General features: G+C 40.6%; 6 protein-coding genes, 2 non-coding genes and 2 pseudogenes across 17 annotated transcripts in view; 3 read left to right on the forward strand and 7 right to left on the reverse strand.

The window, feature by feature from the left end:
• Window positions 1-25,508: 25,508 nt before the first annotated feature.
• On the reverse strand, window positions 25,509-71,628 carry LOC119058464 (lambda-crystallin homolog). The gene is made up of 3 exons (XM_053663503.1): window positions 71,186-71,628; window positions 60,606-60,713; window positions 25,509-25,667 (listed from the first exon to the last, which is right to left on the reverse strand). The coding sequence occupies exons 1-3, from the start codon at window positions 71,332-71,334 to the stop codon at window positions 25,532-25,534; spliced, it is 393 nt and encodes a 130-aa protein (XP_053519478.1). The 5' UTR covers window positions 71,335-71,628; the 3' UTR covers window positions 25,509-25,531.
• Window positions 71,629-92,436: 20,808 nt separating this feature from the next.
• On the forward strand, window positions 92,437-279,812 carry IFT88 (intraflagellar transport 88). Of its 3 annotated transcripts, XM_037157650.2 has the most exons (26): window positions 92,437-92,552; window positions 94,823-94,918; window positions 108,495-108,557; window positions 129,117-129,173; window positions 130,346-130,402; window positions 130,985-131,048; window positions 131,766-131,835; window positions 133,742-133,832; window positions 138,456-138,560; window positions 139,802-139,904; window positions 141,167-141,281; window positions 143,119-143,350; window positions 154,285-154,355; window positions 161,052-161,138; window positions 177,762-177,861; window positions 181,439-181,525; window positions 186,307-186,493; window positions 188,214-188,322; window positions 190,640-190,790; window positions 191,266-191,381; window positions 223,826-223,878; window positions 225,684-225,749; window positions 228,192-228,298; window positions 247,512-247,578; window positions 279,073-279,183; window positions 279,424-279,812. In XM_037157650.2, the coding sequence occupies exons 2-26, from the start codon at window positions 94,829-94,831 to the stop codon at window positions 279,543-279,545; spliced, it is 2,481 nt and encodes an 826-aa protein (XP_037013545.1). In that variant the 5' UTR covers window positions 92,437-92,552; window positions 94,823-94,828; the 3' UTR covers window positions 279,546-279,812. The 3 variants fall into 3 exon arrangements, with proteins under 3 accessions (XP_037013545.1, XP_053519468.1, XP_053519467.1); XM_053663493.1 differs by lacking the exon at window positions 279,073-279,183 and having other exon boundaries at window positions 92,472-92,552; XM_053663492.1 differs by lacking the exon at window positions 129,117-129,173 and having other exon boundaries at window positions 92,472-92,552.
• Window positions 149,045-153,763, forward strand: LOC128627118 (60S ribosomal protein L9-like; annotated as a pseudogene).
• LOC119058456 (tubulin alpha-1A chain-like) lies at window positions 165,953-173,530 on the reverse strand (annotated as a pseudogene).
• Window positions 279,813-281,906: 2,094 nt separating the features above from the next.
• IL17D (interleukin 17D) lies at window positions 281,907-304,946 on the forward strand. The gene is made up of 4 exons (XM_053663504.1): window positions 281,907-281,934; window positions 282,032-282,213; window positions 282,257-282,930; window positions 299,695-304,946. The coding sequence occupies exons 1-4, from the start codon at window positions 281,907-281,909 to the stop codon at window positions 300,044-300,046; spliced, it is 1,236 nt and encodes a 411-aa protein (XP_053519479.1). The 3' UTR covers window positions 300,047-304,946.
• A 3,583-nt stretch (window positions 304,947-308,529) lies between these two features.
• On the reverse strand, window positions 308,530-336,343 carry EEF1AKMT1 (EEF1A lysine methyltransferase 1). Of its 5 annotated transcripts, none has more exons than XM_053663509.1 (5): window positions 335,964-336,069; window positions 327,716-327,878; window positions 319,183-319,262; window positions 311,249-311,529; window positions 308,530-309,588 (listed from the first exon to the last, which is right to left on the reverse strand). In XM_053663509.1, the coding sequence occupies exons 2-5, from the start codon at window positions 327,857-327,859 to the stop codon at window positions 309,452-309,454; spliced, it is 642 nt and encodes a 213-aa protein (XP_053519484.1). In that variant the 5' UTR covers window positions 327,860-327,878; window positions 335,964-336,069; the 3' UTR covers window positions 308,530-309,451. The 5 variants fall into 5 exon arrangements, with proteins under 5 accessions (XP_053519484.1, XP_053519482.1, XP_053519481.1 ...); XM_053663507.1 differs by lacking the exon at window positions 335,964-336,069 and adding an exon at window positions 336,301-336,343 and having other exon boundaries at window positions 308,532-309,588; window positions 319,183-319,265; XM_053663506.1 differs by lacking the exon at window positions 335,964-336,069 and adding an exon at window positions 336,182-336,293 and having other exon boundaries at window positions 308,532-309,588; window positions 319,183-319,265.
• Window positions 336,344-346,802: 10,459 nt separating this feature from the next.
• XPO4 (exportin 4) lies at window positions 346,803-456,810 on the reverse strand. Of its 3 annotated transcripts, none has more exons than XM_053663498.1 (23): window positions 456,646-456,810; window positions 440,321-440,426; window positions 435,191-435,332; window positions 430,846-430,984; window positions 412,673-412,789; window positions 411,787-411,940; window positions 397,230-397,342; window positions 392,645-392,802; window positions 392,222-392,396; window positions 371,438-371,614; window positions 370,677-370,819; window positions 370,046-370,191; window positions 369,098-369,275; window positions 362,771-362,930; window positions 361,952-362,121; window positions 360,733-360,907; window positions 357,650-357,943; window positions 355,748-355,928; window positions 352,101-352,219; window positions 350,356-350,487; window positions 349,668-349,784; window positions 349,455-349,547; window positions 346,803-347,027 (listed from the first exon to the last, which is right to left on the reverse strand). In XM_053663498.1, exons 1-23 carry the CDS (start codon window positions 456,712-456,714, stop codon window positions 346,830-346,832), a joined length of 3,456 nt encoding a protein of 1,151 aa, XP_053519473.1. In that variant the 5' UTR covers window positions 456,715-456,810; the 3' UTR covers window positions 346,803-346,829. The 3 variants fall into 3 exon arrangements, with proteins under 3 accessions (XP_053519473.1, XP_053519474.1, XP_053519475.1); XM_053663499.1 differs by lacking the exon at window positions 456,646-456,810 and adding an exon at window positions 435,443-435,598 and having other exon boundaries at window positions 440,321-440,407; XM_053663500.1 differs by lacking the exon at window positions 456,646-456,810 and adding an exon at window positions 435,443-435,614 and having other exon boundaries at window positions 440,321-440,406.
• LOC128627119 (U6 spliceosomal RNA) lies at window positions 393,581-393,684 on the reverse strand. The gene has a single exon (XR_008391236.1). It is a non-coding gene; the product is annotated as a U6 spliceosomal RNA (small nuclear RNA).
• Window positions 456,811-484,470: 27,660 nt separating the features above from the next.
• Window positions 484,471-576,716, reverse strand: part of LATS2 (large tumor suppressor kinase 2) — a 96,593-nt gene continuing 4,347 nt past the window's right edge. For both annotated transcript variants that reach the window (XM_037157702.2, XM_053663501.1), the window contains exons 2-8: window positions 566,832-567,364; window positions 497,579-497,711; window positions 495,197-496,497; window positions 493,723-494,305; window positions 492,276-492,458; window positions 489,580-489,686; window positions 484,471-486,782 (exon numbers count right to left, since the gene is read on the reverse strand). In XM_037157702.2, coding sequence (XP_037013597.2) covers window positions 486,288-486,782; window positions 489,580-489,686; window positions 492,276-492,458; window positions 493,723-494,305; window positions 495,197-496,497; window positions 497,579-497,711; window positions 566,832-567,167 — 3,138 coding nt within the window. In that variant the 5' untranslated portion in view covers window positions 567,168-567,364 and the 3' untranslated portion in view covers window positions 484,471-486,287. The remainder of the gene's footprint in view (window positions 486,783-489,579; window positions 489,687-492,275; window positions 492,459-493,722; window positions 494,306-495,196; window positions 496,498-497,578; window positions 497,712-566,831; window positions 567,365-576,716) is intronic.
• Window positions 566,030-566,139, reverse strand: LOC119058559 (U6 spliceosomal RNA). Its single transcript, XR_005084271.2, has one exon. It is a non-coding gene; the product is annotated as a U6 spliceosomal RNA (small nuclear RNA).

Below are 576,716 nucleotides of genomic sequence, written 5' to 3' on the forward strand. Positions count from 1 at the left end.
AAATAAGTTTTACATTTCTTGCTGTTGTTCTTTCCTCCTGGCACCCCTATAATTTGGATATTGAAACACCTCAGGTTGTCCCAGAGAATCTTTAGCCTCTCTTCATTTATTTGGATTCTTGTTTCTTTGTTTTGATCCAGTTGGATATTTATTTCTTCCTTTTGTTCCCAATTGTTGCTTTGAATCCTGGTTTCCTTCTTGTCGTTGTTGGTTCCCTGAATATTTTGCTTTACTTCATTTTGGGTATCTTTCATTTGTTTTTTCATTTTTTAACCAAGCTCAATCAGTTCTGTGAGCATTTTGATTACGAGGGCTTTAAATTCTCCATCAAATAGGTTGCCTATCTCTTCATCATTTAGTTCTCTTTCTGAGGTTTTGCTCTGTTCTTTCATTTGGACCATATTTCTTTGTCTTGATGCAGCTGATAGGTTGTAAGGGGCCGGGACCTTAGGTGTTCACCCTGGCAGCATAACCCGCTTTGCTGAACTGTCTGTGGCAGGAGGGGCCATAGAGGCAACAATGCAGCTTGCCTGCTCCTTTCTAGCACACTTTCCAACAGACTCTGTGCCAGACTGGAAGTATCTCCCACCTCCGGAACCCCAGCCTTAGCCCAGAACTCACAGCCAGCTCTGAGTCTCAGTTTTCCCCATCAGTCCCTCCTGCACAGCTCTGCCCAGCTCAACAGTCAGCCCTGCCCCCCAGCCACCTCACTGCGATTATTGTCAATGGGCCCATGAAGTCCGCATTACCAGTCTGGTTGTTCTGGTTCATTTTTTACTTTCATTCCTTGATTGTCGGAGTTTCATGCAATTTGATTTTCTGGCTATTTTAGTTGTTTATTGATTTTAGATTGGTTGTTATCCTCCTTTTGGTTGTGTGAGGAAGTGAAGGGTTTCTACCTATGACTCCATCTTGGCCGGAACTGTTAGGTTGTTCTTAATTTCAATATCTCTGGTTATATTTTGTGTGCATTTTTCTTTTGTTGATTATGTTCCAGTTAAAGGTGAGATCATATGGTATTTGTCCCTCACCGCCTGGCTTATTTCACTTAGCATAATGCTCTCTAGTTCCACCCATGCTGTGCAAAAGGGTAGGAGCTCCTTTTTTCTCTCTGGTGCACAGGATTCCATTGTGTAAATGTACCATAGCTTTTTGATCCACTCATTTGCTGATGGGCACTTAGGTTGCTTCCAGCACTTGGCTATTATAAATTGTGTTGCTATCAACATTGGGGTGCATAGGTTCTTTTTGATGGGTGTTTCGGGGCTCTTAGAGTATAATCCCAGCAGAAGGATTGCTGGGTCAAAAGGCAGTTCCATTTTTAGTTTTCTGAGGAAATGCCATGCTGTTTTCCACAGTGGCTGTACCAGTCTGCATTCCCACTAACAGTGTATTAGGGTTCCCTTTTCTCTGCATCCTCTCCTATACTTGTTTGCTGATTCTCTCTCAAATATTTTTAGAACATTCAGCATTCCCACTAGGCAGCCCATGTGTCCAATGTCACAGAGGCAGCAAATAAGAAACAACTTCAGGAGAAACATTAGAACCCCTTTTGGCCCTTGGAAACGCCATCCACGTTTACCATAGCCAGGCTTTGCCCTAGCAGCAAGTTGAGCTGCACCACTCTGTTCCAAGTGAGCAACAGTGTTCCCCCCGGCACATGAGCACCACTGTGAGTGGCGACTGAGCCAAGGCTGGGGACAGCCAGGATCACACAACCTGGGCTGGGATGCACTGGCCTCCTGGGTGCTCAGCACAAGAACAGTGACACCACCAGGTCTCTGGGGATTTTCTCTTTCTCCAGTTGGTTTCTGACACCAGAAACCAACTCATTGTTCTTATAACAGTAGACAAGAAAAGAACAGCTACATTCAACCCCAAACTTCATTTCTTCTAGAGTCTCAAGACAACAAACATGAAACCATTACCCTCTGGAAAGTCAACAAAATCTAAAGCCATTTTTCAGAAAATAATGAGTACATAGGTTCTAGCCCAACAGTCTCACTTTAAAGAAAATATCCTAAACAAAATTGCCCTCAATACAGGAGCTGTCTCTGGTGTCAAAAGGCATCCTTGTGTTGAAACGTCAAACCATGTACCACAATGCTGGAATGGTGATGTATTTGCTTAAATACACATGGAAAACATATGAAATAATTGTTCACTTTAGTGACAGCTGTGCACTAAAGCAAACAAAATATATGCAAGAGAAGACAAAGGAAACCCTAAAGTAGTGCTTCTTTAGGAAGTGAAGTTTACAGTCAGTCCTTCCCAACCCCCATAACAATCACAGATAACATTTTAAGCACTTTACCTGCATTAGCCATTTCTTCCTCACTAGAGCTCACTGGTTGTTTCTATCATTATCTCCATTTTATATATGTGAAAACTCCTATTTTCTAAACCTCCTATAAAATTGTTGGTCATTAGTGGGGACAAGGGGTGGCTAGTCAGCACCAAAGCTCCTCCTACCACTGTGTTCTCCTCTAAAAAGGGTGCTCTGACTGGCTGGGGACAGGGCAGGGTCCTCCGAGGCAGGGTCCTGGGTCCAGTGGGTAGCCCTCATGAGGACAGGAAGCTGAGCTCTGCCTTCAGGGCTGGGCTCTATGCAGTTCCCAGAGTTAGTACTGGCCGTGGACCTTGGGTTGCCTGGGAGAAAGGACACATCTGAAGACATCTGGGACTTTGACTGGGTTGGGCAGAGGGTGGAGGGGAGGGCAGAGGGAAGTGGGCAAGGAGTGGAAGCCACCTGTGCTGTCAGCACCTGGGAGGTGGACCTCTCTTTGAACTCACTTCTGTGCTTCTTCTTGCCAGCAGATTTCAGGATTTGGGGAGTCAAGGTCTAGGCCTGGAGATAATAAAGCCCTTAAGTAAGGTGGGAGTAGGGAAGCACAATATAAAATTTTACAAAAATTCTATAAGGATCAGAAGATAATAGGAAAGACAAAGATAGGTAATTTGTGAGGGTGGCAGAACTCAAGAGAACTCATTTTTCATTTCTCTTTTTTATCACTGTTTATATAATAAAACAAAGACTCTCACTTATTCCAACATCTCAGAAAAGTACAAAAAGCATACCAAGTTAATTGGATATAAGGAACATAATAATTCCTTATATCCAATTCCTGTTGGCAGCACCGAAAATGGCACCAGATGTTAACACTGATGGAGTCAGACTGGACCTTGGTTCAGCAACCTCAATACTTGAGTTCTGGCTAAGAAAGAATTCACAGCCAAGACTCAAACTGTAACAGAAAGTTTATTTAGAAAGTCTCAGAGGTAGTAGAAGTGGGCTTTAACCCTGCAGAGGTTGCAGTCAAAAATATTACAGCATAGATCATGTGTATCTGAGAGATACATTCATTACTAGTATGTGCTGAAGTGTGTGGGGAAAAAGTAAAAACACTGCAAATTTGCATTTATTATATTCATATAATAAAATATATTTTATTTTCAGTTACAATCTAGAAATTACTAAACGAAGAAATAAAAAACATAAAGAATAAAAATGTTTCAAATAAAGGAAATAAGGATATTGCTAAAAATACAACCAAAACATGTCTTTAACATTAATTAATCAGAATCCTCAAAAGCTGTTTTTGCAAAATATTTATAACAGCCATCACAAACAATATTGCTAAGCTCAAAGTGTACTTTCACAACACTTGCAAAAATATTTTGATAAGCAACTTGTCATTAATGCATAGCACCTAACACATCCTTTTCTTTTTCTGCTTGTTGAGGGAACCACATATTTTTCCAGCCATTTTCAATGGTAAATGGGGAAAAAAGACAACACAACAATAACTTCAGAGTTCAAGGTACCTCTCAGATACAATTTACTGTCAAATATCACACACCCTTACAAAACATGTGTTATAACCAAGCTGACAGCTTAAACGTTATGGCTTAATGTTAGTCATGTACAAGCACACAGCTAGTCATGACCTTGAATGCACCTGAGAGATCTAGCAATATTTAAGAAAATAGTTTGTTTCTTTCAGATCAGCTGCAATGAGTTAAGAAACGAGTTAAAGGCAAAAGAAAGGCCCTTGGAGCTTAGGAGAAAGAGGTAAGGAAAACCCACCTTGGGGGATGGGAGTAGGGGAAGGGGAGAGTGCAAATGTGCTGTGAGGAACAGCTCATGCTGGGTCCTGTCCTAAGGGCTCTTAAGGATGGAAATTTTAGGGGAGGTCTCAGGGAGAGGATCTGAATAAAATATTCATCTTTACAGGTGTGTCCTTTCAGAAGGTCGTTAGTCAAGGCAGCTGGTCTGGAGGTTAGCTGTGGGGTTGTGGAGTTGTGAGGTTGTGGGGTTGTGGGGTTGGGATCGCTTGTCTGGTTTTGCTGCTTTTCTGGGTCTGGAGCTGAAACACAGCTGAGGTCTAGATGTCATCTCCAGGGAGGAAAGGTCAGGGGAGGGTGCGAACCACATGATCAGTAATATGAAAGGTCAGTATTGGGCCCAAACCACAGGACTAGCAACTAGGGAGGAAAGAGTACCTTGGGGGCAAGTTCCCTTTTCCCCCAGTTTTGCCCCTTGCTAGGCACCCAAGGTTTTTCACCCTGGTGACCTTCTGTTCCTGACCTAGCCTTTGCTCTTTGCTCTCCTCCTGTATGTCTAACTGCCCACCACATCCCCATGATGCTATTAGTAAAAGATATCAGTTTCCACTTATTAATCTCTAAAGAAGGGGATTCCCTACCTAGAGTTAGGGAGACAGCATGGTCCTAAATTCTACAAAGAATAGCAATTAGACCTCGACTACAGCTACTGAAAACTGCTTCGCCAAAGGGCACAAAATAGTGGGAGTTCTAAGGTGGTATCAATGTATTTTCCACATTTTCTTACACTCTCAGCCATAGTAGCAGCTTTTAAGTCCTCACTGGCCACCTCAGAGCACACCTCAAGTCCCACACTGGTCTTGACACCAAGTGGCCTCACAGGGCAACCTGCACTGACTGCCCCTCCCAGGTTGCTCAAGATACAGGAAGTAATCTTTCCTCTAATCTCTCAATTAGGAAGAGAGGACAATGTTCCCCAAGTGACAAACTAATAAAGCTAAATACATGAAAAGTTTTGTGTTGCAATCAAATCAGTTACCAAAAGCTAGCCCTGTCCACACTTGACAATATACAAAATCCCTACATGGAATTCCAATCCATGTAAATGACTGTCATTAGTACTATTTCGTACCCCCCCCCAAAAAAAACTTACTTTTGAGGCTCAGCTAGAAAGGTGTAAGAAAGGATAAGGGGGAAACTTGGGAAGAAATAAGTGCTCCTGGCCCCCTTGCTGCTCAGTGGTACCCACAGAAACACAAAAACTCCCCTCCCCTCTGTTAAGTCCCTCACAGCCAACACCTAGCACCAGCAGATTTTCTGGCGAAATCCTTTCCCCCTCATCCAGCAGGTTCCTGCCTAGGCTTGCCCTGACCTCCTTTACTCTCAGTAAAGGGAAGGGGTAGCTTGGCAACCTTGATCCTGGGGTTTTCTTACTCAGCTCCTGAAGTATCAGAGCCACCTTGCCTCAGGGCCAAATCAGCTCAGAACTCCTATTCTGTCTTTTCCAGCTTCTCACAGCCTGGATCCTGTGCAATGAGCCAGGTATTAAGCCTCCTCCTTCAGCCCAAAGCTCACCATGCCTTCTTTCAGGCCCACAATAAAGGAGGCAGGAAGCAGACAAGTCCTCTCATTGCACCTACTTCCAAGATAGCAAAGTGGAAAGTTCTGTCTTGCTGACAGGACAGCCTGTGCTGGGCTAAGGGAATGGGGAATGGCAGAGACCCAGACGAGCAGAAGGCAGAGGCCTAGATGAATGGCCCAAAGGTGCCAGGACAAGGATCTCCCCATATGCCAGGCACCCTGTACTCCCTCATGTCCCTCCCTCCCCGGAAGGGTTGTAAAGCATGAAGGTTACAAAGGACCTGAATCAAGTGCTACCTGTACTACTTACTACCTACGAAATCTTGACTAAGGTTATTAACCTCTCACCCATAAACACATCATCCCCTCAGTCATCAGCAAATGTTAATAGCAAATTCACACCATGTACCGGGCACTGTTTATGTACTGGGGACACAGCAGTGAATAAAACCACCAAAATTACCAGTAAGGTAGGAAGGTTACAACAATGGGGGGTGAGGGAGCGGGAAGGGTGAGGAGGACAAGGTAAGAATAAATAATAGATACTGGTAGACATCTCTCAGGGTCATTTTGGATATGCATAGGACCATTACAGATAAAGCACATGGCACAGGATCTAGTAAATGGTAAGTGATCAACACACAGCACTTGCCATTAGCAGTGGGTCAACAGCCAAGAGAAATAAGCCATGCTGGCCTCGGGGATCACTCTGTTCTAGGGCTTGCTCATGCAATGCATAGAGTCCAGGGAAAAACCCAGGACCCTTTAAGAGGAAAATTCTCACCCACCACCTGCAGACTTATGTGGTACAACAGGTAGGTAGTTTTTCATTTAGACTTGTAAACAAAGCAAGAAAATCTAAAAAGCCCCAGGACAAGTCCATGTAAGGTATGAATAAACAGCAGGAAGAGACCCTGTTAAGGGAAGGCTTGTGTAAACTTTCTGAATAAGTGTTAAAGGTATAAGGCAAACAATCAGTGTCCAGGAAGGCCACACCACCGCACTCCTGGTGGAGTCCCCTGTCCCATGCACAAAGGCTCTGTAAACGCTAAAGCAGGCAAGCAGAGGGTGTGCACGTCATCCCTCCCACCCTCACTCACAACAGGCATCATTAGTCAGAGGAAATAGGCACTAGCTATTTCCTCAGCCAAAACAACAAGAACAGCCACTCAAGGGTCCAAGATTCATTCCTACACACAATGGGCAATGCAATGCTGGCTAATGACCAGGGCTTCTGAGTGACAGGAAGCTCTCCCCAGGCAACAGAGACTGACGCAGCACAACCTAACTCCTGAAAGGTAGAAGTCACCAGCTTTAAAGAAACTTTTTTATTTCCACACCCCCCCCCAGTTGTTCAAACAGATATACTGGGCAACAACTCTCTGAATATTGACTTTCAAATTAAAATAAACAACCACAGAGGTTCCAAGTCAGCAGATATGGATCCCAGGGTGCCTGTGCCACCGGGCAAGCAGTGAAAGGGCCAAGAGCTTCAGGACAAACAATCGTGGGATGCTTTCCACAGCACTCGCTCCTGAATATTGGGGTTCCTGGGCTTTTACCCACATGGAGTTTTGCCCCAGGAGTTCCTTATTTTTATTAATATTAAATTTCCCAACTGAGTCCCTCATATGCCTTACAAAAGCAGGCCTCTATGATGTCTTCTTCATTGTATGTGATATTAATGTTCTTGATAAATAATGACCACCCACCACCAAAGCAAAAACTGAAAACAGTTTGGGGAAAGTAACTGAAGGCTAGTATTTCATTGCCTATTTTCCAAGCATTAGATATGCATGTCATGCCTACTTTCAAATGGGCTTATCAAGTTTTTAACTGAACAATAACATTAAAAAATTATTTACTTACTTGGTATTTAATATCCCATTTAATGGATTTTATACAGTAAAAATGTTTATATCAGACACCTGCTTATTTTGACTTTTGGGCATTAATTTAAAAGTCTATCACTTGTAAAGCAAAGGAATAATTAAGTTTATATCTATGAAGAGATAGGCTTAGATATAGACAGATAGGTTTCTATTTCTATGTATATTAACATATAAACAGTATTATGTCAATTCTTCAGTTTTTATTATAATATCATCCCATCTTTCTTTTTTAAAAATGTATTTCATTGATTATGCTATTACCATTGCCCCATTTTTTCTCCCCTCTATTCCCCTCCCTCCAACAAACCAGCATTCCTCCCTTCCCTTAGTTCATGCCAATGGGTCCTATGTATAAGTTTTTTGGCTTCTAGATTTCCCATACTATTTCCTATTTTTAACCGCCTCCTGTATATTTTTTTACCTACCCTTATGCTTCTTATTCCCTGTACCTTTCCCCCCATTCTTTCCCCACTCCTACCTGCTGATAACCCTCAATGTGATCTCCATTTCTGTGAATCTGTTCCTATTCTAGTTGTTTGCTTGGTTTTTTTTTTTTAGGTTCAACTGTTGATAGTTGTGCATTTGTTGTCATTTTACTGTTCATATTTTTAATCATCTTCTTTTTCTTAGATAAGGCTCTTTAACATTTCATATAATAAGGGCTTGGTGATGATGAAGTTCTTTCTTTAACTTGACCTTATCTGGGAAGCACTTTATCTGCCCTTCCATTCCAAATGAAAGCTTTGCTGGATAGAGTAATCTTGGATGTAGATCCTTGCCTTTCATGACTTCAAATACTTCTTTCCTGCCCCTTTTTGCCTATAAGGTTTCTTTTGAGAAATCAGTTCATGTCCATATGTCATAAGTTCTTTAGCTTCTACATTTCCCACACTACTTTTGCCTTCCCCTTATTTTCTCCCAACAGTCTACGTTACTTATTCTCTGTACCTTCTCCCCCTTTTCCTTCTCCCACTCCCTTGTTGCTAACCTTCCATGTGATCTCCATTTCTGTGGCTCTGTTCCTGTTCTAGTTGTTTGCTTAGTTTGCTTTTGTTTTAGGTGTGGTCAATATCTGTGAGTTTCCTTTTTACTGTTCATATTTTTATCTTCTTTTTCTTACATAAGTCCCTTTAACATTTCATATAGTAAGGGCTTGGTGATGATGAACTCCTTGAACTTGACCTTATCTGAGAAGCACTTTATCTGTCCTTCCATTCTAAATAAAAGCTTTGCTAGATAGAGCAATCTTGGATGTAGTTCCTTGCCTTTCATGACTTGGAATACTTCTTTCCAGCCCCTACTTGCCTGTAAGGTCTCTTTTGAGAAATCAGCTGACAGTCTGATGGGAACTCCTTTGTAGGTGACTGTCCCCTTATCTCTTGATGCTTCTAGAATTCTCTCCTTCATTTTAATCTTGGGTAATGAATTATGATGTGCCTTGGTGTGTTCCACTTTGGGTCTACCTTCTTTGGAACTCTCTGAGCTCCCTGGACTTCCTGGAAGTCTACTGCCTTTGCCAAATTGCGTAAGTTCTCCTTTATTATTTGGTCAAATAACTTTTCCACTTGTTGCTCCTTCTCTTTCCCTTCTGGTACCCCTATAATTTGCATATTGGAACATTTAAAGTTGTCCTGGAGGTTCCTAAGCCTGTCCTCATTTATTTTTGAATTCTTGTTTCTTCATTCTTTTCTGTTTGGTTGTTTCTCTCTTCCTTCTGGTCCACTCCATTAATTTGAGTCCCAGTTTTCTTCCCATCACTATTGGTTCCCTTGGCATTTTCCTTCATTTCACTTAGTGCAGCCTTCGTTTTTTCATCTAATTTGTGACCAAAATCAACCAGTTCTGTGAGCATTCTGATCACCAGTGTTTTGAACTGTGCATCTGATAGGTTGGCTATCTCTTGGTCGCTTAAAAGTATTGGCTCTGGGGCTTTGATTTGTTCTTCTGATTAAGCCATTTTTGGTCAGGTCTTACCTGTTACGTATTAGTGGCAGAGCCTTAGGTGTTCACCAGGGCAGGGCAACCCAGTTGCTGGGTTGTAACGCTATATGTGGGGGCAGGATCAGAGAGGGAATAATGGTGCTTGTTCCGCTCTCTCTCGGATTTCAGTCCCCTCTGCCACTTCCCACAGGCAATTTGGGCCCTTCTGGTGCTGATTCCTGGGTGGGTGGGCTTGTGTACATTCTAGGACCCTGTGGGTCTCTCCAACAAACTCTCCTGTGAGGCTGGGAGTCTCTCCCAGCACCTTTTCAATCAGTGCTTTTAGGCTTTATTTCCCATTGCTGAGGTCCTGGGTTGCACAGTCTGTCTTGCAGCCTGTTTTTGCCTAGTTTATCTGTGCTAGTAGGCAAAAGTAGTCATAAGATAACTGTTTTCTAAATTATATTGGATTTTCATTGATTCTGCTCTACTGGCTCAGGAACCTCTGCAGAGAAAACAGCATGGAACATGGACATGGACAAATGGATTCATTTAGAAATTCAGAGTATGGTGCCTTCTGATACCTACATCTGTTTCTTTTGTTATAAAACTTGTAGAGTGACATCATCAAGATGACGGAACAGGAAGCCCCAAACCTCATTTCCCCCAGAGACAAAAATGTAACAATAATATATGGTTCAAAAAGCCTTACGACAACTGTGGAAACCAGTGAGGAAGCCTCAGGAACCCCAGGTAAGCACAAAGCCACGAACAAGTGCCCTGAAATGGGTAAGAAAACCTATTGCATTTCACCTGCACTAGCCCTTCCCCTAGGCCAATACACATCAATCAATCAAGAGAAAACACTGAACTCATGGCTTCTTCCTTGGGAGGGAAAGAGACAAGTCGAATGTACATCCAACATTCAGCTTTTTGGAGGACTGCCTGAGAAAACTGGTTACTATGTCACCTGACTCAGCATTGAAGGGAAAATGGCATACTTTGGATGCCTGCAGGCCACAGAGAACAAAAGGGAGCTCAGCAGCTTACTGTGGTGCCAGAGAAGCTGTAGTACCACAAACCCAGATGAACAAGAGATGAAAAGCTCCCGAAAAAGAAACTGACAAACCAAACTGAAATTACATGCACAAACTCAGAGAAGACACATCCCCAGAAAGGATTAAAAGGCCCGCCACAGAATTGCTAGCCAGGATAATTACAGAAAGTCTTTCCCTGTCTGAAGCCGGTCCATAAGGGCTGGGAGGGGAGGCTAGCATTTTCTAACACAGAAATCACAGTAAAAAAAAAATAAGAAGGCACATAAAGAAATAGGGAAACACAATCCAATTAAAGAAACAAAATTAATTTCCAGAAACTGGCCCTTAAAGAAATGAAGATCTGCGAACTACCTCACAAAGAATTCAAAATAATCATCTTAATAAGCTCAATGTGCTGTAAAGAACACAGAGAGACAACTGAACAAAATCAAGGAAAACAATGCATGAACAAAATGAGAATATCAACAAAGAGACAGAAACAAATTCAGGAGCTAATGAATATAATAGCTGAACTGAAAATTTCACTACAGAAGATCAACAAACTTGGCCAAGCAGAAGAAAAAATCAACAAACTCAAAGACATGCCATTTGAAATTAGTAGGTCAGAGGAATAAAAAGCAAAAACAACAAAGAAAAGTAAAGAAAGCTAAGGGAATTATCAGGCACCATTACATAAACCAACATATGTAATGAGGCAGAAAGCTTATGTGAAGAAGTAATGGCCAGAAACTTCATAAATCTAAGGAAGAAAATGTATATCCAAATTCAAGAAGCTTAAAAGACTGCAACTAAAACAAACCCAAAGAGGCCTCTACACAGTATAATTGAACTATCCAAAATCAAATACACACAAAGAATCTTGAAAGCAGCAAGAGGAAAGTACTGGTCGTGTTAAAAGGAGCTTCCATATGAACATGGGCAGATTTTTCAGCATACAGGCTAAAAAAGGTAGAGGGATGATATACTCAAAGTGCTAAAAGAAAAAGCTGCCAACCCATGATACTGTATCTGGCAAAACTATCCTACAAAAAAGAAGAAATACAGAACTTTCCAGATAAACAAAAGCTGAGGGACGTCATCATTACTAGACCTGCCTTACAAAAACTGCTAAATGGAGTCCTTCAAGTTGAAATGCTAGACAGCAATATGAATGCATAAAAAATATATACCTCTGTCCTGGCTGGGTTGCTCAAGTGGATAGAGCATCATCCTGTGCATCAAAAGGTTACAGGTTTGTTCCCCTGTCAGGATGTGTATGGGAGACAACCAATCAATGTTTTTCTCTCACATCAGTGTTTCTCTTTCACCCCTCCTCTCTCTCTCAAATCAATAAACATATCCTCAAGTGAGTAAAAAATATATATACATATGTACACACACACATATATGTATATGTATATGTATATGTGTATATATATATATATATATATATATATATATATATACACACACACACATATATGAGGACTGTCAGGAAATAGCCCAGCCATTGTTAACATAATGAGGACAGTTTGCATGACATCAGTGTAACCTAGCAGCCAAGGAGAGTAGACTGAAAGTCACATGCATGAACAATGATGACTGCACTGTACTAGTCAGTGGGGATGGTAAATGTTGGTGAGTGAGCATGTGTGCTGTGTGGCAATTGCATTTAAAATGACTGAGCGAGTAATGCATCTAACTTTGCATTAAGAAACTATCCAAAAGGCCGCCGCATTGGGCAACTGGTGATTGGCAGCTTCATCATGACAACATGCCTTCTCAGGTGTGCAGCACATCTTGTGCAGAGTTTTTTGGCAAAATGTGAAATCAACCAGAGGAGTAAGCCCCCCCTGCAGCCCAGATTTGGTGCCCTGTTACTTGTGGCTTTTCTCAAAACTAAAATCACTTTTAAAAGGGAAGAGATTTCAGACTATCTATGTGATTCTGGAAAATACAACAGGACAGCTGATGGTGACTGGGAGAACTCTGTGACATCCCAAAGTGCCTACTTTGAAGAGGACTGAGGTATCATTGTCCTATGTACAATGTTTCTTGTATCTTGTTCTTCAATAAAGGTCTTTATTTTTCACAGTACATGGCTGGATACCTCCTGGAGAGATTATATATATACACATACCCCATATATATATTGTAAAGGTAAATATACAAATTCAGAAACCTGTAATACTGTAATTAGAAGTGTCTACATCATTTTTTATTCTGTACATTTTTTTATTCGGTGTACAATTTAAGAGATAAAAGCATAAAAAATAATTATAACAGCAAAACTATGCTCATTGTAAGCACAATACAAAAATATGTAACTTGGGACACTGATGAGATAAAGGGTGGATAGGTATACAGGAGTAGAGTTGTTTTATGCAAATGAAGTAAGTTTTTACAGTTCAAAACAGATTGCTATATATTATGTAGTCACAGGGAAAACAGAAAGAAAATACATATAAAGAATATGCATATTTAAAAAAAAGAGGCCCTGGCTGGTGTAGCTCAGTGGATTGAGCGCAGGTCTGCGAACCAGACAATCGCGGTTCGATTACCAGTCAGGGCACATGCCTGGGTTGCAAACTAGTTCGCTGCAGGCCAGTTCCCAGCAGGGGATGCATGAAAGGCAACCATACATTGATGTTTCTCTCCCTCTCTCCTTCCCTTCCCCTCTAAAGATAAATAAAATATTTAAAAAAAGAAAAAAGCATGTCGCTACCAAAAAAAATCAACAAAACACAAATGAGGTTAGCAAGAGAGAAGAGAAGCAAGTAACTATAAGATATAGTGAAAACAACAAATTGGTATACAGCTAGGGAAACAAAAATGTATTGCATTTAATGCTTATATTAGAAAATATAGGTCTCAAACCAATGAGTCTTAAGGTTATATCTTAAGAAACTAAAAAGAGAAGTATAAATTAAATCCAGTGTAAGTAGAAAGAAAGAAAGAAGGCTAACAGCAGATATCAGTAAAATATAAAATAAAAATAACTAGGGAAAAATCCATAAAACCAAAAGCTGATTCTTTGAAAATATTGGTAAAATTCATAAACCACTAGCCAAACTAATTAAAGAAAAAAGAAAAAATATAAATTATTAATACTAGGAGTAAAGAAGACTTATTAATAAAAATTCCAGATAATAAAAGGACAGTTAAAGAATGTTATAAGTAACTTTATTTCCATAAATTCAAAAGTTACTATGACATGAGCCTGCCTCATGACAACATGGACAAATTCCTTGGGATACACAAACTTCCAAGGTTCACTCAAGTACAAATACATAACCCTAACAGTCCCATACCACCAAGGATACTGAATTCACTGTTTAAAAACTTTCAACTAGGGAAAGTGAGGCCTAGAAAGTTTCACTGATGAATTCTATGAAACACTGATAAAAAACCATAAAATCACTCATATACAAACTCTTCCAGAATATCTCAGCAATAGGAACATTTCCTGCCACATTTTATGAAGCCATTATTACCCTAATATGAAAACCAGATAAAGAAATGACAAGAAAATAAAATTTCAAATAGCCTTTATAAACATAAATATGAGAACCCTCAACAAATATTAGCAAATTAAATCCAGAAAAAATATAAAAATTATAATATATCATGACCAAGTGAGGTTTATTATAGGCATGCAAGGTTGGTTCAACATTCTAAAATAAGCTAATAAAATTCATAACAGATTAAAGAAAAAAATATTATGACCATCTAAACAGATACAGAAAAACCATTTGACAAAATTCAAAATTCAATATCCATTCAGGATACCAACACTCAACAAACTAAGAAATAAAGGAAACTTCCCCAACCCAATAAAAGATATTAAGCTCTTCCAGTCAAGATGGAGGTGTAGATAGACATGCTTCACCTCCTCACACAACCACAAAAAGAATTACAACTAAATCTCAAAACAAATAACACCCAGAACTATCAGAAAATCAAACTGTATGGAAGTCCAACAACCAAGGATTTAAAGAAGACACATTCATCCAGACAGGTGCCTTTAACAAGGAGTCAAAACAGCTCTACCTAACACACAGAAACAAACACAGGGAGGCTGCCAAATTGAGGGCACAAAGAAATATGGCCCAAATGAAAGAATAGTACAAAATCCCAGAAAAAGAACCAAATGAAATGGAGATAACAAACCTATCAGATGCAGAGTTCAAAACATTGGTGGTCAGGATGCTCAAAGGACTCATTGAGTATGGCAAAAACATAAAATAAGAAACAAAAGTTACACCAAGTGAAATACAAGTAAAATCTATCGGAAACCAACAGTAAAGGGAAGAAAGCAATGATTTGGAATGTAAGGAAGAAACAAACATTCACCAGAACAGAAAGAAGAAATAAGAATTCAAAAAAACAAGGATAGTATAAGAAGACTCTGGGACATCTCCAAATGTGCCAACATTGAATTACAGGGGTGACAGAAGGAGAGGAGGAAGAGCAAAACATTGAAAACTTATTTACAAAAATAATGAAAAACAAACCTTCCCCAATCTGGCAAAGAAAATAGACTTCCAGGAAGTCCAGCAAGCTAAGAGAGGTCCAAAAAACCTGGACCCACAGAAGCACACACAGAAGCACACATCATAATTATATTACCCAAGATTAAAGATTAGGAGAGAATCTTAAAAGCAGCAAAAGAAAAAGGAGAGAGTTAGCTACCAAGGCATATGCATAAGACTATCAGCTGATTCTGAAAAGAAACTTAGCAGGTAAGAAGGGAATGGCAAGAAATATTCAAAGTGATGAAAAGCAAAGACCTACAACCTAGATTACTCTAACCAGCAAAACTACCATTTAGAATGGAAGGACAGATAAAGTGCTTCCCAGATAAGGTAAAGCTAAAGGAGTCCACCACCACCACCAAGCCATTATTACATGAAATGTTAAAAGAACTTATTTAAGCAAAAGAAGGTCAAAACTATGAACAATGAAAAGGCAACAAATTCACAACTATCAACAACTGAATCAAAAAACAAACAAACAAAGCAAAGAACCAGAACAGGGAGAGAATCATAGGTACAGAGATCATTTAGAGGGTTATCACCTGGGAAGGGAAAGGGGTAGAATGGGGGGAAAGGTGCAAGGATTAAAAAGTATAATTGATAGCTACAAAATAAACAGGGGGGTGTTAAGAATAGTGTAAGAAATTAAGAAGCCAAAGAACTTTTATGCACAACCCCTGAATGAAAGAAGGGTACAAGGAAGAGTGGGGCAAAGAGAAAAAAATTGGGACAACTGTAACAACATAATCCATAAAATATAATTTAAAAGATATTAGATGTGAGAGACTTCTGGCCAAGATGGAGGCGTAGGTGGAAACACTGCCTCCTCGCACAAACAAGTTTAAAGACACCAAAGTTTTAGTAACAAAAATACAACCAAAACACAGAAAATTGAACTGTACAGAAGTCTGAAAACAACAAACCATTCAGCCAGACCGGTAAAAGGGGCGAAGTCAGCAGCTGGCGGAGCGGGGTCAAGCAGAAAAAATCGGCAGAACTGACCTAGGGGCGCAGGCGGTGGTTGGCGGATCCTAGGTGTGGGGTGGCAATGGGCAGACCCAGCAAGGGAGCAAGGTGACTGGCTGACGGCGGTCACACATTTGCGGTGCAGATAAACCAAGCAAAGGAGCGAGCAGTGAGACAGACCTTGCAGGCTAGGGCCCCAGCGATGGGAATTAAAGCCTAAAAGCACTGATTGGAAAGACTTTCAGGGTCGTAGTGCTGGGAGAAGCTCGCAGGCTCACAGACAGTTTGTTGGAGAGACCCACGGGGTCCTGGAGAATGCACAGGCCCACACACCCGGGAGCCAGCACCAGGGAGGGCCTGGTTTGCTTGCAGGAAGCAGCAGAGGGAACCAAAATCCAAGAGAGAGCAGAACAAATGCCATTGCCCCTCTCCGGCCCCACTCCCACATACAGCATCACAACCCAGTGACTGGGTTGCCCCACCCTGGTGAACACCTAAGGTTCCACCCCTCATATGTAACAGGCCAGGCGTGAACAGAACAAAACATTATGACTCAAGAACAGCTCAAAGCCCCAGAGTCAATACTTCTGAGCAACATAGAGATAGCCAACCTATCAGATGCACAGTTCAAAACACTGGTGATCAGGATGGTCACAGAACTTGTTGATTTTGGTTGCAAATTAGATGAAAAAACGAAGGCTAAACTAATTGAAATGAAGGGAAATGCACAGGAAACCAATAGTGATGGGAAGAAAACTGGGACTCAAATCAACAGTGTGGACCAGAAGAAAGAAAGAAACATCCAGCCAGAAAAGAATGAAGAAACAAGAATTCAAAAAAATAAGAAGGAACCTCTAAGATGTCTTTAAATGTTCCAACATCTGAATTATAGGGGTACCAGAAGGGGAAGAGGAAGAGCAACAAGTGGATAACTTATTTGAACAAATAATAAAGGCGAACTTCCCCAATCTGGCAAAGGAAATAGACTTCCAGGAAGTCCAGGAAGCTCAGAGAGTCCCAAAGAAGTTGGACCCAAGGAGGAACACACCAAGGCACATCATCATTACATTAGCCAAGATTAAAATGAAGGAGAGAATCCTAGAAGCAGCAAGAGCTAAGGGGACAGTCACCTACAAAGGAGTTCCCATCAGACTGTCAGCAGACTTCTCAAAAGAGACCTTACAGGCAAGAAGGGGCTGGAAAGAGGTATTCCAAGTCATGAAAGGCAAGGAACTACAACCAAGATTGCTCTATCCAGCAAAGCTTTCATTTAGAATGGAAGGACAGATAAAGTGCTTCTCAGATAAGGTCAAGTTCAAGGAGTTCATCATCACCAAGCCCTTATTATATGAAATGTTAAAGAGATTTATCTAAGAAAAAGGAGATAAAAATATGACAGTGAAAGGACAGCAAACTCAGTAACAACCTCACCTAAAACAAAAGCAATCTAAGAGGACAGCTAGATCAGGAGTAGAACCATAGAAATGGAGATGACATGGAAGGTAGTAACAGGGGAGTGGGAGGAGGAGAAGGGGGAAGAAGGTACAGAGAATAAGTCGCATAGACAGTAGGTAGAAAATAGACAGGGGTCAGGGCAAGAATAGTATGGGAAATATAGAATTTAAAGAACTTGTGACACATGGACATAAACTAAAGGGGGGAAGAGTGGGGGAGGGGTGTGCAGGGTGGAGGGGAATGAAGGGGGGAATAGGACAACTGTAATGGCATAATCAATAAAATATATTTTAAAAAAAGGAAAAAGGATATTAAAAAACCTAACATCATAATTAGTGATGAAAGACTGAATGTCTTTCCCCCATAATCAGAAATAAGACAAAGATGTCCATTCTTACCACTTCTATTCAACATCCTACTAGAGGGCCTAGCCAGTACAGTAGGTCAAGAAAAAGAATTAAAACTCATTAGAAAGGAAAAAAACAAAACTACATTAATAAATACAACTGTCTCCACAGAAAATTCTGAAGAATCTACAAAAGAACTAATAGAACTAATGGATGAGTTTAGCAAGATCACAGGATGCAAGATCAATATACAAAAATTATATTGCTACATACTAGCAAATGAATAATCGGAAGTTGAAAAATTTTGCAAGTACCATGTACAAAACCACCAAAATCATGAAATATTCATGTGTACATCTAACAAAATATAGGAAAGACCTATATGCTGAAAACTACAAATACATGAGTTTTTTTTTAAAGACTAAGTGGAGAGATACATTGTGTTTATGAACTAGAAAATTCAATTTTGTCAAGATGTCCATTCTCCTCCAAGTTGATCTATAATTGACAAGCTAAATCTATAATTTACAAAAATGTAAAGCAAAGTGACTAAGACTAGCGAAAATAATTTGAAAAAGAACAAATTTGGAGAATTCACACTGACAAGTATCACACACCCATAAATGACTGGAATGGAAGAGAGATTCCACAAATATTCCCTTACATATATAATCAATTGTTTTTCTACCAAAGTTCAAAGGCAATTCAATGGAAAAATAATGGTCTTTTCCAAAAAATGACATAAAAACAATTGAATGAACTTTTCCCTGTATTAAAAGCAACACAAAATAGGTCACAGACATACATGTAAAACATAAAATAATAAAGCCCCTAGAAGAAAACACAGAAGAAATATCTTTGTGACCTTGATTTAGACAAAGATCCCAAAGATAGAACAAGGAAAGCAAAATCCATTAAAAAATTTAGAATTGGAATCCATCAAAATTAAAAGTTGCTGCTTTTTAAAGTTACTATCAGGAAAACAAAAATATTGGGAGAAAATGATTGCAAGATACATATCTGATAAAAAGTTTTTGTCCAGAATATATACATAAGGAAATTTCAAAAATTCAATAATAAGAAACAAAATCACCCAATTTTGTAAAAATAAGCAAAAAGTTTGAACAGAAAATACACCAAAGAAGATTATATGAATGTCAAATAAACATAGGAAAATATACTCAATGGCATTAGTCATTAGTGAAATGCAAATGAAAACCACACTAAGATGCTACTAAATATGTATGAGACTGAGGAAAGAATCCACTCTAATAATACCAGGATGCACAGCAACTGGCATTCTCATTCATTGCAAGTGAGAATGCAAATGGCAGAGCCACTTTGGAAAACTTTGCTCTATTTTCTTGCAAAGACAAACATATACTTACCATATGCCTAGCAATTCCACTCATAGATATTTACCCCCCCAAAATAAAAACAAATGTTCATTTAAAAAATGTGTATACTTGGGAGGGGCTGACTTAATGGGCTTGTAAAAGAAGCAAGAGACTCAGAGCTGACTGTGGGCTACAGCAGGGGTGCTACAGTGGGAGACACTCCCAGTCTCCCAGCTCACTGAATAGTGCGATAAAGATGAGCAGGCAACCCGCACTACAGGCAGCGCTGCAGCACTGCAAGGAGGGTTGCCCTGTCCGGGTGAATACCTAAGGCCTTGCTCGCCCCCTTACAACCTATCAGCTGCACCAAAACAAAGAAATATGACCCAAATGAAAGAATACAGCAAAACCTCTGAAAGAGAGCTAAATGATGAGGAGATAGGCAACCTATCTGAGGGAGAATTTAAAGCCCTCGTAATCAAAATGCTCACAGACTCATTGAGCTTGGTTAAAAAATGAAAGAACAAATGAAAGATACCCAAAACGAAATACAGCAAAATATTCAGGGAACCAATAGTGACAGGAAGGAAACCAGGACTCAAAGCAACAATTGGAAACAAAAGAAATTAACATCCATCCAGAAGAAAAGGAAGAAACAAGAACTCAAAAAAATGAAGAAAGACTTAGGAACCTCTGGGACGACTTGAAACATTCCAATATTTGAATTGTAGGAGTGCCAGAAGGAGAACAAGGACTGCAAGAAATGGAAAACTTATTGGAACAAATAATGAAGGTTAACTTCCCCAATCTGGCGAAGGAAATAGACTTCCATGAAGTTCAGGAATTGCAGAGAGTCCCAAAGAAGTTGGACCCAAAGAGGAACACACCAACGCACATCATCATTAAGTTACCCAAGATTAAAAACAAAAGAGAAAATTGTAAAAGAAGCAAGGGAAAAGGACAGAGTTACCTAGGAAGGAGTGCCCATTAGGCTATCAGCTGATTTCTCAAAAGAAACCTTGCAGGCAAGAAGGGACTGGAAAGAAGTATTTGAAGTCATGATAGGCAAGGACCTACATCCAAGATTACTCTATCCAGCAAAGCTATCATTTTGAATGGAAGGGCAGATAAAATGCTTCCCAGATAAGGTCAAGTTCAAGGAGTTCACCAAGCCCTTATTATATGAAATGGTAAAGGGACTTATCTAAGAAAAATAAGATTAAAAATATGAACAGTAAAATGACAATAAATTCACAACTATCAGCAAATGAACCTAAAAGTAAAGAAAAACAACAAAAACAAAAATTAAGCAAACCACCAGAACAGGAAAAGAATCAGAGAAATGGACATCACACAGAGGGAGTTCAGTGGGGAGGGGAAAGGGAGGAATAGGGGAGAAAAGGTACAGGGAAGAAGCGGCATAATTAGTAGGCATAAAATAAATGGGGGGAGAGAAAAAATGGTATAGGAAACAGAGGACTCAAAGAACTTATATGTACAACCCATGAACATGAACTAAAGGGGGTGAATGCCAGGGGGTTGGCGGGGAAGGGTGGAGGGGGGTATAGGGGGAGAAATTGGGAAAACTGTAATAGCATAATAATAATAAATACTTTTTAAAAACGTGTACACAAATGCTCATACTAGCTTTATTCAAAATGCTAAAAATTGGGAACAACCCAAATGTTCTTCAACTAGTGAATGGATAGACAAACTGTGGAATACTACTCATCAATAAAAAGAAAAATTGCCCAGGGGACCGGCCTAGCAAAAAAAAACGCCTGGTATCCCTAATAGGCGGTTTCTTTCTTCCTTCCTCAAAAAAAAAAAAAAAAAAAAAAAAAAGAAACAAATTACTGATAACCACAACAATGTACATGAACCTAAAATTCATTTTACTCTGTGAAAGAAGCCAAATTCAAAGACTGCACATAATATGATTCCTTTTGCATACTATATTTTGCCACGTATAATGTGCACTTTTTTGCCCAAATTTTTGAGGGAAAAAAATAAGGATGCACATTATACATGGGTATAATGATTACATACCATGGGTATAATGTGCACAAAAACATGGGTGCACATTATACACAGCAAAATACAGCAACATTATGAAACAGGAAAATCTCTGGAGACAAAAAATAGACTGGGGATAGCCAGGGCCTCGGAAAGTGAGCAAGGACATTAACTGCAAAGGGGACTGAGGACACAAGGGGAGGCCAGGGGAGGCAGAGTGGGTGTGTTAGAAAGCATGAAGGTGACAGTGGCTCCGGGGTTGTATGCATTTGTAAAAACATACAAGCAAACACTAAAATGGGTGATTTTTATTATATGTAAACTACACCTCAGCTACACCTCTAAACTACACCTCTAAACTTTCTAATCAGATTAGAAACCTGATTTCTAATTTGTTTAAAAAACACATGGAACAGCAAAAATGAAACTCAAGCTTTAATGAGCACTTCTACATATTCTCAGGCATCCCACATGCCCGTTGCCACTTAAACATCCCTCACCTCCACCTGCACCACCATTCTACCAAAAAAGGATTACTCTGAGCCTCAAGTGAACCAAGATGAAAGTCTACTAAACTCTCATCCTTTAAACAAATGTGCGATTTTTTAAGTGGTGCTAGTATTTATGAACATTGCTTCTTGTAATTACCGACAAAGTCTGAAAGTCCTTATCAAAATGACTAGCATTTTCTAAGTTTTAAAGGTAAAGTATAGATGTAAATTCCAATCATATCATTGGATAATATAATTTGTACTTCTAGATTTCAGCTCTTGTCCTGATTTTGTGTAACAAAAATACCACTTAAACTCCATAATTCTATAAAACATTCCATGGCTCCTACCAGCTACTGCAGTCTCAAGTCTTAAATTCCAAAGATCAGATAAAGCCTCTGTACCAAAGCTAATGATGGTTAATGCTCTTTAAGCGTCAATGCTTTAGACAGGCTTTTTAGAATAAACTTATTTTTCCAGGGTAGTAGTAGCTTTTCTTGCCTGGCAAGATTTGATCTCAACATTTCACTAAGTTCTAGCAATTCAGGTTTCATTCTTGCACACTTTCACATTTCAGCAGAGCACTAGGAAACTCTAACCCATGCTCCTGCCCACTGGGGTTTGGGTAGAAGACAAATGCATTGTGGAGGCTGACACTCACATTTCTGGGACCTTCACCCTCGGGGATGCAGTAACACCTACAATCAGACTACTTGTCACTGAAAAGCAGTGGCAGCAACGTGGTTTTGTTTGCTTGTTAACTCACAAGATTTGCCTCCTGTTTTGAACAATTCCCTAAAGTAATGATAATTTATTTTTGTAAGAAAAATGTCTCCAAATAGCCAAGATTCATTTTCCTACAATGAGAATTTTTCCTTTTATAAATCATAAAAAGGAGTTCTAAGAGTTGATAAGGGGTTACAACTAGGGAGGAGTCTCTGGGCATTACAGTGAGGACCCCTTATAAGGCTTGGTGAGGAGTAGATGCCTGACAGGTGACCGTGGTCTTCTGGCCTTTGAATTTTAATGTCATTCTTAGGTTAAACATCACATGATAAACATAACAATCATTTTCAGTCCAAAAATTATACTTCTTCTATCTGACAGAATCCTAGACAAATCATGCTATAAGAAATATTCTAAGTTTTAAATAAAAATCTTGATATAAAATTCTACTCAAACAGTATAATGTTGAGTATGTCAAGTATGTCAAAGAAAGAGAGAAAATAAACAGGAGAAATGGGAAGAAGTACAAATACAAAAATATTCAAACATTTTTGGAATAATGGACCTAAGCAGTATATTCCTAAACTCTACTTTTCTTTTACATATGTATACATACATGTATGTAAACATACATACATGTGTGTGTGGCTTAGGCATATTTTACTGGTTTTCTTTCTTTAAAATATATTTTTAACATTCTTGAATTATTAGATACCTAATATAACTTAACAAACACATGGTGTAACATTAGGCAGGCTTTTGTTTTGGAGGGGTTTATATGCTTGTCTGGTAAACAAGGTGCAAGTAATATGCATTACTAGCAAAATTTGGGAAATCGAATTTGCTGCATGTCATATACAAGGAAACGTGTAAATATGCTCAAGAAAATCAGTCAAGGCAACAGAAATGAAATTTCGATTCTTTTTCTTACCCATTTTTCTTTTCTTCCTTCTGGAGGATTCTGATCAGGGTACAGAATAAAACCCGAATTCCTCATTTCTTTAACAAAACACTTAAACAATGCTGCTGTGTGCCAGGCACTTCATATGTATTAACTCATCTCCTCTCCAGAGCCCTCCAAGTTGGCACTTTCCGACTTGGAAATGCTTAACTCACTTAACCAGCAGCTTTGCCCACCTCTCCAACGGCCACTCTACTTGAGTTCCGTGGACCACACTCACAGGCACCTCTTCTGAGACACCATCGCCATCTCTACCCTCCCCCCAATCCCCAAAATCCGCTTGTCAAAGGCCCAGATCAGCTCCAACCAACCGTCATTAACCCTTTCCATCTTCCTGGTCCCAACTGTCCCTCCCCATTATGCTTCATGGGAGTAGAAGTACAAACCATTTCTTTGTTTATTTTACAAAGATAAAAATATCATTTCAATTTTTAAAAACCATTTATGAAGAACATAATCTCTTATGGGAATCAGACATCATATTTCTCTACCCACACTGCCTGACTCAGTGCACAAGAGAAGCTGCTCAACAGGTAACTGTCATATATGAGTAAACACACCCATTCAATCTATAAAGGAAAGACTGGCCTTACTTCTGTGTGTGGTAGATATCAGAGTCTTCAGATATCTACCACACACAGAACAGCATATGTTATCCCGTATCATTTGTTTAATGCCAAAATTGTCCACAAATGACTGCATGACAATTTATTTTATAAATTTATTAAGCATTTTCTATGTGCCAAGTACTGTGTTACATGCATCATAAGTTAGAATATTCTCCCAAAATTATTCCATAAAAGAAGGACTAGCTTTACATTCAAGATATTTTAAAGTTACATTGTAGAGGGGTCTCCATTTATTGAAAAATAATAGACGGTTTGGGGAACAAGCATTAGCCACAACTTATTCAATTATGCTAGTGTAGAGACCATCTGACAGAATCTGTTTTTTAAAATGAGTCCAGGGAAAAAGAAATTTAACTTCAGCATATTAATGATTCCTGGGGCATGACTTGACAATTGCTAGGGCTGCCAAATTTGTAAGTAAGTTTTACAAAGACACTTTTTAAAAAAGTAACAAGTTATTACATTGTGGAACCACAAACCACATGCCTACCGCTGTAGACAGAAAAAAACACCTACAGGTCTGAGAATTCATAGCTGAAGCCGAAGACAAAACTTCTGGTGCTATCATCATATATGGATTTCTTAAAACTCTGAGCAGCAAACATCTCAGAGGAAAGCAAAAATGTTCTCTGGAAAACTCTGCTTAGAAAATACTCAGAAAGTCAACTCTAATGACTACAAAAACTGGAATCAGAGTGTTTGTCCTGTTCAGAGTTTGAACAAAAGTATGTGTCTGCAGGAAATGTGAAATTAGAAGTACTACAATAATAGGTCATACATAGGTTCATATATCAGATCCCATTCTATAGGTTAATTACAATATTTCATTTCCATCGGGTAAATATTACATATTAAAAGGGCCCCAAAAAGCATTGTTTTAATCTTCCCATTAAGAAAATGAAGCCTTGCCTTATATCAGGGTCCCCTTGGACATGAGCACAGACGGTTCCTTCACAGCCACCCAGTGCATAAGGTAGGATGCCATTTTCACAGGTGAGGAAGTAGACCCAGACACAAAGAAACTTGCTGCTACAAAGTTGCAAAATGGCTCAACACAAAGTCACCTGACTTAAAGTCTGTGCTTTCAACCACCTCCATCCACCACACAAAAGAAATTTAAGAGTCACAGAGTCGACCGCCTAGATTTCCTGTATTTGACCTGAATCTCAGGTCAGCAGCTGACAATAAAACATGTGTGCTCAATCCTTTGGGTTTGTTCCCAAATTCTTAGTTATGCTACACACTTAAAACCAGTACACCTAAAATAATATTGAATATAAACTGCAACTGTAATTTTTTAACCTTTAAAAAGAATATAAACTCTCAGAAGATAAAAGTGTTAGCTGTCCAGAAAATCTATTTTTGCTCAAAATCCTAATACTTCTGGAAGGTAACATCATCCCAATAGTTTAAAGAGAACCTACAAACGATAATGATTTCTGTCACATAAATTATAATTCTGACATTCGAAGTACAAGAAGTCCACACTTTTAACTGCTTTTTATCTTGCCCTGTTCTTCCAATAAGGTAGGAAGACTGTCTCTCCCAGCTCTCACCAACCAAGCGCAGGTCCTTAACTCACCTGAATGTGCATGGCGCCCTCTGCTGCTTCTTGAATATTCGAGCAACCACTGATGAGTGACAACTGCTGTTCTGCGCTCAGAGAGCCTTTCAGAGACCCTGACTGCTCCAGCAACTTCATGTCTTTTCTATAAAGAAGGAAAGGGTGATCACTGTGAGTTTTCAAAAACAAATTTTAAAACAGAAAAGGTCAACTTCCCTCATCAGTAGATAAATAGCAATAAAAACCACAAGGATGACTACTATGAAAAGAACAGAAAATAAACCAGGTGTTAGTGAGGATGTGGAGAAACTGGAACCCTGTACACTGTTCGTAGAAATTTAAAACTTGTGGCAAACAGTTCAATGGTTACTCCAAAAGGAAAGAAGTTCGCACTGGCCAGGTAGCTCAGTTGATTAGAGACTCATCCCATACACCAAGGTTGCAGGTTTGATTCCCATTCAGGGCACAGAGAAGAATCAACCAGTAAGTGCATAAATAAGTGGAACAACAAATCTCTCTCCCCCTCCAAAAAAATCAATAAACATTTAAAACATTTATTTAAAAAGGGAGGAAATCCTGCCACATGCTATAATAAGGATACACCTTAAGGACATTATATATGCTAAGTGAAATAAAGTCACAAAAGGACAAGTAGTATATGATTCCATTTATATGCGGTCCCCAGAGTAGTCATATTCATAGACACAAAGTAGAAAGGTTTCCAGAGCTATTTAATGGGTTGAGTTTCAGTTTGGCAAGATAGCAAGAGTTATGGAGATGGGTAGTTGTACAACAATGTGAATGTATTTAATATCACTGAACTGTACACTTAAAAGTTTAAAAGTTATTATGAAAGTAAGTTTTGTGTATTTTACAATTAAAAATATTTAAAATTTCCTTTCAAAAAGGATGAAACAAGGGAGGTGAAATTGGGAAGCAGGAATTTTTCATCCTAATCTTCAGTCCCTGGGGATAAGGGTTGAAGAAAGGAACCAGCTTCCTGGTGTGTGACCCATGCAGTCACACGGGGCTCGTGGTCAGAGGGCCCCATGCTGGGTGCAATGCTCTACTGTCACAATCCTAAAGTTCTTATAAGCGTTGAGCCAAAGGCCCCTCATTTGCATTTGCACTCACCTCACAAATTATTAGTCAGACCTGCTAAAAACTCATGACAGATTAAATAAACAAGGCAGAGTGCATACACACATAAACACACTCACACAGTTGCCTAAGAAGCAACATTCACACTTTACAAAAACTTCTGTGGATTTTTTTGCCAGTGAGTCAAATAACTTTTTAAGACTTTATTTTTATTTATTTTTGGTCATTTTTTAATTTTAATAGTTGTTCAAGTACAGTTTTCTGCCTTTTACTCCCATCCCAGGCCACCCCCCAGCCCTTTCCACCTCCCTCCCATTTCTACCCCCCCTTGTTTTTGTCCATGTGTCCTTTATTTATTTATTTTTAGAGAGAGGGGAAGGGAAGGAGAGAGGGAGAAAAACATCAATGTGTGGTTGCCTCTTTTATGCCCCCTACTGGGAATCTGGCCTGCAACTCAGGCATGTGCTCTGACTGGGAATCTAACTGGTGACCCTTTCATTTGCAGGCTTATGAATGAAATTCACTGGTGTAGCTCAGGGAATTTCACTCAATTCACTGAGCTACACCAGCTAGGGCATGAGCCAAATAATTTTTACATGATTTTATGTCATAGTTTTTATCTTGAAGCTGTCAAAGTCCTTCAGCCCAAGAACACATCATTTCATCTCCTGAATTATTAATACTTGGTCTCTCATGAGTGTTGCTTTTTTTGGTTGTGGCTTCTGAGCCACATTAGTTGGCTTCTGAGCCACTTAGTTGGCTTCTAAGCTTATATTATATAAGCTTAGAGTTGTATAGAGTACAACTCTATTTTAATAGTTGTTCAAGTATAGTTTTCTGCCTTTTACTCCCATCCCAGGCCACCCCCCAGCCCTTTCCACCTCCCTCCCATTTCTACCCCCCCCTTGTTTTTGTCCATGTGTCCTTTATTTATTTATTTTTAGAGAGAGGGGAAGGGAAGGAGAGAGGGAGAAAAACATCAATGTGTGGTTGCCTCTTTTATGCCCCCTACTGGGAATCTGGCATAAAAGATGCCATATAGAGTTGTATAGAGTATTATATGGTTTGTGACAGATTCAAAATTTAAGATTTATAAGTTTGAGGGGGTCAAAGGGGTCTAATATATGGTGATGGAAGATGGTTTGACTTTGGGCGATAAGCATACAATGCAATATACAGTTCTTGTATCATAGAAATATACACCTGAAACCTATATGATCCTATTAACTGATGTTATCCCAATAAATTTAATTTTTAAAAGATTTATAAGTTTAATAGCTAAAAGAAAGAAAGAACTGATTTGAGCGCCAGCAAATAAATATCTTATACACCACCAAGGGAAATGCAGCAAAAATGATCACAAGAAAAGGTTAGCCCACTAAAATAAAAAGGAAAAAGGGAAAAGGTTTCTGAGTCTGAGGGTTTCTGGGACCACACATCAGTGACGTCCAGCAAATCTAGAACACAGACACATTCCTGATTCGAATTAGCACAGTGAGGAGAGCGCCATGTAATTGAAAGATCATTTTTCAATTTCACAACTTTAATCTATTTTTCAAAAATTGTTGCAATTATACAACCCTATAAATATACTAAAAACCATTTAATTGCACACTTTAAACAACTTGATTGCATGGAATATAAATGATAACTCAATAAAGCTGTTGCATTTGTTTCCCATTGCTCCTATAACGAATTACCACAAACTTACTGGCTTACACAACATACACTTACCATCTTACAGTCTGGAGGACAGAAATCTCAGGTAGGCCAACATCGAAGTGTTGGCAGGACTTTGTTCCTCTGGGAGGCTCTGGAGGCAGATCTGTTCCTTGCCTTTTCTAGATCCTAGAAGCCACCAGCTTTGTGTGGCTTCGTGGCCCTCTTTCACCTTCACTCCGACCTCTGACTCTTATCAGATCTTCTTCTTTAAGTCCCTCCCCCATAAGACTGGGGGAAAGAATCACATTCTTTTGTGATCATATTGGGCCACCCAGGTCATCTTCCCATTTTCATGTTCTTAATTTTATCATATCTGCAAAACCTCCAGGATTAGGACCTAGACATCTTTGGGGAGCTATTACTCTGCCCACCACACCTGTTTTTTAAAAATGTAGGACAAATAGAATAGGGAACATATATAAACTTCCTGTGCAATTACTGTCCAAAATTATGCTTAGGGGATGTGCCTATTCTAATTGGCTCTGTGCTGGGCAGGTTTTACTCCACCATGTTCTGAATTCCAATGGCTACTGAGAAGTCTGTTGTCAATCTGTCATTCCTTTATAGGTAGTCCGTCTTTTTCTCTCTCTGGATGCTTTTCAGACTTTTCAAGTGTTTCCTGGTGTTTCATAGTTTCACTGTGACTCATCAAGGGACAGATACCCTTTGTATTTATACTGCTTGGGACACTTGGTTCTTCCCAAGTGAGGATCCATGTTTGTAGCTGACATCAATTCTCAATCTCAATTTTCATAAACTGTCTCTTTCCCTAGTCTAAATCTTCCAGACCTTTAATGAACTACTTCTTCACATTTTCCATTGCTTGAACTTCCAAATTCCATGCTAAATACCACCCACGTTTTTGTGCACATTCTTCATGGGATTATTGGGCTTATGGTATGTGATCATTATACCCATATATAATGCACATCCTTATTTTTTCCTCAAAAAATTGGGCAAAAAAGTGTACATTATACACAGTAAAACAGGGTCTAACTTTAAGTCAGTTCACTGCTCATAATACCTGGTCTCTCATGTGTTTTGTGATTTTCAGTTATGAGCTGGGCTCTATCTGTGGAAATTCTTTGAGTCATGAGCTTAAGGTACATTATTCTAGAGACAATATGTATTTTGCTTCTAGCAGGCAATTGGAGACACTAATTACCAAGGGACCAATCTGAATTTCTTGGCTTGGAGTTTTTAAGACCACACAGGTAGTGGTTTATGGTTATAAACTATCAGAAAAACTCTTTCTACCCTCTATCCAGAGTCAGGTCAGGATAGATGAGCCTCTACCTATGAGTGAGTTATTTTCTTCTTTTCTCCATTTCACCAACGATGTAGCCCTTTGAATACGAACTTCATTTGGGACTCCAATTTGATCCTCCATCACCTATGGACTAAGGTTTGCTGTTAGAACCAAAGGTCTAGATTAGCAAGGTAGGCAAATGCTCTTACAGTAGTTGTAGTTTTCATACATCCCTTGTGATTCGTGCTCTCAGACTGGTCTCTGAGAAATTATGTTACTTTCTTACCTGTTCAGCTAGTACTATAAAGAAACTATAAACTATGTACACCTACTCCTTAGTTTTAAGTATTTCAAGTTATAAGGATTTTTAGCATACTTGCTTTGCCATTTTGCAGGAAACAACTCTAGACTATTTCTTTAAAGTCTGATGTTCCTAGATACTTGTTATATCTTATAATTTATGAAATGAGGCAAATTATTTACTGTCTTCATTTTTGTAATGATGATGCTATTCAATATGAATATGAGCTCTACTATTCAAATACATTTATAATACAATTATTAAGTGATTCCATTAGGCTTCTTGTTCTCACATACAGGGAAAACAATTACTGATGTTACGGTTATTTCTGCAAAGGCCTATCCTTTTGTTTCCCAGTTTCACCCATTTGGAAAAAAAGATATATAAATAATACCCAAATGTAATAAACTTAGCCTTTAAAACAAGTACACATAATTCAATGAATGCATCAAACCACAAAGACTGTTTCTCTTTTTTTCTTCAGTCTAGCTTGTTCATTTTGGTGACACAGAAAGCAAGGCCTACAGCCAAGATGGAGGTTTAGATACATAAATGCTGCCTCTTCACACAATCAAAAGGACACGAACAAATTTAAAAACAAAAAATAATCAGAACTGCCAGAAAACTAAACTGTATGGAAGACTGACAACCAAGGAGTTAAAGAAGAAACATTCATCCAGACCAGTATGAGGGGCAGAGATGGGCAGCCAAGGTGGAAGGACTCAGACTTGTGGCAAGGCAGCAGCTGGAGGACTGGGTAGTCCCACATTTGCATGTGAGTAAACTGGGAGGAACAACTGGGGAGCAAGACAGACCACACAACCAAGGGTTGCAGTGTGGAGAAATAAAACCTCAAAACCTCTAACTGAAAACACCTGTGGGGGTTGTGACAGCAGAATAAATTCCCAGTCTCACAGTAAAGTTCATTGCAGCGACTCACAGGGTTCTAGAATGTTCCACCTTGGAATCAGCACCACAGGGGACCAATTTGTTTGTGGGTAGTTGGGAAAGTGATGGAAAGCTGGCAGAGAGCTGAGCAAGTGGCATAGTTCTCTCTTGGACCCCTTCGCCACAGACAGTTTTATAACATAGCTGCATGGGGTGGCCCTGCTCTGGAGAATACCTACGGCTCTGCCCCTTAAAACATAACTGGCGCACAAAGACAGAAATTATATAGCCCAAGTAAAAGACCAGATTAAAGCTCTAAAAATAGAACTAAGCAATGAAGAGATGCGGAGTTCAAAACACTGGTAATCAGTATGTTCACTGAAACAGTCAAGTATGGTCACAAAATAGAGGAAAAAGTGAAGGCTATGCAAAATGAAATAAAGGAAAATGTACAGGGAACCAAAAGTGGATGGAAGGAAACTAGGACTAAAATCTATGCTATGGACTAGAAAGAAGAAATAAACATTCAACCAGAAAAGAATGAAGAAACAAGAATTCCAAAAAATGAGAAGAGGCTTACAAACCTCCAGGACAACTTTAAACATTCCAACATCCACATCATAGGGGTGCCAGAAGGAGAAGAGGAAGAGCAAGAAACTGAAAGCTTATTTGAAAAAATAATGAAAGAAAAATTCCCCCAATCTGGTGAAAGAAATAGACTCCCAGGAAGTCCAGGAAGCCCAGAGAGTCCCAAAGAAGTTGGACCCAAGAAAAACACACCAAGGCACATCATAATTACATTACCCAAGATTAAAGATAGGAAGAGAATCTTAAAATCAGCAAGAGAAAAGAAGACAGTTATCTACAAAGGAGTTCCCATCAGACTGTCAGCTGATTTCTCAAAAGAGACCTTACAGGCAAAAGGGGGCTGGAAAGAAGTATTCCAAGTCATAAAAGGCAAGGACCTTCATCCAAGATTACTCTATCCAGCTAAGCTATCATTTAGAATGGAAGGGCAGATAAAGTGCTTTTCAGATAAGGTCAAGTTAAAGGAGTTCATCATCACCAAACCCTTATTACCCATATTTTTTGGACCATAAGACGAACTTAGGTTTTAGAGGAAAATAGGAAAAAAATTTTGAAGCAAAAAATGTGGTAAAATATTTAATAACATTAATAACATAATATTTTACAAATGTAAATGTAAACAGAACTAAACAGCAGCATTAAATTTGGAAGGAAATATTATTCCTCCCAAGTAAATAGGGGGCGGGGCGGTGCGTCTTATAGTTTGAAAATATAGTATATGAAATGTCAAAGGGGCTTATCTAAGAAAAAGAAGATAAACAGAAACATGAACAGAAAAATGACAACAAAGTCACAACTATCAACAAGTGAACCTAAATAAAAACAAAAACAAACTAGGCAAACAACTAGAACAGGAACAGAATCACAGAAATGGAAATCACGTGGAGGGTTATCATCAGGGAGAGGGCAGGGGGAGGATGGAGGAAAAGGTAGAAGGAATAAGAAGCACAAATAGTAGGTGCAAAATAGAGAGGGGGAGGATAAGAATAGTATGGGAAATGGAGAAGCCAAAGAACTTATATATACAACCTATGGACATGCTGGTGGTGGGGGTGCATTATGGAGGGGAATAAAGGGGAGGAAAAAATGGGGCAACTGTAATAGGATAATTAATAAAATATATTTATTTTTTTAATAATTTCATTTAGTTATTTTTCAAGTACAGTTTTTTGTCTATTTCTCCCATCCCAGCCCCCTGCCCTGTGCTCCCCACCTCCCTCCCATTTCCAACCCCCTTAGTTCTCGTCCCTATGTCCTTCATATTTGTTCCTCCAAATCCCTCCCCTTTCCCTCCCTTAAATTCCCTTCCCTCTCCCCTCTGGTCACTGTCCTCTTGTTCTCTATTTCAGTGTCTTTGTTTTTATTCTGCTTGCTTGTTTGTTTTGTTGTTTAGCTTCCTGTTAAAGGTGAGATCATATGGTATTTGTCTTTCAGCACCTGGCCTATTTCACTCAGCATAATGCTTTCCAGTTCCATCCATGTTGTTGCAAAGGGTAGTAGCTTCTTCTTTCTCTCTGCTGCATAGAATTCCATTGTGTATATGTACCACAATTTTTTGATCCATTCATTTACTGATGGGCACCTAGGTTGCTTCCAACTCTTGGCTATTGTAAATTGTGCTGCTATGAACATTGTGGTGCATAGGTTCTTTGAAATTGATGTTTTAGGATTCTTACGATATAACCCTAGAAGTGGGATTGCTGGGTCAAAAGGCAGGTCGATTTTTATTTTTCTGAGAAAATTCCATACTGTTTTCCATAATGGTTGTACCAGTCTGCAATCCCACCAACACTGAACTAAGGACCCCTTTTCCCCACAACCGCTCCAACATTTGTTTGTTGCTTTGTTTATGATAGCCATCCTGACTGGTGTAAAGTGGTATCTCATTGTGGTTTTAATTTGCATCTCTCTGACAGCTAACGATATTGAGCATCTCTTCATGTGTCTCTGGATATTCTGTATGTCCTCCTTGGAGAAGTGTCTGTTCAAGTCCTTTTCCCATTTTTAATTGGGTTGGGTGTCTTCTTAGAGTGGAGTCGTGTAAGTCCTTTGTATATTTTGGAGATTAAACCTTCGTCTGAGGTATCATTGGCAAATATGTTTTCCCATACAGTTGGTTGTCTTTTTAATTTAATACTGTTTTCTTTAGCCATGCAGAAACTTTTTATTTTGATGAGATCCCACTTGTTTATTCTTTCCTTTATATTCCTTGCTCTAGGGGACAAATCCATAAATACGCTGCTGCGTGAAATATCTGAGATTTTCCTGCCAATGTTCTCCTCTAGGACTTTAATGGTGTCATGGCTTATATTTAAGTCTTTTATCCACCTTGAATCTATTTTGGTGTATGGTGTAAGTTGGTGCTCAAGTTTCATTTTTTTTTTGCACGTAGCTGTCCAGTTCTCCCAACACCATTTGTTGAAGAGGCTATCTTTACTCCATTTTATGTTATTGCCCCCTTTGTCGAATATTAATTGACTATAGAGGGTTGGGTTGATTTCTGGGGTCTCTGTTCTGTTCCATTGGTCTATGTGCCTGTTTTTATGCCAGTACCAGGCTGTTTTGATTACAGTGGCCTTGTAATACAGTTTGATATCAGGTATTGTGATCCCTCCTACTCTGTTCTTCTTTCTCAAAAGTGCAGCTGCTATTCGGGGTTGTTTAGGGTTCCATATAAATTTTTGAAGTGTTTGTTCTATGTCTGTGAAATATGCCATTGGTACTGTAATAGGTATTGCATTGAATCTGTATATTGCTTTGGGTAGTATGGACATTTAGATGATGTTAATTTTTCCAATCCATGACCAAGGTATATGTTTCCATTTGTTTGTGTCTTCCTTGATTTCTTTCTTCAGTGCTGTGTAGTTTTCTGCATACAGGTCTTTTACCTCCTTAGTTACATTTATTCCCAGATATTTTATTTTTCTTTTTGCTATATCAAATGGGATTTTTTCCCTGATTTCTGCTTCTGCTGATTCATTGTTAGTATACAAAAATGCCTTTGATTTCTGGATATTGACTTTGTATCCTGCTGTTTTGCCAAATTCATTAATTAGTTTGAGCAGTTTTTTGGTAGAGTCTATAGGATTTTCCATGTACACTGTCATGTCATCTGCAAATAGTGACAGTTTTGTGTCTTCCTTTCCTATTTGGATGCCTTTTATTTCTTTTTCCCGCCTGATCACTGTGGCCAAAACTTCCAAAACTATACTGAATAGAAGTGGTGAAAGTGGACATCCTTGTCTTGTTCCTGATCTTAGTAGAAAAGCTTTTAGTTTTTTCCCATTGAGTATGATATTGGCTGTAGGTCTCTCATATATGGCCTTTATTATATTGAGGAATGCTTCCTCTGTTCCCACTTTGCTCAGTGTTTTTATCATAAATGGGTGTTGTACCTTATCGAAAGCTTTTTCCACATCTATTGATATGATCATGTGGTTTTTGTCTTTGCTTTTGTTTATGTGATGTATTACATTTACTGATTTGCGAATGTTGAACCATTCTTGCATCCCTGGGATGAATCCCACTTGGTCATGGTGTATGATCTTTTTGATATATTGTTGGATGCAATTTGCCAATATTTTGTTGAGGATTTTATCGTCTATTTTCAGCAGTAATATTGGCCTGAAGTTCTCTTTCTTTGTTGCATCTCTATCTGGCTTTGGAATTAGGATGATGCTGGCTTCATAAAAAGAATTTGGGAGTTTTCCATCCTTCTGGATTTTTTGGAATAGTCTGTGAAAAATAGGGGTTAGCTCTTCCTTAAATGCTTTGTAGAATTCTCCTGTGAAACCATCTGGTCCAGGACTTTTGTGTGATGGGAGTTTTTTTATTACTGCTCCAATTTCTTTTGCTGTTATTGGTGTGTTCAGATTTTCTGTTTCTTTTTCATTAAATTTTGGAAGATTATATTTTTCTAGAAATGTGTCCATTTCCCCTAGGTTTTCAAATTCCTTGGCATACAGGTCTTCAGAGTAATTTCTTACAATCCCTTCTATTTCTGTGGTATCAGTTGTAATCTCTCCTCTTTCATTTCTGATTGTGTTTATTTGAGTCCTCTCTCTTCTTTTCTTGATGAGCCTACTTAAAGGCTTGTCTATTTTGTTTATCTTTCGAAAGAACCAACTCCTGGATTCATTGATCCTTAGGATTATGCTTTTAGTCTCTATGTTATTTAGTTATGCTCTAATCTTGGTTATTTCCTTCCTTCTGCTTGCTCTGGGCTGTTTTTGTTGTTGTTCCTCGAGTTCTTGCAGGCATAGGGTTAGGTTGTTTGTTTGAAATGTTTCTATCTTCTTTAGGTAGGCCTGTATTGCTATAAACTTCCCTCTCAGGGCTGCCTTGGCTGTGTCCCATATGTTTTGGGTTGTTGTGAGATCATTTTCATTTGTTTCCAGAAACGTTTTGATTTCTTCCCTAATTTCATTCTTGACCCATTTGTTGCTTAATAGCATACCATTCAGTCTCCATGATTTTGGGTGCTTTGGGTTTTGTCCTTTGGGGTTGGTTTCCAATTTCAGTCCCTTGTGGTCAGAGAAAATGCTTGGTGTGGTTTCAATTTTCTTGAATTTTTTGAGACTCGTTCTGTGTCCTATCATGTGGTCTATTTTTGAAAATGTTCCATGTACATTTGAAAAGAATGTGTATTTAGCTTCTTTGGGATGAAGGGCTCTATATTTATCAGTTAAGTTCATTTCATCTAGGGTGTTGTTTAATGCCACAATATCTTTGTTGATATTTGTTTGGAATATCTGTCCATTTTTTTACAGTAGGGTGTAAAAATCCCCTACTATAATTGTGTTGCTGTCAATATCTTTCTTGAAGTCCTCTAAGATTTTTCTTTATATCTTTGGGTACCCCTATGTTTGGTGCATATATATTTAAGATGTTAATGTTTTCTTGGTGGATTCTTCCCTTGAGTATAATGAAGTGACCTTCTGGGTCTCTCTTTATGGCCCTCTTTATGAAGTCTATTTTGTCTGATATGAGAATTGCTACCCCAGCTTTTTTTTCTTGTCCATTTGCTTGGTGAGTTTGTTTCCAGTCTTTCACTTTTAGTCTGTGTTGATCTTTTGTCCTGAGGTAGGTCTCTTGTAGGCAGCATATGAGGGTCATGCTTTCTTATCCATTGAGCTATTCTGTGTCTTTTGATTGGAGCATTTAATCCGTTTAAGGTTACTATTGATAGGTACTTATTCATTGCCATTTTTGTACCTGTGTTCCTGTCTCTCATTTTTCCTTCCTTTCCTTAAAGCAGTCCTTTTAGTATTTCTTGTAGGACTGGTTTGGTGGAGGCACATTCTTTTAGACTTCTTTTGTCTTGGAAGCTCTTTATTTGGCCTTCTATCTTCATTGAGAGTCTTGCTGGGTAAAGTAGCCTTGGTTGTAGGCCTCTGGTTCTCATTACTTGGAATATTTCTTGCTATTCTCTTCTTGCTTGGAGTGTTTCCATTGAGAAGTCAGTAGCTAACCTTATTGGGGCTCCCTTGTATGTTACTTCTTTTTTGTCCCTTGCTGCCTTTAAGATTCTCTCTTTGTCTTGGAATTTAGCCATTTTGATGATTATGTGTCTTGAAGTGGGCCTGTTTGGGTTCCTCTTGATTGGGACTCTCTGTGATTCCTGGATTTGTGTGACTTTTTCTCTCATCAAATTAGGGAAATTTTCTCTCATTACTCTTTCAAATATGTTTTCTATCCCTTCTTCTTCTGGTATCCCTATTATTCGGATATTATTACGTTTTATATTGTCTTGCATTTCTCTTAATTCCTCATCATTCTTTCTGAGTTTCTTTTTATTTTCCTGCTCTTTCTGTGAGATGCTTTCTACTTTGTCCTCCAGCTCACTAATCCGATTCTCCGCCTCATCTATTCTACTTTTGAGACTTTCTACTGTGTTCTTCAATTCAGAAATTGTATTCTTCATTTCCTCTTGTCCCTTGCTGATAGTTTCTATTTCCTTTTACACATTGATATAGTTTGTGGTGAGATCATTGTAGCTCCCCTGTAGTTTCTGGTAGCTCATTGTGAGCTCTTTGAACTTCATGATGACCAGTGCTTTGAATTCACTATCTGATAGTTGATTAGCCTCTATTTCATCTAACATTCTTTCTGAAATTTCCGCTTTTTCTTTCATTTGGGGATTGTTTCTCTGTCTTCCCATTGTTTGTGAGACTCTTCTTGTTAGCCTCAGCTTCTAAAATTGATCTATTCTGTCTCCCTGGGTTTATGTTGTGAACCCCTGTGGTATAATACCTGTGAATTTCAGTGGTGCAGACTCCTTCAGGTATCTTGATGTTCTCCATTTCCACCTACTCCTTTTATCATGTATGTGTAATCAGTTGTAGGAGGAGGCAAAATGGTATATGACAGCAGAAGAGTAATTTATGATATTTACAGTCACAGCCGGTAGAGAGGAGATAGGCGATCTTTAGGCTATATATAGTGTTACCCGTATTCTTCAGCCCAACTTGCCACTTTTATGAGAGGATGGACATAAGATAAGCCTCTTGTTGGGGAGGGAAGGCTTGTTAGTTGGAACTAGAAAGCAGTGAAGTTTCAGACAGTCAGATTTTGAGGTAAGGTGAGTGTAAGGAACAGTGTTCTCTGTTTCCACCTATTTGGTGTAGTGTGTGAGCAAATAGAGTTAATCACTACAGTGACAGAATTCAGGGACCTGTACAATGGGCTAAGATCCGTGAGATGAGTTGTGAAGTATTTACTGTTGTATAGATCAGCTATTATTTACACTAATATTAGAGCAGCACTCATATAACAAACTCTATGTGATCTGTCTGAGTAGGGGGTATAGGGCTTTAGGAAGTGTGCTAACGAAAAACAAGTGGTGTAGAGTTTAGAGGATTAGCAAAGCACTGTGGAGGAAAGAACAGGGGGAGCCTGTCTAATAATACAATATAACTATTCAAGACTGAGAAGCATATACAGAAAGAGGAGGAATACAGAGATATTATTAAAATATAAAAGAAGTGAGAATAATGAAATAAATATGCAACACCTCGTGACTTCTCTGCTATAGGAAGGTGAAATTTGTCTCTCTGTCTCTACTGTTGAGATGCCCCCTCTTTGGGTCCCATTCTGGTCCTTTCACAGTTCCTCGTTGTTTGTGTCTCTTGTGGGTAAAAGGAAACGAAGCAACAAACAAACAATCAAACAAAAAGGCAGAAGAAGGGAGGCGAAAGTGATGAGTTTAAGAGGAAAGGAAGAAGGACTAAAACAGGGAAAAAGAAAGGAGAGGAACAAAGTATAGAAAGATAAAGCAGTGATAAAATTTAAAAAATATATAAGATTACTAAATAAATGCACAAAAAAGTTACTAAAAAAAGGGAAAAAAACCCAAAACAAACAAACAACAACAAAAAACAATAACAACAACAGAGAAACCCTTCCCTTGTTGGTCTCAAACTGTCCAGACTGGTTTTTCTGGTTGCAGCAGGATCTCTCTGTGGGCTGGATGCGGGCTCAAGTGCACACACCAGCCAGGCTACCAGATTGGGGTGTGGGCGCCTGCACACTCGCCAAGCTGCTTGGGACCCACGGGTTCTGGTAGTGTCCTTCCCAGTCCTGTGGCAGGACTCAACCACTTCTGCGCCTTCGTGCACACCGGCCAGTTGAAACCGGCAAGGCACTTCCCAGTCCTGTGTCGGGGACTCAGAGGTTCCTGCGCCTGTGTGCACCCGCCAAGCTGTCTGGGACCCGCGAAACCAGCAGGGTGCTTCCCGGTCCTGTGGCGGGGACCCAGAAGCCTCCGCACCAGCATGTGCCTGCCTGGCCGCCTGGGACCGCGAAACTGGCAGGGCGCTTCCAGGTCCTGTTTCTGGGACTCAAATGCCTCCGCTTTCCCCCTGGCTCGCTGCAAGGCCGGGTGGGAAGCAAGCCAAGCTGTCCTGGCAGGAGAACACCTCAGTCCACTTTCAAAAAAAACCCAAAACTTTTCAGACAGCCTGCCTCTCCATCCAGCCCAGTTCCCAGCGAGACCGGTGAGGCCAATGTGTCTCTCAGCTCTCCCAGGCTTGCGGCCACAGAGTCTGCAGTTGATCCGGGCCCTGTGTCTTTGTAACCCTCCCTGATAATGCAAGCAGGCATGCAGACAGGTCTCTGCCCGGTGTTGTCCAGTTTTGCTTATATGGGGAGCGGAGGAGCTGCTGGCCTGCTCTGGTGGCCACTGGGGCTACTGGGTGCCCAGGCTTCTGTGGCAGACACCTCTGGTGTTGGTCGCAGACCAATGGCTCTGGTCCCTGGCGGTAAAGGCAGCACCAGGGCCACCTGGCTGGGGTGCACAGCCCTCGCCACCACTTTGTCTTTACTCTGGTCCCCAAGACCTCACTGACCTGCCGCTTTCTGGTGTTTCAGCATCGGTCACAATCTCTGTTCTTTTAATTTCACAAATGCTGGATAACCGATGGATTAGTGCGCTGCTTCTCTATAGATCTGCCAGGATTTTCACCCACGAGTAGGGGAGCTAGAATCTGCTCCGTCCTACTCAGTTGCCATCTTCCCAGCACCAATAACATATATTTAAAAGAAAAAAGAAAGCAAGGCCCAAACTGGTTCCAGACTTGCCTATGGATATCAGACTGTGGGAAGCAAGACGGGATGGAAGCCATCTTCGGACTCTTTTGCTTAAACACACTAATTAGAATCACTTCATCTTCCTGACTGTTCCTCAGACTGTTCCTGTGAAACCATGATGGCTCCCTCATTTAAAAAGGAAAATCCTGTCCAGTGGAATTTATTTATGAGACTACTTGGCATAATTTATTACCTTAAAAATATGAAGATTCAAGGCACTCAATACATTAAAGAGAACAGAAAAAGAGGAACTGTGTGTACCATCCCCCTCATGAATGCTGCTCACACCTGAGTCCCAGCCTGCTGAGCTTGAACTCAGACTGCAAGGCTCATGTGGTCCCTTCAGGGAGCCCCAGTGGAGCTAGCAAACCTGCCATCTCCTTTCATGCTTTCATTACCAACTGGCTGGATCCCCTGTTAGCTAATACTGTGACCTCCCCAAATGGACTGAGATAGGCAGCTGAGCCAAAGACTGCTGTACACAGACAGACAGGCAGACCTGCAGCCTGGCTCCAGGGGGCAGCACAGTGCAGCCTGTGCCAATGGCACATGGCCAACCTATCAGCTCATTCCTCTTGGACAGTTGGAAATAAGGACTGAGAAAGTGGGCTGGGGAGGGGCAGGCCAAACAACAGATGGACAGCCAGTGGCAAGTCACCACAATGCTGCACCTCAGAAAGGCAGGTCCTGCTATGAAAAAAGTCCCCCACCCCCTAGAATTGCTGCAAGTTACCAGAGCTGCTGTCTGACCATCAGAGGCTCAGATATCCCCCAAACAATGTCCCATTTCTGTGACAGTGATGGCTTCCTGTATTCCTTACTCCCTCACAATCTCACAATTGATCCTCATCAACAGATGTAATCTGAGTACTTCAGCCATGACAACCTGAATGGGCCTAGCATCTACTTTGCTTGGAGATTCAGTGGGCCTATGGGCTGAAGGAAATGACGGCATATCTAAACTGCTCAGTTTTGAACTACATGATTTATATAAATTAGGCATGCAGCAATGACTACGCCTAGGAATCAATGGCAATGGTAAAGTTAACTATGTTGCCCATAAATGTAACCAGAATACAAGTGTTCATATCTCTGTCAAACTGCTTCACAGCCATCAAACACAAAAAAATCACTTCAACTCAATTGAGAAACAACCAAATTTAACAGAGTACCTTATTCCTTTTCTAGGGCTATTTTCTTTTCAAGATTTATGTTGAGAAATAAAAAAAAGAGAGAAAATAATAAACATCTCCATATGTCTACCAACAAGAATTAACAACAAATCCTGACATATTCGCTTCTGGTCATTTGCTAAATTAAAAAAAAAAAAAGGAAAGTTCCTTTAGTCTCCAACCTCACAAAACCGTTTTCTGCTGAACCCAGGTAGAGTTTTTAATGCCAAAGCCCAATAACATTATGACTAATCATTTTGCCTTGAGAAGCTCATGTGCTCAAAGGCACCTTTTTTAAACTTCAGCAGGCCAAAGCAAACTTTCTTCCAAATGTCCTGAGTTGGATGAGACCAAATCAATGGGAGTACAAGGGAGCCTCTTGTTCCTTCGATGACCTACTGTTTTTAGACCTTCCCTGAGACATCCCTATGCAGCAGGGAAGGAGGCTATCTTGGGACAGAAAGCCAGCACCGAAACAGCCACAACCAGCTGCCTTGTGCAAATTAGACTCAAATAAAGAATCCACCTAGGAGATTTGGCCTCAAGGCCCTTTTCCACCTGGGCAGGACACAGGCAGAGGGGAAAGTTTCCGTACACATTAACCCAAGGGGCAGCTACACACCAGAACCTGTAAGCAGCATCCTGAGGGGAATACAGATTAAAGGCTGGGAGGAACTTTCAGACACACTTAAACCCCTCATGTCTCCTTCAAGTTCCACAAAGCCACCTGCCAAACAAACCCAGACATCTGGCAATGTTTTATCCCAGTTAGACTAGTTACAATATTTTTCATGGAGTATTCTGGAAGAACTTCTGACTCAAGCTTTGTAGAAGACATACGTAAAACCTAGGAAAAGGATAAGACTCCCAACTGGCTTCTCAGCAGACTCACGTATACCACAATGTTCAGCCCTATATTATTTTTTAATATACTTTATTGATTTTGCTGCTGCAGTTGCCCCATTTTCCCCCCTTCCCTCCCCTCCCACCTGCACATTCCCTGCCTTTAGTTCATGTCCATGTGTTACACATATAAATTCTCTAGCTTCTACATTTTGGCTTCTGTTCTTACCCTTGCCCTGTCTATTTTCTACCTACCATCTATGCTACTTATTCTCTGTACGTTTTCCCCTCTCTCTCCCTCCCCGTCCCCTGTTGGTGGCCCTGCATGTGATTTCCACTTTTGTGGTAATGTTCCTGTTCTAATTGTTTGCTTAGTTTGCTTTTCTTTTTGCTTTAAGTGTGGTTGTTAATGATTGTGAGCTTGTTGTCATTTTACTGTTCATATTTTCTATCTTCTTTTTCTTAGGTAAGTCCCTTTAACATTTCATATAACAAGGGCTTGGTGATGATGAACTCCTTGAACTTGACCTTATCTGAGAAGTACTTTATCTGTCCTTCCATTCTAAATGAAAGCTTTGCTGGATAGATCAATCTTGGATGTAGGTCCTTGCCTTTCATGACTTGGAATATTTCTTTCCAACCCTTTCTTGCCTGTAAAGTCTCTTTTGAGAAATCAGCTCACAGTCTTATGGGAACTCCTTTGTAGGTGACTGTCCCCTTATCTCTTGCTGCTTCTAGTATTCTCTCCTTCATTTTAATCTTGGGTAATGTTATTATGATGTGCTTTGGTGTGTTCCTCCTTGAGCCCAACTTCTTTGAGACTCTCTGAGCTTCCTGGATTTCCTAGAAGTCTATTTCCTTTGCCAGATTGGGGAAGTTCTCCTTTCTTATTTGTCCAGCTAAGTTTTCCACTTGTTGCTCTTCCTCTTCCCCTTCTGATACCCCTATAATTCAGATGTTGGAATGTTTAAAGTTGTCCTGGAGATTCCTATGCCTCTTCTCATTTTTTTGAATTCTTGTTTCTTCATTCTTTTCTGGCTGGATGTTTCTTTCTTCCTTCTGGTCCACACCATTGATTTGAATCCCAGTTTCCTTCCCATCACTGTTGGTTCCCCTGTACATTTTCCTTTATTTCACTTAGTGTAGTCTTTTTTTTCATCTAATTTGTGACCAAATTCAACCAATTCTGTGACCATCCTGGTCACCAGTGTTTTGAACTGTGCATCTGATACGTTGGCTATTTCTTCATTGCTTAGTTGTTTTTCTGGAGCTTTGATCTGTTCTTTCATTTGGGCCATTTTTTTTTTTGTCTTAATGCTCCTGTTATGTAATGAGGGTCAGAGCCTTAGGTGTTCACCCCGGCAGGGTAACCCATGTCACTGATTTGTGACATTGTCTGTGGGGGAAGGGTCCAAGTGGGAACAATGGCACTTGCTCTGCTCTCTACTGGATTTCAGTTACTTCCCCTGCTACCCACAAGCAAATTGGGCCCTTCTGGTGCTGATTCCCATGTGGGTGGGTTTGTGTCATTCTAAGACCCTGTGTGTTTTTCCAATGAACTCTCCTGTGAGGCTGGGAGTTTCTCCCACTGCTGCCTCGCCCCCACAGGTGTTTTCAGTCAGAGGTTTGAGGCTTTATTTCCCCGAGCTGGGGCCCTGGGTTGCACAGTTTGTGCGGCTCTCCAGTTTTTTCTCCTGGTTTATTTGTGCCTGAATGTGAGACTGCCCAGTCTGCAATCCACCGCCTTGCCTGTTCGCCCACTGTTGCCTTGCGTTCCCAGCTCTACAATCTACCGCCTCACTGGGTGAGCCAGCCACAGCCTTGCCTGCCACGAGTCCTCTTCCCCATGGCTGCCTGTCTCTGCCCCTCCTACCGGTCTGGATGAATGTGTCTTCTTTAACTCCTTGGTTGTCAGACTTCCATACAGTTTGGTTTTCTGTCAGTTCTGGTTGTTTCTTGCTTTTAAGTTGTTGTTGTCCTTCTTTTGGTTGTGCGTGGAGGCACAGTGTGTCTAACTTCGCCTCCATTTTGTCTGGAAGTCCCAACCCTACACTATTAATAGTAGAAAACCTACTGGTTTAAAATGCATTGGTAAGCGGCTGTCATACACCAGTGCTACCTCTAGAGGTCAGCCTAGGACAAGAACTCAAAAATAGTGCTTCCATCCTTCAGCAAAGTTCAATTTTCATTTAAAATGACAGAAAACAAAATCTTAATGATCAGTGTTGAATAAAATATGGGTGATTTTTTACAATTCTATTTTTAAAGTTTTATTTTAAAAGAGCATTATTCATTAAGTTAAAAAAATAAAAGCAATAGAGAAAATGGAACCCTTGTACACTATTGGTAGAATTATAAAATGGTACAGCTTCTGTGGAAAATGGTATGGTACTTCCTAAAAAAACTAGAAATGTAATCACTGCATCATCCAGAAATCCCACTTTGGGTATCTATATCCTTAACAAAATGAAAGCAGGGCCTTGAAGAGATATTTGTGCACCCATGTTCATAGGGCCATTGCTCACAGTAAGTAGCCAAGCAACCCGAACACCCATTAATGGATGCATGGACAAACAAAACGTAGTACAAACACACGATGGAACACTATCCAGCCTTGAAAGGAAGTCCTGACACATGCTACAACATGAACGAGCTTTAACGACATTATGCTGAGTGAAATAAGCCAGTCCCGTGAAAAGACAAATACTGTATGATGCCACTTCTATGAGGTCCCTAGAGGAGTCAAAGTCATAGAGAGAGAGGGTAGAATGGAGGCTGGAAAGGGGAAGTGAGGAGTTGCTGTGTAGTGGGTGTGGAGTTTTAGTTAGGGGAGATGATGGTGGTGAGGGGTGCACAACACTGTGAATGTACTTAATGCCACTGAAATGTGCACTTAAAAATGATAAGGAAGGTAAATTTTATGTTATTTGTTTTTTTACCGCCATTAAAATTTTTAAGATGAATATAATATTTTTCTTTACTAAAGGAGTGTTTGTTTTAACTGGCATTAACTGTTGTTTAAACTTGAATGTTCTAGAAGGTAAAGGACAGCAGAAGTCAAGCAAGGACAAAACTCCAGATGAACTACAATTCAGAAATAAACTGATTTACATACCAGCTTGTAGATTTTGTTAAAAAATCTTTTTAGCTAGAGTTGTTCCAACTGATTCATGCAACAGTCTAGGCCTTGGAATTTTAATTACACATGGTGGATAACAAACAATATTTATCTCTGCTCCCTCCAGAAACCTCAATACAACCAATAATAAAGGAATCATCCTAACTAGACTTACTTTGGTGATCAGTTCACAATATATGCAAATATGAAATTACATTGTACATCTGAAAATAATATGCTTTATGTCTATTATATCTCCATAAAAAATTTTAAAGGAGAAATATAGGACCATGGGTGACAGATCTCAACATACACAATGAACAAAAGATCGATTTTTTGGAAGATGGGAAATAATACAAGAGAGGTAAGGTGAATGACTGGTGGAGTGGACAAAGCTGGTATTTATGTAAGGGAAAAAGAAAACACCAGTGAAAAGGAAGTCAAAATGTCTCCCAAAGGATATGGCAAAGGTCAGCATCTGCAGACACCAGGGGTGACACGGCACAAGTAAGGAGCCTGGAGCCCATGAGTCCCTCCCCTCCCCACTCCTGCAGAAACTCAACTAGAACACACCAGGCACGAGGGTGCAGATCTGTCTGACATGCCTGCACAAACAGGGAATTGAGATCAGGTATATACACTGAATGGAGGAAACCCCCCACAAATACACACCCTCTCCAGACACTTTCCTCAGATAGGCAGTAAGAATGCTGAGTGGAAAGTAGCAGGTCCTCTTTGGGAGACACTGTGACAAGGAGAAGAGACACACGGGTACTGCTACCTGGAGATCTCATTGAGAAAGTTGGACCCCTGCCAATTACTCTGAAAAGATGCCCAGGGGCTGTTAGTCAAATCCAGACACAAATCTCAGACTTGGTGAGTACCTCTGCCTTAAGTACAACATACCACTACCCATCACTAGACAGCTTCTAACATTAAAGGTACAGGCCAAAACAAAACAATATTCAGTATAAACTATGAGGAAACCATAGTAATCAAGGAATGAAAGAGTTAAAAAAAAACAACTATAATATCCTCAGAAAGACTGGAGAAGATATTACATCTAGTACTCAGTAATAACATAGAGTAAGGAAAAACACAGAGAAACTGCAAATGAAATACTTGGTAGCTCAAATGCAAACTTTAATGAAAGGGGTGGAGGGTCAATCTATGGAAATCTCTGAGGAAGAACAAAAGGACAGAGATGACCAAGAGAAAAGACAGAAAGTCAAAGGACTTTTCTATGTGGTCCAACATCTGCCTATAGTGGGAGTTCTTAAAAGAGTTATGCTTGGGAAGAGAATTAAGTAACTGAAATGAAGCTATTATTTGAACTCTCCTGTTGACAGCCAGGTGACCGTACTATCTGTGAACAAACAGATAAGCCAGGTTGAATGACCCAGCTGCACCCTGGGCCCAGGAGAGAACGGAACAAAAAGGGTGTGGGCAGTTAGAGAGGAACTTGATCAAAGATATAACACAAAAATGTGCATATATTCCAAACAGAAGTATATGTTTCAGATCAAGTATGAATTCTACATGTAGGGAGATATGGGACAGGAGACTGTAGGTCTGGCTTATCCACTTGGTAGTAATAGTTGTCTTTATTATGTATTTCTTTCACAAGAATGTTTTTAGATATAACAATCTAGGTCTTTGGCTATTTTAGAGACATTAATGTGCCATCTGTGATTCTGTGACCTCCTTTCTTCCAGTCTCTGGTAAACCACACCTCTAGTTACTTCCCCCTTCAGCAGAAACCAATTAGGAAAAACTGGTCTCATCCAGGTGGGGTGACTGTGTGTTACCTGCCTGGACAGTGATGCTGCTGCTGTTCCCAGCTCCCTGACCTGGCTCTGTTGATGAAACAGAGGTCTAACCAAACTCATCTCAGTGCTCCAGGGTGCCGACCACACAGGATTCAGTTCGTGCTCCGCAAAGTCCCAATGAAGTGATCGGACGGAGTGTGAAGGTTCAGGAACAATGCCCAGCAGTGCAGCCCACCTCCTGCCGTGAAATGTCATGTGAACACTTCTCTCATTATTCATTTCATTTTTAATGTTTTTGAAGTGAGGGGAAAGGAAAGAAGAACACCAAAATTTTATGAAAAAGAGAGCCCCAAACTTTGTGTGACAGCAGTATTTTCAAAATTGTGACTGTCTGCAGTTTCCCAAGGGTTATGCACGCAGTTATGAGCCCAGCCCCGCTGACATCTCAATCTGAAAACTTCAGTGAAGCAGAGGTTGGGCAAAAGTGGGTTTATAGTTGTTCATATGGAAAAACAGTAATTAACAATAATACAAGGACAAAGTGTGTTTCACTTACAACTGTAAACCTACTTTTTCCCCATTCCGTATATATATTTAAATATACCATAAGAAAGACTATCCCTGCCATTTGTCCCCCAGGATAGATGAGGCTCTGACTGCCCGGACCCACAGGCCCCACTGCCCAGACAAGTCTCCATCCCTGCTTTCTCCCCTCTTCTCTCTGGAGCTCTCAGAACTTCTCTTCCCTTCAGGCTGGAGGGTACCATTGGGATTTGGGGGATGGGGACATACTCAGAGAGCAGAGGGCCTGCTTAGGCCCCCCATCTGTCACCTTCAGCAACATCTTCACTGGAGAATCAGGCAATAGTCCAGTTAGTAAAATATACTTTGATTTCCTATCATTGTCAAGAAACCTCACAGGAAGATAATCCACACCCTTCACACCAGGTAAGCTTCACAGACTACCTTCACTATTAACATGTATTTGTCTACACACAAGCACACCAGATCACGATATTAGCGCGTACCCTCAAAATGTTCAACATTCACTCTTCATTCCACCATATGAAGATAGTCAAAGCATCCTAATGTCCCCCTAATTTTTTTAAAGTACAATTAGCATATATAACTTTCACAAATCAGATAAAGCAAAGCTACTTCCACTGGAGAAGAAAAATAAGTAAGTGAATTGAAGCCATCCTTTGAACTGGCCTCGTGGCAGCAGGACCTGTGTGCACACAGATAAATCTGGCTGAATGACCCAGCTGCACCCTCACCCGTGGGGGTGAATGTTTAACAAGAGGACTTCTGATCACTTCTGAACGTTGCAGTCCAGTTAGGTTTAGTCAACCTGCTTCCCTGCACCCTACTTCTAGAAGCACTTCAAATAACCCATTAAAAGCTATTTCCTGCCCCAGAACAGGGGAGTTATCATCCAGGTGAGTTTTGTTTATTGTCCTTCAATAAAACTGAAAAAGCCATCTCCACGAATATCTTATACATTTTTCTTATATTTATACCTAGGCTGAACATATTTTTTAGGTAATCGTGGCAAATTTTTCATTGTTTTCTAAACATATATGGTCATTTTTTCCCCATCTGACATGTATTTTTCCCAGCCTTGGAACTTTACCAACAAAGTCTATGTTCAAATTTCACCTTTTTAAAACTGCATCTAATAGTAAAATATTCACTACCAACTTGGCTAGAACTGCTCAACTTCTCCTGAAATCTCCTATTACTCAATACATCACTGATCTATGTACAAGGGGGGGAGATACTAAATATTTTAGGTGTTGCAGTTTACATGGTTTCTGTTGCAACTACTCATAGAGTGAAAGCAGCCACAGGTAATATATAAACAGTGGGTGTGGCTGTGTTTCAGTAACACTCCAGTTGTGTTATGACAAGGATTGGGATGGACAGTTCTGCCTCACTTCCTCCAGAAGTTGAATTTCAACAGTAGTAGGACAGCTGTAGCAAGACAGAACCAGGACACCCCAGAACCTAGAGTCAGTAGATGTAGCAACCTAACCATAGGAACCTGACCAAAGCCAGTGTGTCCGTTCTCTACCATTTGTTGTCACAATCTTGGGCATTAAGAATATTGGCTGGGCTCGGCTGGGCTCACTTGCATAGCTGCAGTCAGATGACAGGCTGGCTGGGAACTACCGTTCTAAAGTGTCTGCACTCATCTGCTGGTGTCAGCTAGTGCTGCCTAACAGCTGGGCCACCTGCCTCTAGCTGGCTAGGCTGAGCTGACTGATAGGATGGAGGATGGGGGACAGGTTCTGACAGCAGTGTACCACCGACCAGTGCAAGTCCCTGGCCAAGGCCAGAGTCAGAGAGTGGGAACCGCAAAGTCACATGGCGAAGGGGGTTGTGGACAGGGACAACAGCAATGGTTAGCCATTTCATGATCTATTATCCTGTTATTCCAGCCAAAGGTATGTAGGAAAACTAAAAGCCAATTTCAAACCAGAATAGATCAGTCCAAGGGAATCCAGTTCAAAGTTGAGGTTGAGATGTTTCAGCAAGTGTGCAGAGATCAGGGCAGCAAGTTAAAAACAAGCCCCAAGGCCCAGTTACTAGGAACACCAAGTTCAGGAACAAGCAGTTCATTTGCTTAGGAGACAGAGTCCAGGACGGCCACCTCATTTCAGAGGTCACATCTGGTGACTTATTAAATCCTTACCTATTTCAAAAGCAGACTCATTTTTAGGTGCATTGAGCACCACAATGACCATCTTCCCTGGTAGAGAGGTGGCAGTAAAGACACTGAGGAGAGTACATTTACCGAAAGAGGGCAATTTCTGGTGGGACACAGGCAAACAAGGTAGCTTGTTCTCTGTCCCACAGTGGGTTGGCCACTGAGATATTAGCATGGCCCCCACCAGGAAGTCCTGGTCGTTTGAGGGCAATACTGGCTCCAACTCTGCATGGCGATGAGACTGGATCCAAATCATACAAATTTAAACACTCTTATCTATGGGTCCATGTGGCAAATTTGCTTATTTGATTTTTTTCTTTTTAAAATACATTCATCCTCTGAAATTCTTACTTGAGACCTAGTATGTGCCTGGCACTGGGCATATGATGCAGAACAAAAACCAAGCAGTGAAGCATCTGCCAATGCAATTTTCCAAGGTCAAGCTGCTTTTCTATTCTGAGATTTAAATGTGTTTCTTAAAATATTTTATTTATTTATTTTTAGAGAGAGGGGAAAAGGGAGAGAAAGGGAGGGAGAGAAACATCAATGTGTGGTTGCCTCCCATGCGCCCCCTACTGGGAATCTGACCTGCAACCCAGGCACGTGTCCTGGCTGGGAATCTAACCAAGGACCCTTTGGTTTGCAGGCCAGCACTCAATCCACTGAGCCACACCAGCAAGGGCTAAATGTGTTAAGTTTAAAGCAGGAAAAGATTAGTCTTCATGACAGCTTTTTAATTTTTTTTAATTTACTAAGATCTCTGGTCATGATATGTCTGAGTTGTGATAATAATTTTTTTAATTTTCTAATGTTTTAATATTTTTTTAAAAAATCAACTTCATCCAGTTTAAGTTCATTTTTACAAGGTCAGAATCAAGATGTACCATTTCTACTCATTTAAGATCAATGTTTAATAGTTCTCACACACACAGAATTTTCATGCAGAGGTAATGCATGTCAACATTTTATTTCCTACTACAGAATGTTCCGGAGAATCTGAATATGGCAAGTGAACCAAACAGCAAGAGTGAGATGAACCACAGGAAAAAGACTGAAACACATGACCAGAAGAACTGCCTCTTGAGACTCTAGAATAAAGTTTCTGCTGACTCAGTTAAAACAATTACTGAGCTGCTGCCCATGATGTTCCAGACTCTAAGGACAAGAAATGCGCACATCACTATGTGTTCACACAGCTCTCACAGAGATCATATACCATCTAACTAACAAGAGTACTGAAGTCCTCAGATGAAGACCACCAAACAGAGCATCATAAAAAGACATCCATTGGGCACAAACTATTCTGACCCATCAGTTAATTCAACCCAATGAGGAAGCTACATTATTTATATTTCTTAACAGAAGGTTTTACTTACACTTTAAGGGCTGAATATATATGGTCAGGAACATTTTAATCTTGTGTTCCTGACCAGCCAGCACCCAGTGCTGTTGCTGACCTGAGTGGGCATCACTGTTAACCTGCAGGCTGACACCATTTACTGGCTGAAAGCAGTAGCAATAACTCTTTCCTGGCTAAAAATATTTTGAAACTCAGACCTCACCTTACTGACTAAAATAATTACAAAAATAAAGTTTGTAACCTGTTCTTTCTCTTAACCTGTTCTTTCTCTGTACAGGAAAGGTACAGAGGTTTGAAAACCTTTGATTTAGGAAGGGAAAGCAGTAGCTTTCCTCAGGTCACCAGACCAAAAATTTAGTACTCCCTAGGAAGGCAACATGACACCCTTCAACCTGATTTTCCGGCAGCTCTCTGCACACAATAGCTCAAGAAGAAAAAAGTACTGGTCACAAGATACCCTGAGATTTCCTATTTCCAGCCAAAGAGGTACAACCAGTTCCACCTATTTACATTAACTCAGCTTAAATGTGAGTTGTAAAAGGTGAAAGATTTATACTATCTGAAGAGAAACCAGAGTATAAAATGTGAGTTGTAAAGATTCAGTCACTGCTACTGAGGAAAGAGCTATGTGTACTCTTTTTAAGTCTTAGATACATAAGAATACAATATACCTAAGGCACCTAAAAGTATTAAATTATTTTTGGAATTTTTAGTTCAAAAGTCTTAGAAACTGATATCTAATCTAATTGGGCACCAATAACATTAAGAAATATTAGCTTTCCATCAAGCAAAGTAGTACAGTAACAGGAAAACCTTTCTCTGGCCTTAAAAAGAAGAAAAATGAAAAAAAAAAAAACAAAAACTAAGTACAATTTCCCCAGGCCTGAAAGATCTTTAAAGGTGGCCAAAACCTTGAATGATACATCTAAAAAAGAAAGCCTAAAATACAAATATTCCATGATATAGAACAAAGAACTTTTCGATTAGGTAACACAGAGTTTTCTCTTGGTTACAACTGAGTTGGAATTGGCTTTATGAAATAAAAGATGAAATGGTAATACAGTTGAAAAGTGTGGAGCAAAGGTCAGTAAACTATATATAGTCCCCTGGCCAAAACTGCACCACTGCCTATTATATGGCCTGTGACATAAAGAGAACTTTTATATGTTGAAATGTTTTTTTTTAAATCAAAAGAATAATAACACTTTGTGATATTTGAAAATGATATGAATTCCGAAGTCCAGTGTTAATCCATTAAGTTCTATTCGAACATAATAACCATGCCCATCTGTCTACATATTGTCCACATCAGCTTTTACTCTACAAGGAGTTACTACACAAACCATCTAATTTGAAAGGCCTAAAATATTTACTGTCTAGCCTTTATAGGAACAGAGTATCAACCTCTGGTTTGGAGCCCAGTCTGGGCTGACTTAAAGCATGGCTTAATCAGAGGTTCGGGGGTGTACTCTTTCCTAGGCTGTTCTCTCCTCCAACACCAGGCCAGTTGTGGGGCTAATACCTCTCAGTTCCAAACCCACCTACCATAGACACTAGCACCAGAAAACCAATTTAAAGCCCAGGTCTTCTGAAAAGTCAGTATCACCACCTAGGTACGAAGGTCTGTCCAGAAAGGATCCAGCCACACAAAATTCAGACATTTACTGAAGAGGATACAAGAAACATTGTACATAGGACAATGACAGCTCAGTCCCCTTCAATGTAGGCACCTTGGGACCTCACACAGTTCTCCCAATAGCCATCAGCTACCCTGTTGTATTTTCCTGAATCTCATCAACCTTCAACAGGTTTGAAATCTCTTCCCTTTCAAAGGTGATTTGAGTTTTGGGAAAAGCTAGAAATCACAGGTCACCAAATCTGGGCTGTAGTAGGGCTGAGTCATCTGACTGATTTGATGTTTTGCCAAAAAACTCTGCACAAGATGTGATGTATGAGCATTGTCGTGATGAAGCTGCCAATCACCAGTTGCCCATAGCTGCAGCCTTCTGAATTATCCAAATAGTTTCCATGGAGGAATGGTCAAGCTTAATGCAAAACTGGATGCAGATTCATCGCTCTACTCGCTCAGTCATTTTAAATACAACATCCACACAGTACACATGCTTACTCAATGGCATCTCCCACCCCCACTGACTAGTACAGTGAATTCATCATTGTTCACATATGTGCATTCCAGTCCACTCTCCTTGGCTGCCACATTATACAAATGTTGCACAAACTGTTCTCGTTATATTAACAATAGCTGGACTTTTTCCAGACAGATCTTATATGAGGCCAGTGTTACCATCAACTACCATTTCCAAAATGGGGTTTGCCGTGGTCCTTCCTACACGAACCACTTAATGTGGATATGAAAGAAAACTTTTAACTAAGCAGGTGGAATTTTACTTATTTAGTAATGCTATAAATTCCTTAAAGTTCTGTAGAACTATATTCCCCTTAATGTTTTTTAAAAATATATTTTATTGATTATGCTATTACAGTTGTCCCCTTTTCCCTCCTTCACTCCCCTCCACCCTGCAAACCCCCTCCCACTCACATTCCCCCACTTTAGTTCATGTGCATGGGTCATACATACAAGTTATTTGGCTTCTACATTTCCCATTCTATTCTTACCCTCCCCCTGTCTATTTTCTACCTACCATTTATGCTACTTATTCTCTGTATCTTTTCCCCCTCTATCCCCTTCCCACTCCCCTGTTGATAACCATCCACATGACCTCCACTTTTGTGGTTCTGTTCCTGTTCTAGTTGTTTGCTTAGTTTCGTTTGTTTGTGTGTTTATTTTAGGTGTGGTTATTAATAATTGTAAGTTTGCTGTCATTTTACTGTACAGGTTTTACTGTGCATATTCTTTTTCTGAGATAAATCCCTTTAACATTTCATATAATAAGGGCTTGGTGATGATGAACTCCTTGAACTTGACCTTATCTGAAAAGCACTTTATCTGCCCTTCCATTCTAATGAAAGCTTTGCTGGCTAGAGTAATCTTGGATGTAGGTTCTTGCCTTTCATGACTTGGAATACTTCTTTCCAGCCCCTTCTTGCCTATAAAGTCTCTTTTGAAAAATCTGCTGACAGTCTGATGGGAACTCCTTTGTAGGTGACTGCCTCCTTTTCTCTTGCTGATTCTATGATTCTCTCCTTCATTTTAATCTTGGCTAATGTAATTATGATGTGAATTGGTGTGTTTCTCCTTGGGCCCAACTTCTTTGGGACTCTCTGAGCTTCCTGGACTTCCTGGAAGTCTATTTCCTTTGCCAGATTGGGGAAGCTCTCCTTATTTGTTCAAATAAGTTTTCCACTTGTTGCTCTTCCTCTTCTCTTTCTGGTACCCCTGTAATTCCAATGTTGGAATGTTTAAAGATGTCCTGGAGGTTCCTAAGCCTCTCCTCATTTTTTTGAATTCTGGTTTCTTCATTCTGTTCTGGTTGAATGTTTATTTCTTCCTTCTGGTCCATACCATCAATTTGAGTCCCAGTTTCCTTCCCCTCACTGTTAGTTTCCTGTACATTTTCCTTTATTTCACTTAGTGTAGCCTTCATTTTGTCATCTAATTTGTGACCAAATTGAACCAATTTTGTGAGCATCCTGATTACCAGTGTTTTGAACTGTGCATCTGATAGGCTGGCTCTCTCTTCATAGCTTAGTTGTATTTTTTAGAGCTTTCATTTGGGCCATTTGGGCCATTTTGTTGTTGTTGTTTTGACACACCTGTTATGTAGTGAGAGGCCAGAGCCTTAGATGTTCACCAGAGTGAGACAACTCACGTCACTGGGTTGTGACACTATGTGGGGAAGGGGTCCAAGTGGGATCAGTGGCGCTTGCTCTGCTCTCAGCTGGATTTCAGTCATTTCCCCCACTTCCCACAAACAAACTGGGCCTTTCTGGTGCTGATTCTCATGTGGGTGTGTCTGTGTACATTCTAGGATCCTGTGTCTCTCCAGTGAACTCTCCTGTGAGGCTGGGAGTTTCTCCCAGCACCTCAACCCCCACAGGTGTTTTCAATCAGTGGTTTGAGGCTTTATTTCCCTACACTGAGACACTGGGTTGTGCAGCCCATCCCACTCCCCAGTTTTGCCTGGTTTATTTGCATGAAAATGTGGGACCACCCGGTCCACCAGCCACCTTGTGCACTGCACCCTGTTCCCCAATCTGCCACCTCTCAGGGTCCACCAGCCCTTGCTTAGCTACAAGCCCTCTACTCCCCAGCTGCCTGACTCCACCCCTCCTACCAGTCTGGATGAATGTGTCTTCTTTAACTCCTTGGTTGTTGGACTTCCATATCATTCGATTTTCTGTCAGTTCTGATTGTTTTTGTTTTTAAATTTTTGTTGTTCTTCTTTTGGTTGTGTGAGGAGGCACAGTGTGTTACCTACGCCTCCATCTTGGCTGGAAGTCCTTAATGGTTTTTTACTATCAATAAACTACTTCCTATTGTTTCCTAGATCACCTGCATAAAATCAAATATCAATTCTTTGTGCTACCTTGTTCCATATCTTGGTGCCTTTTAAAAACACTCTGACTCAGTCTGAGGAAAGCCTTTTACCTCTTGGTTCCTTTTTTATGACCAATCAATGTTGTCTCAAGAAGTGTGTACCACTGACCCTTAAACAATACTGGGACTGGGGGTGTGACACACACACCCCCAGTTGAAAATCCACATACAACTTTTGACTCCCCCAAAACTTAGACTATCTCTCAATATGCATGGGGAGTGGCTTCAGGACCCCTGCAGATAACAAAATCTATGGATGCTCAAGTCCCCTTTACAGTATGGCATAGATCAATGCATACAGTCGGTCCTCAGCACCCTCAGACTCCCAATCACGGATTGAAAGTAGCACAGGTATTTACCCAAAAAACCCCTACATATAAGTAGATCCATACAATTCAAACCCATGTGTGTCAACTGTACTTTCTTCTTCATTAAAATAGAACACATGGCTTTTGAGCCCCTTTTATTGAGGTTTAAAAATTATCTGAAGCCTTTTAAAGATTTCAACTTCCAACATTATGGTGGACCAGAATCTCTGAAGAGCATCTGTTTACCAAATCCCAAGATCCTGCACAAGAATAACTTCTATGCACTGAGGACTCACAAGAACACAAAGATAATGTTCAAACCTCCTCTTTAACCAACAAAAAAAGAAAAATAGAAAAAGAACTCAAAAAAAGGTATGTAAATGGAAAATGAGCATGTGAAATGGTGCTCACATCATATGTCATCAGGGAAATTCAAATTAAAATGAGATACCACTACATGCCTGTCAGAATGCCCAAAATCCAAAACACTGACAACACCAAATGCTGCAGAGAAAGTAGAATAACAGGAACTCATTCACTGGAGTGAGCTGGAAATGTAAAATGGTGCAACTACTTTGAAAGACAGTTTGGTGGTTTCTTATAAAATTAAACATACTCTTACCATATAATCCAGTGTTCATGCTCCTCAATATTTATCCAAAAGAAGTACGACTTTTGTCCACACCAAAACCTGCACACAGATGCCATATTCATAACTGTCAAACTTGGAAGCAACCAAGATGTCTTTCAATAGGTGAGTGGATAAGATAGCTCTGGTGCATCCAGAAAATGGAATACTATTTAGCCAAAAGAAATGAGCCATCAGCCCTGATACGGGAGTGGAGAGAAGCTGAAGACTGAGTTCAATCACCAATGGCCAATGATTTAACCGATCATGCCTATGATATAAAGCCTATATAAAATCCCAAAAGGAGAGGGTTCAGAGATCTTCTGGGTTGGTGAACACAGGGAGATTTGGGAAGTAACACTCCCAGAGAGCTTAGAAGCGCAACACCCCTTTTCACAAACCTTGCTCTATGCACCTCTCAGTCTTGCTTTTCCTGAGTCATATCCTTTTATAATAGACAGGTGATATAGTAAGTACACTGGTTTCTCATGTTCTGTGAGCTTCTCTAGAAAATTAATCGAACTTAAGCAGTGGTGGTGGGAACCTCTGATTTACAGGTTCCCAGCCAGTCAGAAGCCCAGGTGACAGCCTGGCATCTGAAGTGGAGGGTGATGGTGTTGTGGAACCAAGCCTTAACCTATGGAACCTGATGCTGTCTCCATACAGGTTGATTACAGGACACCCAGCTGGTGTCAGAGAATTGCATGGTGGCATGAGGGAAAACCCCACACGTCGAAATCTCAAGTATTCAACACAGGGCTCAAGAAACTTTTTGTGTAAAAGGCCACATAGTGATATATTAGGCTTTGCAGCCACATAAAGTCTCTGTTACATATTCTTTTTTATTTTATAAACCTTGAAAATATAAAATGAATCTTAGCTCGTGGGATACATAAAACAGGCTGCAGGCCAGATATGAGTGGTATCTTCAAACCCTGACATGACACACCATATTTCAGGAATTCATTTTGGATGACCTACTTCTCTTTCTTCCCTCTCCCTGAAGAATATTAGTCCTTGAGATTAGAAATCTTAGTCTACTGTGTTTACTAATAAACCCCTACGGCTAAGATGAACACATAGGAAGTGCTCAATCAACAATTTTTAACGAATGAAAGAAATAAGTCAGTCAGGAAAAAACCATTTTATTTAAAGCCTCTAATGATTTCTATAGCTGAGGCCTTTGGTATTCCACCCAGACCTCTGAACCCCTGTAACCAGTAGTGGGTGCCATACCCCTGCTTTTGAATTCTTTGTTGCTAAAGGCTCCCACTTGCCCTCTCCTTCTGAGTAGACCTACATGGGACCCAGACAAGAGACCTGGAAGTGCCTGAGTTAACACCAACCAAGGAAGGCCCACAGGCAGTGACTGCTATGGGAATATAAAAGCTAAGCCCTCTTGCCTTCAGGGGTGACAGACTATGCAGGGTACTTCATGCTCCAGAACTCCCCTGGAGTTCTGGCACTTCTGAAATTATGCCCGCCCTTAGCTGGCTTCTTTGTCTTCCTTATCCTGTCTCTGCAGTCCCATATTGGCTTCTCCTGGGAGCACCTCCTTAACCAACCACTGGAACCTTCATCTTCCTTAACCAGGAACCTTCATCTCAGAACCTGACCCTGAAGATTCTGATCTAAGACAACCTCAGGTATTGGAACATAATACAAAACAATGTATATTAAATGCTCAAAAATTTGAAAAGTGGAATGACAAAGAATGAGCAAACAATGAGAAACTATTAAAAATAAACAGGTATATTTGGAAAAGAAGTAAAAAGAACTTCTAAAATGAAAATTTAATTGTTGAAATAAACTCATTGGATGGTTTAAATAGCAGATTAGACACACCTAAAATTAGAGCTACTGAACTGGGAGAAAGATCTGTATCCAGAATATATTCCAAAGAGAGAGGGAGAAAGAAAATACAAAATACAAAAAAAAGGTTAAAAGATATGAATAAGTTGGTTTAATAAACATATAATCATAATCTCAGAAGGAAAAATGGCCCAGCAACCTCACTCCTCAGTATTCACCCTGTAGATATTCTTGCACTTATGCACTGAGGGACATATGCCCCAAACTGGAAACAGCTCTAATGTTCATCAAAAGGATAAAAGAGAAGTATATTATAGCAAAGTCAGATGGTAAAATATTATATAGTAATGAAAACAGATGTACTATAGCTACAAGCAACAACGTAGATGAATCTCTGAAAAATTTTATAAAGCATAAATATGAGAAAAACTAAACCATATATCTGGGAATACATATATATATTACGAAACTATTTTTTAAGCAAGGTAACGGTAAATACAAAATAAAGGATATTTGTTGCTTCTGGTGGGAAGGCAGGGGGACCAAACCCAGAAGGTGCACATAAGGTATTGATAATGTTCCAGATCTCAAGTTGGGTAGTAGGTTTATAAATGTTCATTTTATTAGATTCTTCATAAACTAGCCTAAGTGATCTAACTGATTGCATATATCAAGAAATTATATTTAAAATAGTATTTCGAGGATCTCTATAAAGCAAATAGAGGTTGTGCTATTTACTAAGATTAAGAAATGTGCTATTTACTAAAAGCCTCACACCAGAGATTGTTACAGTCCTCACAGCCTCTGCCATAGCTTTTGGGCCCAGGTGATTGAAAGGGCTTGAAAAATCTGTTTTACAACTGATGGGAACAGTTGGTTCCTTTTTCATTTTGATGACAGTTTCTTACACATGCAGAAGCTTTTTAGTTTGGTGTAGTCCCATTTGTTTATTTTTTCCTTTATTTCCCTTGCCCTCGGTCCAACGGTCCTGGACGACAGTGTGGGAACTGACTGCGAGAGCCGGGTATGGGATGGGTGGAGGAGGGCAAAGGGGTGAAAATTGGGACAACTGTAATAGAGTGATAATAAAAAAATGATTTAAAAAGAAACCATGAAGATAGACCAGAGCTAAAATCTTATATCTTATTGGGTCTGTGAGCAGGTTACTGACTATTCATAGATCTAACTTTTCTCATAAAATAACGGCAATAATATTTGCCTCATAGGGTTTACTATGAGAATTAGCATGGTAAAATTACTAGACCATAAGCTCCACAGTGGATAGGACTGTATCTGTCCTATTCCTCTGTGCTTCCTTAGTAAATAGCACATGCCTGGAATTTAGTAGGTGTTTATGTCAGTTCGTCTTCCTTCCATAACAGTACAGAATAAAGCATTGGTGCAGGGAGAGGTAGCTTTATAGTGATTGTTTCTTTTTTTTTACTTTTTCTTTTGGCTTTGGTTTGTTTTGTTTGCTTTTTAAATAGATATTTTATCTTGATATTGGCTACATGTCACTGTATGTATGAAGCAACCTGACTTCTCTGGGTTTCAGGTTCTTAATCTGTTTTACAACAGAATTGGAATCAGGTATATAATTTCTTGATGCCTATAGCCTGACATCACACCCTATATATTAGTGTTTTCATAAAGTAAATGATAAAGAATATTTCTATTACACAAAAATGAAAATTCAAGTTACACATTCATGGATAGCCTCCAAAGAAGGATAATAACCACTTGAACAAAACATCTGAGATGGTCAAATTGTGTTCAGTGACTGCCACCTTAGGTGTGTGGGAGTATAGGCATCGTGCTTTTCAGCACATTGCATCAGCTTGGCTCTTCGGTCTTTGACCTCCCATTCTCATCCTTTCCCCTTTGGCTCCCATTCTTCTTCAGTACCACGTAGTTACATCTGAAACTCACCCCACAGCATCTGGTAAGCTCAGCTACTCTTACACCTCTATCTACTACAGATACCACAGTTAATCTGGGTACTGCCATGATTAGACCAATTCATCAAATAAATCTCAGGAGCTCTGTTCCCAAGAGGTATTGCTCATGCAGTCGTGATGCTCACATGCTGGAAGCCAGCTCACCTCCCTAGAGAGAAGGCAGGACACCTAGACCTGCAGCCCAGTGGAACATAGCGAGAAAGATTTAAATTCAGTTCCCCCACTCCCACCATACATCTTTCCAACCCTAAGGATCCTTTCCTCACAACGTGAGCCCCTCCTTAGTTCACGTCTCAACTGCTATAGGTCTAGCCTTTACCAGCTCAATGGCAGTGTAATAGTTGTAAAGTGAAAGAGTGAAGTCACAGATGCTGATGGCCTTGAGTATGACAAATAAGACCCACTGAGAGCAACAGAGTCAATGCTTCTCCCAGAGGTGCCAGCCGCTTACCTGATGTTTTCCAGGGCATTTGTTACCTGCTGTCGTTCAATATCATACAGCTTCACCCTGAAGCCTCCACTGGCAAACAACATAGCCCAGCTTCGCCCAATGAGGCCACTAAAGGGAGAGAAAAATCAAAGGAGGCTTCCAGTTAACTTAGTAATTGGGCAGTTTTTCACTCTTAACCCAGAATAAAAAATTTTAAATTATACGGTATCCTATTCTTAAAGTACTTAATGTCTTAAAATTATACGTTTTAACAGCTGTATTGATTTTAAATGTTATGTTTCACTAAGAGCTCTTGAACCCTTGACTCAAGTCCAGCATTAATACTGCACATGGAGCACCACCAGACAGGTAGTTAACACGCACTCACACTGAAACAAAAAGTTACAGTAGGGAGGTGGCAGGATGTCATGCATGTGACAGGCCCCTATGGGAACCTCCATCTGACCACTGTCTTAGGCAAGTCACTTACCCTGAAGACCAGGTAATAGTTCCTCTGTCTCTTCAAAGAAATAATTAGCTGCTATCACCACTAGCACTGGAGTATGTTATTAGGTACCAGGCAACATTAAACATAATATGTGTCTCACCTCTGTTAATTTTTACAACAATCCTACAAGGTCAGCGCTATTATTACTCCATTTATACAAAGGAAAACTGAGGCACACCTGGGTTAAGATGATACAGGCTTTAAGTTCTGGAGCTGAGATGAACGCCAGCAGTGTGACTCTTGAGTCCTTACCACTACATTCTGCCCACTGTTTCAGATATATTGGAAATAAAGGGACAGATGAATGTGTTAAATGGCATTACATGGTTATATTCAGCAAAGTCCAGAATGTGGGAAATTTATAACAAATGACCCATGTTCTTCAAGAAATAAACTGCCAGGCCCCAAACCATTTCTCAGAGTTATGTTTGCAAAGCAATGTTGAGGGAAGAAAATACATCCCTCAAGGACAAATGGCAAGCTTGCTTACCTCTTACTATAAAAACAGTAGCTTCCTTGAATTCAAGGTCCCTCCCCCTGAAACATATTCACTGAATCCACAGGTGTATACCTGGCTCCTCACTTTGCCCCCATGGGACTTGGGGAGAAGGGGGACCAATGTAAGTATAACGTTCATGCTGCCTGCTGTGCTGTGATTAATACAGTCCTTTGTCTCTGACCCTGGAGTCTCACATCCTCTGCCAGTATTCAGGAAACAGTAACCAACTAAGTTACAGCTTGCAGGTGGCCTGAATGTATAGTAAATGCAAACTTGTCTCAGTTGTGGTGTTACTTCACTGTAGTAATTATATGAGACACTTTGGGGAAGGGAGGCTAGTGATAGAATAGCAGTGACAGGGTGGGCTCCAAAAAGCATTCTCCCACTCCATCTCCCCCCACTTCCTCCTCCTTCTTATTTAGCTAAGGTTCTGAGCATAGGAAAAGCCTCACACCAGAGACTGTTACAGTTCCCACAGCCTCTCTCATAGCTTTTGGGCCCAGGTGATTGAAAGAGCTTGAAAAATCCTGCTAATGCCACAGAAGTGCTATCTGAGCTTCAAAGCACTCACGTGATGCTTACTTAAGCTAAGCCTTTAATATGTATAAGGGGTCATTAAGAGGGGCTACCATCTTCTTATAAGGTTTCTTACGTGAACCCATTTAGTGAGAAAGCAGAATGAAAACAACTGAAATAACTTCTACTGATCTTCTAGAGAAGGGAGCAGGATTACACAGTAGATTTTACTCCATATTCTTCTACAATATTGAAATCTCTTGAAATTAAATTTTACATATCATATGCCTACATTTTTTTATGAAATCCTCTGTGCTCTGAGCCTGTACTGTCTAATATGGCAAACTCCAGCCACATGCAGCCATTTAATTAATTAAAGTTAAATAAATTTTAAAACTCAGTTTAAACAGCCACATGTGATAGTGGCTGCCATCTTGAACAGCAACAGTATAGAAAGCATTTCCATCTTTACAGAAAAGTTCTACTGGACTGAGTTGTCTAGAACACATGAAGAAAAAATAAACCCAGAGTTTTGAAAGAGATAGTTCAACATGAAAACATCTTTCTCTTCTTCAAACACACACACACACTCCAGAGCTGCAAGGTGGTTAGTTAGAAGGCCAATTAATATTCATACCAGTTGTACCAACTGGCCAGCCATTGACTTTAAACATTTTTCCTACTGCTCTTATTGGAATTTTTGAAACATATGGTGACTTCCTTAACTATAAAAGAAGCCCATAATGCAGTCTAAGTCTGGCATGAAGAATACTTTCACAGTGGGGTTTATAGCAGTGTGTTCACTGTGTAATAATCATCAAGCTTTATACGTAGGATTTCTGCACTTTGCTGTATGTAGGACATGAGCCACAAATATACTTCCCCCCAAAAGAATTCTTTTTATTGCCACACTTCTACAAAAGGACTCATCCATACATGTAAAAGCCTTTGCCCACATGCTGGCCAGGCTCCTCTCATCCTGGACCCCCAGAGGAACAGCAGCTCCACTTGGTCTCTCAAGCACCCTTAGCATCAGACCCTCAGTCTGTCTACTGGGACCCCTGGCAGTCTGTGTCCACCACACACTGAAACTGAGAGAACTGGTGCAAAGGAAAAGGGAACTACAAATGCCGGGATAGGGAACAGGAAGGGCTGGCAGGCTGAACAAAGGCAGAGGGGTAAGGTGCTTCAATTAGTCTCTTTATAAGAGCCCCAAGTGCTATAGCAGCTTTTAAGAAAAGACTTTCCATAAAGGAAAACATAACAGATTAATCTCATTCGATAAACTTCCTCCTACAACTTGACTGGCTTTTTCAAATTAAGTCTAAACATCTCTCAAATGGGTCTGCACTTCAGTGGGAGCCACAAAAGAGGGAGAGAAGGCAGCTTTCTGAAGATCTGCTTCTCGGTCAAAAAAAGGTTACATCATTCCTTAAATCCGCATGTCCAGGACAGGAGCCACCAGCCAAATGAGGCTGTGAAGCACTTGAAAAGTGGCTAATGAAAAAATTCATAAACAAAAACCTCATTTAAAATGAAGGTGGGAAGCCAAGGGGCACTCTCATGCCTGAGATGATGGTGGAGCCCAACAGGAAGAACTCTTCTTCACAGATCTCCAAACTTCCTCTTCTCCTCTATAAAAGAGTGTTCCTCTCCTTTTTTTCTCAGGACTTGCCTGTTCTTTGCCAGAAGAGTACAGGTCCTGAATCGCTAGTCTTTGTTGTTCTGAATAAACCTATTTTGCTGGAGAAACATCTGGCAATTTGTTAAAGGTCAGCACCAGTCTGCAGTGAGGTACACTGCAGGTGTAAAATACACATTGGATTTTGAAGACAATACCAAAAAAAGAGTAAACTATTTCATTATTAATATTTTATATAAATTACATGTTGAAATAATACTTTGGAAATAAATATTATGCTAATTAAACATATTATTAAATTAATTTGAATACCAGGATTTCTGGCCAAGATGGGGATGTAGGTAGATACACTGTGCCTCCTCACACAACCAAAAGAAGGACCACAACAACAATTTAAAAATGAAAAACAACCACAACTGACAGAAAATCGAACTGTATGGAAGTCTGACAACCAAGAAGTTAAAGAAGAAACATTCATTCGAACTGGTAGGAGGGGCAGAGATGAGCAGCTGGGTGGAGAGAGAACATGTGGCAAGGCGGCAGCTGGCGGAGCAGGCAGTCCCACATCTGCATGCAGATAAACGGGGAGGATCAACTAGGGAGTGAGACTGCACAACCCAAGGTTCCAGTACAGGGAAATAAAGCCTCAGAACCTCTGACTGAAAAAAACTGTGGGGGTTGCAGGGGCAGGAGAAACTCCCAGCCTAACAGAGGAGTTCATTGGAGAGACCCACAGGGTCCTAGAATGTACTCAAAACCACTCTCCAGGGAATCAGCCACCAGAAGAGCCCAACTTGCTTGTGGGTAGCTATGGAAGTGACTGAAAGCCAGCAAAGAGCTGAACAAGGGGCACTGTTACCCTTCAAACCCCTCCCCCACAGACACTGCCACATTTCACTGAAGTGGGTTGCTCTGCTTTGGGGAATACCTAATGTTCCTCCCCTTACTACCTAACAGGTGCGCTAAGACAAAAAAAAAAATGGCCCAAATGAAAAAACAGATCAAAGCTCCAAAAACACTACAACTACATGATGAAGAGATAGCTAACCTATCAAATGCACAGTTCAAAACACTGGTAATTAGGGTGCTCACAAAATTGGTTGAGTATTGTCACAAAATAGAGGAAAATGTGAAGGCTATAAAAAGTGAAATAAAGAAAAATATACAGGGAACCAAAAGTGAAGTGAAAGAAACCAGAACTCAAATCAACGGTTTGGACTAGAAAGAAGAAATAAACATTCAACCAGAAAAGAATGAAGAAATAAGAATTCAAAAAAAAAAAAATGAGGAGAGGCTTAGGAACCTCCAGGACAACTTTAAACATTCCAACATCTGAATCATAGGGGTGCCAGAAGGAGAAGAGGAAGAGCAAGAAATTGAAAAATTACTTGAAAAAAATAATGAAGGAGAACTTCCCTAATCTGGCAAAGGAAACAGACTTCCAGGAAGTCCAGGAAGCTGAGACCCCTAAGGAAGCTGGACCCAAGGAGGAACACAACAAGGTACATCATAATTACATTAACCAAGATTAAAGATAGAAAGAGAATATTAAAAGCAGCAAGGGAAAAGAAGAGAGTTACCTACAAAGGAGTTCCCATTAGACTATCAGCTGATTTCTCAAAAGAAACCTTGCAGGCAAAAAGGGCCTAGAGAGTAGTATTCCAAGTCATGAAAAGGAAGGACCTACATCCAAGATTACTCTATCCAGCAAAGCTATCATTTAGAATGGAAGAGCACATAAAGTGCTCCTCAGATAAGGTCAAGTTCAAGGAGTTCATCATCACCAAGCCCTTATTATATGAAATGTTAAAGGGACTTATCTAAGAAAGATAAGATAAAAATATGAACAGTAAAATGACACCAATCTCCAACTATCAACAACCAAACCTAAAAACAAAAAACTAAGCAAACAACTAGAACAAGAACAGAAATGGAGATCACATGGAGAGTTATCAGTGGAGAAGGGGAGGGGAGGAATGGGGGGAAAAGGTACAGGGAATAAGTAGCATAAATGGTAGGTAAAAAATAGACAATGGGAGGTTAAGAATAGTACAGGAAATGTAGAAGCCAAGGAATTTATATGTGCAACTGATGGACATGAACTAAGTGTGGGAAGGGAATGTGGGTGGGAGAAAATGGGACAACTGTAACAGCATAATCAATAAAAAATATTTTTAAAAAATAAATTAATTTCATCTTTTCTTTTTAATTTTTAAGTTAACTAAGATAAAATTTTGTTATATATGTGACTTGCATTTGTAGATCACATTATTTTTCTAAAGGGCAGCAGTCACATGATGATTATCTACTGTTATAATTCATCCATTTCTTTCAGTAGTTAGTTTGTCAGGAAACCTAGTCCCACTCCCAGCTATTTTATATGTTAGAATCATCCAGAAGTTAATCACATCTCCAAGAGGGCTATCATCTACAAATGCAGTGGGGGAGGAGGGTATTCACTTTATAACACTAGTTTCCAATCTTTCCATCAAAGACATTTGTGCAATATTCCAAGCCACAATGGTCTTCATGTTTGAACAGTGTTTGCCAAATAAACTAACTGATCTTAACTTTGCTTATGGCAAAAAAGTCAACATAAGACAAAGGTCCAAGAGAAATAATTTTTATAGCATATAAATGTACAAAAATTCCTCTAAATTTGGAAGTAAATGATGAATGCAACAAACATGAGAGGAGAAAAGCCTTTTAAAAAGTAAATGAACAGGTAATAACTAAGTTGAAAACAGATTTTACTGTTAGTCTAATAATAGCAAATAAGACATATATTGGAATGGCAGAGTTTAAAAAAACTGACAATGCTTCGTGTTGTTGACATTGTGGAGAAATGCACACACACCAACTACTGGGGGATGTAAACTGATATAAAGTGTCTGGAGGAAATCTAACACCCTGTAGTAAAACTGTAAGTGTTTACAATTTTTGACCCAGACATTTTGCTTCTGGAATTTATTTTTGCTTCACATGGGCAATGCACAAAGATATTTATTCATAGTAGAATTTATATAAGCAAAAAAGTAAAGCTAACCATTTAATATGCAGAACTGATTAAGTAAGTTGTACACAGAGAAAGCAAATATAACAAATTTTTCAATTTGTTGAATATAAGTAGTGTATGGATATTCTTTTTCCTGTACTTTCAAGTCTTCTGTGTGTTTGAGAATTTTTATTTAAAAATGTTGGGGAGAAATTAGTTATAGCCCATATAACAAGCATTAAGGACAAAGTAGTATTTATTTTCACTGTATTGCCCACATCCCCCTATAGGACCAACCAAGAGCAGAATGCCAACTCCTGAGATCCCTTCGCCCCACCACACACATAGTCACTAATAACTGAATGTGAAGTGAACAAATAACCTGAAGCAGGCCAACTAGCTTACCAGCACCCAATGATATCTGTAGCCTAGCTCACATAGAGAAACTGAGCCAGTCAGATTTCCTCTCCTGACATTTGGGCCCAAAATATGGAAACTGTAAATCAGCAACAGGAACTAGATTTGAAAGATTATGATGTTGGGGTTGCAGGAATATGCAAGATAAAGAAGTCAGGGGGCGGGGGAGTGTAAGCACTGTAGGTAAGGGGGAATGGACAGAGCTGACTAATGTAGAGAAAGGTACAGAAATTGCACAAACTACACAGGCCCAGAAGGAAAGTTTATGGCCTTGGTTTCTCTTGGGCTTTCTTGTCCTCAGTATTAATTTACATCAGACCCAAATGCCATTAGCTTCCTGTCATTAGAGCATGTGACATCTTACTAACTTTTTCTAAAACCCTTGATACCTGGGGACCACATAATGGGCCCTTACCATTCTGGCAATTCTAATATGCTTTAAAGCTTCTAAATTTATAAAAATTTATTGTTACACAGCAGCAAAGCAGCAGGAGAGAAAAGTTAAGCAATAAAATTTGTTCAATTCTATTTTTACCATTAATGGCATTTAGCTTTGGATAAATTCACCCTACATAATTTTTAAAGTATCTTTCCATTCTATAGCCACATATTCACTTGGCGAAAGTTGAAATAAAACTGTTTCTGTACTCCTGCTCTAAGCAGGCTATGGGATATTTGCTAATAAGAGCTATTAAAAGTTTCCTAGGAAGAACGCATTTAGTGTTTGAGCTGATTCAAGTAACTGGAACACCCTACAATTTGTTCTGTGTGTGTGTGTATGGATATATTTTGTGTGTACATACATACACACACACAAAAATTTCTATAAACCCAGAAATAAAAGATGAATGCAACAAATATGAGATGGGAAAAAGCCTTAAAAAAGTATATGAATGGAAAAGTATATCCATTTTAATGCAAAAATTAGCAAGAATTTGAAAAAATTCATGCCTCAGAAAGCTTCTGACAAAAAAATGTATATAATCACCTCGAAGTAAACTTTTGTAATAGGAAAAAAATGGAGACTAGTTCAAGATGCATTACTTGATACAAAACAATATCCTAGCAAGCCCTTTACATTGCACTTCAGTTTTTTTAAAAGGCAATCTGTTATAAACATTGAAACATCTGTCTACTAGGACCAGGTATGATTGATACCCAACCAGTGATGATACAGTTTGTCCTCTAAGGGGAAGGTCCCAGAAGTAGAACATTTCCTGGAGGAGATGGCCCCTCAGCTCAGTCCTGAAGGAGTGTGCCCAGTGAAAAGGAGGACCAGAAATATGTCAAGGTTGTTCTTCTCCCCAGTAGAGATTCCAATTTTAAACCAAGCTCAAGGCCTAAAATTCAGGAAACACAATGCCATACCAGTTGTTGACTTTTAAAAAACAGCCATATATTTCTCCAGCAAAATGGGTTTATGAACAAACAGTTGCAATTCTGGACATGCAGTCTAATGGCAAAGCACATGCAAGTCCAGAAGACAAAGGAGAGAAACTTTCACATGTAGAGGAAAGGGAGAGTTCAAAGGCACTGTTGTAAGCAGAGTCCATTGGTGCAAACTGAGAGTGAAGTGTAGTGACTTTTCATTGGCTGAGTGGTTGCTCACTACAAGATCCTCCTTGCTTCTGTTGGAGTAACAGAGTAGAAACACTTCCTGTTGGAGATGGAAAGTATGCCTTTTCCTGTTTGGGGTAATTGACATTGAGTGATAGGGCATGAGAGCTCCCTCTACAGGCCCTCCTGACTCCAATTTACATGATGTTTCTGTTTAATAAACTTCACAGTTACCAAGAAACACGGTGTTATATACAGGAATAAGTTCCCCTGTAAATGTGTAAAGCCAACAGAAATAAAAGCCGAGGACACCACCCAAATGCAAATCTGTCCCCAGGATAGCCATTTCTACTCCCTTTTTAAAAAGCTATCATTACCAGATTTTCCCTCTCTTCATGTTCTCACAGTTCTAGACCCATCTGAATTCTTTAAGTCAGACTCTTATTCTCTCAAGCCCACCATTCTGAAAGGACTTGCTTTGGGGTTCACTGAAAAGCTAAGTGGCCCTTAGGAAGAGTGGCGTTTATGAGATCAATGAATAATTAAATAGAGACTATATTTCTAGCAAGGACTTTTAGGAAGGAGACTGGTGTTGATGGAAATACAATGTCCCAACAGTTTTCCGATACTAAAATACTATGTATTTTTCAGTCTGTTGAAATCCAAGAATGAAACTCAACCAGGTTTTATAGAATTTAAATGGGTGTTTTTTGAATTACCTAAGGGACCAGGGGAGAAAACGAAAGGAGGAGGAAGAGAAGAAAGGAAGCAGAGAGAAAGGATGAAGGGCAGGAAAGCAGTACTACCCCGGAAGCAGAGATGGGTGTCTGCTGAGATGCAGAGAGTATGGGTATAGACGGGACTTTATATACGGTGCTAAGTCCTGTGGTCATTATAGTTTGCCATCTGCTGTCTAATTCCTTGTCACTCTCCCTCAAGGAATCAGAAGTAACTGACTTGCCAATCCCAGCTGGGAGAAGAAACTGTGCTCCTTTCCCCTTGATTAGGTGCCGAGAGAACACGGCTCCAAGGCATGGTGGGAGATGTACAACTTCCACCCAGACATCAAAACTTAAAGGCAAACAGAGTCACAACACCTAGTATACTGGGAGTGTGTGCCAGGGGAAGGGGTGGGATATATATATATATATATAGTGGATATACATATTCATATTCCTTCACATAACATTATGTTGAGCGAAAAAAGCCAAACACAAAAAGGCATATCTATCATTCAATTTGTATGCAACTCCAGAATTCTAAAGTGGTTCTCTGGGTGTGGGGGTGCAGGAGACTGCCTCAGGAGGGGCACAGGAGAAATCTGAGGTAATAGGAGTATTCTGTATCTTGACCATGGTGGTGGTTACACAGGTGCGTAGATTATCAAAAGTCATTGAAATATACACTTCAGTAAATATATACCCACCAGGTGTCTGGAAAGGACAAGGGCACAGTTAACGCCACTTGCTCTGTGATTAAAAAAAAACAAAAAAAAAAACCAAAAAAAACAGACAGTCCTGGCTGATGTAGCTCGGTGGATTGAGCATTGAGTGCAGGCCTGCGAACCAAAACTTCACCAGATCAATTTCCAGTCTGGCACATGTCTGGGATGCAGGCCATGTCCCCAGTAGGGGGTGCCCGAGAGGCACCCACACACCGATGTTTCACTCCCCCTCTTCTCCCCTTCTAAATAAAATCTTTTTAAAAAAAGAAATAAAGAAAGCAGACAGAAGGCATCCTGACTCCCATCCTGACTTCTTCCTTCAAAGGGACTGTAAAACTGATGAGGAAAGGGGGGTCGTCAAATAGGCCAACACCTTAGAGGCATAAAGGGACACACGCCCACCCCCCAAAAGGTGCTTTTTAACTTATCAATAGCAGGCATCAACACGTGGATAGAGTGCTACGAGAGCTCACCAATGGTAAGGTACACATAAATGCCTTTTTCATTTTTTTAAAAAAAGCAGGAAATATAAAATAAAGAGTGGGGGCACCAACCAGAGCAATCTGGCTGGAATTTAGGCTGTTAAACTGACTCACTTTAGCAAACTGGGCTCCAGCGTTCCCCTCTGGAAAGGGCGCGTTCTCCCCAAGAATTAGGCACACTGGGAGTTTCTGACAAACCCCTGTTCCCGACCCCGCGACTCCGTGGGGATCAGAACGCGCTTCCATCAGACCCCCCCCCCAGCTGAGTTCGTCCTATGTCGGTCCCTTAATGCCTGTGAAATTGGAATTTTAAACTGCTTAATCTTGGTTTTCTCTTGCACCAATGGGAATGGTTAACAACACAGTTCTGCAGACAGACTTTTTGTTGCCCACACCGAACGACTGGCACGTCTATCTGGGCTCGCTGACAGGCAGCATCTGCCTGCGCAGTCACAGTTCGGAACCGCCCCTGCTCAGCGCGGAGAGAACCTAGACTGTTCTCCCCCGCGCTCCGCCCGCGGGCCTCGCGGACGCTGTTTACCTGCCAACGATGAGCACCTGGCCGGCCGCCGAGGTAGCCATGCTGGCGCCGGGCTGACCGGGAAGGACCGCGGGGACGTGCTGCAGGCTCGGAACCCGGGCACCGCTCTGCGCAGGGTTCCTTCGCGGCGGGCCGTGACCCTCGCCCATTGGCCGGGTTCGGACTGGGGCTGCACAGATCCACTCCGGATTGGCTGGGGCCGCAGGCTGGGCGGCCGGGGTGCCCCCGGGAGGGCGTGGTTGCGGACCGAGCCCCACCTCTTTCCTGGTGCTCCCCCAGTGCGCTGGGGTGCGGGCGGATCCGACCCCGCAAGACCCGCTGGAGGAAATGCCAGTAGGAATCGGGAGGGCCAGACACTCGGAGTCCAGTAATTTATTGTTTTTCACATTTTCACCGTGCAGCCTAAAATCAGTGTGTATGAGGGGCACTTCCAGGCTGCCGCACGGCTTTACCCCCAAAGGACCCCAAGAAAACTATTACCAGGATTTCCCGTTTAAAGGTATAGGTAGCTCCTCACTACACCCCAGTTTAGGCTTTAAACTAAGGGCGGTTACTGCTGAGTTTACACTGACTATACCTTTACACAGGTACTTGTCGTCTTCCCCGCAGATGGAACTTTAGAAGAGCAGAAAGTCAAGCTCCAGGCTCATAAACCTGTCAAACAGGAGCCTACTTTAATTGTACATCCGTGAGTTAAGGGGTTGTGAATGGTGGGCGCTATCTGAACTGTACTTCCTACTTCAAAGAAATGTTACCCTGCATGATGCCTGAACATTTTGGGAGCCAGCAACCAAGAAGAAAGGGAATCGCACATCACATGACAGACAGCAGTTTGTGTCCACACAGCACACGGTGCAGGGGAAGTGCCACCGTCATCCCTCCCGTTAAAGATGATTACTACTCAAGTGGAAAACACATCCACACCAGCACTCATGACAAATGGAGCTTTTCCTTTGTTTGTTTACCCCAGTCAGAAACATGGAAAGAGAAATGTCAGAGGGAAGACTAAGCTTTGAAAAACAGTTTCAGAAATTATCAATGCACTTTGAAAAGGTGCTCAATTCAAGAGAAATGACAAGTACACAACTAATATGCCATTCTTCACCCATCCGATTGGCCAAGATCACAAAGATTGATGACATTCTCATATTGGCAACCAAGCCTCTTTCTTGCAACACCATAATGGGCGTTGCAAGAGCTGTCACCATGAACCCTGAGCATTCCTGCTGAGTGTACGAGATGCCAAGGGTTATCAATCTACTAATATTGAGCAGTTTCTGTAGCTATTCAACCAGGCAGCCAAAGAGGTCAAGGTACCCGAAGAGTGATTACCCTATAACTGCTCACTCCTGTGGTGAAAGGGGACTGGCTTGTTTGCTGCTCACTATAATGTTGGCTCTTTGCTTTAAAAAGTGCTGGCCCTTGGTCCATCGAAAATGCCAGGTCCATCTGGCCCTCCATGTAACTCTGAGGGTATCGGGGGCTCCAAAAATTGGTGTAGAAACATAAGCTGACACTCTGGCTATTGCTACTGCTGAGTAACAAGTTCATTTATCTCTAACCCAGGAGTCACATGTCTTTGGTCAACTTCCACAAAACCGTGACACATTAACTTGTTAGTTTGCAGTAAGGTGAAAAATCTCAGAGCCCATCTCCCTCCCCTGACAGTGCTTGAAACATCAAAATTTTAAATGTAGTATGTACCCTCTTGGCTTTGTGATTCCAGTCCTACAGAATTATTCACAAGTGGACACCAAGACAGACTAATTCATTTCAGCAGTTTTTAATAGAAAAATGTTGAAACATGATGAATATTTATCAACAGAAAACAGTTTTCAGGGTTATAGTACTGACGACTTCTACATGTGGCCAAGATGCTTTTCAAAAAACACTGTTAAGAAAAATAAAAATACCAACTGCTCACTAGGAGAAACTATTGGTAAAACACATATGTGGTTAAAAGCTTGTGTTCAGGACATACAGAGAAATCTTGTAACTCAAAGAGAGAAACAACCAATTAAAAAGTGAGCAAAAGCCCTGGCTGGTGTAGCTCAGTGGATTGAGCATGGGCCTGCGAACCAGAAGATTACGGTTCAATTCCCAGTCAGGGCACATGCCTGGGTTGCAGGCCAGCTCCCAGCGGGGGACACACGAGAGGCAACCATACATTGATATTTCTCTCCCTCTCTCTTTCCCACCCCTCTAAAGATAAATAGATTTTTAAAAAAATTTTAAAGAGAGCAAAAGATTTGAAGACAGAGTTCACCAAAGAAGATATATTAATAGTCAATAAGCAATGAAAAGATGATAAACATAATTAGTCAACAGAAAATGTGAACTAAAGCCACAATGAGATGCCACTACGTGCCCAGTAGGATTAAAATGAAAAACACCTTGTGTTGGTAAGGATGCGGAAAAATGGGATTCCTGTATATTGCTGGTAGGAATGCAAAATAGAAGAATCACTTAGAAAAATAATTTGGCAGTTTCTTCTGAAGTGAAACATATACTTAATGTATGAGTCAGCAACTCCACTCCTAGGTATTACACAAGGGAAATAAAAACTGTCCATACAAATATGTGTATAGGACGATTCTTAGCAGTTTTATTCATAATAGCCCAAAACCAGAAACAACTCAAATAGGAAACAGAGTAACAAATTTTGATATATTCATACAATGCACTACTACTCAGCAATAAGAAAAAACAAACTGGTGACACCTGGGACAACATGAGTGAGTCCCAATAACATTATGTTGAGCGAAAAAAGCCAAACACAAAAGGGCATATCTATCATTCAATTTGTCTGCAACTCCAGAATTCTAAAGTGGTTCTCTGGGTGTGGGGGTGCAGGAGACTGCCTCAGGAGGGGCACAGGAGAAATCTGAGGTAATAGGAGTATTCTGTGTCTTGACCATGGTGGTGGTTACACAGGTGCATAGATTATCAAAAGTCATTGAAATATACACTTCAATAAATATATGTAAGTTCTACCTCAATAAGTCAATTTTTAAAGGTAGGATTTTGGATGATTTCTATACCCTTCAAAAATAAAAGTTTGGTTCACCCCCCCTCCACCCTCCAGCTAGAGGGGGAAAACACAAAAAAACTCGATTAGCTGAAATGCTGGATGAGGGTGAGCTTGCAACCAGTATTTGGAAAAGGAAATAATCAATAGTAAGTTCTTCTGACCACCAACAGAAATGAAGACTAGCAGCCAAGTGGTTTTTTCCCTTATTTTCATGTGTATGTGTGTGTTTCTATGTTATCTCGTTGCTTTTCCTCTCTCCTCCTTTTCCCTTGTTATTTTCTATAAGGATGGTTGGTAGTGCTTAAGTTTATAATTTAATCTGTAGGTTCATGAATATTTAGGTGAGACATAGCCTGAACAGACACAGATGCCCCAGGAAGGACACAACAACTGTTAGCCTTTGTTCCATCTCCCCTTTGGGGGACAGTGAGGGTGTGTGTACAAGGGTGTGTGTAGAAGGGCCCTTGATGGTTATTACTGGATGAGTGCCTCTGCTCCAACTCATCCTTCTATACTCTGGCGTGTGATGTCAAAGCAGCCTTCCTGTTAAATCCCACCAATACAAGGCGCTGGAGAAAAACAGGAAGGCAGAGGGGGAGAGAATGTTAGCTTGCTAGTCCTGTCAGTGCCACCCCAGCCATCATACTAGTGACCTCCTTTGACTCCGTGTTCAGCTCTGTTGGCCCTGCCAGATACCACCTCTCACGTAACAGCCAGCGCCTCCAGCTTCCCCCGGGGCTCCTTCTCTGAGCCTCTAGGCCTAACAACACCAAATCTCCCTGTCTTCCCCAAGTCCTGGGGGTAGTAGCACCTCCTAATGTTACCATGTCATGTCAGTGTCCTCTCTTCGCTTTTCAGTCCTTCCACTGAACAAATTTTTCATGTTAAATTCCCTGTTGCACTACTGATTTCTGTTATCTGGATTGGACTTGCAAGAAAAGCTACAGGCAGAAGTTGACAGAGCTGTGCTCTTAAGGAATTCACCTACTGCTGAGCTTTGGTGCCTACATGGCAAACCTGAGAAAGGGAGGACTTGAGAAGGATGAACCTTTGAGTTGGTGTGGAAGACGCAAAACTCCATGAAGATTAGATAATCAAGCATTGCTTTAGGTCCCGGTTGGCACCTAGAAAGTCATAAACACTTTAATGTTGGTTGAATCCAGACCACAGAATTGAAGTTTTTTTAAGTTGTAGACTTTTTTCTTTTTCATTGTGAATCTCAGTACTTCTGGAGACAGATCCGTGGCCCTGTTATCAACATTGTCAAGCTAGTTGCTGACAGGAGTGGCCAGTAAAGGGCTCTGCTACCCTCCAGCGTGAGCCATCAGGAGGGCCATCAGGATACAACTTGTGCATTATGTACACAATGGCAAGAGCCCGTGAAATGTGAATCTTTCCTATTTGCATAAATCACATTTGCACCCAGGGTTCCAGGAGCCTGGGCAACCTTGAATTACCCCAATAATCACTTACATTCTTCTACTATAAAGTTATTTCATTTCATCATCTCATTTAATTCTTTTTTAATTATTGTTTTCCATCCTATGGGTGAGAAAGCAGGAGGCTCAAAGAGGTAAGTTCAGCAACCTACATTGATATAACCTCATTCATTAAATATTTGCTGAGCACTTACTCTGTGCCAGCCACTATTCTGAATCAGTACTGTCTAGCAGAACTTTCTGTGATGGTACAAGTTCTATATCTGCACCATCCAGTACATTAGCCACTAATTACATGTAGCTATTGACACTTGAAATACAGCTAAAGTGGCTGATGGAACCAACTTTCATTGTATTCATTTTAGTTAACTCTATCTTATATCACATAGCTACATGTACTAGTGGTTATTGTATGAGACCGCTCAGTTCTAGACATTGGGGATCAAAGTGGTGAACAAGTCAGATAAAGACCCTAGTCTCATGGAATTTACATTCTAGTGAAAGACACAGAAAGTAAACAAATAAACAAAAAATGGCACAATACATAAGAAAATGAAAATCAAGTCATGATGAATGCTATGCTGGAAAGAGAGCAGGTTAAGGAGATTGAGGATAATGGTGGGAGGATATGTTTTTAGAAACCAATGGTCAGAAAAGGCTTCTCATAGAAGAACAGGTTTTTAATGTTCAAAAAAATTATACAGAGCTATAGAAACCCTCCAAATCCTATGCTTTCTTCACTACAAATTATTAAAAATTTCCTCTTCTTTTAAATAGCCAGGCCCTCCCTGAAGCTATGACTAGTTCACCCTATGATTGGTGACCACTCTTTTCTCTAAGCTACTGAACTTACTGTGAGGACTATCTTTATCTATAGAACTTAGAGCATTTGATAACTCTTTTTTTTTTTACTTTGTATAAACCAGACACTTTCTGTCTACAGAAAATTGTCATATTTTACTGATTTTTTAGAGCATGCTATTTTACTATCTTCTGAAAAAAATGTTTTTATTATTGTTATAAGTACTGCATCTCTAATATCTATTCTGTGAATAATACTTTCTTAGATGTGTTCCTTTTGTGCACTGCACAATCCATACAACTATATGTTACAGAGGCTGTGATGAGTATAATATTGTCTAGGGAAATTCATGTGCTTGAATATAATTCTGTTCAGATAGATGGTATCTCCTTGTCTGAAACTTAGGATTTCATAATCATTGTAATTACTATGACTTCTTCCTGAGTAATTTCTAAATTCACTTAAAGAACATATTACTTATGGACTTTCTCTTTGTCTAGGCTTAGGATTCTTGGGGTGATAGAAGGATAAGCAATAAAATGAGTGATGGATGGAGATTCTCAATTTAAAAAAAAACAAGATAGGATAAACATAGATGTTAAAATCCTCAACAAAATATTAGCAAACCAGATCCTGCAATACATTAAAAAGATCATACACCATGATCAAGTGGTATTTATTTTGGGGATGCAAGGATGGTACTATTTTCACAAATCAACAAACATGATACATTGCATATACAAAAGGAAAAATTAAAAACCACATTATCATACCAACAAATGCAGAAAAAGTATTTGATAAAATCCAGCACATATTTATGATAAAAACTCTCCCCAAAGTAGGAATAAATGGAAAATATCTCAACATAATAAAGGCCATATATAAGAAACCTACAGCCAACAACATACTCAATGAGCAAAAACTAAAAGTGTTTCCCTGCCAGGACTCAAGATGGCGGAGGAGCAAGTGGAAGCTACTTCTTCTCCCAGAACCAAACTGGATTTACAACTAACTTACAGAAAAATCATCCTGAATAACCAACAGAACACTAGCTACAGAGAAGCCTTATAACCACAACAGGCAGAAGAAACCACATCACCACAAAATGACTGGTAGGGAGAGCTGAGGAGGCGCAAAATGGCTAGTTGAGCTCTCAATGGCAGCAGCTGAAGTTCTGGAGGGATATTTCAGTCTGTGGGGGATTCCCCCTGAGAAGTGCGGGGGGTGGTGGGGTCTAAATGCAACCTGGGTTACCCAGCCTACAGTACCACAACCAGGAACAGAATTCAGATAAATCCAGCTGTGAAAAGCAGCAGGGGTTTCTGTCTACCAGGGAGAGATGGCTGGAGATGCAGAGAGCCTCTAAAGATTCAATGTATGCACAAAATTTTGTACTGTGGGCTCTGGCAGAGGGAGAGCAGAACTGACTAGAGACATGTGAGGAGAGTCTGGAGCTGGTGGCTCTGGGGAGAGAACTAAAGGAACAGCTGCCAGGATCCTTGTGCTGAGCCATTCCCTATACTGTAGAGGACACGTTTCTCAGGCAGAGCACTCCCTTCCAGGTAGCATGAGCCTGAAAGAAAGCAATAGCCCCACCTACAGGAATCACCCTTGCCTCACTCTGTGGTGCTTAAGACCTGATGCAGAGTAGAGCTGGAAGACTTTCACTCTTTAAGCCTAACATAAAGTCTACAGGCAAGGTGGATCTCTGGGACCTCTGAGACTCTAGCTGACCACAGGCTTGGTGCTGGTAAAAGACTGCCTTTGTGTGCAGCCTGGTTGTTTCTGCACACACACACAAGACAATAGAGGGAGGCACAAGCTCTGGGTTGCTGATAGCTCCAAATTGGTTGCCCAGGACCAGTCACAGGGAGCATCTGACATAGGTCTGCACCAGAGTCTTTGCAGATCTACCTAATACATAGAAACAAATACAAAGAAGCAGCCAAAATGGGAAAACAAAGAAACAGACCCCAAATGAAAGAAAATAATTCTCCAAAAGAAGAACTAGAGGAAATGGAGGCAAGAAACTTATCAAATAGTTTACAGTAATGATTATAAGGATAATCAACAGCATGGAAGAAGACATTGAAACCATAAAAAAGAACCAGACAAAAATAAAGAATGCAATATCTGAAATAAATAATACCAGAAGGAATAAATAGTAGGTTAGATGAAGCAGAGGAAAGAATCAGTGATTTGGAAAACAAGCTAGAAAAAAATCATTGAAGCAGAGCAGGAAAAAGAAAAAAGAATTTTAATAAATGAGGAAAACTTAAGAAACTTATGGGACAACATGAAGTATAACAACATCTGTATCATAGGAATACCAGAAAGATGAGCAAGCAAGGGATTGAGAACCTTTTTGAAGAAATAATGACTGAAAACTTCCCTAATCTGATGAAGAAAAAAGACACACAAGTCCAGGAAGTTCAGAGAGTCCAAAACATGTTGGATCCATAGAGGACTACACCAAGATGCATCATAATTAAAATGAGAAGCCTTAAAAAATGGAAGAATGTTAAAAGATGCAAGAGAAAAGCAGGTAGTTACATACAAGGAAGCACCCATTAGACTGTCATCATATTTCTCAACAGAAACATTTCAGGCCAGAAGAGAGTGGTGTGAAATATTCAAGATAGTGAAAAGCAAGAAACTATGACCAAGGCTACTTTACCCAGTAAGGCTACCATGTAAAGTTGAAAGAGAAATAAAGAGCTTCCCAGACAAGAAAAAGCCAAAGGAGTTTGTTAACACCAAAGCAGTACTGCAACAAATGTTAAAAGGCTTGCTTTAAGAAAAGAAGAAAAAGAGAAAGGAAAAAAAAACAGAGGAAAATAGTATAACAATAAAATGGCATTAAATACATATCTCTCAACAATCACCTTAAATGTAAATGGCTTAAATTCTCCAACTAGAAGACATAGGGTAGTTGAATGGGTAAGAAAGTAAGACCATTACATATGCTGCCTCCAACAGACCCACCTTGGATCAAAAGATAAACACAGACTAAAAGTGAAGGGATGAAAAGAAGATATTTTATGAAAATGGAAAGGAAAAAAGCTCAAGCAGTCATACTTATTATATCTGACAAAATAGACTTCAAAACCAAGACTATAGTAAGAGAAAAAAACATAATGATAAAGGGGACAATCCAACAAAAGGATATAACCCTATAACCCTAGTAAACATTTATGCACCAAACATAGGAGCACCTAGTATGTAAAGCAAATCTTGATGAACATAAAGGGAAAGACTGACAGAAATACAGTCATGGTGGGGATTTTAACACCCCACTGACTTCAATGGATAGATCTTCCACACAGAAAATCAACAGGGAGACAGGGACCTTAAACAACGCACTAGATCAAATGGGTTTAATTGGTATCTTCAGAGCATTTCACACCAACGCAGCAGAATATACATACTTTTCAAGTACACATGGAACATTTTCTAGGATAGACCAGATACTCGGACACAAAATAAATCTCAATAAAATCAGGAAGATTTAAATCATTTCAAGCATCTTCTCTGACCACAATGCTATAAAACTAGAAATCAATCACAAGAACAACACTGAAAACCACACAAAACATGGAAGCTAAATAACATGTTATTAAACAATGAATTGGGTCAAAATGAAATCAAGGAAGAAATCAAAAGATACCTTGAAACAAATGAAAATGAGAACACAACAATCAAAATCTGTGGGACACAGGGTAAGTAACCCTAAAAGGGAAATTCATAGCACTACAGGCCCATCTCAACAACAAAAAAAAGGAAAAACCTCAAATAAAAAATCTAATTTTATACTTTAAAACACTTGAAAAAGAACAACAAACAAGCTCAAGGTGAGTAGAAGGAAGGAAATAATAAAGATCAGAGAAGAAATAAATGAAGTAAAGTCTAAAAAATAACACAAGAACTACAAGAGATCAGAGTCTAAGAGATGATTCTTTAAAAACATAAAATTGGCAAACCTTAAACCAGGCTCATCAAGAAAATAAGAGAAAGGGCCCAAATAAATAAAATCAGAAACAAAAGAGGAGAAATAATAAGTGACACCAAAGAAATGCAAAGGATAGTAAGATAATATTATGAACAATTATATGCTAACAAACTGGACAACCTGGGTGAAATAGATAAATTCATAGAAACATATAATCTTCCAAAACTAAATCAGAAAGAAACAGAGAATCTGAATAGACAGATTATACCTAATGAAATTGAAGCAATAATAAAAAAAAACTCCCAACAAACAAAAGCCTTGGACCAGATGGCTTCACAGGTGAATGTTGGCAAACATTTTAAGAAGAACTAACACCTCTCCTTCTCAAACTATTTCATAAAATTCATGAGAAGGGAAGGCTCCCTAGCTCATTTTAAGATGCCAGCATTATCCTAATTCCAAAACCAAATAAAGACACTACAAAGAAAAAATTTAAAGACAAATATCGCTGATGAACATAGATGCTAAAGTCCTCAACAAAATATTAGCAAATCGATTACAGCAATGCTTCAAAAAGATCACACACCATGATCAAGTGTGATTTATTCTGGGAATGCAAGGATGTTACAATATTTGCAAGTCAATAAATGTGATTCATGACATAAACAAATTGAAGAATAAAAACCACACAATTTTATCAATGGATGCAGAAAAAGCTATTCATAAAATCGAGCACCATTAATGATAAAAACTCTCAGCAAAGTGGAAGTTAGAGGGAATATACCTAAACATAATAAAGGCCATATATGATAAACCCACTGCCAGCATCATAGTCATTGGGCAAAATTTACAAACATTCCTCTTAGATTAGGAACAAGACAGGGAAGTCTGCTTTCACTTCTCTTATTCAGCATAGTACCGGAGATCCTAGCCACAGCAATCAGACAAGAAGAAGAAATAAAAGGCAACCAAATTACAAAGGAAGAAGTAAAACTGTCTTTATTTGCAGGTGACATGATACTATACATAGGGAACCCCATAAATTCCACCAAGAAACTACTAGAACTGATAAATGAATTCAGCAAAGTAGCAGTATACAAAATTAATATTCAGAAATCAGTTGCATTTTTATATGCCAATAGTGAACTAACAGAAGGGGAAATTAAGAAAACAATCCCATTCACAATTGTTTTAAAAAGAATAAAATACCTAGGGATAAATCTAACCAAAGATATAAAAGACCTGTACTCAGAAAATTATAAAACACTGAAGAAATAAATTTAAAAGAAACAAATAAGTGGAAGCACACACTGTGCTCATGGATAGGAAGAACTAACATCATTAAAATGTTCATACTACCCAAAACAATCTATGGATTCAAGGCAATTCTTATCAAGATTCAAATGGTGTATTTCTCAGAAGTAAAACTAATATTTCAAAATTATTCATGCTATTACCAAAGGCTCCAATAGCAACAGTGACCCTGATAAAGAAGAACCAAGTTGGAAAAATGATACTACCTAACATCAAACTATATTATAAGGCCATAGTAATCAAAACAACATGGTACTGGCATAAAAACAGACACATAGATCAATGAAACAGAATTGAGAGCCCTGATACAAACCCATACCCTTATAGTCAGTTAATATTCAACAGAGGAAGCAAATACATACAATGGGCTAAAGACAGTTTATTCAATTAATTCTGTTTATTCAATAAATTGGACAGATAAATGCAGAAAATGAAACTAGATCACTTTCTTACACTACACACAAGAATAAATTCAAAATGGATTAAAGACTTAAATGTTAGACCTGAAACCATAAAGATCATACAAGAAAACATAGGCAGCAAAATCTCAGATGCTACTCATAGAAATTTTTTTCAGATATATCTCCCCAGGCAAGAGAAACAAAGGAAAAAAATAAACAAGTGGGACTACCTTAAACTAAAAAATATTTGCACAGTCATGGAAAGTATCAACAAAATAAAAAGACAACCCACATATTGGGAGAACATATTCATTAATACATCTGATAAGGAGTTAACATCTAAAGTTTATAAAGAACTCATACAACTCAACATCAAAAAAATAATCAACCCAATTTTAAAATGAGCAAGGAACCCTAATAGACACTGTTCCAAAGAGTCATACATATGGTCAATAGACATATGAAAAGATGTTCAATGTCACTAAACATCAGAGAAATGCAAAGTAAAACCACAATGAGATATCTCACACCTGTCAAAATGGCTATAATCAGTAAATCAATAAACAACAAGTGCTGGAGAGGATGTGGAGAAAGGGGAACCCTTTTGCACTGCTTGTGGGAATGCAGATTGGTACAGCCACTGTGGAAAGTAGTATGGACATACCTCAAAAAATTAAAAATGGATCTACCTTTTGACTCAGTGATCCCACCATTGGGAATATATCCAATGTAACCCAAAACACAAATTTGAAAGAACATAAGGAACCCTACATTCATTACAGCATCATTACAATTGCCAATATATGGAAACAGCCCAAGTGTCCATCAGTAGACAAGTGGATAAAACAGCTATGGGACATTTACACAATGGAATACTACTCACTCATAAAAAAGAAGGAAAAAAGAAGAAAAAATTTACCCTTTTTGACAGTATGGATGGACCTAGAGAACATTATGCTAAATGAAATAAGACAGTCAGGGAATGACAAATAGCATATGATTTTATTTATATGTGAAATCTAATGAACAAACTGAACTAACAAGCAAAATAGAGACAGAGTCAAAGATAGAGAGCAGGATGACAGGTGGTGGGAGGGAAGTTAGTGGGTAGAGGATTGAGCAAAAAGAAAAAACCAAGAGAGAAGGTAAGAGACTAAATAAGCATATAGTCTTACTTCAGCAAACAGGACAATGAAGTGACCCTTGATTTTCTTTACTGAGGTTTTTGAAAAAGTACTCAGATGGCACTTTCAAAGTCATTACTGGGTAGAGACACATGTGTGATAAAAAAAAGGAAGAATCTTTTTGTCTTTTGGCACAATTAAACATTTCTATATACAAACCACCACAAAAAGACAAAGGCTTTTATCTTCCCGAACCACTCCCACTTTTCCCAATCAGAAACCATATGAAAGGGAAGATTACCAATATTTCAGTGGTGACTTCAGGTTCTTCATAAGCAAAATTTTGAAGCACATTAATATAACATTAATTCAACCCCAAACATTGTGTACTGTATTATCAGAGATATTCAGAAAAGTTTACCTCACACACACTTTTTAAAAATACTATGAGGTCACTAATGGTTCTTTGACCATGCTTTGGGGCTTACAAACAAATGTAGTTTATTCAAAGTTGTTTTTAAACAGTGTTGTCAGATTATTTTAATATTCTCTCCCCCCTCCCAACCCTGCCCAGTAGAACTTTCTGTGGTGATGGAAATGTCCCATATGTGTCCTCTCCACCACAGTAGACATGGGTCATGTCTGGCTACCGAGCACTTGGAAGGTATCTAATGAAACTGAGGAACTGGATTGTTTATTTGAATTAACTTAAATTTCATTTCAAATAATTACCTGTAGCTAACAGTTACCACTTTAGACAGTGCAGCTTATGCATGTTCTTCCTTCTGCCAGGAAAGCCATATTTCTGGCTTATCCATTTTTGACACTCTATGAATGAATGAATGAATGAATGAATGAATGAATATGTTACAGTTAGACACCGTGTAGCTGACACAGATGAATAAAAATATTTAATGCTGACAGTATAATGATGCACTTAATTTCTCTGTGTTATCATATAGCTTTGTACAATACTCTCAGAGTTTTGGGTATTTGAGTGTTCTGAGTTTTTTGTGACTGCGGATGACGCACGAGCAGGTGTTTACTTTTGATTAAAGAAAAGTTACTGGGTTTTTTTCCAAACCACATTCCAGTCTTCACTGATCCTACCTACAAGTTCAAATGCTAAATTCACAACTGTTATTATGAAGCTTATTTAATTTCATTTTAGGCAAGTAGAAAAAACTGAAATGTTCTCGCGAATGAGGCTTTTTACAAGCAAGCTCTTCTGAAAGCAGGAAAGGAAAAGCCAAAGCGATGGACGTTTACTTTGCACATACATCGCACAAATGACCATTTCAGAGTCAGCTTTGGAGCAGCATGAAAAGTGTGGCTGGAACAGCAGTGCTGTGTGTGAGCCTCATGAAAGGGCCCGAGTGTGCTGATTCTCCCAGAAACCCTTTTACATGGTCCCTGGTTTGCTCCAAGCACCAGGGCAGCATTTACAATGTACCACAAGCGCCTTTTTTTTTTTTTTTTACCAGTTTCCAGCTGTAAAAGGTATTGAAACATTTATTAGTGTTTTTCCACTTTTCTTTGTTCCCTCTTCCCCACTCCCCAGTTTTAATCAACCATCCCCTTCCACACTGAATACAAGTTTATTGCCTTAAATCTGGGGCACTCTGCTGGTTTTTAAAGTGAGAGATGTGTAGAAGGGGAAGTCTTACTTTGGAACCTCAACTAAGATGTATATTCTGGAAATTCCCTGCGAGCTCCAGAACTTTGAGATTCTGTTTTTCTGACACAGACCCAGTGCCCAGCATCTCATCCCAGGCCTGGATCAGGATCCTTGCTTGAGTACCTAATATTTGCTCAGTACCTAATATTTGTTCCAGGGTCTTATTTCTCCTTAACAGAAGATAATATGGTTAGAATGACAGGTGAGGACCACATGTAGACAGCTTTGGATGCAGATTGTCTAAATGCCTGCAAATTCATGGCAAAACTAATGAGAATAGAAACTGAAATTTTGCTTATACCTAGGAAGTGGTAAACTTAACACAATTCTCAGGAATCCCTCTGAAATCCTCAGCTTACTAAGGCATGTTTTTTACTGAACAACTATCATTTGGGATGGAAAATTCAAAAGAAAATTGAAGAGTTATGATAAACATGTGGATAATTCTAGACACACAAATCAACTGAATTATCAGGCTGCTATTGGTTGTATATGTTAAGAATCTTTGGTACCAATAAAGTTAGGAGATGGTTGTGGCATTTAAATTTTTTTTTAAAATCTTTACCTGAGGATATGTTTATTGATTTTTAGAGCAAGTGAGAGGGAAAAGAGAGAGAGAAAGAGAAGCACCTGTGTGTGTGTGTGTGTGTGTGTGACAGAGAAAAAGAGAGAGAGAGAGAGAAACATCTATCAGTCACCTCCAGGACACACCACAAGTGGAGAATGAACCTGCCAGCTTTTGCTGCATGGGACAGTGCTCCAACCAACTGAGCCACCAGGCAAGGGCTGATTATGGCATTTTAGAACTAGATTTAAAGTGTCAAGAATGAACCAGGACAAAAAAAACCCAAAAGATTCAAAAGAGAAAGCAAAGGGAAAAGCAACTGAATGTTTTGTACTGACTGTGTGACTACCACACTTGGGTGATTTGTAGCTGGTATTGTAACATACCCCAATACAAGCAACAAATGTCGGAAGCCTTCAGGAGTTTATGATGGAACTTTATTGGCCAAAGTTTCAAAGTTTTACCTGCGCAGGGGCGAACTCTCGAGGTGCCTCCGGAGACACGGGTGCCAAAATGGCTGCAGATGAGAGTCGCGCCTGGCGCTTACAGCCTGGGGTTTTTATTGGGGTGAGCAAACAAGCAAATACAGAAGCAGACATAGCTGTTAGCAATTGGCTATTCCGAGAGAACACACATGGCTATGTTCTCTGCTTGCAACAATGGATACATTTCTGCAAGGACAAGGTCATGCGCAAGGCGGTTTATCTTGTTCAGCACTCTTTGTACTTTCTGTACTTTCTATCTTCCTTGCTGAGACAGTCTGGAGCCTGCCTCGGGTTCCTTTTGGCTACTTTTATCTAATTCCAGCCCTAACAGTATCATTAATTTTACTTTCAAGCATACCATCCAATCGAGTTATGTTAAGGCCAAGAGCTTGCTTTTTTCATTCTTGATAAGTCATGATAATGCTTAGTCATTATGTATCTTGACCTCTTTGGCAAACAATAAGCTATAAAATTAATGGCTTTAATTGGACTTTAGTCAGTATTTCCTAGTTAGAAATTAGAATTCCTTACACTGTGCTTTATTTCTGTCGTATGCTACCACATGAAATAAACAAAGGGGCAGGCAATAATGTGGGCACAACCTGAAATAACTCATGCTTCCTGCCATATTACATATTCATTTCAGCTTATTAATGACTGTGTTTTTGTGGTGTGGATAGAGATAGGACACTTTCATTAGGGTAATTTACAGTCCAGTGTCCATTTATTTTAGCACAGATTGTAATTATTGGCAGTCTCAAGTTAATTTGTAACTTGCAAATAAGGAATCTAACTGGTCTGACCACAAAGTGTGAGAATTGAGCTAAACCGTGAGTACACTGTCTATTCACAATTTACAGTCCAAGGATTCTCCCCACAGGCCATAAAGATGTTTTCTCTGGACTTGATTTGAGCCCGTTTGGAAAAAGAGTGTTTTTCACATTCAGGAATCTGAATGTCATTCAATCAGCTCTGAAGGGAAAGAGTCCACTATATTTAATGTTGAATGTGCAAAATTGAATCTAATCATTCTTTTTATTGCACATTTCAAAACAAAGAGAGTCCTTGATTAAATACTCAGGCAGGAGCATGGGTTGCTGCCATGTCACACTAACAGTAACAGAAAAAGAGGGTCTGAAACTTCAGTGATCCCCTTTTCATGACACTGAGTGACGATTATCCTCCTGATAAGTGTAAAAAGGATTGTAAATTTCACTGGGCATGTCAGTAGCCCCAGGAAAGAGATGGTCTTGGTTATTTCAAAGACAAAAAAACATTTTTCTCTCTGCATTTTCGGTCTCATTTGTTTCTAACTTTTAGGGTAAAAAAGGTCTTGATAATTCTAAATATTGATAATTTAAAATATTTAATGGGCAATCATGGCACTTCATGGTATTTTCTGGGCAGAATAGGTGACAGGTTTTCATAGCACCTAATAAATTGTTTATTATATAAACCAAGTTTTGCTATGTTGGGGTGGGAATCCATGTAGACTACTTGGGTAAACTTGTATGAATACATACTAACTATTACAACTTCATTACATGCTCTGATAGTTGCATTACATGCTATAGGAATTCTCAGGACCTAATACAAACCAGGCGTTATGAACTGAATCATACCCCCCAAAATTCATGTGTTGAAGCCCTAACCCCCAGGACCTCAGAATGTGACTATTTGGAGATGGGGCCTTGAAAAGTTAAAGTGAGACCCTTAGGGTGGGCCTTAATCCAATCTAATGTGTGACCCTATAAAAAGAGAAGATTAGGACACAGAGAGACACCAGGGTGTCCATGTACAGAGGGACTAACATGTGAAGAGGCAACAAGCAAGGGGCCATCTACAAATCAAGAAGAGAGGCCTCGGAGTAAACCAGCCCTGCCAACACCTTGATCTCAGACTTCCAACCTCTAGAACTGTGAGAAAATAAATTTTTGTTGTTGAAGCCACTTAGTCTGTAGTATTTTGTTATGGTAGTCCTAGTAACTAATGCACCAGGAATTAGGGAACTAGGGAAAGCCTTATTCAAAAAGGAGTGGCCAGACTAACAGAACAGAAGGAAAGACCATTTCAGGAAGAGAGACCAGCATGAGTGAAGGTCAAAGGTGAGCAAGGTCAAGGTGCCTTTCAGAAACTTGAAAGAAACATGGCTGGGGCATAATGGGCAGCTGAGCAGGGCAAAGGAAGGGAGGGGTCACAGACACTTGTCATTTTTGTCTGCCCAACAGTGGAACAGCCTTTGCACTTTAGGAGGATCTCTCAAAAGGTAGGAGCAAGTTTAGTGGAGCAGATACCTTCTCTTTGAGCTCCCTGAAAGCCAGAACATGGTATTTGACTGGCTCGTGCTCACCTCTGGGACTCTGACTCAGGAGGGAGAGGCAGGAAAGTCAGGATGCCTATGATGGAGCCCAGAGCTTACAGGTAAAATAGAAAGTGCCAGAGGCAACAGAGTGCAGCTGTGTGACAAGTGTCCAATGGTGACATGGCAGGTGTCAAGAGGTTGGCAGGTATCGAGGTATCAAGATGGCAGATGCCTATAGCACCAGACTAAGTAAGGTGACCAACTTGTCCTGGTTAGCTCAGGATTTCCTGACTGTGCAAGTGAAAATACCACAGGATGGTAACTCCTTGAGTCCTGAGCAGACAGGGAAGGTGAGTCTTCATTAAGTCAGGCAGATTGTCCCCGTAGCGCAATTTTGGCTGTGCCTTACCTCCCTGACCTTCTGTTGTTTTTACCAATCCTCGTTCCCTTCCTTTAGTCTTTCTCACAATTCTCGGTTACCTGATAGCTTTTAAAAATATCCTTTTTGGCTTAAGTTGGCACGAATTAATTTCTTTTGCAGCAACAAAGAATGCTGAGTACTGAGACTATAAAGGGCCTTATAAGCCATATTATGGAGTTTCCGAATTTAATTTGTCCAGAGGTCAGGGCAGAGTAGGGGGAGAGAGCACCACAATGTTCTAAGCAGAGAATAATGTGATCAGATTTTCACTTAAGGATAATCAATTTGGCTACAGCATGGAGAATAGATGGAATGAGAGCAAGATGGAAGACGGAGGAATAGAGAGAGAGGAAGTGGTAGGGAAAGTTAGGATGTTATGGTAACCAGATAGGCAAGAAAAGATGGGGGGACTGAGGGAAGTGGCAGTCTTGGTTGAATTACTGGTGAACAAGAGATAATCAAGACCTTCAAGAACACTGACCCTGGCCCACTATGTATAAAAGCAGACTGAACATGCCCACCCTCCACAGGGCGGGTGCTCACTTGCTCCTGGTTACCAGCCCCTGCAGATGCTCTGCAGCTGCCCTCAACAGCCAGCCATGAATAGAGGGAATATTGCATCTCTTGCCAGAGCCACTGAGCCCTTCTTTCAGGCTATAACAGAATCCTGTTAGAACTATGAGCCCAAATTCTCCCACAGGCTGTCACATCTACGTCCATGCCATCTCACCTCCCTGTTCTCCTCAGTCACCACCCAGAACACAAGTCACCTGGGCAATAGCCATGCCCTGGCCCCACCCTTCCCAAAGTCCCCTGGCTTCCAAAGGCTCAACTCAGGGCTCCTTTTTTCCTGCATGTTTCTATATCCTGCTCCCCTTTAGCAAGCTCACTAACCCCCAAACTTCTAGATAATCAATTTTAGGAGCCAATAAATTCCAAATGTCTGTCTGCAGATGGTGTCACTTCTCAGCTTTACATCTTTCTATGCAACTGCCTACTCAGCACCTTTATTTGGCTACTTTTATGGGTGTCTGAAACCCAAAATGTTTAAAAGTAAATATTTCCTTTCCCAAACCTGCTTCTCCTCTGTATTCTCCATGTTAATAAATTGTACCAGCTTTTGCCAAACTGACGGTTCATGCTTCTTCCTCACTTCCCACTCACTACCACCTCTATATGTGATCAATTACAGGCCCTGACCATTTGTTCAATAAATAATTTCTGAGAGTCACCTCGTTTCAGGCACTTTTCTAGGCAATGGGGGCAGAGTCTAGAATGAAAACGACAAAACTCACTGCTGCCTGTAGAGCTTACACATTAGTAATACCAGCAATGTGGTCCTAACATTTTTTTTCTGGTGATATAGGGCGTGGTCAATAAACAGCAGCTACCTTACAATATTTCAAATGAACATGATTGATCCCTTCCTGGAAGGAACATACCTTGGGGTATGAGCATCCTCCCCATACCCCAAGGTTGTGGGTTTGATCCCCAGTCAGGACACATACAATAATCAACCAATGAATGTATAGATGGGTGGAACAACAGACTGATGTTTCTCTCTCTCCAAAATCAATCAATACATTTTTTAAAAAACAGCAACCAAGTTGAAAGGAACTTGAATTTGTTTTCAATAAAAATTTTTTTTGAGGGAGGGAGCTAGAAATGTATAGCCTGGAGACCTAAAGAGATAATGAGAATTGTCTCTGTGTATTGAAGTGCAGCGATGTGAAGGACACTGCAGTGTTTACTAATTAACTCAACAAATATGAAGTGCAAATCTGCATTGAGCTAGGCACTGTAGAAAGATACTATAAAGAACTTTGTATGATTTTACTTGATTTCCCAGCTAACAGTTTCATGAACAATGGTAGAAATTACTGGGTCAGAGACAAAGGACTTGCTCATTTACAGCACAGCACAGCCAGCAGCAGGAACATAATATTCCCTTCAGTTACCCTTGCTTCCCAAGTCCCATTAGCCTGCTGCACATGCAAGGGATTTGTTTCACAGCTGTGGAACCATAAGCTTAGAAAATCTCAACCTTTTATAATGTATAGCAAGACAAAGTGCCCAGCCTTGGCCCCAGAGGGAGACAATCTCTAACATACTGGACAGCCACAAACCTGCCTTCTTCTTTGGAAGGAGACAACTACCTCAGTCTTCCAAAGCTTGTCCCTATACAAACATCCTTGAAAAATACCTGTATTAACCAGTGTTCTCCATACACAACCAAAAGGATATATGTATATATATAGTTACTATGTGTGTGTGTATATATATACATATATACATATGCGTGTGTGTGTGTATATATATCCAGAGAGAGAAAGAGTGAGTTTTGAGAGCTACCAAGTCCAAAATCGAAAAATCAACAGGGCAGAATGGAGAGCTAGGGAAAAGTTAATAGTGCCATTCAAGTCTGGAGGCAGCATTCCCTTCTCCTTGGGGAACATCAACCTTTTCTTTGAAGTCCTTCAACTGATTGGATGAGGCCCACCCACAGAATGGAGGATAATCTGCTTTACTCACAGTCTACTGTTATAACTACTAACTACATAAAAAAATATTTTTACAGCATCATCCAGACTGGTGTTTGACAGAAAGCTAGGTACCATGAATTAGTTCAGTCGACATTAAATTAACCATCACAATAGACCAGAACAAAAGCAAAAGAGATTCATAGAGCTGTCTCCCAACATGTACTTAATGTTAAACTCATTAATTACTGGTGTCTTTAGACTCCCCTTGCCTTCCCTCCATTTATCTTTAAAATTTAAAACAAACTTTACTAAACAATTATGAATTTAATTTATCATTAATTTTGCATTTCTTAAGCTTTACTCTGAAGCCAATTCTACTTGCTTTGGACACAAAGTGTCAGTCCTGCCTTCTAAGGCACTCACCAGGCAGGAGTAGTGAAGAGTTCCCATGAAGCTGTGCACAGGTTGCTGTTGGAAGAGATAATGCAGACAGGAGTGGGGGAAAGAGGAGCTGAAGCCTCCCAGACAAATGTCTCTGGGGAGTAACTTTAAAGGGTGACCAAAGGGTGTCGATGATGACTTGGAAAACAGGATTCAAAGGCTCACACATTCAGAGTACTGGATGACATTTTTCAGTCATCTGTTTTCTGTCTGATTTACAAAAGGGTATGTAAGACTTTGGCTTCCTTTGCTTCCCACGCAGAGGTATTCAACCTGCGGCCAGAGGCCACTTGCAGCCCAGTATGGCTATGAATGCAGCCCAACACAAAGTCATAAATTTACTTAAAACCCCTTTCTTTTCGCTCATCAGTTTTCATTAGCATTTATATATATAATGTATGGCCCAAGACAACTTTTCTTTTTCCAATGTGGCCCAGAGACGTCAAAAGGTTGGACAGCCCTAGAGACCCCCTCCTGGGAGCCGTGCCACCAGGCCACCTCTCTCCTCCCAGCCGCAGCCCCTTGGCCCCGCCCCTTCTTTCCGCTTTGGTCCCGCCCCCTACTCGTTGGGGCGCGTCCTTGGCGCAGAGGACTGTGGGAGTAGCTTCCTTGGATCCCGGCGTAGCTACTTCCTGGAGTTGGGCTCAGCCCCCGCAGGGCCCCAAACGCCGGTTGCCTAGGCGCCACTGCTGTCGCCCCGACGCCTTCACCGGTAGGTAGGAGAAGGGCTTCGGGCAGGGGTGCCTTGCGTGCCTGCGCGGGTTCCCCGCCCCACTCCAGACCCAGGGACGGGGCCGGGGGGGAGGGGGTTTGCTTGTTGGGGCCTCGAGCCACCTGTGGCTGCCGAGAAGCGCCTCCCTCCCTGGCCTCCGCTGACTGTGTCCTCCAGGGCCCTCCTGTTCGCCCCAAAACGCGGGTGCCAGTGCCATCGAGTAAGTGTGCCCGCCTGTCCCAAGTCACAATCACACCTGAACCAAGGTCAGCAACAGATTAGAGCTTCTCGCAGCAGAGGAGGTGAGGTGAACACTCCCTTTAATGTGTGTCGGGTAGAGTTTGTGAGAAGTGGTGCCAGGAAAGGTGGAGTTCGTGAGGTGTGCCAAGACACAACAGCCTCCCAAGTCTCCCAAAGGTGAAAACAGCAAAGACTGGAAGCGTTGTTTTCCCAAGATGCCTTCTAGGCCTAAAACCCCACTTTCTCGTCTATCTGATGGATTTCCTGGCAGTGGGCATCTTGGAGGGAGACTGTCCAGCATAGTCAGCAGAGCATCAAAAACAAGTACCTTTCACATTTCGAATAAAGGTTGTGCTGGCATTTGATTTCCATTGAGGGAGCATCATCACCAGTAACTTCAACTCGAGAGGTTTGTGATGTGCATAAACTGCAATAGCTTGGAGAACCCTGCATACCTGAGTTGTTATCTTTGTTCTGCTGCAGTACCCGTTATCCATGGTACTGCCCTGACCGTTCCCGCCCTGACTTTCCACATAGCTCACATTTGTATCTTCACTATATATAAACTGTTTTCAATCTGACTGCAACCCAGCAGAAAGGATGGAGCTCTGGTTCTAAAAGTTGCTGTTTTAACGACATACATGTAAGCCAAACTGACTTAAACGGGCCTCATAATCAGGCAGCTCTTGTTCAGCACAGTAGTCTTCAAAGTGTAGTCCTCAGACAAGCAGTGTCTGCAGCATTGGGAACTGCTTAGAAATGCACATTCTCAGGGACTGAGGGGAGGGTGATGGCTTCCACCCAGGACTTACTGAATCAGAAACTCTGGCAGGGGGCGGTCAGCAATTTGTATTTGAACAAATCATTACATTTCTGAGGCACCCGGAAGCTGAAGATTGCCCATATTGCTGTATGTGTAATCCCGATGTATTATATTTTTTACTGCTAAATAGTTTTTTACTGCATAAATATACCACATTTTGTTTGCTCATTGTATTGATGGACACTTGGTCTGTTTATAATTTGGGGCTTATTATCAATAAAAATCCTGTGAACATTATACATATATCTTTGTAGACACATTTTCATTTTTCTTGGATAAATACTTTGGGATGAAATTGCTGGGTTGTAAGAGATACCCAACCCAAGATCTGTCTAGAAAGTATCCAGCGATGTAATATGAAAAACAGACATTTATTGAACAAGATGCAAGATACAAGAAACATCGTACGTAGGACAGTGATGCCTCAGTCCCCTTTGAAGTAGGTACCTTGGGACCTCACACAGTTCTCCCAATTACCACGGTTTGAAATCTCTTCCCTTTCAAGTGTGATTTTAGTTTTGGTAAAAGCCAGAAGTCTCAGGACACCAAATCTGCACCGCAGGGGGACCGAGTCACTTGGGTGATTTGATGTTTTGCCAAAAAACTCTGCATGTGATGTGATGCATAAGTGGATGCATTGTTGTGATGAAGCTGTCAATCACCATTTGCCCATAGCTGTGGCCTTCTGAATCATCTGAATAGTTTTAATGGAGGGATGTTTGAGCTTAATGCAAAATTGAATGCAGATTTGTTGTTCTACTTGCTCAATCATTTTGAATGGAATAGCCACACAGTACACATGCTCACTCAATGGTGTCTACCACCCCCAGTGATTAGTACAGTAAGGTTGTCATTGTTCGTGCATGCTCATTCCAGTCCCCTCTTGTTGGCTGCCAGGTTACACTGATGTTGTGCAAACCCTTCCTCTTGTATTAACAATGGCTGGACTTTTTCCAGACAGACCTGTATATGTTAATTTTATGAAGCCACCAGACTTTTTAAAAAAATTGTACTGTTTTACACTCCCACCCACAATGAATATTCCAATTACTCTATATCCTTGTTGAACTTTTGTGTTGTTGGTCTTTTTAATTTAGCTGTTTTGGTAGGTGTGCCATGGTGTCTGCCTGGTGCTGTCATTGACTATTGCATACCTTTTTCTGCGCGTGATCTGGACGGTGAATTATGTACCTCTCTAATGCTTGCCACTGTCCTTTGTAAGAGTAGGTTTGGAATGAATGTGAAATGAGGGCAACAAATGAATGTTTTGACACCTAGTTTTGAGAATTTGATGCAAAAAAAGTTTTAAGCCATAAAAATGTGTAAAAGTAAATTTGACCAGAAAAGTTATTAAATAGCTACATATTATTCAATTAAGAAATATTTCTTATCCAAAGAGCATATTTACACTGATGATTTTTTTCTAGGTACAAATGATGCAGAATGTACACCTGGCCCCAGAAACAGATGAAGATGACCTTTATTCTGGTTATAATGACTACAATCCAACCTATGATACAGAGGTAAAAAAAAAAGTACTTGTTTTTTATGTTGGTCTTTGTTAAGCCTCTGGTTCATGAAAAGTTTGGATTTGAGGGTTCTTCCTTATTATGCTTTAAATTAAGTAAGCTGATTAAAAGCTTACAGAAAATTGATATTACTGAAGACTCTACTAACTTCCATCAGTAATAATAATAGCAGCAGAAGGGAAAATCATGAGAAAGGTTATGGAAACAAATTAGTATCAATTATATACTGTGTTCTTCAGCATTAGCTATCTGAATGTGTGAGTTTAAAAGACTTAAATCACTTGAAGTACTTAAAATCAGTTTTTTTAAAGCCCTAAATTTGAAATGTCTTGCAGAGTTAGTTTAATTCTACTAATTAAATTATATATTTTATAGAAAAATTAGAAAATAGAAATAGGTATAAAAAATTAAAATCATAGAAACTCTCACCACCCAGAGATAACCATTAATTTACTGTGCTTCTCTTTCCACACATCTTCCTGTACAAATATGTGTATATCTCTTTGTAGTTGGGTTAAAGCAGTATCATACTCAGTACTGTTTTGTAACCTTTTATTAATGTCCACTTATGTCAGCAAATCTATACATCTATTTTTTTTTGTTTTTTATTAATTATGCTTTTATAGTTGTACCAGTTTTTTTCTCCCCTTTCTCCCCTCTCCATGCTGCATTCCCTCTACCTTCTAGCATTCCCACCCCCTTTTAGTTCATGTCCATGGGTTGTACATGTAAGTTCTTTGGCTTTTCTATTTCCTATTCTTAATCCCCACCCCTGTCTTTTTTGTGCCTACCAATTATGCTTCTTATTCCCTGTATTTCCCCCCCATCCTCCCCCTCCCCCTCCCCACGGATAACCCTCCATGTGTTGTCCATTTCGGTGATTCTGTTCCTGTTCTAGTCATTTGCTTACTTTTTGTTTTTGTTTTTAGATTCAGTTATTGATAATTGTGAGTTTGTTGTTTTCTTACTGTTCATAGTTTTTTTATTTTATTCTATTTTTTAACTAAGTCCCTTTAACATTTTATATACTGCAGGCTTGGTAATGATGAACTCCTTCAACTTGACCTTATCTGGGAAGCACTTTATCCGCCCTCCCATTCTAAATGAAAGCTTTGCTGGGTAGAGTAATCTTGGATGTAGGTCCTTGGCTTCCATGACTTCAAATACTTCTTTCCAGCCTCTTCTTGCCTATAAGTTTTCTTTTGAGAAATCAGCTGATAGCCTTATGGGAATTCCTTAGTAGGTAACTCTCTCCTTTTCTCTGGCTGCTTTTAAGATTCTCTCCTTCTGCCTGGCTGGTGTAGCTCAGTGGATTGAGCACGGGCCTATGAAGCAAAGGGTTACCGGTTCAATTCCCAGTCAGGGCACATGCCTGGGTTGTGGGCCAGGTCCCCAGTAGGGGGGTGCTAGAGGCAACCACACGTTGATGTCTCATTCCCTCTCTTTCTCCTTCTTTTCCCTTCTTTCTAAAAATAAATAAGTAAAATCTTTTTTAAAAAGATTCTCTCCTCTTTAACTTGGGTAATGTGATTATGATGTGCCTTGGTATATGCTTTCTTGGGTCTAATTTCTTTGGGACTCTCTGAGCTTCCTGAACTTTCTTGAAGTCTATTTTCTTTGCCAGATTGGGGAAGTTCTCCTTCATTCTTTGTTCAAATAAGTTTTCAATTTCTTACTCTTCCTCTTCTCCTTCTGGCATCCCTATGATTCAGATGATGAAATGTTTAAAATTGTTTCCGAGGTTCCTAAGCCTCTCCTCATTTTTTTTGAATTCTGCTTTCTTCATTCTGTCCCAGTTGAATATTTATTTCTTCCTTTTGTTTCAGATTGTTGATATGAGTCCCAATTTTCTTCCCTTCCTTTTTGGTTCCCTATATATTTTCCTTTATTTACTTCGGGTAACCTTCATTTGTTCCTTAATTCTGCAAGCATCTTGATTACATGTGTTTTGAATTCTGCATCAGACATGTTGTCTATCTCCTCATTGCTTAGTTCTTTTTCTGGAGTTTTGATTTGTTCTTTCATTTGGGCCATATCCCTTTGTCTTGGCACCTGTTATGTTGTAGGGGGCAGAGTCTTAGGTATTTATTCGCTAGGGCGGGGCAATCTTCTTTGCTGCTTTGTGGCACTGTGGGGGGGGGGGGCTAGAGAGGAAACAATGCTCTGCACTAGCCCTACTTCCTGTCATTTCCCTCACTTCCCATGAGTGGATTGTGCCTTTTCAGGTGCTGGTTCCCAGGTGGGTGGATTTGTGTGCGTTCTAGGATCCTGTGAGTTTGGGAGTTTCTCCCAACCTCACAACCCCCACAAGATTTTACCACTAGAGATTTTGTGGCTTTAGTTCCTGGTCAGCTAGCCCCCCGCCTGGTCTCATGGGTCCACTGCCTTGCCAGGGGTCCTCTCCCCTGGCCACCTGTCTCCACCCCTCCTACCAGTCTGGATGAATGTTTCTTTAACTCCTTGGTTGTCAGAGTTCCGTGCAGTTTGATTTTTCTGGCAGTTCTGGTTGTTTAGTGTTTTTAAATTGGTTGTTATCTTTCTTTTGGCTGTGGGAGGAAGCAAAGCGTTTCTATCTACACATCCTTCCTGACTGAAACTCACATCTATTTAAAATTTAGTGGTTACTTATTTAAAAGATGAAATTGTTACTAAAACAAATATTTTAGATTTGTTTATATCATTGTGAGGGTTATAGTTTTGAAATTGTAAATAAACAAAAACAAAAAACCTCTTTATAAACTCATCTAGAATTAGTGTGTGAAAATGGTAAGGATGAAGAATGTGGGAGCTACTTTACATGCTAGTATATAAGAATTAAATAGTACCATTTAGAGGACTCTAAACTAATTCAGAAAATTTCATTCTGTTCAACTGGAGATTTTCATATAGCTCATAGTCATTTTCAAATTATGTTTTCCTCAGAGAAAAATGACGGTCTTTGAATTTGACACCTAGAGAGAAAACAAAGGTAGAAAATAGAAACCTTTCACTTACTCTATATGAAACAAAAATGTAGGAGAGACTGATCATTGTAGAAAATTTGAGAAATACAGAAGATTGGAGAAAAAATAAAATGACATAAAAATCCTGTCACCCAAAGATCACCTGTATTACACATATCACCTAATGCTTTCTTGTGTTCTCTTGTCTTTTACTGTGCACGTGTTACTCTCCCAGCATCCAAACACACACACACAGGATTATGTAGACTCCTTTTTTAAAAATTGCATGAAAACATAGGCATTTTCCTACATTAGTATAAATTATGAAAACCACTGATATATCCCCCTTTTCCTCATTTATAAAAGTTATATTTATAAAAAATATACATGCTTGCCCTGGCTGGGTGGCTCAGTTGGTTGGAGCACTGTCCCATACAACAAAAGGCTGTGGGTCTCATCTAGGGGCAGGGTACATACCTAGACTGAAGGTTCGATCCCCAGCTGCAGTGCACACTGGAGGCAATGATTGGTTTTTTTCCTCACATCAGGATTTCTCTCCCTCTCTCTTTCTTTTTCTCTTCCCTCCACCCCCTTCCCACTCTTTCTAAATCAGTGAATATATCCTCTGGTGAGGATTTTTTTAAAATACATGCTCATTGTTGAAAAACAAAATTACCCATAATTCTATTATTCGGTACTAGTTAACATTTCCCTTGTCTTTCCTTCATGCATACAATTTTAGCATGTTTGACTTGAACTAGTATCTACTTTTCTGTTTGCTTTTTCACATTCAATTATATCATAAGCAGTCTCAGAATACTAAAAATGGAAATAAATGTAATTTTAATGGCTGCATAATACTGAATATGTTCAGTTGATTTAACTATTTCCTGATTTTGGAATATTTACTTCTAGTTTTCTGCTTCTTTAACAACACAATAAACAATTTTATGCATAAATAATTATCTGTATTTCGATAAAATATTCTTTAGAATAGAGTCCAAGAAATGGAATTTAGATAGATCATGAATATAATCTTTTTTAAAGCACCAGAGAAACTTCTTAACTCCTCAGGTCATCACAGTACGGCTTCATTATTTCATTTAAAATGAATATTTAGAATATCAGAAACAAAAATATATTAAAAATATATTAAAGTAAAATAAAAATATTTGCTTTACCTATGGTTTTATTTTATCTTAACTTAATTGGAGTAATAACTGAATTACTTGAAACAGTTAAGATGTTTCATAGATTATGCAAGTTGTTAATCAAATCATGAAAATGTATGTTAGTTGGTATTTGTAATTGGAAAATTTGTTGACAGTTTTTAGTTTGTCAGAATTCATTGAGCAGATTAATCAGATTTTGCTAATGGTTTAGGAATACTAGTAGACTTTCTTTTCCAAAAGATCTGAAGTGCTACAATTAATTATGTTAAAGGTTGCCTTTGGTTTTATACTTCATGTGAAAGTTGCCTAATTTCTATAGCTCACTGAGAATTATGTAGCTGATATGGAAGGTTATAAAGATTATTTGCAGTAAAAAATTAAAGAAGGATGGTTGTACATAAAATGTTTAAAGTGTACAGTATTGACTTCTGGTTATGTAACCTTTTACTTAATTGTCTGCAGAGTTTGAAGAAGTTAGTTGATATAGATATTTTTTACATATTATTTGTACTTACTTTTTAATAACCAAGTATATTTTTGTGGGAAGTACAGTAGTCCCCACCTTATGGACAGAAGGTGTTTCAAGTCTCCCAGTGGATGTCTGAAACTGGTGATAGTACCGAATCCTATAAATATTATGTTTTTTTCCATATGTACTTATTTGTAGTAAAGTTTAATTATGCATTAGGCACAGTAAGAGATTAAAAAATAATAACTAATAATAAAATAGACTGATTATAACAATATACTGTGTTAAAAGTTAAGTGAATGTCATGCTAGAGGTCAAACGTCATGGGGAGGCCAAAGGAGGCCTCAGCGTGATAGAGGGGTCCAGGTCCTTGTCACCACACACGAAGGAATTTGAGGACAAGACAGAAGGATTCAGCAAAGCACAGTAAATTTATTAAAGCAAAAGCATGCACTTGAGAAAGGAGCGCTGGTGAACCTGGAGAATTAGTTGCCCTAAAGGTTTTTAAAATATAGGCAAGAAGGGGATAGGATGGTCCTCAGCTTTTGGCAGCTGGTGGGGTAACTGCTGATGGGGCTTGTCCTCATCCTGGAATTGTCATTGTGATTCAGGGGGCAGAATGACTCCAAAACCAGAATGTAAATTTATTATAATGACATTATAATGACCCCTTTGGTTACTTCTATGCCAATATAACTGCTGAATCTGGTTAAGAATTGCTTTTTGCCCTGGCTGGTATAGCTCAGTGGATTGAGCACAGGCTACAAATTAAAAGGTTGCTGGTTTGATTCCCAGTCAGGGCACGTGCCTCAGTTGCATGCCAGGTCCCCAGTAGGGGGCACAGAAGAGGCAACCACACATTGATGTTTCTCCCCCTCTCTCTCTCCTTCCCTTTCACTCTGTCTAAAAATAAATAAAATTAAAAATCTTTTAAAAAGGGGAATGGTTTTTATCTTAACTACAGGAAATTTGGAGGGAAAAGCTGGGAACAGGTTGTCAGCAAAAGTAGAGTCAACAGTGTTCTAGCCAGGCTGGAAAAGGAAAGGGATAGACATGGGGCCCTTCTCCCCTATCTAAATTTCCTGACTCATAAATTCCCCCTGGGAGATTTCAGTCCCATAATCATACAGGAAGATGAATGGCTGGTGGTCAGTCTTCTTTCATCGCTACAGGCTGATTTTGGGCATAGACCCTCCCTAGCCTGGGATTGAAAATCTCTTCCTGCCTTATCTAAGGCCTTGAGCTCTGTATCTCCTGGATGTTGAGGTTTGGGCCAGAATCCTTGGAGTATCATCTTTACATGAAACTGTTGTACTCTAGAAGATATAAATATAACGAGATTAAAAAGCTTGGACCAATTAATAAAAATGGGAGAATAGTTATTAATGAACCAAGGAGTGGATGCACCCAGGTGAAAGAAGGGAGAACCTTTTTAATCGTGTTCCAGGAAACACTGAGATCTGTTTCTTGGTTATACCGGGAGCCAGGATGCCTATTTGTAGGTTTTTTGGATATTACATTTAATCTGACCTGACTTGATTACAGATGTGCAGCAGATTTTGTTAGTGAATACACAGATGCCTCCCCGCTTGGCTGCGAGGTAGTCTAGGGCAAGTCTATTGTCTAGAACTTCATTAACTAGAGATTTTGGGGACTCTCGAATTCCCTGTGGTGCCTCCCCTGTGTTGTAAGGCATGAGGTAGATTGTGTAAGGTTGTCTTATGTGAACTCTATCCAAGGGGTAGCTATGCCAATTGCTGCTCCTAACACCTCCTAAGATTAGGCTAATGGCTCTTTTGGCTTTTGTCAGGGAGGTTATGTCGTGGACAGTTATTCCTACTCCTGTTGACCCTAATAGACTAAGAATGCATTGTCCCTTAAATTGGGCATTGTATATGCAGAGGTTAGCCAAGGCCCAGAGCAAAGAGGTTAAAGTTCCTTGTGGCCATCTATCACAGGGGAGTTGGTATTTAAAGTGTCCACAAAGAGGGACATATCCTGGAGGTGCACAAGCTCTCCTAGATTATGTGTGATTTAGTCAGGTAGTGAGGTTGGGACCCCATGCAGGGGATGGCAAAAGTGGCCTTCCTGTTAATTTGACATCTCTGGGGCCCCTAGGAGCCTTCCAAGCTTGAAGAGTTTGATAAATTAGTTTCTAATCGGGGGTTTCAAATCCCCCCCAATAAGTGAATCTTCTAAAAAGAGGTTGTTTTCCTTTCTATCAAAAACTTTGTGGGAGGCAGGGCGGCCTATGAGTTCAGCTATGAGTTCAGCATTTTGGGCTGAAGTTCTTGAGAGGAGAAACTTGGCATCTGTGGTCTCCTGGAGACTCACGATTGCATAGCCTGCCCTCCTCCTTCCCTGGCCAACAGAAGTGCTTCTGTCGGTGAACCATTCTACATCTGGGTTGTCAAGGACTATGTCAGGTCTTTGACTAGGTCTTTAAGTCGGGTCTGCTGGAGAATGCCTGTTCAATAGTTTCAACACAGTAATGCAAGATGTCCTGGTTCTCAGGGCCCACTTCAGGAGTTAAAGTAGCTGGGTTTAGGTTTTGGCATATTTTTAGAGTGAGCTCAAGGGAATCTAGGAGAAGGGCCTGGTATTTAGTAAGTCTTCTTTCCGTTAGCCAATGATTTCCCTTTGCCTGAAGGACAGTTTGAACCTGATGTGGAATTTGGACTTCTAAAGGTTCTCCTAGGCTCAGCTTAGTAGCTTCTTCAGTTAACAAGTCAGTTACTGCTACTGTATGTAGTCAGCCTTGCCATCCAGTTGCCCAGAGTCTGACTGTTTTGAGAAGTAAGCCACTGGCCTGGGGATGTTGCCTAGCTTTGGGGTTAGGACTTCTAAGGCAATCCTTTGGTTTTCTTCTACATACAGAGTAAACAGCTTTTCTAGGCCAGGGAGGCCCAAGGGTGGGGCCTCAGTTAGGGCTGATTTGAGGACCTTGAAGCCTCAGTTTAAGCCCTGGTTTTATTCTAAAGGCTCAGAATCAAGTCCTTTGATTGTCTTATAAGCACACTTAGCTATCAGCCCAAATGCAGGGATCCAGATTTGGCAGAAACCCACCATTCCTAAAAAGGTTCTTAATTGTTTGTCTGGGGATTATAAGATTTAGAATAGCTTTTTTTCATTCTGGAGTGAGACAGCAAGATTCCCTGAGTTAAGTAGTAGCCTAAATACTTGACCATTGAGGGGGAAAGTTGGGCCTTATTGGGAGATACTCGGTATCCCTTTCACCCAGGAAATTAAGGATTAAGACAGTGTTGTAGTCGGAGTCCTATCTGGTGGGGATACAGATCAGAACATCATCAACATTGAATTCTGGCCCCAAGTAGTAGCTCCAGTTACCAGAGACTTTCCAAGTACTTGTCCAAAAATATAAGGACTATCCTGGAACCCTTGAGGAGCGATGATCCTATTATATTGGGCTACTACATGGATATCAGGATCTGTGCATCCGAAAGCAAAGGTACTGACTATGTGGATGAAGTGGGATGCATCCTTGAGATTTGGCCTGATAGGGAACTTGGGATAAGAGAGTATATGGTTTGGGTACAGTGGGGTAAATGGGAATCACAGTCTCATTAATACCTTGTAAGTCCTGAACCATATACTTACTCATCAGTTGGTTTTGTTTTGTTTTTACAGGCAGTATAGGGGTGTTGTAAGGGGATTGACAAGGCACTATGAGTCCATGCTGAAGGAACTTGTCAATGAGGGGTTTTAGTACCCTATGGGCCTCTGTTCTCAGAGGGTACTGCTGTTTACGGGAGTACTAGGGCATTTTTTTTTTAGTTTAATTTGTACAGGGGCACCTGATATTGGCTTAACAGCAGACTGCATATGGGCTGGGATGGAGTCTGACTGAGGGTGGACTGAGTCTCAGTTAGAGACCGAGAAAATGTGGAGTTGCCATCCCTCTGGGTTAAACTGAGAAATTGAGTGTTAGTACCTAGAGCCATCATTAAATCCCTCCTCATTAAGGGAAAAGGACATTCTGGCATTACCAGGAATTGTTGAGAAACTAAACAATATTGAAGGCAGCAGCTGAGAGGCAGAGTAAAATACTTTTCTTTTCGGCTACCTACTTAGCCTCATAATGGTACAAGACTTGGATGTTAAGGGTCCCGATATTCCATTAAGACTGAGTAGGTAGCTCCCATGTCAATTAAAAAATTAATTTTTTTTACCTGCTATATCAAAAGTCACCCAGGATTCTTCTGTAGTCATGAGATGGCTTTCATGAGGAGCCACCAAGAACCCTGGGCCCCTTCAGTCTTCCTCAGATAAGACCATTATGTGTTCAGGAGTCCCCTTTCCCTTCAGAGCTGGGGACCATCCCTTTTCCAATGGCCTGGCCAGTCACAAAGAGAGCAAAGCCCATGGGTTCTTTCCTGGGGAGGGACACCAAGGTTATGGCTTTTAGGGACATTATCTGTTATTATGACCTGGCTCACTGCACTTATAGCAAGCCCCCTTGGGAACTCAGGGGGTGACCTATTTGGGCACCTCAGTGTTCCCCTTAGGTGACCTTGAGGCTGCAAGGACCAGCAACAGCAAGTGCTACCAATTGAGCCTGCTGCTTGGCCTGTCTGGTCTCACACTGGGCCCTTTCCTCTCTGTCTGGTCATGGGTATTGTAAACCATGAAGGCAGTTTCCAGTAACTGAGCCATTGGAGACTGAGGGCCAAATTGAAGTTTTTGTAACTTTCACTGATATCTGTGGCAGACTGACTAAAATCATTGACTGAGTAAGGCTCGTCCCTCAGAGGTGGAGGAGTTTATGTTGGTATACTTTCTAAAGGCCTCAGTCAGTCTGCCCTGAAATAGAGCAGGATTTCCTCCCTTTTCTTGAGTTACCTCTTTTACCTTTTCATAATTTACAGTCTTGCCAACACATTTTTTCATGCCACTTAAAAGGCAGTGTATCGTACAGTCTCTTACAGCAAGGTCTGCTTGTCCTACCTGGTAGTTCCAGGCTGGATTTTGGGCTGGGACTGGAGTTGTCCCCACTGAGTGTCTAATCCAGTTGGGCTGCTGCCATTCCATCGGCACGTCCCTGGGGTGCTGACCAGGTCCTGTTTCTCCTCACGAGTACGGCAGGTAGACTGGACAGTATGGATGTCTTTCCAGGAGAATATGAGTGTCCCTCCACACCAAGTCAAAAGACATTGTCGAAACTTGAAATTCATCTACAGACCAACTCTGGTCTTCAGAGAACTGGCCCGGGTTTGTTTTATATTGGGTGAGGTCGGTCATGCTAACTGGAAGTCCTGATGATTCCCACATCCCTGTTTGCAACTTCTCTGAGAGGATATAGCTTTATATTGGGTGAGGTCGGTCATGCTAACTGGAAGTCCTGATGATTCCCACATCCCTGTTTGCAACTTCTCTGAGAGGATGTAACTCTGTGGGGCCTGGATGATAAGAGTTTCATTCTTGGTATGTCCTGTAGGGCTGGACTCCCGTTAGTTGTGGTACATAAAGAGGAGGCATAGTACGGGAATTACAGGCAGGTGGAAGGTGACATAGAGGGTGTCCCAGGGGAACCTTGGGATGAGGAGGGGCCAGTGTCTGACCTTCATGTTCCTTTGCATTATCTTATGGGCAGGATGGGAATGCTGACAGGACAGAGTCACCTAGGATGTCTGTATTCCCCTGGGGAGGACTAGAAAAGGGGGAATGGGCATACACATCTTACATGAGCCTCTTTTCCCTGGGTCTTGGTATGGGGCCATGAAGGCTTGTATGTAAGGGGTTTTCCTGGCATTTGCAAAGAGATCTAATTGAAGAACAATATTGTAATTTAAGGTCCCATTTTCAGGCCGTGTTTCCCATTTCCCTAATTTATGTCTGGACCATGCTGTATTGCAGAAGAAAATGAGTTGGTTTTTGTTTGTTTCACACCATCTAATTTGAAGTCCATCCAGTTGCCTAGAATGCAGCCTAGTGGTGAGTCCTTGCAAGTGGACAAGGAATTTCCCATAATTCCTAGAGAAAGAAAAGGGGTGTGCTAGTGAAGGTTAGGCATCCCAACCTGTTCTCCCACTATGGGGTGGACTGAGAATCCACCTACTCATTTAGGGGAGCTAAGAGAGTCTGAACCTAAGGGTGCAGGGTATCCTCTGCACTTGTAAGTTGGGCCAGCCTGTCTGGGGTATCCAAGGGGTGGACCAGTGTCGTCCCTACTATCATTGGCCCATGCCCTCCACCTGGTAGGGATTTGTTTACTTGTCCAAGTACAGAGAAACTTCTAGAGGAAAAGGAGGCCCTCGGTAGCTGGTCTGTGACATCCCAGCTAACCCCCCTTCCTTTTGGCCCAATAAAAGGCCAGGGCCAATTAAGGCCTGGGATGCCATGGTGTCAGCCTCATGAGGAAGCATTATTCCAGTTAAAAGACCGATGCTGGTGATTAGAGCAGTGGTCAGCAAGGAAGGAAAAAACACCCAGGAAGCCAGGGCATTTAGAGGTTAGTCCAGGGGAGGCCACAGTGGTCATGTGACCATAGAATAGTCTGCAAGAGGTCCAGTTTGCATTTGGATCAAGTAAAACTGAGGCACATAAGGAAAGAGGATGCAAACATCTGTAGAGTAGCAGGAAATGAGATGACTGAAAACTAGGACAAATGTCTAGATAGCAGTAAAGGAGTGGTGTAAGCACTGTCAAGCCCATGTCTGGTTTATAAGATCACAAATGTGGTGTTTTGTGGCTGTATTCAGTCAGGAAGCTAAATGATGGATCATGTTATGGATGTCTGGTTCCCAGAAAAACAAAAATCTGAGAAAAAGGGTATTTATGAAAGGCAGAGGTGAAATGAGGCAAGTCTTATGAATAACTGAGGGCAGAAAACTTACTCCTTTGGGGTGTGGGTCTGAGGCTATCAGTTGTGTAGGAGGGGGGACTTAAGAATGAGAAAGAAAGAAAGAGAGACTTAGGAGAGAAGGAAAGAAACAAGAGGAGCGAGGCTTCCTAGAGACAGGGTCGGGAGGTGAGCCGAGAACAAGCTGCAGCAGCTCACTGTTCTCCTGGTTGCAAGTCTCACAGGGACAACACTGTGAAAGGTAGAGACATCCCGGCTGACTCACCAAGCTCGTGCTGGAGGACACCACAGAGGCCAAGGGAGACCTCAGCCCAACAGCAGGATTCAGGTCCTTGTCACTGCACAAGAGAGAATTTGAGGGTCAGACAGAAAGATTCAGCAAAGCACAGTAAATTTACCGAGGCAAAAGTATGTATGCATTTGAGAAGGGAGTGCTGGTGAACTCTGAGAGTGAGACACTCCATTGAAGTATGGGTAGAAGGTTTTTATTAAACATAGGAAAAGGGGGAATAGGGTAGTGTTCAGCTTCTTTTTTTTTTTAATTGATTTTTAGAGAGATAGAGAAAAAAACATTGATTTGTTCTACTCAGTTATGCCTTTATTGGTTGATTCCTGTATGTGCCCTGACTGGAGGCTGAACCCCTCAATGCTGGTGTATTGGGACAATGCTCTAACCGACTGAGCTAACCTGCCAGGGCCAGTCATCGGCTTCTGATACTGGTGCAGTGACTGCTGATGTGACTCGTCCTCGTCCCTCCTCTCTGAATAGTGATTTCTTTTTTGTTTCTCCCAGAATTGTCATGGTGACGTGAGGTCAGAGTAGTTTGAAAACCACATGTACATTTATTATATTAATGACCCTGTTGGTCACTTGTTTGTCAATACAGTTACTGACTGGGTGAGACCATTTTTTGTTTGTCTTCACCACAGGAAATTGGGAGGGCAAAGGAGGGGTAGACAGGTTGTCTACAAGAGTTGCAGTGTTCCAGCCAGGATGGAAAATGGGAGGCGGGGTAGAGAGGGCTTGAGGTTTTTCTTCCCTATTCTAACTTTCCTGCCTCAAATGTAGTCTTTCTCAGAATACATTGTTACACTGTACTCACCCTTCTTGTGATGATGTGAGATGATAAAATGCCTTCATGAGGATGTGAAGAGAGATGAATGAGACATTATTTAATAAGTAAAATAAGTGTTACTTGAACACAAGCACTTACATGCCACAACAGTCTGATAACAAATCTGATAACAGCCCCTAAGCGACTCAGGCAGGAGTATATGCAGGGTGGACAAAGGAATGATTTATGTGTTTGGATCACAATTGACCTCAGGTAACTGAAACAGTAAAATGCAAAACCCCAGAAAAGGGGGGACTATTGTCAATTGAAATAAATCAAAGGCTCATATGAAAATTGCTTGTAGCTATGTATGAAGTGTTAGAGCCAGAATGTGTGTTGGTGAAGGAGTAGGAAGTAAAGGCTGTTTAGAAGATTGTTAGTTGGCAAGGCTTAGTCCTTTTGAGAATGTAAAAATGGCATTTTGTCCAGGAAACCCAGGAACATTTGTATTTTTCCCATGACAGATGTTCCTTTTCTCAAATTTGCTGAAGGATATAAGTACAGGTCAGGAATCAGCAAGCCGTTCACTTTGGCATATGAAAAGGGAAAAAGAGGAAGTGTTTGCCCCATTGCTTATAGAAAATATTTCCTTTTCTGTCCCAAGTCTTTCTCAGGTAGGGCTGACCTAAGTCATGGTCCCATATGTGGAAGAAGAGGAGAGTGAGAGAGGAAGAGAAAGAGATGTGGTTCTCTGTACCTACTACTCAAGCTACTTGAAGGGAAAAAAAAAGAAAAGAAAAGAAAGGCCATATCCTTGCGTACTTGATCTTTAACCAGGCATGATGATGCCAACCATTTAAACAGTGGCCAATAAAGTGCTTTACAATTGAACATTATCAGTACTCCTCTTCCTAGTGGAGGAAGGAGCCTTAATATTTTGGATAGTGCAGAGGAAGGAGATTTGAAGACAGGAGTCTGTGAGCCCCCTAACTGGATATCAACAGTTGGGGGAGGATGAATTAGAGAGGATCATGAATACCAAGCAACAAAGTTTCAACATTTAAAAAAAATTCTCACTTCATGTTGAATATTAAGTTTTCTTTTTGTTTTAGGAATTGGAAAATGACACAGCTTTTCAGCAAGCTGTGAGAACCAGTCATGGTAGAAGACCTCCAGTAAGTAAATTAATTTTTATTGGGGTAAAAACCACATAACATAAAATTTACCATCTTAACCATTTTTATTTGTTTTTATTTTTTTACTGTTGTTCTACTACTATTGTCTCAATTTCCCCCATTGCTCTCTCCTGCCCCACCCATCTCCCCTCCCGCAAGCAGTCCCCACCCTGTTGTCCAAGTCCATGAGTGCTTTATTCCTGTTCCCTGACTAGGTCCTCCCTCCTCTTTCCCCCATCCCCTCTTCCCCCCAGCCCCTCTTTCTGGTTGCTGTCAGTCTGTTCCTTGTTTCTGTGCCTCTAGTTCTATTTTGCTCGTTTGTTTGTTTTGTTTATTAGGTTCCTGTTATAGGTGAGATCAAATGGTATTTGTCTTTTACCACCTAGCTTATTTCACTGAACATAATTCTCTCCAGTTCCATCCATGCTGTTGCAAAAGGTAGGAGTTCTTTCTTTCTGCCATGTAGTATTCCATTGTGTAAATGTACCACAAGTTTTTATCCATTCTTCTAGTGATGGGCATCTGCACTGTTTCCAGATCTTGGCTAGTGTAGATAATGCCGCAATGAACATATGGGTGCATATATTCTTTCAAATTATTGTTTTGAGATTCTTAGGATATATTCCCAGAAGTGGGATTGCTCTGTCAAAAGGCAGTTCTATTTTTAATTTCTCGAGGAGACTCCAAATTGTTTTTCATAGAGGCTGCACCAGTCTGCATTCCTACCAAAAGTGCACTAGGGTTCTCTTTTCTCCACATCCTTGCCAGCATTTGTTGTTTGTTGAATGATTAATGTTGGCCAATCTGGCAGGTGTGAGGTGATATCTAATTGTGGTTTGAATTTGCATTCTCTGATAACTAGTGATGTTGAGCATTTTTTCATATGTCTGTTGGCCATTTGTTTCCTTTGAAGAAGTGCCTGTTCAGGTCCTTTGCCCATTTTTTAATTAGATTGTTTGTCGTCCTGATGTTGAGTTGTAGAAGTTTTTTATATATTTTGGAGATTAACTCCTTATCAGATGTATCATTGGCAAATATGTCCTCCCATAGAGTGGGTTCCCTTTTAATTTTGTTGATGGTTTCTTTTGCTGTGCAAAAGTTTTTTACTTTGATGTAGTCCCATTTGTTTATATTTTCTTTTGTTTCCCTTGCCTTAGGAGATATACCAGGAAAAATAGTATTCTTAGGAGAAATGTCTGAGATGTTACCTCCTATTTTCTTCTAGGATTTTTAAGGTTTTGTAACTTGTGTTTAAATCTTTTACCTGTTTTGAGTTTATTCTTGTGTGTGGTATAAGTTGGTGGTCTAGTTTAATTTTTTTGCATGTGTCTATTCAGTTTTCCCAAAATCATTTATTGAAGAGGCTTCTTTTACTCCATTGTATGCTCTTGCCTCCTTTGACCATAAAGGCATGCATATATTTCTGGGCTCTCCATTTGGTTCCATTGATATATGTGCCTGCTCTTATCCTAGTGCTAGACCATGTTGATTACAGTGGCCTTGTAGTACAGTTTGATATCAGACATATGATCCTTTCTACTTTGTTCTTTTTTCTCAAGATAGCTATGGCTATTTGGGGTATTTTTGGTTCCATATACATTCTTGGAGTAGCTGTTCTAGATCTGTGAAATATGCCATTGGTGTTTTAACAGGAATTGCATTGAATCTACACATCGTTTTGGGTAGTATGGACATTTGAATGATGTTAATTCTTCCAATCCATGAACATGGTAATTGCTTCCATTTATTTGTATCTTCTTTAATTTCTTTTCTCAATGTCCTATAATTTTCAAAGTACAGGTGTTTTATCTCCTTGTTTAAATTTATCCTAGGTACCTTATTTATTGTTGTTGTGATAGTAAATAGGATTTTTATCTTCTCTTTCTAATAATTTTTTATTAGTTTATAAAAACACAACTGATTTCTGAATATTAATATTGTATTCTGCTATTTTTCCAAATTCACTTATTAGATCTACTAATTTTGGGTGGAGTCTTTTTATTTTTCTAGTACAATATCATATCATATGCCAGTAATGAGAGTTTTATATCCTTCTTTCCAATTTGGATGCCTTTTATTTTTCTTCTTGTCTAATTTCTGTGGCTAGGACTTCCAGTACTATGTTGAATAAGAGTGGTGAAAGCAGACATTCCTGTCTTGTTCCTGATCTTAAGGGAAAAGCTTGTATTTTTTGCCCATTGAGTATCATGTTGACTGTAGGTTTATCATACATGGCCTTTATTATTTTGAAGTATGCTCCCTTTATTCCCACATTGTGGAGAGTTTTTATGATAAATGGGTGCTGGATTTTATCAAGTGCTTTTTCTGCATCTATTTATGTGACCATGTGATTTTTTAATCCTTCACTTTGTTTATATAATGCACTACATTCATTGATTTGCAAATAGTGTACCAATCTTGCATCCTCAGAGTAAATCCCACTTGGTCATGGTATATGATCTTTTTTACTGTATTGCTGGATCTGGTTTGCTGATATTTTCCTTAGAATTCTAGCATCTATGTTTATCAGAGATATTAGCCTATAATTTTTCTTTGTAGTGTCTTCATCTGGTCTTGGAATTAGGATAGTGCTGGTCTTGTTAAAAAAGTTTGGAGGTTTTCCCTCCTCTAGAATTATTTGAAATCATTAGAGAAGGAGAGGTGTTAGTTTTTCTTTAAACAATTGGTAAAATACACCTGTGAAGCCATCTGGTCCAGGAGTTTTTGTTGGGAAGTTTTTAATTACTACTTCAATTTTACTAGTTGTAATCTATTAGAATCTCTGATTCTGTTCTTCTTGATTCAGTTTTGGAATATTATATATTTTTAGTAATTTATCCACTTTGCCTAGGTTGTGCAGTTTGTTGGCATATACTTGTTCATAGTATTTTCTTATAATCATTTGTATTTCTGTGATATCAATTGTTATTTCTCTTTTATATCTGGTTTTATTTATTTGGGTCTTCTTTTATTTAAAAAATTTTGTTGTTGTTGTTCTAGTACATTTGTCTACATTTTCACCCCCCACACCCTCACCATCCCACCCGTCCCCACCTGGCACCCTGGAACCCATGCACTTTGTCTTTGTTCATGTGTTCATCATACATGTTCCTTGATGCCCCCCCCATCCCATTATACCCTATTATCACTCTCCCTCCTTCTCTCTGAATACTATCAGATTGTTTTTTATTTCAATGTCTCTGGTTGTATTTTGCTTGCTTGTTTGTTTTGTTGATTAGATTCCATGTATAGGTGAGATCATATGGTATTTGTCTTTCACTGCCTGACTTGTTTCACTTAGCATAATGCTCTCTAGATCTGTCCATGCTGTCATGAAGGGTAGGAGCTCCTTCTTTCTTTCTGCTGTGTAGTATTCCATTGTGTAAATGTACCATAGGTTTTTGATCCACCCATTTACCAATGAGCACTTAGTCTGCTTCCAGCACTTGGCTATTGTAAATTGTGCTCCTATGAACATTGGGATGCATAGGCTCTTTTGGATTGGTGTTTCAGGGTTCTTAGGGTATAATCCCAGCAGCAGAATTGCTGGATCAAAAGTCAGTTCCATTTTTTGTTTTCTGAGGAATTTCCATACTGTTTTCCACAGGGGCTTGCACCAGTCTGTATTCGTACCAACAGTGCACTAGGGTTCCCTTTCTCCACATCCTCTCCAACACTTGTTTGTTGAATTGTTTCTGATGGCCATTCTGATTGGTGTGAAGTGGTATCTCATTGTGGTTTTAATTTGCATCTCTCTGATGGTTAGTGATGCTGAGCATCTTTTCATGTCTCTGGTCCCTCTGTATATTGTTCTTCAAGAAGTGTCTGTTTAAGTCTTTTGCCCATTTTTTAATTGTTTTTTTTGTCTTCCCAGAGTGGAGTCATGTGAGTTCTATATATATGTGGAGACTAAACCCTTGTCCAATGTATCATTGGCAAATATGTTTTTCCATATAGTTGGTTCTCTTTTTATTTTAATGCTGTTTTTTTTTAGATATCCAGAAGCTTTTTATTTTGATGAAATCCCATTTGTTTATTCTTTTCTTTGTGTCTCTTGCTCTGGGGGACATATCAGTGAAAATACTGCTGCCTGGAATATCTGAGATTTTGCTGTCTATGTTTTTCTCCAGGACTTTTATGGTGTCAATTTATATTTAAGTCTTTTATCCACCTTGAATTTATTTTTTGCATATGGTGTAAGTTGGTGATCGAATTTTATTTTTTTGCATGTCTAGATCTTTGAACACTGTTTGTTGAAGAGACTATTTTTACTCCATTTTATTCTTCTTGCCCCTTTGTCAAATATTAATTGACCATAAAGACTTGGGTTTATTTTTGTACTCTCTACTCTGTTCCATTGCTCTGTGTGTCTGTTCTTATGCCAGTACCAAACTGTTTTGATTATAGTGGCCTTGTAATACAGTTTGATATCAGGTACTGTGATCCTTCCTACTTTGTTTTTCTTTCTCAAAATTGCAGCAGCTATTCGGGAACCAGCTATTTCTGGTTCCATATAAATTTTTGAAATGTTTGTTCTATATGTGTGTCATTGACACCAAATATATATCATTGGTAATTTAATAGGGATTGCTTTGAACCTATAAATTGCTTTGGGTAGGATGGACATTTTGATGATGTTGATTCTTTCAATCCATGAACACGGTATATGCTTCCACTTATTTGTGTCTTCTTTAATTTCTTTCTTCAATGTTGTGTAGTTTTCTGAGTACAGGTCTTTCACCTCCTTGGTAAGGTTTATTCCCAGATATTTTATTTTTCTTTTTGCTATATCGAATGGAAAATTTCTTGATTTCTGCTTCTGCTGTTTCATTGTTAGTACACAAAAATGCCTTTGACTTCTGGATATTGACTTTGTATCCCATTGTTTCGACAAATTCATTTATTAGATTGAGCAGTTTTTAGGTAGAGTGTGTACGATTCTCCATGTACACTGTCATGTCATCTGCAAACAATGACAGTTTTGTTTCCTCCTTTCCAATTTGGATACATTTTATTTCCTTTTCTTGTCTGATCACTGTGGCTAAAACTTCCAATACTATATTGAATAGAAGTGGTGAAAGTGGGCAACCTTGTGTTGTTCCTGATCTTAGTGGGAAAACTTTTAGTTTTTGCCTGTCGAGTATGATGCTGGCTGGAAGTTTCTTGTATATGGTCTTTATCATGTTGAGGATGCTCCCTCTACTCCCACTTTGCTGAGTGCTTTTATCATATATGAGTGCTATACCTTATCAATTTCTTTTTCTGCATCTATTGATATGATCATGTGATTTTAGTGTTTCCTTTTGTTTATGTGATGTATTACATTTATCGATTTGTGAATGTTGTATCATCCTTGAATCTCTGGGATGAATGCCATTTGATTATGATGTATGATCTTTTTAATGTATTTCTGGATGTGGTTTGCCAATAGTTTTTTGAGGATTTTGGCCTTTATGTTCATCAGCGATATTAGCCAATAGTTTTCTTTCTTCGTTGTGTCTCTATCTGGTTTTGGAATTGGGGTGATGCTGGCTTCATAAAAAGACTTGGGGAGCATGCCCTCTTCTTGGATGTTTTGGAATAGTCTGGGAAGGGTGGAGGTTGGCTCTTCCGTACATATTTTATAAAATTCTCCAGTGAAACCATTTGGTCCAGGGCTTTTGTGTGGTGGGAGTTCTTTGATTACTGCTTCATTTTCATCAGATGTTATAGGTCTGTTCAGGTTTTTTGCTGCTTCTTCATTAAGTTTTGGAAAATTATATTTTTCTATAATTTTGTCCATTTCACCCTGGTTTTGAAATTTCTTGGCATATAGTTCTTTGTAATAATTTCTTACATTCCTTTTTATCTCTGTGGTGTCAGTTGTAATCTCATCTCTCTCATTTCTGACTTTGTTTTTTTGGGTCCTCTCTCTTTTTTCCCTTGATGAGTCTGCTCAAAGGCTTGTTGATTTTGTTTTTTCTTTTCAAAGAACCAGCTCCTGGATTTATTGAGCCTTTGGATTGTTGTTTTAGTCTCTATGTCATTTAATTCTTCTCTGATCTTGGTTATTTCTTTCCTTCCATTTGCTCTGGGCTTTGTTTGTTGTCATTTCTCCAGTTCTTTTAGTTGTGGGTTTAGGTTGTTTATTTGAAATGTTTCTGCCTTTTTTAGGTAGGCTGTATTGCTATGAACTTTTCTCTCCAGACTACCTTTGCTGTGTCCCATAAGTTTTGGATTGTTTGTGAGTTCATTTTCATTTGTTTTTAGAAACTTTGGTTTCTTTCTTGATCTCATTCTTGACCCATTCATTGTTTAATAGCATACTATTCAGTCTCCATGAGTTTGAGTGTTTTGGAGTTTTCTCTTGAGGTTGGTTTCTAGTTTTAGTCCCTTGTGGCCAGAGAAAATGCTTGATACAATTTTAATTTTCTTGAATTTGGTGAGGCCAGTTTTATGTCCTATCATGTGGTCTGTCTTTGAAAATGTTCCATATGCACTTGAAAAGAACGTGTATTTTGCTTCTTTGGGATGAAAGGCTCTATATATATCAGTTAAGTCCATTGCATCTAGGACATTGTTCAATGACACAGTAACCATTGTTGATATTTTATTTGGAAGATCTATCCATTTTTGGCAGTGGGGTGTTAAAATCCCCTACTATAAATATGTTGCTGTCTGTGTTTTTTTTGAGGTCCTCCAAGATTTTCCTTTTATATTTGGGTGTTCCTATGTTGGGTGCATATATGTTTACAGTTTTTATGTTTTCTTGATAGATTCTTTTCTTGGGTATTATAAAATGTCCTTCTGGGTCTCTTTTTATGGCCTTTGTTTTGAAGTCTATTTTGTCCAATATAATTATTGCTACTCCCCCTTTTTTTCCTTGCCCATTTGCTTGGAATGTTTTTTTCCAACCCTTCATTTTCAGTCTGTGTAGGTCTCTTTTTTTTCTAGGTGGGTCTTGTGTAGGCAGCATATGTACGGGTCATGTTTTCTTATCCATTCAGCTACCCTATGTCTTTTGATTGGAGCATTTAATCCATTTCATTAAGGTTATTGCTGACAGGTATTTATTCATTTTCCCCCTTTTTATCTGTGTTCCTCTCTCTCTCACACTCTTTTTCTTCCTCTTTTTATAGCAGTCCCTTTAGCGTATCTTGTAGTGTTGGTTTGGTGGAGGTGTATTTTTTCAGCCTTCTGTTGTCTGGGACACTCCTTATTTTGCCTTTCATTTTAATTGAGAGCCTCACTGGATAGAATAGTCTTGGTTGCAGCCCTTTGCTTTTTATTCCTTGAAATATGTTCTGCCATTCCCTTCTGGCTCTAATGTTTCTGTTGAGAAATCAGCTGGTAGCCTAGGGGCTAACGGGGCCCCTTTGTGTGTTACTTCCTGTTTCTCCTTTGCTGCTTTTAAGAATCTCTCCTTGTTTGTAAAACTTGGCATTTTGATTATGATGTGTCTTGGAATAGGCCTCATTGGGTTCATGTTGCTTGGGACCCTCTGTGCTTACTGAGCTTGCATGTTTTTTTCCCCTCTCCAGGTTTGGAAAGCTTTCTGTCATTATTTTTTCAGTCAGGGTTTCTATCTCTTGTTCCTTTTCTTCTCCTTCTTATATAGCTATGGTTTGAATGTTGTTGCATTTCATGCTGTCTTGTAGTTCCTTTAAGTTCTCTTCATATTTTTTGAGTCTTTTTTCATGCAGATGCTCTACCTTGTCTTCCAGCTCACTAATTTGGTCCTCTGCTTCATCCAGCCTGATTATAATTCCTTCTAGTGTGTTTTTTTATTTCAGAAATTGTATTCTTCACTTCTTCCTGGTGTGTCTTTATATTTTATATATATTTTTTCATATCGTTGTAGTTCACAGTTTCTTGTACTTGTCTGTGAGTTCCTTGAGCATCCTTATAACCATTATTTTAAATTCTATATCTGATAGTTTGCTTACCTCCATTTCATTTAACTCTTTTAGTGGGAGTCTTCCATTCCTTTTGATTGAAGGTTCTTTTTCTATTTCTCCATTTTAGGTGACTCTTTTTGTTTTTTTCTGAGCTTCTTGATGTTCCACTTTGCTAGCTGTCTGTGTAGGGTGAACTTCTATGGTAGGGGTTCTGTGGGATTCAGTGGTGTGGTCTCTTTGCTCTCTTTGTCTGGGTGCTCTAGGGTTGCCCTTTCTTCTGTTTGTGTGGGCTTTCTTGTTGTACTTGGGTTTTTCCTTGTTTGTGGTTCCATTGTTGGTGGGTTCTCTCCTCCAGCAGGTATATTGGTGTTTCACAGCTCCCAAATACTCTTTTATGTGATCAGTGGCAGGAGGAAGGCAAATGGATTAATACTGTGGGATAGTATTCTATGGAATTTAAATTTCCAACAAGTAGAGAAGAGATAGGAGATCCTTTGGATAAGTATAGTGTTAACTGTGATATTTTACCCAGATAGTCACTTTTTATAAAAGGTAAAAGAGAGATAAGACTTATTAGAGAGGAGAAGGATTGTGAGCTGAATCAAAAAAACAGAGCACTTGTGCAAGGTTAGATGATGAGATATAGTGAGAGTAAAGGATAGAAAGTAGGTGTAGTGTGAGAGAGACTAGAGTTAACCACAACAGTAATAAAGGAAGGTAAAGCTCAGGAAGATAGTGAAATGGGCTAAGACTAGGGAGGGGTGCTGTATGTATTATTTACAATTATATGGAACAACAATTATTTACAATAATACTGGAAGAACAATAATAGAACAAGAAATATATGATCTGAACAACAGGAATAGAAAGTACATGACAAAGAGTAGTGTGTTATTGGAACATGAGTGAAGTGAAATAAGGAAAATTAAAATACAACATGAAAGAGAGAACAAGGAAAACCAGTCAAACTGTTCAGTTAAACAAACAAACAAAATGAAGAAAACTAAAAGAAATTAGAGAAATAAAACAATGCTAATGAAATAATGAAAAATAATAATATAAATAAACAGTAAAATGCAAGTTCTATAGGATAGCAAAGTGAAATTTGTCTTGAGTTTCTCTGTTGTTGGGGTGAGCCTTGTGCTCCCTCGCTGGATCATTCTCTGGACCTTTCACAATTCCAAGTCTTATTGTGTCACTTGGGGAAAAAAAGGGGGGGTAGAAAAAACCTCCTGCTGACTTTAAACCTTCCAAGTAAGTTCTACTGGTCTTTCGGGACTTCGCTTTTCTCCCTTCCTGTGGTTTTGCGAGGATGGAGGCCAGGTCTGGGCTTCAATATTCACTTGGGCCCCCAGCTGCCTACCCTCCAGCCCCAGTTTTTCATATGCTGCCGGGCCCCCACTATCCATCTGCACCAGGCTCACACCTTTAATCCACCAGTTGTGCCGCTTCTGAGGTGCACTAATTAGGGGCAACTCATATACCACCCTCTCTCTCTTTGCTGATGTGGGTGCTGGACACTCTCAAAGTCTCTTCAGGGCAGTTCAGCTCCCACACTAAATTAAGTCTCTGTGGGCACTGCTAACTCCCTGAGCCCTGCTGCCCTCTCCTGAACAGTCCATGTGGCGCACCTCCTTCTTCCTCTTCACTAGCCAGCCACTGTGTGAGAGTTCCTTAAACAGTGGCTGAGAGCCTTTTTTTGAGGAAAATCCTCTTGTTTAAGCCTGCCATTCTTAACTAGCAATTGGCTTTTCATACAACCCAACTTTCTAACCAGACCGGAGACTATCCTACCAGGAGGTCAGGGTCCCACATGGCCCAACTCTTCTCCCTTCTCCAGGTGTTGTCCAGCTCCCCAGTTTCTCTGGTAATGATCTAGCCAGTGTCAGCAGTCCCACCATGTGAACACCACCTCTGTGCGTCTCCCGTTTCTTCTTTATTCCCCCCAGCAACTTCAAACATCCAGGTCTCTCCTGGTGCTGCTGCCTCTTCCCTACTTTGGTAGGGGAGGAAGCTGCTGATTTGGCTTTCTCTCAAGGATCCTGCAGCATCTCCTCATGGCCACAAGAGCAAGATTCAGCCCCAGGGCGCAGCAGCCTTGGTCCCCACACAGGTCCCAGGGACCTTACTGTCCCAACGTATTCTCCTTCCTGTTTTTCAATGTCCTCTACAATTTTGGCCTCCAAACTTCATATAACCTGGGATTCTGTTGGCTGTTCTCTCTGTTGCTCAGAAAATTGGTTAGGTGTTCTAGCTGGGTGCAATGGGCTCTGCTCCCACCATGTGTAGGTGTCTTTTTTTTTTTTTCATCTTGAGCATTGTTAAGGGTTCGTTAATCTTGTTTATCTTTTCAAAAAATCAGGTTTAGTTTCATTGGTCTTTTATATTGTCGTTTTATTCTCCTGTCATTTATTTTTACTCTGATTTTTACTATTTCCTTCCTTCTACTTAACTCCAGACTTTGTTTTTGATTCATTTTCTAGTTCTTTGAGGTGTCTGGTTAGATTGTTTATGTGAGATTTTTCTTGCTTTTTGAGGTAGGCCTATAATAATACTATGAATTTCCCTCTCAGGACTGCTTTTGCTACATGTCATAGATTTTCGGTTGTCATTTGTTCGCTTTCATTTGTTTCCAGGTAATTTTTTATTTCTTCCTTGATCTCATTATTATCCTTTCATTGTTTAATAATATGCTATTTAGCCTCCGTGTGTTTGAATGTTTTCTATTTTTTTTCTGATTGCTGTTGACCTCTAGTTTCATATGGTTGTGTTCAGAGAAGATGCTTGATATGATTTCAATCTTCTTGAATTTGATAAGTCTTATTTTGTGTCCTAACATGTGATCTGTCTTCAAGAATGTTCCATGTGTACTTAAGGAGAATGTATATTATACTGCTTTGGATAAAATGTTCTATAAATATCAATAAAATCCTTCAGATCCAGTGCATCATTTAAAGTCGTTGTTACCTTGTTGATCTTTTGCCTGGAAGATCTACTCATTGGTGACAATGGGGTGTTAAAATCCCCTACTATGACTGTATTGTTGTTGATCTATTCCTTAATTTCCACCAATTTTCTTTATATATTTAGGTGCTTCTATGTTAGATGCATATATTTATAAGGGTTATATTCTCTTGTTGGATTTCCCCCCTAAATATATGGTGACCTTCTTTTTCTCTCTGCCTTTGTTTTGAAGTCTGTTTTGTCAGATATAAGTATTTCTACCCCAGTCTTTTATTTATTTCTATTTGCATGGAATATTTTTCCATCCCTTGAATTCAGTGTACATTTTTTTTCTGAGGTGGCTTTATTATAGATAGCATATAAATGGGTGATGTTTTCTTATCCACTCATCTACCCTATGTATTTTGATGGAGTATTAAATCCATTTACATTTATGGTTATTATTGATAAGTAGTTATTCATTGCCATTTTATTCTTTATATGTATGTTCCACTCTCTCTATTTTTTTTTCTTCTTAAATCAGGCCCTTTAACATTTCTTGGCAGTACTGTTTGGTTGTAATGGTTGCAGGTCCTTGCTTTATATCACTTTGAATATTTCATGCTGATCCCTCCCCACCTGAAGTGTTTCTGTTAAGAAATCTGCTGATAGCCTTATGAAACAGCTCTACCGTAGGAAGCTAATTGTCTCTCTCTTGCTGCTTTGAAGATATCTCATTGTGTTTAACCTTTGCTGTTTTAAATATGATGTGTCTTAGTGTGGTCTCTTTGGTTTTATCTTCATTTAGATTCTCTGTGCTTCCTGAACTTGGGTGACTTTTTCCTTCACTAGGTTAGGGAAGTTTTCAGCCATTATTTCTTCAAATGAAGAAGGTTTCTCAATCCCCTGCTCTCTCTCTATTCCTGGTACCCCTTATCATGCAGATGTGGTTATGCTTGATGTTGTCCCAGAGGTCCTTGAGACTTTTCTCATTTTTAAAAATTTTCTTTCTTTTTGATGTTTTGCTTGATGCTTACTGTTGTCCTCTAAATCACTGATTGGGTCCCCTACTTCATCTAACCTGCTGTTGATTCCCTCTAGTATATTCTTCATTTCTGACTCATTGTTTTTTAGTTTATGTGTCCTTTTTAATGCTTACTATCTCTTTAAGTTCTCACTGAAATCATCCATTCTTTTCCTGTGGCCCTTGAGTATTCTTATAACCATTGTTTTAAACTCTGCATCTGGCATTTTTGTTGCTTCCATTTCATTTCATTTTCTTTCTGAGGGGTTTTCTTGCTCTTTCATTTGGGGCATATTTCTTTGTCTCCCCATTTTGTCTCTATGTATTAGGTAGATCTGCTGTGACTCATCAACTTGTTATGATGACTTTATGATAAAGGCATCTTGTTGGAGTCTCTGGCATAGTCTTCTAGATCACCTAGAGCTCCATGCTCCAGGAATGTTTCTTGTGGGTTATGTGTACCCTGCTGTTGTAGATGAGTCTTGAATGCTGTTGGCCTTTTTGTGGGTGGAGTTAACCCTTCAAGGCTGGCTGACCATAAAGGTAAACCTCGATCACCATGTAAGAGATGCTGTGCAGGGGCTTCCCCCCTAGGTTGAGTTGTTCCCAGCAGGGTCTGTTTCCTGTCAGAATTCCCCTTTGGGTGTGCTGCTCATGTGGCTAGCTGAGTTGAGCTCTGGTGTGGTCTGAAGCCCATCACTGGTTGTGTTGTTCTGGGTCCATGTTGGCATGTGGTTCAAGTACAGGTCTATGTCAGATGTGTGTAATCAGCGTTGAAGCTACTACACTGTTTACTGCTTGTGGCTGTGTCTACTGGACCTGGGTGTGTATGGGAGGGGCCAATCTGTATATAAGGGTCAGCTTCCTGCAGCTTAGAGCTGGGGGCAGATCTGTAAAAAGACTGAGGTTCCCTGAGTTCTGTCTCTACCTGTCAGCTACTCTGTCTCCCCTTGGGGTTAGCTGGTTTTGCTCTAGGGTCTTTCAAAGAAGACTAAAGTGGACCCAGACTGGGTATGAACCACAGCCCCTTCCACAGGTTGGGAGCTTGTTAGGGCATGGCAACTGGGAATGAGAGAATAGGGCTAGTGTGTCCCCTGGACCTGGGGATAATGCAGTCAGGCACTCAGTGAGGGGGAAGTGGCCCCTACTCCAGAGCCAAAGCACTCAGTCTCTGCCAGAGTTTCCAAATGTAGTTTCCCCAAATGGTCTCATGGCAGGTTCAGAATGGGTATAGCCAGTCATCTCCTCTGCATAAGCAAGCTCAGCCACCCAGGGCTCAGGGGAACAGATCAGAAGAGTCTCGGCCATTGCAATAATGCTGGGGCAGCCTACAGGACTGGGCTAAGCACTTTGTCCCAGTCCCAGATAATAGCCTTGGAGGGGATCACTTTTTTAATGTCCCCCACATTGAGCTGCTCTTCCTTCTCCCCACAGAACTGAGCCTAATGGGGTGGGATATTCAGAATTTGGGAGGGCTGATTCAATCTCCCTTTGGGGGTGGTACCCACAAGCCTATAGGAAAGGGGCAGGCACTTCTTTCTGTCTCCAGGGTAGTGCAGGCTTCAGCTCACTGAGGAGATATGAATGACCCTCCTCATTGTAATGTAGCCACCAGTCCCTGCCCATCTGATTCCTGGACAAAATCTTCCCTGCAAGACATGGTCTGAAAGTACCAGCTCTGCATGGCACTCTGGTCCCCTGCTCAGCTGAACTCAGCAGGATGGGCCAGCCAAGTGATTCAACAGGTCGGGGAAGGAGCACCGTCTGTGCAATTGAAGTAGGCAACATGATCCCTCTTTCCAAAGCCAAACAGTTTAGTCACTGTCTGGGTCTCTGCTAAGAGCCTCCCCAGAATAAGAGGGCCCCAAAAGTCACTGCTGGTACAGCTAGCAGACCTCACTGCAGGACCTGAGTATGGTAGAGTGGGCTCACCATCAGTCAGAGACCAGAAAATGTACTCCCCAGGCTGGTGGTATACCAATAGGAGTGTTTGACCCTGAAAAGGTGGCATCTGGGTCTCCCAGGTGGACTGAATGCTATGTGGACTCCTCTTCCTGTCTCTTGTTGCTCTGAGTTGAGAATCCTTGCATGGGATTGAGACCTCACCCTCCTAAAGAGGTAGTAGGAGTTTCGTAGTCCCAATATCCCTTGGGTCACTGCTAAACCTGGTACAGGGGCTAGCCTTTTTCACGTTTCTGCTCTTCTTACTAGTCTCTATGGGGCTTCTTTTGTAAATCTTTGGTTTTAACATTTCAGTTCATCTGTCCTTCATTTTATTATTCAGGTTAATTGCTCCAGAATTTAGCTATAAATCTGGTCTAGGACCAGGAGCAGGTTAGTGTAGCTTCTACCTACTCTGCAGCCATCTTGGAATCCTCTCCATTGTCTATATATTGCTATAATGCTGCTGTGAACATGGCTGTGTGCATATCATTTCTAGACCCTGTTTTCAATCATTTGGATAAATACTCAGAAGTAGAATTGCTGGATCATATGGTAATTCTGTTTTTCAGTTTTTTAGTAATTTCCTTACTGTTTTCCATAGTGAATGCATCATTTTACAACCCTAGTAACAGTGCACAATTGTTCCAGTTTCTCCACATCCTTGCCAACACATGTTCTTTTCTATTTCTTTTGAGAGTGGCAATTTTAATAGATATGAGCTGATTCTCACTGTAGGTTCAATTTGCATTTCTCTGTTGATTAGTGATGTTCAGTATCTTTTGATATGCTTGGTGGCCAGTTGTATATTATCTTTGAAGAAATGTCTATTTAGTTTCTTTGCCCATTTTTATAGGTTATTTGATTTTGTGTGTTCTAGGAGTTATTTATATATTCTAGATATTAATCCTTTATCAGATGTATGATTTGCAAATACATTATCTCATTCTGAAGGTTGCCTTTTCAGTGTGTTGACTAAGTCCTTTGATGCAGAAAATTTTAAAAGTTTGATGTAGTTCCATTTGTCTATTTTTGCTTTTGTTGCCTGTACTTTTGGTGTCATATCCAAGAAAGTCCGATATCATTAAATTTTTCCCCTGTTTTCTTCTAAGAGTTTTATAGTTTTAGGTCTTATGTTTAGTCCTTTTATCCATTTTGATTAACTTCTGTGTATGGTGCAAGATAAATGTCTAAATTCATTCTTTTGCATGTGGATATCCAATTTTACCACCATTATTTGTTGAAAAAACCAACTTAACCCCATTGTGTGGTCTTAGCACCCTTGTTGAGGATCATTTGACCATATACATAAGGGTTTTTTCTGGGCTCTTTACTCTGATTCATTGATCTATTTTTCTGTCTTATACCAGTACTACACTGTTTTTATTACTGTAGCTTTGTAATCTGTTTTGAAATCAGGAACTATGAGTTCCCCAATTTTGTTCACTTTTTAAAAACTAGTTTTGGCTATTCAGGGTCCCTTCAGATTCCAAACGAATTTTAGAATGAATTTTTCTATTTCTTCTAAAGATGGCATTGGGATTTTGTTAGGGATTGGATTGAATCTATACATTGTTTTTGGTAGTACAGACATCTTAACAATATTATTAAGTGTTCCCATCCATGAACATGGATGTCTTTTTTAAAAATATATTTTATTAATTACGCCATTACAGATGTTCTATTTCCCCCTTCATTCCCCTCCATGCTGCACACCCCTTCCCCCACCATTCCCCCCTTTAGTTTATGACCACGTGTCTCAAGTTCTTTAGATTCTATATTTCCTATACTATTCGTGCCCTCCCCCCTATTTTCTACCTACCATCTATGCTACTTATTTTCTGTACCTTCTCCCCCCTTCTCCTTCTCCCACTCCCCTGTTGCTAACCCTCCATGTGATCTTCATTTCTGTGGTTCTGCTCCTGATCTAGCTGTCCTCTTACTTTGCTTTTGTTTTAGGTGTGGTTGTTAATAACTGTCAGTTTGCTGTCCTTTCACTGTTCATCTTTTTTATCTTCTTTTTCTTAGGTCAGTCCCTTTAACATTTCATATCATAAGGGCTTGGTGATGATGAACTCCTTAAATTTGATCTTATCTGAGGAGCACTTTATCTGTCCTTCCATTCTAAATGAAAGTTTTTCTGGATAGAGTAATCTTGGTTGTAGGTCTTTGGATTTCATGACTTGGAATACCTCTTTCCAGCCCCTTCTTGCCTGTAGAGTCTCTTTTGAGAAATCTGCTGACAGTCTGATGGGAACTCCTTTGTAGGTGACTGTCCCCTTCTCTCTTGCTGCTTCTAGGATTCTCTCCTTCATTTTAATCTTGGCTAATGTAATTACGATGTGTCTTGGTGTGTTCCTTCTTGGGTCCACCTTCTTTGGGACTCTCTGAGCTTCCTGGATTTCCTGGAAGTCTATTTCCTTTGCCAAATTGGGGAAATTCTCCTTTATTATTTGTTCCAATAAGTTTTCCACTGTTGGCTGTTCCTTTCCCCCTTCTGGTACCCCTATAATTCGGATGTTGGAGCGTTTAAAGATGTCCTGTAGGTTCCTAAGTCTCTTCTCATTTTTTTGAATTCTTGTTTCTTCATATTTTCCTGTTTGGCCATTATTTTCTTCCTTCTGGTTCACTCCCTTGATTTGAGTCCCAGTTTCCTCTTCATCACTGTTGGTTTCCTGTGCAATTCCCTTCATTTCAATTAGTTTAGCTTTCATATGTTCCTCTAATTTGTGACTAAAACCAACCAGTTCTGCGTGCATCCTGATCACCAGTGTTTTGAACTGTGCATCTGAAAGTTTTGCGATTTCTTCGTTACTTAGAGTTATGGGCTCTGGGGGTTTGAGATCTTGAGTCATTTTTGGTCTGTTCATGCCCATTAAGTATGAGGAGCAGAGCCTTAGGTGTTTACCAGGGTGGGGCCGCCCAGGTTGCTGGTTTGTGACGCTGTATGTGGGGGTGGGGTCAGAGCGGGGAAATGGCGGCCCCCTCTGCTGCCTCTTGCCGCTGGGGCCTGCTCGGTCCCGTCATCTCACCGCCCACTCTCCTCTCACTGGTCTATCTGTGCATGAATGTGGAACCACAGTCAACCCGCCTCCCTGCACCCTCGCTGGGTACGCTGGTTGCTCACTGGGTCGCTCACTGAGTCGCTCACTGGGTCCGCCCTTTGCAACCCCACGCCTGGATTCCGCGCGCCTGAGTCCCTCTGACCGAGTTTTCCTGTGCAACCCTGCTGCGCCAGCTGCTGGCTTCACCCCTCTTACCGGTCAGGCTGAAGAATTTGTTGTTATCAGACTTCCAAAAAGTTTAATTTTCTGTGTTCTGGCTGTTTTCTGTTGCTAATATTTTGTTGTCTCTCAACTTGGTTGTGTGAGAAAGCACGGCGTCTCCACCTATGCCTTCATCTTGGCGGAAGTCCCTGGATGTCTTTTCATATATTTGAGTGTTCTTTAATTTCTTTCAGCAATGTTTTATAGTTTTATTTTATATCAAAGAATTGTTTAGGCTTTTGAGAATATAAATATTATTTATGTAATATGTTTACCCAAGTCACTCATTGTTTAAAAGATATTTTTCTTTCTAATTTTTAAGGTTACATAAACATTGATTCTTCAAAACATTGGTGTTTAATTTACAAATTACTACTCCTTCTTAGGATTAATGGTACTTGATTAATTAATATATATTCTACCAGTACATTAATTGCTAGTATAAATTTTTCAGTATTACTAAATTTTTGTCATTCAAAGCATAGACATCTGATTTGCACCATGCATGGAATCTGCCAAGCTTCTTTTGTAGTTTTAAAATGGACAAGGTTGGTACTAAGTGAAATAGTGAAGTATAGAAAGTTCTGTGAGAAAGAGCATAAATTGTTATGGAACCATAAATAAAGATTATCTGACACTGAGACAATCAGAATAGGCTGCTTAGGATAAGTTTGCATTTGAATGTTAAAGGGTATGTACAGTGAAGACTGACCTTAGATGTGGGAGGAGAGGTATGACAGGTGAGGGTGTGAAGTAAATAAAGGAAGAGACTGGGTAGGATCCACTCTGTCTGAAGAGGTCTGACTAATGCTAAAAGTATGATTTAGTTATTTGTAAGTAATTAAAAAGAATAATTATGTATATACTATTATTCTTTTTATATAGAGAGAATATATATAAAGAATATAAACCTTTCCTTCAGTTTGTTCTCAGAAAAAGTCTTGAGACCCTATCCTTTCCAGCTTATTCTAAGACCTGCTACCTGTCAATTAGGTCAAGTTTTTAAATGTTCTTTTAAAATTGATTTGAGAGAGAGGGGGAGAAGAAGTGGAGGGGGAGAGAGAGGGAGGGAGGGAAAGAGACATTGATTCATTGTTCTACTTATTTATGCATTCATTGGTTGCTTGTTGTATGTGCCCTGACCAGGGATCAAACTGGCAATCTTGGAATATCAGGAGAATGCTCTAACCAACTAAGCTACCTGGCCAGGGCTTTAATGTTTATTCTTGCTGTTTCTAGAGAGGGAGGAAGGGCAGGGAGAGGGGGAGGGAGAATGAGAGGCAGAGAGAGAGAGACAGGAAAGGGGCTGCATTCTCCTATGCTCCCTGACAAGGTCATGTACCCCAACCAGGGATCGAACCCACAACCCGGGCATGAGCCCTGACTGGGAATCAAACCAGGGCAAACAGACCCTGTATAGCCTTACATTATCTCTAAAGGTTTTTTTACAATGTCTGGCATTCAGTCAAAACCAACCAGACATATAGGAGGCAAGACTGCCTAATCAAAAGCCAAGAAAAACAAAAGAATGAAAAGAAATCCAGTAAATGATACATATGAGGTCTGTCTGAAAAAAGTCCAGCCACTGTTAATATAAGGAGAACGGGTTGCTTGACATCACTGTAACCTGGCAGCCAAGGAAAATGGACTGGAATGAGCATGTGTGAACAATGACAACTTCAGTGTACTAATCAGTGGGGGTGGTAGATGCTCTTGAGTGAGCATGTGCACTGTGTGGCCATCACATTCAAAATGACCGAGTGAGTAGAGCAATAGATCTGCATCAGATTTTGTATTAAGCTTGAATATCCCACCATGGAAACTATTTGAATGATTCAGAGTGCCACACCCATGGGCAACTCGTGATCAGGAGCTTCATCATGACAATGTACTCACTCATGTATCACGTCTCGTGCAGAGTTTTTTGGTAAAACATCAAATCACCCAGGTGATTCAGCCCTCTTACAGCCCAGATTTGGTACCCTGTGACTTCTGGCTTTTCCCAAAACTAAAATTGAAAGGGAAGAGATTTCAGACTGTCAGTGAGATTCAAGAAAATACAATGGGGCAGCTGATGGTGATTGGGAGAACTATGGGAGGTCCCAAGGTGCCTACTTTGAAGGGAACTGAGGCATCATTGTTTTATGTACAATTTTTTGTATCTTTTATTTTCTTCAATAAATGTCTCTATTTTTTATAGTATATGGCTGGATATTTTCTGGACAGATCTCAGTACATCTGTGCTGTCCAATATGGTAACCACTAGTCACATTTGACTATTTACATTTAAATTATTTAAAATTCAATAAAATTTAAAAATGCAGATTGTTGTTACAACCAGCCACATTTCAGATGCTCAGCAGCCACATGTGGCTAGTGGTTGTCTCATCAGACAAGGCAGATACAGACTTCCCATCAGTGCAGGAGAGTTCTACTGGATAACAGTCTTAGGTGATCTCATCTTTCTAGAGAGAATTCACTCTTACTTACTTCCGCAGGGGCACTAGGAATCCTGGTTCACCTTAATTCAATTGAGTTTAAGATGATCCTAAATTGGACATCAGTCTTTATAAGGGCTGGTATACTTCTAATTTAACTTTTCAGTCTTAGCCTTTTGAGATCACAGTCTAAAACTGGGATTATTACAATGGCAGCCATCTTGGTAGGCCCCCAGCTCTCCTCAGGCCTGTGAGCCTACAAAAAGCTATGGACAGCTTCTTAGCCTTGCCTTTGGAATAAGCAGATGCCTGCAGGAGAAAAGCAGACCCTAATGCAGGCTCACCTCGCAAGCCTTCCCCTTTTGTTATATGGAGAACTTGTAATTCTTTACTTCCTCAATGGTTCTCTAAATGTATTCAAACTTATATTTTACAAAATTGTTTTTGTCTCCAGGTTGTTCATTCTTAGTGGAAATGTTACTTAAAACAGTAGTTCATCATAACCAGAAGCAGAGCTTCCGTATTGACATTTTCATCAAACGTTTCTAACAAATATGCCTAACAGCTGACATCTTTAAGTCAGTTTTACCTACATGGTCCTGTTTGATTCCAACTACAATTTTGTGATCAGCATACCTTGTATCCTTACTTCAAAGGTGAAAAACTTTAGGTTCAAAGAGACTAAATAAACTCAGCTAGTAGAGAAAGAGCTGACATTTGACCCCATATTCTCTGACTCCAAGTCCTGCCTATTGTTAGACCTAGTGGCTGGCAGTAATAAGTATGTGTGGTAAATGATGGAAGCAGCCATGAAAACTGATCTTTCCTATAGGCACCTCTGGTCATCCTAAAGTCCCTTTTCTCCTGTGAAGTGAATCAGAATAAGTCTCCTTCCCAACACCTAAAATTCCTGGGCTCCTTAATATGTAGGATAATTTAAAAGAATATTATTCTAAATATTATATAAACACTTCTCTGTTGATGAGTCTATATTTCCCACCTCTTTTCCAGTTTTCTATTATATAATCTAATCTGAATTCTATTAACTATTGTTTTTTTTCCTCCCCAAGATAACTGCTAAAATACCAAGCACAGCAGTTACTAGACCTGTAGCTACTGGATATGGGGTAGGTTTTCTTAAGCTGAAAATATTAAGATGCTTTTTCTTATACATAAGTTTATTTTAGGCAGTTCTTAATAATTTTGTCTATCTTTCAGTCCATGCCCCAGATATATTTTATGTTTTGAATAGTTATGAACATTATAAAAGTCTTATTTGATTAATAGCTTCAAATATTCTAGTCATTTTGATTATAAATATATCAGAAAATATATTACCTTTTTCTATTTATAAATCATGTGTTTATTGATTTCCTTTCATTTTTTATATAATATAACCAAGTCTCATGTGTATCCCACTCATACATTTTATGTGAAGTTGTATGTTATATAAACGTAAATAGGTTAGTAATTTTTTAAAAACTTACTAATCAAATCATTAAAAAGTAAAAAGGGGGCTAAATAGTAATAAAAATACAATAAAATTATTAGATTAAATAAATAAATAAAATAAAAAGTAAAATTTAAGAAAAATTTTGAAGGCATATATTTGGGTGTTACTCTTATTTGGAGGAAAGATGCTATATAAAAATCTATAAAGAAAAATCTTTTAAATGTTGCCCAAATTTGGATATTTTAGCTTATGTGAAATAATAAAGGAACTGGAGAAGCATGAGAGAATGAGGTGGGATTGTCTTTATGGTAAAACTTCTTAGAGGTCAGAAAAATGGTTTCAGAATCTAAAGGTCCAGGGCACTAACCTTCATGCTGTCCCTTTTTATGAATAAAGAAAATAGCCTTTGTACATAATATAGGATGACTGTGTGTCATGTGAAACATGCCTTTATTAATCAGCCCACATATGTATTACTTATAAATTTTGTTTTTGGTGCTGTTTTAGAATAAGAGAAAGCAAACATTTTCTGTGAAGGGCTTAGGCTTTCCAGGCTAGACAGTCTTCGGCTGCTACTCGGCATTTGTGGTGCTAGAGCAGCCACAGATGGGCGTGGCTGTGCTCCAGGGAAACTATTTACAAGGCTGAGGGTTGTAGTTTGCTGGTGCCTGCCTTAGAGTTGTACTGTTTGATTCTGTGTCCTCGGGTGATACATGGAAAAAAATGTGTTTAGGTTCATTTGCCAATAGAATGAGGAAAAACTTATTTAAAAAGTTGTAAAACTTTTTGAATAAAATTAAGTATCAATTTTTTGAAATTATTTTAACTTATTTTTCTGTTTACTAGTCCAAAACATCCCTGGCATCATCAATGGGAGGAAGACCTGTGACAGGGCTTATCCAGGTATTTCTGATATGTGGTTGTTCATTTGGCCTTCTCTCATGACTTAAAATATTATTACCAAAGTTTTCTTTTCTTTATTATACTATTTTAAAATGCTAAAGAAGATGTTACTGATATAATGACCCTGATTATTTAAAGTGTGGGCTACAGGTTTGAAATCTTTAGAGGCCCAGTCTCCAAACGTCCTGATATTCAGATGAGACCCCACTGGAAAGTGGAGGTGGACTGATGGTTTGCTTGTGTAGTACACTCTGGGACCCATTTTTCTGTGCTGTCATTTACAACCATTTCTAATTGTTTTCATGGTCATAGAAGATACCAACCAAAAGTAGGGGAGCAGGCAGCTAATTGGCTATATAAAATGCTATGTAAATATCCATGAGTATTTTTCGAATGGAGTAAGCCCAATTAGAGCAAGGAATTACACATTCAAAGGGGGAAGCGAAGAGACAGGATTGATATAGAGAAGCAGATGCACAGAATAAGCAGATAGTGATTAAAATCAGTATAAAATTGGGGTTATGTTAAGGTGTGTCATTTGCAGAATTGTAAGTACTTTTAAATGATTCCTATTCTTTTAAGGATGGAGTTACTAGACCTATGACAGCAGTGAGAGCAGCAGGTTTTACCAAAGCAGCTTTAAGAGGTTTGTAATATTGTCTCTAGTAATTTTTTTCATATCTTTTAATATTTTCTTAACCATTTTTGTATGTGTAAGTATTATTACCACTTAAATTCTAATGCAGCATTGATTACAAGGTGTGCCATTATTTTAGTTACCATAAGAAAGAAAAGGGCTGATAAAAACACTCCATGTTGATCGGAATGGTGGTAACACTGGCGTATAACTTCTCAGATTGTACCAAATTGTACATGAAAAATTTGTGTTTTATTTTACATAAGTTAGAGTTTGATTTTTAAGATGTAAAGGTAAAAATAGTATTTATATATAAAATGTAAATAATAATTTAAAAATAAAATTATTATGACAAAAATTAATGTATATTTACCAATAAGATCAGTTAAAAAGCCAATGCCAGTTTATTGCTCACATGATTGATAATTTAGAGTTCCTAATAGGAATAGATTACTGTGGAGGAGGAGTAAATACTGAGACAGCATCTCATTTTTGTTTTTATATGTTAACACACAAGTTTTATTTAATAGTTTTCTGTATGTTAAAAATCTCACCAATTTCTTGATATTCAAAATGTTTATGTAGGCATGCTAAATGTCCTGAATATTCAATAAATTGGTAATCTGAGCCATTTAATAAATAATTAAATAACTACTACAAGGTTTCTAATTTTCTTCAATTATGCTGGGTCACAGATTAAATATGAATTCTTGAATTATGTCTCAGGCTCTGCATTTGACCCCCTTGGTCAGTCAAGAGGCCCTGCTCCTCCTTTGGAAGCCAAAAATGAAGATAGGTATATAATTCATTATGCCATTGTTTTATTGTTGTTACATGTTTTTTTATTTTCCAAATATGTAATCCATAAGTATTTTAAAAGTTTGTGTCAGCAGAGTAGTGATTATACCATCATCCCTAATTCTTGGAATCAGCAAAAGAAACAAGCCTAAGAAAAATAGCCATGTGTGTCCTATGTAGTTTTATTATATTATTTAAGTTGAAGATATATCTAGTTTTAATGGAGCCTAATATTAATTTTCTTAAAGGCCAAATAGGGCTGTAAATGTAATAAGATATGTTTATTTTAAAAGGATATTTCAAAGAAAAAAGTTACAAGAACATATAAGAAGTTAGCTTCTCATATCAATATTGAAAAACTTAATTTTTATTGAATTAACTTAGTTTTGTGTTAGTGGTCAGAGAGTAGCCAAAAAGCTATGGTATAAATTCAGCTGTATGTATTTAAAGGTACCTAAGTACCATCAATGTGTACATTTTACAAATAGTTTTAGAAGCAAACACTTGTTGAGTACTCACTTGTGCCAGGCACTGTGCCACTACTATACGTAAATATAAAGCGCAAAAATGACTTGGTAGCACTAATTAAATGGCAGGAGTAAGATTTGAACCCAAAATAGTAGAAGAGCTTAAGAATAATATAGGAAATGAAGAAGCCAAAGAACTTATATGTATGATCCATGGACATGAACTAAGGGGATGGGAATGCTGGTGAGAGGTGGGTGGAGGGGAATAAAGGAGAGGAAAAAAATGGGACAACTGTAATAGCATAATCAATAAAATATACTTAAAAATAAACAAGAGTCCAAGGCAAAATCAACAACAACAAAATTTATATTGATATTTTAGGCTTTATAATAATAGCAACATTTCTTAGAGTGTTTCAGACAACCAGAAAATAGAATTCTGTACTTTGTTGTAACCTTTATGAAACCACCATCCATTGTGCTCATTGTTCAATTAGAATTTTGCAGATAGATCTCTGTATCCCACTCGATGAAATTTGTATCCCACCTGATGAAATTCGTAGGCAGGTTCCTTGAAGAATATGATCCTATAGGCAAGGCTATGCTGTTAAATTTATTCCTGTATTCTTTTTAAAGATCTCATTTCTGGAGGGTTAAGAGAAATACAGTGTATTTTGATATACTTGTAAAATATTATCTAGGTACTTCTTTTGTGCATTTGGAGAGTTGCGTTATTTGCTGGAAGCAAGTAGCAGCAAAAAGAAATTGATGTTTTTGAAAGGTGACTGATTTGAGGTGCTATGTTTGCTACTAATGGAGTCAGGGGTTTTGAATTTCTCACCTTGTTAGAAACCTTCTCTTTAGTATCTATCTGGTAGTAAATAATAATAATTGTGTTACCTCTTTTATGGAGGGCTTCAGTTTTCCTAACCACCAGATAAAGTCCCCATTTGCCACTCATCTGAAAAAAGGATCTGCTTTCCCCTGGGGAATGATAATACAACAGCATGGCTCCCAGACTTACCTTACTGCATTTAAATCCTTGCTCTAACTTTCTGTCTGTGTGATCTAAGGCACAGCACTTAACTTTCTAAACCTGTTTCCCTATTAGTAAGAAAAATAATGATAGTATTTGTAGCAAATGTGATTATGAGAATTAAATATCATAATTGGGGTAAAGCATGTTGCTCAGTATGAAATTACACTTATGCTAAGTAAATGTTAACTGTTTTTACTGTTATTATGAGTAATTATATAATGCAGTAATTAAAAACAATGGTACATTTGCTATTTAATGCCATTTATACATTTGTCTCATCTATGACTTGTTCTTCACTTTTAAAAGCACTTACAATGAAAATGTTAAAAGTGAATTAAATCTTAGTATCAATATATATTATTGGTGGTTGAATGATTACCTGCTTTCTTCTTTAATAGTCCAGAAGAAAAGATTAGACAATTAGAGAAGAAAGTAAATGAGTTGGTAGAAGAAAGCTGTATTGCCAACAGTTGTGGAGACTTAAAACTGGTAAGTTCATACACTAACAGGAGTTGGGATGATAAAGTATGTATATGTGTTTACCTGGTTTTATTTATGCAGATGTGGAAGCATATATATAAATATTTTTATTTTGCTATTGACTAGCCTTCCAGTTTTCACTGAAAATTATTTTGAGAACCTGCAATTGGCACTCTACTTCATCAGCTCTGATGTCAAAAAAGTGAGCTGATTATATAATTTTTATGTTGGTCATTTCAGTAGGGGAAAAAGTTCTAATGTATTTGTTGATTAAATTTTGCAACCTGGTAGACTATTGGATTAAACCCAACCTGTATCCACAAACAGTACAAATGGCTCTTTTCTTATTTAAGCCTCACTACCCTAAAGTATTTTTTCTTAAGTAGACTGAAAAATCATCATTTTCTTGTTGGGAATCCTACTCTGCTTTTTAAAAATTACTAAACATGTTCTTTTAATCTGCTTTTGTTCACATTACTATGTTGTACTATATACTTTCTGTGACTTTCATTATCTGATTAATGAACACCATTAGGAAGAATCATTTGGTGTGAAAAGCTACTTTTGGGAATCTGCACATGTACTGATACACCAAGGATTTGTAGAAAACAGCCCAGGAGTTCCAGCCATGATGGAGACGTAGGTAGAAATACTTCACTTCCTCGCACGACCAAAGGAAGGACAACAACAAACTTAAAAACAAAAAACAACCAGAACTGCCAGATATTCAAACTTCATGGAAGTCTGACAACCAAGGAGTTAAAAAAGAAATCAGACTGGTAGGAGGGGCAGAGATGGGCAGCAGAGGTGTAGAGGACACAGCCAAGCAAGAGGCTGGTAGACCAGTTGGTCCCACATCTGTGGGCCAATAAGCTCGGAAGAACCATTGGGAAGTGAGACAGACTGCAGAACCCCAGGTTTCAGCGTGGGAAACTAAAGACTCAGAACCTCTGGATGTAAAATCTGCAGGAGTTGCGGCAATGGGAGAAAGTCCTGGGATCATAGGAGAGTCCATGGGAGAGGACCACAGGGTCCTAGAACATACACAAACCCACCCATCTGCAAATCAGCATCCAAAAGGCCACAATCCACTCGTGGGAAGTGAGGGAAGTGATGGAAAGTAAGGCTAGAGCAGAGCCAGCAAGTGACATTATTCCCTCTCTGTCCTTTCCCCCACAGACAGCACCACAAAGCAGCAAAGAGGGTTGCCTCGCCCTGGTGAATACCTAAGGCTCTGCCCCCTACAACATAACAGGTGCACCAAGACAAAGAGATATGGCCCAAATGAAAGAACAAATCAGAACTCCAGAAAAAGGACTAAGTGATGAGGAGACAGTCAACTGTCTGATGCAGAATTGAAAAACACCGGTAATCAGGATGCTCACAGAAATGATTGAGTTTGGTTGCAAAATGAAGGAAAAAATGAAGGCTATACAAAGTGAAATAAAGGAAACTATATAGGAAACCAAAGGGGAAGGGAAGGAAATTGTGGATCAAACCAAGTATTTGAAACAAAATGAAATAAACATCCAGCTGGAACAGAATGAAGAAACAAGAATTCAAAAACATGGGGAGAGGCTGAGAAAGCTCTGGGAAAACTTTAAACGCTCCAACATCTGAGTCATAGGGATACCAGAGGGAGAAGAGGAAGAGCAAGAAATTGAAAACCTATTTGAACAAATAATGAAGGGAAGTTTCCTTAATCTGGCAAATGAAACAGACTTCCGGGAAGTCCAAAAAGCACAGAGAGTTCCAAAGAAATTGGGCCCAAGTAAGAACACACCAAAACACATCATAATTAAGTTACCCAGGATTAAAGATAAGAAGAGAATCTTAAAAACAGAAAGAGACGCCGTCCCTGACAGGCACACAAAAGAAATCTCCCTCTCTCCTTCCCCCTTCCCCTCTAAAGATAAATAAATAATAAAATATTTAAAAAAAAAACAGAAAGAGAAGAGAGTTACCCACAAGGAGTTCTTATAAGGCTATCAGCTGATTTCTCAAAAGAAACCTTACAGGCAAGAAGGGACTGGAAAGAAGTATTCCAAGTCATGAAAGGCAAGGGCCTACATCCAAGATTACTCTATCCAGCTAAGCTATCATTTAGAATGAAAAGGTAGATAAAGTGCTTCCCAGATAAGGTCAAGTTAAAGGAGTTCGTTGTCGAGCCCTTATTTATTATATGAAATGTTAAAGGGACTTATCTAAGAAATAGAAAAAGATAAAAACTATGAACAGTAAAATGACAACAAACTCACAACTATCAACAACTAAACCAGAAAACAAAAACTAAGCAAACAACTAGAACAGGAATAGAATCACAAAAATGGAGATCCGGTGGAGGATTATCAGTGAGGAGGGGGAGGAAGGGGGAAAGGTACAGGAATAAGAAGCATAATAGGTAGGCACAAAATACAGAAGGGGAGGTTAAGAATAGTATAGGACTTCCAGCCAAGATAGAGGCATAGATGGAAACTCTGCCTCCAAGAACCCAATTTGATTGTGGATAGCAGGGAAAGTGACTGAAAGCTGGTTGAGAGCTGAGCAAATGGCATTGTTCACTCTCCTACTCCTCCCCCACATATATCAACACAACACAGGCACATGGGTTTCCCTGCCATGGTGAATAGCTAAGGCTCTAGCCTTTAGAACAGAACAGGTGCACCAAGACAAAGAAATATAGCCCAAATGAAAGAACAGATCAAAGCTCCAAAAACAGAACTAAGCAGTGAAGAGAGAGCCAACCTATCAGCTGCAGAGTTCAAAACACTGGCAATCAGGATGTTCACAGAAATGGTTCAGTATGGTCACAAAATGGAGAAAAAGTGAAGGCTATACCAAGTGAAATAAAGGAAAATGTACAGGGAACCAACAGTGACTCAAATCAACACTTTGGAGCAGAGGGAAGACATAAACAGTCAACCAGAACAGAATGAATTAACAAGAATTAAAAAAAAATGAGAAGAGGCTTAGGAACCTCCAGGACAACTTTAGACATTCCAACATCTGAATCATAAGGGTGCCAGAAGGAGAAGAGGAAGAGCAAGAAACTGAAAACTTATTTGAACAAATAATGAAGGAAAACTTCCCCAATCTGGCAAAGGAAATGGACTTCCAGGAAGTCCAGGAAACTCAGAGAGTCCCAAAGAAATTGAATCTATGAAGCACACACCAAGGCACATCATAATTACATTAACCAAGATTAAAATGAAGGAGAGAATCCTAGAAGCAGCAAGAGATAAGGGGACAGTCACCTACAAAGGAGTTCCCATCAGACTGTCAGCTGATTCCTCAAAAGAGACCTTACAGGCAAGAAGGGGCTGGAAAGAAGTATTCCAAGTCATGAAATCGAAATACCTACATCCAAGATTGCTCTATTCAGCAAAGCTTTCATTTAGAATGGAAGGGCAGATAAAGTCCTTCTCAGATAAGGTCAAATTCAAAGAATTCATCATCACCAAGCCCTTATTATATGAAATGTTAGAGGAACTTATCTAAGAAAAAGAAGATAAAAATATGAACAGTGAAAGGACAACAAACTGACAGTTATTAAGAACCACACCTAAAACAAAAGCAAACTAAGAGACAGCTAGATCAGAAGCAGAACCATAGAAATGGAGATCACATGGAGGGTTAGCAACAGGGGAGTTGGAGGAGGAGAAGGGGGGAGAAGGTACAGTGACTAAGTAGCATAGACGGTAGGTAGAAAATAGACAGGGGGAGGGCAAGAATACTATGGGAAATATAGAATCTAAAGAACTTGTGACACATGGACATAAACGAAAGGGGGGAGAAGTGGTGGGGGAGGGGTGTGCACGGTGGAGGGGAATGAAGGGGGGGAATAGGAGAACTGTAATGGCAAAATCAATAAAATATATTTAAAAAAAGAATAGCATAGGAAATGGAGAAGCCAAAGAACTTATATGTACCACCCATGGAGATGAACTAAGGGAGGGGGGAATGCTGGAGGGTGATAGGGTGCAGGGAGGAGGGGGATAACGGGGATAACAAAATTGGGACAACTATAGTAGCATAATCAATAAAAAAAGGAAAGGGAAAAAAAGCTACTTTTGTTGTTCATAAACAAGACTGGCGCTTTTTAAAATCTACTTCTAAAAAAAAAAATCTCCTGTTCAATTAATCTGTTTGTACTTAGTCCCTCAGTAGAAATCATTCTGAGTAGAATGTGAGAGCCAAACTAAGCATCTGCTATAACACTGAGTAGCAGTTATTTCATGACTTGTCTGGATTTTGGGTATCCCAGAAACAAAACCAATCCATCTAAATTCTTATCTCACAAGATGGAATTAAAATATCCAAAGATTCAAGAGTTGGGAGAAAAAAAATCAGACGGTCATACCTAAAAGTAGTGTAAGGAGTGGTAATAAAGAGACAGGATTTGGGGGAAAACTTCTGTACATTTTGCCCCTCCAAGCATAAGCACATATTTTTATGATGGGGAGCTCCACTTTAAACAAGTGTCTGGTTCGTTGTCAAGGGAAGCGTGTGGTTAGGGTACTGCCGGCCCCAGGCATCCTGGGTTGGATACTGCATTCAGCCGGGCTATATGCAGGTGTTTCCCAAATGCACAGATGCTCATAACGAATGCTCAGAGTGTAAACTTTATTTTAGGCTTTAGAAAAGGCAAAAGATGCAGGAAGAAAAGAGAGAGTGTTGGTGAGACAACGTGAGCAGGTGACATCTCCAGAAAACATTAATCTGGACTTAACATACTCAGTAAGTATAAATTACCTGTTGCGTAAAATTACTTTGGCTAGGATATGCAGATTCCAGAAGTATTTTACCTTTTTAATTTCATGTTTCATTTTATTTTTAAAATTTTAATGAACCTCCAGTGCCTAGAATTAGATTAATAATAACCTTTCTTTGAACAAGAGTTCATGAGACATTTTTATCTTAAGTCTGTGCAAAGGTCTTTTATTTAGTTTGTTTTTAATAATTTAGTAAGTACTCACAAACCCAACAGCCAATGAGTGACTCTCTTTCTTGAAGACTGATAATATTTATGCTCTCTTCAATATGATTACTTTAATGAGATTCTTATGTGGACTTTTGGCTTGTGATTTTCAAGAACTTCAAATGAGGGAAATAAAAATGTTCTATGAAGGTAGCAAAATAAATAAATAAATAGCTAATTTCCATCAAAATTTCTTTAATTCTGAAAAGATAGTTCCTTGATGTTGATAGTGTTGGGTAAAAGGGTGTATTTTCAGTGGAAGAGTCTCCATATGCCAAACACATGGAAAAAAGGACATTTGAAACTTAATAAAGAATTTTTAGATGTTTACTATTTGAGCTAATATTTTTAATTCCATTATCAATTTTTAATGATTATATTATTACCTCTAGAGATAATTTTCTATAACTTAATAACTTAAATTATTTTTTGACATAGTTTTTATTGTATTTTTTATTGCCATTTATCTCCCCATACCCTCTTCCACCTGCACCCAGCCCCTTCCCCTCTTCCATCACCATCCTCTTGTTCGTGTTTTTTTTTCTTTTTTGCTCAATCCTTCCATTTAAACTATAATTTTGCATATAGAGAATTACTATTCAAATAAAGAATCAAAGAATATGAAAAGATATATCTACTTGAAATTTGATTTATACTTAGGAAAAGAATTTGGTTCACTATTTTTATTCCTTCTATCACCAGAAACATTAACAAGACACGATTATTCTTTGTAGGTCTTCGTGAGGTTAATGGAAGACAAATACTACCTAAATTAGAAAGAATACATAAAAAATTAAGGTAACATTCAGAGGTCAGCCTTACCTATCTGAATGTTTTGGTTCATTTGGAATGCAAGATTTTCTGTCTACTTCATTTCCTAATTGGTTGGGTGTCTTGATATAAGTAGTTTTGTTATAGGACTTTAATCTCTAGAAAGATCAAAGGCAAAAAAGGCCTAAAATGGTCATTGTGTGTCTTTTGCAATATTTTTTCCCCTTAGGTTCTTTTCAATTTGGCCAGTCAGTACTCAGCTAATGAAATGTATGCGGAAGCACTAAACACATATCAAGTTATTGTAAAAAATAAGATGTTTACCAATGCAGGTAGGTGTTTATAGTCAGTTCATCTATTAAGTATAGTTATTTTGTTGTGTTCTTTTATGTTTCCTCATTTTATGGTTCCTTATACTGAAATGATCTGTGCCCTAAAATAAATTTATATAGAGGTGTCATGTTTAAAGATACTATTTATATGGAAATCCACACAAATGCAAATGAGGAAATACAGTTGGTAAGAGGTATTGGGTTGGCCAAAAAGTCCATTATATTTTTTTCTATAAAGTAAAAGACACATTTTTCATTTTTACCAATAACTTTATTGATCTGAATATTTTGAATATGTCAGCTATCTCCCATTATTGGTTTCTAGTGGGTAGAAGGGTATTGTTAAACATCTTCCAATGCATAAGACAGCCCCAAAGCAAAGGATTATTTGTCCAAAATGTCAGCAGTGTCAGGAAACTTTGCAAACCACTTTTGAAATGTTCAATCAGTAACAGCACCTTTTCCATACACTCCAAAAAAAAATTTTTTTTGCATTTCAGTTGCATTTTTACCTTTCTTAAAATAATAAAGCATAATATGCCTTATGTTGCACATGTTCTTCCATCTTCAATATTAAAATGTCTGTGCAAAAATTTACCAATTTTTATAAGTTTTGTTTAAATGCATTTCATTTAAATGCATGCTGACAGCTGCCACAATACAATTTAACAAAATTGTTTTGAATGAAGTTAAAGACAACTAAGCACTACTAGAGCCATCATATGGAAAAAAACATAGCAGACTTTTGGGCCAACCCAGTACATTACCTAATAGTAAATAAAAAATATGTTCTGTCATCACATGTAGAATGAGCCATGTGGCAACTCCATCGAGCATGTTTCCTCTTGTATAATTCATCTCCAAGAGGCTATAGTTTACATCTAGCATGCATATTATTATGTAATTTTTGGTAGCAGTAGTAAAGTTTATTAATATCATGTTAAAATATGTATAGCATTTTTTATCCTAGTTTTAAAGTCCCATATTTTCTTAGAATAACACAACTCCAATTTTCTAATGTAAATCAGGTTTTTTTTAAGCTAGATTTTTAGGAATCCATCTGTCTTCAGTTCCATTTCCAAATAGGATTTGTGTGTGGATACCTGAAAATAGTATGACTGTGTTAAAGGGAGAATCTAATGGTACTGTCTAAACCTTTATAACTTGAGAAAATCATCAAAGAATATGAATTAAGGTCATATAAAATATAGACAAAATGACAAACATAGACTATTTTACATTCATTCATTTTTTTAAATTAGGAAGATTGAAAGTGAATATGGGAAATATTTATTTAAAGCAAAGAAATTATTCCAAAGCCATTAAATTCTACCGGATGGCATTAGATCAAATTCCAAGTGTCCACAAAGAAATGAGGTGAGTTTACCTAACGATAACTTTCTAAAATTTGTGTTGTATCTCAGAAATAAGATGACTCTTCTGATCTATTATCAGCGAGTTGAACGTTTTGAGGTTTTTGTATGAGAGGTGTTAGATTTGTGTCATGTCTGTACTAGTACACATTTGTATAATGACAAGTTAAAGGTATAATATATGATCAGTTGAAATAAAACTAAGCTACTTGGCCTACATAAAGAATAACTACCAAATACAGCTAACTGCCAGCACAAAAATCAAAATTTTGTCCTTTTCAACACCCCAGACTCTAGAATTCAAGGCTAGAAATTCAGGCCCTTAGACATTTGTGCTATAGATTGAGAGTAAAATCGTGGGGGAGGAAGGGGTTGCTTCTGAATCTTAGAAGAGGAGGTTGGAGGGGGAAACTGGGACATTTTCTATTCCTACAGTATTTCAAGAGCAGACACAGTAAATTACCATATGGACTGGTAATAACCTTATGAACATAGGTTTCTAGGATATTGTCATAATTTCCTCCAGGCCCAGTACACTCCCTCTGTGGAAGTTAATTTATTTGTAAATGCTGCCTTCTGTGATTATTATTTTTTAATTATGCATGATATCTTATTATTATCAGTAAATATCTGGCTTATAAAACAGTGCCCTTGAAGTACTTTTAACCAGGATGAAGCCGAGAATTTGAGCATTTTAGAAAAAGGTAATAATATTAGACAGCCCATGTTAAATGCTTAAATATCAGGAATCAAGAGGTGCTATAGTAGTTAAGTTGAGGGAATAATCATTGAGAATAAGAATGGTCAGGAAAGGCATTATGAAGGAGGTGTACTGGAGAATGGTCACTTCAGTGGAGAGAAGGGGAAACATTTCAAAGGAAACAGAATGAGAAGAGTCAGAGAGGTCATTGGTTATGATCTGGTCAGAGAACTATGAATGAATGAATGTAGTTGAAACAGGGATTATGTTGATGGGTAGTTAGGTGAGATGGGATCACAACCTAGAATGTCTGTAATTAAAAGATGGACAATAACAAGTGTTGAAGAGATGCAGAGAAATAGAAAACTGGAAACTTCATGCATTGGTGATGTGAAATGGTACATCTACTTTGAAAAATAATTAGGCAATATCTTAAAAAATTAAATGCAGATTTATTGTATGACCAGTGGTACTATATATACCACTCTCAGATACATAACTCAGAAAGTGCAAACATATTGTCACAGGGATCAGATGCAAATGTTCTTAGCAGCATCATTCATAATCACCAAAAGTGGAAACAATCAATGTCCATGAAGTAGGCTGTGGATGAATCAAGTGTGGTGTGTTCATACAATAGAATACAACTTGGCAATATAAAAGGAACGAAATGCTGACCCACACTACAATATCAGGAACATTCAAAAGATTAGTCTGCTGACTGAGGGACACCAACACAAAATATCACATTTGTATGAGTCCATTTATATATAACATCTAGAAAAGGCAAATCCAGAAACATAGAAAGGAGGTTAGTGTTGCCAGGGCTGGAGGCAAGAATGGGAGTGACCGCTGGTGGACACAGAGTTTTGTTGTTGTTGTGGTGGTTTTAGGATGATGGAAATTACTAATGAGACCATGGTTATAGTTCCACAACTGTGTGACCATAGCAGTAATCATTGAATTAGATACTGAAAACTAGGAAATTTTATGATATGTGAATTTAGCCTCAGTAGAGCTTTAACAAAACAAAACAAAAAAGTCAAGTGGAAAAGAAAAGATGAAAACTATCTGTAGAATGTCTTGACTTCTATACTGAGGAGTTCAGACTTAAAGCTAATCCCTCTTTATTTCTCTTTAGGATTAAAATTATGCAGAACATTGGGGTTACATTTATTAAAACAGGCCAGTACTCTGATGCCATTAATTCATTTGAGCACATAATGAGCATGGCACCAAACCTGAAGGCCGGCTTCAACCTCATTCTCAGTTATTTTGCTGTTGGAGATCGAGAGAAAATGAAGAAGGCTTTTCAAAAACTGATTGCTGTCCCATTAGAAATTGATGAAGATGATAAATACATTTCACCGAGTGTGAGTATGAGGAAGACTGTGGTAGCTAGCTCTTAGTTACCCTTGCTTTTCTGTTTCCAGAAATGAAAATGTTGGAGTGTGTGACTTCTTAGGTTTCCCCTAACTCTGAAGTGTTTCAATTAAATAAGATTAATTAATGTATTTTATCATTTTCATTTATTATTTAAATTAGCTTGAGAATGGGAATCCACTGAAGTAGAACTAGAATATGATTAAAACAGATTGACTGTACAGTTTTAGTCAGAAAAACAAAGAATATTAGGAAAAACAAGATTGCATGCCATTTTTAATATGAAGATATATTAAAGAATAATATAAAGTGAGAGATCCAGGATGGGAGAGGAGTGAGTGGAAGTTACACTAACCTCCTCCCAGGACTAATCTGGAGTTACAACTAAATTGTGGAGAAATCATCTGGGACAAACAACTGAACAATAGTGAGAGTGAAGCCTTATAACCATAAACAGACAGAAGAAATAGCTTCAGCACAATGTGACTGGTAGGGAGTGTAATGGAGATGTGAGAGGCCCAGCTCGGCACCGACAGGTAGCAGCTAAAGTGACAGAGGGATATTTAAGTGGCTGGTTGGATCCCCCTGAGAAGTTTGAGGTCTAAACCCTAAGCTGGGATCCTTAGCCTACAGCACCAGAGTCCAAAAAGTACACAGTTAACATCCAGCTTCAAAAAGTGGCTGGGTTGCTCCCTGCCAGAGATGGATGGCTGGAGACACCAAGAGCTGTTTAACAGGCCAATGCATAAGTCTTCATTTGCAGCCACTAACCCTGGGCTCCAGCAAAGGATGGGGTCAGAGCGGACTAGAGATGCTTGAGGAGAGACTGCAGACAGAGGTTTTGGGGAGAGAACTGAGAGAGTAGCCTCTGGTATCCTGGTGTTGAGTCATTCCCCGTGCTGCAGCAGCCATCGTGCTCAGGCAGTCCACTCCCTTCCGAGTGGCAGCAGCATGTGGGGAAGCAATAACCCCATCTCAGGATGGACTCTATCCCGCCTTGTGGTGCTGAAGCCTTACTGCTGTGTGCAGAGTGATTAGATTAACAACTGAAGGACTCAGCCACAAACAGTAGATTCCTGGTAGTCTTGAACAGGCTGCCTGAGGCAAGATGGAGTCACCATCTCACATCACCAGAGGCAGAGCCAGAAAGAAAAAACAGTGGTAGATACTAGATGCTACCGGGATGAAATCCACCATTGTCTTTTCCATGATTTGCGGTATTTTCTTTCCTGCATAGCTTTTTGACATTCATTTCTTGTCCTTCAAGTTTGTGCATATTATTAGGTCACTAGATTTTATATTATAGCTTATTTCAGTTCACCTATTTTACTCCTCCCTTCTCTTACCCCATTTTACCTTCTTCTTTCCTCTATTATTTTCATTTTAAATTTTGCTTTCTCTTTTGCTACACCTTGTTTCCATTCCACACTCTATTTCTACCTTGTGCAGCCTCTCCAAACCAATTTCCTTGTCAATCATAATCTCACATTCTTTTTTCTGCTCTTAATATACCCATGTTCTCTCTCCACCTTTAGCAGTCATTGCTTTTTGGTTGTGAATAGGGTAGTTGTTGTTGTATTTTTTTAATTTTATTTCTAGCTCTTCACTATTTTGTATTTCAAACCTCAAATTTTACTGTTCCCCTTTCCTACATTTTTTGTCTCAAATTTTAATATTCGCTGCCTTAGCCTCTTTTTCTTCATTTTTTCTCTTTTATCCTGCCTTTTTTCCCCTTTTTTTCCTCTCAATTTTAAATTTTTCCCTATTGTAGCCTGGTTTTCACTCCTCACTCTTAGTATTCCTGTTCCCTCTATCATCTCAAAGTCACTTCTCTTTACTCTAGATATCTCTTAAGCTTTTCTTTCTTTTTTTCCCTCTTATTTCTATCCCATCTATATTAATTTTAGCTTATTTGTTGTTCGTAGTGCTGTGGCAGATCTTTTTTTTCAATTTGGTTCCTATTTTTTATCATTTATTTACTTTTTTCCTTTTTGTTTCTCTTCATTTATTTTATTCTATTTTTTAAAGTATATGTTATTGTTTATGCTATTACAGTTCTTTCATTTTTTTCTCCCATTTATTTCCCTCCACCCTATACCCTCTCTCCCTCCAGCATTCACCCCCACCCACCCTTAGTTCATGTCCATGGGCTGTACATATAAGTTCTTTGGCTTTTTCATTTCCTATACCATTCTTACTCTTGCATGTCTATTTTGTACCTATAATCTATGCTTTTTAGTCCCTGTACCTTTTCCCCATTCTCCCCCCTCTTTCTCTCCCTCCCCACTGATAACCCTCCATTTGATCTCCATTTCTGTGATTCTGTTTCTATTCTATTTGTTTGCTTCATTTGTTTTTGTTTACTTTTGTTTTTAAGTTCAGTTGTTGATAGTTGTGAGTTTCTTCGCATTTTCATGTTTATAGTTGTGATCTTTTTCTTAGGTAAGTCCGTTTAACATTCCCTATAATAAGGGCATGGTGAATCTCACCAAGATCAAGTCAACTCTTTTAACTTGACCTTATTGGAGAAGCACTTTATCTGTCCTTCTATTCTAAATGAAAGCTTTGCTAGATAGAGTAATGTCGGATGTAGGTCCTTGCCTTTCATGATTTGGAATACTACTTGCCAGCCCTTTCTTGCCAGTAAGGTTTCTTTTCAGAAATCAGCTGATAGTTTAATGGGAACTCCTTTGTAGGTAACTGTCTCCCTTTCTCTTGCTGTTTTTAGGATTCATTCCTTATCTTTAACCATGAGCAATGTAATTATGATGTGCTTTGATGTGGGCTTCCTTGGGTCCATCTTCTTCTGTTTAAACCTAATACTGTATGCTTCCCTTCTCTTACTCCATTCTGCCTTCTTCATTCTTTTTTTTATTTATGATGTATATTGTTCATCCCCTCTTCACATTGCTCAGATTCCCTACTCTTATTAGTGGTCCTCCCTCTACCCTCTCAAGATCATTTTCCTTTGATTAGGTCATCTCATATATGCTCTCCTTTCTTATAATAGTCTTAATCTCTTCACATGCTTATTAATACTGTTTCATTTGCTGTTAATAGCAGGATTGCAGATAGGAGTTATTTTTGTGGGTATGGGTTTGTTTCCTGGGCTTTGTGGTTTTGTTCTGACAGCACCTGCACAACAGTATACAAGACATGGTGGGTGGAGTGACCCTCAGTCAACCAGCTGGGTGGAAGGACCCACCAAAGAATAACCCAATAGCAATCATAATCCAGCTACATCCAGAAAACCAGCATAAATGGGATAAAGGGCATCTCAAGAGCATCAAGTTCAGAAGATGAAGGAGATTGAACCACTGAATCTCACAGGTCTCATACAACAGAAGTTCACACCACAGAGACAAGGAGTCAAAGCAGATCCACATAAGAAGCAGAAGCAAATAAGAAGATCCTGTCTTAAAATGGGGAGACAAAGAAACAACCCCCGATCAAAAGAAAGGGAGGACTCCCTCAAAAGAGTGTTAAGTGAAATAAAGGCAAGTATAAACTATCAGATACTGAATTCAAAACAATGGTTATAAGGAAGCTCAGTGAGAATTACAAAAAGCTGCAAGGAAGTTACATGGAACTTAGTGGGAACAGCATGAAAAAGGATGTAGAAACAATCAACAAGAGCCAACAGAAAATGAAGACTACATTTTCAGAATTGGAGAACACAGTAAATGTAATCAAAAGCAGGCTACATGAAGCAGAGGATCAAATTAGCGAGCTAGAGGACAAAGTAGGAAAAACTCCCAAAAAGAGCAAGAAAAGGAAAAAATACCCAGAAAGAATGAAGAAGGGTTAAGGGAACTTCAGGAAAATACGAAACATAATAATATCTATATAATAGGGATACCAGAAGGGGAAGAGGAGGAGCAAGAATAGAAAACCTGATTGAAAAAGTAATGATGGAAAACTTCCCTAATTTGGTGAGAGAAAAAGTGACACAAGTCCAGGAATCACAGAGGATCCCTATGAAGAAGAACCCAAAGAGGTTCACTTCAAGACACATCATAATTAAAATGGCAAAATCCAAAGACAAAGAGAGGGAGATAGGCAACAAGGGAGCAAGGGAGGCAGCAAGTGAAAAATTGGAAGTAACATACAAGGGAGCCCTGATAAGGTTAGCAGCTGACTTCTCAACAGAAATGCTACAATCCAGAAGGGAATGGCAAGAAATAATCCAATTAATGAAAAACAAAGGCCTGCAACCAAGACTACTCTACCCAGCAAACCTGTCCTTTAATATGGAATGTGAAATAAGGAGTTTCCCAGACAAAAGAAGGCTAGAAGAATACACCTCCACCAAACCAACATGGCAAGATATGCTAAGAGACTGCTTTAAGAAGATAAAGAAAAAGAGTGAGAAAGAGGAGCACAGGTACAAAGAGTGAAAATGAAAATGAATAAGTACATATTAATAATAACCTTAAATGTAAAGGGATTAAATGTTCCAATCAAAAGACATAGGGTAGCTGAATGGATGAGAAAACATGAGTTACACATGTGCTGTCTACAAGAGACCCACCTCACAACAAAAGACCTACACAGAGTGAAAGTTAAGATCTGGAGAAAAAATATTACAAGTAAATGGGCAGGTAAAAAAGCCATGGTACCAATACTTATGTCAGACAAAATAGACTTCAAAACAAAGGCCATAAAAGAGACCCAGAAGGATACTTCATAATACTCAAGGGAAGACATAAACATTATAAACATGCACCCAACATAAGAGCACCAAAATATGTAAGGAAAATCTTGCAGGACTTCATGAAAGATATAGATAGCAACACACTTGTAGTAGGGGATTTTAACACCCCACTGTCAACAGTAGATAGATCTTCCAAAGAAAATATCAACAAGGATATTGTGACACTCTACAACACACTACATCAAACGTATTTAACTGTTATATACAGAACCTTTCATCCCAAAGAAGCAAAATACACATTCTTTAAGAGGGGAGTGGGGAGGGAAATAAATGGGGAAAGAAAGGGAAGGGTCAATTTAAGGAACTATGTGTAAAGGACCCATGGACAAAGGTAATGGGAGAAGGACTGACTGTGGGATATGGGGGCATAGGTAGGGGAGTGGAGAATAACGGGGAGAAAATAGGGACAACTATAATTGGACAACAATAAGAAAAGAATAATATAAAGCCTTTTTAAAAATTGTTCCTGTAGTCATTATTGAGCAGAGGGAAGTAAAATCATGTGTACTAAATACATCAAAAATGAAAAGAAGCCATTCTTCATCCTTCTTCACAGGATGCAGCATAATACAAAAGTCATATTTTCAGAGACCTGAGGAAATGTTATGTAATGTTAAGTGAAAAATACTGATATACATTCGTACATGAACATAATCTGGAAGGAAGTATTCCAAAATGGTAGTACTTTCTGGTATGAGAAACTACTCATTAATTTTCTTAATGCTTTTGAAATATTTTTCATATTTATATGCATAACTCATTGGTTTACCACTATTATTTTACATTAAGTCAAACCATGTAAAACTGCCTGTATTTAAAAATCAAAATAGTATCATAATGTCAGTTCCATAAATTGAACTTAATAGATTCTATTAACAGATTTAAGGGCATTGCAGCTTTGTTCTTGGCTCCAACACTCAGTTCTTACTCTCTTGTACCTCAGTTCCATTGCATATAAAATAAGGCTAATTGTAATAACCCACCTTACATGGTTGTGAGTATTAAATTAGGTAATGCACATGAAATGCTTAAAGCACTATGTGGAATATATGAGTGCTGGGGAAACCTTAACTATTATATATTAATTACTTTCATTTTGAGAAAAAGTATTGTATGTTGTGAAAAACTCATCAGCGCTTTTAAAGGGAGTGAAGATATGGCCGAAGCTAAGTAACTGATGATCATTAAATCATTTGTATTTGAGTTTAGATTTGATAATCTTATAACTGAACAAAATGGAGGTTTGACTGCCTAGCACAACAGAAGCCAAACTCATGAGGCAGGTGCTGTGCAAAAGTAAAAAGGTATTATTTAGGTGTCAGACAACCTGGGAGAATGATGGACTACTGCCTCAAAGACCATTTCTTTTCTAGTTCACACCCACCATTTTTATAGGGATAGGAAGGGAAGCGCTTTTTCCCTATTCAATAATCTTGCTAGTTTTTGGTGTGCTCATGGGACCTATTCATTCAACTTTCAAGCTTTCAGGGCACTTGGGCCCTGTCCATTTATAATTTTAGCTTTTGGCACAGTGAGGCTTTATCCATTCATATTTCTAGCTTTTGGTGGGGCTCAGTCTAACAGCCTCCTCCTGCTCCCATCTTGGCCAATGGGGGAGACTCTCCAGTGCTCCAGCTGACTGTCTATACTCTACAGTAACAGCATCACACAGTTTCTATGTACTTGGCCATTTTCTGTCCAGCCTGATCTTTTTATCAGCTGCTCAGCATGTGTTGGTTCAGCAGCAAAATACACATTTTTCTCAAGTGTACATGGAACATTCTATTCTCAAAGATAGACCACATATTAGGACAAAACAAGTCTTAAAAAATTCAAGAAAATTAAAATCATATCAAGCATCTTCTCTGACCACAATAGTATCAAACTAGAAATCAACAAAGATTAAAAAACTGAAAAACTTTCAAATACATGCAGGCTAAATAACATGTTACTAAACAGTCAGTGGTTAACAGAGATCAAGGAGGAATCAAAAGTTACCTGGAAACAAATTACAATGAACACAAAATAACCCAAAATCTATGGGACACAGCGAAGGTAGTCCTGAGAGGGAAGTTCATAAATTACAGGCCTACCTCAAAAAGCAAGAAAAATCTCACTGTATAAACAGTCTAAACAAACACCTAAAAGAAATACAAAAAGAGCAAAATACAAAGCCCAGAGTTAAGTAGAAGGAAGGAAAGAATAAAAATTAGAGCACAAATAAATAACATAGAGACAAAAAATTATAAAAGGTCAATGAAACCAAGAGCTGGTTCTTTGAAAAGAAAAACAAGATAAAGGAATGTTTAAGCTGACTCATCAAGAAAAAAAGAGAGGACCCAAATAAACAATACCAGAAATGAAAGAGGAAAAGTTAAATGCTGAAACCACAAAACTACAAAGGATTGTAAGAAAATACTGTTAACAACTATATGCCAAAAAATTGGACAACCTGAGTGAAATGGATAAATTACTAGAAACATAGAATCTTCCAAAACTGAATTAGGAAGAATCAGAAAACCTACCTAGACCAATTGTAACTAGTGAAATAGAAGTAGTAATAAAAGAAACTCCCAGCAAACAAAAGTCTTGGACCCAATGGCTTCACAGGGGAATTTTACCAAACATTCAAAGAAAAACTAACACCTATCCACAAACTATTGTAAAAAATTTTAGAGGAGGGAAGACTTCCAGGCTATTTTACAAGGCCAGCATTTCTATAAATCTAAAACCAAATAAGGACACTACAAAGAAAATTATAGGTCGATATCCCTGATGAACATAGATGCTAAAATCCTCAGCAAAATATTATTATACTGGATCTAGAAATACACCATGATCAAGTAGAATTCTGGTGATGTAAGGTTGGTACAATACTCACAAATCAATAAGTACAATATATCACATAAACAAAATGAAGTATAAAAATCACATGATTATATCAATAGATGCTGGTGAAGTATTTGATAAAATACATCACCCAATTATGATAAAAGCTTTCAGCAAAGTGGGAATAAAGGGAACATAGCTCAACATAATAAAGGCCATGTATAACAAACCTACAATTAACATTATACTCAATGGACAAAAAATACAAGTGTTTCCCCTAAGATCAGGAACAAGACAGGGATGTGAGCTTTTACCATTCTTATTCAACACAGTACTGGAAGTCCTAGCCACAACAATTAGATAAGAAGAAAAATAAAATTCATCCAAATAAGAAAGGTGAAAGTAAAACTCATTATTGCAAATGACATGATAGTGTACACAGAAAAACCTAAAGATTCTACCAAAAAATTACTAGCTCTAATAAATGAATTTGACATAGTAGCAGGATTCAGAATTAATATTCAGAAGTCATTGGCATTTTTATTTACCAATAATGCACTATTAGAGAAATTGAGAAAATGATCCTATTTACTATCACAACAACAACAAAAATACAATACCTAGGAATAAATTTAGCCAAGGAGGTAAAAGACCTGTACTTGGAAGATTATGGGATACTGAAGAAAGATATTGAGGAGGATACAAACAAGTGAAAGCAATTACCATGTTAATGGGTTGGAAGAACTAACATTAAAATGTCCACACTACCCAAAGCAATCTTTGGATTCAGTGCAATTCCTATTGAAATACCAATGGCATATTCCACAGATGTAGAATACTCCAAAAATGTATATGGAACAACAACAACAAAAAGAAATCCCAAATAGCTTCAGTGATCTTGAAAGAAGAACAAAGTCAGAGGGTTCACAATACCTTTTATAAGACTATAATACAGGCTATTGTAATAAAAACAACCTGATACTGGCATCAGAACAGGCATATAGCTCTCTCTGCCATTTCTACTGCAAGAATGAAGACCATTCTCAGCAATCAGACTGTCCACATCCCTGAAAATGTTGACATCATTCTGAAGGGGTGCACAGTTACTCAGAAGGGCCCCAGAGGCACCCTGCAGAAGGACTTCAACCACATTGATGTAGAACTCAGTCTTCTTGGAAAGAAAAAGAAGAGGCTCTAGGTGAGGAAATAGAAAGGAACTGGCCACCATTTGCACTGTCTGCAGTCATGTAGAGAACATGATCAAGGGTGTTACCCTGGGTTTTCGCTACAAGATGAGGTTTATGTACATTCACTTCCCCATCAATGTTGTTATTGAGGAGAATGGTTCTCTTCTTGAAATCAGAAATTTCTTGGTTGAAAAATATATTCTCAGAGTTCAGATGAGGTCATGCATTGCTTGTTTAGTATCTCAGGCCAAGAAAGATGATTGATTCTGGAAGGAAATGACATTGAATTTGTATCAAATTTAGCGGGTTTAATTCAGCAAGCCACAACAATTTAAAAAGGGATATCAGAGAATTTTCTAATGGTATCTGTGTTTCTGAAAAAAAGAACAGTTCAGCAGGCTGATGAGTAAAATCTAAATTGTCCAGCTATAGAAACAGCAAGGTGCTGAATGATTCTTCACACTTACTTGCAATATTCCTTACATTTATTTATGTAATTTTAAAGATGCAATAAAAACTGTGTATTGAAAAAAAGAACAGTCATATAGATCAATGGAACAGAACAGAGAGCTCAGAAATAAATGCCTTTATTGTCAATTATTATTAAACAAAGGAGGCAAGAGCATACAATGGAGTAAGGACAGTCTTTTCAATAAACAATGTTGGGCAAATTAGACAGATATGCCAAAAAATGAAACTAGACCACCAACTTACACCATACACAAGAATAAACTCAAAGCAGGTAAAAGACTTAAATATAAGTTAGGAAACCATGAAAATCATAGAAGAAAACATAGGCAATATATAGGCTGATACATTTCCTCAGGCAAGAATACCATAAACAAATGGGAGTATATTAAATTAAAAAGCTTTTGCACAGTAAAAGAAACCATCCACAAAGTGAAAAGGCAACCCACTGACTGGAAGAACATATTTGCTAATGATACATCTGATAAGGGGTTAGTTTCTGAAATATATAAAGAACTTAATACAGCTTAACACAAGGTAGGCAATCCAATTAAAAAATGGACAAAGGACTTAAATACACACTTCTCCAGAAAGTAATACAGATGGCCAACAGAGCTATGAAAAAAATGCTCAACATCACAGTGGTCAGAGAGGTACAAATTAAAATCACAATTAGATATCACCTCACACTTGTCAGAATGGCTACCATCAATAAATCAACAAGTACTGGGCAGGATGTGAAGAAAAGAAAACCTCATACACTGTTGGTGGGAATGCAGATTGGTGCAGCTACGGTGGAAAACAGTGTGGAGTTTTCTCAAAAAGTTAAAAATGCGTTCGTCTTATAACCTAGAAATCCCACAGGGGAATATATTCTAAGAAACCCATAAATAGTAATTCAAAAGAATATATGCACTCCTATGTACATTGCAGGATTATTTACAATGGTCAAGATCTGGAAACAGCCCAAGTGCCCATGAGTAAGTGAGTGGATAAAGAAGTTCTGGTACAGTTACACAATGGAATACTAGTGGGCCATAAAAAACGGAAATCTTTTCTTTTGTGACAGCATGGATCAACCTGAAAATTGTTATGCTAAGTGAAATAAGCCAGTCAGAGAAAGACAAATAACATATGGTCTCACTTATACATGAAATCTAATGAACAAAATAAATTGACAAACAAAATATAAACAGAGGCATGGATACAGCAAACATACTGACAGCTGTCAGAGGGGAAGAGGGTGGGGAACTGGATAGAAGGTGAAGGGATTAAGCAATAAAACAGGTATGTATATATACGTAACAAAGACATGGACAGTAGAGTGGTGATCCAGAAGTAAAGGGAGTTGGGGGTAGGTGGAGGTGGGCAAAGGAGTGGGGGAAATGGGATGGAAAGAGGCTTTGCCTGTATCAGTGGGTGTATGATGCAGAGTGCCAGTGATGTTTTATTGATTTGTACACTTGAAACCTATATAGTTTTGTGAACCAGCATCACCCCCAATAAATTCAATAAAACAGTTTTTTAAAAATCTGTGTTACTTCACTGGAGAATGTGACAGGTAATCAGAAATAAGAAAAAATGTTCTACTTAAGGGAAAATGGTGTAGGAAGGTTAATTTATGGTTCATTTTCTACAACTAGTTCATGGTGAGGGTGATTAGAAATCTAAGTTCTTAGTGTTTACTTCTGAGTTACTGATTTTTTTTCCAATTTCATGTTTCCAGGATGATCCACATACTAATTTAGTGATCGAAGCTATAAAAAATGATCACCTAAGGCAAATGGAACGAGAAAGGTAATATTTCAGGCACTTAATAATTAAAAACAGACAGAATAGCTTAAATTTGTAAAAAGAGTTGAATGGGCATCTGATTATTTTATTCAAAACATGTTATATGCACTATATTTCTTGAATAGTCCTGTTTCATCATTGCTGTACTTTACTGGGTTCTCTTTTCTTTTTCACAATAATTTCAGTGCTCATGTTGATTCCAGTTATTCTTACTCATTTACTATTTCTTTGTAAGTTACTTTCTCTCTGCATTTGGTGCAGTATTGGAATTTTGTTTGTATTATCTTTATTTTTTTAATTATATCTTTATGCATTTTTGTTCAGCTTCCCAATTAAACTTCAACTCTCGAAGACAAAATTCTTTCTGTTTATTTTATTTCTTCCTTTCTCCAGTCAGATACCTAGTCACTGCCAAGTATGTTTTGGAACTTTTAATATTTATTGAATATGCAACAGGTATATTAGCAGTATATCACATGATATACAGGGCCTTAGTTTCTTTTAAGTTGTGGGAAAATACACATAACTTGAAATTTACCATCTTAACCATGGTGCTTAATTCTTCATAGTTCGGTAGTGTTAAGTGCATTCACAATGATTTGTAACAAGAACTTCATCATCTTCCCAAACTGAAACTCTGTACCCATTTAAAACAACTCTCAAGCATCCCCTCCCTAGTCCCTGACACACCAGCTTTCTATTTTGTGTCTCTGAATTTGTCTGCTCTAGTAACCTCATATAGGTGGAATCCCATTATTTGTTCTTGTGTGACTATCATTATCATTTAGCATAATGTCCTCCAGGTTCATCCATGTTTTATCATGTATCAGCATTTCTTTCCTTTTTAACTTTGAATGATACTTCATTATATGTAGGGAGGGCCCTTAATCTTTAGGAAGTAGTTTAACATTAAAAATAAAACAGAGGCCCTGGCCAGGTAGCTTAGTTGATTAGAGCATCATCCCAGTACATCTCGGTTGTAGGTTCAATCTCCAGTCGGGCACATACAAGAAGCAACTGATGAATGCATAAATAAGGAGAACAACAAATTGATCTCAGTTCCTCTCTTGCTGTCTCTCCCTTCCTCTGTAAAAATCAATCAATCAAACAATAAAATGGAGACTTCTTCTAGGATCATAGAGAAGATGCACTTTCCCCTGTTCTTTCCACTAAGTCCAAATAAAAACCCTGGAAATTATATGTAAAAATATATAAGTAGAAAGGTGGAGACAAAAGGGGTCCAGACCTGCTGAACATAATGGCAGTGAGTTTTCCTCATGTTTCCCAGACTTGAGCTGAAGAAGCTGGAAAGCAGAACATGTTCATGGGTACATTTAACAAATAAAAAGCCTGCTTTCTTTAGCTAACAGATAAGGAAAGGGGTAGGCCAGCAAGACAGAAAACTTTAAGACAAATACCACAGAAAGAAATACTGGCCCCACCCTTATGCATGCCAGCAAACACCAAGTGAGAGAAAGCCAGACCTCCATCCTCATAAGGCTATAAGGAGACACCCAGTACCCCAAAAGGCCAAATAGGGAGCCATGACTTTAATCCCCAAAGGCCCTTCATGAGTCTTATCACTCTGTGGTTTCAGCAGGCAGCACATGGGGAGCCTGGAATTCTCCCCACCCCCACCCCAAGTAATAAGGAGGCACCCCTCCCCCTCTCAGTTGGGGTAGTGTCAGAGGAAATAGTGGAGAGTTAGGAATTTCATTATCAGCAGTGACAAGGCTGTAGTGTCAGTAGGGACCATGGTGGAAGCAGGAACTCACCCCACCCAGCAGAAACAATGACCATCTCCTACCTTGGGTGTCAAAGAGTACATGTGGGAAAACTGGACTTCTTTTAAATGGCAATAATGAAGTGGTGTCTCTTCCCCTGGCAGAGCAATGTCAAAAAAAAGTCAGCCAAAACAAAACACAAATAAAATTCATTCTCATAATGCAAAATGTTCAAATTTCGATTTAAAAAAATCGCTCGTCATAGAAAGATCTTAAATTGAACGAAAAAAGGCAATCAATAAATGCCTACACTGAGATGACAGAGGTGTTAGAATTATCTTTAAAGCAAATGTGTTTTTTAAAAAGCTTCAAGCCTGACTGGTGTGGCTCAGTGGATTGAATGCCAGCCTGCAAACCAAAGGGTTCGATTCCCAGCCAGGGCACATGCCTGGGGTTGCCGGCCAGGTCCCCAGTGTGGGGCATATGAGAGGCAACCACACAATGATGTTTCTCTTCCTTGCTTCTCCCTCCATTCTCTGTTTAAAAATAAATAAATAAAATCTTTTTTAAAAAAATTTAAAGCTTCAAGCTCTGGCTGGTGTAGCTCAGTGGAGAGCGGGCCTGTGAACCAGAAGATCGAGGTTTGATTCCCAGTCAGGGCATATGCCTGGACTGCAGACAAGTTCCCAGCAGGAGGTGCACAAGAGGCAACCATACATTGGTATTTCTCTCCCTTTCTCCTTCCCTTCCCCTCTAAAGATAAATAAATAAAATCTTTTGAAAAATAAATAAAATAAAAATAAATAAAACTTCAAGAAGCAATTATGAACATGCTTAAAATACATTAAAAATAGAAACCCTTAGAAAAGCAATAGTTTCAACAAAGAAGTAGAAGTGATAAAGAAGAGCCAAATGGAAATTTTACAACTAAAAATGACAAAAACCAAAATGGAAAGCTCAGTGGATGGTCTCAACAGGAGAATGAAGGGGAGAAAGGAAATATTCAGTGAACTAGGAGATAGAAGTTGGAAATTACCCAATCTGAACAACAGAGGGAAAATGGACCAAAAAAAAAAATTAAGTCTCAGGGACTTCTGGGACTTTAACATAAGATCCAACATTTGTGTAATCTGTGTCTGGGAAGGATAGGAAAAAGAGATTGGGCTAAAGAAAAAATGGCTGGTAACTCCCCAAACTTGGCAAGAAAAAGTATTTACAACATAAGAAACTAAGTGAATTACAAAGAGAACACACCCAAGGAAATAATGTCAAGCTATATCATGATTAAACTTCTGAAAATTTAAGCCCATGTCTTGAAATGAGGCTTAGAATAACAACATGTAAGGGAAGTGTGATTACAATGACAGTGGAAAAGTCTTAAATCAGTAACCTAATCTCCCAGCTGAAGAACCTAGAAAAAGAAGAAAAAAATCCACAGAAAGGAAGCGAAGGAAAGAAGTAATAAAGAACAGGAATCGTTGACATTGGAGATAGAAACAATAGATAACATCAATGAAATACTTCTAACACAACTGACAAAAAAAGGGAAGACACAAATTACCAATATCAAGAACAAAATGGGCTGTCACTGCTGACCCTGTAGACATCAAAAGGATAAGAAGGGGATACTAAAAACATCCCTATATACATAAATTTGATAACTTAGACTAAATAGACCACTTTGTTGAAAAAGAAAGCTACCACAACTCACCTTATATGAAATAGAGCATTTAAGGCTCTTCAGATGATCTACATGTTAGGGAAATTGAATTTATAATTTAAATCTCCCAAGAAAGAAAGCTCCAGGCACAAAATGTTTTACTAGAAAATGTTTAAAGAAGAATTCACATCATTTCTGTACAATCTCTTCCAGAAAAAAAAATTGTTTATTTTATAAAGCCAATGTTACCCTGATATCAAAATAAAACTGTACCCAAAAGGAGGGCAGAGAAAAACTATAGACCAATATCTTATGAGTAGAGATGCAAAAATCTTTAAGAAATACTAGTGAACCAAAATACCATCAAATATAAAGGAGATTATGTACCATAACCAAGGAGAATTTATTCTAGGAATACAAGATTGGTTTACCACCTAAAAATTAGTGAATACAATACAGGATATTAATAGAATGAAGGACATAAACAGCATGATCATGTCAGTATAAACAAAAAAATCTTGGACAAAATTCAAAATGTTTTCATGTTAAACAAATAAAGTTCTTAAAAGCTGAGTATAAAGAAAGTTCCCCAGTCTGTGACAGACAGTTTGACCTCACACTTAATGGTGAAAGACTAAATACTTTCTGCCTCAGATTAGGATCAAGAGAAGGGTACCTACTCTCACCCAGTCTGTTCAACATGTGCTGGATATTCTAGCTATGGAAATTAGGCAAGAAAACAGAGTAAGATGCATCCATATTGGAAAGGAAGAAATGAAACTACCTCTGTTTACAGATCACATGATCTTGAATACAGAATATCCAACATAAAATTTTAGAATCTACTAAAAAATGATTAGCACTAATAAATGAGTTCAGCAAGGTTGCAGAGTAAAATATCAATACACAGAAGTCAATATTATACTATAGAAATATACTACACCAATGAACTATATGAAAATGAAAGTAACGATTATATTTATAATAGTATAAAGTAATTGGGAATAAATATAACTAATGAAATGCAAAACTTATGCTCTAAAGACTATAAGACATTTTTTAAAGAAGTTTTACATAAATGGAATGACATCACATGTTAATGGATAGGCACATAATGTTACTAAATGGCAGTGCTCCCTAAATTACTTGATAGACTCGATGTAATCACTATCATAATCCCATCAGTATTTTTTAAAAGATTTTATTTATTTACTTTTATAGAGAAGGGAAGGAAGAGAAAAAAGGAGAGAAACATCAAGAGAAACATTAATGTGTGGTTGCCTCTCACTCGCCCCCCTACTGGGGACTTGGCCTGCAATCCAGACATGTACCCTGACTGGGAATTGAGCTGTGGCCCTTTGGTTTGAAGGCCAGCACTCAGTCCACTGAGCCATACCAGCCAGGCCATTAGTATTTTTAAAGAAAGTGGTAAGTCGATTCTAGAATTTACATGGAAATATAAGGGGATTCAGAATAGCCAAAAGAATATTGTAAAGGAAGACAAAGTTGGAGGGCTCAAACTATAAAAAACTAAATCTACAGCAAGCAAGACAGTGTGGTAGTACTTAATCTAATAGCATAAAGATAGACATACAAATCATTGGAACGGAATTGAGAATTCAGAAATAAAGTCTTACATTTATAGTCTAAAGGTACCAATACAATTCCATGGGGGAAAAGATTGCTTTTTCAACAAATCATGTTGGGACAATAGATATCTTCATGCAAAAGAATGAAGCTGGATCTCTCTCACACCAAATACAAAAATTACTTCAGAATGGATTGTGGACTTAAATGTTAGGGCTAGATCTATACAATTCTTGGGGGCAAAACATAGAAGTAAATATTATTGACCTTGTGTTAGGCAATGGCTTCTTAGATTTGATACCAAAAGCATAAGAAAAGGAAAAAATACATGTAATGGACTTCATCAAAGTTAAAAAACTTTTGTTCTTTAAAGGATATCATAAAAAAAGTAAAAAAAAACAGTACAGAATGGGAGACAATGTTTGCAAGCCATGTATCCAAGAAGGGACTTATTTCTATAACATACGAACAACTCTTCCAATTCAATACTTAAAAGCCCAAACCCAGTAAAAATATACAAAGGATCTGAATAGACATTTCTTCAGAATAGATATGCAAATGCCTAATAAGCACAATACAAGATACTTAACTTCTGTGCTCACTAGGGAAATGCAACTCAACCCCATGAGATACCACTTCACACCCACTAGTGTGACTGTAATAAAAAAGACAGATGTAATAACAAGTACTGATGAGGATGTAGAGAAGATGAAATCTTATGTATTGATTTAGGAGTGTAAAATGGTACAGCCACTTTGGAAAACAGTATGGAAATTCCTCAAAATATTAAACCAGCAATTTCTCTCCTAGGTGTATACCTAAAGGAAATTAGAGCATATGTCCACACAATAATTATACAAAAATGTTTGTGGCATCATTATTCATGACAAGTAAAAAGTGGAAACAGCCCAAGTGTTCACAACTGATGGATACCTGATATATGGTCTATCTGTACAATAGAATACTAGTTAGCCATAAGAAAGAATGAAATACTGATGTGTGCTACAATATACATAAACCATAAAACATTACGATAAATATCAATCAAAGAAGCCAGTCACAAAAGACCAATATTCTGTGATTCTACGTATATGAATAAAAGGCATAGATGAGACAAATCTATACACTTTAATGGCCATTTCCTATCATGTCACAGACAGTGCAGGTTATGTAATGTCAGCTGCAGAGCCTTTTTTCTCTCTAGTGCCTCTTTCTTCCTTTAATTTGTTGACATGAATCAAACTAGAACTGAACTGTTGACTCAGAAGGCAATCATGGCTTCCATTTCCTAGTCATGATATTCAACCTGACTTAGAGATTTCTAGTACAGCTGTCCACCATTCAGTAGGCTTCACTGTATGTTAACTTTGATAGATAATATTCACACTTAAATTTTTTAAAAATCCTCACCCAAGATATTTCCTCGTTGCTTTTAGAGAGGGAGTGAGAAGCAAGGGGGTGGGAAGAAGGGAGAGAAAGAGAGAAAGAGAGATTGATTTTGAAATACCGATGTGAAGAACATGTATTGGTTACTTTACTATATATTCCCAGACCAGGGAATGAGCCCACAACCTGGTTATGTGCTCTGACCAGTAATTGAACCCACAGCCTCTCAGTGTATAGAACAGTGCTCCAACCAACTGAACCACACTAAGCAGGGCAACACTTAATTTTTTTTTAATTTATAGCATGTTTCTTTATAATTTTTTGTTTGTTTGTTTGACATAGAAAAGCCATGGCAGAAAAATACATCATGACAGCTGCAAAGCTCATTGCTCCTGTAATTGAAACATCTTTTGCTGTAGGATATGATTGGTAAGAGAAGTTCACTGTAACTGGATGGGTATGATATTTTCTTTTCATAATGTGTACTTCTATTGGCTTAAAATTTTATCTAATATGATTTGCAAATTTTTCTCTTATCTTGTTGGTTATCTTGTCACTTTGTTGATATTCTCCTTTGCTGTGCAGAAGCTTTTTACCTTGATATAGTCCCACTTGTTTACTTTTTGTTTGGTCCCTTTTGTAGGTATCATATCCAAAAAGTCATTGCCAAAACCAATGCCAAGGAGCTTTTTCCCTTTTTTCCCCTGGAAGGTTGATGGTTTTCATTTCTGATTTTATTTATTTGAGTCCAATCTTTTTGTTTTACCCAGGTAATTTACCTAAAAATGTATCTATCTTTATTAAAAAAAAACTAGCTTATTTTAATTGATCTTTTCTATTGTTTTTCTAGTTTGTTTCATTTATCTTCTCTGGTTTTTGTGGTATTTTTCTTTGTTATTTCTTTCTGCTAACTTTGGGCTTAGTATATTGTTTTGTTTTGTTTTCTGTTTTAGTTCCTTGAGGTGTAATGTTATATAGGTTTCTTTAATGATTGAATGTAGGTATTTATTGCTATCAGCTTCCCCTTTGGAACTGCCTTTGCTGCATCCTGTAAGTTTTGGTATGTTTTATTTTCATTTTATGTGTTTTAGGATTAAAAAAAATTTTAATGTCCTCTTTGACCCATTCATTATTCAGGGATATGATTTGGGCGGGGGGGTGTCAATTCCATCTTTACTGTGTCTCAGGCATTAGATGGTCATCACCAGTCAGCATCACAAGCCACTCACCTGCCATTCTTCTCTGTGTGAGCTATCTCTAGACTGAGTTTAGCCCTGGGATGTGATTTTTAATTTCCATATATTTGTCAACTTTTTAGTTTCCCTTTTGCTATTAATTCATAGTTCCATACCATTTGCTAAAGTCTACCCATTTATACCCTGCCATTTGCTAAGTTTGTTTTGTGGCAACACATGATTTATCCTGGAGAATGTTGCATGTTCACTTGAGAAGAATGTGTATTCTACTGCTGTTGGATAAAATATTCTGTATATGTCTGTTAGGTCACTGTGATCTAAGAGCAACTCTGTTCAACTCCAGTGTTTCCTTGTTGATTTTCTGTTTGGATAATTGATCCATTATTGAAAACAGTATATATTATGAATTCCCTATAATATATTATTGTATGGTTGTCTATTTCTCCCTGTAGATCTGTATTTGCTTAATATATTCTGGTGCTGTGATAGTAAAAACATATTTATGACTGTTATATCTTCTTTTTTTTAATATTAAATTTTATTTAGTTACTTTTCAAGTACATTTTTTTTATCTATTTCTCCCATCCCCCCCCCCGCCCAGTCTCCCCCCTCCCTCCCATTCCCCCCCCCCGTCCTCATCTCTGTGTCTTTCATACTTGTTCCTCAAAATCCCTCCCCCTTTTTCCCCTTAAGTTCCCTTCCCTCTCCCCTCTGGTCGCTGCCCACTTGTTCTCTATTTCAGTGTCTTTGTTTTTATTCTGTTTGCTTGTTTGTTTTATTCTCTAGTGATGAGTAGATCTTTTTGTTGTTAAATAATGACCTTCTTTATATTTTGCTGAAGTTTTTGACTTAAAGTCTATTTTGTCTGATATAAGTATAGTTACTTTGTGATTTTCTCTTATACATGGAATATCTTTTTCCTTCCCTTCACTTTGAAGCTATGCGTGTTCTTAAATCTGAAGTGAGTCTCTTTTAGGTATGATATAGTTAGGACTTTTTAAGAATTCATTCAGACACTCTATATTTTTTGATTGGATAATTTAATCCATTTACATTTAAAGTAATTTTTGATAGTAATATTCATAGGTTGCCCTGGCAGGTGTAGCTCAGTGGATTGAGTGCCCTGTGAACCAAAGGCTTGCAGATTTGATTTCCAGTCAGGGCACATGCCTGGATTGTGGACCAGGTCCCCAGCAGGGGGCACTGGAGAGGCAACCACACATTGGTATTTCTCTCCCTCTGTTTCTCCTTCCCTTCCCTTCTCTCTAAAAATAGATAAAATATTTAAAATATATTGATAGGTTAATTAGTAATTATTTATAGGTACTAATGTTATCTTATTGTATTCTGTCTCTTTTGTAGTTGCCTTATTCCTTCTTCTGCCTTTCTCTTTTGCTGTCTTTGTGAACTGATGATTTTATGTGGTGGCATGGTTTCATTCCCTTCCCTCTTTTGAGTATCTACTGTAGGTTTCTGCTTACATAAAACATCTTACAGAAACAGTCTGTGTTTAGCTAATAGCAACTTAACTTCAATTGCATATAAAAAGTCTACCCATTTATACTCCCCCCCATGATTTTGGTTTTTTATGTTACATTTACCTCTTTTTATATTATGTAATCACTGACAATTATAATTATACTTATTTTTAATACTTTTGTCTTATAACTTTTATACTAGACAAGTGATTAACACACCACTGTATCACATTAAAGTATTCTGAATTTTGTTATATAGTTCTTCTCCAGTATGCTTTATATATTTTTTAATATATCATATTAATTATGCCATTACAGTTGTCCTGTTTCCCCCCTTTCATTCCTCTCCACCCTGCACACCCCTCCCCCACCATTCTCCCCCCTTTAGTTCATGAACACATGTCTCAAGTTCTTTAGATTCTATATTTCCCATACTATTCTTGCCCTCCCCCTGTCTATTTTCTACCTACTGTCTATGCTACTTATTCTCTGTACCTTCTCCCCGCTTCTCCTCCCACTCCCCTGTTGCTAACCCTCCATGTGATCTCCATTTCTGTGGTTCCACTTCTGATCTAGCTGTCTTAGTTTGCTTTTGTTTTAGGTGTTGTTGTTAATAACTGTGAGTTTGCTGTCCTTTCACTGTTCATATTTTTTAAACTTCTTTTTCTTAGATAAATTCCTTTAACATTTCATATCATAAGAGCTTGGTGATGATGAACTCCTTGAATTTGATCTTATCTGAAAAGCACTTTATCTGCTCTTCCATTCTAAATGAAAGTTTTGCTGGATAGAGTGATCTTGGATGTAGGTCTTTGGATTTCATGACTTGGAATACTTCTTTCCAGCTTTTTGCCTGTAAAGTCTCTTTTGAGAAATCAGCTGACAGTCTGATGGGAACTCCTTTGTAGGTGACTGTCCCTTTATCTCTTGCTGCTTCTAGGATTCTCTCCTTCATTTTAATCTTGGCTAATGTAATGATGATGTGCCTTGGTGTGTTCCTTCTTGGGTCCAACTTCTTTGGGACTCTCTGAACTTCCTTGATTTCCTGGAAGTCTATTTATTGCCTTTGCCAGATTAGGGAAGTTCTCGTTTATTATTTGTTCAAATAAGTTTTCCACTTGTGGCTGTTCCTCTTCCCCTTCTGGTACCCCTATAATTTGGATGTTGGAATGTTTAAAGGTGTCCTGGAGGTTCCTAAGCCTCTCCTCATTTTTTTTGAATTCTTGTTTCTTCATTCTTTTTTGTTTGGTTATTTTTTTCTTCCTTCTGGTCCACTCCATTGATTTGAGTCCCAGTTTCCTTTCCATCACTATTGGTTTTCTGTGCATTTCCCTTCATTTCAATTAGTTTAGCCTTCATTTGTTCCTCTAATTTGTGACTAAAATCAATGAGTTCTGTGAGGGTCCTGATCACCAGTGTTTTGAACTGTGCATCTGATAGGTTGGCTATCTCTTGGTCACTTAGAATTATTGGCTCTGGGGCTTTGAACTGTTCTTGAGCCATAATTTTTTTGTCTTGTCTTGCCTGTTATATATGAGGGGCAGAGCCTTAAGGGTTCACCAAGGCAGGGCAACCCAGGTGGCTGGGTTATGATGCTGTATGTGGGGGGTGGGGTTAGAGAGGGGCAGTGGTGTTTGTTCTGCTCCCTCTCAGATTTCTGTCCCCTCTGCTGCTTCCCACAAGCAAACCTGGCCCCCCTGGTGCCGGCTCTTGCGTGTGTGGGCCTGTGTACCCTCCAGGACCCTGTGGGTCTCTCCAACAAACTCTGTAAGCCTGGGAGCTTCTCCTGGCACCTCAACCCCAAAAGTCTTTCCAGTTGGTGCTTTCAGGCTCTAATTCCCATCGCTGGGGCCCTAGCCTGAGTGATCTGTCTCACTGCTCACTCCTTTGCTTCGTTTATCTGCGCGCGAATGTGTGACTACAGTCAGCCAGCTGCCTTGCACCCTCATAGGGTCAGCCCATTGCCACTCCACATCTGGGATCTGCCAACTGCCGCCTGCACTCCTGGGTCAGTCCAGCCGATCTTTCCTGCCCCACCCTGACCCTGCTCCAGACAGCCACTGACTCTGCCCCTCTTACCAGTCTGGCTGAACAGTTCGTTGTTGTCGGACTTCCATATAGTTCAATTTTCTGTGTTTTGGCTGCTAAAACTTTGTTGTCTTTAAACTTGGTTGTGCGAGGAGGCACAGCGTTTTCACCTACGCCTCCATTTTGGCCAGGAGTCTGTTTTATATGTCTTATGTTTGCATGTTACTATTAGCATCTCTTGATTTATTTTGAAGAACTTCTTTCGGCATTCCTTGTATCGATAGGTCTAGTGATGATGAGTTCCTTCTGCTTTTGTTTATTTGGCTATAAGTCTTTCTCATTTAAGACAGGGAATACTTTATTCAAACCCATCAGAGAAATGAACTGGTTGGGTCTGTAACGACACATTATGTTTTAAACTATAGACCAGTAATTGTATATGAGTATACACTGCTACATACAAATTAACTGATCATACCACAACTTTTCAATGTTTAAAACAGAATAAGCTTCCCTATTAAAGCAGCACTGTTGGGACATTTTAACTTTAGTATTCCTCTCCTTCTTTCTCACCCTCTCCTTCAACAGAATCCACACCGACCTCCTCATAATCCTTCTCTAGGGCAGCCATGTCCTCACGGGCCTCAGAAAACTCTCCTTCCTCCATGCCCTCATCCACATACCAGTGGACAAAGGCACGCATGGCGTACATCAGGTCAAACTTGTGGTCCAGGCAAGCCCAGGCCTCAGCAATAGCTGTGGTGCTGCTCAGCACGCACAAAGCTCGCTGTACTTTGGCCAGGTCTCCACCAGGCACCACAGTGGGAGGCTGGTAATTAATGTCAACTTTGAAGACAGTGGGGCATCAGTCCACAAACTGGATGGTATGCTTGGTCTTGATGTCAGTGATGACAATTGAGATCTTTGGGAACCACGTCACCACGGTACAATAGGCAGCAAGCCATGTATTTACCGTGGCAAGGGTCACATTTCACCATCTGGTTTGCTGGCTCAAAGCATGCATTGGTGATCTCTGCTACAGAAAGCTGTTCATGATAGGCTTCCTCAGCAGAGATGACAGGGGCGTATGTGGCCAGAGGGAAGTGGACGTGTGGATAGGGCACCAGGCTGGTCTGGAATTTGGTCAGATCGACATTCAGGGCTCCCTCAAACCTGAGGGAAGCTGTGATGGAGGACACAATCTGACCTATCAACCTATTCAGGTTAGTGTAGGTTGGGCATTTGATATTGAGGTTTCTACGATATATCATAGATGGCCTCATTGTCAACCATGAAGGCACAATCAGAGTGCTCCAGGGTGGTGTGGGAGGTGAGGATGGAGTTGTAGGACTCCACCACAGCTGTGGAAACCTGGGGGGCTGGGTGAATGGAGAACTCCAGCTTGGACTTCTTGCCATAATCGACAGAGAGATGCTCCATCAGCAGGGAGGTAAACCCGGAACCAGTTTCCCCACCAAATCTGTGGAAAACCAAGAAGCCCTAAAGACCTGTGCACTGGTCACCCAGTTTCCAAATTCAGTCCAGGATGGGGTCAGTGATCTCCTTGCCAATGGTGTAGTGCCCACAGGCCTAGTTATTGGCAGCATCTTCCTTCCCTGTGATAAGCTGCTCAGGGTGGAAGAACTGGCAGCAGGTACCAGTGCAAACTTCAACAATGACTATGGGTTCCAGATCTACAAATACTGCCCTGGGCACATGCTTGCCAGCGCCTGTCTCACTGAAGAAGGTGTTGAAGCAGTCGTCTCCCCCAACAATGGTCTTGTCACTGGCATCTGGCCATCAGGCTGAATGCCATGTTCTAGGCAGTAGAACTCCCAGCAGGCATTGCTGATCTGGACACCAGCCTGCCCAACATGAATGGAGATGCACTTACACGTGGTTACTGCTTTGCGGCTGCCCCATTATTTCTTTAAATAAGCTTTCTGCCCCTTCTTCTTCTCTTTTTTGTTCTGGGATTCAAATACTACATAGATTATTTTCTGATATCCCATAATTTATATAAGCTTTTTTACTCTTATTCAATCTCTTATTTTGTTCCTCTGACTGAAGATTTCAAATGACTTGTATTCCAGTTCATTAACTCTTTCTCTTCTTGCTTGAGTCTCTTGTTGAAGCTTTTTATGAGTTCTTCAGTCATTATATTCTTCAACACTAGGATTTCTGTTTCTTTTTGTCCTCATCTGAGGATATGTTTTATTGATTTTAGAGAGAGAGGAAGGGGAGAGAGAAAAAAGAAAAACATCAATGTAAGAGAGAAACATCCATCAGTTGCCTCCCGTATATGCCCCAACTGGGGATTGAACCCACAATCTAGGTATGTGTTCTGACTGGGGATCAAACCCACAACATTTTTGGTATATTAGATGATGCTTCAACCAGCTAAGCCACCCAGCCAGGCCTGTGTTTTTTAATGGTTTCTAGGTCTTTGTTAAACTTCTCTATTTATTTATTCATTCACTGTGTTCTTAATTTCATTTAGTTTTCTGTGTTCTTGTAATCCATCAGATTTCTGTAAAAGAATTATTTTGAATTCTTTGTCAGGAAATTCATAGGTTCCCATTTTTGATGGTTACTCATTGGACTGTCATTAGTTTCTTTTGGTGGCGATATATTTCACTGATTATTTATGATACTGTGTCCCTGTGTTGGTTCTGTACATTTGGGAAACTGGGTACCTATTCCAGTCTTTGAAGATTGTCTCTGTTGGGCAAAGTCTCTTAACAATCAGCCTATCCAGAGATTCTGGGTGTACCATTGGTAGTGTTTTGGGGGAGGCTTGCTGCTGGAGTACTTGGCTGGGCAGGTCTGTTCCCTGAGTTATCAGGTTGGCAGGCCTAGTGCTTGGGTACATAGTGACCAGCCTGGTGCCTGGGTGTGGGAGTGGACCTCAAGCCTGGGTTCATTGGATAGACTTTTGCTTGAATCTGTGGTGATGGGGCTGGGACCTCAGTCTGTGTGGGCAGACCTGGATTTAGATCTTCAAGGGCAAATCAGGCACTAGGGACCCCTGGGATGGGTTCAGCATCTAGGTACACAGAGGCTGGTCTGGTACTAGGATAGGTCAGGAGACTACCTGGAGGCTAGGGCCATACAGGCCAGCCTGGTCCCAGAGCAAGCCTGGAGTCTGGGGCCTCAGGGGATGGCCTGGAAGTTAGGTCTGCAGAGGTTGTTATGGCACTTGGTACACCAGGTGCCTATGTTCATGGGGCTGGTCTGGGGTGACACAGACAGATGTTTAGGAGGCACATGAAACTTTTTGAAAGTAAAAGGTTAGTAAGGATAAAAGGGGTGATGGGAAGGACATTCTAAGTAGAGAGAAGAGTATTCTCAAAGATGCAAATTCTGGCAGCTCTTCTCCCATGGAGTCCTCGTGATAGTTAAGCCCTAAGGTTCTGAGGTATCCTCTTCATCCAGAACAATGAGAACTATGTACAATCTTTAAGAAAACTGAGGGAAAATGACCAATTTTCTGTAGGGCTGCAGAAACCCATTTGAGAAGGATAGGCACGAGAGCATGATGCATTTATCTTTGAGGCCCTTGGTTTATTAGCAGCACCACAGTGGATGAATCCATGTCTTAAATAGTTCCTGCTTTTCTGTCCTTCACACATTTGCTATCTCCCTGTCCTGGAATGCCCTTTCCATCATTTTTGTCAAGTCAGTCCTTACTTGTTCTTCTAAGTGAGTTCAGATATCTCTGGGATTCCTTTCTCCAGTGTGGTTTCAAGTCTCCACCCCTGTATTCTTTTATTCTTTACAAGAATTCTCACATAGAATATAACTCATTGGCCTGCTTCCCTCATAAGGACATGATCCGTATCTTATATATCCTTATATCCCTGTACCAAAAATTATTAACATAATGTCTGATGTACAGTAGACAGTAAATGTTTACAGAGTACATACCTGAATCAGTGGTTTCCAAATTATTTTCTTGAAGCTCTTGAAGGTTCATTAGCCATGTCTTCAGGTTAATTTCGGACAGAGGGTCATCGACAGGGGCACTGAGCAGGCAAGGTTTCAAGTCATCTCTCCCCACTTAAAGTATAGTGTCTCTTTTATAAATCAAAGTTAAAGATAAAAGATTTTGCTCGAAAGAAACTATCTTCTGCTTTAATAGTTTTAAACAACTGGTCTAGGACAGTGGTTCTGAAACATATTTTTAACTGGACACTCAGTAAAAAATATTTTTCCATTGTTTACTAAAATTTACAGTTTCATGAAATAAATAATCCTCATCCTTATTGTGTATAATGCCCATTGATAGTTTTTCTATTCTTTTTTTTTAAATAAGGCCCATGAGTCCTGACTGGTATGGCTCAATGGGTTTGTCATCCTGAAAACAAAAGGTTGCCAGTTCAGTTCCTGGTCAGGGCTCATGCCTGGGTTGCAGACTAGGTCCCCAGTTGGGAGTGTGCAGGAGGCAACTAATCAGTATTTCTCTCAAACATCAATGGTTCTCTCCCTTTCTTTCTCCCTCCCTTCCCCTCTCTCAAAAAATAATTTTTTTAACCTTAGAAAATAAAATGAGGGACTCCCAGTCAAGATGGCAGTGTAGGCAGATGGGGCTCACGTCTTCATACAACCACATCAAAATTACAACTAAAATATAGAAAAACCATCACTCAGGAACAACCAAAATCAAACTGAATGGGAGTCTGACAACCACAAAATTAAAGAATCCACATCCACCCAGGCTGGTAGGAGGGGCACAGATGCAGAATGGGCTGATCTGACACCCACGAGGATAACAATCCAGGAGGGATATTTTGGGAGCGAGGAGTCCCAAAAGCACACCAAGGCCCCCAGCCCAGGATTCCAGTGCCAGGAAGAAAGTCCCCACATCTTCTGACTGCAAAACGCAGCAGGCACTGAGCTGGGTCTTCACCCAGCTGGATCCCTAGGCAGTTCCTCTTAAAGAACCCATACATGGACTCTGCAACTGAGACTCTCTCTCAGCTCCAGCACCAGGGTAGCAGCTTGAAAGACACCATTGGTATACAATGAGAAACTGAAGTGTCCGGCATCCAGGCAAGCAGAGACAAAGGGACAATGGGCTCACTGTCCCTCTGATAAACCCTCCCCCTACAGAGCCTATAATCTGGTACCATATCTGAGACTCCAACAACCTGGCTAATACTGTTTGACCCACCTTGAAGATCCCCAAATGCTCTACCCCACCCAACTTACGGGTCCACCCAAGATACTTTTCCATAAGAATGGCTGGTATTGGCTCCTAAATCCTATCAAACAAGCAGCAGCTGGCTTCAGTGAGCCCTAGCCACAGCCAGATTAGTTTCACAGTTTGGCTTTACTTGGGAATCTCCAATCCCATCACAAGTAGCAGCCATCTCAGATTGCTATACAACTGAGGCAATGTGCCCCAGGCAAAACACAGGTGGGGGCTGACCTTGGCCTACACCACCCAGGAAATCCCAGGGCTAGCACACCCAGTGGACAGCTACAGACCACATCAGAGCACCACCACCCTCCCCCTGCACAGCTGACCCTCCATGGAGGGTGGAGTTTGGTGGTCAGTGGTCACAGCCAGTCCTTGCAGGTGACTGGCCTGGAAAAATCCTTCCCATTGTTCTGTCAACAATAATCAAGTCTTGACTACAAGAGGAGGGTGTACTTGGCCTACACAAAAGGCACACCTCAACATAGCTTGGGTGATAGGGGATGCTGTGCCACTGGACCTGCAGGACACCTACTACATTAGGCCACACTACCAAGACACGAAGTCAAAACAGCTCTACCTAATGCATAGACACAAACACAGGGAGGCTGCAAAAATAAGGAGACAAACATGGCCCAATTGCAAGAACTGATCAACACTCCAGAAAGAGCTCAATGACATGGAGATAAACAATCTCTCAGATGCAGAGTTCAAACCACTGGTTATAAGGATGCTGACAGAATTAACTGAGGACCTCAGCAGCATTAAAAAGACCCAGTCTGAAATGAAGGGTACGCTAATTGAAATAAAGAACAATTTACAGGGAAACAACAATAGAGTAGATGAAGCCAATAATCAAATCAATGATTTAGAACATAAGGAAACAAAAAAACAACCATGCAGAATAACAAGAAAAAAAGAATCCAAAAAAGTGAGGACAGTATAAACAGCCAGGGAAAACTTCAAGGGGTCCAACATTCACATCATAGGGGTGCCAAAAGGAGAATAGAAAGAGCAAGAAATTGGAAATCTATTTGAAAAAATAGTGAAAGAAAACTTCTCGAATTTGGTGAAGGAAATGGACATGCAAGTCTTGGAAGTACAGAGAGTCTCAATTATGATAGATGCAAAGAGGCCCACTCCAAGACACATCATAATTATAAGGCCAAAGTTTAAAGGAAGAGACTCTTAAAAGCAGCAAAAGAAAAGAAGTTAGTCATCAGATGGTTGCCAAGTGGGAGGGGGGAGGGAGAGCATGGTGATGAGGTAAGGGTATGAAGAAGTACAGATGGGACTTTTGACCAAGATGGAGGCATAGGTAGACACACTGTGCCTCCTCACACAACCAAAATAAGGACAACAAAAATTTAAAAACAAAATACAACCAGTACTGACAGAAAATTGAACTGTATGGAAGTCCAACAACCAAGGAGTTAAAGCAGGCACATTCATCCAGATTGGTAGGAGGGGTAGAGTTGGGCGGGAGGGCAGAAAGGGGTTTTGGCAAAAAAAAAGCAGTGGCTGGTGGATCCTGGGCGCACAAAGCAGTAGCTGGTGTACCCAGTGAGGCAGCAGATTGTGGAGGGGCGTGGCACTCAAGGCAGCCAGCAGAACCGGGCATTCCACATTCGTGTGCAGATAAACCAGGTGAAACTGGGGAGGGAAACAGGGTCCCAGCACAGGGAAATAAAGCCTTAAAACACCAATTGAAAACACCTATGGGGGGGGTTAGACGCTGAGAGAGACTCTCAGCCTCACAGGAGCGTTCATTGGAGAGACCCACAGGGTCCTATAACATACACAAGCCCACCCACACGGAAATCAGCACCTGAAGGGCCCAATTTGCTTGGGGGAAGCAGGAGAAGTGACTGAAATCTGTCAGAGAGTGGAGCAGGCGCCATTGTTCACTGTCAGACTTCTGCCCCACATACAGCGTCACAACCCAGTGACTGGGTTGCCCCGCCCAGGTGAACACCTAAGGCTCCACCCTCACTATGTAACAGGTGCGTCAAAACAACAATAACAAAAGGCCCAAACGAAAGAACAGATGAAAGCTCCAGAAAAAATATAACTATGCGATGAAGAGATAGACAGCCTATCAGATGCACTATTCAAACCACTGGTGATTAGAATGCTCACAGAATTGGTTGAATTTGGTTGCAAATTAGATGACCAAGTGAAGGCTACCCTAAGTGAAATAAAGAAAAATATACAGGGAACCAATAGTGATGGGAAGGAAACTGGGACTTAGATCAATGGAGTGGACCAGAAAGAAGAAACAACCAAACAGAAAAGAAGGAAGAAACAAGAATTCAAAAAAATTAGGAGAGGCTCAAGTGTTACAGAACACAGGACCAAGGTGGGTACAATATACTGTTACCAAAAGTACCCCCCACTAGGTTCACATGTCCACCGCCAGAGGAAAGACATCTCTCAATGCCAGAGATTTGTGAGAAGGAAAGGAAATGTTTATTTAAAGATATACAGACTTAAAGTAGTGACCTAATGTCTTCATTAAAACATCAAAAGTCCTTTAGGGTACCCACAGATGTGCATAGTCCTTCCTTCTCCCTCTGCCCTAATTTGGGATACTGTATCTCAGGAAAAGAAGTAGATTCAGGTTCCCGACACCATCAGCTGTGTCATTGGCCAGAATCAAGCAGTATGGTTCTCCTCTGCAAAGCTGTGGGGATCTGCATTCTGCCAAAGCCAAGTGGCGGTTCTCTGCTAAAGCCACATGGTGATTTTCCCTCACCTGGCTGCGAAGGTTCCCACTCTGGCAAAACTGTGTGGTTCTCCTTGGTAAAGCTGCAAAAGGGTCCCCACTCTGCCAAGACCATGTGTTTCTCCCCTCCACCAAAGCTGCAGGGATCTGCACTCTGGCAAAACTGCGTGGTTCTCTCCCTTAATGGCCGCCATACCTCCGTTTAAACCCCTGCACCAGTCCTCCTCTGAAGCCCCATTTCTGACTCTTCCCACAATTGGCTTCACTTGCCAGCACTCCCATATCCTTCCAGCCTTACTGGGATGCCATAGTGGGTCTGGGCAGGCTTGGAACCTAGTCATCTCCAAGCTGTCACACAGGCACTGTAACCAGGGAGTTGCCTCCCAGTTACATCTCAGGTGGAAGTCACTTTCATCCCCCTGGCTCAAGGCATGGTCACAGTTATTTAACATATCTATGCAACCAGTTAAAGGTTATAGATATGTTAAATGACCATGTCAGAGGTTAGCTGCAAAGCTACTGCTATGCAAAACAGCTCTCCTTGTTCCTGCTCCATGTGTTTCTTCCCCGCAACTGATACCTGTTGGGGGAAGGGGTGAGCACATCTTATATATCTTTCTAATATTTCCTGGACACCTTGAGTTCTGGACCCATTGCAAATCCCTGTTTGGGGCCCCCCTCTTGGCTGTACCCTGTTACATTAGGAACTTCCAGGATATCTTTAAACATTCCAGCATCCAAATTATAGGGGTACCAGAGGGTGAAGGGGAAGAGCAGCAAGTGGAAAACTTATCTGAATAAATAATAAAGAAGAACTTCCCCATCCTGGCAAAGGAAATAGACTTCCAGGAAGTCCAGGAAGCTCAGAGAGTCCCAAAGAAGTTGGACCCAAGAAGGAACACACCAAGGCACATCATCATTACATTAGCCAAGATTAAAATAAAGGAGAGAATCCTAGAAGCAGCAAGAGATAAGGGGACAGTCACCCACAAAGGAGTTCCCATCAGACTGTCAGCAGATTTCTCAAAAGGGACCTTACAGGTAAGAAGGAGCTGGAAAGAAGTATTCCAAGTCATGAAATCCAAAGACCACAACCAAAATTGTTCTATCCAGCAAAGCTTTCATTTAGAATGGAAGGGCAGATAAAGTGCTTCTCAGATAAGGTCAAATTCAAGGAGTTCATCATCACCAAGCCCTTATTATATGAAATGTTAAAGGGACTTATCTAAGAAAAAGAAGTTAAAAAAACATGTACAGTAAATTGACAGCAAACTCACAATTATTAACAACCACACCTAAAACAAATAAAAAACTAAGCAAACAACTAGAACAGGGACAGAATCATAGAAATGGAGATCATATGGAGCATTAGCAACAGGAGAGTGGAAGGAGGAGAGAGAGGGAAAGGTACAGAGAATAAGCATAGATGGTAGGTAGAAAATAGACAGGGGGTAGGAATAGTATGGGAAATGTGGAAGCTAAAGAACTTACAAGTATGACACATGGACATGAACTAAAGGGGGGGATATGGGTGGGAGAGGGGGTGGAGGGGATGAAGGGGGGAAAATGGGACAACTAATAGCATAATCAATAATATATATATTTTAAAAGATACAAGATATAAATTTTTTTAAAGAAGTACAAATGGTAGTTATAAAATAACCATGGGGATGGAAAGTACAATATAAGAAGTAGAGTAGCCAAAGAATTTATAGGCATGACCTATGGACATGAACAATGGTGGGAGGATTTCCTGAGGGAGTAGGGAGTGCTAGGTGGAAGAGGGCAAAAGAGAAAAAATCAGGACAACTGTAATAGCATAATTAATAAAATGTTATATATAAATAAATAAAAGATAAGGCTCATGATTCTTATTTTAAATTAATTATGTTAATTCATTAATCCTAAATTGGTTTCAGCTGACCTCAATTTTAAAACGCATAGGTCTTAGTGCAATGGGTTTTGGTATCAGTAAAAATTAGGTTCAGATTTCCAGCCAAGATGGAGGCACAAGTAGATAAACTTTGCCTCCTCTCACAGCCAAAAGAAGGACAACAACAATAAATTTAAAAACAAAAAACAACCAGAACTGCCAAAAAACTGTGTGGAAGTTCAACAACCAAGGAGTATGAACATTCATTCATACTGTTTGGAAAGGTGGAGAAAAAGCATGGCAAGGTCCTGGCTGGAGGACACTGTGGGCAAGGCAGTGGCTGGTGGTCCTACATTTGCATGTGGATAAACCGGGAGGAACAACTAGGGAGCAAGAAAGACTGTGCAACCCAGGGTTCTAGCTCAGGAAAATAACATTTCAAAACTTCTAGCTGTAAAAACCTGTGGAGCTTGCAGTGGTGGGAAAAACTTCCAGCCTCACAGGAGAGTTTGTTGGAGAGAACCACAATGTCATAGAACATACACAAATCCACTCACCCAGGAATCAGCATTAGAAGAATCCAATTTGATTGTGGATAGCAGGGAAAGTGACTGAAAGCTGGTTGAGAGCTGAGCAAATGGCATTGTTCACTCTCCTACTCCTCCTTCACATATATCAACACAATACAGGCACAAGGGTTTCCCTGCCATGGTGAATAGCTAAGGCTCTAGCCTTTAGAACAGAACAGGTGCACCAAGACAAAGAAATATAGCCCAAATGAAAGATCAGATCAAAGCTCCAAAAACAGAACTAAGCAATGAAGAGAGAGCCAACCTATCAGCTGCAGAGTTCAAAACACTGGCGATCAGGATGTTCACAGAAATGGTTCAGTATGGTCACAAAATGGAGAAAAAGTAAAGGCTATACCAAGTGAAATAAAGGAAAATGTACAGGGAACCAACAGTGACTCAAATCAACACTTTGGAGCAGAGGGAAGACATAAACAGTCAACCAGAACAGAATGAATTAACAAGAATTAAAAAAAAATGAGAAGAGGCTTAGGAACCTCCAGGACAACTTTAGACATTCCAACATCTGAATCATAAGGGTGCCAGAAGGAGAAGAGGAAGAGCAAGAAACTGAAAACTTATTTGAACAAATAATGAAGGAAAACTTCCCCAATCTGGCAAAGGAAACAGACTTCCAGGAAGTCCAGGAAACTCAGAGAGTCCCAAAGAAATTGAATCTATGAAGCACACACCAAGGCACATCATAATTACATTAGCCAAGATTAAAATGAAGGAGAGAATCCTAGAAGCAGCAAGAGATAAGGGGACAGTCAACTACAAAGGAGTTCCCATCAGACCGTCAGCTGATATCTGAAAAGAAGCCTTGCAGGCAAAAAGATGCTGGTAAGAAATATTTGAAGTCATGAAAGGCAAGGCCCTACATCCAAGATTACTCTATCCAGCAAAGCTATCATTTAGAATGGAAGAGCAAATAAAGTGCTCCCAGATAAGGTCAAGTTAAAAGCCCTTATTATATGAAATATTAAACACACTTATCTAAGAAAAAGAAAATGAAAAATATGAACTGTTAAATGACAACAAACTCACAACTATCAACAAATGAACCTAAAAAAAAAACCTAAGAAAATAACTAGAACAGGAACAGATTCACAGAAATAGAGATCACATGGAGGATTATCAGCGGGGAAGGGGAGGAGGGAGAAGTGGGGAAAAGGTACAGGGAATAAGCATAAGTGGTAGGTACAAAATAGACAGGAAGAGGTTAAGAACAGCATGGGAAATGGGGCAGCCAAGGAACTTATATGTGTGACCCATGGACATGAAGTAAGGTCGAGGTATGATGGTGGGAGGGGGGAGGGTACAGGGTGGAGGGGAATAAAGGGGAGAAAAAATGCAACAAGTGTAATAGCATAATCAATAAAATATATATTAAAAAGTCAGATTCAAATTTTTACTTGACAGTTTTCTACCTTAGGCCTTAGGCCCATTTCCTAGAGACAGTGCCTGTCTTTCAGGGTTTTTGTGAGCATTAAATGTGATAATGACTTTAAAGGAATTAGCACAGTGCCTGATACAGATAAAAATAGATGTTCTATGTGCTTTGGGAAATGGATATACTATATTCTGTTCAAGTTTGCACAAAAAATTAAATATATTCTGCAATTTTTATTGACTGTCCATCAGAGTATTTAAGATCAAATAATACAGAAACAATTTTGTCTGTTAGTAATTGAAATTGTTTTAGTAAATCCATAAATCAGAATCTAGGTATTAATCAAATTTTATTTAAAATGCACTACCATAAATAATTAGAAGTGACAGCAGGCTAATGAAAAATTGGGGAAATTAGTTTAGAACTGAAGACTTCAGTAACTTAATGCCTTTATTGGAAGAAATCAATTACTTAGCCTTACAGAACATTAGGGGCACTATAAAATTTTTTCAATAGTCACATGTAAAAAAACCCACCAACAAAACAAATATACTAAAACAAAATAATCCTTTTTCCACTTTACATTGTAGGTGTGTGGAAGTTGTGAAAGCTTCTCAATACATAGAGCTAGCAAATGACCTGGAAATAAACAAAGCAATTACATTCTTGAGACAGAAGGACTTTAACCAAGTAAGTTTTAAAATTAGATGAAATTTCATATGTTAATTGATCAAAACAATAGTATTTGGAAACTTCTATCTGAAGTAATGTTACCTCTGAATGTTCTGAAGTTGAGTGGTTTCTGTATGGACATTAATTTCGTTAGTATGGTATTACTTTGAATTTTGACCTGTTTGTCCTGTTTCTTAAAATGTAAATGCTATACATGTAAAATGTGCTTGGTTGCTAACTTACTAAATCAAATTCTAGTCCAGAGATCAACTTTCTCGTGGAAGTTTTCAAGCTGTAGCCTGAAGCTGTAAGGCTTTTTCAGAATTAAGTATTATATGTAGGAGAAGGAAGGCCAGGAGTTGGAAGAGCAGCCTGAGCCTTCCATCCACTATTTGCACGTTGGCAGCTTTCCTCTTCTCTGTCTTACGTTGTTGGTTTACTCACTGACATTGCATCAGCCTAAAAGAGCCCTTTGACAACAGTTTCAGAACCCTCCAGGACCTCTCACTGCTACCACAGCTTTCTTACTATCTTAGGTAGAGGTGGAACAGGTGAGAGACATAGTTGTGACAAAACCAGAATAGCCCTGGCTCAAGGTGGCTCAGTCAGTTTGAGCATCATCCCATACACCAAAAGGTTGTGAGTTCTATCCCCAATCAAGACACATACCTATGTCATGGTTTCGATCCTAGGTCAGGACACGTACAGGTTTTGTTTTTATAAGAAGTACTGTTATAGGTCACAAAATAGAAAAAAAAAATATTTGCCAATTTTCTCAATATTTTTAAATGTCTTTTTAGAAAGATTTAATAATGTATTGTCATAATTCATGATTTTAATAGCAATTAGTTTTGCCTGCTTTTTTAAATTTTTCATTTATTTATTTTTAGAGAGAAGGGAAGAGAGGGAGAAAGAGGGAGAGAAATATCATTGTGTGGTTGCCTCTCCAGTGCCCCCTACTGGGGACCTGGCCTGAAACCCAGGCTTGTGCCCTGATTGCGAATTGAACCAGTGACCCTTTAGTTCGCAGGCCAGCACTCAGTCCACTGAGTCACACCAGCCAGGGCAGTTTACCTGTGTTTTAAGAATGTAATTTCTGTTTTGTTTTCAACATGGGTGTCACATACCAGGGAGCAGCTTTCTTTCTCTCTCACATGACTTCAGAATTTAATGGCTATGTGTTAATTCCTTTTCATGTGCCTTATATTTTTAATTAGCCCATACGTTTGCAATGCAATCCAAAAGTAAAGATGAAAACATCTTAATTCTTATTCAAAGTGAAATGCAGCTTATAAACTTACATAAATAGTGCCTTTTCCATGAATAGTATGGAGTCTGAGTGAGGGTCAATGAGACTACTTCCATGGGTGAGTAATACAATAGCAGTCACCTCAGGTATAAATTTTAGGAGTTTCTTGGCAGTTTTGTAAAGTAAATCAGAAAGAGAATCTCAAAAGAAAGGGCACGTTTGGATTTTTTTCCTTCCAGAATTTTACATTGTGAAATTATAAACTGCTGGCCTAGAAACTCCCAACAGTTTTTAAAGTAGTCAAAAAACATGTAAAAGATGAATTATTTATTCATATTATAACCAAGATTTATGGAATCTAGTATGATACTTTAAGGTCTGATGCTTGAATAGCATTCATGTCAGACTTTGTCAGGTATTTTCAGTACCAATAGCTGATGGCCATTTTAAAAGCTCAGATAGGATCTTTGCATGGACACAGTGCTCTCCAAGAGCAGGAGGAACCACAAGGCGAAGCATTTTCTACTCAGTAAATGCATTTGAAGGCCAGGAACAGAGGGAGGGAGCATCCATCATCTTTCTCTACTTTTTCCCCCCTGATATTTTTCAGTAATTTCTAAGTTGATAACTCATTCATTTTTTATGCAAGGTGTCTGACCATTCCAACTGTCCTGTTTGGTTATGATGATCTCAGACCTCGAGGTGGTTAAAAGTGTACTTTGATATCTCATGGCTTGAAAATGTATTGGGTTGGCCAAAAAGTTTGTTTGTTTGTTTGTTTTTCATAAGATGGCTCTAGTAGTGCTTAGTTGTCTTTAACTTTATTCAGAACAATTTAGTTTTATTGTATTGTGGCAGCCAACATACAGCGTGCATTTTTTAAAAAAACATCAAAATCAATGAATTTTTGTGTAGCCATTTTAATATTGAAGATGGAAGAAAATACATAACATCTTCAGCATATTATGCTTTATTATTTCAAGACAGGTAAAAATGCAACTGAAATGCAAAAAAAGATTTCTGCAGTATATGGAGAAGGTGCTGTGACTGATTAAATGTGTCAAAAATGGTTTGCAAAGTTTCATGCTGGAGGTGTCTCAAGGGACGATGCTCCAAGTTGGGTAGATCAGTTGAAGTTGATAGCAGTCAAATCAAAACATTAATTGAGAATAATCATCATTATACCATATGAGAGATAGCCAACATATTCAAAATATCCATTTCAAACAATCAAAGTTATACCACATGGGAGATTGCTAATATACTGAAAATGTCCATATCGGTAAAGCTATCAGTGAAAATGAAAAAAAATGTCTTTATTACAGAAAAAAAAAACATACAGACTTTTTGGCCAACACGATAGTTATATTTAGGTCCACTTCAGATGATTTTTTGTAATACTCCTAGAATTATTTTCTGTCATCAGTTTTGGAAAATTCTCAGCCACTGGTCTTTCTTCCCTTTCAGGAATTCCAGTATGTTTATATGAGATTTCCCGGTGTTTATCTATGTCTCTTATGGTCTTTTCTAAGAGTGTTTTTGAGCCTTTTAGTTTGCTGTGCTTATTTTATTCAGTTGGAACATTTCCTAGGATCTTGTTTAGCCATCGAATCCTGGTTGCCTCAGTAGCTCTCCAATGTTTTCGAAAAATATTTTTAGGCCCTGACAGTGTGTTGGGCATTGTCCTACAAACCAAGAAGTTCACCATTCGATTCTCAATCAGGACATATGCCTTTGTTGCAGGCCAGAATCCTAGTTGGGGGCATGCAAGAGGCAACGAATCAGTGTTTCTCTTGTGCATCGATGTTTCTCCCTCTCTTTCTCCCTCCCTTCCCCTCTCTCTAAAAATAATGAAATCTTTAAAATATATATATATTTAGTATTTTATCTAACTTTCCTAATTGTTCTCTGTGGGAGAATGGTCTTCTGTGGGCTGTTTTCTAATAGCCAGAAGCAGAAATTTTAGAATTATTTTGCAAAGAGCAAATTGGGTCATGTTTTTTAGGTAAAGCCTTACTACCCACTTCATTATGCAGGACAGACTAAAACTGTGTCACAAGACTCACAGGCTCAATGTTTACTGCTCTCTTCAGCTATATATAATCTGCCATTAATCCCATCTATTTTTTTCTTAATTTTAGTTATGGTATTTTTAGTGATATTTTATTTTTTATGAATTTTAATTCTCAAATGAAATTCTCATCTTGTCATCTGGTTTTTTCAGTATATTAATATACAGTCTTTTGTTCATCCCTGGTCATACACTTCATACTAATTTTTTCCCAGGTGTAAGCCTGAACACTGTCATGTTACAATGGTGGTAACTTCCAGGTATTTCATTTCTAGGCTGTAGAGACCTTAAAAATGTTTGAAAAAAAGGACAGTAGAGTGAAGAGTGCAGCTGCGACCAACCTTTCATTCCTGTATTATTTGGTAAGTTTTATGTTTTTACCCCTAAGAGTTGATAATGTGGTATTTTCATGTTACTGAATTTCTGCCTATGGAGCTGACCTAAGGAGAGGTTCTGGAGAGGACATGCAGAATGTCAGTGAAACAAGGTATTTGGAGATTCAGGTCATGACAGTTCTGGTCCAGGGGTTGAGTGTATGGGTGTGAGTGAGAACACCATCTTAGGAGAAGGGAGGGTAAAAAGTGGTGGTGGGAAGCATCACATCCAGGAATTGTAGAGCATAGACCTGGGGGATGAACTGGAGGTACTTTTTACTTACATGCTAATAATAACAAAAGTGACATCTTATGTTATACAACTTATATAAAGTCAAAGCAATGTATAGATTCAACACAACTCCTGTTAAAATATCAGTGGCATGTTTCACAGATCTAGAATAAATATTTCAAAAGTTTGAACCAAAAAGAACCAAAAAGACCCTGAAAAGCCTCAGCAATCTTGAGAAAGAAGAACAAAATAGGAGGGATCACAATACCCAATATCAAACTGTACTACAAGTCCACTGTAATCAAAACAGCCTGGTATGGGCATAAGAACAGACACATAGACCAGTAGAACAGAACAGAAAGCCCAGAAATAAACCCATGTGTCTATGGTCAATTAATATTTGACAGAGTGGATAGAAGCATAAAATGAAGTAAAAACAGCCTCTTCAACAAATGGTATTATTGGGAGATCTGGACAGCTACATGCAAAAAAATAAATAAATAAAACTCAACCACCAACGTACACCATACACAAAAACAAACTCGAGATGGGTAAAAGGCTTAAATATAAGTCATGATACCATAAAAGTCCAAGAGGAAAACATAGGCAGGAAAATTTCAGATATCCTATGTAGCAATATTTTTGCTGATCTATCTTAGGGCAAGGGAAATAAATGAAAAAATAAACAAATGGGACTACATCAAACTAAAAAACCTCTGCATGACCAAAGAAACCATCATCAAAATGAAAAGGGAACTAACCATATGGGAGAACATGTTTGCCAGTGATACATTGGACAAGGGTTTGATCTCCAAAATATATAAAGAACTAATACAACTCAACACCAGAAAGACAAACAATTTAACTTAAAAATGGGCAAAGAACCTGAACACACACTTCTCCATGGAGGACATACAAAGGGCACAGAGACATGAAAAGATGCTCAACATCAGTAGCTGTCAGAGAGATGCAAATTAAAAGCACAATGAGATATCACCCCAGGCCTGTCAGAATGGCCATTATTAATAAATCAGTGAACAAGTGATGGTGAGGATATGTAGAGAAGGGAACACCAGTGCACTGTTGGTAGGAATGAAGACTGGTGCAGCCACTGGAGAAAACAGTAGGGAATTTTCTCAAAAATCTAAAGATGGAACTGCCATCTGACCCAGCGAGTCCCCTGCTGGGATTATATCTCAAGAATCCTGAATCACCCCTCTGTTCATACCAGTGCTATTTACAATACCCAAGTGGTGGAAACAGTCTAAGTGCCCATCAGCAAATGAATGGATCAGAAAACTGTTACATTTATGTCATGAAATACTATGTAGCAGAAAAAAGGAATTCCTACCTTTTATGACAGCATGGATGGAACTAAAGAGCATTATGCTAAGTGAAATAAGCCAGTCAATGGAAGAAAAATACCATATGATCTCACCTACAAGAGGAATCTAATGAACAAAATAAACTAGAACCACAGGCATGGAAACATGGAACAGAATGACAATGACCAGAGGAGGAGGAGTGGGGGATAATAGTGGAAAGAAGAGGAAGAGACTAGACAAAGAACATGTATGAATGACCCACAGACATGGAAAACAGTGTGGGAATTGACTGTGGGATGGGCAGAGGAGATCAAAGGGGAAAAAATTTAGACAACTGTATTAGAATAACAATCAAAAGAAAAAAGAATATAGCTTAAAGAGAAGGGGTCAATTGTTCGGAAACTAAGGGAATAAACAATCACAGTGAACAACAGTTAAAATAAAAGAAAAAAAGGTTGAACAACAATTAGAAGAAAAAAAAGGAAAAAAACAATTACAAAAGTAAGACAGCTGGGAGGGAGAAAGTACGTATAGGATCATTGTATTTGGTTCTACTACACTTTCAGTCCCTTTTAGAGCTTCTCCTTTGCACATTGAGAATTACTGCTGTGTGCAACCACTGTTACAGCAGGAAGGTGTTACATCTCTCATGTGTTAAGATAAAAAAAGATAAAACCCCTGGTGTGAAAGACCCCAGTGTTTTATTCTGCTGGCAGGAGAGTGGTACCAGGGATTTGTCCAGAGGAGTATGTGAATTAGGGAGAAAGATGCCGAGATATATTTAAAAAAATTTTTTGTAGTGATGGTGATATAATTCAGATGTCTGAGAGGCACATGGAACTGATCTTAGACAGAGATAGTAATTGATGATTGTCTTTGTGAATAATAAGGTTTCATAATAGATGCCATGGATGGAATTGTGTCTCCCCAGAATCATGTGCTGAAGCCCTAAGCCATCTCAGTCCTGCTTCACAATGCTTCTCTAGCAGGAGAGCCTAGACTTCCTACGTGGAACAGGGTCCGTGTAAGGAGGCCCCTGGGCACAGGTGTTTATCAATCTCCTGTGTGCATTGAACTTGTTATCTTACTGGGCAAAATAAACATGGGAGAGGAACATACAAGGCCATGAAGACTGGGTGGTGTGATCATTGGGGCTATTGTTTTGACAGTGAGTGTATACTGGGTGTATTCAAGTCCCAGTTACTTAAGTACTTCCCAATGCAGAATGCACATACCTCTTCCAAGACTATCATAGTCTCATCATCAGGGTCAAAAGCCAACCTCCGTGGAAGGTTTAGATAGAGATGGGACTTTCTCAGGCACAGGTCCTCTTGATCTAATGGTGTGGGAACAAAAACTATGTCATGTGCCCCGTACTCTTAATATCCCATGGTGAGATAAGGATAGGAAAATTGTGATAGACACTCCCATTCAAAGGGGGTGGGATAGCAGTTCTGAAACCCAGCTAAGCACTCATGGTCAGTGACCCCAAGTGTGGGAGTGTTCCTTGATGAGGAACCAGCTCTGGCCCCTGGTGGGTGACCCCCAATCCTTTTGTCTCTCTGGCTCTTGGCTCTACCCTCTGACACCACCTTCCTTTTACAGAAAAAAAAAATCCCCAAAAACTATGTTGGCAGATGACTAACTTTCTAAACCTGCTTTTTGCTCAGAAAAATTGGGGGCCCAGAGGCCTTTTATCATTTTGGACTGTGGCTATCTCTTTAATCCAAGCTGTCAACACTTTTGTTAGTACAGCCCCCTTTAAAACTTGGCAAATTATCTATAAATCTTATTGGGGTATTTTTATGCCCCTCCCAACCATATCCATAATTCTTTTGAAGGCAGACCCTTCTTCGTGTAGATGTATGAGGCTACAGTGGAACACAGCCCTAAAGATATAACTGCGAGAGAAGGTTGGTTCTGCAAGGCAGTATCCTAAAATCTGAGATGTTTCCAAAGGTAATACAGCCACACCCTTGATTTGATCTCTATCCTGAAGCTACTTCTTAGTTTGAGGATCTTTTGTCACCAAGAGGAACTGAAGGCATGAAATATATTAAATGCCACTGAACTGTACATTTTTAAAGCAGTCACTAGGAGTGTTATTGGGGAAGAGATACAGGAATTAGAACATCCACAGTGGTGGAAGAGCTGTTGGGGTGGAAGTGAAGAAGGGGTGTTCGGGGATCTGAACAGTGGTCACCAGTCAGTGAGTGGCCACGCACATCCAGAAGCAACCCGAAGAGGGACTTTATGAAGCAGCTGCCTCCTCTGGGTTCACTGCCAAGCCCCAGCATGGATCTGGGTCGCTGTGGTCAGCAGGAACAGTGCAGTCAGGAAGAAGAATCAGGTGTGGAGTGGAAGTGAGTGAAGACAAGCTGGAGCCCCGGCATTTCTGCGTCAGGCCTGCATCTGATGAGAAAAAGACCTGCAGAAAGGAAGCCTGTTGCTTCATATCCTAGAAGTTCTCTTTGGCCAACTTCAGACAAGTGCCACACAGGGAAAGGGGTTCTGGGAACTGTGACCCCTGGCTTAGCCAAGCGAACATGGCACCAGTGGCCACACCACCTAAGAACTGAGAGGTCCATGTGGCTCACATGCATGATGGCAGAGTCCTGATGGGGCACTTGGCAATGAGACTGAGTAAAGATGATTGATTGCTAGAAACACAAGACCTGGTAGGTGATGCACCCAGTTTGGTCTGGGCAGACAGACAGGGATGCTTTTATAGCCACTTCAAGGAAGCAGGGTTTGCAGTAAATAATAACATGAAATTTGGGCATGTGAAATGGAACCCACCTACTTATAAATAGTGATGTTATTCAAACCATGAGACTGGGAAAATCAATCATAAGGCCCTGAGAATCATTAAGGTTCTCAAGACCAAGATATGGCCCTGGCTGGTGTGGCTCAGTGGATTGAGTGCCAGCCAGCCTGTGAACTAATGGGTCACCAGTTCAACTCCCATTCAGGGCACATGCCTGGGTTGTAGGCCGGGTCCCCAGTGGGGGTTGCGCAGGAGAGGCAACCATAGATTGATGCTTCTCTCCCTCTCTCCCTTCCCCTCTGTCTACAAATAAATAAATAAAGTCTTTTTTTAAAAAAAGACCAAGATATATAAATATTTGTCTCCATTTATGTCTGTAATCTCAGAACAGTTGGAAAAAATATTTGATGAACTTCAAATAATTTGTGTATGTTTTGTACTTTAGGAAAATGAATTTGTACAAGCCAGCAGCTATGCAGATTTAGCTGTGAGCTCTGATAGATATAATCCATCTGCTCTTACTAACAAAGGGAATACTGTGTTTGCAAATGGCGATTATGAGAAGGCAGCTGAATTTTATAAAGAGGCTCTGAGAAATGATTCTTCTTGTACCGAAGCACTTTATAATATTGGTAAGTAAAACAGGCAAAATTATTTTTTGTTTGTATTTTGGTTGTGGTTGTGTGTTTTGGTTTTTTTGTTTTTTGTTTTTTGCTTTGTAATTATTTCTCCTTCTCTCGCTTAATGAGCTCTAACTCATTAGAACAAGGAACTGACTTCCTTATAACAAAGAGTTGAAAAGAAGACTCCTGGATTATAGGTTATTTTCAATCGAATTAATGATTGAGAAGCTGTGCACTTGTAAAATTTTCATCGATGTTGCCATATTGCCCCCTAAAATACTTCCAATTTCTATTTCCACTGTGGTATATGAGACTGACTGATTTCCCCCAAGTTCTGCTAATATTGTATATTATAATTCAACTTTTGCCAAACTGGTAGGTAGCAAGAAAACCTCATTTTGTTTTTAATTATGAACAATTTCAAACATGTAAAAATATACAGAAAAAATAAATCCTCAGGTACCTACTACTGATATTTATGTATCCATAATACATTTTAAAATTTTGCCATTTTTACTTCAGATTGTTTTTAATAAACAAAATATCATAGGACTTGAAGGCTCACCCCCTCATTCCCTTCCCTGCCTATCTGAGGTCACCTGAAATGAGTACATTCACCTGTTCATGAGGTTGCAGTGTTCTTCATACAACCCTCAATCCAATACTGTGTCTCACCTTGGGTTACCTATAAAGTTTGTTTTCCAGTTTTCTTCTCCCTGCTGGCTTGTGTGTTTTTCCTCTCACATCATGACCTTTCCTCTGATGTTTGAGTATCCTGGCTTTGTCCTTATATTCAAAAGTGTGCAGCTGAAGCCAAGTGGGGGCTCTAATTCATGAAGGAGGCCAACTGCCTGCTACCTGCCACAGGGCCATCTGTCTGAGCTGTCCAGGTGGGGACTGCCCCTTGGGAAGGTGGACTTTCCTTCCCAGGAGAGCTAGGTGGAAAGGAGAGGAGGCAGAGGAATTTGCAGTTTTACATGGAGTTAGGGAGAGCCTCCCTGAGGTGACAGTTATAGTCATATTGGGGGGAAAGCCATCTGGGGAAAGTGCATTACTGACAGGGAAGCGGAGAGCAAAGGTCTCCATGCAGGAGGCAGCATGCCTAGGTAAGTATTTATCCTCTTTATACATTTTAAATACTTCTCCTACTCCTTTGCTTGACTTTAAAATTTCTTTTGTCAAATAGAATTTTTCTTTCATACAAACTTTGCTTATTGAAAATTTGTGGCTTCACTTGTTCATTGCTTTACAAAGCCCTTCTGTTTTCCCAAGATTTCCCTATATTTTTTCATGTTTTTATAGCTTTGTTTCTTCTGTTTAATTTTAAAATACTTTTCAATTTATTCAAAATAGGAATAAATTCAAAACGGGAATAGTCAGTTGTCCTGTACCATTTATGACTAGTCCCTTAGTCTTCATTAATTTTAAATGCTCATTAACTCAGTTCTGTAACCGAGTCAATTTCTGCAGTTTATTCTGTTCTGTTCAACTTTTAGTCTGTTTCTCTTCCCTACCACACTCTGCAATCACTAAAGCTTTATGTTTATAGCATATTTTGGTGTCTGCCAGATATTAGTGGAACATACCTGCCCCAACTTGTTCTTTAAAAAAAATTATGTTTGTCTTTATTTTCTCTTCTGGAAGAATATTTACATGTATTTAAATGTCCATTCTGTTACTTTGAGAAAATTCCTCACACCATTTCTTTTTTTCTTCCCTTCTTTTTAAGGCCTTACCTATAAGAAGCTAAACCGACTTGAGGAGGCTTTGGACTGTTTCCTGAAGCTTCATGCAATCCTGAGAAACAGTGCCGAAGTTCTGTACCAGATAGCCCATGTGTATCTTATGTGAAAAACTTAGGAATCATTCATTATTAATTCATTTAGTTGGTGTTGAGGACCAGTTATTAAGTAAGCTTAATCAATGAAGTAATTGATGAGGGTAATATTTTAAAACCCAATAGATTAATATGTGATGAAAATACTATTTGAGTGGTCTGTTTTAAAAGATCATTTGCATTGTAAGAGGAATCTTTTAAAATATATTTTATTGATTACGCTATTACTGATGTCCCATTTTTCTACCTTTTTCCCCCTCTGCCCTGAACACACCCTCCCACCCACATTCCCCCTTAGTTCATGTCCATGGCTCATACATGTAAGTTCTCCGGCTTCTACATTTCCTATACTATTCTTAACCTCCCCCTGTCTATTTTCTACCTACCATTTATGGTTCTTATTTCCTGTACCTTTCCCCCCCATTCCCCCCTCTCCTTCCTGGCTGATAACCCTCCATGTGATCTCCATTTCTGTGATTCACTTCCTGTTCTAGTTGTTTGCTTAGCTTGTTTTTGGTTTTGTTTTATTTAGGTTCAGTTGTTGATAGTTGTCATTTTGTTGTCATTTAACTGTTCATAGTTTTTATTTTCTTTTTCTTAGTTAAGTCCCTTTAACATTTCATATAATAAGGGCTTGGTGATGATGAACTCTTTGAACTTGACCTTACCTGAGAAACACTTTATCTGCCATTCGATTATAAATGATATCTTTGCTGGATAGAGTAATCTTGGATGTAGGTCCTTGCCTTTCATGACTTCAAATACTTCTTTCCAGCCCCTTCTTGCCTGTAAGATTTCTGTTGAGAAATCAGCTGATAGTTTTATGGGAACTCCTTGGTAGGTAACCCTCTCCTTTGTCTTGCTGCTTTTAAGATTCTCTCCTCTTTAATCTTGGGTAACTTAATTAGGATGTGCCTTGGTGTGTGTTTCCTTGGGTCTAACTACTTTGGGACTCTCTGAGCTTCCTGGACTTCCTGGAAGTCTATTTCCTTTGCTAGATTGGGGAAGTTCTCCTTTATTATTTGTTCAAATAACTTTTCAGTTTCTTGCTCTTCCTCTTCTCCTTCTAGCACCCCTATGATTCAGATGTTGGAATGTCGAAAGTTGTCCTGGAGGTTCCTAACCCTCTCCTCATTTTTTTAATTCTTGTTAATTCATTCTGTTCTCGTTGACTGTTTCTTCCTTCTGCTCCAAATGGTTGATTTGAGTCCTGGTTTCCTTCCTGACACTGTTGGTTCCCTGTACATTTTCCTTTATTTCACTTTTCATAGCCTTCACTTTTTCTCCATTTTGTGACCATACTCAACCATTTCTTTAAATATCCTGATTGCCAGTGTTTTGAACTCTGCAACTGATAGGTTGCCTATCTCTTCATTGCTTACTTTTATTTTTGGATCTTTGATCAATTCTTTCATTTGGGCTGTTGTTTTTTTTTTTTGTCTCAGTGTCCCTATTATGTAGTAAGCAGTGGAGCCTTAGGTATTCACCAGGCCAAGCAACCCACATTGCTGCATTGTGGTGCTGTATGTGGGGACAGGGTCTTAGAGGGAATAATGCCATTTGCTCAGCTCTTTGCTGGTTTTTATCACATCCCCGTCTACCCACATACAAATTGGGCCATTCTGGTGCTGATTCTCAGGTAGGTAGGTTTGTCTAGGGTGCTGTGGGTATCTCTGATAGACTCTCCTGTGAGGCTGGGAGTTTCTCCCACCCTGCAACCCCCACAGGTTTTTACTGCCAGACAGTTTGAGGCTTGCTTTTATTGTTGGAGCCCTGGGTTACACGGTCTGTGTCACTCCCCAATTGTTCCTCCCAGTTTATCCACAGACAAATGTGGGACCACTTGGTCTGCCAGCTGCCGCCTTGCTGCAACTCCTCTCCACTCCAGCTGCCCCTCTCCACCCTGCCCTGGCTGCCTGTCTCCATCCCTCCTACCAGTATGGATGAATGTTTCTTAACTCCTTGGTTGTTGAACTTTCGTACAGTTCAGTTTTCTGGAAGTTCTGCTAATTTTTTGTTTTAAAATTTGTTAATCTTGGCCAGAAGTTCACATTGGACAAACTTTGGACAATGGTTTGGGAGTTGATCTTAGTGAGTGGTAATTAGGCAAGGAAAAGCCAATGTATCTATGGAATAAGAGTTCCTTACACACTTCTTCATTTTTCTTTCTCATTCCTAAGTAAATCCAGAGTAAATAGTATTAAAAAGCATATCACCATTGACTAAGGAATATTTTATTATATAATGTTATGTTTAGGTTTATTCATTGATCAATGAATTCAGAAAAACTATGTTATCCTTAACTGAAATTGTCCAAGATATGAGTTAATGGAAGATCCCAATCAAGCTATTGAATGGTTAATGCAGCTGATCAGTGTTGTTCCAACTGATTCTAGAGCTCTGTCTAAACTAGGAGAATTATATGATAGTGAAGGAGATAAGTCCCAAGCATTTCAATACTACTATGAGGTAGGCAGATACTCTTAACTTTCCTTTTACTTTTTAGCTTTTATGAATTGTTATTAAAAATGCAGCTGGCTTTTTAATTTATAAAATTTAGAAATACATATTAGCTTTTAAATGAATAATGATTTAAAATAAGAGCATTTGTGGCATATGAAATTAGCTTTTGATTAATTTTAATAAAAAGTGAAATAAGAAATTTTCATTTTTCTCTTAAAGCATGATTTTCATCTCTTTTTAACTCTTATTAACACATTTAATTTGACTCAGATTATGAATCAGTACATCAAGAAAATGTCAAACAACTCTTGTTTTTTAAATCTTATGTAGTTTCAAAATTTTTTAAAGTGCATATGAAGCTCATACTTCCTTATTAAAAAATTTCACACAGGATAAATTAACCCTCAATAGGTAAGATGCTCAGAAAGTAAATTATCTGTTGCCATTGAAATTGTATTGTCATGTTCTGTATTTTCTCTAGTCATACAGGTATTTTCCCTCTAATATTGAAGTCATTGAGTGGCTTGGAGCCTATTACATTGATACTCAGTTTTGCGAAAAAGCCATTCAGTACTTTGAAAGAGCTGCTCTTATACAGTAAGTAACCATTATAATTTTATGCTTAATTAAATGTCTTTTAGTGTGATTTGATTTTATATAGAGAATTAGAATATGATAGACACATTAAGTACATGAACAAATAAATATTAGTGAACATTCACTCATGATTTTCGTTTTTTTGTATTATGTTTCATTTTACTCAGTCTTTGATGCGCTAAATGTGTTCATTTTTTAAATATATTTTATTGATTATGTTATTACAGTTATCCCATTTTCCCCCCTTTACTCCCCTCCACTCTGCACACCCCTTCCCACCCACATTCCCCCACTTTAGTTCATGTCTGTGAGTCATACTTATCAGTTCTCTGGCTTCTACATTTCCCATACTATCCTTACCCTCCCCCTTTCTATTTTCTACCTACCATCTACGCTACTTATTCTCTGTACCTTTTCCCCTCTCTCCTCCTCCCACTCTCCTGTTGCTAACCCTCTATGTGATCTCCATTTCTGTGGCTCTGTTCCTGTTCTAGTTGTTTGTTTAGTTTTTTTTTTGTTTTAGGTATGGTTGTTAAAAATTGTGAGTTTGCTATCATTTTACTGTACATGTTTTTATCTTCTTTTTCTTAGATAAATTCCTTTAACATTTCCTATAATAAGGGCTTGGTGATGTTGAACTTGACCTTATCTGAGAAGTGCTTTATCTGCCCTTCCATTCTAAATGAAAGCTTTGCTGGATAGAATAATCTTGGATGTAGGTTCTTGCCTTTCATGACTTGGAATACTTCTTTCCAGCCCCTTCTTGCCTGTAAAGTCTCTTTTGAGAAATCAGCTGACAGTCTGATGGGAACTCCTTTGTAGGTAACTGTCTCCTTATCTCTTGCTGCTTCTAGAATTCTCTCCTTCATTTTTATCTTGGGTAATGTAATTATGATGTGCCTTGGGTAATGTAATTATGTAATTATGATGTGCCTTGGTGTGTTCCTCCTTGGGTCCAACTTCTTTGGGACTCTCTGAGCTTCCTGGGCTTTCTGGAAGTATATTTCCTTTGCCAGATTGGGGAAGTTCTCCTTTATTGTTAATTCAAATAACTTTTCCACTTGTTGCTCTTCCTCTTCTCCTTCTGGTACCCTTATTAGTTGGATGTTGGAACGTTTAAAGATGTCCTGGAGGTTCCTAAACATCTCCTCATTTTTTTGATTTCTTGTTTCTTCATTCTATTCTGGTAGACTGTTTCTTACTTCTGGTCTACTCCATTGATTAGAGTTCAGGTTTCCTTCCCATCACTGTTGGTTCCCTGTATTTTTCCTTTATTTCATTTAGTGTAGCCTTCATTTATTCATCTAATTTGCGACAATATTCAACCAATTTTGTGAGCATCCTGATCACCAGTGTTTTGAACTGTGCATCTGTTAGGTTGGCTGCCTCGTCATCACTTAGTTGTATTTTTTCTGGAGCTTTGATCTGTTTTTTCATTTGGGCCATTTTTTTGTCTTGATGCGCCTGTTAGGTAGTGAGGGGCAGAGCCTTAGGTGTTCACCCAATCAGGGCGACCCAGTCACTGTTGTGGAGCTGTATGTGGAGAAGGGGTCTGAGAGGGAATGTCTGAGAGTGAACAGTGGCGCTTGCTCCACTCTCTGCTGAATTTCAGTCACTTCCCCACTTCCCTCAAGCAAACTGGGCCCTTCTGGTGCTGATTCCTGGGTGGGTGGTTTTGTGTACATTCTAGAACCCTGTGGGTCTCTCCAGCAAACTCTCCTGTGAGGCTGCGAGTGTCTCGCGGGTGTTTTCAATTGGTGTTTTGAGGCTTTATTTCCCTGAGCTGGGACCCTGGGTTGCATGGTCTGTCTCACTCTCCAGTTTTGCCTGGTTTATCAGCACGTGAATGTGGGACCACCCGGTCTGCCAGGCACCTTGTGTGCCATGCCCCTCCATAATCTGCTGCCTCGCTGGGTCCTCCAGCCACCACCTTGCCATGAGTCCCCCCCAGGCTGCCTGTCTCCTCCCCTCCTACCAGTCTGGATGAATGTGTCTACTTTAACTCCTTGGTTGTCTGACTTCCATACAGTTTAATTTTCTGTCAGTACTGGTTGTTTTTTGTTTTCAAATTGTTGTTGTCCTTCTTTTGGTTGTGTGAGGAAGTACAGTGTGTCTACCTATGCCTCCATCTTGGCCGGAAGTCTAAATCTGTTTATTTTTATGAGAAAGTTTTTTAAATACCTACTTTAATGTACTTTTCTTTATGCATTTTCTTATTTACACCTCAACAAATAAGCATTATTTCTTTATTAATCATAAAAATGACTATCTCAGAATACTCACAGGGATGTAAAGTACAGCATAGGGAATATTGTCAATAATATTGTGATAGCTATGTATGGTGCCAGGTGGGTACTGGAAATATCAGGGGAACACCTTCTAAAGTATCTGGTTGTCTAATCACTATGCTCCACACTTGAAACTAATACAAAATGATGGTGAATGTAAACTGTAATTGAAAATAAAATTTAAACAAAATGAGAAAAGTAAAATTTTAAATTATATTTTCAAAAAGAAAAAAGAAAATGACTCAGTTTTAAGACAAAGTTTCATTTTTGAAAACTGTTTTAATTTATAATTGATGTACATTGTGTATTAAAATTAAACTTTTAAAAATTTCTACTTTGTATTTGGCCAAATTTAATTTTAACTTTAAATATAATCTTGAGTCATTTGAATGATAAAGGAATGCTTAATAACTTGAGGGATTTCTGTGTAGAATTTGTATTAGGCAATTAATTTTTATGACATTTGCTTCACATAAACATTTTGAGAATTATAAAACTAACAAGCACAGGGAGATAGTTTTTAGTTTAATTATATGCCCAAGATTAGGCTACAGATGTAATGCATGCCTTTTTATTACATTTAATCCTAATTGTAACCCTAGCTGTTAACTCCTGTAAGAACCCTCCTCCTTTGAACTCCATCTACCATTGTTCCCAACCGACTTCTACTTGTGAATGTCACGTGTTGACCTCGTCTAGTCACGTCCTTTCTTTCTATCCTCTCAGTAGTTTAGCCTCACAAGTGTTGATCTCCCTCACTTCATTAATCTTGACCTTCTTTTAAGGTTAGCCATCTAGATCTTACCTGAATATCACCCAACATATTTTTACCAATAAAATCTTCCATTGTAACATCCAGCTGCCTGAACATGAGCTCCCCTCTTACCCACGTCTACTCTCCAGTGTGCCTCTTCTGGGCGAGACTGAGATTGTGAGTCTCTTGACCCTCCTTCCTCTTGCCTTCTCTCCTGGCTTTAGTTCCAAGCCTGCCCTTCCTAGCCTGCTTCACTGATCCCATCCGTGCTGTTTCTTGCCAATATTCCTTGGTTACTTTGCTGCTGCATTTGTCCCCCAAAATGTCATCCGTTGATCCAAACCTCCCATTCTTGCCCGCAGCCTGGGAAGTTCTATTGGACATAGATCTGTGTCCAGGTGAACTGATACCACACATTTGTGCTATGTGTGCCCTGCATGCTGCCTCAACTTTTCTGTTTTGTACTTCAGTTTCCCTGAAAGTAGAAGTCTATCCCAGCAACACCCCTAACAGTCCCTCTCTCTGCTTACCTATAAATTTCCTTCCACTTGCACATGGATTTGCCTTCTTCTAAGTAACAGAGACATCCCATAGGCATTGATTCCCTCTCCTGTTCCTGAGCATTTATTTTCTGTGCCATACATAAGAATTTCCCTTTTATGGACAGGTGCTGGTGTCTGTTTGCCTTCGGGAGAAAGTTTGGAAATAGGTGATGACGACAGCTGCACAACAGCAGACTGTAATCGATGCCGCTATATTATATACTTAAACATGGTTAAAATGACAATTGTTGTTATATCAATTTTAACATAATTTTTAAAATTATTAAGCTTTTGAACTACACAATTTAAATGGGTGGATTATATAAGGCATGAGTATGTTATCCCATTCATATGAAGTTCAGAAACAGACTGAGTCAACAGCGTTCAAGTCAGGATTGTAGTTTCCTTCACAGGTGAGTGAGGGCAGGGTGGAAAGGAGCATGAAGGAGGTGTTTGGGGACTTGGCAGTGGCCTATTTCTTAACCTGCAGGGCAGTTACATGTATATTCACTTTACGGCAAATTACAGAGTGTACAGCTATGTTTTGTGTACTTTTCCATGTGTTATACTTCACAATAAAAATTTTAAAGTTTAAAAAAAACATCAAAAGTCAAGAAAGGCAGTATTGCCCCACCCCAGTGCAGTCATTTGGAAACGTGGGAGAAGGGGCGTTTTATGGTCATGATGATGGGAATGCACAGTAGGAATTAGATGGGCCCGGGCATTGTGCCCAGGATAACGAGCACTCAGCAATGTATATGGATGTAGGGCTTGCATAGTGAACAGGTCATCCCAGATGCCAACAGCATCTTTCACCAAACACTGCAGTAGCAAGAACATGTTAATTGTGTAGCTTTGTCATACAAAGTTTTTTTCCTTCAGTGCATTCAGGGCATTCAGGATAGTGTCAACCTGACTGCTGCCTTCCTGGCAGCCAGAAAGGGTCAGGGCTGTGGGCCTCACTGTTCCAGCAGTAACTCTTCACTTTATCCTCCAGTTTTTATTTCTCACCTCAAATCAGCCTGAGCCCCTGCCACAGCATCCTCGAGCATCTCCCAGGGAATAGGGGCCAGTGGCTTTCAATTCACATTGCTAGTCTTTCTTCCTATTGTAGTTCCACGCCTTGCCTTCCCTCCTCAGCCCTGCTGATTCCAGTTCTCCAGCATTTCTGGAGATTTTTAGGGAAAATCTGCTGCTGCTCTTCATATGCCCCTTGCATACCTGTAACAGAAACACAGATTCAGCTGTCTCCTGCAACTAAAACCAAATTCACGAATCAGGGGCTAGTGCAAAATGGAAGAGGTTTATTCAGGTGCCATGCCATGGGAAAATGGTGGACTCCCATCTCAAAGAGCCTATCCTCTTCCTGCTCAAGCCCAATAGGGAGGGGAGGGATATTTCTACACAATTATCTTGCTGGCTTTTACCACAATCAGGCTGTGTCCATTCATCTTTCCAGCTTTGGCATACTCAGTGTTAGAACCTTCCCCTGCCACCATCTTGGCCAGTAAGGACTTTTTGGTGCTCCCTGACTATCTGCAGTATTTAAGTCAGTGGGAGGGGTGCTGAGGTCCCCATCAGGAAGCCTGGAGGTGCTACAGCCCTCAGCTCACCTCCCAATGCTGGACCTTGTGCCCACACATCTGGGAGAGCTGGTTGGAGTCCTTGGAATCCCTGGATGTCGGTGCACTTGCAAGCTCTGTGCAGCCCCCATGCAGCCTGCCCCTGCAAAGTGGCTAGCCAAGCCCATGCTCACCTGGTCACCAGCTGCTCACACTCTGGCTGACTGTCTATAGTAACAATTCTCCCCTTCAAAACTCTGGGCCCTTATAATCTTATAAGGGTAAATGGATTGAAGTCTCATCTTCTGTAGATTTTTCCTGCTATCAAGGACTGCAATAGTCTTACCTATCCCTGGGTCCAGAGATTTTTGCCATCTTTTAAAGGAAGAAGGGAGTCAAGAATGGAGGGAATCCTTCACTCAAGGGAGAAGGATTGCTCTCTTGGGAAGGCAGCATACATGGTATCTAGAAGATGAAACTGCTGAACAAGTGAATCTGGTAAACTGCTTCATATTTCAGGAGGCAGTGTTGCAGATGGGCTTTCAAAAAAAGTGAGACCTATTGTGTAGACAAGCAATCAAGTATTTAGTGAGGGGTATGCCCAGTAGCGCAGGGGGGACTGTAGTGAAATCAGAAACTGGAGAGACTAAAGGATTCCCATGATCTAATCCTGAGTGGGGCAGGGCTTTAAGTGGCATACCCAACAGTGGGATAAGTTTGCTGAGGAAGCCTCTGTCTGAGAAATGCGGCTGAAGGTGTCATCAGTCCATGCATGGGCATAAAGTATAGCGATTGCAAGAAAATAATAGTAAAATAAAAAGTAACATTGACATTTAACTTTGGGAGCCACTGTCCCTTTCTGAATGAGGAATTTTAAATCTCCTTCAGGAGTGTGGTGCAGCTTTCTTTCCCTTGCAGTATTTATAGCAGCAGCAAGATCTGAATCCTCCTCAGGTGGTGCCCATTTTATCCTTGTGTGCTGGATCCAAGGTTTGATTCCTGTGAGCTTCAGGGAAGAGTGTGTTGTCAGCAGTATGTCTTTGGGACTGGTCCACTGCTTGGCTAACTGCTATTCAAGACCTCGAGTCTTCCGGATCTTTAGGAAGACTTGGTTTCCTACCTTGAATGGGTGTAAGATCTTGTCAGACAGGTATAGAGCTGCAATGAGCCGGCTTGAGCAAAGTTGTTACTGTTTGCCCTAAATGTTGTACATATTTTTAAAATATATTTTACTGATTATGCCATTACAGTTGTCCTATTTCCCCCCTTCATTCCCCTCCACCCTGCACACCCCTCCACCACCATTCCTCCCCCCTTTCGTTTATGTCCATGTGTCACAAGTTCTTTAGGTTCTATTCTTGCCCTCCCCCAGTTTATTTCCTACCTACTGTCTATGCTACTTATTTTCTGTACCTTCTCCCCGCTTCTACTCCCACTCCCCTGTTGTGAACCCTCCATGCGATCTCCATTTCTGTGGTTCCACTCCTGATCTAGCTGTCCTCTTAGTTTGCTTTTGTTTTAGGTGTGGTTGTTAATAATTGTGAGTTTGCTGTCCTTTCACTGTTCATATTTTTATCTTATTTTTCTTAGATAAGTCCCTTTAACATTTCATATGATAAGAGCTTGGTGAGGATGAACTCCTTGAATTTGATCTTATCTGAGAAGCATTTTATCTGTCCTTCCATTCTAAATGAAGCTTAGCTGGATAGAGCAATCTTAGTTGAAGGTCTTTGGATTTCATGACTTGGAATACTTCTTTCCAGCCCCTTCTTGCCTGTAAGGTCTCTTTTGAGAAATCCGCTGACAGTCTGATGGGAACTCCTTTGTAGGTGACTGTCCCCTTATCTCTTGCTGCTTCTAGAACTCTCGCCTTCATTTTTATCTTGGGTAATGTAATTATGATGTGCCTTGGTGTGTTCCTCCTTGGGTCCAACTTCTTTGGGACTCTCTGAGCTTCCTGGACTTCCTGAAAGTCTATTGCCTTTGCCAGATCAGAGAATTTCTCCTTGATTATTTGTTCAAATAAGTTTTCCACTTGTGGCTGTTCCTCTTCCCCTTCTGGTACCCCTATAATTCAGATGTTGGAATGTTTAAAGATGTCCTGGATGTTCCTAAGCCTCTCCTCATTTTTTTGAATTCTTGTTTCTTCATTCTTTTCTGTTTGGTCATTTTTTTCTTCCTTGTGGTCCACTCCATTGATTTGAGTCCCAGTTTCCTTTCCATCACTATTGGTTTCCTGTGCATTTCTCTTCATTTTAATTAGTTTAGCCTTCATATGTTCCTCTAATTTGTGACTAAAATCAACGAGTTCTGTGAGCATCCTGATCACCAGTGTTTTGAACTATGTATCTGATAGGTTGGCTATCTGTTGGTCACTTAGAATTATTGGTTCTGGGGCTTTGAGCTGTTCTTGAGCCATAATTTTTTTGTCTTGTCTTGCCTGTTACATATGAGGGGCAGAGCCTTAGGTGTTCACCAGGGTGGGGCAACCCAGTGGCTGATTGTGATGCTGTATGTGGGGGCGGGATCAGAGAGGGGCAATAGTGTTTGTTCCGCTCTCTCAGATTTCAGTACCCTCTGCTGCTTCCCGCAAGCAAACCTGGCCCCCCTGGGTGCTGGCTCCTAGGTGTGTGGGCCTGTGCATTGTCCAGGACCCTGTGGGTCTCTCCAACAAACTCTGTGTGAGAGCCTGGGAGCCTCTCCCGACACCTCAACCCCAAAAGTCTTCCCAATTGGTGCTTTCAGGCTCTAATTCCCATCGCTGGGGCCCTAGCCTGAGCAGTCTCTCTCACTGCTCGCTCCTTTGCTTGGTTTATCTGTGCATGAATGTGTGACCACAGTCAGCCAGCTACCTCGCGCCCTCGCTGGGTCCACCCGTTGCCAACCCACGCCTGGGATCTGACAACCGCCGCCTGGGCTGATGGGTCAGTCCAGCCAATCTTTCCTGCCGGACCCTGACCCCACTCCAGACAGCCGCTGACTCTGCCCCTCTTACCAGTCTGGCTGAACAGTTCGTTGTTGTCGGACTTCCATACAGTTCAATTTTCTGTGTTTTGGCTGCATTTTTGTTACTAAAACTTTGTTGTCTTTAAACTTGGTTGTGCAAGGAGGCACAATGTTTCCACCTACGCCTCCATCTTAGCTGGAAGTCCTATTTTTTTAATTTTTCATCCCAGTTCTAAGTCTAAAGGGGGTATTCCTAAAACAGAAACTTGGAAAGGTCTCTCATAAACTATTTCAAAAAGGCTTAATTCAAGCCTGCTTTGGGTCACTACCCTAATCCAGAGCAAGGCAATAGAAAGTGCCCAGTCCCATTTCAGATGTTTTCCTGGCGTATTTTAGCCAGGGTCTTTATTGTGTTATTCATTTCCTCAGTTCCCCCTCCCCACATAGATTGGGGCCTCCAAGATGCAGGTAGTTTGCATTGAATCTGTCATGCCTACCCTATCTTCTGGGAGATTTCTGAAGTAAATGATAGTCTGTTGTCACTTTGAATGCTGTAAGAAAGTCCAAACCTAAGGATTATTTCTCTGAGAGAAGTTGTGCTACCTCAGTTGTCTTCTCAGTTAGTGGGGTATGCCTATACCCATTTAGAAAAGGTGTCTACAAAATTTAATAAAAATATAAAGTTTCATGTTTTAGGCATCTATATAAAGTCATCTTCCCAGTCCTCAAATGGGCATATCTTTGAGAGATGGGCTAAGGGTTGAAGGGGGTATATCCCAGGGTCTGGATTAGTACCCCCAGTCCTATTCCTTTCCTTTCATGAATGTGTAAATTGAAAGGTTTCTGTAAATTGGACAATCCTACTATAGGGGCTGAAACTAGTTTTTCTTTCAAGGTGTCAAATGCTGCCTGACAGTCTCTCATCCATTCAAGGAGTTCAGAGTCTAGTCCTTTCAAAGAATTATACAATGGTTTTGCTATCAGGGCAAAGTATGGATTCCAAATTCAGCAAAACTCTGTACTCCCTAAGAATCCATGAAGCTGCCTTTGGTTCTCTGGGATTTTTGTTGTAGTGATGGCTTACTTTCAACCAGCCATCAAGATCCTAGTGCCCTTTTTCAGTTGGAATTCCAGGTAGGCTCCCTCCTATTTGCAAATGTAGGCATTGGGAGGATATACTTTATATCTTCTTTTGGCCATCTTTGTGAGCACTGGTAGCTATTAGTAAATCATCTGCATATTGTAGAACTCCTAATTTCAATCCCTTAAATATTTTGCTAACATTTCCCCAGATGTGGTTGGGGAATTCTGAAACCTTGCAGCAATGTAGTCCAACAGTATTGGGTGTGGCTTTAGTTTTGGAGTCCTGTCATTCAAAGGCAAGTTATAGCTGAGCCTGTCCACCCATTGAGATGCAGGAAAAAAGTATCCTTCAAGTCTAGGACTGAAAACCATTTGCTATCCCCAGCACTGTGGTCAACAAAGTATAAGGGCTGGGCACTAGAGTGAATGTCCTGGAAAATGTCATTTATGCCCTAAGGTCCTGTACAAATCAATATTCATCAGAATGAACCTTTTTGACTGGCAAAATGGAGGTGTTATAGGGAGACTGGCATGTCCGGATTAATCCTGATTTTAAGAATTTCTGCAATACTGGTCGAATTTCCTCTAAAGCTTCCTTCTTGAAGGAGTATTATTGCTTCTGTGGGATCTGTACCCCTTCTTTTATGTTAATTTTTATTAATTGGATGTTAACCTTCCTACCTCGGGTTCCATTGGCCCAAAAGGCTCCATCGACCTGCTCATAGATCTCAGGTGGGAAAAGTTCATGAACTCTGAGAGGTTCATCTCCAAACACGTTCCAGCATGACTCCAAACATAACTGCTGTTTCTCAGAGGAAAAAGTTATTCGTGCATGCAATTTACAAAGTAAATCTCAGCCCAACAATGGAATAGAGCAGTCTGGCATGTAGAGAAAACTTTGTGTAAGTTTTCAACCCTCAGTCTGTCACTCTAGAGGTTGAAGGAATGCTTGTTTTGCAGTTGTCCAGTCATTCCATTAACCAACAATGCAGCTGAGCTTTTCTTTTTTTAATTTTTGTTGTATTTCATTGTTTATGCTATTACAGTTGTCCCAGTTTTTTCCCTTTAGCCCCCCTTTACGCAGTTCTCCCTTCCACTCCCTCAGGCAATCTCCACACCATTGTCCATGTCCGTGGGTCATGCACATATGTTCTTCAGCTACTCCATTCCCTATACTGTACTTTACACCCCTGTGACCATTCTGTAACTACCAATTTGTACTCGTTAATCCCTTCACCTTTTTTTGCCCATCCTCCCAACCCCCTTCCATCTGACAACCATCAAAATGTTCTCAGTATGGGGATCCAGAGACCCATAAAAAGATGCTCAATATCGCTAGCTATCAGAGACATGCAAATTAAAACCACAATGAGATACCACTTTACACCGGTCAGGATGGCCATCATAAACAAAGCAACAAACAACAAATGTTGGAGAGGTTGTGCGGAAAAGGGGACCCTAGTTCACTGTTGGTGGGATTGCAGACTGGTACAACCATTATGGAAAACAGTATGGAATTTTCTCAGAAAACTAAAAATGAATATGCCTTTTGACCCAGCAATTCCACTGTTAGGAGTATATCCTAAGAACCCTGAAATACCAATCCAAAAGAACCTATGCACCCCAATGTTCATAGCAGCACAATTTACAATAGCCAAGAGTTAGAAGCAACCTAGGTGCCCATCAGTAAATTAATGGATCCAAACGCTATGGTACATTTACACAGTGGAATTCTATTCAGCAGAAAGAAAGAAAGAGCTCCTACCCTTTGCAACAGCATGGATGGAACTGGAAAGCATTATACTGAGTGAAATAAGCCAGGTGGTGAAAGACAAATACCATATGATCTCACCATTAACAGGAAATTAAACAACAAAACAAGCAAGCAAAATATAACCAAGGACACTGAAATAGAGAACAGGCTGACAGAGACCAGAAGGGAGACGGGAGAGAATTTCAGGGGGACAGGTGAAGGATTCACAGAAACAAGTATAAAAGACACATGGACAAAAACTAAGGGGGGTGGAAATGGGAGGGAGGGAGGGAGCACTGGGGGGGGTGGTCTGGGATGGGAGTAAAAGACAGAAAAATGTACTTGAACAATACTTAACTTTAAAAAAAATAAAGAAGCCCTGGCTGGTATAGCTCATTGGATTGAGCGCGGGCCTGAGAACTGGAGTATTGTGGTTCGATTCCCAGTGGTTCAGTGTACATGCCTGGGTTGCAGGCCAGTTCCCAGCAGGGGACACACGAGAGGCAACCATACATCGATATTTCTCTCCCTATCTCCTTCCCTTCCCCTCTAAAGATAAATAAATAAAATTTTTTTTAAAAGATGAAAAAAAAAGAATTAGAAAAATAAAATAAAATAAAGAAAGTGTGCTTAGAAAAAAAGTGTTCTTAGTATTTATAATTCTGTTTCTGTGCTACTTTTTTGTTTATTTTGTTTTTTAGAATCAATTGTTTATATGTATTTATTGCCATTTCGTTGTTCATAGTTTTTATCTTCTTAAAGAAGAGTCTTTAACATTTCATATAATACTGTTTTTGTGGTGATGAACTTTAGCTTTTTCTTGTCTACGAAGCTGTTTATCCTTTGATTGTAAATGACAGCTTTGCTTGGTTGTAGGTCCTTGCTTTTCATCACTTTGAACATTTCTTGCCAATCCCTTTGAGAAATCATGAACTTTTCTTGGTTAGTTTTGTATTTAGCACTGAAAATGTAGTTCCTGTATCTACGAGGAAGTCATTTAGCTTTTCCCCCCACTGTCAATTTACCTGGGGCTCCTGTGGGGAAATAGTAATAGGTCAGTAGAAGCCACTGTGTTCTGTGGCTGTGTGGGGGAAGGGCTCAGAAGATGAGCAGTGTCCTCAGCTTTCTTCCTGATGCTAGACACTTCAGTTCCTAACTACATGCCACTGGGGCCTTTCAAGCTGCTGCCCCAGTGCTGCATCTCAGCAGGAGTAAGTCTTAATAAGTCTGTTTGTGTGCCCTGTAAGAGAAACTGCCTGGGAATTCAGCAGTTTCTTCAATCTCCACTTCTTTTTACAGCCAGAAGGCAAGGGGACTTATCTTTCTGCCATGGGAACCATGGGCTGAGGAACCTGGTGTTGGGCTAGGACCCCTCACTCCAGAGGTATCCCTCCTGAATTGTATCTGTCACATGTGGGGATGAGACCAGCCCATTCCATGTCTGTGCATCTCTGCTCCTCCTATCAGTCTGGAAGGATGTGGTTTCTTCTTTAAATATGTGGTTGCAGGACCTCCATTCAACTTGATTTCTGCCAGTTCTCAGTGATGGCTGTTCTATAGTTTAGTTGTAATGTTTTAATGTATGTTTTATTGATTATGCTATTACAGTTGTCCTAATTTTCCCCCTTTGCCCCCCTCTGCCTGGTAAACCCCTTCCTTCCAACAACCTGTCCCCCTTAGTTCATGTCCATGGGTCGTGCATGTAAGTTCTTTGGCTTCTCCATTTCCTATACTGTTCTTAACATCCCGCTGTCTATTTTGTACCTACCAATTATACTTCTTAATCTCTACACCTTTCCCCCTATTTTCCTCCATCCCCCTCCCCGCTGGTAACCCTCCAAATGGTATCCTTGTCTATGATTCTGTACCTGTTCTAGTTGTTTTCTTAGTTTTGTTTTTTTAGATTCAGTTGTTGATAGTTTTGAGTTTGTTGTCATTTTAATGTTCAGAGTTTTGATCTTTTCCTTTTTCTTAAATAAGTCCCTTTAATGTTTAATTTAATAATGGCTTGGTGATAATGAATATCTTTAGCTTTACCTTGTCCAGGAAGCACTTTATCCACCCTTCTATTCAAAATGATAGCTTTTCTGGATAGAGTAATCTTGGTTGTAGGTCCTTGCTTTTCATCACTTTGAGTACTCTTTGTCAGTCTCTTCTTGCCTGTAAAGTTTCTTTTGAGAAATCAGCTGATAGTCTTATGGGAACTCCTTTGTAGGTAAGTCTCTGCTTTTCTCTTTCTGCTTGTAAGATTATCTCTTTAACTGTTGGCATTTTGATTATGATGTGTCTTGGTGTGGTCCTTTTTGGGTCCAATTTGTTTGGGACTCTCTGTGCTTCTTGGACATGTATGTCTATTTCCTTTGCCAAATTAGGAAGGTTTTCTTTCATTATTTTTTCATATAAGTTTTCAATATCTTGCTCTTCCTCTTTTCCTTCTGGCATCCCTATGATTTGAATGTTGGCCCTTTTGGAAATGTCCCAGAGTCTTCTTATACTCTCCTCATTTTTTAAAATTCTTCTTTCTTCATTTTGTTCTGGTTGACTGTTTATTTCTTCCTTATTTTCCATATCTTTGTATTGAATCCCAGCTACTTTCACTTCACTCTTGGTTCCCTGAGGAGTTTTATTTATTTCACTTAGTATAGCCTTCATCTCTTCCCCTGTGTTTTTGCCATACTCAGTCATTTTTCTGAGCATCCTTATTACCAGTGTTTTGAACTGTGTATCTGATAAGTTGACTATCTCTGTTGACTGTCTCTGTTTTGCTTAGTTCTTTTTCTGTGGTTTTGTTCTTTTCTTTCATTTGGGCCATATTTCTTTTGTCTGACCAAGTTGGGAGCCCTCCTGTGTTATGTCTGTGTATTAGGTAGAGCTGCTTTGACTCCCTGTCTTAGCACGCCAATTAAGTTGTAAGGAGCAGAGCCTTAGGTGTTCATCAGGGTGGGGAACCACTTCACCACTTTGTGGCGCTGTGTGAGGGGACACATGCAAGCCTTCAGAAGACAGTCATTTCTAGTCATTTCACCCACTTCCTATATGCAACTAGTGCCCTTCTAGCTGCCATGGTGATAATTCCCAGAGTATGTGGGTTTGTGTACATTCTAGGACCATGTGGGCCCTTTAAATGGACCCTCTGAGAAACTGTCAGTTTCTTCTGCCACCCCAAATCCCCCCGCCCTGGTTTTTTCAGCCATAAGTTGTAAGACTTTGTCTTCCCAGCCCTGGAACCCCAGGCTGTGCAGTGTGGCCTGGAACTGATATTGCTTGTTCCCAAAGTATCCCTCCCAATTTTTATCCACCACACATGAATGTGGGACTGCCTGTTCCACTGCCACTGCTGCCTCTCTGCATCATACTATGTCCACTCCACCATGACTCCCTGTCACCTCCCCTGCTACCCATCTGGATGAATGGGGCTTCTTTAAATTCTTGGTTGTCAGACTTCTGGCCACGATTGAGGTTACACTTTCCCTCTTTGCACAACCAAAAGAAGGACAACATTCATTCAGACGAGTAGGAGGGGCAGAGATGGGCAGTCGGGGCTACTATTTCATTCTTAAAGAAACGAACAGACCAGGCAAGCATTAAGAACTATATCTAAGGTCACTTCTCCAACAGTATTTACCAGTATAGCATCCCAATTAACCCTTTGTTTCACATTTCCACAAAACAATGAGATGCAGTTTGAAAATTGCCATCGGGAACAACCATCTCTGTATTTAGAATAAATAAGCACTTAAAAGAGATTCATGACTTGGTTTTAAAATGATGGAGTAAGGACCTTTTAGGTCACAATGTCTCTTATGGAAATTAATCCTGAAAAACAGGAGAAAGGCAGACTTAAAAGCTCCCTCTCAAATGAAACTCAAATGGTATAAAACCACATACAAATGATGGGCAATGCATGAAGGAGATGGAAACTGCCTTCAGCAGGACAGAGAAAGCTAAAACTGAAGGGTGTGTTATCATCAATAGTCAGCCTGAATGTGGGAAGCTGGCAGCAGGGTGAGCGCAGGCCAGCTGGCTACTTAGGAGAGAGGCAGGCTGGGCGGGGGCTGCTCAGCGGATGGAAGCGTGTTGGAATCCAGGGGTGCCAATCCAACCTGCTGCCCTGCATGTGCCGGTGCTGTGTCCAGTGTCAGGAAGCAGCACGGGGGCTAAGGCATCTCCAGGCTTCCTGATGGAAGTTTCTGTAGCTCACCCCCACCCCACTGACCCTGATGGTGAAGACACTCAGGGAGGGCAGGGAGTCTCCGCCATTAGCCAAAATGGCACAGGGGGAGGTTCTCACAAGATGAATGATAAGGTCTGAGCACACCAAAAGCTAGAAAGGTGAACAGACAGATCTGAAGTGCACCAAAAGCTAGCAAGATAAATGGATAGAAAAAAAGCCCGCCTCTCTATTCCTATAAGAACCTTGGGTTTGAGCAGGAATGGGAGATGGCCTATGAGACAGGAGTCCTCTATTCTCCCTCTATCTCCCCTGAATAAACCTCTTTTCTTTTGCACCAGCACCTATGTCATGAGTTTGGCTTTTGTTGTGGCAGGCAGTAGAACCTGAATTTTGGTTACAGTTTTGGGTGGCTCTACTGGGACAGTGTGGAACTGGGTAAGTCTTAGAGGGCACATCTGCAGTCCCAGCTGCCTATGGCAGGCTGACCCTGAGAGTGAGACTCTGGGGACTTCCCAGCAGCTGCTGAGAGTTATCCTTGGGGAATTTCCCCTGCACTCCTGCTCAAGGCATTAGCAACTTAAATGCTTGGCTGGTGAAAGGAAACGAGTCTTTGGGAGGTAGACAGACTCTTAGACTGGGTAAGTGTACGCTGGGCATCCTATATCCCTTCCACTGGGGCTTTGTGCTGCTTGGGCTTTGTACTACTTGGGTCTGGTTAGGACCATTTGCAGTACCAGTTGGTAGGTTATCCTAAGCTATCCCTGCCATTTGGGCTTCATACACTAGGGTTTGGCTAGGACTGCTTGTGGTATCAGCTGGCAGAAGATAAGATGCTAGGACTTGCTTGTGAACACTTGTTTAGAATAATGAAATTATGGGTCCAAGTTTGGTTTATATGTTCCCACTTTGTCTGGAGTCTTTCTGTGGTTATGGGTTTGAGTTTGTACTTTCATGCCAGTAGGGGTTGTTCTGTTTTGACTCTTGAAGGGAGCCCACTTGGGGCAGGGCCTAATTATAGCACTCTGTTCCACATACAGCTGTCATCCAATAACTAAGAAGAAATTGGTTTTCTGTTGTAACATTGCTTGGCCTATGTATAAAGTATGGGTGAAAATGGCCCCTAAATGGTTCCTAAATTTACTACACCATCATACAGTTGGAACTGTTTTGCCAACAGTCAGGGAAATTGGACAAAATCCTTTATGTCCAGGCATTAATGTCTTTAGGCAAAAGTAAGGATTTGGCAAAGAAAGGGAACAACCCAGTGATGCAGAGAAGGAAATCGGTTCCAAAACTCCTTCCTGATAGTTAGACACAGGAAGAAAAGAAAAAGGAGGAGATGACTCTGTTTAATACCCTGAATCTGGGGACCCAGGATTAGCAGCCAGAATATTTCCCCTGCCACCAACCCTGCTGCCAAACATGCCTTAAATAGGGCCCAGAGAGAGGACAGCCCTACCCCTGGTATGATGAAGAAATAGTATTCCACTTGAAGAACTGGCAGGGCACCCAGTTTGGCCAGGGGAGCATCACTCTCTGGAGCAGGACAATTGCCTTTGAGGTAATACACTATAGGTGGAATAAACCAGAAGGCCAGCCCATTGGCCACTACTTGGGACCACACTCCATTTTCCACTTGAGATTTACTGAATTGGAAGAATTGCAACCCCTTGTGTAGGGAGGATCCTCAGAAAATGGCAGGTCCTATCACTTCCATTTTTGCCACTCACCATCCAAACTGGACAGACATATAGGCCCTTTTTCACATCCAGCTAACAGCAGATAAAAGGCAGCTAATTATAAACAAGGCTAATTGAAGAGGCTCATCATCTCTATCAAGGTAATCCCAACAGGACCTCCCAGCCCAACTGGGCCAATTCCCTTGACAGAAGCAAACTGAGACCCAAATGGCAGGGACCTAGCCTTCCTAGAACATTACAAAATGTGCATATTGAAAGACTTAAAAGGGTTGCCTAAACAAAAGAGTCTGGATATGATACAGGCCATTCAGCAGAAACCAAATTAAGACCCTTCTGAATTTTTAGAAAGGATCTATCAGGTCTGTTGAAAACACAGTGATGCTGACCTACAGGCATCAGAAAATGCCCAGATGCCTGAGTCATACCTGAAACCTCAACCTGGCTCAACTATTGCTCCATCCTGGTGATTCCCTGAGACTTTGCCCTTCCCAACTTGCAGGTCCAACCAAGTTGTTTAGAGTGGCTTTTTTATATGAATGTCTTGTCTTGGCTCATGCTTCCGACTTCCTAAATCCTCTCAAACAAGCTGCAGCTTACCTTGGCAAGCCTCCATACTTTGCTAAATGGCCCCAGGCCCTACACCAACAGAAGCTGGCCTTGGTTCACAATGAGGCCTTCCTACAGCATCTCCAAGATCAACACAAGAAGCAGCCAACTGCAGATAACATTATAGCTTATGCCAAGTAGTTCCAGACAGAACACAAGGCACCAGGGCTCTGCTGAAGTAATCCCTGCCCTGTGGAGTTGTCCCCTGCACAACTGACCCTCTGCGGAGGGCAGAGATTGATGGTCAATGGTCACAGCCAGTCTTTGAAGCTGACAGGCCTGGACAAATCCCTCCCATTGACTTGACAACAGTAATCAAGCCTCAACTACAAGAGGAGTGTGTACTCAGCAAACACAGAGAATGTACCTCAAGTACTCAGCCTGGATGATAGGGGAGACTTTGCCACTGGACCCCACAGGACACCTACTACATTAGGCCATGCACCCAAGACAGAGTCATAGCAGCTCTACCTAATACATAGTAATAAACACATTGAGGCTGCCAAAAGTGAGGAGACAAAGAAACATAGCCCAAATGAAAGAACAGAACTCCAGAAAAAGAACTAAACAAAAGGGAGACAAGCAACCTACCAGATGTAGAGTTCAAAACACTGGTTATAAGGAAGTTCAAGGTATTTAGTGAAGACCTCAACAGCATAAAAAAGATCCAGTCAGAAATTAAAAATACACTAAGCATAATAAAAAAAATTTACAGGAATTAACAGTAGAGTGGAGGAAGCTGAGGATAAAATCAATGATTTGGAACATAAGGAACCAAAAACCAACCAACCAGAGCATCAAGAAGAAAAAACAATTAAAAAAAAAAACCAAGGATAGTATAATGAGCCTCTGGGACAACTTAAAATGTGCTAATATTGAAATCATAGGGTGCCAGAAGGAGGAAAAAAAAGAACAAGAAATTGGAAATCTATTTGAAAAGTAATGAAAGAGAACTTCCCTAACTTTGTGAAGGAAATAGACATACAAGTACAGAAAGCACAGAGAGTCCCAGACAAGATGGACACAGAGAGGTCCATGCCAAGACACTTCATAATCAAAACACCAAGTTTAAAGATAAAGAGAGAATTTTTTAAATTTTTTAATTTTTATTTATTGTTCATTAACAACAGTTGACTCCATTACCCCCATCAGTCCTCCCCCAAGCCAACCATCCCCACCTCCAACCTTCAATCTTAACCCCCTTTGGCTTTGTCCATGTGTCCTTTATAGATTTTCCTGACAGCCCTTCCTCCTTTCCCCCCATTATCCCCTCCCACCTCCCCTCTGATTACTATCAGTTTGTTCTTAATCTCAATGTCTCTGGTCATATTTTGCTTGCATGTTTGTTTTGTTGATGAGGTTCCACTTATAGGCGAGGTCATATGGTATTTGTCCTTCACTGCCTGTCTTATTTCACTTAGCATAATGTCCTCCAGTTCCATCCATGCTGTTGCAAAGGGTAGGAGCTCTTTATTTCTTTCTGCTGTGTAGTGTTCCATGTGTAAATGTACCACAGTTTATTGATCCACTCATTTACTTATGGGCACTTAGGTTGCTTCCAGCACTTCACTGTTGTAAATTGTGGTGCTATGAACATTGGAGTGCATAGGTTCTTTTGGATTGGTGTTTCAAGGTTCTTAGGGTATAATCCCAGCAGTGGAATTGCTGGCTCAAAAAGCAATCTTATCTTTAGGTTTTTTAGGAAATTCCATAGTGTTTTCCAGTGGCTGCACCAGTCTGCATTCCCACCAACAGTGTACTAGGGTTACCTTTCTCCACAACCTCTCCAGCACTTGTTTGTTGCTTTGTTTCTGATGGCCCTTCTGACTGGTATGAAATGGTATCTCACTGTGGTTTTAATTTGCATCTCTCTGACAGCTAGTAATGTCGAGCATCCTTTCCTATGTCTCTGGACCCTTTGTATGTCCTCCTTGGAGAAGTGTGTGTTCAAGTTCTTTGCCCATTTTTATTGAGTTCGTCTTCCTGGAGTGATGTCGTGTCAGTTATTTATATATTTTGGAGATCAAACCCTTTTTGGAGGTATCATTTGCAAATATATTTTCCCACATGGCTAGTTCCATTTTTGTTTTGCTGATGTTTTCTTTAGCCATGGAGAAGCTTTTTATTTTGATGAAGTGTCTTTATTCTTTCTTTTATATTCCTTGCTCTAGGGGACATATCAGTGAAAATATTGCTGTGTTGAATATCTGAGATTTACCTCTCTATATTATCCTCAAGGCCTTTTATGGTATTGTGACTTTATTTAAGTCTTTTATCCATCTTGAGTTTATTTTTGTATATAAGTTGGTGATTGAGTTTCATTTTTTTTGCATGTAGCTGTTCAGATCTCCCAACACCATTTGTTGAAGAGGCTATCTTTACTCCATTTTATACTTCTGCCTCTTATGTCAAATATTGACCATAGACGCATGGGTTTATTTCTGGGCTCTATATTCTGTTCCATTGGTCTATGTATCTGTTCTTATGCCAGTACCAGGCTGTTTTGATTACGGTGGCCTTGTAATACAGTCTGATATCAGATATTGTGATCCCTCCCCACTTTGTTCTTTCTCCAAATTGCTGTAGCTCTTTGGGGTCATTTATGTTTCCATATAAATTTCTGAAATGTTTCTTCTATATCTGTGAAATATGTCATTGGTACTTTATAGGGATTGCATAGAACCACATTAGTATTTTATAGGGATAAATTGCTTTGGGTAGTATGGACATTTTGATGATGTTAATTCTTCCAATCCATGAGTATGGTACATGCTTCCATTCGTTTGTGTCTTCCTTTAACGCATGCACCAGCCCACGGTACCCGCAGCATCATGGATGAGACTTGAGACAAATTCACACAGACTACTGAGTCCTGTGGAGGAAAAGAGACATCATGGCTACTCCCTCAAGGAGGGAGCTCCTCAGAACGGTCTGGCCATCCTCTCATGGAGAGCGTGCTGACCCTTGCCTAGACAGGCTTTTATTGGGTTTAATTTGTGCAGGACTACAGGTACAGCTCATTAATCATTGTCAGGCAGTGAGGATCAAACAGTAGATAGCATACAAAGAACTGTTAGGGCTTCTTCTGAGTTAGGGTCTATCAGCTAAAAGGCTACAGAACTTTGGGAAACAAACTCATTTCCTGCTTGGGCTTTTATCATTTAACTAAGAGCATTCTTAGCAAAGTAGTCTTCACAGGATTTTACATATCCTTTCTCAGGCCTGATCACCTAAGGAGCCCGTCCTTTCCACCACAGGGCTGCACCGCCCTCTGTTATTGTTTCAGGCTTAAGTCAGGCAGAGGAAGCAGATAGCCAAGGAATTTGTGGACACTACTCATGGGCTCAGGGGAGTCAGGCTTTGTCAAAGCTGAGGGGCGAGGGTCCATCACCCCCTTCCTCCATAGCCCCCCAAGTCCTTCCCTGGGGCCTCCATGTAATTATGCCTGTCTTAGGTTGTTCCTTCCTCAGGGAATCTTACCCGTCATTAGCTAACTGATCGAGCATTGGAGGCCAGTCATGAAAAAATGAGCAGAGGTGATGCTCCTGCCAGGGAGACAAGCTTTGTCTCCTTAGTGGCTTACGGTCCAAAGGTCACTCACTCAGCCTTAGCCATTGGGGGATTACAGCTCCTGAAACCAGCCAGGGTGGTTCCCAACATTCCTTAATTCCTTTCTTCAGTGTTGTGTAGTTTTCTGAGTATAGGTGTTTTACCTCTTTGGTTAGGGTTATTCCTAGGTACTTTATTTTTCTTGTTGCTATATCAAATGGAATTTTTTTCCTAATTTCTGTTTCTGATATTTCATATTTCTGATATTTTGTTGGTGTACAAAAATGCCGTGGAATTCTGAATATTGACTTTTTATCTTGATGCTTTGACTAATTCACTTATTAGGTCAAGTAGTTTTTTGGTGGAGTCTATAGGATTTTCTATGTACACTATCATGTCATCTGCAAACCATGACAGTTTTGCTTCCTCTGTTCCAATCTGAATTCCTTTTATTTCTTTTTCTTGTCTGATTGCTGTGGCTAGGACTTCCAATACTACGTTGAATAGAAGTGGGGAAAGTGGACATCCTTGTCTTCTTCCTGATCTTAGTGGGAAATCTTTTAGATTTGCCCATTTGATACGATATTGGCTGTAGATTTCTCATATATGGCCTTTATTATGTTGAGGTATGCTCCCTGTGTTCCCACTTCTCTGAGTGTTTTTATCATAAATGGGTGCTGTACCTTATCAAATGCTTTTCCTTCATCCATTGATATGGTCATGTGATTTTTGTCTTTCCTTTTGTTTATGTGATGTATTACATTTATTGATTTATAAATATTGTACCACTCTTGCATCCCTGAGATGATCCCACTTGGTCATGGTGTATGATCTTTTTAATGTATTACTGGATACAGTTTGCCAACATTTTGTTCAGAATTTTGGTGTCTATGTTCATCAGTGATATTAGCCTGTAATTTTCTTTGTTGTGTCTTTATCTGGTTTTGGGTTAGGATGATGCTGGCTTCATAAAAAGGGTTTGGGTTCCTTGTGTCTTCTTGGATGTTTTGGAGTAGTCTGAAGGTTAGGGGTTAGCTATTCCTTAAATGTTTTGTAAAACTCTCCTGTGAAACCATCCATTCCTGGCCTTTTGTGTGCCACGAGTTTTTTTTATTACTGCTTTGATTTCATCAGCTGTTATTGGTCTGTTCAGGCTCTCTGCTTCTTCTTTATTCAGTTTTGGAAGATTATATTTTTCTAGAAATGTGTCGATTTCACCTAGGTTTTTAAATTTCTTTGCATATACTTCTTCATAGTAATTTCTCACAATCCTTTGTATTTCTGTATTATCAATTGTAATCTCTCCTCTTTCATTTCTAATTGTGTTTATTTCGGTCCCCTCTTTTTTTTTTCTTTGTGAATTTGCTTAAAGGCTTGTTGATTTTGTTTGTCTTTTCAAAGAACCAACTGCTGGGTATATTGATGCTTAGAATTGTGCTTTTATTCTCTATATCATTCAATTTTGCTCCAGTCTTTGTTATTTCCTTCCTTCTACTTGCTCTGGGCTTTGTTGTTGTTCCTACAATTCTTGGAGGTGTAAGGTTAGGTTGTTTATTTGAAATTTTTCTGTCTTTCTTAGGCAGAAATTTTTCTGCCTTTATTGCTCTGTACTTCCTCCTCAGGACTGCCTCCACTATGTGCCATAAGTTTGGACTGTTGTGAATCCATTTTCATTTGTTTCTAGAAACTTTTTGATTTCTTCTTTGATCTCATTCTTGACCCACTCATTGTTTAATAGCATGCTATTCAATCTCCATGAGTTTGAGTATTTCTGAGTTTTTTCCTTGAGGTTGGTTTCTAGTTTCAACGCCTTGTGGTCAGAGAAAATGCTTGATATGATTTCAATTTTCTTGAATTTTTTTAAATTTATTTTTTATTGATTATGCTGTTACAGTTGTTCTATTCCCCCCTTCATTCCCCTCCACCCTACCCCCCATCCCAACCATTACCCCCCCTTTAGTTTATGACCATGTGTCTCAAGTTTTTTTAGATTCTATATTTCCCATACTATTCTTGCCCCCCATCTATTTTCTGTCTACTCTCTGTGCTACTTATTTTCTGTACCTTCTCTCCCCTTCTCCTCCTCCCACTCCCCTGTTGCTAACCCTCCTTGAGATCTTCATTTCTATGTTTCCACTCCTGATCTAGCTGTCCTTTTAGTTTGCTTTTGTTTTAGGTGTGGTTCTTAATAACTGTGAGTTTGCTGTCCTTTCACTGTTCATATTTTTTAAACTTCTTTTTCTTAGATAAGTCCCTTTAGCATTTCATATAATAAGGGCTTGGTGATGATGAGCTCCTTGAATTTGACCTTATCTGAGAAGCACTTTACCTGTCCTTCCATTCTAAATGAAAGTTTTGCTGGATAGAGCAATCTTGGTTGTAGGTCTTTGGATTTCATGACTTGGAATACCTCTTTCTAGCCCCTTCTTGCCTGTAAGGTGTCTTTTGAGAAATCTGCTGACAGTCTGATAGGGACTTCTTTGTAGGTGACTGTCCCCTTAGCTCTTGCTGCTTCTAGGATTCTCTCCTTCATTTTAATTTTGGCTAATGTAATGATGATGTGCCTTGGTGTGTTCCTTCTTGGGTCCAACTTCTTTGGTACTCTCTGAGCTTCCTGGATTTCCTGGAAGTCTATTTCCTTTGCCAGATTGGGGAAATTCTCCTTTATTATTTGTTCAAATAAGTTTTCCACTGGTGGCTGTTCCTTTCCCCCTTCTGGTACCCCTATAATTCGGATGTTGGAGCGTTTAAAGATGTCCTGGAGGTTCCTAAGACTCTCCTCATTTTTTTGAATTCTTGCTTCTTGACTCTTTTCTGTTTGGCCATTATTTGCTTTCTTCTGGTCCACTCCATTGATTTGAGTCCCAGTTTCCTTTTCATCGCTATTGGTTTCCTGTGTAATTCCATTCATTTCAATTAGTTTCGCCTTCATATGTTTGTCTAATTTGTGGCTATAATCAACCAGTTCTGTGAGGATCCTGATCACCAGTGTTTTAAACTGTGCGTCTGAGAGTTTTGCTATTTCATCATCACAGATTTATAGGCTCTGGGGCTTTGAGATCTTCTTGAGCCATTTTTGGTCTGTTTGCGCCCGTTAAGTCTGAGGAGCAGTGCCTTGGACTCCCAGGTTGCTGGGTTGTGATTCTGTATGTGGAGGCGGGGTCAGAGTGGGGAAATGGTGGCCCCCTCTGCTGTTTCTCACAGCTGGGTGAAGAGCAGAGCCTTAGGTTGTTCACCAGGGCAGGGCCACTTAGGTCGCTGGATTATGACACTGTATGTGTAGGCGGGGTTAGAGCGGGAAATGGCGGCTCCCTCCGCTGCCGATTGCCACTGTGGCTGCTGGCTCCCGTCCAATCGCCCACTCCCTCGCTTGTCTATCCACACACGAATGCTCGACCACAGTCAACCCACAGCCCTGCTCCCTCGCTGTTTCCCCGCGATTGCTTGCTGAGTTGCCCACCAGGTCCAACCCTGCGCCTGGATTCCACGCGCCTGAGTCTGTCTGACCGAGTTTTCCTGTGCTACTCTGCTCTGCCAGCTGCTGGTTTTGCCCCTCTTACCGGTCAGGCTGAAGAATTTGTTGCTATCAGACTTTTGAAAAGTTCAATTTTCTGTGTTCTGGCTGTGTTTTCTGTTGCTAATATTAAGTTGTCTCTAAACTTGTTTGTGTGAGGAAGCATAGCGTCTCCACCTATGCCTCCATCTTGGCGGAAGTCCAATTTTCTTGAATTTGTTGAGGATTGTTTTGTGTCCTATCATGTGGTCTATCTTTGAAAATGTTCCATGTGCATTTGAAAAAAATACGTTCTTTTCAAGGAATATTTTGCTTCTTTGGGATGAAAGGCTCTGTATATCAGTTAAGTCCATTTGATCCAGGATGTTGTTCAGTGCTGCTATATCTTTCTTGATATTTTGATTAAAAGATCTATTCATTTTTGACAGTGGAGTGTTAAAATCCTCTCCTATAACTGTGTTGCTGTCAACATTTTTCTTGATATTCTCCAAGCTTTTCCATATGTATTTGGGTGCTCCTATGTTGGGTGCATATGTATTTACAATGTTTATGTCTTCTTGATGGATTCTTCCCTTGAGTATTATGAAGTGACCTCTTCTGGGTCTCTTTTTATGGTCCTTGTTTTGAAGTCTATTTTTTCTGATATGAATATTGCTACCCCAGCTTTTTTTTCCTGTCCATTTGCTTGGAATATTTTTTCTAGCCCTTTACTTTCAGTCTGTGTAGGCCTTTTGTTTTGAGGTGTTTCTCTTGTAGGCAGCATATGTGTGGGTCATGTTTTCTTATCTATTCCCCTATTCTGCGTCTTTTGATGGAGCATTTAATCCATTTAGTCTTATGGTGATTATTGATAGTTACTTATTTATTGCCATTTTACTTCCTTTGTACCTGTGTTCCTCCCTCTCTCACTCTTTTTCTTCCTTTTCTTTAAGCAGTCCCTTTAGCATATCTTGTAGTGCTGTTTTGATAGAGGTGTATTCTTTCAGCCTTCTGTTGTCTGGGATACTCCTTATTTCACCTTCCATTTTAATTGAGAGTCTTACTGGGTAGAATAGTTTTGCTTGCTGGCCTTTGTTTTTCATTACTTGGAATATTTCTTGCCATTACCCTCTGGCTTGGAGTGTTTCCACTGAGAAGTCAGCTGCTAGTCTTACCCAGGCTTCCTTGTATGTTATGTCCTGTTTCTCCATTGCTGCCCTTAAGATTCTTACTTTGTCTTGGAATTTTGCCATTTTAATTATGATGTTTCTTGCAGTGTGCATCTTTGGGTTCCTCTTGATTGGGACCCTCCGTGTTTCCTGGATTTGTGTGCCCTTTTCTCTCATCAAATAAGGAAAGTTTTCCATCATTACTTTTTCAAACAGGTTTTCTATCCCTTTCTCCTCTTCTTCTTTTCCTGGTGTCCCTATTATAGGGATAATATTATGTTTCATGTTGTCCTACAGTCCCCTTAATCTGTCTTCATTTTTTTTCCATTAAAAATCATTTTTATTTTTCAATTACAGTTAATGTAGATTATTATATTAGTTCCAGGTATACAGCCCAGTGATTAGACATTACATAACTTATTAAGTGATCATTCTAATAAATTTCATACCCATCAACACCATAGATAGTTATTAGAGTATTATTGACTCTATTCCTTATTTTTTTTATTTTTTTATTGATTATGCCATTACATTTGCTCTATTCCCCCCCTCCATTCCCCTCCACCCTGCATACCCCTCCCCCACCATTTCCCCCTTTAGTTCATGAACACGTGTCTCAAATTCTTTAGATTCTGTATTTCCCCTACTATTCTTACCCTCCCCCCTATCTATTTTCTATCTACTGTCTATGCTACTTATTTTCTGTACCTTCTCCCCCCTTCTCCTCCTCCCACTCCCCTGTTGCTAACCCTCCTTGAGATCTTCATTTCTATGGTTCTGCTCCTGATCTAGCTGTCCTCTTAGTTTGCTTTTGTTTTAGGTGTGGTTGTTAATAACTGTGAGTTTGCTGTCCTTTCACTGTTCATCTTTTTTATCTCCTTTTTTCTTAGGTAAGTCCCTTTAACATTTCATATAATAAGGGCTTGGTGATGATGAACTCCTTGAATTTGGTCTTATCTGAGAAGCACTTTATCTGTCCTTCCATTCTAAATGAAAACTTTGCTGGGTAGAGCAATCTTGGTTGTAGGTCTTTGGTTTTCATGAGTTGGAATACCTCTTTCCAGCCCCTTCTTGCCTGTAAGGTCTCTTTTGAGAAATCAGCTGACAGTCTGATGGGAACTCCTTTGTAGGTGACTGTCCCCTTAGCTCTTGCTGCTCTAGGATTCTCTCCTTCATTTTAATCTTGGCTAATGTAATGATGATGTGCCTTGGTGTGTTCTTCTTGGGTCCAACTTCTTTGGGACTCTCTGAGCTTCCTGGATTTCCTGGAAGTCTATTTCCTTTGCCAGATTGGGGAAATTTTCCTTTATTATTTGTTCAAATAAGTTTTCCACTGGTGGCTGTTCCTTTCCCCCTTCTGGTACCCCTATAATTCGGATGTTGGAGCGTTTAAAGATGTCCTGGAGGTTCCTAAGCTTCTCCTCATTTTTCTGAATTCTTATTTCTTCATTCTTTTCTGTTTGATCATTTTTTTCTTCCTTCTGGTCCACTCCCTTGATTTGAGTCCCAATATCCTTTCCATTACTATTGGTTTCCTTTGTATTACCATTCATTTCAATTAGTTTAGCTTCCATATGTTCCTCTAATTTGTGACTAAAATCAACCAGTCCTGTAAGGATCCTGATCACCATTGTTTTGAACTGTGCATCTGAAAGACTGGCTATTTCTTCATCGCTTAGATCTATCGGTTCTGGGGCTCTGAGTTGTCCTAGAGCCATTTTTGGTCTATTCGTGCTGTTAAGTAAGCGGAGCCAAGCCTTAGTTGTTTACCAGGACGGGGCGACCCAGGTCGCTGGTTTGTGATGCTGTGTGTGGGGGCGTGGTCAGAGAGGGAGCAATGGAGGTCCTCTCCGCTAGCCCAGCCCGTCCAGTCACACCACTCGCCCCAGACTTCTTTATCCTATCGGAATTGTGCGAGCCTGCTGCCCCACTCAGGCTTCCCTTCTCACTGGTTTCTCCGCACGCAGATGCGCGACCGACGGCAGACAGCCCGCTGCGCCTCTTCCCTGTGCGCTCCCGTAGCTAGCCCGCGATCTGCGCCTTCGGCTGCTTGTGCACCGCGCACCACCTGGGAATTTTTTCTTGCGAACCTGCTCCGCTGCTGGTTTCACTTCTCTTACCGGTTTAGCTGAGCATTTAGTTGTCTTTGGACTCCGTATTGTCAATTTTCCGTGTGGCTTGGTTGTGATTGTTGTTAAAAATAGTTGTTCTTAAATTTGGTTGTGCACAGAGGCAAGGTGGTTCCTCCACCTACATCTATATCTTGGCGGAAGTCCTCCTGTCTTCATTTTTTAAAGTCTTTTTTCCTTTTCTTGCTCTTGCTGAGAGTTTTTTTTATCCTGTCCTTCAGCTTGCTGATTCAATCCTCCATTTCACCTAGCCTGCTTTTGATTCCTTCTACTGTGTTCTTCAATCAGAAATTGCATTCTTAATGTCCTCTTGGCTCTTGTCGATAGTTTCTATTTCTTTTTTCATCCTGATATTGTTTGCAGTAAGTTTACTTGTAGTTTCCCTGTAGTTTTTGGTAATTCTCAGTGAGCTCATTGAGCTCACTGGTTATAAGGAATATAACCATTCCTTATGACTATTGCTTTGAACTCAGTATCAAATAGTTGACTTGCTTCTATGTCATTTATCATTTTTTTCTGAGGATTCCTCCTTTCCTTTCACTTGGAGTTTGTTTCTTTGTCTTCTCATTGTTTGTGAGACTCTTCTTGTTAGTCTCTGCTTCTTAAATTGATCTCTTCTGACTCCTTGAGTTTGCGGTATGAACTTCTATGGTAGGAAACCTGTGAGATTCAGTGGTGCCATCTTCTCCATCTCCTGAAGTTGATGCTTTTGGGATGCTGTTTTTGTTGACTCTCGGGATGTAACAAGGTTTTGATTGTTGTTGGGTCTTTCTTTGGTGGGTCCTTCCTTCCAGCTAGTTGACTGAGTGTCACCCTGCCCACCACGACTAATATGCTGTTTTTTAGGTGCTGCCAGAACAAAACCACAAAGCCCAGGGAAAAAGCCCACAGTCACATAAATATCTCCCCCCCCCCCACTATCAACAGCAAATGAAGCAGTATTAATAAGGGTGTAAATAGACTAAAAGTATTATAAGAAAGGAGGGAAATAAACTGTAGTATAAATTCTAGTGACTTAATATGGAGAAACTTGCTGGACAAGAAATAAATGTTAAAAAGCTATACAGGAAAGAAGATATTGCTGATCATGGAGAAGACTGCAATGGTCTCAGTAGCCTCTAGTATTTACACTGTTTGCTTCTTTCTGGATCAACCTCTGGTAATGTCTGACCTTAGGCAGCCTGCTCTGAGATTGCCAGAGATCTGCTGTCTACTGTTGTCTAGTTGTTAATCTAGTCACTCTGCAATCAGCAGTCAGGCTTAAACCCCATACAGCGGGGCTGAGTCTCTCCTCAGATTGGGATTATTGTTTCCCCTCATGCTGCTGCCACTCAGAGGGGAGTGGTATGTGTGAGCACAATGGCTACTGCTGTATGGGGGATGATTCAGCACTCGGAATCTGGTGGCTACTCTCTCAGCTCTCTCCCCAAATCTTCCATCCCCAGTCTCTCCTCAGGAGTCTCTAGACCACTCTGCCCCTGCCTTTGCTGGAGCCCAGAGTAAGTGGCAGCAAATGAAAATTTGTACCTTGGTCCTTTAAATGGTACATCTCCAGCCTTCCTTCTCTGTCAGGGAGCAACCCTGCCACTTTCATTGCCAGATGTTATCTGTGTATTTTTTTTGGCTCTGCTGCTCTAGGCTGGGGATCCCAGCTTAGGGTTTAGATCCCATTCTTCTCAGGGGAATCCAACTAGCTGTTTAATTATCCCTGTGGTGCTGCCACCTATGGGAACCCAGCCAGCCCTCTTGAGGTCCACCACACTCCTTACTAGTCAGTTAGTACTGAAGCTGATTCTTATGTCTGTTGGAGGTTACAAAACTTTTCTCACTAATGTTCAGTTTTTTGTTCTGGGTGATTTATTCACAATTTTGTTGTAGTTCCAGGTTGGTCCTGGAAGGAGGTTAGTTGGCTTCCATTTACTCCTCTGCTGTCTTACCAACCAAGATAAAGAAAGAATCCTAGGAGCAGCAAGAGAAAAGCAGTTAGTTACTTACAAGAGAGTTCCCATAAGGCTGTCAGCTGCTTTCTCAAAAGAAACTTAGCAGGAAAGAAGGGACTGGCATGAAATATTCAAAGGGATGAAGAACAGGGACCTACAACCAAGGTCACTCTATCCAGAGAAGCTATCATTTAGAAGGGAAGGGCAGATAAAGACCTTCCCAACAAGAAAAATCTAATGAGTTCACTATTACCAAACCTTACATGAAACATTAAAGGGACTTACTTAAGAAAAAGATCCAAACTGTGAACAATAAAATGGCAAAAAAATACTTATCTATCAACAATTGAATCTATAAAAACAAACTAAGCAACTAGCAGAAGAGAAACAGAATCATAGATACTTAGAACATTTTGATGACTGCCAGATGGCAGGTGATATAGAGGGAATAGGTGAAAACGTGAAGAGATTAAAAAGCACAAATTGATAGTTACAGAGTAGTATTGGGGATGTTAAGTATAGTATAAGAAATGGAAAAGCCAAAGAATTTATATGAATGACCCATGGATATGAACAAAGGTTTAGGGATTACCTGGGGGAGAAAGGGTGCAGGGTGAGGGTCAGCAAAGGGGGTAGAATTGCAACAAATGTGGTAGTATAATCAATAAAATATAATTTAACCCTGGCTGATGTGGCTCAGTGGATTGAGTGCCAGCCTGAGAACCGAAGGGTTGCAGATTCAAATCCCAATCAGGGCACATGCCTGGGCTGTAGGCCAGGTCTCCAGTTGGGTGCACACAAGAGGCAACCACACATTGATGCTTCTCTCCCTTTCTTTCTCCCTCCCATCCCCTCTCTGCAAAAATAAATAAGAAACCTTTTTAAAAGCATGTCTTTATTTTAAAAAAATAAATTATTTTTAAAATGTGATACATCACATAAACAAAATGAAAAGTAAAAATTACATGATCATATCAATAGATGCAGAGAAATTATTTAATAAAATTCAGCACATATTTACAATAAAAAAAGAAACTCTTCACAAAGTGAGAATAGAGGGATCATATCTCAATAGAGGTCATATATGGAAAATCTATAGCCAACATCATATTCAATAGGCAAACTAAAAGTGATTCCTTTAAGATCAGGAACAAGATTGGGATGTCTGCCTTCACCACAGTTATTATGTGGAAGTCCTAGCCACAGCAATCAGACAACAAAAAGATATAAAAGGCATCTAATCAGTGAGGAGGAAGTAAATTTTTACAGGTTACATGATAGAGAAAACCCTAAAGACTCCACCAAAAACTACTAGATCTAATAAATGAATTTCACTATGTAGCAGGATACAAAATTAATATCCAGAAATCGGTGGTGCCCTGACTGGTGTGGCTCAGTAGGTTGGGTGTCTTCCCATAAACCAGAAGTTTTCTGGTTTGATTCCTGATCAGGGCACATGCCTTAGTAGCAGGCCAGGTCCCTCAGGTGGTGGCATGTGAGAGACAACCAACCAGTCAATGTTTTTCTCATACATCAGTATTTCTCTCCTGCTCTTTCTCCTTCTTTTTCTGTTGACCTAAAAATAAATAAATAAAATCCTTTAAAAAATTGAGATAAAGAGAAATCATGAACTATCAGAAAGAGAAACTTAAGAACACAATCCCATTTACTATCGTAACAAATAGAAATACGGTACCTAGGAATAAACTTAACCAAGGAGGTTAAAGACCTGTACTCTTATATATTTCTAAAAGCAGTCTTTAGAAATCCTGGTTATGGTCATTTATTTTACAAAATCACTTTTAAGTGGAAAAAGGGATGAATAGAATTTTTTTTATTCTCTTTGTAGTTGAAGTCTAATTATTCAAACACAAGCTCAAAAATTGCCTCTTAGGTGCTACATTTGGAGCCTAAACCTAAATTCATAAGCCTAAGTATGAGATTATGGCAAAAATAATAATGTTTAAAATACAGTGCAGTGGTGCCCTGGCCGGGTGGCTCTGTTGATTGGAGTGTTGTCCCATACACCAAAGGGTTGCAGTTTGATTCCTGGTTTGGGGACATACCCTAGGTTGCTGGTTCCCTTCTCAGTTGGGGCTCATATGGGAAGAAACCAATCGATGTTTCTCTCTCACATTGATGTTTTCTCTCTTTCCCCCTTCCTGCCTTTTCTTTCTCACTCTCCCTCTTTCTCTCCCGTCCCCCTTCTTCTCTAAAATCAAGAAACATATCCTCACTGAGAATTTTAAAAAATAGAATACAGTGATCTTCAACCAAACAGGTTAATGGTTCCATAAAAATTTCTAAATAATGGTGTGAACTAGATTGAAGGACTGCTTTTTTAAAAATTTTACTAGAAGATATGTTTATTGATTTTGAAAGAGAGTGAAAGGGAGAAAGAGAGAGAAAGACATCCATCAGTTGCCTCCCGTATACGCCCTGACCAAGGGTTGAACCTGCAACCAAGGTATGTGCACTGACTGGGAATCAAATCTGTGACCTTTTATACAGGATGACACTCCAGCTAACTGAGCCACCCAGGCAGGGCAGGTTGAAGAACTCATATTTAAATGTAAATACAACAGATAATAATGAGGGAAATTGTATATATGCTATTTTCAATAATAAAAATGATCTAATGAAAGGTCAAAAAGTATTTGAAAGATAGTATAGATCTGTAGCCATGTAAATCTTTTTGACTCCCTCAGATTATTTTTGTTTCCACTCTAATTTTATGTCATTTATTTCTTTTATAGGCCCACACAGGTGAAATGGCAGCTGATGGTAGCTAGTTGTTTCAGAAGAAGTGGTAAAAATGCTTTCATTTTATTCATTTTTAATATGTTTTATTTCTTCTGTCCTTTAGGTAACTTTGCACAAAATGTGTTCGAATTGCTTATTTTATTAGAACATTAACTTTTGATAATTACACATATGTGAAGCATTATATGAAAAACATAATCACTTTAGATAGAAAAATGTTATACCTAGTCATATATTCCAACACCACTGTTAAAAACAGATTTATTATCTCTGAAAGTGAATACGTAATCATTTTCAAAAGTTGGCTGCAGAAAAACAGGCATTCTGTACACATCAATTTATACTCCATTTTCTGTCACCTAATTCTAAATGTCCTGTGTGTGGGGGCAGGCTCCCTTCACCTCGAAGCCTGAGGCAAGCCCAGGAATGGAGCACTGGGGCTCTATTTTTATATCAAGTATCATTAGGTACCCCATCTGTGCTTCCAGCAACCACTTTGTTATGCCCTGTAATGCTGACCTCTTTCCTGAAAGATAGTGATGTTAATAGTTTTCAATGAACTGAATGATGTAAAAATAACAGAGACTAAGCAGGATCCCACTTATAGAGTATACAAATGATCCCCCCAAAAAAGAAACTCCTCAATTCCAGGGAAACATTTGTTGTCAGTGTTAACAGGGTGCTCTTGCCCAATGCCATAGCTTCTTTCTGGATGGACCTCTGAGAGCGCCTTCATAATAGCATCAAAATATATGCTCAGTGTTGTCTTCAAGGCATTGAGAGGGTTGATCTTTAATGTGGCTGTGTGACCTATTGGACAACCTACAGCATAATTACAGTGTATACACTTCACTGATCTCTGCTCAGTTCTGATTGCCTTTCTTTGTTTCCATGTCAGTCACATGTAGAATGTTCGTATATGGAGTATTCTGGATAATTTAAAGACATAAACCTTTTTGAGTTATTGAAGGTCAGGTTAGAAGATAAACTAACATTTATTGAGAACTCACTATGAGTTAGATGCTTCCTCTCTGTTTGATTTAATTCTCACAGAAACTCTTTAAGGTTTTTATAACAATCCCTCTAGAAGACCCAGAGAGATTAATAGCTATTACTGAGATTTTAGCCAAGACCTTTGACCCAAAATTTATCTTTTCTTTTCTTCTGCATGAAGTTCAGTTATTTTATTCTAAAACAAATTGCTTTCTATAAAGATTTTAATGTTTCAAAATGACAACTACAGTTATTTTTTATTTTTTCTAAGTGAATGACATTGAAATTATTATTAGTTTACCATGTAAATTATTTTAAATTTGTCAATTGTTCATTAATTTTTAGGAAATCAAATGGATCTTAATTTTTTACCACTAACATTGGAACTAAGAAATGGAACTAAATTTTAACTATCATCCATTTCCTTATGCTCAGCCCATTTTCAATTTTATTTTACCTGTACATTTCCTTCCAGAAGTTTTGTTAAAAACTGCAACACATGGCCTGGGCTGGTGTGGCTCAGTGGATTGAGCTAGGGCTGTGAACCAAAGGGTCACTGGTTCCATTCCCAGTCAAGGCACATGCCTGGCTTGCAGGCCAGGTCCCCAGTAGGGGGTGTACAAGAGGCAACCACACATTGATGTTTCTCTCCCTCTCTTCCTCCTTTCCTTCTCCTCTCTCTCTCTCTCTAAATAAATAAAATATATTTAAAAAACTGTTGCACATGCTTGTGGCAAACATGAAAGTCTTCCTGCTAAACCAATTAAGTGGTGCCAGTATATTGGATTAAAATTAACATTTTGCTGAATCCTTTTAATTTCTATAAATCTGCTAATGTGTTTCTTTTTTTATTCATAGGTAACTACCAAAAAGCATTAGATACTTACAAAGATATTCACAGAAAATTTCCAGAAAATGTTGAATGTAAGTGAGATTACATTTTGTAACTTTGAAAGTACAGGTTCATACACTTTATGTCCTATTTTACATTTGCTACACTAATTTCATGCATAGTTACCAGCCTATACTCATGGCACATATGTTTAAATAGGAATTTATAGGATCAGAAAATTTGACTATATAAGTACACATGTTTACAGAATTTAATTGTTGATGTATTTACATATACCACTGAATTCTCTTCAGTAGTAAATAAATTTATCTTCCCCATTTGGTACACAGTGGCTTTGATGAAACTTAAAGTAGCAATGAGAAATATTACAGCAATAACAAGTCAGGATCAAGAGAAAACACAGAATAACTATATTCACCTGCTATATATCCCCACTGAACCGTATATTTAGCCCTGAATAGCCTTGCAGCTAAGGGAAAGATATAAAAGACAATCTGTTGTATAATCATTACTGTTTATGAGGAAATAAAAAGCAAATCCTTGGAAAGAGGAAAATTTTTTTCAACTTTTAATTCATTCATGTTGAGACACTGAAAGAGACAGTAGATAAAGTCTTTGAAAGATACAGCAACTACTCACTTTAAAACATTCCTACAGCAAATCAAATAACATACTTAGAAATACTGTTTTTAATTCTGTCTTACAATGATAATGACCATGAAACAGCACATTACAATTCAGTAAAAACAATCTTTTCTGAGCTAAGTTGCCCCATGGCCCAGCCCAATCCTGGGATTAGAAGTACTGCCCAGTCCTTAACTGATGGTTCCTCATTTTGGCTTTTATAAAAGCTCAGCAGCAGATGGCTGTCCTATTTCTATGTGCTTGCTGGTAGCTTAGGAGCAAGGGGTTTCCAGTGCTCATTAGAGCAGATTCATTAACCTGCAGCAGTGGTTTCCAGAAGCCAGTTAGAATACAGGCTACTTGGGGGGATTCCCTCTCACGCCTTCAAAAAGTACACATTTATAGCCCTATCTACATAGATTCTCAGGTTCTCAGAAGACCCAGATACATAATTTTTCCTATTTCTTAATTTAAAACATTTGATTTGATGCTTAATCCCAGCCATATTAGGAAATTAATGTGTTAGAGATTAAATGACAGACAGCAGTGATATTTTTTATAGAACTGATGAACTCAAAAGTCAGCTGGGCAAAAGTCAGTACCACTGACATTGGAACTGGACCATTCTGGGTCCTGTGGGTTACAGAATGTTTTAGCAGCACGCCTGGCCTCTGTCCACTGGATGACAGTAGCTTTCCTCCCAACCCCCACATCACTGTTATGAAAAACAGAAATGTCCCCAGACATTGCCAGGTATCCCCTGGGGTCAGGATTGCTGCCTGTTCGGAGCCACTGCAGTAACCAGAGTGCTCTGGAACTGGACCAGTGAAGGGACTGTCTACAGCAATGCCAAATTTCTTTCTTTATTGAGAGTAAGATTCACTCTAAAAATTAAATGAATGTTTACCTGTTGCCATGGGAAATGTCCAAGATGATTTTGACATGGATAATTCAAAACAAAACAAATATCATCAAAACAAATATCATCAACAGTCTACCTTAACTATAGTCTTAGGAAACCATTTGCACCCATGGAATGCCTTGTTTTGAGGAAAGTAGTTTTCTGGTGAACCCAAAAGGATAATTCAGTCTTAAAATATATTCTTCATTTATCAAAAATTGACCTGCTCTGTGGCATTACAGATGACATACTAAATTTCAGAGGACATCTACCAAAAGCAATAATTTTTATTTTATATTAAATGGTCCTAACTTACTCTTTCTGAGGATGGATAGATAAGAATAGTTGTATATTATTTATAGAAAATATAAATTATCTTATTATGAATTAGTAATGTATGCACAGGCAATTTATATGCTAATGGGTGGCATTTTGAATTACTTTAGTACTGTTATTTTACAAAACATTAATGGTCATGAGTGGGTCATTTATTTACAAATTCTTATGGAGTGACTGCTGTGTTGGTATAGCACTGAGCACACACACACAAAAAGTAGATGAACATCCTTGCTCTCATGGAGCTTGCTAGGGGGCAGACAAAGACAGCACACTCATAGAATATTTCAGTAGTCAGAAGTGCAACAAAGGAGAAGCAGAGAGGGAGGTAGAGCATATTATGGGAAGGGCTTTGATACAAGTAGTGTGAACAGGGTGGTGAAGAGAGTCCCTTTAAACCCCTCTCAGGGAAGTCCGTCCTTCCAGGTCAGGAGAATACAGTATATGTACTTTTTTAAAAAAATTATTAAATTTATTGGAGTGACATTGTTTAGTGACATTATAGGTTTCAAGCATACTGTTCTATAACACATTTTCAACAGAGAAACATGGTGAGCATCATCCCTATGTCCCAAAAGACTGAGGTTAATGATTTGTTGTACTTTCAACGCTGTGAATAAAAGCTTTTCTAAATATATTTTTCACAATTTAGGTCTGCGTTTCTTGGTTCGTCTCTGCACAGATATTGGATTAAAAGAAGTTCAAGAATATGCAACAAAACTTAAGAGACTGGAAAAAAAGAAAGAAATAAGGGAACAGGTATTTCATATGAGCTAAGAACTACTGTTCTTTAGTTTTTGAAATGTCAGCCTTCTCTAGCTCAGCTGAGTGATGTTGGGGCTTCTGTCAGTAAAATGAAGTTGAAATTTTTCTCCTGCTCTGGCATAAAACTAAAATGTTAGTTTTAGGATAAAGTTCTGTCAAAAGTGAATTCCCAACAGGAAAAAGTACAATAGACTCTATACAGTCTTTAGTGGGTCATAATAAGTTCTGCTCCATGGGGTGGGTCCCTGCACAGCTGGTCCTCAGTGGTGGTTATGGCCAGTCCTCCTAGCCATTTGGCCTGGGGGTAAATCCCTTGAGTTGATGTGCCAACAGCGACTGAGGCTCAGCTACAACAAGGGGGTGCACATAGCCCACATCGAGGTGTACCTGAGCACGTAGCTCTAGTGACTTGGAAGGCTGTACCACTGGGCCCTACAGGACACATACTACATAAGACCACCCTATCAAGACCTGGAAGCATAGCAGCTCTACCTAATCCATAGAAACAAACACAGGTAGGCAACCAAAATGAGGAGACAAAGAAACATGGCCCAAATGAAAGAACAGAACAAAACTCCGGAAAAAGAACTAAACAAAATGGAGACAAGCAACCTATCAGATGCAGAGTTCAAAACACTGGTTGTGCCCTGGCTGGCGTAGCTCAGTGGATTGAGTGCTGGCCTGTGAACCAGAGTATTGCAGTTCGATTCCCAGTCAGGGCACATGCCTGGGTTGCAGGCCAGTTCCCAGCAGGGGACGCATAGGAGGCAACCATACATTGATATTTTTCTCCCACTCTTTCTCCTTCCCTTCCCCTCTCTCAAAAAATAAATAAATAAAATAATTTTTAAAAAAACACTGGTTGTAAGGACACTGAATGAACTTAGGGAAAGATTAGATGAACTTAGTGAGACATTCAACCAAGAGATAGGAAACATAAAAAAAGAACCAGTGAGAAATGAAGACAATTGTTGAACTGAAGAATTATATTACAAGGAATCAATAGAGTAGATGAAGCAGAGGATCAAATCAGCAATTTGGAAGGTAATCAGAAAACCCCAGTCAGAACAGCAAAAAGAAAAAAGAACCCAAAAATATGAGGATAACTTAAGGAGCCACTGGGACAACTTCAGGCATACCAACACTCACATCATGGGAGTGCCCACAAGAGAAGAAAGATAACAAGAAATTGAGAACTTATTTGAAAAAAATAATAACAGAAAACTTCCCTAACCTGGTGAGAAAAATACATACAAGTTTAGGAAGCACAGAGAGTCCCAAATGAGATGAACCCAAAGAGGCCCACACCAAGATACATCATAATTAAAATGCCAACGGTTAAAGACAAAGAATCTTAAAAACAGCAAGAGAAAAGAAGTTAGTTACCTGAAAGGGAGTTTCCTTAACACTATCAGCTGATTTCTGAACGCAAACTTGGCAGGCCAGAAGGGATTGACATGAAACAAGGTTACTTTACACAGCAAAGCTATCATTTAGAATCGAAGGACAAATAAAGAATTTCTCAGACAAATGTTAAAGAAGTTCAGCACCACAAAAAGAGTATTACAAGAAATGTTAAATGGTCTTCTTTAAGAAGAAGAAAGAAAAAATGAAAAAATACAAAAAATAAAATTATTCAATAAATATATATTAATTACTTTAAATGCAAATAGATTAAATGCTTCAATTAAAAGACATACATTGACTGAATAGATAAGAAAACAAGACTCCTATATGCTGTCTACAAGAGACTACAGATCAAAAGACAGACTGAAAGTAAAGGGATAGAAAAAGATATTTCATGAAAATGGAAATAAAAGCTGGGGTAGGAATACTTATACTAGACAAAATAGATTTTAAAACAATGACTATATAACCCACAAGAGACAAAACACTAAAATCAAAATGAAATATACATCCATATGTTCATTGCAGCATTATTTACAATAGCCAAGATATGGAAGCAACCTAAATGTCCATCAATAGGTGAATGGGTAAAGAAGTGGTGCATATATACAGTGGAATATGGCTCAGCCATTAAAAGATGAAATTTATGAAATCTTGCCATCCGCAGCAGCATGGATGAACTTGGAATAGTGCTGAGTGAAATAAGTCAGACAAAGGAAGACAAATGCCATATGATTTCATTCATATGTGGAATCTAAAAACAAAATAAATGAACAAGCAGAAAAGAAATAGATATACTCATAGATACAGAAAACATTTGGACAGTTACCAGATGGGATGGGGCTGAGGGGGATGGGTGAAAAAGGTGAAGGGATTAAGTACAAATTGGTAGTTACAAGATAATCACGGGGATGTAAAGTACAGATAGGGAATATAGTCAATAAAATTATAATAATAACATGGTATCAGATGGGTACTAGATTTATCGGGGTGATCACTTAGTAAGTTATATAAATGTCTAATCACTGGGTTGTATACCTGAAACTAGTATTTTACATCATCTGTAATTGAAAAGTAAAAAATTATTTTAAATGAAAAAAAAGGCCCTGGCCAGTGTGGCTCAGTTCGTTGGAGCATCATTCCATCCACCAAAAGGCTGCGAATTCTGTTCCTGGTCAGGGCACCTACCTATGTTGTGGATTTGATCACCAGTCGGGGCATATACAGAAGGCAACCAGTTGATGTTTCTCTTTCCCTTTGTCTCTCTCTAAGATCGATGAAAAAGACATCCTTGGGTGAGGATAAAAAAATGTGAAAAAAATAATTAAAAAGACTATAAGTTTAAGAACAGTAGTTTAATTATCCTCAACAGTGAACATAAAGCTACTACAAATTATGGATTGTACATAGGACACTTATTGCACCTTATAACCCTAAACAGAAAGTTTGGTATGTGTGTTATCATCTCTGCTTTAAAAAATGAGTAGCCTTCTGACTCTCTGGAAAGTTCCTTGAAGCTGGTTCATGAGGGATCTGAACTCAAGCTTTCCAAGGAATTTCTATGAAATGAACTTGAGGGGTAAAGGCCAACAAGATTTGTCCAGAAAAGTATCCAGCCATGTACTATGAAAAATAGAGGCACTTATTGAAGAAGATACAAGAAACAGTGTACATATGACGACGCCTCAGTCCCCTTCAAAGTAGGCACCTTGGGGCCTCACACAGTTCTCGTAATAGCCATCAGCCGCCCTGTCATATTTTCCTGAATCTCATCAATGATCTGAAATCTCTTCCCTTTCAAAGGTGATAAAGTGATTTTAGTTTTGAAAAAAGCCAGAAGTCACAGGGTACCAAATCTGGACTGTAAGAGGGCTGAGTCACCTGGGTGATTTGATATTTTGCCAAAAAACTCTGCATTAGACACAATGCGTGAGCAGGCACATTGTTGTGATGAAGCTGCTAATCACCAGTTGCCCAGAGCTTCAGCCTTCTGAATCATCCAAATAATTTTCGTGAAGGAATGTTCAAGCTTAACGCAAAATCTAATGCAGATTTGTTGCTCTACTCACTCAGTCATTTTGAATATCACAGCCACACAGTACACATGCTCACTCAACAGTATCTACTTCCCCCACTGACTAGTACAATGAAGTCATCATTGTTCACACATGTGCATTCTAGTCTGCTCTCCTTGGTTGCCAGGTTACATCAATGTAAACGGTTCTCATCATGTTAACAATGGCTGGACTTGTTCTGGACAGACCTCATATTTATCCTTTACAGAGATTCAGAATTGCTTTAACATAATGTCTTATAGTTTACAGTTAATTTTTTTATTTACTGAGTTGTGTCTTAGTTGAGCCATTGTAGATATCATCCTCTCTCTTTGGTCATTACTGGACCTTGATTTTATTTTTGCTTCCTCTCCCCTGTTGACTTTTCCTCTCCCCTTTTCTTCTTTCCTTTATTGCTTTCTTGCTCTGTGATACCTTGGTTTTGCTCTGTGATACCTTGGTTTTTCATCTGACTGACTACTTTAGACTAATATTCAAATGGACTAATGAATTTAACTATTATAAGTAAATATATGAATGTGCTTGGAACTGCTTTTCATTTCTAATCATTACTCAGCCAACTCGGTTCTCCTTACATCAAAATATTGATGTTTCACTGAACATCATCAACTTTTACCTATTTCTCTCATAGACCTGACCTCTAATTCTTACATCGTGCTCACTAAAAGTAATTCCTTAAGGTTAACTAATATACTGTAGTAAACTTGTGTATGAGTTACCATCAATGCACTAGATTATCCAACTTTTCTATTACCTCTTTACCCAAATTATTAATGACTCCCTGTACTTGGGTGAAACCTCTTTGGTAATTTTTTTATCACTGCTCTCATTGTAATCTGTATTAAACCCAGTGTCATTTAGATATCTTCTTTTTTAAAAATTTTTTATTGATTATGCTGTTACAGTTGTTCTATTCCCCCCTTCATTCCCCTCCACCCTACCCCCCATCCCCACCATTACCCCCCCTTTAGTTTATGACCATGTGTCTCAAGTCCTTTAGATTCTATATTTCCCATGCTATTCTTGCCCCCTCTTCTATTTTCTTTCTACTGTCTATGCTACTTAATTTCTGTACCTTCTCCCCCCATCTCCTCCTCCCACTCCCCTGTTGCTAACCCTCCTTGAGATCTTCAATTCTATGTTTCCACTCCTGATCTAGCTGTCCTTTTAGTTTGCTTTTGTTTTAGGTGTGGTTGTTAATAACTGTGAGTTTGTTGTCCTTTCACTGTTCATGTTTCTTTAACTTCTTTTTCTTCGATAAGTCCCTTTAACATTTTATATAAGGGCTTGGTGATGATGAACTCCTTGAATTTGATCTTATCTGAGAAGCACCTTATCTGTCCTTCCATTCTAAATGAAAGTTTTGCTGGATAGAGCAATCTTGGTTGTAGGTCTTTGGATTTCATGACTTGGAATACCTCTTTCCAGCCCCTTCTTGCCTGTAAGTTCTCTTTTGAGAAATCTGCTGACAGTCTGATGGGGACTTCTTTGTAGGTGACTGTCCCCTTAGCTTTTGCTGCTTCTAGGATTCTCTCCTTCATTTTAATCTTGGGTAATGTAATTATGATGTGCCTTGGTGTGTTCTTCTTGGGTCCAACTTCTTTGGTACTCTCTGAGCTTCCTGGATTTCCTGGACGTCTATTTCCTTTGCCAGGTTGGGGAAATTCTCCTTTATGATTTGTTCAAATAAGTTTTCCACTGGTGGCTGTGCCTTTCCCCCTTCTGGTACCCCTATAATTCGGATGTTGGAGCGTTTAAAGATGTCCTGGAGGTTCCTAAGACTCTCCTCATTTCCTTGAATTCTTGCTTCCTGACTCTTTTCTGTTTGGCCATTATTTGCTTTCTTCTGGTCCACTCCATTGATTTGAGTCCCAGTTTCCTTTTCATTGCTATTGGTGTCCTGTGCAATTCCATTCATTTCAATTAGTTTCGCCTTCATACGTTTGTCTAATTTGTGGCTATAATCAACCAGTTCTGTGAGGATCCTGATGACCAGTGTTTTAAACTGTGCGTCTGAGAGTTTTGCTATTTCTTCATCGCTTAGATCTATGGGCTCTGGGGCTTTGAGATCTTGCGACATTTTTGGTCTGTTCTGGCTCTTTAAGTGTGAGGAGCGGAGCCTTGGACTCCCCGGTCGCTGGTTTGTGACGCTGTATGTGGGGGCGTGGTCAAAGCCGGGAAATGGCGGCACCCTCCACAGCCGCCTGCCGCGGGGACCCGCCGGCCCCGGTCCAACCGCCCACTCCCTCGCCTGTCCGCTTGTGCACAAATGGGTGACCACAGTCAACACGCAGCACCGCTTCCCCGCTGTCTCCTCCGCGGTCGCTCGCCTGGTGGCTCGCTCCGTCGCTCACTAGGTCCAACCCTGCGCCTGGATTCCGCAAGCCTGAGTCCGTCGGACCGAGTTTTCCTGTGCAACCCCGCTCTGCCAGCCGCTGGTTTCGCCCCTTACCGGTCAGGCTGAAGAATTTGTTGTTAACGGACTTCCGAAAAGTTCAATTTTCTGTGTTCTGGCTGTGTTTTCTGTTGCTAATATTCAGTTGTCTCTAAATTTGGTTGTGTGAGAAGGCATGGCACATCCACCTATACCTCCATCTTGGCGGAAGTCCCCCTGAATTTTCAAAGAATTCAAATTTCTGAATTTTCTGAAGTATTCCCCCCAAAGAAAACAGCAAACATTTTCAAGAAGTGCTTTCTTTTGTCCAAATTTACAAAATACCATGTGATATTCAAAACTAATTAAAATATAGTTAGTATTTATTCTCAAGTCTCCAGTTATTGCCAAAAAACAATAAAAATATGTATACAATCTATTTGAGCAGAAACCCCTTTGGTTACATGGCTATATTTCCTAAAAGAAAATGAGATTCAGTAATAAGATCTCATAAAAGCATTGCTTTAATATTGACTTACAAAAGAAATACAAAATGTTAAAAGGTCCATGTAATGGAAACTACAAGAATGTCTTGCACATTTTATGCATTATTGCATTTACAAAGTCAAACAAAAATGTGGAAGGAAATATGTATCATTGATAATCAAATACATGGCAATTTGAGCATTAATCACATTTTCCCAGATTCATAATCACTTACTTTGTAAAAAGCCATTGATGTTGGTGTCTTCATGCATTGCCTTGTGTTAAGTCTTCCTTCCTCTCCTCAGAAAACAATTGCAATGTGCTATGCTCTGTGGAATGAAGAAACAATTGTGCATAGTAAGAGTTGGCCCCATGCTCAAGGTGCTTGTTACATGGGAGCATAAGATGAACACCAGTTCCTCTGCCGGGGTCATGTGGCATGTGAGGGCAACAAGAGCTGCAGAAACAGAGGTGGAGGGCTTCAGCTTGGGAGGAAGACACAGAGATCGTTCCTGGAAGAGCTTGTGTTTGGAGCAGATATGGAGATCTCTAGGAAAAACTGTGCTTAGAGATCTGAGTGTGGGAAGTTACAGCCATGGCCATGCATTCTTTGGTGTTGAAGTCACAAAGAAATGTCTCAGTTCTGTTTTCTCCTGAATTTGAGGTCAGAGCCAATCTTCTTAAGAATCCTTAACCAGCAAGCACTAACTGCTTCTCATTCTGTTGGACAAAAATCCAAGATTTATGGAGTAAAAGCAAGTGTGGTGGACAGGACCCTGGACTTCTCTCCTGGGTTTACCATTGACCAGCTCTGTGACTCAGAAGGGACATTTATCCTTCCCCACCTCATTTTCATCAGCTGTAGAATTGGTAGAGTGTTCTTGGTGCTTCTCAAACTGTCTGCGGTATGGTTAACTTTCTGTCCAGTCTTGCTAACGTCACTAGCAAGATGATCACTCACTTGGATATCAGAATGTCAAATCAATATGCAAGTTTGTCAACTCTCATCCTCGAGTTCTGTGCTCACCTCATGGAGAAAACCCGCCAGCTTGTGGGCTGGCAGGTTTTCTGCCTCCACTCTGAGTAGTACTGTCCCAGATGACAGATAAGGAGACATCAATGTTTAGGGATCTTGTTTTATTCCAATTCCAGCAGAGTTGCAGAGGACATATATATAGTCATATGCTCATATTGAACACTAGGTGAAAAGGGAAACAGTTGTTTCTTCTTCGTTGGCAATGCCTGTTTTTGAATTTGTCCCATTGACTTACTTGTATCCATACTTTGCTCCTCTTTGCACTTCTCTCATTTTTCTTTCAAAATGGGAATGGAATCATATTTTTTCAGAATAGGAATGCCATCTTTTTTTATATTATTAAAAAATAAGTGTTTTTTAAAAATTCAGGTAGATTACTTTTTTAAGTCATATGAGCACTGGCCTGTGAACCACATGATCGGAAGTTTGATTCCCAGTCAGGGCACATGCCTGGGTTGCAGGCCAGTTCCCGGCAGGGGACTCACGAGAGGCAACCACGCATTGATGTTTCTCTCCTTCTCTCTGTGTATATATATATATATATATACACAAATGAAGAAATGAAAATCACCCCTCCTAGCACTTTGAGATCACTGCCAGCATTTTGGTATGTGTCTTCCTGGGCATTTTACAAATATACACAAACATAGATCAATATATGTATTTTTAAAATAGGACTTTTTAAAAATATATTTCATTGATTATGCTATTACAGTTGTACCATTTACCCCCCTTCATTCCCCTCCACCCTGCACACCCCCTCCCACCCACACTCCCCACTTTAGTACATGCCCATGTGTCATAAGTTCTTTCTTTAGCTTCTACATTTCCCATACTATTCTTGCCCTCCCCCTATTTCTTACCTACCATCTATGCCACTTATTCTCTGTACCTTCTCCCCCCTTCTCCTCCTCCCACTCCCCTGTTGCTAACCCTCCATGTGATCTCCATTTTTGTGGTTCTGTTCCTGTTCTAGTTGTTTGCTTTTGTTTTAGGTGTGGCTGTTGATAACTGTGAGTTTGCTGTCTTTACTGTTCATATTTTTTAAATATTTTTTTTATTTTTAAAGAGGAGAAGGAAGGAAGGGAGAGAGAGAGAGAGAAAAACATTAATGTATAGTTGCTTCTCGTGTGGCCCCTACTGGGCACCTGGCCTGCAACCCAGGCATGTGCTCTGACTGGGAATCGAACCTGCAACCCTTTGGTTCTCAGCCCGTACTCAATCCACTGAGCTATGCCAGCCAGGGCTACCATTCATATTTTTTATCTTCTTTTTCTTAGATAAGTCCCTTTAACATTTCATATAATAAGGGCGTGGCGATGATGAACTCCTTCAACTTGACCTTATCTGAGAAGCATTTTATCTGCTCTTCCATTCTAAATGAAAGCTTTGCTGGATAAAGCAATCTTGGATGTAAATCTTTGGATTTCATGACTTGGAATACTTCTTTCCAGCCCCTTCTTGCCTGTAAGGTCTTTTTTGAGAAATCAGCTGACAGTCTGTGATGGGAAGTCCTTTGTAGGTGACTGTCCCCTTATTTCTTGCTGCTTCTAGAATTCTCTCCTTCATTTTAATCTTGGGTAATGTAATTATGATGTGCCTTGGTGTGTTCCTCCTTGGGTCTGATTTCTTTGGGACTCTCTGAGCTTCCTGGATTTCCTGGAAGTCTATTTCCTTTGCCAAATTGGGGAAGTTCTCCTTTATTATTTGTTCAAATAAGCTTTCCACTTGTTGCTCTTCTTCTTCCACTTCTGGTACCCCTGTAATTCGGATGTTGGAACATTTAAAAATGTCCTGGAGGTCCCTAAGCCTCTCCTCATTTTTTTTAATTCTTTTTTCTTCATTCTTTTCTGTTTGGTTGTTTCTTTCTTCCTTCTGGTTCATTCCCTTGATTTGAGTCCCAGTTTTCTTTCCATCACTATTGGTTCCCTGTGCATTTCCCTTCATTTCACTTAGTGTAGCCTTCATTTTTTCATCTAATTTGCTACTAAAATCAACCAGTTCTGTGAGCACCCTGATCACCAGTGTTTTGAACTGTGCATTTGATAGGTTGGCTATCTCTTGGTTGCTTAAAAGTATTGGCTCTGGGGCTTAGAGCTGTTGTTCTTCTTGAGCCATAATGTTTCGGTCTGGTTTCACCTGTTACATAGTGAGGGGTGGAGCCTAGGTGTTCACCAGGGTGGGGCAACCCAGTGGCTGGGTCGTGATGCTGTATGTGGGGGCAGGGTCAGAGAGGGAACAATGACACTTGCTCAGCTAAAATAGGACTTTTTTAAACAAAAATACTGGCTTTATTTCCTCCTCAAAATAACATACACAGCTTTCTGTGTCATTAAGCACTTTTTTCCTCTGTCATTTCCTTATCTGTGTTCCATTATGTGGCTGCTTCCCTCACATTTTACTTTTACTATGATGAGAATCATTTTGTCAGTTATTATTGCAATGATTCCTCTTTTATCTGTTAGCAGGCCATGCCTCATACTGTCCAAAGTGAGTAAGATTTCCCAAGGACCCTACTAACTGTTAAACTCTGAGGAAATGGAATGAGTAATTCTTCTATTTGAAATCTTCACATAACATGTAATGAGAGCATCTATATGACTATTTTTAACAAACATTTACTCTGCCTGGTTTGTGCTACAGTAAATATACCTGATACCTGAGGTGGGTCATGTATCAGGTGTATCACTGTGAGACAGGGTCCTTCAGGAGTCTCTGGTCTAGTGGCCAGAGAGTCACAGAAAGCAGTCTGCTCTGTGTGCCCTGGGCACAGCACTAGCCACCAAAACAGTGACTGTGGAGGGTGGAGCTTCAGCTTCAGGTGCCCATGTGCCTTGGTCCCTATAAATACATTTTTATTATTAGAGCTGTTTTATTTTCATAGTTTTTGTTCTTTTTCCTGATTATAAACTTCAGGCCCTGCAAAATCTGGATCTGCTCCACTGCCGTTTTTCTCTTCTCCCAGCGGAAGAGCTCTGGTGTTATCTACTTGATCTTTTTCTCTGATCTTTCTTCACATCAGTCTAACTTTGCTTCTTTCCATTCATGCAGCTAAAAATTACCTTCACTGAAATTAATCACCCCCATGTTGATAAACATATGGACACTTTGAAATTTTCCCCCCGTCTGACTTAGCAGCTGCTCTGTGACTCCCCCCACTCCTGGTTTCCTTAGTCCCTCAGGGCTCCCAGGCCTGCTGTGGAATACTCGAGTGCCTCACAGGCTGGGTCCAGACACTAGCACCTTGTGGTCTTGTAGGGGTGCAACTGAAGAGGCTGTGTCCCCCAAGGGCTTGCCTGGCATCTGCTGAGGAAGGAGTTAGATGAGGACAGAAACTCTTGTGATCAAGACTCAATAGTGTGGATGGTGTGAGAGAAGAAATATGAATTGAGTCTTGATAGTTTATACTTCTTTGAACTTTGAATCTTATCAAACCAATGTTTCGATAAATGTTTGGTTATACTTTTGAAATTGCCATCTCTGTAACTTCTCCATGAGATAATGGCTACAGCTGAAGTAGCTATTGGTACACAAGGTCCATTGTAGTGGAATTCATTGATTTTCAATGGCAGTAGATATTCATTCAGTTGAAAGAGGATAGAAACCCACATTCTGTGCGCACTAGAGAGGGTAAAGAAAAATTGAAGCAAGACCTGAGCATGAGTGGGGGGTGCATGGGTGCTGGTGAGCACCTTGGGTGAGTCCCACTCGGGACACCAGGGCAGTCTGCTAGGGAGATGAGAGTGGAGCTAAGCCTCAGAGGGATGAGGGCAGTCAGAAGGAGGGCCATTGTTGAAAGTGAGGCAGGCTTGTGGGGGCCATTTGAGGATCCTGAGCCAGAAGCAGGAGGTGCCTTGGAGGCGACACTGTGCTTAGGGACTTTTTTCCAGCATCCTGGGAGAGGGATAGAAAGTCATTGAAGCAACCAGGTTTTAGGTTCTTCTTGGTGAGTGAAGTGAAAAGACAAGAAGCTAGGCCAGGGACTAGGGAGTCCTGACATAGATGTATTCACAGGGATGGGGTGATTCCAAGCTGGAAGAAAAAGTGAGGATGTGAAGAAATTGATTAAGAAAAGATAGGGACTTCCACCAAGATGGAGGCATAGGTGAAAACACTGTGCATCCTCACATAACCAAACCTAAAAACAACAAAGTTTTAACAATAGACGCAACCAAACCACACAGAAAATCAACAATACGGAGTCCGAAAACAATGAAATGCTCAGGTAAACCGGTGAGAGGGGCGAACCCAGCATCGGAGCGGGTCGGGCAGGGAAGATCCTCCGACCCGGGAGGTGCACAGGAAGCCGAGGGCTCAGATCCCAGGTACGGGCTAGCTACAGGCAGACAAAGGGAAGAGGCACGGCTGGCTGTCTGTGGTCGAGCATTTGCGCGCAGATAAACCAGTGAAAACGCGAGCATTGAGACCGCGCAGTGCAAGGAGGGCTCACACATTTGCGCTCAGATAAACAGGCAGGGGGCGAGTGGTGAGGTGGATTGGGTGAGCGGAGAGGACTGCCAGTGCTCCCTCTCTAACCCCCCCCCCACATACAGCGTCACAAACCAGCGACCTGATGGCCCCGCCCTGATGAACATCTAAGGCTCCTCTCCTCATACGTAACAGGCACAAACAGATAAAAACATGGCTCAAGAAGAACTCAAAGCCCCAGAGCCAATAAATCTAAGCAAGAACAAATAGCCAAACTATCAGATGCACGGTTCAAAACACTGGTGATCAGGATGCTCACAGAACTGGTTGATTTTAGTCACAAATTAGAGGAACATATGAAGGCTAAACTAATTGAAATTAATGGAAATGCTCAGGAAACCAATAGTAATGGAAAGGAAACTGGGACTCAAATCGAGGGAGTAGACCAGAAGGAAGGAAAAAATGACCAAACAGGAAAATATGAAGAAACAAGAATTCAAAAAAATTAGGAGAGACTTAGGAACTTCCAGGACATCTTTAAATGCTCCAATATGCGAATTATAGGGGTACCAGAAGGGGAAGAGGAACAGTCACGAGTGGAAAGCTTATTTGAATGAATAATAAAAGAACTTCCCCATTCTGGCAAAGGAAATAGAATTCCAGGAAATCCAGGAAGCTCAGAGAGTCCCGAAGAAGTTGGACCCAAGAAGGAACACACCAAGGCACATCATAATTACATTACCCAAGATTAAAATGAAGGAGAGAATCCTAGAAGCAGCAAGAGAAAAGGGGACAGTCACCTACAAAGGAGTTCCCATCAGACTGTCAGCAGATTTCTCAAAAGAGAACTTACAGGCAAGAAGGGGCTGGGAAGAAGTATTCCAAGCCATGAAAACCAAAGACCTACAACCAAGATTACTCTATCCAGCAAAGCTTTCATTCAGAATGGAAGGACAGGTAAAGTGCTTCTCAGATAAGATCAAATTCAAGGAGTTCATCATCACCAAGCCCTTATTATATGAAATGTTAAAGGGACTTACCTAAGAAAAAGAAGATTAAAAAGATGAACAATGAAAGGACAGCAAACTCACAGTTATCAACAACCACACCTAAAACAAAAGCAGACTAAGAGGACAGCTAGATCAGGAGTGAACCATAGAAATGAAGGTACGTGGAGGGTTAGCAACAGGGGAGTGGGAGGAGGAGAAGGGGGGAGAAGGTACAGAAAATAAGTAGCATAGACAGTAGATAGAAAATAGGGAGGAGGGGAAGAATAGGGGAAGTATAGAATCTACAGACCTTGAGACACATGTTCATGAACTAAAGGGCGGGAATGGTGGGGGAAGGGGTGTGCAGGGTGGAGGAGAACGGAGGGGGGGAATAGAACAAACGTAATGGCATAATCAATAAAATAAAAATATATATTTAAAGTGAAAAAAAAAGATAAGTTAGAGCCAACATGTTGGACAGTTCTAGATGAGAATGTCAATAATTGAAACCTATAAGAAATTTTAGGAGTTTATTTGAGACAAATTGATAACAATTCCAGGAAGCAAAATCTCAACAGATTGAGAAAATGCTCCAGAAAATGGCAATTTTACCACTTATTTTATACATCAGTATCAAAGGACAAGATGTAAGAGGGTTACATGAAAGCCATCAGTGATAGAATAGGGAGGTAGAAGAAGCAAAGCAAGCACTCTCTGGGATTAGATAAAAAGTAAAACTAATTAAACACATACTTTTTTTACATAGGATATGGGACAATTAACAGTTAACATAATGACAGTGAGGGGATTTGTGGTCTCTGCTCCTGTGTAGTGGTTGTAGTCTGAGGGGGTCAGGAGAAAGAAATTACCTTGATATTCCAAAGGTATGTTATTGTAGATGCAAAAAGACAACAGACAGGCTTAGTTAAGGTACAGACTGGCTTTTGTCAGGGAAAAACCATCCTGGGACATGACTATCCACCTGAACTGTCTTTAGTTAGAAAGTTTTAATTTCCATCCTATGTGGTTACTTTAGGTCTCTGAGTTTGTAAGGCTGCCATGAAGGCCTTCCCTGGGCTTGTCAGGTTTAGTGTGTGCCTGCCAACCCACTTTTTTTTTTTTGGTCCACCACAGCAAGGAACAGAGCAAGGTACTCAGGTAAAGAAAGCAGTGGACATAGAAGGTGCTCACCTTTCTACATGTTAAGTAGGACACAAAATCTGTGCTCACACTTGATTAGAAAAATGTCAAGCTGTGTATACATTTGTTTTTATGAGCTTAATTATTTTGCATTATCTTTTAGATACTTTGGAGATGATTAATTGGACAAATGAAAGCCAAATTGTGAAATAAAATCTGATTGTAGGTATTTAAGTTTTGTTTTGGTCATAATTTTTAGATTTTCTTTTTTTAGAAAAGCAAGGGGACAAGCGGGGTTTCAAGACAGGTTTCTTTCTTTTTCTTTAATGGAACATAACTTCAGTATTTTTTTATATCTTAAAATCCTAAGTTTTAGGAGAATGTTTCATTTTATAGAAATAAGTCTTGAATTATTATTTTTTATTTTATTGATTATGCCATTACAGTTGTTCTATTTCCCTCCTTCATTCCCCTCCACCCTGCACCCCCTGCCCCCACCATTCCCCCCCTTTAGTTTATGACCATGTGTCTCAAGTTCTTTAGATTCTATATTTCCCATACTATTCTTACCCTCCCATCTATTTTTTACCTATCGTCTATGCTACTTATTCTCTGTACCTTCTCCCCCCTTCTCCTCCTCCCACCCCCCTGTTCCTAACCCTCCATGAGATCTTCATTTCTATGTTTCCGCTCCTGATCTAGCTGTCCTTTTAGTTTGCTTTTGTTTTAGGTGTGGTTGTTAATAACTGTGAGTTTGCTGTCCTTTCACTGTTCATATTTTTAATCTTCTTTTTCTTAGATATGTCCCTTTAACATTTCAGATAATGAAGTCTTGGTGATGATGAACTCCTTGAATTTGATCTTATCTGAGAAGCACTTTATCTGTCCTTCCATTCTAAATAAAAGTTTTTCTGGAGAGAGTAATCTTGGTTGTAGGTCTTTGGATTTTATGACTTGGAATACCTCTTCCCAGCCCCTTCTTGCCTGTAAGTTCTCTTTTGAGAAATCTGCTGACAGTCTGATGGGGATTCCTTTGTAGGTGACTGTCCCCTTAGCTCTTGCTGCTTCTAGGATTCTCTCCTTCATTTTAATCTTGGCTAATGTAATTATGATGTGCCTTGGTGTGTTCCTTCTTGGGTCCAACTTCTTTGGGACTCTCTGAGCTTCCTGGATTTACTGGAAGTCTATTTCCTTTGCCAGATTGGGGAAATTCTCCTTTATTATTTGTTCAAATAAGTTTTCCACTGTTGGCAGTTCCTTTCCCCCTTCTGGTACCCCTATAATTTGGATGTTGGAGCATTTAAAGATGTCCTGGAGGTTCCTAAGTCTCTCCTAATTTTTTTGAATTCTTGTTTCTTCATATTTTCCTGTTTGGTCATTTTTTTCTTCCTTCTGGTTCACTCCCTTGATTTGAGTCCCAGTTTCTTTTTCATCACTATTGGTTTCCTGTGCAATTCCCTTCATTTCAATTAGCTTAGCCTTCATGTGTTCCTCTAATTTGTGACTAAAATCAACCAGTTCTGTGAGCATCCTGATCACCAGTGTTTTGAACTGTTCATCTGAAAGTTTTGCGATTTCTTCGTCGCTTAGAGTTATGGGCTCTGGGGGTTTGAGATCTGCTTGAGCCATTTTTGGTCTGTTCATGCCTGTTATGTATGAGGAGTGGAGCCTTAGGTGTTCACCAGGGCGGGGCCGCCCAGGTCACTGGGTTGTGAAGCTGTATGTGGGGGCGGGGTCAGTGCAGGGAAATAGCGGCCCCCTCTGCTGCCTCTTGCTGCTGGGGCCTGCTCGGTCCCATCTCACCACCCACTCTTTCGCTGGTCTATCTTCTCACAAATGCACAGTCCACAGTCAACCGCCACCCTGCGCCCTCTCTGGGTCTGCTGGTTGCTCACTGGGTAGCTCACTGGGTCTGCCCTTTGCAACCCCACACCTGGGATCTGCGCGCCTGAGTCCATCTGACCGAGTTTTCCTATGCAACTTCACTCCGCCAGCTGGTGGTTTCGCCCCTCTTACCAGTCAGGCTGAAGAATTTGTTGTTATCAGACTTCCGAAAAGTTCAATTTTCTGTGTTCTGGCTGTGTTTTCTGTTGCTAATATTTAGTTGTCTCTAAACTTGGTTGTGTGAGGAAGCATGGCATATCCACCTATCCCTTCATCTTGGCGGAATTCTTTGAATTATTATTGAAGAGAATATTTTTCTTCCCAGCAAACCATAATATCAATAGCCTCATCTATGAACTGGTAATTTATTAATATCTGGGGAGTTGTCAGTGCTGAGAGAATAAATAATTGTCCTTTGAAATAAATACAAAAGTATGTTTCTATAATTAAAGATCTAAATAAGACACCAGCCTGTGTTAAAATTTTTTGACTCAGGGAGTTCCGGCCAAAATGAAGGCGTAGGCAGAAACACTTTGCTTCCTCACACAACCAAAAGAAGGATAACAACCAATTAAAAAAAAAAAAGAACACCCAGAACTGCCAGAAAATCATTTGCATGGAAGTCCAACAATCAAGGAGTTAAAGAAGCATTCATCCAGACCATAGGAGGGGCAGAGACTGGCAGCTGAGGCAGAGAGGATGTGTGGCAAAGCAACGCAGCAGACCATGCAGGCAATCCCACAGTCTCTCACAGACAAGCTGAAAGGAACAGTGGGGGAAGGAAGCATGACAGACTGTGAAACCTAGGGTTTCAGTGCAGGGAAACTAAAGATTCAAAACCCCACGCTGTAAAAAATATGTGAGGGTTATGGCAGAGGGAGAAACTCCTATCCTCACAAGAGAGTTAGTTGGAGAGACCCCCAAGGTTTTAGAACGTACACAAATCCACCCACCTGTGATTCAGCACCTGAAAGGGCATAATCCAATTGGGGGAAGCGAGGGAAGTTACAGGAAATGGGATGCGAGCAGAGCAAACAGTTGTTCCCTCTCTGACCCCTCCCTCACACACAGCACCACAACACAGCAAAGGGGGTTACCCCGCCCTGGAAGATACCTAAGGCTCCGCGCCTTACCACATAACAGGTACCTGGAGTCAAAGAAATATGGCCCAAATGAAAGAACAGATCAAAACTCCAGAAACAAAACTAGTGACTGGGAGAAAGACAACCTGTCTGATGAAGAGTTAAAAACACTAGTAACCAGGATGCTTGCAGAGTTGATTGAGCTTGGGTGCAAACTGAAGGAAGAAGTGAAGGCTACACATGAGATAAAGGAAAATATACAGGGAACCAACAGTGAAGAGAAGGAAACTGGGATTCAGATCAATGGTTTGGAGCAGAAGGAAAAAATAAACATTCAATGAGAACAGAGTGAAGAAATAAGAATGCAAAAAATGAGAAGAGGCTTAGGAACCTCTGGGACAACTTTAAGCATTATAACATCCGAATCACAGGATTGCTGGAAGGAGAAGAGGAAGAGCAAGATGTTGAAAACTTGTTTGAAAAAATAATGAAGGGAAATTTCCCCAATCTGGTGAAGGAAATAGACTTCCAGGAAATCCAGGAAACCCAGAGAGTCCCCAAGAAGTTGGACCCAAGGAGGAGCACACCAAAAGACCCATCATAATTAAGTCAGCCAAGATTAAAGATAAGGAGAGAATTTTAAAAACAGCAAGAGAAATGGAGAGAGCTACCTACAAAGGAGTTCCCATTAGACTATCACCTTATTTCTCAAAAGAAACCTTGCAGGCAAGAAGCTGAAAAGAAGTATTCGAAGTCATGAAAGGTAAGGACCTGCATCCAAGATAACTCTATCCAACAAAGCTTTCATTTAAAATGGAAGGGCAGATAAAGTGCTTCCCAGATAAGGTCAAGTTCAAGGAGTCATCATCACCAAGCCCTTATTATATGAAATGTCAGAGGGTCTTATCTAAGAAAAAGAAGATGATGAAAAGTATGAACAGTGAAATGGCAATAATCTCACAGCTATCAACTGAACCTAAAAAAAAAACAAAATCAAACTAAGCAAACCACTAGAACAGGAACAGATTCACAGAAATGGAGATCACATGGAGGATTATCAGCGGGAGGAGGAGAAAGGGGGGAAAGATACAAAAACTGAGCGTAAATGGTAGGTACAAAATAGACGGGGAGGGCAAGAATAGTATGGGAAATGGCGAAGCCAAAGAACTTACAGGTATGACCCATGGACATGAACTAAAGTGGGGGGAGTGCTAGAGGGTGGAAGGGGCAGTGCAGGAGGAGGGGGATAAAGGGGAGAAAAAATTGGGACAACCGTAATTGCATAATCAATGAAATATACTTTAAAAAATTTGTATTCAATTGTACAGAAAATATCAGAACTTGTGTGTTTCTGTTCGCTGTATCTAAACAATCTTGCAGTGTGACTGACACAGTTTTAGTGTTGAGACGAAAATTTTAACATCGAAGACAAACACAAATAACAATACAATGTAAAAGGAAACCTAAGGTTTAAGACAGTTCAAGGCAGTATTTCTTGTGTTTTAAGGAATTTTTGTCTAAGAAAGTATTCTGTTGAACAGATTAGGCATTTGTGAGATTTTAATAGTGCATTTATGGTAGAAATGAAATTTCAAAAGCCTGTTTTCCTTTTTCCCCTGTAATAGTTTAGGTCCAATCATTGTACAGTAGGACCAATGCAGGAAATAGCCTTTTTGTAGATTCTCTACCCTTCCACCCCACCCCCTTCTTAACGGTTCTGTTCAAACCTGAACTTCACATTAAGAGATTATTTCGTTTTTAGGATGTTTGTATAACTGGTGGTCACACTGCAGTTTGAAGTGTAAGTGCCATTTGAATGTGTGACAAGGACTGATCACTCAGAATGTTGGAAGGCAGGCTTTGAACCTCTGACTTACAAAACAATGTAGTTTTTATTTCTACATAACCAACTCGGGTAACAATCAATTTCATCCCAGCTTTCAGGAAATTGGAGAAGTCAGTCTCAGAGTCACATAATAACACTAATTTAAAAATCAGCATTTAGCCCTGGCTGGTGTAGCTCAGTGGATTGAGCGCGGGCCTGCAAACCAAAAGATTGCAGTTCGATTCCCAGTCAGGGCACATGCCTAGGTTACAGGCCAGTTCCCAGCAAGGGACACATGAGAGGCAACCATACATTAATATTTCTCTCCTTCTCTCCTTCCCTTCACCTCTAAAGATAAATAAGTAAAATCTTTTAAAAAATAAAAAGTAAAAATTAAAAAAATAAAAATCAGCATTTAGTTGTATTCAACTTTGAAGGAATATCAGTTATTTTTTTTAAACACACCTTCTTCTTGTTCCAGCGCATAAAGTCTGGCAGAGATGGCATCGGAGGTTCCCGTAGCAAGAGAGAAAGTAGTGCTGGCAGTGGTGAGTACTTTCTGTCATCTTGAAGTTCTAGATTAGTACATGGGCTTCTGGAAACATTTTAAAACAATCCAAAAGTGTCCTCTATCTGTTTGTTTGTGTGCTTGTTTGCTGTATGCACAGTAAAACCTCACTTATTCTAACTAATTTTGCAGGCAGACAGTCTGATATGTAAATTGAGTATAAATATTAGTGATTTTAGTTCTTAACTATACCCGTTTCTGCTAATTACATAACAAATGAGTTCAAGTTGGATAAATTATTATAGATTTAATGAGGTTTTACTGTGTAAAATTTGTAATGTTACATTTTAAGGAAGTATCATGAGAAGTAAGATGGTCTTAGAGTACAGACAGTCCTGGGTCTTTAGCCTCACTTTCAGTGTAGAAAACGGTACCAATCTAGGACCTGAGGGGCACGGTTCTCGTTCTTGTCTTGATTGTGACAACCATGTGCCTTTGGAGCAATCCTAAATCCTGGAGGATGCTGGTGATTTCTAAAGTAGTTTGCATCTCCAAAGTCCTTGACTTTGTAACCACCCATGACATCATCACTTAATAAGAAGGTTGGCTTGGCAAGTCTTCCTTCCCTTTTTCCCATCAACAAAATCTACCTTCTTTCTCTACTTCAGGGGATAGTTGAAGTTAAATTTAATAGATATTTGGTGGTTTTAGGGAAACTGTGAGACAACTAAATGCCAAATGGGACAGATTAAACACAGCTCCATTCTCTCACATTCGTACTTAGCCGGGTCATGCATATGGGACCCAGACTAGCTACGTTCTGTCAGACCTATTTGTACGGGCAAGCAAGGAGTGAGTGACCCTTAGTTAGGCAGGCCTTTCATTACTCCACAAGCTTTACAGTATGCGTCCTTGGTGCCCAACACTGTGTTTAGTGCCAAGAACACAGAGAGGAGTAAAACAGTGACTCCTGTGCTCTAGAAAAGTCAAATGTAGCTGGAAAGACACACAAGGTTCTGGTGCTGAGGGGGCTGCCACAACTGAGACAGGGATCCGTGTCCCTAAGATTCGGGACTGGCGGCTACACCGGGGACAATGGCTGCTGATAGAAGTCAGAGATCTGCTTCACCGAGTACATTAGGTGGTTAGTCGTTGGTGCCTCTAGTTCTAGCAAGACAGCCTGACCCTCCAAGACTCAGTCCAGCATCTCCCCCTGAATCTCCTAGTCCTGACTGAGTAACCCTCAGGTCACAGGAAGTGTTGCTCAAGGACCAGCCACCTCCTGTCTCATCAGACTCCTGGTCATAATGACACCAGTGTCCCCATACTGGCCCCTGGCCCTCAGCTGTACCTCAGTTTTGCCACACACCCGCCACCCCGCTCATGTTTTACCATATGCCTTTGATTGTCTGGGGTTGGATGTAACCGCACTCCAGGTCTGAGGAACGGGCCCCTGCAGTTGTCTGTAAGCCTGAGACAGCAGTCGCGGCCCACAGCCCCTCTCCAAGCCTCAGGGGCAGGTATACTGTGGAACTTAGCATTTTTTTGGAGTTTAGAAAGGTAATATGGTGCATTAGCCATAGAGTGTGGAATTCTCATGAAAGTACCTCATCGCTGAATAAAATAATAATTTAGTGAAACATGAATATTTACATTTATAGTAAATAATGGCTAAAAATCACTTGAGGGCAAGTTAGGTTTTATGCCCAAGAAGTTTCCATACTGCCACCTGGACACATGGCTTTCAGATCTCTCTATCTGGAATTGTGGATGACGGATCATGGACCTATATGTGCCCAAAATGCACTGACCATCCGAGAAGTCAGTGGACCAGCTAAAGAAGCCCTGGGAAGGTGCTGCTGCTGGTGCACCCTCGCTCTTCGGAAGCGGTTGTCCCCGCTGTGAGCTCTTTTGAAATGGAGTGTCCCACTAGAGAATAATTGTTTTGAATAACCCCTAAGGAAGTATTCATTATTTACTAAAATTCTGGGACCAGATTCATCCTCTAAGGATTCTACATTTCCTCTAAAAGTCTTAAGTTCAGAGTCACCAACCAGTCCCTCCCTAAATAGCAACAGCCTTCCCTGGTACCTCATGAAATGTGTCCAGTGTTAACCCCGATGTATTCACTTTGAAAATTTGCTTCAGGAACATCACGACCTCCTAACAGGATGCCAGGGCAAGCCCAGAACAGTTGAGTATGTTGAGGTTTAACCAAAGTCCCAAGAAATTATCCTCAGGCCAGCTCCAATGCCCTGCCTCTCGGAAACATCAGAGAGGTTGAGGTGCACCTCAGGGGCCACCAAGGTAACAGGTCCTCTAACATGAAGTGTGGCTCAGCCTTCCTAGGACACCCTTTTCCTAATACTTCTGGGACTGTGCTGTACCTCAGAGCAAAGTCTGGTTGGTGAGACCAAGGCTGACGTGTCAGGAGAAGGAGCTGCCTGATCTGACTCCACGTGCAGAGAGGCCTCTGTTAGGAAGTCATCTCCTCGTTCTGGGTCCCCCGCTGCTGCTTGCTTTTAGTAAGTTTTCCTCCCTTCATCTAGTCCACTTCCATCCAGCACAAATAAGTCCTTTCTAACCGCAGGGCATTAGGGAGTAGAAACTGTGGTGTGGACACGTTTTTATAATCCGGGTTTCATGTTCCCATGTTCTTGGCCCAAGTTGAAGGCTCTAAACAGTTTCTTCTTCCCGGGAGACTTGCCTGATTTCCCTGCCATTTGCCTCTCTGTTCCTTATTTGGAAGAGGCTTCATCCTGAAGCCCAAGGTGGAGGCCTTTTTGATGACAGGAATCATATTTTCTGCCTCCTTTCTCTAGTTCTCAGCACAGGCCCAGGATAAGGCTGTCTCTGGCTTCAAAGTCTGAGTGTATCATGCTGTGGCCCCCTCTCTTCCTATCTCCTCTCTTTCCCCTTGTGCCCCCCAGCACGCCGCAGCACACTGAATGTACCCACACTCCACAACAGCACCAATCACTCTACAAGGCTGTCCCTTATCCACTTATCATTCAGGAATGCCCAGGAATGCCACATAAAGGGAGCCCCAATCTCACCCATCTCTGACCTCTAATGTATAAAACCTAGACATGCACATTTCTAGCTTAACATGGAAATATTTGGCCTTTCAGCCTGGATTAGATGCACAGTTCAATTGTGTGAATTGAAATGAGGCCAGCCTTAAGCTAGTTTAAGTATAATAATTTAATTGCAGTGCCTGGAACTTGACTTCTAGAGCATTGCCCAGGACAGAGGACCACGGGAAACTAAAATGCATCATCATTATTTGTTTATATATTATAAAATAGCTATTTCTGATATGCTCAAGGGCCCTTGGAAATTGTTCTATTTTTGTAGATTAGACTAGTCTCCTGGCAGCCTGATTTTTGCTGTTAATTTTCTCAGTAAACCTTAGCTTCTTCCCCCTTCAGTGGGAGCTTCTGAGTCAGTCAGTCAGTCTGTGATGGGCCAGGAATCTGCATTTCTGACAAGGTCCCAGCTGGCCCTGGGACCATGCTTTAAGAACCACTGCTGTATCTTCAGTGAGATGATACAGGATTCAGTGTGATAGAGTATCTATAAATCACGAAGTTTAAAACCACAGTGTTTGGCGGTCTATCGATCTAACCTTAGCCTTGTCCTGAATCTATCACAGCCAAGCTGGAATGAGCATTACACGCACAACCCACAGAGGGCTGCACTGCACTGGGTGTGCACTGGTACTGAATAAGTGCAGCTGCTGTGATTATTACTTGATACAAATTGCACTGAAATGTAGTACTGCCTGGTGTAGAATTTCGAATATCCATTCCAGGATTGTTAGCACGTCAGTTTGCTTTCAAAATAGAATGTACTTAAATGAAATGAATTTGTTTTAACTACTTGAAGTAATGATGTATTTCCATTTTAAATGCACAATTTTGGGCTAAGGTTTTAGCATCTCAGTGCCAAACGTCACTCAGTTCAGAAGAAAAGTTGAGTCAGCTCCTATAAGGAGAGCTGTGTCCTTGAAGTTTATAGTCTCAGTAGTGACACACACACGGACACAGTGGAACTCAGCTCCCGCGTGGCATTCTAGCTACATTCAGAGGCCAGGAAACCACAGACCACCTCTGCTTCTCACATGTTCCTGTCCTCAAGACACAGAGCCTTCCATGTGGCATCAGTCTGTTAGCATGTTGCTGGTGTACGTGCCTCGCGTTCAGTGCTGTGCTGCTAAATTTACATTTCAAAATTGTCTTTTGTTTACTCCACGTGAAACTTAATGTTTTGCTGTATTTTCTATTTAATTTTTATTATGTCTTGGCTGTGAACTTTTTCTATAAAAATGTATCTCAGTTTTATACCAAAATAATTTTATAATGAAAATTATAGGATATTATGACTCAGTGAACAGAAATTCACTTCAAGTTCAACTTTTTGAAGAACATCTTTTATAAAGTACATTGTAAACACATTTTTTATCTTAAAAAACAAAGTTTTATTTTACAACTGTAGTCAACGGTGGGCAAGTTCTTTGCCTAGAATACCTTTACGTAGTTTTGCTGGGCCCCAATGGTGCCACAGTGTCCACAACATATGAAGGGACAAAAGATCACTATCTAAGGAGGGAAGATAGAAAATCTATGTAAATAGAGCCAAATTCCGAGAATCAAATCAACAGAATGTAGGTGATCTCCTGGGAGGAGAGAGTGAGTCTGCGCAGGATGAAAAAAAGCCTTCAACCACTGCTGGGGCTGGGGACTCCTGCTTCTCAAGACTGTCACGCCCATCAGCTCCATCCCATGTAGGAACCCGCTGCACTGCAGAAATCTCAGGAGAAACTGTTCTGGACACCCGGCTACTCCACACTTCCAGGCCTGACAGCACCACACCGAACTTTGTTAGTAAGGACTATTAGCAGACAGTTAGCAGTGTCACTGTTGGGCCAGCATATTCAGTGTCAGAGCCTGAAGCGATGTGTCAGTTAGTCGACACTGCTACTCTGACCTAACGTGTCACCTGTCCTCTGGCACAGTGGCTCGCTAAGCCAAGCATCAGCACGCTTCTCAGAGAGGCCCAGGTGGTAGGTGGATGAGGCTCAAGGGCTGTGTCCTCTCATCCACTGGGATTCAGGACAGCAGGGACAATGTAAGTGGACAGGCACGGCTGTGTCCTCACCTTCATATTCAGACACTGAATTCTGAATGTTGTGTAAATGTCATGTGCCACAAAATACTGTTCATCTTTACCTTTTTCTCAGCCACTATAAATCATCATTAACTCACTAGACATTCAGAAACCGGGATGGGCTAGGTTGGGCCCACAGACAGTACTTAATTGATTCCTGCTGTACACCCAACTAACTCTCCATTAACGTTTTTGGTCATGCCAGGTGGGGATCAGAAAAGTCCTTTTGACCAGAGTACCACAACTATCTAATCCAAGTATACAGCTGTGCAGTGAGGCTCTCTATCATTGAACTCTTCTTCTTAACATGACCTCAGCTGTTTACAGCGGAGCCACCTCCAAATTGTCAGACAGAGAATAACAGAATGATGAGGCATTGTGTCAACAGAAAGCACCCCTTCCCTCCAACACTTAGCTTGCTGCCCTTATTTTCAGATCACTGCAGTTAGTCCCTCAGTCCTGGTATCATTCAGCATCCATGTACTCCTTTTTTCAAATTACCACATCTTATGTGACTTTGGGCAAGTTACTTAATCTCTTTGTCACTGCTCCCTCCTCAAATGGGAATGAACATAGGACCTACGTGGTAAGGTCGTTGAGAGGAGAAGCTGAGTTTACACATGGAAGTATTGGCAAGGGTGATTCCTTTGACAAAGAAGAACGTGATCAGTACACAAACTCTAGTGCCTACCTCTGGGTATCTCGAGGGTCCATGTGCACATCTGCTTGATTGATGCATGCTTGAGTTTGTTCTTGGTTTTTTCTAACACTGTAGCTCATGTGTGTCTGTGCATGAAGGCCAGTATCAGCACATGGACCATTGTCTTACTGTTTACAAAAGAGGGTTTTTAGCAAAAATACTAGAAATTATATCTACAAACGAGTGGTGATTTTTGAAGTTACCAATTTGGAAATTAGAGCATTTATTCCAGTGATGATGCAGTTAATCAAAAATTCATCAAACACCTCTTTCGGAATTTCCATCATATGCAAATCACAAAAAGCACAGGAAATGCAGTCTAAAAATTTCACAGATATGCATACTATATATATTTAAATGTGATAAAATGTGTAAATTATATATATTACATACATCTATAAATATATGCATGTGTATGCATAGTTTATACATACAGTTGTTTCCCCTGTGCCTTCCTGTCTTCCTGCCTTCCTATCAACAAATAAGCATTTATCAAGCTTCTGACCATCATCGTTGCTCAAGAAATACCTATCCCCTTCCAGCTTCTCCTCCCATATCCTTTTTATATGCCAAGTGCTGAGTTAAGCATTTAGGATGTGAAGTCTAGTAAAAATAAAATAAAATATCTACTTTGCTTCCATCCTCACTGATCCCTCCACAGGCCCCCTCTGCCCCTGAGTGTTGCCTGTGACAACAGTCAGAGCTGACTTCTCCAGTTGTGATGGGTAGTAATACTATCAGAAACAAATGGAGGGAGTGAGCGGTGCAGTAAAACTGAGCCTTGCTGCTAGAATGACATAAGCATGAGGTGACATTCTCAGAGTACAGCTGGGCCCTAGCCAAGGGCCCTGTGCGGTTATGTGCAGTTGTGTCACATGTCCTAACAGGCCATGACTTCCTCAGGTGCAGGGCTGGGAAGCAACTTTGGATCCATGTCCACTTAGCTCTCAAAAGGGGTGGGGCAAAGGAAGATCAGCTTCCTCATGACAAAGGGTAGGTCACTGGCAAGTTGTGCTATAAAGTTAATTTGACAGTAGGTCTCATGCACACTCAAATGTGCTGTCTGAAGTTTGTTTGTGTTTCTAACAAACAAAAATTCCTTCATGCTTATGGAGTGAGAGTAATTTCCTTAATGACTGCATCTTAGTTGGTGCTGAACTGAATATCATCCTGGGGATGAAAGACACACAGACCAAAAAAAAAAATTTAATGTCTAATGGAGAGTAGAATCAGAGTTTATAGTTCACCAAAAGAGAATCACTTAAGAAGAGATTTGAAGGAGGAATGGCACTATGTTTTTTTAATTATATTTTATAATTATACTATTGTAGTTGTCCCAATTTTCCCTTGTCCACCTCCACCCAGTAATGCCCACTTCCTCAGGCAATCCCCATATTGTTGTCCATGTCCATGGGTCATGTGTGTAAGTTCTTTATTTCTATATTTCCTATACTGTATTTTGCATCCCCATGGCTATTTTCTAACTACCTATTTGTACTCCCTAATCCCCTCACTTCTTTGCCCATTCCCCCACATCCCCTCCCACCTGGCAACCATCAAAATTTTCTCTAGATCTGTGATTCTGTCTCTCTTCTTGTTTGCTAGGTTGTTTTTTAGACTCAGTTGTTGATAGATGTGTATTTATTATCATTTTATCGAACATAGTTTTGATCTTCTTTTTCTTCAATAAGTCCCTTTAACATTTCATATAATAATGATTTGGTGATGAGGAATTCCTTTAGTTTTTTCTTCTCTGGGAAGCTCTTTATCTGCCCTTCGATTCTAAATGATAGCTTTGCTGGGTAAGAGTAATCTTGGCTGTAAATCCCCACTCTTCATGACTTTAAATATTTCTTGCCAATCCCTTCTAGCCTGCAAAGTTTCTTTTGAGAAATTAGCTGACTGTCTTATGGTAATTCCCCTCTAGGTAACTAACTGCTTTTTTCTTACTGCTTTTAAGATTCTCCCTTTATCTTTAACCTTCGGCATTTTAGTTATGATATGTCTTGGAGTGAGCCTCTTTTCATCCATCTCATTTTGGGACTCTCTGTGCTCCCTGGATGTACACATCTACTTCCTTTGCCAAATTAGGGAAACTTTCTTTCGTTATTTTTTCAAAAAGATTTCCAATTTCTTACTCTTTCTCTTCTCTTTCTGGCAACCCTATGAAGTGAATGTTAGAATGCTTGAAGTTGTCCCAGAGGCTGCTTACACTATCCTTATGGTGGGTTTTTTAAATTTCTTTTTCTTCTTGTTGTTCTGATGGGTTGTTTGCTTCCTTGAGTTCCAAACCATTGATTTGATTCTCAGCATCATCCTTTCTACTGTTGTTTCCCTGTAAATTGTCTTTTATTACAATTAGTGTATCCTTCATTTCTGACTGGATCTTTCTTATGCTGTCGAGGTCCTCACTAAGTTCCTTGACCATCCTATAACCAGTGTTTTGAACTCTACATCTGATAGATTGCTTATCCCCAGTTTATTAAGTTCCTTTTCTGGAATTTTTATCTGTTCTTTCATTTGGGCCATGTTTCTTTGTCTCCTCATTTTGGCAGCCTCTCTGTTGTTAGTTTCTGTGTATTAGGTAGAGTTGCTATGACTGTCTTGGTAGTGTGGCCTAATGTACTAGGTGTCCCATAAGGTTCAGTGGCACAGCCTCCCCTATCACACCTGATCTGAGTGCTCAACGTGTACCCTCCCTACGGGCTGAGTAGACCTCCTCTTGTAGATGAAACTTGATTGCTGTTGGCAGGTCAATGGGAGGGATTTTCCCAGGCCAGTCAGCTGCAAGGACTGGCTTTGACCACTAACCTTTGCCTGTTATGAAGGATCAGCTGTGCAGGGGCAGAATGGTAGTGTTTCGAGATGATTTGTGGCTGTCCACTGGGTATGCAGGCTCTGGGGCTTCCCAGGTGGTGCAGGCCAACATAAGCCACCATTTGCATTCTGTCTGGGGCTACCCAGCATGAGCTACAATGCAGTCTGAGATGGCTGCTGCTTGTGCTGGATTTGGAGATTTCCCTAAAGAACCCAAGCTATGAATCTAAGCTGGCTACTCCTAGTGCCAGGCCTGGGGCCACTTAGCAACGTGTACAGTGGCTGGGGGCTCACTGATGACAGCTGTTTCTTGTTTGATGGGTTTTAGGAAATTTGAAGCATAAGCCAAGACTAGCCCATTAATATGGAAAAGTCATGATTAACAGTTTGGTTGGGCCCATAAGTTAGGTGGAATGGATTTCCAAGGTGGGGCAAACAGTGTTAGCCAGGTTGATGGAGTCTCAGATATGGCACCCTCCTGCCAGCTTTGTGGTTCTGTTCAGGGAGGGCTCAGACAAGGGGCAGTGGCCTCTGCCCGCCTTTCTGTCTGGGAGAAAGCTATCCCCAGCTCTTGCCTTGGTGCCAGACACTTCAGTTCCTCCTCAATATGCCACTGGTGTCTTTCAAACTGCTACCCCAGTGCTGGAGCTCAGAGGGAGTGAGTCTCAGTCCATGTGTTGGTTCTTTAAGAGGAACTGCTTGGGACTGGAGAAGTTCCTCCCACTGACTCAATTCTCACTGGTTTTTGCAGCTAAAAGTTATAGGGACTTATCTCCCTGGCACTGGAACCCTAGGCTGGGGGTCCTGGTGTACAGCTGGGACTCCTCACTCCCATGATGTCCCTTCTGAATTTTTATTTACCACTCATGGATGTGGTACCAATCCTTTCTATGTTTCCACCCCTCCTAGCAGTCTGGATGGATGTGGTTTTTAAAACTCAGTAGTTTTCAGCGCGGGCCTGTGAACCAGACAATCGTGGTTCGATTCCCAGTCAGGGCACATACCGGGGTTGCAGGCTGGTTCCCTGCAGGACAGTTCCCAGCAGGGGATGCATGAGAGGCAACCATACATTGATGTTTCTCTCCCTCTCTCCTTCCTTTCTCCTCTAAAGATAAATAAATAAAATATTTTTAAAAAAACTCAGTAGTTTTCAGACTTCCATTCAACTCAATTTCTGATGATTCTAAGTGATGTTTGTTCTATAATTTAGTTGTAATTTTGATGTGGTTGTGCAAGCAGGCAAGCCATATTTACTTATGCTGCCATCTTGACCAGAAGCCCCAATAAATAGTAAAGGAACCCTGTTTGTAACACTCTGAAGAATGGGAGAATTTTTTAGGTTTTGTTTTGGGTAGCACTTTCAAAAAATAAGAAAGTGATGAAGACATTTGATGACAAGCTTCCTAACTTAAGGAAAGTGGTAAGGGAGTTGAAGAATTATTAGATATGTATTGATTAATTGAGGTTGAGGAAGAAAAAAAGGGCCATTCTATTTCCCAACTATGACAGCTGTCTCAGGGCACCACTGGAGGCAAGTCAGGTTCCTGCGGTTAAGGAGAGATGAGTGTAGGATGCAGGAAGGTGATCAGGAGGGTCAGCCATTCTCTGGTGTGTGCTGATAGGTATGCAGCCTCACCAATAATTAAGGAAATGTAATTAACCTGTATGATTAGGAAGGCCAGTTCTCCAGGATCCAGTGGGGAGAGGAAGTGGGCCTTCTTTATAAGCTAAATGCTACAGGTGGGAGCTGTGAGTGGGACCCTTAGGGTGTGTTTGGTAATATTCCTCAAGACCTGTAGAAGGTCCACACCACAGACTCACATGTTGACCACATTATTTATGACAGAAAATATCGAGAATAAACTAAATGCTGAGGGGGAAATAATCCTGGGTGTAACTGTGTTCTGCATAGTTGCCTCACCATGGCAGGACATTAGGCTCTTTTCTCCTTCCACAGCCTGCTTCTTGGCTGATCTGTGAGGGGCTATGTTCCCACTGTAAGCCCCAAAGCTAGAGATGATGCAGCTCCCAAGAAACAATCTTATTTGCAATGAGAGAGAAGTAAATAATAGCAATTTTACAATTGCTATTATTGTTTCCTTCTCATTTTTTGTAAACAAAATAATATTCACTTAAAAGTATACTGAAGTTGATAAAATAAGGAACAAGCAGAAAAGTCAGATATCTCATTGAATTTAAAAAGTGTGTTAGAGGTGTGGCATCATGGAAATTATAGTAAATGTTTCAGGTAAAAATAACCACAGACAGTGGCCCTGATGGTGGTGACCGTGTCTCCCATTCCTGTGCCACAGAGCACAGTTGTCATCAGAATTTTTAAATATCACTGATGATATTAAAGATTAAAACCTGTGGGGTCTGTCCAGAATGTATCCACTCATGTGCTATAAAATATAGAGACATTTATTGAAGAAGATACAAGATACAAGAAACATTGATTGTACTTAGGACAATGATGCCTCAGTCCCCTTCAAAGTAGGCACCTTGGGACTTCACACAGTTCTCCAATCTTTGTTGATTGCTGCCTGTACACATTCATCATTCTCAGATGTTCTGCTTACTGCAGCCCTTCCAGAACATGGGTCACTTTCAACACATTCTCAACCATGTTTGGAGCATTTGTGCCACACTTTTGTGTGCACTGCATTCACTGCATCATCCCCAAAAGACTTCTGAATCATCCGAACAGTTTCCGTGGAAGAATGTTCAAGCTTAATGCAAAATCTGATGCAGATTTGTTGCTCTACTCCCTTAGTCATTTTTTAATGCAACATCCACACAACACACTCTCTCATTCAACACCTACCACCCCCACTGACTAGTACAGTGAAGTCATCATTGTTCACACATACACATTCCAGTCCACTCTTCTTGGCTGCCAGGTTACACTGACGTTGCACGAACTGTTCTCGTTATATTAACAATAGTTGGACTCTTTCCTGATAGACATATAAGTACTGTCCTGCCCTCAAGGAGCAACCTACCTGAGGCTCTCTTAATGCAAATTTCGATGAAGATCTGTTGCTCTACTCACTCAGTCACTTTGAATGCGATGGCCACACAGTACACACGGTCACTCAATGGCATCAACAGCTCCAAATGACTAGTACAGTGAAGTTGTCATTGTTCACGCATGCTCATTTGAGTCCACTCTCCTTCACTACAAGGTTATATATCATGCAAAGTATTCTCATTATATTAACAGTGGCTGGACAACTTTTTCTGGACAGACTTTGTATGTTTTTTTAAAATATATTATATTGATTATGCCATTACTGTTGTCCTATTCCCCCCCTTCATTCCCCTCCACCCTGTACACCACCTCCCCCCACATTCCCCCCTTTAGTTCATGTCCATGTGTCACAAATTCTTTAGTTTCTACATTTCCCATACTATTCTTGCTCTCCCCCTGTCTATTTTCTACCTACCATCTATGCTACTTATTCTCTGTACCTTCTCCCCAGCCTCTCCTCCTCTCACTCCCCTGTTGCTAACCCTCCATGTGATCTGTATTTCTGTTTCCACTCCTGATCTAGCTGTCCTTTTAGTTTGCTTTTGTTTTAGGTGTGGTTGTTAATAACTGTGAGTTTGCTGTCCTTTCACTGTTCATATTTTTAATCTTCTTTTTCTTAGATAAGTCCCTTTAACATTTCATATAATAAGGGCTAGGTGATGATGAACTCCTTGAACTTGACCTTATGTGAGAAGCACTTTATCTGTCCTTCCATTCTAAATGAAAGCTTTGCTGGATAGAGCACTCTTGGATGTAGGTCTTTGGATTTCATGACTTGGAATACTTCTTTCCAGCTCCTTCTTGCCTATAAAGTCTCTTTTGAGAAATCAGCTGACAGTCTGATGGGAACTTCTTTGTAGGTGACTGTCCCCTTATCTCTTGCTGCTTCTAGGATTCTCTCCTTGATTTTAATCTTGGCTAATGTAATTATGATGTGCCTTGGTGTGTTCCTCCTTGAGCCCAACTTCTTTGGGACTCTGAGCTTCCTGGACTTCCTGGAAGTCTGTTTCTTTTCAAGACTGGGGAAATTCTCCTTTATTACTTGTTCAAATAAGTTTTCCACTTGTTGCTCTTCCTCTTCCCCTTCTGGTACCCCTATATTTTGGATGTTGGAATGTTTAAAGATGTCCTGGAGGTCCCTAAGCCTCTCCTCATTTTTTTGAATTCTTTTTTCTTCATTCTTTTCTGTTTGGTTGTTTTTTTCTTCCTTCTGGTCCACTCCATTGATTTTAGTCTCAGTTTTATTTCCATTACTATTGGTTTCCTGTGCATTTTCCTTCATTTCACTTAGTTTAGCCTTCATTTTTTCATCTAAATTGCTACTAAAATCACCCAGTTCTGTGAGTATCCTGATCACCAGTGTTTTGAACTGTGCATCTGATAGGTTGGCTAACTCTTTGTTACTTAGAAGTATTGGCTCTTGGGCTTTGAGCTGTTCTTCTGCTTGAGCCATAAAGTTTTGGTCTGGTTGCGCCTGTTACATAGTGAAGGGCAGAGCCTAGGTGTTCACCAGGGTGGGGCAACCCAGTGGCTGGGTTGTGAGGCTGTATTTGGGGGCGGGGTCAGAGAGGGAGTGATGGCGCTTGTTCTTCTCTCTTGGATTCCAGTCTCCTCTGCCGCTTTCTACAAGCAAATTGGGCCCTTCTGGTGCTGGTTCCTGTGTGTGTGGGTTCGTGTACATTTGAGGACCCTGTGGTTCTCCCCATTGAACTCCCCTGTGAGGCTGGGGGCCTCTTCCGGCACCTCAACCCCCAAAAGATTTTTTGCATTGATGCTTTTAGTCTTTATTTTTTATTTCTGGGGCCCTGTGTTGTGCAGTCTGTCTCACTGCCCTTTTTTTTTTTTCTTTTTTGCCTGGTTTATCTGCACACGAAGGTGTGTTCTCGGTCAGCCATCTGCCTTGCAAGCCTTACTGGGTTTGTGTCCTGAGCCAGCCCAGGTCCACTAACCCCCACCTTTTCCTGCCGTGACCCCTCTCTGCAGGCTGCCGACTCCGCCCCTCTTACCAGTCTGGATGAATGGTTCATTGTTGTCAGACTTCAGTGCAGTTCAATTTTCTGTCTGTTTTGGTTGTATTTTTGTTTCTAAATCTTTGTTGTCCTTAAATTTGGTTGTGTGAGGAGATTGGGTATTTCCACCTATGCCTGCATCTTGGCCGAGAGTCCCATATGTTTTTTTAAAGTATATTTTATTGATTATGCTATTACAGTTGTCCAGTTTTTTTCTCCTTTTTATCCCTACCCACCCTGCACCCCTTTTTCCCTCCAGCACTCTCCCCTTAGTCATGTCCATGGGTTGTACATATAAGTTCTTTGCTTCTCCATATCCTATACCATTCTTACCCTCCCCTTGTCTATTTTGTGCCTATTATTTATGCTTCTTATTCCCTGTACATTCTTCCCCCATTATTCCTTCCCTCTCCCTGCTAACTCTCCACGTGATTTCCATGTCTGTGATTCTCTTCCTGTTCTAGAGTTTGCCTAGTTTGTTTTTATTTTTGTTTGTTTGTTTATTTGTTTATCTTTAGAGGGGAAGGAAGGAGAGAGGGAGAGAAATATCAATGTTTGGTTGCCTCTTATGCGTCTCCTGCTGGGAACTGGCCTGAAACCCAAGCATGTGCCTTGTCTGGAAATCGAACCACGATCCTTTGGTTCACAGGCCTGTGCTCAATCCACTGAGCTACACCAGCCAGGACTGTTTTTGTTTTTTAGGTTCAGTTTTTGACAGTAGTTAGTTTGTTTTCATTGTATTGTTTATAGTTTTTTTTAAGTGTATTTCATTGATTATGGTATTACAATTGTTCTTTTTTTTCCTCCCCTTTATTCCTCTCTGCCCTGCACCCACCTCTTCTACCACCAACCCCCCTCCCCAGCTTAGTTCATGTCCATGGGTTGTACATATAAGTTCTTGGGTTTCTCCATTTCCTATATTATCCTTAACCTGCTGTGTTGTGACTGTTTAAGGCCAGACAGAGTCATGGTATTTGTGCATACAGAAAAATATTCACAGAGCCACTGGGGTGCCTGACATACTCATGGCTGGGCAAGCCACACATGCTTCATACTGCATGTCTATCTGCATGTCTCTGCATGGCACATGTCATGGCCCTTGCTCCCCAGTGAGGCTCCTGTCCCCTGGCATGTCTCTTCATCATTGCCCCAGTGAGAAGCCCCTACTTATTTAAGTATTAGAGGGGAACAAAGCTCGAAAAATGTCAGGACATTATATAACATAACATAACAAACATAACATAACATGACATAACATAACATAACATAATTCTGTGCATGTGAGCTCACTTCATGCTATGGGAACAGTTTATCAAATGAACCTCAAGGCTATGAGAACACTATTTATCAGACCCTTCCAAGGCTATGGGAACCCTGCTTCTCTTCATTACCCAGACACCTGGGTGAGGAAGCCAGAATGCCTCCACTTACTCTACACTTCCACTGTCTATTTTGTACTTACCATTTATGCTTCTTATTCCCTGTACCTTTTCCCCCATCATCCCCCCTCCCCACTGATAACCATCCATGTGAACTGTTTCTGTTCTAGTAGTTTGTTAAGTTTGTTTTTATTTTTAGGCTCAGGTGTTATTAGTTCCAAGTTTTTGTCATTTTACTGTTTATATTTTTGATCATCGTCTTTTTCCTAGATAAGTCCCTTTAACATTTCACATAATAAGGGCTTGGTGATGATGAACTCCTTTAACTTGACCTTATCTGAGAAGCACTTTATCTGCCCTTCCATTCTAAATGAAAGCTTTGCTGGATAGATCAATCTTGGATGTAGGTCCTTGCCTTTCATGACTTGGAATACTTCTTTCCAGCCCTTTCTTGCCTGTAAAGTCTCTTTTGAGAAATCAGTTGACAGTCTGATGGGAACTCCTTTGTAGGTAACTCTCCTTTTCTCTGCTGCTTTTAAGATTCTCTCCTTCTCTAATCTTGACTAATGTAATTATGATGTGCCTTGCTGTGTGCTTCCTTGGGTCCAACTTCTTTGGGACTCTCTGGGATTCCTGGACTTACTGGGAGTCTATTTCCTTTGCCAGATTGGAGATGTTTTCTTTTATTTGTTCAAATAAGGTTTTCATTTCTTGCTCTTCCTCTTCTCCTCCTGGCACCCCTATGATTCAGCGGTTGAAATGTTTAAGTTGTCTCAGAGGGTACTGATCCTCTCCTCATTTTTTTTTAATTCATTCTGTTCTGGTTGAATGTTTATTTTTTTTTCTTCTCTTTCAAATCGTTAATTTGAGTCCCAGTTTTCTTCCCTTCATTGTTGGTTCCCTGTACATTTTTCTTTATTTCACTTTGTATAGCCTTCACTGTTTCCTCTATTTTGTGGTCCTGCTCAATCATTTCTGTGAGCATCCTGATAACCAGTGTTTTGAACTCTGCATCTGATAGATTAGCTATCTCCTTGTTGATTAGTTCTTTGTCTGGAGTTTTGATCTGTTCTTTCATTTGGGCCATATGTCTTTATCTCGGTGCACCTGTTATGTTGTGAGGAGCAGAGCCTTAGATATTCACCAGGGTAGGGCAATCCACTTAGCTGTGTTGTGTTGCTGTATGTGGGGGAAGGGTCAGAGAGGGAACCGTGCTGCTTGCTCAGTTCTTGCTCTTCTTTCAGTTTACTTCCCTTGCTTCCCACAAGTAGATTGTGCCCTTTCAGGAGCTGTTTTCTGAGTGGGTGAGCTTGTGTACATTCTAGGATCCCATGGACCCTTCCAGTGGACTCTCCTGTAAGACTGGGAGATTCTCCTGCTGCTATAACCCCCACAGGGTTGGGTTTTTTTTTTTTTAAGATTTTACTTATTTTTAGACAGAAGGGAAGGCAGGGAGAAAGAGAGGGAGAGAAAAATCACCGTGTGGTTGCCTCTCACATGTTCCCTGCTGGGGACCTGGCCCGCATCCCAGACATGTGCCCTGACTGGGAATCCAGCTGACAACCCTTTTGTTCACAGGGGGATGCTCAATCCACTGAGTCATACCAACCAGGGTCCTCACAGGTTTTTACATCTAGAGGCTTTCAGGCTTTATTTCTCTGAGCGAGAACGCTGGATTGGGTGGTCTGTCTCACTCCCCAGTTGTTTTTCCCGGCTTGTTCACACAGAAATGTGGGGTCACCCTATCCTCCAGCCATCACATTGCCACCTGTCCTCTCCACCCAGGCTTCCCATCTTGCCCCTCCTACCAGTCTGGATTAATGTTTCTTCTTTAACTCCTTGGTTGTTAGACTTCCATACAGTTTGGTTTTCTGGCAGTTCTGGTCATTTTTTTTGTTGTTTTTAAATTTGTTGTTGTCCTTCTTTTATTGTGCAAGGAGGTACAGTGTGTCTACCTACACCTCCATCTTGGCTAGAACTTCATAACTTTTTCTTATTTTCATTACTAGTATATTATGTACTCAGTTTGTTAAAATCATAGAATTTAAGTCATAAAATCTTTGCCATATCTAATTCTGTTTAAGAAATTAACAAAAATGAAGTACATTGCTTTTCACCTTTAGTTCTTTTTCTGCTTTCAGTTTATCTACAACTGTAAATAATTTTCATTGTCTTCTTTCTTTCTGCTGTGTAGTATTCCATTGTGTGAATGTACCACAGTTATTTGATCCACTCATTTACCGACAGTCCCTTAAGCTCTTTGTAGTCCTGGGCTATTATTAGTAACGCTGTTATGAACACTGGGGTGCATAGGTTCTTTTGCATTGGTATTTCAGGATTTTTAGGGTATAATCCCAGCAGTGGAATTGCTGGGTCAAAAGGAAGTTCCATTTTTAGTTTTCTGAGGAAATTCCATACTGTTTTCCACAGTGGTTGCACCAGTCTGCAATCCCACCAACAGTGCACCAGGGTTCCCTTTTCTCCCCGACCTCTCCACCACTTGTTGTTTGTTGATTTGTTTATGATGACCGTTCTGACCAGTGTGAGGTCACATTGTGGATGGAACTGGAGAGTATTATTTTAAGTGAAATAAGCCAGACATCGAAAGACAGATACCGTGTGATCACCTATTAACAGGGATCTAATGAACAAAACAGATAAACAAACAAAATAGAACCAGAGGCATGGAAACAATGAACAGACTGACAGTGACCAGAGGGGTCGGGGGGGGGTGGGGGGAGAAGGGGGAAAGAAGGGGAAACGTCTAGTGAAGGACCATATGTGGATGACCCATGGACGTGGACAAGAGAGTGGGCACTGGCTGAGGGAGTGGGGAGTGAGCAGGGCAGGGGAGAGAACGGGGAAAACTGGGACAAGTGTAATAGAACAATAGTAAAATAAAAAATCATAATTTTCATGCTCTTAACAATATTTTTTTCTAAATAAGTAAAGACTATTCCCTTGAAAACTGACTTAATTTTTATTTGAAGAGAACATATGGGGGAAGTTTTTGTAGTCAGCCTCTTAATTTGTTCCATGAATAGAACCTATGTCATAAAACTATCTTGCAAAAAAAGAAATCATGTTTAAAAATTGTAACATTATAAAATGTTTTAAGTAGGTCACCGTCTTAGTATGAGTTGCCTTGTAAAGATTTTGGTCAAAGCAGAATGTCATCTGCCCTGTGGCAAAGGAACTATGAGAATTTTTCCAAGTCTCAAGATTACAAACTTGCTTTATAAGTTCAAGGCAAGAAGAGCGAGTGTCTCTGCTGCTCTGGGGATGGGACAAGGGTCTAAACAGGACTGTGAAAACAGATTGTGAGTTTAATTTGTCTGGATGTTTGTCATTCAGACAGCTACACATCATGATGAGCTAAACTGCCAAGTTTGGAATAGCATATGGCAGGAATATATGAATAAGACCACAGTTCTTTATATATACTTTCCACGTCTCTATGAAGAGTGCCACATTTTACATAGATCCTTTGCCAAAATAGACATTGCTGTGTATGGGCAAGGTCCATGCTGGCAGTCAGGAAACCTGGATTTTGGTGTTGCCTTGCCACTGACTGTGGACTCTTAAACAAGTGACTTCACCTCCCTCAGCCTGGTTTCTCATCTGTAAAACAAAGAGGTTAGACACCTTTTTAGTGACATTTTTGTTTATTTCTCCTGGCTGTGAAATTATTACAGACCTCTATCTGACAGTAAGATGGACTGAATGTTCAGGGAAACTCCTCTACCTAGAGCACTCCTGAAAATAGTGGACTGAGTACTTTTTAAAAAGAGGAAGGACAACCACGATGGAAAACAGTATGGAATCTTCTAAGAAAATTAAAAATGAATCTGCCTTTTGACCCAGCAATTCCACTACTAGGATTATATCCTAACCACCCTGAAACACCAATCCAAAAGAACCTATGCACCCCAATGTTCATAGCAGCACAATTTACAATAGCCAAGAGCTGGAAGCAAACCTAGGTGCCCATCAGTAAATTAATGGATCCAAACGCTGTGGTACATTTACACAGCGGAATTCTATGCAGCAGAAAGAAAGAAGGAGCTCCTACCCTTTGCAACAGCATGGATGGAACTAGAAAGCATTATGCTGAGTGAAATAAGCCAGGTGGTGAAAGACAAATACCATATGATCTCACCTTTAACAGTAACCTAAATAACAAAACAAACGAGCAAGCAAAATATAACCAGACACTGAAATAGAGAACAGGCTGACAGTGACCAGAGGGGAGAGGAGAGGGAATTTCAGTGGAAAAGGGGAAGGATTTACAGGAACCAGTATAAAGGACACATGGACAAAAACTAAGGGTGTGGGAGGAAATAGGAGGGAGGTGGGAAGCACTGGGGGGGGTGGCCTGGGATGGGAATAAAAGACAGAAAACTGTACTTGAACAATAATTAAATTTAAAAATTGTTAAAATCCTAAATAAATAAATAAATAAAGGAAGGAAGGAAAAAGAAATAAGAAAATGGGCCCTGGCTGGTGTAGCTCAGTGGATTGAGTGCAGGCCTACGAACCAAACAATCGCAGTTCGATTCCCAGTCAGGGCACACGTCTGGGTTGCAGGCTGGTTCCCTGCAGGCCAGTTCCCAGCAGGGGATGCACGAAAGGCAACCATACATTGATGTTTCTCTCCCTCTCTCCTTCCCTTCCCCTCTAAAGATAAATAAGTAAAATCTTTTAAAAAAAAAGTTAAACATAAAACTTTTTAAAAAATAACAAAATGGGAAAAAAAACTTTAAATTCATTGCCGAGTTTGCAAGAAAGAAGGGAATTATTTGGAAGCCAAAAATAAGTAGAAAACTTAAATTCAAACAAGTACAGAAGCTGGTGTTTGCCCTGGCAAATTCCTAGTGGCCTAGAGCCTGGAATTTGGCAGTCATAGAGAAAAAGAAATAAAGCCTGGGGCTCCAAAAGAACAGATAAAAAAACTACTCTTCATAAAGCCAAGACCCCTAGACAACCATACCCTTCAACAAGGATCAAATAGAAAAGGATTTACCACCTTGGCACTGTTGGAATGTGATAAACATGGAAAGCTTCTCTGAAATTCCTAACCATAAGCCCTCATATGGTTTTGGAGCTAGAATACATTACCTGCATGACCTGAAAAATCAAAGCTAAAAGTTGGATATAAAGTAGAATTGAGTTGGTGTTCCCAGGGGCCTAGAAGAAACAAATTTAATCCTCCCTGGAGGAATATATTTTAAATAAGCTTTAAATGATAGCTTCAGATAAAGTTCCAACAATCAAGAACCTTCAACTTTAAGAAAACGCAGGAGGAAATAAGCCTCTATGAATGAGCAACAGAAACTATAGAATCTAGTCTTCAAAGATGACGTTATAATGATCCAATAAAGAATAGATTTTAAAAGTGAGAACACACATATCTCTTGTTATATGAACCTTAAGAACTGAGTAGATTCAGATACTGTTTGGAGGGAATGTTGTTATCCTGTTCTATCTGAATTCTAACACTTGCTATCCAAAATTTAGGAATCAGCCCTGGCTGGTGTGACTCATTGGACTGAGTGCTGGCCCCCGAACCAAAGAGTTGCCAGTTCGAGTCCCAGTCACAGCATGTGCCTGAGTTTTGAGCCAGGTCCCCAGTGAGGGGCACGTAAGAGGCAACCACACGTTGATGTTTCTCTCCCTCTCTTTCTCTCTCCCTCCCCCTCCCTCTAAAAATAAATCAATAAAATCTTTTAAAAAATAAAGTAAGCCTTGGACATTGTGGCTCAGTGGCTGAGTGCCAGCCTACAAATCAAAGGGTCACTGGTTCAATTCCTGGTCTAAAGCACATGCCTGGGTTGCAGGGCCCCGTCCCCAGCAGGGGGGTGAATGAGAGGCAACCACACCTTGATGTTTCTTTCCCTCTCTTTTTCTCCCTTCCCCTCCATAAAATAAATAAATAAATAAAATCTTTTTTAAAAATAAGGTTTAAGAATCTGGTAATACAGAATGCCCCACTATCCAAATTCTAACTATACAAACTCAGGAATTGGTATCAGACAGTGAGGAATACTTATATATTTTACGTATAACAATAGGATAAAAGAATATAAAAATTAGTAGGCAGACCTGAAAAAAAAATTGAACCTCCAAACACAAACAATGCAATGTAATGGAAATAAAAAATGCAATAGATGGTTTAAAGAATGGGTCAGAAACCTACAGCCTGCAGACCAACTCTAGCTTGATCTCCCACCTGTTTTTGTCAACAAAGTTGTACTAGAGTACAGCCATACTCAATCATTTATAGTCAGACCATATGGTATGAAAAGTCCAAAATCTTTACTATCTGGTCTTTACAGAAAAACCTTCATGGCCAGTGAAAATTAGATTAGATCAGATGAAAAGATAGTTCATGACCTGTGAAACAGAGCTAAAGAAATTACCCAGAATGCAGGATAAAGCAACAGGAAATAGAAGGGTTTAAGAAATGTGAAGGATATAGTAGAAGGTCTAACATACCTATAATGAAAGATTCTGTCAATTAGGGAAAGGAAAGAATGAGTGAATTGCTGAGAATTTTTTAGAATTAATGAGATCCTCAAACTTACAAAGCTAAATCAAAAGTGTGATAAATAAAAAGAGAATAATTATAGTACATCAGTCAAATTACAATATACAAAGATTGAAAAACTCTTGCTGACTTCTCAAAGTTGAAAATTGAAACCAGAAATAGTGAAATTAAATCATCACATTGCTGTCTCCAGTGGAGTCCTTTAACTTCATAAAGGTAATAAAATTTCCTAAAATACTACAAAAAATAAATACTGTTATAGAAAATGAAGATTTCCAGATAAAAAATAAAGAAAAAAAACTAGTTACTCAAAATAGCATATCCAAAGATGAATGTATGTAGTTTATCTTATTTTTTATTTTATTATTTTTATATTATGGTATATTTTATTGTTTTTGCTAATACAGTTGTCCCATATTTTCCCCCTTTGCTGCCCTCTGCCCAGCTCCACCACGCACGCACCTTCAGGCCATCCCCAAACCATTGTCAATGTTCATGGGTCATGCACATATGTTCTTTAGCTACTCTATTCCCTGTGCTGTACTTTACATCCCCATGACCATTCTGTAATTACCAACTTGTACTACTTAATCTCTTCACCATTTTTGCCCATATATCCCACACCCTCCCATTTGGCAATGATCAAAATGTTCTCTGTATCTATAATTCTGTTTCTGTTCTACTTGTTTATTTTGTTTTTTAGAATCAATTATTGATAGATATGTGTTTATTGCCATTGTATTCTTTATATTTGTTATCATCTTCTTCTTAGAGAAGACCCTTTAACATTTCATATACTACTGGTTTGGTGGTGATGGACTCCTTTACCTTATTTTTGTCTGGGAAGCCCTTTATGAATCCTTTGATTCTAAATGACAGCTTGGCTGGGTAAAGTAATCTTGGTTGTATGTGCTTGTTTTTCATCGCTTTGAATATTTCTTGCCAATCCCTTTTAGCCTGAAAAGTTTCTTTTGAGAAATTAGCTGACAGTCTTATGGGATCTCCTTTGTAGGTAACTGTTTTTCTCCTGCTCCTTTTAAGATTCTCTCTTTGTCCTTAAACTTTGGCATTTTAATTAAGATATGTCTCGGTGTGTTCCTCTTTGGGTCCAACTTGTTTGGGACTCTGTGCTTCCTGGACTTTTATATGTCCATTTTCTTCACCAAATTAGGGACATTTTCTGACATTTTTTCAAACAGATTTCTAATTCCTTGCTCTCTCTCTTCTCCTGGCACCCCCATGATGCAAATATTGGTATACTTGAAGTTGTCCCAGAGACTACTTATACTACCCTCATTTTTTTGGATTCTCTTTTCATTTTTTTAAAATATATTTTATTGATTATGCTATTACAGTTGTCCCATTATTTTCTTCCCTTTATTGCCATCTGCCCCGCATCCCACCACCCACCATCATTCCCTCTCCTCCTTAGTTCATGTCCATGGGTCATACATATAAGTTCTTTGGCTTCTCCATTTCCCATACTATTCTTAAGCTCCCCATGACTATTTTGTACCTATCATTTATTCTTCTTATTCCCTGTACCTTTCCCCCGTTCTCCCCCCTACCCCTCCCCACTGATTATCATCCACGTGATCTCCATTTTTGTGAATCTGTTCCTGTTCCAGTTGTTTGCTTAGCTCACTTTTGTTTTTGTTTTTGTTCTTGTTCTTTTAGGTTCAGTTGTTGATAGATGTGAGTTGGCATTTTACTGTTCGTATTTTTTATCATCTTCTTTTTCTTAGATAAGTCCCTTTAACATTTTATATAATAAGGGCTTGGTGATGATGAACTCCTTTAACTCCTTTAACTTGACCTTATCTGGGAAGCCCCTTTATCTGTCCTTCCATTCTAAATAAAAACCTTGCTGGATAGAGCAATCTTGGATGGAAGTCCTTGCCTTTCATGACTTGGAATACTTCTTTCCAGCCCCTTCTTGCCTGTAAAGTCTCTTTTGAGAGATCAGCTGACAGCCTTATGGGAACTCCTTTGTAGGTGACTGTCCCCTTATGTCTTGCTGCTTCTAGAATTCTCTCCTTCATTTTAATCTTGGGTAATGTAATTATGGTGTGCCTTGGTGTGTTCCTCCTTGGGTCTAATTTCTTTGGGACTCCCTGAGCTTCCTTGATTTCCTGGAAGTCTATTTCCTTTGCCAGATTGGGGAAGTTCTCCTTTATTATTTGTTCAAATAAGTTTTCCACTTGTTGCTCTTCTTCTTCACCTTCTGGTACCCCTGTAATTCGGATGTTGGAATGTTTAAAGATGTCCTGGAGGTTCCTAAGCCTCTCCTCATTTTTTTGAATTCTTGTTTCTTCATTCTGTCTGGTTGAATGTTTCTGTCTTCCTTCTTCTGGTCTACTCCATTGATTTGAGTCCCAGTTTCTTTCCCATCACTGTTGGTTCCCTGTGCATTTCCTTTCATTTCACTTAGTTTAGCCTTCATTTGTTCATCTAATTTGTGGCTAAAATCAACCAGTTCTGTGAGCACCCTGATCACCAGTGTTTTGAACTGTGCATCTGATAGGTTGGCTAACTCTTTGTTACTTAGAAGTATTGGCTCTGAGGCTTTGAGCTGTTTTTCTGCTTGAGACATAATGTTTTGGTCTGTTTGTACCTATTATGTATGAGGGGCGGAGCCTTAGGTGTTCACCAGGGCAGGGCAACCCAAGTTGCTGGGTTGTGATGCTGTATATGGGGGTGGGATCAGAGGGAAAAAAATGGCACTTTGCTCCATGCTCTGTTGCACCTCAGTCCCTTCTGCCACTTCCCCCCAGCAAACTGGGCCTTTCTGGTGCTGATTCCCATGTGCGTGGGCTTATGTGTGTTCTGGAACCCTGTGGGTTTCTCCAATGAACTTTCCTGTGAGGGTGGGAGTCTCTCCATGCACTTCAACCTCCACAAGTGTTTTCAATCCGTGTTTGAGGCTTTGTCTCCCAGCGCTAGGAACCTGGGTCGCGTGATCTATGTCACTCCCAAGTTATCAGCACGAGAATGTGGGACCTCAGCCCAGTCAGACAGCCACCTTGCACACAGTGCTCTGCTTCTCAATCACCGCCTCGCTGGGTCTGCCTGTTGCCACCCCACACCCGGGGTCTGCCAGCCACCACCTGGGTGCCCAGGGTCTGCCCGGTTCTCCCTAGCGTGCCCGAGGTGCCTTGTGCACCTGGTGTCACTGCTTCCTGTGCTGCCAACTCTGCTCAGCCACCGAACTCACCCGGCCTACCGGTCTGGATGAATGTGTCTATTTTAACTCCTTGGTTATCGGATGTCCATACAGTTCAATTTTCTTTCAGTTTTGGTTGTTACTTTGTTTCTGAATTGTTGTTGTCCTTATTTTGGTCGTTCAAGGAGGTACAGTGTATCTACCTATGCCTCCATCTTGGCCAGAAGTTACCTGCTAATTTAAAACCCAATTGTGTTCACTGTGGTTTTTTTCATATATACCCTTTATTATGTTGATGTCATTTCCTTCTATTCAAAGTCTGTTTAGTGTTTTATCTTGAAAGGATATCATGCCTTTTCTGCATAAAAAATTATCATGTGGTTTTTGTCTTTCATTCTGTTAGTGTGGTATATTTATTATGCTGATTGATTGTTTTATATATTGGACCATCCTTGCATTCCAGGAATAAATCCCACGAGGTCATATTGTGTTGTGGAATTTGTTCTGCTCACATTTTGTTGAGGATTTTTGCATCAATGTTCATCAGGGAGATTGTTCTGTAGTTTTCTTAAGATATTTTTGTCATATTTTGATGTCAGTGTAATGCTGGCCTCATAGGATGAGTTTGAAAGTGTTTTCTCTTCTTCAATTTTTTTGGAAAAGTTTGAGAAGAATTGATGTTATTTCTTCTTTAAATATTTGGTAGAATTCTCCAGCATAGCCATCTGGTTCAGAGCTTTTCTTTGTTGGGAGGTATTTGTTTACTGATTTAATTTTACTAGTTAATCTTACTAAATTATCAGTATGTTCAGATTTTTTTATTTCTTCATGATTCAGAAATTTGTTTCTAGAAATTTATCCATTTCTTCTGTTTTCCAATTTTTCATATAAAATTGTTCATAGTAGTCTCTTATCTGTTTTATTTCTGTACCATCAATTGTAATGTCTCCTTTCACTTTTTTTCTTTTTTTGGTCATTTATGTCTTCTCTTTTTTTCTTCATTTAGACCTAAGGGTCTGTCAATCTTGTTGATCTTTTCAAAAACCTAAGTCTTACTTTTGTGTTATTTTTCTATTCTATATTATATTAATTTCTACTCTAATATTTATTATTTCATCCCTTCTGCTAACTTGGTCTTTTAAATTTCTTGAGGTATTAGTTAGGCTATTGATTTGAAATCTTTCTCTCTTTTTTAAGATTTTATTTATTTATTTTTTAGAGAGAGGAAAAGGAATAGAGAGATGGAGAGAAACATCCACATACAAGAGAAGCATTGATTGGTTGCCCCTCATATTCCCAGACCTGGCCCACAGCCCAGACATGTGCCCTGACTGAGAACTGAACCTGTGACCTTTTGGTTTGTAGAACAATGCCCAACCCACCAAGCCACACCAGTCAGGGCAAGATCTTTCTCTTTTTTAGTGTATACATTTATAGCTATTACATTTCCCTCTTAGCACTGCTTTTGCCACATCCCATAAGTTTTGGTATTTTGTGTTTTCATTTTCTTTTATTTCAAGATATTTTATAATTTTTCTTGTGATTTCTTCTCTGACCCATTGGTTGTTTAAGAGGTTGTTTAATTTTCACATAGTTATGAATTTTCCAGTTCTTCTTTTGCAGTTGATTTTTAGTTTCAGTTTCATTCCATTGTGATCAGAAAAGATACTTGATGTTGTCTCATTCTTCTTAAATTTGTTAAAAATTGTTTATGGCTAATGTGCACTCTATCCCAGAGAATGTTCTGTACAGTAAATAGTTTCTGCCTCAATTCAGGGTGAGGGAGTTTTAGCAAAAGCAAGTCTCCTAACAGTCTAGGTATAGGCCTCGGTACAATGCAGGCCTGATTCCCCACAGGAAAACCTCTCCGTGGGTGTGGACCTGTGTGCCAGACCTCACTTTCTACTGGTTTTCCACATGGGGGCTGAGCTACATTCCCACTCCACTCGGAACAGCTCCCTATACTTTTCTTCTCTTGCTGTCTTCATTTTGTTGATTTTTTTTGTAGTGACGTGCTTTGATTCCTTTTCCATTTTATTTTGTACATCTTCTATGGATGTTTCTTATGGTTACCATGGGAATTACATAAAACATCCAATAGCTGTAACAGTCTATTTTACACTAATAACAACTTCAATCAAATACAAAAACTCTGGTTTTTATATCTCTCTTCCATCACGTTGTTACTGATATTGAAAATTACATCTTTTTACATTTTGTATTCATTAACACAGTTTTATAGTTATTCTATAGTTATTCTGTTTATGTTCTATACCTGAATAGGTAAAACACAGTTTTATAGTTATTCTGTAGTTATTCTGTTTATGTTCTATACCTGAATTAAAAGTGATTTATGCTCCACCATGACAGCATTGCAGAATTCTGTGTTTTTCTATATATTTACCTTTACCAGGGAGCTTTATATCATCATCTGCTTTTGTGTTGTTGTTTAGAGTACTTTGTTTCAACTTGAAGGACTCCCTTTAACAGTTTAAGCAAGTGATAAACTCCCTCAGTTTTTGTTTGTCCAGGAAGACCTTCTCCTTCACTTTTGAAGGACAGTTTTGCCAGGTACAGTATTCTTGGTTGGCATATTTTTCTTTCAGCACTTTGAATATATCATTTCACTCCCTTCTGGCCTATAACATTTCTGCTGAGAAATTTGCTGATAATCATTCTAGTTACCTTGCACATGATGAGCCACTTTTCTCTTGCTGGTTTTAAAAATCTGTCTTGTTCTAAGGCAGGCCTTCTGAGTGCTTCCTAGTTGGAGTCCATTAAGCTTCTTGAACTTGGACATTCATTTCTTCCTCAAAAACTTCCTCAGGAAGCTTTCATTCATGATTTCTTCATATAATCTATGTCTCATTCTCTCTTCATCTGGGGCTCTTATAATACATATATTGATCTGCATTCCATAATTTCTTAGGCTTTTTTCCTTTTTTAAAGTTTATTGACTTTAAAGAGCAAGGAGGGTGGAAAGAGAGAGAAACATTGATTAGTTGCCTCACATAGATGCCCTGACCTGGGATTGAACCCACAACCTAGGTATGTACCCTGACTGGGAATTGAACTCCCAACCTTTTGATGTACAGGATGACACTCAACCAACTGATTCACACAGCAAGGGTAGGCATTTTTAAAATTCTTTGTTCCTTCTGACTCTCTGATTTCAAATGTGAAATTTATAGATTCTTTATTGTGTTTGATTATGTCTGTTTTTGAAATCACTAGAAGTGATTTCTTTTTCACTTCAGTTAGTGTGTTATTGTAATCCTCAACTCTAGAATTTCTATTTGGTTCTTTTTCAGTTTCTATTTGTTGATAGCCTTGTTTTGTTCATGCCTCATTTTTGTTATTTTATTTATTGTCCATATTCTCTTGTAGAACATTGAGCTTATTTAAGACAATTATTTTGAATTCTTTGTCAGGTAATTCATAGATCTCCATTTCTTTAGTGTCACCTTCTAGAGATTTGTTACTTTGTTTCTTTGCGTGTCTTGTTACTTTCTGTTGTGTTCTCTTCATTTGAAAAACCAGCCATTTCTCCCAGTCTTTTTGTACCTGCTTTCTACAGAGCAAGACCTTCACCCATCAGCCCTGCTAGAGATTATGAAAATTTCTCAAAATTTATATGGGCTGCATCTTCTCTGTGCTTCTGTGTTCAATTTCCCAATTAGAGAGTTTTGATGGTTTCTTTTCAAGGATTTGAAATATTTTGTTCCTTTGGTGTACTGCAGGATTTTGGCATTGCAACAAGCTGAACCCTCATTTGTTCTCTGCAGCCCCCAAAGTGTGCCAATTGCCCATTAGTGCTCTGAGTCAGGTGACACAGAAACCAGATCCTCAGGCAGCCCCCACAGAGCTGGGATGCTGGACATCCATTTCACTCCAGTCATTCCCTGCTGAGGAAAAGGCCATGAGCTGGACACATTCTCCTGATCACAAGTTGTGCTAGCTTTTGTCTGCAGTAGGGGAGGTGCTTTGATTCTTCAACAAGCCAATGAGCTCTTCTGTGTTCTCAGCATTTCTCCAGCATCCAGAATACACTGGTTCCTCGTGAGCACTCACTCCAGGTCGGGAAAGACAGGAGCAAGGTCTCTCAGGCAGTTTTCTGGAAAACCCGGATATGGGTGTATATTCTGTTCTTGTCTTTCCTTCCAAGGGAGAGAACCTGCAGGTTGGGCTTCCCAGCTGTGAGCTGTGTTGGCTTGTGGGTAGGGGCAGACGCAGTTGAAATAAAATGGCTTTTTTTGAGCTTCCTAACTGGTTTCTGGGGCTATCATAAAGGCTTTTGGACCATGTATTGGTGTGAATTCAGTGTCTTCATAAGAGAACAAGGTCTAGGGCTTCCTATTCTGCTATCTTGATGCCTGGAAAATTTCAAGTCTTTTGATATATACAAACAAATTAATTTCAGAAAATTTGTTCACTTGTTATTCTTATATTTTTTTCAATCTTGGCCCTTTTAATAGGCTATGTTGAATCCTACATTTAGAATAATGTGACTTTTAAATTATGTAATGTCTGACGCCCACAAAATAATATAGCATTATGAAGCATGTTAATAAAATTAATGAAGCTGTCATAAAACATTATAACCTAAACATTAGTCATGCCTACCTATGTGCTTTTTCCCATTCTGTCTCCTGCCTTTCTCACACATAACTACTATGAGTTTTATATTTTATATGTATATTCAGGTTTACATTTTTCAGTTTCTTGCCTCTTCATATATGATTTTCTCATGTATGCAAGTAATTAATTTTGCTTGTGTTTAAGCTTTCTAAAAAGGTTTGCTTTCGGTACATAGTGTTCTGGATGCTTTTTTAATTTAAGATGTTTCTAAGATTAAGTTTAACCATTTTTATATGTTTATTATACTTTTATAATATTTACTTCAGGAATTATTTCTTTGTATACATTGTCCATTTTATAGGGATATTCTTTTTTACTGGTGTAGGTAATTTTCAAGATATATTCTTACTCTAAATTCTCTGGTTTTAAGATTTTTTTCTCTTACAAAAGTATCATTTGGAAGTTTTGTTGATTGATAATTCAGACTAATTGATCTCTCAATTCTATTTTCTGAACTTATTTAACTTCCCCGTAGGAAATAGTAATTACTGTTTGCTGCTATAGTTAAAAGGTTATAACAACTTGTTTTATTATTTGAGCATAAAACCCACCGCAACTTAAGTTGCTTATTGCACCATCTTTCCTGCTTGTGTGTGGCCGGGTTACTCTGTGGAAGTTTATCAAAAATGATGCAGTGCAGATATTCACAATATACCCTCAGCGGTTTTCATAATAGAAAATATTTAAAAATTGTATTTATGGCTTTTCAACTGAAAGTTTTCTGATGTCAGTTTTCATTTCTAAAGGTTTGCCCTTTCTACGGGACTAGAATACTTTAGGCTGGGAATTGTACATTAGGATTTCAGAAGGGCTTTGCATGTCTGAGAGAGATGTTGGGGCTTTGCTATCTATGCAAGAGGTATTCATATAGATAAAGTATATCTGTGTGAAAGTGAAGTAAAAGCAATGCCTAGAGCAATAATTTCCAAACTTTCAGGACCTGAGCTCACTCAAACACTTTGAAAGACACCCACTGGCACTTGTAGATAGAAAAAAAGAACTTAATTGTATCAAAAAATTACAGAAGAACAAAATCACAACAAAAAACACCATAAAATATGTGGACACATTTAGTGCATTAAGCTAAGGCATTTTGTTTTCAATAATATCAACAATGCAGGGAAATGGTTAAGTTTTTTATAAGAACCTAGAGAGGCCTTATAATTTTGGTTCAGTTTGCCAGCCTTAAAATGTGGGGATTTTAAAGACCTTCTCATTTTGATTACTATCCCTTGACATTGTCAATGAGCTAAAATAGAAAGTATGCTGAGACATGGTCAGTGCTTATCTTCGACTGCTCCCATTGAAAGTGAAGCTTTTACAACAGAAAAAATAACGTAGGGATTTTAAGGGGAAGAGATGAAAACTATGGGACCGGAAGAGTGGCTCTTTTAGAATACATAACAATAGAGACGTAGGGCTAAAACACTGCTGTCTCTTACTGAGGTGAGTGCTCAGCCCTGTGTGAAAGTCGTCAGCGAAGTGGCAGTTGTTCCGGGTTCTGGCGCCATCCTCCTTCCCAAGTCTGTCCTCCTATGGAACCTGAATCAGTTGTGCTGCACAGGGCAACTCTAATTTTCTTCTACATGAACATTATTTTTCTAAATTTTTTTCCACCTTTTTTTTTTCAAATGTTTGAAGAAACTGGATTGCGTGTCTAGGTTCCCTCCTACCTGGGATGAGCTTGCATGGCCTCTGCTGCTGTGTTTACTTGATGTGGTTTTAGGGCCACTCAGCAGCCTTGATATCACGTCCTATGTGTTCCTTCTCCCGGTGCCCTTTGTTCTTTGCTAGATTATACTTGTCAAAGTGTAACTTCTTTAACTTCTCACTAGTGAGTCAGTAAGACTGAAACCTATATAACTAAGCACACATTTAAAAGAATCTTACGTGATGTTTTTTCTGTATTATAGATTCCCAGCAAGAGATTTCTTTTAAATTTCAGATGAGAATGACATCCCTCAGAAGTTGACTTCCAAGTGAAAGAACCTGCCTGTTTCTTGGCAGATAAGCATGCTTCGTGATGGAGTGTTATGTTTTCTCAACATGTTAAACAAATGCATTTTTATTTTTGTTTTCAGATAGTGGCCAGAACTGTAGTGCCAGTAGTAAAAGTGAACGGCTAAGTGCCAGACTCAGCGCTTTGCCTGGGACAAACGAGCCTTATGAAAGTAGCAGTCACAGAGAAATAGGCAAGTGCCCCTGCTCCCACCCAGCCCCACAGGTGCACCAGGCCTGAAGACTGGTGAGATGGCAAAAATGTATAATTGGGCGTTAAGAATTTCATACAAAATTTATGGACAAAATTTAAATGACTTGGAGAGTATTTCTGTTCACCCTTGAGTTGTTCCGTTTTGATTATGAAACTAACTGATTTCACGTTTGTTTTGTTTTTCATATCCCTCTAATGTAACCATCTGTTTTGAACCTAGATGCCTCCTATGTGGACCCACTTGGCCCTCAAGCAGAAAGACCAAAGACTGCGGCCAAGAAAAGAATTGAAGAGGATGATTTTGCTGATGAAGAGTTAGGAGATGATTTACTTCCAGAATAATATGCACATTATATGTTATTTATTAAAGGAAAGAAATTGCCTTGTGAGATAATACTAATGTTAAACCTTGGGTTAAATATACAAACTTTAATTTTGTACACTTTAAAGGCATTTATGTAAGTGTATTCTGTTCTTTAAGTTGGGTGTAAGTCTTGTTTTGTTTCCAGTGGAATTAAAATGTGTGAAACGAATTCTTTAGGCCCATGACTCTCTCATCCATTTGAAAACACTGACCCCAGAAATAAATAAGTTTCGTTGCACAATGAAGTGTTAACCTTTATTACTTCAGTGTATGCTATTTTCTATAATTTCACTTAAAAGTGTTATGATGAAAACTGCACTGATTTCATGGGTTGTAGCTTGAAAAATACTGTGCTAGGGACATATCCTTACTGAATCTTTATTCAAGCTACATTATTTTGAGTTTGGAAACTACAGCTTAGGAATTTTTGCCTGCGGAGGATGATAATACTATTAAAACAATATGTTTGGGGGCAGTACAAAGTATAGTAAGAGAAAATGCCAAACCACGACCCGTTGCTTTTTCCTGTAGTGTCTCTGTGCCTTCAGCCCAGTGGCATGTACCCACAGCACTGAGCGGTGGCCGAGGGCGTAGGGAGGAGGCCGGGCCTGCCTGCGTTTCTCCTTAGCAGGTGTCTGGCCCATCAATACTCTGTAGAGGAATCATAGTGACTGCAGTCAGAAGAAGCTGCTCCTTGTGAACCCCTTGCTTAGAGAGGATGAGCAGTGGTACGCAGCCCTACAGCTGTGCTTGGTACTGGGGTGGCTGAGTGACCCGAGGATGGGAGGGAGGAACTGAAGATGATAAATCAAGTTCCCATGACTGCAAGGATGGTGACATCTTCAGTCAAGAACACTGGAGAGCCTGGCTGGTGTGGCTCTGGATTGGTGCCTGCCTGCCAACCAAAGGGTCGCCAGTTGGATTCCCAGTCAGGGCACATGCCTGGGTTGCAGGCCAGGTCCCCAGTAGGGGGCATATGAGAGGCAACAACACATTGATGTTTCCCTTCTCTCCTTTCCTTCTCCTCTCTAAAAATAAATAAATAAATAAAAATCTTTTTTTAAAAAAAGAACCCTGGAGAGGATTCTTTCTAAGGGAACATGGCAAGCTTGGTTTTGAGTATTCTGTTGCCTTTTTCTTGCTTGTATGTTTCAAATTTGGATTTAATTACATGCTGACATTGCATGTTCTTAAATATGTTTAAAAGGGGGGAACCGACCACAAACTGGATAACTAAAACACTTCACACCTATTTAGAAGATACTTTGTCAACTGTTTAGACTCACAAAGATGAATTTTACATTTTATCAGACACATGAGCATTTTCAGTACTTTGTAATCTTTCCCAAATGCAAACTGTTAGAAAAGAAATATTTTCTCTTCCACTTTAAAGGTAATGAAGGAAGAACAGAAAAGTTGCCACGTTAACGGACAGTGGCAGGCATTTTGTTGGGTAATGTACAGAATTAGTAGTCTGGTACCATACGACCTTACATGAAAGGATGTTATAGTGAGATATACTGAGTCTGTATGAAACATGTTCTCTCCCCCAAAGGACTCTTATCAAATAAAAAATAAACTTGAGTGTTGGTATGTTTATTTCCATTTCACCAGACCAGTCATAACATCTACTCATCAGAAAAAACGTTTTACACCTCCAAAAAAAGTTTACCCACTAAGAGCTGTAAATCGCTTAAACTGGAGATTTCAGTGGAATTTTTAGTAGTAAATAACATAATCCCTAAAACCCTTTATAGAATAATCCAGGCATATAGAAGTGTTGCTTTTCTACACAGCATAATCGAAATGTACTGGAGTCAGTGAATGACACCAAAGCTGAAAGCCATTCAGGGAGCTGAAACCTAAGTGTTTTCCACTCGTTCAAAAACGTTTTTAGTGGGTATCGATTTTTTTATTTTCAAAGTATTACTGCTGTAAACCATATTCGAGAGCCTGCCACCTAAAAAGCAAACAGTTAATTTGCGTAATGAACAAATGAGCAAATTTTCTTGTATTCTTGATGTATAACACGTACAATTTATTTCCTTTAATTTGTTCACAGGATAACAGGTTTATTTGCTGTGACTGCTTGCACTTACAATTTAGTTATCATGAAGTAGAAATCCCTAACCTTGGGATAAACCACGTGATGCCCACTTACAGCCATAAAAATACAAGTTGAGGGAAGATCTGGTACTTCGGATACAGAGTTGACAGCATAATATGAGTGCTGATACAGAGTTGATATTTTCTGGGAGCTCAGGGGAAAGGAGGAACTGCTTCCACTCGCCCTATTAAAGAAATTTTAAATTTTGTAATGTATTTCTTTGAACAGCGGAATGTACGAGAAAGTCGTCCTGCGGAAGAGTATCCTTGCAGGATGTTGAGTTCCCTTTTCGCGGGTGGCTCGCTGCGTTCTTGGAGCGCTGTAGTCGCTAGAAACGTCTCTCCACCCTGAGCCCAGTCCGTCCCCCTGACTTGGCCAAGTTGGCCCCTCTCATCCAGGCACAGTCCCGGCGGCGGGGGCGGCGCCAGCTCCGGCCACGGCCCCTCCTCGAGCCCCGACTCAGCCCCGCGGCCTGCGGTCCTCGGCGCACGGCTCGGTGTGACGGTCCCAACAGCATCCTCGGGGACATGGGGTCGCTGGTAAGTGCGCGCCAGCGGCGGCCGGCTTCCCGCGCCTGGTTAGTGCCTGGGTCCCCCGCGCACCGGAGGAGGAGCTGCCGGGACCCCCGCCCGGGCAGAGTCGGGATCCGGGCCGCGCGCACGCGGGCGGTGGGAGAGCGGCGGCGGCGGCGGCGGCGCGGGGACGGCGGCTCACAGGCACTCGCAGCCCGCGGCGCAACAGCCCGGCCGGCACACGCACACGCGCACGCCGCACGCGGCCCCCCTGCGGGCTCTGGGTCGAGATCCGGGCCGCGATCCGGGTGGGGCTGCGGGTGGGGCGCGCGGGGCGCGGGGCGGGGGCGGCGCGGGGCGCGCGGGGCGCGGGGCAGGCACGCGGGGCGCGCGGGGGCCCGTGTGCTCGGCGCCCATCCTCCGGCGCGGGCGCGCCTCTGACGGGCCTGTCCCGCAGGTCTGGACGCTGGCGGCCGGCGTGCTGCTGGCGCTGGCGCTGGCGCCCGGCCGGGCGGGTGCCCCGCGGAGCAGCCGGCGGCCGGCGCGGGGCTGCGCGGACCGGCCCGAGGAGCTCCTGGAGCAGCTGTACGGGCGGCTGGCGGCCGGCGTGCTCGGCGCCTTCCAGCACACGCTGCAGCCGGGCCCGCGCGAGCAGGCGCGCAACACCAGCTGCCCCGGGGGCCGGCGCGACTGGCGCTTCCGGCCGCCCACCCCGCTGCGCAGCGTGTCGCCCTGGGCCTACAGGTGAGCGGGAGGCTGCGGCGCGGGCGGGAGCGAGGGCAGCAGGGCGCGGGGGGGGTGTAGGTGGGACCCGGGGCGGGCGGGAGTTTCGAGGACTGACAACTGGGCAGGTGGGGTGGGGCGCATGCAGCGGGAAAGCTAAATGGATAGGTGGCCCAGGGCAGGTGGTACGACTGGGTTGGGAGCAATTCAGTGCCCAAGGCCCATCACCTCCCTGGAAGGAAACCCACTGTCCCGTACAGCTGTGCATCACGTGATGTCCGGGTGGGACGGTGTGTAGGGTGATGGTTCCTTACATTATAACCGAGCGATGATGTCACTAACCTATTGCCTAGTGACGTCAAAGCGGTCAGAACGTCACTAAGTAGCCTTAAAGACACATGAAAAGTCCCTCAGGGCATAACTGGGCTTCTCTGGACAAAAGGTACTCCCTTTGCATTTTTCGATGACCAGTGCTGACCTCTCCAGGCCCACAGATGCCTCCAAAGCAGGCCGAGGGCCTGGGGGCCACACCCGGGGAAGAGCCGCACAGAGCAGTCGCAGTGGTTTGTCAAAACTTCCCTTTGAGCGTGCCCTCAGATACCATTGGATCTCAGTCCTGTAGGAAGATAAATTCCAGTGTAAAATAATAAAACCATAAAAACACGGTTAGTTATATTTATAACTCACATGTTTCAGGCAAAATGGGGAGACAGAATGAGCAGCAGATGTTTTGGAGGGAGACAGATTCAGGACTGGACCCACTGAGTTTCACATGCCCGGGAGTGCATTATGTGCGACCAGCAAGCCGAAGATGTGGTCTCACAGATCAGGGCTGGAGTGCACATCTAGAGTTGTCAGCCCTACAACAGTGAGTTAACTGAGCAGCTGCCTTCCCTAGGAACTGACACCTGTGCCTCCCCCAGACCCACCCCAGAGCTGCAGGGAGGAGAGGAGGGCTAAGGGAGGTTATGGACAGGAACGGCACACAATGTTGGTGGTAGTTGGGGTGGGGGTGTCCTGGTCTGAGCTGCCCTGGCTGCCAGGGGAGCCTCTGTCCTGTACAGGGCTCGGAGCCAATGATATCATCAGAGTCATCTTTTCATATTATTTAGCAACACTGGTGAAATTCACTCCACCCCTGCTTTTTTCAGAAAGCAAGTGTGGAAGCCTGAGGGTTTGCGCTCTGAAGTCTTCTAGGGATGGGCCTGGGCCAGTAATGCAGATTGTTGGATGCTAAAGGGTCCTGCCTTCTGATACCACTTCTTCCCACCTCATCCAGGAGGGCCATGGGGGGGCAGGATCAGCTCCTCGGCGATGTTATGTGGGCCAGTTTTGGTGGGATAGTAAGTATTCAAAGCTAAAGACAGAGACAGCGTGCTTAAGAAAGATGGGTGGGGAAATGGACTCCAAGTCAGAAATTTTGAAAAACACAGAAAGGACCGCTCTAGGTGGATAAGACAGGCTTTAAAATAAAAATTTGGAATATGAGGTGGTTTTCCATATCTTTACAGACAGACAGATATTCAATAAGTGGTGTTGGGACAGCTGAATCCCGAAAAAAAATATGAGAAAAAAAAACGTGATTAGATCTAAGTCCTATATGAAAATAAATTTTAATGTAAAAAATCAGCCCTGGCTGGTGTAGCTCAGTGGATTCAGCGTGGGCTGTGAACCAGAGGGTTGCCAATTCGATTCCCAGTCAGGGCACATGCCTGGGTTGCAGACCAGTTCCCAGCAGGGGATGCATGAGAGGCAACCACACAATGATATTTCTTTCCCTCTCCTTCTTTTGCTCTCTAAAGATAAATAAATAAAATCTTTTTTAAAAACCACAAAAGCAGATAGAAACAGTTACATTTATAATCTTGGAAGATGAGGCCTACTTTGTAACCCCAAAGTCATGAAAGACAAGATTCATCAATTTAGTTACATAATTATATACTTCTTGGCGAAATTTGAAAAATAAATAAATAATAAAAATATAAGGGCAAACAGGGAAATACTTGCAGCCCATGTCACAAAGGACTCTTTCCCTAAAGAACTCCTCCAAACCAGTAAGAGGAAGACCTTGTGAAAGGATGACTGGGGGCCACGGACAGTCCCCGGGAAGGATGTCAAGTGATTCAAACACTTGAACCATGCAGAGATGCTGGACTTCAGGCACAGTGAGTGACATCAGGCTCTGTTTGGCGCCCACCAGGCTCTGTTGGCTGTAGGAAGAGGCACTCTCGTACAATAGAGGCGTGTGCATTGGTGCAGCATTTATGGAGGGCGGTTGGGTATTAACTATCAAATTTTACTTTTTTTCTTTTCTTTCTTTTAATTTTATTGATTATGCCATTACAGTTGTTCTATTCTCCCTTCATTCCCCTCCACCCCGCACCCCCCCACCCCTACCATTCCCCCCCTTTAGTTTATGACCATGTGTCTCAAGTTCTTTAGATTCTATATTTCCCATACTATTCTTGCCCTCCCCCTGTCTATTTTCTACCTACTGTCTATGCTACTTATTTTCTGTACCTTCTCCCCCCTTCTCTTCCTCCCACTCCCCTGTTGCTAATCCTCCACGTGATCTTCATTTCTATGGTTCACTCCTGATCTAGCTGTCCTCTTAGTTTGCTTGTTTTAGGTGTGGTTGTTAATAACTGTGAGTTTGCTGTCCTTTCACTGTTCATCTTTTTTATCTTCTTTTCCTTAGATAAGTCCCTTTAACATTTCATATAATAAGGGCTAGGTGATGATGAACTCCTTGAACTTGACCTTATGTGAGAAGTGCTTTATCTGTCCTTCCATTCTAAATGAAAGCTTTGCTGGATAGAGCAGTCTTGGAGTAGGTCTTTGGATTTCATGACTTGGAATACTTCTTTCCAGCTCCTTCTTGCCTATAAAGTCTCTTTTGAGAAATCAGCTGACAGTTTGATGGGAACTTCTTTGTAGGTGACTGTCCCCTTATCTCTTGCTGCTTCTAGGATTCCCTCCTTCATTTTAATCTTGGCTAATGTAACTATGATGTGCCTTGGTGTGTTCCTCCTTGGGTCCAACTTCTTTGGGACTCTCTGAGCTTCTGGATTTCCTGGAAGTCTATTTCCTTTGCCAGATTGGGGAAGTTCTCCTTTATTATTTGTTCAAGTAAGTTTTCCACTCATGGCTGTTCCTCTTCCCCTTCTGGTACCCCTATAATTTGGATGTTGGAACATTTAAAGATGTACTGGATGTTCCTAAGCCTCTCCTCATTTTTTTTGAATTCTTGTTTCTTCATCCTTTTCTGTTTGGTCATTTTTTTCTTCCTTCTGGTCCACTCCCTTGATTTGAGTCCCAGTTTCCTTTCCATTACTACTGGTTTCCTGTGCATTTCCCTTCATTTCAATTAGTTTAGCCTTCATATGTTCCTCTAATTTGTGACTAAAATCCACCAGTTCTGTGAGCATCCTGATCACCAGTGTTTTGAACTGTGCATCTGAAAGTTTGGCTATTTCTTCTTTGCTTAGAATTATGGGCTCTGGGACTTTGAGTTCTTCTTGAGCCATGTTTGGTCTGTTTGCCCCTGTTAAGTATGAAGAGCGGAGCCTTAGGTTTTCACCAGGGTGGGGCCGCCCAGGTCGCTGGGTTGTGACGCTATATGTGGGGGCAGGGTCAGAGCCGGGCATCCCCTCTGCTGCTTCCCGCCGCTGGGGCCTGCACGGTCTGTCTCACTGCGCGCTCCTTCAATGACTTATCTGCACTCAAACATGCAACCTCGGTCAGCCTGCCGCCTTGCGCCCTCACTGGGTCCGCCCGTCACAACCCCACATCTGGGGACTCACCAACCGCCACCTGCACGCCAGGGTCGGTCTGGCTGTTTTCCTGTGCAACCCCACTCTGCCAGCTGCTGGCTCCGCCCCTCTTACCAGTCTAGCTGAAGGGTTCCTTGTTGTTGGACTTCGGTAGTTTAATTTTCTGTGTTATGGCTGCGTATTTGTTTTACTAAAACTTTGGTGTCTTTAAACTTGGTTGTGCGAGAAGGCACAGCGTCTCCACCTATACCTCCATCTTGGCGAAAATCCCCTTAACTGTCAAATTTTAAATTCCCACACTCTTCCATCCAGCAGTTCTATTTGGAATCCTACACTTGGCCATGTTACAAATGATGTTGATTGTGCTAATAGCAAGGGATTAGAGCCATCTAAACTTCACCAATAAGCAATCCACTTGATAAATGTTCTAAAAGCAGCTACAGAGAGGAAGGGGGAAGGTCTAAAAGTACCTTCGTGGACAAGTCCATCGTCAGCATAAGGGAAGCAGGTGAGGTGCGGGGTGTGGGCAGCACTCTGCCAGGGGTGGTTAAGAGAGAAGCAGTTATATAACACAGGCATGTTAAGAGCTATTTTAAACTGTATGCACACATACATACACACACACACACACACACACTTTAGGGCATCTTTGGAATGTGCTTATCACTGTGCCCGTCGGGAGGTAACGGGCGGGAAGGAGACTTACAGGACACAAGAGGTCCTCTTGTATCAGCTGCATTTCCTGCCTTGTGCACGCATTCCTTATTTCAAAACATCTTAATTTTTAAATTGAGGCTAGGAAACCAAGTTCAGCAACCACAAGGGCAAGCAGATACTAAGGGAAGAAAGCCTCGGCAGGTAACTGGCCCTTGATTTACTGAGAGTGCAGGAGCAAGGGGTACGTTGATCTTAGGGGATGTAGGGCTAATGGCACGGCCCCTGCAGGCGTCCTGACAGAGTTCTCAGAGCCCCTGGGGACCCCACAGCTGGGCTGACCACCACGGAGGAGCTCAGCCTGTGGAGCGTAAGGAATTGGGCCAGGAACAGTCAGTAAATGGGCTCTTGGATGCCACCAGGGCACCTATGCTGCTGACCAACGTGTTACTAGAAAAGCACCATCAACCTCTAGAATAGAAAAATATTTTCTCATTTACTTTGTGTCCTTATGTTTATTTCTCTTGAGCTATAAAAACAAAAATGCCAAAATAAAATCAATGTGGTTGCTCAATATGTTTTTAAGCCAAATTGACATAGTCAGAAATATATTGTAAGAATAGTGAGTTTTATGAAAGTTTAGACACCCATCACTCACTTATGTTGAAACCCCAAAGATAAATACCTACCAGTACTCTAAATAGTTTTCATTGTTTATATTCTTCAATTCCGGGTAGTAGTCTAAAAATAGCTTTCCTGTAGGGGATGGTAAAGCAGAACCATGTATTTTCAGGCTTTGTTGCTTTCATACATAGTCCTTTCACGCGGGGAGTGGAAGACACCGCGCCCAGATTCACGGTACTGGGAGCAGCTCCGTGGACAGCAATGGCAGCCAAGGGATAAAAGGAAAGAAACAGACCCGGGAGCGAAGGAGAGAAGGGAGGACAGGGAACGGGAAGTTGAGTGACTGAAAAATAGAGGCAGTGAGCCCTGGCTGGGTGGCTCAGTCGGTTGGAGCACCGTCCCACACACCGAAAGGTTGCAGGTTTGCTTCCTGCTCAGGGCACATACTTAGATTTCGGGTTCAATACCCTGTTGGGGTGCGTATGGGAGGCAACCAAGTAATCGATGTTCTTCTCTCTTGCTCCCTTCCTCTCTCTCTAAAAATACATAATGAAATAACCTCCAGTGAGGATTTAAAAAAATAGAAGCAACAGGACTCCGGGGAGTGTGCAGAGGCAGGGGACCACCCTCAGCCGGGTGGGTCCTCCCCAAGCAGCCAGGCAGCGTCAGGGCAGGGCCACGCTGCCCATCAGTAAACACCGGGAAAGGCGTGTTTCTACCGAGAATTCAGCTCGGTGCCCCTCCCTGTCCCCAGAACTCTGGGCCGGTTCCTTTGGGGAGCTCATAGGAGTTACGTGCGGCCACCACCTGGGCCAGGCCAGCAGTGCCCACTCACTGAGATGACCTTCATGGTCCTCTAAGTCCATCATCAGATATTTTTCAGTGCTGCCTTTGGAAAAGGTTTTCATGAGGACAGGTTGAAATAAAAGAATAGTTTTGTCTCCCCTCCTCTAACCCAAGCATCTGGTTTCCCTGAGCCACCATAACTTGTCCCATTCCCCACATGGGACAGTCACACCTGTGTCCATCTAACAGTGACCAAGTGGGGCGGGGTGCCCAGAACACAGACCTGGTGCCTTTCTCTTGGGACACACAGGTTTTTCTTCATCTCCTCATTTTTAAATTGTGAGAGGACAATAATATGAATTAGAGAAAGTTGGAGAAGTTGGGAGTGCAGTGTTAGGCAGAGCCATCTCCACCGTGGTGATGGCCTCTTTTCGTGTTCCCATTTGTCTTTCTGTCAATGCTCCCTCCACCGTGCGTGTGCTTTCCCGTTTGTGTCCAAGCCCTAAGGACAAAGGTTTCCAGGGTCAGGTCCTGTGTGGTCCACTCCCAGGAAAGTGGCTCTGCCCAGTGGCTGTAACCCCCAGGGGGCAGCCCCAGACTGACTCGCCCCTGGTGCACCATGGTTTCCCTGGAGGCCATCCGTGTGGTCTTTCTGGGGAGTCGTTCTGTTTCACATTGTTTCTTCTTAGCCAGTTTGCTTTTTCCTGGGTCCCTGCTTCCAACCTCTGGGCTATTCTAAACAAGACTTATAAACAAACTGCCAAAGCCATTGTGCCTTCAAGCAGTGTCCACATATGTCACAACGGTACAGGTTGCTCTGTCCCCTCTGAGGCGGGACATTCTGTTGTGAAAGAAAGTCAGAGTTGGGGACGGAGAGAACAGAGCAGAGAGAGAGAAGTGGTGGCCATCTGCCCACAGGAAAAGGTTCAGTTACGTCCGCAGCACAGCAAGTGGGGGGCTGTCCGTAAAGATGTGTGATTGTAGATAAGGGGACACTCACCATTCAAAGCAGCTTGTTTGGGAAATGTTGGGATTTTCCCCAAAAAATTGTGTTTATGGATAAATGGCCTTTTATTGACCAAAACACCACACAGATTTTTTCTCCCCTGAGGGACTGGAAATGTCTCTCCTGCACCATCAATGTCACCGGGCACTGTCACAGGATCAAGGTCTCTAATTCTGAAAACAGAGATGTTCAGTCTGCTCTGAGTTACTTTCTGTAAGTGCCCAGGTCTTACTTTTGCATTCTTACGGTCTCGGGGAAGACAACAGTGTTTCCTCCCATCACCGCCTCTTTCAAATGTCCTCGCCTCAGCGAAGTGTACTTAGTCCGTGATGTGGCTTCCCTGTGGTGTCTGTCCCCCAGAAGTGACGACTGAAGGCTGGGAGGAGGGGCAGGGAGTACGTGGCTCTCTACACTGACAAGGGCAAAGACAAAGCCATCTCCCCAGAACTCTTCTGGAACTCTAGGCTCATCACCAAGTGTCACATGGATGGCTTGTTTCTGATCCAGGTGGGCCCCTCCTCTTTGCTCAGAGACGCACACAAAGCAGACAGCTCCCCAGACAGGCCTGGCTGCTCTCCCTTTGCAGGGACTGTCCCCACTGCATCGGCGTCTGCCGTGACAGGAACAACCCTGGGAGCGATCCCAGCCCTGTTTGCATTGCTCTTCTCTCTTCCCCTCTGTAAGGCATTTTTCTGAGTTATCTTCCAAATGCTTTTCCAAGTCACAGTGTCTCACCTGGTCCCGGGCCTCCTGGGGGCAGACTTTACCTGGCACCTTCAGGTTTCCTGCTTCTAGCATCACCACTGGCCAGGCGTCTAGGTGACTGACTGCAAAGCGATTGTTAAGGGCAGTACGGCTGTTGGGAGACTCTGGACACGCCCCTTTCCTGTTGGCGACTCCATTTCCTCTCAGTACAGGAAGAGGGTAGGCAGGCTGTGTCCTTCCCCCACAGCCCAGAGCTGCTCAGTTGGCAGAAACACCTGCCTCGTGGCTCAGCCTCAGGGCTGACCTTGACGCCAAGTACAGGCTCCCACCAAAGTCAACCTCAGGCGCCACCCAGGGTAGGACTGACACCTAGCTGTCCTTGGCCCACAGAGAGGGCCAGGTGGAGCCCACAGGGACCTGGCTGCAGGCCTCTATGCCTGGTCACACTCGCTGGGCAGATTTTTTCCATGTCCTCGTGCATGACAAATGTGCAACTGATGCTTTTTCATGGGGCCAGGACTTCATTTTCCATCGCTCCTGGCAGTGTGTGCTGAGACCTGTGACTCAGGCTCAGGGAGTGGAGGGGTTGCTGGCCTGTGGGTGCCACTGCCCAACACAAGGAGAGCATTCTGGCCCTCATGTCCCCAGTTACTCCCTGGCCAGTGAGCAGAGTCCCACTGCCAGCCTGCTCTGGGCCTCACCCTTCACCTTCTTCCCCTCGCCTCCTGGCTGCAGAGCCACTTCCAGGGCGAAAGGGGAGACTGGAAGGTTACTGCAAACCCCTGCCCCAGTGCCTCTTCTCGAGAACCTGGGGACTGGACAGCCACCACGCCAAGTGCTGGAACGACATGGGGCTGCAAACGCCCAGGGCATGACTTTGAATCTCTGGGGTCGGGGACAGTGACTGCTAGTTTGAAAGCCCACTTGTGTGCCTCAGTGAAGAACAACTGAGACCTCCACTCCGTCTCCTTCGCAATGCCTAGTGCTTCTTGGGTTGGCTGCGTATGCTGGCTTCTCAGCAGATGGGGTCCTGGGCCGGCAGGATCAAATTCAGGCACATTTGGGAAGACGCAATCGCCCCACTGTTTTCTGTGAGCCACAGTTGGTGTGTATGGGGCCGAGGGCCTCGTAGAGAAACCATCCAGTGTCGTTGCTGCCTGTGTGACTGTCAGCGATCCCCAGTCCGTGAACAGTCATTTGGGCGACTCCTTCACACAGGGACTCCTGACCTGGAGGTGGGGGGAGCATGAGGATGTGCATTGGTCACCGAGCTACACGTGGCCCTGACACAGGGGCTCTGAGAACCACGGGTTGGAAAGCTCGTCTGTGATTTCTCACTGCCTGTGTCCCAGGCAGAGGCAGGCATTTCTCAGAGGAATCTGAGCTATTGAAGGGAAGCAGCTGCTCCCTCGGCCCTGCTGGGGCCCAGACGCCTCATTGCCGCCATTGTGTGGGGCTTAGTGTCTGCTGAGTGCGCCTCTTCATGCCTCCTTCACAACGGTCTTCACTTTTCTCATCCTTTTGTCTCCATGCAGATGTTAGGATCAGCTTGCCAGGTTCTAAGATACATTTGTCAAGATTTGGGTTAGAGTCGCAATGACTTTCTAGATTAATTTGGGAACTTCTGCTATATCTCGGAGACTCAGTGGATTGTAGGTGTCTTTTAATTGAAAAGTCAAACCATTAGTCCCGCCCTCAGGAAGCTGGGTGAGTAGCCTGGTCATCAAATCATCCCCTTCACTTTGCAAAGAACCAGGCAGGGGCAGTGATTTGTCCAATGTCACTGCTCAATAACTAAATCACACCAAAATGTTAGGTTCAGGACCGCTTTTGACTCCATCTGCCCTTTTACGAAAAAGCCTGTTGGGTTGAACTCACTTGAGAACCCTGAGGGCTGGAGCAGCTTGTCTCATCTTCCACTGGTCAGTGCTTGTGGGTTTCCCGTCTGCGCCCGCGAAGGCATTTCCCCTCTTTGTTCCTGGGTTTGGGTCTTGGACTGCAGACTTAGCCTCTGCTGCTTTGAAATTAAAATAATGTCCTGTTCTTGAAAATGGGAGGTCAGGCCACGGCTGTGAGTCTGTGGCTCTCTGCCCCGGGCCTTGGCGGGGCACCCTCATTGTTCCTGAGTGGCAGTGCTCCCTGCACCGTTGCAGATTTTTTCCTACCATGTCAGGATCCCCTGGGACGGTGCTCTTTTTCTGTCTTTGCTGTCTCTCACATTCCTCCCCCAGCTCAGTTTCCATCACCTGCACTCATCCCAGAAGGGCTGTCCTTTGTTCTTGGATGAAGCGGGCCAGCTGTCCCTCCAGCCAAGTGCCACATGTGACCCCAGGGATACTTCTGAGATCCCATCACAGGGGAAACTTGATGTGTTCTGAGTGTGTCTGTGCCAAGCTTCTAGGGAGCAGCACAAAAAAAATGTGAAGACAAAAGAATTACTGCTCATGAGGGGGCAACAGCATGCAGGTCCCTCTTTCGTCCCGGCCATGGTTGGTCGGAGGCAGTCCCTGCTGGAGTGTCCTCCTGTTTCCTTTTCACGTCAGCCCTCTTCATACAGAAAGCACTCTAGCTGATAGTTTTCCCAGAATCTCAGGGCTGGAGTTTGGAGTTTGGTCTGTTCCCAGGCTGCCTGAGGCTTCTAGAACCTTTTCTCCTGGCCTCTCCTCCACCTCCAACCCCATCCTCTAGAATGTACCTGTCCTCTTCCTGTGCAAACCGGTGGCATTAGTGCCAACAGCACTAGGTGTCGGGTGTGATGCGCACGTCATATCCCCACCCAGGGTGGCACATTTCTGTTCTAAGAGAACCTACTGGTCATAAAACCACCATCTGAAAACAATCAAATCATGCCCCTTCTTATTGTGTCTCCACATTGCAGAAGGGCAGGCGGATGTCTTTTTTCACAATGTCTTAGACCAGATGTGTCACTGTAATGGTGAAAATTTCACTTTTGGGGGAATGACTGGTAGGAATAGTGTGTATTTTTAGTTAGACGAGCCTTCTGACTGTGAAAGCATCCAAGCCACAGTGTTTCACCGATAGAACTACCAGATGACACAAGGCTTGGTGCCTGCACGTGCAGCGCACAGAAGAATCCGCCTTGTTCCAGCTGGGGCATCTGCCCCGGGAGGTCAAACCCATTCTGCAGATGAAGAAACTCACCTTCCTTCCCGCCCACCCTCCCCGTTTTGTCCTGCCATTGAGGCTCTGCACCCCTGTCAGAACGACTGTGTCTGTACCGCTCACAGCCCTCCTGTGGCCTCCACAGTCTGCAAGGCAAAGTCCAGACTTTGGTCTTTAAGGCCCCATCTGTCTCTCACAGTTCTCTCCAAATTGCCACCCAGCCACGACCACTAGCAGGCCCCACCCCCTGCCGTGGGCTTCTGCTTTCCTGGCTTCTTTGCCGAGTCCTCCGTCACTCTTTCTTTGCTAAGGTTGGCCTTCCTTGGCCTCCAGCCTCGCCTCAGACCTCCCTGGGCATGGCCTTTGGCCACCCCACCTGTGTTCAGAGCACGTACTGCATTTGGCGCTGGTGTGTCTTAACCACTGGCTCTGCATCCGTGAGGAGGCCGTGCCCTCATGCGCTGCCCACCCCAGGGAGCTGCAGGTCTCCTAGGTTCATGACCACCGCTGCCCACCTTGCGACAGATTCAGATGGTACCTTGTAACTAGCATTTAGCATTGTGTGTGTAACTGTATACACGCTCATGTGTTTGGTGTGTACGTCTAAAAGATAAGTACCATTGTTTAAATAAAACCACACAATACCATTATCACCCCTAAAAGTTAATACTTCTTTAACACCTTCAAATACTCAGTTGGTTTCAAATATCCATGATTGTCTTTATTTTTTTCTGTTTTATTGTTTAATTCCTTTTGAAATAACTTCAAACTAATAAAAAATTGAATTTAGTACAAGGAATTCCCTGTACCATTTAACCAGATTGCCGAAAGGTCAGCATGGTCGCTCAGCACCGCTGTCGAGGTCAGAAAACGGGCACCAGCACGGCCCTGTCACCTCCTGGGTGGCCCTTCTGCGGAGTGTTGCTCGAAGGCCCCTTTTCTGCCCCACTTGTTGCGTCTGGTGTTCAGAGCTCTCCAGGGGGCTCCAGTCTGCGACAGTTCCCAGCCCTGTGTCTTCTGAGGCAGTGCTGGCCAGGTGCCTTGTGGGGTGCTGTTCCTCAGTGTGGGTTTGGTGTGGTGTTCAAGCAACCACGTAATTTCTCCTCCAGAGACACTTGGGAGTAAAGGGGTCTCAGTTCATAACTGCACAGCAGGTGTGATGAGTTCTGACACTCTGCTCAAGGCTCGCTCTTTTTTTCCTCTGTTATTGAGGTGTAACTGACATGCAACATTATATTAGCTTCAGGCAAATAACAGTGATATATGTATATATTGCAAAATGGTCACCACAGTAAGTCTAATTAATATCCATCACCACATACATTTTTTTCTTGTGCTGAAATTTACTCTATTAGAAACTTTCAAATAGGCAATACAGTATTGTTAACTGTAGTCACCATGTTCTGCATTGCATCCTAGGACTTATTTATTTTATAACTCTAAGTTTGTACCTTTTCACTCCCTTCATCCATCTCACCCATCCCCACCCCCATCCCTCTGTTCTCTGTATCTGTGAGCTTGGGTTTTTGTTTTCTTTTTACACTCCACATATAAGTGAAATCACATGGTGTTTATCTTTCTCTGACTGACTTATTTCATTCAGCATAATACCCCATGTCCATCCATGTTCTTGCAAATGGTAAGATTCACTCTTTTTTTCAGCTGAGTAATATTCCATATATCACACCTTCTTTATGCAGTCATCAATCCATGGACACTTGAGTGGTTCCATATCTTAGCTATTGTAAATAATGCTGCAGTGAACATAAGGGTGCACATATCTTTTTAAATTACTGGTTTTGTTCCCTTTGAGTAAATACCCAAAAGTGGGGTCACTGGGTCATATGTTAGATCTATTTTTAATTTTTTGAGGTATTTTCATACTGCTTTTACAGTGGCCACACCAATCTGTATTTCCACCAAGTGTGCACAAGAGTTCCCCTTTCTCCACATTCTTGCCAGAGCTTGTGGTTTGTTGGTTTATTGATGCCAGCCATTGTGACGGGTGTGAAATGGTACCTCATCATGGTTTTGATTTGCATCTCCCTGACGGCCAGTGATGCTGAGCATCTTCTCGTGCACCTGCTGGTCATCTGTATGTGTTCTCTGCAAACATATCTACTCAATTCCTCTGCCCATTTTTGAAATTTCATTGTTTGGTATTTGGCTGTTGAGTTGTATGAGTTCTTTGTATATTTTGGAAGTTGACCACTCACCAAATGTATGATTCACAGGTATCTTCTCCCATTCAGTTGGCTGCCTTTTCATTTTGCTGATGGTTTCCCACAACTCTTTAAAAGAGGGCAGGTCCCCTTCCCTCTTTTGAATTCCCTTTGTAATGAAACATATGCTGAGTTTTCTACATTCTATGTGTTGTTAGTCATATGCTCACAGTATTCTTTAGTGTGTTATCCATCCCTGTATTAACAGTAAATTGGCTAAAGCAGATTCCAGTTGGGTTCTGGGCCACCTCTTCTCCAGCCTCTGCCCTCTTGACTCCAAGGAATGCACTGCTGCCCTCCCAGTCTCCACAGACAGACTTCTTCTCCCTTAAAAGTTGGTTTTCCTGCCTTTTGGTATATCTCCACATACTGCTTTGAATGATTTTGTTTAACTACACTCTATATGCTAATAATTTGCAAATCTCTACCTTCATCAGCACCTCCCTTGGCTCAAGATCATTCTCCATCCCATCATCTGAAGGACTCATTAAAATTCGATCTGATAAGCTCTTTTCCCTCTTTGACACTCTTCCCATCACCTTCAGGGTTAAAGCCAAGTTCTCTGCTCTGAATCCAGACCCTTGCTGGCCCAGCCCATCTGTGGTCCTTCCGTGCTCTCGGCTTTGGCCTCTGCCCCGCCTGCCCATTTTCTTCCTTCCTTCCTCCTTCCTTCTTGACAGACCGGCCCAGGGACCACATTTGCTAGGAAGCCTCCGTGAGCTACTATGCAAGGCCAACTATCTAGGTGTTTCTTCATGTATTCTTCATCGCCCAGATGAGGCCTTGGATAGTAGATATGTTTCATTGACACCCCACTGCCCAGAACATCAGTGCACTCAGATGTTTTTGGAATAAATGTTGAAAGTGACTGGGGATTTTAAAAATTCCCCTTCCTTGGAAAGTTCCAGTGGGGCCTTATGTTGACCTCCAGGCATGAAGAATGGGGAACCATCATCTGCTCACCATCTCTCCTCTGAGAGGCCCAGAGTGTCAGGAGAATATGGGAAAGAGCACAAGAAATCCGACTAAGGAAATTTGAAAACTCTTAATGCATTGACTTGAATTGGGCGTTGAACATGGTGGGTCTTCTCTGAGCTGATGCTAGTTTTGGGAAGGGGAATCCCGAGCAGAGCTCAGTGGCAGCGCACGCAGGGCATGTCCCACTGCTCGGAGGAAAGGGTGGTGAAGAGGTGCAGGAACGGGACCATGAGGGACCACGCTGTGCAGGCCTCTGAAGGCAGAGCAGAAGACTTGGGACTTTTCCTGACAGGAACCCCAGGATGAGGGGCCCCAGGGCGCTTGTGTCTCAGCACCCCATCGTGGGGGGGAATGAGGCATTGCAAAAGAGGTGGAAAGGTCGGAAAGGCTGGCTGCATGGCCTTGTCGGTCCTCGCAAGGACAGAGGTCACTGTGCTACAAAAGCCTGGACGGCAGTGCCAAGGGAGCAGGAGTGACGACAAGGGAAACATCTCATTTCAGCTGTCTGAGTGCGTGTCGGGCCGCAAGGGGGTAGGAACTGTCAATGCAAGGACCTGGGTGGCAGAGACACCTGCATTTTGCAGACAGCCCCAGGGCCCCCTTGATTGCACATGAGAGATGCATTAGAGTTCACAGTGGAGGCTGCCTCTCTCCTCCAGGTGCAGCAGTGGGAGGGAAGTTAGGGGAGGGGCCAGGCCTGTGTGCTCACCACCCCCGGGGTTGCCTGTTCCTGAGGCCTCCTTGCTCCCACATTACTACCCATATCCTTCTGGTTACCCAGAATGGCAACCTTGGAATCCCTGCTACCCAGTCCCCACACTCACATGGGAAATGTCCCTCTCAGCTTTAGAATGTTCCAGTGGCAGGTGGGACATGGACTGCTGGTTGGACTGTGACCCACTCTCTTAGAGCACCCTGCCAGCACCTGCATTCCTGAGTCCCCCCTTTTCTACATGCACCAGGTGTCACCTGACTCTGGGCCATGGACGCCCACACAGCACCTCCCTTTAGGCAAAACCATCTTAGACCTTCCCCACTCTGTAAATGGCACACAGTTGGTGTGGGGTAAATTTGTCATTGTGTGAATCAGATACCACTTCACATTCTTCTGCCCAGCCATCCTTGCCACCCATGTGTAAAGATGTTCCACCCAATCAAAAGAAGGCTTCAAGTACCCTCCTTACCTGCCCAGAGCCATCCACCCACTTCAGGCCACTCAGAGTGAACACTTGTCTTAGTGGCAGGTGTGGTCTCCTCCATGGAGAACACCCTTTAAGCCTGTCACTCCCTCAGGGCCGCATGGCCCACTTCACTCCTCCTGCAACAAGCTCGACTGTCCCTCCCCCAGCCCACCCCTCCCAGACCCTGCCGCCCGGCCACCCTTGCCCACTCTTTCACTAGATGGTTCCAGCATACACTTCCCCAGAGACCTTTCAACCTGGCTGCTGTATTTTAGTCATTGGCAGTGAGGACTAGTCCACAGAAGCAGTCACTTGAAGGACCTATGACTTATGGAAGCCACAGGGGTCAGGGTAGCCCTGCAGGGCCCTCCCCAGGTGCCTGCAGTGCCACAGCCTCACTGCTGCCAGGAGCACTTGGTAAAAGGTGTGGACGAGAACCAGTACGCACCCGAAGGTCTAGGTTTCAGGAACCTTTCAGCACATACCTTCTTGTGGTTTGTCCCAGACGCCCATCAGGCAGCAGCACTTTGGGGCCCCTGCTCTGGCACACGGCAGGCCTGCAGGCAGAGTGTGCTGCTTGAGAGGTTGGGGAAGTTGTAGCTGGGATTCTGAGAAGATTTATGGTCCCTCACGCTCAGCTCCAGAAGAAACATTCATAAAATGATTGTACACGTTTTAAATGGGCAGGTTACTGGAACTGAGAATTTAGAATCGCGGTGATCCCACAAACAAGGGGGATAATTCTCCCTCTGCATTAATGTCTTCCTTGCTTTGGGGCGGGGGCAGCAGAGGCCAGAGTCACACCTGGGGCTAATCTTGTTCCCCAGGGAACCCAGACCCTTCACGGTGTGGCAGCAGCTGTCTGCAGCTGTTGACACTCAGTCCTTGGCATCTCACCTGGAAACAGAGAGGCCTGAGTGAGGATGAAGGTGACCCAGTGTGCACCTTCGTGCAGTTCCAATGTCGCAGACTAGCCAGGCCTGCTGTCTGCTGCTTCACAGAACAGGCCACATGGACCCTGACAGATGGACGCAGGGCTCACTCTGCGGCCTTCTGCACAGGTGTCTCGGAGTTTCCTTTATTCACTGCTGTTTCAGCAGCCAGGTGACCCATGTCCGCACGGTCTGGTTCCCAGGCCAGCTAGCCCGATGCGAATTCACCTGTCCTGGGGACATTGCAGGCAGTGCCCTGGGACAGGTAGTCCCTTCTGAAGCTGCAGAGCCTTGGACACTGGAATGGAGGCAGTTCTAACTGGGGTGGCCCCTCATAGGTGGAGTTGGGATTCTGGCACAGAAAGGGTGTCTGACCGCACTGCATTGGCTGTGTGGTCACCTGTGGGTGCATGTGCACAGTGTAGAGATGTTTCTCTAGGGGCATTAGTGCAGAGTCTGAACATGGTTTAGGGAATGGCCAGCTGTGAAGTCTGCCTTTGCCTCTGTAGATCCAGATCTCGCGTGGACACTATCAGGGGTCAAGTGTCTGGCCGGCCTTCCTGCTCCTGTGAGCAGTAACTTCAGCACTACCTAGTACCCTTTACGCCGCCTGCTTTGCAGTGGGGCCCCTCCACCCGGGCCTGCACTGACCCTGCGTGAACTGGCTCTTGGCACAGGGACCCCTATGCACTACCAGAGCTTACAGCACCTGAGTTTGTACTGACCGCTCGCGGGCAGCCCGAGCACTCACTGAACCGAGGCACTCTGACGGGTGTGCACTGACCTCGCCTCTCTCTGCAGGCTGTCCTACGACCCCACCCGGTACCCTCGGCTCCTACCGGAGGCCTACTGCTTGTGCCGCGGCTGCCTGACCGGGCCGCACGGGGAGGAGGACCTGAGCCTTCGCAGCGCGCCCGTGCTGCTGCCCACCGTGGTGCTGCGCCGCACCCCGGGCTGCGCCGGGGGCCGTGCGGTCTACACCGAGGAGTACGTGGCAGTGCCTGTGGGCTGCACCTGTGTCCCCGCGCACGACCGCGACGCGCCAACGGACCCCGGCAGGTACCGCGACGGAAAAGAGCGGACCCGACACCCAGGCCACCATGAGCGGGACAGGAACCTGCGCAGGCCTGTCCGGCCGGGAGCGGGACAGTGACCCGAGCAGGCCAAGCCCGAGCGCACGGCAGGGAGTCGGCCTAGTGCAGGGAGAGCGACCGGGGCCAGGGGCGGTCAGGTCGTCAGGCCGCCGCCGAGACGGGGACACCAGTGCTGGGACACGCAGGAGGCCACAGCCTCCACACGTAGGCAGGTGGTAGATGCTTTTTAAAACACCTGTTTATAAGAAGAATATATACCTACTTGTTTTCTATAGGGGCAGAAACTATTTTTATATTAGCGATTTTGAACCATTCATTTTTTTTACTTGATACATAGACGTTTTATAAAACTTACTTTCACTTCCTCCGCTAGGTTTTAGAAGCACAGTTGAAATCCTCAGATAAACTCTTTTTGGCAGATGCCTGAGTCTCTGAAGCCAACCTGTCCCCAACTGCCTGCAAAACCAGATGAACGGGGTTGAACCTGACGTGCCCATCTGTCGGGCACCAATCTCCAGGGGCCGCTAGAGGAATTAAAGGGAAACGTAATAGGCCCCGGTCACCCCACAGCCACCCCAGAATTCCCAGACTTGGGTTTATTCATGAGTGTGTCCATGGCTGCAGGTTAACTCAATTAAAACTCTTTTTTTTTTTCACTTTTCAAAATCAGTGGGGCCAATTTGTGGGTAAGAGGTGGTGAGATGAGGCAACATGTGGAATGTTACATCTTTGCCAACTCTCAAAAGAACCTGTTGGCTGCTTTAAGGGCTTCTGGAACATGCCACAAAGGAGGGGAAAGTGGGTCAAATGAGCAGTTTCCAGAACGTGGTATTATATCTTTTTGTCTACATATTGCAGTGTGAGCCAAATCCTTACTCTTCTTTAAGTTGAAAGTCTGTCTCTGAACACAAAGATTTGCAAAAGCGACAAGTTCTTTTTAAATCACGGTTGGTGATTAAAACAGTGTTGGTGAAGGCATGTTATTTGTGTGTATTTCTCTGATGGGCTCAACTGAGTTTTAGAGGAAACAATGTTTTATCTGAATTTTATGGTGGAAGTTTATGATTTAAGTATTCATATATAAAGTCAACTCCTTTGCTCTTCTGAAACCCCCCCCCCCACCTCCAGCAAGCCAAGAGGGCCCCCTGCCCTTTTCTTTTTAACGTGTTTCACTCCCAAACTTCAGCTGCCACAGAAACAAACAGCTCTGGCTGCCCAAGTTATCCTCAGGCTTTGCTTGATCTGGACACAAGGTTCATTGAGAGGGTTTCCAGCTTTCACTGCTTGTTCACAGTTGTGCGTGAAAACACACTGCTAAACAAAATCTGCATTTTCCAAGTGCCTGTAGATAGTTGTGTATAGTTAGGGAGATTTTTTAGGTAGTTCTGGTGATGGTGTATCTTGAATACGTTGTCCAGAAACAAGGTTCAGAGCAACCTTTTGTTGCCAGTTCAGGTAAAAAAACAACATCCACAGACTAAAAAGAAAAACTGTCTTTCAAACCGGTGATATGGGTGGTAGTTTCAACCATCACCGCTTTTGTGTGTCATCTTCCACCGACTGCTCTGATATAATGAAAACAAGGATGGGTAAGGAGAACCAACTATCTGCATTGTTAGTTTACTTAGTTTGGTCAAAGTTAACTGGCTTTCCATTTTTAAATCTATATAGGCAGCCTTTCTTTGTACTTTTTCTCTAAGTGACACATTCATCCACCTATTTACTGAGCACCTGCCTTGCCCAGGTGCTGAGTTCCTGGAGCTAGCTGTGCACCACACCATCTGCACTCGGTTGGAAGCAGAAATCACCAGCTGTCAGCACTGGTTGTGCTCAGCCTCTGCTCACCTTTCACACTGCCCAGGAATCAGAGCTACTTTGCTCACCTATAAAATGAGGTGGTGCCATCTGCCTCACACAGAGCATTAGGGTCGACACCATGGTGAAGCGCCTGGCGGTGTCCACCCACACACACCACCCAGCGACTCACAAGCTCTACTGTGAATCCCCAGTTCTTTCTTCATGTGCTCTTTATACACATGCTTGAATTTTTATTTTTTTTGGGGGGGGGAATAAGTAAAAAAATAAGTTTAAAGTGAAATCTATCCCTAAGCAGCACCAGTTAGATAGAATACAGTCAAATCTTGGCTCTCAAATGTCTTAGTTCTCAAAAACAACTCCATTCTCTACCAAATTGCTCACAGAAAAAATGTCTCAGTTGTCTAACAAAACTTCGGGTCTCAATTCTCTACCCTACAGCCCTGTCATGTTGATATTTATATGATCAGTATGCATCTCTCAGGCAACAAAGGAGATTGTTTTGTGTTTTTTTTTTTAAGGTTTTATTTATTTATCTTTAGAGGGGAAGGGAAGGAGAGAGAGAGAGAAACATAAATGTATTGTTGCCTTTCGTTCGTCCCCTGCAGGGGACTGGCCTGCAACCCCGGCATGTGCCCTGACTGGGAATCGAACCGTGACTGTCTGGTTCCACTGAGCTACACCAGCCAGGGCAAGAGATTGTTTTTGAATAGATTGCTTCTCGAATAGTTTTCCAGAACAAATTAAACTCATGAACTGGGTTTCCACTGTATATTGAAATTAGAGGGCAGTGATCCAGTAGGGGGAGCTATTGCTTCAATGAATGATGAGTTTGTTGGACAGAGTCTTGTTAAAACTGAAGATTTATTTTGGAGAGGGAGGGGTTAGTATTGTATTTTATCAAATAGGAAAACTTAATGCCTCGAGAATTTTGCCACCAAAATTCAAGGACATCTTTTCTCCTTGGACACAATAAAACTGTTAACACAGTTGCATCTGGTTGATGCAGGTAGGCAGGCAGGCACCCTAAATTCTAGCAGCATCAGCTTGTAAATTTCATAGCTTCTTCCCTTCTACTCAAAAAGTGCCACCATGTCTATGTTTCCTTCAGGTAATTCTATTTTGAGGGTTTCATGGCAGTGGTCAGAATAGAGATACCTTAACTGGTTGATGAAGACTTTTTTCAACCGACAGTATTTCTATTGTATGCTTGCAAAAATGGCATCACTTGGGAACAGCCTTCAGAAGACACTGGCACCTCCCCACATTTCTGCATTAAGGGGCCAATGACCCAAACTTCTGGTTGGACTGCATCTTTTCTATCAAGGCAAAGGGGGGGGAAAGGTGAGTTTTAAACTGGTTCCTTCTCTGACTGGAAAAGGAAAGGAACCAGTGTGAGATTCTCATTCACTTCACCATGCATTTCATTTGTTCTTGCTGTCTACCCCCAAACCAAACACACAGAAACCTCCAAATTGCCAGAAAAACTGCAATTATAATCCCTTCCCTTTCTACTCACATTACGGTTGTCCATTTGGACTTACAAGGTCTGCTTTGGTTTTTGCAGTCATGTGGTTCAGATGTAAGAGTTTATTCCTGAGAACACCCTCTGTGCAAACAGACCTATCAGTGAGCATCACTCAGCCTTCCTCACAGTCCCCAAGCTGGTGGCCATGTGCACTCTGCCTGCTGCAAGCAAGACAGACACAGGACACACCCAGGCCTAGGTCAAGCTTTCCAGGTTGCCAGGATACTGTCAGGATGGGGGGGGTAGGACAAAAGGCGGCTGCACTACAACCCGGAAAAGACGGCTGATGTCAAACCAGAGAGCCAAAAGGGTGGCTTCATCCGCATAGCAACCTGAGCCCGAGGAGAACCACCAATGATATATTGCCCCTTTGTTCAAACGGGACTAATCCCCAGCTCCCATGAAGACAGCCAACCAAAATAAAACCCCACCATATTCCCTGCTTGGGCGGCGACTTCTTCGGCCCCACACTTTGCAGACTGGAGAACCTCACTTGGGTGCACAAACCCCAGGAAAGCTCTATACTGCCTAACTTTGTGGCTGATTGGCATTTCTTCCTCAGCGGAGCCTAAGAAAACCTTTCATTTGGTGCCAAAACCCGGGAGGAGTTGTTGTCTGCTGAAGACTGCTCCTCTCCTTACTCCCCGAGGAGGCCTCGCGGCCACCCCACCAGTCTGGACTAAGAACCAGGGTAAGTGCCACTGCCCTTAAGTTTCTGGTCCCCGAACACTGATTCCGGCCCCCGTCTGCCGGGAGAGGCTGCTCTCCACCAAATGGCAGCGCGGCGTGGGGGCGACCCTTCCGGGAGAGGCTGCTCTCCCTCCGCTGAGGTTCTAGGCACCGGAGCAGACGTCCCTGGGCCTGGATCCCCACTTTTACCGGACCGGATCAGCAGATTGGGTTGAGGGACACCGATTCCCATCTGCTGCTCCTCGTGGGACCAGGTGGGGGGGGGGGGGCAGGACTCAAAACCAGACCCTAAGTCACCTCTAGGGTGCCTCCTGAAAATTTTGGCAGCAATGACCCTGGCCTCAAGTGAAAACAGGTGATTTTTCTATCCACTATGGCCTGGCCATTATATCAGCTCGATAATCATGAAACCTGGCCTCCTGAAGGCACTTTCGATTTCGTTACCCTTACTGACCTAGATTTTTGCAGATGGACTGGCAAATGGCCTGAGGTCCCCTACATTCAGGGCTTTTCGGCCTTGTGCAGTGTTATACCCAGCTAGGAAAATTACAGCTAGGGCATTACCCAACCCTAAATCTGCAGTTCCTGGAACAGGGTGATGAACAAACATCCGGGAACAATTGGGTTTAAAATTCTAGCCAAATAAGGTAACTAACCCCGGCCGCCAGAAAGTGCCCGCCAGCAGCAGCACCCACCAATCAGGGACCCTCGCCGTTTTTAAATAAGCCAATAGCTAACTGCCACCTCTGCTTCTGTATGCCTTTGCTTGCTTGCTAGAAAATATAAATACCCAGTAGTCTGTAAGCCAGGCGCGACTTCCATTTTGTAGCTCTGAGTAGCTACGTGACTCCGGTCACAGTTGGGGAAGTTCGCCCCTGCGCAGGAAAATCTTTGGCCATTAAAATTTTTATCAATTCGGTTCTGGACTCCGAGAGTGTGTATTTACCCGCCGATCGTCTACAACACTCCCGCCTGAATCTGAGCGCCCAATGCTCCACAGCCCAAGTTCTCCTCACCCGAGGGAACCCTGCGCCCGTCCAGCCTCCTAAGCCTACTGCCCCAGAACCTCCCTCCTCTTCTGTTCCCCTGAAGAACTTATTTCCCCTTTTTATCAGCTCCTGCCAAGGGCTACTCCAGCCCCAGCCCTCCCCACTCAACCAGATTCTCCCCCTCCCTCTGAAGACCTTTCTTCCTCAGTCAGCTCACACAACCGCTCCCACCTGGATCTAGAGCCCTGGACTCCCGCATGTGCTCCATCTGGGAAGTGGCGGAAGCAGAAGGTGTCGTTTGGGTCCACGTCCCTTTTTCACTAACTGACCTCTCTTCAGTTGAAAATGCCTAGGCTTGTTTTCCACTAACCCTACCAATTTTATCAGGGAATTCCAGTACCTAGTCCAGGCTTATGACCTCACATGGCATGACCTGCACATACTTCCCATGGCCCCGGATGAGCGTGACCACATCTGGACTGCAGCTAGGGCTCATGCAGACCAAACCCACGCCACCAGTCCCCTCAGGCCATTAGGGGCTGAAGCCATGCCAGAGGCGGAACCAGGCTGGGCCTACCAGGTAGGACAGGGGGGTCGGAAGCACTGCGACTAAATGGTCGAGTGCCTGATAGCAGGTATGCACCAATCTGCCCAGAAAGCAGTCAATTACGATAAGCTCAGAGAGGTCACCCAAGGTCCCAGAGAAAATCCGGCACTGTTTCTCAACAGACTAACCGAGGCGATGGTGCTCCATACCTGCTTCAACCCAGCTTCTAACACTGGGGCCACTGTCTTAGCTACTCACTTTATCTCCCAGTCAGCCCCAGATATTAGAAGGAAACTGAAAAAGGCCGAGGATGGCCCCCAAACCCCCATCTGAGATCTGGTAAAATATGGCATTTAAGGTTTTCAATAACCGGGAAGCAGAGGCTGAGGCTGCCCACCAGGCTCGCCTACAGCAAAAGGCAGCCCTGCAAACCCAGGCCGTGCTAGCGGCCCTGTGGCCAGCGGCAAACACTGGCACGGAGGCAAAGCCTAAGTCCAGGCCAAAGAACACCCCACCGGGGCCTGTTTCAAGTGTGGCAAAGAAGGGCACTGGGCCTGCCAGTGTCCTCAAAACCTCAGCCACCAACAAAGCCTTGCCCAAACTGCCGACAGCCTGGCCACTGGAGGGATGCCTGTCCCCTTAGAGACTCGTCCCCGGCGCCTCCACGAGGGGGACCAGCCGACCAAGGTGGGGACTCTTCCCTGGCTGCGCCGGAACTTCTCGGACTCCTAGGCTATTGAAGCAGCCCAGACTCGAAGACCCCCATCACCCTCGCTGAGCCCAGGGTAACACTGTAGGTAGCGGGTAAATCCATCTCTTTCCTAGTGGACACGGGGGCTACCTACTCTGTTTTACCATCTTTTTCAGAACCTCTTACTCCTTCCCAGATCTCGGTCATGGGGGTTGACGGGACCCCGACTTGCCCATGGCGAACCCCCCTGCTTAGCTGCAGTCTGGACGGCTTTCCCTTTTCCCATCCATTCCTTGTCATACCCTCCTGCCCTATTCTGCTTTTAGGACGGGATGTTCTCCAACTATTAGGCACCACTCTCCAGATCACGCAAAACCCAACCCCTTCCTCCTCCCTTATCCCCCCGCTGTTGGAAAATCCAACTCCTCCTCCAGCTCCACCCATTTTCCTTCCCTTGTCAACCCACAAGTATGGGACACTTCTACCCCAACCATGGCTTCTCATCACCCCCGCCATCATCCACCTAAAACAGCCCCACGTTTTCCCATCCTGACCCCAATTTCCTATCTCCCACGCAAACTTAAAAGGACTACAGCCTATCACCTGCTTCCTAGACCAGAAACAGCTGACCTCTAGCCCCTCCCCTCTCTGCCCCCCGACAACAGAAGTATCCTGTTGGAATACTGCGCCCCCTATCCTATCAAAGAGGTCGGAATGTTAGGATGGGCGGGGGAGGACAAAATGGTGGCTGAAGTCAGACCAGGGAGCCGAAAGGGTGGGCTTTGCCAAAACGGATATCCGCATAGCAACCTGAGCCCAGAGAAAACCACCAATGATATATTGCTGCTTTGTTCAAAGGGGACTAATCCCCAGCTCCCATGAAGACAGCCAACCAAAGTAAAACCCCGCCATATTCCCTGCTTGGGCACGACTTCCCTGGCCCCACTCTGCGGACCGGCGAACCTCACCTGGGTGCGCAAACCCCAATAAAGCCCTACACTGCCTAACTCTGTGGCTGGTTCGCATTTCTTCCTTGGCAGAGCCTAAGAAAGCCTTTCAGATACATCTACAGGTCATTCATGAAATCCAGAAGCTGATCAGAAATGAACATGGGCTTTTTAAAAAAATTGTTTTTCAAATACAGTTGTCTCCATTTTCCCCCGCCGCACCCTCAAACCTACCCCACTTTGGCTTTGTTCAGGGGTCCTTCATACACATTCCTTATGACCCTTCCCTTCTTTCTCCGCTTATCCCTGTACCCCCTCTTTAACGTGGGCTCGTTAAAATTGTAATTGAAGCATCCAAAGCAAAAAACACATTGGCTGCTTATTAAAAATATAATTACACTTTAATTTAAGCTTTGCCCCTTCCCTCCCCCACCCCACGAAGAAATAAGGTTTCTTTCATCTTAAATGCTAGATTTATAAAAACTAAAATTCTGTTATTTCTAGGCTGTTACTCATCTACAATTCCTAAATTATACATTACATTTCTACACATTTGTTATAGAATGTGTTATCTCCCTAAGTAATTTTTAGCAAACTGCTTAAGGAAATAATATGGTAGGGGTTATTTTTTAGAAGAACAAACATGTATTGAATACTTAAAGTCCCAGGTACACTGATAAAAATATAAATGTCTCAAAAATACTGAGTGATCTGTTAAATAGATTTTAAATTACCCCGAAATGTGATAACTGCAGTTTGAGAAGCAAGCTTGGGCGGGCGGGCCGGCCTTCTCTGAGCGCCGGCTCTCCAGGGTGCACTGCAGTGAAAGCCACCCCAGTGTCTGATTTTCAGCCTCCGAGGTTCACTTCTCACTCCCCCAATGTCCCCTGCAGGCCAGCTCCACTTGGGAACCTGAACAGCCCACAATGCTTCTCTGTAATAGCACTGGTCACAGTGTCAGAGGGAAAATAAGGTTCTAATTGTGAAGTGACATGTGTCATTTCCTTCATGTACAATTAGCCAAAGCAAGTCACATGGGATAGAAAAGTATGTTTTCCCAAAGTTACTTTTTAAATTTTTATTTTGAACTTATATATTCACAGAAAACTGGAAAAATAGTAGTGAGACCTTGTGTGTCCTTCACCCAGTCTCTGCCAATGACACCTTATGTAACAACAGCCTCCCAAGCAGCGATGGGCAGGGCGCTATGAGACCTCGCTCAGTCTAGCAGTGGTGCATGCCCGCATTTCGTGTGCATGTTTAGCTCCATGTGATGCTGTCACATGGGTACACTTCACACCATCGATCTTCACATGGGTACACTTGTATCACCACTGCACGATCAAGATTCAGAACAGGCCCAGCACCACAAGACCCACTCCCACCCCTCCCCACCGCATCCTAGCCTCTGCCAACCACTGACCTGTGTGGGCACAGCGTTCCCTCACGAATGGAAATGCAATGGGACTTTTGGGGCTGGCTTCTTCACTCACCACACTACCCTTGACAATGCCCTTGAAACCTTTCCAAGTTGCAAGTATCAACAATTCATTCATTTGAATTGCTAAGGAGTATTCTGTGCTTTTTGAACAATAATTAAGTCTGCACCTCTGCCCCCATCCTGTTTGCTTGTGTTTGGTATGCAGATAGCACCTGCATTTTCTCAGGTGACCTGCAGTATTAGCTGTGGCCCTAGGTAGGATGCTGGGCTGAGCTGGATGGAGGTCACCTGGGCTGTGTCCCTGTCCTCCCTCCAAGAACTGAAAGAGAAGGAAAGATCCAGGAGGCTCTAGGACATTTGTTCCTAAGGAAAGTCTTGCCTCCTTGAGGGGCTGGGATAGAGGGGCTCCTCATGAGTCCAGCGGTCCTCCTGGACAGCTGCAAGAATCAGCAGTCCACGCACAGACTCAGAATGAGCCCATTTTTTAAGGGGATGTAGTGCCCAAGGTGGAAGCCAAAGTTCTGTCCAATTTGGGTATTAGCCAAGCCACTAAGCTGTTTGCACTTCTGTTTTTACCTCTGTAAGTAAGGAGAGTAGCTTAAATGGGTTCAAAGATTTCTTCCAACTGCAATTCCAAATTCAAGTTGGAAAGGATCCTGAGATCCGAGATGCCCTGAGTAAGGAACTCCCAGTGGGGCACTATGTCCTCACGCGGGAGACCAGGGAAAGCCCAGTATGAAGGAGGGGAGGACAGCACAGCTTCACAAACTACTGAGAAAAAATGAAGGGAATGTGATACACAGTCATTTCCTGCATTTACACATCATGGTCCAGCCCAGAATCATAATTTGCGTAACAGCGAAACTCATTGGCCACATTCCGGGTGTGCTCTGGAGTAAACCTGCACATCTTCACTCCAAGAAGTCTCATCGCGTCTTCTTCCATGACAGCCCCTGAAGAGAACAGACCAGGTGGACCTGAAGATGAATACAAGCATGCACCCTGTGTTCTGGTAGGCAACAAAAGAGCATTCAGAAAATGAGGCTGGAGGTCAGTTCTCCAGACTCCTTTTTACTTCCTTCAACATTTTGGCAAATGACTTACTTTCTTAAGTATTCCTGTCTCTGCAAAGCTGAGATAGTTAAAGCTTTAGAAATAGATTATATCCCACTAAGTAACATAAGAAAAGCAAGAACAATTATTAAAAACTGGTGTTTTCCTCTTTGATCAAGAACCCCCTTTTCAGTAACATGAACTCTTGCAAACTGAACAGGAACACATCCACACCGGCCTTGGCTAACCAGCCCATTTCTCCCTCAGCCTGACCCCCCCACAGCCTATCTTGCACGACCCATTGCTGCGGACTTCATCCCAGATGCTGCCAAGCACCCGTCCCTGGACACCCACGGCAGCGAGCGCTGCACACTCAAAAACCTGGGACTCACCCTGGATTCGACCCTTTCTCACTTTCCACTTGCACAGCACAGAACATTCTTTCAGCTTCATCTCCCAGTATGTCTTTCCTCCACCCCTGCCCTCCTGTTCTACCTCCCAGCCTTGTCCAGACTGCTTGTCTCAGCTGAACACTGCATCCACTCACCCAATTAATTCCTGTTGATACAAAGTTAACACAATCTAAGGGAAAAAAAAAAAAATGTACTTGAAAAGTAACTAAATAAAAAAAAAAAAAACAAAGTTAACACAATCTTCCTTAAATTAGATCTGTCCTTTTGGGGCTGGACACTTAAAAAGAAAAACCCAACTCTGACCAGCACCTGTATGTAGGGGGACACTATTGTCCCAGTACCTGGGCCCTTAAGGCCTCCTCCTGAGGTCACTGCTGCAGTGCTGCTCAGCTCAGAGAACCAGCAGATCAGTAGTACAGCCCCCAATTCCGTGCCAGCCCACCATTCTCTGATTCTTTCCCATACTTCTCACAATTAGAAATTCATTTCTTCATCTGTTGTGATCACTTTTAACCTAACCCCTAAAACTGAATATATACTCCATGAGGTCAGGCGCCTGCCTCTCTGCTGGAACAAAAGGCTAATCACAGCTAATTAATAAGTAAATACTATTTGTGTCAACAAGAGCCATGTTCTTGACTAAATACAACTCGACAACCAGAAGAGCTCCACCGCTCAGCCTGGGTGCTCCAGAGAGAAGCGTGGCTATGAGGCTGGGCGCAGGAACAGGGGTCCACACCTCAGGGCCTGGACACCAGACCGCCCAGACTAGAGAGACAGTTACCATTTTAGTTCTGGGTCAAATCTCAGCACATCCATGTATCTCAATCCCACCAGAAAGAACACCGTTCTGCTGTAGTAAAGCTGACCTAATACCTAGCTTGTAACCTCAGGTAATTCACGTTAACTCCAGAGTCCACAACTCTCATCGAGTGCGACCCCAAGCGATGTGTGGGAGGCACTCAGTCCTCACAGCCCTGAGAGACAGGCAGTGTTGCCAGCCCCATTTTCACAGATGAGGAAATGGGGGCACAGAGAAGTTACATAAACATAACCTGCATAAGGTCACACAGTAAATAGTGGATTCAAGATCTGTGTTCTAAGATCTCTGCCAACTCTTGACATCTGACGCTTGAATATCACCTACCTGTGCACAACAGAATCTTGTCCCGGGTCAGATACTTGACAGTTTGTGAGGTTTTTCTAAGACATTCCTCAGAAAGATAGGGGGGATCCACTACGACAATGTCAAAACTATGAGCAGCAATGTTTTCAGGGAAGTCCAGTGGATTATTGTAATCATAGAAGACAAACTCCTCTCCATAAATGGCAAATCTTCTGTCATACTCAAAGACGTACACATCCAGGCCTTCTCTGTGTAGCTCTCTCAGTTTCTGATACACGCTGGGGGTGCTCACACAGGCTATCCTGGAAAACAGTGAGCAAGCACACTGAGCGCCCTGACGGGCGGCTGTCCGCCCCAGACAACAGCACCGCCAGAAACAGAGGGCCCTGTGCTCGGGCCTCCCTGAAGAAAGTAACTGTGCAACTAACATAACAGCAGTAAATTCTCAGAGAAAAATGTTAACTGGCTAACTTTTAAAGGAATCTGGTATTTAAAAATCTGCAACTCGTAATTTTAAGGTACAAAAAAGATAAATGTGTTTTCTATTGTAAAAACTGTAAGGCATTAAGGATATATAAGGGCAACATTAGCCCAAACCTAAATTTACCTATATATTCATGGACCCTTAACATTTGTTTTAAATATAGTCTCAAACTAAATATTTTGAAGTTACTTTGTAATATGCATAATCTTGAAAGAAAAACCCCAAATAAATGCTTCAGTAACTCCAGTTTTCCAAAAACATACATTAAAATTAGGTCTCAGTGAAGAAAAGATACTTTGGATTTCACTGCTTTTTTGTATAAGGAAATTATTACCAGCAGCCTGCACTTTAGGAATGGGTAGTGTCTCAATAGTTAACTGTTAAAACCAACTTCTAAAAAAACTAGTAGTAACACCAAACTATTGACTTGATTGGGGTCCATCTGAAACAAAGGAATACTATACTATATGGCCATCGCACCCCAAGACATTCCAGGAACATAAGGGTTTTTCCCCCTTATGTTCCCCATGAAGACACTTTCATGGGTGTAAGAAAGAATGTCCACTCAGAGACACAGGCAAGATCTGGAGACCACAGCTGCCTCATGGGAGAACTGGGGGCCTGGAAATAATGAGGAAGGAAACTTATTTTTCTCAATCCCCTATGTAACTTTCAGACTTTTTATCACACATACGTATCATTCAAAAAAGTACTTTCTGTGATTTAAATTATTTTGTTTATGCTAATACAGTTGCCCCAATTTCTCATTTGCCCTTTTACCCAGCCTCAACCCACTGCCTCTAGCAACCCTCACACCACTGTCCATGTCCACGGGTCATGCACATACGTCCTTGGCTACTCTGTTCCCTGTGCTGTACTTTACATCCCATGACCATTCTAGAACTATCAATTTGTACTTAATCTCTTCACCTTTTTTGCCCATCCCCTGAAACCCCCTCCCATCTGGCAACCATCAAAACATCCTCTGTATCTAGGATTCCATTTCTCTTCTATATTTTTTAGAATCAATTGTTGATAGCTATGTATTTACTATTATTTTATTGTTCATATTTTTTATCTTATTAAAGACCCTTTAACATTTCACATAATACTGGTTTGGTGCTGACATACTCTTAGCTTTTTCTTGTCTGGGAAGCTCTTTATCGCCCTTCCATTCTAAATAATAGCTTGACTGGATAGAGCAATCTAGGTTGTAAGTCCCCATTTTCACCACTTTGAATATTTCTTGCCAATTCCTTCTAGACCACAAAGTTTCTTTTGAGAAATCAGTTGACAGTCTGATGAGAGATCCCTGTAGCTACCTGCTTTTCTCTTGCTGCTCTTAAAATTCCCTGTCTTTACCCTTTGCCATTGTAATTATGATGTCTTGGTGTGGGCCTCTGTAGGTTCATCTCGTTTGGGACTCTCTGCACTTCCTGGGCTTGTATGTCCATTTCCTTCACCACGTTAGGAAATTTCTCATTATTTTTTCATATAGGTTTCCAATTTCTTTTTCTCTTCTACTTCTTGCATCCCTATGATGCAAATGCTGGTATGCTTAAAGTTGTCCCAAAGGCCCCTTACACTCTCCTCATTTTTTTTTAATTAAAATATTTTATTTATTTATTTTTAGACAGAGGGGAATGGTGGGAGAAAGAGAAAGAAAGAGACATCAGTGTGTGATTGCCTCTCACAAGCCCCTTACTGCAAACCTGGCTCACAACCCAGGTATGTGCCCTAGACTGGGAACCGAACCTTTGGTTTGCAGGCCAGCGCTCAATCCACTGAGCTACATCAGCCACGGCTATCCTCACTTTTTTTAGATTCTTTTTTCTTCTTGTTTTAATTGGGCTATTTATGCTTTCTTAAATTCTAAATCACTGATTCGATTCTCAGGTTCATCTACTATGTTGATTCCCTGTAAATTGTTGAATTCAGTTAGTGTATCCTTCATTTTTGACTGGTTCTTTTTTATGGTTTATATTCCCTTTATTATGCCCTTGAAGTTCTAAGTCCACTGAGCATCCTTATAATCAGTGTTTTTAACTCTGTACCTAGTAGATACTTGTTTCCATTTGGTTTCAGATTTGTTCTGTTCTTTCATTTGGGCCATGTTTTTTTTCTCATTTTGGTGGCCTCCCTGTGTTTGTTTCTATAGATTAGGTAGAGCTGCTACAACTCCCTGGTTTGGAAGAGTGGCCTAATGTAGTAGGTGTCCTGTAGGGTCCAGTGGCACAGCCTCCCTTATCACACAAGTAGGGTACTCAAGGTGCACCTACTGTGGGAGCTGAGTACACCCTCCTCTTGTAGTTGAGGCTTGACTGCCATTGGCAGGTCAATGGGAGAAATTTACCCAGGCTGATCAGCTGCAAGGACTGGCTGTCACCACTGATCACCAACCTCTGACCACCATGGAGGATCAGCTGTGCAGCAGCCTACTCCACAGAGCAGGACTTTCTTCAGCAGAGCTCTGGTGCCTACTGAGTCTGCCCCTTGAGTGTTTTGGTTGTGGAGGTGGTCAGGTAGTGATGTTCTGACATGGTCTGAAGCTGTCCATTGGGCATGCAGGCTCTGGAGCCTCCTGGGAGGTCCAGGCCAAGGTCAGCCATCACCTATGTTCTGTCTTGGGCCATGAGCATGAGCTAAAAAGCGATCTGCAGTTGGCTGCTACTTGTGCTGGGTTTGGAGGTATCCAAGAGAGTCCAAGCTATGAACGAACAACTGCTGCTAGTGCTGGCCTGTTGCCACTGAGCCATAGGCACAAAGATGCTGAGGTAAGATGCTGCTTCTTCGTAAGAATTTAGGAAAATCTGAAGCATGAGCCAAGCAAGCCCCTGAAAAGGAAAACCACTGGAAACACCTTGGGTGGGCCCAAAAGCTGGGTGGGATAGAAGCTCAGGGGATTACCAGGGGGGCAAACAGTATGAGCCAGGCTGATGGAGTCTCAGGTAAGGCACCTGCCTGCCTGTTCCATTGAGGGAAGGCTCAGAAAGGGAACAATGGCCTCTGCCAGCACTTCTGTTGGGAGAAAACTGCCCCGTATCTCTCATCCTAACACCAAACACTTTAGTTCCTCCCTGTATGGCTCTGGTGCCTTTCAATCTGCTTCTCCCATGCTGGAGCTCAGAGGGAGTGAGTTTCAGTAGGTCTAAGCACGGCTTTTAAGAGGAACTACCTGGGTCTCTATAAGCTGTCTTCCACATCCTCAATCCTCACTCATTTTTACAGCCAGACGTTATGGGGACTTATCTTTCTGGCACTGGAACCCTGAGCTGGGGGGGACTAGTGTAGGGCTGGGACCCCTTGCTCCCAAAATATCCCTCCCAATTTTTATCTGCCACATGTGGGTGTGGGACCAGCCCATTCGGCATCTCTGCCCCTCCTAGCAGTGTTGATGTGCTTTCTTTAATTCTGTAGTTGTAGGACTTCATTCAGCTCTATTCCTGGAGGTTCTGAATAATGGCTGTTCTGTAGTTTAGCTCAAATTTTGATGTGGTTATTTGAAGAGGCGATCCATGTTTACCTGCACTGCCATCGTGAAGTCCTCAAAAAAAGTACTTCTTTTAAAAATTAATAATTAAACTAAGCTTTAAACCTATGAGGTGCATTTCTGAACACATGCAGTATAGGCCTCCAGGCTTGCTAGACAGGCTGCTTGGCCCAAATACACTTGAAGTGTCTAACAGCCTGGTGATGTCACATATGCTTCCATGGGAAACATGCACATCCCAATCAGTGGCAAGGGCAAGAAGAGCCCCAGCCCAGGCTGCTGTCATCATTCAGTGGGCTGGTGAGGAGATAGATGAGGGTATAGAGCCACAATGTCTTCTTCACTGTCCTGGGATGACAAACAGCAAACAGACTCACAATAAACTATCACCTGAGAAAGAGGTGAAATAAAGGCATCTGCAGTCAAATGAAATCTGAACTTGTTGCCAACAGAACATCTCTAAAATATTCTGAAGGATGTACACAGATATCAGGAAAGGGTATGAGATGCAACAAGGAGGAAGCAGGCATGGTGAACCCAGCAGGACAGTGGAGTTGGTCATGGAGTAATGGGGTCAGAGAGTGGCTCACCCCTAAGTCATCTTGAGCAAGCGACTAAATCTCTTGGGCCTCAGCTTCTGTCTTTAGAATTAAGAATGTAATGTTAATTACCTCACAAAGGTGTGAGAACTAAACAAGCTAACCCTCGAAAAGTGCTGACACAGAAGATGGGGACAGGGCAGGCACAGCGTATTCAACAGGTGCTCCAATTTTCACTTAAGACTATGACATAGCTCCTGAAAATACTGAAGATGTCTGTCAGAAAAAAAAAATAAAAGGTCGCTTCCAAAGTCCTTATATTAATGAGGAAAATATATGTAAAAACATTGTCATTAAGAAAAACTTAATGAACAACTAAATATAACTTAAAAAGAACAGACAAAAACAAAACTGGGGACTTCCAGTTAAAGATGACGGGTAGGACACGTTCATGGACTTGTGCCCTCATGAAAGCCCACTCAAGCAACACAAGTAAAATTCCATTTTACTGTTGAAGCCTACACCTGTAAGAGAAAGGGAATGTGAGAAGACACAAAAGAAACACACTTAGGAAGCTGGAAAGCAGCGTAGAGTGGCATCTGACTTGGCAGGCCCAAGACACCCAATTCCAGTAGCCAGGAAAGGTGGGGAACAACCTGGTCTCCATCACTGCACCCCAAAGGCTCAGGATGCTGCAGACCAGGTAACTCAAGTGGGTTGAAGTCCATGTAAGAAGACAGTTCTTCCCAGGACTTCCCTCCCCCTCCCAGAGCCCCAGGTGTCTACCTTCCACAAAAGGAAAACTGGAGGGACAGTCTCTGAATTGGGGTACAGTGAGGGGGTGTCAGCACAACAAGTGATTCTGTATTGTATGGCAATGACAAAGATTAAGTTAAACCTACCAGATGCTGGGACCTACAGTCCTTTCGGTAGTGTGCCCCTCAGGACAATGTCACAACACACATAACTTCAAGGGAAAAATTAGAAGACTCTTCCTAGAGCTCTGACCAGCCCAGAAAGAAACACTCAGAGAGAGTTATACTGGGGATTATCTAGGAAATAGCTCAGCTGGATCATCCAACTGCAAAGACCAAGTAGATAAGGTCTGCCATGTGTTACGGCTTTCAAACCTTAATGTGAACAGGCAGGGAAAGTCAATAGACATTCAGGAAAAGCACCTGAGGCCAAAATAAACAAGCAGAAAGGCATGTTGGAGTAAACAGATTATGTTGAGAGAAGAAAGCTTTTAAAAATACCCTGGAATTAATATCCTCATAAGGATGAACAAGATACAGTAATAAAGAAATATTCAGTGATTCCCAAAAGAGAGCTATGTAATTTTGTGTCTATGTATGTGATAACAGAAATGGCAAACCCAGCATAAAGTTTAGATATAAAGTTGAGTAATTTCCCTAGAAAGTAAGGTAAAAAAGACAACAGATGGGGAAAAAAGAGAGAAAGAAAAGGAGGTAAGATCCAACATTCAAATATTAACAGGATTTCCAGAAAGAAGAACAGAAAAGAGAAAATCAAAGAAGGCAGTTTTTCCAAACTGGAGGAAATGAGAAAGAAAGGGCCCCTCCCACCCAGGAAAAGAGGGGAATGCACTACACTAGGCTGCATCAAATACTGGAGATTACGAGAAAATCCTGAATTTGTAATGAACAAGGATGGGAGAAAACAGGTTTCCTAATGAGAACTCAGAACAGAGTGGGATTTCTCAACAGCACTGAAGAATACTTGGAGGCAGTGAAACAATGTCCTCAAAATCCAAATTATATATACAGAAAAACTATTACAATTGAGAGTAGGGTAGAATAAAGATATTTTCAGACACGAAAGGCTTTAAAAATTTGCCTCCCACATATCTTTTCTGTGGAAGCTATTAAAGGATGGACCCAACCCAAATAAGGCTGCAAACTGGGAACTGGGGTACAGGAAACCGGGAATTCAGAATGAAAGAGAGGAAAAAGGATCCCCAGCATGATGGTAAAGAGAGATGCCAAGATAAAAACTAGAAATCAACCTGTCAAGCTTGGAACAGGCAGTAAAGCTCTGGGGTAACATTTTTCAGGGATTTGAATTATTTCTGTGTTTATAGACAGATTTACACAACCCGGGGAGAATCTGAGGGTTAATAAATGATATGGACATAGAAACACATAAAAAATAGGAGACATTTTCTTTGGGGAAAATGAAACATTTTACAGTAAGGAAAAAGTAAAAGCCTCAGCTGTAAAGAACATTTATGTGTTTGTAACTATATAAACCCTGTTCTAGTCCAAATGAGGAAAAAACTACTGGGAGCATGCATGTCTGTGGACATGGTAAAGTCTGAATGAGATAAAACCTCATGTTCTGTGGGGAGAAATCAGGAAACAACGTTTCAGGTGACAAACCCAGAAGGGCTAACAGAAGTATGTTATTTAAAAATATGGTGGTACCATTATTATATGAAATGTTAAATGTTTTCTTCAATGAAATTGAAGAAAAAGATCAAAACTAAGAATAATAAAATAACAAAAAATACATATCTATTAACAATTGATTCTAAAAAACTAAGCAAACAAGAACAGAGACAGAATCATAGATGCAGAGAGCATTCTGATGGTTGCTGGATGGGAGGGGGCGAGGGGAAGAATGGGTGAAGAGGTGAAAGCATTAAGAAGCACAAACAGGTAATTACAAAACAGCCATGGTGATGTTAAATGGAGTATAGGAAATGGAGTAGCCAAAGATCTTATATGTATGACCCATGGACATGAACAATGGTGGGGGGATTGCCTGAAGGAGTGGAGGGTACTGGGTAGAGGGAGGCAAAGAGGGGAAAGGTAGAACTGTAATAGCATCATCAATAAAATATAATTAAAAATAGAAAAATATGGTTGTAAATACCAAAGGATCTATTGGAAGGGTGCTGAAAAGGGAAGGAGGTGGGGAAGGGATAAAATTAGAAATGGATATTTTTTTGCACAAACCTTTAGGACCATTTGACTTTAAACTACAGGTATGTAAAATTTTGATAAAAATAAAGAACAAGTTAAAAAAAGAAAACCTACATTCTTAAAACCTCAACAAGTCAAGTATTTTACCCTGTAAAAAAGAAAGAAGCAGGTTGGAAAATTTTTTTAAAGGACAGAGGGAAGGGAGGTATAAGGGGATTAAATGGTAATGGAGAAATATAATAAAAATTAAATTAAAAATAAAATAATTAAACAAATTTTTAAAAATGACACAGATAAGACATCTTACAATGAATACAATTCTGAGTGTCCCTAAACTTGTTATTGCTGCAGTTCTTATTCCTTATATTCTACAAAGCATGAACTACGAATTTTGCTGATTATGATTCAGACTTGTTACAAAGCATCTTCCATCTAGGAAGGACATTTGAAATATTAATTTAGATTGAAACAAAAGAGAAGCAGAATTTGAATGTCACCTTCCACCTTCTCCAGCAGCTGCAATCGCTTCCTTGGCGAGCTTCAGAGCCGTTTCCTGACTGTACCAAAACTGGCTCAACTGCTGTAACAGAGGGATGAGTTGAAATCATTTTAGAATTAGTATAAATTTGGTTTATTTAATTTAAACCTGTGCATATATTTAAATTTTTTTCATTTTTTTCTCTTTAAAACTAATTTTTTGGAAATTATTATTTTTATTTTATTTTTATTCTTTACACTATCACAGATGTCCCTATTTTCACCCACTTTGCCCCTCTCCCCACTGCCCTCAGCCGCCCCTTCCCACCAGCCATCACTGTTGTCTGTGTCTATGGGTTATACATGCATGTTCTTTTGCTAATCCCTTCACCTTCTTTCATCCAGTCCCCTCTCCTGCCTCCCCACTGATAGCTGTCAGTCCGCTCCATTAAGAGAAGGATGGGGGTCCAAGATGGCAGGGAAGTAAGTGGAAGTTATACTCAAGTTCCCCCAGAACCTTACTGGAATTAGTACTAAATTGCAGAACAATCAACCTGAATTATAAACTGAAGACTACCTGAAGAGAAGTCTTATAACCAAGGATTTATAGAATACCCACATCAAGACTGATAAGAAGGACAGAGATGCAAGAAGGGCTGGCACCAGTCCCGCACACCAGTCCCAGCAAAGGTAGCCACCAACTGTGGATTGCTTTGTAGCTCCCAACAGGTAGCCCAGGTCACAGGGAGCATCTGACTCTGACCTGAATTGGAGTCTCTCCCAAGAGGCCCCAGAACCAACCCAACCAGGAGCTCACTTCAGATCACATCAGAGCACCACCCAATTAGCTCCACAACAGGCACACTCAAAGGGAGATTTCAGCATGCACCAGACCCTGCTGGGGTGAATTCTACTTCATGACTTCAGCCCCTGCACAGCAGCTCATACGGTGGTCAGGTTGATTTTCAGAATCAGTCAGCCTGACGGTCAACACCACCCAGGGATGGGCTAATGGCAATCGAGACTCAACTGCTGCCCAGGCCTGGTGGTTCAGTTGGCTGTAGCGCTGTCCTGTACACCAAAAGACTGTAGGTTCACTCCCTGGTCAGGGTGTGTAGAGGAGGCAATCAATCTACGTTTTTCTCTTACATTCATATGTTTGTCTCTCTCTCCTGTCCTTTCTCTCTAAAATCAGTAAAACATATCCTCAGGTGAAAATTGTTTTTAAGATGTTCTTTAAAAAAAAGACTCATGTAACCCAAGAGGGGAACACTCCTAGAGTACCCAGCTCAGCTGAACAGGGAGACTGTGCTCCTGGGTCCCACAGGACACACAGTACATAAGGCCGCACTACCAAGGCTGACTGACAGAGCAGCTCTACCTAATACACAGAAACAAACACAGACAGGCAGCCAAAATGGGGAGACATGGAAACATGCCCCAAATTAAAGAATAAGAGAAAACTCCAGAAAAAGAACTAAATGAAAGGGAGGCAAGCAAACTACCAGATACACAGTTCAAAACGATGGTTGTAAAGATGCTCAAGGAACTTAATATTGAATCAATGATTTAGAAGATAAGGTAGAAGAAAACAGAGCAGCAAAAATAAAAAAGAATTTTTAAAAAATAAGGATAGTTTAGCCCTGGCTGGTGTAGCTCAGTGGTTTGAGTGCGGGCCTGTGAACCACATGATAGCAGTTCAATTCCCAGTCAGGGCACATGCCTGGGTTGCAGGCCAGTTCCCAGCAGGGGACCCATGAGAGGCAACCATACAGCGATATTCCCTCCCTCTCTCCTTCCCTTCCCCTCTAAAGTAAATAAATAAAATCTTAAAAAAAAAAAAAAAAAAAAGGATAGTTTAAGGAACAGCTAGGAAAACATCAAGTAAAACAACATCTTCATCACAAGATATCAGAAGAAGAGAGAGAACAAGGGATTCAGAACCTATATGAAGAAATAATGACTGAAAACTTCCCTAACTTGGTGAAGGAGAAAGACAAGTCCAGGAAGTTCAGAGTCCCAAACAAGATAAAACCAAAGAGGCCCACACCAAGATACATCATAATTAAAATGGCTAAGGTTATAGACAAAGACAAAATCTTTAAGCAGCAAGAGCTTCCATAAGACAGTTAGCTGATTTCTCAATAGAAACACTTCAGGCCAGAAGGGATTAACAAGAAATATTCAAAGTGAGGAAAAACAAGGACCTACAACTAAGACTATGCTACCCATCAAGGATATCATTCAAAATTGAAGGAAACTAAAGAGCTTTCCAGATGGGAAAAAGCTAAATAAGTTCATCACCACCAATAGAGCATTACAAAAAATGTTAAAAAAAAAAAAGAAAGAAGGAAAAGAAGGAGGGGGGAGGGGATGGGGGGAGGAGGAGAGAGAGGAGAAGGAGGAAGAAGAAGAAAAAAGGAACATAAACTTGTAAAATAAAATGACAATAAATATATTCCTACCAATAATTACTTTAAATGTAAATGGATTAAATGTTCCTATTGAAAGACACTGAGTAGCTGACTGGATAAGAAAATAAGAGCCATCTATATGGTGTCTATGAGAGATCCACTTCACATCAAACGACAAAGGGATGAAAAAATATTTCATGCAAATAGAAACAAAAAGGCTAGATACAATACTTACATAGACTTTAAAACAAAGGCTATAATAAAAGACAAAGAAGGACATTACATAATGATAGAGATCAATTCAACAAGAGGATATAACCCTTGTTAACATTTATGCTCCCAACAATATAAGAGCACCTAAATTCATAAAGCAAATCTTGATGGACATAAAGGAAGAGAGTGACAAAAATACAGTCATAGTAGGAAACTTTAACACCCCATTGACATCAATGGATAAATCTTCCAAACAAAAATCAATGAAGAAATAGTGGCCTTAAATGACAGACTAGATCAGATGGATTTAATTGATATGTTCAGAGCATTTCAGAGAGGGAGAAAAACATCAATGTGTGAGAGGAAATTCAATCAGCTGCCTTTTGCATGCTCCCAACTGGGGACCTGGCCTGCAACCCAGGCATGTGCCTGGACCAGGAAGCAAACTGGTGACCTTTCGGTTCACTGGCTGGCACTCAACTCACTGAGCCACCAGCCAGGGCTCAGTTGCATTTTTAAACACCAATAATGAACTATCATAAAGGGAAACTAAGAAAACAAACCCATTTATTACTGCATCAAAAAATAAAACACCTGGAGACTTCCGCCAAGATTGAGGCGTAGGTAGAAGTACTGCGCCTTCTCACACAACCAAGTTTAAAAACAACAAAGTTTTAGCAACAAAAACACAGCCAAACCACAGAAAATTGAACTACACGGAAGTCTGACAACAACAAACCCTTCAGCCAAACTGGTAAGAGGGGCAGAGCCAGCAGCAGAGCGGGGTCAGGCAGGAAAGATCCACCAGACTGACCGGGGCGCGCAACCCAGGCGCACTGGCAGCTGTAGGTGGATCCCAGGTGTGGAGTAGTGGGCGGACCCACTGAAGGCCCAAGGCGGTGGACTCACTGAGGGCTGACCAAAGTCACACAGTCGAGCGCAGATAAACTGGTGAAGGAGCGAAGTGGTGAGACAGACTGTGCAGGCCCCAGTGGCAGAAAGTGGCAGAGGAGACTGCCAAAGTCCCTCTCTGACCCCGCCCCCACATATAGCGTCACAAACCATCGACCAGGGTGGCCCCCACCCTGGTGAACACCTCCTCTACATAACAGGCATGAACAGATCAAAACATGGCTCAAGAATAACTCAGAGCCCCAGAGCCGATAAATCTAAGCGATGAAGAAATAGCAAAACTTCCAGATGCACAGTTCAAAACACTGGTGATCAGGATGCTCACAGAACTGGTGGATTATAGTCACAAATTAGAGGAACATATGAAGGCTAAACTAATTGAAATGAATAGAAATGCACAGGAAACCAATTGTAATGGAAAGGAAACTGGGACTCAAATCAAAGGAGTGGACCAGAAAGAGGAAAAAAAATGACCAAACAGAAAAGGATGAAGAAACAAGAATTCAAAAAAATGAGGAGAGGCTTAGGATCCTCCAGGACATCTTTAAATGTTCCAACATCTGAATTATAGGGGTACCAGAAGGGGAAGAGGAACACCCACGAGTGAAAAACTTATTTGAACAAATAATAAAGGAGAATTTCCCCCATTCTGGCAAAGGAAATAGACTTCCAGGAAATCCAGGAAGCTCAGAGAGTACCAAAGAAGTTGGACCCAAGAAGGAACACACCAAGGCACATCATCATTACATTAGCCAAGATTAAAATGAAGGAGAGAATTCTAGGAGCAGCAAGAGATAAGGGGACAGTCACCTACAAAGGAGTTCCCATCAGACTGCCAGCGGATTTCTCAAAAGAGAACTTACAGGCAAGAAGGGGCTGGAAAGAAGTATTCCAAGTCATTAAATCCAAAGACCTACATCCAAGACTGCTCTATCCAGCAAAGCTTTCATTTAGAATGGAAGGGCAGATAAAGTGCTTCTCAGATAAGATCAAATTCAAGGAGTTCCTCATCACCAAGCCCTTATTATATGCAATGTTAAAGGGACTTGCCTAAGAAAAAGAAGATAAAAAAGATGAACAGTGAAAGGACAGCAAACTCACAGTTACTAAGAACCACACCTAAAACAAAAACAAACTAAGAACAGCTAGATCAGGAGCAGAACCATAGAAATGAAGATCACATGGAGGGTTAGCAACAGGGGAGTGGGAGAAGGAGAAGGGGGGAGAAGGTACAGAAAATGAGTAGCACAGATGGTAGGTAAAAAATAGATAGGGAGGAGGGCAAGAATAGTATAGGAAATATAGAATCTAAACAACTTGAGACACGTGGTCATAAACTAAAGGGGGGAAATGGGGGGGAGGGGTGGGCAGGGTGGGGAGAAATAGAACTGTAATGACATAATCAATAAAATATATTTTAAAAAAATACCTCAGAGTAAATTTGGCCAAGGAAGTAAAAGACCTATACTCGGAAAACTGTTAAGACACTGAAGAAAGAAAATGAAGACACAAAACTATGGAAGTATATATACACCATGCTCATGGATAGGAAGAATTAACATTATTAAAATGTCCACACTACCCAAAGCAATCTAAAGATTCAACACAATTTCTATTAAAATACCAATGGCATTTTCACAGTACTAGAACAAATAATCCAAATATTTTATGGAACCACAAAAGACCCCAGATAGCCACAGCAATCTTGAGAAAGAAGAACAAAGTTGGAGGAATCACACTACCTGAAATCACACTATATTATAAGGCTACAGTAATCAAAACAGACACAGAGAACAATGGAACAGAACAGAGAACCCAGACATAAACCCACACTTATATGGTCAATAAATATATAATAAAGAAGGCAAGAACATACAATGAGGTAAAGACAGTCCATTCAATAAATAGTGTTGGGAAAACTGGATAGATATACGCAGAAAAATAAAACTAGAAAACCCTCTTACATCATATACAAAAATAAACTCAAAATGGATTTAACACTTAAATATAAAGACTGAAAACCGTAAGTGTCCTGGAAGAGAACATAGGCATGCCCTGAGTGGTATGGCTCAGTGGGTTGGCATCATCCCACAAATTGAAAGGCAGACAGTTTGATTCCAGGTCAGGGCACATGTCGGGGTTGCAGGCCAGGTCCTTGGTTTGGGAATGCAGGAGGCAGCAACTGACAGATGCTTCTTTCACACACCCATGTTTTTCTCCTTCTCTTTCTCCCTCCTTTCCCCTCTATAAAAATAAATAAAATCTTAAAAAAGCAAACACAGGCAGTAAAATCCTTGACATTTCTCTTAGCTATATATTTTCTTATACACCTCCTTATATACCTTTCTTATATACAGAAGAAAAATAAATAGAACTACATCAAACTAAAAAGTTTTTGCAAAGCAAAAGAAACCATCAACAAAATGAAAGGCAACCTACTGAGTGGGAAAAGATATCTGCCGATGATACATCCAATAACAGGCTAATAACCAAAATTTATTAAAAAACTCATACAACTCAACATCAAAAAAAAGAAAAACAATCTGCGTAAAAAGTGGGCAGAGGACCTGAACAGACACTTCTCCAAAAAGGACATGCAGATGGCCAACAGACATATGAAAATATGCTAAATGCTACTAATCATCAGAGAAATGCAAATTAAAATGAGATACTACCTCACACCTGTCGGAATGACTATCATCAATAAATTTTTTTTAAAAAGTGTTGACGAGGATGTGGAGAAAAGGGAACCCTAGTGCACTGTTGGTGGGAATGTGGACTGATGTAACCACTGTGGAAAACAGTATGGAGGGTCCTCGAAAAATTAAAAATGTAATTGCCTTATGATGCAGTGATTCTACTTCTGGGTATATATACAAAGAAACCCAAAACACTGATTCAAAACAATATGAGCATCCCTGTGTTCACTGCAGCATTATTTGCAATAGCCAAACTATGGAAGCTACCCAAGTAGATAAAAATAGATTAAAAAGCTGTCATACGCATATATAATAGAATATTACTCAGACATAAAAAAGAATGAAATCTTACCATTTGGGACAGCCTGGTTGGACCCAGGAGGTATTATGTTAAACGATATGTTAGACAAAGAAAGACAAATACCATATGATCGCACTTGTATGTGGAATCTACAGAGCAATATAAACAACCAAAAATTAGAAACAGACTGACAGATACAGAGAAGAAACTGATGGTTTCCTGAGGAGGTGGGGTTGAGGAACTAAGTGAAAAAAATGAAGGAATTAAAATGTCTAAATTGGTAGTTACAAAACAGTAATGGAGATATAAAGTACAGCACAGGGAATGTAGTCAATACTATTCTAATAACTACGTATGGTGCCAGGGGTACTGGAAATACTGGGGGGACCACTCACTGTATAAAGTATATGATTATCTAACCACCATTCTGCACACCTGAAACTAAGATAAAATAACACTGAATGTAAACTTGTAATTAAAAAAATAAAATTAAAAAAAACTTAATAGAACACCTTAACTAATTACAAAATGAAGGCACTTTTACCACTGGCTGTTCACACCATAAAAGGAGAGAAGCAATCAATGCTTCTCCTCATGGAGAACACATCCCACCTGTGTATGAGTTTTGTTCCCCCCTCCCCTAATACTAACCCCAAATCTGATTAAGCCACTAGATTCAACAAGCAACCAACAGAATTACAAATACGGAGGACTGAAGAATATGTTAAAGGACACCACAAAGATGCCCAATCCCTGTCTCTTTTCTGTGGCCTCTTTACCTGAGGAATGTTCCTGAATTACTTTTCTCTCAGGGTAAAGTTGTTTGTTTCTCATCTTGCTACTTTCTATGCATGCCGATTATTTCCTTTTAAATTTCTAGTGATTCTTCATTATCTACTCACATTTATAAAATATCTTATTCTAATGGAAAAAGTGGATTCCTCTGCAATGCAATGCACCCATTTCTCCCATTTGGCAGGGCCAGGGGCCAGTGGTGTTGCTGACATCTCATACATCCAGAACAGAGATACAGTATTCAAAAAATTAAGCAGGAGGAAAAGAGAAAGAAGTAGACTACTCAAGGATACCGCAGCTCTTCAGGTTTCTGGTGTTTTATTATCTTAACAGAAGCAGTAGCTAGAAGACGAACACAAAGAAGCAAATAGTGGGAAAGAGGCTTTGCATTGGTGAATCACTCCAAGTAATGGAAAGAAACGTTTTCATCACAGTCAGTCTCAGATGGTAAATAGGAAAATCTTTTATAAGAAACTCAAATTAGACAAAATGTAAAAGACTGGAAAAAGAACAACAACAAGCATGCAAAGCTTCATTCCAGTTGCAAAGGGACAGAGAAAGCCAAATCTATTATCTAGGTGAGTCATAGAAAATTCAAGCATCTTCTCTTTCTCAACTATGTCCTTTAAAAGATTTACATTTCTATGTCCCAGGTTAGGTTAGGAGTTTCCCTCAACTCATTTTTCTCTTCTACTTTATATTTTTATTTGGACCATAAAGTACAATTAAAATACACACTATGTACCAGAAACTATTAATATCATCTAAACTCCCTTTCATTAATGTTTCATTACATGTTTAAGTTCAGTCACAGCATTTACTACCATGACTTTTGCCCTCGCCACAGGATTGCTGGTGTATTCAAAAACTGACAGTGTGCACCTGCATACAGGAAGGAGTCCCAACTTTGTGTTGGATATAACAACATGCCACTCCCCTGTCTAAAAAGTCCTGTCCACCAATCAATCATCAACCAGCCTGAGAGTTCAGCACCAGGAAAATCTGCATTTACACCTGGACTATTCCTGGTGTAAATACACCAGGACTATTACAACTATTCCTGGACTGCTTTCTGTGCCAGTTCCCCAAGTATGTTATCAGCTCTCAAATGGCAGGGGACATACTTGGGCATCAGATGGGATACAGACAAACACTGGACTCGGTCCAAAGCAGGTCCCACACCAATTTACCCCAGTAGGTATGGGGCGCACTTACTCACCCAGTTCTCTTCTATCCTTCCAATGCTGTATTTGTCATCTCCACCTGGGTCGTTGTGCTGCTTCTGCTCAGCATAAAATTCCTGTAGAGCTGCTAAGGCGTGGAAAGAAAGCTGGGGAACGTCATCATCTTCCAAGTCACACATTTCACAAATTGCCTATGACCTGCAGATAAGTAAAAGTGCTTCTTCCCATCAGATAACAAATAAAAAATGCTTATCTCACAGCAAAGCTCCAAACTGAAAGTGAGTTTTTTGAAAAAAGGGAAACAGATATTTAAGAGATCAAACATCTACACAGGTCTTCCATTCAAATGCAGTTTCCCTTTAAAGGTACATAGTTTTTACAAATGTGATTTTCAGATTTTTATGATGCCTTGTAGAACAAAAATTTTCCTAAGTATCTAAAGACATTTTGCTTCCTTCTGGTACCCCAATGGCCATATGCCGAGAGTGCCCAGCAGATTCTCTGAATCAGAGATCTTTTTATACATGAACATTACTGTTTAGGTGATCTAAGGCTCCTGGCTATTATTGATAGGATAAATAAAGGATTAATTTTTTTTTAAAAGAGGAGCACAGAAAGAGCTATGAAAAACAAAAGGGACAACAGAAGAAAGGGACAAAGAAAAGTAAAACAAAGGGAGACAAGAAGGTGTTTTTGTAGGAATGGATGGCCAGCACAATTACTTCTCCAGGTACCTCCCAGTCAGTGAAGACGGGTATGTCTGCCCAAGACCTCTACCAACTGCTAGTTCCAGGGCTCCTCAAACCACCCTCATATGCAGTAATTTGCTAGAAAGCCTCACAGAACTAAGGGCAATTATACTCAGTTATTACAGGGAAAGGGTATAAATTAGAGCCAGCCAAGGAACAGATGCAAAGTCCTGGAACATTCCAAACAGGAAGCTCCCACTGCCCTCAGCAGGCACAACCCTACGAGCATCCATGTGTGAGTGTCGGGGTGTAGTCTGTATTGAGGCTTCATGGCATCACCATGACTGACTAAAAAAGTAATGCTCCCCAGTTGAAGTCAGTCCCCAGCTCCTGTCCCCAAGGCTGGTATGGCCTAAGGGCCCTCCATGAATAACAAATATTTCTATCACCTGGGAAAATGTTTACAGGTTACCTATCAAAGGCCAAACCTCTATTTGGGTGAGGTAAATTCCTTACTACTCAGAAACCAAACGCATTTATAAATCAAAAGTTATTCTTAGCACAAAAACAGCACACTATTTGCTTTTTAAAACATTGTGTCTAAATTTTACAGCAAGTGAAATGTTGAAAGTCAACATTCAAGACCTTTGTCACATTGCTCCCTGCTACTCTAAGGCATACATGGGTGTATCTGATTTAGTCTTTGCCTCAGGCCCCCATCAAGGGCAATTAGAAAAGCAAGACTCTTACGGGTGGAATTTCCCAGGCCTAGGAAGTGCCCAAAAGATGCAGTTGTCATTTAAAATGAGAAATGCCTCTTGGTGCAACTTTTTTCTTTCCAAAATCAAAAAGCCACACTTTCCACCTAAAATCCTACAAACAAAAATAAAACCTGGTAAGTAATGACTACTGATAAACCAGTGTATTGTCACAAATTTCAAGGATATGTAAGTCATAAAGTTACAGAATACCGTATAACCAAGTCCACTTACATGAAGTTCAAAAACACACACATAAAAGCAAGTGAATAAAAATCTCAAGATTCAAGATTAAAGTTCCTTCTGTGGGTGAGGACTGGGCTTAAAAAAAAATACACATAAAAATTTCCTGGGGACTTCCGCCAAGATGGAGGCATAGGTGGAGACGCTGTGCCGTCTCACACAACCAACTTTAGAGACAACTAAATATTAGCAACAGAAAACACAGCCAGAACACAGAAAATTGAACTTTTCGGAAGTCTGTTAACAACAAATTCTTCAGCCTGACCGGTAAGGGGCGAAACCAGCGGCTGGTGGAGCGGAGTTGCACAGGAGGTCTCGGTCAGACGGACTCAGGCGCGTGGAATCCAGGCGCAGGGTTGGACCTAGTGAGCGACCGAGCAAGTGACCGAGGGGGGAAACAGCGAGGGAGCAGGGCTGCGAGTTGACTGTGGTTGCTCATTGGTGCGAGGATAGACAAGCAAGGGAGTGGGTGATTGGACCGGAACCCAGCGGGTCCCCACAGCAAGCGGCAGGGAGGGCGCCGCCATTTCCCTGCTCTGACCCCACCTCCACAGACCCAGCGACTCTGAGTGGCCTGGCCCAGGTGAACCACCTAAGGCGCTGCTCCTCACCCAGCAGCACGAAACAGCAGAGGGGGTCGCCATTTCCCCGCTCTGACCACGCCCCCACATACAGCGTCACAACCCAGAGACCTGGGAGTCCAAGGTGCCGCTTCTCACACTTAAAGGGCGCGAACAGACCAAAAATGGCTCAAGAAGATCTCAAAGTCCCAGAGCCTATAAATCTAAGCGATGAAGAAATAGCAAAACTCACAGACGCACAGTTTAAAACACTGGTGATCAGGATCCTCACAGAACTGGTTGATTATAGCCACAAATTAGACAAATATATGAAGGCCAAACTAATTGAAATGAATGGAATTGCACAGGACACCAATAGCAATGAAAAGGAAACTGGGACTCAAATCAATGGAGTGGACCAGAAGAAAGCAAATAATGGCCAAACAGAAAAGAGTCAAGAAGCAAGAATTCAAAAAAATGAGGAGAGGCTTAGGAACCTCCAGGACATCTTTAAACGCTCCAACATCCGAATTATAGGGGTACCAGAAGGGGGAAAGGCACAGCCACCAGTGGAAAACTTATTGGAACAAATAATAAAGGAGAATTTCCCCAATCTGGCAAAGGTAATAGACTTCCAGGAAATCCAGGAAGCTCAGAGAGTACCAAAGAAGTTGGACCCAAGAAGGAACACACCAAGGCACAACATAATTACATTAGCCAAGATTAAAATGAAGGAGAGAATCCTAGAAGCAGCAAGAGCTAAGGGGACAATCACCTACAAAGGAGTCCCCATCAGACTGTCAGCAGATTTCTCAAAAGAGACCTTACAGGCAAGACGGGGCTGAAAAGAGGTATTCCAAGTCATGAAATCCAAAGACCTACAACCAAGATTGCTCTATCCAGCAAAACTTTCATTTAGAATGGAAGGACAGATAAGGTGCTTCTCAGATAAGATCAAATTCAAGGAGTTCATCATCACCAAGCCCTTATTATATGAAATGTTAAAGGAACTTATCTAAGAAAAAGAAGATAAAGAAACATGAACAGTGAAAGGACAACAAACTCACAGTTATTAAGAACCACACCTAAAACAAAAGCAAACTAAAAGGACAGCTAGATCAGGAGTGGAAACATAGAAATGAAGATCTCAAGAAAGGTTAGCAACAGGGGAGTGGGAGGAGGAGAAGGGGGGAGAAGGTACAGAAAATAAGTAGCATAGACAGTAGACAGAAAATAGATGGGGGGGGGTAAGAATAGCATGGGAAATATAGAATCTAAAGGACTTGAGACACATGGTCATAAACTAAAGGGGGGGTAACGGTGGGGACGGGGGGTAGGGTGGAGGGGAATGAAGGGGGGAATAGAACAACTGTAACAGCATAAGCAATAAAAAAATTTCCTAAATGTTTATTGCATTCCAACAACAGACCTGTAGATTTGTTTCCGTGAGTAAAAAAGTACCTGAAGTGGCTTCTAGTTGATGCCTCCTGAGAGTACTGAAGGATTGAAATGTGTCATTTTAGTTCACTGGGAAAAAAAAGAATAAATTTCCGGCAAAGCACATTAGGAGCTATCAGGCTGGAGCATTTCCAAGTGGAAATTCCACAGATTCATACTTGTGTGCAAGCTAAGCTGAGAGAAACTGCAGCAGCACAGAAAACTGATTACAAACTACCAGGTTTCATTTTAGTTGGGTATTTCAGGATTGAACATTTCTTTCACTCAGGTAAAGAACTGAGCAACTATTAAAATACAATGCCTCAGCCCTGGCTGGTGTAGCAGGCCTTCGAACCAGACAGTCGCAGTTCGATTCCTAGTCAGGGCACATGCCTGGGTTGCAGGCCGGTTCCCTGCAGGCCAGTTCCCAGCAGGGGACACACGAAAGGCAACCATACATTGATGTTTCTCCCCCTCTCTCCTTCCCTTCCCCTCTAAAGATAAATAAATAAAATCTTAAAAAAAAAAAGAAATATCAGGGGCATCCCAAAAGATTTAGGATTATCTCTGGTACCTCAGTCCACTTAATAGAAGATGATTATTAAAAAAAAAAAAAAAAAAACAATGCCTCATGGCAGAGATGAATGACAGACCTAGGTAGGCCTAGGAGGAATGGAAAATTATCAGGTGGGAAACCACACAATGGGAAACTGTAGCCTGAGAAACTGCCTGCCAACCTTACCCAGGACAAACAGATGCCCAGCTACAACTGGAGTCTCGGGTCAGCCTGTCGGCAAAACAGAACGCAGCTTTAACTTGAGCCTGACAAGATGTATCAAGAACACTGCTCAGCAGAAATGGCACCCAGGAACCAGCTCTAGCCAATCATATTCTGACACCCCAACCAGTTACCCTTCACTGGTTTTTGTGCTTAAAAACCCTGCCCTAGGAACAACTGAGTGAGTCCTAACCTCCCTTGGTTGGCTCCACTTCCTCCTGCAAGTTCCAACTTCCCTTGGTTGGCTCCACTTTCCCGTCTTATTCCCTCCCCACTAATAAGTCCTACTCCTTGGCTCACTGTGTCCCTCTGGTTTTTTGAGTTACTCCGACCTAACAGTGAAGTGTGCAAGCTGTTCCTGATTAAAGTTTTATGACCCTGCCTAGAAGATCTGAACAACAAAGTGTGTATGTATGTGTGTGTCCATATACATTCCTACAGATACACACATATGTATGTCCTTGTTGTAAATAGGAATATTTGAATTTTTATTTATTAATACTAAAAAGTGCTTTCCACAGCAGCATCTCTTGAGAAGGGCTTTGAAATTGCAGCTTGAAATCTGTTATCAAGACATTTAGAAATAGGAGACTTCCGCCAAGATGGAGGCATAGGTGGATGTGCCGTGCCTTCTCACACAACCAAGATTAGAGAAAACTAAATATTAGCAACAGAAAACACAGCCAGAACACGGAAAATTGAACTTTTCGGAAGTCCGTTAACAACAAATTCTTCAGCCTGACCGGTAAGGGGCGAAACCAGCGGCTGGCGGAGCAGGGTTGCACAGGAGGACTCGGCCAGACACACTCAGGCCCACGGAATCCAGGCGCAGGGTCAGACCTAGTGAGCGACCCAGCGAGCAACCAGGCGAGCGACCGCAGGGGAGACAGCCGGGCCGGGGCTGCGTGTTGACTGAGGTCGCGCATTTGTGCGAGGGTGGACAGGCGAGGGAGTGGGCGGTTGGACCGGCCGGCAGGGGAGGGCGCCGCCATTTTCCTGCTCTGACCCCACCTCCACATACAGCGTCATAACCCAGCGACTCTGAGTGGCCCGGCCCAGGTGAACCACCTAAGGCACTGCTCCTCCGCACCCAGCTGTGAGAAGCGGCAGAGGGGGTCGCCATTTCCCTGCTCTGGCCACGCCCCCACATACAGCGTCACAACCCAGCGACCTGGGAATCCAAGGCGCCGCTTCTCACACTTAAAGGGCCCGAACAGACCAAGAATGGCGCAGAAGGATCTCAGAGCCCCAGAGCCAATAAATCTAAGCGATGAAGAAATAGCAAAACTCACAGACGCACAGTTTAAAACATTGGTGATCAGGATCCTCACAGAACTGGTTGATTATACCGACAAATTAGACAAATATATGAAGGCAAAACAAATTGAAATGAATGGAATTGCACAGGACACCAATAGCAATGAAAAGGAAACTGGGACTCAAATCAATGGAGTGGACCAGAAGAAAGCAAATAATGGCCAAACAGAAAAGAGTCAAGAAGCAAGAATTCAAAGAAATGAGGAGAGGCTTAGGAACCTCCAGGACATCTTTAAATGCTCCAACATCCGAATTATAGGGGTACCAGAAGGGGGAAAGGCACAGCCACCAGTGGAAAACTTATTGGAACAAATAATAAAGGAGAATTTCCCCAATCTGGCAAAGGAAATAGACTTCCAGTAAATCCAGGAAGCTCAGAGAGTACCAAAGAAGTTGGACCCAAGAAGGAACCACACCAAGGCACATCGTAATTACATTAGCCAAGATTAAAATGAAGGAGAGAATCCTAGAAGCAGCAAGAGCTAAGGGGACAGTCACCTACAAAGGAGTCCCCATCAGACTGTCAGCTGATTTCTCAAAAGAGACCTTACAGGCAAGAAGGGGCTGGAAAGAGGTATTCCAAGTCATGAAATCTAAAGACCTACAACCAAGATTGCTCTATCCAGCAAAACTTTCATTTAAAATGGAAGGACAGATAAGGTGCTTCTCAGATAAGATAAAATTCAAGGAGTTCATCATCACCAAGCCCTTATTATATGAAATGTTAAAGGGACTTATCTAAGAAAAAGAAGTTAAAGAAACATGAACAGTGAAAGGACAACAAACTCACAGTTATTAACAACCACACCTAAAACAAAAGCAAACTAAAAGGACAGCTAGATCAGGAGTGGAAACATAGAAATGAAGATCTCAAGGAGGGTTAGCAACAGGGGAGTGGGAGGAGGAGAAGGGGGGAGAAGGTACAGAAAATAAGTAGCATAGACAGTAGATAGAAAATAGATGGGGGGGCAAGAATAGCATGGGAAATATAGAATCTAAAGGACTTGAGACACATGGTCATAAACTAAAGGGGGGGTGATGGTGGGGATGGGGGATAGGGTGGAGGGGAATAAAGGGGGAATAGAACAACTGTAACAGCATAATCAATAAAAAATAAAAAATAAATATTAAAAAAAGACATTTAGAAATAAAACATAAAAACTAAAAAGAAACCAGTTGACTTTTAAGTGCAAAACAAAGAATTCTAAAGAGCAGTTTAAGTAAACTGTTTTTCATGGCTGTAAAAAGAATTCAATTTCAAGCTATATTTTAGCATGAATTTTATTTTAAAATTTTTCTTAAAAGTTTATTTTAAAGCTGATCAAATTACTAATTGTTCACTTTTTTTGAGGCACTACTTTGTACTATGCACTGTCTTGGTAATAGCCATCACAGTCCCTCTCCTCTTGGAGCTCACATTCTATTGAGACAGACAGATCATGAGCAGAAATAAAATATATGCTGAACAATGAAATATAAAATCAGTGGAGGGATATTTGGAGTAGAGGCTGCAATATTAGCAATCACAGACTGTTTCCTACAGTCTCACTGACATAAGTGTGCATCACTTGCTACATGGGGAAAATTGATAATGTAATATACATCACTAAATACTAAATTAAATAAACTCTGATGTGATAATTTTTTACTTGTCACTACTTTATTATCTTTAACGTTATGTCAATTTCCTGAGTTTGTGAAATTGCTGGGAAAGGTATTTCCAAGTCCAAAAGGGTCGGTAAGTGCTGTTATATTATTAAACTGACATTCAGTCTTATTTGGCACTCACAGAAAATAAGATTTGCCCCCCAGGGGAATAACTGGCAAAATCTGAAGACATTTTTAATAGTCATAACTAGGAAGGATACTGTTCACATCTAATCCGTACAAGCTAGGGAGCTGGTCAACTCCCTGTAATTTATGGGGCAACCCTCCACAACAAAGAACTCCAAAATGTCAACAGCGCTAGGGTTGAGAAACTGCACTGTGATGATGTGTAAGCCCACTATTAGAAGAGCTGCATTTACTGCCGTGGGTCAGAAAAAAGAGCATGTGTGGGTAGAGGGTGACAATGATGTAACGGGTGGATTATCTAGCACAAGAAAAGCCCGGGCACATTCGTGTGCAGCCTCCGCAGAGTGAGCAGGCTCCTAATGGGCTGTGCTGTCACTTTCTGTTTCCTTAGACAGTACTTGACACAGCATAATTAATGTAGTCTACAAAGGAATGCGTAAAAATGTTCAATTTCCGTATGTCAACTTCTGGTAACACAAGCCCCTCCGCCCTCCACTGCATCAAGTCGTACAGGCTCCCATTATCTCTGCAGGTGATTCTGGCAAGGTGGTGGTTGCGTTAACCACAATCCCCCCCCACACACACACACATCCAGCGCTGCCAATCGAGAAGACCCTCCTCCTACTCACAATCAAAGCGCCTACAGTACCTCACTTCCCTCCCGTCTTCGTACAAAGACTTACACCGCCACCTAAAGCTCTACTCACGCTGTTGCTTTAAATTCTATGAAACTAGGTGTAACTTGTGTCTAGTGGGATACAATCAGGAACGTCCTCTCCCGCCCTCTTCCCCGCACGCACCCACAGGAAGCCTCCCGGCCTTTACGTCATCGTTGCGCGACACCTCCCGAGCGGCCAGAACCCTCCTATGACCCTTTGATCTCGGACCCCAGCACCCTAGGGGCTCCAGCCCCAAACTCCCTTACATAGCACAGACTTCTGCTGGTCCCCGGCCAAGCCCAGACATCACTGACTGCCCCATCTCCCCAAAAGCACCAGGAAACGGGAAGCACTGCCGACCCCAGAGCCTCACGCAACCACTCACCAGCACTTGTGGGCAGTCGCCAGAAGCCGGAGATGTGGGCGGGGGTCTGCCGAGCAGCGCATGCGCAAACCGCTGGTTAGGGCAGCTGCGTCCCATTCCCGAGTTAGCAACGTGCGAGATGACTTGTTTCTCTTTCCTCCAAGAACGGTGGTTAATTCAATTAAAATTTAAGGTTCTCATTAGACCCACTTGAAGAGAAACTCAAGAAGCCTATTTGCCTTTGGGTAGATGTATAATTCACAAACACATATCAGGCGGGGCTTCCTTGGCTTACTATGTCTTTAAATTCTCTTATTTTTAGAGGGGAGAAAGGAGGAGAGGCAGAACCATCGTTTGCCTCCAGTCTGCCCCTGACCCAAACTGCCACCCAGGCGTGTGCCCTTGGCAGGATGTAACCGACGACCTTCCCCTTTTCAGGGCAACCAACCGTGCCACAGGTTGTGTACTTAAAATCTTTATTACTAGAGATATCAAGACATGAGAGGCCTTATACTGTTGATAGAATTAGAAAAACTTTTTTAGACCCTCCACCATAATCACATTTCCTTCCCAAATTCAACGTGGTTACTAGGTCCAGCTACCCCCATTTTTCACTGGAGCTGACAGTGAAGAAGGAGACATCAGTGAGCAGAGGAGGTAACTGTCTCCATGCTGAAATAAGGGCAGCTGCTGATTTGACAAATAATGTAATTAGGCTGCAACATTTCTCTATAGAAATAATTACAAATGTAGAACACCTGCATGAACCTCCCAGAACCTTCCAAGATGAAGGCATTCCTCAATGTATATTAAAACCTCCAGCTTCAAGATGCAGGTACAGGTTGATAGGCATTACCTCATTGCACAAGCATAGAAGGAACAGAACTAATTTAAACTAAGAATGAAAAACTCCCCGAACTGAATGGAAGTCTGACAACCAAGAATTTAAAGAAGCTATATCCATCCAGATGGGAAGGAGCAGAGAGAACATGATGTAGCAGCTGGAAGAATGGCAGTCCCACATTCACATGTGGTAGATAAAAATCAGGGAGACACCTTCTGAGTGAGCAATCCCAGGCCCAGGTCAGACATAGAAGCCCAGGGTTACCATGCCAGGAAAAATAAGGCCTCATAACCTCTGGCTGTAAACACAGTGGCAGCTGGGATGGTGGAAAAAAACTGCTGGTTTTTCAGGAGAGCTGGGAACTACACAAACCCACCCACTCTAAAAACCATAACCAGGACAGCAGATAGAGGGGAGTCAGTTGCATAAGGGAAGTGGGTGAAGTGACCGGAAAAGGGGCGAGTAAAGGTAAGCCCACAGAAGTCAGCCACCAGCAGCATGGTTCCCTCACCAACCCTCCCGCCCCACGGAGCCACAAGGCATCGAAGCAGGTTGCTCCACCATGGTAATACCCAAGGCTCTGTCCCATACAATTTAACAGATGAGCCAAGAGAGGATATCAAAGCTGCTCTATCTAGTACACAGACAAAATGAGGAGACAAAGAAATATGGCCCAAATGAAGGAACAGAACAGAATTCCAGGAAAAGAACTAAGTGATTCCAAGATAGCCAACCTATCAGACACAGTTCAAAACACAGGTGTGGTCAGAATGCTCAGAGATCTCACTGAATAAGGCAAAAGCATAAGGGAAGAAAAGAAAACCTATACTAAGGAAAATAAAGAAATATCTATAGGAAACCAAGAGTGCAGGGAAGGAAGTCGGGATTCACATCAACAATTTGGAATATAAGGAAGAAATAAACATTCAACCAGAACAGAAAAAAACAGAATTCAAAAAAAAAAAAAGAGGAGGGGGGATGGGCTTGGATGGGAGTAAAAGGCAGAAAACTGCACTTGAACAACAATTAAAATTTTAAAAAAATGAGAGTTTAACAAGATTCTGGGACATATCCAAAAGGGCCAACATCTGAACCATAGGGATACCAGAAGAGGAAGAACAAAAAACTGAAAACTTACTTGAAAAAATGAAAGACAACTACCCTCATTTGACAAAGGAAAGACATACAAGTCCAGGAACCACAGAGTTCCAAACAAGCTGGACCAAAAGAGGTCTACACCAAGACATATCCTAGTTAAAATGCCAAAGGTTAAAGACAAAAGAGAGAATCTTAAAAGCAAGAGAAAAGCAGAGAGTTACCTACAAAGGAGTTCCCATAAGACTATAAGTTGATTTCTCAAAAGAAAATTTGCAGGCAAGAAGGGGCAGGGAAGAAGTGTTCAAAGTGATGAAAAGCAAGGACCTACAACCAAGATCACTCTATTTAGCAAATCCATCATTTAGAATGTAAGAATAGATAGAGTTTCCCAGACAAGGTAAAGCTAAAGGAGTTCCTCATCACCAAGCCCTTAATACAAAATGTTAAAAGGACTTATTTAAGAAAAAGATCGAAACAATGAATATTAAAATGACAAAAACCTCACAACCATCAACAACGCAAAAACTAAGTAAACAACTAGAACAGGAATGAAGATCATTTGGAGGGTTATCAGCTGAGAGGGAGAAAGGGGAGGATGGGGTAAAGGTACAGGGATTTAGAGTGTAATTGAGTAGCTACAAAATAGACAGCGGTTGGGGGTTAAGAATGGTACAGGCAATGGAGAAGACAAAGAACTTATATGCATGATCCATGGACAAGAACTAAGGGAGGAGGGTGTTGCTGGAGGGGAGTACCAGGCAGAGAGGGACAAAAGGGGAAAAAATCGGGACAACTGTAATAGCATAATCAATAAAATGTACTAAAAAAAAACCCTCTAGCAAAATGCCTGGCACATAAAAAGCACCTGTTAAATCTGGAAGTTACCAAATCATAAGTGATATATTTTCCAGTCCAGAAGGCAATCAATCTATATTATGTTCCTACCTTCCTCTCCTTCATTTTATCAATTTCATTACTGTGCTGTTTTATATATTCTGCACAAATGCCTTAAATCCTTCCTGGCACAAGTTGAGGATATAAGCAAATGACTCAACTGCCAAACAGTAATAGTACATAACCCAGGCTTACGACTTGAGAAGTACCATAATTTCCATTATGAAGACTGTTTCCTGGCCCAAAGCAACCCATGAATTACTTTTATTTTGATAGCTCTGAACTGATGACAAGTCTACTAAACCAAGTATTTCGAAACCAGGCATAACTTAGCAAAGAAGCAGGAAAGAAAATACATAAAACAAACTAAAATCATTAATGTGAACCAAGAACCAATTTTAGAATGGTATATTTTTCAGAGAAGTGTAAAAAACATAGGAAACGGACTTGACCTACAATTTACAAGTCATGTTAAAGCAAATTTTTGGTTTGAAACATAACTCTTTAAACTTTAAAAGTTGCCACTGCTTTCATAGCACATGAGATGCAATACTTACCTTCAGGTAACATGTATTATGATGTTATTTTTACCATTAAAGTGACCACAGATGTCAGTCAGGAAGTTCAGTTATACCTCCACCAACAGTGCTGACTACTCAGACAGCTTGCTCACAGTAATACATGAAGATTAAAATTTTCCTGATAAAATATCTGCATTGTAATTTAGTAGTTTTTACAAACCATAAACAATTTATCAAAGGCAATTTGATACTCTGAAAGGAAAATTATTCAACAAGTTACACTGGACTTAAGATGATTTCAAATCTATTTTAGTTCGGGAATTATTCCTTTTGTGTTTTCAAAAGTGGTTTTTGTTCATTTCACTCCTCTTCAGAAATGATGCATAAAAGAAACGAAGAGCCTTAGCTGGGTGGTTCAGTCGGTTGGAGTATCAGCCAGTACACCAAAAGGTTGGGGATTCAATCCCTGGCCAGGCCACTCACCTAGGTACCAGTTCAGTCCCTGGTTGGAGCGCAAGAGAGAGGCAACCAATAGATGTTTTTCTCTCTCCCCCTCCCTCTCTCTAAAATCAATAACCAATATATCCTCAGGTGAGAATTAAAAAAAACAAAATAAAAAAGAAATGGAAATTACTTTGGAAAAGATCTTTTTTTTTTTTTACACTTGACTTTTACAGAAAGACATCAATGTGTTTGTTCCACTCATTGAGGCATTCATTCATCGGCTGCCTCCCCCTATGTGCCCTGACCAAGGATGGAATCCACAACCCTAAGGGACAACTTAAAGCAACTCAGTTGCTTTATCCAACTGAGCTACCTGACCAGGGCTGGCAAGATCTCTTAAAATAAAGATGAAGTTAGACTCAATTTTCCTTTTATAAAAATAAGTACTAAAATTACAAGAACACAGATTCAGATGGTTTTTTTTCCCCATTCTTGAAGTGTTTTATCACCAGATTACTCAAATTAACCTAAGCATGTTGCAAAGGGTGCTTCTGAATTCTAGTCCCACTGATGCTTTGAGAAGAAACTATTACATAAAATGAGGAAATCTGATTGAGATCTTCTAGGGCAGTGTAGTAAAGCCCTTAACTTTACACAGGAAAGACACTCATTTCACTTCTTTAATTTATAATGAATTAGTGATACATGAAACTCCCTTTGGAAATTACTGTTAGGGTTTTTTTGTTGTTATAGGAATATGATGAGTAAATTCAGTATAAACTAAAAACCTTGACTTAAATAGACCAATTTTCTTGTATAAACTAAGTAACAGTGAACTCAATCACAATACCATCCTGGTGGCTGTGTCAAGGGCTATATGGTCACACTGTACTGATGTAAAGTTATCACAATATTCTAAAATAATGACGATCAGGTATTAGACTTTGTTATAAGGGCACACTTACCTAATGCAACAAAATGTGTTCTTATAATCTTTAAATAGAATATAATTTATTGAGCATCTACTATATTTTGTCCACCAGCATGTTTTAATTTTTTTTCTTTGGGAGAATAACTTCCACAGAAAGAGTTCAACAGGTACTGATTTATGTACTAGAATTTAGATGGTATGCTGCTATTAGTGCTGTATGTATGGAATGTCCTGGAAAGATTTTATCATAAATTTCACCAAATACGCTCTTTACTTCCACTTAGTTTTCAAAAAAAAGTAAGAGTGAACTACCATTTGTGATTACGAAGAATGCACATTGACCCAATCTTTTATCCCATGGTTACAAATCAAACAAAATGATTCATAATATACTCAACATACCAAGCTATCATTTGTAAACCAACTATATTTTAGAGAGCATGATTATTTTAAAGATGTCTTTTAAAAAAACAATACCAGATTTCTGTATTTGGGAGGTTCAAAATCATCTATGGCTCTCTCAAATCACAGATGATTAATTAGCCTGTGTCCCAAGTCCTACCCTTAATAATTAAAGCGGGAATATGAAAACTCAAAACAACTCGACTTAGTCCTCTTAAACCTGAATTTTGTTTATCCACTCTTGGAGTACAATCAAATCTAAATGTAACCTAAGAAATATCATTATAAATCAATGGATATTCAAAGCAAAATCAAGTTTAAAATCAATATATTTAGAAAATGCTTTTTCTTTCTTAAGAAAATTAACTTCATTGCACATTTATACAAGATTTAATATTAGATAAAGAGTGAAAGTTGGCTTGTCATAGCAGAATGACTAATTTTCCACGTTGCCTGAAAGGCCAAAAAGAATGACCCCAAACCACTAAAATTCTTTACTACAAATATACTCCAAATTCGATGATTTAACTAATAACTTTGAATATGTTTCTAAGACTGTAAGCTGACATAAAAATAAATATACTAAATTTACAGAACATAAACAAAGCTTTTTCTTTCTGAATTCTGGATATTCTGTTAGGGCTGGGTATTCTCCCAGAAGGTAATGCAAATCTTTATTTTATCTATACAGGTATGTCATCATGTTTTTCTTATTTTTTTTAATTGTAACTGTGTAACGTCCCCAATGTCAATCATCCTGTGATGTTAAATGAACTGGTATCATTTCGGTTTCGTAAAATAGTCCAACTAAATACCCATGAACAAATCACACACAGTCAAAACAAAAATGTAATAAAAATATTTAGTTAAAAGACACATAGTAACTCCCATTTATGGATTTAAAAATACAAATAAAATTTTATCAATTTGATATTCAGCGCTTAACTGGCTTAACACATAACCTTGACTTATTTCCTAAAATTGTACTGTATCATCTTTTGAAAAATTAAATGCAACTTTATACCTTTGTTAGTAATGTTAATAGAGGTAAATTAACAGCATTCTTGTCCCTGGGTCTCCCCCCAAAATCGAAGTCTTAGTGTAAGTTTAAAATTTTAATATTTATAAATTTTAAAAAATTTTACATGTGCTGAATGGTAGCAACATCAGTATTTGCAATCTGTCATAATTTTATGTGACAGATGACACTACACCAGAAAGCCTAAACTCAGAACACACTTGAGATCAAATTTCTGTTAGGATGCATAGTGCAGGTGCAGTATTTAATTTCAGGCTAAGAAGGTAAGCTATTAGTACATACCTGACAGCTCCTAATAGCGGAGACCTAAAAACTAGACTGAAAAGGAGTAAACCTCTCCACTGCTGGGAAAGCCTAGGAACAGATAAGGAGCAAACCCCAAGGGGTGAGGAGGACAGGCCAGTGTGCATGTGAACCTAAGGATGCTCATGTGCAAGCCACTCCTTCCATCACCATCGCCATCGCCATCTCAGAGTAGCTCAGTCTGCACAGACTTAAGACAGGGAGCTAGAGGCCATAAACAGATCATTCCACTAGTCCTCCAGAGCAGAGTGGATGCCCATTATTAAGCTTGTACTTTTACCTGAACCAAATATATTCTTTGGCTAAATATATCATGAGTTCCCATTATAACTGACCAAAAATACTTCACATCTTACATCTAAATTAAAAAGTTTAAAGTTCAACTTCAACCATGGCACTTCATATTAATTTGAGCTCAGCAATCTACCTAATTTGGATATTTTTTAATTTTAGAAGATCAATTTTTAAAGAATTCTAAAATGCAGTGTTTTCAGAACAGTTATTTACCAAGTCAGAGGATATACACTCACATTTTTAAATAATTTAAAACACTGTATCCTCAAATCAGTTGTTGTTTTGTAGAAGAATTTATAGAAAGTTGTGTTAAAAACACATAAATCAATTCCTTATTGTCTCATTTAAAAAAAAAAACAAAAAACCTAAGAAGTATTGAGGTTCCTTCTGACTTAACAGTGAGTATTTTATTCAGGAACCAGTAATGATAATTATCCATCAGACAGCTACCTTAGTGAGGTCTAATGACAACCACCTCTATGACAGAGGTGGCAAACAGAGGATAATTGTAATAGACAAAGGGAGTATTTTAAGGGTTAAACTGACATGATCTCCTAGGGTGCTCAGACTTGAAATCCTTGAAATCGACAGTTCCCTTAAATCTGGAAGGGTTCATACGTGTACTAACAGAAATAAGAAATATGGTAGCATTACAAATACAGACCAACATTTTTTGTAAAAGAGAAACTTAAATCACAGACTGCAAAAAGAGTGCTACTGGAGGGCTATGCTATACAAATGCTGGGTTTTGAAATGAAAATTATAGAAACGAGTAGTAATCATCTCATGTGAGCAGAATAATGTCATATAATTAGATACATGGCTTACAATGAAATGATTAAGTTTTCAAAATTAGTTTGAAAAAGATTGCAAAGTTGTTTTTTTACATAAAATATCACACTTTATACCAGGAAAAAACTCAATACATTAAGATTAACATGCTACTATCTTCCAACAAATTAAAAAAACAGCAAGAAAGAAAGACCCAAATAACTGTGAAAAGGACACTGAAAAGTAGTCACGTGCTCTAGCTGCCCAGGCAGCCACCCGTCCAGAGGAACCATGAAAAGCCGAATCCTGTGACAGAGCAACAAGGATGTAGTGGCAGGGACTGTTACACCAGTTCCAAATGTGAAAGTACAAAGTCCACCGAGGTTGCACCTCTGGAAACCAATGGGCCCAGGAAAATAAAATCAGACAAAGAATGAACCAAAAAGCTAGAAACTAGAGGTTAAAGGTTACTATGCATGAACATAAATTTCATATAACACAAAATTCTACAAAAAATCAAATACTTGTCAGTATCCTTTTAACATATCTAAACAGGGAGGGGCACAAATAATGTTCTAGTTTTTAAAACTCTCTGGGCAACTTAACAGTTTTAACAGTAAAAATCAATTTACTAAAATTAAGCCAGTGTTCTTAACCCCCACTGGGCCGATAGCATTAAAACAAAACCCACAAAAATGAAAAGCCAATAAGCACAGCTAAAGACAAATCTGGACAAAAGAAGAAAAAGACCCAAACTAAACAAATACCAATCAGGAAAACACACACACACACACACACACACACACACACACACACACACACACACACAAGTCTAGCTGCTACAGTTCAGTGGTGTCCCCATTACCTAAAACACAGTGTTGCCCCCTTTTTCCCATTTGCCACTCTCCACATTCTGGTGATATCGGAAGGCTTATTTGGTCCACTGTGAAGTGCATCTTGGTTTTATTAACAGTCATCTAATGACACTGCAGTACGATCAACAGCATCTGGACAAATTTAGCACATACATTTCCATCTAAGTAACAGTTATTAAATTCAGATGCCTTTTTATTTCCCAAGCATCCCTTTCCTACTTACCTTAGTTTTTAAAAAATTGAGTACAGTTTTGTCATGGCCAGTGGACCTAGCCAGTCAGCTGTGTGTCCCAGTCACTCTGCAAAGGGACGGTACTCATTCCACACAGACACGCGTGCCTTACGGCCACTGAGAAGGTGTGCAGAGCTGGGAGACGTACCACACCAAGAACAGTGCAAAATAGTGGTTACTGGTGCCATGGCTTCAAGATTTGTTAAGGGGAAAAAAGAAATCTAAAAATAAGTGAATGGTTCAAAGTATTTTTTAAAAAACAATGTAATATATATTTCATGAAGAGTGAAGGACATTTTTTTTCCTAGCTGTTTTAAGATGACTTTGTTCTCCCTCCACTGTTACTTGATGGTGACAACTAACAGATGGTTCTCAAAGCCCTGGCTCCAGCTCTGCACTGACAGGTGTCTAAGGTAACATGCCAAGCTGGGTGTAACTTAGATGCTCCTGTTTTGGTAACTTTAACTGCTAATAACAGTTATATAGTTTCAAACAGCACTGCTGTGGAGGTGCACGTGCTACATGCATCCAGACAGTAACACCGCATTCCAGGGACAGTTTAGCCCAGAGGTATCAAGAGCACAGCAGGACACCCCTTCCCTGAAACAGTGTCACTGTGCCATGTGACTCTGACATGGCAATGGGCCATGTGCCTGTGGTTTAGAAATTATCTTTCATTTCCATAACTTAAGGGAAGCATGACAGTAGTAAAATCCTGATTAGAACCCACAAACTAGACAGTCAAAGTGGATTTTTTTATCTTCTCAATTTACATGGCTCCTGTGAAATGAGGATATATCCACTCCAACATAATTACTGCCCCCAATGTCCCAATGTCTAAAATCTGCAGTAGTCACTCCCATCCTTTAAAATACTTATTGCTTAAGCAAGCCATTCAGAATAGAATACTATAGCCATGGCTAAGAGGCTGGACAGAAACATACTCAGAGTTAGGCTACATATGGAGGAGCCTCCCGTTTCCTTCACAAAGCCACATGAATATGCCACAAGGGCACCAAGTTCAGAGGAGCGTACACCCTAACCCACTCTGAGGCCTCGAGACTGAATTTCTTACTAAAACAGATCTGCCTTTTTTTTTTTTTGTCCTTTCTTCTTAAAATTAAGGCAATGAAATGGCTCCAGTTCCTAAAGTACTTATTAGGGAACAAAAATATACACGTATTTTCCTCCTCGAGTCCAGGCATCAGAGTTTGACCAAAGACCTGTTTTCCACAAAAACTGTCATACCAGGCAATGTTGTGAGGCCAGTGAGCACCAGCCAATGCCCTCCCTCCTTCCAAACTCAGAACTGAATCACTGGGAGGAAAAGCACCAAAGCCCAAAGCCTTTTCCAAGTTTTCAGCATCTCTTGTATTGATTCAAAACTTCTGGGGTAGCAGAGGGGAGTTTATTAAAATGAAGGATCCCATGGCCTACAAACAGAAATTCTGCCTCCGAGAGCCTGCACTGGGCCCAGCTCCTCAGCACTGCAGGTGGCTGATGGAAAACATTTGAGAAACATCACCAAACATACGAGTATATAGCCAATATTTCATGATGAAAATTCTAAACTTTGACTAGCCACCTAACATTTGACAAAGAAGGAGAAGGCACTGAACATTTCATTGTGCCCATATCTGTTTGCACATATATGAAATTTCACTTTGAAAAGGTTAAATCGCCATTCCAAACCTACAGAACACTTGTGACCGACCGTGGTCACTTAACAGCAAACGCTGAGTGGAGGTGAGCTCTCCTGTCTCACTGCATTGGTTACATGTCAAACTGCCAATCTCTCCCAAACCCCAATGGCCAAGGAACTGAGGACAGGACAAGACTCGACTTTTAGCAATTCAGTGCACTTTGCAGAAAGGATCTAAATTAAGCATAGAGTTTTGTTCTTTATTTTACGCATAGGAGACCACCAACATTTGCCATAAACTCTTCTAAACTCTTTAGGAAGGCCATCTTCTGCTTCCGATCCAGCGTAGGAGGTGTGCTGCTTGCAGTGAGCTTGTTGAAGGCATCTGCTAATCTCTGGTAAATAATGGGGTCTTGTTGACTTGACAGTAATGTTTCAACCAATTCAGAGTACTCCGCCTATCAAAGAGAGAAAGTGTATATAAGAACACGTCTCCCTCAAGCAGCATACAAGTGGGTCCTAACAGTTACTGGATGACAGGATTCTAAGAGGCAGAGTCTGCTAGCTCTTCTTCAGTCAGCACATATTCTAGGTTCTGTCTCAACCTTCTCCATTGGTTAACACACCTGCTGTAACAAGCCTCCAAGGCAAGCTCTGATTATATTCCCATTTTGCAGGTGGGAATTCTTATATACAGCGAGACCACCTAATACATCCAAGAACACAATGCCTTTGAGCAAAAATGCAGACTGGCACCAATTTTGTTGTGTTGCCTCTTCTGTGTTTTCAAAGCACAAAGTCAGCAACCTTTCAACCGATTCCCAGAGGTTTTTATAGACACCATGTCCACTCAGCTCTGCAGACAGCAGGTCATACAAATGCAGGTGGCAGGTGGCAAAGAGGGAGAAGGGTTATTTCAGTCCTTTCTCAATGTGGAAGCAGAACACTGGAATGGCTGTGCGCCTGCAGCTCAAACCAGCCCTGTGCTCAGTGGCTCTGGGAGAAAGGACAGGGGGAGATTACAAATACGTGTGTGTGTGTGCCTTTTCTACTTTTAGTGCCCTCCATAACAAAGCCTTATACAAATTAAGTGGGCGTGACATTAAAGGAAATGAAATCAGGGCAGCTTTCCAAGATAAGCTCTCAAAAAATGGGGTCTGCCACTTCTTTAGGAGTTTCCTGCGACATCATGATGGACCAAACTGGTAAAACCACACATTAATGACATTTGGAAGAGTAGGGCACAGCACCCTAAGCCAGCCAGGCATGGAGCCAGAGTGGCTGCCTTCAGTGCCGCCTCTAAAGGACAGTCCTCTTCACAGGGGAAAAGAATGAACACAAACCATGTCCCTGTTAACATGAAATGGCCGTGTCTCTGGGCCAGACCAGCAGGACATCATCCTCACCAATCCCAAATTCCTGCTCTACAATGTGTGAAGTTTTCTTTAAAGATTTTATTTATTTAGCTGACTGATTTAAGTTCAGTGGCTTGGGAGTTATCCTGAAAAGCATAAGGTCACTGGTTTGATTTCTACTCAGGGCACATACATGACTGGGTTGAAGGTTTGGTCCCCAGTCAGAGTTCGTATGAGAGGCAACTAACTGATGTTCTCTCTCACATCAATGTTTCCCTCTCTGTTCTCCTTCCCTTCCCCTCTCTCTAAAAATAAATAAATAAAATCTTTAAAAAAAATTTTTAGAGAGAGGAGAAGGGAGGAAGAGAAACATCAATGTGACAGAGAAAGATCAGTTGCCTCTCACATGCGCCCCAACCATAGACCAAACTCCTCACCCAGGCACGTGTCCTGACTGGGTGACAAACCAGTGACCTTTGGCCTTGTGGAACAGTGTCCCACAACTCAGCCCCACCGGTCAGGCCATGCATGTTTTTTCAAAAGGTAACCAGAATGTAACCTCTTATGTATGTAAGAATAAGAAGCCCACCTTCCTACTAAGAACAGGAAGTCAAATGATAGAGAAAGGCCCCGACTACAATGGGCACCATCTCAGGAAGTGAACTTCTGAGCACCTGCAACTTGGGGCACAAACAGTTTGGGAAGCCTGCCAGAAGGGGGTCTTCAAAATAGTATGATGACCACCTTGAAATCCTATCTTTATAAAACAAGAAAAAATACAACTCTCAGCTCCGATCACAGCAAATGCTATGGCCTCTACACTTCAAAAAAATGTCACAGTTTCTCTAGCAAACCATTTGGTCATGCTGGGAAATGTGTGCAGGGGGCATCTGATGACCAAATGAGATTCTTTCTCATACACTGAATGGGCACTTAAAACAGGGAAGGAGACAGGTGAGCCAGCATAACTTTTCTTCTGTTACATTAACGCCACATCTCTAAGTGCTTTAAAGACTCAAACAAGAAAGAAGGAAGAGAGGGAAGGAAAGGGAAAGGAAAAGAAAAAAAGAAGAGGAAAAAAAGAAAAAGAACACTGTTTCCATATTTCCATATTACAGTATGGAATAAACACTGTTGTTCCCCATGCTCTCTAAAGGCTGCCTCTTCTGGGTCTCCCGTCTCACTCATCCAGTTTGCCTTATAAAATCTGAGTTCCTCAAGGACAGAAGCATGTCTCCATTATCCTCTCACATCTGACTCCTGGTTCCTACCAGTTGCTTAAGGACATGCTTTAGGGCAAAGGATAGTTCTGGAAGGGAAAATAATAAATGCTTTCTTACTGACCATCAGCTTGTCTGATAAACAAGAGAACAGTCGAAAGCTAGTGAGACAGTGAAGAAGCCTGAGCATAACGGAGCTGCAGCCCCGAAGCACAGACCCTCTAATTTTAATTTGGAGGCTTCACACCTACTGTGGATCTGAACCATCTCCTTCTAAGAGGATGAGGGGCCCCAAGAGCCATGGCTGTACCTGGTGCAGGCACACCAGCGTGTAGAACGCCTCCCCGGCTGCTGTCGTCATCTCCGTGTTGTGCTTCTGCAGAACCAGCATATCGAAAACCAGCTGAAAGTGCACAAGGAAACTGCTAACTGAAGACACACAATGGGAAAATCACAGCCCTCCCCTTCCCTGTTCCACAAAAGAGAGAGGGTGACCTCATAACCTGCCGCCTAAGTACCTTACCTTCAGAAAGTGCCGTGTTGCTAGAAAGAGCGGTGAGTCTGTCTCCTGAGCTTTTGCACACTGCTCAGCCAGTGGTGTCAGGGCCTCCAGACACAGCTGGCAAACCTCCGAGCTCATTCTGATCATGAAGGTCAAAGAGAAAATGCAAGTGGACACACTTGACATAGTAAAGATAAAGAAATACCACTACTATCGCACGGAGTGTATCTCTAGAAATGAATGCAGGTAAGCAAGATATATATCCATGTGCAACATGTCTTTACTGAGTAAGTTACAAAAGACTACCGAGGTTGTGAAATGATCCACAAGTGACTGTGATATGAGACTAAAGGCTCCCAGCGTGTTTCTGACTGCAAGGCTAACACTGATCACAGCCCTGCTACTCTCCACTATCAGGCAGCTAGGATCAGACACTCCACAACAGCTCATGACAGCGCCAGTCAAAGCACTCAATGAAAGAGTGACTTGGGGGCCAGGGGCCAAATGCCTCTGGGATCTGTGAGAGAAAAAGATGACACAGTCTAACAACAACAAAAACCCCACAGAATTAAGGCAGGTACAGAGATGGTGGCTTTAAGATATAAAACTAAAATACACAAGAAAAATAAAAATGCAAATTTTAAAAACTTTCTTCAGATAAGGTCTTTCCCCCATGTGACAAGTAATAACGATGCTCATTTAAAGGATATGAAGTCATTCCCAGTTCTAGAGAGCACATCAGACTTTTAAAAAGGTCTTCAGGAAGTTGTGGTATTTTCTCAGGAAAAATTTCACAAATAAATGTGATTAATTTGTAGTATTGATTACAAAGAGTTGGAAACTGAAAAATAAAAATTAAATATTTAAATGCTTAATGTTATCTAATTTTATTTTCATTAATGCAAAAAATAATGTAATAACAGGCAAGCTTCTAAGTATAATAATGTTTTAACAACACATATAAGATATAGAAAACAAGAAGAACTAATTAAATGTAAAAATAAGTGACAATAAAGGGAATGAATATTTTACTAACTGATATGATAATACATAGAGGCAACAACTATTTTCTGAATAGTTAATAAAAGCTACAGCCAATTCCAGATATTCTATGTTTACCTTAAAAAAGTGGCCCTGGCTGGTGTAGCTCAGTGGATTTAGTGCTGGCCTGCAAACCAGAGGTCACCAATTCAATTCCCAGTCAGGGCACATGCCTGGGTTGTAGGCCAGGTCCCCAGTAGGGGCACACAAGAGGCAACCACACATTGATTTTTCTCTCCCGCTCTTTCTCCCTCCCTTCCCCCTCTCTAAAAATAAATAAATACAATCTTTTTTAAAAAAAGTAAACAATGCAGTCCAATCTCAAAATAATTAAATGACCTCTGAATAAAACCCCTCTGCAAATGTGTTGATGTGTACTCAAGCATATTGGGAAAACACAAGATGGTAACACCAAAGGCTAAGATTACAGAACAACGGCCCCTTCACTCCCAAAATTCAGTGCCTGCATGGGCAGCCCTGGTAGAGCAGGTGATCGACAACAGTTTAACCTCACTTAAAAGAACATACATCCGAATGTTTAATGCTTTGTTTGATTAAACAATATTAATAAATAAATAACCTTAAAAGCAATCACCACACAGAGATGACGACACCTCCCACCCACCGCCAGCACAAAGACACTGGACTCCCGGATCACGGGGATTCCCTCCCCCAGGCATCTGTCATGAGGGATGTGACGGGCTGGGGATCCACTGCCTTTTCACGCAGACGCTCATGCTTCCCGCCCTTCCCACGCCACGTGTGCATACATGCACAGGCGACACAACTCCCTCCTCCTCTCCCTCCATGTCCTTGTCCTTGCTCTCAGAATCCTATGACATCTCATGAGAGGACAGGTAAGAAAGGGCAGCCTCATCACTATCACACCCATAGCACTGAGGGGTGAAACCAAGGCACAACACAGTCAGAATGTGCAAAATTAAAAACTGTATCAGTCTTGGTTTCTTACCATCCCATTTCTGCAGGGAGTAGTGATTTGTAAACTCCTTCTTTTGTTCAATCTCTCAACCTGAGAATAAATAATGTTCAACAAGTATGAAAGGAATGTGTACACCTGAACATCTAACTTACTTTGGCTGCTTAATGACAAATGACGAGAGAACCCAAACTGCTAACATTAGAATGCAATTTCTAAAAGATCCACTTTTTCTGTCAGCAATCTATCTTAAATGCAGTATTCTGGGGCAAGAGTAGTGAGGGCCTGTGTTCTAAGCTGTCGACCTCAGTGTGAATGACACTAAAAGTAAAAGTAATAAAAACATCTGATTTTCATACGTACTTAAGAGACAAGCAGGTATTCACACCCTTTAATTAAAGGCAAATTCTTATCTAAAATAGCTTTAAATTTCAAGCACATACATTTTATTGTCCACATTCACTTTCTTCAATTACCTTCAAGAGATCTTGTGACATCAAGGGAAGAATTAGGTTGACTCCATATAAAACCACATCTGCAGCTGACACAGACCTGCTTGCTGCTTGCCCCGGCTCATGTCCCCTAAACACTTCATCTACAAACAGAAACCACATAGTCTTACAGTCATAACATCAATAAATCTGCAAAGCTGGGTACATTCTACCCTAGAGAAAGTAAAAACAGACTCGAACCCCAAGCCACAATAAATCTGTGAGTGGTTAATAGGACACCTGGTGACCCTGCCTAGGTCACCCTTCTGTACTTCATTTTTCAGGGTCTCGGAGCACTCCGTGCATATGGCGTTCTGTGTTTACACCACACATCACTCTTTAGTGATGACGGGAAACTAGTGCTTAGTTAATGTCATATTAAGTAAATGTACTCCAGTGACAAGCTGGTCACAATAGGAGTTAAATAATTTCCACAGTAACATCTATTTTATCTCTTAGGTGTGTGGAATTTTTCTAAGCAGAAAAAAAATAGAGAAAATATAGAAATTAAAATGTCACATAAAACAGAAAGTAATTTTTAAAAAACAAATATCTTGGTCAAGGGTTATTATCCTTACTCCATAAAGAATGCCCATAAATTAATAGGAACCCTAAGACCTGAATAGATAACTGAGTAAAGTCTAACAAAACCACCAATCCAGTGAAAAACAGTTTAGTCTAATCATTAATCAAGCAATGCAAAAATTTTAAAGTTATAATTTCTGATTAGTTAAATTAATGACTTTTAACCCTCACGTGAGGATATGTTTTTGACTCTACAAAGAAGGGAAGGGACAGAGAAAGAGAGAAACATCAACCAGTTGTCTCAGGTACGGCCCGTGACCCAGATCCAACCCACGATACTTCGGCGTATGGAAGGACACTGCAACCACTGAACCATTCCGCCGGGGAAAATTCAGGATGACTTCTAAATGATAACAATTACATGCTGGTGAGGATACAGTGTGATGTTTACTCTCAAATGCTATATAGTAAAAACATTTTGAGCACTGTATATAATAAAGACACATTCAGAAATTCAGACAGAGATTGTCCGCATTGTTATTTGTAACAGCAAAATAGTAAATACTGCAGGTGTACAATATTAGTGAAACTGATTAAATTCCAAAATGTGGAAAACCATTCAGCCATCAGTCATAAAAATTTTTTATGACAACTAAAAGGCCAAGAATATATTGATTTAAAAAGGCAGAATATAAAATTGTATTTACAGTACAATTGCAGAGAAAATTGTACAAAAGAACCAAAAGGGAAATTACCAAATGCAATTTGTATTTGAACCTGGATAATGGCATAGGATGGGTGATTTTTCTGTCTCTGTACTTGAAAATTTTTCTACTAGAGCTTATTACTTTAGAACAAGGGGAAAAAAATAAAATGGGTCCCCCCCAAAAGCACACTTCTACTTAAAAACCACCTTTCAGCCTAATTCTGAACTTCTCCACTGGGGTCTCAGTTCTTCCATCTTCCAAAGCAAGGATGTAAATCTGACTCCCATCCCCAGGAAACCAGGGCCTGTCTGGGCGCGAGGCCACCCCGGCACCACCTGCAGGCGTCCCTAACACGGCAGCTCTTGGCCTGGAGGCCCGGCGGGCTCCATTCCCCAGCAGAAAGCTCTGCTAAGGATTCGAGAATGGAGTACAGAGATGCACTGCCAGTTGTTCCTTTAAAAGCCCACCTAGCATATTAATTGATTTAATAATATTTAAAATATTTTGATTTGCCCTGGCTGGTATAGCTCAGTGGATTGCGTGCCAGCTGCAAACCAAAAGGCTGCTGGTTCAATTCCCAGTCAGGGCACATGCCTGGGGTTGTGGGTCAGGTCCCCAGTAGAGGGAATGCAAGAGGCAACTGATTGATGTTTCTCTCACATGTCAATGTTTCTCCCCCTCTCCTTTTACCATTCTCTAAAATAAAATCTTTTTAAAAAATAAAATATTTTGTTTTATGTCACCTATTACCTTTATTTTTTAAATGACTTAAAAATATTTTCCTTTTTTACCATCCATTTAATGAGTTAATGCTGTTTATCATATTTTCTATTTTAACCATCTTCATTTTTCTTCCATCTAAACTTCAACCCTATCTACCCTCGTTTTGTACTTTTAATCCTGAGCATTTTAATTTCAATTTTTTTCTGTTTCATTATAATTTGGAAAGGCTCCCCTCACCTGTCTAACTGCAGCATCTACCTCCCACTTGTCAAAGAGTAGCAGGAAGAAGCGTACCTGGCACAGCAAACCTAGGAGATCATGGGGCTTCTCCCTCTAAATGCTCTTACAGCTCTTCCTCCCTTTCAGTATTGGCTCTGGACTTTGAGCCAGATTCCTCAGGGTACGGGGCTCTGACTGGGTGCTTATGTCCCTGGAAAGTCTACAGAAGAGTTTCCAAGAGCCCACAAATCAAATGATACAGTGTGTAAAACTATGGGTTGGTATGACACCCACTTTTCAAGGGGAAGGTTCAGTAACTACTGCAGGTTTTAAAGGCACATGGTCTAGAAAAGCTTGAGAACTCCTGGAGTAAGGACGCACATGAAGAAATCAGAAAACATGGGAACTTGTGTGAGAAGTGGGCCTGGCAGAGGGGCAGGTGCGGCTTTGGTATGGGACGGAAGCACAGAGTGGGTGTGGGGCAGGGCCTTCCAAACCCTGTTGCCTGGGGGCCCTAGTTAAACTGCCGACTCAGCCTTCTAGACTGTGAGGTGGATGGCACCTGGGACAGCACAGACACTGAAAAGAACTGCTGTCCCATGAGTAAGGAAACAGAGAAAGAACAACTTCACGCACAGATGTGCTGTGACTTTCCCCAAAATGAGGAAAGGGGAAAGTCACAGCATATGGCTCAGGAAGGGAATCTTACAAGGAAGCAGCGTCCACAACAACAAATATCTGCAGAACATGAGAAGACACGCTGGACAGAATTTGTGTTTCTCTTAGAAAGCACGATCTCTTTTGTGTTAAGACAAGGTGGGTCGCGGGGTCAGAGAGAGGTTAGGGAACATCTATACATAATACTGGTGAATTCACACCTGCATTAACTCGGCACTGGGGACTCCTGAGCTCATCCGTAAACACTCTGAAGGGCGTTTCTCCGCACACCCAATGAACAGGCAGGAAAGGCACCAGAAGGCTAACTGACTTCCGCAGGGTCCTGCTGTCCCGGGGTCAGTGGCTACTCTTCCCAGGGTGGCCTGTGAGCTCCACCCCAACAAGGATTCCAATGCCTCACCCTGGATTTCCTGCAGTGGCCATCGCAGGGCACGGAGGAGGCACCAGCCAATAGAGCGTAAGTGCAGTCCGGTTCTGGCCTGTGAATCTAGTCCTGTGACACACTAGCTTGCTCCACATCTGTGGACGAGTGACATATAACCTCCTGTATCTGTTTCCTCATCTATCAGAAAGTGAGTGTAACAGTGGTACCTACTTCTTACAAGAGGAAAGCCAGGCAGGAAGGGCTTGGATGGGCTGGGGGCCCTACCCTCGCTTTACAATGACCAGAGAGATGACACTTTCATTTACTTCGTAAATTCAACTTCCTCATGGAATTTCACTAAAAAAATATCCTTTGCTGTGATAAAAACAATAGTAACAACAAAGTTTATACCACACCTGTATCACTGAAGTCTATGAACTCCTTTGAGAGAAGGTTGGTAAGGAGTTCCATAATGAGAAGCAGGTCCTGGTACTGCTCCTCCTCGGCTGTCACATCCACTCTCTGCCGCCCCAAATTATTCTTAGAATATACTTGCAACAGCGTAAGGCAGGCTTCATACAAGTTCATTGCTTTAGACTGTAAGAAAGCATTCAGAAATTAGGCTACCAGGACAAATATAAATATTAAATAAAATGTAAAATATAATCTAATACATTTAAGTCCCAAAAGATCTCAAATACTCGTTTCAAACTACACCAAAAAAACATTAACATATATGAAAAGTACATACTAATTAGTTTAAGTTATACTTAAACTAATAGTTTTCCAGCCATGAAATCTGACATCCAAATTTTTATTTGCTTGACCAAAGAAATGATGAGACTTTTGGCAACAGAAATTTGCTTGGTTGCTGCTGTTCAACAACTTCACTGATTGTTTGAAACCTTAAAACTGTACAAACTTGCACAAACACTGAGAACCAAACAGCAGTCTTAAACATGAGAATGGCACTGGCATGCCCTCTCAGTAGTTTACCTGTGACTGCATCTATAATATTGGGTTGGCCAAAAAGTCCATTTAGTTTTTTCTGTAAAATAAAAGACACTCTTTTCATTTTCACCAATAACTATTGATTTGGATATTGTGAGTATGTTGGCTATCTCCCATATGGCATAATGTTGATTGTTCTCAATTAAAATCTCAGTTTGACTGCTAACAACTTCAAATGGTCCACCCGACCACAGAACATAGTCCAGCAAGAAACCTCCAGTGACGAAACTTCACAAATCACTTCTAACACATTCAATCAAGTCACAGCACCTCCTCCACACACTGCACAGCTCTTGGTGTTTCAGTTGTGTTTTTACCTTTCTTGAAATAATAAAGCATAATATGCAGAAAAGTTTTTTGAAAAACTGCACGCTGAAATGACAGCTGTCACGACACAATCTAACGAAATTGTTTTTAATGAAGACAACTGAGTGTTACTAGAGCCATCGTATGGAGGAAAAAAAAACTTAACAAACTTTTTGGTCAATCCAATATTTAAAATACAACCTCATTTTTGAGCAGGTCCCTTTGATCTAAATGACATGACCAATGAGGAACTCCTACTGAATGATTTGGAACAAGATTTAATCTAATCTAACGAATACAAATATGTACTTAAGATTTTTTAAAGCTTTCTAAATTATTTAATGGCACGAAAAAATACATAGTTTCTTATTGAACATATAAGAATTTAATGTGCCTAAACACTCATCTAATTTGCTAAACAAAAAATAAATGCCCTGGCTGGTGTGGCTCAGCAGACTGAGTGCCGGCCTGTGGACCAAAGGGTGGCTGGTTCAATTCCCAGTCAGGGTACATGCCTGGGTTGCCAGCCAGGTCACCAATAGGGGGCATGTAAGAACCACTCATTGATGTTCCTCTTCCTCTCTTTCTCCCTCCCTTCCCCTTTATCTAAAATAAATAAATAACATCTTTTAAAAAAAAGATACAAACTACTATTTAAAATTGTAAGCCTCAGGGTCCTACCATGAAGAAATTGGCTAATATTCTCTACCATAATCCATTTGTTTTATCAAACAGTCCTCACCTGAATGAATTTAATTTAATAGCATATTGGCCCAGAGAAATTACTGATTATTAACATGTTTTTAGGATAAGAATTTATATTCATTCAATATGCCTTCCTCTGAATTCGGAGTTCTTTTGAAAATTGTCTTTTTGAAAAATCTTTTGGAGGCATAAAAATATTTCGGATAATATTCATTGAATTTGAAGGAAAGTATCTATTATTTTGTTAGTTTTAAGAAGTTAAAATCCTAAAAGGATGAACATTAGAAAGTGCTCACCTCTCCAAGATAGCATATCTGTTTATGTGCAACTTCAACAAAAACTTCTATTATGAGATTGACAGTCTCTGGGGTATTTTTGTAAACTTCCATCAATCCAATGCAATTGGTAAGGAAGTCCATTAAGAAATTAAAAAGGATAGCGACGTTGTCAATCTGGGTGGCCTCGGCAATGCCACACAGAGCCTCCAGAGTGGCGGTGATTTCCTGCTTGACCTCCTCCTGCTGGCACAGCTGCTGGAAGTTTTCCTGATTTATCACCCTTAAGAATCGCTGCTGTAGTGGCTGAAGAACCTACAAAAACAAAGTGTGGACTTTTCTAAAAGGCTGAATTACATACCTTATTTATTTCTTCAACTTTATTTCCTAAACTAGAATACGCACTTTCCAAAACACTTCTAACTGCCACTTTCCAAAATATTTCTAACTGGTGGAAGTAGAAAAAGCACAAAAAACAAAGAATATTGGAACCACACATTATGTTTCCCATTTTGAGGGTCATCACAACTACTGCATGAGGCACACATTACCTCACACCTGTTAAAATGGCTATTATCAAAAAGACAAGACAGAAATGCTGGCAAGGACGTGGAGGAAAGGGAACTCTCCTGCAATGTCTGTGGGATTATAAACTGGTTCAACCACCATGGAAAACAGTACAGAGGTTTCTCACAAAATTTAAATTAGAACTGCCACACAACATGACAATTCCACTTCTGGGAATATATTCAGAGGAAACACTAATTTGAAAAGCTATTTGCACCCATGTTTCCACAGCAGCATTACATACAATAGCCAGGACGTGGGAACAGCCTAGGTGTCCACTGATGGATGATGGATAAGTTGTAGTTTATATATATGATAGAATACTATTCAGCCATAAAATAAAACAAAACAAAAAAACCCCAAGGAAATCCTCTATGGAGAAAACATGGATGGACCTTGAAGGCATTATGCTACAGAAAATAATCAGATGGAAAAAGACAAATACTGTATGATCTCCCTTATATGTGAAATCTATTTTTTTTTATAAAAAAGCAAACCCCGCCAAACTCATAAAAAATGTTTTGTTGTTTCCAAAGGTGTGGGGTGGGGAGAGAGGAATTTAGAGAAAGGTAGTCAAAAGGTTCAAACTCCCACTTACGAGAAAATAAGCACTGGGGATGTGAGGTACAACATAACTACAGCTAACACTGTATGACACACAGGAAAGTTAAGAGAGTAAATCTTAAGAGCTGTCACAAGAAAATATTTTTTCTTTTTTGCCTCTTCTTTTTATTGTGTCAAGATGAGATGATGGATGACAAGTAAACTTATAGCAATAATATTTTACATTATATGTAAATCAAACCATTGACTTCCACATAGATGACACACATATATAATGATGTGTGTCAATTATCTTATAAAACAAAAATTATAATTTGTGGAGAACATAAGTGCATGCTATTATCATCACTTCCGTAATTGAGCTTCAAGAGAGAGAGCGAAGGAGGAGACCTTACAAACAAGAGAACACAACTCCAATGCCATCCACAGAATCTAGCCACTACCCTCATCTCTTTCCAATAAAACATGAAGCCTCCACAGCTGGGACTGGCAGATTGTTTTCTACAGGATGGGGGCAAAAATAGGCTTACGGTTGTAAGTACATGAAATGAAGCTGATTCTTGCATTATTATTTATTAACTGTTGTTGTATTTTCCATACAAACACCTGTAAACCTACTTTTGCCCCACCCTAATAAAGGGCTGGGAGTAAATATTTCAGACTCGGCCAGGACACGCCACTTCTGGCTCAACTACTCAGTTATGACTACACTGCCATGCAGACACAGCCACAGATGACATGAAACAACTGAGATGGAATGTGTTTCAATAAAAACTTTGTAAGGACACACCACAGGCTAGATTTGGTCTGTGGACTAGTTTGCCAAACTCTGCTTTACAGGATCAAGCCCAACATGAGCTCTTGCCTGTTTTTCCCTTTCCAACTCCTCTCAGCACAGAACAGAACTTCAGACGCTCAGCCCTGCCCTGGGTGCAAAAGTGAACGGGCACACTCATGAAGATAATATCTCAGTTCTATTTAAAGCTCTACATATAATAATACAATTATTTCAACTATAAATACAAGGTCAGCCTGGTTTCTCTTTTGGTTCTGAAGTCACAACAGCCTAATGCTAATGTCTGTCCCTTCTAGTCACAGGATTCTAGGCTGGCAACCTACATGCATTGGTAAGTCTCGGTTCCCCATTTATAGCTTATTCTATGAGGCAATGTCCTCAGTAGTTGTTATGGATTGAATTATGTCCCCTCGAAACTGGTATGATGAAGTCCAATCCCCTAGAAACTCAGAACATGGCCTTATGTGAAAATAAGGTTATTTCAGATGTAACTAGTTAAATTAAGATGAGGTAATATGGGTAGATCCTCTAATCCAGTATAACTGGTATCCTCAGAAAGAGATGAAATTTGAACACAGGAACGCAAACACAACAGAGACTGTCATATGAAGATAAAGACAGAGGTGGGAGTCATGTGCCTAAAGCCATACAACGTCAAAGATTGCTGACAAAGCCCCCAATGTCAGGAGAAGCCAAATCAAATTCTCCCTCAGAGCCTCAGACAGAACCAACCCTTTGACACCTGCTCTCTGACTCCCAGCCTCCAGACTGTGAGACAATAAATTTCTGTTGTTTAAACCAAGTCTGTAGTATTCTGTCACAGCAGCCCTAGCAAACATATACAGTAGTTAATTAACAGCTCCCTTTTCGAGACAAAAGACACTGATTTTTAATGAAGAGTTAATATACCAGTTCAGGTTCTCATTTGAGATGGGGGAAAAAAATACCTAAACTGCAAAACACATGATAATTAATATTCACTATCATCACATGCAGATACGAGCAAATCATTAAGATGTTAGTTGTAAAACAGTAAGCTTCAACATATACATTAGGAGGAAAAATAACAGGAAAGTGATAACTGATGTTTATGTCTCCAAAGACTCTTTCATTGCAACACAAAGACAAAACAACAAGTTCGACCAGCGGGTACAATCACAATCAGGGGAACTGTTACCTCAGTCCAATACTGTTGTTTGGTTTCTGTGTCCATCTGTGCAAAACCTCCCAGGACAAGAGCCTTCATCAGCGTCCTTTGCACAGGACTAGACAGGAAATTCAGAGGGGGGCTTCGGCTTGCAAACTGCTTAGCTAAATTCCACCAGTTTTCACACTGGATTACTAGGTTTGCCCTATGGGCAGAAACAGCAAAAGAAAGATACACCACTTACACTGTATGTACACTAAGTAAACAAAATGGAAGGTAGCTGGATTTCACTAATTTTAAAGTACAATAATCTAGGCATAGACTTTGGAGTCCCACAAACTTGCATTCATATCCCATTTGGAATATGACAATGTAAATTTTTTTACTCTCTTATCAACGTCCTGATCTGTAAAATAAGAATAACAACAGTAATACCCCCAAATCTCATGACTGAGACTGATGTGATTAAATGAGATAATATGTATAAAAAGCTTCAAACAGTACCTTGTAAATTTTAAGTAATCAATAAATATAGTAGCCAACGACAATAGTGACAATAATAATTGTATTCCTATGCAGAAAGAGAAAAATGATGCATTTCTAGAATTTACTGTAGAAAGCACTAAAAATTTTACTTTGCAAAATTAAATTAAATTATTAAATTATAAATTGTTCTCATCTTTAAAATGAGATAATACTAATAGAATACCTGAAAAATGAAATGGGGCTCTTCTATACTAAAGTTTTTAAAACTTTAATTTATAAATAAATTACTACATTAAACATGCATGCTACTCCTAAGATACTTCAATGACAAATCCTTGAACAGTCAATGAAACCATCACTTGTAACACCGGAAAGCCCTATTTGCACTTCTAACAATAACGTCCCATTTTGTTTTTTCTTTTAAAGATTTTTAAAAATTTTATTTGTAGAGAGAGGGGAAGAGAGGGAAAAAGAGAGGGAAAGAAACATCAACTGGTTGCCTCTCATACATGCCCCAACCAGGGACCAAACCTGCCACCCGGGCATGTGCAGGGAATCCAGGTCATCTTTCACTTTGCGGGATGATGCCCAAGCAACCGAGCCACCAGTCAGGGCCATGACATTGTTTTTTAAACACATTGCTCCAAAAATGCAGGGTCTACCTGGACCTTAGGACTGTGTAACTGTGTGCCACTCGCAAACTCTACACTAAAAAGCAAACTGAAGTTATATACACACGGCCTGGCTCTTACCAGCAGCTTACCTTTCTCTTCTTTCTACCAGAGTGACAAGGAGCTGCACAGTGTCATTTGCAAGGTCCTGCTCACTGCTCCACACTGAGAGATTACTGATGACTTTCTGTAAGAGGTAGCCAATAATCCACTGAGAACCCTCTGTATCTGCTCCAAACGCTGTACTGAATGGCAGACTTATCTTGAAGAGAAAACCAATTTTTTTAGATCAGAAAAAAAGATCAGCTAAAAAAAATCCACAGAAAAGTCAACTGAAATTAGCATCTAAAAATGAAGTACTGCTTACTTCACATCAATTTTATAATTGAATTCATATCCATAAATCAAAAAAAGAGATCCTCAACTCACCTACCATATTTTTGCTATGTATAATGCACACTTTTTTGCCCAAATTTTTGAGGGAAAAACAAGAACATACATTATACATGGGTACAATGATTAAATAATGTGGGTATAATAATCCCATGTACAATGAGCACAAAAACACAGGTGTGCATTATACATGGCAAAATATGTTAAATTTTTCAATTATTTTCCTATTAGCTATAATTGTTGTTATTAACACACTAACATATTTATATCAAATACAAAGAACATAAATCCATTCTCAAAGAGTAATTTATAACTTAATATTAGTTAACATATGCCGAATCAAATGATGTACCCTAAGAAAAGTTATTGAAATCACATGTCATTCATAGTTCTCTTCCATGTGGAAACATTCAGCTATCAGTCACATTTTAATGAGAAAATAACCAAGAAAATGTTCTCATTTCTACAAATGCTATCATCACAAATCCAAATGAAATTAAACAGTTGTACATTCTGACCTGATCATACAGCTTCTCATCCACCAGGAGGTAAGTCTTTGCCCAGCGTTTCAGAAACCAAACAATATCTTTGCCCATTTGAGGGCTTAGCAGATGGGTGAGATCTGCTCTTATTGCTCGAGACTCAACTTCTGAAACTCTGAGAACGGCCGATAGCAGCCTATGGGTACAAAAAAGATGTAATTTATTCTTCAATCTATTTATCAGTTATTTTCTTCATAAAAGTCCCTTTTTGATTCCCAGCTCTCTGGATTTAGGCCAGGCTATACTTGAAATTTTTATCAATAAAGCTGTAGAAAAATGCCCCACTTCACTGCTGCCCTTTCAGGAGTAGTAAACAAGACAAAGAAAGCTGAGGGGATTCATGGCCAAAGACACCCTTCTATTGAAGTTGTTACTGCACTGCTGTCTAAAGAGATTTTTTGGATTCAAAATGGAGAAATTCATAAAATTAAAACTTCACAGTAAATGCTAAATTCTTCAGCACACCACTACTTAACACTGCCATGGTTAGTACTGTTTGTTTTTATACATTGGTGATTCTATGGGTCAGGGTCTGGTAATTAACTTATCTAGAATGTTCTGAATATTGAAACCTGTCTCTAAATCTGATAGTCCTATTCATTTCGTAACAAACTTAATTCTTAGTGATATTTTAAAATAAAACTCTTGCTAGAAAAACTGCCTACATAATGTACACAATGTCCTTTCCTACACTACTTAATGGCTGTGTGTTATGTTAACAACAAGGCAAAACATGCAGAAAAATAAAGTGTTTGTTCCAGGTGGGTTAGGGGAGCATTACAGCCAGAAGTGATACACACACACACACACACACACGAAGTCTATCCTGAAAAAGTCCAGCCATTGTCAACATAAAGAGAACAGTTTGCGGCAGCCAAGGAGAGTGGACTGGAATGCGCATGTGTGAACAATGACAACTCCGCCGTACTAGTCAGTGGGGAAGGTAGATGCTGACAAGTGTGTGTACTGTGTGGCCACTGCATTCAAAATAACTGAGTAGAGCAACAGATCTGCATGAAATTTTGCTTTAGGCTTGAACATTCCTCCAAGGAAACTATTCAGATGATTCAGAAGGTGTCAGCTATGGACCACAGGTGATTGGCAGCTTCACCATGACAACACACTTGCTCATGCATCATGTCTTGTGCAGAATTTTTTTGGTGAAACATCAGATCACCCAGGTGACTCAGCCCCCTAAGGCCCAGATTTGGTGCCCTGTGACTTCTGGCTTTTGCCAAAACTAAAATCACCTTTGAAAGGGAAGACATTTCAGACCATCTGAGATACAGGAAAATACGACAGGGCAGCTGTCAGTGACTGGGAGAACTGTGTGAGGTCCCAAGGTGCCTACTTTGAAAGGGACTGAGATGCCATTGTCCTGTGCACAATGTTTCTTCTTTTTAAATAAATGTCTCTGTTTTTCATATTACATGGCTGGATACCTTCTAGACAGACCTTGTATATTTAACTTGACTTCAGCTAAAAAGTAAAGCAGCAAAATTTGATGGAAAGAACCCATTATCACACCATTTTGTTACTATCAAAGCCAATCAAGAAAGGCATTCTAATCACAGAAAGTCTGGCTTCTAATGTCCCTACTTACTATTTTCAAGATGACTGAAACTGTCCACCTGTGATGAAATCTTAAGGACATTTCAGTTCTTTATCCAGCTGCATGTCTCCAAAATGCCAGACACTGCTGACACTCTGCCCTTTTGAAATGCCTTCCCTTGCACGTCTCCCTTATTTACCCCTCAGCTCTTTCTTACTCTTCCCCAGGCTCTGACATCCTCCTCTACTCTGACTCCCTTCTTTAAACAGGTGGTTCCGAAGGTTCCTCTCCTTTCTCACTATATATATTCTCCATACCCCCAGTGCTCAAACTTTTAACAAAATAATTCTATAGTGCATGTGAACAATGATACCCTGATAACCTCACAACACATTTAAGTGGATGTATCAAATTCTCCCCATAAGAATGAATAGTTTTGGTAAAACAGAATTTGATGCTTTTTGAGATGTTCTTCTCTAAAACAAATCTCATTAAGATATCTAGAAAAAAATTTTTTAAAGCACAGATTTAAATGATGTAATTTTCAGCCTAACAGAATATGAAATAGTTACAGAGGCCATTTAAATTTATGCACTAGAGCTTAATTATCACACTACTGCCAATACTCACCATTATCCATATGAAAAAAATAAACAAGTTTTTAAGAGTTAGAAACTTTACATTGCTTCTTTTTCTCCTTAAATTTTTGTTTTGGTTTCACTTCCCCACCCCCAGACTCTTACCCTAATATAATAAATGTTATACTCTTTCATTTTTAACTTTTATGTATTATTATTTTTTTTAATCCTCGCCAAAGGATATGTTTATTGATTTTTGAGAGTGAAGAAGAAGAGGGAGGGAGGGGGGAAGAAGAGGAGTGAGGGGGAGGGAGGGAGAGACAGAGGCGGGGAGAGAGAAAGAGAGATCAATGTGAGATAGAAACATTGATCAGTTGACTCTTGCATGCACCTCGACTGGGGAATTGAACTTGCAAACTAGGTAAGTATGTACCCTGAGTGAGGATCAAACCCGCAACCTCTTGGTGTGTGGGAGGATGCTCTAGTCAATCAAGCCACCGGACCAGAACTATACTCATGTTATTGATTGTACAATATACTTCTCTAAAACAAATGTCTAGATGCTAAAACACAATTTTTAAAAAATTTCCGATGACCTTAAGATTTTTAAAATGTCTTCTGGATTGAGTTACTACAATACTTATTAGTACACAATTGCACAAAATATAAACACATTTAAATAAAGTATTAAACATAAATATATAATTTTATGCATCTCTGAATGAGATTAATGTAGCATTTTATTTTCCAAATCAGTTTATCTGTGAAAAAAACATTACTTATTACTAGAATGAGACAGAGTTGAGTATAATCTGGTCCCTATTTTTCATTTTAATAGATAAAAAATCTGAGAAAACTCATTCTCATAAGTAAATGGAAGGCATTTTTAAAATAGCAGATCCCTCAACTATTTGAACTTCTTGCAAGTTACATGCCAAAAACCACATAGCTTTACCACCAAAAACTATTTTTAATAATATGATAGCTGACAACTTGATTAGGTCACTCTTCCGTATTATTTAAGGCAAAGGACTAAAAACCTCCTGATCTGTAGAACTATTGATTATCTATTATTTAGTCACTCAATTCCAATACCACACTATTTGGTATCTCGCAGGTTTCTACACACCTGCCATCACAGTAAGACTTCGAATGAGGAACAGTTTTGCCTTGTTTTGTAGAGTGGGAGCAAGGTCAAGAATAGAACCACAGACAGATGAACCTGGGGTTCCCAGTAGCTTGCCCTCGTTCCTGTCTCTCTCTTCACCACCCTCAACCAACCTCCAAGTCCCTGTGAGCTGCCCCCTGAAACGCCTGTCATCCATCTGCCCTTCCCATCATTTTTACTCCACTCACAGAAATGCTTCCTACCTTACCAGTCACCCAGCCTCCAAACTGCAATCCTCTAACAAAACAATGTGATCAGCTCACTTCCCTTTTGCAACCTTTTTCAACACTTTCACTCCAACTTCGTTAATCCTGCTCCACAGCCCACCCTACTTCTGCACCCTCAGCAGGCACCTCTCCCCTTGTATCCAGGCCAGCCTCCTCTTCCTTCCAGGCCCTTGCTCGGTTACTATCAGTGCCTGGGATAGTCTTCCAAACTCCCATCCATCCCCTCAGTGTCAGTGTAAATGCCACCTCTTCCGAGGAGCCCTCCCTTGATCCTCCCATGTCACTATCACACTTTTACTGCACCCTCAGACCCTGGTGCAGTGGGGAGTTGGAGAAACTGACAACAATGTCACAATACTGTTTTAGTTGTTGCTCTCCCAAGACTGACACCCTGGTCCTACTTCAGTTTCTTCAGCATGCTATCTGAACAGGTTTTACATTTCAGACAGCAACCAGTGTCCCTTAGAATACAGTCTTGGTATTATGGGAAATCTTGGATTACCTTTGCATTTCATAAACCAGAAGTCAGCACACTGAGTTAAAGAGAGCTTTCTTCCATTTCTCACAACCTCTACTACCACTCTGATCTGACCCAGCATCCTTCTCTGGATGAGAGCATCCAGTCTCTTCACCAGGTTAATCGCTCCCACCGCTGGCCCTGGTAGTCCACTCTCAATGCAGCACAGTCACCTGTTCTGCTCAAAAGCCTACAGAAGCACCCACTCCATTCACAGCAGATACCATAAAAGCCGAAGACTTCACTGACGCCCCTCTATATTCCCTCTGACTCCATCGGCCACACAATTTCACCTTACCGTGCTCCACCCACCACAGCGGGCCCTGCTGGTCCTGGATGAGGCCTGCAGCAGGGCTTCCATATCCACTTGTTCACTGTGGCAGTGTTTTCCCTTAGCCTTCCCAGGCCCTAACCAACCTCAGGCTTTGGCTCACCAGACAGACACCTTCTAAAGGAAGCCGACAGTGACTACACTATTTAAAGTTATAAGCAGTTCCTCTGGCCAGTTGGCTCAGTTGGTTGGAGCATCATCCCTCCAGTACACCAAAAGGTTGCAGGTTCAATCCCTGCTCAAGGCATTTGCAGGAGGCAATCAATCAATGTTTCTCTCTCATACCAATGTTACTCTTTCTTCCCTCTCCCCTCCTTTCTAAAATCAATAAACATATCCTCAGGTAAGGACTTTAAAAGATAAAGTTACAAGCAGTCCCTGAGTCTGCACTCCTAATTCCCTCGCCCTGCTCAGCTTCTTACCACAGCTTCTTATGGTCTCCTAACATAAACAAAACTTACTTATTCACTGTCTCTCCCCTACAGGGAGCTTCAAAAGGGGAGCAATCTGTCTGTTTTGCTCACTAATGCATCCCAAACGCCTAGAACAGTGCCAGATACACAGGAGGTACTCAGTAACTTTTGTCAAATGTTTTCTTCAAGAAATGTAAATTTATTTTTTAATCAAATAAGTAATATTTCTCCTGTATACCATTCAATTTCACATTAATTCTTTGGATTAAAAAAAATAAAGCAAAAAAATGGTGATTTTTTTTTTTGGTGGTTGTTTAAACTCTCTCCTTATTCCTCCATAGTCTGTGCTCTCAGATACTAAAATGTTTTGCTCCCACAGTGGTGACTAGGACTGGCAAAAATTGAAAAAGCACTGAAAATACAAGGAAAGCATCCCTGATGATGGTGCCCAGGCAGGAAATATGACAAAAAGTATCCCATGACAGCATACTGAAATGAACTGCCTCTGAATTAACATTCACCATATCAAACCAAAGCAAAAGCAATGATTTCCCAACACTTAACCACAGGCCTATAGTCATCCTAAAAGGAGGAGAGAAAACTTTCCCAACAGAGCATCGCCATCTTATTTTAAATAAGAGAATGCAATGATAAAGGATTAAGTTCCCAAACATTTCCTTGATAATAGCTTACAAGGTCAATATTTAAAAGTCATACTTTCTACTGCACAGGCTCAAATGATATCCATGTATTTTGGCATTAAGATAAAAAGAATTAAGGGGCACAGAACCTTGTATGAGTTACTGATTTTGTAACGGACAAAACCAATGTTATTTCATCATTTCAGTATTTGTATTCTAAATTTAAATATACTGAAATTTAAAATGCTGTTTTCAAATTCACTTTTAGAAGGACACTCATTTCAGGTTTATCCCTCCTCAATGTCATCACTAAAAAGTAATGATGCTATTAGGAAAACTAAAGTAAATTCTTTCAATTGAAGCACAAAGTCTTGTAACTTCATTGACAGGGCTTCCAAGATTCACATATTTGGTATAAATAGTTCTATTCTATGAGAACCAGTTTCCTTAAGAAAGACACTGAACTATAATTTTATCTTTATGAACAGTAAGTACTTGCTAACACTCATCTGGTCTCTAAGAATGTCACGTTCTATTTCTTGCATTTACGGTACCTGTCCCCACATCGGTACTGCTTTCTGACAGAGTGTGGTCACAGCACATGACAACAGATGTCCCCTCAAAGTCTCCCTGAATTCAGAGTAACTGGACACGTGCTCTCCTCAGTGCTGGGGGTGGCTGTAAATCTCACCGAGTGGTGCTGCTTAAACATACTGAGTACTTGCCGTCCTTGTTTATTTCAAGGCTTCTCCAAGTTTTATCTTCTTTCATGTATCAGATTTACAATGTGTCTATCACTCGAGTCATCTACCCATCAACTCAGAACTTAATAAAACAGTATAAATTACAAGAGCACAGCTATAGAGTTCATATTACCTAATCACAGAATCTGTTCTGTTGTACCCTGGGATGGAAGAAGCCTTTTCTCCTGGAGATCCCAAAATTTGAAGTGTTGTATTAATGTCAACTTCAGATGAATGCTTAATGGAATATTCCATTATTTCTGGAGGTATTAGCGGAGTCTCTCCCTGAGTATCATCAGCTAAGAGGTAGCCTTCAGTTTAAAAAAAATTAAAAATGAACACTTAACAAATCTACATTTATCAAATTGTACTATAAATGTTTTGTTTTATTTGATTTATATATCATTATAAATTGATGTAAAAGTAAATTATAAATTTAATATGTTAATTTCAAGATTGATGAGAAGAAACTTTCTATTAGATAATTTACTCTCAGAAAACAGAAAAGAACAAAGGACAAATGTTTATTCAGCAATTTTTATCACTTATACTGACATGTAGGCTTTTTAATCTACTACCTTTTAATCATTTTCAGTAAAGTTAATAGGAATTTCACTATTATCTATATCAAAAGTCAGTATTTGGGGATGCCTTTTCAAAAATTAAGATTTTTTCCTGATTATTGAAAACACAGAAACACTAACAGTATGGTTACAAAAGAAGACTCTAATTCTGGCTCCAAAAATTAATAGCAGTATAGCCATGGGCTAGTTCCTTATACTCACTAAGTCAGCTTCTTCATTTATAAGAAGGGGATAATAATGACAATAATAATACCTAATAACAGTACCAGTTCAATGGGCTATAATGAGCTCCACATAAAACATTAAGTATGCAATAGGCACTGAATACATGTTAGCCAATATTTTTTTAAATGCATGTATAGCTGTAACTATAGCAGTTGTCACCAAAATTCATCCAATACTATGTATGGACTATTATTTTTAATATATGAAGCTTCTTTTTAAGGCTTAAACTGCTCGGCTGGCAATTATGTTTTAACAGGAAACAACCAACCAACCTGTAACTAAAATAAGCCAGTGAATATCTTCATATAGGTCATCAAGCATTTTGTTGTCAATGGTTCTTGAACCAGGTGAAGCAAGTAACTGCTGCTGATGTCGCTGTAACTGACTGTGGAGCCTTGTTACTCTTTCTTCTAATAAACTAAAAGAAGAAAACAACAATAGTTTCATAAAGTTCAATAAGCAGAAACCTAGAATAACGTAATTTCCATGTGTGAAACAACATAAATTAAGATCTTAACACAAAAACACATATACGAAAGTATTTATCCTCATACACAACTGTTCTTATAACACTACAGGAACTGTGATTTATTATTTATGAGAGAATTAAAACAGTGCTTTACAAACAATCAAGGTTTACAACTGGCATTTGAATACTGGTTATTCCAAGTTTTTACTGAAAGGGGTCAAACCATGTCTCATTCCATGTTTCCATAACCTCTCTGCCATCTATGCTGGAGTGCCTGGGCTCCAATGCACCAGCCAAGGAACGCAACCTTGAGCATGCTTCTGTCCACTTGCTACAGTGTGTGGGGTGCGTGCAGGGTGGGGGATCATGTGAAGTGCTCTCCAGGGAGGTGTGAGTACAAAGCACATGCTCCACGGATTCTGTGGACTGCATACCTTGTCAGAAGAGGTATACAGTGTTCTGCAGCAACTCTTCCCAGCATTCCTACACTGGCCAGTTGATCTGAAAACTGGTCTCGATCATCCTCTTGAAGCTCACTTATCTCCTCTTCCTCACGAGAGGCCACGCCGTTGGCAGTCTGTTGTCAAGCAGAGAAACAACCAGTGATGAGCCGAGCACCACTGCCTCACCAGCCACACATCTCCGCTGTGCTGAGAGACGGCCTCTGTGCCTCACACCAGGAGGGGAGCTGGACAGAGAGTGGCTTCATTGCGGCGGTCCAGGGGCCCCTATCTAACTGCGCTGATAGCCCTGCAGTCACCCAAAGGGGGAAACACAGAGGAGAAAGAAGGGAAGGACAGACCCACAGCACACGGACATGAACACAGTTCTAACTGCCCACCCACAACCCACCTCCCCACACCAGACCATTGAACTTCTGTCACTGAAAAGCTCTGAAATCTTTAAGATCTATGGTCCTTGGATACAAGAAGTCATTCATACCACTTAACAACTAGGAAGACACAGGTGAGTAACTGAAAACTGAAGACAAAGGAGGTAATTACCAGTCACATCCCACAAAACATGATGCAATTAGACAAGGGACCACTTCTGCTCTCTATCTAATGCTCTCAGCAAATCCTCTAAAGAGCTTAGCCCAAATTTCCAGCATTACACAAGGTATAAAAGGATAAAACAGAAAAAACAGAGCCTATAATAAAACAAATTTTTAATCACAATTTGGCTTAAAACTTACCAAATTCCTTGTGCCATCTGGAGCAGCCAGGTGACACTGAATGTAAGAATTGAAGACTTGAACTGCATGCTGGGTAAAAAAGCCTTTATGGAAATGTTTGTCATCTTGGACCAAAGTCAGCCAGGACTCCAGCAACTTGTCATATGCTTCCATGTAGACCATGTCATCTTTATCAAGCTAGAAGAAAAAAAAGTTTCACAAAACAACAACCAAAGAAATAAGGCGGGTATTATAACAAGAGTCACACAGCTATGCATTTAGTTTTATAAGTTTTTCCTTTAATAAAGGTCCCCAACTATTATTCAATTATATAGCTAAATTTGTTCCAAAACTAACCAGTCAAGTCAAGCATTGCAATAAAGAATGCATAGGCTTTCTATTAAACTTTCTAAAATCTTGCTAACAATCTAAACAATTCTTAGGCAAACAGGAATTAATGTTTATTTCTTCACAAGACTAGCTACCTCAATGCTTTATGGAACATGTATTTTTCACATAAAAATAGTATTAACACTTTTCTGTAGTGAAGAAGAGACCTGTTAGAATGAAAAGATAAAATGTGTACTTCCTACACACTTTTGAGTGAGTTTTGAAACACTGGAGAATGACTAATGTAACCAGCACACTCAAGAATGTAGGGAGAACTTCACAGGTGCTCCTTAACATTTTTTTAAAATTAAAAGTAAGACAGCCTACAAAGGAGTTTGAGGAAGGTGCTGAGGACTTCCTACTTAATTAGTAACATAATTATATGTTACTAATTAATTTAGTAACATATTTATTAATTAATTTAGTAACATATTTATATGTTGCTAATTTAGTAAATTATGTTACTAATTTAGTAACATTTTAACCTGTGTATTGATTTCTTCATCACAAATTCACTAGACACCATTCAAACACCAACCCAGAATACTTAGTATCATGCACTATGCTTAGTGTAAACATATAAATAATGTACCATTCGTGCTTTCGAGCTCAGTTCAATGGAAAATGAGAAACAAACAAAACATTACAGAAAATACACCAATAGCCATAAGAGATAAACAGAGATTTCAGGATTCATTTTAAACATCTCTCATAATTACAAATAAAGAAGCAGAGTCTCTGAACTATGTATATATTCACTGTTAAAGAGGTTTTGGCACAATCCACCATTTCTGACATTCTGTTCAGTGAAGTGAGGAACACCGAAGGTCTATACACCTAATCTGTAACTTGCTTTTCTGGTTTCTACAGCAAACAGACTGGCCTCACTTACAAATACAGAACTCTGGAACCTTCATTAGAAAGTACTCTCTCCTCTCTCCTTCCCCCTTCCCCTCTAATAAATAAATAATAAAATATTTAAAAAAAAAAAAAAAAAGAAAGTACTTTCGTCAACTTGTCAGTCACTCAAAAAAGGAAAGTACTAAAATATCTACATCAAGTATTCCAGATTTAGCAGGACCATGAGGACACTACCACGGGTTCATGACATCTAAGCACCAAGTAAACTGCTTCCAGTGAATCATTTCTTTGTGTCTTCAGCTTCTGTTAACACGCTGCCTACAAGGAAAGTTATTTTCTGGGTCAGATAAACCTAACAAAAATTTGTAATATTTTAAAGTAATTTTGTGAAAAATTTACATAAGAATGAAGGGCAAGTAAAAAGAACATCACTAGATAAGTTTAGTAAGAATTTAAACATAACAAACCCATTTTTTATTCCTTTTGTTCCTGGCCTTGAAACTGCATACAAGCCCTCACCTGAAGTCATAGGTAGGTTCTGAAACTTTAAGTGAAACCGCACACAACTAATCCACTGTTACCACAGACTGACTGATATGAAACAATGTTATTCGAGAACCTGCTGGATAATGAAAATAAACAACATTCTTTGAAAGTCACTGGAACACAGTCACCTTGTAAATAGTCCATTCTTGCTATTTGTGGCATATATGTTCTATAAAGTCACCATAAACTCTGAATTAGTGCACTAGGGTTAGGTTCCTTCTGGTACAAATGAACAAACAGATCAACATACCACGTTGTTTTAAGTTTGGATGCTCATGGCAACAGCACTGTAACTTGTGGCTGAATGCAACTTGTCTAACATCTGCATTTGCTCTCCATCACGGTTTCCTTACTCTCTGGAACACCAGAGGGCACTGAGCACAATGCTGGGGTGCAGTGTGGGGAGGAGAGGTCACGCCATTTTAAAAAGTGAAATCATCCAGTCAATGCACAGGAAGAGAACTTCAACATCTTATGAGACAAAAATTTGAAATATTCCATTTCACAAAAAAATGCAGAATATGTGTCACTGGAGAGTGTGAAAGTGATGCTTGTTTGCTGAATGAGGGGCTGAAACAGGAAGGCAGAGCACTGAAAACAAAAAGTGCCTTGTTTGACCTCAGCTGGGAACAAGCAGGCCAGGCAATTCTGTTAACTGTCATTCTTTGCATGTATCTATCTAAGAATGACTGTGAAAGTTTCTGACTATAAGACGCACCCCCCCTTCTAAATTTGGGAGGAATAATGGTTGTTAATGCTGCTGTTGAGTTCTGTTTACATTTACATTGGTGAAATATTATGTTATTTATGTTATTAAATATTTTACCACATTTTTTTGCGTCAAAAATTTTTTCATAATTTTCCTCTAAAACCTAGGTGTGTCTTATGGTCTGAAAATATGGTAATTTGCAAATATGGAATCTGCAAAATATGAGGATCAACTGTACTTGTCTCTAATAGGTTCTAACTGCCTAATTAAGCTGGTTCTTTTTGTTTATCTATCATGGAAATGTAGTGACCTTTTGAAAACTTTGATAGCTCATGACTTTCTTAAAGAACAGCCAAGTTCTTGGTTCCATATATGCAACAGCATATTCATTAAGATTTATAAATACTGTCTTGGCCAGTGTGGCTCAGTTGGTTGGAGCACCAACCCATAAACCAAAGGGTCACGTGTTCAATTCCCTGTCAGGGCACATAACTAGGCTGTGGGTTCAGCCCCCAGTCGGGGTGCATGTGAGAGGCAACCGATCAATGTTTCTCACATCCTCCTCTCCCCCACCACCCCTTCTACTCTCTCTAAAATCAATGAGCATGTCCTTGAGGATTAAAAAAAAAGATTTATAAATATCAATGAAAAGGATTAATTCAACCAATTTGTCTTCATTTATACACCATTTATTTCCTTCCAACCACCTTTGTACATACTGCTTTCAACATTAATCCAATTACAAATGGTATTAAGTAAATTTGTTGCATGAATATCAAAAACAATCAACAGTGTTAATATCATTTAGCAAAATATGACAGTCCAAATTCTTTTGTCATAAAATGTCAGGTGCAGTTTCCCTGTGCAATGAGAATGCTGTATTTTCTTTTTGGCTTTGGAAATATATTGTCTGTTCATGGATTGTGAGAATCTGTCTAAGAGCTACAACTTAGTCTCAGACTTCACTTATACTATCAACTTCACCATCACTAAAGATCCTAGAGTGCTGCTGTCTGTTTTACATTCATCTTCTGATTTGTTTTCTCATTGTGAAATGTGTTATTCTGGCATTTTCCTTCTCTTACTACTATGAACAGAAAATGAAAAATTCTGAATTCCTTATGTATCCAATGAAACTTAAATTTAAAAAAAGACTTAGAAGGTAGTATCTCTAGACTTCCTTTATAGGTTTTTGGTAAATGCAATTTGAAAACAGAAAAATAACAAATAGCAACTATTTATTTTATTTGTAGTGACTGAGTTCACTATTATATCATCCTTTAGATGATTCCATCACTCCTCCACTTTCTTATTATTTTAGACTTTTTTAATAGCTAGGAATTGATGAGTAATGGTGAAATACTTCCTGAGGTCATAAAACATCAAAATGTTTCAAGATATAGGAGAAATCAGATCACTAACATCAATAATGTATTTCTGGCTTACAGAAGAGTATGATACATCCATAAGGCAACTGCAAGATGGCAAATGTTCTTTTTGTCCTGAGGTCTCCAAGAAAGAAAATCAGTGTTTAAAATAGTTAGAACTGATCAAAAAAGAAACTAAAAACAAGTTACTGAGGGTTGAAGAATGCTGTAAAAAATCAGTTCAACCACCATCTGTGGTCATGGGAATGAGGATTCTATTTGCTGTCTGTCACCTATTTGAAACTTTGCAAGAGATTTTTTTTTAAACTAAATTAGGAAAAATTTCTGAGGAGAGGCGAGCTTCCTCTTTTTGTACCAGATCCTCTTAAGGAACTGTATCTCCCAGCCCACTTCAAATCTAAGCAGTCAAATTTAGCCCTGGCCAGGTAGCTCTAGGCTGGTTACAGCAATCGTCCCAATATGCCAAGGTTGCATTTTCGATCTCTGGTCAGGGCACATACAAGAGTCAGCCAATGAATGCATAAATGAATGGGACAACAAACTGATGTTTCTTTCTCTCCTTCTACTCCTTTCTCTTTCTAAAATCAGTAAGTAAAAAATTTTTAAATGTTTAAGAAAATAAAAAGTAAAATTTATTATATACAGATAAGCTGTATATGTATATGTATATGTATATTACATATCAAGATTGCTCTTTTTCTTTAGAAAAAGAAAATTTCTTAATTTTCTTCCTTGTTTAATCCCTAAAATGTTTCGACTGCGATGCTCATTACCAAATGTAGAGCTCCTTGCCCCTAGTTAGGAAGCAGTTACATTCACACAGTCCTAAAATCACATTCAGCCCTTGGAAGGCAACCACCAGGCTGCAGTGGACCCCTGGTGACAATGAGTTTGACACCCAAGTTCTATAACTGTCTGACTCATGAACAGCAGCTGTGAAGAATGGCCTTAAGTGGACAAGATACCAGCTGAAGGGTTAATTGGCAAATGTTAATGATTTTAGAATATCTACTAACAGGAGTCACACAGTGACTTATCTGTAAGAATGTTTGCTGTATCCATTACTTGAAAATGCAAATAAAGTTATTGAACCATTCTCCTAATCTTTTACATCAAAAACCATGATTTTGAACACCATTCATGACATAAAAATACTCATAATTATGTAAATGAAAGTAATGATTTTATTTTTATTTAATTCTAATTGCCATGCTTTAAAATCTGGAGAAATACATCAAAATATTAACAAGTTTCAGAAGGTAAAATTATAAGGATATGGTTTACTTCTAATTTTTTGCTTTTTCAAATTAATTTTTAAAAATAATGAATAAGTATTAAATGTCCATAGCCAGGAAGAAAAAGGTATTATATAATTTGATGTATGACTAGAGATTCAAGAAAGTGGTAAGTGATGAGAGTTTGAGAATTTTCATTCATATTCATAAAAGTTTGAATTACTTTCAGCAATAAACATATAACATTTTACATTAAACTGTATTCTGAAATTACCTTAGTAACAAAATTGTAATTATAAATGTGAAGAAAAAAAATAAAAGTAAAATCTTAACCTACAAGAAATAGACACATTCCTTACTGTAAAATTTGGTATTTGGAGATAACCTGAATTCTCACAATTTTTAGTTAGTAAAACTCCTCCCCACCCAAATACCAGGCTTTGTAAATTTATAGGTGAGAGCCACTAAACTTGAAAAAAAACGAACAACCAAGCAAAAACACACAATCTTATAGAATCTGATTTAAAGAAGAGAAAAAGAATGCCAGCTGCAAAGTGATCTGTGAGACTAGTATAACTGATACCAAACACATCAGCAGTTCATAAATGACTGAGATACATGGTCATCAAGTTCAATTCAGAAATGCAAGGGCACTAACATTAGAAAAACCTATGAAAGCAATTTATCACATTACTAGATTAGGTGGAAACACATTTAGTAATATTCAATACTCATTCATGTTTTTAAAAAACCTATTAGCAGTCCTGATAAAAGATAGCTCAAAAACATAAAGCAAACATTATTCCCAATGATGAACCAGAAAAGATGTCTTTACTTACCACCTGTATTCAACATTGTACAATAAGAAAAAGAACTACAGCTGTAGCTGGTGTGGCTCATTGTACTGAGTGCTGGCCTGTGAATCAAACAGTTCTTGTTCAACTCCCAGTCTATGGCACACGCCTGGGGTGCGGACCAAGTGCCCAACAGGGGAAGCATGACAGAGAACCACACACTGTTGCTTCTCTCCCTCTCTTTCTCCCTCCCTTACCCTCTCTAAAATAAATAAAATCTTTTTACAAAAAAGAAATAGAAATTGTGAAGACCGGAAAAAAGCAAAATTGTCATTACTCACAGTTGATGTAACTGTCCATATTAAACTAAAAAAAACTCTAAGGACAAATTATTAGAACCAATAAAAAAAATTCTGAAAGGCTATATACATCAGACCAATCTAAAAACATAAACTGCATTTCTCTATGCCAGCAGCAATCTGAAAAATCAGGCTTTAAAAAGATACTACTGTATAGCAACAAAAATATAAGGCACTAAAGAAAAAAATGTTCCTTATTAAAATACAATAAACTACACTTACATTCGTATAGAAAAAATACATTTATGGATAGTGTTGATACAGTCGTGATGCCCATTTCTCACTAAAAGTTGCCTATCATCCCAACCATAACCCAACTTTAAAACAGAAAATCCGTAAGAAGGGACAAGCAGTCCTGGCTGGTGTTGCTCAGTGGATCGAGTGGCGGCCTGTGAACCAAAGGTCACCAATTTGATTCTCAGTCAGGGCACATGCCTGGGTTTGCGGAGCAGGTCCCTAGTTGAGACTGGTGTGCGAGAGGCAACCAATCGATATCTCTCTCTCATATCAATGTCTCTCCCTCTCTTTCTTGCTTCCTTCCCTCTCTCTAAATAAATAAATTAAATATCTTTTTTTTAAAAAAGCAAATGCATCAAAGACCCTTCTAAAGAACTAGAAAGTGGAGACAAGAAGGGGGGAAAGAACACCACTTGTCCTATCATACCCAGACATCTACTCAAAGTAAAATACAGGTAAGACAAACTGACCAATCAAGAAAAACCCATTTATACATCAGGACTAGACATATGACAGCAAAATCCAGCAAATCGTTCTCATTGAGAAAGAAATTCTATTTAATACATGTTGCTGAAAGAAAATAAAGTGAAAAAAATACCTACTGAATAAGAAAAAGTATTTTGCAAACCATGTATCTGTTATGGGGTTAATATCCAAAGTATATAAAGAGCTCATAAAACTAAATAGCAGGACTTCCAACCAAGATGGAGGTGTATGTAGACACACTGTACCTCCTCCTACAACTGAACGAAAGACAGCAACAAATTTAAAAACATAAAACAACCAGAACTGCCAGAAAATTCAACTATACGAAAGTCCAACACCAATGAGTTAAAGAAACGTTCATCCAAACCCATAGGAAGGGTGGAGAGGGGAAGCTGGAGCGAAGAAGACCCACAGCAAGACAGCGGCTGGCAGACTGGGTGAGGCAACGGCAGGCAGACTAAGCGGTCCCACATTTGTATTCAGATAAACCGGGAAAAACAACTGGGGAACAAGACAGACGGCGAAACTCAGGGTTGCAGCGTGGGTTTCAAAGCCTCAAAACCTGACTGAAATATTCTGTGTGGTTTGCAACAGGAAAACTCCCAGCCTCACAGGAGACTCTGTCAAAGAGACCCACGGGCTCCTAAAACGTACACAAACGCACCCACCTGGGAATCAGCACCACAAGGGCCCGATTTGCTTGTATGTAGTGGTGGGAGTGAATGAAAGCCAGCAGAGAGCAGAGCAAGTGACACAGTTCCTTCTTGGACACCTGCCCCACATACGGACATCACAACATAGCAGTTGGGTTGCCCCACCCTAGCAAATACCTAAAACTCTGTCCCTTAGAAAGAAACAGGCCCTCTGAGACGCCCCCCCCCAAAGAAATGGCCCAAATGAAAGAAAAGATCAAAGCTCCAGAAAAAATACAACTAAGCAATAAAGAAAGCGCCAACCTCTCAGATGCACAGTTTAAAACACTGGTAATCAGGATGCTCACAGAAATGGTTGACTATGGGCACGAAGTAGAAGAAAAAGAGAACCCTATTAAAAGTTAAGTAAAGGAAAATGTACAGAGAACCAACAGTGACAGGAAGGAAACCGGGACTCCAATCAATGATTTGGAGCAGAAGGAAAAAATAAACATTTGACCACAACAGAATGAAGAAACAAGAATTCAAAAAAATGAGGAGAGGCTTATGAACCTCCAGAACATCTTTAAACATTCTGACATCGAATCATAGGGGTGCCAGAAGGAGAAGAGGAAGAGCAAGAAATGGAAAATTTATCTGAATACATAATAAAGGAGAACTTCCCCAATCTAGCAAAGGAAATAGACTTCCAGGATGTCCAGGAAGCTCAGAGAGTCCCAAAGAAACTGGACTCAAGGAAGCACACACCAAGGCACATCATAATTACATTACCCAAGATTAAAGAGGAGAAAATCTTAAAAGCAGCAAGAGAAAAGGTGAGAGTTACCTACAAAGGAGTTCCCATTAGACTATCAGCTGATTTCTCAAAAGAGAAAGACCTTACAGGCAAGAAGGGGCTGGAAAAAAGTATCCAAAGTCATGAAAGGCAAGGACCTACAACCAAGATTACTCAGCAAAGCTTTCACTTAGAATGGAAGGGCAGATGAAGTGCTTCCCAGATGAGGTCAAGTTAAAGAAGCTCATTATCACCAAGCCCTTATTATATGAAATGTTAAAGGGACTTACCTAAGAGAAAGAAGATAAAAAGCATGTACAATAAAATCACAACAAACTCACACCTATCAACAATAAAACCCCCCCAAAATGAAAACAAAAACAAACTAAGCAAACAACTAGAACAGGAACAGAATCACAGAAATGGAGATCACATGAAGGGTTTTCAGCAGGGAGGGGGGAGGAGGGGGGAGAATGGGGGAAAAGGCGTGGAGAATAAGAAGCATAAAAGGTAGGTACAAAATAGACAGGAGGAGGTTAAGAATAGTATGGGAAATGTAGAAGCCAAAGAACTTATACATACCACCCATGGACATGAACTGAGGTGGGAGGAGGCGGGGGAGGTTGCAGATGGGGGGGTGCAGGGTATAGGAGAATAAAGAGGGGGGAAAATTAGATAACTGTAATAGCATAATCAATAAAACATATTTTAAAAATTAGCTCCTACTAAAAAAACCCTAAATTTCAAAAAAAAATTAAAATGTAAAATAACGAACAAATACTAAGATTAAAAATGGGCAAAGGGTGTGAATAGACATTTTTCCAAAGAAAACATACAGGTAGCCAACAAGTACATGAATAGGAGTTCACCATCACTAATCATCAGGGAAATGAAAATCAAAACCACAGTGAAGTACCACCTCACACCTGTCAGAATGGGTGTCATCAAAAAGACAAGAAATAACACATGTTGGCAAGGCTGTGGAGAAAAGGAAACCCTTGTGCACTTTTGGTGGGAATGTAAACTGAAGCAGCCGCTGTGGAATGTAGTATGGAGATTCTTCATAAAATTAAAAAATAGGACTAACATTTAACCCAGGAGTTCTACTTCTAGAAATATATCCAAAGGAAACAAAAAACATTATCTCAAAAAGATATATGTACCTCCATGTATACAGCATTATTATTTATAACAGCCCAGATACGGAAACAACCTCAGTGTCCATCAATAGATTAATGGATAAGAAATTGTTGTATATAAATACACACATACAAAGGAATATTATTCAGCTGTAAAAATGAGGAAATCCTACCATTTTTATATCATGGATGGACCCTGAAGGCATTATGCTAAGTGAAATATGTCAGACAAAGAAAGGCAGACATCATATCTCATTTATATGTAGAATTGAAGAAAAAAAAAACAAACCACCAGACTCACAAAAATTAGACTTGCGGATTTGCAATTACCAGAAGTGGAGATGGACAAAAAGGGTCAAACGGTCCAAGCTTGCCATTATAAAATAAATAAGCACTAGGGATGTGATATACAACTTGACGACTAGCTAACACTGCTGTGCAATAAGAAAGCTCTTGAGAGTGGATCCTAAGAGGTCTCATACCACAAGAAGATTTTTTCCCTTTATTTTATTGTATCTATAGGAGATGATAAATGTTAGCAGAATGTACTGTGGTTATCATTGTACAATATGCATAGGTCAAACCATTGTTTTGTATACCTTAAACTTATACAATGATGTTCTCAATAAAACCGCGGGGCGGGGGGGGGAGAGACTTCTGGCCAAGATGGAGGCGTAGGTAGAAAAAATGTGCCTCCTCACATAACTAAGTTTAAAGACAACAAAGATTAGTAACAAACACGCAACCAAAACAGACAGAAAATTGAACTGTACGGAAGTCCGACAACAACGAACCATTGAGCCAGACCGGTAGGAGGGGTAGAGTCAGCGGCAGGTGGAGAGGGGTCCTGCAGGAAAAAGCTGCCAGACTGACCCAGGAGCAAAGGCAACAGTTGGCGGATCCCAGGCGTGGGGTGGCAACGGGTGGACCCAGTGAGGGCGCAAGACGGCTGGCTAACTGTGGTCACACATTCGCGCACAGATAAACCAGGACACATTTGCACACAGATAAACCAGGCAAAGGAGCGAGCAGTAAGACAGACCACACAAACCAGGGCCCCAGCAACAGGAATTAAAGCCTAAAAGTACCAACTGAAAAAACTTTCAGGGGTCAAGGTGCCAGGAGAGGCTCCCAGGCTCACAGAGAGTTTGTTGGAGAGACCCACAGGGTCCTGGAGGATACACAAGCCCACACACCCAGGAACCAGCACCAAAGGTCCCAATTTGCTTGTGGGAAGCAGCAGAGGGGACAGAACTCTGAGAGAGAGCAGAACAAACGCCATTGCCCCTCTCTGACCCCGCCCCTACATACAGCGTCACAATCCAGCAACCTGGGCAGCCCCGCCCTGGCGAACACCTAAGGCTCTGCCCCTCATACCTAACAGGTGCAAACAGACCAAAATATTATGGCTCAAGAAGAAGAACAGCTCAAAGCCCCAGAGCCAATACTTCTAAGCAACCAACAGTTAGATAGATAGCCAAACTATCAGATACACAGTTCAAAACACTAGTGATCAGGATGCTCACATAACTGGTCCATTTTAGTCACAAATTAGAGGAACATATGAAGGCTAAACTAAGTGAAATGAAGGAAAATGCACAGGAAACCAATAGTGATGGGAAGAAAATTGGGACTCAAATCAAGGAGTGGACCAGAAGGAAGAAAAAAATGACCAAACAGAAAAGAATGAAGAAACAAGAATTCAAATAAATGAGGAGAGGCTTAGGAGCCTCCAGGACATCTTTAAACATTCCAACATCTGAATTATAGGGGTACCAGAAGGGGAAGAGGAAGACCAACAAGTGGAAAACTTATTTGAACAAATAATCAAGGAGAAATTCCCCATTCTGGCAAAAACAATAGACTTCCAGGAAATCCAGGAAGCTCAGAGAGTCCCAAAGAAGTTGGACCCAAGAAGAAACACACCAAGGCACATCATAATTACATTAGCCAAGATTAAAATGAAGGAGAGAATTCTAGAAGCAGCAAGAGATAAGGGGACAGTCACCTACAAAGGAGTTCCCATCAGACTGTCAGCAGATTTCTCAAAAGAGAACTTACAGGCAAGAAGGGGCTGGGAAGAAGTATTCCAAGCCATGAAAACCAAAGACCTACAACCAAGATTGCTCTATCCAGCAAAGCTTTCATTTAGAATGGAAGGGCAGATAAAGTGCTTCTCAGATAAGGTCAAGTTCAAGGATTTCATCATCACCAAGCCCTTATTATATGAAATGTTAAAGGGACTTATCTAAGAAAAAGAAGATAAAAAAGATGAACAGTGATAGGACAGCAAACTCACAGTTATTAAGAACCACACCTAAAACAAAAGCAAACTAAGAGGACAGCTAGATCAGGAGTGGAAACATAGAAATGAAGATCACAGGGAGGGTTAGCAACAGAAGTGGGAGAGGGAGGGGGGTGAAGGTACAGAGAATAAGTAGCAGAGATGGCAGGTAGAAGATAGATAGGGGTAGGTTAAGTATAGTATAGGAAATGGAGAAGCCAGAGAACTTATATGTATGACCCATGGATGTGAACTAAAGAGGGGGGGATGTGGGTGGGAAGAGGCGGGTGCAGGGTGGAGGCGAATGACGGGGGGGGGGAATGGGACAACTGTAATGGCATAATCGGTAAAATATATTTTTAAAAATAAATAAAACTAGGGGGAAAACATAAAGTATAAACATAAATGAGTAAATGTTGCTGGAAAATACCTGTCAGCCATATATAGAGAAATGCAATTAAATCTTGATACCATATTCAAAATGAAATTCTAAGGTGGTAAAGTCATGAAAGGCAAACTCTAATTTTTTATTTAGTGATTTTAGAGAAAATGTTGTTCTTTATTTGTTGTTCTGTTTACTTATGCACTCACTGATTGGCTCTTGCATGTGCCCTGACTAGAGATTGAACCCAAAATGCTAGTGAATCAGGAGGATGCTCTAACCAACCAAACTACCAGGCCAGGGCATGAAAGGCAAACTTTTGAAGCAATTAGAAGAAAACACAAGAGGGGTAAATATCTGAAACAAGGAGCTAATTATGCAAGTCACAAAAGAAATGACGGTGAGTTCAGCTACAATGAAAAATGCTTGCTCATCACAAGATACCACAAAGTCTGAATGCAATATGGTGTCCGGAACTAGATCCTGGAACAGAAAAACAACACTGGTGGGAAGGTCGTGAAGTCCAAATAAAGCATGCAGTTTCACTAATAAAAACATAATGCTATTAATTTGTTAGGTTTGACATGTACCATGAATATATAAAATGGCAATATTAGGGAAACTTGGTAAAAGGTATATAGAAACTGTACTATATTGGCAACTTCTCTGCAAATCTTAAATGATTTCAAGTTAAAGGGAAAACAAATACCATGATGTAAGAAGAGGGCCCACAAGATGGAAAAACAGCTGTAACAAGATATACAGAGAATTTGTGCAAATCTGTAGAAGACAACCTAATAGGAAAGGGGCAATGAACTAAATCAGTGTTTCATACAAATGACCATGGGCATTATACATTTACAGTATGAAAAGATGTTCAATGTCAGTAGGACCTGGGAAAGCAAATTAAGACCATGTTTGATACCTGCAAGTTTGGCAAGAACTGTGATGGTAAGGACATAATAATGTTAGGGAAACTGGGTAAAAGATGTATGGAAACTATCAATGGGAGGGGCACACTAGTACCATCAATCACAGTACTTGTAACATTCTTACACTGGGTCATGGGTTCACTCATGGTCATTTTATCATATTTCAGAATAATGTATGCTTTGTGTCTGTATCAAACATGATATAATAGAATCACCTACAGTGGTTTTGAGGACTAAATAAGGAATATATAATGATCATATACAATGCTAAAAAGGCTAACACAATCCTCAATTTGTTATTAGCAGCGGGAGAAGAAGGTGGTTTTATTCCTAAACAGTTATTGAATGCTAAGAGCTAAGCATGGGAATATGAAGATCAAAGATCCTTCCTTCCCACAGAAACATCTGCGGCCTGTTTATATGCTTCAGAAAGCGTGTGTTTTGCAGTCTTAACAGTTTCTCTTGCCAAAATAAACAAACTGGTACTACATATTAAGAGGACCTTAGGGAGTAGCATCCCCTGACCTCCAGTGTGTCAAGAAAGAAGCAGGGTATAGCTCAAAAACCACCTTCCTTGTTCTTTTAGTACATATAGTAGGCATGCTATTACAGTTTATTCATATACAGAAAAATACAAATAAAATGTGAACATCTTTTTGTTGACAGAGTTCAACTGTCCCTCCTATGAAGCCCTCCCATTCATCAGATGGCTTTAAAATAAGAACTCAAAACTGCTAAAGAGCCTTCTGGCTCCTTCTGAAGACCAAGTAACTCAGCGGGCAAAGTGCGAGAAATGTGTTTAATGACAACCAGCAAGTAGAGCTTTCAGCCTAATCACAGAGAGCTGAAACCTAACCGGGCGCTTTTTCACAAACCCTTGGCCCTGCTCCATGGCCACCCTGGCCAACACCCAGCAGCCAAGCCCAAACACGTGCACAGTGATGACGGCGGCGTACCAGTGAGACACTATGTGCTCACACCCCAAGTATTGGCAGGCCTGCTGCCAGAAAGGCTTTGGAAAGGGGCTTAGAGCTTATGAAACTACTTGACCCCACTTTACTCCGTGAGAATGAAGGGTGGGGAAGGTGATCAAAATATGGTATCAGCACTTACATTTCAATGCCCATAATTATCGTGAAAGTACACAGGAGTCTACAGCTTTTCAGACATACAAAAAAGGCTGCCTTTGTCTGGTGTGAATATATAAAAAGCCATTCACTGCATTTATGAAGATGCTGCCAAACAAAACTTTGGAAAGAAAACTTTCGGATGTAAATTGCTCCCCTTTTGGGCTTTAAATTAAATTTCAGAAATTGAATCTAACATTACTGTTTGATTCCATTACTGTTTGATTCTGGAAAAGACAAAAATATGGAGACAATAAAAATATCCATGGTTGCCAAGGGGTGGGGTGGGAGTATGAACAGGCAGAGCACGAGGGATTTTCAGGGCAATGAAATTACTGTGTGTGATACCATAACGGTGGGTACATGATCATTTACATTTGTCCAAACCCAGAGAACGTACAACACTAAGAGTGAGCCCTAGTGGGAACTGCAGACTGTAAGTGATTTGGACGTGTCAATGCTGATTCATCAACTGTAGTATATGTACCATCTGGTAGGGGATGTTGAAAGTGGGGAGGCCACGTGTTTGCAGGGTCTGGAGGATGTAAGGAACTCTTTGTTTTTGCTCAATTTTGCTGTGAATCTGAAACCGCTGTAAAAAATATACTGTGTGTATATATCTAACATCAGACACTGCAGAAATGCACAAGGTAAGTCTTGTATAGAAGACGAATTTCACGTATAGTAGTTCCAAGTCCAATTGTTATGCTGCAAACTCCAAAACTACTCCTAATCACAACAGTACCAGAGTTACTATGAGGTTTTTGGTGTAAGGCACCCCATATTAGATTTTTCTCTACATGTAACAGCAAATAACCAACATGACAACTCCAAATCTTTTCCATGGAATTGGGAATCTCTCTCTTCTATTATTAGCAGTGTCTTCAAATGTAAATATAAACTACATGAGTTAGCTTTCAAAAGTATTGAGACAGTCATAAGCAGTAAGACTAATTTTTGCATGGAAAAAATTATTCTAAGGAATAACCATCTTGAAGAAGTTCCATGACCATCTATGACCTTGTGTTCCAATTTTCATCTGGAGGCTGCTGCTGCCATATTACACAATCAGAGTTCGTGGAGAATGGGAAAAAGGACCATCAATACTGGCAGGAAATTTACTCATAGCCTTCTTTGGCAAATATGATGAAAAAAAATCATTTGGCAGAAATAACTTATGCAACAAAAAAACATGCTTATAACAGAAGGGGTTAAAAACTCCACGTAAACATTAAGGGAAGACTAGGCTCTATCAATATACTATTTCTTAATATGGATGGTTGGTATACAGTTGTTCATTTTACTATTCTTGTAACTTTTATATACATATAAAATTTTACTTAATATAAATGAAATATTTCATAGTCATCTGAAACTCCACAGGCACTAGCACAACCCCTACAGCCCAATGACAGGTCAAACGGCACAAGAACTGCACAGAGCAGAACATTCTCAAGACAGTTCAACACAGGCCTGGACTGTAAGGGTGGGCGCTGAGACCCTTCCCCTAGGACAGCAGGATCACTTAAGGCAAATATGGCAATAACAGCACAAAAAAAACTTCATGAACTCTCCATTTTAAAAAAATAAAGAATTTAGAAGTTTTTAAATGTCAAATACAAAATTTAATTTACTCTCTCATGATTTTTATTTAACTTTGGAGTACCTGTGCAGCTGACAGTATTCCTGGCTTCTGAAATCCCTCAGAAGAAACTGATTTTGTGGACAAACAGTACAGCTGTTCAATGAGTCCTACAGATAGATCACTTAAAAAAATCAACCCCACAAAAACACCGTAAGTTTGAGTTGTGATTGACAATAGAGTTTTTAAATGTTACACTGCTAGATTAACATCCTTTTGGAAATGCATACAAATTTCCAAATTCTTAATGCTAAAGAATATATACAAATTAAACACCACACCTGGCACATGGTAGGTATTCAGTATATATTTATGGAAGTGAATTAACCCAGCAACGCTCCCACTGAACTGACGTCTCAGGAACTCCCCTGGCTCACTTGTGAGCTTGGCTTTGTAGAAAGCCAATCCTCTCTCTCTTCCTCACTGTAGCATTCATGTTGAACCACTGGGCATCTGGTTATGTTTCTAACGCCAGTATTATAACAGTACAAAGGATACCATATGGAACAACAGTTATGACAGTAAATAAGCTTTATTCTAAATCCACTACCCACTATCTCATGTGCCAGCAGTCTGGAAAATATAAACAGTGGTTCTGTGCTAGGACTGGTGGAGCAGCCTGAAAAAAAAAATCAGAGCTGACAAGTCAGCATTGGTTAAAATTATGATCCAACCAGAATTAAATGAAACACTGGAATTATTTTTTTAAAGTTTCTTTTAAGAAGAATCTATATTTAAGATGTAATAGTAACCAATTTTCTTCTAAATATTGTAGGAGAGCTAAAGTTACTGTTAGTATTTTTTAAAAGTCCACTCTAAATGTGCAAGGTTTCAAAATACCCCTGGCATCTCACTTACTTCCTTGGTCTTTCAGGCAGAGGGAGCCCATAAAGGCTGGCCGGTGTCTTGCTCCGCACAGTACCATCGGAACTGCTGGGTGGGAGCACAGCATGGCTACCAAGCAGTCCCTCCTCTCATGAGTTCAGTGCATTGTGCTGACACCACCATTCCAGAAAGTCAGCGACTGCTTGCCCTCTTATCATTGAAATGTCCCCCAGCTTTGCTTCCCACTGCTCAGTTTGTAATCTGGCCTCAATGTACTCCTTTTGACCACATCTCCTCTCCAAAGTATTGGATTGGCCAAAAAGTCCGTATGGTTTTTTCTGTAAAAGAGAAGACACTTTTTCGTTTTCACCAATAACTTTATTGATTTGGATACTTTGAGTATGTTGGCTATCTCCTGCATAGTATAATGCTGATTGTTCTCAAGTACCGTAATGTCTCAATTTAATCATAATCAGCTTCAACTTATCTACCCAACAGTGGAGCAACGTCCAGCAAGAAATCTCCAGCACAGAACTTTGCAAACCACTGTTGACACGTTCAATCAGTCATTGCACCCTCTCCATACAATGCACAAATATTTTTTTGTATTTTTGTTGCATTTTTACCTTTCTTGAAATAATAAAGCATAATACGCCAAAAATGCTGCATATTTTTCTACCAATTTTGATTAGTTTTTTTTAATGCATACTGATATGACAGCTGTCCCATTCTTACAAAATTGTTTCAAATGAAGTTAAAAACAACTTAAGTGCTACTAGAGCCATCATGCAAAAAAAAACAAACCAACTTTTTGGACAACCCAATAAACTGTCCATGGAGCTCGAGAAACCAGTACTGAATTAAGATGTTGAAGTTTAAATGCACCCATTCACCCAGCAGGCATTATACTCTATAATGAACTTTTAACCACTTCATCAAGTATCTTTCCCTTTACTACCTTGTCCTGTTGGTCTTGATAATGGGCTACATATGTACTAAAATTTAATGTAAAGTTCTTCCTTTATAGAGTTTAATCACCGCCACCTCCTTTAGTATCCACCCCACACACCCAAACACTCATATACTTCAGGTGCTTAAGTAGCATGATGGCGACTTATGCAATTAACTCAATGTGTTATGTAGTTTCTGTCTGGTGAAACTACAGGGGACTGAACTTAAAATACTGGCAAAAGAAATCAAGAAACTACAGTACCAGGTCTGAGTGGCATGCTGTTCAAATTTCACTGGATCAATTCAAATGCATTTGTTTGTGGAATAAACATTTTACAAAATGGTTAGCATAATAATATGGGCTATTTTTGTTAGGATTTTAATTGTTTAAAGTCAATAATTTCATCTATATAATAATTTCATTCTCACTTCTTCAGTCCAGCAAAAGACAGTAATTTGATATCCAAGGGGCAATGAAAAAAAATCCTTGGCTTCAGGAAGACTCAAGCAATAGCAATACATTTTAACAGCCAAGGACAACATGGCTAAAAGCTATTGAGCACAGAGTTTCAGGTCACTGCAAGGTGAGGATTAGTCACAAATAGTCCCTTCACACACAGGCTAAAGCCACTGAGCAAGGACATGCTTCATAAACCACACACAAGCATCAAGAATTTTTCTTTCCATCAAGATGCTCTTTTTTTTCCTTACTACAGCAACATAATATCTGAGACTTGAATTTCTGAAAGGGATACAATCTATGTGTGTTCCTAAATAAATGTAGTTTTTTTTTTAATCACAATAAAATACATGTATATGCTAAATGTTTTTCTACCAGAAAAACTCATTTGATATTAAAGAAAAACAGGAGACATTTCACAAAATTGAAATTATAAAGAAAATTAATGTTAAAATTATTAGTTTGCAAGAGTTACTTTTACTTAGTAAGATAGTACAGATGATATATGCACTCAAATTTGTCATTATTATTCCACATTTTATTGTGCACACATACAGGCACCTTCATATAGTTAATCCATTTCATAAAACATCAGAAGCTATCATTCTAACTAAACCAACAAGGAAACATGCTCACAAAGGTGAAGCAATTTGCCCAGGATTGATTACCTGGCTCACAATGTACCATGTCCCTCCAAAGTTTATCTTTCTTTTCCACACTCACTCCCAAGGCAGTTTTTTTTTAATCCCTCAATTGTTCTATTTACACATTTTCCACCCTGGTTCCTTTTTGACAACTAAGTATCATGTGCTGGTACCACAATCACAGGGTACTCAGGGCAACAAGGTGATGTGGCCATGGCCTCAGAAGCTTCAGTCAGGGTAGCAGCAGGCTGACACGACACTGAGAAAGACTCCTTCAGCCTTCAGGCAGCTCACCCTGTGGGGGTGCTCCCTGCCCCAGCCTGACTTCACCAACCTGGCCAGTGCAGCTACTGTGAATCATGCAAGCTTTACACAAATCTCTTCCCGCTGCATTTTTCAAGAGGTAACAGATTATTGTTTAAAACATATTTAAATGTCATAAACAGGTCAGTTAAAAGGAACTGATTAATGAAAAGAAATAACACTTTTCTTCAATGAAACCCATCAGGTCTGTCCCAACTACAGCACACCTCCTTGTGGAACAAGCACACTGCTTGCAAAGTGTGTCTATTTCTGTGTCGGACCTTGGCAGAAAAACTGTTGCCAAGTTGTCTGTCTCCTGGTGAAAATAAATAAACCCTAAACTCCACAAACCAAGAATACTCTGTATCTTCCAGTAATTCTTCTATAAAATGTTTAGGAATATCCTTAACCCACAAACAGAAACCAAAAGGTAGCTGTATTTCTAAAAATCAGGTGAATGTGCTATTTAATCTACATGGTTTAGAAAAAACACAAACCAAGAAGGGAACAAAGTACAACAAAATCATGTTAAAGAAAACCGGACTAACTCAGAATCTGTGAAAATCTGAATGGGGTCCGAATAAAGATTAAGTATTAAAATTTCCCTCTATTTCCATGCTTAAAACATAATTTTTCCCCCTGAGAAATTCAAATCTCACATATGATGCTGTTCGTTTCAATTCCTCCAACACCTACATTTTTTCCAACATACAAATATCGGTCAGACTGGTTGCTTCCCTCGCCAAACCACTAACTCCAACCAGATAAGCACAACCATTCCCAAGTTCTTTTGATCTCTGAGCTACTAAGGGTTACAAATCCACACTGCCAGACTCACAACCAAGGGGCTCAGCTAAGATTTAGCATGAAATTCTAACAAATAGCTGTACTCTTTTAACCCTTACAGTCCTTGAAAAAGATCCACATTTTGATTCATAAACAGAAAAGCTAGTTTTATAATCTAGTAAATTATGTTTTCCTTTATAGAAAAACAACCAATGATTTCCCATGATTAATGTGGTTATTCACAGTAACTATTATGAATGCAGCTGTGTTGTCAAGGAGTTTTTCTACATGTTTTCTATATTAATATAAAAATTTGGAAAATATACATTTAAAAACTTTTACCAAAAACATCTTCAGTACAGTTATTGGCCTTAATTTTAATGTACATTACATTTTACCAAGATACATATATACTATTAAACCATAGAAAAAAATTAAAGAGCACAGTCTAATAAAAAAAAGTATGTTTATAATTATTTGAACCAATTAATATTTACATAATTTCCAGGTAAGTCCAAATTTTAAAAGTTCTCAATTAATATATAAAGTTATACATAATCACAACCCTACCACAAAGTTAGCAGCACCATTTAAACTTAAAAGTTACTACTGTTAAAACAGGCTTTCAACATAATTCTTAACATAAACATTTCATTCCATTTCCAACATTCAGGTACTAAATTATCACAAAGTTAAAATCTTGAGATGAATAAATTTAATCTATCAAAATTATTTTAATCCACAAAATTTTTTAAAGTCATGTTTCCAAACAGACTGCCAAACAATTTGCACATATAAACAAAAATGCAATTTAAACTTGTCACGAAAAATGTCACAAAGGCACAGCACTTTCCTTGTGAACAACAAGACACCATGTATTTCAGAATGGCCACTTACCACTTCTTCCAGTGCAGCACTTCGCCCAAAAGAACAAGTGAGGTGTGTGAGGCAGTTCACGAAGGACGAGAAAAGTTCACTTGGAATGGCAGTTAAGACGTTTCGAGGGAACACAGTTATCAGGTTGCTGATAATGCTGGAGATCCCCACAGCTTCAGAATCTTCTATTTCAATTCTACAAACCAGGTAACAAATGTCACTGGTGGTAAAAGGCAAGTTACAGTAACTCATTTCCTAACATGAAAAATTATCACCTATTCATTCATTTTTAAAGGCATGTCCCTGTATTAATTTCAAATTACTCATATAACTCAAAATATATAAAGGGGAAAATAATCACTAGGTTCTTTCTTCTACTACTGTTAGACATAAATAAAAACTTGAAAGTTCCTTTTTTCAGTGACAAAGGGCAAGTATACCTACCCATTGATAGTACTCAGTAAACCCTCAATGAAGTGTGCTAGGTAGTCAACCTGTGCTCCTTCATCGGGGAAGACAGGTCCATGCAGAGAAGCTAACTGGGCGAGGCACTGCAGAGAATCTTGTGCCATATCCGAATCCTCTCTGATTTTTCGATGTACCTGTTAGAAAGAATTACTAATCCATAAAAATAAATTCTTCTTTTGTAAGGGTCACGTGTCTATCATGCCAAATGAGGTAAGAGAAAACTTCACAGTAGTTGGTTATTTCTAGAATATTAATTCCTGAATTAAACTAAATTTGAGAATGTTCCTCAGTCTACTTTACATTATAGGCCATGATTTGAAACATATTAATTAATTTTAACTGAGGGCTACCTACATTTTGAAAGTTGAACTGTGTCCAGTATGTTATGACAAAGACAGAAACAGATGCCAGCCAGTGAGACGTACTGCTTCTTCTAAAAACAGCAACAACGACAGTCATCTGTATTATGCTAGCTATGCCTCGCTACAGCTCCTTGCTAAAGTTAGCAGGCAAGTTCAATTAGGAGTATACAGATGCTGCTTTAGTGGAAGTAAACAGTTGGACATAGAGAAAACTAATAATCCTTAGACACCCATTCATTCAACTGATACAAAGCACTCTCTCAATAACTCTGAGATTGCTTAAAATTTGCTTCAATCTCATTTTATCCTACATCATTAATAAATGCTAAAATATTTTAAAATAAGAATGGTATTTAAATTATATTTAAATCTACTTTAAACTTCAACTAGACTTTATTTCAGTGATGCAATATCAATGTGAAACACGTGGTATACAGTGTTCCTTATGAAGTACTCCCAAAATATTGCTCCCTAACTTTACATTGTTACTAATATTCTGATTTTAAAGATGCTTCATTTCTGTGAGCTGACCTAATTAAAATGGCAAAAGAAAAAAGGAAAGAAACTGTGAGAGTTATACAACATGTACTTGTGCAGGGGCCATGCTAATCTCTATATTGTTCCAATTTTAGTACATGTGCAGCCGGAGCGAGCCCTGCTTGTGACCATTTCCTACTTTTCAGAAGCATTTGAATTCTTTAGCCCTTCTTTTCCTACAAATCTCTTTGCTTTCTCAATGTAACATAATTTTAAACATTTAATTCTCTATTCGTTCCAGGTTATGTTCACTTTAACTCTGCAAATCCTAATAATTTCTTGTAATAGGACTGTTTCTGAAGCATTCACTGGTATACCGCTGAGAAACAGTGAACGGACACTAAAAAATCCTTATTCAACAGCTGATTTCATTAAGCTTTAATCCTGGAACTTCAGGGGGACTAAGAAATTTAAAATACTAAAAAGTCACAAAGTTAACTGATCTACTGACATGTTTAAAGTATGTTACCCTCTTCAGTCTACAACCACCACCCACGGATCAAATCTGGCCTCCAGCCCATTTTGTATGGCTGTGGTTTTTACATTTTTATGTGGCTGTGGGGGTGGGGTGAACCAAAGAATATTTCAACACATGTAAAAACTATACAAATTCCACATTTTTAGAGCAGTTAAAAAAGTCTTACTGGAACAATGCCTGCTTGTGGGGGAGGAGGAAACTGCCTAGGTTTTTTCTGTGTGACAATGACAGTGGCAAAGCTGAGGAGCTGCCTCCAAGACCGGAACACCCTAATATTTTCATGGGCCTTTTCAGGAGTTTGCCAATCCCTGTCCAGAACAACACAAATAGTCTTCAAAATATAGTCTATATTTTAAGTTTTATATCTTAAATTTAAAGTACAATACACAAATTCCTATATCCACATCTTCTAATTCATGAGCTTTTTGAATGCAATTTATTTGGGAGCTCCTTGTCTGAAAACTGTAACTAAATTTCTGTCATCATGCCCTTGCACCTAACAAACATTGAGCATGATAACGACAGATACAGTGTATCAATGGATACAATGCATTCTGGGACAATAATAGGTTTCTTCTCTGCCCAGAGAGCCAAATGTTGTTTGTTCCAGGTCTACAAGTGACAGATTGCAAGAAAGTATACCTTTGATGGAAGAACTAACATTTATTGTGCAATAATGTACTGTCCTCAGAGCCTACCTATGCTATTCTCTGAAATATGAGCCACATAAAACCCACAATAAACCAACAATTCTTATATAATATAGTAGATTTATGCCTTTCTTCCAATGTCAGTATTAAACTGAATGGGGTTGGGTGGGAATGAAGATAACTGTACTTGAACAATAAAAAAATAAAAAAAAAAAGAAAACTGAATTCATCACACAAATAGGGTAGCAGAAAGTTAAGGGAAAGCCAAGTCTAGCAGAGCAACTAGAGAGGTAAATGGTGAGTCAGGATAAGGAGGAAGACAAGGAGCAGAAAGAGCCAGTGACTGACTTCTATGGAACACACTGACCCTGAGATGTCTGTGGGCCTTCCAAACCCAAACTTCCAGTAAGCACTGGGATTATAAAGCCCTGGACTTCGAAGCAGCCTGTGCTGAATATAGACCTAGGAGTCATCAGTGTAGAAGTGCTGGCTGAGGTCCTATGTGGGGAAGGGGCAGCCCAAGGAAAGTGTATGCAGTGAGCAAAGTTGAGAACTGACATAGGAACACTACTATTTATGTAAGGAGCAGAGAAAAAAGAAATCCTAAATAAGCCAGAAAGAATCTGACAAAAGAGGTAGGAAGAATTAACAAGACAGTTTTTCCAACAGCTTATGGAAGAAAGAAAAATGGAGAAGTCTGTGAACTTCGGAGGGGCAATTAATACTTTAGGTTTAATGTATTCCTAAAATCAGGTAATCACTGTACTTCACCTTGATTCCATGCAACAGTATATTTATGTTTATCCACTCAATATAGAAATAGCAATATCTCATGGAAAACTGCTTTTAATTAGGTAATAAATTCATAGAAGTGAAAATCAACTTAACAAAAACTAAAAATTTAAAAAGATTAGTGACTGTCATTTTTCTAACAAATAAAATTTAAATTGTTTATAAACTGCTTAAGTGAAAGTAAGAGGCCACAACACAAAGCTGTTAAAATAACAAAGTGAAAAAGGGTTAACTTTGAAATTCAAAAGTTATTTAAACGTAGTCTTTCACAGCTGACAGGAGCAGCTGTCTGTTTTGTGGAGACAGCTGTTCAGATCTGGAGCCGCCATTTCCAGGGCTGCCAGCAAGTTTTCCACCTTTGCAAACTTCTGGAATGGGTCTACTTTCAGCCGAATGAACAACACAAACAACTGAACTTGGATCCGTATCCAACCACTTTCTGCCAGATGAGGCGGGCAACAGAATTTTTCAATTTAGCTATAATGACCTCTTTGATATTGACAGTGTTTTTATTCATTATTTCTGACTCTGAAAAGAGTAAAAGTAATGGTTACTCTGAACCTTTCCACAGAAAACACCTTAATGTTTATGTCCATGAAACACAGTTCTAACATCAGTAAATACTATTTTTAAAATATGAAAAGGTAAGAAATTATAATTATTATTTGGAATTAAACAATATAGCCTTTTTTCAATTGATCTTTATTTGGACCTTTGCCCTAATCATTAAATCTAACTTGTATGCTCTCACTGTAATAGCACTCAGCCTCCAAAACACACACACACACATGCACGTGTATCTTTCCCCAGCTTCCTACTATTATATTGTAGTTGTGGGCAAACATGGAACAGAACACTTACTTCTTTACATTTACCAAATAAGAAACAGCCCTAAAGTCATAATTCAAATAAAGTGTATGCAATAACTCTAACTTCTCCCATATCTGATAATTCATACCTAAAAAGTACAATAATCTAGAACAGCAGTTCTCAAAAGGTGGTCCAGGGAAACCTAGGGGTTCCAGGACCCTGCCTGATTGTCTCAAAAGGCAAAACATTTTCCTACAATACTAAGACAGTATTTGTCTTTTCCATTCTCACTGTCACACATGTATACAAGTGGAGTTTCCCCAAGGCTATACATGGTATACAATACTTCAACCAACTGAACACAGAAGCAGATGAGATCAGCTGCGTTATATTAAACCTGACATTAAAGAGATTTGCAAAAATGTACAATGCCACTCTTCTAATTTTTTTGTTTTAAAAAAATAGCTATTTGTTCATTGAAATATTATGTCACGGTTTGGTATCATTATTTTTAAATGAATTAATGATTTTGTGAAGTTCTCAGTTTGAATTTTTAATACGGCAAATATTAATAGTTGTAACCCACATAAACAAAAGCTCTTTGGAGTCCTCAATAATTTTTAAGAGTGTAAGGGGTCCTGAGACCAAAATGTTGGAGAACTTGAGCTCTAGGATATTAAGCCCTTCATAATTCTAGAAGGTTAATATCCTAATACCCTTCTAGAATTATGAAGGGCTTAATATCCTAATACACTTTCATAAATTAGCAAGAACATTTCTATGTAATTTCTGACTGAGTAGATACATTGATTAGAAGGCTTTACAGGACAAAAGCAATGTGTGTTGTTTCACTTAAGAAAAGTACAGAAGCATGCACTCCTTCAGTGGCCCTTCCTGATGCCTTTGGTACTGAAAGGAAAGGTACAACTTACTGTAAAGAAAAGCTCCATGACTCTGCTGTCCAGAAGGGTCTCCCGCCAGGACTCCGTTGGCTTTAACAAAACATTTTGTGAGGATTCAAACATGGCTATATAATGTCTGCCCAGTGATCTGGTGTCAAGGTCAACAACAATAACATTCTTACGTTGTCTAAAGTATAAATATACCCTAAATATAACAGGAGCCATCCAGAAAGAATGTAATGGAAACAGTTTAAGCCTCTTCACATATGCTACATAATTCATGCATGAAGCTTAGGAATAAAAGGCATTAAGTGCTGAAAAAAAGAATGCTATAGGAATGTACGATAACAGTGTCATTGTAATGATACGGCACACTGTGGGAATACAGAAACCTTGATGATCAGAGATCTCAATGGTGATGAGAGAAGGAAGAACACTCATGCAAAACAGATGCCAAAACATACACCAAACAAGAGAAATCAATTTCTGCATGTTTATCCTATCTTTCCCCGTGAACATCTTGTATTAGCTGAAATCACATATACAAATATGAGTCTAACATAGTCTACTTGGAAAAATAGCATTTCCTCAAAAGAAATATATTCAAGAACAAACATACATCACATGGGAGAAGAAAAACTCCCACCAGAGTAACCAAATATCAATTCCACACAAAGAAATGATTAGTTCACATAAAATTCTATCGCTGGCTCATTTAAACACCTGGCAGACTAAAAGTCAACTTCTATGGTGTTCAGGTGTCCCACATCACACACACTTCTAGCGTGTGCCATGACGAAGTAATAACCCCTTCAGCTAAAGCCAACCCTCAAACATGCTTCTAAAAGAACACTGTCTTTAGCATACATGTAACCATAATATATTTCTAAGAGTTTATCAGCACAATTCACTCAATGACAGTGACACAGTAACCAACGTCTTTCCAAACTAGGAAAGTTTGGGGGCCTAAGAGAGTAACTCTGCCCATCCCACTGCTCATCAAACACCCAGCTGACGTACACCCACTAGGATACACTCTTATCAGTGCGTGAGAAACTGAACAGGTTATTCCAAAACTGCATCTTGTAAAACTTAAATATTAAAACCCCAACTATTAACAGAAAAACAATAAAGGCAGTGATAATGCTTTGGAAACCATTTTTTAAATTTTACTGCTTAACCCCCCTTTTAAATCTCTGGTGTTATTCTATGTCTGAAGAGCAGGGCAGGGGCGGGGGGGGGGGGCGGTTCTTGCTAACTGTTTCAAAAGAGAATCTGCTGGCTGGACTCTGAAAAATCACTCCCCTCAATGGATGAATAAAAATGAGAGTGAAACCAGGTCCATCTCAGTTCCAGTTTCCTTCCCTCACCTGCCCCCTTGTGGAAGTGCAGGAAAGTCCAAAGCCAAAAGAAAAACTGTTGGAACTAAATAAAGTGAGCCTGAATTTAAAGAGAGAAAAGCAGCCCATGAATACTATTTTTGTTTTCAGCATGCTAATAGTTTCTAAGATCTCATATTTTCACTAGATACCTATGGCTGTTAACAATGTGACCTTCACTCACAATATAACACCCTGATAAATACCAGGTCTACATGTGGTTTTATTTTCCAGCTCCAAACCTAAAATGGGTTTTTTCTGGCATGAAGTTTGCCTTCCAATCAAGAAAGCTCATTTGTAAGGCACCTCATTCACAAAAGTCATGCTGATATTCTTCAAAGAACCACCACCCACCCCTATCACTAAGCCCAGTACTACTACCACCAATACCACATTCTCATAATAAAAATGCACATATTCTACTCTGTATAAATTGCAACCATATAACTTAATTACATATAATATCTTTCTACTAAAAAAAATATATATATATAATTATCCCCAAAAGCATTTTAATAAAAACAAACTTAAAAACAACAAAAAGAACAGGAGAATAATAAATGTAACAAAAATTTTAAGAACAGTGCTATTCCAACAAGAAATGTATGTTTTAGCCCTGGCCGGTGTGGCTGGAGCGTGGTCCTATAAACTGAAAGGTCATGGGTTGGACTCCCAGTCAGGGCGCACACCTAGTTTGCAGGCTCGGTCCCAGGCAGGGCTCATGCTAGAAGCAACCCATCAATGTTCATCTCTCACATCGATGTTTCTTTCTCCCTCTGCCCCTCCCTTCCCCTCTCTCTAAAGAACAAAAAACAAACAAAAACCCAGTGTGTTTTAGTTAGCAGATTGTGTCAGGAAACTGTTGAAGTTGCTGCCTCTGAACAGCAGGCCAACAGGACTCTTCTGTGTTACCTGAAATGAGTACTGTGAATGTTCATGTATTACTTTTCAATTTTATAAACTAATTAGAAGTATATTACAATGTGCCTAGAATACTCAAATATATTTAAAATAATGTAAAGAATTAGAGTAATTCAAATTTTAATATAGTATTATCAATTATTTTTTATGTGTGTAAGACCTCAAAATTCCACTCCTCCAGGTGATTCTCTTGGTTTGCAGGCCAGCTCTCAATCCACTGAGCTACACCAGCCAGGGCTCTCCAGGTTATTCTCAATGTACAATATTAAAATGAAACAAAAAGCCCTGGCCAAGTGGCTCAGTTGGTTGGGGTATCACCTAGTAAACCAAAATGCTAAGGGTTCAATCCCTGGTCAGGGCACATATAAGAGGCAACCAATAGATGTTTCTCTTTCTCTCTCTCTCACACACACACATCAATAAACATATCCTTGGGTGAAAACTAAAAAACAAATAAATTTTTTTTTAAGTACCATGAAAATTCAGAAACCTAGGACTGTTTCCTTCGGTCAAGTGTCTTTAATGGAAATGTTTTCCCGTGTAGTTCTTAACTAACCGGGCACTCCACTGCACCACTGTCGATGTCCTCCGTGACGTCATGAGGGCGGTGGCTATCAACGCGGCAGCCCACACACTGGGTCGTCCGCCGCAGGATCTCTTCAGTGATCCCAGAGTTCTCTAGCTAAGTATCAGTGCCACTTCTGTCAGACGATGTCGACAATCTCGTCCAAAGTAATATTCCCACTCTGCTTAATGTTTTTTGCTTCTTTCTGTCTTGTGGTGGTTCTCTGAGGGCTCTGACGATCACAGAAGAGACAGAAGGCACTGCCGTAAACTGACCTGCCTGTTCTGAAAGGTCAGTTTCACTGTATTCCTAGTCCCCTCCAATTACCAGTTACTTTGGCGATGTCATCACAACTTTTTTTTTTTAAGATTTTATTTATTTATCTTCTGGAGAGGAAGGGAAGGAGACAGGGAGAGAAACATCAATGTACAGTTGCTTTTCGTGGGTCCCCTGCTGGGAACTGGCCTGCAACCCAGGCGTGTGCCCTGACTGGGAATGGAACTGCGATTTTTTGGTTCATAGGCCTGCACTCAGTCCACTGAGCTACACCTGAGCTATCACAACTTTTTTTGGGGACAGACACAGGGGGCTGATCTTAGGGGGCCTGAGTACACATGGCAGCGACTTCCCACCAGTGCACCTCAGCTATATGACTCTGATCTCGTTGAGGTCAAACCTTGGAGGCAGCTGGTGTGGGATGAACCCCAATTCAGGAAGACTGAACAAAGTTGCACCTAGGCCTCCTTTAAGCTGAAAGCCAAAAGTCAGGACTTCTATTCTTAACACAGTATTTTAAAAAATGACATAAAGTTTGAATAAAGCAATAGTTTCTTTTAAAAACAAGAGTTTTAAATAAAGTAATAGTTTCATTTTGAAAGCTTTCAAAAGTTATAGTTTATAGTTCTACCTTCACATGTCATAATATCTGGACATTACATGGCTTCCTCTTTTTTATCCAAATATGTCACCAATAAAAGAGAAGTCTAACAATAAAGTGATTATTTAGTAATTAATAATTTATTATATGTATTATGTGCTTATCAGATTTTAGGACACTTATGAGTTACAACAGATTGACACAAGTTAAATAGTGATTATTTACAAAAATTTAGAGAGTTCCAGGCAAGATGGAGGCATAGGCAGAAACCCTTTGCTTCCTCACACAACCAAAAAAAAAGAGAATAACAACCAATTTAAAAACAAAGAAGACCCCAAACTGCCAGAAAATCATTTGAATGTAAGTCCAACACCAAGGAGTTAAAGAAATATTCATCCAGATAGGTAGGAGGGGCAGAGTGGGGCAGCCAGGGGAAAGGACCTGTGGCAAGGTGAAGGTTGGATGACCAGGCAGGCAAGGTGGCAGACCACATGGGTGATTCCACACTGGCGCACAGCTAAGCTGGGAAGAACAATGGGGGAGCAAGACGGACCATGAAACCCAGCATTTCAGTGTGGAGAAACTAAAGACTTAAAACCCCTGGCTGTAAAAAATCTGTGGAGGTTGTGGCAGTGGAAGAAACTCCCAGCCTCACATAAGAGCTAGTTGGAGAGACCCACAGGGTCCTAAAACATTCACAAACCCATCCACCTGCCTGGGAATCAGCACCTGAAAGGGCACAATCCTCTTGTGGGAAGCCAGGCCAGTGACAGGAAGTGAGGCGAGAGCAGAGCAAGCGTTGCTCCCTCACTGACCCTTCTCCCACATACAGTGCCACAGCACAGCAAAGAGGGTTGCTCCGCCCCGGTGAATACCTAAGGCTCCACCCCTTACCATGTAACAGGTGCCTGGAGTCAAAGAAATATGGCCCAAATGAAAGAACATATCAAAACTCCAGGAAAAAAACTAAGAGACAAGGACATAGTCAGCCTGTCTGATGCAGAGTTCAAAACACTGGTAATCAGGATGCTCACTGAAATGGTTGAGTATGGTCGCAAAATGAAGGAAGAAATTAAGACTATACAAAGTGAAATAAAGCAAAATATACAGGGAACCAACAGTGAAAGGAAATCAGGACTCAAATCAAAACAGTTTAGAACAAAAGGAAGAAACAAATATTCAACCATAACAAGAATAAAGAAACTAGAATGCTATAAATGAGGAAAGGCTTAGGATCTTCTGGGACAACTGTAAACATTCCAACATCCAAATCATAGGGGTGGCATAAGGAGAGAAAGAACAAGATATTGAAAACTTATTTGAACAAATAACGAAGGAAAACTTCCCCAATCTGGCAAAGGAAATAGACTTCTAGGAAGAACAGGAAAAGTCCCAAAGAAATTGGACCCAAGGAGGAACACACCAAGACACATCATAATTAAGTTACCCAAGATTAAAGCTAAGGAGAGAATCTTAAAAGCAGCAAGAGGAAAGGAAAGAGTTACCTACAGAGGAGTTCCCATCAGACTATCAGCTGATTTCTCAAAAGAGACCTTGCAGGCAAGAAGGTGCTGCAAAGAAGTATCGAAAGTTATGAAAGGCAAGGACCTACATCCAAGATTGCTCTATCCAATAAAGCTTTTATTTAGAATGAAAGGGCAGATAAAGTGCTTCTCAGGTAAGGTCAAGTTAAAGGAGTTCATCATCACCAAGCCCTTATTATATGAAATGTTAAAGGGACTTATCTAAGAAAAAGAAGATAAAAGATACGAACAGTGAAAGGACAGCAAACTCACAGTTATTAACAACAACGTAAAAAACTAAAACTAAGCAAACAACTAGAACAGGAACAGAATCACAAAAATGGAGATCACATGGAAGGTTATCAGTGGGGAGAGAGAGGGGAGAATGGGGGAAAAGGTATGGGGAATAAAAAACATAAATAGTAGGTATAAAAATAACAGGGAGAGATTAAGAATCACATAGGAAATGGAGAAGCCAAAGAATTATATGTACCATCCATGGACATGAACTAAGGGTGGGTAGGAACGCTGGAGGGTCAGGGGATACGGGGAGGAGGGGGATAAAGGAATGAAAAAAATTGGGACAACTGTTAAGAGCAAAATCAATAACAACATATACTTAATAAAATTTAAATCAGATTTTAAATCAAGAATTTTTTAGAAACCAGAGTGGGTGGGGCAGTGGGGAGAAGGGTTTTCAGAAACATCTATAAAGGACACATGGACAAAACCAAGGGCAGGGGATGGAAGCAAGGGAGGGAGGTGGGTTTGGCTGGGGTGGAAGGGAGTGCTGGGGGGTAATGCAGACAACTGTAATTGAACAACAATAAAATAATTAATTTTAAAAAAGAATTTTATCAGACTACGACTTTATATATTTGTCTAAAAAGAACAATGAATTCAGGTAATTTATATATCAGAATTATTAATCTGCAACCAAATAAGATAAAATTCAACCAGTAAGACAGGCATACAAAGCTACTTTCAGTCTTTTAATAATCCTAGGCCTTTTAAAAATTTGTCTTCAACATCTAATCTTACTTCAATGTTCCATGTTTTCACCAAATCTAAAACATGATGAACCTATTGAGCTCTAAAATTTCCCATTTAGTAAAGCTCATCACCTTCTGAGAAGTCAAAGGCATGTAAAATGTGGCACCTGCCCTGCTCTATAGCTGGGACCAGAGACAAGCACACTCAGAGGATAGATATTAGTCACACACTGGCTACTGACTCAGTGCATAAATCATATTAAGTCTCTGTTTCAAACAACAAACCATATTACCAAAGTATATGCCTCTTAACTTGAGGGGGAAGTACATCTTTAGAAATACATGTGTTCTAGTGAAATAAACCAGGCGGTAAAAGACAAATACCATATGATCTCACCTTTAACAGGAACCTAAACAACAAAGCAAACAAGCAAGCAAAATATAACCAAAGACACTGAAATACAGAACAGGCTGACAGGGACCAGAGGGGAGAGGGGAGAGAATTTCAGGGGAAAAGGGGAAGGATTCACAAGAACAAGTATAAAGGACACACAGACAAAGACTAAGGGGAAGTGAGAAGGAGGTGGCGAGCACGGGAGGGGGTGCTGGGATGGGAGTATAAGACAAAAAACTATACTTAAACAATAATTAAATTTTTTAAAAGAAAGAAATACATGTGTTCTTACATATGGAATGAGTTCTTGTTCATTTACTAACACCTTCAGTGTGAGTATCATTTGTGCTGGTGACTGACAGTAAAAAGACAAATGATTCACGCAATGCCTACAAACTGTCCTTAAGCACATATGGAGAGTCTGAAATTTTCCACTGCCTACTTAGTATGTACTTCACAATGCAGGCTTTTTGGCCACAACGCATGTTTTACAAAAGTAATAAATAATTTCTCCATCTTCCCATATTCTTTTTATGCTAGCTCATTAGTAAAAACAAAGTTTCAGAAGCAAGTAAAGCCCAGTTTTCTTAACAACAAAACACAAATCCCAGGAGCCCAGTCTTACAGATAGCACTTAATCCAAGTAACCAGAAGTCCTTTGAAATAAAGGAGAGCTGACCTCACCAGGATATTTTCCCAAGCCTTATTTCCAAATAGTAATCCTGGCTTTACTGGAAATCCTAGTTTAGGGGAAGGTGTCTATATCCCACTACTATTTTATACTCCAGTTAGCCTTCTCCAAGAGAGTGAGTTAAAAAAAGTTTTGTTATTTTTTTTTACCAAAACCAAATCAGATCCACAAAAATAGAATACCAATAAAAGGCAGTGTGACCCAACTAAAAAAAGAACTATCACTGAAGCCAACATACCAACCATACCTGTCAAACATTCTTATTACAAAATGATATTGTCATTTATGATTAGCATTGCCAAAACCCTTAAGCATTTATGGACACCAGGTGAACCACTAGCTAAACAATATTAGCAGCATGAACAGATATCCAAGAGCTGAGATAATACCTCTGAAACATCTCACCTCAATAATTAAACAACAGATATCATTGAGCATCTATTACTATATGCTAGATATTAGGCAAGGTGCTAACAATTCAGTGAACAAAGCATGACCTGTGGCTTTGTGAGCTCCCAAACCAGTGGGTTAACAGATACCATATGTCAGCTAACAAATGAAAACTTAAACCTGAGAAGCGAGCCGAGTAGAAGTAAAGCATATGTAACAAACATATAAGAAGTCACAGTGCAAGAAACCGGACCTGGTCTAGGGTACACAACTGAGGCTCAATTAGGAAGGGACGAGGCAAAGAAGGGGAGAAGGCACCTGGGCAGAAACACTCCACCAGGGCAGAAGAAAACAGGGTCTGGTGATGCAGTTCTAACTAGGAGAGTGAGCTTTGAGAGAGACAAAGATAAGACCACCCAGGCTCTCAGAGCCCATTTTAAAATGAGGATGACATGCAAAAGAGGATTGGTCAAAAGATCGTGACACTTTCTTTGGAAAGCAATGACCTAAAACAATAAAAAAACAGGTACATTTCATTTCAGTCTCTTCTGAGAAAGTGAAACAGAGCACATTGGCTAAGGAATTAGCTCACTAGGCCAGGGTAATTTAAACATCCACCAAATCCCAGGAGTTACAGACTTTCTCCTACACCCAGACTTAAAGGGGAGGATACTTTCATAAATCACCATCTATAACATAAAACCTATGTATAATAATCCCTTTAAAAAATAGTCTGCAGTTCTGACCAAGTGATTCAGTTGGCTGGAGTATCAAACGAGACACCAAAGGGTTGTGGGTTTGATTCTTGGTCAGGGCACATACAAGAGGAAACCAATCAATGACTTGATCTCTACCTCCCGTCCCTACCTCTCTCTCTTTCTCTCTCGTCAGTAAACATATCCTCAGGTCAAAATTTTAAAAAAGGAAAGTTTGTAGATGACATCATGTGTACAGAAAAAGTTTTAAATCCAATAAAATAGTATTTGAGCTAAGAAACAAGCTTAGTGAGATTACATAGTACAAGATCAACATTAAAATTTTTTTATTTCTGCCCTGGCTGGTGTAGCTCAGTGGATTGAGCACGGCCCTGCGAACCAATTGATCGAGGTTCAATTCCCCATCAGGGCACATGCCTGGGTTGCAGGCCAGTTCCCAGCAGGGGACGCAGGACAAGCAACCATACAGTGATATTTCTCTCCCTCTCTCCTTCCCTTCCCTTCTAAAGATAAATAAATAAAATTTAGAAATTTTTTAAAAATTTCTAAGCCATGGTGGCTCTGTTGGCTGGATCATTTCCTGATACGGCAAAGTTTGGCATAATCAGTGTCAAACACTGATTTGATGTGTCCAGGTCAGGGCACATACAGAAATCAATGAGTGCATAAGTGAGTTGAGCAAAAATTGATATGTCTCTCTCAGAAAATAAATTTTTAAAAACCAATCAATAAATAATAACAAATTTTTTTTATTCCTACACACTGGCAATGAACACTGCATTCTGCTATGCATATTGCTCACCTGTGTTTTCGTGCACATTGTACATGGAATTATGCCCATTATCATACCCACAATGCGTAATCATTACACTCATGTATGAAGTGCATTTTTATTTTTCCCTCAAATATTTGGGCAAAAAAATGTGCTATACATGGTAAAAGAAAGTCCTAAACTTATACCCTGAAAACAGTGTTGAAAAAAATTAAAGATCTAAATAAATGGAAAGACCCTATGTTCATGGATCAAAAAACTTAAAATTGTCAACATCACAACACTCCTGAACTGATCTATGCCTCAACACAATCCCTGTGCACAATACCAGGTGATTTTTTTTTTACATAAATAGATTCTAAATTTCATATGGAAATGCAAAGAACACAGAAAAGAAAAAATAATCTTTAATAAGAGCAAAGTTGGAGAACTCATGCTTCCTGATTTCAAAACTTACTACAAGGCTTCAGTAATCAAGACAGTGTGGCACTGGCATAAACTCAGATCAATGAAACAGGTTTCAGAAACCAGAAATACACTGGTGTATTTACACTCAGGTGATTTTACACAGGTTGAACCCTTACTTTATACCATACACAAAAATTAAATGGGTGACAGAACTAATGTAAGAGCTCAAACTACAAAACTCTTAAAAGAAAATACAAGATTAAATTTTTGTGACCTTAAAGTCAAGAACAAAGTCGTAAAACTGATGCAATCCAACTTACTGTAAAGCCACAGTAACCAAGATAGTGTAGTGCTAGTGAAAGGATAGACAGATTCTGTGACACAGAACAGAGAACCCAGAAATAGACCCAGGAAAAAAGCAAAGGTAATATAATGCAGAAATGACCATCTTTTCCATTTCATTTTAATCCTTACATGAGGATATGTTTATTAATTTTAGAAAAAGAGGAAGGGAGTGGCAGAGGGAGGGAGGGAAACATAGATATGAGAAAGAAACTTCAATTAGTTGCATCCTATATGCACCCTGACCAGGGAATCAAACCTGCAACCTATTTTTTTTTTTTTTTTTTTTTGGTGTATGGACAACGTTCCAGCCCACCCAGCCAGGGCAGAAACGACAGTCTTTTCAACAAATGGTGCTGAAACAACTGGACATCCACATGCAAAAAGAACAGTATCTAGACATACACCGTATACCTTTCACAAATATAAACTCAAAATAGATCACAGACCTAAACGTAAAATGCAAAATTTATGATATTCCTAAAATACAGGAGAAAAACTAGGTGGCCAATGCTTTGGCAAAGACTTTTAGATATATAATACAAAAGGTATGATCCATGAAAAAGAGAACTGATTAGACGAACTTCATTAAAATTAAAAACTTTGCTCTGTGAAAAACAATATCAAGAAAATGAGATGATACACTACAGACTGGGAGAAAATGTTTGCAGAAGATATTTCTGATAAAAGACTTACCCAAAATACACAAAGAATTCTTAAAATGCAACAATAAGAAAACAAACAGCTTGTTTTAAAAAATGGGCCAAAGACCTTAACAGACACCTCACCAAAGAAGATACACAGATGCAAAAAAGCAATTGAAAAAATGGTCTTCACCATATGTCATCAGGGAAATGCAAATTCAAGTAAGACACCACTACACACCTACTAAAATGTCCAAAATCCAGAACACTGACAGCACCAAGTACTGAGGAGGAAGCAGAACAACAGGAACTCTCCTCCACTGCTGACGGAAATACAAAATGATGCAGTCACTTTGGAAATATCTGGCAGTTTCCTATAAAACTAAAATACTCTTCTGTGATCTTTGGTATGTATTGACTAAAAGGAGTTGAAAATTTATGTTCACACAAAAACTACACATGGATGTTTCATCATAATTGCCAAAACCTGAATGCAATCAGGATGTCCTTCCTTAGTTAAATGGATAACTATCAGCCAGACAATGGAGTATTATTCAGTGATTAAAAGAAAAAGCTATCAAGTCCTGAAGAGACACGGAGAAACTTTAATAAAGTTTAATAAAGTAATATACTTTAAAAGTATATTACTAAGTGAAAAAAGCCAATTTGAAAGACTACATACCATCTGATTTTCACTAGGAAAAGATAAACTATGGAAAGAGATTAAAGGTCAGTAGTTGCCATGGGTTTGGGGGGAGGAAAAACCTGGCAGACACCTCTTTAACCAAGTCATCAAGGTGGATACTCCCACAAAGAGACAAGGTGACACAATGTGCCTCCTGACACAAAGTACTGCAAAGGAGACAATGTCATTACTGTGGTGTGGTCTTACAAAAAGTAAGCAACCTGAGTCTAATCACAGGGAAATATCACACACACCCAAACCAGGGACATACTTATTGACTTTAGAGAGAATGGAAACGAGGCAGAGAGAGAGGAAGAGAAACATCACTCAGTTGCCTCTTGTGTGCACACTGACCTGGGGCCAAACCCGCAACCTAGGTTATGTGCCCTGAACAGGGTCTGAACTATGCCCCAACCAACTGAGCCACACCAGCCAGGGCAAGGGACATTTTTAAAGAATTGACTTACATTCTTCAAATATGTCAAATTCATGAAAGACAAAACTGGGGAACTGTTCCAGATCAAATATGACTCAGGACAACTAAATACCATGTACTGAATATAGCTAAAAAGGATATTATGGAGACAACTGACAACTTAAATAAAGACTATAAATCTGGGGGAGGCTGGGATGGGAAAAACAGACAAAAAACTGTACTTGAAAAATAAATAAATAAATAAATAATAAAAAATTAAATTACAAGTTAAAATAAGACTATAAATCTAACAATATTATATCAACATTTAATTTCTTGATTTTGAAAACTGTACTATAGGTTTTCAAGACATTCTATAACAACCACAGATTTCAAAATTCTTAATCACAGGATAACCCACAGGGAAGTATTCAGAGGTAAGGGCATATAATACCTGCAACTGTTCTTAAATGGTTCAGGAAGAATAATGTGTTTAAATATATACATAAAAGTATATGAGTACAAATGTGTGTGTGTAGGGGGAAGAGAAATAAATGGGACGAAATGTTAATATCAGTAAATCTTGGTAAAGGGCATCTGACAATTCCCTGAACTACTCTTATAGCATTTCTGTATGTTTAAAACTGCATTAAAATAAAAAGATACAAAAAAGGAAAGCCAATTACAAAAACTTATAAATTATAGATAAGGATTGATATTGATAATTTAATACAGCCTCATTTAACATGATACCATTCTAAATGATCACATATATTTAATTTTTAAAATACTCATTATTTTACAAGGTCTACCTGCTACTCATCTGTCTATCCTTAAAAAAAAAACAAAACACTTTTTAAAATCATCAACATAATACAGGGTGGAGCAAAAGTGAATTTACAGTGCTTTGTATGGAATACAATAATTAATAAATAGTAACACAAAAATAAACTGTGTTTTACACAGTTTAAAAGAGAAACTGAAAACCTACTTTTGCTTCACCCAGTATATATTAAGTTAAATTTAATCATTAGACCCTCTTCAAGATACAAAGCTAAATAATTATTCGATTCTCCCCCCACTGATGGAATAAATCTCCAAATAACTGCTAAAATTAGAAATTATGCCAGACAGAGCCGAAATTTTTGAAACTAATTTTCTTAATTTACCCTGAAAATGTAGCTTACTTTAATTCCACTGCCATGTTCCTTCTCCTATACACTTAAAGGACCTAATTAACCCACTTAGGGAAGGAGTCAATTGCTCACCTGTGGCTCAGCAATCTAGCAAACGGCTGCTATGCCGTGGTGGAACTCACTGCAAGCCAGGAAGCTGAATATCCCAAGTCCAAATGCAGAGCTACTTCTCTTCACACAAGTAGTTACTTCCTTTTTAGCAACACTGTTCCTGTGTTTATAATTTTTAGATGACAGGTTTTCCAAAGACTTATCTAAACACTTTGTAAAAATATCTTACCTTTAGACAAACTGTATTCAAACTCCCAGAACAGTTTTCATTTACAAAATAGTCACACTTTAGCCAACTATCTTTTCCCCTAAAACGCAGTTTAAAAAGGCTACGATGTATGCATTGTGACTTTTGTTGATCTTCCCTAAAATATAATTAATGTTTTGACAGCTCAATATGGCCTGTTAAACATCCAAAAGGGAAATTTTTAAAAAGTGCACATAAGAAATTCTTATGTGCTTCTTAACAACCAAAATAAGTAATGAAGCTATAAAAATTGATTGCTGCTGAGTGTTACAAATGTATTGTTTCATTTAATCCACTTGACAATCCACATCCCCATTTTACATCTGGAAAAACTGAGACTCAGAGAGGTTAAGTAATTTGCCTTTGATCAGCTGAGACTGAACCTAGATGCACACAGCACAGCCTTCAATCTCTATCAATGGGTAAGTGTTCTGGAAGAGCAAATTGTAAACTTTAAACTAAGGAGGTGCTTTCCAAAATACAAACTTCCCCACTTCAGTAGCTGATTAAAAAAGTAAACATTTATATCTGTAACCTAACCCACTTAAATTGCTTTTGTACTACTTATAATTTGATAGAAATAAAATTTGTATATTTTTATATTAGAAAAGATCTTCAAAGAATAAACATTACTACCCTGTTACCTACACTTGTACAATATTGTCACCATAAAGATCAAGTCAGAGAACACCAAACTAGCCTTAAGGAAAGTCAATCAAAACATCCAACGGGCAGCAGAGTGGGTGAACGTGGAAGAAGTTACAGGGAGATAAATGACAATGGAAAAAAATACAATAAAAATGTTTTTAAAAAATTCCACATCATTATGTTGTACAAGCAGAAAACAACTCAGCTGCCTGATAGAAATGTACTTCCTATCTTTCCCCTTTTTCTGCCTAAGAGTTATTGCTCTTCCGTTAGGGAGCAAGAGTCCCAACATTCAGCCAAGTTTTCCATTTAGTAAACTTTCTTCTACGAAGTTATAAATATAATTTTAAATCCCCTAAGTAGTCCACTGCACTGTGTATTACAAAATAAAAGAATTGCACTTCTAAAAACACTTGTTTTCTGCCCTGGCTGGTGTGGCTCAGTGGACTGAGTGTCAGCCTGTGAACCAAAGGGTTGCCAGTTCGATTCCCAGTCGGGGCATATGCCTGGGTTGCAGGTCAGGTTCCCAGTACAGGTGGGTGTTAGAGGCAACCACACATTGATGTTTCTCTCCTTCTCTTTCTCCCTCCCTTCTCCTTTCTCTCAAATAAATAAATAAAATCTTTAAAAAATAAAATAAAAGCACTTGTATTCTTTCAACATGTTTTACAAACCACAGAGACAGGGTACTTTCAGCTATAATTGTCATCTATTCCATTGTTAAAGGATATAATTTGGAGGAAGAAAGTTCCAGCTCAAGACCTGATTGGCAAGCGCGAGGTAGCGCTGAAATACTGAGGACATCTGAGCACTGAGGTTTTCCCGCCTGCTGAACTCCTGCAGAACTTCCACCGTCAACATGAAGATCTGACGAAGGTCTTCTTCCTGCAGTAAATAAGTCACAAGTATTTTTATGTCAAAAGCTTATTCAAAATACATTCTCTTTTAGAACCATAATAGAAAAAAACAAAACAAAAACCTTAATATTTTCAATGGAAAACACTATTTCTTTAGGAACATTTTCCATTTTCAGGCCTGCACGTAATTTTCACCACAGCGAGCTTTCAAGTGACACACATCAGTTTGAACACATTTACTGTGACATGAGTGCTATTCTGTGGAGAGGAGAATATGACAACTAGACAGAGCTGGAGGGGTCAGTTGATCTAGTGCAGGCCCCTCAGATTTAAGCCTTCACATAACTTACTTCAGAGCCAAACAATACACACAAGACAAAGAGCCCACACCATCTGCAATAACATTTTAAATACACAGCCCTCATTGGCATTCTGCCAGGCCTATTTTTAAGGCCAGCAAAATCCCACCAATTGAAGCACTATTATCTAAACACTGTACAAATAAAATAAACTAAGAGTCTTTATAGTACTATTTCCTATTTGTTCTGTCTTTAGACTATCATTAAATAAGTATCTTTAAATTGTCATTTATGTTCACCAAACCTATCACTTTATTATATCCTATGAAATCACAACACAAACCTTCAGGTGCGGGCTGTCACTCAACCAGATGAAATAAATGTCCACACTGCACTGGGAACAGACTGTATAAAAAGTGAACAATCTGATCATTAAAACATAAGAACAAAAATACCAATACCTGAAAAACTCTTTTGCAGTTACCATGGAATTCCATACTCAGTCCAATGTTGCTAGTTTTACTTGAACTTGAGAATTCACTTAATAGGGCAGTCAGAATAGAACAGGCCAGAGTTTGCTATAATTATTGGATAAGAAATAATTAAGAGGCATTATTTTTCTAATGCTTTGTTCAAACATAATGAAACATTTTCTATGTTTAGATCTTCCAGTCAGAAATTAAGACGATCGGCTCTGCTTTCCTAGTGGCCTAGTAATTGTTAGCAGTTCTTTCTCAATTCCAGTTACCCAAATGCATCTAAGACTTGAACTCAGGTCATACTCCTAACTCCATCATAGAGTGCAAGTGATATTTTAGTACAATCAATGTTTAATTTATTGTATCATTTAATTCACACAACAATCCACACCCCATTTTACCTTTGACAGAAGTGAGACTCAGAGACATAAAGAGTGAAGGACAGCTGAAATTGAGCCCAGGTCTGTCTATGCTCAGATGAGGGTAATAATGTACTTCCAAATAGATGAAAAATGAAAAGTTTATAGTCTCCAAAATATTAACCAGGTAGTACTCAAAAGTTCTTCAAATTGAAAATGAAGATTTCCCTTCTCAATGGTTCTATCCAACAGGCACCTAATATCACCTCACCGTTTCCATTCACAGACTATTTAGAATCAAAGGTGCCATGGATGAAGAGGAAACAAATTATTTGAGCACATTTCCAGGGGTTAAACAGAAATATGCTCACTACCTCTGAACAACCACAGATTAAAGTCAAGATGATACTATTTATGCAAGCTTACACAACAGCTGAACAGTCATCCCACCCACCAACTGCCACATCTTTGTTCAGAAATGCTTCTGATGTCGGTACCTTAACCATAGAGATGCTTATCTCAGCAAATCTTAACAAACATACATAAAACCAAATTCCCGAAGATTGCCGTCAGTTGGTATTTGTTGAATCTGAATGACAGTTACATGAGCGACCAATAAAATATACTATTTTGTCTATTTTTGCATATGTATGAAATTTTCCTCTAAAACTAAAAAAAAATTAAATGATTTGCTTCAATCTCAACTTTGTAATTTTACCTCAAAATGTACATTTAATATAAAAATGTCCCCTCTTCCACAAATGGTCAAGACAAGCGTACAATACAAGTTAAACTGCCTTTGCATGGCCCCAGGCATATGGAGGAAGAAACTGGTCTAAGGAGCCAGGCATTAAAGAGCCTCTTATGAAGAAAACAGTTCATCACACACTTGTTACAGTTTACCACATTTCATTTTATAGTTTAAAGGGATCTTAGAAACTCATCAAGTACAATCCCTTCATTCTTTTTACTTAACAAAAATGTAATTAAAAATGAGTTTCTTTTAAAATGGTGTATTACTGATTATGATGCCACCAATCAAAACTTCACAGATATATTTAATTAATATTGGGATCAACTATGAACACAGTTTTTAAATACCGTTGGGCTTTGGTGAGGAGAACAGGCATTAAATTCAAATTAATAAAATCCCAAGGGAAAAGTTAACTCATAAGGATCTATCACAATGTATTACATCCTCCTATTATTCTGAAAATAATTTTTAGTATCCCACATTTTTGTCTTTTAGCCTTAGTTTTCCTCCTGTCCTTTCTAAATATCTCACTCACTGAATAGAATATTATAAACCCAGAGTACTCATTAAATACAAACCAATTCTCACAAATAATTATCTGTAATAGTTTTGCACAAATAATTTACAACTTGACACAAACTGGTTTTTAGTACCAAATTATATTCACCCCAAAACGGCATGGTTTTTTTTAACTATACTCATATTCAGATTTTCATTATCCACAACTCTACTGACTGAAACCTGTACTACCCTGATGAGGTAGCTCAGTTGGTTGGAGTCTTGTCCCCATTAGTCAAAGTTGTGGGTTCAGTTCTGGTCAGGGCACATATAAGAAGCAACCAATGAATGCATAAGTGGAACAATGAATCGATGTATGACTCTCTCACTCAAGTCAAGAAATGTGAAAAACAAAAAATGTTTTACAAGAATCCTGAGCCCTGGCTGGTGTAGCTCAGTGGACTAAGTGCTGGCCTGTGAACCAGAGGGTCGCCAGTTCGATTCCCAGTCAGGGCAGATGCCTGGGTGGTGGGCCAGGTCCCCAGTGGGTGAGGTGGAGGGCAGGGGTTGCACATGAAAAGCAATCACACATTGATGTTTCCCTCTCTTTCTCCCTCCCTTCCCCTCTCTCTAAAAATGAATAAAATATTTTGAATAAATGGATGATGAATAAACAAACAAACAAACAAACAAACAAACCCTGACTAGTATGGCTCAGTTGGTTGGAGCATCCTCCCATAAACCTAAAGGTCATGGGTTCAATTCCCAGTTAGGGCACATACCTAGGTTTCAGGTTCGATCCCTGGTGGAGTCTCATACGAGAAGTAATCAATCCACATTTTTCTCTCACCTTGAAGTTTCTCCCTCTCTCCACCCCTCTTCCCCTCTCTCTAAAATAAATAAGCAAGTCATCATCAATCGGCAAGCATGTCCTCGGGCGAGGGAAGGGAGAAAGGAAGATTCACTCACAACAAAGCTTTACTTTTGTGTGAAATAAACACTTCCTAAGATTACATGTATGTGTTATGGTCAAGAATCAAAAAAATGGGTAAAGGAAAAGAGCAGTAGCAATGAGAGGTAAGAACTTTTTTGAAGTTAAGACTGCTCAGAAAAAATCAAGGCTTTTCAAAGTGTCTCCCTTACCTACAAATTTTATCAGACACACCAGGAACCCTTAATGGAATGAGATTTCTTTTGAGGTGTAGCAATAAAGACATCCCTCCAAAACAGCAACCTTTCACTCTAAGTACTAATTTACCCATGAAAGAAAGTATTTTTTTGAGTTCTGGCCAAGATGGACGCATCCATCTTCACTTCCTGACACAACAAAAAGGAGGACAAAAACCGATCTTAAATCAATAAACCAAAAGCGCCAGAAAATCAAACTGCATGGAACTCCGACAATCAAGGAATTAAAGGAAAAATCAACCAGAACCACCAGACCAGTAAGGTGGTGGATGGCCGGCCAACTCAGGAGAATCTCTGGAATACATGGACACTGGGGGTGGAGCTGGCTGCCCAGCTCAGCAGGTTTCATGGGAGGGGCTGACTTAAGGGGACTCCGAGGTAGCTGTGGGGTACGACTGAGGCTGCCACAGTAGGAGAAGCTCCCAGTCTCATAGGAGAGCCCCAGAGTCCATTGAAAAGTACGCTAGAGATGAGCAGGCAAGCCATACACCGTACCCTCTCTGGCTCCCTCCCTCTCTGGCCCCTCTCTACCCAACAGGCAGAGCTACTGTGCAGCAAAGAGGGTTGCCCTGCTCAGGTGAATACCTAATGCCCCATCCCCTTACGACCTATCAGCTGTGCCAAGACAAAGAAATATGGTCCAAACGAAAGAACACCGTAGAGCCTCAGAAAGAGAGCTAAGTGAGGAGGAGATAGCCAACCTATCTGATGGAGAATTTAAAGCTCTGGTCATCAAAATGCTCACATATGGTCGAAAAATTAAAGAATAAATGAAGGATACCCAAAGTGAAGTAGAGCAGAATGTTCAGGAAACCAACAGTGACAGGAAAGAAACCAGGACTCAAAGCAACTATTTGGAACAAAAGGAAAAAAATAAACATCCATCCAGATCAAAATAAACAAGAATTCAAAAAAGGCCCTGGCTGGTGTGGCTCAGTGGATTGAGCATGAGCCTGTGAGGCAAAGGGTCACCAGTTCAATTCCCAGTCAGGGCACATGCCTGGGTTGTGGGCCAGGCTCCTAGTAAGGGACACATGAGAGGCAACCACACACTGATGCTTCTCTCCTGCTCTTTCTCCTTCCCTTCCACTCTCTCTAAAAAATAAACAAATAAAATATTTTTTAAAAGAATTTGAAAAAGTGAAGAGACTCTTACAAACCTCTGGGATAATCTAAAACATTCCTTACAAACCTCTGGGGTAACCTAAAATGTTCCAATATCCAAATTATAGGGGTGCCAGCAGAAGAACAAAAGCAAGAAATTGAAACTTATTTGAACAAATAATGAAGGAAAAGTTCCCCAATCTGACACAGGAAACAGACTTCCAGGAAGCCCAGGAGCTCAGAGTCCCAAGTTGGACCCAAAGAGGAACACACCAAGGTACATCATCATTAAGTTACACCCAAGATTAAAGACAAGGAGAGGATCTTAAAAGCAAACAGAAAAGGAAAGAGTTACCTACAGAGGAGTTCCCATTAGACTATAAACTGACTTCTCAAAAGAAACCTTGCAGGCAAGAAGGGGTTGCAAAGAAGTATCTGAAGCCATGAAAGGCAAGGACCTACATTCAAGATTACTCTACCCAGCAAAGCTATCATTTAGAATGGGAGATCAAGTACTTCCCAAATAAGGTCAAGTTCAAGGCCTCTTCACTACCAAGCCCTTATTATATGAAATGTTAAAGGGAATTATCTAAGAAAAAGAAGATAAAAAATATGAAGAGTAAAATGACAACAAACTCACAACTATCAACAAATGAACCTAAAAGAAAAGAAAAACAATGTAAACAAAAACTAAGCAAACAACCAGAACAGGAACAGAATCAGAGAAATAGACATCTCATGGAGGGATTTCAGTGGGATGGGGGAAGGGAAGAACGGGGGGGGGGGGGGGGGGGGGGGGGACAGGGAAGAAGAAGTATAGTAGGTAGGGATAAGGTAGACAGAAGGAAGAAAAAATGGTATGGGAAACAGAAAACTCAAAGAACTTACATGTACAACCCATGGATGTGGACTACAGTGCAGGGGGAATGCTGGAAGGTTGTGGGGGCAGGGCGGAGCAGGGATAGAGGTGAGAAAATTGGGAAAACTGTAATAGCATAATCAATAAAAAATATTTTTTTAAAAATAAAGTACTTTTTTTTATCCTCACCAGAGGACAAACTCATCAATTTTAGAGGGAGAGAAACATCAATCAGCTGCCTCTCACACCTGCCCCGACCAGAGACAAAAACCTGCAACCCAGTCATGTGCTATGACCAGGAATGGAATCCATGACCATTTGGTCCACAGGACAATGCTCCAACGGAGCCCCACAGGCCAGAGCAAGAAAGTACATTCTTAATCCATGATAATTAAAACAAAACACTATGTTACTACAAACTTAGCTCCCTAAACATTTTGTTTTTAAAAAACCCTTCATCTTTAAAAAAATAAAACGGGAAAGTACAGAAAAGCACAAAGGGAATAAAACTGCCCACACTCCTACCACCCAAAAGCTATTACTATTAACATTTGTTCACAGCTTCCCAGTATGTTAATGTACAGGTACCATTACATACACACCATTACCATGAACCCAGATGTCCTGTTTTGTATTCCCCTTTTTCCTCTTTATAATTATGAAATAAAACCATAAATTTTTAAAGCAACTGTGTTCTTTTCAAATTTACCTCTCAAAGATTTAAGAAATACAAGAGAATAAATTGTACAACATGGTTAGAGTTATCACCAGAAATCAAATATTCTGGTTTTAATGTATCTCAAATTACCAGCTTTCAAAGAACTAAGTAGGAGATTTTCATCATTAAATGATACCAAACAGTTTAATCACTCCTTAATTTGGAAGCCCTGTAAGGACTTGCAAGTAGTATCATAAATATTAATTATACCATAACCACTAATGCTCAAAGGCAACAAGAGAACAGAAATTCCTGGAGAATAAAAAATGACAGTATTGATTGTGCATTAAAAGAGCAAAGCACCTCTGCACATATCGACAGACTACTCCCTCCTATTCATAAAGGAGTGAAACACATCACAATGCATATGAGACTCATTTCCCAATGTGTTCACTCATTTTCAGTATTTAATTATCAGTTAAATTAAATCTCATTAAAACAAAGTTACTTTTACAGCAAGTGCATTATAATGACAACAGCCCATTATAGCAAACTAAAGCTATACTAAAATGTACTGCTTTATACATTTTACTGTAGCAAACAGCAAACTAAAATGTTATCCTAAAAAACAGAAAAGGGGACAGCTCCTGTTCAGGAGGGAGGTAAGAAGGGAAGGAGAGAAAGGGGAAGCACCCAATCCGCCTACATGAGGTCACAAGTGTTTGTTTTTCTTACCCTGTCGAAGAAGGTTCCCCTGTGCTTGCTTTAGACTTGTAGACCCTAAATGGTTAGCCCGAGTGCATTACCTGTGAACCCCATAGCGACCAGTACTGTCAAGCACTGTCTCTCTGCCCTGTCACAGTCAGGGCTAGATAATATTTCTGTACTGGATACAGTAACTCAGATACTCAAGCGGGTCAAAAACAAAAGCTTTTCTAAATAATTTAGAGTGGTGAATTTCAATGAAATCTGATCAAAGCTGACTGACTGATAAACAGGAGACTATGAGATTGTTTACTAAAGTTTACAGGGATTAGACTAGTATAAATACCATTAGTACAAGTCTGAGACTTATAAATGATCAAAAAGAATTAAGTGAATATCTGTTCATTTTTCAAATGCAACAAATATTTGCAATGGAACTTACTTCATGTACATGTTTCCAAAAGATTTATTTCTAAGGCACTTAACTATCTGATGCTATAATATAAGTATGTGGAATCTACTAACATGCACAGGCTTCACGTGCCATGACCAAGTGGCAATAGAGCCCAGGCTCTTTCATTTATATATCACACTCATTTTTTTTGGTGGTACTTGGTTATTGCCACTCACTTGACTAGTACTAAGCAGACATTCTAAATTGATGATTCTCATTTCCAACAAGTTAGAAACCAAGTAACACAATTCACTAGAACTATATCCCAAATAAATTCTAAATACTGCTGGACTCTCCAAGGTCCAATACAAGATCCCCACCAGGTATCCAACTTTTTGGCATCTCTGGGCTGCACTGGAAGATGAAGAGGTGTCTTAGGCCACGCATTCAATACACAAACACTAACAAAAGCTGATGAATGAAAAATAGGTTTCAAGTAAATTTATAATTTTGTGTTGGGCTGTATTCAGAGCCATCCTGGGCCACATGTGGCCCATGGCCACCAGTTGGACACCCCTAAAACTTTAGACATAGAAGTCAGCAAATCTGGGTCACAACAGTCCAGAATTTACCACTTCAGGTACCTGAGGGCAACTCCATTCTGTCTTGGCCTCAATCTTCTCATCTACAAAAAGTGTCACTACCCTCTGCCCTGCCTAATTCATGTGATTGTCCTAAGGTCCAAATCAAATCACGCAGGCAAAAGTACAATGTAAACTGCAGCAGTTTCCCATAAGGTAAAAGAGCAGGCCCTGGCTGGTGTAGCTCAGTGGATTGAGCGCGGGCCTGCGAACCAGACAATCGTAGTTCGATTCCCAGTCAAGGCACATGCCTGGGTTGCAGACCAGTTCCCTGCAGGCCAGTTCCCAGCAGGGGACGCACAAAAGGTAACCATACATTGATGTTTCTCTCCCTCTCTCCTTCCCTTCCCCTCTAAAGATAAATAAATAAAATCTTTAAAAATATATAAATAAAATAAAGATTTACTTATTTTAAAAAAAAGCAAAAGGATTTTTTTTAATGTTAGGTTTTTAATTTTTTCTCACATTTTTAAAATTGTTGTTCAAGTAGTTGTCTCCATTCTCCCTCCACCACTCCCCGCAACCCCAACCATCCCCACTTCCACCCTTGATCCCACCCTGTTTTGGCTTTGTCCATGTGTCCCTTTATACATGTTCCTGACAACCCTTCCCCTTTTCCCGCCCATTATCCCCTCCTACCTCCCCACTGGCTACTGTCAGTTTGTTTTTAATTTCAACACAAAAGGCTTATCATCATCATCATAGAAAATAATCACCTAGCCCTGACCAGTGTAGCTCAGTTGGCTGGGCATCACCCAGCAAAGCAAAAGGTTGCCTTTTCAATCCCCAGTCAGGGCATATGCCTGGATTGCAGGTTTGGTCACTGGTTGGAGACAACCCACAGACATTTCTCTCTCACACTGTTGTCTCTCTCTCTTTCTCCCTCCCTTCTCTTCCCTCTAGAAATGAATAAAATATTTTTTTAAAATCACCTATTTTGGCTTTTCTGGTCCTACGTCTTAATTATCTACATTCCACCAAATTAAAAACACAACATAGGTAATCAATTAATAGGGGGAAGTTGTAACTAAGGCATCACTAAAGAGTAGATGCTCAATAAATGTTACCTGGATTAATGACTCACCTTTATCTCTACACCTAACACTGTATAACACAAAAGAAAAGTAAAAAATGAATATACGGTAGACTCCCTATATTTCTAGCTGTTGATAAATTTCAAAAAGAAAAGTTAAATATGTAGAACAAGCAGAAGAAATTCAATGAGACCTCAAGGTTATAAAATAATCTAATCTGTTCTCTTTTAATGAAGTACTGAAAACCCACAAGTTAATTCACTAACAACTAAGTAATTGCTGTCTTCACATTGAAGTCTTAACAGCAGCATTCTTATTTCTAGTAAAAGTCACTGATTTTGTGATAGTAGGAAAAAAACCCTAAGAGATAGCTTGCCTTACTCATCAGATTACTACTGCAAGTACAAGCTACTCAAACACTAACGCCAGCTGACAAAATAAAATACTCTTGTTCAGGGAGAGGCCTGTCTCTTATTAATAGCCTGGCTCTCACCCTGGGAGCTTTACTACCAAGAATAAACTTTATGAAATGTTGCCGTACACACAGACTTCCAGCTGGTCCTCTAAGCAAACATCAATGAGGCTTGTGATAAGAGAGATTAAGCTGGTATCACACCCAGGGCAGCACTGCTGTGGACAAGTGTCTCACCTACTTCCCTCTCACATGGCAAAGAGGAAAAAAAGGAGATTTAAATGCTAAATTAAAAGCAATTTAATGTATGCCTACTTTCAAAGGAAATTAACATGAAATAGATTAAAAACTTGCTTGAATGTTAATTTCAAATATTTAGCTGCTTCCCTTAGGAAGTCGAAGTCTCCATATCTATACCTGTCAAACTCGTGGAGAGTAGATCTGACCCTCGCAAACTACAATGCAGTAACCTCAGCAACCTTCATAGCCATAGAAGGAAAACAGCTTGCCCACAGAGACAGGCATGAAACTGTACTCGCATAATTACTCTAAGAATACAACACAATATATGGAAAACAGTATAGTTTAAACTATACTATAGTTTAAACTATAATCTCCTGCCCTGGCTGGTGGTATCAGTAGCTTCAGCTCCCCACCTGTAAAACGAAAGGTCACCAGTTCAATTCCCAGTCAGGGCACATGCCTGGATTGAGAGCCAGGTCTCCGGTTGGGGGCATGTAAAAGGCAACCCACTGATGTTTCTCTCGCACACTGATTACTCTTTCCCTTTCCCTCTCTCCAAAAATAAATAAAATCTTTAAATAATAATAATAATAATCATATTAATCCCCTTAGAAATATTTTATGAAATTAGATACTCTCCCATAAAACGACCTGTAGAGAATCAAGACTATAAAATATTTTTAAATATTTAAGAAATATTTTAAAAATATTTTTATTTATTTATCTTTAGAGGGGAAGTAAAGGAGAGAGGGAGAGAGATATCAATGTATGGTTGCCTCTCATGTGTCCCCTCCTGGGAACTGGCCTGCAACCCAGGCATGTGCCCTGACTGGGAATCAAACAATGATCCTTTGGTTCATGGGCCAGCGCTCAGTCCACTGAGCTTCGCCAGCTAAGGCAAGAAATATTTTAAAGTAGAGATGATATGTTGGTTTTCTAATTTTTTACAAACACAATTAGTTTTCACTCATGAATACTTTCTACTAATTTTCAATAATTAAAATATTGTTTGATAGAAAAAAGATCACTTAGCCCTGGACAGTATGGCTCAACTGTTTGGAGCATCATCCCATAAACGGAAGGGATGTGGATTCAATTCCCATTCGGGGCACGTACCTAGGCTGTGCGTTCATTCCCTAGTCAGGGTGCATATGGGAGACAATCAATCAAGGTTTCTCTCCCACACCGAGTTTCTCTCCCTCTCTCTCCCTGCCTTCCCCTCTCTCTAAAATCAACAAGTATGTCCTTGGGGGAAATTTTAAAATATATAATTTATCAGCATATGTAGCCTAAGATCATGTAAGTAAAGGGAGTTCTGGGGAGATCTGTGGATCTGGGGAGATCCACACCTGCTGAATGCCTACTAAAAGCACTGGGTGCTCTCTCCTCTGCTGGGCAGTCCCTAAGTGTGTACCCACAGTGAACATCGGCGTGTCATGCTGTACTGGCCCAAACTTACTCAGAATATGTACATTAGACTAGTACAAGGGGAGAGACCACCAAAAAATATACTCTTGGAGAGGGAAGAGAGAAAGCCAGACTATGGTTTTTTGGCAATGAGAATGCAGGGAATGTTAGTCACTTAGCTCATGAGGTCACCCTTCTTTTGCCCACCGAAAACCATCACCTATCTCTTTTTCTCCAAATCTCTTTTTTTTTGTCAAATATATTTTATTGATTATGCTATTACAGTTGTCCCATTTTCCCTTTATTCCTCTCTGTCCTGCACACCCTCTCCCGCCCACATTCCACTCCCTTAATTCATGTCCATGGGTCATACATATTAAGTTCTTTACCTTCTCCATTTCCGATACTATTCTTAACCTACTCCTGTTTATTTTCTATCTACCATTTATGCTATTTATTCCCTATATCTTTCCCCTCATTCCCCACCTCCCCTTCCCCGATGATAAGCCTCCATGTGATCTCCATTTCTGTGGTTCTGTTCCTGTTCTAGTTGTTTGCTTAGTTTGTCTTTTTTTTTAGGTTCAGTTGTTGATAGTTGTGAGATTGTTGTCATTTTACTGTTTATATTTTTGATCATCTTCTTTTTCTTAAATAAGGACCATTAACATTTCATATAATAAGGGCTTGGTGATGATGAGTTCCTTTAACTTTACCTTATCTGGGAAGCACTTTATCTGCATTTCCATTCTAAATGCTAGCTTTGCTTGATAATCTTGGATATAGGCCCTTGACTTGCATGACTTTGAATACTTGTTCCCGATCTCTTCTTGTCTACAAGGTTTCTTTTGAATAAATCAGCTGACAGTCTAATGGGAACTCCTTTGTAGATAATGCTCTTCTTTTCTCTTTGCTTTTAAGACTCTCTCCTTATCTTTAATCTTGGGTAATATCATTATGATGTGCCTTGGTGTGTGCTTCCTTGGGTCCAACTTCTTTGGGACTCTCTAAGCTTGCTGGACTTCCTGGAAGTCTATTTCCTTTGCTAGATTAGGAAAGTTCTCCTTCATTATTTGTTCAAATAAGTTTTCCATCTCTTGCTCTTCCTATTCTCCTTCTGGCACCCCTATAATTCAGATATTGGAACATCTAAAGTTGTCCTGGAGGTTCCTAAGCCTGTCCTTATTTTTTTGAATTCTCGTCTTTTCACTCTGTTCCGGTTGAATGTTTATTTCTTCCTTCAGCTCCAAACAGTTGATTTGAGTCCCAGTTTCCACCCCATCGCCATTGGTTCCCTATACATTTTCCTTTATTTCACTTTTCATAGCCTTCACTTTTTCTTCTATTTTGCAACCATACTCCACTAATTCTGTGAGCACCCTGATTACCAGTGTTTTGAACTGTGCATCTCACAGGTGTGCTATCTGTAGTCGCTTAGTTGTTCTTTTTCTAGAGCTTTGATTTGTTCTTTCATTTGGGCCATTTTTGTTTCGTCTCAGCACACCTGTTACGTAGTAAGGGGTGGAGCCTTAGGTGTTCACCAGGGCAGGACAACCCACATCACTGCCTTGTGGCACTGTATGTGGAGGAGGGGTCCGGGAGGGAACAGTGCTGCTTGCTCTACTCTCTGCTGGCTTTCAGTCACTCCCACTGCTACGCACAAGCAAAGTGGGACCTTCTGGTGCTGATTCCCAGGTGGGTGGTTTTGTGTACATTCTAGAACCCTATGGGTCTCTCCAACGGACTCTCCTATGAGGCTGGGAGTTTCTCCCACCACCCCAATCCTCACAGATTTTTTCAGTCAGAGGTTTTGAGGATTTATTTCCCTGAGGTGAAACCCTGGGTTGCACAGTCTGTCTCACTCTCCAACTGGGAGTTGTTCCTCCCAATATGTCTACAGGCAAATGTGGGACCACCTGCCCCAGTCCTCTAGCTGCTGCCTTGCCACAAGTCCTTTCCACCCGGCAGCCAGTCTCCACGCCTGCTAGCAGTCTGGATAAATGTTTCTTCTTTAACTCCTTGGTTGTCAGACTTCCATACAGTTTCTATTTTCTGGTTGTTTCTTTGTTTTTAAATTTGTTGTTGTACTTCTTTTGGTCGTGTGAGGAAGCACAGTATATCTACCTATGCCTCCATCTTGGCCAGAAGTCTCAAATATCTCTTAAAATCACCTTTATAAAGAATTTTTCTACCCAACACTATATCCATGTTCTGAATTTCTCATTTTCCCTCCTATCAAGATTTAAACCTTCCTCCCACTGCTATTCATGTCTCTAAGACTAAGAAACCCTTAAGTAAATTCTTTCTTTTTTTTGGTCAGCTCTGACATTTTTTTTTAAGATTTTATTTATTTATCTTTAGAGGGGAAGGGAAGGAGAGAGGGAGAGATACATCAATGTATGGTTGCCTTTCATGCGTCCCCTGCTGGGAATTGGCCTGCAGGGAACTGGCCTGCAACCCAGGCATGTGCCCTGACTGGGAATCGAACCTCGATTGTCTGGTTCACAGGCCCGTGTTCAATCCACTGAGCTACACCAGCCAGGGCCCCTTAAGTAAATTCTTGAACCGCTCCCACAAATTCTCATCTAAGGAAGAGTGAGAGGGAAACATTATACATTTCACTGGTCTGGAATCTCAGGGTTTGCTACTTACCAGGCAAGGACAACACAGTGGGCACACAGTGGGCATTGAACTTGCTGCATAAATGTAGTACTTTTTAAGTTTAATGTTTTCAGTGTAGTCACCATAATAAATGTATCCAGCCATCCTGAAATTAAATAAGACCTCCTACCTGCTGCCATAAAAAGTTAACACCAGTAGAAGAAATTCAACTTTTAAAAAAGTCTTTGTTTTAGAATGTTTTGTGATGACATTAAATTTATCCACTATTCTCAAGTGAACAGAGGAAAATCTTCTGTAACAGTGACATCTGTTTCAATCATTCTCAGAACATCAGTTACTCCGGTGCCTCAAAAAGTCCAATTTCCAGATTACATGGGGATGACTTTTTGAAGCGGGTCAAATTGTACCTGTCACATGAAGCAACATGTCCTTAAGTAGAATCTAACACATAAAGATCGAATTCACCTGGAATAGTGGACTAGAATAACATCTCAAAGTAGCAGCCTCAGTGCCAAACCTTCCCCATAAGCTCTGGCAAGTTGTCTCCATCCCTTGTTCTTCCCTTACCCATCATAATGGCCACCATATCATGGATGGCACACATGGTCACTGGTAACATAATCCAAGCAAATAACAAGATTACCACTACACCAGGAGTCCCCAACCTCTTGGCTGCAAACTAGTACCAGTCCAGGCTTGTTAAGAACCAGGCCACACAGCAGGAGGCAAGCTTAAAAGTAATGTGCTTGAATCATCCCAAAACCATGCTCTGACCCCCCCATCTATGGAAAAAATTGTCTTCCACAAAACTGGTCCCTGGTGCAAAAAAAGCTGGGGACCGTTGCACCACATAAATAAGGCAGGCAACCCTGAGACATCAGTGTGTCAAGAGCAAAGGAAGGACTTCTGCCATGATGGAGGCGTAGGTGGAAACACTGTGCCTTCTCACACAACCAAGTTTAAAAACAACAAAGTATTAGCAACAAAAACACAGCCAAACCACAGAAAATTGAACTATACGGAAGTCTGACAACAACGAACCACTTAGCCAAACCAGTAAGAGGAGCAGAGCCAGCAGCAAAGCTGGGTCAGGCGGAAAGATCTACAGGACCGACCCAGATGCGCGACCCAGGCTCGCAAGCAGCCGTGGGTGGATCCCAGGTGCGGAGTAGCAGCAGGCAGACCCACTGAGGGCTGACCTCGGTCACACATTCATGTACAGATAAACCAGCGAAGGAGCAAGCAGTGAGACGAACCACGCAGGCCCCAGCAGCAAGACGAACTGTGCAGGCCCCAGCAGCAAGAAGCAGCAGAGGGGACCACTATTGTCCCTCTCTGACCCCACCCCCACATACAGCATCACAAACCAGCGACCTGGGTGGCCCTACCCTGGTGAACACCTAAGGCTCTGTTCCTCATACATAACAGATCAAAACATGGCTCAAGAACAACTCAGAGCCCCAGAGACCATAACTCTAAGCGACCAAGAAATAGCCAACCTATCAGATGCACAGTTCAAAACACTGGTGATCAGGATGCTCACAGAACTGGTCCATTTTAGTCACAAATTAGAGGAACATATGAAGGCTAAACTAATTGAAATGAAGAGAAATGCACAGGAAAGCAATAGTAATGGAAAGGAAACGGACTCAAATCAAGGGAGTGGACCAGAAAGAAGAAGAAAATGACCAAACAGAAAAGGATGAAGAAACAAGAATTCACAAAATGAGGAGAGGCTTAGAACCTTCAGGACATCTTTAAACGTTCCAACATCCGAATTATATGGGTACCAGAAGGGGAAGAGGAACAGCCACAAATGGAACACTTATTTGAACAAATAATAAAGGAGAACTTCCCCAATCTGGCAAAGGAAATAGACTTCCAGGAAATCCAGGAAGCTCAGAGAGTCCCAAAGAAGTTAGACCCAAGGAGGAACACACCAAGGCACATCATCATTACATTAGCCAAGATTAAAATGAAGGAGAGAATCCTAGAAGCAGCAAGAGATAAGGGGACAGTCACCTACAAAGGAGTTCCCATCAGACTGTCAGCAGATTTCTCAGAGACCTTATAGGCACGAAGGGGCTGGAAAGAAGTATTCCAAGTCATGAAAATCAAAGACCTACAACCAAGATTGCTCTATCCAGCAAAACTTTCATTTAGAATGGAAGGACAGATAAAGTGCTTCTCAGATAAGATCAAATTCAAGAAGTTCATCATCACCAAGCCCTTATTACATGAAATGTTAAAAGGACTTATCTAAGAAAAAGAAGATAAAAAAGATGAACAGTGATAGGACAGCAAACTCACAGTTATTAACAACCACACCTAAAACAAAAGCAAACTAAGAGGACAGCTAGATCAGGAACAGAACCATAGAAATGAAGAAGATCTCATGGAGGGTTAGCAACAGGGGAGTGGGAGGAGGAGAAGGGGGGAGAAGGTACAGAAAATAAGTAGCATAGACGGAGGGGAGAAAATAGAGGGGAGGGCAAGAATAGTATGGGAAATATAGAATCTAAAGAAATTGTGACACACGGACATAAATTAAAGGGGGGGAAATGGTAGTGGAGGGGTAGATAGGGTGGAGGGGAATGAAGGGGGGAAAAAGAGTAACTGTAATGGCATAATCAATAACATCTATTTAAAAAACACTTAAGAAAAAAATTCCCAGTCAGGATATATGCCTGGGTTGCAGCCTAGGTCCCCAGTGGGAGGTGTGTAAGAGGCAACTACACACTGATGTTTCTCTCCCCCTCTTTCTCCCTCCTTTCCCTCTCTCTAAAAATAAATAAAATATTTTTAATAAAAACTAGAATTCAGCCCTGTCTGGTGTAACTCAGTGGATTGAGCACAGGCCTACGAACCAAGGGATCGTGGTTCAATTCCCAGTCAGGGCACATGCCTGGGTTACAGGCCGGTTCCTAGCAGGGGACCCACCAGAAGCAACCGTACGTTGACATTTCTCTCCCTCTCTCCTTCCCTTCCCCTCTAAAGATAAATAAATAAAATCTTAAAGGAAAAAAAAAAAAGAGCAAAGGAGACCATGCCCACAAAGAGAGAGATTTTAAGAGTAATGATTAATATTGGTAAAAAGTAGCTCCCTAATCATTTTTACCTCAAAATTTTTTAATAGAACCTTATTTAGGAAGTGTTTTCAAGGGAACTTCTCACTACATAAAATAAGCCAAATGACTCAGAAAATGTAGCAATTCAAAAGTGCACATTTTCAAGTTGTTAGTTTTATAGAAACAATTAAATTTTATAATACTAAGATTAGGTAAAAAAGACATACAATTAGATCACTGGATGATCAATATCTCTAGAACTATACTGGCCAATATGGTTGCCACTAGCTACATGTGCCTATTTGAATGTAAATTAATCAAAATTAAATAAAATTTAAAATTCGGTTCCTCAATCATACCAGCCACATTTCAAATATTCACAAGCCAATGTGTGGCTATGATGTGACCACGTGTTAAGAGATAATAGATGTAGAACACACATATGTACTCCTGAAGCATGTACTACAATTATGGCATAGAACACAATATTCACAAAAACAAAAATCAAATATAAGTAGAATGCTCTGTACTGTGACTCTGGTAGCTCACTGGTACCCACAACTGTACAACTCACCCAAGTGTACAGTTTATTTTTTGTTTAAGATTGTATTTATTTATTCCTAGAGAAAGGAGAAGATAGGGAGAGGGGTATGTAACATCAATGTGTGGTTGCCTCTTGCACACCACCCCCTACTGGGGACCTGGCTTTGCAACTCAGGCATGTTCCCTGACTGGGACTCAAACCAGCAACACTTTGGTTCTCAGGCCTGTGCTCAATCCACTGAGCTACATCATCCAGGGCCTAACTGTACACTTTAAATGGATGCGGTAATGCGGGTAAATTACTCCTCAATAAAGTTGATAAGGAAAAAAAGAACAGACACATGCCCCCTGATAAATTCCAAAGAAAAAACAAAAAAACATCAGGGTTGTACAGGAAGTTTCAAAGTTCTGAGTCAATGTTCCTTTAGTCAAGACCCTGGCAGGTCAGTCTGGGGGACCCAGCCAGAGTTGGGGGCAGATGGCTAGAGCAGAAGTGAGCGCACATACGTGCATGGTAAGAGGTGGGGAGAGAAGAGACCCAAGACACTGTAAAAAGGAAGGGAAAGAGTGCAGCTCCCTAAAATGGACCTTGCCCTCCTAACTGCAAGCCACCAATAAGATTAAGCCATCAATAAGCCATTTAATAAGATTATTAAAACCACACACTTACTGAGGGACCAATGAAGCTGCAAAGTAATTCTTAGAGCTGTAAGGTGAACAGCCTCACATAATTTTTAAAAACTACCCAAAATATTTAAAGATTTAACACCTGAAAATCAGAACAGCCAGGTAGTACCAATTCCAATTCTATGTGAGGTGATAACCACAAAGCTGATAAAAGTTAATTATTCTAGCCAAGAATCACAGCTGATCACTAACATCAATTCCAAGCCCTTCACTCTGAAGGCACAGACAGTTCCCAAAAGGTGGGAACCTTTTTGGAAGACTGAAAGGTGTACAAGTCAGTTAGGCTCCCGAGAATGATTCAATCAAAAACAATCATTCTCAAATTTGTTCAGCTGACAGTCACATGATATACTGAGGTATAGCAACATCAATAATTGTTATGTCAGAGATCATTTCATATTTTATTCAAACATTCCTACTATCGCTACTAGTTGTCAAAGATTTATTACAAATGGAAGAAATGTGCCCTAGCTGGTATGGTTCAATGGACTGAGTGCTGCTGGCCTGTGAACCAAAAGGCCACTGGTTTGATTCCTGGTCCAGGCACATGTCTTTGTTGTGGGCCAGGTCCCCAGTAGGGGGCTTGTGAGAGGCAACTAATCGATGTTTCTGTAGCACCTCTATGTTTCTTCCTTCTCTTTCTCCCTCCCTTCCTCTCTCTCTAAAAAAATTTTTTCAAATGGAGGAAATGTTCAATAGAAGGGAAATAGCTAAGCATAGTGTGACATATCAGCTTATAATATTTTACACCATTAAAATGATGATTATTAACTCTACAGCAACATGGAAACAGGATCAAATGAAAAAGTGAACTATGCTACATCTACAATATATACACATATGAAAAGGACTAGAGAAAACAGGAACAAATAAGAACTGCTTTTTGTTACATTGTAGGTGCCCATTACATAGCTGTAATAGTATCTATATTATACAAAATACAAATTAAATATTTACAAATGCAAATAGTAGGCACACTTACCACAGTGGGATTGCCACTACTGATCAACTGGCTGACTTCATGGAAAATGCTCTTGCAGTCAATTGACTTATCAAGTGAACCTCGTTTTACAATTACTGCTACTGCTAAGAGAATCTGTTCCCGAACATACTTTTGGAGGCTGTAAAACATAAAGATCAAAGTGAAAACCATTACATAAAAACACTACAAAGTTTCTCAATGTGCCTAAAATTCCTAATAACCCCACTTACATCTGAGTGGAGTACAGCCTGCCCGTTATGCACAGACACCAAAGCCAGAGGGACCCAGATGCAAATCCCCACTCTATCTACTGGATATATGACCCTGGGTGAGACAGTTAACACTCAGTCTCAGTTTTCTCATCTGTGGAATGGGAACAACCATAGCAAGGTTGTTACAAGATTTAAATGTTCTCAAAACTATGCCCAGTGCACACTAAGCACTATGTAAGGGTTAGCTGCTTCAGGCAGTGTTTGACAGATATAAAGTCAGCCCACTAAGAGCCAGATTGAAATTCTATCAGTTAACAGAGAAATTATGACCTAATATCCACCTCCAACCAGTAGTATAAAAGTTAATTATTCTAGCCAAGAATCACAGCTGATCACTAACATCAATTCCAAGCCCTTCACTCTGAAGGCACAAACAGTTCCCAAAAGGTGGGAACTGTTCCCTTAAATGTAGAAAGGCAACATGCTAGCCATCTAAGACCCAACATTATAGAAATATTCAAATTCTAAAAAAATCTTTTTAAAACTCTCATCTCTGAGTTCTGTTCCTCGATGTGGAGGCATTCTATAAAGTCCATTACACCACAATGGCATAAATAACTGACTTTTAACAACTGTTTCCTAAAGGTAAGGATCAGAAAACATAACCTTAAACTTTACAATCCAGCCTCTAGAATGCATAAGAATACAACAACCATGTGTCCTTGGAATAAAACACAAATTCCTTTTTAATTTTTCAATTACAGTTGACACTCAATATTACTGACATTACTAATATTATATTAGTTTCAGGTGTACAGCATAGTGGTTAAATAATTATATAATTTACAAAGTGATCCCCCAGATAATTCAAGTACTCACTTGGCACCACACAGTTATTGCAATATTACAGATTACATTCCCTAAGCAGTACTTTACATCCCCTGTTTTGTAACTACTAAGCTGTATTTCTTCATTTCTTCCCCTTTTCAGCAGCCCCCAAACCCCCTCCCATGTGGCAACCCTCAGTTTGTTGTCTGTGTCTATGAGTTTGTTACCGTTTTGTATGTTCGCTTATTTGGCTCTTTAGATTCCACATATAGGTGAAATCACATGGTATTTGTTTTTCTCTGACTTGTTTCACTTAGCATAATGCCCTCTAGTCTATCCATGCTCTTGCAAAAAAAAAAAAAAAAATCCAAATTCTTTCACAATGATTTATAAGCAGTGTGACCCAGCCCAACTTGGGACACTCCCAGATTACCTGCTGTCCGGCATAATTAGTAATAGTGTGTTCTTTTACTCTGAAAAGCATCCCCAGTTTTGGACATAAATGATATGGTAACCCACTCCTAACTAAGGTCCTTCATGGCTGGGTACCTGCCCCCCTCTCTGATCTCACCCCTTCCACACACAGTCAAAACTGCAGATGTACTAAACTTCCTTTAGCTCCTGGCACAAGTTTCACGCACTTCCAGGCCTCTTAAATGCTTTGCTCTCTGCACAGACCATGATGCCATTTGGTCCAGGCAGCATCCCTGAACAGTACCCCTACACCTGGGCTGGTCATCCCTAAGGAGGACTATCTCACACCTCTCTGTTATAATACAAAGCATCTGTTACCACGGGTTTTAACACCCTCTCCCAGATCAGATGCCATGTTAGGCCTGCTACTGTTGTCCCGAGGTGAAGTACACTGCCTGCCACATAACAGGCATTTGTTAGAAACTTATGCAAATAAAGGAACACATGTCCCTGTGTCTAGATTGAAATGGAAAACCTTCAAAGCACTGACCTAAAGCATTTAAGCAAAAAAATAGAGAGATCCTATTATGGGCAAGAATATGAGATGACCAAAGGAAAATTTTTTTAAAGATTTTACTTTTAGAGAGAGCGGAAGGGAGGAAGAGAGAGAGGGAGGAAAACATCAATGTGTGGCTGCCTCTCATGTGCCCTGCACTGGGGACCTGACCCACAACCCAGGCATGTGCACTGACTGGGAATCGAATGAGTGACTCGTTGGTTTGCAGGCTGGCACTCAAACCATTGAGCCACACCAGCTAGGAATGACCAAAGGGAATTTTTGTACTTTTGGGGGAACACAATAGTTTCAAATATGCTCACTGACTACTACTAGAAAATGCACATAAAGCTGAATATCATTATTAGGAATGTACATAAAGCTAGCTGTAAATATCTATTGACAAGAATTATAAATTACTAGGAAAACAATAAGAGCTAACATTTACTGGGTGCTTATGATATACAAGACTTTTATTAAATTAACTGTACAAAACTTAATACATATAATCTTCGTAACAATCTTTTTTAAAGATTTTACTTATTTATCTTTAGAGGGGAAAGGAAGGAGAGAGGGAGAGAAATATCAATGTATAGTTGCCTCTCATGCATCCCCCGCTGGGAAAGGCCTGCAACCCAAAAATGTGCCCTGACTGGGAATCGAACCACGATCTTTTGGTTTGTAGGCCCACGCTCAATCCACTGAGCTAAAGCCAGGCATAACAATATTTTCAGTAAAGTATTATCCACTCTATTCAATAATCAGAAATATGCAAAGAGGTGAAATAATTTGCCCAAGGTCACAAATTTAAAATTGGAGGAGTGGGAGTCCTTTTCTCAACCATTATTCCATAACTGTCTCTTTTAAAAAGTGTACCTGCATTTTACGGTATGCAAATTTTACCTTAATTAGGAGGAAAAATAAAGGAAAAAACTCTGCACAAAATGGTAGCGTTCTATATAACCTACAGTATTCAATCCACACAGTATACCAAAAACTATAACTTGACTCTAATCCACCCTGTAGGGCATCCTACTAGATAAAAATGTATGTCATGAAAGACCAAAAAAAGGCAGATTATTCTAGATTCAAGAGACTACAGAGACCAAACAAAAATAGTATTATTCTGTTAAAAACAGAGTAAAATAAACCAATCCCCTCTCTTCCCCTATATGTACATCCATTCACTCATCTACAGAATACATTATCCATTAAACCTGAAATGCTAACAAGCTAAACAAACCTTGGTTTTTTACTCACATGCATCAACTTCTAGAATCTAGAAGTGAAGTAGTCAGCACTTAAATGATTGCTAAAGTCATGCCAGTAATTATGATTAAATGTTACAAACTCAGACATTGCTAGTGAACAGTCAGTAGGAAGGAAGGTATAACAGTATGCTCTAAATTCTTTTTAAAGTTTTATGCATATTTATCAACATTCCAACATCCCTCATTACTAACATTTCTAATTATGTAATATTCTCTTCACTGAACTTGGAAATGACCATGTATGCAAAAAGTACCCAATGTACAAACAGCACATAGAGACTGTACCACCTCTTCTTAAAAGAAAGCTTAGTATTTAAGGGACTTAAAAGAAGTAGTAAATGAAACTCCCCCACAAAAGTGGTGTGGCTGATACTTGTCCTTATATTAAAAAAAATCATAAAGCAATAAATGTGTACAATGTTGTAAAATGTTTAAGCACTACAATGTGTATAACATGAAGACATTCACCTTCACCCTGTCTCTTAAACCTGAGCTCCTCTCCAAAGAAACTATTAAAAAATTTAGTCGTTTTTCCTTCTATAACCTTTTTATATAACATGCGTTTCTATACATATACTTGATTCCTCCCCTCACCCGTCTAGATACTCACCTGTTTTATAATACTTACCAACTGCCAAAAAAAAAAACCCAAAAAAAAACCCGAATAAGTACACTGGCTTTTGAACTGAGTCCAAAATGCAACACAAAACCCAACATCCAGCACAATCTTTACAAAGAAACAAACATAGTATCATAAGCTCAATTAAAAAGCATTATTTTCTTGGAGTGGTGAACACACAATATACAGATGATGTATTATAGAATTGTACACGTGAAACCTATATAATTTTATTAAGCAATGTCACCCCAATAGACTTAATTTTTTAAAAATATTATTTCATTAAGAAAACAAGCTACAATCACATGTACGCGCTTTTAAAACATAAGCCCCACACACTGCTTAACCGTAACGTCTATCATTAAAAAAATAAAGCCAAAGGGAAAAGCTCCAAAAGGATAAGCTTCACACGAGAGTTTCTGCAGAACCTCCTCTGTGTACTTACTTGGGCCTCTGTAAGACATAGGTTAAAAGGAATGTTCGCAGGGACTCGATGCTTCCCTTTTCCAGGAGAATCCACTCTCGGACCACTGCCTCCATAATGGCCGTGGCTGCTTGAAAGAGGACATAGTCCACCTTGCTTGTCTCTGAGGACAGAATTAGACACTTTCTGTAAATAGCAGCTCATCTTCCCTAGAACATGTTGCATTTATTAATTTTAAAACAGAACTTTTCAGACAAGGAATAAGATGGTTACCTGTTCTTTTTTTTAATCCAGTGACCTTGCTCTAGCACCACAAAGAGGTTAGTTCCTCTCAGAAGACACCTCAGGCAGGTGGCAGCTAATCCCCGATCACAATTTTCACAAACTTTCCTCACCTCTCTTCAACTGTTACTTCCAAAGCATGAAGAACTAAAAAATAACACAGCTTTAAAAAAAATAAAATAAAAATATAAAGCAATCAGAAAACTTCCTAAGAGATTCTCACCCTCTGCAAAACAGAACTTGGTATCTGCAAAATACTTTAATAAAGTAGTCTTTGAACATTACTATCTGTGATGAGTCACACTGTTAAAATATTACAATTTAAGTAATAAAGCTTTCAGCAGGATGACTCATCTCCAATAGAAAGTTCATAAATAAATATAATTATATTTTTCAAAATGTTAAAAAAAATCACATTTACACAAGGTGAGAAGTTCTTGTGAATTTTCTGATTGCAATACTGATCAAACTGAGTAAAATCCCAAAGCTACACTTAGAAAGATCCAGCCTTAGCTAGCAAGTGATAGTATCTGAACTAAAAACGAAATCCAGAGCAGAACAAAATAGAAAATTAACATACCTAAAAAATCTTTTATATTAATTTTCTATTTTCTTTTATTCACCAACACAACTCCAGTCAGTTTCCAAACAGCATTATCAAAAGGGAGAAACAGTCAAAATAAAGTCAAGGAAAAGTGGAAATTTTCTGAAGCTCTAAAAATAACCATTGTGTGAAATCCATGAGAAGTCTATGATTAGACTGCATGTTATTTGCCCAGCTCACTGGACACGAGTATCTGAAAGCCATGAGAGATTCAGTTGAGGCAGAGACCAGCACCTTCAAGAAATTACCAGAAGAGCATGAAGATACAGTCAGGTGCACCCTTTTCTCTCTTATTCAGGGTTGAGTCATTTAAAAATCTTACAAGTGATCTTGATACAATTAGCCATAAAAGTGTGAGTGAAAAAGTATACCCTACATAAATCCCTATTACATTACACTACTACATAGGGACATAGGAATTTTGAAAATACCAAATAAGAGGAACCAATTTGGATTTTCTTTTTTAATGTTTAATTATTCCATACTATCTTTATATGAATTCTAATTGTGATATTAAGACCCACAAAAATTTAGAGACCTTAAAATATAATCAATAAATAAAGCAACAGATTCAAAAATGTAAACTTATAATGAAAAGATGTATTTAAAGTTCCAGGAGAAAAACAAGTAAGTATTTTATTCAAAGAGGATTTGAAACACAAACCAGCTAAATCTACTTAGATACCTTAGGGAGAAATACAGTACTGCTTCATAAAGGTAACTCAAATAATCTCTTATTATAAACCTTTTTGAAACAAAAGGATGTTTTCTGCATATCTTCATATTCCAGTAAAAATATTAAGAATAAGAAACCTGAAATCCTGAACCATGGGTTTTAACATGGAAGCAAAAATCTCAAGAAGTCATATAGAATTTTAGAAATAGAACTCCAAAGCTCATCTAGTTCCATTCCTACATTTTACAGCATTTAACAGTTAAAGGAAATGAAGCACCAAGAGATAAAGAAGGAAATCCAAGGTCACATGGCTGGTGTGTTCCTTAAGCAATACTGATTTACCCATAACTGCACATGGCAATGAAGGTAAGACCAAACAAGCACTTTCTGATCTTCAAGAACAATGGAACATGCTTTCTCCTAACTTTTGTGCTGGAGGGACAACTACAAAATGTGAATGATGTTCAAAGTTTTCAGGATAACTTTTTTCCTGTTTGGTATTGAATGAAGATCTCTACGTTATTACCCCCACAAGATGCTCTCTAAGAGTAAAGGAATCTAGAAAAAAGAAAGCCAAAGCCCAGATTTTAAAGAAGGAAATTTTCCTACCCTAGTCAATTACCCTTTCCCATGAAAATTGTTATTAGCCTTCACACACCATACTCACCCCTAACACAAATGTGCAAAAGCTGCTTGCAGGACCATTGGCCACCAATCAACAGGACCCAGAATACATGAAGCTTACTCCTCTCTGCTAGAGAGACACTGGAAATAGCCACATCTTCACAAGGAACTCCCATTCACCTAGAATGTCTAATGCTTTTAGAATGGCTTTCCACTGACAAGGGCTTTGTCTACATGACCAATTATTTTAGGACACTGATTTCCTACCACTGTAACTTTTATAATAATTATGTATTTTTTTTTATCGTCAGCCATCTGAAACTAGACAGAGCCATGAAGACAAAAGTTCAAACTGAAGTAAATGTAAGAGAGAAAACATACACACTGCAGTCTAATCAGAAAATATTAAAAAAAAAAAAAGAAAGAAAGAAAAACCTAGTAGTCAAGGCCAGATGTCAGTGATGACAGTTACCTCCCTGGCCTTAAAACACAGGCGATGTAAGCCTCCAAGTCTACTTAATGATAAGCACACATGTACACTAACCTACAATAAGTCTCCTGTTCCATTTTGTTTTATTTTTGGCTACTTCTGAGATAACAAATGAAAGAAATCCATTTCTCCCTGAGAGAAGGACAAAAGAATGCCACTAAGCTAGCTCCAGAAGTGCTGAACCAGTCCCTCACTGTCTGGGAGTAAAATAGTTCTTTAACAAGAAGAGAATGCAGACTTTTTAAAGGTACATTTCATCTTACAAATCTAGAAAACTCCTAAGTGCCAAAGATGTCTGATAGTGCTCTTCTGACACAATGCACAAGCATGCAACATGCACATGTAGACATGTGTGCACACACAGAGAAGAGCAAAAAAATGAAAACAAAAGGATAAGACAAGGAAATGAGGGAAAATGAGAAATATAATGAAACACAAGTGAGAAGGGGAAAGGAAGAATTTTAAGAGGCTGAGAAAGGGAAGCATCAAGGAGAAAGTCTCCCCCTCATCAAACTCTATCACCCAGACATTCTGCAAACACAATATACAATCCCTACACAAGAATGTGAAAATTCTGAATTGCGACTGACTGCCACTTGCATGAGAAGTCTTCTTAGAGGAATTAACCCTTCTGTGCTGGTGGCAACGGAGGACGGAGTTAAAGATATTCTGTGAAGTTCAGATGTAACATTAATGTAACACAGGGCTTGGCAGTACATTAATGACTGTAATACGTGCACTTGGGCTTTTAAATAGTTTATGTCTCAAAACCCAAACTGATTTTAGAAGCTTGACTGGAACTGGCAATACTATTCTTTAGAAATTTTTATCCGAAAAACAAGTTTTCCAAAACAAAGCAACAATACTTCATAAATACACATACTCGAAAAAGAGTGGTATAAACAAATACACTCTAATAAAATACTTATAACTTAGATCAACTACTTCCCACCTAGTACAGAATGACAACTGAATTACAACAGAAAGTAAGATGAACATGATGGAACCTAACTAATGCAGTTACAGTACCTGCCGTGAAAACCATTCATGGATTAGTTCAGGTGCCAGTTTAACACAATGATTTTCTAAATCCATTAATGCTGAGCAATTTCCAGGCAGTAAGAATGAAGTAAGTCTCCCTTAAATTCTTAAGGCTGATGTTTAGTTTTGCTTCTTTTAATTTAATGCTGAGTTAAATAGTCTCCACAGGCATAAAATAAATTTTCTTAGTGTCAGAAACAAATTCAACACTCAAAAAAAAATTTCAATGACCTCTACCTCCTGAGTGGGAAAGAGCCACCTTCCCTACCACTGCTAGCTCCTTGCAAAGAAAAAAAATAGGATTTTTTAAAGTTTGTCATATTTTTAAAGTCATTTGAAATGAGGTAATGGGGTCATGACATTTATCAACTTTTCTATGTTGTTACTACATATGCACCTCACAACTCAAAACAGCTGAATCTACGATGGAACACGACATCACTGTTCCCACTGCACCAGTGAGAACAAGCTCAGAGAAGGTAACTCCTCAAGGTGACCACATGCTGACGACAGCACTGGAGCTGGGACCTCCCAGTGTCTGAACCAGAGCTTCTCCACCTCAATTAATCTAACGACTCTCATTTATAATCCCATATAAAATTAAGCATTTTCAACATGTAACTTTCATTAGGCCAATTTCAATCTGGAAAACAGAGTACAGGTGGCTAACAAGTCAAAGCACAAGATGAAAGGTCAGATATTTTAGTTCCTAATACTCCTAAGCAACTCTGTGGTCATGAATAACTCAGCATTTCAGCGTCTTAAATATGTGTGACAAAAACTGGCTCCAATTTAAAAAAAAAAAGCACTAAGGTTATAAAATATCTAAGAGGCAGAAGATTATATGTGTGTGTGTATAAAAGAAAATAACCATCTAGGGAAAGAGATCATTTCTATACATATATCAGATATAAGGTATCATAAAATTCTTTTATAAGAATAAAACTCAATACTGCATTTTAAGATATGCAGTGATATACAGTGATAACCTACACAAAACTGACTAATATTCACTAAGCAAGCTGAGTACAAACTACATGGTTAAAAAAAATTAAATTGTAGAAAACTCCAAAAACAATTTAAATTTTAAAATGTTGGGATAATATATAGTACACTTCCAATAATAAATGATTATCACGATTGAAAAAATATTAGATTTTCCCCCCACTCTTAACAGCCTTCACATTATGGTCAATAATAAAACAAATTATTAAACACTATATCTAGAGGAGAAAAATCCAAAGATAAAAGTTTTTCTTTCTGGCTATATGGGATATCTTTATCCCATAAAGCCACTTCAGTAGAATGATTATTAATGAAAAATTATAACTGTATAACCTTGCTTATTTTAAGAGGAATTTAAAATTATCTAAACATTCAAGACAGAAAAACTAGAAGTGATTATGCAAAAATATTTTTAAAGTGAATACTTACCCAAAATATGCTTACAAACTGCAAATGGTGATTTGGATTTCCTAAATGATAAGAATATGTGCTCTGCATGCTGGCGTTGCTCGCTGTTGACCATGGAAGGTGGTGCCTTGACAGTTAAAGAGAAACAAAAACAGAGCAAACGTGTTCAATAAGAATGCTTCAACAACAGCAATCCTTCTACTTACAATAAGAAAATACGTTCACTTTTAGGGGGCAACAGAGGCACAAATTCTTTTTTTTCTTTTTAGGAACTATTAATATGAAACTTCATAACCAGTATTTAAAATACAGTTTCGGGAAAAAGGAAGAAATTCCTGGCAAGGTTTCATTCAGAATCCTTTCAAGTTGCCTACATTTTAGAAAGATACCTATCTAACACGCTTTCATATTTTTTAAAAACATAGCTAATTTACTGCCTTTTATTCCAAAATATATCACTCTATCTAGCTTGACCAAATTCAAATAATTCGAAATTCTTCAAAACTGGTGTAAATCCAAAGTCACTTTCCTATCCTAGTCTGCCCCTGCCTTTCTGTTTTTATAAGTGGTTACTCTTGCCTTCTGAATGACTGAACAAAACTTTTACATCTTCTCTTCCAAAATAAAAGTAACAAGCTGACTGATACTTAAGTTGAGACTACAGCAGCAAAGATCTCACTTTATTTTTCTTTTAATTTGATTTATTTATTTTAAGAGAGAGGAGAGGAAGAGAAATATCCACGTACAAGAGATAAATCAATTAGTTGCCTCTCATACGCCCCCAACCAGGGTCCTGGCCGGCAACCCAAGTGTGTGCCCTGACTGGGAATCAAACCAGCGACCTTTCAGTTTGAAGGCCAGCACTCACTCCACTGAGCCACACCAGCCAGGGCCAAAGGTCTCACTTAAATTGTTTTTTTTTTCTTTTTACACAGGGAATGGCTTGAGTCAGTTTTATTTTCCTTAACTTTAAATATGTATATAATTATACCACCTTTGGAAAGATATCTTTGGAATATTCTCTAAGCACTTTCTACTTCCTGCAGGTCTCTTTTTCCTAGGTTATAGCCACTAACTTAACTTAGCTCACAGCACTTTGCAGAGCCAGCGTTTGCTTGGGGGAAGTTGGTACTGAGGGTTCCCAACAGCTTTCCAGTCTTTCTGTGTGTACTAGTCTCACATACAGTTGAAACCTCAGGATTCTCCCTCAGCCTTCTGTCTTCCTTCATGGTACTAAAAGAACCTCCTTCCACTGTCCTGTCTCCAGGACCCTCTGCAAGAACTATTCGGCATGGTACATCTATGTTCTGCAAGAACTATTCGGCATGGTACATCAGTTCCTCCTCAAAGGATGATTTTCTTTCATCAGAAACCTAGAATCCACCTATCCCGACTTCTCTGGAAGTCTGTATCCAGAGTCACTAGCCCAGGAGAAGGCTTGAGCTTCTCTTCTGCTAACCTCCTCCTCTTATGGCCTCCCCCGCCCCTTATATTTTACAAGCTTATGCCAGTTTGTATGTGGTCAGCCCATAAGTAGAAAACCAGAAAAGAATTTCTGGACTTTAGCCCACCAATTTATCTGGTTTTGAATAACCTATTGAGAGCTAAAACTGGCACCTGTTGCCCCAAGCCTTCAGGGTAGTCTAATGGGGCAGAATGTGCTACCATCTAAATATTGGGGAACTGAGTGGAATGTGAGTAAGGTTTATGTCACTGACTAGAACTTTTAAGGGTGGGGTGGAAGTAAACTACTTTTTTGGCCATGATCAAATCTCACCCTTCTTTTTTAAAAAATTAAATAATGGATCAAAATTGACAATTTAAGCCCTGCCTTCAAAATGAAATTTTTAGCACTGTTTAGCAAAAACAATAAAAACTCAAGTTTTTTTAACCATCCAAAAACACAGAAGTATTATCATGTAATTCTACCTCAAATTTTTAAAATTACCATTAAATCTGAAAAATGAGGAATTAGTAAAGTCTGGAATTTACAGAACTCCTATCTGAATAATAAATTAATTGGCCAGAAAACTAGGCGTACCTTAACAAAACAGCTTCTGAAGTCTGCCCAGGTTTTTAAATCCCATTTTTTTCCAATAATCTTTGTTCTCAAGATAATATCCTCGGAACCAGACCAACCTAACTATACAGTCCCATTATAATGGTTTGGGTGTCTTTGACCCATCTGAAAAGGAGAAGAGACTGCTTGTAAAGCCTACCCATTAAAATATTACAATTCTCAATTTGGGAGGGGATGGAGAGGGCAGATGGTAGGAAAATAAACCTTTGTTATTGTAACTAGTATAAAGTAGGGAAATCATAATTTCAACTGTATTAAAAGAATCTGGAAGACAAAAAACATTCTGCAACCAAGTACATTATATCCATATTCATTATAAACTATATCGATTATGCAACATTAGTCATTACAATTTCAACTAAAATAGGAAGGAAGGGAGGGAGGGAGGGAGGGAGGGGGGGGAAGGAAAGACTAACTTTGATGCTTTGGCCTAAAGGAATTCTTATAATTATTTAAAGCCAGTTCCCACTACTATTCTTAAGGATATATCACCCTCTACAGCTCTCTAGGTAAAAATGCAAACATTTCTAATACAGCATTGTATCAAATTCTTTAACACCTTCTTAAAAGGCCTTATTAATAACATATTGTGAACAGCTAGCTGCTACATATACGGTTGTCCTTTCATTTGCAAAATTCTTCACTGCCACCACCTTCCCCAATTTAACACACTGAGTTTGTGTTCTCTCAAGGATTCCATCGTGCGTATTTGCTGACTATACCCTAAAAACTCAGCACATTACTAAGCACTACCTACCACACTACACTGCTGTGAATACAAATCAACTATGGGTTACCCAGAGAATTTCTGAGTTATATATTCTATTTTTTCCTCATCACTTTTGAAAAGCAGCACTACATGCACATAATTTTGCAAATCAATATGCTAGTCAGTCTACAAACAAAAATAGTTCCTAAAGCTAATTTGTCTTTGGACACCCTGATATCCACACACTTAATAAAGCACAGGTTTGAATATAATTTTAATACAACAAAAAGTGATATTCCATTTATAAAATATCAGACTCCTTAAACAGTGAAGTATAATCTAAAAGGTAGATAGAAAGGATTTCACTAACCATCACAACAATCCTATGAAGTAGATACTATTATTATCCCCATTTTACAGATGAGAAAACTTGTACCAGCTGAAAACACGTATACTGACAGCTGTTGATGCATTCACTAAAGACTTTAAATTAATGGTAAGAATTTACTGGATTTTCAGTTACCTTAAACCTTTGGAACTTAACCATTGCTCTTATCTAAATGTAAATCCCATAACACAAAATGATACTGTTACTTTTTAAAAACATTTTATTTATTCATTTTTACACAGGGGAAAGTAGAGAAAGAAGGAAAATAACATCAACATGTGCCCCAACTGGGGACCTGACTGGCAACCCAGGCATGTGCCTTGACTGGGAATCAACCTGGTAACCCTTTGCTTCACAGGCCAGCACTCAATCCACAGAGCCACACCACCCTATGTGATACTTTATTACTTTCTGAATGAGTGGGCCTTCCATTCCCAATGGTATCAGTGACTAGATACATTGAACAACTCTTCTGCTAAAATCAAATAAAAATGGTGAAATAGTTCCAAAAAAATTTTTAATGTATTTTGATTATGCCATTAGTTGTTCTATTTCCCCCCTTCATTCCCCTCCACCCTGCACACCCCCTGCACCATTCCCCCCCTTTAGTTTATGACCACATGTCTCAAGTTCTTTAGATTCTATATTTCCCCTACTATTCTTGCCCTCCCCCCTATCTATTTCCTCCCCATCGTCTATGCTACTTATTTTCTGTACCTTCTCCCCCTTTCTTCTTCTCCCACTCCCCTGTTGCTAACCCTCCATGTGATCTGCATTTCTATGGTTCTGCTTCTGATCTAGCTGTCCTCTTAGTTTGCTTTTGTTTTAGGTGTGGTTGTTAATAACTGTGAGTTTGCTGTCCTTTCACTGTTCATCTTTTTTATCTTCTTTTTCTTAGATAAGTCCCTTTAACATTTCATATCATAAGGGCTTGGTGATGAGGAACTCCTTGAATTTGATCTTATATGAGAAGCACTTTATCTGTCCTTCCATTTTAAATGAAAGTTTTGCTGGATAGAGCAATCTTGGTTGTAGGTCTTTAGATTTCATGACTTGGAATACCTCTTTCCAGCCCCTTCTTGCCTGTAAGGTCTCTTTTGAGAAATCTGCTGACAGTCTAATGGGAACTCCTTTGTAGGTGACTATCCCCTTATCTCTTGCTGCTTCTAGGATTCTCTCCTTCATTTTAATTTTGGCTAATATAATTATGATGTGCCTTGGTGTGTTCCTTCTTGGGTCCAACTTCTTTGGGACTCTCTGAGCTTCCTGGATTTCCTGGAAGTCTATTTCCTTTGCCAGATTGGGGAAGTTCTCCTTTATTATTTGTTCAAGTAAGTGTTCCATTTGTGGCTGTTCCTCTTCCCCTCTGGTACCCCTATAATTTGGATGTTGGAACATTAAAGATGTCCTGAAGGTTCTAAGCCTCTCCTCATTTTGTGAATTCTTGTTTCTTCATTCTTTTCTGTTTAGTCATTTTTTTTCTCCTTCTGGTCCACTCCTTTGATTTGAGTCCCAGTTTCCTTTCCATTACTATTGCTTTCCTGTGCATTTCTCTTCATTTCAATTAGTTTAGCCTTCATATGTTCCTCTAATTTGTGACTAAAATGGACCAGTTCTGTGAGCATCCTGATCACCAGTGTTTTGAACTGTGCATCTGATAGGTTGGCTATTTCTTGGTCGCTTAGAGTTATGGTCTCTGGGGCTCTGAGTTGTTCTTGAGCCATGTTTTGATCTGTTATGTATGAGGAACAGAGCCTTAGGTGTTCACCAGGGTAGGGCCACCCAGGTCGCTGGTTTGTGATGCTGTATGTGGGGGTGGGGTCAGAGAGGGACAATGGTGGTCCCCTCTGCCGCTTTCTGCCACTGGGGCCTGCGCAGTCTGCCTCACTGGTCACTCCTTCACCAGTTTATCTGCATGGAAATGTATGACCGCAGTCAGCCCTCAGTGGGTCCACCTGCTTCTCCACACCTGGGATCCACCCACAGCAGTTGGCGCACCTGGGTCGCATGCCCAGGTGGGTCCAGTGGGTCTTTCCTGCCCGACCCCACTCTGCTGCTGGCTCTGACCCTCTTACTGGTTTGGCTGAAGGGTTCGTTGTTGTCAAGACTTCCGTATAGTTCAATTTTCTGTGGTTTGGCTGTGTTTTTGTTGCTAAAACTTTGTTGTTTTTAAACTTGGTTGTGTGAGAAGGCACAGTTCTTCCATCTATGCCTCCATCTTGGCGGAAGTCTCCAAAAAATTTTAATGTATTGCTGAACTTACAAGAAATTAAGGAATCCTCAGAAGCTAAAAAGGAACCAAAGCAGGGATGCAAACATGAAAGCAAGCACACATGCATGCATTCACCCTAAAGATGATCGACCCCAAATGACCTTGAGTTTGCATTGTGATAGCTGCCCAAAGTACAGAAGACTGGCGATAGAGCAGGACCCTCCTAAGGTGGGGCTCTAACAGGACATTTCTCCACACAAAGCTGGGATCTTCAGTAGAAGAGTGAACTAACTATTTTTAAAAAGTGGTGAAATCATTACTCAAAAATTATTTCATTATCCAATATTTGGTGACAAGAACCTTAACTAACTTGTTTTGCTAAAAGGGTATGTGACACATATTGTGCACTCTTTTATGATGTCTGAAAAATTTTCCTGATATAGTTCATAAGGGCACAAGTAGTAAAGGTAGGTATACAAATGAAGGTGATGAAAGAAATTTCATTGTCTTGACCATTCTATTTGGCATTTATAAATCCAAAATGAGAATTACTTATAATTATAAAGCAAAGAACATGGCCAATTTCTCTTTATCACTCTGGTACCATCAACGTTTTCTTTTCAAAAGTACTGTTTTGATGACTCTAAACCAAGGGGAAAAAATCAGAATAGTAAAAAAGAAGCAGCCCTGGCTGGTGTCACTCAGTGGATTGAGCACTGTCCTGAGAACCAAAGGGTCGCCAGTTCAATTCCAAGTCAGGGCACATGCCTGGGTTGCAGGACAGGTCCCCAGTAGTGGGTGTGTGAGAGGCAACAACACAGTGGTGTTTCTTTCCCTCTCTTTCTCCTTCCCTTCCACTTTCTAAAACTAAATAAATAAAATATTTCTTTAAAAAAAAAAAGAATCAGTATTCATTCTGACAGTGGAAGTGCAACCAGTAGAAGTAATGATGGGACCTATGAGGATTATATGAAATCTGTAATCAGTTTACGAACCACAAGAAGAATGCAGAGACATGCAACCATACTGTAGACATGTGCTGCCCACTATGGTAGCCAGTCCCCATATGTGGCCACTTAAATTAAGTTAAATTAAAAATTTAGGAGACTTCTGGCCAAGCCTCCTCACACAACCAAAAGAAGGACAACAACAAATTTCAAAACAAAAAACAACCAGAACTGACAGAAAATAGAACTGAATTGGAAGTCCAACAACCAAAGAGTTGAAGAAGATACATTCTTCCCGACCAGTAGGAGGGACAGAGACAGGCAGCTGGGCCGGAGCAAGCAAGGCGGCAGCTGGAGGACCAGGGCAGGCGAGAAAGTGGCTGGCGGACCCAGCAAGCTGGCTGCTGGTGGACCTGGCAAGGCACTGGATTTTGCAGCAGGTGGTCCCACATTCAAGTACAGATAAACCAAGAGGAACAACTAGGGAGCAAGACAGACCCTGCCACCCAGGGTTCCAGTACTGGGAAATGAAGTCTCAAACCTCTGATTGAAAATACCTGTGAGTGTTGAGGCAGCAGCAGGAAAAACTCCCAGCTTCACAGGAGAGTTCGCTGGAGAGACCCACAGGGCCCTAGAATGTACACAAACCCACCTACCTAGGAATCGGCACCAAAAGGACCCAATTTGCTTCTGGGTAAGGGGAAGCGACTGAAAACTAGCAGAGAGCGGAACAAGCAGCACTGTTCCCTCTAGAACCCCTCGACTATACAGTGTCACAAGACAACGACATGGGTTGCCCTCCCTAGTGAACACCTAAGGCTCCATCCCTTACTATGTAACAGGTGTGCCAAAAAAAAAAAAAAAAGACCAAAATGGAAGAACACATCAAAGCTCCAGAAAAAATACAACTAAGCAACAAAGAGATAGCCAATTTATCAGACAGTTCAAAACACTGGTAATCAGGATGCTCACAGAACTGGTTGAATTTAGTCACAAATTAGATGAAAAATGAAGACTATACTAAGGGAAATGAAGGAAAATACACAGGGAACCAACAGTGAAGGGAAGGAAACTGGGACTCAAACAATGTGGAGCTGAAGGAAGAAATAAACATTCAGCCACAACAGAATAAAGAAACCAGAATTCAAAAAAAAAAAAAAAATGAGGAGAGGTTTAGGAACCTCCAGGACATCCGAATCATAGGAGTGCCAGAAGGAGAAGAGGAAGAGGAAGAAATTGAAAACTTATTTGAATAATGAAGGAGAACTTCCCTAATCTGGTGAAGGAAATAGAAGTCCAGGAAGCTCAGAGCATCCCAGAGAAGCTGGACCCAAGGAGGAACACACCAAGGCACTTCATAATTATATTACCCAAGATTAAAATGATGGAGAGAATCTTAAAAGCAGCAAGAGAAAAGGAGAGAGTTACCCCAAAGGGGTCCCATAAGACTGACAGCTGATTTCTCAAAAGAAACCTTACAGGCAAGAAAGGGCTGGAAAGAACTGTTCAAAGTCATGAAAGGCAAGGACCTACATCCAAGATTACTCTATCAGGCAAAGCTATCATTTATAATAGAAGGGCAGATAAAGTGCTTCCCTGGTAAGGTGAAGTTAGAGAAGTTCATCATCACCAAGCCCTTATTATATGAAATGTTAAAGGGACTTATCTAAGAAACAGAAGATAAAAAATATGAACAGTAAAATGACTGTGAGCAAACTCACAGTCATTAACAACTACACCTAAACAAAAACAAAATCTAAGCAAACAACTAGAACAGGAACAGAACTACAGAAATGGAGATCATGTGGAGGGTTAACAACAGGGGAGTGGGAGGGGGAGAGAGGGAGAAAAAGTACAGAGAATAAGTAGTCTAAATGGTAGGTAGAAGACAGACAGGGGGAGGTTAAGAATAGTATAGAAAATGTAGAAGCCAAGAACTTATATATGTGACCCATGGACATGAACTAAAGGGGGAGAATGCAGGTGGGAGGTGGTATGCAGGGCAGAGGGGAATAAAGGGGGGAAATGGGACAACTGTAATAGCATAATCAATAAAATATATTTTTAAAAAATTTAGCTCCTCCCCTGCACTAGCCACGTTTCAAGTGCTCAAAAGCCACACATGGCTAATGGCTACCATACAGGAAAGTGTAGGCATAGAACATTTTCCCTCAATGCAGAAAGTCCTATCGGCACTGCTGGCAAGAAATTTTAACTAATATTTACAAAGTACTTACAAGAAGGCCCCCTTGATTTATGTGCTTTGACACAATGTTATTTGATACATTAAAGTACAAAATAACTGTTAACACTTACAGAGCACTCACTATGTGCCAGGCACTATACTGAACACTTTCCTTCCAATGTAAATGAAATCATTTAATATTTACATAAGCTCCCTGCAGTAGACACCATTATTATCCTCTTCTAGAGATGAAGAAACAGACACATAGACATTAAAAGGACTCGCTAAATGTCACACAGCCTAGTTCCAGGAGGAGTCAAGAAGAATCCAGATAGTCTGGCTCCAGACCTCAATGTTACACTGCCTTTCAATTCCTACATTTTAATAATTCCCATGAGTGCTTACTAACATAGCAACAGGGCGATTTTTCTACTCTCAACTTATTAGGTCAATATCATACAACTACTGCTTTCTAATTTGTCCTCTAATCCCTGCCACAAAACCACAAAATAAAGACAGGCCAGCTTTCTAAAATTATTAATTTTATTCAAAAATTAGGGTCCCATAATTTTACATTAAAACATTGATGTATTATGGACTAGAATAAAATTTTTTAAGATAAAAAGTTGAGAAATTCTGAGCTTACGCAAGCTGTCCTGGTATACTCCCCAGCTTACCCCAAACATATATTCATTCTCCTTTACCACAATAGTCACTTTGACATTAAATAATGCTTTGAGAATATTAATATATCCCCCTCCTATCTAGCTTTGTTCAGAATCTCATCTTTAACAACTTCAGCAAACTCCTAACTCATCTTGACTCACATCTTGTTTCCCTCTGAGATTTCCCACAGTTCCACAAGGCACACTACTGGGTGGATTCAAGGTAATCACTGTGGCAAGTGAGGCCCCAGGATAACCCAGCCCCTGCCTATTTCCTGAGGCTCACCTCACACTACTTCCTTCCTCATTTATTCATTAATTTCTTCATTCTGCAAATATTACTGAGGGACTACCATCTGTAAACAAGGTCCCTAAACTAATAAATATTAGGGTCTAGCAAGGGATGCCACATCATTAATTAACAGCACCAAGTAAATGTAAGATTTTTAATGTGGTAGGTGTCAATGAATCACACAGTTATCTAAGTACAGGACAGGTAAATTTCAGCTTTCAGGGAAGCTAGGGAAGGCTTTCCTGAGAAAGTAACTATGCAGAGACCTGGACAATTATGTGACATGAAGAAGAGCATTCTAGGCTGAGGATGAAAGACATGAAACAGTACATGAAAGAAGGGCAGGACAAAGGACTGAAAGAGAGCTATGTGGCTATTGCAGAGAAAAGGCGGTGGGCCAAGGTTTCTAAGAAACTAGAGAGAGAAAAAAAACTTACCCAAAGCCTCACAAACAGCAGTCAGTAACAAACCTCAATTCAAACTTGGGTAATCTGTGTTTGACCCCACCACAACACTGTGTGCCTCCCCTATAGCACTCTTCATATGTGTCAGCCCACAAATCACTATCAAACGCCCACTACGTGCCAGTCAATGTGTTAGATGGTTTAGATACAACAGTGCTTCAATTACAAGCAAAACCAAACTGAATCCCTGTCTGTATGGAGCTTACAATCCATGAGGAGTCAATAACAGAATCCCACATACAGCATAAAATTACAGGTGTGATAATACATGTTACTAAAGCAAATGGCACTAAGAAAAATAATTTAAGCTAGTTCAGCATGGTCAGGCTTTTTGGCAAATTAAACCACGGCACTGAGATCTGAGGAATTAAATGTTAACTATGCAAAAAGGAGCATAGTGAAATTCTAAATTATTTTTTACTGTTAAACTTGTGACCTGTCACGTGAAGCCCAAATGGACTGTGTGGGAGCTGTGAAGACAGGCTGGTGACCAAGCACCCACCTGCACAGGCCTCCAGGTAATCTGAGGCACACAGGCCCCCAGGGGACCTGGGGTAGGGGCTGGGCCCACAGTGGAAACCACTGGCCTGTCCATCCCCGGAGTCAGTCCCTGAGTGTTAACTCTCCAGCCTAAGCACTGCAACAGGAACTCAGGCGGTAAACTTTGATAGTAAATTACATACAATAAGTACACATGGCAAAGCTATCAGGGATTTATTAGAATTCTTCAAAAAGTTAGAATCTCTGGTTCTCAAAATGCTACAGCACAGGTGGCAAACACAAGGCCTGCAGGGCCAAATCTGGCCCTCTACCTCGTTTTATCTGGCCAAGCACCTTGTTTCTACCTGGCAGCAGTGCCGAGCCCTTACTTACCTGTTAAGGAGTAGTTACACTTACACAGCCCTAAAATTACATTCAGCCCTTTGAAGGCGACCTCAAGGCTGATGTGGGCCCCAGTGAATATGAGTTTGACACCCCTGTGATACAGCAAAGCAAAAATTTACAGGCTTAGAAATAGAAATTAAATTTAAAGATCACTGCGAAACTAAAAATGGAACTGCCTTTTGACCCAGCAATTCCGCTGCTAGGATTATAGCCTAAGAACCCTGAAACACCAATCCAAAAGAACCTAGGCACCCCAATGTTCACAGCAGCACAATTTACAATAACCAAGTGCTGGAAGCAACCCAAGTGCCCATCGGTAAATAAGTGGATAAAAAAATCTATGGTACATTTACACAATAAAATTCTACACAGCAGGGGGAGGGGGAAGGGGAAGGGGAAGGGGAGGGAAGAGAAGGGAAGGGGAAGGGAAGGGGAAGGGAAGGGAAGGGGAAGGGAAGGGAAGGGGAGGAGGGAGAAGGGAGGGGAGGGGAGGGAGGGAGGGGAGGGGAGGGGAGGGGAGGGGAGGGGGAGGGGGGAGGGGAGGGGTTAGGGTTAGGGTTAGGGGAGGGGGAAAAAAAGGAAAGAAAAGAAAGAGTTCCTACCCTTTGCAACAGCATGGATGGAACTAGAAAGCATTATGCTAAGTGAAATAAGCCAGGTGGTGAAAGACAAATACCGTATTATCTCACTTTTAACAGGAACCTAACAAAATAAACAAGCAAGCAAAACATAACCAAAGACACTGAAATAGAGAACAAGCTGACAGTGACCAGAGGGGAGAGGGGAGGGGATAATGAGGGAAAAGGATGAAGGGTTTACAGGAACGATTATTTAAAAAAAGGAAAAAAATTAAAAAGATCATTGTATTCCACAGAAAAGAATGTTATTTTATTATAAAGCTCTGAACAAACCATTTATTATTAATAAGAAAGACAACCTTACTTTTTTCTTATAATTGAAGATGCAATGCCAGGATGTAAACAGGCATGTCTAATGATTTGCAAGCCATTAAGCTACTTCTGGTTTTTTGTGTTACCCACACTAGTAAGAATTGTCAGAGGAAACATTAAGATCTACAAATTTACATCTAATGTTAAACTCAGACTTACAAAAATCTCATTATATGGTTAAATCTTTTTAGAAAACAAATGTTCAAGAATCAACAGTTTTAAATGTACTAAAATTTTTATCTGTAAACAATCAGAAATTTTTCCCAGTGTTGTCCCAGCCTATAAAATATGACAGCTCTAGCCCTGGCTGGTGTGGCTCAGTGGACTGAGCATGGTCCTGTGAACCAAACAACCGTGGTTTGGTTCCCAGTCGGGGCACATGCCTGGGTTGCAGGCCAGTTCCCAGTGGGAGATGTACAAGAGGCAACCACACACTGATGTTTCTCTCCCTCTCTCCTTCCCTTGTAAAGATAAATAAGAGCTTTTAAAAAAAATAATAAAATATGACAGCTCTAGGAACAGTTGCACCAGCAGAAAGACTCTACTCAAAGTTATAAAAAATTATTCACAATCTTGCATTTGCCGAGAGCAACAGATACCACTTTCAATTATATTGACTGAAAATGAACTTGCTAAAAGTAACATTTTCACAACCTAATATATTTGTAGAAAAGGAAGACAAAAATACTTTACAATCAATCAAGATATCACAGCCCTGGCCAGTGTGGCTCAGTTGACTGGAGCATCACCCTATAATCCGAAAGGGTGTGGGTTCAACTCTCAGTCTGGGCTCACACCTGGGCTGTGGGTTCTGTCCCTGGTTATGGTGCATACGAGGCAACTGACTGATGTTTCTCTCTCACATCAATATTTCTGTCTCTTTCTACCCTCCGCCCTCCCCCCTCTCTAAAATCAGTAAGTGCATCCTCAGGTGAGGGGGGGGAAGATATTGCAGAGGTGTTATTCATTGTAATATATAAAGTTATAATAAAATATGACCTGCCAATTTATAAATTTGTTCTCAGAAAGCACTATTACTCCTATTATGTTCTAATGGGTTTTTCTTTTTTAAAGAGAAAGCTTTATTTATACTTTAAAACTTTTAATGGCAACTTTTCCTTTTAAAAAAATATTTTGAGAGAGAGGGGAAGGGAGACAGAGAGAGGAAGAAACATCAATGTGTGGTTGCCTCTCACATGCCCCCTACTGGAGACCTGGCCTGCAACCCAGGCATGTGCCCTGGCTGGGAATCAAACCAGCAACCTCACAGTGCATGCTGGCACTCAATCCACTAAGCCACACCAGCCAGGGCTTTCCTACTGTTTGAACCAAGGACTTCACAAATTCTGTGGCCAACCCTGGCTAGAAAACAAATACAGTGAGAGACATACCTTCAGGGTGGACTCAGGGAAGGCCAAAAACTCTGCTGAGCTCAGAGTCTACGGAAAGCCATTAAAATGAGGGGATAAAATCAGAACCTTTACAATTAAAACAGGAGTTTACAGTTCTAACAATTACCCCAAGATTGACTGTGCACACTCTAAACTTTGAAGGCCCCTACTGTAGAATATTCTTTTTTTGTCATTTTATAGTGGGCCTGATTTTTCCTGCAACTACAATAGATCTTGGCCTAAGAGTAAATCTATATCCCCTCTCCAGAATTAAGTTTATCGTTTTCCTAATAGCTCCTTCTCAAAAGCCTTTTTTACCCTTTATTTGCTAGCAAGGTTAAGCTCATTAGCAGTGATGAAACAATCTGCAAAAAATGGGATAACTGACATAAATGTAAAACTACAAACCCAGTCTTTACTCAGCCCAGCCAAGAGAGCTTTTAGTTTTCTTAAGATTTTATTTATTTATAGAGAGAGGGCAAGAGAGGTAGAGAGGGAGAGAAACATCAATACATGACGAATATTAATCAGTTGCTTCTCACATGCGCCCCATCAAATCCACAACCCAGGCATGTGGGCATTGAAGCAGGACCCTTAGCTCTGCAGGACAATGCCCAACCAACTGAGCCTCACCAATCAGAGCACTTTTAGTTTTCTTTGAGATAAAAACTATAGAACATTCAAAAAAGTCAACATACATTTTAGAAACATTCAATTTTATCAAAATCTTATTATTTGCAATTCAATGATTTTTTATATTGTAAAAAACTCAATCTATATTAAAACTTAGAAATTGAGGACACTTGACACATGCAATCCTATTCCCTATGTAACTATTCTTACAAATGTAGTATATGCCTTCCAAATCTGCTTCTATACACATACAAATATATACAGAGATTTTTATTTAGAAAACAAAAATACTCTGTTCTGCACTTTTTCCCTCACTTATTTTGAGCATCCTTCCATGTCTATTCGGATCTTTGCATTAACGAAAAACACACTCACACACAAAACTACCACATATTAGATCCACATTTCTTGAGAATTCCACAAAATTCCACTGTATAGAATATCACAGCTTATTCAAACAATTTCTCCCAACTAAACATTCATTTTGTTTCAGTACTGCAAGGTACAATATATAGACAGGGTCAGAAGACACAGATTTCTTTTTTCAGCCTCGCCCAAGGACATTTTTTTCATTACTTTTAGAGAGAAAGGAAGAAACATCCATGTGTGAAAAACATCAATTGGTTTCCTCCTGGATGCAACAGGATAAGATCATATGCACCCAGGGTGGGATCAAACCTGCAACCTAGGTATGTGCACTGACCAGGAATCAAACCCACAACCTTTCAGTTATGGAATGATGCTCCAACCAACAAAGCCACACAGGCCAGGGCAACATATAAATTTTTAAGGCTTTGGTACTTCCTACCAAAAACTTGTAACTTTTGTATAACTTTGACTAGCATTCTCTGTTTCCCCACATTTACAGTTTGAAATAATCCTTTTAATCATAGTTCTGGTTCTGAACTATGTATTCTTTCCCAGCTTTCTGTTCTCTTCCCATGACAGTGCTAAAATGTTTCAATTATTGCAGCTTTCGAATACATACATTTGAACAACTGGTACATCAAGTAGTCCCTCAAATCTTTTATTTATTTGTTTTTCTCTGGAAAGATTAAAAATATGCAAACTTCTATCTATTTGACATATATGAGGCGATGAGGTAGAATGGAAAGAAATCCAACTTTAGACCCAGGAAAGTCTTGAGTTGTAGACCTAATTGAGCAGCTAAGTAATTATGTAAACTCTCAACCTTGTCAATCTGTTGCAAGGAGTACTAGTGTGTAAAGCATCAAACAAAATATTGGGCATGTAATATTCAATCAACAAACAGCACTTACGACTATCACCCTCATAGGTGATAAAACTAGCTTTGCCAGGATAGAGCGAAAGCACAAGCAAGAACAAATACTGATACTCAGGACAGTGATGAAGGACACTCATCTTCTCTTATCAATGAGAGAAATAAAGCTGTAGTTTTGGGGTCACATACTCCTTCTGAAGTCTAATGAAAATGGGGCTCCTAGAGAAACTTTCTCAGTATTTAACAAAATTCTTTATGTCTGGAACCTTAAAAACCTTGTATTAAGAGGGAGACTAGGTAGTTTTTTCTGGACTTAACTGCAAGAGTCTGAACACATTATCTACTAAGTTTTGTGACAAAATTATTCACTTAACTTTGCTCAGAATGAAGCAATTAAATCCTGCTTTTTATTAGACTTCTCAATTTCACGGGAAGGTTGTATGTGAAAACAAATCTTGGTAAGTGAAACCACAAGCTGTGCTAGAATTAGTTCAAATATTTTTAAATGTGATGTTCAAACATATAACCTAAACACCGAACCAAAAAGAAAAAAGTCCAAAAGGATACCAAATCTGGCTGTAGTCAATTCTTAAAAAGGCTGAATCAATTCAAGGAATTAAATGAGGTTCAAAATTCCACAAAAAAAAAAAAAAAAGATGACTTCCTTGTCTACGAACAAGGAAGTCATCATTTAAAAAACAAAACTGACCCAGCAAATACACACACAGTTTAACGAGTAAATGAATATAGTTTATCCTGACTTCCTCCACCGAGGAATCCTTTAAACCCTTTATTCTTCGAAAACTCCCTGGGTAAATAACCTATTCATTTGTTTAACGTGTCGTGCAGAATGAAGAACCACTGGGAGTACCAGACAAAGTCTGGCACCAAGGTCCTTGGTCCCAAAGAGTCCACTCCCTCCTGCAGCCACTATTCCACGTGCTGGCGAGACGGTGGCCCCGAGGCGGCTGCAGGCCCAGAGACGCACTTGGGAACCCGAAACACCAGAGCTGCTAACAGCGCCAGGCCGGGCCGCCGGCCTCTGGGCCTCCGGGCCTCCCTCCCTCCCTCCCTCCAGTCCCGCTCCCAGGATGCGCGCAGTGCCGTGGACCCAGCACCCTGAGAAACTCTCATCCGGCTACCAAACATCCCCAGGATAGACAGCCCCCAAACGGGGGTCGATCAGCAGGACAGCGTCATAAGACTCCCATGCCACGCCACGCCACTGCTTCCCTCGTGGGCCCCCAGGCAGCCTGGCGGGACGGGACAGGAGTGGAGGCTGTAGCGGGACGGTGCGCTCACCATCAGAACTTTGGCTGCATTCTCCAGCTGAGCGATCACTTCTGGGGGGCCCAGCGTCGCCGCCATCATGGTCTCTCTTCAATGACGCGCCATCCAATGCATTCTGGGAGCGGCGCAGCTGCTCACCAATCGGCACACGCCCCGCCCCTGCGCTTCCCAGGTGGCTGGGGAAGGCGGAGTGGGGTCGCGGGTGGGCCGGGCTGCCTAGCCCGCACCGGGGCAGGTTGGGGGCAGGGAGGCGTGGACAGTGTCAGAAATGGGATTGAGGAGGACCGGTGGTTGGCTGTGCAGCGACGGCCACGTCTCAGAGCTCAGGTGCCACGCCGCACGAACCCGCAGTTCTCCCTCAGTGACTCCCAGCCTCCGTCACCCGCACCTGCACCAGCACCGAGCGGACGCCCGCCGTCTCCTGCGTGCCCGGCACATGCTGCCTTCTGCACCGGAGAGCGTCCTGAGGTCTGGATCCTGGGGCGCTCCCCCAGACCGTGCCTTCTGCACCCAGGCTTCCTGGCTTCGGCCTGCAACTCTGCACTCCGGAAGACCATGCGTAAGGCGTGGTCCCGGTGCGTTCGCACCACAAGCCACTGACACACTTGTGGGAAAACCCTTCACAGCCTGTACCGGAGAAGCGGAAGCAGACCTGGATTGACCGCCTGCTTCTCTCACCAAGTGAGAGCTCACAGCCTCCGGGCTTCCAGCTCTGTCGTGTTCACGGGATTCATCGTGTTAATCCTGGCCCATGTGGAGAAGCCGTTGGAGGCGCTACTAACGCACCTTGCACTTTTTCAGTGTGCTGAACAGCCGACTCAGCTTCTCTGACTGCTACAAATGGGTTTAGATGAGGGTGTATTTCGTTTGGAGTCCACATCCCTCTACCTATAAGGTCTACTTTTGCTGCTGTTCTTCTTCCTGGGACCCCACAGTGAGGAAAACGTGAAGATAGGGAATATATAAAATGAGATCACTTTAACCAAGCTGCTAAAAAAATTATTAACATTAGGAAGGTTGACACATGATGAAAGACTCCATTTTTGTTCTAACTAGCCCAGAAACTCAAACTTTTTCAACTTTTCAGTCTCAGAGGCTCAGCCCTCTGATTACCTCCCCGAAGGATTCACATGTCCAGACAACAGGACCAGACCGGACCTGATGGCCATCAACCAGGACACCTGACATTTGACTGATAACTGTCCTGGACCAATCCTAGGGCTAAAAATGCAGGACTGATAATTCTCAAGAACGCACTTTTTCTCCAAGAACTCTAATTTTCTTCTTTGGAACACTTCTGTGGTTTTATTCAGCTTTGTTCCAGGTTTGCAAGTCATGACACCCTTGAAAAAAATTCTTACTTATTTCTAACCAAAGCCTCCAGGCTCCTTTTGAATTTTCTTTTTTTTTAACATATCTTATTGATTATGCCATTACAGTTGTTCTATTCCCCCCTTCATTCCCCTCCTCCATGCACTCCCCATCCTCCACCTTTCCCCCCTTTAGTTCATGAACACGTGTCTCAAGTTCTTTAGATTCTATATTTCCCCTACTATTCTTGCCCTCCCCCTTGTCTATTTTATACCTACAATCTATGCTACTTATTCTCTGTACCTTCTCCCCCTTTCTCCTTCTCCCACTCCCCTGTTGCTAACCCTCCATGTGATCTGCATTTCTATGGTTCTGCTCCTGATCTAGCTGTCCCCTTAGATTGCTTTTGTTTTAGGTGTGGTTGTTAATAACTGTGAGTTTGCTGTTCTTTCACTGTTCATCTTTTTTATCTTCTTTTTCTTAGATAAGTCCTTTTAACATTTCATATCATAAGGGCTTGGTGATGAGGAACTCCTTGAATTTGGTCTTATCTGAGAAGCACTTTATCTGCCCTTCCATTCTAAATGAAAGCTTTGCTAGATAGAGCAATCTTGGTTGTAGGTCTTTGGATTTAATGACTTAGAATACTTCTTTCCAGCCCCTTCTTGCCTGTAAGGTCTCTTTTGAGAAATCAACTGACAGTCTGATGGGAACTCCTTTGTAGGTGACTGTCCCCTTATCTCTTGCTGCTTCTAGGATTCTCTCCTTCATTTGAATCTTGGCTAATGTAATGATGATGTGCCTTGGTGTGTTCCTTCTTGGGTCCACCTTCTTTGGGACTCTCTGAGCTTCCTGGATTTCCTGGAAGTCTATTACCTTTGCCAGATTGGGGAAATTCTCCTTTATTATTTGTTCAAATAAGTTTTCCACTCATGGCTGTTCCTCTTCCCCTTCTGGTACCCCGGTTTGGCTGAAGGGTTCGTTGTTGTCAGACTTCCATATAGTTCAATTTTCTGTGGTTTGGCTGCATTTTTGTTCCTAAACCTTTGTTGTTTTTAAACTTGGTTGTGTGAGAAGGCACAGTGCTTCCATCTACGCCTCCATCTTGGTGGAAATCTCCCTTTTGAATTTTCTTGACAACAGAAAATCAAATTCATTGCAGGGTTTTTAAGTTTCATCTGTTGAAATCTATAATTCTTCCTAGTTATTAGTAAGTCACACTTTTGAGGGCTTTTTTTATGTTGCTGCAACAAAATTGCATTATTAGGTCAATTGAAAATCAGGTTGTTTCATTTGGCATCTCTTACAACTTGAGGTTGAAAAAGTGAATTAAAAATTTTTATTGCTTGAGCAACAAAGTAAGTTTCATTTCACTATAAAAGGGTCAAATACGCCAAAATATAGGTGATAGTCTTTTTTTTTATTTTAAGAATTGTGTGAAATGAGCTCTGGCTGGTGTGGCTCAATAGATTGAGTGCCGGTGTGCAATCCGAAAGGCCGCCAATACGATTCTCAGTCAGAAGAGACTGAGTCACGAGAGACAACCCATGCCTGGGTTGTGGGTCAGGTCCCGAAAGGCAACCACACGTTGATGTTTCTGTCCCTCTTTCTCCCTCCTTTCCCCTCTCTCTAAAAATAGTTAAAAAATTGTTTGAAATGAAGTGGCTGAGATAATGACTTGAAATAAATATTTGACTATAATGTCTCCAGCTGCCACAGAGCATAATTCTGGCAAGTCAGTGGTATATCTGCAGAAGTGTAGATAAATGAATCATTTGTGACATTGAAGGTTTGAGGCCTATAATGCTTCATATTGGGCTTCTGCTCCAAAGCATTTGTTTTGTGCAATTATGTAAGAACTGTGCATCTAGACAGACTTTAAGAGGAAGAAGGAAAAGTATTTTAGCAAATGTGAGGGTGAATGTGCTTCTTCACAAATTAACTATTTTGAATTTAGAGGGTTTATAAAGTAGATTACAGACATCTCACATAACTGGGAGCCATGAATGTTAGGGTAAACATTGAAGTTGTAGAATCTCAATGGGGAAGTTCTCCTTTATTATTTGTTCAAGTAAGTTTTCCACTCGTGGCTGTTCCTCTTCCCCTTCTGGTACCCCTATAATTTGGATGTTGGAACGTTTAAAGATGTCCTGGAGGTTCCTAAGCCTCTCCTCATTTTTTTTGAATTCTTGTTTCTTCATATTTTTCTGTTTGGTCATTTTTTCCTTCCTTCTGGTCTGCTCCCTTGATTTGAGTCCCAGTTTCCTTTCCATTACTATTGGTTTCCTGTGCATTTCCATTCATTTAAATTAGTTTAGCCTTCATATGTTCCTCTAATTTGTGACTAAAATCACAAATTAGCATCCTGATGACCAGTGTTTTGAACTGTGCACCTGAAAGTTTGGCTATTTCTTCATCACTTAGATTTATCGGCTCTGGGGAGTTCTTCTTGAGCCATGTTTTTATCTGTCCGCGCCTGTTACGTATGAGGAGAGGTGCCTTAAGTGTTCACCAGGGCGGGGCCACCCAGGTCTCTGGTTTGTGATGCTGTACGTGGGGGCAGGGTCAAAGAGGGAGTAATGGCGGTTCTCTCCGCTCGCCCAGTCCGCCTCACTGCTCGCCCCCTGCCTGCTTATCGGAGCGCAAGTATGCGAGCCTGCGGCCCTGCACTGGCTGCCGGGGCCTGTGCGATCTGTCTCAACGCTCACCTCTTCACTGGTTTATCTGCATGCAAATGTGCGACCCACTGCAGACAGCCAGCCATGCCTCCTCCCTGGGTTCTGCCCATAGCCAGCCTGCACCTGGAATCTGCACCCTCGGCTGCCTCTGCACTACCGTGCACCGCCCAGGTCGGGAGATCTTTTTTGCCTGACCCGCTCCACCCCTCTCATAGGTTTAGCTGAGCAGTTTGTTGTTTTCGGACTCAGTATTCAATTTTCTGTGTGGTTTGTTTTCAGTTATTGTTGTTAAAACTTTGTTGTTTTTAAATTTGGTTGTGCGAGGACACAAAGTGTTTCCACCCATGCCTCCATCTTGGCGGAAGTCCTAAAACAAGTTACATCTTTCTTCCCTAAAACAATGTATGAAAGTGCCAGGACAGCACATGTGTTCGTCTTCCCCAGCTTGCCCTTCTGCTTGTGGTTTAGACTGTACAATCCAGTGTTGTAGACCGCTCTGCCTGGTTCTAGGAATTGTATCTCGACCCCTTGTGGCTAAGGGCGAGGGACGACCTTTGGAATTCGAGCCACAGGAGACAAAGCTTGTCTCTGGTAGCAAATGCTGTCTCAGTTTCCTCTCCCTGCCCCCAAAGCTTGGTCCGAAGTCAATGACTGGTAAGACCCCTCACAGCGGGGGGCAAACTAAGCCAGACTCAGTCACTTGGGACGCCTTCATGGAAGGACTTGGGGGGCTGCAACAAAGAGCAGTGGACTCTCCCCACCCCACCCCCAGCACCGCCTCCCTCCTCCCCGGCAGGCTTTGTCAAAGCCGAGTCCCCATGTTCTCTGGGAGAAGCGCTTCCTGGCTCTAATCCCCTTAAACCCGAATACCTGTTGGGGAGAGGTGCAGCTCCTTGCCTTGTTAGAGCATGTCCTGGGGAAAAATCTGGCATCACAAAGACTTCCTGATAAACCTGTGAAATCTGCTCTGCTAAGAGTGCTTTCATTCATATGTGAAGGGTTCGAGCAGGAAATCCTAAAACTCTGTTCCTGACAGACTGACTCATAGTAAGCCCTCACATTTCTTTGAAATGTTATCTGCTGTTAGATCCTTGCTGCCCTATATTTCTGTGTATTACAACCCAATAAAAGGCCCTGGAGGAGAGGGCTCAAAGCCTTTTTCTCAGAGAAACTGGCCACTGCTGGCCTTTTTCCCCTGAGAAACTGGCCACTGCTCACTTCTCCTCCCAAGCAGATCACATCATATCTCCATCATATTTACTCTCATGTGGCACTCGGGGGGACTTGTGAGGAAAGTCACCCCCACAATCCAGGACCTGCTTTTCTGGCTAGCATTTGGCTCAATAAACCCTTTAAGAAAAGTTTTTGGACTTTTGGTCAAGATGGCAGTGTAAGCAGACATGGCTCACCTCTTCACACAACCACATCAAAATTACAACTAAAATATAGAACAACCATCACTCAGAACTGTCAGAAATCAAGTTGAATAGAAGTCTGACAGCTATGGAATTAAAAAAACCACATCCATCCAGACTGGTAGAAGGGGCGTGGGTGCAGACACAATGTGTAGTGAATAAAAATTGGGGAGGGATATCTCAGGAGCAAGGAGTCCCAGACCCACACCAGGACCCCTAGCCCAGGATTTCAGAGTCAGGAAGATAAGTCTCCATAACTTCTGACTGCAAAAAAACAGCAGAGATTGAGTCAGTGGAAGAAATTTCTGGAGCCCCAAGCAGTTTCTCTTAAAGAACCCAAACACAGACTCACCTACTCAGACTCCCTCTGGGCTCTGGTACTGGGGTGGCAGCTTGAGGGACACCAGTGGCATGCAGGGGAGGCTGAGGTGTCAGACATCAAGGCGAGCAGAGGCCATTATCCCTTTTCTAGGCCCTCCATCAACTTAGCTAACACTGTTTGACCAGCCTCAGAGATCCTCAGAGATTCCACCCTACCCAACTAACTGACCCACCTAAGCTACTTTTCATACTAATGGTCATGGCTCTTGCTTCACAACTTCCTAAATACTCTCAAAGCAGCAACAGCTGGCCTCAGTGAGCCTCAGGCCTGGAACTAGCAGCCTAGATTCACAGCTTGGCTTCGCCTGGAAATCTCCAAGCCTGGCACAAGTAGCAGCCATCTCAGATTGCTTTATAACTCAGGCAGTGTGGCCCTGGGAAAAACATAGGTGGGGGCTGACCTTGGCCTGCACCACCCGGGAAACCCTAGGGGCAAGTGCACCCAGTGGACCATGTCAGACTATGTCAGACCATGTCAGCTACAGACCATGTTGGAGCACCACTACCCCGCCCCTGCACAGCTGATCCTCTATGGAGGGTGGAAGTTGGTGGCCAGTGGTCACAGCCAATCCTAACAGCTGACTATCTGGGGAAAATCCCTCCCATTGTTCTGCCAACAGCAACCAAGGCTCAACTACAAGAGCAGGGTGTATGTACTCAGCCCACACAAACGGTGCACCTTGAGTACCCAACTTTAGGTATGCTGTGCCACTGGATCCTACAGGACACCTACTTCATTAGGCCACAATACCAAGACACAGAGTCAAAACAGCTCTACCTAATACATAAAAAGCAGACACAGGGAAGCTGCCAAAACAAGCAGATAAACAAACGTGACTCAAATGAAGGAACAGATTAAAACTCCAGAAAAAGAGCTAAATGAAATGGAGATAAGCAATCTATCAGATGCAGAGTTTTAAATACTGCTTATAAGGGTGCTCGGGGAACTTAAGACCTTAACAGCACCAAAAAGACCCAGTCAGGTACAAAGGATACACTGTTTTAAACTGAAATAAAGAACAATTAGAGGGAAAACAATAGTAGAGAGGGTGAAGCTGAGAATCAAATTAATGATTGGAAACATAAGGAAGCAAAAAACAACCAATCAGGATGATAAGAAGAAAAGAGAATCCAAAAAAACGAGGATAGTGTAAGCAGCCTGTGGGACAACTTCAAGGAGTCCAACATTCACTTCATAAGGGTGCCAGAAGGGGAAGTGAAAGAGTAAGAAATTGGAAATCTATTTTAAAAAATAATGAAAGAAAACTTCCCTAATTTCTTGAAGGATATGGACATGCAAGTCCAGGAAGTACAGAGAGTCCCAAACAAGATGGATTCGAAGAGGCTCACTCCAAGATACATGATCATTAAAATGCCAAAGTTCAATGATAAAGAGGTGGGAGAGTGGCTGTAGGAGAATGGGTGAGAGGTGAGAGGATTAAGAAGTACAAACGGGTAGTTAAAGAATAGCCATGGAAATATAACTACAGAATAGGAAAAAGAGCAGCCAAAGAACTTACATGCATGACCCATGGGCATGAACAAGGGTGAAGAGATTGCTTGAGGGAGTGGAGGGTGCTGGGTGAAGGGTGGCAAATGGGAAAAAATCAGGATAACTATATCAATAAAGTATAATCAATATAATACCATAATCAATAAATATAATTAAAACAAAAGAAAAAAGTCTTCTACATGGACCTGGCCAGGTTGTTCAGTTGGTTAGAGCATCGTCCTGTACACCAAAGAGCTGGGGATTTGATCCTTGGTTGGGGCACATATGAGAGGCAACCAATCGATGTTTCCCTCACACATCAATGTTTCTCTCTCTCTGTCTCCCTCTGTCTCCCTCTCTCTCTCAAATCAATAAACATGGTTTTTTACAAGTTTTTTCCCAATTTTCCTCTTTATCCCCCCTCTGCCCTGTACCCTCCAACCCTCCAGCCTCCCCCACCCCTGTTAGTTCATGTCCATTGATTGTAAATATAAGTTCTTTGACATCTCTGTTTCCTATAACATTCTTAACCTCTCACCATCTATTATATGCCTACCAATTATGCTTCTTATTCCCTGTACCTTCCCCCCATTCTTCCTCTCCTCTCTCTACTGAAAACCCCCTATGTGATGTTAATTTCTCTGATTCTGTTCCTGTTGTAGTTCTTTTTGTTTTGTTTTCTTTTGTTTTTTTAGGTTCAGCTGTTGATAGTTGTGAATTTGTTATCATTTTATTGATTATAGTTTTTGATCTTCTTCTATTTCTTAGATAAGTCCCTTTAACCTTTCATATAATAAGGGCTTGGTGATGATGAACTCCTTGAATTTGACCTTATCTGGGAAGCACTTTATCTGCCCTTCCATTCTAAATGAAAGCTTTGCTGGATAGAGTAATCTTGGATGTAGGTGACGTAGGTCCTTGCCTTTCATGACTTCAAACACTCCTTTTCAGCCCTTTCTTGCCTGTAAGGTTTCTTTTGAGAAATCATCTGATAGTCTAATGGGAACTCCTTTGGGTAATGTAATTATGATGTGCCTTGGTGTGTGCTTCCTTGGTCCACCTTCTTTGGGACTCTCTGAGCTCCTGGGCTTTCTGGAAGTCTGTTTCACTTGCCAGATTAGGGAAGTTATCCTTCATTGTGTTTTCAAATAAGTTTTCAACTTCTTGCTCTTGTTCTTATCCTTCCAGCACTCCTATGATTCAGATGTTGGAACGTTTATAATTGTCCCAGAAGTTCCTAAGCCTCTCATTTTTTTGAGTACTTATTTCTTCATTCTATTCTGGTTGACTGTTTATGTCTTCCTTTGGTTCCAAATCATTGATTTGAGTCCCGATTGCCTACCCGTCACTGTTAGTCCTCTGTATATTTTCCTTTATTTCACTTTAGGTAGCCTTCATTTGTTCCTCCATTTTGTGATCAAGCTCAGTCAGTTCTGAGACATCCTGATAGCCAGTGTTTGGAACTCTGCATATAAGTTGGCAATCTCTTCATCGCTTAGTTGTATTTTTTCCTGGAGCTTTGATCTGTTCTTTCATTTGGCCCATTTTATTTTGTCTTGGCATGCCTGTTTTGTAGTAAGGGGTGAAGCCTTAAGTGTTCACCAGGGGAAGGTAACCCATGTCACTGCCTTGTGGCACTGCATGTGGGGGAGGAGTCCGGGAAGGAACAATGCTGCTTGCTCTGCTCTCTCCTGGCTTTCAGTCACTCTCATCGTCACCCACAAGCAAACTGATTCCAAGGTGGTGGGTTTGTGTACATTCTAGGACCCTGTGGGTCTCCCCAGTGAACTCTCCTGTGAGGCTGGGTATTTCTCCCTCCATCTCAACCCTCACAGGTTTTTTCAGTCAGAGGTTTGAGGCTTTATTTTCCCATGCTGGAACCCTGGCTGTGCATTCTGTCTCACTCCCCAGTGGTTCCTCCTGGTTTATATGCACTCAAATGTGGGACTGCCTGCTCCGCCAGCCGCTGCCTTGCCTCAAGTCCTCTCCCTGGCTGCTTGTCTCCACCCCTTACTGGTCTAGATGAATGTTTCTTCTTTAAGTCCTTGGTTGTCCAACTTCCATACAGCTCAATTTTCTGTCAGTTCTGGTTGTTTTTTGTTTTTAAATTTATTGTTGTCCTTCTTTTGGTTGTGTAAGGAGGCACAATGTGTCTACCTATGCCTCCATCTTGGCCAGAAGTCTTCAGCTGTTTTATTTTTTATTTATTAGTCTGTGGAAGAACAACTTAAGACCACACAGTAGTTGTCTTACCCATTTACTGGTCTGAGCAGTGGGCCTGCCAAGCAGTTTCAGTGGGGACAGCTAAATGGGCATAAGTATGACTGTTCCCCTCCAGGCTAAGGAGTAGAAAGTACCAACCCACTACAAAGGAAGTGATGTGTCCAACAGAGGGAGCCATCCTCGCCCAGGAGGAAACAGGAACACATTTCAAGTGTGGGAGTGCTAAAGGTTTGGGTTCTGGTTTTAAAAGATCACCTAAAGTTCTGTTGTGAAAGAAAAGAAAGGGGCTTTGCAGAGAGGGTTACAAAAATGTGGGGTACATGGAGAGAGAGGAGTAGCAGGTCAAGAATCACTGCGTTGGGTCACCCAAGGCCTGGGACTAATCTGACATTAAACTCAGAAGAAGTCCTACTGCCTTGATTGTGAGGGCAAAGGGTAAGACCACTGGGAAGGGTAATAGTAAAGAACCCTAGAAGCTATGGGCTTGAAACCTGCTAGGGGCTGAATGCCCAGCTTTAACTTGAGCAAGAGCCACTCTGAGGGCAGCCCGGGGACTCAGCAGTTCCTCCCACAATGACTCAGAGAAGGGCATGCTTGCCCTGGCATGCTCTTGGGCCCCAAAGAGATTTCTGGCCAGCTGTGGGGGACTTCCCACCCCTTCTCTTGAGCAGGCTAGAGGTCTGGAACTAAGACACCCTATCCTTATTTGTGTATGTCTCCTGGGTGGGAACAAAGAACAAGAATTTGGGAGTGGTGGGCGTGTGGCCACACACTCAAAGACATATTTATACCTGATTGATTACCATTCTGAGTAGACTGGGCTTATCTCCATGTGTTAAAGAAGCTACTAGAAGAGTTATAATGATGTAGTAAAGTTGAAATGTCTCTTGGTTGATTAAGTGCTATACTAGTGGTCTGCTACTTATCATGTCACATTCACAATAGTTTTTTTTAATATATTTTATTGATTATGCCATTACAGTTGTTCTATTTCCCCCCTTCACTCCCCTCCACCCTGCACTCCCCCTCCCCCACCATTCCCCCCTTTAGTTTATGTCCACGTGTCTCAAGTTCTTTAGATTCTATATTCCCATACTATTCTTGCCCTCCCCCCTACCTATTTTCTACCTACCATCTCTGCTACTTATTCTCTGTACCTTCTCCCCCCTTCTCCTCCTCCCACTCCCCTGTTGCTAACCCTCCATGTAATCTGCATTTCTATGGTTCTGCTTCTGATCTAGCTGTCCTCTTAGTTTGCTTTTGTTTTAGGTGTGGTTGTTAATAACTGTGAGTTTGCTGTCCTTTCACTGTTCATCTTTTTTATCTTCTTTTTCTTAGATAAGTCCTTTTAACATTTCATATCATAAGGGCTTGGTGATGAGGAACTCCTTGAATTTGATCTTATCTGAGAAGCACTTTATCTGCCCTTCCATTCTAAATGAAAGCTTTGCTAGATAGAGTAATCTTGGATATAGGTCTTTGTATTTCATGACTTGGAATACTTCTTTCCAGCCCCTTCTTGCCTATAAGGTCTCTTTTGAGAACTCAGCTGACAGTGTGATGGGAACTCCTTTGTAGGTGACTGTCCCCTTAGCTCTTGCTGCTTCTAGGATTCTCTTCTTCATTTTAATCTTGGCTAATGTAATGATGATGTGCCTTGGTGTGTTCCTCCTTGGGTCCAACTTCTTTGGAACTCTCTGAGATTCCTGGATTTCCTGGAAGTCTATTTCCTTTGCCAGATTGGGGAAGTTCTCCTGAATTATTTGTTCAAATAAGGTTTCCACTTGTTGCTCTTCCCTTTCTGGTACCCCTATAGTTCAGATGTTGGAACATTTAAAGTTGTCCTGGAGGTTCCTAAGCCTCTCCTCATTTTTTTGAATTCTTGTTTCTTCATCCTTTTCTGTTTAGTCATTTTTTTCTTCCTTCTGGTCCACTCCCTTGATTTGAGTCCCAGTTTCCTTTCCATTACTATTGCTTTCCTGTGCATTTCCCTTCATTTCAATTAGTTTAGCCTTCATATGTTCCTCTAATTTGTGACTAAAATGGACCAGTTCTGTGAGCATCCTGATCACCAGTGTTTTGAACTGTGCATCTGATAGGTTGGCTATTTCTTGGTCGCTTAGAGTTATTAGCTCTGGGGCTTTGAGTCTTGAGCCATAAAGGTTTGGTCTGTTCGCGCCTGTTACATACGAGTGGCAGAGCCCTACGTGTTCACCAGGGTGGGCCAACCCAGGTTGCTGGGTTTTGACGCTATATGTCGGGGTGGGGTCAACGCGGGGCAATTGTAGTCCCCTCTGCTGCTTCTTGCTGCTGGGGCCTGCGCGGTCTGTCTCACTGCTCACTCCTTCACCTGGTTTCTCTGCAGGCAAATGTGTGATTGTGGTCAGCCTGCCTCCTTGCGCCCTCACTGGGTCTGCTGTTGCAACCCCACACCTGAGATCTGACAACCACCGCCCTCATCCCTGGGTCGGTCTGGCCAAGTTTTCCTGCACAACCCTGGTCCTCCAGTCGCTGGCTCTGCCCCTCTTACCCGTCTGGCTGAATGGTTAGTTATTTTCGGACTTCTCTATAGTTCAATTTTCTGCGTTTTGGTTGTGGTTTTTTGGTTTTTTTGTTTTTACTAAAACTTTGTTGTCTTTAAACTTGGTTGTGCAAGGAGGCACAGTGTTTCCACCTATGCCTCCATCTTGGCCAGAAGTGGCATATCATTGTTTAAAATATATATATTACTGTAAATGTGTTGGAGTAAATAGTTCTGTGCTGGTTTTGTCTTTATAAGCTCCATTTTCTTTGTTCTCTCTGCATCAGGTGAGTTGCTACCTGAATCTGTGTCTTCTGGGTTGCAAGTCATTTGTTCAAATAAATGCTTTTTATTTTTATTACACTTTAGGATGAATTTTGTTTAACAAGGGCACCAGAGACAATTCAAGAAAAGACGGAGGTGCAACATGAGGTGTTTCACATGGGCAACAATATGAGCCAAACTGGAGATATTTGGCCTTCAAAACAGAGGCTGATGGAAAGACTGACTCCATGTGGTCACCTGGAATACTCCTGGGCCTCAAAGGTGCAGAGCCACCTGTGAGAAGTGTTCCGATCCTTTGGGGTTTTGACCACTCAAGATAAAAACTTGCTTTAGTCCAGTGGGTCTCACAGTTTTGCACTCAGGAGCCCTTTACACTCTTAAAAATTATTGAGGACCTGAAAGAATTTTGTGTGGGGGAAGGGTGTGAAAAGAGCTATATCTGTTAACATTTACCATATTATAAATTAAAACTAAGACATTTAAAATGTTTATTAATTGAAAAACTAATAAAACCACCCTGGCTGATGCGGTTCTGTGAATTGAGTGCTGGCCTGTGAACCAAAGAGTCGCCATTTGGATTCCCAGTCAGGGCACATGCCTGCATTGCAGGCCAGGTCACCAGTAGGGGGCGCACAAAGAGACAACCACACATTGATGTTTCCCTCCCTCTCTTTCTCCCTCCCTTCCCCTCTCTAAAAATAAATAAAATCTTTAAACAAAAAATTAATAAAACCATTGCATGTTCACATGTTCACATAAATGTTTTATGTCAAATAATCTTTTCCAGAGCAAAACAAAACTTATGGTGCTGGGATAAGTGATGAGTGGCAGGCATTGTTTTATATTTTATAAATTTCTTGAATTGTGCTTTCTTATTTCTGCCTACACATTCAATCTGTTGCAACACACTATTTTGGAGAAGATGGAGAAAGTCCAATCTCCCCCAGGTATGCTGGTTTTGTGGCCCTGCAAGTCTGCAGAACAGTCAGCTGTTGCTCTGGCCTAAGTCGAGACTTCTACAACCCTATGAGCAGTGCTCCAGCAGAAACCTGTACTATTTCAACAGACTAGAGACAAATTGGAAAAGGGTTTTCTAGGAGTTGCTATAAATCATATGACCCATTTGAACCTTTTTACTACTTTGAAAAATACTTCAGCCATTAGCCTTTTCCTTTTTTCAAACCTAAGGCTTTGGACTCATTCAACACCTGACCTGCTAGGCCCTGTCCACAAGGTGGCTCCTGGACCAACCCTTTCTAGATGGACCCAGTCCAAGGCTCTTGGTTCCAAAAGGGGGTATGTCCAGAGCCAAGGGAAGGAGCTGGGAGGTGGGTGCAGAGAGCCATAGCAAAAAGTCTCACTGTGGGCATGATGGTCATTCTTAGGTTTCTTAAGTCATTCTTTCTTGCAGGAAAAAGAAAAAGGGGGAAAAAAAAAGATGAATCAAAAAAGAACACATTATGGTTCAGAAGCCCTGCCTGAACGCACGACTGCAGCTGTCACAGGAGATCAGTGAGTGGTCCAACAATGTCTCCTGCTGTTTGCCAGCATCCTTCCAATCCTGTCCTTGCCTGTGACCGAGCCCATGGACACTGGGTTTTTCTCAGCAGAAGCTGCTCACTGTGTCACGTGACTATAGTTGTTTTTCTTTTTCTTTTTAACTTTGTATTTGGGTAGATAAAAGTAAAAAAACAGTTTATGTCTAAGCACAAGTGATCTAATAACATTGACTTTGTGTGTACTCATAAAGCAGGTGGTGTTTATTTTGAACAGACTCAATGCTATGCTGAGATAAAGTTTAAGATTAAAGAGTTCCCAGGGCAAAGAGAAATGGCCTCAGGTTACAAGGCTAAGCTGTCTATAATATTTAGAGTGTGGGGGCAACTTTGCCAGCAAGTCTCCCCATTTGCCACAGATGAAAGTGAAACTACCAAGACTTGATTTGGTTGGGGAGGAGAGGTGCTCAATCTCTCACAGGAGAAGTACCAAGACCCTCTTCTTCAATGGCTTTTATTAGGTTTGGAACACAAAGGAATACAGGTAAAGCTCATCAATCAATGTCAGGCAGCAAGAATCAAACAGTAGATAACATTTCAAAAAAATCTGAGGGCTTACTCTGAGTTAATGTCTGTCAGGTAAGGGGTTTGCAAAAACTTTGGGAGACATACTCATTTCCTGCTTGGACCCTTATCATATGAGTGAAAACACTCTTAGCAAAGCAGGCTTCACAGGACTTTTCAGAATTCTTTCTTATGCCTGATCACCCTGGATCCCACTCTAACCAGCAAAGGGCTGCACCACCTTCCCAGTCACAGGTTTTTAGGCTTAAGTGGACTAGAGCCAGAAAGCACTTCTCCCAGATGGAAATGGGGACTCAGGCTATGTCAGAATAGCCAGGGGGTGAGGGTCCATCACCCCCTCTTTGCTACAGCCCCCTGAGTCCTTCCTTGAGGGCCTCCCAAGTGATCATGTCTAGCTTAGGTTGCCCCTCCTCTGTGGGGTCTTACCCATCTTACTAACCGACCAAGCACTGGGGGCAGCGGATGAGGCAGAAGCAGCACTGCTGCCAGGGAGATAAGCTTTGTCTCCTTAGTGGCTCACAGTCCAAAGGTTGATCACTCAGCCTTAGCCATGGGGGGTGGTTACAACTCCTGAAACCAGGCAGAGTGATTCCCAACATTAGAGCATGCAAACCATAGGCCAGTGATGTCTCTGGGAAAAATGCAAAATCCCAGGAAGCAAGGACCAGGAATATGACCTCAGGGCCATGTTCCCTGAGGTCCATGTTCCCTGAGTTGTCCATGTTCCCTGGCTCCGGCTGTGTGCTCCGCACCTAGAAGTCTCTTTTCACCTGCGGGACAAACCCACCAGAACCAGTCCTGGCTCCAAAGGCAAAAGAAGAAACTGTTGTGTCCTTGGCTCTTGCTTTCTTGGGCACTTATTTACTAAGAGTTATTATTATGTATAACATTGCATTGGGCACCAGGTAAAGGGGATAGATCATGGAGAAATCAAATGATTGTCACACACAGGCCCCACTCTGAAGGACACTGTAGATGAATATATGAATTTAACAAATAATATGAGTGCCTACTATGTGTGATACACAGGAAGTCAATGGGGAAATAAGACATCTTTAACAAAAATAACTAAACTTAAAAAATGCTTTGACATGAATCCTAGATCAATAAAAGCTTAGGCTAAAAAGCTTCTAGAAGAAAACAGAACATCTTTATAATCTTGAAGAAAAAGATTTCTTAAATATAACACAATGCATTAATCATAAAAGAAAACATAAATTTGGGATTCATTAAAATTAAAACCTTGGTTTTAAGATACTACTAAGAAAACAAGATAAGTGTTCCCAATACACACATCTGACAAAGAATTTACATCCATATCGCCTCCTTCTAATGCAAAATCACAAGTTTTCTGTCTTAGCATACATAATTGTTCTCTAACATGGAGAATGAGAATTCTTTTTTAATATATTTTATTGATTATGCTATGGCAGCTGTCCCACTTCCTCCCTTTACTCCCTTCCACCCTGCATACCCTCTACCACACACATTCCCCCCCCCCTTAGTTCATGTCCATGTTGTTAGAGTCGAGGAGGAAATAAGCTGTTTGTGCTAAGCTGTTTGCTCAACCCAAGACTGCTTGCTCAAGCCTGAGTAGAAACCGCACCCACCCCCAGGCAGGTGTTCCAGAGAGTTAGGAATTGGTCAAAACGTATAGAGGGCTTCCATGTGTCAGGAGTTGTTGTTAAGTGCTTCACACCTGAGCTCGTTTAGCCTATCGCTAACTGCCACCTTTGCTTCTGGAAACCCGCTTGCTTGCCCGCTTCTATAAAAACCCTAGCCTGTAAGCGTTAGGCGCAACTCTCATTTGCAGCCATTTTGGCACCGTGTCTCCGGACACCCCGAGAGTTCGCCCCTGTGCAGGTAAAACTTTGAAACTTTGGCCAATAAAACATCTTTGACTGCCCGACTGTCTCTGACCCTTCTTGCTTGTGAGAGCAGAATGTAACACATGTCATAAGTTCTTTAGCTTCTACATTTCTCATACTATTTTTGCCCTTCCCCTATTTTCTACCTACCATCTACGCTACTTATTTTCTGTACCTTCTCCCCCCTTCTCCTCCCACTCCTGTTGCTAACCTTCCATGTGATCGCCATTTCTGTGGTTCTGTTCCTGTTCTAGTTGTTTGCTTAGTTTTGTTTTGGTTTTAGGTGTGGTGGTTAATAATGGTGAGTTTGCTGTCATTTTATTATACATATTTTTATCTTCTTTTTCTTAGATAAGTCGCTTTTTTTTCAAGATTTTATTTATCTTTTGTTTTAATTTTTTTTATTGATTATGCTGTTACAGTTCTATTCCCCCTTTCATTCCCCTCCACCCTACCCCCCGTCCCCACCATTACCCCCCTTTAGTTTATGACCATGTGTCTCAAGTCCTTTAGATTCTATATTTCCCATGCTATTCTTACCCCCCCATCTATTTTCTATCTACTGTCTATGCTACTTATTTTCTGTACCTTCTCCCCCCTTCTCCTCCTCCCACTCCCCTGTTGCTAACCCTCCTTAAGATCTTCATTTCTATGTTTCCACTCCTGATCTAGCTGTCCTCTTAGTTTGCTTTTGTTTTAGGTGTGGTTCTTAATAACTGTGAGTTTGTTGTCCTTTCACTGTTCATGTTTCTTTATCTTCTTTTTCTTAGATAAGTCCCTTTAACATTTCATATAATAAGGGCTTGGTGATGAGGAACTCCTTGAATTTGATCTTATCTGAGAAGCACTTTATCTGTCCTTCCATTCTAAATGAAAGTTTTGCTGGATAGAGCAATCTTGGTTGTAGGTCTTTGGATTTCATGACTTGGAATACCTCTTTCCAGCCCCTTCTTGCCTGTAAGGTCTCTTTTGAGAAATCCGCTGACAGTCTGATGGGGACTCCTTTGTAGGTGACTGTCCCCTTAGCTCTTGCTGCTTCTAACATTCTCTCCTTCATTTTAATTTTGGCTAATGTAATGATGATGTGCCTTGGTGTGTTTCTTCTTGGGTCCAACTTCTTTGGTACTCTCTGAGCTTCCTGGATTCCTGGAAGTCTATTTCCTTTGCCAGATTGGGGAAATTCTCCTTTATTATTTGTTCAAATAAGTTTTCCACTGGTGGCTGTTTCTTTCCCCCTTCTGGTACCCCTATAATTCGGATGTTGGAGCGTTTAAAGATGTCCTGGAGGTTCCTAAGACTCTCATTTCTTTGAATTCTTGCTTCTTGACTCTTTTCAGTTTGGCCATTATTTGCTTTCTTCTGGTCCACTCCATTGATTTGAGTCCCAGTTTCCTTTTCATTGCTATTGGTTTCCTGTGCAATTCCATTCATTTCAATTAGTTTCGCCTTCATATATTTGTCTAATTTGTGGCAATAATCAACCAGTTCTGTGAGGATCCTGATCACCAGTGTTTTAAACTGTGCGTCTGAGAGTTTTGCTGTTTCTTCATCGCTTAGATTTATAGGCTCTGGGGCTTTGAGATCTTCTTGAGCCATTTTTGGTCTGTTCGCGCCCTTTAAGTGTGAGGAGGGGAGACTTGGACTCCCAGGTCACTGGGTTGTGACACTGTATGTGGGGGCATGGTCAGAGCAGGGAAATGGCAGCCCCCTCTGCTGTTTCGTGCTGCTGGGTGAAGAGCAGAGGCTTAGGTGGTTCACCTGGGCCGGGCCACTCAGTGTCACTGGGTTATGACGCTGTATGTGGAGGTGGGGTCAGAGCAGGGAAATGGCGGAGCCCTCCCTGCCACTTGCCCCTGGGACCAGCTGGGTCCCGGTCCAATGGCCCACTCCCTCGCTCGTCTATCCGCGCACCAATGCACGACAACAGTCAACCTGCAGCCCTGCTCCCTCGCTGTTTCCCCGCGGTTGCTCGCTTGGTTGCTCGCTCGGTGGCTCACTAGGTCCAACCCTGTGTCTGGACTTCACGCGCCTGAGTCCGTCTGACTGAGTTTTTTTATGCAACCCCGCTCTACCAGCTGCTGGTTTCGCCTCTTACCAGTCAGGCTGAAGAATTTGTTATCAGACTTCCGAAAAGTTCAATTTTCTGTGTTCTGGCTGTGTTTTCTATTGCTAATATTTAGTTGTCTCTAAACTTGGTTGTGTGAGAAGGCACGGCTTATCCACCTATGCCTCCATCTTGGCAGAACTATTTATTTATCTTTAGAGGGGGAAGGGAAGGATGGAGGGAGAGAACTATCAATGTATGGTTGCCTCTCCTGCATTCCCTGCTGGGAACTGGCCTGCAACCCAGGCATGTGCCCTGACTGGGAATCGAACCACAATCCTTTGGTTTGCAGGTCAACGCTGATAAGTCCCTTTAACATTTCATATCATAAGGGCTTGGTGATAATGAACTCCTTGAACCTGACCTTATCTGAGAAGCACTTTATCTGCCCTTACATTCTAAATGAAAGTTTTGCTGGATAGAGCAATTTTGAATGTAGGTCCTTGCCTTTCATGACTTGGAATACTTTTGTCCAGCCCCTTCTTGCCTGCAAGGTCTTTTTTGAGAAATCAGCTGATAGTCTGATGGTAACTCCTTCGTAGGTAACTGTCTCCTTATCTCTTGCTGTTTTTAAGATTCTCTCTTTCTCTTTAATGTTGGCTAAGGTAATGATGATGTTCCTTGGTGTGTTCCTCCTCGAGTCCACGTTCTTTAGGACTCTGAGCTTTCCTGGACTTCCTGGAAGTCTATTTCCTGTGCCAGATTAGGGAAGTTCTCCTTTATTATTTGTTCAAGTAAGTTTTCCACTTGTTGCTCTTCCTCTTCCCCTTTTGGTACCCTTATAATTTGGATGTTGGAACGTTTAAAGATGTCTTGGAGGTTCCTAAACCTCTCCTCCTTTTTTAACATTCTTGTTTCTTCATTCTTTTCTGTTTGGTCGTTTTTTTCTTCTTTCTGGTCTACTCCCTTGATTTGAGTCCCAGTTTTCTTCCCATCACTATTGGTTCCCTGTACATTTTTCTTTGTTTCACTTAGCATAGCCTTCATTTTTTTCATCTAATTTGCAAACAAATTCAACCAATTCTGTGAGCATCCTGATCATCAGTGCTTTGAACTGTGCATCTGATAGGTTGGCTATCTCTTGGTCACTTAAAAATATTGGCTCTGGGGCTTTGATTTGTTCTTCTGTTTGTGCCATTTTTGGTCAGGTCATGCCTGTTACATATGAGGGGCAGAGCCTTAGGTGTTCACCAGGGTGGGTCAACCCAGTCACTGGGTTGTGATGCTGTATTTGGGGCAGGGGTCAGAGAGGGAACCATGGCACTTGCTCCGCTATGCAGGATTTCAGTCCCTTCTACCACTTCCCCCAAGCAAACTGGGCACTTCCAGCGCTGATTTCTGTGTGGATGGGCTTGTGTACATTCTAGGACCCTGTGGGTCTCTCCAACAAAACCCTGTGAGGCTGGGAGTGTTTCCTGGCACCTAAACTCCCACAGGTATTTTCAATTGGTATTTTGAGGCTTTTTATCCCTGTGCTGAGACCCTGGGTTGAGTGGTCTGTCATGCTCCCCAGTGTCGCCCGGTTTATCTGTATGTGAATGTGGGACTGCCTGGTCTGCCAGTCACCATCTGCGCACCCGGGGTCCACCAGCCACCTCTGTTTTGGCTGTGACCCCTCTCCACCCCTCCTACCAGTCTGGATGAATATGTCTATTTTAACTCCTTGGTTGTCGGACTTCCATACAGTTCAATTTTCTGTCAGTACTGGTTGTTTTTTTGTTTGTTTGTTTCTAAATTTTTGTTGTCCTTATTTTGGTTGTGCGAGGAGGCACACACAGTATGTCTACCTATGCCTCCATCTTGGCCAGGAGTCGAGAATTTAATTCTTTTAAAACTCTCTGCCCCTGATACCCATACATGTTCTTCCTGTTTCCTCATCTTTCTAATATAGTATTCTCATGATTTTGGTAAAACATTTAGCTTTTCATTATTATAACTATGACAGTGCTTTCTCTAAATGAACCATATGCTAAACAGTAATTCTTTGCTTTTCTGCACAACCTTTAGTTTTCCCTACAATTAATTTTTGGCTTGTGTTTTCTAATCAGTGATTTATGTTTTCCAGGTGCTTCTCCCAAATTCAATTCCAGACTCTTTACCAAGTACCCTAATCTCTTTTCAAGACAGATGAAAGACTTCTTCCCTGAGAAGTCTCTCTAAGAGCCTTCTGACCCTAGATGCCCCAACATAAACCCAGTGATTCCTTTCCTCTGCTCCTTTGTTGGGTTCATCTCTTGGATGCCATGTCTTCCCCCAGCTTGGTTTACTCTTTTCTTTTGGTGGAGGGCATCCTGTGAAACCTTCCTAAGAGAGAGTATGGAAAGAAAATATTCTTTTTTCTTGGATGTCTGAAATGCCATTATTCTATTCTCACACTGATAACTTGTCTGGGTGTAGAATTTTAAGTCACGAACAATTAGTTTTACAAATTATGAAGGCCTTGTTCCGTTATTCTCTAATATCTGTAAATGGTATTAAATTCAAAACTATTCTTATTCTTGACCCTTTGTGTATGAGCTCTTTTATCTCTCTGGAAGCTTATAGGACTTTCTTTGTTCCAAATACGTATTCTAAAATTTTGTGATGACATGCAATTGTATGGGTCTATTTTTATTCATTTTCTGGGCAGTTCAGGCTCTTTTTTATCTAGCAATATATCCTTTAGCTCTAGAAACATTGAGGATTCAATTCCAATCAAATTGTTTTTTCTCTTGCTTGAAACTCTTGATGATTCAGATGTTAGACATGGACTCATCTTCTAACTTTATGTTTCTCTCTTACTTTCCATTTCTTCATCTTCAGCTTTTTTTTTTTTTTTTCTGGGAGAGTTCCTTGATTTTATTGCCCAAACTTTCTACTAAGTTGTTCATTCTTGCCATCATTGCTATCTTTTAAATTCCAAAGCATTCTCTTTTCTTCTCAGGATTTTTATTTTCCCCATAGTATTCTGTTCTCATTTCAAGGCTGTAAGCTTTATCATCCTGAAATTATTCATGGTAATTTGTTGACACTTTCCTCTCCTTGCACAGCTGCTTTCAATTAGGTTGCATTTTTATTTTTAAAGATTATTTATTTATTTTTAGAGCGAAGGGAGAAAGAGAAACATCGATGTGCAAGAGATATATCAATTGGGTGCATCTCTCACACCCCCAACTGGGGACCTGGCCTGCAACCCAGGCCTGTGCCCTGACAGGGAATTGAGCAGGTGACCTTTGTATTCACAGGCTGGCACTCAATCCACTGAGCCACCCCAGCCAGGTCTAGGTTGCATCTTTTTTAAATATTTTATTTCTTCTTTTTATTTTTAAAGAAGAGAGAGGGGAAGGGAAGGAGAAAGAGAGGGAGAGAAAGATCAATGTGTGGTTGCCTCTCCCATGCCCCCACTGGGGACCGGGCTGCAACCCAGGCATGTGCCCTGACTGGGAATTGAACCATGATCCTTTGGTTCGCAGCCCACGCTCAATCCACTGAGCTACACCAGCCAGGGCTAGGTTACACTTTTTAAAAATTGATTTGAAACAGAGATAAACATTGATTTGTTGTTCCATTTATTTATGCATTCATTGGTTGATTCTTGTATGTGACCTGACCAGGGACTTAACCCTCAGTGTTGGCATATTGGGATGATATTCTAACCAAATGATCTACCCAGCCAGGGCCTAGGTTGCTTTTTGACTTTGTGTTGTCTGCATCTTCTATGTTAGATGCTCTCCTCAGGTTCAGTTAGTCTTCAGAGGATAATATCTGAGAGCTGGACACTAAAATGCAGACTGGATCTTATTGTCTGAGGGAAGCTTCAGTGTAAGGTAATCCACTAGGTTCCTTAGTTGGGGAACCTTGATATGCATATTTTCAAGTCTTTCCTCCTAGGGTGTTCAGTGGTCCCAGAGAAGACCACCAATCTCCTGCTCAGAGCATGACAACCCTGATGCCAGTATTCCAAGAGCTGACTAGGAAAAGAACTGAAAGATTCAGTACGCACACATTTTCTTCATCCTGCTGTGGACAGTCCCACAGTTCTGTCCAAAACCATGCCTCATAACCTCAGCAGCCCTCTAGTTTACCACCCTCAGGAATAACCTTCTCATCTTTTTTAATCTGGAGTAAGGGTAGCCACTCATCTGTCCAGAGTTGAAGAGATAATCTGGATAACTTCTATAACAGATTTTCAACCAATCTTCTTTATTTTAGCATGAAATATTACTCAAGACAGACCACTTTCTGGGCCATAAAACACATTTTTATACAATTAAAATAATAAAAATCATAGGTTTTAGACCACAATGGAAATGAAATAGATAACAGATCACTGAAAAATCCCAAAATACTTGGAGATTAAGCAACACACTCTTAAATAACACATAGGTCAAAGAAATTTTAAAATATTTTGAACTACATGAAAATAAAAACACAACTAACTTATCAAAATTTGTAGGATATAGCAAAAGCAGTGCTTAGAGAGAAATTTATAATAATGACTATGTATATTAGAAAATAAGAAAAATGTAAAATCAATAATCTAAACTTCCACCTTAGGAAACTAGAAAAAGAAGAGCAGTTAAATCTAAAGCTATCATAAGAAGATAAATGATACATATTAGATAGAATAGAAATCAATGAAATTGAGAACAGGAAATCAGAAGAGAAAATCAATAAAAGCAAAAGGTGGTTCTTTGAAAAGATCAATGTAATAAATACACTTTCTAGACAGCCTAATTAGGGACAAAAAGAGGCAGAACACAAATTGACAGTATTAGAAATGAAGGAGGGAATATTACTACCACATGGATATTAAAAGGACAATCGAGGATTATGAACAACTATGTCTACAAACTTGATATGAGATATAACAGACCAATTCTTTGAGACACAATCTGCCAAAATACACACTATGAAAAAGATTCCAAATAGGCCTGTATTGTAAAATAAATACTATTTGACAATAGGAAGTAATGACACACTGACACATGCTATAACACAAATAAACCTTTAAAACATTGCTAACTGAAAGGAGCCAGTCACTAAAGGCCATTTACATGAAATATGTACAATAGGCAATAGAACCCAAGGACACAGAAAGTAGGTTAATGGTTGCCTATGGTAGGAAGTTGAAACGGGAGTAAAAAATTGGAGCGATTGCCAAAGGGACCAGGGTTTCTTTTGGGGTGATAAAAATGTTCCAAAATTGACTGTGGTGATATTTGTGCAACTCCATAAATATACTAAAAACTGTTTAATTGAATGGGCAAAATGTTGTGGATCTATGTGAATTATATCTCAATAAAGCTATTAAAAATGTGCAAAGCCTTAATGAAAGCCTCAACATGAAAAAGAAAGAACAAAGCAAAGAAAAAAAGCAGCAAAACAACAAAAAGGAGCCCACAGGACATTGAGGCATTTGGGAAGCGGGGGGGCGGGGGGGAACCCAAGTTGAAACAATAAGAGAAATAAACAACATAAAAATTGAAAACATAAGGCAAGAACAAATTGTAATGCATGTCCCCCAAAACATTTAATTTAAAATCTGTAAGATAGAGTCAATGACATCTTCCAGAAAGTGAAATAAAAAAGACATGGATTGTAGGATATAAATATAAGAAAATTAGAGGATCATTTGAGGAGCTCCAACTTATAGGAATTAGAGAATAGAAAGAATAAAGTTCAAGAAAAGAATGCAAGAAAATGTCCCAGAACTGAAGGGCACTAGTGTCCAGGTTGAAAGCTCCTACAGTGTTCAGCCTATATCAAGGAACACCATCATGAAGTGTACGACACTGGGCATATGAAGATGATCCTAAATACTTCTAGAGAGAGGAAGACAGATCAATCATACAGAACTGAGAATCAGAATGGCAGTCAGGCCAGCAGCAGGAAAACAAAAGACTCATGTCTTCAAAGTGCTGCGTGACTTTTCATGCTAGAATTTTATGCCCACCCATATTTTCAACTGAGTATAAGATACTTTCAGACATTTGGCAAAAATGAGATTCTACACAGCGAAGTGACAAAAGAAATTTCCAAGATGACAGCTGCTTGCCAGGCTTGGAGAACAGCTGGTCCAGACTGCAGGAGGAAGTGGACAAAGCATCTGCTCTTGGAAAGTAGTCTGGCATCTGATAGATCCACTGTGGCAGCTGGAGAGGAAGGAAGGAGGGAGGGAAGGGAGGAACCTGCAGTTTCAAAGAAGAAAAAGCAAATTAAAAACTTAACTAATTATTAAGTCCAAGAGGAAAGAATTTTCATATAAGAAACAATCACAATATACTAAGACTCAAAGACTACCTAGTATAGCATTAATAATATTTACATTGACAATTGATTTAACTAAAAATCTTGATATAACTGTAAAGGGAAACAGATTGAGAAGAGGGATAAGAGAATTATCATACTATGCAGTTGATAGAACCAACTTAAAACAAGTAAGTCAAGAAATATCATTAAAAGCTATTAGTAATATAATGAAAACCTATGAAAAATAAACTTAGAAAACACAAGATGTTTGGGGAGCAGGAAATGGCAAAAGGTGGACAGAGACTCCCTCTTACAGTAATAAAACTACTTACATTTATTGTTTATAAAATTAAAAATTAGCTCTAAACACAAAAGAAAAGACATTACTAAGTATTTAAACCAACAGTCTTATCTTATTGGGGTGATAACTTTGTAAGGTATATAAATGTCTAAAACATAATATTGTAGTATACCTAAGACATAATGTTTTGCCGACTGTAATTGATTTTATGCAGAAAAGCACAGCTAGTCTGACAGAAGCAGAGGGCAGGGCTCTCTTGCCCTGGCAGCCCCTAAAACGCCTCCTTTTAGAAGTTCCTAATTCTGGAGAATTTTAAAACTTACTGGTTCAGATTCTGACTCATATAACTAATGAATCTGGAAGAAGTTATACAAAGTTGGGGTTACACTCAAGAGTCTATGCCCAAGACTTTTTCTCTTACATGGTCCTGCTTTAAAAATTTATAAACAAAGGGAGAGAGGTATCAATTAATGGTATCTCTAAAGGATTAGAGGTATCCTTTAGAGGTATCTCTAAATAATTCATGTTTAGAGATAAGAAAATATGGATATCCTTAATTACACTGGTGTAGGAATTGGGGAAAGTGAAAGGGAATGCAGGAGCCTTGAGGCTTTCACAGGAGATTTAGCAAAAGAAATAAACCTACAGGCTCAAGAAGCAGGGTAAACCACAAACAGGGTAAACCCAGGGAAATCCAAGCTGAGACATGTCATAACTAACCTAAAAGATAATCAAAGAAAAAACCTTGAAAGCGGCCAGAGAAAAACATCTTTTCTATAGGGAGAAATAATTAGAATGACAACAGATTCTCCTCAGAGATCATCAAGGCTAGGAGGAAGTGTCAACCCAGAATCCTGTACCCTAAACACAATTATACCCCCGACAGATGTGCCTAAAATACCCTCAGGATAAAGGGAGAAATGAAGACACTTTTCAATGAAGAAAACTAAGACTCTGTCCCCAGTTGACCTATCCTAAAAGAAGGGCTAAAGAAGTTTTGTAAAAGAGGGAAAGAGAAGAAGTCTTAGACCAGCAGGAAGCAAGAACTCAGTAAGAGAAACTATTAGTAAATACAACAGCCTTCTTCTCTCTCCTCTTGAGTTTTCTAAGGTATGTTTGATGGTTGAAACTAACGTATAGTAACACTATCTGAGTTTCAAAAGAAGAACAATGTTGTCATCAGGCATTTCTCTGAGGCCACATGTATTTAACCACAGTGTCCAATAACCATGGAATTTTTCTTCTTTTCCACAGTTAAATAACCACATTTCGTCCACTAAATTTAAGATGCCACTTTGGGAAATGAAAAGTTCTCTTGCTAAAGGAAATGTTTTTTTACTGATGGAAAAGGATACAATGCTTGATAAAACGACTTATAAATACGCACATAATGGCAACAATCTTCTTGATTATGCTGAATTCTGCCGGCTGAAATAAAATAATGGTTAAGTACTGGGGTTTTAAACTTGGTTTGTAAGTCAAATTTGGAAGAAATAAACTGCATTTCAAAAATTTGTAACTAAAAAGTGGTTCAGACCACATGAGGTTCAGGGGAAGCATGCCATGCTGGCTAATGTTTTTCTCTTTGTGATTTGCCTTATCAAGGGGACATGTATCATGCAAGGTGGAGAAGGAAACTTGGAAGGAATGTAATATAATTTGCTCCCTCAACAAACTCCAATCACATCCAACAATGACCACAAACATGATGAAGCCAGGCCTGACTGGGCCCTGGCAACCCTCTGAACAGAGAATTCATGAATGCTAGAGTATGTACCTCCTATGGAATCTGTCAAAACACTGAAGAGACTGTGCTCCATAATCTGTTGTCTGGCCAATAGACATAGTCAGTTAAATGACTCATGGTCAGCTGAGCAGGAAAAGATGATGAATGAGAAGAGAATGGAAATCATTTGGGAGTTTCAACTGAGGAAGGTCTTAAGAACCAGCATCCAATTTATGCATAAAATTAGGATCATAATTTTTAAGGACATTCAAATAGATGTCAAGCATAGACAAAAGATGCTCAACTTCTTTCAAAATAAGAGGAATGCCAAGTAAAAGTACACCAAGGTTTGGTTTTTTTTTTAATTTAGTTAATGGGCAAAGATAAAAAAAAGTTAGTACATTATTAGTACACTGTGTGGCTGGCAAGTGTCTACCTACACTATTTGCACATTGCTATTGGGAATGTATATTGACTCAATATCTGTTGTCAGGTCTAAGATTGGATTTTATCCTACTTACAAGCTATTAAGTAAATGAGCCTGTTTATTCTTTCATGGATCCTGAATTAAGACAGAAGACACCTGGATCAGAGACAAAGGACTCCGTTACTCATAGCACATGAAGCAGTTTGAGCACCAGTGTGTTGGCACAATGAGCTAGCGGAAGGTGCTCATTGCAAACTTGAACCTGAGAAATGGTCCATATAAAGATAAGTCAAGGACGTGCATTCTTGGCTACCTGGTGGGGTGTGGAGGAGATAACCTACAGGGGTTCCTCCTCCATTGTGCAGGGCTACTTTGCAATAAAAACCACACATACGCTTAACTTTTGACCCAGCAATTCCATCTCTAGGAATCTATCCTACATATTTCCTTGCACAAAATGATGGCTATAAGGGTTTACTTATTCCAACATGGTTCATAATAGAAAAAGACTAGAAACAATAGAAATGTCCATTGATATAGGACTGGTCTAATTATAACAGACCCTCACAATAAAATATTACACAGTAATAATAAAGGGTGAAAATTTATGTTACTAGTACAGATAAAATGTGCATAATTCTCCCACTTGTGTAAAAGAGACAAAAAAAGTGTATTTTCTTGTGCTAAATATGCATAAAGTTTTGCTTTTCTACAGATACACAAAAAATTAATTTTAACTCTTATATGACACACTGATAAAAAAACTTAAAATTCCAATAAAACATGACACCAAGGGATTTGTATTCAAAATTTTAATAATATTTTGTGCCAATAGAAGCTTTTCAAAGGCAATGATATATCAATAAATAATAGTTAAATTGAGTTCCTGAGAAAGAACCTACCACTTAAAAGTGTGTCAGAGCGCTGTAAATAACAACACAGCATTACTGTAAAGTCGCAGAAATACTGACAGTCATGGTACAAGCACAGCAGATGTTGGGATTTGCCATTCATACAAAATGTAAACCGGTACACAGGAATTTTTTTTATAGTTTAGACATGATAAACTTATAAGTGTTATTGCCTAGATATATACTAAATAATGAATACATTATGCTAAAAATATCAAGGAAAAATATGTGGAATAATATAATGAAAATATAATGCACTGGATTCTTAAAAAGCAAGAGAACCGAACTTTTCACTGAAATATAAATCACTTTAAATAGGAATCATACTAATTTGAAATAAGGAATATTTTATACATTTATCTATGTAGTTATATATGTATCTACACATCTAAGAAAATAGGTATGGCTTCATTTTTACTTGTATTCCAATGTCACTTTGAATAACCCTTACTGTTTTACAAAGATGAGGAAAATATACTTTAAAACCAAGTTAAGATTGACATTTCAAAGCACACCAAAACAAAGAAAAGTGAAAGAATGCCAAGATCACTAAATTTCAACATGGTGAGACCGAAGCTGTCTCAGTTGTGGGAGGAATGGTGGTGGGCAGACCTCTCAGTGGGGCCATCTGGTGGCAGCTATTGGACCCCACACATCAGCTATGCCAAGACCAAGAGAGTGGATCAACTGGTGAGACAGAGTTCCATGATTAACTTCAAACTTTTTGGCATAGCTAAATTAATCCTTTTAGAAGTACACAAGTTTAGTATATGACAAATGCTTAATTTTAGCCCCCAAAGAATCCAACCATACCCAAGACACACATAGAAAGTCACTTCTCAGTCCCATACTTGTGTTTCTTTAACAAAACAGTAAGAGATACAATCACAGTGAAGTCACCCACACATGTCATCACACACTGTCTACAATGTCTCATTTATAGATACTGTATAAAAACATCTTCACAGAACCCGCTGTGAATGGCAAGACACAGTCATTCATAATAGAAAGCCCAGCTCATGCAGCACTCTACACATCAGACATCAGAAGTCACACCCGTGGGGTCACCTTGTTCACGTACTGCCTATTATACTATAATATGCAAAAAGCAATTTTAAAAAAGCAGCTTTTAACATATCACAATTTTTAAATGTGGGAAAAATATAAAACAAAAACCACTGCATGAATAAAATGGTATCAGTAACAACAAAAGTGTTATCTTTATGTTATTGCACAGAGATTTCTTATCACGTTCTTCAGTTTAATTTTTTCCCTAAATGTAAGTGCTGTGATAAAATACAAATGTATAAAATAACAGCAGCACAATTTGTCAGAGTTAATCCCTATAGTTTAGTAATAAAAGCGACTATAAACAAAATAAGTGCTCTTTCTAAACTGTACTAAATTAAAAAAATTTTTCTTTCAATGCAGTGAAGGTCCTCAAAAGCTGATTCAAAGCCATGTTTACAACCCTCCCCCTTATCAACCAGAATCTAGAAGTGAAGATATGCTAGACTAGAGTCCTTTTTTAAAAAGCATTTTTGTTTGTTTTGGGTTTTTTGATGAAAACTAGAGTTTCAAGTGAAGTAATCAATGAACTAACTGAAAACAAAGCTGCCCTGACTTTCCATCAGGCCTTTTAAGGACCCAGCCACAAGTACCCAGGCCTGATGAAGCTGGGTGTCAGTGCCAAGTCTGTCTACACATACACTGGTTGGCAACCTTCAGTCTGATCCACCAGATTGGAATTTTCCAAATCCGAGTTCTCAGCCTGTGACATCTCTGCTCCTGAAGGCTTTGGGCATCTGAAGGGGTAGCCATTGTCATCAAAGAACCTTCGGAAGGTAAATTCATAAAATGCGTGTTCAGGGTGCTTGTTATTTGGGGAGGTGAGTGTGTCCCAGGCCTTGGTGCTATCTTCACTAGCATCATGCCAAGGGTTTTCTTCATCTACTGGGTCAAAATTTGAGGTGTCCATGGGGTGGCTGATCTTGGGAACGTAGGGGGCTGGCTGCTTCCGAATGTCAGTAGAGAAATCGATGGTGACGAAGAATGGGTGGGCCTTCAGGTCGTCAGCCCCGTTCCTCCCCAGCCGGTGGTCAGCAGCACAGCACAGTTTAGTGATGAGGTCCCGGGCCTCGGGGCTCAGCTTGACCTGGGCTGGAATGTGGAGCGTGTTCTCCCAGTTTATCACCTCAAGAGACAATAGAACCAAAGGTTTAGTTTCTCTCAACATCCCAAGGCTTATATGGGCAGTTCTGGGACAATATGTGATGACGTGACTTTTAAATAATTTTAGTCTGACAGGAGAAAAGTCAGGATAGACTCAGAAGATGCAGTTGTAGATCTGAGCAGCCATAGCAGGTCACTGATCTAGTCTGAGGCCAGGATGCTGAAGCCAAATGCAGACCCAGAAAGACCAATTTTCTTCTATCAGAGAGACTGTTTAGCAAAAGAATTTTGTGCTTTCCACAAAAAAATGAAGAGACTGATCCTCTCTGAGTCATTTCTTTAGCTATGGCAACAGATTTTTGTTGAACCATCATGGTTCTCATTAAATACTTATTGTGGCTGAGAGATGGTGAGCTGGGGTTTTATAATTTAAAAAGGCAACCTCATAGAGAAGAATAAAGCTGGCCTACCCTCTGGCCTTGACCTCCTGTCCCTGATGCTCAACTGCACACACCAGCCATCTAAATGCTCAGTAAATACATTTGTCACAGAAATGTGTTTACCGTGAGAAGAAGAGCTAAGGGACTTTACTGCTCATACTTTGAATCAGGCCAACATAACTGGTTACTGTAGGGGGACTAAGCATCGGGTAAGGCATGGAGGCAGGTAGGTGTGTGGATGGGAGGGTTGGTTTGAACCCGAGTAGTTTTAGTAGAGCTAAAATTTATCCAATTCCTAGCAGAAAATGGGAAAATCTTCATGACATTGGATTTGGCAATGATTTCTTGGATATGGTACCAAAATCACAGACAACAAAAGAAAAACATATAAATTCGACTTAATCAAAAATTTTAAACTTCTGTTCATCAAAGGACACTGTAAACAGAATGAAGAGGACTATATTTGTTCACAGAATGGAAGACTATATTTGCAAAAAAGGTATCTGATAAGGAGTTAATATGCAAAATATATAAAGACATTCTACAACTTAACAACAACAAAAAAAAAACAGTAAAAAAGGGCAAAGGCCTAAAGCAGATATTTCTCCAAAGACATACAAATGTCCAGTAAGTACATGAAAAGAGGTTCAACATTATTAATCATTAGGGAAATGAAAATCAAAACCACGGTGAGGTATCATCTCACTAGGATGAAATGAAGCCATCGTTGGGATGGCTACTATAAAAAAAAGGAAAAGTGTTAGTGAGAATGTGGAGGAAATGGAACCCTCACGCACTGTTGGTAGAAATGTAAAAACGGAGCAGCCAGTGTGGAAAACAGTGTGACTAAGTTAAACAGAACTACCATGTGACTCAGCAATTCCACTTCTGGGTATACAGTCAAAAGAATTGAAAGCAAGACTCACACAAATTCTTGCACATGAATGTTCATATCAGCACCATTCACAATAACCAAATAAGGTAGAAATCAACCAAGCGTCCAATGCTCGATGATGGGTAAATAAAATGTGGTCTATATGTACAACGCAATATTATTCAGGCTTAAAAAGGAAGGAAATTCTTTCACATGCAACAACATGGATGACCCTTGAAGACATTATCAGTGAAATAAACCAGTCATAAATGGGCGAGTACTATGTGATTCTACTCATTTGAGGCACCCAGAGCAGTCAAATAGAAGAGAGGTTACAGGAGATGGGGTGGGGGAAATGGAGAGTTACTGTTAAACAGGTACAGTTCTGTTTGGAAAAATGAAAATGTCTGGAAATAGACAGTAGTGGCAGTTGCACAACACTGTGCAACTGTGAATATATTTATTGCCACTAAATTGCACACTTACAAATGATTAAAATGGTACATTTTATTTACAATAGAAACTGTGTTATTATCATGCAGGTAAATTAGTGAGTGGTTTAGCTATTAGTGAGGCTACAGCTAATACCAACTTCCAATTTTATTGTTACTGGCATGAAATTAAGCCTTAATTTAGGGTTCTTCTAATTAAGGGACTATTAATTTAGAGTCTACCATAAACTCCATCCAGGGCATATGAGATCTTCCTAGAACTGTTAGTAAACATGTGTCAGTGAGTAAGTGCACTGTTCTGAGAAGTGGTAAACATTTCATCAGATTCTCAATTCAATTCAATTCAATTCTTCTTAAGTAATCAAACCATTTATGTCAGTAAATGGCCATCATTCTAAAACTAGTTATTTAATTACATCAAATGAATGTTAGAAATATGCACACTACCATAACCTTATACTGATAATCTGAAAACAGTAATGATAAAACACCCAAATGAACAAATTTATTTCTTTAGGGATAGTTTATGAAGTATTCTGTTGCTTTTGCACAGTGGCAGTAGAGACTAGATTTGACCATGCCTTACTGCTTGCTTCTCTTTCTTCTTACCTGGAAACATCAAGATGGCAGGGGACCAACGGTTTAAGTAAAATTTCACACACACAATATTCTGTATTTTAAAACTCTGGGCTAACTCTAGGGCTTTACTTATTAAAACAAAAATGTTCACCCTGGCTGGTGTGGCTCAGTGGATTGAGGAATGGCCTGTGACTCTAAGGGTCACTGGTTCAATCCCCAATCAGGGCACATGCCTGGGTTGCAGGCCAGGTCCCCAGTAGGGGGTGCACGAGAGGCAACCACATATTGATTTTTATCTCCCTCTTTCTCCCTCCCTTTATCTAAAAATAAAGAAATAAAAATCTTTAAAAATAAAATAAAATAAAGTAAAATTTTAAATCCCATTTTATACAACTGAGATTCCCCTATCACTCAGAATAAAAGGTCAGAAAATCATGTGTTTGCAGCAAATGGATGCATTTCCCCCTTCATTACCTTCAGCTGGGTCTCTGTGGGAGTGGGGGCCAGAAAGGGTGGCTGCCCCACCAGCATCTCAAAGAGAATCACTCCAACGCTCCACCAGTCACATAGCTGAGTATACCCTGAAATACAAGGCTACATTCAAGTCCGGCATGGGTACGTACTTTTTGCAGAGAAGAACTGTATGAAAAACTCAAGTATTACTTTGCTACATGGGGAAACATGGTGTAGTAACACACACTATATAAAAGAAAACCCTATACAAAACACATCTCCTTGTATGTGTGGCTCAGAATAAAGGCTGGAAAGGGCATGCGCTAGGGTGGTAACAGTGTTTATTTGGGCAGGAGGATATCACTTGCCTTTTTTCTTATTTTCAGTCACTGGTCTGTGATAAACAGAGGATGCTTTTGTAATAAGAAAAAAACCTAATTTTAAAATATTACTGTTGTTGTTACTAATGATACTAACCAGGATTTTAAGTTGTCAAAGATCATACAGACACAAATCACAATTAGCAGTAACCACAAACAGGAAGTGTTAAGACCCATGAACAGGGGTGTCCAGTCACGAGGGCTTCCTGACCAGGCTTTCCTGGGAGGGGCAGAGGTAAGTGAAGAACATGAAGGAAGGAGGAAAGGGAGCACTTTGGCAAAGGGAACAACTGTCACTGAAGACACAATCCCCTGGCTGGTGTAGCTCAGTGGATTGAGCACAGGCCTGTGAACCAGAGTATTGCGGTTCGATTCCCAGTCAGGGCACATGCCTGGGTTGCAGGCCAGTTCCCAGCAGGGGAAACATGAAAGGCAACCATACATTGATATTTCTCTCCCTATCTCCTTCCCTTTCCCTCTAAAGATAAATAAATAAAATCTTCAGGGAAAAAAAAGACACAATCCCTGTGTGAGGCATGAACTAGCCAGGCTTTTCCTCACAGTGCTCCCGAGGCAGAGCTAAGGCAGGACATCCTGCAGCGCAGTCAGAGTCAGCAGCCCCAGGGAGGCTGCAGAGCAGGTGCATTTTTTCCTCTGATTCTCTCCCACTTTTCCTCCAGAGCCTCATGTCCCATTCCAAACCATGCTCCAGTCCTGATGTCACCCAATCTGCGCTAAGTATGAACTGGGACCCTCAGGTACTGGCAGTATTCCAAGTTTCTCCAAACTCTTTGGTGCCCTCCATCCCAGTCTTTCCTGCCCATCTAGCACTGAGGGCTGCAGAGTAACAGCACCTCCAGCTCCTGGACTGTATGCATGGTGGGTGCTGAAGAAGGGTGGGATGGAAGAGGGATGTTTTGTCCCATGGCCCAGCACCACTTCCTCCTACTTTGAGACTGCGACTGGGCAGCAAGGTTATTGTTATAGCTGTGGCTCTGACTGGCTAATTAATTTGCCTTGGATTACCACAGCTAATAAAGAAAACACAGATTTGAATCAAGTCTGGCTGGCTGCAAAGATTTGAGACAACACATGTGGAAAGACAGGCCACAATTGGTGGCCTGGATTTATTACACACACTAAAAATCAAGCGTCGCCATGGGCGATGCGATTGATTACTGGAAGATTCCACTGGTGTTCAGTCAGATGTCATGGTGTTCAGTTTTGATGGAACAGAACATCTACCCAGGACCAATTTTACTGAGCACTTGTAGTTTTATGCACATTATTTTCCCCAAATCTGACCTTCAAGGTGCTGTTGGAGTAGAAGGAAGAGCTGGAGGAAAAGTGTTTGCATTCTGTCATACTCAATAACCAGCTAGAGATGGTGCAGCTCAATCCAGAATGTGAGCAAGAAGCTGTGGTGTATATATATAATAGATTATTACGTGGCCATAAAAAGAATGAAACCTTACCACTTGTGACAGTGTGGATGGACCTGGAAGGTACTACACTAAGTAAAATAAGTCAGAGAAAGACAAGTAACAGGATTTCACTTCTTTGTGGAGTCTAAAGAACAATATAAACAAGGTGAAACAGAAACAGACTCACAGACACAGAAAACAGATTGATGGTGGCCAAAGTAGAGGGGAGGTTAGAAGACTGGGTAAAAAAATGGAAAGGATTAAGAAGTGCAAATTGGTAGTTACAAAACAGTCACAGAGGTGTCAAGTACAGCACAGGAAACAGTCGATAATATTGTAATAATTATGTATGGTGCCAGGTGGGTACTAGAAATATTGGGGGTGACGGGGGGGTGGATCACTATGTAAATTATGACTGACCACTCTGCTGTACACCTGAAACTAATATAAACTGATATTGAACTTAAAATGTAATTGAAAAGATAAAATAAAGTGAGTTTTTAAAAAAGAGAGCTAGAGCCAGGAAATGTCTTAGGTGGATGAATAGTGTCTCTGTGCCCCCCAGAGCTGTTTCTACCACATGACTGTCAAACCAGTTCTGGAGTGGTTCTCTTGGGCACCAGATAGAAAGTCCACACCTCTACCCTATCTCTCACTTCCCAGTCAAAGGCGGAGCGAGCAAAGACTGACCTAAAGGTACATGTCTTCTGTTATCCTGGGAGCAAGTGCGGCTCCAAAATGGAAGTGACACGTGCTTCCATGGGTACACAGTTACAGGGGAATATTTAGGGTCTTAGAAAGCTGGGGCTGGAGAGACTCTCAGAGGTCCTCTGGCTCTACAGGTCAGGAGTCAAGACAGCCTCTAGCTGGGCAGGAGTGTGGAATGGCCTAGGTGAGAGCCAGAGGCACCCACCTTTTCGGAGAAGCACTTCCGGAGCAATGTAATTTGGGGTCCCAACCAAGGAGTGCGCCAGACACCTCTGATGCTGCTTCTTGGCTCTCTGCTCCAGGGTTTTCAGCCTATCTCCACAATGACAATTAGACACATCGTCCCAGAGGTCACCAGGGTCCATGCTGTCCTGTCTGATGTGGCTCCCTTTTTCACCCAGGAATAAGAGAATACAAAACAAATTAAGTTTCCATGTTTTGACAAACCCACAGCTTCAAACTGAAGAGTAATTCAATTCAGCTCCTTGTGCACTAAGAGAAAGAACCCTGCCCAGTGCTCAGCAGGGCACCCTGAGGTCCTGGGTGTGAGACCACGTGAGGTGAACACTACACCATGACAGAAACAACTGTGGTGTGGTGACAGCAGCTGTAGGCTGTGTTGAGCCTTAGGTGACTGAGGGAATGTCACTTTGTGCTCTTCTCAGTCCAATCTCAACATGCTTTAAGATGAGCATGGAAAAGCGTAAGAAGATTTTCAAAATGTGAATTTTAAAAAATGACCTAAATGCCAGAAAATAGGACTAAATTAAATGACTTAGGATTAGTTTTAAGTTAAAAGAAAAAGCCCAGAAACCTTAAGTATGATATTAAAATAAATACTTCCTGGCTGGGAAGCTCAGTTGGTTACAGCACTGACCCAATATGCCAAGACTGCGGGTTCGATCACCAGTCAGGGCATATATAAGACTCAACCAATGAATGCATAATTTAGTGGAACAGCAAATTGATCTCTTTTCTCTAAAATCAATAAATTTTTAAAAATTTTAAAAAAGAAAAAAGAATCCAAGCCATAAATAACAGCCAGCTGTTTCCGATTTTTCCAAACAGCAGTACTATGGGAGCTGGAGTTAAACTATAATCATCCCTATATCCATACCTACACGTACAGATACCTAAAGATACTATAGATAGTGCAGGCAGATTCAGGTCAGCTACAGTAAGACTTCTTAGGAAGTTGTGAGGCTCACTGTTTAAGGTTCATTTTAATAGGGCAGAGTGATGGTTCTTCACTAAGGCCCCATGACACCTATTGTCCTAAAAATACCATAGTAAAAAAAATCCACTCACACATATCATACTACTTTCTTAGGGAGAAAATGATGTCACACCAAATTATACAATAATGGAGTGACAGATAATTTCACAAGCATTAGGAGCCACTGGGGTGGGAAATAGTTGCATTCAGATCAGCAGTCCCCAGCCTTTTTGGTACCATGGGCCAGTTTCATGGCAGAGGGGAGGTGGAGAGGGCAGGAGGCAGAGCCCCGGTGAGCTCTGCTCATGGTCCAGTTCCTAACAGGCCATGATCCAGTTCGTGGTACTAGTCCGTGACTCGGGTGGGGACCCCCTGCTTTAGATAGCTAAGTTGTATCCAGATGTGTAAAGCAGGTGTGGTGTACCCAAGACAGTACCTTTCTGGTAGTACTTGGAGTTGTGAGTCCACCTGAATCCAGTGCAGAGGCCAAAATCTGTCAGTTTGATGTGACCATCAAGATCTATCAAAATGTTGTCTGGCTTGATGTCTCGGTGGATAAAGCCCATCTTGTGGACACTCTCAATGGCCAGAGTCAACTCTGCAATGTAGAAGCGTGCCAGGTGCTCGGGGAAGACCTCCATTCGGATGAGCAGGCTCATCATGTCACCCCCAGGGATGTAGTCCATCACAAAGTACAAGCTGTCCTTGTCTTGGAATGAGTAGTAGAGTTTGACTACCCACTCATTGTCTGCCTCAGCCAGGATGTCCCTCTCAGCCTTGACATGGGCCACCTGATTGCGGTTTAGGACATCCTTCTTCCTTAGGGTCTTCATGGCATACAGGGCATGAGTGTCAACCTTACACGCCAGGCATACCTCCCCAAAGGCACCTATCCCTAGGGTCTTGATTTTCACAAACATGGACTTGTCCATCTTGGCCCTCTTCAGCCTGTTGTAATTAGACTCCTTCTGGTAGAGGATCTTCCTCATCTGCTCCTGCTCAGCCTCACAGAGTCCGGCCTGCACAGAAGGAAAATAAGGGTCACATCAGAGGAACCCCAAGAGGAAATGGCTGGAGGGAAATGCCCTAGAACTGAGAGGAACCTGACTTGATCTACAGGAATGAGAAGAAAGGAGAATGAGTCCAATATAGTCCAAACAAAAAAACAAATCAGTTTTGTTCTTTATATCCATATGTGACACAAATCCGAATCCAAAGGGAAGACAAAATAGTTCTCTCTCTGGGTGACTTTAGGCCCTTAAAAACAAAAGGAAACACCTATTAAACAAAAGCCCGTGGAAAGGGGACCACAAAATTCATGAAACTCTAAGAGCAATCTAATATTTTAATAGCTCAGGGGAAAATGAGAAAACGAGAAAAGTCAATGAAAATGAGAGAGCAAAAAGTAAGAGCACAATTTTATTTTTTAGAATTTGAAATTATCGGTTTGTGTAATTTAAACTTACTATAACATTTAATTTAAATTTATTAATTACCTTCTCATCAAATAAGTTCCCTTTAAAGCATTACTTTAATGAAGGAATAAATTATTAAAAAAAGGATAAATGAATCCCATAATTTCAATTCATAAAACCTCAAACTTTGTTTCTACTCTTCCCAAAGTGTTTTATTAGTGAAATTTAATGAACTTTGCCAATGAACAAAAACACATAAAAATCCATTTGCTAATTTTCTCGTTGGCACATGGTGTGCGGCCATAGCTGACCCCTGCAGTCTGCAAAAGGGAGAAGGGAGGCTCACACACCTCTGATTTCCCCAGGTCCTCTCCCCATAACCAGACCAGTGTTGGGGAGATGACTAGTTGGTACCAAAAGTGCATGAAACAGAAAGAAAAGGGATCCTACTGCAATTCCTATTAATGGCTTAGGAAGAGTGAAAGAAGAGATTACTCTGGCCATCTCCTGCTCCAACTGCAGCCTGCGGTTGACCTTCTGCTGGTAGGTCTTGATGACATTTTCCACATGCTGCTCCATGAAGAACTTGAATGCATAGGGTGAGTAGCTCTTGATTCGAGACTCTCTTTTTTCCTCGTCGCGGCTATGTTTACGAACTGGGACAGGAGATGTTTGGATCAGTTTCTTATCCTTCCCAGCTCGATCCACCTTGCTGCCTTTGTGGCCCCTGTCAGGGGGCTCAGAGGGGTTTCCCCGCAGTCTCTGCTCCAGCCCTGCACACAGGCAGTCCACATCCACATCCACCTGCTCGGCTACACCCTGCAGCAGCAGGTGCTTGGGGTAAGGTGGGGGCGGGCACCTCACATCCACATCCCTTGGGTAGGGGCTGGCACCCACCAAGGGTGGGGGGTGCTCGTCAGTAGTGTCAGGCCCATCGGGTGCTGGGGTGGGTGCGGGCACCCAGGCCGGATGGGAGGGCCCCACAGCTGTCTGTGGCTCAGGCCGGAGCACGCGCACACTCTTCACTGGGTGCAGGATGTGAGCTGCCGTCACTGCCGTGATGGTGTTGGGGGAAGCCATGGCCACGGGCTGCTGGTGGCTGTTGAAGGAACTGCTTCTGCTGGGGACAGTGCCCTCAGGCCGGAATGCCACCTGCTTCTGTAGAGAGTTGCGCCGGGCCAGGGTGGGCACAGGCCACGGTTGGACAGGGGCACTATCGGCTTCAAACAGGTCCACGTTGAGGCTGTTCCTGGAGGGGGCCAGGAGGTTCTGTGGGGGTGCCATCATGTGCACCTGGGGGGCCTGTTTGTGCTGTGGGTGCAGCACATACAAACCTGCTGTGGCCCCCACTGCTTGGAAGGTGTGGCCAGCCCCCGGCTGCCCAGCTGGGCCCTTGACAGCCAGATTGGCATACCCCACAGCATCTTGTGGCACCTTGTTCTGGAAGGATGGGCTGCGCTGGACACTGTAGCTCAGGGGCTCTCCGGGCACCAGCAGGTGTGGCCTGTAGTGTGGGCCCTGCGAGGGGAGGCCTTGGCCTCCAGGCCCGGCCACGGGGAAGTTCATCCCAGCAGCCTCCATACTTGCAGAGTAGCCCTTGGGCTGGTGCTGGGAGCCACCAGGTGCACTGTGGGGACTGGTGCCAGCAAAGAGATAGTCCATGTACTGCCGGGGCACCTCCTCCAGAGCACCGCTGCCTTCATAGGCCCCACTCATTGAATGGTAGGGGGGAAAAGGATCTTCTGCTCCTTCAAAGCTTGGCCTTTGTGGCACTGAGGTGGGCGCCAAGCCCTTTCCTGCAGAGGAAAGAAAGAACCGTGGCATTAGGGGGGTCTGTCCAGCAGGTTCTGGCACTTTCAGGCCCTTTCAGGACTGAAGATCCCCTGGCAAGGCTGAACTCTGCTGGGGCTCATCTGGGCTGCGTCTGAGTCAAAAGTTCTGCCCGTCCCACAGAGAGCCGTCATGGGGGCTCCTGACAAAGCCAAGACCCTCTAGAGCCACCACATCAAGCAGAAGTCACAGCCAAACATGGCTGTTTCCTGCACCACTGAACAAAAAACCAAAGGCTAATGTAGAAGAGAAGCACACAGAACATCACCCTGTGGTCCCCTGAAAGCTGTGCTCTGAGACAGGACCAAAATGGCTAAGCACCATGACATGAATGGCCAACCAGCACTGTGTAATAAAACTCCTTCTGTCAAGGAGAAAACACAAGTTTGTGTCCTCTTAACAGCAGAGATTCATCTTTCAAAGCCTGTACAGTTCTCACTCAGCAACGAAGTTGGTTTATCCCATGTCTTCCACAAAATAGGGGAAACTGCTTTGCTAAGTACCACGAATCCCTACTACACTTGGGAGAGCTCAGGCCCCAGAAAACTTCCCATCTGCTTCATTCCAGAAGAGGACTCTCCACAGAGAGCCAGGGAAGCCGAGCACTTGCTCCCAGATCTAGGCCTCCCCAGTACCATCACCCTAAGCCACTGGGCAGTGGTTCTCAAGTGTGAGAAATGGTGTTTTAGAATCAATGAAATAAGCCCCCCTTTTGAAAGATGCCTCCACAGGCTTAACAGAAAGTAAAAAGAACATTTTTATTCCCATTCTGCCTAATTTTAATATCCAGTTAATTTTGCAATCTTTCACGAGTTGCTCCCAACACAGGTTATTTCAGATGGGGGGTACCGAGGTAGGTTTCATGATTTACCACTGCTGCATCCCCTCCAGAGCCCAAATTTCAGAGCAGGGCAGGCTTCGCTCACCCATTACAGGCATGTAGCAATGTGCCCGGAGGCAATTTGCTGACCACGACCACAGTGGACCTTATTTTATGTTTTTAAATCACGAAACAACTTTACTAGCAGGCTGCAGGCCTCAGCTCACCTGGGGAGGTCTGTTTGATGACACGCACGATCTGCTCCTTCCTGGGGTCCAGGTAGCCCATCTTGCTGATGTAGTCCAGGGCAGCTTCAATGCTCCTGCTGCCCGTCTGCTTCAGTGCCCGGCCTGCCATCTCCTGAAGGAAGCACATGTGTCATCTTAAAGCCACCAGAGACTTCCATTCCTGCCCTGCTCCTGACTGTTGTGACACTTGCCTCCCTGTGATGTTGAAGGTGCCGCAGATGAGTCTCAATGGGCACAGTTGGTTAGATGTCCTCTGGTGCCTGATGAAAAGAGTCTAACCTGTACTAAACCACAGAAGACTACTTAGCATGTATCAAGAACATACAAGAATTTTAATGGTGGACCTGAAAGAATCTTAAATTGTTTCACCTTAGAAAACTTTTGAGAGTGGGTATAAACCTAAAACTACAACAGTATACTGTGAAGAATGGTGGGGTCAAGGAACCTTGCTGTAACCCAGCTCACCCCCAAGGCTGACTCTGGGACATGGGCATCTGCAGTGCTGTGGTCCAGACCGGGTGATCTGCCCCAAGGGGATAGGGGAGTTGCAAAAAATTTGACTATAAAGAAACTTCCTGAATGCCTACTGTTTGCAATGCCCTATGCTGCCTACAGCAGGTGGGGACTTGTGCTTAGGGCCCTGGCTCAGTGGAAGAAGGAAAGAACAGGCTAAAGGGGCCTATGCACTCATGGGTGGCATAGGACAGGCCCCTTAGTCTACAAGACAAACACTGGTGGCTACCATGGGGAGATGCAGATAGAATGGATGAGGGTCAGAAGAATCAGACTCATCTCACCAAGGGAGTGGGCACCAAAGACTGCTCATGGAAGAGATGGCTCTTCAAGACAGACAATTTGGACAGATGGGGAGCCCAGTAGAGAAAATGGATTCTTGGCAGGTGGAACAGTCAGAGCAGGACCTTACAGAGATGGGGTGGAGGCTTGAGGCAGCAAAGAGGGGCCCCCATCTGGGTCAACTGGCCACAGAGTTCTGTCCCTATTTAAAAGCAGTTGCAGAAGCTTTTTCCAAGAGGGACACTGGTCAGTGAGAAGATCAACCTGGGGCAGAGAGAAACTGCAAGGTGGGGGAGATCCAGCATGCAGGAACAGATGGGAGACAGAGGGACAGGACACTGAGGGCTGTGGCCCAGGTACCCTGTGGTCAGCTCTGTAGAGCTGTGAGCCATGAGAACAGATGGGGGGACTGTGACCACAAAGGAAAGCCTATTGGACGCAGGGAGGCTGTTTTGAAGGTTGAAGGGTGGGGAAACGAGGAAAGGAAAAATTTGGAAGAGGGGAGGTGGTGACAAGAGATGAGAAGGGATCTGAGGGTACAAGGGTGGGAGATCACTCCTGTAACTCAGACTAGGAGAAGGGAAGGGTGAAAATATAGGAATTCCAGTATGATGACACAGGGCTCTGCTGCAGTAAGAGTGGCTATGTTTGCAAATTGCCACTCAGGAGACAGACCCACTGCCCCAGATGCTCCCTCCTTCTTAACTATGCACTTTTTTTTAAGGTATATTTTATTTTATTTTATTATTATTTTTTAATTCCTTGGGATATTCTTTTTTTAATCTTTTTTTTCTTGATTATGCCATTACATTTGTTCTATTCCCCCCTCAGTTCCCCTCCACTCTGCAAACCCCTCCCCCACCATTCCCCCCTTTAGTTTATGAACACGTGTCTCAAGTTCTTTAGATTCTATATTTCCCATGCTATTCTTGCCCCCCCCATCTATTTTCTATCTACTGTTTATGCTACTTATTTTCTGTACCTTCTCCCCCCTTCTCCTCCTCCCACTCCCCTGTTGCTAACCCTCCATGTTATCTGCATTTCTATGGTTCTGATCCTGATCTAGCTGTCCTCTTAGTTTGCTTTTGTTTTAGGTGTGGTTTTTGATAACTGTGAGTTTGCTGTCCTTTCACTGTTCATATTTTTTATCTTCTTTTTCTTAGATAAGTCCCTTTAATGTTTCATATAATAAGGGCTTGGTGATGATGAACTCCTTGAACTTGAACTTATCTGAGAAGCACTTTATCTGTCCTTCCATTCTAAATGAAAGCTTTGCTGGATAGAGCAATCTTGGTTGTAGGTCTTTGGATTTCATGACTTGGAATACCTCTTTCCAGCCCCTTCTTGCCTGTAAGGTCTCTTTTGAGAAATCTGCTGACAGTCTGATGGGAAGTCCTTTGTAGGTGACTGTCCCCTTATCTCTTGCTGCTTCTAGGATTCTCTCCTTCATTTTCATCTTGGCTAATGTAATGATGATGTGCCTTGGTGTGTTTCTCCTTGGGTCCAACTTCTTTGGGACTCTCTGAGCTTCCTGGATTTCCTGGAAGTCTATTGCCTTTGCCAGATTGGGGAAGTTCTCCTTCATTATTTGTTCAAATAAGTGTTCCACTTGTTGCTCTTCCTCTTCCCTTCCTGGTACCCCTATAATTCAGTTGTTGGAACATTTAAAGATGTTCTGGAGGTTCCTAAGCCTCTCCTCATTCTTTTGAATTCTTATGTCTTCATTCTTTTCTGTTTGGTTGGTTTTTTCTTCCTTCTGGTCCACTCCATTGACTTGAGTCCCAGTTTCCTTCCCATCACTATTGGTTCCTTGTGCATTTTGCTTCATTTCACTTAGTGTAGCCTTCATTTTTTCATCTAATTTGCGACTAAAATCAACCAGTTCTGTGAGCATCCTGATCACCAGTGTTTTGAACTGTGCATCTGATAGGTTGGCTATGTCTTGGTCGCTTAGAAGTATTGGCTCTGGGGCTTTTAGTTGTTCTTCTGCTTGAGCCATAATGTTTTGGTCTGCTCGCATCTGTTACGTATGAAGGGTGAAAGCTTAGGTGTTCACTGGGGCAAGTCAACTCAGTTGCTGGGTTGTGACTGGGGGTGGGGTCAGAGAGGGAGAAATAGCATTTGTGCACTCTCTCTTGGATTTTGGTCCCCCTGCTGCCTCCCACAAGCAAATTGGGTCCTTCTAATGCTGGTTCCAGGATGGGTGGGCTTGTGTATGGTCTAGGACCCTGTGGGTCTCTCCAGCGAACTGTCCTGTGAGGTTGGAAGCCTCTGCCGGCACCTTAACCCCCAAAAGTTTTTTCCAATTGGTGATTTCAGGCTTTATTTCCAGCGCTGGGGCCCTGCATTACACGGTCTGTCTCACCGTCTGTTTTTTCACCTGGTTTATCTGAGTGGGAATGTGTGACTGCAGTCAGCCAGGCGCCTTACGCTCTCACTGGGTCTGCCCATTGCCACCCCACACCTGGGATCTGCCAACCACTGCCTACGTGCCTGGGTTTATCCAGCAGCCACCACTTTTCCCTGCTGCGACCCCTCTCCACCCCTCTTACCAGTTGGATGAATGGTTTGTTGTTGTCAGACTTCCATACAGTTCAATTTCCTGTCCTGTTTTGGTTGTGTTTTTGTTTGTAAATCTTTGTTGTCCTTAAATTTGGTTGTGCAAGGAGGTTCAGTATTTCCACCTAAGCCTCCATCTTGGCTGGAAGCTCCTAACTATGCACTTCTTAAGGCTAACTCAGCACCTATCAGGCCCACTCCCACTGCCCAGGGACAGGCATCATGTGCCCGTATCTTTGTCAGACTGTTTCCTTCTTGAGGACTCTGGTAGAAGCTGGTGGGGCCTGAAATTCCCTAGTCATTCAGGGCTGCATCCACCCACCTACCACAGTGACTAGAACTTAAGTGTTTAATATTCATTTGATTATACCATATTAAAATTGAATTTGCCCTTCCTGTCCATATCCTAGCTGAGCAGTAGAACAAAACATGTAAGTCATACTTGGCTATAATCTTTGCCTCCACTCTTAGTGGTGCAATACTGCAACATTCTGAGATGATAGGGGCTGAGAGGGGCCAGGAAAGACATCCTGAGCTCGAAGTCTGGGAGAGTTGACTCCAGGGAGGAGGAACATGATGTGACAGCTTACAAGACAGACTGGGAGATGGTATGAAGACAGAGCTGTGTTTTAAATATACTTTCTGATAGATGGAAAGTACGTATGTTTGGAGTATGGAAGAGTTGCTGAGACTGAGCAGCATTCAGAAAGTGGACACTTCAGTGCCTCCTTGACTGCAGGTGGCATGTGAAACTTAGCCTCCCTATCTTGCAATTCTGTTGTGCAATGAGGTTAAGTCTGTGAAGGAGTCTCCACAGCTTGGAGAAGGACCTGGCATGAGACCACCTCTTATTAGGGTCACCTGGAGCTTTTGGTGCTCATTTAATGTGTGCTATTAGAAGATGACCCTCAACTCAGCCTTTTTAATCTGCAGGAACTGTCCACCTGCTTTGTGTGCAACATGGCCACCAGCCAGTCTTCTTCCTAGTGAGCTGCCAGGCATGGTCATTGCTCCAGAACCTGCCACATGTTCAGGGATTGACAAAGTTAAGTGTACACATATTTCAATCTTTCTCTGTTTACTGGGCACCTCAACTGCAAGACTTGTATGTTTATTGTGCTACAAATCTAGGAACATAACCAAAAAAACTCAACATAAGGAGACCACAAAGAATGACTCATGTTCACAGGGACATTTCAGGTAACAAAATCTTATCTCTTAAATGAGCTGGCTCATTTATCAGTTAACTTCCAGTAACCAGAGTCAGAGTGTCTGCCTGTGTGTCACTGCCCTTCACTGAGCCAATAAGAACTATAGCTTCCATAAGAACTGTCCGGAGACACAACTACACCATGCTGTCAAAGCCACAGGGACATGTAGCCCTGCCTCACATCCCCTCCCCAGGTGCCACAACTGCTTATGGCCCCAGTAAGCTGTCAGTAAGCCCCAAACCCATCTAACAGCATAGCCTATTTCCTGTAGGTGGCTGAGGGATACTCGGGCTCTGTGACTCCCATCCTCAGACTCTGAGCCAGCAGGCTGGAGTGTCACTATGAGAAGTGACTTAAAACTTGCTTGGAGGAGAGGCATAGACTGAGGGGGTGCAGCCACCGCCTTGAGCATCCCCACATGCCACCAGGTGGGAGAAGGCCTCATCAAGGCCAGCTGCCTCTCCTGGCACCAGTCAGGGAGTGAGGTTGCAGCACCATCACACTTAATTCCTTGAATTGGGGCACCCAACAGTACCTTGATTCTGCTCCTCAGTGAGCCTCCTCCATAGTAACCTTGACCAGCTCTCCAGCTGTCACAGACCCCAAAAGGCCCTGAAAGACCTGCTCCACTAGCCTGCAACCTACACAGCAGGCAAACTTCAGGCAGCAACAGAAGACTGATGGTCAGCTTTGCTGTTTCCTGACTCCTGAAGCACCCTTATGCAGTGTGGTCCGTCCCACCCACTTTGTCCTAGTCTCAGGTAAAGGCTATAGTCTGGCTGGGTATGTGCCTACCTGCCTTCGCTCTCCTACCTGCCATCCATGAAGGGGAAGAGCTGTGGCACACCCCTTCATGCTCCTACAACTTATGTCTCATAAATAGGAAGACAGAAGTTGGTTTCACACACTCTATACAGCTCAGCTGTTTTCCGGCATCAACACAGAATTGACAGCATTTTAAATTCAGAGAAAAGTTATGATGTACAAAGAAACAAATTTCCTCTGGAGATCCTCTCCCACCACCTTCCTGGTAGGAATGCATTTTCCAAATGTTAGCAAAGTTATATCCCCACATTATAATCCAATTAAGAATTTTGGACTTCCAGCCAAGATGGAGGCATAGATAGAAACATGGTGCCTCCTTTAAACATGGCACAACCAAGTTCAAAGACAACAAAGTTTTAGTAACAAAAATGCAACCAAAACACAAAAAATTGAACTGTATGGAAGTCCAACAACAACGAATCATTCAGCCAGACCCGTAAGAAGGGTGGAGCCAGCTGTGGAGCAGGGTCGGGCAGGAAAGATCTATCAGACCAACCCAGGCACGCAGGCAGCTGTTGCTGGATCCAAGGTGTGGGGCAGCAACAGGCGAACCCAGTGAGGGCCAAGGGGGCTGGCTGACCGAGGCCACACATTCGTGCACAGATAAACCGAGTGAAGGAGCGAGCAGTGAGACAGACCGCTCAGGCTATGGCCCCAGCGACAGGAATTAGAGCCTGAAAGCACCAATTGGGAAGATTTTGGGGGCCGAGGTATTGGGAGAAGCTCCCAGGCTCACAGAGAGTTCATTGGAGAGACCCACAGGGTCCTGGAGGGTACACAAGCCCACACACCTGGGAACCAGCACCAGAAGAGCCCAATCTGCTTGTGGGAAGCAGCAGAGGGGACAGAACTCTGAGAGAGAGCAAAACAAACGCCATTGCCCCTCTCTGACCCCAGCCCTACATACAGCGTCACAACCCAGTGACCTGGGAAGCCCCGCCCTGGTGAACACCTAAGGCTCTGCCCCTCATACATAACAGGCATGACAAGACAAAAAAAATATGGCTCAATAACAGCTTAAAGCTCCAGAGCCAATATATCTAAGTGATGAAGAAATAGCCAAACTTTCAGATGCACAGTTCAAAACACTGGTGATCAGGATGCTCACAGAACTGGTGGATTTTAGTCACAAATTAGAAGAACAAATGAAGGCTAAACTAGTTGAAATGAAGGGAAATGCACAGGAAACCAATAGTGATGGAAAGGAAACTGGGACTCAAATCAAAGGAGTAGACCAGAAGGAAGAAAAAAATGACCAAACAAGAAAGAATGAAGAAACAAGAATTCGAATAAATGAGGAGAGGCTTAGGAACCTCCAGGACATCTTTAAACATTCCAACAACCAAATTATAGGGGTACCAGAAGGGAAAGAGGAAAAGCCACAAGTGGAACACTTACTTGAACAAATACTAAAGGAGAACTTCCCCAATCCGGCAAAGGCAATAGACTTCCAGGAAATCCAGGAAGCTCAGAGAGTTCCAAAGAAGTTGGTCCCAACAAGGAACACACCAAGGCACATCATCATTACATTAGCCAAGATGAAAATGAAGGAGAGAATCCTAGGAGCAGCAAGAGAGAAGGGGACAGTCACCTACAAAGGAGTTCCCATCAGACTGTCAGCAGATTTCTCAAAAGAGACCTTACAGGCAAGAAGGGGCTGGGAAGAACTATTCCAAGCCATGAAAACCAAAGACCTACAACCAAGATTGCTCTATCCAGCAAAGCTTTCATTTAGAATGGAAGGACAGGTAAAGTACTTCTCAGATAAGTTCAAGTTCAAGGAATACATCATCACCAAGCCCTTACGATATGAAATTAAAAGGACTTATCTAAGAAAAAGAAGATAAAAAATATGAACAGTGAAAGGACAGAAAACTCACAGTTATCAACAACCACACCTAAAACAAAAGCAAACTAAGAGGACAGCTAGATCAGGATCGAAACCATAGAAATGCAGATAACATGGAGGGTTAGCAACAGGGGAGTGGGAGGAGGAGAAGGGGAGAGAAGGTACAGAGAATAAGTAGCATAGATGGTAGGCAGACAATAGATAGGGGGGAGGGCACAAATAGTATGGGAAATATAGAATCTAAAGAACTTGTGACACATGGACATAAACAAAATGGGGGGAATGGTGATGGAGGGGTGTGCAGGGTGGAGGAGAATGAAGGGGAGGGAATAGGACAACTATAATGGCATAATCAATAAAAGATATTTAAAAAAATAGAATTTTGGCCAAGAAATGACAAATGAACAACTCTGGCCTTGTTGGGTCTATGTGGGCTTCCTGTGTGTCTGCCTCTCTGTCTCTTGATGTTTCTCATACACACCAGCAATTCAAGTTCCAACTTCAAGTGAAGGAAAAGAATCTCCTGCAATAGCTTACCAAAGAGGCTGAGACCCAGCAGGCACCCAAACATTGCTGTTCTGGGGGTAACAGCTTCAGAAGCTTCTGAGGGCCTCAGACACCACACTCTAAACAGGCACATCCTCAGTTTATCAAGGAAAAGGTAGACAGCACAGCCAAGTTTTAAATTGGGTGGTATTCCTTTTCTTTCTCTTAAAAGTATATCTTATCTAAAACTAGATTCCTCAAGGACAGAGAAGGAGCCTGAAGAACTAGCGAGCATGGGATTTTAGAGTCTTAAGATGGTGGTGAAGTAGGTGGGAGCCAAGTTCACTTCCCCCTGCACATGGGTGAAACACCTACCTGATCGGAGGAACAGATGGAACAGCCAACAGTACTCCAGCATATATGAAGAAAGGAGACCAAAAATTGTAGAGGACATTGAAAAAACAGACAGTAAGGAGACTGCTTCAGGACAATAAGGGCCCTGGGACCAGCACAGGGCCCAGGGCAGCTGCAGCCCCTGGCCCGGCATCCCAGGCCCAGTACCTGGCAGGTCTGCCACAGGGTTCTTGGGAGAGAGCCGGGTCAACGGCTCCCTCCCTGGCCAAAAAAGGTTTGAGCACCACTGGGAGAGACCTGGTTGCTTGAAGTCGCAACCAGACTTCAGAGGGGAATAAGGACCAAGTCGCAAACACACAGGGGCTGTGAGCACCCATGGAATCTGTGGACACTGGCTGGGGAGAGTTGAGAGTTGGGCCCTGATCTAGACAGTCCCTGGTCTGGTTGGAGAACTGGGCTGTGTGAGAAGCCAGACCTCTGTACAGAGCAGGCTTGAGCAGGAGGAATTTCTCAAAAGGGAAAGGTGAAAAAAGAGGTACTTGGTGGCTGATTGGGGAATTCTCCTACAGCAGCCACTCTGACTTCCTTCCCATCCAGCCACGCAGTCCTCCCGAGGTGGCGTGGAAGGCCCTATGCACCACACTCCTGTAGCCCTGGGAAGAGTATGCGCCCACACCTGAGAGACCTGAGGCGGCCCGGCCAAGTGTGCACTCCAGCAACCCCAGGGAAAGTGCTTACTGTGGAAGGCCCAGCATCCACACCTGAAGCACCAGAAAGAGTGTGCACTGCATAAGACCCCTGAGCCCACACCTGTAGCACCGGAGAGAGTGCACAACCAAACCTGCAGGACAGGAGGCTGCTGGGGAACTGGGCTGGAGGCTGATCAGAAAGGGAGAAAAACCCAATCCCCTCTCAGCCTGCTGTAGCCAGGAAGACCAACAAAACTGGCAGGGCCAGTTTGAAGCCAATGGGAGGCTTTTTATTTTTTAATTCCCATAAGTGAGACAAAAAAACCCTGGAACTGTGAAAAGACCAGAGCTGGACCCAAAGAGGGGTCATCCCAAAAGCTGAGACAGTGAGACAAATTTCACTTTGCTACTACAGAGAACTTGCAAGTTATTGCATATTGGTATTATTATTTTTTCATTATTCATCTTTTATTTTATTAGTATTTTTGTATTTCTCTTCTTTCTATTTAGTCTTCTTAACTTGTCTGGTTAAATTGCATTGTTTGACAGGTTTCCCGTGTTCTCTCTTTCATAGTGTATTGTTAATTTACTGTCTTTCACTTCACTTGTATTCCATTAGCACACTACTCTAGGTCATACACTTCCTATTCTGGTTATCCAGATCACATAGATTCTGTAATATGATTGTTACTCCATTAGTATTGTAAATAATAGCTGTTCCATACGATTGTAAATACTACACAGCACCCCTCCCAGCTCTTACCCACTTCATATTTTCCTGAACTTTATTACTGTTGTGGTTAACTCTACTCTCTCATACACTATACCTATTTTGTATCCTTTACTCTCACTTTATCTCATAATCTGACCTCCCACAACCCCACTGCTTTCTATGTCCAACTCACAATCCTTCCCCCGACCCCGAAACGACTCTTATCTTCTTTCTACAACTTTCTAAAAAGTGGCTAGTTGGGTGAAATATCACAGTTAACACTATACATATCCAAAAAATCTCCTATCTCTTCTCTACGGACTAGTACTATAAATATCATAGAATACACTCTTGCTGTCTTAAACCATTTTGCCTTCCCCTTCCAACTGATAACAAAAAAGAGTACGTGGAACCTATGCACACCAGGATACCTGGTGGAAGAGGAAACCCACCAACAAAGGAACCACCAACAGATAACAACAGAAGAAGGTGAAGGACAGAGTAGAAGCCATTAACTCAACCCAGGACCTATCTGGAAATATAACTAAATAGTGGAGAAATGACCCAGAACAAACAACTGAACAAGAACAAGAGAGAAGCCTGAAAACCTTATATACACAGAAGAATCAGCTTCAACACAACCTGTCCACATCTGCACAACAAAATACAAGAGGTAGTGGTGAGAGTGACACTCAGTTTACCAGCTGGTGGGAAGGACCCACTAAATAAAGACCCAACAACAATCAAAACCCAAAAACATACAGAGAACCAACATAAACAACAGCCAGAAATCAGCAAGCTCAGGAGATCAAGGAGACTACACCACTGAATCCCACAGGTCTTCTAGTATAGAAGTTTACACCATAAACCTAGGGAGCCAGAACAGATCAATTTAAGAAGCTGAGGCTAACAAGAAGAGTCTCACAAACAATGGGAAGACAAAGAAACAATTCCCAAATTAAAAGAAAGGAGGAAGTCTTAGAAAGAATGCTAAATGAAATGGAGGCAACTCAACTGTCGGATCTTGAGTTCAAAGCAATGGTTATTAAGGAAGCTCAATGAGCTAACAGCAAATTTCCAGAAACTACAGGGAAACTACAATGAACTCACTGCAAACTATATCAACATGAAAAAGAAAATAGAAACTATCAACAAGGGCCAAGAGGAAATGAACAATACAATTTCTAGACTGAAGAACACAGTAGAAGAAATCAAAAACAGACTTGATGAAGCAGAGGATCAGATCAGCGAGTTGGAGGACAGGTAAAGAAAAAACACCCAAAATGAGCAAGACAAGGAAAACAGGCTCACAAAGAATGAACGGGGGTTAAGGGAAATGCAGAACAACATGAAACATAATAATATTTATATAATAGGGATACCAGAAAGAGCAAGAAATAAAAAACTTGTTTGAAAAAGTCATGATGGAAAACTTTTCTAATTTGATGAGAGAAAAAATCACACAAATTCAGGAAACACAGAGAGTCCCAATCAAGAGGAACCCAAAGATGCACACGTCAAGACACATCCTAATTAAAATGGCAAAATTCCAAGACACAGAGAGAATCTTAAAGGCAGCAAGGGAGAAACAGGAAGTAACATGAAAGGGAGCCCCAATAAGACTAGCAGCTGACTTCTCAATGGAAACACTCCAAGCCAGAAGAGAATGGCAAGAAATATTCCAACTAATGAAAAACAAAGGCCTGGAACCAAGAATACTTTATCCAGCAAGACTCTCAATCAAAGTGGAAGGCCAAATAAGGAGCTTCCCGGACAAAAGAAGTCTCAAAAAATATACCTCCTCCAAACCAGCTCTGTAGAAAATGCTAAAGGGTTTGCTTTAAGAACAGGAAGAAAAAGAGTGAAAGAGAGAGGAACACAAGTATTAAAAATTGGCTATAAATAAAATACCTATCAATAATAACTTTAAATGTAAATGGATTAAATGACCAATCAAAAGGCACAGAACAGCAGAATGTATAAGAAAACATGACCCACATATATGCTTCCTACAGGAGACCCATCTCAGAACAAAAGACCTACCCAGAATGAAAGAGAAGGGCTGGAAACAAATATTCCAAGCAAATGAACACGAAAAAAGAGCCAGGGTAGCAATACTCATATCAGACAAAACAGACTTCAAAAAAAATAAGCATAAAAGTCCCTTCAAAAAAAGGGACTCAGAAGATCATTTCATAATCCTCAAGGGAAGAATCCATCAAAGGCATAAACACTGTAAATATATATGCACCCAATATAGGAGCACCGAAATACATAAAGAAAATCTTGGAGGATTTCAAGAAAGATATTGATGGCAACACAATTATAGTAGGAGATTTTACCACCCCACTGTCAAAAAAAACAACAGAAGAAGGTGAAGGACAGAGTAGAAGCCACATTAACTCAACCCAGGACCTATCTGGAAATATAACTAAATAGTGGAGAAATTACCCAGAACAAACAACTGAACAAGAACAAGAGAGAAGCCTGAAAACCTTATGTACACAGAAGAATCAGCTTCAACACAACCTGTCCACATCTGCACAACAAAATACAAAAGGTAGTGGTGAGAGTGACACCTCTTGTATTTTGGAAGAAATAGGAAGGTCTATTTGGAAGGACAGACTTTCCAAATAAAATATCAAACAAGATATTGTGGCACTGAACAATGCCCTACAGGAAATGGACTTAACTGATACATATAGAGCCCTTCATCCCAAAGAAACAAAATACACATTCTTTTCAAACACACATGGAATATTTTCAAAGACAGACCACATGACAGGACACAAAACAAGCGTCAACAAATTCAAAAACATTAACATCATAACAAACATTTTCTCTGACCACAAGGGACTCAAACTAAAAACCAACATCAAGGAAAAATAACCCAAAACACTCCAACACATGGAAATTAAATAGCATGCTATTAAGCAATGAATGGGTCAAGAATGAGATTAGGGAAGAAATAAAAAAGTTCCTGGAAACAAATGAAAATTAACTCACAACAATCCAAAAAAAAGGCAGTCCTGAGACAATAGTTCATAGTGATACAGGCCTACCTAAAATGTACAGAAATACTTCAAATAAACAACCTAACCCTGCGCCTACAAGAACTTGAGGAACAATAACAAAGAGCAAGTAGAAGGAAGGAAATATCCAAGATCAGAGCAGAATTAAATGACATAAAGACTAAAAGCACAATTCTAAGGATCAATGAATCCAGGAGCTGGTTCTTTGAAAAGACAAACAAAATCAACAAACTTTTAATCAGGCTCATCACGAAAAAGGAGAGAGGACCCAAATAAACACAATCAGAAATGAAAGAGGAGAGATTACAACTGATACCCCAGATATACAAAGGATTGTAAGAAATTACTACAAACAACTATATGCCAAAAAATTTGAAAACCTAGGTGAAATGGACAAATTTCTAGGAAAACAAAATCTTCCAAAACTCAATAAAGAAGAAGCACAAAGCCTGAACAGACCAATAACACCTGATGAAATTAAAACAGTAATTAAAAAGCTTCTGACACACAAAAGCCCTGGACCAGACAATTTTACAGGAGAATTTTACAAAGCATTTAAGGAAGAGCTAACCCCATCCTCCACAGATTATTTCAAAAAATTGAAGAAGATGGAAGACTCCCCAAACTCTTTTTATGAAGCCAACATCATCTTAATCCCCAAACCAGCTAAAGACATATTAAAGAAAGAAAACTTCAGGCCAATACTGCTGATAACATAGATGCTAAAATCCTCAACAAAATACTGGCAAATTGCATCCAGCAATTCGTTAAAAAAAACTATACACCATTACTATGTGACATTCATCCCAGGGATGCAAGGATAGTACAATATTTGCAAATCAATAAATATAATATACCACATAAACAAAACAAAAGACAAAAAAATCACATGATCATATCAATAGGTGTGGAAAAAGCATTTGAAAAGGTACAGCACCCATTTATTATAAAAACACTCAGCAAAGTGGGAACAGACGGAGCATTCTGCAACATAATCAAGGCCATATATGAGAGACCTACAGTCAACATCATACTCAATGGGGAAAAACTTAGAGCATTACCACTAAAATCAGGAACAAGATAAGAATGCCCACTTTCACCATTCCTACTGAACATAGTACTGGAAGTTTTAGCCATAGCGATCAGACAAGAAAAAGAAAATAAAAGACATCCAAATTGGAAAGGAGGAAACAAAACTGTCACTGTTTGCAGATGACATGATAGTATACAAAGAAAATCCTACAGACTCCATCAAAAAAATGCTTGACCTAATAAGTGAATTTGGCAAAACAGCAGGACACAAAGTCAATACTCAGAAATCAAAGGCATTTTTGTACATCAACAATGAAATATCAGAAACAGAAATCAGGAAAAAAAATCCCATTTGATACAGCAGCAAGAAAAATAAAGTACCTAGGAATAAACCTAACCAAGGAGGTAAAAGACCTGTACTCGGAAAACTATACAACACTGAAGAAAGGAATTAAGGAAGACACAAACAAATGGAAGCATGTACCATGCTCATGGATCAGAAGAATTAATGTCATCAAAATGTCCATACTCCCCAAAGCAATTTATAGATTCAATGCAATCCCTATTAAAGTACCCATGACGTACTTCACAAATATAGAATAAACATTTCAGAAATTTATATGGAACCATAAACGACCCCGAATAGCTGCAGCTATTTTGAGAAAGAACAACAAAGCAGGAAGGATCACAATACCTGATTTAAAACTGTATTACAAGGCCACTGTAATCAAAACAGCCTGGTATTAGCATAAAAACAGGCACATACCCTAACAAAACAGAACAAAGAGCCCAGAAATAAACCCAAGTCTCTACAGTCAATTAATATTTGACAAAGTGGGAAGAAGCATATAATAGAGCAAAAATAGCCTCTTCAACAAATGGTGTTGGGAGATCTGGACAGCTACATGCAAAAAAATTAAACTCCACCAACTTACACCATACACACAGATGAATTCAAGGTGGGTAAAAGACTTAAATATAAGCCGTCACGCCATAAAAGTCCTACAGGAAAACACTGGCAGGAATATCTCAGACATTCCACCCAGCAATAGCTTCACTGATATGTCACCTAAAGCAAAGGACATAAAGAAAAGAATAAACAAATGGGACCTCATCAAATTAAAAAGCTTCTGCACAGCTGAAAAAAAAACAGCATTAAAATGAAAAGAGAGTCAACCATATGGGAAAACATATTTGCCAGTGACACCTTGGACAAAAAGGCTTGATCTCCAAAATACATAAAGACTCCACTCAAGGAAGACAAGTAAACCAATTAAAAAATGGGCAAAAGAGTTGAACAGACACTTCTCCAAGGAGGACACACAGAGGACCCAAAAACGTATGAAAAGATGCTCAACATCACTAGCCATCAGAGAGATGCAAATTAAAACCACAATGAGATACCACCTCACACCAGTCAGAATGGCCAACCAGGCAGTGAGAGACAAATACAATATGACCTCACCTTTAACTGGAACATAATCAACAAAAGAAAAAAGCAAACAAAATCTAACCAGAGTCATTGAAATTAAGAACAATCTAACAATAGCCAGAGGGGAGTGGTAGGGGACAGTGGGAAGAAGGGTTTTCAGGAACTACTTTAAAGGACATATGGACAAGACCAATGTGGAGGGTGGAAGCAAGGGAGGGAGGTGGGTTTGGAAGGGGTTGGCGGGGCTGGGGAGAAAAAACAGACAACTATAATTGAACAACAATACAATAATTTAAATTAAAAAAAAAAAGAAGAAGAAGAACTAGCGACCATGGGACATCCAAAGGTGCTTACATGCAAGTTAGAGTCCTGGGAGGAGGGTATCTGGGAGAGGAATAAAACAAAGCCCATGTGTTCTCATAGGATTTGCTGTTGCATTTCATTGTCTGGACAGAGTATCTGCAGTTCTTTTGGAAACAGGGTCAGTGTCAGTGCACCCTACAGCAACTGTCAAGCCTTAATCAGAAACATGGGCCTTGGTTGGAATGTGCAGAAACCCCTGGCCAGCCAGATGAGCCCAGCCCCCATCACTCTCTGAATTCTATGTATTTCCAAGGAGAAGTGCAGAGGTCTACATGGGCTTCTTAAGCTTTCTCATTTTGTATGTGCTCAAACAATGGTGGAAAAATACAGTGAAGAAAAAAGAAATTAGCTTTGAATTGCAGGTATGTGTACACGAGAAAGAAATGTGTCACCACTTCAGTGATGTGCAGCTACAATGGCTGCCACCCCTGCTAGTGCCTTGGGAAGGCTTGCTGGGTGAAGCCGCAGCACTCACTCCTGAAAGTACTGCACAGCAAGTGGGCTGAGGTAGGGTGACCAGTCAGCACTTGCATGGGAAAATTTAAGTAATTTATAGGTAGGGAACTAAGAAGAAATTTGGCCTTAAATTAAACAAGCATGAAAAATTTTCAAACTTGCCAATGACCAAAGAAACACTAGTGTCGCTGGCTGGTATGGCTTGGTGAATTTAGTGTCGGCCTGTGAATCAAAGGGTTGCCAGTTCTACTCCCAGTCAGGGCACATGCCTGGGTTGCAGGCCAGGTCCTCAGTGTGGGGGCGGTGAGTGAGAGACAACCACACATTGATGTTTCTCTTACTTTCTCCCTCCCTTCCCTCTCTCTAAATACAAATAAATAAATAAATAAATAAATTTAAGAAATGCTAATGAAACAGCATTTTATAACTATTGTTAGCAACAAAAGAAAATAAATAATTTAAAGATAAACGGGCTGGTGAAACTATTCACAGTTGTATATTTTTAATGCCAATATAAATCCTAGAACTCCTTTCAGGTTAATGTTAATAAGTATCAAAAATTATTAAATTTGTACTCTCATTTAATAGTTTTACTTCTTGAAATTTATTCTTAGACTAATTTAAGATAAATATTTGAAAGACAATTTGTATAAAGATGTCTTCAGAATTAGGCATAATAAATTAGCACCTCAAATAAAGGGGTGGGTTGAGAATTGGGTAGAGCTTAAACATCCAATGATAATCATGATAATTATAATGAATGTATTCCCTAGAATACATTCAATGCAGCCATAAAATTACTTTTATGGCCACAGTCCTTTTACTTGACAAACTTTTCCTGAGCATCTACTACTGCTCTTGACACGTAACCAAAACATGTGCCTTTTAATAGTGTAAACACAAAAAAATGCTTGCATAGAAAATGTTATGTCTCTTAGCATATTAGCCATGTACAAATTAATTATATCTATGAATAAGGTTTGACTAAAACACACAAAAGAAAAACTGACTTAATTTTGTTTTATGTTGAAATATTATGCAACACTGTCTTTTATAAAAAGGTATGATAACTAGAATATTGACATGTATCGAGCTCCCAAATTAATAAAACTGTCTATATTACCTTGTTACATAACTGTAGGCAGAAAACAAAAACTCCCCACATTATAGTTGAGTTGAAAATGCAGGGCATGATTTTACAAGGTAATCCTAAATGTCTTGTCTACTCTAAAATTCCATGATTCTGCCCTGGATGGTGTAGCTTAGTAGACTGAGCGCAGGCCTGCAAACCAGAGGATCCCGGTTCAATTCCCAGTCAGAGTACATGCCTGGGTTGCAGGCCAGTTCCCAGCAGGGAACGCACGAGAGGCAACCATACACTGATGTTTCTCTCCCTCTCTCCTTCCCTCCCCTTCTAAAGATAAATAAATAAAATCCAAAACAAATAAATAAAATTAAAAATGAAAATTCCATGATTCTGAGAGATATTTAGCAAAATCTTAGAGATTTTACTTTTGCCACTATTGGGATAGGTGAACAGAGGTCTGACAGATTCTATATCACAACAATATACGAATTCCTTACTAGTTTACACACACTCACAGTTTCAGGGTCCTGGATCCTGTTTCTATTCCTGTGTCCCTAATTGTGTCCAACAATGCATAACAATTCTGTTCCCACATGCAGATTCCATTAGGATGCAGTACTTGTCTCTCCTCCTCCAAGTCTTGGCTGGCCCGGGACTTGCTCCAGTGGAATGTGAGCAGAAGCAACACTGTGCCCCTTCTGAGCCCAGCCTTCAAAAGGTCTGGCCGCTCCCACTGCCATTCTGGGATCCCTGAGTTGCTGGAAAGAGGGGCCCAGAAAGCCTTGGATTTCTAGCACTTCTGACATGTGAGTTATGCTGTCATGGACTTCCAAACCCAGTTGCACTCTGGTGAAATGAGCTACACAGAATCCAGCAGACAATACATGGACTAGAACCACCCAGTGGAAACCGGCTGACCCAGATGATCATTAGCAAGTCATTGTTACTTTTCAGCCACTAAAAATTCTGGGAGGCTGTGTTGCACAATAGATAACTAATAACCAACTCTATTTCTTTTTCTGCTGTGTATGGTCTGAAAAGTGAGTCTACCTATTTATTTATCTTAAACTTTGAATGGTTTATTCTGCTAAACCTTTGCGCAAATAAACTAAATTTCTGTTAAGATCAGAAAGTTTTCTAAGTTAATTTACATATATGTAAGATTATTATTAGTAGTAAGACTTAACAAAATGCCAACAAACAGTATTTTATCAGAAAATAGGGACATTATACCAACAGTGATGGCTGGTGTGATTAATGAAGTTTGAGAACCTAAACGAACATGTTTTTATTCCAGCATATTCCAGTGGGTTATTCTAGTTTCTCTATTATGACCCCGGAAATAAAATACTTACTTTGCATTTGTCTATCATAATTTGCCTGTGTGTCCAGCATTAAGCAGTGCCTTTTTATGTGGTCTTGCAACCTGGTAGGCCCTCACTTGAAATTTGGTTGGGTTAATGTCTGATTACACAAATTATTACTGTATCTTTAAATGTTTTTGTTCTTAAACAAGGACTGTACTTTTGGATATGGTGACTATGACTTAGGTCCAATCTCTTTGAGACATCATGAAAATCAATAGGGAAATAGAACATAACCTACAAAAATGCCTCAGGAAAGGATGGGAGAATTGATCTTTAACATGCTGTTCAGTGCCATGTCTTCTGAAGGAGTACATCTGGGTCGCAACCACATGTGTACAGGCAAGAAGTTGCACATGTGTATAGTCAGCTTGCTGCTTGGGGTCAGGAAAGCAGCTCCCACAGCACCAGGAGACTGTCTAACCGCATCCTGACCCGCAGACATTGCACAAGTGCTTCCCAAGGCAGAATTTATTTGCTCTACACCTTCTAGAACACCTCTTCCACCAGGACATTCTTTTTGTTTTTAAGGAGGACAACAGATAGCCTAAAATTTGGCTTGTATAATTCACCAAAAACTAGGCACACAAAAGCACAGGGAGGTACCATGAGCTTCACTCTCACAAGGTCTCTACAACAATCTCCAGGAAACCCGGTGTATTGCTTCCAGAGAGACAAGCCCCCATGTTCCTGGTGCTTGGGGAAGCAAGAAGCTTTGGCAAATACCAGGAAGGAATGATATTGGTCCCACAGAAGATAGAATTCTGGGGGAATCTAAAGAACTTGAGACACATAGTCATAAACTAAAGGGGGGGTAATGGTGGGGACGGGGGGGGGTAGGGTGGAGGGGAATGAAGGGGGGAATAGAACAACTGTAACAGCATAATCAATAAAAAAATAAATTAAAAAAAAGTATCCATGTGCAAACCAGCTATCTTTGGGTTAAAATAATAAAATAAATAAATATTTCAAAGAAAAAAAAAAAAAAGAATTCTGGGGGAAATTATGGTAAGCATCATCCCGAGGATTTGACATCACAAATGGGTAGAAGTCCATGTTTTATCAACACAAAAGAAAACCAACCTAACACTGTTTTTAGAGATGCACTTTGAAAGAATGAGCTAAAGAAGGGGTCCCCAATTCCCAGGATGCTACTGGCCCACGGCCTGTTAGGAACATGCTGCACAGCAGGACGTGAGTGGCATCCCAAGGAGCGAGGCTTTTCTCTTGTATTACCACCTGAAATCTGCCTTCTATCTGCCTGTCTCCCTACTCCTTGAAAAAATTGTCTTCCAGGAAACTGGTCCCTGGTGCCAAAAAGGTTGGGAACCACTAAGCTAAAGGACTCAAGGGAGAGGGTGGGGCTAGAGGTGGGCAGAATTCAGAAGGCAGCTCATCAAACTTCCTGGTAGATAGAAAAAACCTGTAGACAAAGCAAACTTAGAACACAACTGACCTTGACAGAGTGAGGTCTAAACTGAAGAGACACTAAGAAGCCTAAGACGAGCCTTTGTTGCTCCCAGCTAGGCAGGGCTGAGGCTAGTCTGGAATACACTGACCCCAGGCTTATATGTAGCTTTCACTTTCTTTCTAGGTAGGTTCAGAGGTCAGGACAGGTGTCCAGAAGGAGGGGCTTGTCAAGCTCAAGGCTGGTCTGCAAACTCAGTTCTGAACTTTCAATACTGTCTGACAGGGATGGAGATAAGATACTAAAGATAATACAGGTCAACTGCCCTTGTCTGTGGTGCCTGGAGGAGTGTTGCTCAGTGGTCAGGAGTAGAATAAAGAAAGAAATGGACTCAGAACTTTAATTCATGCTCCTGCTGGGAATTCTACATTCAGAGGAAAAACATCTTCAGAAAGCAAAGAATTCAGCTTATTGTCTCAGTCCACGATGCTTGAGTAAGACAAGTCATAACAAGAAAGATGACAGGCCAATGGTCTGGGAGCAAGGCAGAGAAATCTGTAATTGGTGAGCAGAAGAGCCATGATGCCAGGTGTGTATGTGATGGTCGCCACCTGCTGTGTGCATCGTCAAGGGTATGGGTCAGCTTTATGAAGACTGTCTGCACCTGGATCATCAGCTGTGAAGAGACTGAATATAGGAGGAATGGGCCTTTGCTGTGACTGAGCAGAAGGGGTGGCCAAAAGGCAAACCAGAGTCATCCATGCTGAAACAGATGGGCAGCTGGAACAGGACTCTGGAAGAAAAGACTTGTCCTGCTGGGCTACTAGCCCAGCCTGGCTCCTGAAACAGTCAGCTGAATGGGAGAAGAATGGCTGCCCTCCCTTCCAGGCCAATGCTGCTTGGAAACTCTGCTGTGAAGAACTCCCCCCACCGAAACCACATAGAGCCCCCTCACCCTGACAAGCTCTATCCTGGACCCCAGGCTCCAGCCTTTGGGTTTTTGTTTTTGTTTTTTAAGATTTAATTAATTTAATTTTAGAGAGAGGAAGAGACAGACAGACAGAGAGAGAGAGAGAGAGAAACGTTGATATGTGACAGATACATCAATCCGTTGCCTCTTGCACACCCCCAACCAGGGACCCAGCCCGAAACCCAGGCATGTCCCCCGACTTGGAATTGAACTGACAACCTTTTGGTTCACAGGCTAGCGATCAATCCACTGAGTCACACCAGCCAGGGTTCACCTTTGCTTTTAAACCGAGGGGCTGTTTTGTTTTTTTGTGTTCTGTAGCCCTTCCTGCTGCCTGTCTCACTCTGTTGGGGACAGTGAGCCCATCACATCAAGGAGAAGGGACACTGAATGCAGATCACACAGAGCTCTCTCCCCTGTGCTTATTTTTAAATGATATCAAGTCAAAACGGGAAGATCTAGAAAGCCACAGGTTCATCTAAGAAGACAGGAATCTGCTACTTTTATCCTATACACTTGTAAGACATAATGTATTTGTTAAACAATGTAATTTATTAAAATGTATGATGTTTTACTTATGAAACATGGAAATGAAAACTGGCTGTTAATTACATTTTTATGTATTTTTCAGAAAAAGTGACACTGTAAGTTTGAAGTGGATACTTACTGGAGGTTAACTTTAATTCTCATCATCAAAAGCTCAGAATCTTGGTAACAGTTTGCATTTTTCAACAGTGCTTTAACATTTGACTGTCCTGTTTAAGACTTGGCTGTGAAAATCAGTCAGAATTTTCTTTTGAATTCCATGTTGCTCAGAGTGAAATCTCAGGACACACACTGCCAATCGTGATATAAATTTTCTTAGATAAAAAAATCCTGTCTGCACATTTTATTTTAATATATTTACTATTAAACAGAATGCTGTATTTAAATTCTTGTTCTGCCCAATTGGGCAAGAATAGCTTTTACCAAGTTCAGATGACAAACTCACTTCTCTCTTGCTCCAATTTTTCCTAGGAAGGAGAACGTTATCAATGTCATTTTTTAGGACTGAGTCAGGCATGTGAAGACCCTCCACAGAACTCAGCAGGACCAGGCAGCTTTCCTGTGCAGGGGATGGGGTATGGGCTAGTCCTTCAGAGGGGGCAGAACGTATGTGTGGGTGGTGGGTGGGTGAGAAAGATGGTGTGATGAAGAAAGACTGATCATAGATTGAGAAGGGGCCCCAAGTCAGTGTCATTCCTTACTTGGGGGAAAGGCTGAACTTGCAAAGAGAAGCAAGGCTCCGCAGCTCCACTGCCAGCACTCCCCATGCTTCTCGCCAGCAGCTCTCAGTGCCTCCAAGTGCTCCCAACCTAACCATCTCACAAAACTTCATGATTTGAGAAAAATTATCGTTATTAATGAGAACATATAATTAAATATGCAGTGAAGGAAACAACCCGAGATGTTAACACTACCATCATCTCTTATGTGGTAGAATCTGGTGTGAATTTATATTCTTCACACTTTTCTCACATTTCCCAAATCTTCTGTAATGAGTCTATATTATTTCTATATTCAGAAAATAAAATCTTAGCAAAAGTGCATCATACGTACCCATAAACACCCCACTCTGCTAATGCCTAGTTCAAGGGCATCTTCTCTCACCCTGGCCTTTCTGACCTTGACTGGAGCCCCCTCCCCCTGGGCCCACTTACAGAATTGCCCTTTGTGGTCTCTGTGGGCCGTCTAGCTTTAACCCACCGTGGGCCACACTGAATGGCTAGCCACTCTGAAATTCACATGGAAATCTGTCATCTGGCTTAACATCCCAGGACCTAAGCCCACACTTAGCTTCTTATGCTACAATGTCAATTCACTCCTAGTACCTGCATAACAAATGCCTACACTCCTGTAGAGTCAGTCCCGGCCTTCTTTTTACCAGAAAGCCCCTCCTGATGCCTCACCCCCAACAATGGATTTCTCTGACTTCTTGTATCTGACACGTGCCATTGTCAAGCTGATGTGACTGTGTGGTACTTACTGGTTTATATATTGTCTGTCTCTACTGGATGTGATAACACAAAGAAATACATTTATTATTGTATCAGGCCCTGGGGACACAGGTGTGAACAAAACTGAGGCTCACATATTTCGACAGGACTAAGAATACACAAAAAGTAAATATATAGGATGTTAAGATGGTGACAAGTGCCATGGAGAAAAAGTTCAAATAAAAGTGTTGGGGTAACTACATTGTTATTTTGTAAAGGGCGGTGAAAGCCTTTCTATTACAGAAACATATAAGCAGAGATCTGAAGGAAGTGAAGAGTGATCCCTGAAAGTTTCTGCAGGAAGTAGGCACAGAGACAGCAAAGGCCCTGAGCAGGTTCAAGTGTGTTCAAGGACCAGCAGAGAGTTCATGTGGCTGAACAGAGCAGGCAGCCAGGGGTGGTGGAACCCCTCACAGTGACCAAAGGAGACAACACACTTCACATGAAAACTCAGCACAGAGGCACACAACTTAGCCAATGACTCAGTTAAAGCTACATGTCACACTATTCCCCCCTACTCTACTTTGTGGTTTGGAAATGACACTCATCACCCTTTAAGTTGATTTCAAGATTTAAATAGGTGACAAACCAGTGTGCAAACTCCTAACACAGACCACAATGAGTCCTTTGGTTTTTACCAGGTGAGTCAGGAAGCCACTAAATCTGTTTTAAAAGAATTACTCTGACCCTGGCTGGTGTGGCTCACTGGATTGAGCACTGGCCTGTGAACCAAAGGGTTACCAGTTCAATTCCCAGTCAGGGTACATGCCTGGGCTATAGGCCGGGTCCCTAGCAGAGTGTATGTGAGAAGCAACCACACATTTACGTTTGTTTCCCCCTCTTTCTCTCTCCCTTCCCTTCTATCTAAAAATAAAAATCTTAAAAAATATATAAAAGGATCACTCTGCCTGCTCTGTGGAGACACCGATGTCTTTCCTCCACAGTACACATCCACATGCGGGTACACTCCAGGGGTTCCTTCTGGGTTCTCAGATCCAAGGGGACCTCCACCTCCCTTCCTGGTTCCTCTGCTCCAGGTCAGAGCACCTGGGGTGGGGGGTGGAATCTTCTCACTGAGGCAGGGGCAGCCTTCTGGGCATTGTTGGTAGAATCACTTGACACTGAAACAGAAACAGAGCCAGGAACTGTGCCCAGGGTCTCTAGTTCTCATAATGACTCTAAAATGTAGGTAAACATGTTTCATCAAGATCAGGAGACAGCCTCAGAATGAGTAATTATCTCCCAAATTCATAAAGCCAGTAGTAAAGTAAGAATCCAAAATCCAAACAGTTAATAGAAGTCCAACATCATTAGTAGTCAGAAGTGCGTTTTTTTAAAACAAGGGACCATTTCACTCATGAAATTGAAAAATATTTAAAATGTCTGATGCCACTACATGTTGGCAAGGATTCACAGACAAAAGGAGTGTAAAATGGTCTAAATATACAGGGAATACTCTGACAATATCTGGTCACATTGAAGGTGCCCAATCTCTACAACCCTGAAATTCCACTTCCATGTTTATATTCAGGAGAAACCCCACAACCAAAAGGGAACACGTGGAAGAACCTGGCTGCACTCGTCCAAAGGGAACTGGATACAATCTACACATCCATCAACAGGATAACAAACAGGACAGTGGCAGTATAACGATACAATGCAATGCAATTCAGCAGTAAATTAGTAAAAGCCTTGTCAAATCTCAAAAACATAACGTTGAATGAAAAAAACAGTTACAAAATCATGGTGTAGATTTTTTAAAAACTTGTAAAACAATATTACAACCTGGTTGTAGTATGCTTCTATAGTAAAAGTATAAAATATAAACGGAGGTGAGACAATTGACCTAGGCCAGTAGCTGCTTTCAGGGAGGGAGGAAGACTGAACGAGTTCAGCTCCACATGTAACATAGCAGTTCTGCTGAAAATCATTGAAACAAATGTGAAAAAATGTTCCATTATTCTCCCTACTTTTATAAATGTTGAAGTGTGATACCATCATCAATGAGCACCAAACACATTTAATACTAACACCAAGGCCTGAGCTGTGTTGGTCCTACCACCCATGCCTTTTTTTTTTCCACAATCTTGCCTCCTATCCTGTAAGTTCTCTGTGCCAGAAATGAGCCATATTCATGTCTGTGTGCACTGTGCCAGGCAAATCTGAGCTGCCAAATCAGGCTCATGGGCAATGAACAAAAAAGTGAGCACATGGCTGAAAGCACAGCCTCTTCATACCTCAGTTCACCTAGCACACTGAAGCTCTCAGAAGGCAGAAACAGCACATTTCATGTCTGGTCAGTCCCCTGGAGACCTTCTTCCATTTTACCTGCTCCTGCCTTTCACCTCCTCTCTAGGGCAACTATCCATAAATCCCTTTTGCAATTGGTTCAAATCCTGTACTAGACGACTGGTCTTAAACAGTACTTATCCCCTGGCCCTGCAGTCACGCCCAGCAATGAAACAGTTAATTAAATATACTCCAGGCCCTGGCTGGGTAACTCAGTTGGTTAGAGTGTCCTGTGTTAGAGCAGATGTCCTGATATTCCAAGGTTGCAGGTTAGCTCTCTCTGGTCAGGGCACACACTGGACAAGAATCAACCAATGAATGCACAAATAAATGGAACAAACCCACCTCTCCGTCTCTCTCCCTCTCTCAAATTAATTTTAAGATACATTATTAAAAAAATTAAAAGTATGCTCATGTTGATGTGGCTTCTGGGTAAAGAACTACAAACAACCCAAGTGTCCCTCCAAAATACTAAGTCTATCAGCTACTTGGTGGACTACAATACAGTTTAAAAATAATGTGCTAGAGAATAAAATTTAATGACATGGGGAAATGTTTACTATATACTGTTATAAAAACAAACGAGTAAGAGTGGGTCACAAAAAACATGTATAGTATAGTATTTGGCTCATACGTGTGCACTAGTGACACCAAATCACTATGTTGTTACTTGGCTTAACAGGTTATCATAGCTCTTATGCAACATCATGATGAGAAGAGAGTTCAGTGCCTTTTAGTAACCAGACAGAGGGGTAGCTGCTGCCCTACATCACAGAGGATGATACACCAAGTGCGTAACGTGAGCCCACAGGGCAGAGGATGAGGTGTGGGAAGGGAAGGGGGTGGTTGGCTGGAGGACTATATGCAGAGCACTGGGTCCACACCCTGCCCACCCCCTACCCCTGGGGACACCGAACCAGAAGCTCCAAATCAGAGGCTGTAGCACAATGATGGAAAAATAGCAAGCACAGGAATGAGGCAGAGGGTTAGGTGCATGAAGGCAACATTGATGGACCAGAAGGCCTTTGGCACTCCTCCCTGCCACCATTCAACACCCCATACCTCATAGATTTAAGAAGCCTCTGGGAAAACTGGGGTCTCCAACATAAGCCTCCAGATTGTGAACCTCTGTGGGTCTATCTGACCACCTGATCAACCTACAATGACACCCCAATCTTCATTTTAGTGCATCACTCCCACAATATGGACAAACAGCCAAGATTCGCTCACACTCAGGAATGTTTTCCAACAGAAAGCCAAAACCAACAAGTCAGAGAGTCCATACAATATGACCCCATCTGTATAAAATTAAACAGCATCCAACAATGCATCAGCCACGGGCTCCCTGACAGTGGCACTGCATGATGCTGTTCTAGAACCACCAGCCACACAACCAGCAGGCCCTCTTACGTCAGGACCCATGACCCCTCACCTCCTCTCACTGCTGCTTTGGCTGCCAATTGGAAGTCCCAATTTTCCCTCCCTCAGCCATAGGGAAGGCTGAGACTGGCTTCCTAAATGGTGAGTACGTGTCAGCATCAGGTAGGAAGTCAGAATCATCTATTCTCTGCAATCGTGTGAAGGTCCCAACATTTGAGAGAGAAGCATTCTGACACTTGACTATAAATGACCCAGTTGGAGTAAAGTGTCTAATGATATGGGGACTTGTGCTTTTAACCTGTTCATCATACACACAAGGGGCAGAGAGCTCCACAAGTCAGTTGTTATTTCCTTTTTTTTTAATCCTCACCTTATGATAAGTTCATTGATTTTTAGAGCAAGAGCTAGAGTGAGAGAGAGATCAATGTGAGAGAAAAACATCAATCAATTACTTCCCATATGCACCCTGCCTGGGGATCGAACCCACAACCTAGGTATGTGCCCTGACCAGGAATTAAACTCAGAACATTTTGGTGCACAGAACAACACTCCAACCAACTGAACCACTCAGCCAGGGCTCCATTACTATTTGGAGAAGACAGCTGCTTTTCATGGCTGAGTGGCTCCACACGGAGACAACTAAAATGGTAGGATATGTTGGGGACTGCCTCAGTCCGGAAATGCAAAACTCTTGTCATGCTTCTTTCTTCACTCTGAAAAACCTGGGGCCAAAATACCAGCTGGCTACTGTAGAGTTAACCAGTTTCCAAAAATGACAAGATGTTTCACTTATTAATATTTGCCCAAAGGTTCAACTCTTCTACTAGAAATTTCTAGTCACGTATCCTATCCAGCAGCATCCCTAACTTAAGATATGTTCTCAGAAAGTGCCATTTTGCCACTGTCGAATAGGCCACAAATGTCAGTTGTGGGTGGATGTTTAAAGGAAACAGACCATCTGAGAGGACTATGGAATGGCCAGTGTGACAAGCAGCTGGGTGCTGTACCAGACTTTTTACCTAAATTTTCTCCTGTTAACACCACAATGACCCAATGGAACAATCATTAGCAGCCATGGTTCAAAGAGAGAAAAACTAAGACCAAAGCAGGTTAGCAATTCACCCAAAGTTCCAAAGACAACATGAATAGTGATTAGGAGAGGAGATTGACAGATTTGTCTCTACTTGAATGAAGTACAGAGACCCTGTTCAAGTCAGTGACCTCATGATCTCAGCTGTAATATTTCCTTTGTTCTATAACTGAGAGTCACTCTTTGGTAGGGAATGTTCCTGTATGTAAAAGTCCCCACTACAGCTCCCTCAGGCAGGTAACCCAGCCAGCTGCAGTGACATGTGAAGCAGGGCTGCTCTGCAGGGTGACCAGTATTGCTTAACAGACCTCATAGCATCACAGCAGTCCCAATGTCACTGGAGCAGCTATGTCTACCAATATGCTCATTTATCAGACTATGAGCAATGTGCTTGAGAGAAATGTATTATTAAACCTTATAAAAGCAAGAATCGGTGTTTACAAATTCCAAATCCATAGGATGAGTCCAGGTTTCTGCAGATATCTAAAGCAGACAAAAAAGGCAACGGTGGGCTTGTCTGAAAGGCTTACATAGAAGACTGAAATGATATGAAGTCCAGATCTTTGTTTCAAGGCCCAAACAGAGTTTTCATTTACTGGAGCCCCTTTAAAATATTGGAAGGTTCTTTTCATTTACTTCCTGAAATGTCCTTCTCCTTGTCCTCCCACTAAATTCATATAGTCATTTAAAAAATGAAATAAAGAAGTGGAATTATAATGCCAAATAATTTAGAAAAAAGGATATAAGAAAATGATTCTACAAAATGTGAGGTCTGTGACACTGGGCGCCGCTCTGTGGGTGGGCAGGATCCAGCAGCCTTCCTCCTTACTTGTTCCTTCACAGGTGAGAAACCACAAGGACAATCAGGCAGGCTCTAGGCAATCAGGCTAAGTGATCTGTCACAAACATTGCGACAGAGAGAGACCCACCAGCTAGAGAGAGTAATAACACAGTCAAGATGAACAAACCCGAAAGCTCCCCTCACAGCACGCGGTGGATCTTCTGGCTTAGTGGAGCACCGGAGTGCAGATAAGCATGACTTTCACTAAAGAATTGTGGTGAAGGGCTTATGTCTGAATGGAAAGAATGTGCATCATTGATGTTTACCTGAAAATCACTCCTGGGAAGGTCTTGTGATGTCTTGTTCAGGTGGTGGAAATACTGAGATGATACGTGTAAGTGGCAGTCTCCCCAACAGCATGACCTCGGTCAGTGAGCACTCAGTGCTTTACTGATTTCGCTCAACTGAAAAAAAATCTTTCTGCAGTCAGCATTGTTGCCATCAGCCTTAAAGTCCAATTTGAGCAACAAAAATAAAAATCATAGGGCCAGGGAAAGAAGGAACATGACACTTTAAAAAAAAAAAGTTTGTTGAGTGGTTTAATTTTACAGATTCAACCAAATGACACTCCTTTCTCAAAATTCACCAATAACACATAACGTCCATTTTCCACTGGGCAATCTAATCTATTCCAAGAAGTCTTGTTTTATGACAATTAATTTAGCTTTGAAAAATGGTATATATTTTTTAGAACGTATTTGTTGGCTGGTTGTAAACTCCAAAAGGGTCCATGACTCGTTTCTTGTGCCCATTATTATACACCTGGGACCTCCCACTGTGCGTGGCACATAGTAGGCACTTAATATGTGCTCAATCAATGACACTAAGAATTCCTGTGATTCAAATTTATGTTTTTCCAGGTAAACAACATCTCTCTTTAGTGGGCCATCTCTCTTGGCCCACTAATATTCAGATGATAACTGAGAGCTTATTAGTTGACCCTTGAACACATGGCAGTTAGGGGTACTGACCCCCCCCCATGTAGCCAAAAGTCCACATACAACTTGTTTTTTAAAGATTTTATTTATTTTTAGAAAGAAGGGAAGGGAGGGAGAAAGACAGGGAGAGAAGCATCATATGTAGTTGCCTCTCACATGGCCCACTGGGACCTGGCCCACAACCCAGGCATGTGCCCTGGTCAGGAATCGAACCGATGACTCTTTGATTGACAGCCTGCGCGCTCAATCCACTAAGCTACACCAGCCAGGGCCACATACAACTTTTGACTCCCCAAAACTTAACTATTAATAGCTTATGATTGACCAGAAGCCTTACTGATAACAATGATTAACATATATTTTGTAAGTTATATGTATTATAGACTGTATTCTTACAATAAGGTAAGCCAGAGAAAAGAATTATTAAGAAAATCATTAAGAGGGACTTCCTGCCAAGATGGAGGCGTAGGTAGACACAGTGTGCCTCCTCACACAACCAAAAGAAGGACAACAACAAATTTAAAAACAAAAAAACACCACAACTGACAGAAAATCAAACTGTATGGAAGTATGATAACCAAGGAGTTAAAGAAGAAACATTTATGTAGACCAGTAGGAGGGACAGAGATAGGCAGCCAGGCAGAGAATACTCGTGGCAAGGTGGTGGACTGTGGACTGGGCAGTCCCACATTCACGTGAAGACAAACTGGAACAACTGGGGAGCGTGACACACCATGCAATCCAGGGTGCCAATGGGGGAAATAAAGCCTCAAACCACTGACTGAAAACACCTGTGGGGGTTGAGGCAGCAGCGGGAGAAACGCCGAGCCTCACAGGAGAGTTCACTGGAGAGACCCACAGGGTCTTAGAATGTACACAAACTCACCCACCCGGGAATCAGCACCAGAAGGTCCCAAATTGATTGTGGGTGGTGGAGGAAGTGACTGAAAACTGGCAGAGAGTGAAGCAGTGCCATCGTTCCCTCTTGTACCCCTCCCCCATGTGGGCTGCCCCACCCTGGTGAACACCTAAGGCTCTGCCCGTTACTACATAACAGGCATGCCACACACAAAAATGGCCCAAATGAAAGAACAGATCAAAACTCCAGAAAAAATACAAGCAACAAAGAGATAGCCAACCTACCAGATGCACAGTTCAAAACACTGGAAATCAAGATGCTCACAGAATTGGTTGTATATGGTCACAAATTAGAGGAAAAAACAAAGGCTATGTAAAGTGAAATAAAGGAAAATGTACAGGAAACCAATAGTCAAAGAAAACCTTTCCTTTCAGGGGAAAAAACCAGGAGTCAAATCAATGGTGTGGACCAGAAGGAAAAAAGAAACAGTCAACCAGAACAGAATGATGAAACAAGAATTCAAAAAAATGAGGAGAAGCTTAGGAACCTCCAGGACATCTTTAAACATTCCAACATTCAAATTATAGGGGTACGAGAAGGGGAAGAGGAAGAGCAACAAGTAGAAAAATTATTTGAACAAATAATAAAGGAGAACTGCCACAAAGGAAATAGACTTTCAGGAAATCTATTTCCTGAATAGGAAGCTCAGAGAGTCCTAAAGAAGTTGAACCCAAGGAGGAACACACCAAGGCACATCATAATTGCATTAGCCAAGATTAAAATGAAGGAGAGAATCCTAGAAGCAGCAAGAGATAAGGGGACAGTCACCTTCAAAGGAGTTCCCATCAGACTGTCAGCGGATTTCTCAAAAGAGACCTTACAGGCAAGAAGGGGCTGGAAAGAAGTATTCCAAGTTATGAAAAGCAAGGACCTACATCCAAGGTTATTCTATTGAGCAAAGCTATCATTTAGAATGGAAGGTCATATAAAGTACTTCCCAGATAAGGTCAAGTTAATGGAGTTCATCATCATCCAGCCCTTATTATATGAAATATTAAAGGGACTTATGTAAGAAAAAAATAAGGTAAAAAATATGAACAGTAAAATGACAACAAACTCACAGTTATTAACAACCCAACCTAAAACAAAAACAAAAGCAAACATCTAGAACAGGAACAGGAACAGAATCACAGAAATGGAGATCACATGGAGGGTTATTATCGAGGAAGTAGGCGGGAAGAGAAGGAAAAGGTGCAGAGAATAAGTAGCATAAATGGTAGGTAGAAAATAGACAGGGGGAGGGTAAGAATAGTATGGGAAATGTAGAAGCCAAAGAACTTACATATAAGACCCGTGGGCATGAACTAAAGGGTGGGGGGAATATGGGTGAGAAGGGGTGTGCAGGGTGAGGGGAATAAAGGGGGGGAAATGGGAAAACTGTAATAGCATAATCAATAAAATACATTTTAAAAAATAAAAAAGAAAAGAAAATCACTAAGAAAGAGAAAATACACTGTCAGTATTTATTGAAGAAAAGCTTTGTATAAGTGGACTGGTAGTTTATACCTTGTTGTTCAAAGGTCAGATGTCCTGCACCTTGGCAAAAATGGTTTATAATACATTCTTCACTTTCCTTCCATCATCAAACCCCTCACTCTGAGGAGTTTGGCTCCTGGCAGTAAGTCCAGGCTGACTGAAGAGATAAAGATACAGGCAGCTAGAAGACTGGTCAAGGCCAGCAGAAGCTGCTTCTCACGTTGGGTGGAGCTTATCATTCCTTCCAGGATCCAGCTCTGGAAGAGGCCCCAAGTTTCAGAGCCAGTGAGGAAAGGATTCCAACAGGGGTTAGATGTCTCCGGTACTTAATGCACAGTTTCTGAGATACGTTGAAAGTAACACCCATACATCCTTAAGACCATCTAACATAATTAACGGTCTGTATAGGAATCCATACTATACACATTAACTTACCTAAAATCCAAATAAAACTTGCTCATAAAATTCTGTAATAAGAAGACAAGCAAATTATTTATGGCTTCACTAATACCCAACTTTAAAAACTTTCCTAGGTATGTGTTAAAATAGAATTTGGGCAATTGTGAAGTTAGTTAATTTTCTATATCCATCAGTATTGCAAAAGCTCCATTTCCCTGCCTGTGTACCATTTCATTCCTTTAAAAATTGGGGTGGGTGGGGGAGAGCTTTCTTCCCATTTCATCCTCATTCTACACCCTGGAAACATCATCGCACTGCTGCAAATACCAAGACAATGAATGCAGCCTCTTAAGTGACCTTGAGTAAAAGTCAGGTGTTTCTCTATACCTACAGTAGGTGACCATTCTGTTAATTTCACAGTGAGAAATTAGCCAGAAAACCTCTCATTTATAAAACTCCAAGGAATATCTGAAGTAACTTGGTAGCCAGGAATGAGTCTGTAACTGCCCATTTCACTTTCAGTTAAATCCAGTTTCCTAAAATGAGGAAAGTCAGGACAAAGGACCACACCATGCACAACCCTCAGCCATGAGTTTGTTCTCAAACGTAAGACCGACTGTGCACCAAATTACTTATGAGAAAAAGCTTGTCCTACAGAGGAAATATGGAAAAACTGGAAACAATTTCATCTTTGTTTCAAGTGCTCCTCTACCAGGTTTCTAAGGACGATGAAGTGTAACACTAGTTTCAGGAGGCAACACACCATCAGCAAAGCTGTCACAAAGTGCCAGGTATTCTAAGTAAAACACTGAACCTGTCTCACGTTCCTTCCATGAAGGTAAAGCCAGCCTTCTATCCAGAGCTGAGTTTTATTGTTTTATTTTATTATGACTCACAATTTCATAAAAGCAACATTTACCCTTATTTACATAGAATGTGATTCTTTGCATTGCTATTCACAACCCACAACATCAATTATTTGACCCATTCAAAGATTTCACTCTGTAGTCTGGAAATAATACTTTGCTAAAATACTTGGGAGCTGTCAGAAATTAATACCTTTCTCTAAAGGTAATTCATTTCTTCACACTATTAATGTGAGATTTTGGAAAACGCCACCCCTTTGATTAGGTACCACAATCGTCTTTAGAGCCTCTAAATTTAGTGCTACCACGTAGAAGCAGGAGATTGTAAGTTGGCCTAGTTTCTCTCTTCTGGGTCCTTTTCACTTACACATGGATCACCAACTAGTGAGTTAACAGATACGTAACTTGCTGTCGAAGAGGTTTCTAAAACATAAGACAATCCCTCTCAGGTACCTGTAAAATACAGGGTCCAGCACAAATAATGTCCCTTTTCTATTACAAAATCTTTTACCACAAGACCACAAGCATGTAATTCTGTAACAGAACAATATCACACTCAAGCACACTGACATTTTAAAGGAAATGTTCAAATTAAAACTACAAATTATGGCACCCATATTATTACCCTACCAACCAAACTCAAGCAGGTCTTACTTCTGCTGGACCCTGTACGTAGACTTTGATGGGAAAGTAAACATTGGTTTTAAAAATATAGCTTAAGGAAATAGATAAAGGCAAGTTTCTTCCTGACTTGACATGGATCCTACCCACAGCATTCAAGTGTGGGCTAAGGAGCTAGATCTGCAATGACAACATAGGGATTTATAACTCCGATATAATAAGGGAAAAAGCCTTGCCAAATGACAGATGAAATTACTGTGTGAGAGAGCAAGGAAATAGGAGAAGGGACGCTCTAGCAGGGTTATCTGGGCTTTGACAATGGCAGAGGAAGATGGAGGACAGGTAAACCACACCTGCTTGGGCAGAGGGTGGCCAGGAAGACTACTCTGACACTTGTCACTCAAGTGCCCAAGAATGATAAGCTACTTCACATTAACTCTCTTAGAAAAGTACACAGTCTCCCTTTCTAGCTAGTTCTTCTGCAGCCCCCTCTTACCCACTGTGTTCTGGAGGTTGTCGTTAAGTACATAGGAACCAGACCTTTAGGTGTGACCCTAAATCAGCCTCAGTCTATCTGTATGGTGTGAGGAACCTTCTGCAATCACTGTCACGTCTTCTCTGAGAAGCAAATTCAGATTTAACAGCCACACCTGCCTCTTCATAAGTCATAATCACTCATGACAGCACCTGGGATATAGTTGGCATCCAGGTAATGTCAGACATTATAATGATAGCACATCATACATTTAGAAAAATGAAATCATCATGTAGTATTTTTGTGAATTGTTGTTCAAGCAGTTTTCTGCCTCCCCTTTCCCCTTTTTTTTTTTATCTGTGGCACATATTCTAGAGAAGGGAACATATATTCTTTTGTTAATGGCTTCCTGATCTGCTAGAGTGATGGATGGAGGTGGGTGGATATCCTTTCCCTTCCACACAGACATACCTCAAGTCAACCAGTTCACAAATAACGTGCCTGAAAGCACAGCACAAAGTCCCACAGTCACACAGGTGAGCCTGGCAGGATTTTCATCAAAGGAGGAAGGCACATCTGACATAAGCAAGTCTGCTCCTCAGTGCACCGATCAGATGAAGTGTGGGAAGTAGCCACTGTGTCTCCAAACTGCCATTCCAGGACTCTCAGGGAAGGAAAGCCCAGTGCTCAGTGCATTGCCTCTAGCCCCAGGCAACATACTCAGGAAGCACCCCAGAGAAGGTATAGGAGAAAGCCAATCTCCATAAATAAAACAGCATTTCTAACCCCCAAGACCTTGCTTCTACTTGCAACAGAAGGTCAAGCAGGAAAAATCACCATGAAATGCTTGCACACCTGGTTTGATGTCACAGATGTTACCCTGAATGAAGCCGGCACGGCTGACTCACACTGCCCAGCCAAGTGACAATGCCTGCTGCTGGTTAGCACCGCACCTCTATCCACAGGAAGCGTCCGCACCAGGCCAGGGACAGGAGCTAACCCTTGTCCTTTCACACAGCTCCTTTCCTTCAAACATGCCGTCCCTGTGTTCCTGTCACCAACATGAACACCACCAGCTCTGTCACACCAGTATTCACAATACACCGGCCCACAATGTGGAAGTCACTTAATCTTTCTGTTCTCTCCACATCTTTAAGCCACGTCAGTAGGAGATGTCCTTGACTGCTCACACGCTAAAAGCAGGCGCTTACTGGTCTGGTGTCTGGGATTTATCAGAAGAGCATCTGGGAGGAAGGGATAGACAAAGCAGGACACAGATCTCGGTTAAAGCTGGGCAATGAGCAAGAAAGACTGCATTATTTCATTGTACTTCTGAACATGCTAAAAGTTTCCCTAATTAAAAGTGATGTTAGAGGTATTTCTGATATGCACATAAAGGTTCCAGAGGAAACAAAACCCTTTTCAAGACCTGACACTCCTGTGCTTTACTTTAATACCACTCACATGTTCAGTTTTCTTCCTGTCTTCAATAAAAGCTTCCCATGCCGTGCCAGGACCCCTGCCACCTGGGCCCCCTGCTGTCATTCTTTGACAGCTCCAGAGCACCTCTCACAGAACCACAGAAGCCACTGTCACAGAGCAGCCAGTGAAAACTCCTCAACCTCCCCAGTGCTACAAACCATCATGACAGGAAATAAAACCTGCACTAGGACTTGCTCCATACCATCACCCTCAAATCACAGGAGCTGATTTCATTTGGACCAGAGTAAAGGGTGGTGGGCCCAGGGTGAAAGAGGACAGAAATGAGAAGAGTAGTCCAAAGGGTCCTCAAACTTGCTGAACAGGTTTTTAAATGCCAATGGCCAGAACTCACCCTAGAGCAATTAAATCTGAACCTGTGGGGCTGGTACTCAGACCTATTCACACAAGTCATGTGTACATGTGCGAGTGTGTAGGTGAGTGTATGTGCATGACTGTGTGCATGAGTGTGCATGTTTATATGTAAATGTGTGAGTACGTGTTTGAGTGTATTTATATGTAAACGTGTCTACTGTATGTTAGTGTAAGTCAATGTGTATGTGTGTGTGTCTTTGCTGCTTGTGTATTTCCAGAGCTCCCACAAGTCTAAAATTGTGGTCAAGGTTGAGCATGTTGCCCAGGCCGTGTGCACTCAGCTTGATGTTCTAGACTGCCTCAGCACAACTCCACTGTCTGTAGAACCAAACCCCCTGGCACGTCCTCTTCAGACCGCATTGTCAGAAAGTTCTTCCCTGTATTGTGCATATGACCTTGCTCTCATCTGCCCCAATTCAAAATATACAGAGTAAACTTGTCCCCTTTCCAAATGTTTGAAGAGATGACGTGATCTACACTGAAGTCAGTCAAGTTTTCTATTTCATTATCAAGGGGCCTTCAGGAATCCTATGTTTACCACCTGAGTCAGATAAGTTAAAAACTAAAGCAAGTAGGGGACAGAGATGAGGAACATTATAGAAACACACACAGTCAATGAAGATATGAAAGTGAGGATTCATTTCTGTGTTTGATGTAAATAGTTACTTATCCTGATAGAGAATGAAAAATCGTCATTATGCTCATAAAGGGATTTTTCAGATTCCAGATACTCTGTGGGGGGAAAACAAGCCACAATGCCCTTCTTTAAAAGCACCTTTTCTGGCACACAGCTATTATCCTGACTGTATATAAGTAAAGACTAAAAATTCTCCTTTTACTCTTCAGCAGGATGCTTTGCCAGTGGCTGCTATTTTATATTTCCCGTCACATAAGCACTTTGATCTTCCTGTTCTTTAGCAAAGGTTTTGTGCTCCTAACCACTTAGAAAAAGAAGGAGAAGGCAGTTTCTGGAAGGAATGACCATTAGGATGCCCCTCCAGCCAGCATTGTGGTCCCCAGCACAGTGTCCCTAGCATAAGTCCTCCCTCACTGCTGTGTTGGGTAAGCAGTTGCTCTGGGCTTGAGGTTGAGAGTCCACTGGATCACAGTTCTGTGGAAGCACTGACAGAGGGCCTGCAAGCCACCCACAAGACCGGGAACCAGCTTCCACAGGAGAGGTGAGTGATGGCTTTTTCTTTTCAAGGAAAGGGAAAAGCCCAAATTTTAATATGAAAGCTCTTGGTCTTTAAAGGTTGGAAACAAAAGTGTGGAGTAGATAGAATAAAGCACAGCTTAGAGAGAAACAGGGCCTTAAGTTTCCAGTCTGTGGCTCCCAATGCCCACATATTGCCTGCAGCCTGAAACTGTATTCATCAAAACCCTCTGCTCAAAACAACCAATGACATTAGGTAGTAACGGAATATTCGTAATGAGTCTGCTGAAATAGAGGATCAACAATGAAATGAGATCTTAGAATTCCAGAAGGACAGAAGAAAGGTCCAGTTAATGACACATTTTCTTAGCTAGTGGCTAAAAAATTATCAGGAGACTCTGGGAAAAACAAAAGCAGACATTGTGTCCTCCTGTGGAGAAGGGCCCCACAGTGAGTTCCTAGACCTTCACAAAGAAAAGTAAAATATTTAACTATGAAAACAAAACATCAGTCTGAAAGATGACATGAATGGTTAATTAAACACAAGAAGAGAAAAGAAGTGGAATGTGGAGGAGGAGCAATTCATAAAATGATAAAACTATATAAACCCTTTAGCAACTATCAGCGGGTGAGACTTCAAGACAGTGTGATTCTAGTTTTTTTCTCCTCTTATAAAATACATATACAAAAAGACTAAAAGTGTACACATCGAATATTGATGTTAACAATTTAATCTTCCTAGCAGTTGTCTTTCGAAGGCAAGATTCTCAGTTCCTTGTTTTCTTCACCTCCAGTGCCTAATGTTTCCTACAATGAGTATAAACTACCATTTAAAATGATAATAAGTAATAATAAAATTTTAAAAGTTACCCTTTCTAAATTGGTTGAAGTTTTAGCGAGGATGACTTTAGTGCCAGCGGTCTGGTCAGCAACCTCCAAAGCAGCTATTTTCACCAGTGAGCCACAAGAATTTTTAAAACATGCGTTACCTGACTATTTCGTCAGGGCACTGACCTCTTTTCCCTTCGGTTGTCAAATTTTAAAAAATGGCAACAGCCAACACAACAATAACCATCTGGTGTGAATGAATCAAAATGATACCTATTTTTTTGTCAGATCAGGAAAAAGTATATTTTTTGGTGTGCTGTAGAATTTTAGTAATTAGTTTATGTGTGCCATGAGATTTTAAAAAAAGGTTGAAAATTGTTGCTGTAAAGGAACACAATGTGGGGAGGGGGACAGACAAGGGGGACTTCCCTGCAAGGAATGGAGTCACTGGTGCTCTCTCATCTTTTGTTACCCATGACAGGCACGGCACAGCACTATCCCCTAGAAACATAACATGAGCCACAAAAGTAATTTTCAATTTTCTTGTGGCAAAATTAGAGAAGAAAAACATAAAGGTAGAATTAATATTACTATACATTAGTTAGCCTAATATATCTCTTCAACATATACCCATATTTAAAAATACTGAGATGTTTTACATTTTCTTTTTTGCATGGAGTCTTCCAAGTCAGGTGTGTATCACTGACTCAACTGGCATCTCAACTCAAGATGATCCCCATTTCCAGGGCTCCACATCCACAGTGACTCAGGCTAAGACTGAGCAGTGCAGGGCTAGAGACATGGGCCATGTCCCCTGAGCCACTGACATATATGCAGATACCAGTAGACTAGGGCTTCCCACATAACCTTCTGTCTGAATTTATTACCAATTACATCAACCTTCAACTGTCTGGTTTTCATTAGCTCTGGACTTGAAATTATTGACCCAGACAGGTTCAGGACTTGATGCTGTTCACATCACCATCCAAAATGGTACATTGGTCCATAGATGACTCATAGATGGCAGGGTGTCCCATCTCCCATACAGAGTAAAAAGCAATGTGCCCACAAGAGCCCTCTTGCAATGCTCCATGGTAGAAAAATACAGAGCTGTGGACATATGGACTGATGGCCACTCAGCCCTGTAGGTCTGCACAGTTTCCCATCAGTCTTCACTTTCTGGCCCTGTCCTTAGGTTTCTTAGAGTACGGTTTGCTTTCAGGTTTGATTCTGCCCAACATTTTGGAAGAGACTATCTTTGCTCCCAAACCCTCCAAGAACTGGTCTGGCTCATCCTTAAGACATACAAACCACTGCCTGTGAGATCAATATCTCTGGAACTTCCATCTGATAACCCACCCTCCTCTAGATTGTAGGAAGGAAAAAAGAGAAACAAACTATCTATTTGCATTAATTTTAATCAGAGAGCTCAAGAAGTGTGACAGATGGATACACCTGTACAACCACCATCACAACAAAGATACAAGTATTTTCATCACTCCTGAAATTTCCTTAGCCCCCTTTGTAGTGCTCCCTGCTCTCACCCATACCCTTGTCAACAACTGATCTGCTTTCTGTCACTACAAATTAAATTACATTTTCTAAAATGTTATATAAATCAGCTGTGAACACACAAATCTTTCTGCAGACTATTTTCTTTTCTCTTTTGATAAATACAAATGAAAGGAAAGATGTATAGTTGGTATACGTTTAACTGAAAAAACTTACATTTCTACCAGAAATATAAGAAAATTTTAGTTACTACACTTTCTTACCAACCTTGGTATTATTAAGCTTTAAAATTTTACCCATTCTAATGAGTATGGAGTGGTATTTCATTATGGTTTTAATTTGCCTTTTCATGATGACTAGTACTGTTATCTTTTCATGCTTGTAGCCACTTTTTTTTTTTTACGAGAAAGAAGAGAAGGGTGGTAAAAGGAGAGGGAAAGAAACATTGATGTAACAGAAACACGGATTGATCAGCTGCCTTCCACATGCACTCTGACCAGGAGCGGAACCTGCAACAGGGCCAGAAAGGGGCCTACACAAAAATTCAGAATGAGTGCACGTGCCCAACTCAGGAGACCCGCCCGCCCATATCTATAAACTGGCCCCTCAGCCTGCTACGGCCAGCAAGAACAGAAAAACTAGTTTGGCCAGTTTGAAACCAGCAGGAGGGTTTTTCTGTTTTGGTTTTTTTGTGTGTGTTTTTGTTTTTTGTTTGTTTGATTTAAAAAATTTGTAATTTCTTAATTTTTATGATTTTTTATCTCTCAATTCCTTTGCTTCTCTTTCCTTCTTTCTTATTTAATTCCTTCTTCCTTTCTTTCCAATTTTATCTCTTCTTCCTTCCTTAGTGTGGTTTGTTTGTTTTTCTTAAATACAAATGAGAACTGTGAAAAGACCACAATTGGACCCAAAGAGGGGACATTCCCAACAGCTGAGACAAATTTCACTTTGCTATTACAGAGGACCTGCAAGATATTGCATATCTGTATTATTATTTCTCATTATTCTGATATCTTTTATTTGAATAATATTTTTGTATTCCTCTTCTTTTTCTTTAGTCTTCTCTGCTTGGCTGATTATACTGTATCATTGGACAGGTATCGCCTGTTCTCTCTTCCATAGTGTATTGCTAATTTACTGGCCTTCACCTGTGTTCCATTAGCACAATACTAAAGGCCAGATACACCCTATTCTTGGTATCTAGATCTCATATTCTGTCATATGATAGTTACTCTAATATTATTGTAAATAATAGCTGTTCCATACTATTTTAAATACTACACAACACCCCTCCCAGATCTTAGCCCACTTCACAGTCTCCTGAACTCTATTACTGTAGCAGTTAACTCTATTCTCTCACACACTACTCCTATTTTCTATCCTTTAATGTCACTTTACCTCAGAATCTGACCTCCCACAACCTCACTGCTTTATATGTCCAACTCAAAATACTTCCCTCCCCAACAAGAGTCTTATCTTCTTTCCATCCTTTCTAAAAAGTGGCTAGTTGGGTAGAAGATCATGGTTAACACTATACAGAGCCAAACGATCTCCCATCTCGTCTTTACCAGCGGCTACTGTAAATAGCATAGAATACTCTCTGGCTGTCTTAAATCATTTTGCCTTCCCCCTACAACTGATGAAAAAATAGGAGTAGGTGGAAGCAGTGAACAGCAAGATACCCAAAGGAGACTCACAGGTATTCTACCACAAAAGTTCACACCATAAACCCAGGGAGTAAGAACAGACCATTTTAAGAAGCTGAGGCTAACAAGAAGAGTCTCACAAACAATGAGAAGACAAAGAAACAGTCCCCAAACAAAAGAAAAGGAGGAAACCTTAGAAACAATGCTAAATGAAATAGAGGTAACTCAACTATCAGATCTTGAGTTCAAAGCACTGGTTATTAAGGAAGCTCAATGAGCTCCCAGCAAATTACCAGAAACTACAATGGGAAACAGGGAAACTACAATGAACTCACTGCAAATCTATCAATATGAAAAAAAAAATAGAAACTATCAACAACAAGGGCAAAGAGGAAATGAAGAATACAATATCTGAACTGAAAAACACAGTAGAAGGAATCAACAGCAGGATTGATGAAGCAGAAAATCTGATCAGCAAGCTGGAAAACAAAGCAGAAAAAAACACTCAGAAAGAGGAAGAAAAGAAAAAGAGGCTAAGAAAGAATGAAGAGGGATTGAGAGAAATACAAGACAATATGAAATGTAATAATATCCAAATAATAGGGATATCAGAGGAGTAAAAAAGTAGGGACAGAAAACCTATTTGAAAAGCAATGATGGAGGGTACATCCGCCAAGATGGAGGCATAGGTGGAAGCACTGTGCCTTCTTCCACAACCAAGTTTAAAAATTACAAAGTTTTAGCAACAAAAACACAGCCAAATCACAGAAAATTGAACTATATGGAAGTCTGACAACAAAGAACTTTTCAGCCAAACCAGTAAGAGGGGCAGATCAAGCAGCAGAGCAGGGTCAAAGAGGAAAGATCCACTGGACCAACACAGGACCCAGCAACCGTGGACGGATCCCAGGTGTGGAGTAGCGAGCGGACCCACTGAGGGCGCAAGGCGGTGAACTAACTGAGGACTGACCACAGTAACACATTCTCGCACAGATAAACCGGCGAAGGAGCGAGCAGTGAGACAGACCGAGCAGGACCCAGTGGCAGGAAGTGGCAGAGGGGACCACCATTCTCCCTCTCTGACCCTGCCCCCACATACAGCATCACAAACCAGCGCCCTGGGTGGCCCCACCCTGGTGAACATCTAAAGCTCTGCTCCTCATACATAACAGGCATGAACAGATCAAAACATGGTTCAAGAACAACTAAGAGCCCTAGATCCAATAAATCTAAGCGAAGAAGAAATAGCCAAACTTTCAGATGCACAGTTCAAAACACTGGTGATCAGGATGCTCACAGAACTGGTTGATTTTAGTTGCAAATTAGATGAAAAAATGAAGGCTACACTAAGTGAAATGAAGCAAAATGCACAAGGAACCAATAGTGATGGGAAGGAAACAGGGACTCAAATCAAGGGAGTGCACCAAAAAGAGGAAAAAATGAACAAACAGAAAAGGATGAAGAAACAAGAATTCAAAAAAATGAGGAGAGGCTTAGGAACCTTCAGGACATCTTTAAACACTCCAACATCCTAATTATAGTGGTACCAGACAGAAGGGAAAGAGGAAGAGCCACGAGTGGAAAACTTATTGGAACAAATAATAAAGGAGAACTTCCCCAATCTGGCAAAGGGAATAGAATTCCAGGAAATCCAGGAAGCTCAGAGAGTACCAAAGAAGTTGGACCTAAGAAGGAACACACCAAGGCACATCATCATTACATTAGCCAAGATTAAAATGAAGGAGAGAATTCTAGAAGCAGCAAGAGATAAGGGGACAGTCACCTACAAAGGAGTTCCCATCAGACTGTCAGCAGATTTCTCAAAAGAGACCTTACAGGCAAGAAGGGGCTGGGAAGAACTATTCCAAGTCATGAAAACCAAAGACCTACAACCAAGATTGCTCTATCCAGCAAAGCTTTCATTTAGAATGGTAGGACAGGTAAAGTGCTTCTCAGATAAGGTCAAATTCAGCAAGTTCATCATCACCAAGCCCTTATTATATGAAATGTTAAAGGGACTTACCTAAGAAAAAGAAGATAAAAAAGATGAACAGTGAAAGGACAGCAAACTCACAGTTATTAACAACCACACCTAAAACAAAAGCAAACTAAGAGGACAGCTAGATCAGGAGCAGCTAGAAATGAAGATCCCATGGAGGGTTAGCAACAAGGGAGTGGGAGAAGGGGGGAGAAGGTACAGAAAATAAGTAGCACAGACAGTAGGTAGAAAATAGATAGGGGGAGGGCAAGAATAATATGGGAAATACAGAATCTAAAGAACTTGAGACACATGGTCATAAATTAAAGGGGGGAATGGTGGGGGAGGGGGTATGCAGGGTGGAGGGGAATGAAGGGGGGAATGGAACAACTGTAATGGCATAATAAATAAAATATATTTTAAAAAGAAGAAAAGCAATGATGGAAAACTTCCCTAATTTAATGAGCGAAAAAGTCTCACAAATCCAGGAATCACAGAGAGTCCCAATCAACAGGAACCCAAAGACGCACACTTCAAGACACATCATAATAAAAATGGCAAAATTCCAACACAAAGAGAGAATGTTAAAGGCAGCAAGGGAGTAAAAGGAAATAACATACAAGGGAGCCCTGATAAGGTTAACAATCGATTTCTCAATAGACACATTACATGTCAGAAGAGAACGGCAAGAAATATTCCAAGTAATGAGAAGCAGAGGGCTACAACCAAGGCTACTTTACCCAGCAAGGCTATCAATCAAGATAGAAGGTCAAATAAAGAGCTTCACAGACAAAAGAAGCCTAAAAGAACACACCTCCGCCAAACTAGCTCAGCAACACATGCTAAAGGGACTACTTTAAGGAAAGAAAAGAGAGACAGAGAGAGGAACACAGGTATGAAAATGACAATGAATAAGTACCTATCAAAAATAACCTTAAACATAAATGGATTAAATGCTCCAATTAAAAGATATAGAATAGCTGAATGGATAAGAAAGCATGACTCACACATATGCTGCCTACAAGAGACCCACCTCAGGACAAAGAACCTTCACAGATTAAAAATAAAGAGTTGGAAACAAATTTTCCAAGCAAACAGGGTACAAAAGCCCAGGTAGCGATACTCATATCAGACAAAACAGACTTCAAAAAAAGGGCCATACAGAGAGACCCAGAAGGTCACTTCATAATAATCAAGGGAAGAATCCACCAAGAAGACATAAACATTGTAAATATATATGTACGCAATATAGGAGCACCCAAATACATAAAGAAAATCGTAGAGGACTTCAAGAAAGATATTGACAGCAACGCAATTATAGTAGGGGATTTTAACACCCCACTGTCAAAAAATGGACAGACCTTCCAAATAAAATATCAAACAAGATATTGTAGCATTGAACAAAGCCCTAGATGAAATGGACTTAACTGATACATATAGAGCACTTCATCCCAAAAAAGATAAATACACATTCTTTATAATGCACATGGGACATTTTCAAAGATAGACCACGTGATGGGATAGAAAACAAACCACAACAAATTCAAGAACATTGAAATCATACCAAGTTTTTTCTCTGACCAGAAGAGACTGAAACTAAAACCAACCCCAAGGGGAGAAAACGTAAACGCTCAAAACATGGAGATCAAATAGCATGCTATTAAACAATGAATGGGACAAGAATGAAATTGAAGAAGAAATCAAAAAGTTTCTGGAAACAAATGAAAATCAACTGACAATTCAAAATTTATGGGACACAGCAAAGGCAGTCCTGAGAGGGATGTTCATAGCAATACAGGCCTACCTAAAAAAGACAGAAACATTTCAAACAAACAGCCTAACACTATGCCTACAAGAACTTGAAGAACAACAAAGACACATCAGAGCATCTAGAAGAAAGGAAAAAACCAAATCAGAGCAGAATTAAATGACAAAGAGACTAAAGGCACAATCCTAAGGATCAATGAATGCAGGAGCTGGTTCTTTGAAAACACAAACACAATCAACAAGCATTTAAGCAGGCTCATCAGGAAAAAAAGAGAGAGGACCCAAATAAACACAATCAGAAATGAAAGAGGAGAGATTACAACTGACACCACAGAAATACAAAGGATGGTAAGAAATTACTACAAACAACTATATGCCAAGAAATTTGAAAATCTAGGTGAAATGGACAAATTTCTAAAAAAATATAATCTTCCAAAATGGAATGAAGAAGAATCAGAAAGCCTGAACAGATCAATAACAGCAGAAGAAATTGAAGCAGTAATCAAAAAACTCCCAACACACAAAAGCCCTGGACTGGATGGTTTCACAGAATTCCACAAAACATTTAAGAAAGAGCTAACCCCTATCCTTCACGGACTATTCAAATGAATTCGAAATGATGGAAGACTCCCAAACTCTTATGAAGCCAACATCATCCTAATCCAAACACCACATAAAGACACAACAAAGAAAGAAAATTTCAGGCCAATACCACTGATGAACATAGATGCTAAAATCCTCAACAAAATATTGGCAAACTGCATCCAACACTGCATTAAAAAAAAAAAAAATACACCATGACCAAGTGGGATTCATTCCAGGGATGCAAGGAAGGTTCAACATTCGCAAATCAGTAAATGTAATATATCACAAAAACAAAAGCAAAGACAAAAATCACACAATCATATCAACAGATGCAGAAAAAGCATTTGATAAGGTACAGCACCCATTTATTATAAAAACACTCAGCAAAGTGGGAATAGAGGGAACATTCCTCAACATAATAAAGGCCATATATGAGAGACCTACAGCCAACATCATACTCAATGGGCAAAAACTAAAATCTTTTCCACTAAGATCAGGAACAAGACAAGCTTGTCTATTTTCACCACTTCTATTCAATATAGTATTGGAAGTCCTAGCCACAGCAATCAGACAAGAAAAGGAAATAAAATGCATCCAAATTGGAAAGGAGGAAGCAAAACTGTCAGTGTTTGCAGATGACATGATAGTGTACACAGAAAATCCTATAGACTCTACCCAAAAACTGCTCGAACTAATTAATGAATTTGGCAAAACAGTGGGTTACAAAGTCAATATCTGGAGATCAAAGGCAGTTTTGTATACCAACAATGAATCAGCAGAAGCAGAAATCAAGGAAAAAATCCCATTTGATATAGCAAAAAGAAAAATAAAATATCAGTGAATAAACCTAACCAAGGAGGTAAAAAACCTGTATGCAGAAAACTACACAGCCCTGAAGAAAGAAATCAGGGAAGACACAAAGCAATTTACAGATTCAATGCAATACCTATTAAACTACCAATGGCATATTTCACAGACATAGAACAAACACTTCAAAAATTTATATGGAACCATAAATGAGCCTGAATAGCAGCTGCTATTTTGAGAAAGAAGAACATAGTAGGAGGGATCACAGTACCTGATATCAAACTGTATTACAAGGTCACTGTAATCAAAACAGCCTGGTACTGGCATAAAAACAGGCACATAGACCAATGGAACAGAACAGAGAGCCCAGAAATAAACCCAACTCTCTACAGTCAATTAATATTCGACAAAGGGGGCAGTAACATAAAATGGAGTAAAGATAGCCTCTTCAGCAAATGGTGTTGGGAGAACTGGACAGCTACGTGCAAAAAAATGAAACTTGAGCACCAACCTACACCATACACCAAAATAGATTCAAGGTGGATAAAAGACTTAAATATAAGCCATGACACCATTAAAGTCCTAGAGGAGAACATCGGCAAGAAAATCTCAGATATTTCACGCAGTAACATTTTTACTGATATGTCCCCTAGAACAAGGAATATAAAGGAAAGAATAAACAAATGGGATCTCATCAAAATAAAAAGCTTCTGCGTGGCTAAGGAAAACAGTATTAAAGTAGCAAGACAGCCAACTGTATGGGAAAACATATTTGCCAATGATACCTCAGACAAAGGTTTAATCTCCAAAATATACAAAGAACTTACACGACTCCACTCTAGGAAGACATCGAACCCAATTAAAAAAATGGGAAAAGGATTTGAACAGACACTTCTCCAAGGAAGACATACAGATCATCCAGAGACACATGAAGAGATGCTCAATATCATTAGCTATCAGAGAGATGCAAATTAAAACCACAATGAGATACCACTTTACATCAGTCAGGATGGCTATAATAGACAAAGCAACAAACAACAAATGTTGGAGAGGGTGTGGGGAAAAGGGGTCCTTAGTTCACTGTTGGTGGGATTGCAGACTGGTACAACCATTATGGAAAACAGTATGGAATTTTCTCAGAAAAATAAAAATCGACCTGCCTTTTTCCCAGCAATTCCAGTGCTAGGATTATATCCTAAGAATCCTAAAACATCAATTTTAAAGAACCTATGCACCACAATGTTCATAGCAGCACAATTTACAATAGCCAAGAGTTGGAAGCAACCTAGGTGCCCATCAGTAAATGAATGGATCCAAAAATTGTGGTACATATACACAATGGAATTCTATGCAGCAGAGAGAAAGAAGGAGCTACTACCCTTTGCAACAATATGGATGGAACTGGAAAGCATTATGCTGAGTGAAATAGGCCAGTTGTTGAAAGACAAATACCATATGTTCTCACCTTTAACAGGAAGCTAAACAACAAAACAAACAAGCAAGCAGAAAAAAAACAAAGACAATGAAATAGAGAACAAGGGGACAGTGACCAGATGGGAGAGGGAAGGAAATTTAAGGGGAAAAAAGGGAGGGATTTAGAGGAACAAATAGGAAGGACACAGGGACGAGAACTAAGGGGTGTAGAAATGGGAGGGAGGTGGGGAGCACAGGGCAGGGGAGGCTGGGATGGGAGAAATAGACAAAAAAACTGTACTTGAAAAATTAATAAATAAATTTTTTTTAATTTATTAAATAAATAATAAAAAAAGAAAAATGTTCAAATAAAACAAACAAAAAAAAACAAGACAAGTACTAAGTATTGGAGAGGCTGTAGTTAAAAGGGATCCCTAGTACACTGCTGGTACAAATGTAAATTGGTATAGCCACTATGGAAAACAGTATGGAAGTTTCTCAGAAAATCGAGCATAGAGCTACTACGCGACTAAGCAACACTTTTCCTGTATATCTACCCCAAATATTTGAAAACATGTATTTATAAAGATATGCCCCGGCTGGTATAGCTCAGTGGATTGAGCACAGGCCTGCGAATCAAAAGATCACGGTTCAATTCCCAGTCAGGGCACATGCCTGGGTTGCAGGCCAGTTCCCAGCAGGGGAGGCATGAGAGGCAACCATACACTGATATTGCTCTCCCTCTCTCCTTCCCTTACCCTCTAAAGATAAATAAATAAAATCTCTTTTAAAAAAGATACACGTATCCCTATGTTCATGGCAGCATTATTCATAGGACCAAGACCTGGAAACAACCAAAGTGTCCTTCCATAGAGAACTGGATAAAGACGTGGTGCATATATACAACACAATATAGTACAGCTATAAGAAAGGATGAAATACTGCCATTTGCAACATCACAGATGGAAATTAAGAGTATCATGATAAGCAAAATAAGTGACAGAGAAAAGGAGAAGAATCATATGATTTCACTCACATGTCATATATAAAACAGAAAGCAACAAATGAACAAACAAAAAACTCACAGACACAGACAACAGTATGGTGGTTACCACCAAGACAGGGGGGTTGAGAAAGGTATAGGAGGGTAAAGGCGTCAAATAGCTGGTGACAGTAGGAGACTAGACTTGGGGTAGTAAGCCCAGAGTGCAATATGCAGAAGATGAATTATATTTGGTATTGTACACTTGAAACTTGCAGAGGAGGTCGCCAGTTCCCCACTCTGACCACGCCCCCACATATAGCGTCACAACCCAGCGACCTGAGAATCCAAGGCTCCGCTCCTCATACTTAATGGGCGCAAACAGACCAAAAATGGCTCAGGAAGATCTCAAAGCCACAGAGCCTATAAATCTAAGTGATGAAGAAATAGCAAAACTCTCAGACGCACAGTTTAAAACACTGCTGATCAGGATCCTCACAGAACTAGTTGATTATAGCCACAAATTAGAGAAACATATGAAGGCAAAACTAATTGAAATGAATGGAATTGCACAGGAAACCAATAGTAATGGAAAGGAAACTGGGATTCAAATCAATGGAGTGGACCAGAAGAAAGCAAATAATGGCCAAACAGAAAAGAGTCAAGAAGCAAGAATTCAAAGAAATGAGGAGAGTCTTAGGAACCTCCAGGACATCTTTACACGCTCCAACATCCGAATTATTAGGGGTACCAGAACGGGGAAAGGAACAGCCACCAGTGGAAAACTTATTTGAACAAATAATAAAGGAGAATTTCCCCAATCTGGCAAAGGAAATAGACTTCCAGGAAATCCAGGAAGCTCAGAGAGTCCCAAAGAAGTTAGACCCAAGAAGAAACACACCAAGGCACATCATCATTACATTAGCCAAGATTAAAATGAAGGAGAGAATCCTAGAAGCAGCAAGAGAGAAGGGGACAGTCACCTACAAAGGAGTTCCTATCAGACTGTCAGTGGATTTCTCAAAAGAGACCTTGCAGGCAAAAAGGGGCTGGAAAGAGGTATTCCAAGTCATGAAATCCAAAGACCTACAACCAAGATTGCTCTATCCAGCAAAACTTTCATTTAGAATGGAAGGACAGATAAAGTGCTTCTCAAATAAGATCAAATTCAAGGAGTTCAGCATCACCAAGCCCTTATTATATGAAATGTTAAAGGGACTTATCTAAGAAAAAGAAGTTAAAAAAACATGAACAGTGAAAGGACAGCAAACTCACAGTTATTAACAACCACACCTAAAACAAAAGCAAACTAAAAGGACAGCTAGATCAGGAGCAGAAACATAGAAATGAAGATCTCAAGGAGGGTTAGCAATAGGGGAGTGGGAGGAGGAGAAGGGGAGAGAAGGTACAGAAAATAAGTAGCATAGACAGTAGATAGAAAATTGATGGGGAGGGGGCAAGAATAGTATGGGAAATACAGAATCTAAAGAACTGGAGACACATGGTCATACACTAAAGGGGGGGTAATGGTGGGGATGGGGGGGTAGGGTGGAGGGGAATGAAGGGGGGAATAGAACAACTGTAATGGCATAATCAATAAAAAATAAATTAAAAAATAAAATAAAATAAATAAAATACTTGGAATTACCATGGAAAAAAAAAATATATATAAAGAAATGATCTGTGTATTAATTTGAGGGGAAAGAATTCAGGAGCCATGAAACAGCCAGATCTGGATTTGATTGCTACTTCCACTTCTTAATACCTACACTATTTACCTTGTGTAAGTTAACCTATGATCTGTTTTGTTTATCTGTAAAATACTGACAATGGTAGAGTCTTCTTCCTGGGCTTCTTGGGAAGATTAAGTGATATCCATCCATATAGCAATCGCTAAAAAACATTCATTTCACTTACACAGTAAGTAGCTGTAAAATGTTAAATAAATAGTCATAAAAATTACACTAAAATGATACATTAGTTTTTTAATGTAATAAGAGTATGGCAGATTATGTTTTTATTTTGTCTTTTATGTTTTTTAATCTCTTTTGTCTTTTAGAGATCTATTAAAGTATATATATAAGTGATAAATTATATGACTGATGCCTAGTATTTGTTTTTAAAATATCCTGGATATTATACTTGAATTAAATGTTTATTTTAAAAACTACTCCAGAGATAGATGAAACAAGGAAGAATAGTGACCACTGTTGAAGGTAACTGATGGATATGTGGGCTCTTTCACAACGCTGTTTTACTTATAAAACTTTTTCCAAACTAAAAGCTAACAAAAATAAAAAAGAAATTACACATGCACAAATAATTATGCATAGCCAACTAACAGTGATTACCTCGAAATAGTGGGTTGATGCAGGAGGAAAAAACATACAATAAGGTAAATATAGTCTATTCAATAAATATTGCTGGGAAAATTGGACAGATACCTAGGGAAAAAAACTAGACCACTTTTTCACACCATATACAAGAATAAACTCAAAGTAGATTAAAGACTTAAATATTAGGCTCAAAACTATAAAAATCCTAGAAAAAAAATAGGCAGTGAAACCTCAGACATTTCTCATAGTAATGTTTCTTCTGATATATCACCTCAGGCAAGGGAAACAAAAGAAAATAAAACAAATGAGACTAGATCAAACTAGAAAGTTTCTGCACAGCAAATAAATCATCAACAAAATGAAAAGACAACTCACTGAACGGGAGGGAGAATATATTCACCAATGATACCTCTGATAATGAGTTAATAACCAAAACTTACAAAACTCAACATTAAAAAACCCCAAATAATCCAATTAAGGAATAGGCAAAGGACCTGAATAGACACTTCTCCAAAGACAACATACAAATGGCCCACAGACATATGAAAGGATGTTCATTATTAATCATTAGAGAAATACAAATTAAAATCACAGTGAGATATCACCTCACACCTGTGAGAATGGCCATCATCAATAAATCAACAAAAAGCAAGTGCTGACCAGGATGTGGAGAAAAGGGGACCCTTGTGCACTGCTGGTGGGAATGCAGACTGGTACAGTTACTGTGGAAAGCAGTATGGAGATACCTCAAAAAACTGAAAATGAATCTGCCTTTTGACCCAGTGATTCCCATTTCTGGGAATATATCCAAAAGAACCCAAAACACTAAATCAAAAGAACATAAGCACCCCTATGTTCATTATAGTGTTATTTACAACTGCCAAGATAAGGAAGCAGCCCAAGTGTCTATCAATAGATGAGTGGATAAAAGTATGGGACATTTATACAATGAAATACTACTCGACTACAAAAAAGAAGGAAATCTTGTCAACAGGAATGGATGGACCTGGTAAGTATTATGCTGAGTGAAAATAAGCTAGTCAGAGAAAAACAAATACCTTACGATTTCACTTATATGTGGAATCTAATGCCTAAAATTAACAAAGTGGAAACAGACTCATAGATACAGAGAACAGACTAATAGTTGTGAGAGGGGTGGGGGTTGGGAGTTGGGTGAGAAGGGTGAAGGGATTAAGCAAAGAAAAAAAGACCCATAGACAGACATAACAGTATGGTAATTGCCAGAGGGAAGGGGTTTGGGGGGAGGTATAAGAAGGTAAAGAAGGGCCCTGGCTGGTGTAGCTCAGTAGATTGAGCACAGGCCTGTGAAGCAAAGGGTCGCAGGTTTGATTCCCAGTCAGGGGACATGCCTGGGTTGCAGGCCACGTCCCCAGTAGGGGACACATGAGAGGCAAGCACACACTAATGTTTCTCTCCCACTCTTTCTCCTTCCCTTCCCCTCTCTCTAAAAATAAATAAATAAATAAAAGAAGGTAAAGGAGGTATAAATGGTGATGGAAGGAAACTTGACTTCCAGTGGTAAACACAATACAATATACAGATGTAGAATTATATACCTGAAACCTGTATAATTTTACTAATCGATGTCACCTCAATAAATTCAATTTAAAAAAGGAATAAGTTTCTAAGAACTACATTATTTTTATAAATATGGAGATGGTTATTTCTCTTTCAAGCTTCATGGACAAGACTGAGCTGCTTCTAGCTTCAGCTCTGCCCCCCACTTACATCTTGAACTGACTGCATCACCTTTCTGGACCTCAGTAATTCACCTGTGAAAAGAGTTGGGTAGGCTAGATAATCCCTAAGGCCCTGTGTAGACCCACCATGGTTGCCTGGATGGCACTGATAAAAACAGGAATTGAGAAAAGGGAGAATTCAGCTTGCTCTGGAATGAATAACTGGAGGAGGTCATAGGATGAATCACGGAAGAGTGGGCCTTGAAAGGGTGGAATGTGGTTGGACTGGGGGAAGTGCATTCCAGGTGGGGTAAACAGCAGGAGTGAAGCCAATGTAGAAGAAAGTTACAGAGCTAGATAGCAGTTGATGTGTAGAGAGGTAGGCAAAGCTGGAGCCAGCAAGTTGGACTAGTCTTGAGAGAAACAATAAAGTCTGATAAATAAGTGGAGGTCAGATGGTAGGAGAAGAGCAGTTGTTACCAAGAGAATAACTGATGGTTTTGTTTTAGGAAAAGTTCAGGAAGAAATACTGGATCAGGGAGACTACTTAGAAGAACTTAGGTGTACAGGATGTTAGCATTGAAAAGACACATTTGAAAGCTACTTAGGAGAAAAAATAGCAGTTATTGGGGAAGGTACTCATTAACTTAATGACTAAAATAGAGACCACAGTCAAAGACAAGCCTAAGAAACAAGTCTCAGCCTTTTTTTAGGAACTACTCTCAGCCTTTCTTGAGAAAGACAGAGATAGACAGACAGACAGAGATAGCCGAAGAATGAGAGGAAAGGGAGAGAAAAGAGAGCACCTTTCTACTGCAGGACAGACTTGTGAACCTACAGTGAAATCCTAAAAGGGGGGCAATGACTCTGTTGCCCCAAATCCCCTTTCTCTAGGGGAATCTCAGAAACTTTGGCCCAAGTGGAAGGGATGTAAATATGGCAGATTGCAAACAAACATATCAAGATTTGCTAACAGATTAATGATTTCCCCCTATATAACCCATCCCCTGGCAGCCATCTAGAGCCAAGTCTTTCAGCAGTAGCTTACCTGTGACTCCAGACTGGCCACCATTTCCTCAATTGATAAACACTTACTTTTTTGGTACAAAAAAAAAAAAAAAAAAAAGAATTTACTAATAGATCCCCAGCTACAGGTAGGGACCTCTTGTGCTAACATTTCCAGCCCAAAATACCAGAAAAACAGTGAGACTGTCAAAACAGCAGTTGAATGAAGCCATTAGGCAAGGAGGAATAAAGGAGAGGTGACAGAGATACATTCACTAGCCTGAAGCTTCCTCAGAGTCACTGGAAGTTGACAGCTCTGGTATGCTCAGCCACATGTTTGTGCCTCCATTAGCTTTACAAGGCTTTCTGCTGAATAAAAGCTTCTGTAAACCACATGAAGTTGCTTTCAATTTACATTCCATGTTTACTCATCGGCTGGGGAGATTTTGTCACTGTTAATAATTTATTTTTGTACAAAGCAACCTTTATTTCTGCCACATGCTTAATAATTCTTCTAAAACAGAATGTCATAACCAGCCAAATATGTCAAAACCACAAGGGCATACACATCGCATGATTTACTATAAATCTCCTCAATGTGGTTACTAGGAGGTAGAGGACCTACAGCCCAGAAACTGCTGAGATGACAAATCTTACCATGAAGCATCTGAAACCCAGCTCTCCAGCCACTCACAAATTTTCCAGATGGATGACACACAGCACCACCCTTTGCCTGCCTACCATATGCCAGGCATTTAACAAGCTTTTTTTTCTGGTCTGTGGTACCACCCGTGAGACAGAAGTAATTATTGTTCCAGGTGCGTAGAAGATGAAGAATCTGGTGACACAGCAGTGCAACACCTGGTTATACTCTGGTTTCCTAAGCAAGATCTATCTTCCCTTTCTTCCTTACTAACAGAGCTCTGTTTTGTTAGGGCAGCCATATGTTCAACTACACATTTCCAAGGCTACTTGAACCTCTGCGCCCCAGTGACTATCATGCGGTCAGTGAGATGTAGGGAAAGCTTCTTAAGGAAGAGCCAAAGCTAGGGCACAGGGAAGCCTGTTCTTGTTGCCCCACCTGCTTCTGGCATGCAATGTTGACTACAGAGGTGCCACTCGGTGCACGTGAAGATAGTACCCTCTTTATTAGAACTGCAGAACAGAAAAAGAGGAGGAACCTGGGTCCTCAGTGACACCATAGAACCACCATGCCGGCCACATTGCCATCTTTGACCCTTCATTTTCATTCCACATATAGGTATGGGGACCTGTGACCAGCAGCTTAATTCAAATCCAAATCATACTTAAAGGAAGCTCAGGCAGATTATAATACAGTCTGTCTGATCTAAAGCCTGGAAGTATTTGATGAGCACTCATTTTTATCCATGGCTATGCTAGAGCTGGGGGTAACAGTGTGGGGATGGAAGTGTAGTACAAAGAGAAGAGAAATTTCCTGTAGTTTCCCACAACTACAGAAAAGATATCAAGAATATTTATAAAAATTCAAATTGTCACACTGAGAAATAAGTATTACATAAAATAACAAATTGGAAAAATATAATTTTGAAAAACAACTCCCTTCTAAATAATATATTCCAAATTACAATAAAATAATATAAATCCAAGATGGGTAAAACCTAACATAAAAATTACATAGCAAATGCATTTTGCTTCAAACTTGAAAACTATGAACTTTTGGTAACTAAATTTTAATAACAAAATAAAGAGAAGCTGAATAGTGACTATAATAATGAATGTGTCTTTTTGTTGTTAAGTTTAAAAGTCATAATTACCCTATTAAAAATAGCTCTAAAAGACATTATTGTTAAACAAAATTTAAAAATTGAATTTCCTTATTGGGTTTTCACTTCTTTTGACATCCAAATGGAGTGGCAATGACAGAACCAGTGTAAGGAGCCCCACACAGCATGTATGCAAACAACTCACCTTAGAGCCCTGCTCCCAGGACTCAATCTACCCAACAAAGAGCGAGGTCTACCCCGGCTACACATAAGTCACCACTTTGGACCATTAAAAAGGGCTCATACCTGGGACCCATTCCTCACCAAATGATCAATCTCTGGAGTGAGAGCCTGGGCAAGTGTTTTTTAAACACTACCCAGGTCCTTCTACAGTGCCATTAGAACACCTACCAGTGCAGCACCAGGTAGAGAGTAAAGCACAATGCTACAGAAAAGCCCTGGCCTGTGTAGCTCAGGTAGTTGGAGCATCATCCCATAACCAAAAGGCTGCAGGTTCCACTACTAGGTAGAGCACATGCCTAGCTTGTGGGTTTGATCCCTGGTCAATCCCCAGTCTGGCACAGAGTGCAACCAATCGATGCTTCTCTCTCACATCAATGTTTCTCTCTCTCTCTTCCTCTCTCAAAGCAATTTAAAAAAATGTCCTCAGGAAGTGGTTTGGGCAGGGGAAAGTGATGTGGAAAAATGGAGATAACTGTATTCGAACATTAATTTTTAAAAAATCACTTTAAATTAAAAAATGTCCTCAGGTAAGGATTAAAAAAAAACAAAACAAAACACTACTACAGAATAGATGACAATGACCATTCCTCACCTCTGAGGATAGCAAAACCCACCATATGGGTCTTGTAATATCCAGGTGGGATACTGCTCAGTATTACGTATCAGGTGGCAAAGTAAACATTTGTGATCACCCAACAATTTACACATATGCCACAGAGAAACACTGATATTTATACTAGGTGCTAGGATAAAGGAAGAAAGGTTGCCTGAAGTGGAGGCCAGAACCCAGGTTTCAAGGGCAGCAGGAACCAACTCTTCCACAAACCTATAGCTTGTTATTCCTAAACACCTGCCAGGAAGCTCTGCTCTGCACACAAAACACTTTCCTACAGGAAACAAAGCTGGATGTCCAACTGGTGCTTCTCTTGGGATTCTCATGGCATGTCCTCCTCCCTGGGGCACAGGCCTTGATATTGGTTTGCTAACTCACTGCTCCTACCTGCAGGTCACCAGGATGGCAGATTCCTGGGTCGTTCTAGGACTTGTACCAAGGAGGAGAGAAAAGATGTGTTCTTTAAGGATGTATTTTGGGGTCTTCTGGCCAAGATGGAGGCATAGGTGGAACCACTGTACCTCCCTGCACAACCAAGTTTAAAGACAACAAAGTTTTAGTAACAAAAATGCAACGAAAACACAGAAAATTGAACTGTCCAACAACAAACCATTCAGCCAGATCGGTAAGAGGAGTGGAGTCAGCGGCTGGCGGAGAGGGGTCGCACAGGAAAAAGTGGCCAGACTGACCAAGGCATGAAGGCGGAAGATGGCAGATCCCAAGTGTGGGGTGTCAATGGGCGGACCCAGTGGGGGTGCAAGACAGCTGGCTGAGTGCGGTCACACATTCACATGCAGATAAACCAGGCAAAGGAGCAAGCAGTGAGACAGACTGCAAAAACCAGGGCCCCAGTGATGGGAATTAAAGCCTAAAAGCACCAATTGGAAAAACTTTCCAAGGTGCCAGGAGAAGCTACCAGGCTCACAGAGAGCTCATTGGAGACACCCACAGGGACTCGGAGGGTGCAGAGGCCCACACACCCAGGAGCCCGCACCAGGGGGGCCCAGTTTGCTTGCAGGAAGCAGCGGAGAGGACTGAAATTCGAGAGAGAGCAAAACAAACGCCACTGCCCCTCTCTGGCCCCGCCCCCACATACAGCGCCACAAACCAGCGACCTGGGTGGCCCCACCCTGGTGAACACCTAAGGCTCCGCCTCTCCTACATAACAGGTGCGAACAGACCAAAACTTCCTGGCTCAAGAAGAACAGCTCAAAGCTCCAGAGCCAATACTTCTAAGGAACCAAGAGATAGCCTACCTATCAGATGCACAGTTCAAACCACTGTGATCAGGATGCTCACAGAACTGGTTGATTTTAGCCACAAATTAGAGAAACATATGAAGGCGAAACTAATTGAAATGAATGGAATTGCACAGGAAACCAATAGTGATGGAAAGGAAACTGGGACTCAAATCAATGGAGTGGACCAGAAGGAGGAAAAAAATGGCCAAACAGAAAAGAGTCAAGAAGCAAGAATTCAAAAAAATGAGGAGAGGCTTAGGAACCTCCAGGACATCTTTAAACGTTCCAACATCCAAATTATAGGGGTACCAGAAGGGGAAGAGGAACAGTCATGAGTGGAAAACTTATTTGAACAAATAATAAAGGAGAATTTCCCCAATCTGGCAAAGGAAATAGAATTCCAGGAAATCCAGGAAGGTCAGAGAGTCCCAAAGAAGTTGGACCCAAGGAGGAACACACCAAGGTACATCATAATTACATTAACCAAGATTAAAATGAAGGAGAGAATCCTAGAAGCAGCAAGAGAGAAGGGGACAGTCACCTACAAAGGAGTTCCTATCAGACTGTCAGCGGATTACTCAAAAGAGACCTTACAGGCAAGAAGGGGCTGGAAAGAGGTATTCCAAGTCATGAAATCCAAAGACCTACATCTAAGATTGCTCTATCCAGCAAAACTTTCATTGAGAATGGAAGGGCAGATAAAGTGCTTCTCAGATAAGGTCAAATTCAGCAAGTTCATCATCACCAAGCCCTTATTATATGAAATGTTAAAGGGACTTACCTAAGAAAAAGAAGTTAAAAAAACATGAACAGTGAAAGGACAGCAAACTCACAGTTATTAACAACCACACCTAAAACAAAAGCAAACTAAAAGGACAGCTAGATCAGGAGTGGAAACATAGAAATGGAGATCACATGGAGGGGTTAGCAACAGGGGAGTGGGAGGAGGAGAAGGGGGGAGAAGGTACAGACAATAAGTAGCACAGATGGTAGGCAGAAAGACGGGGGGGGGCAAGAATAGCATGGGAAATATAGAATCTAAAGAATTTGTGACACATGGACATAAATTAAAGGGGGGAATGGTGGGGGAGGGGTGTGCAGGGTGGAGGGGAATGAAGGGGGGAAATGGGACAACTGTAATGGCATAATCAATAAAATATATTTTTTAAAAAAGATGTATTTTGGTTTTAATGTTCTAGACTTTGCATCTCATTTTAACAGGAAAACAGAGCCAATCTCAGACACTTAGTAAGAGGTCCCCTCACAACATGACATTTTTCTTCTACTTAAAACTAAAGAACTGTTACTGCTTTCTTTATTATCACATAGCTATTGCCACAATTAAGAATACAGAACAGCCCTGGCTGGGTAGTGCAGCTGGTTGGAAAAGTCACCCTGATACACTAAGTTTGTAGGTTCAATCCCTGGGCAGGGCACAAGAAGCAACCAATGAGTGCATGAATGGGTGCAACAACAAATCAATGTTTCTTCCTCTCCTTCTTTAACCGTTCCTCTTCTCTAAAAAACAAAACAAAAAACACAGAACCATCAACAAAATGATAAGGCAACATACTAAATAGAAGATATTTGCAAATCATGCATCTGATAAGGGGTTAATATCCCCAAGATATAAAGACCTTAACTGAATAACAAAAAAAAAAAAAATCCACATGGAGGGTTAGCAACAGGGGAGTGGGAGGAGGAGAAGGGGGGAGAAGGTACAGAAAATAAGTAGCATAGACAGTATGTAGAAAATAGGAGGGAGGGCAAGAATAGCATGGGAAATATAGAATCTAGAGAACTTGAGACACGTGGTCATAAATAAAGAGGGGAAATGGTGGAGGAGGGGGTGTGCAGGGTGGAGGGGAATGAAGGGGGAAATAGAACAACTGTAATGGCATAATCAATAAAATCAATTTTAAAAATCCAATTTAAAAAATGGGCAGAAGATCTGAATAGACATTTTTCCAAAGAAGACATACACATGGCCAATAAGATACCACCTCATACCTGTTAGAATAGCCACTATCAAAAAGCCAATAAACAAGTGCTGGCAAAGATGTAAAGAGAAGGGAACCCTCATGCACTGTTGTTGGTGAGAATGTAAATTGCTGCAGCCACTACGAAAAACAGTGTAAAGGTTTCTCCAAAAAAATTTTTTACATTAGCTTATGAACCAATAATTCTACTTCTGGGTATTTATCTGAAAAAAAATGAACATACTAACTCAAAAAAGACATCTGCATGTTCACTGTAGCATTATTTATAATAGCCAAGATACAGAAGTAACCCAAGTGTCCCAAGATGAATGAATAAAGATGTGATATATATAAACATACAGATACTGAATACATACACAGAGACATACACAATGCAATACTGTTCAGCCATAAAAAAGAATGAAATCTTACCATCTGTGACAACATGGATGAATCTTGTGGGCACTATGCTAAGTGAAATAAGTTAGACAGAGAAAGACAAATACTATATGATCTTTAAAACAAAATCTTAACAACAAAAACACCCTAAATTCATAGATACAGAGAGCATATTCTTGATTGCTTAAGGCAGGGTAAAGACGAGTGGAAGAAATGAGTGAAGGAGGTCAAAAGATACAAACTTCCGGTTATAAAATGAGTAAGACATGGGGATGTAATAAACAGCATAGTGACTATAGTTAATAATACTTATTGTATATTTGAAAGTTGCTAAGTTAAGATCTTAAAAGTTCTCATCACAAGTAAAAAATGTGTAACTGTGTGGTGATGGATGTCAACCACACTTACTGTGGTGATTATTTCACAATATATACAAATATCAAATCATTATATTTTACAACTGACACTACTACAGTGCTGTATGTTAATAATATCTTTAAGAAAAGAATACAGCCCTGGATGTTGTAGCTCAGTGGATTGAGCACGGGCCTGTGAAGCAAAGGGTTGCCGGTTCAGTTCCCAGTCAGGGCACATGCCTGGGTTGCAGGCCAGGTCCCAAAAAGGGGACACATGAGAGGCAACCACACATTGATGTTTCACTCCCACTCTTTCTCCTTCCCTTCCCCTCTCTCTAAAAATAAATAAATACAATTAAATTTTTTTAAAAAAGAAAAGAATACAGAATTATTAAATAGACAAAAATTTGGTTTTTGTTGTTTTTTAAGTAGTAGCAATAGTAGTCATGATTGCCCAGGTTATAAATATAAGTGCAATTTAATAATCTTTGAAAGAAACTTAGAGATACAAATAAAAACTATAAAAATACTCTAATCATTTGCCCTAGTAATTCCACATCTAAAATTTATTCTAAGGAAGTCAGTGATACTCATAAAGTTATGTAGAAGGATGTTCTTCACCAGTGTTAAATTAATTAAACAGTGAGGCCACGAGACGGAGGTGGTTCTAATGCTTCAGTAGCCCATGGAAGCAAACCCAAACCTAAGCCTCTAAGTACCTCAAGCGTACAACATAAAAACCTAAGGACAACCAATCATAAATAGCCAACTTGCCTTTCCCCACTGAGGCAATCCCTAAACTAGAGCCAATCAAATGGTCTCCTTGCTTTGCTTCTGCCTCTTCCCTATAAAAGTCTCTTCCAAAGAAACTCCCAGTCTCACAGGAGAGTCCATAGGAGGGCCCCATGGGGTCCTAGAATGTACACAAACCCACCCACCCAGAAATCAGCACCCGAAGAACATAATGCACTTGTGGGTGGGGGAAAGTGACTAAATATGGGGCAAGAGCCGAGCAAGCAGCATTGTTCCCGCTCAGACCCCTCCTCCACAATGACACAACTCAGCAACAGGCCCTGACGAATCCCTAAGGTTCTGTCCCCTACAACGTTACAGGTGTGCCAAGACAAAGAAATATGGACCACACTAACAGATCAAAACTCCAGAAAAAGAACTAAGTGATAAAGAGATAGCTAACCTATCAGATACAGAGTTCAAAACACTGGTAATCAGGATGCTCACAGAAATGATTGAGTATGGCCACAAAATAAAGGAAGAAGTGAAAACTATACAAAGTGAAATAAAGAAAAATATACAGGGAACCAAGAGTAAAAAGAAGGAAACTGGGACTCAAGTCCCAAGGGAACAAAAGGAAGAAATAAACATTTGACTGGAACAGAATGAAGAAATAAGAATTCAAAAAAATGAAGAGAGGCTTAGGAACCTCTGGGACAACTTTAAGTACTCCAACATCTGAATCATAGGGTGGAGGATAAGAAGGAAAAGAAGAAGAGCCAGAAATTGAAAACTTAGGAAAACTTTTCCAGTCTGGCAAAGGAAATAGACATGCAAGTCCAGCAAGCTCAGAGAGTCCAAAAAAATTGGATCCAAGAAGGAACACAACAATGAACATCATACGTACATTACCCAAGATTAAAGATAAAGAGAGAATCTTAAAAGCAGCAAGAGAAAAGGAGACAGTTACTTACAAAGGAGTTCCCATTAGACTATTAGCTGATTTCGCAAAAGAAACCTCGCAGCAAGAAGGGGCTAGCAAGAAGTATTACAAGTCATGAAAGGAAAGGATCTACATCCAAGATTATGCTATCCAGCAAAGCTATTATTTAAATGGAAGGGCAGATGAAGTTCTTCCCAAATAAGGTCAAGTTAAAGGAGTTCATTATTACCCAGCCCTTATTACATGAAATATTAAAGGGACTTATCTAAGAAACAGGAGATAAAAAATATGAACAGTAAAATGACAACAAACTCAAAGTTATTAACAACCAAACCTAAAAAAACAAATAAAAACAAACTAAGCAAACAACTAGAACAGGAACAGAATCAGGGAAATGGAGATCACATGGAGGGTTATCAACTGAGGGGGGCGGAGAATGTGCAGGGAATAAGAAGCATAAATAGTAGATACAAAATAGATAAGGGGAAGTTAAGATTAGTATAGGAAATGAAGAAGCCAAAGAACTTACATGTATGACCCATGGACATGAACTAAGGAGAGTGGGTGAATGCTAGACGAAGAGTGGGGGATGCATGGCTGAGTGGGATAAATGGGAGAAAAGAAAATGGGACAACTGTAATAGCATAATCAATAAAATATACTTAAATAAAAGTAAGTCTCTCTCCAGCTGGTGTGGACAAAGTGCTCCTACTCACTTTCAGTTTAATGATGTCTGTTTCAAATCAATTTTTGCTCAAACTCAGTATTCCTTTTAATACTAGCTATTTACAATAAATTACAAAACATCTATTTGAATGTAGAATACAATGCAGATGTTAAGAAAGTATTTATTACAAAATGTTTATCCCTTCACTTATGCATTAGATATTTTTGAGAACCTGCACAGTTCTAGGTCCTAGAGAATGATGACCAGAACAAAGTCACTGCCTCATGGGGCTTGAAATCTGCAAGGAGAGATGGTTGTTAAAGAAAATACACAACTACTCAGTAACAAATTCTGATGAATGCTATGAAGGGAAATTACAATGAAATGAAAGAGAACAAAACAGAGGGATCTGTTTGAGATTCAGGGATCAGAAAGTCCTTCTGAGTCCCTGACATAAAGACAATCCTTCGAGGGGCAGTAGGCATTACCCACTCATGGGCCAGTGTAGGAAAGTCTGGGAAAAGGCAGTAAAGCTAGATGGGCCAGAGTACCAACTGCAGGAAAAGTGATGTAACCAGAGGCCACAGGGTAGACCCTGACTGCCCCACCAAAACTCTGTGCCAAGTAGAGTGGGAAGGGTTTCCAGGAGGGAAATGACACAATCTTTTCCATTCTAGGATGATCACTTGGAGGGCTCTGTGCAGCTAACAGTCAGAGAGAAGGGCAGGGGGAGTAGTTAGGAGGCACTTGCACCTCAGTGAGTGAAGGTGGAGGCTTGGCAGTGGGATGGAGGGAGGGGTACATGGCTGCCTGAACCAACTGGGCTTGGCAGTATCTTAGATAATTAAATATACACATGCACATTTTGTAACAGAAGAATTGGGATCATACTATAAATATTGCTTTGTGATCAACTCTTTTCCACCTGTCACCATTGGCCCATCCCTCCTTACTTTTCTTAGTTTCCTTTCATTAGAAAAAAATTTGGCAATGTCCAGAGTGGTCATATCTGGGCTAACAAAATTATAGGCAATTTTAATTTTCTTTTTATACTTTTCCATATTTTCTAAATCTATATAATAACATATTACTTTAATAACCAGAGAGATGCCTGGGAGAGGTATATGACACAAAGGTATGATTTGTTCGTGTTTTTTCAAAGTATTTTTAAAATCCTACTTTAAAAAGGTAAACAGTTTATCTTTTGGCAGGGCCAAAATTTAATTTGAAAGTTAAAAAAAAAAGAAGGGGGAAAAGGCAAGGAACTGCTACACCCAAATCTATTGTAATACAATTTCCTGCGACATTACTGACATTCCTTAACCTAAGTGTTTCTTTTTTCCTTCTCCTTTTATTAATATTTCAGGGTAGCACTGGGTGTTCAGTAACACTGAAAAGTTATTCCCATCCAAGAGAAACAACTTTATCTTTTTTGTTAGCAAAATGCCTATATTACAGTGAAGTAATCCTCAGGCAGGATCTTGTCTCTGAGATACAGGAAGAGTGGTTTAGTGTTAGCCTTTCTCTCGTCTTCTCTACAGCTTTCCTGATGGTGCACATTGTTAGAGCTAAACAAAGTAAATGATGCAAAGTCATATTTCCGTCCATGTCAACATCTGGCAAGTAAGCTGGGGCTGCTGTGATTTTCATTCCATGGGCTGGCTCATCTCTGCAAAGCTCTCTATTCACCTCCAACTGAGAACATCCCATGGGCACTCAGGCCCCGGAACAGCTGCACACAACAAAGGAGTGGGCTGGGCACTGCAAACTGCCAACAGAAGCCCAACACACCAGGCCCCTAGAAGTTAGAAATAAATGATTGCCTGGATACGGGCAGCTCATATGCAGCTGGAAGAATCAGAAAGACCCTGTGGTAAAAGGAATTTGAGTTGAACCACAACAGGTGCCCGTATCCAGACATAGGAAAGTGGAAAGCTGCGTTACCAGACAACAAAACAAGATGTCTAAAGTGCCCCACAAGAAGCCACCGGGAGAGTGCCTGGGAGCAGGCCAGACCATGGGGCACAGGAGAAAAATGAGAGGAGTTCCCCAGGGAGGACCAGTTTAGTGGGCTGCAGGGATAAGAGCCAGACAGGAAGAGGTCCTAGAGAATAGCCTCCACGGGATAGGACACACATCAGCAAACACAGCACTGACAATGGCTGCAGTAGTCCACAGTGAGGAGACAAACAGTATGCAGGGGCCATACTAAGAGAGCACTGCTGTCCCTCTCACATGTACATAACAAGCACACCTAACTGGCACCTGCTGGGAACACAGGTCAATAACAGCGGGGCAGGGCAGTGGGCAAGGCAGTGAGCTCCAACCACCTGTGTGACCCCTGAAGCCATTATTTCCCCTGAAATGCTGGGAGAGCCACTGGAGTCCATGTCAAATCACTGCTGTATGGTTTCAGTCAAGTTGTGTGTGGCCAGTGCTTGGCCTGTGGGCTGTTCAAACACCAGGTGTATCCTGAGGGGGTGTGGGGAAGGAATCTGAGGGCTCCAGCAGGCTTCACCCCTTGGCAGGTCTCTGTCATTTGGCAAAAGGTCCTGGCTGGAGAATTAACATGTAGGAGAGATCGAGAAGCTTGACTTTCTGCACTTTTTAGCTTGAGAATGCAAAGAATTCATCCTCTTTTCCTACTAACCAGATCACCCTGACTTACTTAGTGTTGTGACCATTGTTCTCAGGAAGCCTGCCTCTGAATGCACATCCTGACCATTGGCTTTTTTTCTTTTGAATTTGGCATAATAAATCTATTTGTTTGTTTACATTTCTTTCTAACCTCACTCCATTAAAGATTTAAATCACTTAAACACGTAAAATATTAAATCAGAATTAGGAAAATTACACTAACACAGACATGCAGGACCAGAGGAACATAGCATGCCAGGTCAGGGCCCTGAAGAGTCTGCAAAGCTGCCAGACCTGGCACCCCTCACACAGATCAGTGACAGAGGCTTAGGGAGACTCAGGGAGGTCGGGATGCAGATTGTCCAAAGAGAAATAGCATACAGCAACTGCTCAAAGCATTTCCTAGTGCACACCTCTGAGGAAAATCTCTCACCTGTCTTCCTCCAGGGGACCTGCACACACAGCTAAGGGTCTGGGAGTCACTGAATCAGTGGCTGGCTCCCCCAAGTCCTACCTTCCCTGCACATGCTGTACTCTGACTGCACTGAGCACCCTCACACCTGTTAGCTCCCTGCCACACACTGAGAACACAAGTCACATGCTTCTGAGAAGCAGAACTGTACGTATGTTAACATTACTGCAAAATCAAACAAGTGCTTTTTAAAACTTTGTCAGGAAAAAAAAGAGGGAAAACCTAGTAATTTGGGCACTTGAAACCATGAAGATGAACAGAAAAAGTTAAACTGTATGTTATTTTTAAAAAGCTAAATTAAATTACTTACTTCAGTAATAAGATAATCCATTGACAGAAAATATGACACTCATAACCAAAACATCTGTCACTTCTTTATATTTAAATAACAGCTCCTTAAGAAACATTATTTTATTGACCTCAGGTTTTTTCCCCATAAAAATGTTCATGTCCTTAGTACTTTATGTGCAAAAGATTTATGAACATTGTATCATTTGACATCTACATTAAATCATTACATAGAAAATATTTAAAGCCCTTTACTTTTTCTAGAAATTTCTATTTTAAAATATTTTACTTAAAAATACATCTGTACCTGATAGTTACATGGGTATAATTTGCTGGGTAAAAGTCACAAAGCTCTATGCTTAGGAATAATGTACTTTTCTAACATAATTTTATTATAACAAAAAGTTTTTTTTATGCCCTGGCTGGTGTAGCTCAGTGGATTGAGTGCTGGTCTGTGAAGCAAAGGGTCTCGGGTTTGATTCCCGGTCAGGGCACATGCCTGGGTTGCAGGCCAGGTCCCCACTAGGGGGCGCATGAGAGGCAACCACACATTGATGTTTCTCTCCCACTCTTTCTCCTTCCCCTCTCTCTAAAAATAAATAAATATTTTTTTAAAAAGTTTTTTAAAATACTCATCTAAAAATATTAAAATATTTTCACTGTCTTAGTCCAAATAAAATGGAAAAATGTGTGTGTGTGTGTGTGTGCACATGCAACAGACAGAATACTGCATATGAGAGTGTGCATCGCACTAAAGCCACCTGTAAGACCTTAGGAAAACACAGAGTTTATGCTATTCTGGGTTTAAGATGATACACCCAAACTATAAGAAAACAAAACAACCTCAATTAAAAAGCACTACAATAGGAGACAAAGTGGAAAAGCTCTAATAATGGGAATTCTCTGTATCTGTTATATTGGAATTTGAACAATCTGCTTTACTCAAGACACATACAGCTCTCAAGGTCCTGTTGGTATTTTCTCTCACATTATCTGGGTTCACACAGTGACTTTCCAACTAAAATTCTCTGAAAGCAAAAGCACTCTATCAGACCAAAAAAGTCTGAGTTGGAGGGTAACAACCATGAAGGCAGAGCTATTTTAAATTATAAAGTAACACTATACACCAAGCTGACTGGGAACTTTACTGGTACTGTGATCCTCAATTTAACCGTATTTGTATTTTACTGTATTGGAAATGGAACCAGCTTCATTATTTCTTGCACTATAATTATCACTGATGGATTTTACCATAATAAGATCCTATATTTTGATTTTACCATAATAAGATCCTATATTTTACCATAATAAGATCCTATATTTTGACTCATTTGCTTGAGTTGTTTCTTTTTGTCAGAGCTGAAACACAGTTGCAAAAAACAACAGCTCTCTCTGATCACTTCTTTTGTTGGCAAGTGATTTCTAGAAGTTTCAGCTTTGCCCTTGGGCTACAGGTCTCAGGTCAGCATTTCCCCAGGACCACTCCCTACTTTCAAACCACTCCACTGTGCTTACCAGGGCCAGTATTTGGCAGCATATCTAACTTCATATATTCATAGTGAGAAATGTCACACCTTTACTGTCAGTTTCTACTGCTGGAACATTCTACAGCACATCATTTATGATCCTAAGCTTCATAAAAACAACTCTCAACATGACAACTGAGAGCATACTTGTGTATGTTCACATATACAAGTTAGTCCCAGCATATTCCAAAGTGTCAAGAAAGGCTCTACGAAATATTGGTTAGTTCCATAAACATATCATTTAAGAAATGATAATTCTGCAAGTAAGTTCTACAGTAATGAACTACAAGAGTAGGGTTGAGATGACTTTGGGACATAAAACATGGCACTGTTAGCCTTCTCCTGTGACTGTGATGCCAGGAGTGCAGAATTAGGTTATTTCTAGAAAACTGTAAGTGCTGAAGCCATCCTGATGTGCTCTGACCATGAAATCATAATAATTTTCCAAGGCAGCAAAAACACCTAGCTTACTTCCATTTTCGTGCAACTATAACTTTTAAGATGACAGATGATAAAAAAGGACTGGCTTTCAGAAGTCATTTTATAAAACAACTACATTTTTACCAATTACATTTTACTAATTACATTTTTACCTTCACTTGACACTGGCTCCATTTTTTTTTTTTGCATTTTTTATTTTTTTCTTTTAAAAAAAATTTTTTTATTTATTTTTCAGAGAGAGGGGAAGGGAAGGAGAAAGAGAGGGAGGAAAACATTAATGTGTGGTTACCTCTCATGCAACCTTCACTGGGGACCCAGCCTGCAACCCAGGCATGTGCCCTGACTGGGAATAGACCCAGCAACCCTTTGGTTTGCAGGCCCGCACCCAATCCACTGAGCAATACCAGTTAGGGCTGTTTTTGTTTTTCAATTACAGTTTACTTTCAACATTATTTTATATTGGTTTTTGGTGTACAACATCGTGGTTAGGCAATCATATACTTTACAAAGTGTCCCTTCTCCCAATATTTCCAGTACTTACCTGGCACCATACATAGTTATTAAAAATCACTGACTATATTCCTTATGCTTTACTTCAAATCTTTGTGACTATTTTGTAGTTACCAATAAAAATATGGAATACTTCACAAATTTGCATGTCATACTTGTGCAGGGGCCATATTAACCTACTATGTTTCATTTCAATTTTAGAATATGTACTGCCAAGGTGAGAAATGCTTCTATTTTATATGGCTCTGTCCCTCAACCTGGATTTTATTTGGTTTTATAATAAACTGCTACAGGATTGTAAAGGTACAGCTCTATGTTGTGTATTTATGCATGACAAGTGCCACCTCTGTTTATGTGTCCTTATTCTTAAGCAACTGAGAAATCAGCCTGCGCTGCCACCATTTCCAAGATTTTTCTAGCCTTTCTCATTCCTTGCTATACGAAGTTAGATGTGACATAGTTATAATACATCTCCCATAACAGTATATTGAATATGTTTTTAAATACAAGAAAACAGTCAAAGAATTGCCAATTTGTGTTAATCAACCTTCCCTTTAACTAAGTAAAAATGCACAAACCAAAAATAAGATAAGGGAAACCAGTCTCTTCCCCATAATATCTCAGAATAAGCCCAACTAAACCCCACAGAAAGGGCTCTACGTGAGAGTCCTGCTCAAGGACAGACCAGGATATACACTTGGCCCAATTCAGCAGCATTCAGAAACTTTCAGATCTTGCCAGAATAGGAAAAACAGCTAAAAAGTCCCTTTTAGAGAGAAAATGGAGGTTGGTTCAATGATCTATCTAAAGGGCCCTGGGTTTCTAACCTAGAGACCCTTCTCTGAGTAGTAATCCCAATCAAAGCACCTCCATGGGGACCTCTTCCTGTAATGGCCATGGGGGCCCCCCCGGGAGCCCACCTGGTCACAGCCCGCATTCACCAGCTCCTGCAGCATCTGTCGGTTCACTTCTGTAGCAACTTGGGGCCCTGATTCATTGGCAAAAGGCAACAAGGAGTATCGGATCTCCCTCAGGGCTTTTTGGTAGGGGCCGAACTTTGGGGCAGCTCTTGGCTGCTGCTGCCGGGCAACATCCTTGCCCCCCAGGACCTTGTTATCCACAGAAGTGTCGCTTGGTCCTACAGATGGCCCCTGAGTGGAAGACTTGGGGGGCTGCTTCAGCCCCTCGCGAATCTCCTGCAGTCGCTGCCGGCTGTTTCCAGAGTAAGTCGTGGCAGGAAAAGTCTTTGGCCTCATTGTTAGTCCAGTTTTCTCTTACCATAAATACAATCTTCTTAAAGAGTTTATTTGTAAAAACTGTGAGCAGTTATCAGTTAGTTGTAAACATAGTTTCAAAATAATTTCCTTTTAAACATTTTCTTTCCTTTAATTTTTGTAGTTTCTATCCAGAACCCAAAAGTTTCCAGAGCCTTCATTTTGATGAGAAACACCATCTGAAAAAGAACATAGAAAGGCAATCAATGTTCATTTGTAGTTTTCATGTAATGTTAATAATACTTTCCAGAAATGGACAATGATCTTAAAAATATCCCATCTGGAAAGATTAAGAAAGAACGCATCATCTCTCAGAAATGACAAAAAACAGTTTCAACTCCAGTTAGAATACATGACATTCAGGGTTGTCCCAAAATGTTTCCTGGACCATGTAATCTGCAGTAAAGCCAACCTCTACAAGCTGATACTGACTAATAAATATTCAACTCAAGGTAAGAACAATAGTATTAACAATTGATGGCTCATTTAAGATACTTTATTATAATATAATTTCATTTGAAATCCACAGCTTAGGGGTTAAACTTTCTTACATGGGGTCTTGGATTTCTGGCTTGTTCCTAATAAGCCATCAACTCCTGGTCCATACCATTGTCCTTCATCCCAGGGCTTCACCAACCTCTCAACCTGAAGCTGTGGTCCCTCCCTCTCTTTGGGGGGGGGGGGGGCTGCTACCCAAATCTTCCTCTTCTGAATTTCCTGAAAGACACCACAAAACTTATCACACTGAAGATGCCTTTATTACAATTCAAAGTAGTTCCAGCACAACATATCAGGAGACTTTCAAGGTAACTACTTTCTTGATTATTTATAAATTTGTCAACTACTTATCAGCATTTTCATCTAAATACTAAAATAAAAATCTTTCACGTGGAAATTGATACCTGCATGGAAGGGGACTGGTAAAGGCATATGCGTGATTTCTTAAAGTACTTTATGACCACACTAAGAACAAATTAAAGTTGTAAGCACAAATCAGCAATGACTTCAGCATTTTCCAACAGCAATTACACCTACTATAGGCCCAAGTCACCAAATACTCTTGTTCTTGCATTCAGAAAATAAAATCAAGACCAACCCCCAATACTGCCCTTAGCAAGCAGTCAGAGCAAAGTATCTAGCTCAAGTCACTTATCTGGGTGACCTAGGGCAAGTCATTTCACCTCCCACACCCTTCCTCTGGGAACAGATGACAATACTTGATAACAAGGGGTTGTGAGCACTGAATGTCTCAGCAGTCCTTAGGATGCAGTTATTCTCACTTATGCAATTAGCTGCCACAACCCCAACACTGAGGCCCACAGGTGGTGAAGGCAAAACCCTGCATGCCCTGCAGGCTCAATTAAACACTGACCCAGAAAACAGCATTATTTAAAAGGAAAGGATGAAGGGGGCTGGACTTTGTCTCAGTAAAGAATTTTATAACTATGAAATGAAACTGCTTCACAGACATTTTCATGTGGGGAAAAAAAATCAGGATAGCTAGTATTTACCCATTATTTACTATGTGCCAGGCTTGTTCTAAGAGTTTTATGTGAATTAACATATATAGATCTATTTCATAACCATATACAACAGTAAACCCAGAGAGATGACAATGAAACCACTATTCCTTTCTCAAAAGTGGGAGGATGGAGGGTCATAACCATCTCCTTTCTTAATGTAGCTAAGAGAAAACTGACTACATTTAGAAAAAGTACCAGACTAAATAAACTTTTCAACATGAAGCCCATATTTAGTGCACAAAACCTACTACATTCAAATCACTGGAAAGACTGTTGTAAGGCTCTGCAGATAATGAACCACGGATCTGTAGCTGAGTTCCCTGGGATCTATGTTTGACCACGGGCCAAACCTAGAGCTCTGCTTAATTGGTGTAAAATGAGGCACATTGCAACCACACTCATATTCAGCGACTTTCTGGTCTAAGCATCTGCTGTAAAATATCTCACTTTCTGAAATCCAAGTTCACATTCCAACAAAAAGGCTCTGGGAGCTGCCAGCAGTATAGAGATTGCTGAGTAATGGTGTCTGAGAACTGAGGCTTCTCCTAGGGGAATTCACATAAATTACTTGTATCCAATCTTGTTTTCTTTCCTTTCTTTGAAAACTAAAACACAGAAGAGATAAATAATACTATCTTGACAATGAAACAATGCCCTTCTTGTAGAGGGGCCTGATACTAAGCAAGTATATTCATATCCCCCCCCCCAACCACCACCATCCACCATCTATCCCACCCACACCCTATTTACTCTTACCAAATGCCTAAATCTCTGGAACTGCTGGGATAAATAAGAACAAAATCCTGCCTTCAGCAAGTTCACATTCAAGTGAGAGGTAAGGGTGTGGTGGGCAAACAAACAGCTTGAAAGAAAAAGAAATGGCCACAAGGAGAAAAAAAATCATCTAATTGTTGCGAGAAAAAAGGACAAAGTAAGAAAATGCTTTGAAGCAGCAATAACCAAATCTAAGAGTACTGAAGACTGGATATCCAGCCAGAGGGAACAGCACTGACAACTGAGCAAAGGAATGTGAAAGCTGCATGCACCACCCACCCACCCACCACCCTTAGATCCAGGGGCTGGAGGCTCTTCCTGAAGAGCACAGGACTCAGTGCGGAACACCAGGAACCACTGTCTGCAGTTCAGATAAAGACTGACATGGCCAGAAGTGTCCTTTAAGCAGCTGAGTCTGATAGCCAGCAGGAAGGTGACTGGAAGGGAAACACATAGCACTGCAGGTAGATGATGAAACCTGGGTGAGTATCAGCAACCCCACAGAGCAAAGGGGGTCAGATTCATGAGCTAGTTAAACCATGGGACAGGGTCTGCGCTTAAAGACAGATGGGTAGCCACCAACACAAGGGACAGTCACCCAGAGAGTGATGTGCCTACACGGCCATGAAGTGGAGCTATTAGGTGAGAGAGGGAGAGCAGCAGTCAGTGACCATCAAGTGATACCAGCAGGTTAAAGAGAAGAAGCTAAAAAAGGGCAAAAGCCACAAAAGATGGCCCATGTCAACTTCCAGCCAAGTGGAGGCATAGGTGGACACACTGTGCCTTCTCACACAACCAAAATTAAGGACAACAAAGATTTAGAAACAAAAACACAACCAGAAAAGACAGAAAATTGAACTGTATGGAAATCCGACAACCATTCAACCAGATGGGTAAGAGGGGGGAGTCGGTGGCAGGTGGAGAGGGGTTACAGCAGGAAAAGGTAGTGGCTGCCAGACCCAGGAGTGCAGGCCGCGTGGGGCTAGCAGACCCACGGCACAGAGAGGAAATGAGCTGAGCACATAAGGTGGCTGGCTGACTGCAGTCACACATTCATGCACAGATAAACTAGGCAAAAACAGGCTGCAAGACAGACCTCACAACCCAGGCCCCCAGCAACGGAAAATAAAGCCTAAAAGCACCGACTGAAAAGGTTCTGGGAGAGACTCCTAGCCTTACAGGATAGTCTGTTGGAGAGACCCACATGGTCCTAGAACATACACAAGCCCACCAACCTGGGGAGCAGCACCAGAAAGGCCCAATTTGCTTATGGGAAGCGGCAGAGGAAACTGAAATACGAGAGAGAGTGGAACAAGCGCTGCTGTTCCCTCTCTGACCCCGCCCCCACATACAGCATCACAACCCAGCTATGTGGGTTGCCCTGCCCTGGTGAACACCTAAAGCTCTGCCCCTCATATGTAACAGGCATGACCTGACCAACAATGGCTCAAACAGAAGAACAAATCAAAGCCCCAGAACCAATACTTTTACACAACCAAGAGATAGCCAACCTATCAGATGCACAGTTCAAAGCACTGGTGATCAGGATGTTCACAGAACTGGTTGATTTTGGTTGCAAATTAGATGAAAAAATGAAGGCTACACTAAGTGAAATGAAGCAAAATGCACAGGGAACCAATACTAATAGAAAGAAAACTGGGACTCAAATCAATGGAGTGGATCAGAAGGAAGAAAGAATATTCAATCAGAAAAAAGTGAAGAAACAAGAATTCAAAAACATGAGGAGAGGCTTAGGAACCTCTAGGACATCTTTAAACATTCCAACATCGAATCATAAGGGTACCTGAAGGGGAAGAAAAAGAGCAAAAAGTGGAAAACTTATTTGAACAAATAATAAAGGAGAATTTCCCCAATCTGGCAAAGGAAATAGAATTCCAGAAGTCCATGAAGCTCAGAGAGTCCCAAAAAAGTTGGACCCAAAGAGAAACACACCAAGGCACATCATAATTAATTACCCAAGTTTAAAATTAAGGAGCGAATCCTAAAAGCAGCAAGAGATAAGGGGACAGTCACCTACAAAGGAGTTCCCATCAAACTGTCAGCTGATTTCTCAAAAGAGACCTTACAAGCAAGAAGGGGCTAGCAAGAACTATTCCAAGTCATGAAAGGCAAGGACCTATATCCAAGATTGCTCTATCCAGCAAAGATTTTATTTAGAATGGAAGGGTAGATAAAGTGCTTCTCAGATAAGGTCAAGTTAAAGGAGTTCATCATCACCAAGCCCTTATTATATGAAATGTTAAAGGGACTCATCTAGGAAAAAGAAGATAAAAAACATGTACAGTAAAATGACAGCAAACTCACAATTATTAACAACCAAACCTAAAACAAGAACAAAAACTAAACAAAAAACTAGAGCAGGAACAGAACCACAGAAATGGAGATCACATGGAGATTTAGCAACAGGGGAGTAGGAGGAGGGGAGAGGGGGAAAAGGTAATGAAAATAAGTAGCATAGATAGGTAGAAAATAGACAGGGTGAGGGTAACAATAGTATGAGAAATGTAGAAGCTAAAGAACTTATAAGTATGACACATGGACATGAACTAAAGGAGGGGAATGTGGGTGGGATAGGTGGAGGGGAGAGGAGGAGGGGAAATGGGACAACTGTAATAACATAATCAATAAAACATATATTTTTAAAAATACTTTAAAAAAGAAAACATAAACATTGTAAATATATATGCACCCAATATAGGAGCACTGAAATACATAAAGAAAATTTTGGAGGACTTCAAGAAAGATACTGATAGCAACACAATTATAGGGAATTTTAACACCCGACTGTCAAAAACGGACAGATCTTCCAGACAAAATATCAACAAAGATACTGTGGCACCGAACACTGTCCTATATCAAATGGACTGATATATATAGAGCCTTTCTTCCCAAAGAAGAAAAATACACGTTCTTTTCAAATGCACATGGGACATTTTCGAAGACAAACCACATGATAGGACACAAAACAAGCCTCAGCAAATTCAAGATAACTGAAATCATAGAAAGCATTTTCTCTGACCACAAGGGACTGAAACTAGAAACCAACTTCAAGAAAAAAACTCAAAAGGGTCAAACTCATGGAGACTGAATAGCATGCTATTAAACATGAATGGGTCAAGAATGAGATTAGGGAAGAAATTAAAAGTCTCTGGAAACAAATAAAAAATTTACTCATAACACCTCAAAACTTATGAGGCACAGAGAAGGCAGTCCTGAGAAAGACATTCATAGCAATACAGGCCTACCTAAAAAAGATAGAAACACTTCAAATAAACAACCTAACCTTACATCCACAAGAACTGGAGGAACAACAACAAAGACAGCCCAGGACAAGTGGAAGGAAGGAAATAACCAAGATCAGAGCAAAATTAAATGACATAGAGACTAAAAGCACAATTCCAAGGATCAATAAATCCAGGAACTGTTTCTTTGAAAAGATAAACAAAATCGACAAGACTTTAACCAGGCTCATTAAGAAAAAGAGAGGACAGAAATAAACACAATGAGAAATGAAAGAGGAGAGATTACAACTGATACCACAGAAATACAAAGGATCGTAGAAATTACTACAAACAACTACATGCCAAGAAATTTGAAAACCTTGGTGAAATAGACACATTTCTAGAAAAAGACAACCTTCCAAAACTGAATGAAGAAGCAGAAAGCCTGAACAGACCAATAATAGCTGAGGAAATTGAAGCAGTAATAAAAAAAACTCCCAACACACAAAAGCCCTGGACCAGATGGTTTCACAGGAGAATTCTACAAAGCATTTAAGGAAGAGCTAACCCCTATCTTGCACAGACTATTTGAAAAAATCCAAGAAGATGGAAAATTCCCAAACTCTTTTTATGAAGCCAGCATCACCCTGATTCCAAATCAGATAAACACACAACAAAAAAAAGAAAACTGTAGAGCATCACTGATGAACACAGATGCTAAGATCCTCAACAAAATACTGGCAAACCGCAGCCAGCAATACGTTAAAAAGATCATACACCATGATCAAGTGGGATTCATCCCAGGGATGCAAGGATGGTACAATATTTGCAAATCAATAAACATAATACACCACATAAACAAAACAAAAGATAAAAATCACATGAGAAAAAGCATTTAAAAAGGTACAGCACCCATTTATGATAAAAACACTCAGCAAAGTGGGAATAGAGGGAGCATTCCTCAACATAATAAAGGACATATACGAGAAACCTACAGTCATCATCATACTAAATGGGCAAAAACTTAGAGCTCTTCCACTAAGATCAGGAACAAGACAAGGATGCCTGCTTTCACCACCCCTATTCAATATAGTATTGGAAGTCCAAGCCACAGCAATCAGATAAGAAAAAGAAATAAAGGCATCCAAATTGGAAAGGAGGAAGCAAAACTGTCATTGTTTGCAGATGACATGATAGTGTACATAGAAAATCCTATAGACTCCACCCAAAAACTACTCGACCTAATTAGTGAATTTGGCAAAACAGCAGGATACAAAGTCAATATCCAGAAATCAAAGGCATTTTTGTACATCAACAATAAAATATCAGAAACAGAAATTAGGGGGGAAAAGCTATTTGACATAGGAACAAGAAAAATGGAGTACCTAGGAATATACCTAGCCAAGGATGCAAATATACTCAGAAAACTACACAACATGGAAGAAAAAAATTAAGGAAGACACAAACAAATGGAAGCATGTACCATGCTCATGCACTAGAAGAATTAACATCATGAAAATGTCTGTACTACCCAAAGAAATTTATAGATTCAATGCAATCCGTATTAAAGTACCAATGACATATCTCACAGATAATGAACATTTCAGAAATTTATATGGAACCATAAACAACCCCAAATAGTTGCAGCAATTTTGAGAAAGAAGAACAAAGCAGGAAGGATCAGAATACCTGATTTCAAACTATATTAGCCACTGTAATCGAAACAGCCTGGTACTGGCATAAGAACAGACACACAGACCAGTGGAACAGGACAGAGACTCCAGAAATAAACCCAAGTCTCTATGGTCACTTAATACTTGACAAAGCAGGAAGAAGCGTAAAATGGAGTAATAACAGACTCTTCAACAAATGGTGTTGGGAAATCTACGTGCAAAAAATGAAAGTCAATCACCAACTTACACCATACACAAAAATAAATTCAAGGTAGACAAAAGACTTAAATATGTCATGACACTATAAAAGTCCTGGAGTAAAATATTGGCAGGAAAATCTCAGATATTACTCGTAGCAACATCTTCACTGCTATGTCCCCTAAAGCAAGAAACATAAAGAAAAGAATAACTTCCACCAAGATGGAGGCATTGGTGGAAATACCGTGCTTTCTCACACAACCAAGTTTAGAGACAACAAAATATTAGCAACAGAAAACACAGCCAGAACACAGAAAATTGAACTTTTCGGAAGTCTGATAACAACGAATGCTTCAGCCTGACCGGTAAGAGGGGCGAAACCAGCAGCTGGATAAGCAGGGTTGCACAGGAAAACTCGGTCAGACGGATTCAGGCACACAGATCCCAGGCATGGGGTTGCAAAGGGCGGACCCAGTGAGCAACCAGTCTATCCAGGGAGGGCGAAGGGCAGGGAGTTGACTGTGGTGGTGCATTCCTGCGCAGATACACCGGCAAGGGAGTAGGCAGTGAGACTGGACTGAGCGGGTCCCAGCAACAGGAGGCAGCAGAGAGGGCCGCCATTTCCCCACTCTGACCCCGCCCCCACATACAGCGTCACAAACCAGTGACCTGGGTGGCCCCACCCTGGTGAACACCTAAGGCTCCACCCCTCCTACATAACAGGTGCGAACAGACCAAAACTTCCTGGCTCAAGAAGAACAGCTCAAAGCTCCAGAGCCAATACTTCTAAGGAACCAAGAGATAGCCTACCTATCAGATGCACAGTTCAAACCACTGTGATCAGGATGCTCACAGAACTGGTTGATTTTAGCCACAAATTAGAGGAACATATGGAAGCTAAACTAATTGAAATGAAGGGAAATGCACAGGAAACCAATAATAATGGAAAGGAAACTGGGACTCAAATCACGGGAGTGGACCAGAAGGAGGAAAAAAATGACCAAACAGAAAAGGATGAAGAAGCAAGAATTCAACAAAATGAGGAGAGGCTAAGGAACCTCCAGGACATCTTTAAACGCTCCAACATCCAAATTATAGGGGTACCAGAAGGGGGAAAGGCACAGCCACCAGTGGAAAACTTATTGGAACAAATAATAAAGGAGCATTTCCCCAATCTGGCAAAGGAAATAGACTTCCAGGAAATCCAGGAAGCTCAGAGAGTACCAAAGAAGTTGGACCCAAGAAGGAACACACCAAGGCACATCATCATTACATTAGCCAAGATTAAAATGAAGGAGAGAATCCTAGAAGCAGCAAGAGATAAGGGGACAGTCACCTACAAAGGAGTTCCCATCAGACTGTCAACAGATTTCTCAAAAGAGACCTTACAGGCAAGAAGGGGCTGGAAAGAGGTATTCCAAGTCATGAAATCTAAAGACCTACAACCGAGATTGCTCTATCCAGCAAAGCTTTCATTTAGAATGGAAGGACAGATAAAGTGCTTCTCAAATAAGATCAAATTCAAGGAGTTCATCATCACCAAGCCCTTATTATATGAAATGTTAAAAGGACTTATCTAAGAAAAAGAAGATAAAAAATAAGAACAGTGAAAGGACACCAAACTCAGTTATTAAGAACCACACCTAAAACAAAAGCAAACTAAGAGGACAGCTTGATCAGGAGCAGAACCACAGAAATGAAGATCACATGGAGGGTTAGCAAGAGGGGAGTGGGAGGAGAAGGGAGGAGAAGGTACAGAAAATAAGTAGCATAGACAGTAGGTAGAAAATAGTTAGGGGGGAGGGTAAGAATAGTATGGGAAATACAGAATCTAAAGAACTTGAGACACGTGGTCATAAACTAAAGGGGGGGAATGGTGACGGAGGGGTGTGCAGGGTGGAGGGGAACGGAGGGGGGAATAGAACAACTGTAATGGCATAATCAATAAAATAATAATTAAAAAAAAATAAATATCAGACACACTAAGGTTTGGGAAAAAAGAATAAACAAATGGGACCTCAATAAATTAAAAAGCTTCTGCATAGCTAAAGAAAACAGCATTAAAATGAAAAGAGAACCAACTATATGGGGAAACATATTTCCCAATGACACCTTGGACAA

The sequence above is a fragment of the Artibeus jamaicensis genome, unplaced genomic scaffold (assembly GCF_021234435.1).
Source record: "Artibeus jamaicensis isolate MK-2021 breed Jamaican fruit bat unplaced genomic scaffold, CSHL_Jam_final contig_3188, whole genome shotgun sequence".
Classification (NCBI taxonomy): Eukaryota; Metazoa; Chordata; class Mammalia; order Chiroptera; family Phyllostomidae; genus Artibeus; species Artibeus jamaicensis.

Excerpts from the sequence above, each read along its gene's own strand:
- LOC119058464 (XM_053663503.1), bottom strand. The coding sequence starts at position 71,334 with ATGGGCGAGGGTCACGGCCCGCCGCGAAGGAACCCTGCGCAGAGCGGT. Across the intron at positions 60,714-71,185 it reads CAGGTGCTCATCGTTGGCAG|TGGCCTCATTGGGCGAAGCT; the intron begins GTAAACAGCGTC and ends CTCTCCCTTTAG. Across the intron at positions 25,668-60,605 it reads AATGCCCTGGAAAACATCAG|AAAAGACATGAAGTTGCTGG; the intron begins GTAAGCGGCTGG and ends CCTTCTTTATAG.
- IFT88 (XM_037157650.2), top strand. The coding sequence starts at position 94,829 with ATGATGCAGAATGTACACCTGGCCCCAGAAACAGATGAAGATGACCTT. Across the intron at positions 181,526-186,306 it reads TTTCATTCCTGTATTATTTG|GAAAATGAATTTGTACAAGC; the intron begins GTAAGTTTTATG and ends TTTGTACTTTAG. Across the intron at positions 279,184-279,423 it reads TAGCAGTCACAGAGAAATAG|ATGCCTCCTATGTGGACCCA; the intron begins GCAAGTGCCCCT and ends TTTTGAACCTAG.
- IL17D (XM_053663504.1), top strand. The coding sequence starts at position 281,907 with ATGTACGAGAAAGTCGTCCTGCGGAAGA. Across the intron at positions 281,935-282,031 it reads GAAAGTCGTCCTGCGGAAGA|TCCGTCCCCCTGACTTGGCC; the intron begins GTATCCTTGCAG and ends CCCTGAGCCCAG. Across the intron at positions 282,931-299,694 it reads GTGTCGCCCTGGGCCTACAG|GCTGTCCTACGACCCCACCC; the intron begins GTGAGCGGGAGG and ends CTCTCTCTGCAG.
- EEF1AKMT1 (XM_053663507.1), bottom strand. The coding sequence starts at position 327,859 with ATGTGTGACTTGGAAGATGATGACGTTCCCCAGCTTTCTTTCCACGCC. Across the intron at positions 319,266-327,715 it reads GAAGGATAGAAGAGAACTGG|CAGTTGAGCCAGTTTTGGTA; the intron begins GTGAGTAAGTGC and ends CCTCTGTTACAG. Across the intron at positions 311,530-319,182 it reads GCTGCTGGAGAAGGTGGAAG|GATAGCCTGTGTGAGCACCC; the intron begins GTGACATTCAAA and ends ACTGTTTTCCAG.
- XPO4 (XM_053663498.1), bottom strand. The coding sequence starts at position 456,714 with ATGATGGCGGCGACGCTGGGCCCCCCAGAAGTGATCGCTCAGCTGGAG. Across the intron at positions 392,397-392,644 it reads TTACTGAGTACTATCAATGG|AATTGAAATAGAAGATTCTG; the intron begins GTAGGTATACTT and ends CCTGGTTTGTAG. Across the intron at positions 349,548-349,667 it reads CAACACGGCACTTTCTGAAG|CTGGTTTTCGATATGCTGGT; the intron begins GTAAGGTACTTA and ends GTGCACTTTCAG.